The sequence below is a fragment of the Sus scrofa genome, chromosome 13 (assembly GCF_000003025.6).
Source record: "Sus scrofa isolate TJ Tabasco breed Duroc chromosome 13, Sscrofa11.1, whole genome shotgun sequence".
NCBI classification, from domain to species: Eukaryota; Metazoa; Chordata; class Mammalia; order Artiodactyla; family Suidae; genus Sus; species Sus scrofa.
In genome coordinates this window covers 136,948,769-137,442,793 of record NC_010455.5, presented here as the reverse complement: position 1 = coordinate 137,442,793, position 494,025 = coordinate 136,948,769, and the positions used below count along the sequence as shown (strand labels likewise).

At 47.0% G+C, this 494,025-nt stretch overlaps 3 protein-coding genes and 4 long non-coding RNA genes across 17 annotated transcripts; 4 read left to right on the top strand and 3 right to left on the bottom strand.

The window, feature by feature from the left end:
* On the bottom strand, positions 19,534–23,684 carry LOC102158829. The gene is made up of 2 exons (XR_002337877.1): positions 23,556–23,684; positions 19,534–19,815 (listed from the first exon to the last, which is right to left on the bottom strand). It is a non-coding gene; the product is annotated as an uncharacterized LOC102158829 (long non-coding RNA).
* PDIA5 (protein disulfide isomerase family A member 5) lies at positions 44,329–142,708 on the top strand. Its single transcript, XM_003132633.5, has 17 exons — positions 44,329–44,547; positions 66,073–66,199; positions 69,264–69,351; positions 80,285–80,368; positions 80,625–80,670; positions 84,596–84,688; positions 87,412–87,472; positions 92,695–92,762; positions 99,865–99,956; positions 100,050–100,121; positions 106,609–106,745; positions 124,999–125,069; positions 125,581–125,741; positions 131,271–131,401; positions 135,521–135,591; positions 142,090–142,224; positions 142,480–142,708. The coding sequence occupies exons 1-17, from the start codon at positions 44,365–44,367 to the stop codon at positions 142,558–142,560; spliced, it is 1,701 nt and encodes a 566-aa protein (XP_003132681.3). The 5' UTR covers positions 44,329–44,364; the 3' UTR covers positions 142,561–142,708.
* On the top strand, positions 192,096–267,004 carry SEC22A (SEC22 homolog A, vesicle trafficking protein). Of its 6 annotated transcripts, none has more exons than XM_021070246.1 (8): positions 192,244–192,287; positions 192,744–193,132; positions 201,931–202,131; positions 216,529–216,692; positions 217,804–217,998; positions 247,319–247,434; positions 257,619–257,684; positions 266,386–267,004. In XM_021070246.1, the coding sequence occupies exons 3-8, from the start codon at positions 201,950–201,952 to the stop codon at positions 266,584–266,586; spliced, it is 924 nt and encodes a 307-aa protein (XP_020925905.1). In that variant the 5' UTR covers positions 192,244–192,287; positions 192,744–193,132; positions 201,931–201,949; the 3' UTR covers positions 266,587–267,004. The 6 variants fall into 6 exon arrangements, with proteins under 6 accessions (XP_020925904.1, XP_020925908.1, XP_020925909.1 ...); XM_021070247.1 differs by lacking the exon at positions 192,244–192,287 and adding an exon at positions 192,307–192,495; XM_021070245.1 differs by lacking the exon at positions 192,744–193,132 and having other exon boundaries at positions 192,096–192,287.
* LOC110256413 lies at positions 272,901–277,427 on the top strand. The gene is made up of 2 exons (XR_002337876.1): positions 272,901–276,073; positions 276,720–277,427. It is a non-coding gene; the product is annotated as an uncharacterized LOC110256413 (long non-coding RNA).
* LOC106505785 lies at positions 285,130–306,485 on the bottom strand. 4 transcript variants are annotated; one of them, XR_002337873.1, is made up of 8 exons: positions 305,394–306,485; positions 299,775–300,069; positions 298,947–299,122; positions 297,342–297,426; positions 296,619–296,666; positions 287,626–288,236; positions 286,962–287,388; positions 285,130–286,215 (listed from the first exon to the last, which is right to left on the bottom strand). It is a non-coding gene; the product is annotated as an uncharacterized LOC106505785 (long non-coding RNA). The 4 variants fall into 4 exon arrangements; XR_002337874.1 differs by having other exon boundaries at positions 287,626–287,777; XR_001300532.2 differs by lacking the exon at positions 297,342–297,426.
* Positions 308,999–477,048, bottom strand: ADCY5 (adenylate cyclase 5). Of its 3 annotated transcripts, none has more exons than XM_021070242.1 (21): positions 468,667–470,018; positions 377,166–377,315; positions 372,278–372,399; positions 359,094–359,205; positions 357,236–357,363; positions 355,124–355,282; positions 354,173–354,314; positions 351,867–352,007; positions 346,182–346,204; positions 344,874–345,018; positions 343,299–343,396; positions 339,988–340,075; positions 329,458–329,574; positions 328,852–329,016; positions 325,351–325,526; positions 322,998–323,027; positions 321,830–321,962; positions 315,175–315,438; positions 313,953–314,157; positions 311,517–311,641; positions 308,999–309,766 (listed from the first exon to the last, which is right to left on the bottom strand). In XM_021070242.1, the coding sequence occupies exons 1-21, from the start codon at positions 469,792–469,794 to the stop codon at positions 309,638–309,640; spliced, it is 3,780 nt and encodes a 1,259-aa protein (XP_020925901.1). In that variant the 5' UTR covers positions 469,795–470,018; the 3' UTR covers positions 308,999–309,637. The 3 variants fall into 3 exon arrangements, with proteins under 3 accessions (XP_020925901.1, XP_020925902.1, XP_020925903.1); XM_021070243.1 differs by having other exon boundaries at positions 309,003–309,766; positions 329,458–329,553; XM_021070244.1 differs by lacking the exon at positions 468,667–470,018 and adding an exon at positions 476,898–477,048 and having other exon boundaries at positions 309,016–309,766.
* Positions 477,238–480,359, top strand: LOC110256412. Its single transcript, XR_002337872.1, has 2 exons — positions 477,238–479,151; positions 480,054–480,359. It is a non-coding gene; the product is annotated as an uncharacterized LOC110256412 (long non-coding RNA).

Here is a 494,025-nt window from a genome sequence, read left to right as displayed (position 1 = left end):
GGTGCAGGTTATAGCTGCTGCTCAGATCCTGCATTGCTGTGGCTGTGGTTTGACCAGCAGCTTCAGCTCCAATTGACCCTTAGTCTGGAAATTTCCACATGCCAAGGGTGCAGTCCTAAAAAAACAAAAGCAAAAAAACAAACCAAAAAAAAAAAAAAAAAAAAAAGGAAGCAAGGAAAGAAAAGAAAATTATTTTTTCCTCAGGAGGCTCAAACCAGTCCTTGCATCCTTGTCCTTATTATTCTCCCTATAGCTTCCAGATGGGCTTGTCTGAACCATAGGGTAAACATGGCTTAGGCTCCAACTAGGATCCTGTAAATCTAGGATGCAGGCAGTGAAATAATGTAAATAAACGGGTCCAGCATGGAGCCTGGGATATCACAGATTACTCAACACCATCATGCCTTTTCTTTCTCTTGCCTAACTAGGATCACTGGCTCAGAAGGGGGGAAACCATCAAAGACTTCACACAAAGAAATTGATTCGAAATGAAAGCAATTTGGAGTCAGGAAAATTATGGTGCAGCCACATCTGGCATAATGTGGGTAGTTCTACGCACTGAACCTTAAAAGATTACGAGGATTTTATTTATTACAATTTTGCTTTAGACCTCATCTATTTCCAAAGAGAATTAAAGGCAGGTTAAAAAAAAGTTAGAAAAGAAGCACGTTTAAGAAAAAGAAAGATAAGAAAAATAAATATATCCACCGGTTGGTCAGGTTCGTGTGATTAAAGAATGGAGAATAGAAAGTGAAGGTGGGTGGAGGCGGAGATTGTCTGTGGGAAGAGTGACAGGTCGCCAGAAGCAGGGCCGGGTGGCTGGGAAGGGCAGAGACGGTTGTCAGTGGATGAACATGTCACGGGCGGGTGTGTTTGGGCTGGAAACAAAGAGGGACATTCGTGGGAGTTCCTGGGTGAAGGGGGAGTGCTTGGTGTTTCTTTAATCATTCTAAGAAGAAAGTAGAAAGTTGGTTAAAAGAGATACATTGAGAGATTTGAACTTGGAAATGAAAAATAGTATGGCTTTGAAGGAAGTAACTTGTTCAGATGAGGCAGAATGCTAATTGAGATACTAACCTCTGTGTTTTTTCTTTTTTCTTTCTTTCTTTTTTTATTTATTTATTTTTTTTTTTTGCCTTTTGTCTCTTTAGGGCCGCACCCACGGCACATGGAGGTTCCCAGGCTAGGGGTCTAATGGGAGCTGTAGCTGCCAGGCTACACCAGAGCCACAGCAATGCAGAATCCAAGCCGCGTCTGCGACCTATACCACAGCTCATGGCAATGCCAGATCCTTAAGCTACGGAGCAAGGCCAGGGATAGAACCTGAAACCTCACGGTTCCTAGTCGGATTCATTTCCTCTGCGCCACAACGGGAACTCCTAACCACTGTGATTTCGTCTCCTCTTTTCCCTCATCTCCATCTTGTTTTGGCCTCAAGGCAAGGAAGAAAAAGCCCCCTGGATTTTCTAGACCTTGAAAGTGGCACAGAGGGCAGGTCTAGGTCCTATGAGTGGGGCAATTAACTGAGAGAGCGGCCCAGACTGGGCCTCTGCCCTGGGAGGGGCAGCTTAGTAAACTGAGGGGTATGTATCAGAGGATGAGGACTGGACTGTCCCCACAGCAATTGATGTGGATGTGACCACAACACACACATCCCCAGCGCCAGGACAGCGCAGTCTCCAATCAAAGGAGAACCAAATATTACCCCAGCCAACCCAACCAGGAGGCATGTAGAATCTGCATAGGCAACACCATCTAGCTCCAACCCCACTGCTAGGGGAGCATTTGCAGGACCCCATCTCCCTCCAGAAACTCAAAACCATCTCCAAAGGGAAAGGGAAAATCATCTTGAATTGACTATGTATTAAATTTTAAAAATGACCAAGAAATACTGAATCTTATTGAGTTTCCTCAAAAGTGACTAGAATACATTTCTTGCATCCAACAGAATAGGGGCTCGAGGTCAGAAATTAATTTGAGTTATAAGAAAATTAAGTTACTTGTTTGCACACCCTAGTCTGGATGTGAAATTTGTACCTGCTATTCTGGTTTTTATTGTCACTGTTGCTATAGCAACACCTCAATTAACCAGAGAGCATCCTTCCAGGAGCTTTAAGCTTCAGGAAAAACTCCCACAAGGAAATGAAAGCTATTTCTAATGACAAAGAGTCCCTGGACACAGAGTGACAATGACAACTGTACAAGAAGAAAAGGCCTGAAAAGCTCACGCTGAGACTGGTTGATTTGAATGCCAGAAGCCCCTATATTCTCTTCTCTCTTCCATCACTTCTGAGTTGTGTGAACTTGAACATGTCATTTAACCTCTCTCAGACTGCTGTGGAGGGAGCTGCGAATGTGCTTGGAAACCACCATGGACTGCACAAGTACAACGCAATTCCCCCATTAGATGTCCACTTCAGGTCACCCTGGGTTGTGTCCGTCTGGCAGCCCCTAAGACAGTGTTTGGCATGTGCTAAATGTTCATTCTGTGTGTGTTGAACTGAACTGAACAGGCTGACAACAGCTGGTAAGGTCAAAATGCTCCCTGGAAGGCTGAAGACTGTCAGAAGAGGAGATAAGGAAAAAAAGGAGTAGAGAAAGGTCAGGATGTAGAGCAGAACGAACAGAGGAGCAAGTAGGGGGAAAGCCAGGCAGGAGCATTCCAGAGCCAGACCTATTAGCTGTGTGACCTTGGGCTAGTTAATCCATCCTTCTGGACCTCATCTGCCAAATGGGACTCCTAATAGCACCTCCTGCGTACGGTGCATGGGAGGATTAAATGAGTTAGCATAAGAGATGTAGCTGGTACCTGGAAAGAGCTCTGTGTTAATTATTTCTTTTTTGTCTTTTTGTCCTTTCCCACGGCATATGGAGGTTCCCAGGCTAGGGGTCTAATCAAAGCTGTAGCCGCCGGCCTATGCCACAGCCACAGCAAAGCCAGACCCAAGGCGCATTTGTGACCTACACCACAGCTCACAGCAATGCCGGATCCTTAACCCACTGAGCGAGGCCAAGGATCAAACCCGCCACCTCATGGTTCCTAGACGGATTCATTTCTGCTGTGCCACGATGAGAATTCCTGCGTTAATTATTTCTATTATTCGATACATCATAGGGAATATGAAAAATGGGCACTATCAACTAAAGAAATGCAAATGCAAATAAGATACCATGATCACCTGTTGGCAAAGATTATTGTAAAAGAATTATTTATAATTCTTCAATTCACATTCTGTGAAAATGTAAAAGAAATTGAGGGGGTGGCAACTGAGGAGGAAAGGATTAAGAGGAGGAAAGGATTAAGAGGACTTCTTTGGAGAGAACTATGCTGAGAATCACACACACAGAGACGCCAAGTGTAGAATGTTAGTGCCTGCCTATTCCTCAGCTCAAGTCTGGTGAAGGGGGATTCAACAGGACCACTCAGAAAATCAAATATGGGACCCCTACAGATGGCAGAGGGGAGCACAGGAAACTGCTACCTGCTCTCATGAACCTAGAGAGCAAGAGAGGTGGGTTGGCTGCTTGGGGGGCTGAGAGCAGGAGAGCTGCCGTCAAAGGCACGCAGCAGGGACATTTCAAAAATTACAGGGAATGGATTTCCTGTTGCGGCTGAGCAGAAACAAATCTGACTAGCATCCATGAGGATACAGGTTCGATCCCTGGCCTCGCTCAGTGGGTTAAGGATCAGGCGTTGCCATGAGCTGTGGTGTAGGTCGCAGATGTGGCTTGGATCTCCAGTTGCTGTGGCTGTGGAGAGTAGGCCTGCTGTTGCAGCTCCAATTTGACCCCCAGCCTGGGAACCTCCATATACTTCAGGTTTGCCCCCTCAAAAAAAAAAAAAAAAATTCAGGGAAGTCTCAAAAAGTACATGAAAGTGCCCCAAAGAGAAAAGAGTCAGCTTTACATATTTGCTGTGCAGGAGAGCACAAGGCCACCTTATGACAGTACCAGTTAAAGTAAAACTTTCTTTTCCCCTTTCTGTCCCTTCTCCCCTTGCTGTGACCAGGAAGGAGCAGGTCGTGAGGAGAGAAAATAGGCTGACCACTCACTTTGCCAAAGGCAGACAGGTTCCTTGCACCTGATCCCAGCTGGGAAGTGGGGGGAAGTCTTTTCTTTGAATGAAGATTAAAGTGCTAATAGAATTAACATTCTATGACTGACTTTAAGGTTGTGTTTGCATCTTAAAGTGATCAGAGGCTGTTTTATTATTTAAATGTGGGGAGTGTTTATACATTCAGAGACAGGGAGTAGATTTCCTCCCCTAAGCAGATTCAATGAGACATGGGAGGCAGGAGAAAAAGATTTTTTTTAATTTTTTTTTGCTTTTTAGGGCTGCACCTGTGGCATATGTAAGTTCCCAGGCTAGGGATCTAATCGGAGCCACAGCTGCCGCCCTACACCACAGCCATGGCAATGCCGGATCTTTAGCCCACTGAGTGAGGCCAGGGATCGAACCCACGACCCTCATGGATACTGGTTGGGTTTGTTACAGCTGATCCACAACAGGATCTCGCAAAAAAGTTGTTTTGTCATTACATCCAGTGAGTCCTGTTTACTGATTGTGCATTGTTTCCCAGCAGTGCTCAGCCAGTGCCGTGGAGGGCTGTGTTCGCCTGCTCAGCAGCCAGCCCCCTTTGGCAGCAGCACTCTATTTCCCCTGTGGGGACTAACTCCTTCCCTGTGCTGCAGTTTTGGTGGACATGTTCATCACAGTGCCACCCCCTCTGATTAGGAGAAGGGCATGCAGAGTTCCCGAGGCAGTGCCATGGTAACGAAACCGACTAGCATCCATGAGGATGCAGGTTCTATCCCTGGCCTCACCCAGTGGGTTAAGCATCTGGTGTTGCCACGAACTGTGGTGTAGGTCAAAGATGTAGGTAGGATCCTGCGTTGCTGTGGCTGTGGTGTAGGCAGGCACCTGCAGCTCCAATTCGACCCCTAGCCTGGGAACTTCCATATGCCTCGGGTGCGGACCTAAAAAGACAAAAGAGAGAGAAGGGCATGCATTTAAGCTAAGCCAATCAGACTCTTTCTCCAAACTCTTGGATCTTCAGGGCAGAGATGGCACTCTGGAGTGAATTTATCCCAGCAGTTGTGGTTGGTTGCTCTACCCACATCTCTAGAACTTCCTTTGATTCTACCCCATGTCTGTCAAATAAATTCCTTTCCACATGAATTAGCCATTGCCAGTTTCTGCTTCTTGCCGTGGAAAGATCCTAAGTGTCAAATGGGAGAGAAACCATATGTGCCAGAACAGACCTGGCAATGTGAAAAGTGTCACCCTCTGAAGGAGTCCCAAGTTTGGTTTTGAAATCTTTGAGTCTATTTCTGTTCTGTAAATAAGTTTTTTATATCATTTTTATTAGATTCCACCTATAAGCGATATCATATGCTATTTGTCTTTCTCTAACTTACTTCACTTAGTATGATAATCTCTAGGCCCATCCATGTTGCTGCAAATAGCATTATTTCATTCTCTTATGGCTGAGTAATATTCCATTGTATATATGCACCACATCTTCTCTATCCACTCTTCTGTTGACGGACATTTAGGTTGCTTCCATATCTTGGCTGTTGAAAATAGTGCTGGAATGAATCTTAGGATGCATGTATCTTTTCAAATTAGGGTTTTCTCCAGAGATATGCCCAGGAGTAGGATTGCTGTATCATATGGTAGTTCTATACTTAGTTTTTTAAGGAATCTCCATACTGTTCTCCATAGTGGTTGTATTCCCACCAGTGTAGAAGGGTTCCCTTTTTTCCACACTTTCTCCAGCATTTACTGTTTGTAGACTTTTTGATGATGCCCATTCTGACTTGTGTGAGGTGATACCTCATTGTAATTTTGATTTGCATTTCTTCAATAATTAGTGATGCTGGGTATCTTTTTTATGTGCTTTTTGGCCACCTGTCTGTCTTCTTTAGGGAAATGCCTATTTAGATCTTCTGACCATTTTTTGACTGGGTTGTTTCTTTTTTTTGACATAAAGACGCATGAGCTGTTTTTATATTTTGATTAATTCCTTGTCAGTTACTTTGTTTGCAAAGAAGGACAGTACCAAATGATCAAGGGATCAATCCAAGAAGAAGATATAACAATTGTAAATATATTTGCATCCAACATAGAAGCACCACAACATTAAAGGCAAATGCTAACAGCCATAAAAGGAGAAACTGACAATGACACAATAATAATGGGGGACTTTAACACGCCATTTACATCAATGGACAGATCATCCAGACAGAAAATCAACAAGGAAACACAGGCCTTAAATGATGCATTAGTCCAGTTGGACTTGATAGATATTTACAGAATATTCTATCCAAAACAACAGAATACACTTTCTTCTGAAGTGCACATAGAATATTCTCCAGGATAGATCGCATCTTGTGCCACAAATCAAGACTCAGTAAATTTAAGAAAACTGTAATCATATGAAGCATCCTTTCCAACCACAACATATCGAGACTAGAAATCAACCGCAAGGAAAAAAGACTGCAAAAACACAAACACATGGAGGCTATACAGTATTCTATTAAACAACGAATGAATCACTGAAGAAATCAAAGAGGAGGTCAAAAAATACCTAGAGACAAATGGCAATGAAAACACGACTATCCAAAACTTATGGGATGCAGCAAGAGCAAGTTAAAGAGGGAAGTTTGTTTGTTTATTTATTTATTTTATTTTATTTTATAGGGCAGCACCCTCAGCATATGGAAGTTCCCAAGCTAGGGGTCAAATCAGAGCTATAGCTGCCAGCCTACACCACAGTTACAGCAACACAGGATCCCAGCTGCATCTGTGACCTACACCACAGCTCACAGCAATGCTGGATCCTTAACCCACTGAGCAAGGCCAGGGATCGAACCCAAACCTCATGGATACTAGTCTCATTCATTTCTGCTGTGCCACTATGGGAACTCTTCTAAGGGGGAAGTTTATAGCAATACAACTTTACCTCCAGATACAAGAAAAATCCCAATTAAACAACCTAAGCTTAAATCTAAAGCAACTAGAGAAAGAACAGACAAAACCCAAAGTTAGCAGAAGGAAAGAAATCATAAGGATTAGAGCAGAAAAAAATGAGACAGAAATGAATAAAACAATAGAAAAGATCAAAGAAACTGAAAGCTGGCTCTTTGTAAAGATCAACAAAATTGATAAACCTTTAGCCAGACTCACCAAGAAAAATGGGGAGGAATTCCCATTGTGGCTCAGCAGAAATGAATTCGACTAGGAACTATGAGGTTGTGGGTTCAATCCCTGGCCTCACCCAGTGGGTCAAGGATCCGGCGTTGCCCTGAGCTGTGGTGTAGATCTCAGACGTGGCTCGGATCTGGCACTGCTGTGGCTGTGTCGTGCCTGGGAACCTCCATACGCTGCGGGTGTGACCCTAAAACACACACACACACACACACACACACACAAAGACAAAAAGAAAAAGAAAAATAGGGAAAGGGTCAAATCAAGAAAATTAGAAATGAAAAAGAAGAAATTACAACTGATACCACAGAAATACAAAGGAATATGAGACTACTACAAGCACCTATACACCAATAAAATGGACAACCTAGAAGAAATGGACAAATTCTTAGAAAAGTACAATCCTAGCCTGGGAACTTCCATATGCCTCGGATGCAGCCCTAAAAAGCACACACACAAAAATCAAAATTCAATCAAGTAATTTTTTTCTAATTGTCCTTATTCAATGATTCATGAAGCAGGCAGCATCCCATCTAGCAAATAGAAGCTCATAAAAGCTGCAGAAAAAGAAGTTTTAAAGTCAGAGAGGGGGTGAAACTAGGAAGTCATAAAGGAAAAAAGGATTACTTTGGTTAAGGTGAGACAAAATAGTCTGTTAGACAGATTACCATACTGGAGCTGACTGGGGCATTTCAGACTGATGGTTAAGAATACATTTCTCGGGGAGTTCCCGTCGTGGCTCAGCGGTTAATGAACCTGACTAGCATCCATGAAGACTCAGGTTTGATCCCTGGCCTTGCTCAGTGGGTTAGGGATCCAGCGTTGCCATGAGCTGTGGTATAGGTCACAGACGTGGCTTGGATCTGGCATTGCTGTGGCTGTGGTGTAGGCCGGTGGCTAGAGCTCCAATTAGACCCCTAGCCTGGGAACCTCCACATGCCACGGGTGCGGTCCTATAAAGACAAAAAAAAAAAAAAAAAAAAAAAAAGGATCGCATTCCTGGGGATAGTTGAAACTGCAGTTAGGTTGGTCATTAAGCCTTGGTTTGGTGACATGAGCTCAACACAAGTGATTCCATTCTTGGGCATGTTATTTCTTTTTTTAAACAGGTCCACTCTTGTGGTCAAAGTCTTGGCTAAACTGAGAGATGTGATCCAAATTTAAGGCATTGGCATCACTCACAGCTACTAATCACCGCTTCTGTTTGGTCCTTTGTTATTTTCTGGTCGTGACATCTTTGGTTAATCCTTGTGACATTTACAGGTCATAGCTCAAGGTTAGCAATCCTCTAGCAGGTCATTTTCTTGGCTTCTTTTCTAATGTTCTAGTCTTAGGGAGATCATTTGCTTGGTGGTTGGTGGCTGCAAAGATGCATTTAGAGCCTTTATGAGAATTCAATGCACCAGGGAGAGTACTATCATATTTTTCCCCGCACCTACAATATATGGAAATTCCTGCGCTAGGAATCAAATCCGAGCCACAGCTGCAACTGGAGCCGCTGCAAAGACAACCCTGGACCCTTAAGCACCTGCACCACAGCGAGCACTCTGAGACTACTATGGTTATTATAAGCAGGGTAATTCCCAATGTTTAGAGTGTTCTTCAGAGACATAACCCCCAAGACCTAAACTAATCAAAATCAAGGAAGTCAAAGAAAAACCCCATTGAAAGAGCCACATTTTTATTTTATTTTATTTTATTGTCTTTTTGCCTTTTTCTTGAGCCTCTCCCGAAGCATATAGAGGTTCCCAGGCTAGGGGTCAAATCGGAGCTGTAGCCACCTGCCTAAGCGAGAGCCACAGCAATGCGGGATCCGAGCCATGTCCGCAACCTACACCGCAGCTCATGGCAACGCCAGATCCTTAGCCCACTGAGCAAGGCCAGGGACCGAACCTGCAACCTCATGGTTCCTAGTCGGATTTGTTAAACACTGCACCACGACGGGAACTCCAAAAGAGCCACATTTTAAAGCCAAGTGGCTTCCTCAGAGATCTTATGTAACTGAGCTTTAACTTCCCCAGAAATGTTCACCCTGGTACAGTAGGAAGAGTAGATAACAGAAGATGACTCCTTGCTCAGCTCAAGGATAACCAAGAGCTATTCTGTTATCAAGAACAGCTTTAGCTACACAGTCCAAGGACTTGGGGGGTGGGGTAGTTATTGCCTTAACAGTGGATTCTGAAGTTCTTCAAACATTAAGGAGATGTTCCTGATCATAACCTCATTTGTACTCATCCCTACCCAGGGAAGTAGGGAACCTATCAAAGGAGGGGAAATCTGAATCATGAAAGCTTCCTGATAGGTCCTTTCTAATTTGATAATGTAAATTCAGGGGTGTTGACCAATGAGGTGTCTCTATGCAAAAAGGGGCACAGTTAGATAACCTAAGATATCTGGTTATACATCAGCCATCTAGGCAGTCATAGACCCAAGGAGAATGATAACCACCACAGCCAAAGATAAATCCTGTCAGGGCACAAACCACTTATACGAAGGTGGCCCTGTTAATGGATACAGTCACAGGGATTTTTGCATTTGCTCATTCAAACCAGAGGTCAATTAGGTTTTTTCCTAGCCTGAAATAAAAGTTTGCTCTAAATTCCATAGTTTGACCCCCCTCCCACCTGCCTTAGCAATGGCCTGGGAGATAGGGATGACTGCATTTTCTTTCCAAGACAATGCCAGAGTAAAGGAAAGGAAGGAAAGAAAAAGGGAGTTCCTGTTGTGGCTCACTGGTAATGAACCCAACTGGTATCCACAAGGACGAGGGTTCAATCCCTGGCTCTGCTCAGTGGGTTAAGGATCCAGCATTGCTGTGAGCTGTGGTGTAGGTCACAGATGGGGCTCAGATCTGGAGTGGCTGTGGCTGTGGTGTAGGGTGGTGGCTGCAGCTCTGATTTGACCCCTAGCCTGGGAACCTCCATATGCTGAGGGCGTAGCCTTAAAAAAAGACACACACACACACACACAAAAGGAAAGAAAAAGGGATTTCATGTTTAGTTTAGGTATGAAGGAAGTCTTGATCTGACATCTTGGGAGGAAGCAGTCTGCCTTGATGTCACTACTTCTCTTCCTAGTTGATTTGATTTGAAGGTCTCTAGCATTTACGTGGGACTACAAGTCAGGTGGAGCCTTCTGTCGATGTATATCCAAGGTTCAAGTCCCTGAAGTTTGGCTGCCGTCTGGGTAGTGAGGAGAATCTGGCCTGGTCCCTTCCAGGAAAATGCAAGGGCAGTCTTTGTTTTTACTGATTTCAAATCAGAAGGATGGGAGAAAATTGGAATCGTTACTTTGGAGAGTCATAGCTTGATATTTGAGGAAACTAGAAGTCAGAATCCAGTCCAGTTTATAGGTATATAATAAAACCTCAAAGACAACCAACAGGACTAGAATCTAATATAGACAAAGGTGTGAACATAATTTTTCTCTCCACAAGTAGCCCAATTCTTTTTTCCAAGGATAATCATAATAAAACAATTTGTATGCATTAAATTTGGCTTATTTACATAAATACAGCAAGAATAATGATTGACCATATACGTTCTTTTTAAGGTGGTTTTGCTGGAACCTTGTAGCAAGGTACCAGATTGATTTTCCAAGCTGCTTTATTGGCTCCAAAAAGTCAACTTTAATTCCTTCAAGCTAAATTGATCATATCTGATTCTATGCAGAGCTCTCTCAAATATGACTATCCAGTCAAAGCCTTGGTAATACAGCCAATGTTCCCAATTGTGTTCTGTTACTGATTTTTATTGAACTTATGTAAATGACTGTGTTGCCATGAAAAAAATACTTGAGTGTTCAAATTTTGGAGAGGATCCGGTAAGGGGAAAAGAAATGTTTCCTCATTGTCACAAAGTTATATCTTATCAACTTGTTGCTAGATTTAAGAGAAAAGAGAAAAGGAATTCCCTGATGACTCAGTGGGTTAAGGATCCACCAGTGTCATTGCTGTGGCACAGGTTCGATCCCTGGCCTGGGAAATTCTGCATACGCTCAGAAAAAAGAGAGAGAAAGAGAAAAACATGTTCTTATTAAATCTGGAAAAATAAAGCATATAAGAATTAGCAAAGTTTCAAACAAAAAGTCATGAAAAATGATGATCATCCTCTGAAGTTTACGAAGTCCCATGTTATTCATTCTTGCTCTGCTTGAGTCCAGTTTTTCCCATTAGTTCTGGACCTTTTTACTCTGTTCTGTTTTATGATCTTACATTTATCAGAAACCTGTACTTGTCAAAAGTCCTTTCCTTGCATCTCCATGAAGATGAAGTACTTTTGCAGGAATGCTTTTGTAAAGGCATCAGAGTAAAACAATAGCTGTCTATAAATGACAAAAGACTTTTTTAAAAGGCCCATCATTAAAGATCTGATGAGAGTTTATTATAATGGAATTGACAAGGGAAGCTGGTTGTTTCCATGACACACCACAATTTAAAATGATAACGGGAATTATGATGGTAACATCATACCAGGTCATATTAGACATTAGGAATTTAACACAGTATCTGGAACACTCAATATATCCCCATGCAAAAACAACTTAAAGAAGGCTTGGTATTCTTTCTTTTCTTTTCTTTTTCTTTTTCTTTTTTTCTTTTTTTTTTTTAGGGCTGCCCCTGCAACATATGGAAGTTCCCAGACTAGGGGTGGAATTGGAGCTGCAATTGCTGGCCTATGCCATAGTCACAGCAATCCCAGATCTGAGCCACATCTGCGACCTATACCACATGTCCCTAACGCACTGAATCTGGCCAGGATTCGAACCTGAGTCCTCATGGATACCAGTCAGGTTCATTACTGCTGCGCCATAATGGGTACTCCGGCTTAGTGTTATATCTTATTTGAGAATGCTTCCCATGTCATTTAATATATCAAATATGCTGAATTTGTTTAACATCCCCTTTCTTGTAAGGAGAGAAACGAATCTTTTGAGATGTTCTAGGGCCCTCTGGAAAATCCCCAAATTAATTCAAGGTTACAAAGATTTCACCTAGGATTTGATTTTGGCAAGGTTATCAAAAGTTTTAGGAGTTCCCATCGTGGCTCAGTGGTTAACGAATCCAACTAGGAACCATGAGATTTCGGGTTCGATCCCTGGCCTTGCTCAGTGGGTTAAGGATCCAGCATTGCCGTGAGCTGTGGTGTAGGTCACAGACGCGGCTCGGATCTGGCGTTGCTGTGGCTCTGGCGTAGGCAGGTGGCTACAGCTCTGATTCAACCCCTAGCCTGGGAATCTCCATATGCCTCGGGAGCAGCTCAAGAAATGGCAAAAAGACCAAAAAAAAAAAAAAAGTTTTAAAACATTTGGTCAAATAGGATCACAGGTCACTGTGAAACAATACCTAATTATCCATTTAATCACAGTGATAATTAAAGACTTCAAAGGCAAATGCAGGCAGCTAAATATTTGTTAAAAGAAAAAAGAATAGGGAGTTGCCATTGTGGCTCAGCGGTAACAGATCCGACATAGCATCCCTGGGGACTCAGGTTCCATCCCTGGCCTCACTCAGTGGGTTAAGTATCTGGTGTTGCCGTGAGCTGCGGTGTACGTCGAAGGTGTGGCTCAGATCCCGAGGTGCTGTGGCTATGGGGTAGGCCAGCAGCTGCAGCTCCGATATGACCCATAGCCTGGGAGCTTCCATATGCCCCAAGTGCAGCCCTGAAGAAAAAAGACCACCCCCCAAAAAAAAGAAAGAAAAAAGAACAACTTAGCTCTTTTAATAGAGAAGACTTAGCTTTCTTAAGTTATATAAGCCTGATGCTAAAAACACAGGAAATTATTTTGAAAAGACACAAAATCTTTGTTTTCTAGATAGATTATTTAGAAGGTAAAGAAAAACCTTTTACCATCACTTATTAAGAGCATTTCAATAGTTAATATTGAAAAAACTTTATCCTTCTACAAGAGAGAAAAATTAAATTATAACTTGGCCTCAGCTTACTTTTGACTCTAAGATTTATTGACCTTAATTAAATTTATTTTAATTTTACCCATATTGACCCCACATTAAAAATTTCTTTCCAGAAGTTCCCGTTGTGGCGCAGTGGTTAACGAATCCGACTAGGAACCATGAGGTTGCGGGTTCCATCCCTGCCCCTGCTCAGTGGATTAAGGATCTGGCGTTGCCGTGAGCTGTGATGTAGGTCGAAGACATGGCTCAGATCCTGTGTTGCAGTGGCTCTGGTGTAGCCTGGCAGCTACAGCTCTGATTTAACCCTTAGCCTGGGAACCTCCATATGCCGTGGGAACGGCCCAGGAAATGGCAAAAAAAGACAACAACAGCAACAACAAAAATTTCTTTCCAGGGAGTTCCCTGGTGGGTTAAGGATCTGGCCTTTTTACAGCTGTGGCTCTGGTTACAGTTGTGGCATGGGTTTGATCCCTAGCCTGGGAACTTCTGCAGGCCACAGAGAAGAGGGGAAGTTCCTTTCCAAAGAATTTCTTTTTTTTTTTGAGGGCCACAGCTGTGGCATATGGAGGTTCCCAGACTAGGGGTCCAATTGGAGCTGCAGCCACCGGCCTACTCCAGAGCCACATCAATGCCAGATCTGAGCTGTGTCTGTGACCTGCACCATAGCTCACAGCAACACTGGATCCTTAACCCACTGAGTGCGGCCAGGGATCAAACCCACAACCTCACGGTTCCTAGTCGATTTGTTTCCACTGTGCCACAACGGGAACCCCTAACTCGGCAAAATTTTCGGCTTAGGCTACCGAAAAAAATTGGAGAATCTATTTAAAAAGTTCACCTAAAACTTTTTTATCCTGATTATACCTAATTTACTTGTTTTTAACCTTTGTGTTTAGACTACACACCAAAAAGTTCATTAGACATTAAATAATATCAGTCATCATCCTAAGTTATTTTTCTTGCTATTAAATTTTGAAAGAGATATAAAATTTGACTCATTTGACCTTTGGTAAACCTAGGGAGAATAAAAGTACTAAATTTAATGCTGAGAGCTCTAAAAACATGCCTTGTTCTTCTGTTTGTTTGTTTTGTTTTTTTAATGCCCCCTCCCTCAAGGCATATGGGAGTACCTGGGCCAGGGACTGCATCTGAGCCAGAGCTGTGACTTAATGCTGCAGCTGCAGCAATGCTGAATCCTTTAACTCACTGTGTCGGGCCAGGGGATGAAACCCAATCCTCCACAGGAACCAGAGCCACTGCAGTCAGGTTCTTAACCCACTGCACCACAGTGGGAACTCCAAGACATGTCTGTTTTAATTAAGCTAAAAAACTTAATGCATAGTTATCTTCCCAGATCACATAAATCTGAAATAGCTTCTACTATCTTTTTATATAAGTGCTTAATTTCTTTAAGCCAATTAAACAGAGTTCTTTTACAAATTAATTTTGGCAATACCATATGAAGGTAGAAAATACCGTACAGCTACAACAAATATATATAGACACAAATGAACATACAGCCAGACACAAACAGAAATGTTATAGCTTTCATTTGATTAGTTACAAAATAAGTTGGATCTAAGTTGTTTTTCTGGTGATGGAATAAGTTAAGGCTACCAGCTCCGGTGGCTAAAGCTAAGTTTCAAATGGCCTCGCCCTGCTACTTTTTTTTTAAATAAGAATTACCAGAATTCCTTTGATGGCTCAGCAGGTTAAAGATGCAGCATTGTCAATGCTGTGGCTCTGGTTACTGGAATGGTTTCCATTCCTGGTCCGGGAATTTCCACATGATATGGGTGCAGCCAAAAAAAAAAAAAAAAAAAATACCTCCCTAAAGTGTGTTCTTCAACAATTACATCTCAGAGACATGGGAAAGAAAGCAAGTTATAAGCTGTAAGGACAAATAGAGGAGATTTTGAGACTGGAAAAAAAGAATAGGTGAACTTTGGAGTTCCCTTCATGGCTCAGTGGTTAACAAATCCAACTAGGAACCATGAGGTTTCGGGTTCAATCCCTGGCCTCACTCAGTGGGTTAGGGATCTGGCATTGCCGTGAGTTGTGGTGTAGATCATAGACATTACTCGGATCCCGAGTTGCTGTGGCTATGCTGTAGACCAGCAGCTACAGCTCCTATTGGACCCCTGGCCTGAGAACCTGCATATGCCACAGGTATTGCCCTAAAAACCAAAAAAAAAGAGGTGAATTTTGAATTGCTTCTACAGATGCATTTCTATTTTTATAAAGACTTGTAATGCTTTTAATTCCTCAAGGAACTGGATTGAAACTTAAATGGCATCATGAGAAGATCCACTCATAAATCCTTTTGCAAGGGCTTTAAAAGCCTTTTCTTTCTCTATAGGTACAGAGTTTTATTTTATCTTAGTGGAGGAGGCCTTTAAAAAAATCTTATCAGGCTCTGAATATCAGCTTCCAATATCTGGCTGACTTCTGACCACAGAGCTACTCTAAGATCCTTTCAAATATCTTGTCAGTTTTCAGTGAGGACAAACAGTAAATATTTCTGGCAATATTGAATAGGCCCTTGAATTAAAGAGGTGTCCCCAAGAAAGTGCAAAAGAGATTTTATTTTGCTCTTGATCAAGTGTTCCCTTTATCAGGTGCTACAGACAGACATCAAGAAGAGCTGACTCTGGTAAGAATTCTTATCCTTAGCCAGCTTCTGCCAGTTTTCCCAATATCTCATCTACACATTCTGTGCCATAGGCTGGCAGCTACAGCTCTGATTCGACCCCTAGCCTGGGAACTGCCATATGCCAAAGGTGTGGCCCTAAAACACAAAAACAAAAACAAACAAAAAAAAATCAACCAATGGAGTTCAGCAGAAACGAATCTGACTAGGAACCATAAGGTTGCAGGTTCGATCCCTGGCCTCAATCAGTGGGTTAAGGATCTGGCGTTGCCATGACCTGTGGTGTAGGTCGCAGCTGCAGCTCGGATCTGGCGTTGCTGGGGCGGTGATGTAGGCTGGCAGCTGTAGCTTCAATTAGACCCTTAGCCTGGGAACCTCCATATGCCATGGGTGCAGCCCTAAAAAGCAAAAAAAAAAAAAAAAAAAAAAAAAAAGCAAAAAAAATCTACCAAGTACATTTAAAAAATCTAATTGGCTTTATTGAACAATTCATGAATTGGGCAGCTATCCTATCCAGCAAATAGAAAGGAGCTCCAAAGAGCTATAGAAAAGGAAAGAATTTTAAAGTCAGAGAGAGGGTAGAAGAAGCCATAAACAAAAAAAGAATTATTTTGGTCAATGTCTAGGGGACAAAAGGTTCTATTAGGTGCATTGCCTCCCTGCTGCTGTAGGGAAATTCCAGACTGACCAGTTAAGATTATTACTCCTGGGAGAGGTTGAAACTGCAATTAGGTTAGGTATGGTTCCGATGAGGTGACATGGGCTTAACATGCCTCCATTTTGCACTTGTTTCTTTCTTTTCTAACAGTACGAACATCCTTTTGAACCTTATGTGAAAGATTACTGGAGAACGACAGAAATCCTAGGAAAGCAAAGCTATCTTACTATTAGACAATTGTAAAATGCTTCCTGTGGTTACTGTGTGATAATATTTTTACTGGCTTCCTGCCCTCCCTGTCACCCTCCCTCCTCAATGTTCCTTCCCTGATCTACGGACCAAGGGCATATTCTGAATATGAGTATTGTCACAAGACAAATGTCATGAGCAAGCTACTCTAACACACAGACACGATAGAGGATTTCTTCAGCCTTGTGACAATATCAAAGATAGGGCTTTCATATTGCTTGTGTCTAAGAGTCTGTTGAAAGTCAAATATTAAAAAGAACTTGAGAAAATTGTGACCAGTGGCATATATGGAGAAAAATGTCACCTGGGGTGGAGGAGGGGGATAACATTAGCGATGTTTTTTTGGTTGTTGTTGTTGTTTGTTTTTTAAATATCTTTTATTTTCAGGTAATTCCTTTTTTTTTTTTTTTTTTTTTTTTTGGTCTTTTTAAGCCCGCACCCACGGCATACGGAGGTTCCCAGGCTAGGGGTCGAATCGGAGCTACAGCTGCCAGCCAAAACCACAGCCACAGCAACACGGGATCCAAGCGACGTCTGCAACCTACACTACAGCTCATGGCAACACCAGATCGATCCTTAACCCACTGAGCGAGGCCAGGGATCGAACCTGCATCTTCATGGATACTAGTCGGGCTTGTTAACCACTGAGCCACGACAGGAACTCCAGTGATGTTTTGAATAAACTGGTGTCAAAACATTTCTGCACAATTTCTTGGCAACAGCAAAAGATGGTCTTCCTTTACATCCAAACCCAGATCTCCTCCATGTGACAGTACACTGGAGTCACAATCTAGCTCACGATGGTAGAGATGCAGAGATAACAGAGATGGTTTCCATCGCCACCAAAGGGTTAAAAGATTCAGATGGCCACAGTGAAGAAAAGAAAGCTCTTCAGGAGGCCAGTGCAATCCCTAGGGAGAAGGCGGCTATGACCTTTGATTTTCTAATTAATTTTGCAGAAAGGCAACTTGCAGTCCATTGCCCCCAAGAGCAGTCAGGATACAACCTTCACCTAGCTTTAGGAGAGGGAAACAAATGGCCAAAAAGCAAGCTGACTTTGGGGCTTTTCCAAGACAGCAATTTGCAGGGCGTTTCCTGGGGTCAGTGATCATGTACCCCACGGGCCATCCTGTCTGTCACAATTATCACAGTGCAAGGTTACAGCCGCTGTTTGGGAGGCTGACCTGAGACTGCACAGCATGGAGGAAGGCCTGGGCTTTGAAGGCACCTAGCTCCTACCCCTCCTGCCTCCAGTCTATCTACCCCTAGCTGTGTGACCTTAGGCAAATTCTGTATCTTTCTTCGACCTTAGTTTTTTCACTTCAAAAGTGCAGATGGGGAGTTCCCACTGTGGTGCTGTGGGTTCATGATCAGGCTTGTCTCTTTGGAGGTGCATGTTTGATCCCCAGCCCAGCGCAGTGAGTTAAATATCCAGTGTTGCAGCTGTAGGTTGCAGCTCCGACTAGGATTCCATATCTGGCCCTGGATCTTCCCTATGCTGTAGGCACAGCCGAAAAATAAAATCAAACAAAGTGCAGATAACAGGCCCACCCACCTTAAAGGTTATTGTAAAGATTAAAGGAGATAATGTGAATGTAGTTGATTCCTATTGTTTTGTGGATCCATTCCCCCATACCTGGGGCTCCCCCCAGCTCCATCTACAAGGTTTTCAAGGCAATCACCCTATTGGTACTACGAACCCTGCCCTTGACCAGAGTTGATTGGTCTGAGACACACACCAACACAACAGGGCTCTGTTTTGGGAAGTCTCATCCCCGGAAGATTAGGAACTGATACAACCAAAAAAGGGGGCTAGTTTCAGTAAGAGTCCTGAAGCTGAGGCCGCATAAACGCAAAAGATGAAGAGTATCTGTTCTGCAAAGCAGAAAAAGCTGGTCAGTAGTGAGAGGGAATGAGGGAGGGGGGAGCGCAAAGATACCCCAAGAGAAGAAGGAAATTTTCCAGGGGTACCAGGCGCCCCCCGTGGGGTCCCAGCCAATTCCTGGTGCACTCAGATTCCCATTAGGGACCCCATAAACCCCTCTGATCAGATTTCCGCCTAGCTTAGCAAGAGTCATTTAATGATGACCAACGGAGTCCTTCATCATACAGCGTATTACAGAGCAAGAAGTTCTCACACATTCAACAAATAGGTCTCGGGTGCCTGCTCTGGGCCAGGCATGTCCTAGACAGTCCAGTGGGGAATCCAGACATTTGCAAATAATCACCTCCAAATATAGGACATAATTCCGGGATCCTTGTATTTTTAGAAAAAAGCTAAAGTATGTTCTATACAGACACTTAAGAAGATGGAGAAGTATCTTAATGGGGTTGAAGGTCAACTCCTGCCACTCGAACAGTGAAACTTCAGTCACACGGAAAATGTACTAATCCCAGAAGCGTATTCCCTTCAGCCAGAAGAGTCAAGCTTCGCTGTGTATCCCCAGGCCTCACGTTTCCCATCGTCACCTTTATTGCTCTCTTTAAATCCTGGGGTTTCAATTTCCCTTCCCATCAGAATGATTCTGCTTTTAACAACCCCAGACCTTTCTCCCTGTTACACTGTAGCCTCAGGCTGGTGCCTCCACATTACAGAAGAGAGGCATCTCTCCCAAGCAGAGGGCTGCACAGACCCCAGGGAGCTGTGTTGTCACTGATTTATGGCTCCCTGTCCTCTGCCTGTTGAGGAAAATCACTTTATCAAGATGAAGAGTCAGGGCTGGGGGTGGCGCAGGGCTTCCTGTTTGGCTCCATGCACTCTCCTGCATATTCCAGAGGCACTTACATTTACAAGTCATCAGGACTACATGTGAGTGATGTGGAGCGAAATTACCAAATATTGAAGAGAGGTGTGTGATTTGCCTTACATTTATTCAGTTACGTTTTCAGGATTAAACGTGGGGCAGGGAAGGGGAGCGCTTCTGAATGTGCAAATAAGTGACAGAGGCGGCCTGCCTGCAGACATTTCAGGGAGATATTTTTCGGTCTCTTCGTCTCCCGTTCAATGCAGCTGAATGCATTTGGGGTTTGTTAGCATCGTCTTCATTGTCCTCAGTATCGTGATCATCACGGTTCAGAACCAGAGGGTCCTGAGCATCCTTCCTGTTGAATCCATTGTTTTATAGATGAGGAGACTGAAATTCAGAAAGGAGGAATGGGAGTTCCCGTCGTGGCACAGTGGTTAACGAATCCGACTAGGAACCATGAGGTTGCGGGTTCGGTCCCTGCCCTTGCTCAGTGGGTTAACGATCCGGCGTTGCCGTGAGCTGTGGTGTAGGTTGCAGATGCGGCTCGGATCCCGCGTTGCTGTGGCTCTGGTGTAGGCCGGTGGCTACAGCTCCGATTCAACCCCTAGCCTGGGAACCTCCATATGCCGCCGGAGCGGCCCAAGAAATAGCAACAACAACAACAACAACAACAAAAGACAAAAAAAAAAAAAAAAAAAAAAAAAAGGAGGAATGATTTGCAGAAGATCAAACTGTGAATTGGGGCAGGGGCTAAAAACCAGATCCTCTGCCTTCTTATCCACTGTAATCAGGTTTTAGTGTTGAATGAAGTCCTGGATGAAGCCTTGGTGGAGGAGGTAGAGACCTGAGCATGAAGGTGCCCCCACTCTCAGACAGACATGAATAAATAAATACACAAGGCAGAATTTTCTTACTGTTTGTTTCCATCTAAGTAGCAGTGAAATCATATTATAAAACCTTGGGAAGTAGGGAAAAGAAAAATTTATTTCCACCATCCTAACACCATCTACGTTAGCATTTTATTCTTTTTCTTTCTATTTTTTTTTTTTTTTTTTTTTTAAGGCTGCACCTGCAACATATGGAGGTTCCCAAGCTAGGGGTTGAATCAGCTACAGCTGCTGGCCTACACCATAGCCACAGCAATATGGGATCCAACCCTCATCTGTGACCTAAACCACAGCTCACGGCAACACCGGATCCTTAACCCACTGAGCAGGGCCAGGGATCAAACCTGTGTTCTCATGGATACTTGTCAGATTCGTTTCCCCTGGGCCACAACAGAAACTGCCTCTTTTTTTCTTTTTAGGGCAGCACCTTCAGCATATTGAAGTTCCTAGGCCAGGGGTCGAATCAACATGGCAGCCCCTGGCCTACACCAGAGCCATGGCAATGCCAGAACTGAGCCGCATTTGTGACCTATGCTACAGCTTGTGGCAACGAGGGATCCTTAACCCACTGATCGAGGCCAAGGATTGAACCCTCATCTTCATGATACTGGTCAGGTTCTCAATCCTCTGAGCCACAGTGGGAATGCCTCTAATTTTTAAATTTACATTTAGTTTTCTCTGCAGGTAGTTGTGATCAAAGTGTAGCCACATATTGTATTCTGTGTATTCACTTAATATTAAGGCACAAGCATTTTCCATGTTACTGCTTTGTCTTCATGGCCATAACTTTAAGGGTTACTTAATATTCTAGCAAATAGATGTACCATAGTTTACTTACCTGTACCTGTGTCATCGGACATTTAGGTGTCTCCAGTTTTCCATTAATATAAACAATGCTGCAATGAACATCTTATGCATATAGCTTTTCCTCCTATTTATGTTATGTCTTTAGGATGGATTCCAAAAGTGGAATAAGTAGGCCAGGGATTTTGAACTGTTTTATGGCTCTTGATACATATTACCAAATTGCCTGCTAGAAGTTTCTTACCAATTTGCATAAACAATTTTGAAGAAGAGTCAAAACGGTGACCAAATAAAAACTTAGCCAGGAATGAATAAGAACCACTCCATGTAGGCACCTTGCACGCATGCTGGGTGAATGCATTGCAGGTTGTATGCTGTGGGATGGTCCTATCTCTTTCATAGCATTGAAACAAGGAGAAAGTCAAAGCCCTCAGGTTTGCCATGTGATTTTTATCTTCAGGCTTCTGGGCTGTAGTTTTCGTATAGAGTAGACTCACCTGAAATAATGATCAAATGTCCTGGGCCAATTCCCAGAGATTCTGGTTTAAGTGGCCTGGGGTGCGGTCCAGCTCTGAGACTATAGAAGTGCCCTGGGTGATTCTAATAGAGCAAGCTTCCCTGCATGGACCCAGACACAGGCCAAGCAGCTGAGGAGGTCAACAGAGGCAAAGACCCTGAGTGATGTCCCAAGACCTACTTCCTTCTCTGCTTCCTGTGCCCCAAGGAGACGTCAACCCAGGGTGCCGACAAGTCTCCCACTGCTCCTCCCATCCTGAGGCCGGATGTGCCTGGCTGCGTCCAGCTCCCACAAGCTCTGACTTTGGAGGCCCAGGATTCCAGCAAGGAAGAAACACACAAGAGCACAACATCAGGGACAACTGTTGAATCTCCAACCTGCCAGCCTGAAGGGCCTTAAATGGACAGGAATCCTGAATGTCCAACTCTGAGGGCTTGGTAAATATGTCATGGTACTTTCACATCATGGAGTATCATTCAGCCATTAAAAAGTGTATTTGTGTTTGGAGTTCCCGTTGTGGCGCATTGTGAGCTGTGGTGTAGGTTGCAGAGGCAGCTCTGACGTTGCTGTGACTGTGGTGTAGGCTGGCAGCTATAGCTCTGATTCGACCCCTAGCCTGGAACCTCCATATGCCTCGGGTGTGGCCCTAAAAAGCAAACAAGAGTATATTTATGCTAAATAAAAGGATCTTCAAAATGCTAAGGGGAAAAGCCAGATGAGATGTACAGTATGTTCTGATTTGGAGAGAAAAAGAACCTATTGCCTGCATGTTCCCTTGCATGAGCACAGAATGTATTTAAGATACATAAGAAATGAATGGGGGGGTCTTAGGAGGGTGGGATTGGGGGCATTGGGATGGGGAGATTGAAGGCGAGTTGAGCTGTTCACCTTAGGCCCTTCTATACTGCTTGTATTATGTGACATGCATCACTTTTTTTTTTTTTTAGGGCCACACCAGCAGCATATGGAAGTTCCCAGGCTAGGGGTCAAATCAGAGCTACAGCTGCGGGCCTACACCGCAGCCACAGCAGCATGGGATTGGAGCCTCATCTATAACCTACACCCCAGCTCATGACAACGTCAGATCCCTAACCCACTGAGCCAGGCCGGGGATCGAACCCACATCCTCATGGATACTAGTTGGATTCATTTCCAATGCACCACAATAGGAACTCCCCACATTCAACTTTATTTCAAAAAATATTATATAAGGTTTTCCGGAGTTCCTGTCGTGGCTCAGTGGGCCCGTCATGGCTCAGTGGTAACAAACCCAACTAGTATCCATGAGGACGTGGGTTCAATCTCTGGCCTTGCTCAGTGGGTTAAGGATCCAGTGTTTTTGTGAGCTGCAGTATAGGTTGCAGCTGTGGCTTGGATTTGGCATTGCTGTGGCTGTGGTGTAGGCCGGCAGCTACAGCTGTGATCCAACCCCTAGCCTGGGAACTTCCATATGCTACAGGTATGGCCCTAAAAAAAAGGAAAAGAAAAATATTGTAAGGTTTTCCAATAGCAAAGTCGCAGAGAACCGAGCCAGCAATAGTAAGAATAATATTCTCTTGCATTCCTCATGGTACATTAGTTTAAAAAGTACTACAACTAACCCTTTTGAGATTAGTTGGGTGAGTATTATTCCCATTTTATACACAAAGAAAATGAAGCTCAGAGAAGTAAAGAAATAGCAACAGCATCAGGACGTGTGAAGAAGTGGATGGAAGACTAGGGCTCTGGACTTTTACATTTCTATACTTCAGAAATAAATCCCAGAGGATTTTTGCTGCCCCAGAAAACACTAATTTCCATGGGCCATGGCTTGTCCTGCTCCCACCCTATATATAGCGGAGCTCAGAGGAGGCATCTCAGGGGGCCCCAGCATCCAGCTCCCAGAGGAGATGGGAGGTCAGGAAGAGTGGGTGGCTCACCTTCCAGGAGGTCAACGGCAGAGATAGAGGATGAAGGCAAGCAGGACCCTCCCTTGGAGGGTCTACTGTTATTGCTCCTCTGCCTCCCAGGGTGTATTGAACAGAGGAGAGAGGCAGTCTGAGGTGAGCTAGCTGGAACTGTGGCAGGGGTGGGGAAAGAGGAAATAGAATCGTGAGAACCGAAAATGCAACATGAACCTCCAAGCTTCCTGGTAGCACTTTAGGGAGCCACGACCGGGCTGCCAGCCCAACCCCATCCAAGCACCACCCGAGTCTGAGCCTGAATTCCCTTAAGTCAGGGGCAGAGCCCATCAGGGCAAGGAAGAGAAAGAGAGAGACATAGAGAGAGGCAGAAAACATAGCTCACACACTCCATCAGAGCCCCATAAAACACACCTAAGAGGGAGTTCCTGTCATGGCGCAGTGGTTAACGAATCTGGCTAGGAACCATGAGGTTTGTGGGTTCGGTCCCTGGCCTTGCTCAGTGGATTAAGGATCTGGCATTGCCGTGAGCTGTGGTGTAGGCTGCAGACGTGGCTCGAATCCTGTGTTGCTGTGGCTCTGGCGTAGGCCGACGGCTACAGCTCCGATTAGACCCCTAGCCTGGGAACCTCCATATGCCGCAGGAACAGCCCAAGAAAAGGCAAAAAGACAAAAAAAAACCAAAAAACAAAAAACAAAAAAAAACCTAAGAGAGAATCTTTCATTCTTCTTCCTTTTTTTTTTTTTTTTTTTTGGCCACGCCCACAGCATGAGGACATTCCTGGGCCAGGGAACAAACCTGAGGCATAGCTGTAATCAGAGCCACAGCAGGGACCAGGACAGATTCTTAACCCACTGAGCCACAGAGAACTCGCGAGAGAATCTTTCAAAGGACATTTGTGTACCTGGCTCGACACTGTAACCTCTTTACCTCCCCTCACCAAATCTGGGCTGCTTGGGAAGCAGGAGGGATGCACTTTCCTAACCTCTGTGTTCTCTGCAGCACCTTGCTGGCTGGTTGTATAGAACTCCTCTATAAATACATATCAGAGAGTTCCTTTCATGGCTCAGTAGTTAACTAACCCGACTAGGATCCACGAGGACTCGGGTTCGATCCCCAGCCTTGCTCAGTGTGTTAAGGATCTGGCATTGCCATGACCTGTGGTATAGATCACAGACAGGCTTGGATCCCGCATGGCTGTGGCTGTGGCATAGGCTGGCAGCTGTGGCTCTGATTTGACCCCTAGCCTGGGAATTTCCATATGCTGCAGGTGAGGCCCTAATAATAATAATAATAAAATAAATACATATCAGAGTAAAATGGAATGGATACCAACAAAGATGGTGGGAGTCAATGTTATTCCATTTAATTAATTAATTAATTGTAACACTGAATAAATTAGATGTATTATATATAACACATTATTATTGTCCTATCAATTTTATGTTTCTATAAATTATAGAAGAATTTATAGGAGTTCTATAAATTATAAATGACGCTAACTTTTTTTTTGGCCATGCCCATAGCATGTGGAAGTTTCCAGGCCTGGGCCAGGGGTCAAACTCACACCACAGCAGTGACCCAAGCTACTGCAGTGACGACACTGGATCCTTAACCTGCTGAACCACAGGAGAACTCCTAAGCTAACTGTTATTGACTCCACTTTACAGATGGAGACTCTGAGCCCTACAGAAGTAAAGGAATTGACCAAGGCCACCCCGAGAGTAAGGGGAGCCAGGCCCAGCTGCGCAGGGTCTTCCAGCCCTGCCACTACCCATACCACTTGCCAAGGGCAGTGCGATTCTCTGAGGGAGTGTTTTGAACCATAGTTAAGCAGTAGGAGATTTCCTACTGCAGGATGGGGTAGTTAGAGTGATGGTTTCAGAGGTGGGTTTAATAGGGAAGGATGCAGGATTATTGTGTGAAGAGAGAACCTACAAGGTGTGTTCATCTGATGAAAAAAATCCATCAAGCCACACTTTTGATTTGTACATTTTTTTTTGCATGTAGGTTTTGCTTCAATAAAAATTAAAACAAACAAGCCAGCAAACAGTGCTGGGTGTTCCTGGTGCTGTCTGATACAGAAGATGACTGGTTAATTCTTCTCCTCCCCCAGGAGGTGGGAAATGGCAAGTCTTGGCTTCTCTGCAATCACTCCCTGATCCACAGCATCCTCCGTGCTGCCACTGAGCCGTCATCCTGCCCACAGTTCCTCATTAGCTTCCTGTTACATCCAGAATAAATTTCAGATTCCTTTGCAAAACTGGCCGTGTTAGCAACTTTCCAATCTAATCTCTCATAGGAGACCTAGCATAAGAGCCTGGGCTTTACCATCTCCTGTCTATGTGACTTGGGCAAGTCGCTGAGGTTCATCTGTAAAACAGGAGTGATGGTGATAGATGGAGCTACAGAGAGCATGGTGAGGAGAGCAGAGATCGTGCACATGGAGCGCAGAAAACAGTGGCAGCCTTCCAGTTACTACTCCATGAATGTTTGCTATCATTTCTCATTTTTCACTTGACTACCCAGACACTGTAGGTTATTTACCCACTATTCTTTTTTTTATTTTTTTTTTAACTTTTTAGGGCTGTATCCACGGCATATGGAGGTTCCCAGGCTAGGGGTCCTATTGGAGCTGTAGCCACCGGCCTACGCCAGAGCCACAGCAATGTGGGATCCAAGCGGCGTCTGCAACTTACACCACAGCTCATGGCAACGCCAGATCCTTAACTCACAGATCGAGGCCAGGGACTGGAACTTCGGCCTCATGGATACTAGTCAGATTCGTTTCCAGCCCTTTCTCTGAGGCATGCAACCCAATGGGAACTCCCTTGACCGCTATGCTGATTCCTTCTTCTTCTCTCACCCCTGCATTTTCTTTACTCATCCCAATTCTCCTTCCCTAAGAGTAGCTCTGCTATCACTCCTCCAGAGAGGCTCCTCCCGGCCCTGTCACCCAGTGGGGGACTTCTCAATCCTCTCTCACACTCCTATGATGCTTCATCTGCACTTCCAAGGGAGCACTTATTCTATGGCACCTGCCTTTAGTGGTCTTGTAGGGGACATTCTCCCTTGCTGTGGTATGCACACCTTCTCGGTCATCTCCAGGAACCTCCTGGCGACTGGCACTCTGAACACTGGAATGGACCACACCTGAGATGTTTGTCCAGCAGGTGAGCCAACATCACAGTCCTTTCTCTGAGCCATACCCACTGTCTCTAGCAGTTATTTTGTGCAGCATAACTCCTCCCTGTCCCCTCCAGCCACTGTTGATAGGACTAGGGATGAGAGACTGACCCAAGCTGTGCTGATGAGAATGTTCAGTCCTGGGAGTTAGATATAAAGGGGATGGAATTCCCATCGTGGCTCTGTGGTTAGTAAATCTAACTAGCATCCATGAGGACCCAGGTTTGATCCCTGGCCTTGCTCAGTGGGTTGAGGATTCGGCGTTTCCGTGAGCTGTGGTGTAGGTTGCAGATGCAACTTGAATCCCACATTGCTGCGGCTGCAGTGTAGCCCAGCAGCTACAGCTCTGATTGGACCCCTAGCCTGGGAACCTCCATATGCCGCGGGTGCCGCCCTAAAAAGAAAAAAAAAAAAAAAAGAAGGTGACATTTACTATTGGTCTGACCAGCACTGCCCCACCCCTCTCTGTTATGAATTAAATTAGGTGCCCCTCCTCCCCCAACAATGTCAAAGTGCCTGTGAATGTGACCTTATTTGGAAATAAGAGTCTCTGTCGATGAGGTCATTGGTCTGGGCCCTAATCTAAAACACTGGTGTTCTTATCCGTAGAGGAAATCAAGACACAGGGACAGAGTTGTACAAAGAAAAGCTGTGGAGACACAGGAGACTCTACAGCTACCAGCCAAGGAATGCCCAAGACGACCCAAGCCTGAAACACATTCTCCATCACAGGCCACACCAGGAACCACTCTGTCCACATCCTGACCTCAGGCTTCAATGCTCCAGAGCTGAGACAAGAATTTCTGTCCTAAGCCACCCAGTCTGCAGGACTTTATGACGGCAGCTCTAGAAATCGAATGCACACTCCTCTGATGGAACTTCTCTTCCCAACTCCAGCATATGGTTCAGGAAGAGTGTACCCTCCTCTTACCCGCCCTTGCTGTGGCCGTCATCCTCTTTGTCACCATCGTCATCAACTCTGCTGACACTTACAGAGCCTTACTTTGTGGTAGGCACTGTCCTAAGCACTCTACATTTATTTACTTATTTCTTTTTGTCTTTTTAGGGCCAAAAAAGACAAAATCTGTGGCCTATGGAAATTCCCAGGCTAGGGGTCAAATTGGAGTGGCAGCTGCCAGCCTATGCCACAGCCACAGCCACGCCAGATCCAAGTGGCATCTGCAACCTACACCAGAGCTCATGGCAATGTCAGATCCTTAACCCACTGAGCGAGGCCAGGGATTGAACCTGCCTCCTCATGGATACTAGTTGGATTTGTTATTGCTGATATACAATGGGAGCGCCTCTAAATTTAATCTTAATAACAGTCTATGAGATGGGTCCTATCGTTAGCCCTAGTTTTCAAAGAAAGTGAGGCACCGCACAGAGGTTAAGTGCCAAGAGCCACACGACTAATAAGCAACAGAGTCAGGATTCCCACCCCCCCCCGCCCCCGGCTAATGGCCTGACATGAGATTTCAGTTTCCAGACCAGGGATTGAACTTGGGCCACAATGGTGAAAGCACCACATCCTAATCATGGATCACCAGAGACTCCCACAGTCAGAATTTAAGCCCAGTCTGATTCCAGAGTCTATGCTTTCTCTACCCTCATCTAGTGTCCTTGCCACTGAACCTGGGGCTGGAGACATGCCCTAAGCTGGATCATTTAGAGTCCACTTGAAGGATTTTTCCTAAATTAGATTTTGTGGAAAACAGCCAGTCTTCTCAGGTGGCAAGATTTAGTCAGGGCTCACTAGGGTCCTTTAACCTGTGGAAGGAGCGGGTGGACCTTGAGCAAAGGATACTCACAGGCAGAGATGGGAAATGGAAAGAGAAAAGACATCCAGTCCCTGTTGTCTTCTGTCCAGGAGGCGCAGCCCCAGCTTGCCTTTCCCAACTTTTTCATCAGAGCTCATAAATTACGCTTTCCTCTAAGTTAGCTATCGTGTGCAGGAAGAAGATTCCTGACTTACACACTGCGGACTGGAAACCAGGACTGAAAGACTCCCTTCCCACTGGCGAGTGGTCTCTTGAGTAGTGGGAATGAAAAGAAACCTTGGCTCCTGTGAGGCAGCAATTTCTGCAAGAGGCTGAGTACCAGAGGGAACTGGGGGCTTCCCAGGAGATGGAGGAACAGATGCTGAGAAAGGTAGAGAGGGGATGTAGAGAGAACACCACGAGTTCTGAGAGTTTTCGTTTTTTTTAATGATTTTTTTTTCTTCCATTATTGTTGGAGAGTTTTCCAGTTTGGAGGCTTGGCTGCTTTCCTGCCTGTGGATTCAAAAGATCTCCCTGTGGCCATGTTATCAACTCCCATTTTCAGTTTAACCACTTTTTTTTTTTTTTTCCAGTTTAAACTGGCATATTGGTTTCAGCAGGTTTGTATGCAAAGAATCAGAATAAATCACATGCAGTTGGGACTTAATACTTTTGAATATAAGTGAAGATTTCTTTTCTTTCTTTTTTGTTTTTGTTTTTGTTTGTTTGTTTGTTTGTTTGTTAGTGCTGCAGCCGAAGCACATGGAAGTTCCCAGCTGGGGTCAAATCAGAGCTGCAGCTGCCCGTCTACACCACAGCCATAACAACACAGGATCTAAGCCTCACCTGGAACTACACCACAGTTCGTGGCAATACTGGATCCCAAACTCACTGACCAAGGCCAGGGATCAAACTTGTGTCCTGTGGACACTAGTCAGGTTTGTAACCTGCTAAGTCACAATGGGAACTCCCGTAATTGAAGGTTTCTAAGTGAGATGATAAATGGATAAGAACTGTTCTTTAGGATTGTTTCTCTGGAGGCTCTACATAGGAGAGATCACTTTGGGGAACATGGAAGGGAAGCAGGTACCCGATTCCTGCTTCATTCTGAGAGGCGAGTAGAGCCTGAGTGACTGGAGAGAGACGTGGTGGATGCCGAGGGTGGGGGAAGGAGGTGATGGGACTCAGCAGCTGAGGAGATGTGGCAGTAAAGGAGAAAGATCTGTCAAAGAGGACTGGGAATTTGAGCCTGGTTTCCAGAAGGAAGTATAGTCCCATTCACAGAAGGACAGCAGTCAGGAGAGACAAGCGGTTCTCACACAACAACGTTGAGCTGAGGTACTAGCAACAGAGCTAACTCAAGTGACCGAACAGAAAGAAGTGTGTCTCCAGGTCCAGGAGGGGAACAGCTGTAGAAGCAGAGACTTGGGTGGGGGGTAGGGGTCACACTTACCTGATGGCTGGAGCCACCAGAGAGGCCACAACAGGTGCGGGAGAGCATCTCAGAAAGCTCTGAGAACTGTTCTGCTCCCTAGAAGTTTGAGACAGATTTTACGTAAGTTTTTTTGTTTGTTGGTTTGTTTTTGCTTTTTAAGGCCATACTCACAGCATGGGGAAGCTCCCAGGCTTGGGTGGAATCAGAGCTACAGCCGCCAGCCTACGCCACAGCCACAACCACAGCAATGCAGGATCCCAGCCGTGTCTTCGACCTGCACCATAGCTCACGGCAACACCAGATCCCTGACCGACTGAGTGAGGCCAGGGATCAAACCCACATCCTCATGGATACTGGCCAGATTCTTTTCTGCTGTGTCACAGTGGAAACTCCCTACATAAGTTTTTTGAGACAGACGGCTGAACGTCAAATTATGTATTATTGACAGTTTACACAATCCAGGTGTAAGTGTCATCCTGGTGGGTCAGGAGACCTCTTACAAGATCAAAAAGGAATGTTATCTTTAAGGAGTTGCCTTGTTGTTTGTTTGTTTTGTTATTTGGCTGCCCCCATGGCATACGGAGTTCCCAGGCCAGGGATCAGATCTGAGCCACGATTGCAACGCCTCAGCAACACTGGATCCCTAGCCCACTCTGCCGAGCTAGGGATCAAACCTGCATCTCCAGAGACACTGCTAATCCCATTGAGCCACAGCAGGGACTCCAAGGAATTGTCTTACTGATGCTGAGAGAGTGATGCTCTTTATGGTTGAGAAGGTATTCCGGCCAATGGGGGAGATTTGATGGATGCATAATGCAGATACACAATGCACAGTGGGGAAGAGGAGAGGCCAAAGGGCAGAGAAGAATCTTTACATTTAATTTTTTCTCATCTTGGAATTCCCTGGTGGCATGGGGGTTAAGGATCCAACATCGTCACTGCTGTGGCTCGGATTGCAGCTGCGGCATGGGTTCGATCCCTGGTCCGGGAACTTCCATGTGCGGCAGGTGCAGCCAAAAAATAATTTTTTTCCTTGTCTTGCCAAAATATATGAATTTTACTTCACAACTCCAAGACCTATGTAGTTGCAGATCCCTAAACATACAAACCCCATTAAGAGCAATGCCCATCACAGAAGGACTCCTGTCTGATTTTCTACTGAATCAAATAATTCAATTCTGACTCCAACTCCCAGAGTTAGCACAAATCCCAGAGGTTTTGGTCTCAGTCCTAAAAGACTGCCCGCGCTTCAGATGCCATCCAGAAATGGAATCCCCAGGAAAACCACACTTCTGCCTGGCTGACTACAAACTTGGGGGTTCCCACAATCACCCTCAGGTTGGATAACTCACTAGAATGACTCACAGAATACAAGAAAACAGGAGTTCCTGTCGTGGCGCAGCAGAAATGAATCCAACTAGGAAACATGAAGTTGCCGGTTTGATTCGTGGCCTCACTCAGTGGGTTAAGGATCTGGTGTTGCTGTGAGTTGTGGTGTAGATTGCAGACGTGTCTTGGATCTGGCATTGCTGTGGCTGTGGTGTGGGCCAGTGGCTACAGCTCCAATTCAACCCCTGGCCTGGGAACCTCCATATGCTGTGGGCACGGCCCTAAAAAGACCAAAAAAAAAAAAAAAAACCCAAGAAAACAGGAGTTCCTGGGAGTTCCTGTTGTGGCTTAGCAGGTTAAGAAGAACCCAACATGGTATCCGTGAGGATTCGGGTTCAATCCCTGACCTTGCTCAGTGTGTTAAGGATCTGGCATTGCGGTAAGCTGCAGTGTAGTTTGCAGATGTGGCTCAGATCCAGCATTGCTGTGGCTGTGGCTTAGGCTCCAGCCGCAGCTCCAATTTGACCCCTAGCCTGGGAACTTTCATATACCACAGGTATATCCATAAAAAGAAAGAAAGAGGAGTTCCCATTGTGGCACAGTGAAAATGAATACGACTAGTATCCATGAGGATGCAGGTTCGATCCCTGGCTTCACTCAGTGGGTCGGGGATCCTATGTTGCAGTGGCTGTAGGCAGACAGCTGTAGCTCTGATTTAGACTCCTAGCCTGGGAATTTCCATAGGCCGCCGGTGCTGCCCTAAAAAGCAAAATGAAAGAGAGAGAGAGAGAGAGGAAGGAAGGAAGGAAGGAAGGAAGGAAGGAAGGAAGGAAGAAGAAAGAAAGAAAGAAAGAAAGAAAGAAAGAAAGAAAGAAAGAAAGAAAGAAAGAAAGAAAGAAAGAGAAAGAGAGGAAGGAAGAAAGAAAAAACTTTGTACTTAATTTTCAGGTTTATCATAAACAGTTCTACTCTGGGACAACCAAGGTTTTCGTGGGGAGGGCACAGAACTTCCTCACCCCTCCCAGCACATCAATGTGTTCACCAGCTCGAAGCTCCCCAAATCTCATTGTTCAAGAGTTTTTATATCTCAAGGTCCAACTCCCTACCCCTCCCTGGAGGATTAGGTGGGGCTGTAAGTTCCCAACCTCTAATCAGGTATTTGGTCTTTCTTGACACAGATCCCCTTTTGAAGCTTTCTGGAGGCCCCACCTTGAGTCACTCAATAGCATAAACACAAGGGTAGTCCCAGAAGGCTCTTTATGAATAACAAAAGGCACTCCTGTCACTGCTCAGGAAATTCCAAGAGTTTTGGGAGCCCTTTGCCAGAAACTAGGAACAGAAACCAAATATATTTTTATTTTGCCACAGCTCCAGAGCCGGCAGGGGGTCTAAGGAAAAGCCTCTGATGGTCAGGTTGGAGTGCCATGGGCTTTTTTTCGTTTATTCCATTTAAGTCCTTCGCCATTTGTTGCCTTGCAGTTGCATAATAATGTAACTCTCTTCTGTGATCAATAAATCCTTCAGTTAAACTCTGCTATATCCCTGTGCTTGTGCTTTTTTTTTTTTTTTTTTTTTTTTTTTTTTTTTTTGTCTTTCTTTTTTTGTCTTTTTAGGGCTGTACCCATGGCATATAGAAGTTCCCAGGCTAGGGGTAGAATCAGAGCTGCAACTGCCGGCCTACACCACAGCCAACAGCAGCGTGGGATCCGAGCCACATCTGCGACCTATGCTGTAGCTTGTGGCAATGTCAGATCCTTAACCCGCGAGTGAGGCCTGGGATCAAACCCGTGTATCCTCATGGATACTAATCGGGTTCTTCTTAACCCACTGAGCCATAACAGGAACTCCCTGTGTTTGTGCTTGTCTAGGAGAATCAAGGCGAGGGGGATGCATCATGCTTGTATCAGCACAGGGTGGAGAGAAACAAGTGCCCATGAGATTTGAATGCTTCTGTGGAAGCCAGATATTGGCGCTCTCATCCCTGGCACATCCCCGAATCCCATCCTGGATTGCCCCGGAGACTCTGGAGGTATATTCTCCGGGGCATTTGGAAGGGGAAGGTGTTGGGTTTCCCATCACATGTGGGACCGGGGTTTGATTCATTTAAGTGTATGAATGAATCAGAAGGGTGACATCACAAGGTAGATGCCATGAAAACGTCCTGGCTTTAGACACTTGGCTTCAGATATAAACTTGAAGTCTTTAGTAACGTGAATGTTATTGTTAAGGGAAAAAAATGGTATCATCTAAGGTCAACTCTGGATTTAGCTTTAGCAAGCCCAAGATTTTTTTTTCCCACAAGCTAAAGCCTGACTTTCATGAGGTGAAGTCAGAGAGCTAAGTTCTGAGAAGAAAGGCGAAGGTGAAAATCATACGGAGACGTGAGGGATATGGCTTTCCAGGAGAACTGACCAGGACAAAAGTCAGAAAACACAACTGGAGTTCCCACTGTGGCTCAGCAGGTGAAGGACCCAATGTTGTCTCTGTGAGGATGTGGGTTTGATCACTGGCCTTACTCACTGGGTTAAGGATGCAGCATTGCCACAAGCTGCAGTATCGCAGATGCCACCGGGATCCTGGGTTGCTGTGGCTGTGGCCGGCAGCTGCCGCTCCAACTGGACCCCTAGCCTGGGAACTTTCAAATCCCACAGGTGCGGCCGTGAAAAGAAGAAGACGATGAAGAAGGACCACTTCAGGCTGCTATGGTCTCACTCAGGCTCCAGGCTTCTAAAGAGACCAAAAATCACAGGCTGGGGGTATGGCTGGATAGAGGTGCCGGGGCTTAGGGGAATCCCAGTCACACGGGGAAGGCGACCATTCTAAATGAAGGCCAAAGGGTTGGCTTGTGAGCCTTGGGTTGAAGCAGCCTGCTCGCTGGAGCCAGAACAGGCAGGTGGAAATGGGGAGAGAAAGTTGGAAGCTAAGGATCAATGTGGGAGAGGACAAGAAGAAAGTCCTCTTACCAGCCTGAGGACTGTGCTTTTTCATGTGATGTTTTCTTTCTTTTTTTTTTAGCTTTTTAGGGCCACAGCACGGCATATGGAGGTTCTCAGGCTGGGGTCTAATCGAAGCTGTAGCCGCTGGCCTATGCCACAGCCACAGCAACAAGGGATCTGAGCTGCATCTTTGACCTACAGCACAGCCCACGGCAACGCCAGATCCTTAACCCACTGAGTGAGGCCAGGAATTGAACCCGAAACCCCATGGTTCTTTAGTCGGATTCGTTTCTGATGCACCACAACGGGAATTCCATGTGATGTTTTCATAATGAGATGTCAGACGGAGGCCCTGCAATGAGTCTATGATGAATGTTCTATCAATGTCCAAAAATGAGTTACTAATTATTATTCAATAACCAAGCACACTCTTTCCAGGCCTGCCATAGAAATGAGGAGCAGACAGAACCACCCGGATGCTGTCTCGTTTATAGCCCTGCTTTTGGAAAGATATACTCTCACCCAGGTTTCTGAGGATTCTCTTTTGGTCTTAAAATGACTTGCTCAGCCTGTTCTGCTGTTTGTCGATGATAATGTTGAGGTTTCCTTTCTGCCTTTTCAAGCCCTCTTGCTACAGTTCGTTTTAAACATTTAAGAGGCTCCGACTCTGTGCTGGGCACAGGCCTAACCATTGGGAGATACAAAGATAAGGTAAACCAGAATCTTTGTTCTTAGGAATTCCCATCTAATGTGTGGGTGTCCTGGGGTGCAGGGGTTAGGGTGGTTGAGGAACTGGATACTAGAGGGAATTGTAATGTATCGTGAACAGGGCTATCAAAGAGGAGGGAAATATTTATCTAATGGAAATGCTGGATAGATATTTTGGATATAAAATCTCATTTCATCCTCGATAATAGCCCCATGGGGAAAATATTATTATTATCATCCCCATTTTACAGAATGTGGAGCTGAAGTCACATGACTTCTCTAAGGTCACACAGCTAGTAAGTGGCAGAGACAGGACACAAATCCATGCCTTTTTAAGGTCACGGCTCATGTTCTTTTGTGTGTACGCCTGTGTGTTAAAATATACACAACATAAAACTTACCATTTTAACCATCTTATTTTCAAACTGAAGAGTCTTGTATTTTTTTGAAAATTTCACATTTCCTTTTCTATAATGTAATTTTTGTTTAAATTGTGGTAAATAGGAGTTCCTGTCATGGCTCAGTGGTTAATGAAACCGACTACTAACCATGAAGTTGTGGGTTCGATCCCTGGTCTTGCTCAGTGGGTTAAGGATCCAGTGTTGCCGTGGGCTGTGGTGTAGGTCACAGACGCGGCTCGGATCCTGCATTGCTATGGCTCTGGCGTGGGCTGGCAGCTACAGCTTCGATTTGACCCCTAGTCTGGGAACCCCCGTATACTGTGGGAGCGGCTCTAGAAAAGGCAAAAGGACAAAAAAATAATAATAATAAATTTTTAAAAAATTTTAAAAATTAATTGTGGTAAATATACATAGCAAAATTTACATCTTAACTACTTTTTTGTTTGTTTGTTTTTGTTTTTGTTTTTGCCAAGTCTATGGCATGTGGAAGTTCCTGGGCCAGGGATTGAATCTGTGCCACAGCAGTGACAACAGCAGATACTTAACCTACTGCGCCACCAGGGAAATCCATTAACTACTTTGGATATTTACCTCTGTCAAAAAAAATCCAGTAAGTTTTACTTAATATAAGTATTTCATTGAGGAGTTCCTGTCGAGGTACAGCAGAAATGAATCTGACTAGGAACCATGAGGTCGCGAGTTTGATCCCTGGCCTCGCTCAGTGGATTAAGGATCTGGCGTTGCCGTGAGCTGTGGTGTAGGTTGCAGACTCGGCTGGGAACCCGAGTTGCTGTGGCTGTGGCGCAGGCCAGCAGCTATAGCTCTGATTTGACCCCTAGCCTGGGAACTTCCATATGCCGCAAGTGTGGACCTCAAAAGTAAAAAAAAAAAAAAAAGAAAAAAGAAAAGAAAAGAAAGAAAAAAGCTCACCTGTTTGTAGCTTATTGGCTAGGAAGCTACAAGATCACACTGACATGAAGAAAGTTTAAGCTTGGTTTAAGGTAGGAGTCAACATTTTGGAAAAATCAGGAGAGTCTTAAGTTTTGGCTATGCGACTATGAGTGTTGGGCCTCTGGGTATATTCAAACTATGGACTCTGTTTTCACTTTTCTTTAATGCCTCTTACTGAATATAAGATTTGAAAATATTTTCTCTCATTCTGTGGGTTGTCTTTTAACTGTTAACTGAGTCCTTTTTTGGTGTATGTGTCTTTTTTTTTTTTTTTTTTTTTTTGGTCTTTTTGTCTTTTTGCCATTTCTTGGGCCACTCCCACGGCATATGGAGGTTCCAAGGCCAGGGGTCAAATCGGGGCTATAGCCACCAGCCTACACCAGAGCCACAGCAACTCGGGATCCGAGCCGCGTCTGCAAACTACACCACAGCTCATGGCAATGCCAGATCCCCAACCCATTGAGCAAGGCCAGGGATCGAACCCTCAACCCCATGGTTCCTAGTCGGATTCGTCAACCACTGAGCCACAACAGGAACTCCAATGTTTTTTTTTTTTTTTATAAGGGCTGCACCCGTGGCATATGGAGGTTCCCAGGCTAGGGGTCCAATTGGAGCTACAGCCGCTGGCCTACACCACAGCCACAGTAACTCCAGATCTGAGCCACGTCTGTGACCTACACCACAGCTCATAGCAATGCCAGATCCTTAACCCACTGAACAAGGCCAAAGTGAACCTGCATCCTCATGGATACTAGTTGGGTTCATTCACTGCTGAGCCGTGACAGGAACTCCATGTGTCCTTTTTTTAAAATTCATTTTTAAATTGTGTCCTTTGAGGCATAGAAGTTTTACATTTTGATGTAGCCGGATTTATCTTTTTTTTTTTTTTTTTTTTTTGCCACACCCAAGGCATGTGTAAGGCCCAAGGCCAGGGATCAAACCAGGGCCACAGCAGCGACTGGAGCCACTGCAGTGACAATGCCATATCCTTAACCCGCTGAGCCACATGGGAACTCGCGATTTATCTAGTTTTACTTTTGTTGCCTGTGCTTTGGGTTTCATATGCAAGAAATTATTGCCAACTTCTATGTCATGAATGTTTCCTCCTGTGTTTTCTTCTAAGAATTTTAGATTCAGTTTTATATTTAGGTCTGTGACTAATTTGAGTTAATTTCCGTATGCGGTGTGAGGTAAAGACCCAAACTCATTCTTTCGGAACACCATTTGTTAAAAAGACCATCCTCCATTTTAAAACGTCTTCTTTCTTTTTTTTTTTGGCTCTGCCCACAGCACATAAAAAATTTCTAGGCCCGAGATCGAATCTGGGCCACAACTGCAACCTGTGCCACAGCTGTGACCACACCAGATCCTCAACCCACTGTGCCACGAAGGAACTCTCTAAAACATTTTAAAGTATACGGTACAATAGCATTAAGTGCCTTCACATTATGGGGCAACCATCACTACCATTTATCTCCAGAACTTTTTATTTTTATTTATTTTTAATTATTATTATTATTATTATTTTGCCTTTTCTAGGGCTGCATCTGAGGCATGTGGAGGTTCCCAGGCTAGGAACCACCGGCCTACGCCAAAGCCACAGCAAGGCGGGATCCGAGCTGCATCTGAGACCTACACCCCAGCTCACGGCAATGCCAGATCCTTAACCAACTGAGCAGTGCCAGGGATTGAACCTGCAACCTTATGTTTCCTAGTTGGATTCGTTAACCACTGCACCACAACGGGAACTCCTATCTCCAGAACTTTTTTTTTTTTTTTTTTTTTGTCTTTTTGTCATTTCTTGGGCCGCTCCTCCGGAGGCATACAGAGGTTCCCAGGCTAGGGATCTAATCGGCCTACGCCAGAGCCACAGCAACGTGGGATCCAAGCCGCGTCTGCAACCTACACCACAGCTCACGGCAAAGCCAGATCCTTTAACCCACTGAGCAAGGCCAGGGACCAAACCTGCAACCTCATGGTTCTTAGTCGGATTCATTAACCAATGCGCCACGACGGGAACTCCTAATCTCCAGAACTTTTTAATCATCCTGCTGAAATTCTGTACCCATTAAACAGTAACTCCTTGTTCCTCTCTCCCCTCAGCCCCTGGAAATCAGTGCTCTACTTTCTGACTCTATAAATTTGTCACAGTCCATGTTCTTAAGAATCACACTCCACACGGGAAACTGTGGGAGCACAAAGAAAGGACATTTAGGCCCAGACCGGTGGGCGTGTTGGTGGGAGGAAGATGAGTGTCAGAGGAGGCTTTTGGAGGAGGCGGTGCCCCAGCTGGGTGGGTATCAGCCAAGCAGGGCAGTGTAGGAGTGTAGGTGGATCGCATGCCAGCAGACTTGAGCAGTGGCAAAGGCCTGGGAGCAGCATGGGGCGGCCCAGGGGGCGAGCGGCTCACCAGGTACAGCTAATGATTCCCTAGCTGTCTCTTCTTTGGAATTTCTCCCCTCCTTCCACCTTCCCTATTCAGAACTGACTTTCCCTTCCCTCCATCTCATTCCTCCTCCTTTTTTTTCTTTAATGCGAACTTCTGATTCTAACATAACATACATACAGCATAATCCATGAAAATGTGTGATGAATTTTTACAAAGTGAACAGACCCAGGTACCCTGTACTCAGGAGGGAGTAATAGAACCCCAGCAGCACAAGAGACCCCTTCTAGGGACTACCCACACCCTTTCCTCAACCATAACCCTGACTTTCTTTTTTTTTTTTTTTTTAGGGCCACACCCATGGCATATGGAGGTTCCCAGGCTAGGGGTCTAATTGGAGCTGTAGCTGCCAGCCTACGCCACAGGCACAGCAAAGAGGGAATCCAAGCCTTGTCTCTGACCTACACCACAGCTCATGGCAATGCCAGATCCTTAACCCACTGAGCGAGGCCAGGGATCAAACCTGAAATCTCATGGTTCCTAGTCGGGTTCGTTAACCACTGCACCACGATGGGAACTCCCATAACCTTGACTTCTAAAGAAAAAGAGAACTTTTGCCCTTTTGGGTTTTGTTTGTTTGTTTGTTTTGTCTCTTTGTCTTTTTAGAGTCACACTTGCAGCATATGGAGGTTCCCAGGCTAGGGGTCCAGTCAGAGCTGTAGCAGCCTGCCTATGCCACAGCCACAGCAATCCAGGATCTGAGCCGCATCTTCGACCTACACCACAGCTCACGGCAATGCTGGATCCTTAACCCACTGAGTGAGGCCAGAGATCAAACCTGCATCCTCATGGATGCTAGTCAGGTTTGTTAACCACTCTTTTGTGTCTGGCTTCTTTGGCTCACCATTCCTCCTATTTTGTTGCGGCCAATTCTGATCCTTGCTGGAATGTCAGAAAACGGTCAACACGCTTGTCCTTATCCCAGCTGAGATGGCTACACAAATATTAGGTGACATCACAATTCACAATCAACCACAGGACGACAAGTTTCTCTGGCCGGGCCCCTGGGGCTGCTGCTGGAGAATGGATGGTTCCCATTGAGGGCTGTAAATAGAGAAGGGACAGCACTTGCCCTCTGCTATTCTCCTAATATTTCAAGAAGAGGGAAGCTTAGAATTGTTAAACATTCCCAGAAGGGCCATAAATCTCATTTTAGCTAGTTTCAATTGCAGGATGAAATGGCTTGTTTTCTTGGCAATTTTTATTTTTCCCTCTCAGTCCCCTGCCCACTGGTTCTCTGGCTCATAGACACAGGGCTTCCTTCCTTCCTTCCTCTCTTGGACTCGTACTCCTTTCAGCACTTACATTTCTGCAGAGTTCAGCCTTCCTCTGGAACCAGGGGCTTTTTGCCAGTCTTGGACTCCGGAGATACGAGTGTTACGAGGGATCCTGAAGATTAGCTGATTCACTCGACCCTTCATTTTCTGGATTAAAAAATAAAACAATCGAGACATGATTTACATACTGCAAAGTGTACAAATCTTAGCATTCAGCTCACTTAATACATTTTTACATACATAGACTATCATGTAACATCATTTAATCAAGATAGAGAACATTTCTAGCGTCCAGAAGTTTGCTCATATTTTTTCACCGTTCATCTCTCCTCCTTCCCTCCCCTCAACCGTGGGAACTCCTATTCTTCTATCACCATAGATTACACTTGCCTGTTCTTGAACTTCAGATAAACAGTATCACGCTTTCTTGTGTCTGGCTACTTTCATTCAATATCAGGGTTTTGAGAATCACCCATGTTGTTGTACGTATCTGTAGCTTGTTCTCTTGTTTTGTTACAGAATAGGATATCACTTACTTGCCTATTTTTCTTTTCAAGGACATTTGGATTATTTCCAGTTTGGCCACTGTATGAGATTGCTAGTATTGCCATAATAAAGTACCATAGACGGCATGGCTTAGACAAGAGAAATTTACCTTCTCATGATCCTGGAGGCGAGACGAGCAAGATCAAGGTATCAGCAGGGTTGGTTTCTTCTGGGACCCTTTCTCCTTGGCTTATAGCTGGCCATCTCTGTGTGTTGTCACATAGTCTTTCCTTCTCTTCATGTGTGTCCTGATGTCCTTTTTTTTTTTTTTTTTTTTTTTTTTTTGTCTTTTTGCCTTTTCTAGGGCCGCACCCCCAGCATATGGAGGTTCCCAGGCTAGGGGTCTAATTGGAGCTGTAGCTGCCAGCCTATGTCAGAGCCACAGCAACTCAGGATCTGAGCCATGTCTGCAACCTACACTACAGCTCACGGTAACATCGGATCTTTAACCCACTGAGCAAGGCCAGGGATCGAACCCGAAACCTCATGGTTCCTAGTCGGATTCCTTAACCATTGAGCCATGGTGGGAACTCCCTAGTGTCCTCTTTTTATAAGTACACCTGTGACATTGGATCAGGGCTCACCCCAATGACCTCACTAATTACTTCTTTAAGGCCTTATCTCCCAATACAGTCATACTCTAAGGTACTGGGGGTTCTTCAATATATGAACTTGGGTGGGGGTGCACAATTCAACCCAACAGCTACTGTGAATAAAGCTGCTATGAACATGTTGGTACATATTTTGTACATGTATTGTTGTCCAAAGTGGATGAACTAATTTACACTCCCATCAGCAATGTATAGGAGTACAGCTGCTCTACACCTTCATCAGCCATTTCATTCTACAGATCAGAATTAGAGAGCCACAGAGAAGAGCCAAAAGGCACCCTTTCCCGTATGCAGATCTTGAGCTTGAGGACACAGAGCAGAGCACGCAGAGGAAGCCCTGTCTCCAATCTGCTTTAGGAATTTCTGAAACTTTCCAATACATCACCTCATTCAATCATTCAGTTATTCATCAAAAAGATCTTTATTATTTTATTTTTAATTTTTTTCTTTTAGGGCTGCACCCATGGCACATAGAGCTTCCCAGGCTAGGGGTAAAATTGGAGCTGTAACTGCCAGCTATGACACAGTCACAGCAACTCGGGATCCGAGCTGCATCTGCAACCTGCACCACAGCTCATGGCAATACCGGATCCTTAACCCACCAAGCAAGGCCAGAGATCAAACCTGCATCCTCACAGATGCTAGTCAGATTCATTAACCACTGAGCCACTATGGGAACTCCATCAAAAAGAACTTTTGAGAACCACCTGAGGTTCAGGTCCTGTGCTAGGTTCTGAAGTTAGGGGGCTAAAAGGAGATGTGAAACTTACATTCCACTTATAGCAATAGAAGATGAACAGACCAATTAAATGAGTAATCGCAGATTGTGGTAAATACTGGCAAGAAATCAACAGAGCCTGGGCTACAGAACAAGAAGCTTGGGGTGAAGAGGGTAGACTCTTTTTTAGAAGGGTTGTTTCAGGGGACTTTCTGAGGGTATACAATTAGGAGTGCCCTGAAAGATTAGAAGGTGTGAGTCAGACCAAGGGCCAGGGAAAGGGCAGAGATAATAGGAAAAGTACTGATCCTGCAGTAGGAACAGCTCCGAAGGTGGGGGATGGGCAGGAAATGATGGTCTGTGAAACAGGAGCCAAGTGGACAACGCAGGGGAGCGGCCGGAGATGAAGTCTAGAGGCCAGGTCTAGACCATGCAGGACTCATAGGTCATGGGGAAGCCTTTGGATTTCATTTTCTTTCTTTCTTTTTTTTTTTTTTTTTTTTTTTTGTCTTTTCTAGGTCCACACCTGTGGCATATGGAGGTTCCCAGGCTAGGAGTCAAATTGAAGCTGTAGCTGCCAGCCTATGCCACAGCCACAGCAAAGCGGGATCTGAGCCACGTCTGCGACCTACACAGCAACGCCAGATCCTGAACCCACAACTTCATGGCTTCTAGTCGGATTTGCTAACCATTGAGCCGTGACAGGAACTCCTGGATTTCATTTTAAAGGCAACGGGAGGGGTTCCCGTTGTAGCTCAGTGGTTAACGAATCTGACTAGGAACCATGAGGTTGTGGGTTCGGTCCCTGGCCTTGCTCAGTGGGCTAAGGATCTGGCGTTGCTGTGAGCTGTGGTATAGGTTGCAGATGCAGCTTGGATCCTGCATTGCTGTGCCTCTGGCGTAGGCCAGAAGCTACAGCTCCAATTGGACCCCTAGCCTGAGAACCTTCACGTGCCGAGGGAGCGGCCCAAGAAATGACAAAAAGACAAAAAAAAAAAAAAAAAAAAAAAAAAAAAAAAGGCAATGGGAAACTACTGGAGGGTTTCAGGATGTGGCTAGCAAGATCCAACAGACATTAACAACTGCACTGTAGGGGGTACAAGGAGGAAGGAGCAGGCAAATGCATCAGGAGATTTCTACCCTTGCTGAGACATGTTGGTGACTTAGAGTCAGAAGGTGACAGAGGAGATATACTTTGGAGGTAGGACTGACAGGATGTGGTGATGTGTTGGATGGGCTTGTTAGAAGTGAGAGTGAATCAAGGATGATTGCTAGGTTTTGAGCTTTGAACCTCCCGACAGTGAGCAAAGATCTTTCAGTTACGACCTATCAACCCCATACTGTACTTCCTTGTCCATCTCACTACTCTACGTCTTGAGCCTCAGGTTGTAATAGGTATTTAATAAACTTTTTTTTTTTTTTTTTTTTGCTTTTTAGGGCTGCACCTGTGGCATGTGGATGTTCCCAGGCTAGGAGTCAAATTGGAGTTGTAGCTGCCAGCCTACACCACAGCCACAGCAACGGGATCCAAGCGTCGTCTGTGACCTACACCACAGCTCACGGCAACGCTGGATCTGTGACCCACTGAGCGTGGAGGCCAGGGTTAGAAACTGCCTCCTCATGGATAATAGCTGGATTCGTTTCTGCTGTGCCACAATGGGAATTCCCTTAATAAACATTCTTGAATAACTAACTGATTGCACGTGTGAATATTTTAGCACATGGAATGGGTTCAATAAAGGTTTTCTTTTTAATTTTTTTATTGAGATAAAATTCACATAAGAGTAAACATTTTTGGAGTTCCCATCATGGCTCAGTGGAAGTGAATCTGACTAGTATCCATGAGGATGCGGGTTTGATCCCTGGCTTTGCTCAGTAGGTTGGAGATCTGGTGTTACGGTGAGCTGTGGTGTAGGTTGTAGATACTGCTCGTATGTGGGGTTGCTGTGGCTCTGGCATAGGCCAGCGGTTACAGCTCTACCCCTAGCGTGGGAAGCTCCATATGCTGCAGGCTCAGCCCTAAAAAGACAAAAAGAAAAAGTTATCATTTTTAAAGTGTACAATTCAATGGCATTTAGTACATTCACAATTTGTGCGACCATCACTTCTGTCTCGTTCCAACTTATCTTCATCACCCTCAAAGGAGATTCTGTACCCATTATCAGTCACTCCCCATTCCTTTCTCCCCCAGCCCCAGGCAACCACTAATCTGCTTTCTGACCTTTGCAGGCTGTGTGATCTGGGTCAAATTACTTAAATTCTCTGGGTAGCCTCCTCATCCTCAGAGTGGGAAAAATAAAACTAACCTTTCTAGGCTGAAGGAGAACTATTTTCTAAAGTTCCAGGTACACAGTAAGTCCCCCAAATTAATCGCCTTTCCTTACTCGCTGACCTTGACCACATCGCACTTCACTCTGGCTTCTAGGTGGCCTGGGGGCGAAGTCCACGCCCCTGCTCCGCTAGCTACAAACTACAACTCCCAGCACGCACTTCTCCCCGCCGCCTCTCCCAGCGTGGTGCGCATGCTTTGGCAGACGTGGCACCGGGAACTCGGAGGCGGGGAGCGGCTGGGAAGTGGTGGTGGCTGCTGCACCCGGCGGTGCTGTGGTCGCGGGAGCCCGAGAGGGGACCGGAGCCGACCGTGGGCAGCGGCGGCGGGGATGGCGCGGGTCGGGCCGGCGTGGTTGCTGCTGCTGGCGGTCTGGGTGAGCTGTGGCGCTGGGGTCCGGGCCGGGACTGCACGTGCGCCCGGAGTGCGGGTCCGCGCTCCCTGCTCCCGGCCCTCCCGGGATGTGCGGGGAGATAGGTGCTTTGGGGCGCTTGGGCGGGGGTGTGCGCGCCAGGCAGGCGGGGACCCGGTGGCTGTGGGGGAGGCAGGGAGGCGGCCCCGGTGCCCTCCCAGCAGAGTGCTCTGGGGCGCGAAGGTCGGAGGGAGCCGCGGAGGGAAGCCGGGGTGTGTGTGGGGGGAGCTCGGGAGGTGCTGGTGCTGCACGTACAACTTTGAGGGGGCGCAGGTCAGAGGTTGACAGCTGGTTAGGGCCGGACGCCGGCGGCTTGCGGAGGCGCCGCGCCCCACACTCCGGGCCCTGCACCTGTGTGAGTACGGGATGGGAAGGGGTGCTTGCCACCTGCACCGCCTTAAACCTTCTTTTAAGGCCACCTAGTTCTTGGTTTAGGCCCTGGGCAGCCGGTAAACTGCCAGTCACCACTTGGGCCCCCGCAGGCCAGGCTGGGTGGGGTCTGGGTGGGGTCGCCGGGAGTTCTGCTCCTTCACCCAGCTGAGGCTAGCGCGAAGGTCTGGGGGAGCCACTTTCTGTATTGTGATTTGGCATATCGTCTAATGCACTTGACTTAGTTTTCTCATCCATGAAATGGGGACGCTTTAGATACTCCCCACCACTACCCCAGAGGTTGTCAGGAGGGTCAAATGAGCAATCAGAGGAGGAAGCTCTGTAAACTGCAAATCCATGTTAGAGTAGAGACTGGGTGGGGCCGGGGTGATGGGAGCGTGGGCTCTCCCGAGGAGTTCCCTGCACTGCTGCCGCCAGAGCATCCTTGAGAGAGGTCGGAATGTGTGTGTCTACAACACCCAGGTCCCCAGGTTTGGTCTTGGTGTTGCTGTGGGTGTTGATGGAATGATATGGCCTCCTTCCTCACCTCTCCTGTAACTTCTGGTCTCCCTTATTATAGGACAATCTTGGTTCCTTTTCCCCTGAAGTTTCAGGGAACTTCCTGCTGCTGGCACTCTCTCCAATGTAGATGTTCCAGTTTTTTAGCTTATTTTAATTTTGGGGGTGTAGCAAGATGCTGGACAAAACGTGAAGAGAAAAACTGGAGTGTAGATTGAGTTGCCTTAAACGCTTCAGTCTCTCAATACCCTGCCCCTTTGGGATCACCAGTGAGGAGAGGCCCTGTATTTTCTGGTTGTCAGGAAGTGGATAGGAAAGGAAGCTCCCTGCCCCCCCTAGATCTGGCCATTCTCCCTCCTGGAGACAAGTAGGGTGGAATAGAGTGGTATCACTCCCCCGAATCTAGGTGTCTTTGATGGTCTGTTTGCATTCTCTTCCCTGGAGCCATTTGGCCAGGCAGGACTGCAGGACTGTGCAGAAGGGCCATGGCCAGGACTGTCCCTATCAGGTCTTTGCTCTTGGGCTGTTCCTACTTTCCTCTCTTGTTCTCCTCCCTTTCCCTGCTGTGGAAATAAAAGGCGTGGGAATCTGAGCTGAAAGAAGTTTCATTCAGCAAACATTTATTTATCAACTGCATTGTTTGGCTGGCACCGGGTTGGATTTTTGGGTGGAGAGCAAAACACACATTGTTCCTGCCCGCTGGTGTTGCCTTGTATTGGGCGTGGGAGTCAGTCTTGTGAGTAAATAAAGACAGAACAGCCAGTGCTGAAGCGCTGGGAGCTCCAGTGAAGGGGAGCTGTCTTTAACTTAGAGGGAGGTCCAGCCATGACTTTCCTGAGGGGTGGGTTGAGCAGTTGAGCAGGGTGAGTGTGAGTCCGATAGGCAGTTGAGGTCGCTGGTGCCCTCCACCGTGCAGTGTGGAGAGCAGGTCCGCTTGCTTAGGGCACTGGAACCTGGGAGTCCTCAGCAAGGGCTTGGTATTTTCTCCTTTCCCCAGGCCCAAGGTTGGCTTAGCAGGTATGAGCCTGAGGTGTAGGGGCAGTGGTGAGTGGCAGGTGGACACCAGGCTGGGCTTCTGTAAACTTAAACTCAATGTCTATCTGATAAAGGCTTCCCAGGTCCTGGGAGTGAATGGGGTTTCTTGGTTCACTCAGTATTTACTGAGGGCTGCTATGTGCAGAGTGCGGGGCTGTGACCCAAGGGATAGAAAGAAGCATAAAGGGGTCTACAGAGATTCATCGACAGGCGGGTGTACCCTTCGCATTTTTTGCAATAGCAAAAATATGGGATGGCTTAAATGCTTAGCAGTAGCAGCATGTTTGAATGACTTTTGTCTATACCATGGAAAGTGATGTTTATAAGGAATAGTTGAATTTACTAGAATGCTGGGTTTATTATGAAAATATTTTATGATGGCTTGTGAAGAATATCTAAAGACATGGGAAAGTACTTGAGTGGGATAATTAAGGAGAAAAGCAGAATACAAAAGGGAATCCCAGGGTGGCTGAAGATGGCCATATACATGTTTGAGGGATTAGCAATGGATCAAAAAATGTTAACAGTGATTGTTTTGGAAGGTGGAGTTAGGGGTGACTTTTGCTTACTTTTTGCTTTTTTTTTTTTATTTTTTATTTCCCAAGTTTTCTATATGAATGCACATTCATTTCTGATTAGAAAAGTTAGGAAACGAACTTTTTGAAAAGTTTATTTTGGGGCCTCCCACCCTTCCACACTCTTCTGGGGTAGAAGGAGCTGCAGTCAACACTTGGGACAGGTAGGTTCCAGCCTTTCCAGGCTGGGTGTCTCTGCCCTCAGGGCCTGGGGCTGGGGAGGCCAGGCTGTCCTGTCCCAACCCCTGGGCCTGTCTGCTCCTTCCTGCTGTCCTGCTCAGTATCTCCTGGCAGCTGACCCTTCCCCAGAGTCATCCGCTGTGTTGTCATTAGTCTCCATCCAGTGCTCAGAATGTCAGAGCGGTGTCAGAGCTGGAGAGGATTTGACCTCACCCGGCTCAAAGGTTCCAGCATCCGGCCAAGGACCGGAGCCCATCGTCATCTGGGCTGTGACGATGTTTTCACTGGTCCACAGACAACTTGGAAAAATAGCAATAGTGAATGGCATTTCTTCATGATTCCAAATATTTTCAGTTTAAGAACTTCATTTCTCTAACATTTTGAAGGGGTGTGTGGGGGACAGTGGTTTATAGTGTCCTTTTGAAAAAAAAAATGAAAGCAGTGGTAGTATATTGTGATTTTAAAAAAATGCCTTTAATTGATACAGTTTATTTACATGTAAAATACACAGTGTTTTTAAACACATATTTAAAATTTTTGTTTAAAAATATATTGCACCAGTGTGTGAGCATCAGAAGTTACTGACCTAACTCAGCTCTCTTATAAGGGAAAAGTGAGGCTTCAAGACGGAAGGGACGCCCACTCCAGGGCACCCAGTTTGTAAAGGCAGAGCTGGGATGAAAGCCAGGCTCCTGAATGACAGTCAGCATCTCTGTCATCCCAGCCCCCACCTGTTTCCCTCCTCCCAAGCCACAGCTCGGGCCTCTGCCCCTGAGGGTAGCGTGAAGCTCAGAACCTGGTGGGACAATGGGCAGAGGTGCAGGAAGCAGCAGATGTTTGCCCTGCTGTCTCCTGCAGAGCTTTTAATGTACATGTATTTAGGTTCTATACCATTATATATTTAATAGGCTTTTGTGGGCTGGCCTGGAGGCCTAATTGCCATTTATAATGCTGTTTGGAACCCGGAGTGCACTTTTCCCACAGAAATACATGCATTACAGAGGAAGTTTGGAAGACAGAACTGGCACATAACTTGGGGAATGGCTGAGTACTGTAGGAGTGGCAGACATGGTGTAGCAGATTTGGGTGAGGGTCAGGCTCTGGGGCACCGAGCAACCAGAAAAGGGCCCCAGCTCACGCCTCACAAGGAGGGCAGACTCGGAGTTCCTGTCGTGGCACAGTGATTAATGAATTCGACTAGGAACCATGAAGTTGCGGGTTCGATCCCTGGTCTTGCTCAGTGGGTTAAGGATCTGGCGTTGCCGTGGTCTGTGGTGTAGGTCACAGACGCGGCTCAGATCCTGAGTTGCTGTGGCTGTGGTGTAGGCCTGTGGCTACAGCTCCGATTTGACCCCTAGCCTGGGAACCTCCATGTGCCACGGGGGGAGCAGCCCTTAGAAAAAGGCAAAAAGACAAACAAACAAACAAACAAAAAAAAAAACCCAAAAAAAAACAAAAACAAGGAGGGCAGACTCTGTGATGGTGGGGACCCTCCCTGTCCCAGTACCTAGCCCAGACCTGGCACACAGTCACCCCCAGTCTATGTTTGCTTGAAGGAATTAGTGTTATAGGTAGCGAATCCAAGACAGAAACATGGGCCATGAGGAGTGATGGGCCAGAGTGGGCGGAAGGAAGGATTTGAGTCTGGGACTGGGGAAATCAGGTTGGAAAAGTGGATCATGAAGACTCTTAAATGCCTGGCAAAGCTTTGGGGACCGATTCTGTAGGCAGTGGAGAGACATGATGGAAGCTGCCCTTTTAATAACAAGAGCAGTCAGGCCACAGTGTGGCGTTGGGTTGGAGTGGGAGAGACTAATTCATTTTCCCCAAACAACACTTCTTCCTTTTACTTTCTTCTCTGTTGTCTGCAGATGAAGTCCATTGTGAGGTTGTGGAAAGAACATGGGCTTTTAGCCAGGGAGACACTCAGGAGCTGTGTGGCCTTGGGCCCTACCTGTTTTCTTGTTTGTCAGTGGTGGTGATAATATCCATCTTGCAGAGTCGAAAGGATCAGAAACACTGCAGGAAGCAGCCCACACAGTGCATGGCACATGGGCCAGCCCAATAAATGGGAGCCACAGCGTGACCTCAGGTTGTTGAAGAAGGGGTGCCCAAAGCCAGTCAAGGGCCAGAGGAGTGTGCGTGGAGGCTGTGAGATGCAGATGGGGGAGGGGGCCTGTGCTGCTTGGCATCTCCCTGGCACAGTTCCTTGGAGTTGAGCTCCCGATCACTCTTTGCCCCTCTGCGCTGGGCCACAGCAGAGCCTTTGCCTATCTGTGGGTGTGTGTGTTCAGAGGAGTTAAGAATTTAAGCGCCCTGTGTTTCCCCTTTCTTCTGATAGTGGATCCTCTCTCCAGAATGGAGACACCGACCACACTGACTCCCTGGAGGGTTCGCCCCAGCTGTGGTTTTGTTCTGTGGGGCTCTTGTGTCGCCTTTGGTGGTTGTGGTAGGTTTTGGAAGCTATCTAAGTGACAGTGGGCCAGAGAGTGACCCATGGGGTGTAGGAGAGCCTAAGTTCTCCTTCATCACCGGACGTGGATGGTTTATTTGCTTCTGCCTTCCTCCCCCGCCCCCCCGAGGGACCTGGCGTCCCAGGTCTCAGTGGGAGAGGGAAGGAGCGATATGCTCAGCCACTGCTGGGCCCATCCTGCAGCAGTGACCTGAGCCCCTGGCCACTCATTCAGTCTGTCAGCAAGAATTATCAGACACCCGGTACCTTTGTAGAGGGCTTTAGAGTTTGCACAGTATTTCCACATATTTCGAGTCTGCAGTTTTGAGTCCCACATGAAGTGGGTGAGATAAGCTGGTTGAGTACTCTTAGCTCGAGAGAAAGAGATGGGTGGGTGGACAGAGAGCAAGAAGAGAGACCATTGATGGGTATGGTCTGGAACCAAGGGCACCTGAAAGTTTGAGCAGCCTCCTTGACAGGGGCTGGTTGCTGAAATAGCAGCACCAGCCACTTACCTGGGGGCAGGGCGGTCACTGAAGCTTGCTCTGTAACCCTGACGATGGCCTGAGTACAAGAGGAGAGGCTATAGCCAGGCCCTCACTGACTAGCTTTCTCATTACCCTCCCTGCAGAGCTCTAGATAGCTGTTCCCCTGACCACCTATGTCCAACAGGGCCTCTTTCCAAACACCACTGGATGACCGCTTTTTATTTTTTTCCGCTCCTTTTTTCGGCTGCACCTGCAGCATATGGAAGTTCCAGCAATGCTAGATCCTTCACCCACTGTGCCAGGCTGGGGATCCAGCTGGCAACGCCACAGAGATAAGCTGGATCATTAATGCACTGTACCACAGCAGGAGTGCCAACAACTACTTCTAAATAATTAGCTTTAACTAATTCACGGTCAGGTGGTGGGGGGTTAAACACTCAGAGGGAGGGTGGAGTTAGAATAGCCTTTTTGCATCTTTGTATTCCTCGAGGTCCTACTGAGCCCCTAGATGGATGGGCTCTCTGTTCCCAAATGGCCTGATGGTGGCCTGTGCCTGGCTTCAGAGTTTCCCATTCCTCACAAGTGGTTGGGGCAGGGGTAGAGAATCCATCGCCCCAAGGAATCCCCCCATTCCTCAAATCCCTTAGCACAAGCAGATGTCTTTATTTCATAACCAGATCCTGTAATCCTTGCCTTGGAAGGTACTAATGGAGATCTAGTAGGTCCAGGGCCCTACCCTGGGGCTTAAACCTAAAGGTGGTCCAGCTTCTGAGCCACGAAAAGGCCTTGGCTGGAAAGCTCTGTTGTTGGGCCAAGTAGGGCAGGATCCCGAGGAACAAGCTGGTTTGCTGTCATCAAGGGGTCTGACCTGGCTGGCTCCCGGGCAGAGTATTCTACATGCCTCTCATTTCAAAGGATCATGGATACACATGTCAGCGTCTCTGTGTTCATTTGTTCCACAGATCTTTTTTCCTTCCTTCCTTCCTTCCTTCCTTTCTTTCTTTTTCTTTCTTTCTTTCTCTTTTTTTTTAACAGATACTTCTTGAGAGTCTTTTATGAGCCATACATACTGTGCCAAGGCTTTGGGGACATAATCTTTTGATGGATACCATCCGTTCCCCCCCATTGCCGAGAGGGAGAGCCTCAAATTTATTATTTAATTCAGGTAGTAAGTGCTGGAAAGAAGTGTGAAATGTAAGAGAATGTGACAGGGGCCCCCAGTTTACTGCAAGAAGTCAGGAAAGACCTTTCTGAAGACTTATGGACCCTTTCTTAGAATAATGTTTTTAAATGTATGAAACAGAACGCATAGAATTACAAAGGGAACCAGTGATACTGAAATACAGATACCGAAATATTGTCGCAAATTATACAATAGTATTTATATTTTTAATATATCACGTCAGAAGATCTAGTGGCAGATTTGATGACTTCTTTAAGTGGTGATGAGCATAGACAGTGTTTCAGGTTATCTCAGCAAATCATCGTGTGACGTGAGAAAATGTGATTTCTGTTGGCAAAGTCACAGGCACTGCCAGCACTACCGTAATTGGTTACCTACATTCATAATGAAGGGAAGGCTAAATTTCAGTTAGAGATGAATGCAAATAAAGATGTGTTTCCCCATCCACATTCATAGACCCCAGTGTAAGAAAAACTCCAAAAAAAAAAAAAATTCCAAAACCTTGGAAATAAAAGATGATTTAGTAGCTTTCTAATGTTGCATCAGACCGTTGTCTAGGAAGCCCACCCAGGGGCGTCCCGTGCTCTAGGGAGTGTTGCTTTGCTTGTTATTTCTCAGAAGCAGAACTCTGTAAAGTCAGAAAGGATGCAGATGATTTCTGTTTGGTAGAGAAGAGAGACCCACATGCAAAACTTTGTTTGTTTTTTTTTTTTTCTTTGTAGGGCCATACCTGAGGAATATGGAAGTTCCCAGGGTAGGGGTTGAATTGGAGCTGCAGCTGCCGGCCTACGCCACAGCCATAGCAACTCCAGATCTGAGCTGAGTCTGCGGCCAACACCACAGCCACTGCAATACCAGATCTGAGCCACGTCTGCAACCTATGTCGCAGCTCACAACAACGCGAGATCCTTCACCCGCTGAGTGAGGCCAGGGATTGAACCTGCATCCTCACAAAGACAATGTCAGGTCCTTAACCTGTTGAGCCACAATGGGCACTCCTATAACATTTAAAAAATCTTTTTATTTTATTTTTTATTTATTTTTATTATTTATTATTTTTTTGCTTTTTAGGGCCGCCTCCATCGCACATGGAAGCTCCCAGCCTAGGTGGCAAATCAGAGCTGTAGCTGCTGCCCCACGCCACACCCACAGCAATGCTGGGAGCGAGGCCAGGGATGGAGCCTGCATCCTCATGGATGCTAGTTGGTCTGGGTTTAACCACTGAGCCAGGAAGAGAACTCTTTTTCCACGTATTCTCTTCTGACCTGGCTTTGTCATTTTAATGGGTCCCTTGTGAATGAGTTAAGAACACTTTGAAATATGTTCAATCTCTATTTGTACGAGAATTAGGTTTTTAACATTTGAGAATTATACCTGATCCTAGTTTAAGAGATACTAGGCAAGCAGGATGGGAAGGTGTGGCCCTCAGAAGGGGGATCTGGGCCCGGGGATGTTAATTTAGGGGTGCTGCTCAGCTGGAGGGAGTGCAATGAGAGTGTGGGGTGGGAGGAGAAGGTGGACTGAGGGAACCCAAAGAGCTTCAGCATTTACGGGATGGCGGAGGAGGATTTTCAAAAAAGATAGGACAGGTGGCCAGAGAGGTAGAGGGAGACTGAGGGTGTGCCATCTGGGTTTGAGAAAGATACTGAGCAAAAATGAGAAGGGGAGCTCCCTGTCTGGTTTCCCACGTGAAGTTCATTGTTGAACCTCCACCGAGAGACTCTTGGGGGAGTGGGGGCAGCTCTGAGAGGCCTGAGGAGTGGATAGGAGGGCAGGAGGGAGATGGAAAATTCTGACTGTGAAGGAGAGGGGAGTGGCTGAGGTCCAGAGAGGGGGTTTTTAAAAGATGGATTAATGGCCTTCCAACCTGCCTATGGAGCCAAACCACCTTAAGAGAGACTATGTGTAAAAATGGACTCCTGGTCTCTCCCGATCCATGAGATAATTTTCTTCAAGGGTAGAGCCCAGGAATCTTTATTTCCAAAAAGCTTATACTTACTGCTATTGTGTAGCTACAAACCACACATTTATAAGACAACATTGGTTTTATGTGGTGGATAGTATTTTGCTAGCCAGGGTTCTGCCCGTGTCACAAACCACAGACACCAGTGACAACTGTGAAGCATCCCCTGGCTGGAGCATGTGCCGTTTTTTGCTTTTCTCTGAAGGTGTTTAGGGAATTGAGTGCAAGCAGAGGAAAGATGGCTCAGGCTGTCACTGAAGCTCTTTCTGGTTGGTTGCGCCCCGTAGCTAGACTGGAGGGGAGAACAGGCCTGCTGGCCTCTCAGGGCTTGTTCTGGGTGGAGCTCTGGGGACTGGATAGAACTTGAGGGACGCCCGTGGGAAACAGGCACATTGACAAAGAGAAGAGCATCTAATCTGTGCCCAGAGACCTTGGAGGCCTGGCTCTGCCATTTTAGGCTTCACCCAAGTCGAGGTCCTTAACTTCTTTGAACCTCAGTTTTCACAGTCCTGAAGTGGGGATGGTGCCACCTCCCATACTACTGCAATTCCTGCAGGAACAATTATGCATTTTACATTATAACCAAGTGTGTACACGCATGAGCATGCACACATACACCTTTCCCCAAATACATAGTCTTGCTACCTATGGTACACACTGAGGTTTCCTATTTAATGTTTATTTTTATTTTGTTATCTTTTTAGGGCTGCACCTGAGGCATATGGAGGTTCCCAGGCTAGGCTCCCCAAGCTGCTAAGCAAGGCCAGCAATTGAACCTTCATCCTCATGGATAGTCAGGTTCATTAACCACTGAGCCATGACGGGAACTCTTCTTATTTAATGTTTGCTTTAAAAAGTGCTGGTGGTAACCCACCGTGACTCTGCTCTTGGGTTAAGGCCTGAGGGGTGTTACACACTGGTTTAGACTCTCGGCTTCAAGGGATTGAATGAGATACTGTGTGTCAGAGCTCGGATGTAGCCCATGGGTCATGATCACTTGAATTGTTATTTTCTTATCAATTAATGGAGCTTTGAGGCAAGGTTGGGTTTCCGGAGTGGGAATTCACCTGCTCTTCCTCCCCCCGACCCCGCTGCCTAATTCTCTGTCCCCTCCACCAGCTCTTCCTCATTAGCAGACCTGGCAGCAACCCAGAGCCCTCTTGGCTCTGGAAAAGGTTTTCCACATTAAAAGCTTTAGAGACTTAAGTCTTGGTTAAATGCACTGCAGTTGCAATTTCAGGATAAGAGAACCTGTTTTGATAAGCTCATGGATCAGTTGTCCTGCCCCTGACATTGGCCCTTGTTGATAGATGAGTTTGTGTTGTGGAAAGTTTGTGTAGCCCATGTATAAGATGTGTTGGTTTGTTTTTTTTTTTTTAATTTTTTTTTGCTTTTTAGAGTCGCACCCGTGGCATGTGGAAGTTCCCAGGTTAGGGGTCATCGGAGCTGCAGCTGCCAGCCTGTGCCACAGCCACCCGGATCTGAGCCGTGTCTGTGACCTACACCACAACTCAAGGCAGTGCCAGATCCTTAACCCACTGATTGAGGCCAGGGATCGAACCTGCAACCTTATGGTTCCTACTCAGATTCCATTCCACTACGCTATGACGAGAACACCAAGGTGTGGTTTTTAAAGGAAGCAAAATATAAGCCATGCAGCTGGCTTTGCATTTATAGGAGCAAGCAGTGAGGTGCGTGGCTTTAGGAATCCGTCTTTGCGTTTCAGCCCTGGTCTGAGTCTGTCAGACTTGGGTCCGAGTCATAGCACAGCTCTCTCCCACCTACTTGATGTACCACATGGAGCAAGTTTCTGACTCTTCCTTGTCTCAGCTTCCTTATCTATAGAATAGGTGTAAGGAGAGTAGCTACCCAGTTCACTGGCTGAGATAAATGAATTGTCACATAGCTGCGTAGCTGGCTCCTGGTCACACAACAAGCCCTCTCTACTTGTAGCTGTTATTATCATGGCCTTGTTCCTAGGCACTCAATGTTGGGATTAAAGTATCCTCTTTTGGGGCTGTGTCCCAGGCTAAGGGCTTTGCTACTTCTCTCTCTTTCTTAAGCGTATTTAGCTCCTCAGCTGCAGCTGATCAGGGGTCCACATCCCAGGGCCAGGCTCCAGGCTCTCTGTGACATGTGCACACACACCCATATGGCCAGGCTGTCTCTCTCTCTCTCTCACACTCACACACACCGCCCATACCCCTCTGCCCCACATGCCCCCCCTCCCCCACCCCCCTTACCATCCAGGAGCTCCCAGTGCTCATTTTACTTCAAAGGCTGCTGGGTGGTAGACATTTGAACTTGGAAAGTATTAGTAGTGAACTCTTCAAGCTTGGTTTGAGGTTTGGCCTTGACTCCTTGTGAAGAGTGGTATTTAGCCATGGTGACTGGTGACAGATGCTTAAAATTTGCCCATTGAAGGGGCATAAATTACCTATATTTAAAAATTAATGTTCTCTCGCTCTCTCGTCAAAGCCATTGTCGGTATGTGTTGCATGCAAAGTTCTTTGCAGATTCTGTATAATAGTTCTCATAAAAAGCTACACAATGTTGGGTGAGCAGAGGAGCAGACAGCTGGGAGTGAGGAAGGGCAGATAAGCACTGCTTCTACTTGGGAAAGGGCCAGGGAGCACTGGTTGGATGGCTGAGGGTATCGGGAGGCCTGTGGAAGGAGGTGGGGACAGCCAGCATTTGGTTGTGTTCCAGGCATCTCTTTTTTTTTTCTCTTATTTTAGGTCTTCTTTCCCTAACTCCAGTTTTGAAACAGACTTATAGAAGAGCTGCAAGAAGGATACAGAGGATTTCCATTTGTTATTCACCCAGATTCCGCAAATATTAACATTTTATCACATTTGTTTTTTCATACTCTTCCTTTGCATATATAACGTTTACAGGTGTGCTCCTCCTTTGCCCCATAAATACTTTAGTATTTCCTAAAAGGCAAGGACTTTTCTCTTACATAACCAGAGTACAATGGTCAAAAGCAGGAAGGTAATTTGACTTAGGACTCCATCTAGAATCACATGTTGAATTGAATTGTCACATCTACTTAATCTCCTGTAATCTGGGCCAGTTTCTCAGATTTGTCTTTTGGGACCTTGACGATTTGGAAAAATGTCCCTCAGTTTGGTTTTGGATGATGTTTCCCTTCAGGGCCATGTGTCAGGAGACATGTTGATTTGACCCATTGCTGGTGGTGTTAACATTGGTTCCTGAGTGTGTGTGTTTGGGGGGGGTGTTGTCAGGTTTCTCCACTATAAAGTTATGTTTTCTCATGGGGAAATACTTTGAAATTGTCAATTATTTCCATGACGATAGCCAATTAATGGAGGTTTTTTCTTTTTCTTTAAATAGTTGAGTTGGGCATGCCTATTATGGCGAGTTAGAAAAATAAACAAAGGGAAAAAATAAAATCTATCTAAGGACAAAGCCTTACTTTGGTGCATTTTGTCTTCCAGCCATTTTCTGAGCATAATTTTGTATATAGTTGTGATCATATCAGGGACATTTCGAATTCTATTTTTAAAAACCTAACATTAAAACAAATATTTTCTCATTGTACAGTCTTTGGAAACATCATTTAAATTCCTATTTTATTCTGTCTCATGGTTTGCTCTAAGTAGCCATTCCCCTGCTGTTGGATATTTAGGTTGTTGACAATTTTTGACTCTTATGAGTAGGACTGTATGAGTCATATGTCAGTATCTGCTCATTTCCTCGGGACACATTCCCAAAAGTGGAATTACCAAGTCAAGGAGCATAAATACTTTGAAGATACTTGCTTAATTGTGCCAAATAGCTTTCCAAAACAATTGCACTGGTTTAGACTTTTGCCAACATTGTATGACATTTGGGTGCCATATTTTAAGAGATTTACTAATGGTGTTTCTCAGCTTCTTCTTCTTCTTTTTTTTTTTTCTGAACTGTGATCCAACAGTCAAGATTTGTGTTGAGATTACTCTTCTGTGTTTGTGTTACCGGAATCCGGGTTCTTGTTCACGGAGCCAAAGAATGAACTTCGAGAACACACAGTCAGCAAGCAGGCAAAAGTCTATTACAGGAAAGCAAATAGCTCCCAGCACACACACTGGAAGGGGGAGGAAGAGTGCCCCTCTCTGTTGTTCGATGGAGGTTTTTCTCTCTTAAAGACAGGGGTACCAATGTGGGGTCCAGATATCAGTTCTTTTTCCCATTGGCCTTGTACAGTTTACCCCTATGGGGCCTGACTCAAGAGAGACTTTAGAGTTAGGGAATGCTCCGTAAGTTTTATGGTCCTTTTGCTCTTCTTTCTCCTAAACTTAAAGAGTCACCATTCTTTACATTCTTTTGCTGACAGTCAAATGTATAGGTCAGAGGTTAATTCCCACGTTGATGTAAAACAAATGTACTTACAATAGTTCATCTTCAAACAAGCAAGGCCACTTTGTCTTGATTAGTTTTTACAAATCTTAAACTATGGAGTTCCCATCGTGGCTCAGTGGTTAACGAAGCTGACTAGGAACCATGAGGTTGCAGGTTCGATCCCTGGCCTTGCTCAGTGGGTTTAGGATCCGGCATGGCCGTGAGCTGTGGTGTAGAGGCTCGGATCCTATGTTGCTGTGGCTGTGGCATAGGCTGGCACAGCTCTGATTCAACCCCTAGCCTGGGAACCTCCATATGCCGAGGGAGCAGCCCAAGAGGTGGCAAAAAGACCAAAAAAAAAAATCTTAAACCATGGACATTAATCAGGGAATATATCAAAGCTCATGTTCCCACACTGACTACTGGAATTATTATTCTGCCTCATTTGGAATTATGAAACTTTAGGTATTTATTTCCAAAAATAAATTATAGTATAATATAGCACTGTTATTATTACCCTCTTCAGGCCCTGACACCCTGCTCCTGGCACTGGCATAGCTCTGGGAATCATGAGTATGGCTGTGTCTGGGGAAGATCATTCAGGACAGTGAGAGATGTGGGGGCACATGAGGAATCTGGGAGTTTCATCTGCTGAATCCTAAGAGGGAATTTGTTTGTTTTTTTCAGAGTATGATAGGCTGGCAGAATGGCTTGGGATGGGGAGGAATTTGAACTTTCTTATGACTGGAGCCATCTAAGATGAAATGGTAGGACATGGACTTCTGTGTATTAACATGTTTAGTTTCCACAGCCTTCTGGGCTCCACTGTATTGAGCAGCCTCAGGAGATTGTGAGTTTGGCTCTGGAGGGCTACCTGGAAGCTGGAGATGGAATGTGAAGAAAGATGCTTTGAGATACTCCAACTGGAGCAGATGTTAATATTTCTTTCTAGTTAAAGAAAGCAGGCACTCAAGATCTATTTGCATGTGTGCCAGAAAACCCAGAGTGGTATTGCCTTAAAGAGATTGTTTATTTTACTCACATGGAAGCCTGGAAGAGGGGGTGTTCAGGGCCAGTATGTCGCTCTGTGGTATCAGGGACCCAGGTGCCTTCTGTGTTGGTACTCCACATCTTTAGCAAGTCCTTCCACCTCATTGTCACAAGGTGGCTGCTTAAGTTCCAGCCATCTTTCCACATTCTTGCCAGCAGGAAGGAGGAAGGGTCTAAAGACTCGTACCATGTGTCTATTAGGGACACTTGCTAAAAGTTGCCACATAACACTTGCTGTTTCAGAGGCCGGATTTTTGCCTTATGGCCACACTTGCTGCAGGGAAGACTCAGGGGTTTGACTTTTAATGTGAATGGCCACAGGCCAAGCAATTCAGTGGTTTTGGTTTCTTCACAAGGTGTAATTACCTCACAGTACTTCTATGGTAGTGGTCATGAGAATAGCTTTGCACAGTCTTACAATTGGAAAGGACTTTGGAAATCACTTTCAACCCCTTCATTTTTACAGAGGAAGATGTAGAGAAGGAAAATGGCTTGTCCAGGTCACATAGTTGGTAGATATCAAAGCCAGCACAAAACTTGGATCCTTGACTCTGTTTTTTCTTTCTTTTTTCCTTTTTTTTGGGGGGTGCACCTGCAGCTTGTGGAAGTTCTCTGGGCCAGGGATTGAACCCAATCCACAGCAGTGACAATGCTGAATCCTTAACCACCAGGCCACCAGGGAACTCCCAGCCCTCCGACTTTTTTTTTTTTTTGCCTTTTCTGGGGCCGTTCCCGAGGCATATGGAGGTCCCAGGATAGGGGTGGAATCGGAGCTGTTGCTGCTGGCCTACGCCAGAGCCACAGCAACGTAGGATCCAAGCCGCGTCTGTGACCTGCACCACAGCTCATGGCAACGCCAGATCCTTAACCCACTGAGCAAGGCCAGGGATTGAACCTGCAACCTCATGGCTCCTAGTCAGACTCGTTAACCACTGCGCCAAGACGGGAACTCCCCAGCCTTCGGACTCTCAAGCAAATCTCCAGCTCTCAAATACTCAGCCAGCTGAAGTTCTCTGCCCTTGGGTTCAGGTCATCAGTTTTTAACCTTGTTCCTGGATCCTTTTACCACCAGCTTCCTACGAGTCTAGACTTAGATTCTGACATTTCAAAACTATTTTGAGCAAAATGTGGGCTACACTAAATTAAACCAGTTTCTTCACAACTCCCAACTTTTTCAGGTGACAGAGCAAAAAAAAGGTCAAGTCCCACCTCCACCCCTTTTCTAAATGTTAAACTTCCGTCCTCTACTCTTCTTCCTTTAGCAAGTTGCTTTTACATAATTGAATACCTCTGGCTTCACGATCTGCATTGAAGAGCGAGTCTGTAACAACAGACAGCCTCCCGGCTATAGAGAATGTGAAGGTGCTGGCACGCACCCCAGAGATCCAGAGCTTTTTAAAGCTGAGGGTGTAATGGGGCAAGGACTGTTCTCCCTGCTATTTTCCAGAATTGTAGGACTCTTCATGTCCAGCCTGGTGGTGATGGTAGTTGAGGTTAAGTGAAGCCAGAGGAGCCTGGGCGTGTGGTGTGTTAGAGCGAGTGAGAGCAAGGCCGAGAGGCACCTGGACCCCTGCACACACCTCTCATTAACAGCAGCTCTGGGCTACTTGCCCTGGGACCCTGGGACAGGTGGCCAACAACAGGGTGCTCTGGGCAAACAGGAAGCAGAGGGTTAGTGTAAATCCCTGCTGGGACCCTCCTTGCCAGGGCATTCTGGCAGATGTGGGCTTTTCCTGGCTGCTTTGACAGGCCTGGCCTGGAAGGAGGTGTTCCTTCCAAGGTAGTCCACTTGGGTTGCTGTGAGCCCTGGAACTTGTCCAGGGAGCTTGTGAGGTGGAGGAAAGCAGGCTACCTCTGGCCAGAACCTGGGAGGCCCAAGCACTAGACCTAGCTCTGCGATTTGACCTGCTGTGTGACCTTGGTAACTAAGTGAACCACTGAGCCTCAGGTTCCTAATCTGTAGGATGAGGCTAGTGCCCACTCATCAGGTTATTGTGAGGGGCAAATGGGCACAAAAGCTGGGAGGACCGTCCTCCGTGTGCTGCATGGCCTGTTGGTCTGGGTCGCTGTGCGGATGGGTGCTTATCCTAGGTTCTGATGCTGGATGTGTGTACATGCACGTTTCTTCCTGCCTGGACGTGCTGTTTTGCTTAATTGCAGGCAAGGCCCTAGAGAGGAAAAGGTGGTGCCTGTTTACTGGTGTCCTTGCTCTATCTACGGCGTGTCTTGCTAATAGTGTTAATGCAGATTAATGATAATTATTATGTACTTCCGTGTGCCAAGCATTATGTTAGGTTCTCTATGTACTTCTCCCCCTTATTTAATCTTCAGCCAACCCCACAAGGCAGGTATCAGGATGAACTTCTCCACTTTACAGGTGGGGAAATGACGTTCGCCTGCGATCATCATGCTATCGATGACGGTGCCTGGGTTTGACCCCTGGTCCCTCTGTCCCCAGAAGCAGAGGGGTAGGGAAACTACAAAGGGAGGAGATGAGAGTGAGCTTCTGGGCTGGAGGGTGGTTTGTCTGGCTGGCCCTGAGATGGCCAGACACCTGTTAGGAGAGCACTGCAGGGAGTCTGGAAGGTGAGGGGAGAGCCCAGTGTCCCCCATTGCCTCCAGCCATAGTGGAGGTTGGGGGCGAGGAATCTGCCGGGCACCCTGGGTGCTTCTCCCAGAGCACCTTGTACTCTGATGGGGGAAGGGGCTTGGGGTGGGGTGGGGGCTGCCATTCTGATGGAGGGGCCTGGTGTTCTGAGGGGGGTATTGTGTTGTGACAGGTTGGGGGCTGGGGGACTGGTACTCTGATTGGGGCGCACTGAGCCATGCAAGCACGACCTGACTTTGGGGGCCTGTATTCCCCAGCACAGGAAGGCAGCCATCCTTGTTCAGCCCTGATATAAATACTGTTAAGGCTGGGGGTTTGGGAACAAAAAGATAGCAGTGATTGGGGGAAAGTCAGAGGAGTTTGCCTGGTGAACAAAGGGGATTTTTTCTGTTTTTTTCTCTCCTCTACCTCCAAGTCAAAAGACTTAGAATGTCAGGAGCCTACCAAACCCAGAAACAGTTTCATGGCTGGCTCCCTTCTCAAGCCATTGCCCTATCTCCCCACCAACGACCCCCCCCGCCCCCCACCGCACCACTTGACAAAGCAGAGTGTTTATGCATCATTAACATTGTTATTGTTGCCTTAGTTTTTGTTGTTAGCAAGGTTTGTGGCTTGTGACTTATGAAGTCAGCAGGAAGGCTCTTGGCAAGGCAACCCAGGGCTCAGTGGAGCTGCACCTTAAGAAAAGGCAGGCGCATGCTCGCTGGAAAGGTTAAAAGAGACAGGAGTGGAGGAGAAAGGAGAATGTTAAGTGGCTGGAGGAGAGTCCCCTTGGGTTTAGGGGAGGCAGGAAAGGGCCACTTCCCGGCGGCTACCGTGGTTGCTTGCTAAGGCGGGGGTCTCTCTGAGGCCATACACAGGGGTCTTTCACCCTCAGAGATGTTCAGCTGAGCATCTTAGCTCTTTGCACACCAAGTCCTCTGGGTCCCTCCAGATCTACCTGTCCCAACGGTTTTCCTCTTGTTCTCAAATTTTCAAATTCTCTCCCAGCAAATCCTGCCTCTCCCATGCCCACCAGTGCCTATCTTCAGTGGAGGCAGCCCATTCTTCTCCTGACCCTGTGCTCCTCCTGCCTGGGCTGTGCTTCTCTGTGCAGCCTGGCTTCTGACCGCCCACCCCTCACCAGGAAGTTCTCCCTGGGCACTTGGCCCTGGCCTTTGCCTGCAGCTCCATCACCTGATTTTCTGTGTGTCTCCTCCCTGTCTGCTTTGACATGTTACGTCCTACCTCCTTCCCAGCCTTTCTCTCGGTCCTTCCTCCTCCTCAGTTGAGGGGTTTCCTGACTTCTCCCTCTGCACTCTGACCCTGAGACTTCTTTGACCTTGTGGCTCACCCTCCAGCCTGGAGGATGTCTGCAGTGGGGCGTCTACTTGTTCACAGGTCTGTGCCTAAGCTTATCATCACCTTTCTCAACATAAGACAAAAAACCCTCTTCTGCTGCTGCTTCCCCATTCTTCCAGTTTTGGCTGGCTCTTGTTCCATTTCCAAGCGCAGAATCCTTGAGGTCATTTTAGCCTCTCCTCTTTTCTTTCCTTGCTTACATATGAATCGTCACTGAATTATGTTGTTTTTCCCTTGAGGCTCTTGAATTGACCCATTTTTCTCCACTTGGGCAGCCACTGAGCAGATCCCCTCCAGCCTCTTGGCGACTCCTCAGTCTGAGATCCTAGCCAGATGGGGTTTCTGAGCTAGGCTTTGAGGACCCCACACCCCATCCCAGCCCGGCCCCACCTGCCCTCTCCCACCACTCTCCAGCCCAGGCCCTCCCTGACTGCCTTGGGTCTGTCTGGCTTCCACGGTCCCTTCTGGGTCTCCCAAGAGCTGCCGTGGGGGAGACTCACCTTGGAACATGCTCCCTGCGGGGGAGACCTCTGCAAAGGTTCAGTGTAGCAACCAGTTTGTTTCTCATGTTTATTATTATGCTGGACAGGCATTTCCTCAGGGCTTTCAAGGGGCCATGTGCTCCTGGTCTAGGGAGTTTGGGGTAGGGCTGGAGCAAGCGGAGAGAACATGGACCATCCATAAAGGGTTCTTGACCAGGCCGGCCACAGAGAGCGCTGAGGTTAAGCCCAGCAGCAGGGTATTTCTGGTAGAGCTGACATTCGCTGCTCTGCGAGGGTAAACGCTGCCTCAGAGGCCTTGGTAGCTGGCTGGAAAGTGGTTTGTTTGCTCGGTGGGTGGCCACTGGTTAGATGACCTGAGGGATTTGCTGGGCTTTTTAGGAAGGAAGCTGTGGCTGGCTACGCCTTGAGACTTGGTGCTCTTGTGGTATCTGCTGTAGACACTTTGCCGTCGCTTAGCCCAGCTGCACACTGCCATGCTGCCCAGGCAGGTGGGCACTAGGTCCACCCTCCCTTCCCCTTTCCTTTTCCCCAGTGGAGAAGCGCAGGTGCCTGCCAGTCTCAGGATGGCTGGTCTCTGGGTCCGAGTCCCGAGGCACTGAGCAAGGGCAGTTGTTTTTCCTGACTGACCAGGTTATTTGAGGATTAAAACCAGCAGCGTCAACATGTTTTTCCCCACAGATTCTTTTCTTTTTTCCCTTTAATCGTGTGCATTGAGCTATGGACTTTTTAATCTGAAGTCCATTGGCTCCCTGGGAGCAGTGGAATAACCTGTAATAATAAGGGGGAATGAACTTCTTTTCTGGTGAGCTCTCAAGGTCCCTGCCTGAGGGCAAGGGGTCCCTGAGCATTGCGGGGGGTGGGGAGGTGAGGGGGTGGAAATAAGGGAGAACTCATTCCTCCCCTCCTCCTCCTGAGGGTTTTACCCTGGAGAGAAGGCACCGTTTCATTCCAATGGCAGATTATATTTAGAAACACTAGACTATGGCCACATTTGTGTCTTCACTCTGCTGAGATGGAAATTGGTATTATAGATTACAGTAACTGATACCGCTAGTGCGCTTTATGATTTATAAAGCATGTTCAATAAGTTATCCCATTTCATCCTCACAGCCGTCCCACGAGGCGGGGTATCATTAGCTCCACATCAGATGTGAAGCACCAAGCATCTAGAAGGTTGGGTGGTGTTGCCCGGGCATCTTAGCTATTGAGTGGTGGAGCTCAGACTCAATGCAAGACTTCTGGCTACAAAGAGGCAGTGGCTTGAGAGGGCCTGGGATCAACTAGAGAGACTGGAGTTCAGATCCAGACGCTGCTTCTTCTTAACTGCGTGACTTTGGTCAGATTATTTACCTGATCGGTATGATTGAGCACAATGAATCATCTGTCGTTGCCTCTTTTTATTGACCACATTCCTCCGTAATCCTCTCTCCTTGTTCCATCCTGGGCTGGCTGCTCTGTAGGATTCTGGGATTTCTCATCACCATCATCTTCTTTGCCTCTCTCTTCTTTTAGACCCTTTGTTTCCTAGGGTCCATAGCTTTCTCATTTTTTATTTATTTCTTGTTTTGATGGAGTATGAGTTGCAATAGCATCCTGAGAAAGAGTATATTGGTGGTAAAATTCTCACATCTGAGATCTTTTTATTTTTTTATTTTTTGATTTATAGGGCCGCACTTGCGGCATATGGAGGTTCCCAGGCTAGGGGTCTAATCAGAGCTGTAGCTGCCAGCTTACGCCAGGGCCACAGCAACGTGGGATCTGAGCCGTGTCTGTGACCTACACCACAGCTCACGCAATGCCGGATCCTTAACCCACTGGGCAAGGCCAGGGATCGAACCCAAGTCCTCATGACTCTAGTCGGGTTCATTACCGCTGAGTCACAACGGGAACTCCCAAGAATTCTCTCATCTCTTGCTTGGGGGAGTTAGACTGGCAACATTCTGGGAAAAGGAAGAGAGATGCTGGGGGCAGGGTCTTACAGGGGATGGGTGACTCAAGTCATTTTGTCCATACTCCCTCCCACCTCTGCCTGGTGTCTCCTGGCAGAGCTTTTCTTATTCGATCTCTCTGGCTGGTAACGGCTAGGGAGTGTTTTCCTTTGGCCAGTTGTGCGGGCTGGGTGACAGGATCTGCTGTGTGACTCCTCTCTGTTCGTACCTTTAATAACCTTCCCTCCCCCGCCTCTGCTTCCAGCCCACCTCTCATCGTACCTGCGGAGGTGCCTGGTACCTCCAGGGCTTAAGGCGTTCAGGGTTTTCTGTGGGAGAATTGTCTTGTTTCCTGCTAGCTGGTTTCCCAAGATCATTGGCTAAGTGAGGAAAGTGGAAAACCAACCATACCCATCTTAAATGAGATCATGTTAAGAGGTGATCATACTTCTCTGTGGATTTGGGGCTTGGGTGCTTTTAGGTGGGGTAAAGTTTTCACCACGTTGCTCCCGTGTGTGGCATTTGGGTGCAGTGTAAGGTACAGACCTTGCCTTCTCTGAGAGGCTTTTTTTTTTTTTTGGGCCCCATATGTGGCATATGAAAGTTCCTGGGCCAGGCATCAAACCTGTGCCTCAGGAGTGACGAGCGCTGCTGTAGTGACAATGCCAAATCCTTAACCCACTGCGCCACAAGAGAGCTCTGTCCCAGAGAGGTCTTGATTGAAAGGGTGGCAAGTGTATCCATGCAGCGGGGTTTGTGTACCAGTACAGTCCGTGTGGCCTCGCAGAGTGATGAAGGGCAGGGTGAGCTGGAGACTGGCAGTGGGCCAGGAAGAGTCCCAGGGGACGAGGTGACAGGCAGGTGTAGAGTTGTGAGAAGGATGGGCGTGCCCTTCTTTCTGAGCCCCGCCGGGGATGTGGGACTCATGGTCCTTACCTCCTTGATCCCCAGGTGGTCCTGCCGGCGTGGCTGTCCTCCACAAAGGTCTCCTCGCTCATCGAAAAAATCTCCGACCCCAAGGACTTGAAAAAACTTCTCAGGACCCGGAATAACGTACTGGTGCTTTATTCCAAATCTGGTGAGTGCCCGTCCTGGCCTCGGGGCCGTTGTCAGGGAGGAGGGCTGGCGAGGACGGAGCCGGGGCAGAGGTGGGAGGCAGAGACCCCAGGGCGAACAACCGCTCAGGGAGGGCCCGACGGACATACGGTTTCTTGGCTTTCCTCAGAAGTGGGGGCCAAGGCACAGAGGAGTGTTAGTTCTGCTGTTTTTGGATCCCCGGGGGGAGGTCTCAGTTCCGTTTGACCAGGGTTTCTTAGGAAAAGCCCCCTGGAACCACTCAGTACCTCAGGGGGGAGAGGACTGTGTAAAGAACAACGGGGGACAGTGAGCACCTGGCTTCCTGGGTGGCACGGCCAGCCGGCCAGGGCACACTTCACCGGAGCTGGTGATGAATCGACTGGGCCCGCATGTAGCCAGCTGCATGGGTCCCAGGTTTGGGGGCACACACCCAGGCTGGCAGCCCTGGCCCTGCACAGCCCCTGCTGTCCCACTCTGGGGTCAGAGCAAGAGATAATTTGAAGTGTGCTCCACGCACAGGACAGGGCAGCTTCAGTGGGGGCGGGAGCAGCGGTTTGCCTCTTCTGACCTTGAGGCTGGTGAGGGCATTGAGGAGGGAGAGGTTTGTTCAACTCTTGGCCGCAACTTAGAACATCTGACTGTTGATGCCGTTCCAGCAGAGTTAAGTGTTTTCGCTGCTCCTGAGGATGCCAAGTTTCCTGTGCCCTGGAGAAGCAGTAGCCATTGGCTGGGTGGGTTCCAGGCACAGCTCTCCCTGGCAGCTGATCCTCGACACTCATTGGCACTGGGGGCTGATGGATGTTTTGGGCGTGTGTCCCTCCTGAAGCCTGCATCCTCCAAGCACCCGGGCACGTGCTGCCCTTTGCCCACTTGAGGGCCTGGCACACACTCCTGGGTCATTGTTGGGAACCCAGTGTGTGCCTAGCACTCCTTTGCTGTTGGGAAGCGGAGTAAACCGAGGCAGGGGAAAGCAGAGTTGCTTCTGAGGCCTGAGGTCTAGGGCCCTGAACAAGCGTGGCTCAGCCGTCACAGATGCTCCAGAAGCTGGGCAATCATTGGTCCCACCGGGAATACACTCAGTCTCTTCATGGCTGGATCCCCTCCTCTAAGCTCATTCATCCTAGAAGGGCCCTGCAAGGAACTTCAGCAATACACTCTCATTTGCTGCTTTTCTGTAAGGGAGGCAGTGCAGGGTGTCAGGTAACGTCCAGTTTAGGGAGGAAATTGAAGCAAAAGGGAGAATAGCTGCCTGGTCTGAGGTCTACCAGCCAGTGCATGGAGAGCTAGTCCCCCTGCCGCCTCCACCTCGCTTTCTCCGGCAAGCAGGAACATGGTAATTCTGCAATGTTGCGAGGCTCAGCCACCAGGAGCTGGTTAGGGGAAGTAGAGAGGAGAAGGCTAGGTGTCCTGACGCGGGCTTGCGTGGCAGGCGGCGGGCTGGGAGCCCTCCTGTCTCTTGCCCTGGCCCAGCTTCTTCCTTCTCTGCCTCTTGTCAGTGGAGCTCCCGGTGCTCCCCATGTACCCACCTCCTCCCTGATTTGGACCGCTGGGTGAGGATCCAGGGGAAGGCATGACCTTCCTGCCCCCTGCCCAGGCCTGCCCCTGAGCCTGGTGACCCCCAGTGGCTTTGGGAACAGCACAGTAACTGGATTCTCTCCCCTCCCTCCCTCCCTCCACCAGTGCCTCCTCTTCCACGGCTGAAAGGCAGGGTTAGGGAGGGGGCTTCATAAGGCTCTGCTTTAGTTTCCTCCCCCACCTCCCAGAGCCCCATCTGAAGGGTGGAGGCTGGCCTTTCCCACCTCGGCTGTGCCCCCTCCTCCTGCTGGCCTTGGAGGGGTGATTCCTGGGAGGGCCTCCTGTGGGTGGCTCCGTGCACAGCTCTTGAAGGATGCTTTCTGCTCGTTCCATGAAAGGCTCAGCATGTTTTGTGTTCACAAACAGCTTCCATTATCCACACTAGAAAAGGAGATCTGAGGAGCCAAATAATTCAGATATCATTCCTGCCTGGCCTTGGAATGTATCGTGTGGTTTCTGGTGGGGGAAGGCGACAGCCTGGCCACGGCCACTCTGCAGTGGCCCGCTGCAGGCTGGCAGTGTGAAATCAGGCCACAGAGGCTCCGTCTCCAAGAACCTGCCCTCTTACAGTAGTTTCCAGGGCCTTTGACCCAACACCTCTTTCTTTCTCATGTTCCTCCCACCGGGCCCTGAGGCATAGCTCATGGTCCTGCAGCTGACCCCTGGGGTACTGCCTCTTCCTCTGTGGCTTCTGGGGAAGTGGGCTGTGAAAATGACTTGGGCACACTCAGCATCAGTCTGTCAGAGAGCAGTGTCACATGTAAAATTCATTTAATCATCACATTTTAGGAGTTCCCGGTGTGGTGCAGTGGAAATGAATCTGACTGGGAACCATGAGGTTGCAGGTTTGATCCCTGGCCTCGCTCAGTGGGTTAAGGATCTGGCATTGCTGTGGCTGTGGTGTAGGCCAGCAGCTGTAGCTCCAATTTGACCCCTAGCCTGGAACCTCCATATGCTGCACCTCTGCCCTAAAAAGCAAAAAAAAAAAAAGAAATCATTCCGTTTTACCAAGCCCCCAGGTGAGTGCGTGACGCACGAGTGAAGGAAGGCTCTGGTCCCCGCCCTTGTCAGCTCCCAGGTGAGGCCAGGACAGGCCAGTGTGTGGAATCAGCAGACTCGTTCCCTGTTTTCGTTATAACATTGTAATTGTTTGGTTATAGATTTTTCAAAATGTGTCCCAGAAAGGTAATAGTCAGAGATGCTCCTGGGAGTTGAGGATCCAGCCCAGAGATTCTTGGAAGAGCGAGGCATGAGTTGCGGCTTGAGGGAGGGGTGAGGGATTCTGTGTGTGTGTGAGGATGGCAGGAACAGGGCTTTCCGAGAAGAGCTGGGCTGTTCTCATGAGCTCTTGCTCCCGGGCATGGTGTTCTCATGAACCGGGACCTCACCTCCAGGACTGGTCTCTGACCTTCCTTGCCCCTGAGGAAGGATGGCAGGGCCGGCCCTGGTGTGCTTGGGTACAGACGTTTAATTTTCTGTTTCTCTTACAGAGGCTGCAGCTGAAAGTCATCTCAGGTTATTGTCTACTGTGGCCCAGGCAGTGAAGGGACAAGGCACCATCTGCTGGGTGGACTGTGGGTATGTCCCGGGCACTGGGAGCATGGTGGCTGGAGGGGGGGGGTGGGCTCTGGTGCATAGGGTGGGAAGTGTTCCTGATTCATGCTCTGGGAGAGGGGGTGGCTGTGGAAGATGACAAAGCACAGTGCTGTGGGACCACCGTGGGCTGGCGGAGGGCCACGGTGGCGCCTGCTCCTGTTTCAGCCCACCCTCTTCTGCCTTCTTTGTAGTGCTTTTACTTTTTCCTCTGTTGTCATTTGTCACTCGATTTGTCTTCCCAGTGGGTGGCAGAGGGGGCCTTGGTGCCCCAAGGGGGGTCCTTGGTGGGCTTGCTTGTGGGGCGTCTGCAGCAAGAACCACCGGCTTGCCCTGCAGCCCAGTCCTCTCCCGCGGTGCGCAAGTGGTGGCATCAGCTGGCCCACCTGATTGTTGCCCTGGCTCCCGAGGTGGCTCCGTTAGATGTGGCAGTCCTGGACAGGTGCTCAGCCCTTCCAGCTCCCCACTCTGGCCGTGCCCCCACCCCTGGTCATTGTCCTGGTGACAATGCTGTGAGCTCCTTCTCCTCCTGCCTCACCTTGCTCCTCCCAGAGGCGTCCTTGTCCGTGTCGAGGAGGCAGAATGAGTGCTGCCGGCCCCCAGAGGGAGAGCTGCTTCTGAGCGTGATGAAGGGACCTCTTGCTGGAATTCCTCTGATCCTTTTGCGCTTGGGAGTCTTGAGTCCAGGGTGTGCTCAGCTTCCCTTTCCATTCAGTCATTAGGAATCATTGCCACATCGCTCTGTGTTCAGTATTTTTGCTGCTGGGATTTATATACACACATCTCTTGTCATATAATTAGCTCCCAGTTGGGCACAGATCGGCAAAAACAGAGAAAAGACACACAGATAGTGAGACATATGGAAAAGGTCGGGAGGAAGAGGTTTATTCTTTGCACGTTTGTGGAGCACCGGCTGCACTTGATGGATACCAGTACTTGCACGTCCTTCTGACTGAGGACAGCAGGTGTTTCCAGAGCCACTGGGGCTGGCCACTCCTCACCTGGACTTGGGGTTTATCGGGACTGTGGGTTTGGGAAGATGAGGGAAGAAGAGCTTAGGCAGCATTGCGGTCTTGTTGGTACGGGAAGGGGTGGGGCTCTGCCAGGAAAAAAGTCAGTTCTTTTCCCACACGGCTCATAAAGGTCTTCGTAACCTTTAATGTCGCTGTCCTTGCCCAAGTCATAAGCCCTGATACTACCCTGTGGGTTCAGTGGGCTTTTATGGGCTCCACTCCACTCCCTCTTCTATCTGAGTTCTAAATGGCTGTTTTGCACGTGAACTTCTGGGACACACTGAGTTATAAGCTGATAGCCTCGAGCTGGTCCTGCCCATGATTGGAGGGAACTGAAGGAGATTCATATTTTGACCAGCACTGAATGAGGCCAGGAGAAGGAGTCGTAGCCAAGAGGTGTTTGCTGTAGGGGCTGTGCGCACGCACATGTGCCTGTCTGGCCTCACGCCTCCCGAGTGATTCAAACACCAGCTTTATGGAAGAGACGGCTCACTAGACATTTTGGCAAGATCATTGCCATTGGTTTCCTCTCGTTCATAGTTGGTCTGAAGTGTTCTTGTCTTCCAGGTATGTCTTTGTCTCCTGTATTTTGCCAGGAGTGCTCTGTGTGACTAGCAAAGGCACAGAACCTACTGGGGGGACAAGATGCCTCCTTGTCCAGGAATCTCCATCCCTGAGGGTGCCATGAGTCCTGCCAAGCCCATCTAGTGTCACAGAGGGGTCTCATCAGGCTCGTAGGTGGCAGAAGTGGGCAGGAAGCTTTGTGTAGATGCTTCATCCCCCGGAGTCCCTTCAGCAAACATTCCTAAGTGCTAACTCTGTGCTTTAAGTATAATGTGGCTAATAGTGTCCTCAAGGAGTTTGGTGTGCAGGAAGGAGGCAGACATGGCGCCGGCTGATGACAGTCACTTCACACTGCCAGGAAAGCTTGAGAAAAGTGTCGCAGAGGACGTAGACTTCAAGTTCAGGGCAAAGACCTCAGAGGACCAGGTCTTGAAAGTGCCTAGGTTTTCTGTGCAGGCAGCTCCCCATGGGTGGGCCTCTGAGTCGTCTGGTGATGGGCGCAGAGGCGACGGTCCTGCCCTACTCCCTGGACAGGTAGGACTGAATGGGGCCAGGGTTAGTATGTGAAAGACAGGAGAGTGGAATTTGGAACTCATTTGGAGACATGATGTCTGGAATCAATAAAAGCGCCAACAGGAGGAGTTCTCGTCGTGGCACAGTGGTTAACGAATCTGACTAGGAACCATGAGGGTGCGGGTTCGATCCCTGGCCTTGCTCAGTGGGTTAAGGATCTGGCGTTGCCGTTGGCTGTGGTGTGGGTCGCAGATACGGCTCGGATCCCACATTGCTGTGGCTCTGGCATAGGCCAGCGGCTACAGCTCCGATTGGACCCCTAGCCTGGGAACCTCCATATGCCGCAGGAGTGGCCCTAGAAAAGGCAAAAAGACAAAAAAAATAAATAAAAAATAAAAGCGGAGTTCCCGTCATGGCGCAGTGGTTAACAAATCCGACTAGGAACCATGAGGTTGCGGGTTCGGTCCCTGCCTTGCTCAGTGGGTTAAGGATCTGGCGTTGCTGTGAGCTGTGGTGTAGGTTGCAGACGCGGCTCGGATCCCGCGTTGCTGTGGCTCTGGCATAGGCTGGCAGCTACAGCTCTGATTAGACCCCTAGACTGGGAACCTCCATATGCTGCGGAAGCGGCCCAAGAAACGGCAAAAAGACAAAAAAAAAAAAAATAAAGTAAAATAAAAAATAAAATAAAAGCACCAATGGGAGAAATGATCCTGTGACTTCTGATGTGCTAAAGTGAAAATCTGCCTTAGAGCTTAAAAGAGGTAACCTTAAGACAAAAGGATCGACTCTTCACATAATTGCTACTCAATTTATGCCTCTATGAGGAAGAATCAACTGAAATATTAAATAGTGTTTTCAAGTTTAGGTAAGTAGTGGATTATGGAGCTCTAATGAATCATATCGGAAGCCGGAATATCTGAGTCCGAGTTTGAAATCAGAGGCAGGGTGCAGCTGAATCTTCCCAGAACAGGGGAAGGGTGGAACTTGGGGCTCTGGTCCATGCAGGCTACCCTGGGTGACAGTCACTGTGACACTACGAGATCCCCAAGGACGTGAGCTGGTTCTGCCCTTCTCAGCCACTCCTGCTCTGAGACTTCTGAATAGCCCCGTCGTCATTCGGGAAACTCACTATGTTGCTCGGGACCCTGTGATGACAGCTCTCAGTGTCATCCTAAATGCTCTCAGTCCACCCTTATGAGTCTGAATGAGATGCCCTGGGATGGACAGAGGAATGGGCAGAAGCCCTCCTGCGAGCACTGTCTGCAGGGGAGCAAGTAGGGGGACAGCAGGTGGTCAGAGCCCACCTGCCTCACATGGGCTCTGCTACGGTTCCCCACCTCTGCTTCCTGCCCTGTCAGTGAAGGCGTGGAGGCAGGAATAGGGATGCTAGGGCTTGGGGTGGGGTGATGGCCCCTTGCTTTCCCCCCTTAAGAGGGAGTGAGGGAACCAGGGGCATCGGAGGGAGAGAAGTCAGTGCTCTGGTGTGAGGTGTCTTGACAGGTGTGTGAAGTAACAGGCCTGGGTTGAGGGGTCAGCTTCACTGCCTACAAGCCCCATGACCCTGGACCAGTTGGGTACCCTGAATCTTTCCACATCTGTAAAATGGAACAGTAATACACTTTTGCCTTCTTTCTGGGTCTGTGGTGAGGATCAGGTAAATGAAGGTTCTTTCTGGAATAGAATTTAAATGTGAGACCCCATTCTGCTCGTGCACGTTTTCATCTGGGCCATATTGTTCAGGGCGTTCCAGCAAGAGGCTGGGGGGCGGGCAGCGGGGGGAATGGTGCATTTATCCTCAGGGGCTTTTTCTTGGGTAAGGATCCCTCGGACTTTATGAGGACACCCCTAAAGAAAGTCTCGGGTGTGAGCGTCAGCCCAGTGACAGGGTGCCTTGCATTGCCCTTTAAACCTATAGGTCAGGAGGCCTGGCTTTGAGTCCAGGCTCTGACAGCAAATAGCTGTGGAACCTATGGTAAGTTGTTGCCTCTCTGGGTTTTACTTTACTCTCGTGTGAAACATGGAGTTGAGTCTTGCAAGTTGCTCTCATCCCTACACAGCCTGACATCCTGGAAGCTGCCAGGCTCAGCGTGCAGCATGTGTGCAGGTACACCCGTTGGAGGGTGTGTCTTGCCCTCTTTGTGTTTCTCTTCCCATCCTGGGTGTCTGCCTCTTAAATCGCTCCCATCCCGCATTGTTAGCTTCTCTCCTTCTTTGTTCCTGCTCCCTTGATAGTTTTTTTGTTTTGTTTTGCTTTTTGCTTTTTTTTTTTTTTTTTTTTGTCTTTTCAGGGCCACACCCACAGCATATGGAAGTTGCCTGGCTAGCGGTTGAACCAGAGCCACAGCTGCCGGCCACAGTCACAGCCACAGCCACAGCAACGTGGGATCAAAGCTGCATCTGTGACCTACCACAGCTCCCAGCAGCGCCAGATCCCTGACCCACTGAACAAGGCCAGGGATCCAACCCACATCCTTGTGGATCCTAGTCAGCTTTGTTACCTCTGAGCCATGATGAGAATGCCTCCCTTGATAGTTTCTGTTGCCTCTTCCCTTCTTGGGCCCATGCCTACCCCATTCTTTCGGTCTTTTTCCTCCTCTCCCCTCTGTGTGGATATTCTTCTCTTTTACTTGCTTTTCTGGCCTTTTCCTCCCTACCCCTGCCTGCGTGCCTGCACGGTCCCCCCGCCCCCACAGGTTTTCTCCCAGGTCCAGGACTGTAGCTTGTTGCTGGGCCGTGTCTGTAGGGTGTCTGGCTTCTGTCCAGGGCCCTGTCAGCTCTCCCTTCCCCTCGCTCCACCTCCTGGCTCAGACCTCAGCACCCACGCTCAGGTTGGCTGGTGGTAGTTGTCCTGCTCTTAAGTGGGTTGTGTGTGAGGGAGTTGGTATTCCCTGCGCGCCCTGCAGCCTGGCATCGGCTGGGCTTTGGCGTGGAGGGCTGCTGTCTGGGCGGCGGGGTGGCAGCCAGCAGGCGGGAGCTGGGCCTGGTATGCTTATTGGAGGCTGAGTCTCACTGGGCTGAGACTGCCCTATGGGGCCCTCACTGTTTCTTTTCCTGAGGGTTTAGGGTCATTACCCAACCACGTTTTCCCTCTTCCCCCTCATTCTCCCATCTTCTCTCTTTCTCCTGGAGCAGTGCTACTTGCAGACCCAAGATGTGAGGCCTGCTGGGCAAGCATAATGCATTTTGAAGCCTGTGTCTTCTTCCGCAAATTACCTGAACTTCGTATTTGCTCTTTTATTTACTTATTTATTTATTTACTTTTAGGGCCACACCTGCCGCAGATGGAGGTTCCCAAGCAAGGGGTCGAATCAGAGCTGCAACACGGGATCCGACTGGCCTCCATCCTACACCACAGCTCACAGAAATGCCGGATCCTTAACCCACTGGGCAAGGCCAGGGATCGTCCTCATGGATACTAGTTGGGTTTGTTACCACTGAGCCATGACAACGGGACCTCCCAGCATTTGCTCCTTTATATGTAGGCATTTAAAAATTTTTTTCTTTTTGGCCACCCTGAGGCATGTGGAGTTCCCGGGCCAGAGATTACATCCCAGCCGCAGCTGCGACTGAGCTGCAGCAATGCTGGATCCTTCACCCACTGTGCTGGGGCGGGAATCGAACCTGCGTCCCAGTGCTCCCAAGGCGCCACTGATTCTGTTGTGCCGCACTGGGAACTCCTACACGTAAACATGTTGAAGTTACTTACCTTGGGATAAGGTAGGCTTCCAGAGCAAGTACATTGTGACACGGCTTTGTTAGAATTTGTTCCAGAATGATAGAATTGCAGTTTCCTCAGTTCCCGCCCCACTCTAGCAAGTCATTGAAATGGTGGATGTTTTTACAAATTTATTAAAGTGAAAGTACATTGTCAGAGAGAGAGCTCCCACACGCGTATAAAAAGAGGGCCTGCCCCACTTTACAGTTGCCTTTGTATCCCTGTGCTGGATACCTTATTTGCATGGGGAACAGATTATATAGAGGCGGGCTGAGGAATGGGTGACATTCCTTTCCTAGTAGGGAGTGAGCCCCCAGGTTGTTCAAGGTGGGGGAAGGGGCATTACAAAGAGACACAGCCAGACCTTTGGAGTTTAATCTCCTTGAAGGGGACTTGAAGCCTATAACAGCTTCAGACACCTTGTGGCATGCTGCCGTGCACTTGAAGGAGGGTGCCGTGTCCCCCCCAGAACTGCGGGGCGGGGGAGACAGGTGGAGCACAAAAGGCACACTCCTCTTTCTCATAGTCCCGTCACGTCTGTGAATTGTGCTACGTAATTCATACTTGATCATGTGCCTTCTTGAGGTTGGTGCCAAGGGGAACAGCCACCCCTGGGAGGATCCGTGTCTTGGGAGTCCCTTCCTCAGCAGGGCTAGTGACCTGCCGACAAGGCCTGGCCATGGTGAAGGCCCCGCTACATCAGGCCTGTTCTCTGGCTCTTGGCTCTGTCCTCAGCCACATCCTTGCATATAGTCCTCAGTATCTGGCACCTCGCAGTCACTCTGATGGTGTTTCTTGTGCCTCATCTTGCGTTTTCTTTGCGTCTCTGTAACGGGGGCACGTCCCACCTTTTCTCTCCTACCTTCTCTTGGGTCATAGGTCCTTTTGCTCAGACTCCCTGTGTTAGACCCGGCAGGTGGAAGAAAGATGTTCCCTTCCTTGATGGGGAAATGGACCTTAGGAAGGCTGGGATAGCCAAGGGCACACAGTGGCCAAGACAGGTTGGGGGCCTTGCCTCTAGCCCTCAGAGTCATCTGCTTTCCACGCACTGCAGGAGGCTGCCCGGCTGAGCCGGATCTGGCTGGTGGGCTAAGAGAGAGATGACGAGGTTCAGATCTTTGTGATTCTCTACCACCCGTCCGGGCTTCTGGCTTCTGGTTCATCTGTCAGGGAGCCAGCCCCAGTTCTGGGAGAGACACAGCACCCCTGCAAATGCAGCCTGCCTTGATGTGTTAGCAATACATGACCCTCTAGGGGAATAGAAAGCTCCACCCAGCTCATGTAGACAACTCCCGCATTTTACAGCTGCAGAAACCAGGGCCCCGCCAGAGGTCACAGGCTAGCTAGTGACAGCACCAGATCTAGGAGCCATCAGTCGCTCCAGCTAGCAGTGACTCCAGGGAGGGTTTGCCACTTGGGCTGCTTGGAAAATCATGCGCCTCCCCTTCCTGAGCCTTCAGCACCTTATTTCTTCTCTTTCTTCTCGCTCTCACCACCCCCTCCCCCTTCCATCCCTGGGTCTGACTGCCGGCAGTGTGGGTTGCCAGTCCTTGGAGTGATCGTCACAGAACGTGAAGATCTAGTAAACACAGCACCACGTACCTGCAGCCACTCCACACTGCTGGCCAGCCACCCACAACAAAGTCACATGAAAACGCCCAGTGTACGTGTCTGTCTGGGCCGGTGTGGGGAGGGAGGTGTGTCCAGGCTGCACCGATCTTCTTCCACATTCTTTGTAGAGGAGAGCCAGGGTGGGGGGAATGCAGCAGGTGATGGGCAGAGGGCAGGGGGGCTCCAGCCTCCCCAGCAGAGAGGGCTGGTTCCCGCAGGGCGGTCAGGGGAGTGACAAGTGAGGGCATCTCCCTGGCCAGTCCACTCTCTGGCTGCCCCTCGCTTCATCCCAGCAAAGCAGCTCATTTCCCTGCTCTCTGCCTTGGTCTCCTTCACCCCAGGGCCCCCGTCCCTGGCCAGGGAGGGGAGGGAGCCAGTAGATCAATTAATTGTGCTTCATCTATCAACCTGGATCCTTTTAAGTCCCTGAGCTTGGGTAATTTCTCTCCCCTTCTTGAACTCTTTGGGCTTTTATCATCTATACTGCACAATTAGTGGGTATGAGTGCACATACACACGCACACTCACATGTATGCACACACACACACACTCTGAAGGGCAGAATCATAGGAGGGAGGTGGGGCTGATCTGAGAGCACTGTGAGGAATTGTCCCCTGGCAGGGTTCCTGGAGCTCAGTAGGCAGAGCCCAGAGCCAGCAGTGAGCGCCTTGTCCCAGCGCAACAAGCCAGCATCACTCACTCACTCACTCGCCAGGCTATTTATAGAGTGGCTGCTATGTGCCAGCAGCCATTGTAACCCTGGGGAACCAGCTGTGAACCAAACAAAGCCCTCACCTTGGTGGAGCAAACTTTTCGAATGGGGGCAATAGTCAGTGGACATGGTGGTCAGGTGTGGAGAGAAATTGGGGCAGGGCATGTGGCTGTGCAGGAGGAGGGTGCCTGAGGCTCTGGGGTCTGTGTCACAGGTGCTCAGAGAGGACAAGAAGCCAGCTCCCCTCTGAGAATGTGTACAGCATTCATATGCATGTGGGAGCAGGGGTGGGGGCGGGGAAGAGGAGAAAATCCTCCCGGGATGTCCCATAACCTAAGGACTGAGGACGGAAGAGGGTTGACAGAATCTGCCACAGGGAGTCCTGTGGCAGGGAGGGAGATGAACTGCCGTGGAGCCAGAGGCTGTGGGCAGGGCTGGGCATGCCTGGCCCTTGGGGAGGCTCCTGGCCCTCCCTGCTCCACCCAGCCCGGTGTTGGTCCTAAGTCTGGCCTGAGCTCACCAGGACAGTGAGGCTTTCCCAAGGAGTGGGCTCCCTGCAAGCTGGTGGGGGGAAGGAATCGGGGTTGCAATGCCTGGGCTGTGTGCACTCCTCTCTGCTTTGCGAAGTCACAGGAGGAGGCTGCCAGCCAGGCTCGAGGGAGGAGAGAGCCAGCGTTGGGCTTCCTTGCCTTTTGGGCACGCCCGCTGGATGTCAGCATGGGCAAGGGAGGCCGCAGGCACCCGGAGCTGGCTCCTGTCCCAGCTGCTATATGTTGTCACATTTGGGTGGACAGGAGGTGGTCACGGCAATAGTTGCACACAGCAGAACCAAGCCGACAGGCAGAGTGCCAAGGGAATGGTTGTAAACGTCCCAGTTGAGCCCTCCCGTCTCTCATGGGGCAGGGAAAGGGCACCTCAGACACAGTTGTCACACAGACCTGCTGCCTGTCAGTGTGACTTCACCACAGAGCACCTGCGGGACAGGGAAGACCCAAACTGCAGTGGCTGTCATCAGTAGGGGTGCCTGGCATCCCCACAGGGCTTTAGGGTAAGCGTTGATCCACTTGGCGTGTGGGCTGCCTTTCCAGTGCCTCCTGATGCATGCCCTCGGCCCTTCTGGATCCCCTTTGCACCCCAGCTTATCCCAGCTCTCTGGTCTCCTTATCTTAGAAGGCCCTCCCCACTTTGGGGGGCCAGCCAGAGCCATGTCACTACCCTTTTCCTGCCTGAGTTCATTCTGCAATTCTCGAGTCCCCTGTTGGCTAGGCCGTGAGGTGGAAGCTGCAGTGGCTGCTCTGATGACTGTCATCCGTAGGACCACATGAGGAGGGAAAGCTCTAGGCCTGGGGTGTGGGGGGAGCCTGAAAACACCCGACACTCCCCCTTCCCGCCCACATATACCAGTCCTGAGAGATATGCTTCTTGAATTGCAAATTGCATCTTTACACTTAAAATGAGGTCCCATCATTTTGCTTGTCCATTGAGGAGTGTGGCTTTTGGAGTTGAGCTGAATGGTTTAATGAGTCCATCTGCTTTGGGGCGGGTGCACAGCCGTATGAGGCTGATGGCTGTGGAAGGTGGCGAGGTAGGGAAACAGGTGGGAGTTGACGGGACTTCCGTCAGGTGGCTCTCTTACCTGGCAGAGCAAGGCTTCCCATGAGGGGTAGTCAGTGGGAACCGGTGGGGATCGGGGGACCGAGATACCATCACTGAGTCTGTTGGGATGTGGCAGGAGGGCTGTGGAGTACGGAGCAGGGCCCTGCGGGTGAAGTAGCGGGCTGCCCCGGCTGGCTGTTGGGCAGACTTGGCTGAGCGGGTGAGAGCAGGTAAGGTCTCCAAGGGGGCTGGAAAGCTGAACCTCGTGATAGTGGGAGAGAGGTCAGGGGAAGGAGGAAGAGCCCAGGACAGTGGCAGGCCTCAGAATTACCCTGATGGCTCCTTAAAACACAGTTGACTGGAGGACCCGCTAGGAATTTTGACTAGGTCTGGGATGGGGCTGAGACTTTGCACTTGTCACAGGATCCCGGGTTGTGCTGCTGCTGCTGGTCGAGAGCCCACGTTCTGAGGTCCCTGGTCTAACAGAAAGGGAACCAGGATTAGAGGAGGGCGTGCGTGAGCACTTGGTAAGCAGAGAAGGGCATCCGGCAGACGTTTCTCATTAGAAGAGTTGCGGGGGTCTGACAGTGCAGACGCTAGCGCGTCTCTGAACCCTTCCCTTTCTCCCTTGGCTTTTGTCACTTCCCGGTCAGATTTCATAACCTCTGCAGTATCGTAGGACATTCCCTCCCACCCTGGTGGCATGTGACACACATCAGAGGTTTAAAAAATGAAAACTTGCCAGGGCCGCAGGCAGAGCTTCTGGAGTCACGATCTGGGATGGGCCAGGGAATCAGTATTTAAAAAAAAAAAAAAAACTTCCTCAGGTGATTCTAAAGAGCAGCCAGGACTAGGAACCACTGTTCTGAGTTTGTTTTTCTTCTTAGAATGGGCCATGCGCCCCCTAAGCTTTCGGGTTTTTTTTTTTTCCCCCAGTCTGGACCCATCCCGTTGCTCCTTCCAGGTAGTGATACAACCTTCCCACCTACTTGCCCCTCTTCCCAGATCAGTCCATAACCTCGTGGTTTCTCTCCTTCCTCCAGTTTTCTGAGAACCTGTGTATAGTGACGACCTCTCCTGTATTGAGAATTCTAAGATACCCACTTTATTCTTTGGCCACCAGCAGATTTTACCCTGTCGCCACCTTTGTGAGGTCTGCAGGTACCAGGTGGTCCCCACATTTGTGTCTTTCAGGGACGCAGAGAGTAGGAAATTGTGTAAGAAGATGAAAGTTGACCTGAGCGCAAAGGACAAAAAGGTTGAATTATTCCATTACCAGTAAGTACACGTGGGCATTTCTAATTTCCAAGCAAATGCTGAAAGCTTTCATTGGTATTCTCTGCGAACAGCGATTTTTAGTGAGATTAATTTTATTTCAGAATGATTTTTTCCCCCCAGTGTTTACAATTACTGCTTAAAAAAAAATCTTGAACTGTGTTCAATAGCTGAATCTTATTAAATGCTGCAGGAAACTAAAGGTAAGTGTCTTCACAACCATTCATAAAGTTAACACCTTTTTCTCCTCATTTGACAGGGATGGTGCATTTCATACTGAATATAACCGAGCTGTGACATTTAAGGTAAATTTGCCTCCTCGTTCTTAGCACAGGAGGAAGGGCAGAGAGTAGAGGTGCCCTTCCAGATGACCTGGGGCGGGAGTCTCTTCTCTAGAGTACAGATCAGCAGAACGTCTGGAAAAGTTGTCACTGTTAAACCAGTGGGGATAACCCGCCTTGTAGACAGATTGTGCCTCTGAGGGCAGCTGTCCAGTGAGGCACGTGGCGTCACCCTATCCCTGCAACCACCAAGGTTTGAGCTCCCTTCAGTGTGGCTTCAGAGCCTTCACAGGGTCTCCCACAGGCCGGAGGGGGCTGGCGGTGCCCAGGTTAGCACAGCATGCAGGACCCGGGCAGGGCAACACCTTTGGGGCTGATGCAGCTCGTTATGGATGAGATGCCGAGATCACTGAGATAGATGCTCCCTGCTACAAATCCAGTTCAGGAGATGGAAAAGCATAGGTGAAAATCAGCATGGAGCTTTTTGGTTTCTGTTTGGAGGTTGTGTTCGGTTTAGAGTTAGCTGTGTTTGGAGATCCTGTGACCTGAAGGTGCCATCCTGTTATCACAAAGCAGCCCCCACCCCCTCCACCCCCAGCCTTGAGTCTTTCCGCTGCCTTTGGATTCTCCTCCTTCAACAGGCGCATCCCCTTCCTCAAATCAGCCTCCTTCTGCCTCTGGTCCAGACGGCATCACTCCTCCCTGGCCGCGGCCATGTGTCTCTGCTGTTCTCAGCACATGCTGAGCCCACCCTCTCTGACTCCTGCTTCCCAGACTGTGTTGGACCCTGCGCTCCTCTCTCTGTGTCTCTCTCTTTCCATCTGTTTCCTTCCATCCTTTCCTGTCTGTCCATCTGTCTGTGCAGCTGTCAGTATCACTCTCCCGCTGCCTTTCTCCCCCCTCATCTCCCTGGTCATTTCTTGTTTCTCCGCTAACACTTGTTCTTTTTTAAGTTGCCACAGCTTTTGCCTTATACAGACTCAGCGTGATGACTCATCATCTTAACACCCACTTAGATGCTTAGAGAAAATTCTACCAACTAGAGTTACTTAACCCCCCTTACGCTGTGTTAAGTCGTCAGCTGAAGTCGTTGAAGGGAACACGTGCTCCCCAGGAAGAAGACTTAGCTGGATGGGGTGGGGGAAGATGCTGATGGAAAGAGGTAGCAAGGCTTTTTGGTTTCTGTTTGGAGGTTGTGTTCGGTTTAGAGTTAGCTGGCCTTGGAGGAGTCTGTCCTGGGCTTGTGGAGCAGGGCAGAGCAACTGCTTAGAAGCGTAGTAGCACGAAAGGAGCCCAGGTGGTCTGAGCTCACCTGGGTGGGGGAGGCCGAGTCCTCGCCTCTGTCTGTCTCCTTAACAGAAACCAGGTGAGGGGCATCTGCTTGCTCCCAACCTGATGTAATTTATGCATCAACAAGCTGGAGAAGTGTGCTGAGCATCGTGCAGGATCAGGGTCTTGGGTGGAGAGAAGGCGTCCTTGGTCCCAGGGTCCCCCAAGCCCAAGGGGCCAAAAAGGACAAGGAGAGTCCCTGGGGTCTCAGGTGGAGGGCGGAGGCCGAGGTCCCCATGACTGCCTCATGGCTCCTGCTTCTTGGGGGAGCGGCTGAGACCAAAGCCTCTCTTGATCACCACTTGATTTTCTTGTCATGTTTTTCCTGAGCCTCTATCTCCAGAAAGAGAGGAGCCCCTGGGCGGGGTAGGTGCATGGTCTCAGGCTCAGGGTCTGGCTGTTGTGGCTGTCACCCTGTATGGCTCAGTGGGGACCTGGTGAGAGGGACTAGGGCAGAGGCCCTGGAGTCCAGAGGCCACATAAGTGAGGATTAAGAGCAGGAAACTCTAAAGAGAGGGTCTTCCTGTATGAGCGGTGTTTTGCTTGTCAGCGACTCACCGGCAGAATCCTTACTGTGCATGAGTGGTGAGGACCACAGGTGGCCAGAAGGCAAAATTCAGACGGCCCCCTGTGACCTTCTCCCAAAGCCTGTGGCTGTGGCGTCCCAGCCATGAAGACCCAGCTGTAGGGTGTTGGGCCATTTCCCTGGGAGTCCGTGCACCCCAGGGACGGCTGAGGGCGGGTCCCAGGCGCTCCTCCCTGCAGACCCTCCCACCCACAGTCAGTAGTTAGGCTGATGTGGAGAGAAAGAACCAATGGCTGGATTATCCAGCTTCAACTAGGAGCAATCGTCACCTGAAAAGCAAAAGATTGCTCTCATGAAGGTTTCGATTGTTTCGTTCAAAGAGGTGATTTCCTCCCTTTTTCCATTCCCACCCGTCCTTTTTCCTTGATGCCAAGGCAGGGGTGGGGGCGCTAACCCTTTAACTGGGCTCGTGCTGGGTTAGGACAGGAGCCCCAAGAGCAGTAATTACCTATTTTGAGTTCCTGTTCCCACTGAGAATCTCCTGAAAGCCATGGGCCTGCTCCCAAACAGTTCTTGTGTAGGCAATGGAGGGAGTGAGCCCTATGAGTCTGGGGCTGCCCAGACTCCTGGGTCCACTGTGCACCCTAAATTGAGGATCCCTGCACGGCCATGTGTCCTGAAACAGCAGGCAGGTGGGCACCCATAAGCAGCTTTTCATGTGGCTGGTCCGCCAGTGCCTCTGTGGCTGGGGGTGAGTGGCTTTCTGGACAGCCCTGCTGGTTCTGCTTCAGCTTGTATTGTCACAGGGAAGCTTTGGCATGGGGCTAAGAAAAGGCCAGTCTGCCTTTGCCTGGTGGAAACGGCCCTCTTCTCTTGCCAGCGGGCATTTCACAGCTCTGTTTGTACCAACAGGGAGCATTACCTGAATGAAATCCTGCACAGTCCTGGCTGTCGCCCACTCTCCCATAGTAGCTCTTTCCAAACAGAATTTCTAGAAATAGCAAGCCTCTCTGAGGTCCTCTGTGTGTGACCCGTGGGTGGGCTGAATGCGCAGCCTCGCTAAGAGGGTGTTTCCTTTCTCGCCGCAGACCTTCCTCCCTCCCCTGGCACACCGAGTTCATCATCTGCTCACTGGAGCTCGGTCAGAGTGGGCAGAAGTAGCAGAATCTTGCATCCAGTTGGCGGATACTGTGGGCTCTGTCTGTTGACATGGAGGCCAGCAGCTCCCTCCCAGGGTTGGAGAGATGGAGGCTCCAGCTGGTTTCTGGTGTCACTTTCTGGCTTCCAGAGACTTTGAGCACCATTTCCCAGGTGGCCGAGAGGAAAAGGAATGCTCATTTGTCCTGGCCCAGTGAAGTGGGGTGGGGCGGAGGGACGTGCTCCCTGTTCCCGCCCTGTGTGTGTCCTACCCGAAGGAGCAGAGATTAAGTCACTAGTCCACATGACAAAGGCTAGTTGAACCCTTTATCCCAGGGTCTTTGTCCATCTAGAAGGAGGTCTTCAAGGAGAGAAGTCCAGGGACCAGGGGGCCACGTTGATGAGCACCCTGCCCTGGGGGCCTCGCCCCTGTGCCCCACAGAGGATGATCAGGATTTAATGCACTTCCCAACCAGTTTAGCTCTTGAAATACCAAGCAGGGGTGATTAGTAGCTTGTGCTATTTGATGGTTTTAGTGGCTACCTGTGAACCGGAGGCATCTGCTTTGTGTGGGACTGGAGACCTTTATTCAAATCAAGCAGAGAGACTTTGAGGAGCAGATAAGATTTACTAGAAGCATGTGCCTCTTTTTTGAATAAACCAACTATCTCAGGCTTCCTCTCTCTTGTTCATTAAGAAGCACAGTAGGTATGGATCAGCAGGCCAGCGTTAGGTGTCATGTGGCTAGAAATTCCTGGTGGGGTGTATTTTTAGAGTCCTTAGCAGTGCTGTCAGTGGGTGATGAGATGGCATGTCCCCAAATGTTGGCCCTTAGGTTACATACACCTGGTTTCAGGCACGTGGGTCTCCAGGCAAGAAATGGGGCGGTTCCCGATTCTCCCACCTCCCTCTCTTCCAGGCTAAAATGAGTTTTCCCTTCTCTCTTCTTTTCCTCAGTCCATAGTGGCCTTTTTGAAGGATCCAAAAGGGCCCCCACTGTGGGAGGAAGATCCTGGAGCCAAAGATGTTGTCCACATTGACAGTGAAAAGGTAATTTTCCCTTATCAATTCCTGTGGGCTCTGGAAGCCTCCCCCTAGCCAGGGTCTCCCAGGAGAGATGCTTAGGGAACTGAGAAGTGGGGGTACTCTGGGACTGCCAGGGGACCTGGGCCGGGGCCCTAACATTTGATACCCCTTCCCAGTTCCAGGACGGAACCGGCAGGAGATTATAGGCTGCTCAAGCTCTTCCTCTGCTCTTCACCGCCTTATATCATGTATTTTAACAAGTTTAGACTTTCTTTATAGGAATATCGGTTTTAACTGTTTTCTCCTTATTATGTTATCTGATTGTTGCTAGGATTGCCTTTGAGGGTTTTTGGGGGGTTTTTTTGGTTTGTTTTTTTGTTTTTTTTTGCTTTTTCCTTAACCCACTGAGCAAGGCCAGGGATTGAACACGAGTCCTCATGGATACTAGTTGGATTATGTTTCCGCCGTGCAACAACAGGAACTCCCTTTTTTTTTCTTCTTCTTCAGTTTCTGGATCCGGCTGGGGCAGGGGGGTGGGGGTGGAAGTGTGTTTCTGATGTCCAGCCTTTGGACAACCTTGACCCTCCTTGTTTAGAAGCCTGCCCTGCCTGATGGATTATGCACCTTTGTCCACGGGCACCTGTGTTTGTATCACACACAGATGTGTGCCTTGTCTGTCCCTCCACATTGGGGCGGGCAAGAACTCTGTCACATTTCAAGTGGTCTGTGAGACAGGCGGTGCTTTTTTGTAATGGAAGGAAAATGTTCTTTTCTCTCTTTTTTTTGGTTTGTTTTTATCTTGATAACAAAAAAATGTGCCTTTTATCTTCCTCTGCCTCCTCTCCCTTCTCATTAAAATTATTGACTCTTAATGCTTGTTAGATCAGAAGAAAATGATGCCATTTATACTTTCTGGCAGAGGGATCATGGCCTGTTTAAGTGAGCCTTTCGAATTAAGGGGCTGGGCATCAATATCACTGGGATAGACATGCCAGTGTCATCAGCTAGATGATGAAGCCGTTTGAAAAGGCTTCTTGGGGAGAGGATGAGGGGCAGGTGTCAGGCAATGTGGGCACCAGTGCTAGAGCCATCAAAAGACAAACAACCTAAACCGATTGTTTCTCCAGGATAGATTTTGTAATAATAACATGTTTTCAGCCTCTCTGGAAGGCGATTGCCTACCACCTCCCTCCCCTAAAACCTTCATGTCCTGAAACTCCTAAAAATTGCTCTTTTGTAACTAGAAATCTTTTTGCTTTTTAGGGCCACACTCATGCATACGGAGGTTCCCAGGCAAGGGGTCGAAGCAGAGCTGCAGCTGCTGGCCACAGCACAGGATCCAAGCCATGTCTGCAACCTACACCACAGCTCACGGCAACGCCAGATCCTTAACCCACTGAGTGAGGCCAGGGATCAAACCCGCAATCTCATGGTTACTAGTCTGATTCATTTCCACTGCACCACAATGGGAACTCCTGTAATCTTTTTTCATATGACCAAAAAATTATAAGTAATATATATTCATTGCTGAAAACTTAGAAAACACAGCTTAACTATAAAAAGTATATATCATCCCATTCCTCCCACTGAGAGATACCCACTGCCAGTATTTTCTGTAGCTTTTCAGGCTTTCAACATAATGCACACATAAATATTTTTACTCACAAAAGTGTCATTATATTTTATATGCTATTTTCTTAACTTGCCCCCTCCCGCACTTAATGTAACACACACTTCTTATTGTGACATTAAATATTCTTCTTCACCGGTCTTAACGATGCAGTAGTGTTCCATTGTGCGGGAGGTGCCATCATCTGTTTACCTAATGCCTTGTTGCTGCCAGAGAGCTGCATTTTTGAAATGTCCTCTTATTTTCCTTATTATTCAAAAAAAGGAAAACCTCTAATTTTCTTCCATGGAAACTGGTTAGAGGAGCTTATTTTAATCAAAATATGCTCTGTCATGGTGCTGCTCCACAGTCCTTGATGGATCTGCTTTTTCCTGAACATCATTGACTCTGGTTGGAAGAAAAGTCTCCTCCCCTGCTTTGCATGAAGTCTCTCCCTCCATTAGCACTGCTGTGACCATTTGTCTTTTTGCATTTATTGTATTCATTTAACAAATAATTATACATTGCCTGATCACAAGCCAGGTGCTGTTCTCAGGGTTTACAGGTACACATGCTCCGTTTGTCTGTAGCCTCCTGGGGCCGGGGTTCATCTCATCCTTATGCTCCCGGGTGCAGCATGTTCTCCTGGGGCCCTGGATGATGGAGAGGCTGGTCCAGGGAAGATTCCTGGGGGATGGGTTAACCCCTTGTTAGGGGACGAGCAGATCCTCATCTGGTCAGGTCGGGCTTCCTTGAAAACAAGCACCCACCACAGCAGGACCGTGCCAAGATCCCATGAGACAGCCTCATGGGACACAGCTCCTCACAGTCCTTTAACTGTTCAGCTGGAGCTCAAAGTGAGGCTGGTGGCCTAGGCCTGCTTGCTTCATCCCACCACGTCGCCATTTGTCCCCTCTGTTTCCCCATCTGTAACCTGCAACGTGGCTAGAATAGATGGTCTCTGAGGGTCTTTCAGCTCCTGCTGGGCCAGGACTCTGCACTGCGCCCCCAGTCCCCAAGTCAGACCATGGGATTTCCGAAGTGCTCGCCTTGTCCTCCCTCCAGTGGGTCCCCAGGGATGTCACCTCTGTCCTGTGTTGTGTGTGATGTGTAACCTGCTGTGTTCTCTGTATCTCAGGACTTCAGACGGCTCCTGAAGAAGGAAGAGAAGCCGATCCTCATGATGTTTTATGCTTCCTGTGAGTGACTTTCTTCCTCGGGCTTGAGTGAGACATTTAGACTGGGTGGGGTTGCTGGGGTCACCAGGGCAACTGGGAAGTAGCCCCGGGTTTCTCACTCAGAATACCAACATGGTACTCACTCCATCTCTCCGCCTGCGCCTCTCTGCATCTGGCTCTGCCCCTCCCACCGTCCACGTCTGTTTTTCTCTCACTGGCATCATGTCCTACTGCTCTCATCACCCAGTGGCAACATGGGTCTCTGCTCCAGGCACCTCCACCCTACCCGCCCTCTGCTTCCTGTGAGCCTGGAGCCTCAGGGCAGCTGCTCGCCCACCTCTGGCTCCTGTGTGCCTCTTTACTGGGAGAGTTGAGGGCATCAGGACCTGGGAGAAAGGGCCCAGTATGGGGGTTCCGTCTCCGTAGGAGGCAAGGGGCTGTAGGAACACCAGAAGGATCACTAAGATGACAACCAGAAGACCCGGGTTCTGGTTCCAGCTGTGCCACCAGCAAGCTGGGTGACCTTGGTCGAGTCCTTTGCCACTCTGTGCCTCCTTTTCCATTTCTGTAAAAGCAGGAAGGGCTTGAATCAGAGCAGTGGCTTTCAAATTTTTTGGCTGCATGTTGTAATATTAGACATATTTTACATTGCAACCCTGTACTGTAAGTGTACATACACTATATATAACGAAGCTGAAAGTTTCATAAACCACGTTTACCCTTACTACTTGCCATCCACTCTGCTGGATGCAATGCACACTGATACTTTCTTTTTTATTCTGTTTTATTTAAAAATTAATTGGTTTTTCCTACTATTTCCTCACCCTCTAATAAAGGGTCAGCAAATCATGGCCTGTTGGGCTCGCTGCCCTTTTTTTTTTTTTTTTGGTAAATTAATTTTTGTTGGAACACAGTCACATCTATTCGTTTACATAATGTCTGTGGCTGCTTTCAAGCTGCAGCTGTGGAGCTGAGTAGTTGTTAGTATGTCCTCAGAGCCACAGATATTCCCCTGTCTGGGCCACCCCTGAAGTTTAACTGGTCCCCAGCCACAGATTGAAAAACCTCGAATTAGAGCCTGTGAATGGCCGTTAGAGCTGTATCTCTGTGAACTGCATGTGCCTTTAGGAGGAGTTCCCATTGTGGCACAACAGAAACGAATCCAACTGGTATCCATCAGGATGTGGGTTCAATCCCTGACCTTGCGCAGTGAGTCAGGGATCCCACATTTCTGTGGCTGTGATGTAGGCTGGCAGCTACAGCTCCGATTCCACTCCTAGCCTGGGACCTCCATATGCCACAGGTGTGGCCCTAAAAAAAAAAAAAAGAACCAACCAAACAAAACAAAACACAAGAGCCTTCAGGAAGCCAGAGGATCAAAGGCCAGAGTGAGAGGGGCTGTGTGTGATGGAAGGTGGGTGTGCCCAGGTGTGTCTGTGGCTTGAGGGGGTAGCACAGGCTGTGTCCCCAGGGTACTATTTATTCTTGAAAGCTTTCTTCCAATCCCCCTTTTCTTTTCTTTGGTCTTTTTAGGGCCGCACCCTTGGCATATGGAAGTTCCCCGACTAGAGATCCAATTAGAGCTATAGCTGCCAGCCTACACAACAGCCACAGCAGCGCCAGATCTGAACCATGTCTGTGACCTACACCACAGCCCATGGCAATGCCAGATCCTTAACCCACTGAGAGAGGTCAGGGATGGAGCCCATGTCTTCACGGATAGTAGTCATTGTTACTGCTGAGCCATGACGGGAACTCCTAATCCCCCTTTTCTGAGAAGTTCTCCCAATAAAGGCCCCTTCCTTCTCAACCCTGGTGACCATGCCTCCCTAAGCTGGTTACCCTTCTCCGGCATTCTGGAGGTTCTGCCAAAGTGGGGCCTGTGGCTTGTTCACTGTGACAGCGGCCTCTCCCCAGCCTGTGTTGATTGCTCGTGACCCCTGCCCCCCCCACCTTCCCCCAGCACCTCCCTGCCTCAGGGGTGCGCCTGCCTGTGGAAAGAGGCCCTGGTGTCCCACTTCCTGTTAGAGCTGGCTCTGCCCAGGAAGTCTGCACCTTAACCCAGCTCGTTCTCTCCATTAAAGGTCACTGTTTGGTTTCACGCTTTTTTATTTCTCCTTGGAGAGGTCATAGTACCTGCCCAGCTGTGAATTGCTTCAGGAATCGTCCTGCTGCACACCCCCCTGAGGACAGCCTCCTTTGGTTTATCTCAGAACCTTCAGGTCTCAACACAGTGGTTGAATGAGACTAATTCGGGGTAGATGTCGGTACACAGTACATGTCACAAGGCAGGATCATGGTATAACCTTGCAGGGTTCAGTGTGATGACACTGGGTAGTCACTTACAGAGAGAGGTTCACTAGCAGTGTGCACCTGAGTGTGTGTGTCACACACATCCTCCCGCCCCTGACTCCCCAGGCTGCCATTCTAGTCATCATAGAGCCGTGAGCAGGATTATCATCTTTATAGGCTAGAAAGCTGGGACGGGAGAAGCTAGGTTCCTTGTAGGTGTCACAGAGCAGTAGAGGGGAGGGAAGGAGAAAACTGGGAGCTGTTAAGTCTACACCTCTAAGGGGTCACATTGGATGGCCTCCTGGCTCCCAGGTATCCCCAGACTGAGTTGTTGTTTTTAATGAATCAAACTTGTGCTTTTATTATATTAGTCCATTCAAACCCTCATGTCCTTATAATTCAGCTTATTCCTGGGAAATACCAGTTCCTTAACAGGGAGGCTTTCAGGACTCTGATCCTTTGACTACCGTGGGGGTGAATGATCCCAAAGGCAGTGGGAGCCTTTAGTTGTGACAAGAAATCTGAGTCCCCAGGACGTTCAAATGACTCAGGAAATGTTCATTGACTATATTAATGAGACGATAAAAGGGCCGGTGCTCTAACTTTTGGGGTTTGAGAATGATAATTAGTCTCTTCTCTTCCCCTGCCTCCCAGTTGAATCAGTTGAAAGATAAGCTCAGATAGGGCTCACAGCACCAGCTCTGCTTTTGGTCAAGTTCAAGTGGCAACTGGCTTGACCTCAAGCTTCCTATTACTCTTCCATCACCTCTTCCCTCCAATAACTTCTTCCCTTGGTACCGCTGGCCTCCACCCATGGGGACAGCTGGCTGACTCACCACCACCTGTTAAGGGGCTGTGGGGGATAGTGTTTCAGACCACAGACAGGCAGAGCTGGAGGAGAGAAGCCACACCTGCAAGGACAGGTGATGAGCTGACTGCTGCCTGTGACCCAGTGGGTGTCAGACTCCCCCATCTTATCAAGCCACTGCCGGAAAGTAGGTGAGGGGATTCAGGTGTGCCCCCCTCATCTTCCCCTCTGACATCCCCGTCCCCATGCAGGTGTTTCCCCACCATGGCCTGGGAGGCAGACTCTCAGGCCTTGGGTTGACAGAGGCTTCCCCGCTGGTGCCTGGTTCTGCCCGGCCTCCCAGGTGTTGGCTCTGGCCCTCAGCCTGCAGGGCAGGTGCTGCCTCCACCTCACAGATGGGGAAGCTGAGGCTCAAAGTGCTCATATCACCAGCCCAGGTCACACAGGCAGAGGTGGCCAAGTGGTGATGCAGACCTGGGTCTCGTTCTCAACACAGCCGAGCTCCTTCCTCTGTCTCTGCCCTGCAGCCTCCCATCCCTACCACGCGGCATCCACTTCGTGGAGCTTGGGCATCCCAGGAGTTGGCATCACTGTCTCTGTTTCCACTTTCCTCCCCAAATCCCTACAGTGGGAACAAGCCCCTGTCAGGTGTCATATTCTTTCTTTCCCAGTGCTTGTGGGGATCATGCTGTGGGCAGCTACCCGGGAGAAGTGCCTTTTGTCCCCTGAGAGCAGAGCTATGGGATCATGCTGCAGGCTGACCTCACAGACACCCCAAGTCTGAGCACGAACTCGTGGCATCAACTGAAGTCCAGGCTTAATGTGCTTGTGTGTGTGTGTGTGTGTGTGTGTGTGTGTGTCCATCTGTCTGGCAGGCAGGGATGTCGAGGAGGGGGCTGTGGGCATGTTGAGAGTTGATGTCAAAATCCTACATCACATCTTGTCCAGTTGACTTGGTGCTGGGTGGTTCAGGTGGGCCGTGGGGAGTCTTGACCTGCTCGGCTCTCCAGTGTCTGTATCTGGCCCAGTGGGTGAGAGCACCTCTCTGATCTGTGCTCCAAGGCATTAGCTAAACGTGGATTAGAGCTTGTCAGCCTGCGGCTGCGTGGCCCTGGCCCCACTCTGCCGTATTGAGTTGACATCCAGCCTGATGCAAGGTTCCAGGCAGCGCTGATGTCCGTGGCCTTCAGAAGCCTCTCAAAGCCTGATTTGCAGCATAGCGGCTGTCAGACAGTGTAAGGGCCTTGCATGTCAGAATTCCTCCTGTCTGAGGACGGGTGCCTGTGTCTTCTGTGGGGACAGTGCTTATGTGTGGCTTGTTCTGGTGGAAGGGGAGGGGTGGGTTGAACTCAGTCTCTCTAAAGTAGTAGTGGGTATTTGGAGGCTGGTTATCTTGGCCCTGAACCCCCTAGGCTTGGGGGCTTTGCCAGGGCAGGAGTGTGACCGTTGTAGACCTCAGGACCCCAGAGAACCTTGAGCCAAAGACATCAGCCCTGGCCTCTGAGCTGGAAGGGGCCTGAGGTCATCTGGCCCAAACCCCAGGAAGGGGCAGCAGCCCAGAGAGAGGAGGTGGCCTGTGCGGGGCCATCCAGCCTGTCAGGGGAGGATAAGGACCAGGGTCTGATCCTGGCCGGCTCGGCTGCCTCTCGTCATAGCGTGATTATCCTTGCTAATGAAGGAAAAGAGCCATGAAGTCCCCAAAACCACTGTATTTTTGGTTGCACATTTTTTCTCCTAAGAGCGTTTGACTCAGGTTCTTCTGCAGCCCCTGGCTGGGCAGCGAGGGCAGGCTTTTCACTGTGCCTGAAGGGTGTGCTTTCCTGGCTCCCTGAATTCCTGGGGAACTCATCATCAGCTCTCAATTATCCAGTGCTTTGCCCTCTCCCAGCTGCATCAGGTTTGCTTGTCAGTCTCACGTTTATGGAGTGACTGCTGGGCTGGGTCTTTCCTGCAGTGGAGATTGTAAGCTCTTGGGGGTCGTGGGGGCGAGGGCCTCTACCTCCGCTGCTGTGTTCCCAGAGCCTGGGGTGCTCCTGCCTCTGGAGGCGGGATAAATGCTGGCTGGCAGAGTCAGCCTGAGGGGAGAGAGGGTGGAGCACAGGGTGCATTGTAACCCTTTGGTTTTTCTCCTGCCGGTGACTAGGGTGCAGCGTGTGCAAGAGGATAATGCCGCATTTCCAGAAGGCTGCAACTCAGCTGCGAGGCCAGTTCGTAAGTGAGGCGCCATGAGCCAGGCAGGGCTGGCTGCTGGCTCTGGACTTCCCCCTCTCACTTGGGGAGATGGCAGAGGAGGGGTGCACCAGGCCGGGGAGAAGGCAGGTTTTGAAATCATGAGAAGGACTTATTTTATTAATGTTACCCCTGCTGCCCCTGGCTTGTGATTCGGAGACCTGTCCTCAGGAGATGTTGAGAACTCCCCAGAATTGCTGGGACCTGGAGTATTTGGCACCTGTCAAAGGCCCCTGATGGAATAGCTAGGGAGCCAGCAAGAAGCGCACATGGTGCTGCCGGAAGACTAGGGGCCCGCCACAGACCATCAGGGCTCCAGAGTGAGGGGGCTGGGCTCTACGACAGGTGAGGCTTCCAATGTCGGGGAGCCCAGTGGCAGAAAAAGGGGCACGGTGACTCCGGTGGTGAGCCCAAAGCCCAAACAGGTCCATGAGGCAGCCTCCTGCCAGGCTGGCAGGACTCAGTAGGGCAGGAGGAACATTGGAACCCCAGCAAAAGAAAGGGGTCCAGGTGGGGAGCCAGAGACCTGAGCACACAGGTTCTCTGAAGGAGAGCATGCACGGGGCCGGACGGGAGATAAGGCTGTCTCAGGGATGCCCACTTTTAGGAGACAGGAGGGAAAGGGGAGCCACTGAGGAAGCGGGCCTTCAGAGTAGAGCACTGAGGATGCTCCATGGGAGGAGGGGAGGCCAGGCAGTCAGACCTCATCAGGGCTGAACATTGGTCACTGATGGTTCTGGTCCTGGTCCTGGTCCTGTGTCTCCCCTGCCCTGCCAGGCTCTTCTATGCTGTAGGTCTGTCCACGTTTGCACTTAAAACTCTGAACCACAGCGGTTTGGCGGGTTTTGTTTGGTTGTGGGTGTTTGGTTTTTTGTTTTGTCTTTTGCTTTTTCTTTTTGGTGGCACCAGAAAAATAACTGCTTGCTCCTCTAGAGAGTGTGGAAAAATCATATGCCTTTCATGAAAGTCATCAGGAGGAGCCATGCCAGTGGGGCTGGCCAAAGTCCCACTAAGAGAGTCCTGAGATCTTCAAATTGCATCATGATCTTTATGCATCAGATTAAGTTGGTGATGGGTTCAAGCTGAATTTAAGAAATGGCAGCACCCAAGCATGGCGACAGCCCTGCCAGCCGGTGCCAGGATTGGGTTGCAAAGAACCAGGTGCTTTCTCTCTTCTGACCTCTTTTCTGGGGCAACACCAGGGTCCTGCTTCTTTCTCACTAGTGAATTTTTAGCAGACTTGCCTAGAGACGTTTGGCCCTGGGGCACACATACCTCTCTCTGGGGAAGTTTCACTTCACATTTTGGGGCCTCAGTAGATACCATATTTTAAGATTATTTCGCCTGGAGAAAAGACTTAATTACCCAGAGTTCTCCAACTGCACCAGCATACACTTAGATAAGTACTCAGCTCACCATCCAAACATTGTGGTGCAGTGGCAGAAGGAGTCGCGCAGCCCCTATCAGGTGACAGATTAGCTGGCCAGCCCATCAAAGCAGGTTACATCACCTTCTGGAAGATTCTCGGCCAATGCCGCCTCCACCTGCCAAATTCCGCATTCCTCCAGAGGCTGATCCTGCCGTGCGTGGTCGTGTCTGCTCGTCTTTGCCTTTGTTCTGGATGACTTTGTCCCCCAGTTTATACGAACTATGATCAGAGCGTCTCACTGAGATGTGAGCAACTTGAGCGCAGCGGCTTTGTTTGATTCATGTCCGTTTCTTCAGTGCAAAGCATGGGCCAGGCTCGAGTAGGTGTCCAACACATGCTGACGTGTGAATGCATGAGTGTGTGGCTTCCCACACCACCTGGGTATGCTTTATTTTAAGCTCTATGTTGTCAGTAAAAACCATGCTTCCCTTTTTAAAGGGATCCAGAGCATTAGTTACTAAGGACGGAGCAAAGTAGGAAGGACATTTGTGGGACAAGGACCTTCTTCCCTGGCCCCGGGTTCGCACGAGGACCCTTGGCAAGGTTAGCCCTGAAGGTTACTTGTTAAGGGCACCTGCTTCCAGAAAAACAGAAAACCCAGTGCCTGCTTTTCCTGCCTAAGCCCAGGTCAAGAAACATAAGAGGTGACCCTCCTGGTTCCCTAGACAACGTTTTAGAAAAGTCAGTGGAATTGTCCAGGTACCCAGAGATCTTGGCCATCAAGCCCAGCTTTGGCTGGGTGTTAGTTACCTTGGCCTAAGGCATCTGTGTTATGTGAACTCATCTATTTCTTTGTGTCTGTATTTTCTTTTTTCTTTTCTTGGGGGGTGGGGTGGGGCCGGGGGGGGCACACCTACAGCACTTGGAAGTTCCTGGGCCAGGGATCGAACCTACGCCACAGCAATGATTCGGACCACTGCAGTGACAACACTGGATCCTTAACCCACTGCACCACAAGAGAACTTCTCCTTGGAGTTCCCTTTGTGGCGCTGCAGAAATGAATCCACCTAGTATCCATGAGGATGTGGGTTCGATCCCTGGCCTTGCTCAGTAGGTTAGGGCTCAAGTGTTGGCTATGGCTGTGGCGTAGGCCGGCAGCTGTAGCTCCGATTCACCCCCTAGCCTGCGAACCTCCATATGTCATAGGTGTAGCCAGAGAGAGCTCCTCCTTGCTTCTGTATTTTCCCACTTGGGGTTTGTTTTGTTCTGTTTTTCTCCTACTTTCTTAGGAAAACACTTTGGAAAAGTTCTCACCCTTTCCCAGCACCATGAGGGGGGAAGGGTCCTGGCCACCATGCACACCACCTACTTCTGGTGGCCAGGGCTCAGGGTGCAGCCACAGCTCCCCAGGAGTAGGGCAGCCAGAGGTGTAGGTTCCTTTCTGTCCTCACACACAGGGCAGAGATGGGCTGCTAGTCTCCAGAAATCAAAAGCTCACTCCCTCCCCACTGCTGAAATGAGGGGAGATTCACTCCTCTTGGGTCCTCTTCATCTCTGTCATCTTTGAGTCCTTTCTGGCGGCCGTGTCCATGGCAGGGGTCAGAAACCTTTCTCCTCTGCAGATTTCTTGGGAGGTGTCCAACCCGGTGATGTCATTCAGACGGCAGCCAGGCTGGGTCAGGGATGCACGGCCTTTGCCATTTTCCAAGCTCAGATCTCCCTCTTTTTTTTTTTTTTTTTTTTTTTTTTTTTTTTTTTTGCTATCACTGATGTCTGGTGAATCATCGGCATCTGGCCCATCTACTCCTGCTCGTTGACATCCTCATCATCAGCTGCCGCTGCTCCCGAAGAGCAGCCATCAGGACCAGCCCCTCCCCATCTACCTCTTCTTCCCAACCTTGCCAGTTACCGACGTCCACACTGAGTCTTTTATTAACCTTGGCCATGATGGGCTATCTGGGTGTGTAACAGTGGAATGGGTCAGTCTTGGTGACAGATTTGTACAGATCAGACTCCAGCGCTGGCTGTCACTAACCACCTGGCAGATCTTGAGCAAATAACCGTGGAGCCTCCGTTTCCCGCCCCCATAAAACGGAGGCGAGAACGCCAAAGCCAGCCCATCTCCTGAGTTGTTGGAAGAGTGAACGGGCTGGTGCGTGGAGACAGCTCTGTAACCTGCAGATGCTTCACAGATACAGATGGTTGACACTCCACCGGCTCCCCCTGCTCTGTGCTCACTGCTCCTTCCACTTACTAAAGGGGGCGCACCCAAGGCTCTACTTTCCAGCTTCTTTTCTTATTAACACCTTGGAGCAAGGAGAGCACTGTGCTCTCCTAGTCCCGCATGGTCCATCCCTCAGTGGTTTTTATCTACATCTGTAGCTTCAACAGAAAGCAGCTCCACGGAGCCTGCGTCTCTGAGCTCCATTGCTACGTGTCAGACTTCTTGTTTGACATCTTGGTCTGCATTTTTCTCCCTGGGTCTCAAATGCAGGATGTCTAAAATGAAATTCACTGTCTCTCTGTCTGGCAGACGGCCCGTTTTCCTTCATGACGCCTCCTGAGCACCATGGGCTGCTCTGCCAGTGTGCCTTTTTGCCAGGCCATCATCCTCCATTGTTCCCCTGCTCTCCATGGGGTGGTTGCCAAAGAGTGCACACCTGTCTCCCTAACCCACAACTTGCATCTTACCACCCGGCCACTGTAATTCACCAAATGCAGCTGGAAACCCCCCAAAGCTCTCCGCACCTCTCAAATGAAGTCCTGGTTTCTTAGGCATTAAAGCCTGGTCCATAGCCACCTCTGACCTTGCTCAGCCTTCTGTCCCTGCTCCTTCCTGTGTGCCATGCAGTCTACCCAAAATGGTCCCCACTTCTTGAACTGCATCCTGCTTTGTCTTGCTTCCGTTTTCTCTTCCTAGAATGTCTGTGGAAGTTGTTCCCTTGGGGACCGCCAGCTCACACACTCCTGCTTGTGGCGTTTTCATGATGGTTCCCGTCACAGCACGGGCTGCACATGAGGAAGCTTGTGCCGGGCCAGCTCACCAGTCTCAGGCACACACGGCTCAGTGGCAGGCACTGTGGCCCTGACCCCTCCTTAGGTGGAGACTAGTTTTGTCTCATTCAGATTCACATACTCCAGAAGGTGTTTGTAAGTAGTTGTTCAAAAAATAGTTAATCTCATTAACTAGTAAATGCCCCCAAAGTAGTGAAAAGAGCTACAGAAACTCAGAGGACCCAGAGTTCATCATAAGCAAAGGTGGCTTGGAAAGGCTGCCGAGGGAGGGTGGGGTTTGATTTGCCTTAAAGGATGGATGAGTGTTGGGTGGTAGCCAAGAGAGGGCGCGTGGGCATCTTGAGCAATGGGGACTGTAAGATGCGGGCTGGGAGAGCACAGCGTGGGCTGGGAATGTGAGCAGGTTTGCAGAGCCTCTTGGTGGCGTTAGTGAAAATGACCAACACGTTTTGAGGATTGTAGATACTTGTACTACCTCATTTAATCACAGCAACCAGAAGGGGGGCTGCAGACGGGGAAACTGAGGCACAGAGGCAACTGCGACTTGTTCAAGGAAAGGAGCTGCTGATAGGGAGTTAGGCGTCAAGTCCAGCATCTGGACCCCCGAGCCCAAGCTCCTAGCTACTGTGGATGTTCCCCTGCAAGGGGCCTCAGACAGTGAATGGTGCAGCTTCCTCCCTGTGTCAAAATCTCAGACCATCTCATTCCTAGGAGAATAAAAAATCTAGACCCTAGCAGGTGTACAATTAAGGGTTTTGTAGGCAAGAAGAATTCAACAGTGAGATAGGGACCATATGGTCTTGGAGTGTGCAGTTAGGCTTTAGCCTGCATTCAGTGGAATTGAAAGGTTTTATGCAGGGAAGTGATGTAATGAAAGAGGAGGATGTGGAAGATTAATCTTGTGGTGAATGTGCACTGACACTGGGGAGATCAATTAGACATAAAAAAAGAACTTTCAAGTAGACAATTATTACTGGAACAGGCTGCTGAATCAGTCTGGGGAAATGAGCAGAAGGACTTTTAGAAGGTTCCAAGGCTTCTAGTAGGTTTTGTCTCAGGCTTATTTTCCCTCTATTCCTAGTAGCATCCAGAATGGGCCGGGAGGAAAAAAAAAAAAAAAAATCGGATTTAGCAAGCATTTATTGTGTGCCTGCCAGGCCCTGTGTATGCCAGGCACTGTGCTGGGTACTTAAACAGGTTGAAGAGACAGTCTAGATGCCCCTAGGGATGGATCGGCCAGAGGCACAGCTGGCTCCCATCAGCCAGGATTTTGTAGGAAATAAAGAATTTGATCACCAGTTTTATGCTAGAACAGGGGTCATCTATTAAGAGCCTTGTGATAGTCTCATCACCCGTATCTTCCACACAAGGTCATGTGACTACCAAGTAGAATCCATCTTTTTTTTTTTGTCTTTTCGACTTTTCTAGGGCCACACCTGTGGCATATGGAGGTTCCCAGGCTAGGGGTTGAATCGGAGCTGTAGCCACTGGCTTACGCCACAGCCATAGCAGTGCGGGATCCAAGCTGCGTCTGTGACCTACACCACAGCTCATGGCAATGCCAGGTCCTTAACCCACTGAGCAAGGCCAGGGATTGAACTCGCAACTTTGTGGTTTCTAGTCGGATTCATTAACCACTGAGCTGTGATGGGAATTCCAAAGCTATCTTTTGAGTCAAGTTCATTGCCCACCGAGACTTCTAGTTCCTCTTTTCTCTCCCTGCACCACCTTATGTATTGTTCAGGAAAATTCCACTTCCTGGTCTCTTCTCCCAGCTTCTTTAACTACAGCTGGCACTTTTGAGCTCCCTCTCCTGTCTCTTCCATCCCCCCCCCTGCTTTGTGGAACAGTCTTCCTGCATCTGGCCACACCGTGTTCTCTTCTGACAACAGATTCAAAGTCCTCTTTCCGGGCACCTGATCCTGCCCCAGAGAAAAAAAGTTCCTGCTTCAGGAAAGGAGTTCTAGGGGACTCATTCTGGGTTGTCCTTAGTACTTAGCCTTGTCATAGTACTCAGCTACTAAAGTTCTCCTCTCCCCTTCATCTGTGGACCCCTGCAACCAGAACATGCTCAGATTTCAGAGGTGATGGTCACCAGCAGGAGGCCTGATGGGGCCCGGAAGAAGGACACTTAGGCAGGTAGATGGTCATGAGAACCACACGCTCTCCTTGGACACACACAAAGCTTAGAGGTCTCAGAATGTTGCCTGTGAAGCCGGAGGGCAGCCTGAGCGATCCGGGAAGGTAGCTGAGGATGCCATGGAGTGGCTGACTGGCGATTCCATAACCTGGGAAAAGAGTATGACCTTAGTTGCTAGGGGCAGAGGAAAGGCATAGTATGGACGTGGGAGGCAATGGCCTGACTCTAGGACCCAGTTGAACTTGGTATCAAGGCCACGGTTCCGCAACTCTCAGAGAGCAATGTTTTGCTCCGAGATGGTTCCTTCCCGCAGGGCAGGTGGGAGGGAATGCCCGTGCAGGGGGCACCCTTGGGCCCAATGCCTGCCTCTTCCAGAGTGCTGGCCTCACTCCCGGCTGGCTCGGCTTGCCTTGCTTCCCTGCTGCCCTGGGCTGTGCGTCCGTCTGCAAGGCTTCGTCCCAGTCACCCTATCTGGTGGGACAGCTGGGCAGGCAGCGCGTGGACGAGGTGAGGGTGTCTGCGGCAGGAGGGTGACAGGTCTGCTCTGCCTTCGCGCCTAGGTGCTGGCCGGGATGAACGTCTACTCCTCGGAATTTGAAAACATCAAGGAGGAGTACGGTGTACGTGGCTACCCCACCATCTGCTATTTTGAGTAAGTCCCCCGCACCCCTATGGCTGCTCGCTGCCCTCTACGATGGCGTCTGCCTCCCTGGCTGAGCCCAGGTCGTCTCCCCACCTTTCACAGGAAAGGACGGTTTCTGTTCCAGTATGACAGCTATGGGTCCACAGCTGAGGACATCGTGGAGTGGCTGAAGAAGTAAGTTGGTGTTTGCCTGGGCGGGGGCGGGGTGTCCAGAGGGAGGGGCGTCTGCTGGGCCCCAGGCCGACCCTGGTCACAGGGCTCTGGCTGGGGGTGGGGAGGAGAAGGAGGAAGGAAGGGACCCCTGTGCTTCCCTCACAGTGGGTATCTTCTAGGTAGCAGGGGTGAGGGGGTCTGTGAGTATAGGATGTGGGGGTCAGGAGGATTTTGTGTGATTGGCCGTGATGACTGTATTTCAGGTAGATTTTTTTCCCTTTACTCTTTACCTACGGATAGAAGTATTTCTCACTCAGGATATCAGGTTTGAGGGAGGTTCCACTGCGGGTCTCTTTGAAAATAGAGTTGTCAGCCGAATGCTTATTTCAAACATAACCAGTCGTATTAGGTGTTGTGAAGCTAAGAAGTGTCCAAATACTTCAGATTTGCAGAGTGCTTTGCCGTTCACCAGGCCTCCCCGCAGACTCTGCCTCGTGGCAACCTGTGATCCTGTTTTCTAATGTGATTAGATCCTTAGAACCCAAACCACCTGCAGCTGGAGCCCCCACCATGCTAGGAGAGTGACTTTGGGGCGACCCTCACATGTGTGTTAGGACAGGCAGTCTGTCTCCCGCACCCCTGCTCCATGGCCAGAAGCACTCATGCCCAGAGCACTCAGCTGCCCTGGGCTCTGCCTGTCACCAGTCCGGCACTTGCTTGTCACTGCCCGTGTGTGGTTATTTGTGCACAGTCCTTAGAATAATAGCAGCTGGCATTTTGGGGACTCCACTTTGTGGCTGACCTGCTCTAAGTACTTTATTGTGGATTCTCGAGAATCCCCAGAAGAGGCCTTTAGGGAAGACATTATTTCCCTTATTTCATGAATGAGATAACTGAGCCAAGTGATGAAGCAGTTCGCCCACGCTTCCACAGCTGACGAGCAGCCGGTTCAGGGCTGGCCACAGGCAGCAAACCCCCTAGTTCTGACCGGAGCCCCTGCCGTGCCCCCAGGTGCTGGCCCCATGGATATGTATTGCCATCACTACCACAGGGGCACAGGATTAAAGAATTAGTTCTTCAAAGACATGAAGGTTGAAAATCTATCGTTTCAGAATGAGAATGGGAGATAAATTTTGTACCCTCCCCCAGAAAAGGAAAAATAAAACCCTCAAACCCGCAAGAAAAAAACCGTTCGATTGTAAAGGCTAAAACTCTCAATCTTCTGTCCATGGGTGCCCAGGAGATAAAACACAACACAGGACCATGTTTGCACGGCATCTTTTATTTCTTGGAAGCGTTTTCGCATCTCTGTCTCCATCTGTTAACTCATTTCCAGCCCTGGTCCAGGAAGGCAGCTCCGCATTATCGTGCACTCATTGTCTTAACCTGAACCTTCACACTCCTGTTTTCCTCTTTCATTTGATAATGAGCACGTCCTCTCCTCTCTAGCCAGACATATCTCGCTCTGCTTTGAGAGAAGGTGTCAACAAATGGCAATCTCATTTGTCACCAAAGCATAAAATCTGTCTGCTTCCCGCCCCCTGCTCTAACCTTTTCTGGTTTCAGAATACACTCGTATCTTCTCGGAAGAATAAGGTTTATTATATTTTTTTAGAAAGTGTTCAAATTGCTTGCTAACCCTAGACCTGGCGAGCAGGTCGGTGGAGTTTCTGAGACAGGTTATTATCTCCCCAGTGGAGCCAGCCTCTCCATCCCCCACCCCTCTCCTCCACCAGACTCTGTCCTGCATACCCCCTCCCACTCCAGGGCTGCCTCCAGATCCCTGTCCTGGGCTGGCACCTCCCCACTTCCCACCTCCACCTTCTTTCCTCCACCCTCTGTGGGAAGAAGCCCTTGTTAGCAGCTTTTGATTCACCCTAGGTCTCCAGCTCCAGTCTGAGTTGGTGGGTTACCTCCTCTGGGGAAGGGAAGGCAGCACTTAGGTCCCCCTGGGCTGCACCTCCCGAGCCCCCCAACCACCTGTGGTCTCTGGGTCAGGGGTCTGCACACAGGGGCAGCTCCTCCAAAGGCATGACTGCAGCCCACTCCCCTAGCACAGTGAGGGCAGCGAGGAGACTTGCCAAAGGGCCACTGGTGAGCTGCCTCCTCTCACACCACAGTGAGATCTAGCAGTGTCTCTCTGCCGCCAGCTAGCTCAATTTTTTAAGTCTTCTCTGACTTTCAGTGAGCTCTATTATTACTGAAAAACTTAAGTACATACCAAGGGACAGGCATCTCCCTTCCCCAACTATCCAGGGATGATGTGTTGTAATGTTTTGGCAACTCCCTTTCTAGATTCCCTCTTAACATATAGCCAGCTCTGTGTGTGTCTTTTCCCAGGGCCAGGTGTTTGAAGTCTTTACCAGGTTCCCCCAAATCACGGTGGGTGGGTGGCAGTGATCCCCCCTTTCCTGCTGCCTGTGCTTCTTCCCTGGGCCTCTCTGTTGGCTTCTCACAGCTTATGGAGGCTGCGTGTGAAAGAACAAGGGTGAATCCAGCCTTGCTGGTTCTCCAGATGACTTTTCAAAACTGGGGAAAGGAGAGGTTAGATCCTGCCCTCCAACACGTGGCTCTGGCAAGTGGGCCAGCAGGGTGTCCCTGGTGTCAAAACGCCCCAGGGCACTGGGATAGATGTAATGATCCTGGTGGTTGTGCCCTCTTGTGCTCCTGGCAACTCTGCATTCCTCAGGCCGCTGTCTCTGCAGATTTCATGCTGCTGCGTTGGGCTCGGCAGCTAGAGTGTATAGAAGTGGCGATCCATTTTGACCTGGCTATGCATTTCTGTGCTATTTTTATACTAACCGGAAGCAAACTGAAAACAAACACAAAGTGTTCTTGACTTGTCATGCTTAGAGTTGCATCTTCTCATCTGTGGCACATGCACCTGCCTCAGGCAAGGACCTACTTTGTGTGAACTTCCCAGTCCTGGAGAGCCTGGGAAATCAGAGTCGCAGGGTTGGAAGGGAATGTGAAAGTCAGTGAGCCTGCCCCCAGCAGTTTTTTCATTGTTGTGTTACCTCTAGGACAGATGTAGTCACTCGATCCCTATGAATATACCTAGGAACATGTGGATGGTGTACATTTACAAAATATCTCATATCCATTATCTGTCTAGCTGTACCTTCAAGGCCGATGAAGAAAGGCCTACAAGATACTCTGTCTTGTGGATATTTTAAGTAAAGTCGGCTGCCTAAGCCCCTAGAGCTGGGAAGTGGAGGAAACAGGACTCAAAGCCAGGTCTTCTGATTCCCGGTCTGGCTCTCTTCCTTTCATCTGCTGTAGATAAAAGGTTCTTGCTTCTATTGAGCTGATGTTTCTTTCTCTGGAGCTTCTGCTTGATGTTGGTTCTTCTTTATGGAGCCATAAAATTTCTTTTCCCAATGCAGTCTGAAGTGTTTGGAGACAACTATTGTGTTTCCCACAGCTCCTCTTCTCCAGATTGGACACCTCCAGTTCCTTTAACCGTTCTCTCTCATTCCCTATTGATTTAAAAAGTGTTCATTGGGTATCTGCTTTGTGTTAGGCACAGGAGGTAGAGAGATGAGAGACAGCCCCGGTCTTTAAGGAGAGAGACAAAGCACAATTTCAGAGTTCCCACTGTGGCTCAGCGGGTTAAGAATCTGACTAGAATCCATGAGGATGCAGGTTCGATCCCTGGCCTTGCTCAGTTGGTTAAAGGATCCGGCATCGTCATGAGCATTGGTGTTGATTGAAGATGTGATGTGACTTGGATCCCCGCGTTGCTGTGGCTGTGGTGTAGGCTGGCAGCTGTAGCTCTGATATGACCCTTAGCCTGGGAACCTCCATATGCCGTAGGTGCGGCTCTAAAAAGAAGGGAAAAAAGCACAATTTAGTAGTAGTGCCCTCTTACTGTTCTGCCCAGCTCTGCACGCCCCTCCAGAAAGCAAGCTTCCTATTATCCTGTGGGTGGGAGACGGGCGCCCCCCTGGCTGCTGGAGAGATGGACAGGATCTGAGGGCCTTCCGTTTTCAGCCCCAGGCCAACCCTGCCTTAAGGGCTTCCTCCTGGTCCTCCGGGGCCTTTGCACATGGGGGTGATTCTTGCACACCTTCCCCTTCAGCACCCAGCACCTCAGGTTTCCAAGATACCCTCTAAGAAAGGCAGAAGTTTTTTGCAAGTCAGTTTTCTAGCTTCTAAAATTGCACTGACCTCTTTTTCTCTCTTCGCCATCATCATCTTTCCTGTTCTTTTTTTGCTCCTGCGGGTTCATACTTTTTTTTTTTTTTAAACTCTAGACTGTTATTTTGGTGGAAATGGAGTGTGTCCTCCTCCATGTTTAACTAGAAGTTTCCTGGCACGTTCATATGACTGTCCTGCTGCTAAGCTGTGGCTTCTCCATCCTGTGTGTATACTCTTGCTGGATTTTTAAAACTTAGGTTAATTTTAGGCCAGATTCCATTCACATAATTAAAATAATTTTTTAAAAGATAAAAATTATACACTGAAGTCTTGCTTTTACCTGTTTCCTCCATCCTTTTCTGCCTCCTACCCCCAGAGGTAACAAACTTTAATTACTTTCCTTGTGTAGATATAAGCCAATGTGAATAAGTATTTTTTAATCTTTATTTTATGCAGAAGTTAGCACAATACAGCCTGTTGGGTACAACCCAGCAGTCTATACTTAGACACACCACAGGGCGCTTCCTTGTCCTTCTTGAGCCCGCTTAGCCCTCCCTTGCGTGGATGGACAGTGGTTTACCTAAGCAGTTCACCTACCAACAGACACTGAGTTCTTCTCGTCTTTGCTGAGTCAAATCACCTGCAGTGAATACCTTGGAATGTACATGATTTTGCCTGTGTCCAGGTGTACTGGAAAGATCAATTCCTTGAAGTAGAATTGGTGGTGTTTGCAGGGATAGGTGTTTGAGTCCAGGCATGGGAATCTAGGTTTCCTGGTGTTGATCTGGGCCTGTTGTCTGGCTGGTGACTCGTTCTGAAGCTTGATTTTGCTCCCAGCCCCAACTGACCTTGGACGTGCATGGGCTGAGAATGGTTCACCCTCTCCCTGCCACTTCTCATTGCTTGGGACCAGGGTGGCTGAGGCCACCAGTGGGGCTTCGTCAGCAGCTCCAGAGAGGGCTTCCGAAGGTGATGTCAGATCCAGGCTCTGCCGTGGGGTAGGGGTGGCAGGTTTCATTGTGCTGGCAACCTGGGAGGGCGGTGGATTTCATTGCGTGGGCTGCATCGCTATCATGAATTCTCAACCCTGGCTGTTAGAACTTCACACTTTTTTCTGCTGTAGGCTCTCAAAGGCAGGAAACAATGGTTGTCTTTTGACATTTGTCATCCTAAAAGTTTTTTCCAAAGCAGCAATTAAGGTGCTCTGGCAAAGGTGTTCATGGCAGTAAAGCATCAGGGGGCCTGTGTCACCAGCAGTCTTGTCCTTAACTTCAGAGCAAGAGGGGGCAGCTGCCTCCCCTGTCATAACAGCTGGTGACACTGATGTCAGCGCATTGTTGTCCCAGGTGGAGGCAGGCTCCAGGGAGGCTAGGCACTGGCCTGAGGTTTTGCAGCTCTCAGTAGTGGAGTAGGGATATGCACTGGCTTCCAAGCCCAACCCTCTCTGCTCCAACACTCTGCCTCTGGAGAACTAGATAACTATTTTTTTTTTTGGTCTTTTTAGGGCTGCATCCAGGGCATATGGAGGTTCCCAGAGTCCTAGGGGTTGAATCGGACCTGTAGCCTCTGGCCTACACCACAGCCACAGCAACGCTGGATTCAAGCCGTGTCTGTGACCTACACCACAGCTCATGGCAATGCTGGATCCTTAACCCACTGAGCGAGGCCAGAGATTGAACCCACGTCCTCATGGTTGCTAGTTGGCTTTGTTATTGATGAGCCACAACAGGAATGCCTGAGAACTAGATGACTTTGTTCCTGGTCTCCAGGAAGGGTTTGTGATGTCACCTGGATGCTGTCCCCAACCTTGTTCCCTGGGCCCCCGCTCTTCCTTATCCTTGCTGGTTAGTGAGCTCCCCAAACCCCCCTCCGTCGCCCCTTTCTGGGCCAGATTTGGTTTTTCTCAGACACCTGCTCTCTCTTTCCTCCTCACCTACCACCTCTCCCCTCTTGTCCCCTTTCCCTGCTCCCACCCCTCCCCCCACCCCACCCTCCCCACCCAGCCCTGTGGGGGAGCTAACTCAGCACAGCAGTTAGCTTTGCCAAAGGTCACTCTTTGCTGTTTCTTCTTGCCTGTTGATTGAAAGTTTGAAAGCACTTGAGACACTAAGGAACCCCCAGGTTCCTGGAAGGAGGTGAGGTTTCTCCATCTGCTTAGGAGCTGAAAGCCACTGTTTGCCATGGGATATCAGCTGAGCACCTCTGGGCTCTAGGGGGACGGAGGAGGTGAGCAGGGCCGACCCTCCCCCTCTGCTCCTCCATGGGGGGGTCTTGGTGAGCCCCTGAAGCAGGCGTGCAAGCCAGTGGGGGTGAGGGCTGCGCAGGCCCTGGGCCTTGCTCTGAGCTCTGCCTGTTTTTGGTCTTCCAGTCCACAGCCGCCACAGCCCCAGGTCCCCGAGACTCCCTGGGCAGATGAGGGCGGCTCCGTTTATCACCTGACCGATGAAGACTTTGACCAGTTTGTGAAGGAACACTCCTCTGTGCTCGTCATGTTCCACGCCCCATGTGAGTGGGACCTTGCTCCCTGCCCTGCCACAACCTCCCCTTCCGCGGCACAGGGCGGGCACCACTCTGGGATAGAGTCCCAGGCACTGCTTAGCGCCGCCTCCTCTGTGCCTGGTGCAGCCCCGCCCTCATGGTGCCACTGCCCCGCATCACCATGGGAACAACACAAAAGTCCTGGTCAGGCCCCATGTGTCCCCAACCTCAGCCTGGAGGACCAATTCTCGTCCTCCAAGTCAACATGAGTCGGGAAATGTAAATAGATTTCCCAGAATTGGAGGAATTGGGACTGGAAAGGCCCTTAGATACTACCTAGAACAGCAGCAATCACTCCTCAACTTACAGATGGGGAAGCTGAGGCCCTGAGAGGGCCTGTGTCATGCCCAGCAGCTGAGAAGGCACAGTGAGGCTGGTGCTGGAACCTCAGACCCCACAGCATGTAGCATGCCTTCATTCTGCTTAACCTGGTGTCTCCCACAGCCTAAAGTGGCTGTGGTGGGTCAAGGAAGGCAAATATGTGAGTGCTGTAAAGCGTGTTTGCAGTATTGGCTGGAAGCCCTGTAGCTCAGGATCTTTTATAGGCTAGCACCCTCCCCATTCCCATGGAGAATGGAAAATTGATTGCAATTTGTTTCAAAGAGGGAGAAGGCTGCTTCTGGAAAGGTGAGCAAAGCAATGACAGCCCCAGGGCAAAGAGTTCCTGGGAGCAGTTCCTGGGAAAGGCAGGCCCATCCCAGTGGGTGAAGAAGGCAGGTCCCCAGCACCTTGGGACAGGATGTATGTAGGTGGGGTGCTTTTCTCCTATAGCTTCTCGCTAGCTCTTTGGCCCAGTGATGGTGGATGAGAGATTGTAGAAGAGGAAAAAAGCAAGAAATAATTATATGGATCGGTGTCATTGTCACCCAGTCCATAGAGGCATCTTCAGTGATGAGAATATTTTATTCATTGTCTGAGTCATAAAGGTCCTTATATTGTCTGTTACATATTACTTTATGGGGACAAAGTGACTGCTCACGAGGTCATCTCTTTTTATTTTACCCACAGTGCTGCAAAGCAAATATGATTAGCCCCATTTTTCAGACCAGGAGCCTGTCACACAGAGAAATGGCTCTGCTCTGTGGGTCCTGTACGGCTGACCCCTGGCCTGCCCGCCCTTGCCCTCCCCTGCAGTATCACAGGGGTTTGGTTATAAGTTAGGAACTGTCCATAAACAGATCCCTACTGGGGATTTCCCCAAGTCCTTCTTTCTTTTAAGTTCCAAATTTTTAAGAGAATCCAAAGGAAAAGTATTCCCTGTGGCTTTTCTCCTTCTGAATTTCTAGGAAAGTGACCCAAAAAACTAAGTTTTGAGCGCTACCTTATTAAGGGCAATGACAGAGAGGGCCCTAGGAGCACGTTGGCCCCAGCCCTGCGAGGGCCTGTCAGTGAGGGCGTCCATCCCTGGGCTTGGTGACTGCCTGCTGAGATGAGCTCTCCCGGCCAGCCTCAGGGTTGCTGACGGAAGCAAGTCTTGCAGCAGTCGGGCTGCATCTAGAGCTGAAATCACCCTGCCTGTGTTGCTGCCCCAGCAGTAGAGGCAGATCCTGCTGACTGTTTTCAGTCCCCCCCACTTCCCTCCCACCCCCTGGGACTTGACTTTACCTCCATGTGTTGGTGCTTCTGGGCTGCATCGAGAGCGCCCACCAGCTCCTGGAGGAGCACAGAGTGGTGTGAGCAGTGCTTGTAGTTTAGGCATCCCAGCAGGAAGAGTATGTATCCCCTTTGATGAACCCTAACAACATGAACCTAGTCGACTGGAATTGTGTAATAATTGTTTGTTAAGCTTTTCTTTATAGAACACTAGTGGCAAACTGGACTTTTTTTTGTCTGTGTACCTTCCTGTGGTCTTAGATTGTGAGCCATCCGTTGTAGGAGCTGACATTTGCAGGGTCTGGGCCCTGGAGCCTGGCTCTAGAGTTCTTCCCTGCCCCCTCCTCACTCCTGGACCGGAACCATCTCGCTCTCCTCGTTCCCCCATCCCTGATCCAAGTCACCTGTGGGCAGAGAGTAAGGGCTTAGAGAATGAGAAAATGAACAAATGAAGTTGTTGAGAGCTTAATTAGAGAATGAGAGCTAGAAACCAGATGGCAGCTTTTGTTTTCTCCATTAGTCCTTGTTAATGAGTATTATGAATGCCACCCCAATGCAGACAGGGAATTTGATCTCAGACTTAGCAAATGGAAATGTTTGAGGCTTCTATTGGTGGGTGGTTGCCTATTAGGGACTCTACATTCTCTGAAGAGGTGTCTGCCAGCCCCGTGCTTGTGTGTGTGTGTGTGTGTGTGTGTGTGGATTTATACTGCTGCACTGGCAGAGCGAGAGGGATCAGGGCAAAAGCCCGAGGTGCAGCTCCCTGAGAAACTGCCTGTTAAAGTTTCCATCTGATGGTTGTGGCTTTGTATTAAATAATCTCTCTACACAGTCCTCCTTAGTTAGGAGTATGGGCTTTAGAATGCATATGGTTCAAAGAGGACTGGGAGCCTGGGAGGGGTGAACTGACAGCAGAGCCCTCTTAGCTGCCCAGCTGGGCATCTCATGCTGGAGGGCTCCCAAGAACCCACACTGATCGGGAAAGCACTTTTGCGGTGCTTGAGGGACCCAGAGAAAAGGCCAGAGACTGCCAGTGCTGCCTCAGGTTTCCCAAATGAATAAAAAGTGAAATCTGGAAATCACAGTATTATAGTTGCCAATCCCAGACTGGCAAGGGTCTGTTAAGAAACAGACCGTTTTAGAAGTTCCCATTGTGGCTCAGCAGGTTAAGAACCCAGCATAGTCTCCATGAAGATGTGGGTTTGATCCCTGGCCTCTCTCAGTGGGTTAAGGATCCAGTGTTGCCATGAGCTATGCTGTAGGTCAAGGATGCGGCTCAGATCCGGTGTTGCTGAGGGTAGGCCGGCAGCTGTAGCTCTGATTTGACCCCTAGCTCAGGAACTTCCATATGCCACAGATATGACTAAAAAAAGAAAAAAAAAATTCAATTAAAAAAAAGACCAGACCATTTTTCTGGGAGTTTGGAGATAGTAGATGCAAACTATTACACTGAGAATGGATAAGCAATGAGGTCCTACTCTACAGCACAGAGAACTATATCCAGTCTCTTGGGATAGACCATGATGGAAGATAATGTAAGAAAGGGAATGTGTAAATATGTGTGACTGGGTCACTTTGCTGTACAGCAGGAATTGGCACAACAGTGTAAACTATAATTTAAAGAGGAAGGAAGAAAGAAACAAACATTTTGGAGACTTAGGAAAACGAGCTGGGATCTATCAATGCAGAAGACCATAGATTCTGCTAAGGATTGCTGGATGTACACGCTTTGTTTCTCGGGATAGGATTGCTAGGTTGATGGATTAGTGTCTTTCTTTTATTAAAAGTGACTTGCTGGAGTTCCTGTCGTGGCGCAGTGGTTAACGAATCCGACTAGGAACCATGAGGTTGCAGGTTCAATCCCTGGCCTTGCTCAGTGGGTTAAGGATCTGGCATTGCCGTGAGCTGTGGTGTAGGTCGCAGACGCGGCTTGGATCCCGAGTTGCTGTGGCTGTGGCTGTGGTGTAGGCTGGCGGCTACAGCTCCGATTAGACCCCTAGCCTGGGAACCTCCATATGCGGTGGGAGTGGCCCTAGAAAAGGCAGAAAGACCAAAAAAAAAAAAAAAAAAAAAAAAAAAGTGCTTGCTGATTTCCTGAGTGTGATGGGGAGAACTGGATGGGGTGGGGCCACCCTGAGGGGAACCCTTGGTGCTCATAGCTATGAGTCTGGCCTGGTCCTTCCAGAGGCTGGTACTTGTTTTTAATCAGCAGTTTTGTTGAAACCATAAAAAGCACGGCATGCTTTCAAATCTGCAAGGGTTCGAATTGGAAAAAGGAAGCTAGTTAAAATATTGAATAATTGCATTACGATTGTAAAACATCCCCACAGACTGAAATAGTGGGGCTCAAATTAAAAAGCTGAATTTATCTTTATGACTTTTGGCTAATTAAAAAGGAGTGCATGTGTGTTTTATACAGGGATAATATAGGAAAATATAGAGAAGAAAACGAACCTTATTCCTGACACAGACTCCTGGAAAGAGCCATGGTCTCTCTTTGCAGTGTTGCTTCTGTACAGAGGAAGTGCTCAGTGTTAGTGTTAGTTTCTTTCCGAGTCCCCCTGCCCTGGAACCGTCCTGGGTGCCTGTCGAGCAGCACTCCTGGGTTCTTGGCAGGAAAGGCCCCCCGGGCCATTGGTTGGTGCATATTATCAAGCACCTCCTTTGGCCCCTGTTCTTTGTACTCATTCCCAGCTTTCCTGCTACTTAATTCTCACCTCCGCCTCTTCCCTCCTTTCCCTCCCAGCTGGAGCCCCTTAGAAATCCCACAGAGATTCTTCTGCAACCTGTCTTACCCGTGTCTAAGTTATTGAAAATCAGCTCAGCCCAGCATGGTTCAAGGCTCCCCACATATGCGAGCACCAGACCAGGCCCCAGTCAGGTCGCTAGGGGATTTGCAAGCAGCACACCCCCAGACCCTGCTGTCCAGGATCCCAGGCCTCCTGGGAGGATGGTGTGGTGCCAGTAGTGGGCTCCAAGAGGGGCACGTGCACCCCCATGGTGTGAGGTCAGAGCATGGGCCACTTCACCATCCACCTGGTGCTCGATGCAGGGCCTGGCATGGGTGGGAAAGGCCGCAGCTTCAGGCCCGGCCCCCTGATCCCACAGAGCACAAGGTGGTGTCCAAGGAGGGTGAGGCCAGAGGACACTGGCAGCCTCTGCTCTCTGGTGCCTTTTGTTTCTCTCTGCAGCATTCGGAATGAGAAAAGTCAGTGTACATTGTCACTTGTCATCTCTTGTCACTGTCTATATCGCTGCAGTGACATCTACCTGCTGGCCCTCTCCATGCCCCTGCAGCTCTGTGTTGGGCCAGGAAAGGACATGATGCAGTAATGATGCTCCTGAGTGTCACTTGCACAGGGACGTAAAAGGGACAAAATGAGGCTCCCAGGATAGGTGGCCTAAGGAGCAGCCTCCCTCCCCCATTCGGGGCCTGAGTAGAAGCTGCTGGGGAACCAGAGCCCCGCCTGCCGCCCTTTCCCAGGGCCTTGATGGTCAGGCACCTCTCCTGGGCAACGGGCCACCCGGGATGAGGTGTTCTCTTTGCCACAGCTCACCAGCAGCGGGCGTGTGCTGGAGGCCACACAGCTCGGCCTGCCCTCCAGGAGCTGGGCTGCCTCTCTGGATTCTGCAGCAGGTCCCTGTCAGACCCTTGTGCTTCTTACTTCATCTCTTGTCTTATTCCCAAGTCATTTGTGGTCCCTGTAGAAAATCTGGAAGGTACAGAGAGATACAAATGATTAAGGAAAAAAATGACCCATAACCCCATTATTCAGAGGCAACCGCTTTCCACAGTTTGGCCTCATTCTTTCTACTTACTTTTCCCTTTTGTTTTTAACTTTTAATTTCTAAATTAACATAGAGTTAAATTAACTTTTTTCCCTAACACCTGTGTGGATTTGTGTAACCGTTTTACCATGAAAACTGCTTCATGCTATCACTTTTATTTTTTAATTGCACAGATAATTTAAGAAAAATATTAACAGCATTCTTATTATTGGTGGTTCATGGCTCAAGGGATACATAAGGACATAGTGTAAACAGTGAAAGTCCCCTCCCTACCCCGTCTCCCTTTCCCAGCTGCTGACAGTTGGTTAGCTTTCTCCTCCTTCTGTGCTTTTACCTGAACAACAGCGTTTGGGGGTTTTGTCTTTTACATAAATAGAATCATTTCCTATCCCTTTTCCATGATTTGCATTTTTTTTCCACTTACCAGTAAGTAGATCTTTTGGTAAAGAAGTTTTTGTATAAATATAGATGTTAGCAGATAAATCTACTTCACTCTTTTAAACTAACAAATAGTATTTTATAATTTACCTATACCATGGATTTGATTTATTTTTTTATTACTCAATGAATTTATTACATTTATAGTTGTACATTGATCATCCCAATCCAGTCTTACTGGATTTCCATCCCACACCCCCAGCACATCCCTCCATCCCCCCCAAACTATCTCCTTTGGCAACCATAAGTTTTTTCAAAGTCTGTGAGTCAGTATCTGTTCTGCAAAGAAGTTCTTTGTGTTTATTTTCAGATTCCATATGTCAGTGATAGCATTTGATGTTGGTGTCTCATTGTCTGACAGACTTCACTTAGCATGATAATTTCTAAGTCCATCCATGTTGCTAAAAATGCCATTATTTCGTTCCTTTTGATGGCTGAGTAATATTCCATTGTGTATATGTACCACATCTTCTTTATCCATTCCTCTGTCCATGGACATTTAGATCGTTTGATGTCTTGGCTATTGCAAATAGTGCCGCAGTGAACATTGGAGTACATGTGTCTTTTCAAGTCATGATTTTCTCTGGATAGATGCCCAGGAGTGGGATTATACCATGGATTTTAAACCATCCTCCTGTTACAGACTTCTCTCTCCAGTCTTTGATCCAACAGTGCAGTGAACATTTGTAAATATATGTATTGGGAAATATGTCTAAATGCTAATAACTGACTCCTGGGGGGAAGCTGCTGGGCCTGGGGTCAGTGTGCTTGTACCTTGATGGATGCTGTCCACTTCCCTCCAGAAAGGTCACGACACCCCTGTAGTGCATGGCAGAGCCTGCATCCTCTCCAGCCATGGATGCTGTCAACCATTTCTATTCCTGTTAATCAAGGCAAAGGGGCAACTTGTCTGCAGCTCCCTGGCCTCCAGGGAAGTGAGCACCCCTTCGTGTGGTAATCAGCCTTCCATATTTCTCCTGTGAACCAAATGTTCACACCCTTTGCCCATTTTCCTACCGGGTTGTCTTTTTCTATTTGACCTAGAGCTCCATACTCGTGGATATTAATCGTCATCTATTTTCTGGGTTCCAGGTGTTCTCTGTTACTTGCTTTAACTTTCTCTGTGCTGCCTTTCATTGTACAAAAGCATTACATTTCTGTGGTCAGATAATAGCTGGAATGTTTCTTGAGTACTTACTGTGGATCAGACATTGTTCTAAGCACTTTCCATATGTTTACTCATTTAATCTTCACAGCAAATCCTGTGAGGTAGATATGATGATCCCCATTTTACAGGTTAGGAAAGGGAGGTCCCAAGAGGTCAAGAAACATGTCAAAGGTCGCATAGCTAAAAAAGCAGAGCCAGGATTAAAACCCAGGTCCCAGAGGCCACAGCCTCACCACTGAGCCCTCTGCAAGCCTGCTTTTCCCATCCTAACCTCTAGGATGCTTGGGAAGTCTACCCTTAGGATGTAAAGATAGTGTCCTGTACTGTATGGTAATATTTTTGTTTTTCTTATTTCTGGTTTTTTCTTGTGTGTGTGTGTGGGGGGGGGGGTTGTTTTTTTTTGGTTTTTTTTGGTCTTTTTAGGGAGGTTCCCAGGCTAGGAGTCGAATAGGAGCTGCAGCTGCTGGCCTACACCACAGCTGTAGCAACATGGGCTCTGAGCCGCATCTGTGACCCACACCACAGCTCACTGTAATGCAGGATCCTTAACCCACTGAGCAAGGCTGGGGATCGAACTCATGTCCTCATGCATAGTAGTTGGGTTCGTTACCTCTGAGCCACAATGGAAACTCCTCATTTTTTAATTTATCTGGATTTTACATTTGTTTGTTGAACCAGGTGGGAGGAAGGGGTTTCATTTTATTCATTGAGTTCTTATTTCTGTGCTTTTTTCTTTACATTTTTCTAAACGTCATCTTGTAAGTATTTTTCTTACGTTATTAAAGATGCTTATTTTTATATGCTTTTTGTGGTCACACAATATTCCATTATATAATGGCACCATAAATTATCTAAGCAGCACCATAAGGTTGAAGGTTCGAATAGTTTACTGTATTTCCCCCTTATAAATCATGCTGTAGAGAGCATTTTCATGCATAAATATTTGTCCACATGTCAGATTATTTACTTAGAATAGAAGCCTGGAAGAAAAATCTTTAAAGCTTGTTATCTACATTTTACACCAATGTAACAGAAGGGGGAAAAAAATCCCAGATTTCTCTCTGCAAAAGAAGAGGGCTATGTGATAGATGGAGGCTTTCATCAGTGCGTGTCTGCCATAGGGTGTCTGTGAGAGTTTGTCAGCTTTGGTGTGTATACAGCTCGAGGCCTCAGAAGAGCCCAGAGGTCTCTGGGGGGCCGTCACAGTGTGAAAGCATCATCTGCTAGCATCTTTAGGAGCCCACCACCCTGGCGTGCCACAAGCCAAGATCCAGGCAAGGCAGCGGGAAGAGTCCGGGTACTTGGGAGCTTTCCAGAGTAATCTGGTCCCGGAAAATTCTGGTTCCAGGAGCCAGGAAAGTCTCCAGAGCTGGCCTGTAATAAAATTATAGGTGTAACTGAAGTTAATGGAATCCAGAGGAATCTGGAGGCTTGGGGTTGACAGGAGGCCAAGCAAAGAGTGTGGTCCAGGAGCTGACGGGCAGCCTCTGTGCCAGGTCATGAAAATCAGTGTCAGTGCATTTACACAGCTGATAAAAACCCAACAAGGAAGTTTGGCAATAAACTTAATGGCCCATCAAATCACAATCAGGACAGTAAAACCAGTGAGCTGGAGTCTTGCTTCTGCTTCCAACCGTCCTCCTCTGGCTCTTCCGCAGCCCACATGGCCAGCACAGCCTGAATGCCAGGCCAGGAGGCTAGGGTCAAGGGACAGTCCCAGGCCAGGCCAGGGCCAGTGAGGAAGATATTCGCTCTGCCAGACCTCTCTCCTCCTTCGGGCCTGACTGGTCACCTCATCATAAACTAGTTACAGAAGTTTCTTGCCTGGCCTTAGCATCTCCTTCAGGGAGCAGAGGGAATTGGCGCTGATAGTTAAAACTTAACGACATCAGGAGAACCCTCAGGAATGTGTGGGAAACTTCAGAACAACATTGAGAGATGTTGGAGATTGCTGAAGATGTTTTCCAGACCTACTAAGGAGCAGGGGAGGTGTGTAAGTGGTGGTGGGGAAGGGAGGTGGTGTGTGCTGCTAATTTTACTAAGTAGAGGTGTTTAGTCAAACTGGCAACCATTTGGCTGGACATTTGTCCCCAAGGAATTTGGTTCACCTCAAGCTTGAGTAGACCTCAGTGGTGCAGCCTTGAGAGTCATTCACTGGCAAAGTGCATGGGGTGCCATCCTCGGTACCAGAGCTGTGCTGGTAATTGAGATCAACCGCTAAGCCATACGGAACTCCATCCCAGTTGGGGGATTGGGAGGTTCAAGTAAGGTTATTCTAGCTATTTGGAGTACAGGTGGGAAACAGGCTATTGGAAGTGAGTGTGATGGGTTGAGGCTCCTTTGGGTTAAGTGTCAGGGAATTTCTCTGTAGAAGTGAAATTTGATCTGGAGCCTGCGTGATGTGAAGTGGTCTGCCGTGCAGAGACCTGGGGGAGGTCATGTTCCAGGCAATAGCATTTTGTGAGCCCTGTGGGTAGAAATGAACTTGGTGCAATAGGAGAGCAGGAAGAGGCCACAGGCTGCAGCATAGAGACAGAAAGGAGGTGCCCTGAGCTGAGGTTGACAGGTAGGAAGGTCCGATGCTGTGGGGCTTGTGGCTGTGGGAGGGAGTTTGGGTTTTGAGCCTCTGTGATGGGAGCCATCAGAAAGTTTTGACCAAGGGAACTTAATCTGATTTATGATATAGAAAGATGCCCTGGCCACCCCTCAATATCAGAAGATAGCAATATAACAATCACAAGGCACTCTAAAATGAAATGCCATAGAAATATATGAAGAAGACATCTTCTGTGAGTATACGAGAAATAGGTAGTTTGGTGGGCTCCAGTGAACTGGAGGCTCAAAGCAGGGGCCGCTGCCCAGGTGGACATTCCGTGTGGAGAGGCCTTGTCCATCAGGGCAGGGGCTGTGATGAAGTGAGCTGGGTGCTGGAGGACAGAAGGTCCACCTTCTAATCCCATCTCATTTAATGGTGGCCTTGGGACCCCTGATTTATCACTTTATCTCCCAGAGCCATCATTTCAGATGATCTCCGTCCTGTGTCTCATGGGGCTGCTCAGGCAGGCCAGTGCGGAGAGTGAGCACTTTTATTACTCCCTGGGAGACCTGGGAGCTGGGGCTGCAAGTTCAGGAGGGAACCAGGAGTGCAAGCTAAGGAATCTGGCGCCTCCTGTCATTTCCTGCAGCTGCCCCTTCTGTGTCGTGGGCAGGCATCACAGGTCGATCACAGCTCTTCTTCCCGGTGAGGCAATTCTCTGTCTGAGTCTATCTCCAGCCCACCACTGATAGAGCTTTGGCAGGCAACAGGGAGTCTCTTTGCTTCCCCAGCAAGCAGTGGCATCAAAGGGCCGAATCTGACGAAAGTACGAGGGTGAACTCTCATCTTCTGAGGTCATGCCACATTGCCTGGGACATTCTGGGAAGAAGTAGTGGTTTTCTACAGGCAGCTTTGACTTTGCCTTCTCTCCCCACCGTCCCACCACCCACCTTGACCACGGGCCCTCACGGCCCTGGCCTGACAGCACCATTCCTATCCTGAGGGAGGAGAGGGTGATCAGGGGAGCAGCCCCTTCCTGCCTCTCCTGCCCGCTCTGGAGGTCACTTGGAGCCTTGAGCCCATGTCTCCTGAGGCCTGCGCAGGTGTCCTCCCCTGTGCTCTGCTGGGCTGAGTGGCTCTGACTCAGACCAGTTACTTCCGCCTGTCCAGGGCAGACTGAACTCTTGGGTGGCAGACTCATCAGCAGCAGGAGATCCTCTGAGCTTCCTTTCCTTGGTGTCTCTTCATGCAGGGAGAGCCCCCCACCCAGCGCCGGTCAGCCTGGGGGAGGTAGGGGGCAGGGGGAATGGATGGTCACCTCGAGTCAGATGCAGGGAGCTGTTTTCAGACTGGAAGCAGGCCTGGGGGTTCCTAAGAATTATACAGTCTTCTGTCTGTTTGTTTTTTTGTCTTTTTAGGGCCACACCAGCAGCATATGGAGGTTCCCAGGCTAGGGGTTGAATCGGAGCTACAACCACTGGCCTACACCACAGCCACAGTAACGTAGGATCCAAGCTGCATCTGCAACCTACACCACAGCTCATAGCAACACCGGATCCTTAACCCACTGAGTAAGGCCAGGGATCGAACCTGCATCCTCATGGATACTAGTCAGATTCATTTCCACTGAGCAATGACAGGAACTCCTAGAGTCTTCTGTCTTTAAGCCCTGAAAAGTGATTTATTCCTTTTATTTTAGTGAGAATGAAAAACAAAGTTAGTATGTTTCATGGTAAGTCAGTAGAATCTCCCCTAGAATATCTGATTTATCCTGACGTGGATTCGTGTGGAAGGATATCTGAGCGTACACACCTGTGAGGACAACTCCTTGTTCTTCTATCCCCTCCCTCTGCAGGAAAGTGACTGCCTTGGCCTCAGTCAGGGGTCTGTGAGCTAGGCAGGGGATAGGATCCCTCTGAAGTTATTCATAACTGTAGAGTAGATATGCATTAGTATGGGAGAAGCTTTCATAAAATTCTCAAGAATGGGAGTTCCTGCTGTGGTTCAGTGGGTTAAGAACCCAACATAATGTCCGTGAGGATGTAATCCCTGGCCTTACTTGGTGGGTTAAGGATCCAGCATTGTCACAAGCTGTGGCATAGGCTGCAGCTGTGGCTTGGATCCGATTTGTTCTGGCTGTGGTATAGGTCAACAGCTGTAGCTCTGAATCAACCCCTAGCCCGGGAACTTTCATATGCCACGGGTGTGGCCATAAAAAGAAAAATTATTCTCAAGAATGTCGGTGACCCCAAAAGGCCCAGAGTGCCCCCTGAGCTGAGGAGAATACTCTCCCTTTTGCTGTTGTGAGCAGCTACTGCCTGCAGGGATAGGCCCGCTGGGAGTCCCAAGCTGACTCTGGGCTGCGTGCTTTCCATCTGGGGCACAGCTCTGTGAAATAAATAGCACTATGTGCTCTAAATGCTCCAAGTACATCCTGTTACATGGGATTTTGTGGTCGTTCTTAAGAGTCTGCACAGAATCTGTGGATAAGGCTGTTTCTGTGAGGAAATCACATTTTCAGTTACAAACAAAAAATTTACCAAAACAAAACAAAAACCCTTTTGTAACTCAGTTTGGAAAGTGCAAATGAGTTGTGATAGTGCTAAATGTTCATTTCTGGAAAAGAGTATTCTTTTGTTTCAATATCTTGATGACCTTGATGCCCATACAGTTCATGAGGGTTCCAGGTGGGTTCTAGTCCAACCACAAGCCCATAGATGTCCTTGGGCCCATTTGAGAAGGACCAACATGTTGGTGCAGCTGAGAACTGTAGCCAGTTCTCAGTCCACTCCTTGGGCTGGATTCTGTCAGTGAGTTTCCTCCCCCCAGTCATCTCCTGGCTCCCCCAGAGCACTGTCCAGAGGAGGGCTTGACAGCACTTGCCTGGAACTCGAACTCTTAGATTTTCTGTTATCAATGGTGGTAGTAGGGTTGTTAGGTAGCCACTATGGGGCCCTATCCCTGGGAGGAATAAAATGAGCATGGACTGAGGTTGCTGGGAATAGGCAGGGATGGAATGGACTTATTTGTGTCTCAGTGGCAACTGAAACTGAGCTCTGTACGAATGACCTTGAAGGAAACGACTTTTGTCCCAGGCAAGTGCTCAGATGGAGGCAGGAAAGCTATTTCCATGTCTCTGTGGTTTCTCGATAGTGTGGAAAGTCTTTTTTTAGTAATATTACTGTGTGTCTCTCTGTCTTTCCTTCTTTTTAATTTTTGTCCAAATTCTTTGTTAGTTGAAATATAGTTGATTTATGCCTTATATAGTATTATATTAGTTTCAGGTATATAACACAGTGATTCATATTGTCTAGATTATACTCCCTTTAAAGCTATTACAAAACAATAGATACATTTCCCTGTGTTATATCCTTGTTGCTCATTTATTTTATTCATAGTAGTTTGTATCTCTTCATCCCATACCCCTATCTTGCCCTCCTCCCTTCCTTCTCCCCGCTGGTAACCACTGGTTTGTGCACTACATATGGGAGTCTGTTTCTGTTATATACATTCACTTGTTTTATATTTTAGATTCCATATATAAGGGATGACATAGAGTATTTTTCTCTGGCTCGTTTCACTAAGCATACTACCCTCTAGGTCCATCTACATTGTTACAAATGGCACAATGTTATTATTTTCTATGGCTGAATAATATACCATTGTATATATGTACTACATCTTTATCCATTCATCTGTTGATGGACACTTAGGTTGCTTCCATATCTTGGCAATTTTAAATAATGCAGCAGTGAACATTGAGGTGCATGTATCCTTTCTAATTAGTGTATTGTTTTGTTTTTTTGTTTTTAATATATACCTAGGAGTGGAATTTCTGGGTCATATGGTAGTTCTATTTTTAGTTTTTTGAGGGACCTTCATACCGTTTTCAGTGGTGGCTCCATCAATTTACATTCCCAAAAACACTGTAACAGGGTCCCCTTTTCTCCACATCCTCATCAACATTTTGTCATTTGTAGACTTTTGGGGGCCATTCTGAAAGATGTGAGGTGATAGCTCATTGTGGTTTTGATTTGCATTTCTCTGATGATTAGTGTTGTTAAGTACGTTTTCATGTGTCTGTTGACTGTGTATCTTCTTTGGGAAAAACATCTATGCAGGTCTTATGCCCATTTTAAAATCAGGTTCTTTATTTTTTTGCTTCTGAGTTGTATGAGCTGTTTATATATTTTGGATATTAGCCCCTTATCAGTCATATTATTTGCAAATATTGTATCCCATTCAGTAGGTTGTCTTTTTGTTTTGTCAGTGGTTTCCTTTGCTGTACCAATGTTTTTAAGTTCAATTAGGTCCCTTTTTTTTTTTTTTTTTTTTTTTGTCTTTTTGCTATTTCTTGGGCCGCTCCCTCGGCATATGGAGGTTCCCAGGCTAGGGGTCTAATCGGAGCTGTAGCTACTGGCCTATGCCAGAGCCACAGCAACGTGGGATCCGAGCCGCATCTGCAACCTACACCACAGCTCACGGCAACGCCGGATCATTAACCCACTGAGCAAGGGCAGGGACCGAACCCGCAACCTCATGGTTCCTAGTCGGATTCGTTAACCACTGCGCCACGACGGGAACTCCGGTCCCTTTTTTTTAATTTTACTTTTGTTTCTTTTGTCTTGGGAGATAGATCCAAACAAATTTTGCTACAATTTATGTCAGTGTTTTGCATATGTTCTCTTCTAGCAGTTTTATGGTCTCAGGTATTACCTTTAGGTTTTGAGTCCATTCTGAGTTTATTTTTGTATATGGTATGAGAAAATGTTTTAATTTCAGTCTTTTACATTTAGCTATTCAGATTCACAGCACCACTTGAAGAGACTGCCTTTTCTTCACTGTATATTTTTGCCTCCTGTGTCATAGAGTAATTGGCCATAGGTGCATGGGTTTATTTCTGGGCTCTCTATTCTATTCCATAGATCTGTATGTCTGTTTTTGTGCCAGTACCGTGCTGTTTTGACTGTATAGCTTTGTAGTAAAGTCTGAAGTCAGGGAGGGTAATACCTCCAGCTTTGTTCTTTGTTCTCAAGATTGCCTTGGCATAAAATTCCACGTAAATTTTGCAATTATTCTAGTTCTGTGAAAAATATCATGGATATTTTGATAGGGATTAAATTAAGTCTGTATATTGCTTTGAGTAGTATGGCCATTTTAACAATATTAATTCTCCCAGTCCATAAATATGGGATATTTTTCCAGATTTTTTGTCTCGGCTTCAATTTCCTTCATCAGTGTTTTCAGAATATAAGCCTTTCACCTCCTTCATTAATTAAATTTTTTTTTTTTCTTTTTGGCCATGCCTGCAGCATGTGGAAATTTCCAGGCTGGGGATTGAACCCTACCACACCTGCAACCATAGCCATGGTAGTGACAATGCCAAATCCTTAACCTGCTGAGCCACCTGGGGCTTTTTGATTTTTTCTTTTTTTTAAGCAGGATGGTTTTCTTGCTTCTCTTTCTGATATTTCATTATTAGTGTACAGAAAACAACAGATTTCCATATATTTCACCTTATATCCTGCAACTTTACTGAATTCATTTATTCTAATAGTTTTTTGGTTGAGACTCTTGTGTTTTCTATATATAGTATCATGTTGTCTCCAAGTCGTAACAGTTTTACTTCCTTTCCACATGGGATACCTTTTATTTCTTTTTCTTGTCTGATTGCTCTTGCTGGGACTTCCAATCCTCTGTTTAATAGAAGTGGTGAGATGGGGTATCTTTATTTTGTTCCTGATTTTAGAGGAAAGGCTTTCAGCATTTCACCATTGAGTATGAGGTTGGCTGTGAGTTTGTCATAAATGGCCTTTATTATTTTGAGCTATCTCCCCTCTACACAACCTTTGATGAGAATTTTTATAATGAATGTTGAGTTTTGTGAAATGTATTTTCTGCATCTGTTGAGATGATCATGTGACTTTTATCCTTTTTGTTAATAAGTTTTATCATGTTGATTGATTTTTGGGTATTAAACCATCCTTGCCTCTCTGAAATAAATCCCATTTGATCATGGTATATGATTCTCCTAATATGTGGTTGAATTTGGTTTGCTCTAATACTTTGTAGAGGATGTTTACAGCTATATTAATCAGAGATATTGCTCTGTAATTTTCTTTTTTTGTAGTGGTGGTTTGGTATCAGGGTAATGGTGGCTTCATAGAATTTGGGAGCGTTCCATTCTCTTTGGTTTTTTGGAATAGTTTCAGAAGGGTAGGTATTAGGTCTTCTTTATATGTTTGGTAGCATTCCCTTGTAAAAACGTCTTTGAGTTCCCATTGTGGCTCAGTGGTTAATGAACCCGACTGGTATCCATGAGGACAGTTTTGATCCCTAGCCTTGCTCATTGGGTTAAGGATCCAGCATTGCTGTGAGCTATGGTGTAGGTCACAGACACCGCTCAGATCCTGCATTGCTGTGGCTGTGGCATAGGCCGTTAGCTGTAGCTCTGATTCGACCCCTAGCCCGAGAACCTCCATGTGCCATGGGTATGACCCTAAAAAGACAAATTAAAAAAAAAAGAAAAGATGTCTGTTTTTTTGTTTTGTTTTGTTTTGTTTTTTGACCATGCCTGGGGCATCCAGAAGTTCCCAGGCCACAGCTGAGCCACAGCAGTGACAACACCAAGTCCTTAACCATGAGGCCACTAAGTAATTCCTGATCCTGGACTTTTGTTTGCTGGAAGGTTTTTTTTTTTTTTTTTTAAACAAATTCAATTTTACTACTAGTGATTGATCTGTTCAGAATGCCTGTTTCTTCTTAATTCAGTCTTGGAAGTTTGAATATTTCTAAAAATTTGTCCATTTCTTCTGGGTTGTCCAGTTTGTTGGTTTATAACTATAGTATTCTCTTAGGATTTTTTATTTACATATGTATAGATGTGATAGCATTTGTTATCTTTTTTTTTTTTTTTTTTTTGCTTTTTAGGGTCACACCCACGGCCTATGGCATATGGAGGTTCCGAGGCTAGGGGTTGAATTTGCACCAGGACGGGAACCCCAGCAGTTCTTATTTCTCATCTTTCTTTCATTTCTTATTTATTAGGGTCCTCTTATTTTCTTGATGAGCCTGGCTAAAGATTTATCATTATATTTATCTTTTAAAGACCAGTGACTTTGGACTTTGCCTGTTTTCCTTTTTCTAATTCTTTTAGATGGTAGATTAGGTTGTTTATTTGAGATTTTTCTTCTTTCTTAAAGTAGACCTGTATCACTATAAACTTACCTCTTAGAACTGCTTTTGCTGCATCCCGTAGATTTTGGCAAGTTGTGTTTCCATTGTCATTTGTCTTGAAGTATTTTCTGATATCCTCTTTGATATCTTCATTGATCTGTTGACTTTTTTAGTAGCATGTTGCTTGGTCTCCACATGTCTTCCTTTCTTGCCTTTCCTTATCCCAGTCATCAGTAGTAGTGTTGTGGTGCTCTAAGCTCCCAAGCAGTAGCACAGCCCATGAGATGGTGGAATGTCCTTGCCATCCCCTTAGCCTCTTTTGTATGTGCCCCTCCTCCCCCCAGCCAGGTTTCCCTTTAGAGCTGTCTCTAGCCTGAGCTAATCTGGTCCTACTTACTTCACAGCCCCTTCAGTATAGATGCCAAAAAGTACTCTATCTACTAAAATGAAAGCACTTTACTAATGTCCTGTCATTACCTACATAAAAGTACTTGTTTCCTTTTTAACGTACCACATGTTATTGTTCATAACATATTACTGCTTTCAAGTGGTTGTAAGGAGAGGAGGGCAAAGCAGCTTTTTTGTTGTTGTTGTTTTTTGGGTTTTTTTTTTTTTTTTTTTTTGTCTTTTTAGGACTGCACCTGTGGCATATGGAGGTTCCCAGGCTGGGGTTGAATCGGAGCTGTAGCTACTGGCCTACACCACAGGTACAGCAACACCAGATCCAAGCCGTGTCTGCGACCTACACCACGGCTCACGGCAATGATGGATCCTTGACCTGCTGAGCGAGGCCAGGGATCGAACCCGCAACTTCGTGGTTCCTAGTCGGATTCGTTTCCGCTGCGCCATGACGGGAACTCCCAAGCAGTCTTTATCCCAAGAAAATACCATTCATTTGGAAATGACAAGTCAGATCTCTGTGCCTGTCATATCATACCTCCTCCCTTTTGGGGACAATTGAAACTTGATTTTTTTTTTCCACCCCCAAATGCTTGCATTTCATTTTTGAATTCTTATTCCCAGTTCAAGACCCAGACCCCCTTCTGCCCTGAAGATGATGGTGTGATAGCATGGTGCTGGGCAGCCCATGCTGCTGGTGACCATGACTTCCAGCCAGATTGCTTGGGTCTTCAGCCCAGCTCTGTGACCTGTGGCTATGTCTGCAGCCTTGGGCAGCCAATCCACCTTCTAGGTGCCTCAGTTTTCTCGCCTGTAAAATTGAGATAATGTAGTTCATACTGTCGTGAGAATATCAAGCCCTCAGAGCAGTGCCTGGCACACAGGGCCTATATGTGTATCACCCGTACTGTTAATGCAGTAATTTCTTTTTTGCTTCTGTCCCCACCCACCCACCCACCCCAGTGGATCAGACAAAAGATTTCTTTTCTCTGAGCTGCTGCTATTCTTTTCTCCTGGGTACCCCTGGGTCTGGGAGTAGGACCCAGCTGTCTTATGGAAGCAGCAGACATTGCTGGAGCCTCTGTGCCATAGAAATGGTTTCCCCTGATTTCTTCCCACAGGGTGTGGACACTGTAAGAAAATGAAGCCAGAGTTTGAGAATGCCGCAGAAGTCCTCCATGGAGAAGCAGACGTAAGCTCCCTTTCCTTAATCTCCCCTACTGGTCTCTCCTAGTCAATAATATAAATCATTACAAGGATTTCCAAATGCAAGCTCCGCAGCAGCTCTCCCGGTCCCTGGAGGCTTGCAGTCCTTCTCTGTCCATGAGTGGACATGTTTAGACAGGTGGGACCCCTACCAGGGACAGAGGGATGCAGAGAGACTGTGGGGGTCACGTTCCCACCCCTGTCCAGGTGACCTTTCCTCCAGGTCATGGCTCTCTTCTGTGGAACCCTGTCTATTGGGAATAGCCGCAGTCTGTGCACCCTGGTGGGTGGGGCAGATTGAAAGGCTTCATCTTAGCCCACAAATGAGAATGACGTTCATGCCACAGTCTAGTTGTTCCCGGGATCTGAGACATCCCCCCTTCCCCCCGTGAAGTCCCAGCAGGCCCAGAGCGGGTTGAGGGCTGGCGCTCGGGCTCCTCTGCTACCAGCACTGTATCTGAGGCTGTCGTGCATGGTTGGCCTCTCCCCTGTCCCAGAGCTCTGGTGTCCTTGCAGCTGTCGATGCCACCGTCCACAAGGCCCTGGCAGAAAGATTCCACATCTCCGAGTTTCCTACACTCAAGTATTTTAAGAATGGAGAGAAGTATGCAGTGCCCGCGCTCAGGACAAAGAAGAACTTTGTTGAGTGGATGCGGAAGTAAGTCGAATGGGCGTGATAGCACATCTTGCCCCTGGCTGTCGGCCCCTGGAAGTGGCCTTGAGAGACTAAGAAAACCTTAGGAGCTGCTGACTTTGGCTCCGGGCCCGGCAGCCAAGGCGGATTGGGCCTCTCAATCCTGGACTCACCTCTGGTGTGCTGACTGTGGGTCCTCCTCACCCAGCCCCGCCACAGGTGGCCCTTCTGGGCGCAGTTTCATCAGCCCTAGGAAGCCGTGTGTTTCTTTATTTGGGACCCCTTTCCCCAGGGTCCTAGCCCCAGGTTTTACCATCTACACTAAGTTCCATTCCCTTCGACTTGTGTGGGTCTGGGCCTCCAGGCGTGTCCACAGGGCAGCCTGCGGTGGTTTGGGGTTAAGAATAAAGATTTGAAAAGCTCCCTCAGCCTGTGGGTGAGTGTGCTGGGGCTGCCACCATAAGTAACACAGACTGGGCGGCTTAACAGCAGAAGTTAATTTCTTCACAATTCTGGAGATCCCAAGTCTGAGGTGTCAGGAGGGTCACCTTTCTGAGGCCTCTCTCTGCACCCTCTTCTCTCTTTGTTTTCACATGGTCGCCCCTCTGTGTCTGTGCCCTTCTCTTTTAAAAGGACACCAGTGAGGTTGCATTAGGGTCCCCTAATGACTTCATTTTAACTTAATTACCTCTCTCAAGACCCTAACTCCAAATGCCATCACATTCTAGGGTCTTTGGCCTCAGGACTTCAACATAGAAATTTGGGGCGGGGGCCCCAAGTCAGCTCACAGCAGCCTGCAAGTGCAGAGAATCTGAGGAGCTTTGCAGTTCCTCCCCTGAGGGCTTTGAAACCTGCAGGGCTTAGCATGTCCCCTTCTTGTGAGGGGGTCTAACGGGGCCACCACACAGATGCTTTCTCCTGTCTACCCCCTCCCCTGACACACACACACACACACATGTCCACACATAATTTGAATATTTGAGAATACGTCCTCATTTCAGCACTGGGCGGGGAGAGAAAGTGAGAAGACATACTCTAGCCTTTGTAGGGGCCCCTGGTACTTGGCATAATGATGCCCACTTGAGAACCAAGACTTTAGAGTCACAGGGTGACAAGAGAACTGGGCAAAATAGCAGCATCCAGATGGAGTTACTTTGTTTGGACATTGGTCCTCAAACTTAGATGTACATAGTGTAACCCTGTGTTGAGGTGTAGATTCCTGGCTCTTGTTCCTAAAGCTTTGATTCAGATGTGAATGAAACCCTCAGCCATGGGGCTTTGAGCAACACCAGCTGGTAGAATGGGAGCAGAGTTGCGTCCAGGTTCAGGAGAAGCCCCTGGCGAGAGGTGAGTGGGCTGGCGAGGTCCAGGTCTCAGCCCCTCCCACTTTTCCTGCTTATCACTGGGGGAGGATTCTAAGAGTAGCCAGGCTTTTATCTTAGGGACCTGAAAGGAGCAGGGGTTTAAGAGCGATGAGGCACTCCCCTCTTCAGGCTTCTGATGCAGAAGTCAGGTTGCTATTCACACCTGTCTTTCTGGCCTCACTCTGGTGCCAGGGCTGGTTCACTGGGGAAAACTGAACAAGGTGGAGATTTGGGCAAGGTCCCTGGTGCTTGCACTGTGGTTAGAGAGCCAGGGGAATCAAGAGCACTCATTGTTGCTAATCCCCAGCCCAGGAGCCTGGACAGAAATAGCAAGTGCAGAGGATCTCTGTCCTTCCTTCCATAGTCACCACTGCTGAGCTCCTGAAAAGCCCTAGGATAAGAGCGTGGACTTTGGAATCTGAGAGCCCTGCATTCAGATCATGACCCCAAGCCATTTACTTGACTCTGTGAAAGCCCAGTTTCCCATCCATAAAGTGGAGACAATACTTTTCCCATAGACTTGTCTGCAGAATTAAATTGGATTATTGTGCTTTACCACAGTTCATGGTGTGTGGAAATACTCAAAGAAAAGAAGCTGTGTTTATTATTGATTTCCAGCTCTCATGTGAAGCTATAACTGACAGTACCACCACCTAAGTGCTAATACCTTCCCAGCCTCTGCAGAAGGCTTTTGTAGCTGTGACCCCATTCCATCCTCAAATCCTACCAAGGCCAGAGTTTTTATTCCAGTTTCCTGGATGAAGAAACATAGATTCAGGAGTTCCCATCGTGGCTTAGTGGTTAACGAAGCTAACTGGCATCCATAAGGATGCAGGTTCAATCCCTGGCCTCGCTCAGTGGGTTAAGAATCCGGCATTGCCATGAGCTGTGGTGTAGGTCGCAGATGTGGCTTGGATCCTGCGTTGCTGTGGCTGTGGCATAGCCCAGCAGCTACAGCTCAGATTGGACCCCTAACTTGGGAACCACCATATGCCCGAAAAAAGGGCATTAAAAAAAAAAGAAAAGAAAAGAAACTTAGATTCAGAGAGGTGAAGGGCCTTGCCCGGGAAAAGAAAAGAGGGACTCTTGGGGGAGCCTGGCAGGATCCTTCAGGCAGAGCAGAAACAGCAGATGCCCTGAGATGGAGAGATGAGGTCACCAGCAGCAGAGTGAGCAGTCGGTATCGGATGAGGCTGATGGCACTTTCAGGCTTATGCACAGTGGCCGTGCTGTGGGGGATGGAGATGGGCCCACCAGCAGGCCAGCCTGGGAGGCACAATTCAGGGATAGGGCAAAACAGAATGTTGGTGGGCAGTGTCAGCCACAGAGCCAGGGTGTTGGACAGGGGACCTGGAGGGCAAAGAAGGAGGGGAGACAGAAGCCTGGGTGAAGCCAGTCTTGGTCACAACAGCAGGGGTGCCATTCACCAAAATGAAGATGTTGGAGAGGAAAGCTGATTTGGGAGATATGGAGGAGCGGGGCGCGTTCTAAGTCTTGTGGCGATTGGGGTGCCGGCGGGGGTGGGGGGAACCTCCAGGTGGAAGTAGCTGAAAGTAGGGGGCTTAGATGCGAGGTCAGGGCTCGAGTTGTCCTCAGCCGAGGGGATTATGGAAGCCACATAGATGGATGAGATCTTTTGAGGATTTGCAGGGGCACAGAGATGGAGCCAGAAGAGAGAGGGCTGTCAGAAAGGCGAGGGAGGGTCTCTGCTGGCACGCAGTAGGAGGGCTTCTGGAAGGTGAGAGTGGTCGTGGGGTGGATGGTGCGGCACCCACTGGGCGCGAAGCCCGAGGCCCAGCTGTCAGAAGCCAGGGGCCACCGGGGGGGTGAAGGAGAGAAAGCAGGGGTGGTACGAACCACTGGGTATGGACCACCCCCCAGACACTCTTCTCAGAGAAGGGAGAGAAGTGTGGTTGTAGGAAGGGGTGCAAGGGCAGCAGCGACTTTTAAAAGACCCTGGAGATCTGCATTATTGTGGCACAGAGTGGAGGGAACCAGTGGACAGAAAGACTGAAAAATTATAAACCCTTATCAAATGCCTGTTGTTTATTAGAGCAGATGGGCTCTTAGCGACTATTAGTTGCTGGACCAACCACGTGCTTTACCTACCGTCTCTTCTCTTCATAAGGATCCCAGGAAGTTGGTATCATTGTACTCGTTTAACAGAAAAGAAAATGGAAGCTCAGAGGGGTTTGGTAACTTAGCTGAGGTCACACAGCTGGTCAGTTATCTGGCTTTGACCCCACACCAACCGAACTCCTTAGCCCACACTCTCTCCATCGGGACAAAGGCTCAGGAGCAGAAGATAACGGAGGTTGCCTCAGGGTCCCAGAGGAGACAGGAAGGAGCAGGAGGGGAGCCCAAGTGCCGGGGTTTCTATCCACGGCCAGGAGACAGCAGAACACACCTAGAGAGGAAAGGGGCTCAGGTCTTCCACACCTTCATAAATCGGCTTTGTTATTGTTGTCGTCCACACCTGCAGCATGTGGAAGTTCCCGGGCTAGGGATCGAACCCAGGCTGCAGCACCACAGTTGCAGCAACACCAGATCCATAACCTGCTGACCACGAGGGAACTTCAACAAGATGGCTTCTTAATAAGCTCCTTACAGGGAATCTTTGCTGATAGTTCAGATTTCTTCATGTTTAAACTGAGATTTTTATTTTGTTTTATTTTATTTTTAAATGGTTTTTATTTTTTTCCATTATAGCTGGTTTACAGTGTTCTGTCAATTTTCTACTGTACAGCAAGGTGACCCAGTTCACACATACATCTATACATTGTTTTTTCTCACATTATGAGGCTCCATCATAAGTGACTAGATATAGTTCCCAGTGCTATACAGCAGGATCTCATTGCTTATCCATTTCAAAGGCAATAGTTTGCATCTATTAACTCCAAATTCCTCGTCCATCCCACTCCCTCCCCCTCCCCCTTGGTAGCCACAAGTCTATTCTCCAAGTCCATGAGTTCCTTTTTAAAGCGAGATTTTAAATTCAGTTTTAAGGAAACCAAAAAGAAGACAAAAAGACAACTTACAGAATGGGAGAAAATAGTTTCAAACGATGCAGTGGACAAGGGCTTAATCTCTAGAATATACAAGCAACTTATACAACTCAACAGTAAAAAAGCCAACCACACAATGGATAAATGGGCAAAAGATCTGAATAGACCATTCTCCAAGGAAGATATACAGATGGCCAACAAACACATGAAAAAATGCTCAACATCCCTGATTATTGGAGAAATGCAAATCAAAACTACCATGAGTTACCACCTCACACCAGTCAGAATGGCCATCATTAATAAGTCCACAAATAACAAGTACTGGAGAGGGTGTGGAGAAAAGGGAACCCTCCTGCACTGTTGGTGGGAATGTAAGCTGGTACAGCCACTATGGAGAACAGTATGGAGGTACCTTAGAAATCTATACATAGAACTACCATATGACCCAGCAATCCCACTCTTGGGCATATATCCAGACCAAACTTTCCTTAAAAAAGACACATGCACCCACATGTTCATTGCAGCATTATCCACAATAGCCAAGACATGGAAACAACCCAAACGTCTGTCGACAGATGATTGGATTAGGAAGATGTGGTATATATACACAATGGAATATTACTCAGCCATAAAAAAGAATGACATAATGCCATTTGCAGCAACATGGATGGAACTAGAGACTCTCATACTGAGTGAAGTAAGTCAGAAAGACAAAGACAAATACCATATGATATCACTTATAACTGGAGTCTAATATACAGCACAAATGAACATCTCCTCAGAAAAGAAAATCATGGACTTGGAAAATAGACTTGTGGCTGCCTGGGGGGAGAGGGAGGGAGTGGGAGGGATCGGGAGTTTGGGGTTAACGGATGCAAACTATTGCTCTTGGAATAGATTTGCAATGAGATCCTGCTGAGTAGCATTGAGAACTATGTCTAGATATTTACATTGCAACACAACAATGGGAGGAAAAAGTATGTATACATGTATGTATTACTTGGTCCCCATGCTGTACAGCGGAAAATTAAAAAAAAAAAAAAAACAACGGTTTTAGAAAGGATGCAAAGGGATTCTTTTCTCGAGCGCGCTCCTGAGTGATTGGGGATGAGGGGCGGTGGAAGCACCTGCCTGTGCATGAGCTTCTCCTAATGACCATGCCCCCTCCAACCTGATTCCTGCAGCCCCGAGGCCCCTCCACCCCCAGACCCCACCTGGGAAGAGCAGCAGACCAGCGTGTTGCATCTGTCTGGGGACAACTTCCGGGAGACCCTGAAGAGGAAGAAGCACACCTTGGTCATGTTCTATGCCCCTTGTAAGTAGCTGGGCCGCTGGCCAAGGGGTGAGGCAGAGGGATGGGCCCGTTCGAACCAAGATGCTCCCCCCAGGGCCCAGGGCAGCTGCCTGCAGGCAACTCTGGGCCGTCTGTGCTGTGAGCAGAGCTCTTGGTTTCATTCTAGGCTGAGGTCCTTCAAAATCTAGGGCCAGCCGTCAACTCTATCAGGTTCTATCCTCACATCAGTCCGAAAGCCCCCTGCTTCTGTCTGTGGCAGGGGCCTGCCTTGTAACTATTCAGTCTCCTCGTGTCCCTGGAATCTTCCTGGCTGCTTGCCTCCCACCTGACTGCATCCTTCCACCCCTCGGCTCCCTCCATCCCTCCAGGCACTGACTTGATCTTGGAACCTTGGAACTCAGCACCTGGAAATCCAGCCAGCCCCGTTAGCCCTCTGCTTCCCTTGTCGTCTGAGCACCCCCAGCCCAGCCTCCTTTCCCTGACCTTCCCAAGTGGCTCAGAAGCCATGGGCTTCACGCTGTGGTAAAAGTACAGTCATGTTAGATCAGCATCCCGCTGCCCCCACCGCCCTGTTTTAATCAGAGCTTAAGTCAGGGAGTTTATGATCTTGGGTTTTGTGTCTTCCCATTTCAAAGTTGTTCATTGGTGCATAAGAATAGGCTCTTGAATTTCTCACTCTCCTGTAGCCTCTCTCTCCACCCTTTGAGCCTTCACTCCCCGCCCCCGCCCCCCGCGCCTCCAGGTTCCAGCTTAGCCTAATAGAGTGGGGATAACAAAGCTGCACTCCACAGAGAAGCAGGCAGCTCAACCTGGTCCTTACCCTCCAGTGTCAGTAATTCGTAAAGTCTCTTCCGTGCCCTCACTGTCTGGGCAGGTGGCCTCCTGGCCCCACTGTCCCCCAGCCTCAGACCCCATCCTCAGGCAGCTGACACTTCCCTCTGGTTTGGCCTTTTCTTCTGCAAGTGGGCTTACACTCTTTCAGTTCCATATAGAGTTTCTCTCTGTCCTTAGAGTAAGCCTGGAAGACTGAGCGGACTTTAAGAAGTTGGCTTCCTTCTGGTCAGAGTTAGGGGTAAGAATTTGAGACCCACAAGATGTGTGACTTGCCCAAGGCCTGGCACCAAGTTAGTGACAGAGCTCTTCCTGCAGCCTGGGTGGGTGCTTTTATTTTGTCACCATCCTGATTCAGAGGGTAAGAACTTTCCCCGCAGCGGTGACAACCTGGCCAGAGAAGAGTCCTCGGCCAGCCAGTTGATACACATGACGAAGTCCAGACTAAATGTTTTCCCCAGAAATGGTCTCCCCTCCCCTCTGACCTCAGTGGGGACTCCTACCAGGGTGCCACCGACCTCCCTCAAATAACTGCTGTGTGCTGGAGCGGTGTTTGGAGCCCAGGACATGAGAGGAGGAGGCCTGGGAGACCCTCAAGGGCCTCGTGGTCTGATCTGATGAGACATAACTCAGTCCACACGGGGCCCATCGCTGAGCAACTCAGCTTCTGGCAGATGGCTTGGTGCCTGGTGTCTGCCACCTCCCTTCCCGCCCTTTCCTGTCCTGAATTCTGCTCCGAGCTCCTGAGACTGGACAGGGGCGCGGAGAAGGACAACTCACTAGAGACAAAAAGGTCTGCAAATTTCCTCAATGATAAAAATTATATAGCCTTGTTTATAATATATATAGTATATAATGTATACATATATATATACACACACACACACATATATAAAGATTCGAAATACTACAGAAAGGTCACACACCTGATACAAGTAGGTATAAAGTGAAAAGCAAATGCCAGCCCCCATTTCTCTCCCTCCCACATCCCGCCTCCCCCTGCATTTCATCTCTCTCACATCCCACCTCCCCAGATCCTACACAGCTCTTCCTCCTGCTGTTTCATTGTTCTCTCCTATTCCAACCCCCCACCCCCACCCTACCCCTTTGCTCTGGGTCCGGTCATGGTGACTGCCCTTCTTAGGCCAGCTTGCTGAGTCTCTAGAATTGGAATTTTCTGTCCTGTCCTTGGTCTTTGTTCCGCTTTCCCCACTCTGGGAGGCTGCTTTGGTTTCCCGCTGCACAGAGGTGGTGCCTTTTTAAAGAGTCCAAATTAAAAAATCATGCCTCTTCTGCCCCCCTGACCGCCCTGGGAAACATCTTCATGCCCTTTCCAAAGCAGCCTCCCCTCTAGTTATTCATCTGCCATGCTCTTTCTTTTGGATAATGAGGAAATGAGATGCACCAGAAAGCCATTAATCTGAGACCTAGATGCTTTAAACTGATGGTAGCAGGACTTTGCACTAGGCCAGCAGTGACCTTTATGCTTTCAGGAAATAGAGAGGTTAGAAAGGAGAAATTAGCAGTGATACCAGACTTGGGGGAAGGAGGTAGCTTATTTCTGGCCAGCCTGATGTCTTTATGGGCATGTATGTGCCATTCACCGGGGCCTTCTGGGTGCCTCAGGGTATACTTTCACGAGTGTCTCAACCAGCGCACTGGGTTCTTTGAACATTTTAAGAGCTATATACTGTCATTCCTTTACTGTGATATTTTTATGAATTTGAGACATTCTTCCCTCTGTTCGGTCAAATCAGTAAAGTATTCTTGTAGTTGTCATTAGCGTCTGCATGAGTTAGGCTGTGCTGAGGTACCTTGTCTCAGTTCTGGTGTAAGCTGTAACCAGCCCAGCCCTCTCCTCTTCTCCTGTGATGAATGCTGGGAAAATCCCCCTAAGCCGCCTCCTCATCACTGTCCGTGCTGCTTTGCGGCCAGCTGGCCACTCCGCCAGCCAGGCCATATGGGTGGTCCTGCCCATCTCAGGAACTGGTTCGAGTGCTAAATTCAGATTAGAGTTGTAGCTTAGCCTTAATTTGGTTTCACAGAACCCTTTGAAATGCCAGTCATTATTATCTTATTTTAAAAAGAGAGGGAGCAGATGAGACAAGCTGTCTCTGTTCTCTGCCTTGGCTTCTCCACGGCCGTTTGTCGGAAGTTGGCTGGAGCCAGGTCTCCCCATGGGGCATCTGGCCTCTCCCACCTGTGTTTTGATCAGAATTAATTGCCTCAGTCAGGGAAATTCTTCCCTCAAAGCAGTTCTGCTCTCTTGGAAGTAGTGTTCCGTGTCTAGAGAGTGGTTGAGAGAGGTGGGCTTAGGTTTTGATTGGCCAGCGCTCAGGGAAGGACCAGGAAAGTGGTTCTGGACCAGAGCGACCTGCAGCTTCCTGGGCCTCCTCCTCAGTGGATGCTGCCCCGCCCTTGCCAGGACAGGAGGAGAAAGTGGCCCCATGCCTGGGACACTGTCATCAGAGCTGCATGGCTTCAGGGCGGCCCACACACGCTGTCCTATCCAGGGCCTCCTGAGTTACAGGTCCTCATTCCCAGGTGGGCAACCCAGAGCCTGAGAAGCCAGCAGGGGCTCCCGGTGACTCATCCTCCTCTTAGCCTGACCTCGAATCTCCCATTCCTGGATCCAGGGTTTGGGTGGATCGTAGAGCAGAGGGTAGAAGGACAGCAGGAGGACCAGAGGCCTGGTTTAGCTGCTGGCTCTGGGATAGCCAGCTCCGGGAATGCAGGAATTGGCAGCAAGGCATGAGCAGAGGGGATCGGTTAGAGTGGCTGCTCCCAGGCCCCTACTTTCCTAGTCCCACCTTCTGAGTCATGAAGTGCAGAGATTTGCCGTCGTCACAGGGCTTTGTAACAGGCTCGGAGAATCCTGAGCACTGTCCTCCTTTTCTAATCTCAGGCTCCTTCTACACCCTGGATCAGGCTCTTCCCATCCCTGAGGGCAGCCCTCTGTCCAAGGAGTTTATAGAGCAAGACTGCAGTGTCCCTCTCCCCGACCCCCAGGCTTGTGGGTGGGGGTGTGACGGGAGGTTGTGGGGTGGAAGGTCCCCGGCAGGAGTGCACCTGATGCGGACACAGGCCCCCTGCAGAGCCCTTGTGCCTGCAGCAGACACACGGCAATGGCCTGATCGGTGGGGTTAATCCATGAGCCCTGACGGTGGGGTGTGCCGGGGGCGGGAGGCGGATGAAAGGCCAAGTCTGCCGGGTGGAAACTCCTTGAAAGCCTCTCTAGGGGCTCTTCTCCAGGGCTGGCTCCAAAGCCTCCCCCACGTATGTAACACTCTCTCCTCCCCTCACATTCAGGGTGCCCACACTGCAAGAAGGTCATTCCACACTTTACTGCCACTGCTGATGTCTTCAAAGATGACCGAAAGGTAAGGATACCCCCCAACCCCGCTTCATCTCTTGTCCCGCCCCCAACTTGGCCTGGCCACCAGTGCCCTTCATAGGTTCTGTCGAGACCTGGGATTCCTGGGAACCAAGGCATTGTTTTCACGAGACAGAATAGTGCAGGCTGCATTTATGCCGGAAGAATTAACTAAAAGGGATACACTGACCCATTACAGCCCTTCCTTGGAGGAGGGGGTGGTAAGGAGGTCATTCGTTTGTATTTTTTTAGTGTTCAAATCTTTCTATGGTAGGATTTGTAGTCATGCATTACTTGCATAATTAAAAGGAAAGTTTAAAAAATCCAACAAAAGTCAGCTGGAGGCAGCCAAGGTGGAGGAGAGCAAGGCCATGTGTGCAGAGACTCCTCCCGCCTGAGTGAAAGGCTCCTGCAGCTGCCGACTGATGAAGCATAAAATTAACAAGCTAGAGCTGCGGACTGGATTAGAGCGTGGGGAGGGGGCCACAGGCACAGCCCCCAAGGCAACTTAGCAGCTGGAGCAGACTCCAAGGCTGAGGGCAAGTCTGGCAGACAGAAGACCTTGATCTCAGGCTGGTGCATCTTGGCCGCTGCTAAACTATGCGACCTGGAAGGAATCATATCAACTCTCTAGACCTTGAGTTCCCCTCTTCTTAAGTCAGGGTGTTTGAAGTTCCCGTTGTGGCGCAGCAGTTAACGAACCCAACTAGTATCTATGAGGATGCAGGTTCCATCCCTGGCCTCACTCAGTGCGTTAAGGATCTGGCGTTGCCGTGAGCTGTGGTGTAGGTTGCAGACGCGGCTCGGATCTGGCATTGCTGTGGCTGTGGTATAGGCAGGCAGCTGTAGCTCTGATTCGACCCCTAGCCTGGGAAACTCCATATGCCACAGGTGTGGCCCTAAAAAAAAATAAAATAAAGTTGGGGTGCTGGTCTAAATGGTCTCAAAGGGAGTTGGCGCAGTGGTTAACGAATCCGACTAGGAGCCATGAGGTTGCGGGTTCGATCCCTGCCCTTGCTTGGTGGGTTAACAATCCAGCGTTGCCGTGAGCTGCGGTGTGGGTTGCAGACGCGGCTTGGATCCCGAGTTGCTGTGGCTCTGGCGTAGGCCAGCGGCTATAGCTCCGTAGCCTGGGAACCTCCATATGTCGTGGGAGCGGCCCAAGAAATAGCAAAAAGACAATAAATAAATAAATAAATAAATAAATGGTCTCAAAGACCCTTTCCAGCCTGGGGTTCCATTGTAGGAACTTTCCCCCAAAAGGCCCCAGAATCGCACTCACACGTACACACAGACCCAAGTCCCGCTCATCTCTGCCTCGCTGCCTTATTTTCCCGGGCAGAACCAGGCGCAGCCAGGTAGACGGGGTTCAGATGCAGATGTCCCCTTGCATCAGCCCTACACAGTGGCAGTGAAGGGATGATGAGAGCTGTCCAGAGACAGTCAGGGGAAGCTGGACTAGAGCACAGGCACATGTGTGGGGACTCAGACTCTGAGCCCCTCCCCTGAACTCGCCAAGTGCCCATGTCACCCACAAGCCCTGCCTATGCCCTTGAGGCACCCTTCACCACCAGTAGGGGCTATAAGGACCAGAAACATTTTTCTCCTCTGCCTGCCTGCATTGAGAGGGGCATGGCAAGAAGGGCCTCCCTCCTGTCTTCTGTCTCCCTCACCACTCCACCCACTTCTGCCACTGGGGGCCTTGGCAGGGTGGCTTCTCCCACTCTGGGAGGTCCAACACCTCCCAGGCTGCCAGTCCCCACCTGCAGGGCTCCCCCATCATCTGGGCATTGATTGATTTGGAGATGCTTTACTCCCTGGGGCCAGTTCTAGACTGGCAGTCACTCCCATCATTCTTTACCCAGAATACCCCCTGTTCTGAACACACAGACAGGTGATAGGCATGGGGGTTCCCTGCCCCCCTGGCTGCTCAGGTTTCCATGCTCAGGTCAGCAAAGGGGTCAATCCCAACAAGATCAAGCTGGCTGTGCCCACAGTGGGCAGCCAAGGGCCAGTCCTTCTCTTCTCATTTCCATGATGACTCATCCTTCTCTGAAACACTGATATGCCTTTGCTTAATTGTTTTAACTTGGGCCAGTAATGGGCTGGCCTTTTCCTAGAGTTCTTCCCTCTGTCTCCAGCTTCCTTCATTCAAAGCCAGGCATCACCCGCAGTCGTTTTCAGGAACACACCTATTTTCTCTTTCCCAGGCAGCTGGCAGGCCTGGGGCTCCTAGAGGTAGCTCTCAGCAGCAGCAGGAAAGCGTTCTGTCTCCAGCCTGGAATACTGGTGCCACGATTGCTGGGCACCATCCTAGAACTATCAGATCAGAGCCCCAGGGTGGGTGGTTCCAGGAATTTGTGATTATTAAAAGCTGGCTCTTCTGCTGACCACAGGCCGGTATGTGGGACCACTGGCCAGTCCGGCCCTCTCCTTCTCGTGAGGGATCGAGACACAGAGCCCTAGGAGTCACTGACAGCCGGAACTGGCTCTCCTTGATTCCTAGTTTCTTCCCGCCACCCCATTCTGCCACCTCTGAGCCAGAATTGCAATTTTTTTTCCACCCAGAAGCTAGTCCTTGTTCCTTCCCCAATCAATATGCAGTTGGTTGTTCACTTCCATTTTCATAGCCAAAGTCAATATTAGCTCCTGCAGAGATTTATTTTACTGAATCAATAAAGCCGCATGAGGCAGCTCATATTTTAACTAGGGAGCCTCTACCCCCTCCAGGAGGTTACTGGGGACTTTAGCGGTTGACATGTCGGGAGGCAGGGAGAAAAGGCTGCACACTGTTAGTGCTGGAACAGAAGGCATTCTGGAAGAGGCCATGGAGGATGAAGGTCTCAGGTAGAAGGCTGGCAGATGCAGGCAGGGTCGGCACCCTGGGCTGGCAAAGTGGGCGTGTCATTCACTACACTTCAAGGTGTCCCCAGCTTGGGGTTAGAGGCTGGGGGGACGGCTGTGCAGCGCAGCTCCTAGCCGTCATCACAGGGGTGGGCCCTGGGGCAGCAGGGCCCGTCTGTGATTTGCTGATGAGGCCGCTGTAATTCAGGCTGACTTGTGTGTGTTGTGCATTGTCCCTGAGTTCCATCAGAAAGGAGAGCTCCCTGAGGGCAGGGTCCTTGTTTGTCCTTGAATCCCCCACCCTCCGCAGTCTTGACACCTGAAACCTCTCAAAATGTTGACTAGATAAATGATATTTCCTGAGAACTCCTCTCCTGCTAAGACTTTTAAAGCATTATGTTAGGTTGCCCTCACGGTAGCTTAATCAACTAGTATGGTAGTCTTTCATTTTCCAGATGAGATTGGATCTCAGAGAGGTTCAGTGATTAGCTCAGTCACCCAGCTACTTCGTGGCAGCATCAGAACTGAATGCATAGGCAGAGGTCTCGCAGAAGTAGACTCAAGATCTGGGGTTCACCTGAAGGGGTTTTGGGAGAGGCAATCTCAGGAAGGAGCTAAGAGATAGAGGAAGGAACCAGAGCAGGTGGGTAACTAGGCTCAGTCTCTGGACACCCCACCCTCAGCGTCATCCCCCTCAGAGGTTGAGGAGGCACAATCCAGTGCTGGCCTTACTTCTAGCTCCTTTTGGCTAAGAGTTGCAGATACCAGTGGCACGTTCTGGGCCGAGAGGACACGCAGGGCACCAACAGCCACCTACCATTGAGAACAAATAGAAGTTAGTGTGTGTTCGGTGCTGTACGTGAGTCACTGCCAATCTAGAGTGGGTGGAATGGGGGCAGGAGTTTAGACAGGTGACATTGGGACAGATGAGGAAAGGTTTGTTTGCTGCCTTCTTTCCAAAGAGTCTAAGCCACTTCCTGTAGAGAGGCCCACGCTTCCCTCCCCTTCTCTAGAAACTGAGGGCAGAGGAGCCTTTGCAGCCAGAAGTAGCACTTGGTATATGTGGCTGGCAGCTATTTTAGGGGGATTCAGAATAAGTACACATTTTTAATTTAGTAGATTTATAAAACCATACACTACATTTCCCACAGCTCCAGGGCATGTATACAAATTAAATTCATAATTTAAAGCGGATGCAGGGAGAGCAGCAGCCTGAAGCAGTGCTCATCAAACACTTGCACAGCCTGGCAGGGGAGCGATGGCCCCTCACTGCGGGCTGGATGCAGAGGCTGCCCCTTGTGCAGGCTGCACTCTGAGCTGGCCCCCCAGCGCCTGCCTTGAGAAAAGGAGCCCTGAGGACGGCCACAGAAGCCTCTGCCTCCCGTTTCTAAACAATCCCAGAAGGGCTTTAGACGGTGAGCTGGGGTTCTCAGAAGCCTGCAGGGGTTACCTGCTGTGGAACGGGCAGTGGCAAGTGGATTTGCCTAAAGGAGACAGCCACCCCTCCGCTCCAGCCACATGTTGCCTGTGGGAATTCAGGGCAAGTGCCCTCAAATTTGGCTTTTAAAGGGAAGCTAGAGAGCCAAACCTTATATAAAAATCTTCTGGCTCTTTTTCTAGATTGGCAGCTATTCCAATTTTTTTTTTTTCTTTTTTAAGTTCTGTGCAGGCCAAATAGAACAGGACTGAGAGCCAGATACAGATTGTGTGAGCGAGTTTGCAAACTCTGCTTGAAGCGGTCTCGTCATCTAGAAAGTTACATAGCTGAAGAAGCAGAAGGGGGGGCGTGAGGACGGGTGAGGGAGTGCAGAAGCTGGTAACAGGAGTGCAGGCCACGCCTCACTCTTCACTGCCTGTCAGCCCTCCGGCTGTGGAACAGTAGCCCCCACTCACCTGGCACAGGTAGGTGACCAGTAAGCATGACTGTTGGTGGCCTACAGGGCTCTCCTACCCGGAAAGGGGGCTCCATCCACACGTGAATACCAGCAGCCACAGAACTCTGTAAGTCACGGCTGTCCAGCAGCTTTCAACCTCCAGGGTGGTGGTAGTTCCATCTGGGCTCCTGAGCAGGCTCCTGCGCTCGGAGGTACCACAGCCATTCCTCTCTCAGGTCCTGGCACTGGGGCAGGTCCTACCTGGGTGCTCTTTCCTCACGCCTTCATGCAGCTGGCTGCCTGCACATCCTTCAGGTCTCAGATCAAATGTTAGCTCCTCAGAAAGGCCTCCTTGGCCATCCTGGCAAAAGCAGCTCCTCTGTCTCTGGGCTTGTTCAAGTACCCTCTGATCATCCTTCAGAGCATCTCCTGGACCCTATAGCCATCTTGCTTGTTATGTGTCTGTTAGCGGCCTTCCTGCAGTGAGAATGTCAGTCGCTTGATGGCTGACTTTGTCAGGGTTACCAGTGTCCTAGCACCTAGAACAGACTTGGCCCCTAGCAAGACTTCCAGTGATGGTGCCTCTCCATCAGAAACTGCCCACCCGTCTTCTATGCGGCTTGTGAGCTGTTGTTGCCATGAATTGACCGTCTCCCCTCCTTCCCTGCTTTGTGACCTCAACAGGAGTCAAGTTCCACCTGTCTGCCTTTTACCCTCTTATTGGGAAAGAGCAATAAATAAGGAGAAACTACCCAGCATGCAGAATTTGTTAAATGGGCAAGAGGCCCATGGCCAATTTGGGAACCTCTTTCTTGCTTTTTTTTTTTTTTTTTTCATGTCTTTTTTCCTTTTCTGGGGCCGCTTCCCACGGGCACATGGAGTTTCCCAGGCTAGGAGTTGAATCAGAGCTGTAGCTGCCGGCCTACACCAGAGCCACAGCAACTCAAGGGATCTGAGCCACGTCTGTGACCTACACCACAGCTCATGGCAATGCTGGATCCTTAACCCACTGAGCAAGACCAGGAATCAAACCTGTATCGTCATGGATACTAGTCCAGTTCGTTACCGCTGGGCCATGACGGGAACTCCCCAGAGCTCTTATTCTTAACCTTGGAACTACACTGCCTCCCCCAACAGGTGTTCAGGAAATATAAGTTGATAAATCAGTGAGTCCCACAGTGCCTCACAGAAAGCATTATGAGAGCTGTGCTGTTTACAGATGCTTTCAAGTCATAATTTCCTTCATGGTCATTATACTTTTTTTTTTTTTTCTTTTTGTCTTTTTTAGGGCTGCACTTGCAGCATTTGGAGGTTCCTAGGCTAGGGGTCTAATCAGAGCTATAGCTGCCGGCCTGCACCACAGCCACAGCAACACCAAATCTGAGCCATGTCCTCAACCTACACCACAGCTCACAACATTGCAGGATACCCGACCCACTGAGTGAGGCCAGGGATTGAAACTGCATCCTCATGGCTACTAGTCAACCACTGAGCCACGATGGGAACTCCTACAGTCGTTATACTCTTGATTTTAAAGGTTAGGCTGAGGGCATTCCAAGCTAAGTCCTCTAACCTTACCTGTCTGCCTGGGGCATTAAAGCAGGCCCCGTCAGACTCAGTGGAGCGCTGGCCCAGGGATACTTTGGTTCAGCGTATCCTTACTTTTGGGGGAGGAAATCAAAAAGCACCCGGTGTGGCCTCCAGTGCAGCCTGGGTGCAGAGGGTCCAGGCCTCAGCTCTCAGACTGAGACCCCCTATACAGCGCCTCCCTTTCTTCAACCCTGCAGATTGCCTGCGCTGCCGTTGATTGCATCAAAGAGAAGAACCAGGATTTGTGCCAGCAGGAGGCCGTCAAGGCCTACCCGACGTTCCACTACTACCACTACGGGAAGCTGGCGGAAAAGTATGACAGCGATCGGACGGTGAGTCAGGGGAGCTCATCTGCCCTGAGCTCTGTGTGCTAATGGGCAGAGTCACAGCCACAGCAGAGGCCTCCCCGACAGCACAGAGACGGCCGTAACACTCAGCCCAGAAGGCAAGGCTCTGGGCCCGGCCCCTTCCCACGTGGCCAGCTGCCCCCACCCCACCCCCGGCCCTCTGCGTCCAGAGGAGTGAGGGCAGCGATGCACATCCTTATGGGGTGCAAGTTCCTTCTATTCTCTTCCCCTTCCCTACAGGAATTGGGATTTACCAGTTTCATTCGGACGCTCCGGGAGGGAGACCATGAGAGACTAGGAAAGAAGAAGGAAGAGTTGTAATTTCTGCCTCAGAGGAAGCTTTTCCATTACACTGTGAACGATATACCTGTTTTGTTCTTTTTGAATTTCCGTGTGTTCTGAAGACGAAGTTTTTTATAGCCGCTAATGGCCGTTTTGTACACTTTTGAAATAAAATTAAACCAGTTGTTTGGTGGTGTGGGTTATCTCCACGGAGCCTGTGCGGGAAGGTGGGCCTGCTGTTCTCCATCCTTCCACGCCCTCTGCGGGGAGGCGGAGAGCCACGCTCCGCTGTCATGTCTGCAAGGAAGAGGCTGCTGGGGGCAGGTGGGTGGAGAGGGAGGCCCCTGTCGATCACTGGAGAACAGAACGGGAGTCAGACCACACGATATCCTGTTTGAAAATGACTGATTTTGGAGTTCCCATCGTGGCACAGTGGAAACGAATCCAACTAGGAATCATGAGGTTGCAGGTTTGATCCCTGGCCTCGCTCAGTGGGTTGGAGATCCGGTGTTGCCATGACCTGTGGTGTAGGCTGCATACTCGGCTCGGATCAGCTGTTGCTCTGGCTGTGGCATAGGCCAGCAGCCACAGCTCCAATTAGACCCCTAGCCTGGGAACCTCCATATGCCACAGGTGCAGCCCTGAAAAGACAAAAGTCAAAAAAGACAATGACTGATGTTGAGGGGAAATACAGTAAGTGATCAGGGAAAATGGGACTCTGAAGCTGATGGGAACCATGTGCTTTTTCTGGATCATTATGGTTTCCGTTTTGGTATGTTTTCCTGGAATGCATTTACATGTCTCTTTCTTGGACTACTTCTGTCTTCTCTTCCTCTCTCGGTTCCCTCCCAGCTCCTAAAGAAAAGTAAATATCCCTTTCGGGGTGAGTGCGGTGGCCAGGCCCAGGCTGGGAGGGGTCTTTGTGCAGCTGCTTGCTCTGCCCAGTGACTGGAAGAGACAGTGTGGGGGATGTGGTGGCATGTTCTCAGGGTGCAGATGCTGGGTCTGGTAACCAGATCCCCTCGCCCCACCAGAGGAGCCTCCAAATCTCACATGCGTTCCCATCTCTGTTAGGTCTCTCTCCTCTGACCATCTTCCCCACTAGTCCTGCTTCCTGATTTCCTGTGGGACTATAATCCCAGCCCTGTGCCTTCTCCCTGGGGAGTAGAGCCACCTCACTCCCCTGTCTTGATGCCAGTTGTAAATTCTAGCCCAGGGGTAGTTCAGAGCACATTTGGTGGCCTTGCCTGGGAGTGGCTTGCAGGACCGGCTCCTCCCCTGAAGCCTCCACCATCCTGCTGGTGTCCCCCCGCCCCCAGAGGAGGATCAGAGCTGCATAAGGAACAAGTGGTCTCTACACTCAGCTCCCTTAAGTGAGATGGAAAGTTTTCAAGCCCTCGTTTGGTGCAGTGTTCCAACTTCCCAAGCCACCCCCTCAAGTCAGCCATTCTTTTCCAAAAAGCACCCACTTCCTTAAATGCCCCCAGGCCTCATCCTGAGTGAATGAGTATGAAAGAAAGAAGCACAATTTAAACATTTAAATTCCTGTTTACTGAGTTTGGCTGGTATCAAATGCTGTCAGAACCGTTTAATCCTGAGATCATGTATGTTCCCTCTTCTGCAAGGGGCTCTTGAGAGCACCTGTGCACATGGACAAAGTCTTACTTTTTTTTTTCCTTCTTTTTTTTTCTCCTTAGGGCTGCACCTGCGGCATATGGAGCTTCCCAGGCCAGGGCTCAAATCAGAGCTGCAGCTGCTGGCCTATGCCACAGCCATAGGAACACCAGATCCAAGCCTCGACGGCAACCTACACTGCAGCTTCAGCAATGCTGGATCCTTAACTCACTGGGCAAGGCCAGGGATTGAACCTGGACACGGGCTTCCTTAATGCCATTTGGAGAATTTGTGGGAAGAACATATTTGTGTCTTCAAAAACATTGTTGCTTTTAATTGCGTCTTTAAAATAATACCTGATAAAAGCCACTTTCTGGCTGAGGACCAGTGGGGCCCACCTGTGATGTGTTTCTTCCCATCTGTTCCACCGTCTGGGTTGGCTTCTATGTGAGGACTAGAAAGCATCAGGAAATGGCATCCTCATCACTTATCTTTATTTGCAGGATTAGTGAATCATGGGGCCTTTGTCAGAATGTCTGGTGTTTGCCAGGACTTTAGGCATGACCTGGGCAGGTTCATCCCAGCTCTGGGCAGCTGCCTCTGTGCACAGAGCTCCCCTCCTCCACTCTTCCTGAGCCCCCACTCCTCACCTCTATGCCCCATTTCTGGAGCTCTCTGCAGGCTGTGGTTGGATCAAGGCCCCTGGTTAGTTTCATTCCAGTGCTTTGTTCATTGATCTTCAGTGTATGCTCCTCCCTAACCCTCACTCAAGGACCTGCTGTCATCTCCTCTGTTCTCCTATCTTGCATTTGCAGGCTGATCCTTCTGTAAAAGGAAAGTGTGTGAGTTAGGAGAGAACTGATTCCTGGTCTTCATTTGTGTGGCTTTGGCATAGACTTCACTTCAGTTTCCCCTCTTCGAGTCACTGCTTCTGTTTCCATTCCCCACTGGTCTGCCTTAGTCTGCACCCCCATGTCTGTCACCCACCAGTGGTTCTCCATCACCATGAACTGGCCAACTCTCTTAGAGCTGTGCCCGAATCCTTCTCATCTTCCTCACACCATTCCCTGCCTTTCCAGAGGTGTTTAGCTTCCAGAAACAGTTCTGTGCCAGGTACAGGAAGGTGATGCTCTGGGTTGAGGAACTGGTTTGCTCCACCAACGTAAGAAGATGTGGACTCTCATCTGGGAAGCACCAGCCCCTCTTATGTATCAGAGGCAAAGCCTGTGGCTCAGCAGGTTACGTGACTTGCTCAGATCACGCAGAACAAAGTAGGGGCCAGTCCTGCCCCCAAGAGGCTCCTAATTTGAGAGTGCCTGGGCATTGCTGGTGAGAACTGAGCTCCCTGCAGGTAAGCTCTTACTGTTTACCATTATTGTTTAGGCTAGCTTAATGAAACAGCCTTAAGCTACATGTGAAAACCAAATGACTCAGGATCCCACCAAATGTATACCTCCCCCAAATCCTTTCTTTTAGACCTGGGCTGTCCCAATACAGTAGCCATTAGCCACATATGGCTATTGAAAATTTGAAGTGTGGGAGTTCCCGCCGTAGCCCAGTGGTTAACAAATCCGACTAGGAACCATGAGGTTGTGGGTTCGGTCCCTGCCCTTGCTCAGTGGGTTAACGATCCGGCGTTGCCATGAGCTGTGGTGTAGGTTGCAGACGCGGCTCGGATCCCGCGTTGCTGTGGCTCTGGTGGAGGCCGGTGGCTACAGCTCCGATTAGACCCCTAGCCTGGGAACCTCCATATGCCGAGGGAGCGGCCCAAGAAATAGCGAAAAGACAAAAAAAAAAGAAAAAGAAAATTTGAAATGTGGCTATGGCACTGAGAAATGTGTGTACGTTTTAATAATAGCCATCTTAATGGGTGTGAGGTGGTATCTCATTGTGGTTTTGATTTTCATTTCCTTAATGATCAGTGATGTTGAACATCTTTTCATGTGTTTTTTGGTCATTTTTATATCTTCTTTGGAGAAACGTCCTCTGTTCTTTTTTGAAATGGGTTGTTTGGGGGTTTTTTGTCGGCCCCTGGGAGGAGTTCTTTATTCTGGAGATTAAACCTTACCACATATATGATCGGCAAATATTTTCTGCCCTTCTATGGGTTGTAGTTTCACTTCCTTGTTAGTGCCTTTGGATGTACAAAAATTTTTGATGAAGTCCAGTTTATCTATTGTTGCATTTGAGATTGACTTTTGCCACTCAGCATAATGCCCTTGAAAGCATCCGTGTTGTCGCGTATGTTTCCCTCCTTTTATTGCTAAGCAGTATAAGCCATATTATGGTTGTACCACAGTTTGTTTAACCCCTCACCTATTATGGAGTATCTTGGTTGTTTCCAATTGGGGGTCATTACTATAAAGCTGCTTTTTCTGTAGATGTAAATTTATTTCCCTGGGATAAACACTCAGGAGTATGATTGCTGCGTCATATGTTAAATGTGTATTTAGCTCTTAAGGCACCTATCAGATTTTCCCAGAGTGATTGAATCATTTACTTTCTCAGCAATAATATATGAGAGATCTATCTCTCTACATTCTTACCAGCATTTGGTATTGTTATTGTTGTTTTTGTTGCCGTTGTTGTTATTATTTTAGTTTTAGCTGTTCTAACTAGTGAGTGGTAATAGCTCATCCTGGTCTTAATGTCCCTTTCCCTGATGATGTGATGTTAGATATTTTTTCAGGTGCTTATTTGCCATCTGTATGCCCTCTTCAGTGAAATGTCTATTCATGTCTTTTGCCCATTTTCCAATTGGATTATTTTCTTTTAACTGTTGAGATTTGACAATTCTGTATATATTCTAGGTACTAGTCCTTTGTCAGATAACATGGCTTGTAAATATTTTCCCTCAGTCCATAGCTTGTTTTTGCATCTTCTCAACAGGGTCTTTCACAGGAGAAACGTTTTAAATTTTGATGAAGTACAACATATTGATTTTTTTTCTTTCAGGCATCATATTTTTATTGTCATATCTAAGAACTCAACTAGGTCCCAAAGATTGTCTTCTCTGTTTTTTTTTTTCTTAAAGTTTTACATTTTCCTATTTGACCCATTTTGAGTTAATTTTTGTATAAGGTGTGAGACTCAGGTCAAGGTTTATTTTTTTTTTCATATCAATATTCAGTTGTTCCAGCACCATTTGTTGAAGACTGTCGTTCCTCCACTGCATTGCGTTTACATTTCTGTAAAAAATCAGTTGGTTGTCCTTAGAGAGGTTTATTTCTGGGTCCTTTGTTCTGTTCCTTTGATGTATATGTCTATTCTTCCATCAACACTCTACAGTCTTAATGACTTTTGTCTATATTGTAAGCCTTGAAATCAAGTAAACTGATTTTTCCCATAATTTTCTTTTTCAAAATTGTTTTAGCTATTGGAGCTCCTTTGCCTTTCTATATAAATTTTAGAATAATCTTATCTATGTCAAAATTTTTTTTCTGGAATTTTAACATCATTTCAAATGATTCCAAAAATATATATATGTATGCAAACACACACAGATAAAGCTAAAGAGAAAATGTAATAACTGGTGAATCTAGGTAAAGGGCATATGTGATTTTTTTGTAACTTTGAAATTTCATCAAAATTAAAAATGCTTCCCTCCCCACCCCAAAAATTACATATGGAAAAAAAAAGAGTATGTGCTAAATATATAAACTTAATGACCCAGTTTCACAAAGAGGGCCTGAAGTTTAACTCTCTCAAGGCAGCCCTGCTTCCTGTATGGCCAAGACTGAGTTCCCCTGTGCCTTCACAGAGAGATGTAGACGTGGGCTGAGAGTCTGGCTAATGCATTTACCAGAGGGTGTCACTGCAGTGAAATACCAAGCTAGCCTCAGGGGCCCACAGCACCAGCTGGAGTGAGCGCCTTCCCAGAACTACAAAAGGAAGGAAGGTGCACGAGCCCAGTTTCAGGAGCAGGCAGTGACAATATCTCAGAACTGGACCTAGTGCCTCTCAACCACTGCAGGTGCAGCTTTGACCAGTAGGGGGCACAAGGATCTGCAGGACTTGGTTTGGACCTAGCTCCCCTCTCCCTTGCTATCAGGGTCTGGGGAAGAAGTTATCTTTTGCCCACACCTCCTGAAGGAGGAGGGCTCCGAAAGACTGGACATTTCCTAGAAAGTCACCCCAAGTTACCAAAAGAGAACTTTCAGTTTATTGGGTCAGAGTGAGATCACCACGTTCACTGAACCAATTAATAGGAAAACACACACACACACACACACACACTTTTTCTCTGCATAAATAGGCACAGTGTAAATATACAACTTCTACCTTTCTGATAAAACGTGGTGCTCAGTTTTGAACACAACAGTCCAGATGAGATGTGGCCAGCACAACAGGGAGAGGGCCATGAATCCCTCATTCTAGGTCTTATAAGATATACCTTGGTTTCTGTCAACAAAAACCACTTTTCATACTGTTCACAGAAAAGACCAACCCTTGATAGTTAATTTTCATTGAATGTTTCTTTACTGATTTTCAAGATACTACATGTATCATGAGAAACTTTAAAATGCAGAAAAGCGTGCAGAAGGTAATTTAAATCACTCATATATAGGCTTGCTACTCAATGACTATTGAATACTTTGATGTGTCGTCTTCCAATTTTTTATCACACAATGAAATTTCTTAGTATTTTATAGCTTTTTAAAAATCTTACAAAATGGGAGTTCCTGCCATGGCTCAGTGGTAACAAACCCAACTAGTATTCATGAGGATTTGGGTTCAATCCCTGGCCTTGCTCAGTGAGTTAAGGATCCAGTGTTGTCATGAGCTGTGGTGTAGGCTGCAGATGCGGCTTGTATCCCGCATTGCTGTGTGTGGTGTAGGCCGGCAGCTGCATCTCTGATTCCACCCCTAGCCTGGGAACTTACATGTGCCACGGGTGTGGCCGTAAAAAGACAAAAAAAATTTACAAAATGTTTAATTATTTTCCTATATCATAAGGTATTTTTGTTGTTGTTGTTGTTTCCTCTCTCAGCTACTCCCGTGGCATATGGATGTTCTCCGGGCTAGGGCTCAAATCTGAGCTGCATCTGCAGCCTATGCCACAGCTGTGGTAGCACCAGATCCTTAACCCACTGCTGGGGGACTGAGGATCCAACTGGTAACACAACACAGAGACAAGCCAGCTCATTAACCCACTGCGTCATAGTGGGAACTCTTAAGATATTCTTTCTTAACATAATATTTAAAGATTATATAACAGAGTTCCTTCACAGTATTTCTTGGCACTATTGACATTTTGAAGCAGATAATTGTTTTTTTTTTGTAGGGAGCTTTGCTGTGTATTGTAGGCATTTTATCACACTCCCTGGCCTCTATGCCTAAGTGTCAGCAGCATCTCCCCTCCCTTGCAGAGCGTGACAACCAAAACTGTCTCCAGACTTTGCCAAGTGTTCCCTCGAGGCAGGGAAAAATTACCCCCAGTTGAGAATCACTGCTTTGTAGTACTTCATCCTAGGCAAATACCACTCTTTACTTACAAATCCATGCCGTTATACATATTAAATAATTAACTCATTTATATATGCTCTATCATAAATAATGCTGGCATGAACATCTCTGATTTTGTTATTTTATACATTTTACACATATTCAGAAGTGGCTTTCTAGGTCAAAGAATATGCTTGCTTTTAAGGCCTGTGATATATATTGTCAATGTTCCTTCACCAGAGTACCCATTTATACTCTTGCTATCTATCTATTTATTTATTTACTTGCTTTTTTAGGGCCATATGTGTAACATATGAAAGTTCCCAGGCTAGAGGTCAAATTGGAGCTGCAGCTGCTGGCCTACACCACAGCCACAGTAAAAAGGGATCTGAGCCGCATCTGTGACCTACACCGCAGCTCATAGCAATGCCAGATCCCTAACTCATTGTGTGAGGGCAGGGATCGTACCCACATCCTCACAGATACTAGTCGGATTCATTACCACTGAGCCACAACAGGAACTCTGACTCTTGCCAGTAATTTATGAAGTAACCTGTTTACCCCAACTTTTGCTAGCTCTGGGAGTTAGCATTTTTAAAGATCTTTGATTTTTTTTTTTTTTTTTTTAAAGCTGCACTCATGGCACATTGAGGTTCCCAGGCTAGGGGGTGAATCAGAACTACAGCTGCTGGCCTAGACCACAGCCACAGCAACGCCAGATCAGAGCCGCATCTGCGACCTACACCAGAGCTCACAGCAATACCAGATCCTTAACCCACTGAGCGAGGCCAAGGATCAAACCCTCAACCTCATGTTTCTCAGCCGGATTTGTTTCCACTGTGCCACAACAGGAACTCTGCATATTTTATTTTTAATATACAGTTAACTCTAACAACACAGATTTTAACCTTGAGGGCCCACTTATATATGGATTTTTTAGCAGTAAATACTATAGTTTGGTCCACAGTTGGCTGAATCTGAATGCAGAACCATGGGTATGGAGGATCTGAGGCTACAGAGGGCTGACTACAAGTTATATGCTATTTTCAGCTGTGTGGAGGATTGGCACCCCTAAATCCTGAGTTATTTAAAGGTCAACTATAATTACATGACACAATTATTCTAGTTACATTTGGATTTGTAAACAAACATGTGATGTGCTAGTTATGTGTGTATATTGATATAGGTTCAGAAAATTCTCTTGCACTCCAAGATTATATATTTACTTGTATTTTTCTAGTATCTTAAAATACATCTCATTTATTTTGGTATATAGAATGAGGTAGGAATCCAGCTTTTTGTTTTTCAGAGTGGCTAGCCATTTGCCTCAACATCATTTTGAATAATTCACCTTTTCCCCATGGAAATGTCACTTTCACCATGTAGTAAATTTCAAATTATTTTGAGATGCCATATTTTCTGCCCAATTCTACAAATTGGTCTGTTCCTATTTTGTTTTCAAAATCCCATTTTAATTACTTTTAAAGTAGAATTTTCCTAGCTGTTTTGGCATCTTTTTTCAGTTACACTGTGTTGGATCTCAGTTTTCCTAACCAAAGGTCGTCCTATCCTTTTTAGTACAGTGATCATCCTCTTGGGCAAAGTAAACAGAAATAAAAGTTGTGGAGTTTCACTTTCTTTTCTCATCTATCAACATTATGTAATTGGCTCCAGGCTGTGAGCACACATCTTCCTTGAACCTCTTACTCTGGTGATATCCTCCTATCTCAAGCCCTATGTACCTACTAATGAAGAAAAAGGAGGCAAGGATATCAGCATGTGGTCATTGGAAACTGGTAACCACAGGGGCTGAATTCCCAGCAATCACCAGGATTTTCTGCTACTTAATTTGTTGAGAAAAGGAGAGACCAACTTCAGGCCATCTTTTCCCAAGTGCAGTGGTCTCAGTCCTGGCTAGTTAAACATAACCATCTGGGGAGCTTGAAAGTGAACAGAGCGAGAACCCCACCCCCAGATAATTGCACAGCGTCTCTGGGGATGGGGACTTAGCACTGATATGTTCCAAAGACCTTCAGATTGTTCTAAAGTCCAGCCAAAGTTCAGTAATGGTAGGTTGAGTACCACAGTCTTTACCAGTGTGCAGTGCTTACTTATATATGGAAGCAAGGCTGGCAAAATGGAAAAGTCATGGGAAAGACATCTTTCCAACAACATTATCCTCCAAAACGTTGGTAGATTTTCATTATGATTAAGTAATTAAGTTGCTTATGATCTACTGCTGCATTTAACTCTCCTGAAAACTGTATCTAAAAAGCATTCCCTAGGGAGCTGTGTATATAAATCCATCCACATTATCATTGCAATGCAGGATCTATGAAGCTAAAATATCTTGGCTCTAATGCTCAAAGGCAGCAAGGTAAGTGACAGTCATAACACCGCTATGCTATTTTTCCAGACCACAAAATAAGCAGCACATACAGAACTTGATGTTTCAAATGCAGCCACATCACTGAGTGCTCGGCATGGCATCTCGGTTGGGGAGCTGCCAGGCAAGCGTCTCTTCTAACAGGATGCTAAAACCTCAGCAGACTCAGCCTTTAATTCCTGTCATCATCTGACTGCTTTCAAACCTGCCGCTTTCTACAGCGTGGAAACAAATTGGTCTGGGTTTCAAAATTCTTCTGTCAAGAAATAAACTAACACGTGAAGGCATAGAAGGGCTTATCTGAATGCAAGCAGACACTGGATTTTCAGGAGTCTTTGATGTGTTGAAGAAAAAGAGGTGTCTGAAGATGTTAAATTGCTGATAGCATTAGCTCAGAGAATGAATTGGGGGTAAACCGAGCTCCAGCAGCCAAGGTGATGCATGAAGTGGCAGTGGAGGCTGGGCAGGCAACTTTTTGCTGTAAGTGTATTCAACCCCTTCTCTTGTTTTCAGAGGTACTTGGAGCCCCAGTCCTCAAACGGCCCCCGAGTTATGTGATGTGAATCTGCTTCTGGGCTTGTCCACTGCCAGCTTGGGCTTCCAGTCTGCTGAGCCAGTGACCGCCCACTGGTATAACAGAGTCTAAGGGCTGATGTCCAACCCAATTCTCGCCTTAAGAGTCTGCCAGCAACAGATCCACAATTTGTGAGCACTGATGCTTACATAATTTAGGGGCCCTCTTTAAGAAAAAGAATACAAAATTTGGACTAAAGGTAGAGAGGCATTGAACAAAAAGGAGAAACCTCAAGTTAACCACTTACTAAGCTGAAATACACCACAAATAACATAAAACCCAGAAAAATAATACTATATTTTATTTATTTATTTTTAATTTTTTTAAATTTTTTTTTAACAGGTGGCCGCACCTGCGGCACATGGAAGTTCCCGAGCTAAGGGTCGAGTCACAGCCACTGTAGAAGCAATGCCAAGTAGTTATGTTGTGAGCCACATGGGAAGTCCAATTTTTATTTATTTTTTTATTTGTTTCTTAGGTGTCTGTTCAAATATCATTTCCTTGGGGGACCCTCCTCTTTTCATTGGTCTCCATCCCCTTGCTTCGCTTTTTTTTTTTCCGTAGCACCTACCCCTGTGGATATCATATCTATGCTTATTTGTTTGCTTATTGTCTTTCTTCACTAGAATGTAAACCCTATGAGGATGAAGATTTTCTGCCTACTTTGAATTGTCCCACACGCCAGACATGCTAAGTGCGTTTGTTGAGGACATGTTGAAAATTTTCACACGAAATTCACTGTTTTGCAAAATATATGTAGAGTATGATCCAGCTTTTGTAATAATATGCATAAGAACAAAGACCAGAAATGAATAGATCAAAATGTTAAAAGTGATTATCTCAGGGTGATTTTCATTTTCTTCATCTTGCTTTTCTAGATAATTCCAATTTCTTTTCAGTGATGTATTACACATTTTAGATAAATTAGAGGTGAAATGCTTATGATGAATTATGACATGAGAAAAGCTAGATACAAAATGTATCTAATAAGATCCTGATTTAAATTTTTTTTAATGAAAAGAAGACAAAGGAAATACAATGATGTATTAACCCTGGCTTCCTCTTGGAATAACTGGTGGTTTTCATTTCTTTCTACTTTTTGTTTTTTTGCAGTTTTTATAATGGGTATGAATTACTTTGATAATTTAGGAAAATTAACACAACAAATATTCATATAAAAAAGAACAGGAATTATGAAAAGTGAGGTAACTAGAGATGTAGCTAGATATTTGGTGGTGTTTAAAGAAAGAGCAAGACAAAAGGAGGGGCAGCCAGAAAGGGGGAATAAAGTGAGGATATGGGGACCCATAAGGGGATTAGATTAAGATAAAGGAGTAACAGGGAAAGAAGGAACCAGAGTTCCCGTCGTGGCTCAGCGGTTAATGAACCCTACTAGCAAACATGAGGATGTGGGCTCCATCCCTGGCCTCGCTTAGTGGGTCAAGGATCCAGTGTTGCCGTGAGCTGTGGTGGATGTCACAGATGTGGCTTGGATCCCTTGTTGCTGTGGCTGTGGTGTAGGCCAGAGGCTCCAGCTCCCATTGGACCCCTAGCCTGGGAACCTCCATATGCCGCGGGTGCTGCCCTAAAAAGACAAAAAGACAAAAAGAAAGAAAGAAAAAGGAGTTCCCGTCGTGGCGCAGTGGTTAACGAATCCGAATAGGAACCATGAGGTTGCGGGTTCGGTCCCTGCCCTCGCGCAGTGGGTTAATGATCCGGCGTTGCCGTGAGCTGTGGTGTAGGTTGCAGACACGGCTCGGATCCCGCGTTGCTGTGGCTCTGGCGTAGGCCGGTGGCTACAGCTCCGATTAGACCCCTAGCCTGGGAACCTCCATATGCCGCGGGAGCGGCCCAAGAAATAGCAACAACAACAACAAAAGACAAAAAAAAAAAAAAAAGAAAGAAAGAAAAAGAAATAAAGAAGGAAGAAGGAAGGGAGGGAGGAAGGAAGGAAAGAAGGAAGGAAAGAAAGAAGGAGCCAATCGCAGGAAGTAATGAATATAACGGAGGAGCAGTGGAACCGAGAAATGCCTTCATTTTTGATTCAAGTAAGTGCCCACCCTCAGAGCTTCCTAAATGTCTAAAAAAACCCAAAGTTAAGAGGTAAGTAAATGGGTATCATTTGCTAAACTTTTGATGGGCTCTTTTAAAAAGCAGTGAAGGAAAAATATATTTGAAAATTGCCCCAATGCCTTCTTAACTTTGTTTTTTTCAAGATAGACATCTGAATCAGGATATTCGTGACTTGACTGAATTGTGCATTAATTCCACGTGGCAATGATTGACCATAACTGCAAATAACCGGACAAATTCTTGGAGTCTCCAAGAATTCCCAGGGTAATGGACTAATAATGATAGTTAGGATGAGGTGAATCTACCTTCTCACTAAGAAAGAGAATTGCCAAATGGAAGTTGTTAGGGTTCACTGAAAGCAGCGTGCGAATAATCAGAGCAAAGTACTTAGTGAAGGCACAGAAACACTAAGTGAAAATCCTTTAACATTTATTTTTTGTAGCACAATAAAATAAAAATGGGTTAGTTTTAAAATTCATAGCTTATCCAAAGGAACTCCTTGGGGCTTGGTTGCCACATGTAAAATTACTTTGAAGAGAAAAATAGAAAGTGTATTATAAAATAGAAAGTTCCTTTTTAGTCCAATACACATTGATATGTAAAAGTGCTTAAAATTGGAGATAATTAAAATAATAAGCTATATTTAAAATAATTACATACTAAAAGATGTCTACAAAATGATGGGAACTTGGCTATAAAATTTTAACATGAACAATATCAAGACATAGTAACACATTATCTAAGTGAATTTTTTTTTTTTTAACTAATGTCTTTTCACCACTCTTAGCCTTCTGCTTGGGGGGAAAAAAATCTTACTGATATACAGACCCTGATTCAGCAGGTACAGAAGAAATTTATCAGAGTTATATCTCTAGACAATGTTATAAATTTACCATTGAAATAAAACTTGAAAGTAGTGGATCCCCTGAAATGTATATTCATATTTATATATCTATAGATATAGGTAGCTAAATATGTAATATATGACAATCTTGACTGTATTCCTCACATTAATAATTAACTTGAAATAAAACTAGAAGGTCTCACCCATGAAGGATGTTTAACTTAAGTAGTAATAAAATGAAATGCAAATTAAAATCAGCAGCCTTTTTTAAAAACTAAAATTAACAAAATATTTCTAGGAGTTCCCGTCATGGTGCAATGGAAATGAATCCGACTAGTATCCATGAGGATGCGGATTCTATCCCTGGCCTCACTCAGGGATCTGGCGTTGCCATGAACTGTGGTGTAGGTCACCGATGTAGTTGGGATCTCATGTTGCTGTGACTGTGGTGTAGGCCGGCAGCTATAGCAACCGATTCAACCCCTAGCCTGGGAACTTCCAATATTCCACAGGGGCAGCCCTAAAAAAGCAAAAAAAAAAAAAAAAAAAGGTATTTTTAAAATAATGGTACCCACAGTATCATCATCAGTCATCACCAGTAGCATTTCAAAGTGACTGAAACCTTTTGGAAAGTGACCTGACAATATAATATTGACACAAAAAAATTAATTATAGCTTTTAATTTAGCAATCTCAATTCTAGGAATGTATCCTAAGGAAATAATCCCAAGCATGGAAAGAGTTATAGGCAAGAAAACATTCATCTATGCATTACTCATAATAGGAAAAAAAAGAGGAGGGAGAGGTCCCAGAAAAAATGCTAATATCTAATAAAAGGTAATTATGTAAATTATAGTACATGCATTTGATATATTCTGCAGCTGGTAAAAATTAGAATTATGAAGACGAGAGAAACATGGAAGAAATCTTATGATGTGTTAAATTTTAACAGCAGAATGAAAATTTGTACATACTGTATGATTGCAGTTCTTCAAATATATGCTTAAAAAGTACCAGAAAAAAATACATTAAAATGATAATGATGAAGCTGTTAGGGTGATGAAAGAATGCATATTTTTGTTAATTTTCTCTACTGTCTATATTTTTGTGATGTAACTATATTACTTTAAAAATGAATGTTATTTAATATTTGTATTAACAATTTGATTTGCTAGTTTGGGATTTTTTTTTTTTTTTTGCAATGATTTCCAGCATCTTCTCCAATCCTGCCATATCTCCAAGAGCCTTGATAAAACTAAATAGCATAACCTTAAAGTAAAATTTAGGGGAAATTTTTAGGTTAATTATAGGTGACGATGCCTGTGATAAAATACAAAGTGAAAAAAAAAATCTGGATACAAAATATTTTACCTAATATGATCCTGATTTGTTTACAGATGCTTTTTTTAAAAATAAGGCTTGACCTTCTTATATATGATATCGAAAGTAGAAGCAACAAAAGAAAAAATAAGTTGGACTTCATCAAAATTAAAAACTTGTTCTTTGAAGCATACCATTAAGAAAGTGAAAAGAGGAATTCCCTTCGTGGCTCAGTGGTTAACGTACCCAACTAGGATCCACAAGAATGCAGGTTTGATCCCTGGCTTCACTCTGTGGGTTAAGGATCCAGCGTTGCTGTGAGCTGCAGTGTAGATTTCAGACGCAGCTCAGATCCCACATTGCTGTGGCTGTGGCGTAGGCCAGCGGCTGCAGCTCCAATTTGACCCCTAGCCTGGGAACCTCCATATGCCATGGGTGTGGCCCTAAAAAAAGGAAGAAAAAAAAAGTGAAAGGAACCACAGAATAGGAGAAAATATTTTCAAATCAGATATCTGATGAGACCTATATCTAGAATGTATAAGGAACACATAACTCAACAATAAAAAGAAATAACCCAATTTTTAAAAAAGACAAAAGATTTATATAGCCATTTCTCCAAAGTTATGAGAAGATCCTCATGCTTACTAACTATTGGGGAAATACAAAACCACAAGGAGATACCTCACACTCACTAGGTTGACTGTAATCAAAAGACAGACAACCAAAAAGCACTGGTGAGGATGTGGAACAACCGGAACTCCCAGTCATGGTGGTGGGAATGCAACACGGTGCGCTTTTTTTTTTTTTTTTTTTTTTTTTTTTTTTTTTTTTTTTAGGGCCACACCCGCAGCATGTGGAGGTTCCCAGGCCAGGGGTCCAGTCGGAGCTGTAGCTGCCGGCCTATGCCACAGCCACAGCCATGCGAGATCTGAGCCACATCTGTGACCTATACCACAGCTCACGGCAACACCAGATCCTTAACCCACTCATCGAGGCCGGGGATCGAAGCCGACACCTCATGGTTCCTAGTCGGATTTGTTTCTGCTGTGCCACAACAGGAACTCCAACATGATGCACTTTGAAAGATAGTTTGGAGGTTCCTCAAAAAATTAAATGTAGAGTTATTTTATAAGCCCAAATTCCATTCTTAGGAGAAATGAAAATATGTGCACACCAAAAAACCTGTATGTGGGTATTCAAAGCAGCATTATACATAATAGCCAAAAAGTACAAACAACCCAAATGTCCTTCAGCAGATGAACTAAATAAACAAAATGTGGCCCGTGCATACTATGGAATAGTATTCAATGAAATGAAGTTCTGACATGCTACAATATGGATAAACTTTGGAAACATCATGTTAGGTGAAAGAAGCCAGTCACAAGGGATATCATATTATATGAAATGTCTGGAGTATGCAAAACTATAGGGACAGAAATTACTTTAGTGGTTGCCCAGAGCTGGGAGGAGAAATGGATGTAGAGCTTTGTTTGGAGAGACAAAAATAATTTAAAATTAGTTGGTAGTAATGATTGTACACCTCTGTGCAGGTACTAAAAACCATTGAATCCATAGGTTGAAATGGGTAGATTATGTGGTATGTGAATTATATTTCAACGAAGCAGTTAAAAGAAAAAGAAAAAGGGGTTTCTGTCATGGCCCTGCAGAAACGACTCTGACTAGGAACCATGAGGTTGCGGGTTTGATCCCCGGCCTCGCTTAGTGGGTTAAGGATCCGGCATTGCCATGAGCTGTGGTGTAGGTCACAGACGAGGCTCGGATCTGGCATTGCTGTGGCTGTGGTATAGGCCAGCAGCTGAGGCTCTGATTGGACCCCTAGCCTGGGAACCTCCATATGCTGCGGGTGCCGCCCTAAAAAGCCAAAAAAAAAAAAAAAAAAAAAAAAAAAAAGACTGACACCTCTCTTTTGACCAAAGGATATGAAAGAAATGCAGCAATAAATTAGAAACTGTTGCCTCTTGATACTAGAATGACAGGTGGTTTTCATTTTCTTCCAATTTTTGGGTGTTAACCAGCATTCATAATGAGCACTGTGTAGTAGAGAATATCAGTAATTACTGTTATGTGCTATCAGAGGGCCAGTGAGTCAGAGCTGTAAGAGCTTAAGCAAGCTCTGGAGCAGGCACAGCTGGGTCACACAGTCCTCGCCCTAGGCTGCTAAATAACTAGTTATGCGACCTTGATCAAGTCACCTGGAGCTCTCCGTGCCTAAATTTCTTCTTCTGCACAAAGGACATCATGATTTCTCCCTCCTGAGTTGTCTTGAGCATAGAGAGTTTGTGTAAGTACAGAGCACAGTACATGGCATATGGCAAACTCTGTAAGTACAAGTGAGGGATAGGAATCATAATATGAGGTATTAGTACCAGTGGTATTAGTACTAAGGGATTCATAATGCCAAAAAGGGTTAAGAGCCTCCACGCTCAGTGGCAAGGCCCTCTGTCTGCAGGCTGGTGAGTTGTGAGGAAGGCCAGGAGGGCACCTCCCCAATTCACAGGACTGTTTATTTTTGCCGATTATGTTGAGAAAAGCATTCTTTTGGTTTCCTGGGCATTTTTGAATTCCTAATACTGGTTATTTTTTTTTTTTTTCTCCGAGCTTTGTGGAGGCCAGGCAGTGATTTTTTTTTTTCAATTTTGCTGCTATATACAATTAATGTGTTCCTTTTCTTCTTTTTAAAATTCACATCCAAGTAAATGTTTAAATTTTGAATTTTTTCAACTAAATGAAATTACTTTGCTGGATTCAAAAAAAAAAAAATTGAGAGATACAGAGTAATGCACCTTAAGGAATATCCATTTTATTTATTACTGTCAGATCTGTCCCATCAGGGGCACCATAAATTCTGCCATCTTACTGAGCTTCGGCACAACTAGGGGACAATTAGGCTGGATTTTTGCTCTTTTCATTGTGAGATTAGCTGTTGAGATCAGCTTAACTCAGAATCATACTGTCTTTTGTCACAAGCATCAAAACGGAGCAATTTCTGATTTCTTCAATAATTTTCCTGATCCCAGTTGTCTGGCAGAGGCAGCATAGCGTTCTCTTTGCATTTCTTGGATGCGGCTGGGTGGAATAAGGAGTGGGGCACTGGGGCTGCTTTTCCCAGCCTTCCTTGCAGTTATGACTGACTTCTACCCAGTGAGATGTAGGGGGAACAGTGGAAGTCACCTTCAGTTTGGCTTTTAAAACATCCTGTACTGATCCTCCAGCTCTCTCTTCCCTTAGATGCCATGTGTTCTAGGTGAAGCAACCAAGATCCCTGTGGCCCCCTTTGAAGAGGAGCTGCTCAGGGAGCAGCCTGAGATACGGGACCCAGAGTGAGTGACAAATGAAACTTTATCATACTGATCCTGCCTTGTCTTGCCTAAAACAAGCTACATTTTAACACAGAAACCCCCGAATTCTCCCATAAGAGGACTGGGGTCATATCACATTAAATGTGAATAATAATTTTGGTTTATGTGTTCTGCTCTTAGTGATGTAAGTAGGATCAGATGTTCACGCTGCCTCTGTCCTTACATGTTACACGTAGCATCACTTGGATATTTGCCTTTACACCCTTTTCACTGCAGCTTGGAAGAGGGGCTCCAGCCCACCCACGCCAGGGCCACCATCTCCTTCACTGACACACTTTTCTCCCATCGCTTCTCTCTAAACTGTGTGCCTTGGTTTTTCCCTTGTAGCCACATGCAAACAGTTCAAAAATTTGAATGCATGAAAAATGAAGTATACTGTGAGGTACCTTCCACCAAACACTATGCTAGTCTTTTCCCCTTTTTAGGGAAAAAAATGTTTGGTAACCAAATTACTAATGCATTAGGGTAAACAAACTCATGAAGGGAGAGATTATTATACTATTCGTTTGGCTAAGAATCCAGAGGTTCTTAGCACCTGACAAGCTATCACATTGATATTACAAAATCTTTTCTTTCCCTCTAATTTATAAGCACCTTAAGGTCAAGGGTCCTTAAGGTTTTTTTGGCTTGTGTTCTGAGTTTTTTAGTTATTCTCAAGTGCTGACAGCTGGATTAATCTTACTCTCTGATTTGTAGCAAATTATTATCAGTCCATATAGGGCCCCTTTCTAGTTTTATATCATTTTATTTTTGTCCATTCATCTCCACTCCCCCCAGATAGTTATCCACCAGTACATCTGATATATGTTGTTAAGTATGCATGTATCCTTATGAAATATGTGTTGGGGTACGTGTGTGTGTAAAATATTTATTTCTTCTCTGTGGGTATTAAACAGCTGTACAAAATCTGACACAAAACTCTGGGCTAATTTCTAGAATGTCAAACAGGCCACTTCCACCATAGACTCTCAGGTACTGTGTTGATAATTAGACTATGCAACTTTATTACATTTATATGGTTTTCAATGCCCTTTGAAATGCAATTAGTTCTTTTAAGGATCACGGACCCTTATGACACTTAGTTCATAAATAATTAAATCCAATTAATACTCCAGACTGAACCAAACCTAATTTATTTCAAGTTTTGGTTCTTAGCAGAGAAGGCCTTGGTTCACTACTTTTGAAATAATTCCATCTTCCTTTCAATACGTAAGAGCAGTAAAACACAGGTGACAAGAAAGGGGAAGTTATGCATGTAGAGTTTATATTAAAATATGGTTTTTTGGAGTTCCCTTCGTGGCTCAGTGGTTAACAAATCCGACTAAGAACCATGCGGTTTCGGGTTAGATCCCTGGCCTTGCTCACTGGTGATGCCGTGAGCTCTGGGGTAGGTTGCAGATGCGGCTCGGATCCCACGTTGCTATGGCTGTGGCGTAGGCTGGTGGCTATAGCTCTGATTAGACCCCTAGCCTGGGAACCTCCATATGCCACAGGTGTGACCTTAGAAAAGGCAAAAAGAGGAGTTCCTGTCGTGGTGCAGTGGTTAATGAATCCGACTAGGAATAATGAGGTGGCGGGTTCGATCCCTGGCCTTGCTCAGTGGGTTAAGGATCCGGCGTTGCTGTGAGCTGTGGTATAGGTTACAGACGCAGCTCAGATCCCGAGTTGCTGTGGCTGTGGTGTAGGCCAGCAGCTACAGCTCCAATTCGACCCCTAACCTGGAGTCCCATATGCTGTGGGAGTGGCGGTAGAAAAGGCAAAAAGACAAAAAAAAAAAAAAAAAAGAAAGAAAAGGCAAAAAACCAAAAATAAATAAATAAACAAAATATGGTATTTTATTAATTTGCAAAAACTTCAAATTCCAGAAGAGTCATATAATAAACTACATGCCTCTAAATTTATCCTATAAAAATAATTTATGTCACATCTATAAAAAGGCATTAAACAAATATGAAGATCATCACTGTGTCTGTTCCTCAGTTAGATCTTTCGCACACAGCCCAATGTACCTTCCTGACCCACTTGCCTCTATTCCTCCACTCTCCACATCATCATCCTGAATTTTATGTTTATCCCCGTTCCCATGTAAGTCTTTATGCTTTTACTAATCATATATTCACCCCAAGCATAATGTCATTTAGCAGATTTTAAACTTCATGTAATTGATATCATAATTTTAGTATCCCATAAGCCCAGGTCAGAACACAGATTCCTATAAATAAGACCACACAACTCCTGCAGAAGTCGTAAATGAACAGGCTCCTAGAGCAAGAAAATTAGGGAAAAAGATGGGGCATTTTTTGCAATTGCTACATTCCAAGAAAAAAGGCAGGGGGCAGGAAGATGCCTTCCCAAAAGCCAAGTCAGTGTCAGCTTCTGCACCAAGCCAGGCCCAGTAGAAACTAGAGCTGTCTTTATGGGCAGTGGGGATGCTGAAGTTCAAGAGCGCATGACAGTCACTGCCTGATCTAAAGAAGAAACTGAGGCTCAGGCGTGCACGTCTCACACGGAAGGAGGGTTGGGACAAAGAAGAACTCTGGTCCCGGCAGAGCCTGGAGATAGGCATTCCTGCAATCACAGCATTTCCCTCTTTCCAGAGCAAAGGAAAGTGATGAATGCCACCTCCTGCAGCCATCAAGACAATCTTAAGAGCCAGAGTTGTCCCAGCAGCAGTAAGGAAGAAGTCGCCATCACATACCCCTGGGTGTACGGTAGCCTGAAAAAGACCCAACGTGTCTTCTGGGATATTCTTGCCCAAAATGCATAAGCTCAATCTGATCAAGAAAATACCAATCAAACTCAAGTTGAGGGACATTTTACCAAATAATGTATCAGTACTTTTCAAAGGTATCAAGGTCATGAAAAACAGGAAAAGACTGAGGAAATGCCACTGATGGAGAGGAAGGAAATATGGTTACCAAATGCAATATGGGCTGCTGGGTTGAGTCCCAAGACAGAGAGAGATTCCTGGAAAAACTAGTGCAATTCTCCATAAGTCTGTAGCTTTTTAGTTATTGCAACAATGTTAAATTCTATGCTTTGATAATTATACTGGAGTGATGTCAAGTGTTAGCAGTAGGGGAAGCTGGGTGAAGATGCAGGAACTCTACTATTTTTGCAACTTCCGTGTAATTCAAGATTATCTCAAAAAGATTTTAATTAATTTTTTTAATCTAGGTCTTATGTCTGTGGGGGATCCATTTTTGATCACAGATTTAATTTTTTATTATTGATCTATCTAGGTGGGCTGTTGCTTCTTTAGACAATTTTGATTTTTTTTTCTCAAAAATTTTTCATTTCAGGAGTTCCCGTCATGGCTCGGTGGTTAACGAGTCTGACTGGGAACCATGAGGAGGAGGGTTCAATCCTTGCTCAGTGGGTTGAGGATCCGGTGTTGCTGTGGCTCTGGCGTAGGCCGGCGGCTATACCCACAATTAGACCCCTAGCCTGGGAACCTCCATATCCCTCGGGAGTAGCCCCAAAAAAGACAAAAGGCAAAAAAAAAAAAAAAAAAAATCATCTCAGCTACGCTTTTAGAATTGCTGTGGTGGAGTTCCTGTTGTGGCACAGTGGAAACGAATCCAACCAGGAACCATGAGGTTGCGGGTTCGATCCCTGGCTTGCTCAGCGGGTTAAGGATCCATTGTTGCCATGAGCTGTGGTGCAGGTCAGAGACTCAGCTGGGATCTGGCGATGCTGTGGCTGTGGTGTAGGCCGGAAGCTGTAGCTCTGACTAGACCCCTAGCCTGGGAACCTCCATATGCCACAGGTGCGGCCCTAAAAAGGACAAAAAGACCCCCCCCCCAAAAAAAAAGAAGAATTTCTGTGGTGATATTCATTGATATTATTCCCCAGTGTGTTTTGAAATCAATATTGGGTTTACGGTTAGGTCAGCCTCTTCATTAATGGTATTATTCTTCTGTGATTTTTCTTGCTCTGTTTTCTCTTTTGATCAGGACTGTAAGAGGTTTGTCTTTTTTATTAGCCTTTCAAAGACTCTGTTTTGGTTTTGTGGATCATTCTATTGTTTGCTTTCTGTTTTCAGTAATTTCTGGTTTGAACTAAATTTTCCTTCCTTCTATTTTTTGTGTTTATTCTATTACTTGTTTTCTAACTTCTTGAACACTTTGCTTATTAATTTACCACCCCAATGTTTTTCCCCAACTTAAACCATCAGATAGTATAGTATTTCTTCTAGTTCCATTTCACTGCATCACTCAGGTTTTCATAAGGAGTGTTTTCATTGTTGTACAATGGAAACAGTCATATTTTCTGTTATAATTTTTCCTTTAATTCATAGATTATTTATAAATTGCCTTTTATTTTGAAATAAATGAAACAATAATTATATTATTATTACTAATTTATTTTATTAAAACAAGGGCATTCTTGTAGTCTAAATAATATCATTGTCATTTGGCACAAGATTCACAATACAATTTAAATAAATACTGTCTGTCTGCTCTTCGGTCTTCCGTCCAAAGCAGTTATTGAATGGTTGAAATTAGGAAATAATGTTTCAGAATGACAAAACCAGTCATGTTTCAAAGTAGAATATGTATAATTGACTGACAGATCTGAGGTCATCTTCGGCTCACCCTGCCCACATCTTTCCAAATTTTGTATACTCATGAAGCACTGAGGCACACTGTTCATTTGATTTGCAATTCAGTTCATCATCCTCCAACAAGTTACAGCCAATAAAAGTTTTCAAATTAGCATCTCCTTTCTGGCACTTGCAGGTATCAGTGACATTTGTGTGTGGGTAGAGGTTATGGAGATTTGCGACAGCGCGGAAGAATGTAGGTCCAGAATCCGTACTTATTATTGCTGGTGTTAAAGTGTGACAAGTAATATCCTGGTGAATTTATGTATTCTTACTCTTTGAAACACTGAGCTAAGCTGGAATCTGAAGACAAGGTCAGGGAAGTCACTCTCTAACATGGAACCTAATGAGGTTTAATGTACAAGGGAAGGGAGTTTTTGTAATGTACCCTATTTTGTGATTTCGAGTGCTCTTTTCTGTGAGCCCAAGCTGTTAGAGGGAATGGCCCTAACTCGTACAGACTAGAAAGAATATCTAGCAGTCGTTCTCCATCACTGCCTTTGTTAGTTAAGGTTGTCCAGAAATACAGAAATAATAGGACAGGTAGGTAGGTAGGTAGATAAATAGATAGATACATAGATAGATAGAAATATTGTATAGATAGAGATATAAAGATAGATATGGATATAAGATATATCTGCAGCGTGGGCTGGCAGGCTGGAGACCCAGGAGAGAGCCAATACTGCTATTCAAATCTGGAGATCATCTGCTGGCAGAATTCCTTTTTGCTCAGAGGAGATTAGTCTTTGTTCTATTTAAACCTTCCACTAACTGGGTGAGGCCCATCTACAATATGGAAGACAACCTGCTTTTCTTGAAGTCCACAGATTTAAATGTAAATCTCATGCACCAAAAACAAAAACAAAAACCATCACAGAATAATGTTTGCCCAACCACAAAACACTGTGGGCCAGTCCAGGGGACACGTAACATTAACCATCGCACTGTCCAAGGAAGGCAGGGACTGCCATGCGTGTCTGTTAGTATTTTGGACCCTGGGAGATAGGGTGTCCAAAAACAAAAGTGCCCTGACTTTATATCTTGTTAGTATTGTTTTTTTTTTTTTTTTTTTGGTGTTTTTTTTAGGGCTGCACCCACGGCATATGGAGGTTCCCAGGCTAGGGGTCCAATTGGAGCAATGGCTGCCGGGCTACATCACAGCCACAGCAATGCCAGATCTTTAGCCCACTGAGCGAAGCCAGGTGTCAAACCCTCAACCTCATGGTTACTAGTCATATTTGTTTCTGCTGCCCCACAGTGGGAACTCCAATATTTTGTTAGTTTTTTGACGTTGAGCAGTTTAGTTATCCTCTTGGAGCTTCAGATTCTTCCTGTAACTAAATAATAGGGTTGTGAGAATTAAATGATATAATTCTATAGAACATCCAAGGGTCCCCTTCATGTGTGCTTAAAAATTATTCATTTCCCTGGAATTCCCATCATGGCTCAGTGGTTAACGAAGCCAACCAGGAACCATGAGGTTTCGGGTTCGATCCCTGGCCTTGCTCAGTGGGTTAAGGATCTGGTGATGCCGTGAGCTGTGGTGCAGGTTGCAGACTCAGCTTGGATCCCGCGTTGCTGTGGCTGTGGTGTAGGCTGGCGGTTATAGCTCGGATTCGACCCCTAGCCTGGAAACCTCCACATGCCATGGGAGTGGCCCTAGAAAAGGCAAAAAGACAAAAAAAAAAAAAAAAAAATTATTCGTTTCCCCGGGAAGGAGCATTCTCCAGCTGCTGCCTAAGCCAAAGTCCTTGTGAGATGACTAACAACCAGGGCTCTGACACCCTGATCACAAAACCACATTCTGATTAATAATTCCATTTTTCTCATATGTGGACAAAAGAATTTTCATCGGAAAGGACTGTCCCATTATTCATGAATACAATGGGATTCTTATTCATAAATAATTGTCTGAGTTAGAAATTGTTGGTAAGAAAAGAAATCCACTCTAAGAAATTCTTTTTTTTTTTCTTTTAGGGCCACACCCGTGGCATATGGAGGTTCCCAGGCTAGGGGTCGAATTGGAGCTACAGCTGCCAGCCTACGCCACAGCCACGCCACGCCAGATCCAAGCTGCGTCTGCGACCTACACCACAGCTCACGGCAATGCCAGATCCCTAACCTACTGAGCGAGGCCAGGGATTGAACTGGAAACCTCATGGTTCCTAATCGGATTCGTTTCTGCTGCGCCACAATGGGAACTCCTCTAAGAAACTCTTAAAAAGGGTTTTTTGTTGGCTGGTTGTTTAGGGCCGCACCTGTGGCACATGGAGTTTCCCAGGCTAGGGGTTGAATCAGAGCTACAGTTGCCAGCCTACACCACAGCCACAGCAATGCCAGATCAGGGACGAGGGATCGAACCTGTGACTTCATGGATACTAGTCAGGTTTGTTAACCACTGAGCTAGGATGGGAACTCCAAAAGAGGGCTTGTTATCAAGACTGAGGGGAACCTCATAGAAATCTAATTTCGAGAAATAACCTATCCTCAGCGAAAACCATAAAGTGAGTTATCTGCCTCCATCTCTCTCTAAGGACACAGTCTTGTTCATGTTTTCTTTGCTATGTTCTTTTTCCCCCCTTTTAAAAAAAAACTTCATTGGCGTGTGGTTGACTTAATGTTGTGTGTGTTTCAAGTGTACAGCAAAATGAATGACTTATACACATATCCATTCTTTCTCAGTTTCTTCTTCCATATAGGTTATTTGAGAAGACGAGTAGATTTCCCTGTGCTATACAGTAGATGCTTGTCATTGTCCATTTTTTATTTTTTATTTTTTTATTTTTATTTTTTTGTCTTTTTGCCATTTCTTGGGCAGCTCCAGCGGCATATGGAGATTCCCAGGCCAGGGGTCTAAATCAGAGCCATGGCCACCGGCCTACACCAGAGCCACAGCAACGCGGGATCTGAGCTGTGTCTGCGACCTACACCACAGCTCACAGCAACGCCAGATCCTTAACCCACTGAGCAAGGCCAGGGATCGAACCCGCAACCTCATGGTTCCTAGTCAGATTTGCTAACCACTGAGCCACGATGGGAACTCCTCAGTTGTCTATTTTATATAGAGTAGTGTGCACATGTTAATCCCAAACTCCTAATTTATCCCTCCCCTGCTGTTTCCACTTTGGTAACCATAAATTGGATTTCCACCTGTTTGAATTTTGTAAATAAGTTCTTTTGTATCCTTTTTATTAGATTCCACATATAAGTAATATCATATGATACTTGTCTTTCTCTATGAGAATCTCTAGGTCCATCCATGTTGCTGCAAATGGCATTGTTTTGTTCTTTTTTACACCTGGGTAATGTACCATTGTATATATGTACTACATCTTCTTTATCCATTCATCTGTGGATGGACATTTACGTTATTTCCATGTCTTGGCTGTTGTGAATAGTGCTGCAGTGAAAATTGGGGTGCATGTATCTTTTTTTAAATTATGGTTTTATCTGGATACATGCCCAGGCGTAGGATTGCTGGATCATACGGTAGCTCTACGTTTAGTTTCTTAAGGAACCTCCATACAGTTCTCCAGAGTGGACTTTGCTATGTTCTAAACATCTGCTTCCCTGTAATCTGGGGCTATGTAATCTGGCACGTCATAGACTCTCTGGCCCATCCTCTACATGACCTTGCAGCTCCAGGCACATGGCATTGACCAACCCACTCTTTGTGTTTCTTAGGTCAAATTCAGAGAGTCTGATTGGTTGCTGGCCTGCTTCTTTGGTCAGATGGCCCAATTGGCTGTGGCTAAGTGGGAATGAATCATGTAATTGATACAGTAATCCTTCTAGGAATATGAGTCCAAAGCTTAAGCTGAAAGGATAAGTTAAGGATAACCTACAACTTAGTCACTAGTATGGTTGCCCAGCTGGGTCAGTTAATGTATCTCGAAGAGCCATGCCTGCCTTCTGCTCCAGCATCCCCAGCTCAGCCTGTCTTTTACTCACAGAATGGCTCCAGACTTGTACAGACCACTTTATCCCCAAGTGAGAGAAGCCAAGGCTCTTGTAGACTTTTCTGCCCTTGGCTTTCATTGGTCTAGCTACTGGATAACTTTGCCCACCCCATTATGTGGCTTCCAAGAGACTGCTATGAGCCTGGCATGGACTGCACATCACCTCTTGTCCTGCCTGTAGGCTCAGCAGTTTCCCTGTCCTTTGCCTACTCCTCTGTCCACAGAAGAAGATTTGGTGGATTTTGTCCATACTCACACTCCCCTCGCATGATCTTAGGTCTTCTCCCTTGGGGTGCTTGTGGCCCAGTGGTTTACTCCACTCTGGAATGAACCAACATATAACATTGGCTTTCTGAGCTTGCAAAGCTGAGAGGCAAACCCCTGCACAGCTGGATCCCGAAGACACATGAAGTGTCTTAAGGCAAGCCTAACACAGCTGGTGTACCTTCCTCGCTATTGAACCACCAACTGCAAGTGGCAGCAAAGCATCACAGTGAACAGAACCACCATGTGAGTCAGCAAGCTTGGTTTTGAATCCTGGGTCTTACATTCACTCACCAATGGTGGGATCTTGGCCAAGTTTTCTGAGAGTCAGTCCGATAAAACAATAGTAATTATAACAGTTAAGGCACAGCGTTGCTAGAAAAACTAAAGGAGAAGGGTGCAAAGCAATTAGCGCAAAATAAACAGTAATAGTTATTTTTAATTATTGTTATCAGTATTAATAGAACATTTCCCAGTCCCCAGGAAATGGTTAAAGAGGAGGGGTTGTTATAGCACATAGTCAACTCCTCATTTTCTGAAATAGGCTTCTCTCTCCATTCAATCTATCCTGGAAGGTCACTGCTGTATGGGGGTGGTGAAGAAATGACAGATGTATTTATAGCACTTAGGGAAACCTTATTTTGGATGTGGAGAACTTCCCCCACCTAAAACCCTCTCCTGTAATAAAAGTTTAAAGTTCTTTCCTTGCAGCTTACCTTATTATTTTTTTCCTTAAACCACAGCAGCAATGTCACATTGAGGTCTCTCTTTGCACAAGCACCACTGTGCTAAAACATATTTCTTACTGAATTTTGGTTGCAGTGAAAATTATTTCTAAGCCTTTTTTTCCCCTTTAGCCAAGAAGTAATTAAAACACTATATGTAAACAGGAACCAGAGGTAATTTATACCTTATGTGCAATCATTTCATTCTTTCATGAAATTACATATTTATGTATAGGAAGAAAGCCTATGAATACTAACTGGCTCTTTATTCCAGCAAAGGAGACTGGTGGGGAGTGGATTGGAAAAGAGAAGGGTGGGGCACATAATTGAAAAATACATGAAATGATGGACTTGAGATGCCTGTTTGCCTCTGAATCATTTTGTGACTCCAGGTACAACACTTGGTGCTCTGATTCTCCACCTGGAAGATTATGATAATATAACTATCTGGAAAGTGTGGCATGAGAGTCTATTTTTAAAAAGGGAGAACATCAAAAACATTTTTGGACTCTTGGATCCAAACAGGGCAAACAGAGTCTGGGAAATTAGAATCCCTGTTTAGTCTGAAATAGTTTATCCTTGGTTAACAGAGTTTGTGATATTTGACAAAGCTGCTTTAATTCGAGGATTTCAATAGATTAATTATATTCATACATTGTTCAGCCAAAGAGACAGATGAACAGGGAGCTTACAACAGAGGAAACCCATTTGGCCAAGAAACACATAAAGCAATTCCCATCTTCACTTATAAAAATTGCAAGCTAAGGAGTTCCCGTCATGGCACAGCAGAAATGAATCTGACTAGGAACCATGAGGTTGAGGGTTCGATCTCTGGCCTTGCTCAGTGGGTTAAGGATCTGGCGTTGCCGTGAGCTGTGGTGTAGGTCGCAGACGAGGCTCGGATCCTGCATTGCTGTGGCTCTGGCGTAGGCTGGTGGCTACAGCTCTGACTAGACCCCTAGCTTGGGAACCTCCATATGCCATAACCCTAACCCTAACCCTAATCCTAGAAAAAGGCAAAAACACAAAAAAACACAAAAAAATTGCAAGCTAAACAATGAGGTAACTTTTTTTTTTTTTCTTTTCACTTTTCAGGTCAGAAGAAAACTGGAAACCATCTGAGGATAGAAGTCCAGCTTTGGGGAGGATTTGGGGCAATGCATACATTAGTGACCGTGTCCTTTACTATAGGATTTTGAGAGCCATCTGATAGTAGCTCTAAGATTTTTAAATCTGCCTGCTCTTTGACCAAGAAGTTCTACTTCAAGGTGTCTCTCCTACCTAAATACACATATACAATGGTGTTTTCGACAATGATGTTTGTAAAGGCCATAATAGAAAGTGATTCAATAACTTAAAGTACATCCATATTTCCACCTGCCACTGAAAAAAGAAAGAAGTAAATCCACAGATACAAGTGAGGTAGGAAGAGGGACTGGCCATAAAATATTGCCATAAAAACAGGTTATGGAATGATATACAGAATATAATCTCATCTTTTGAAAAAGCTTTGTCCGGAGGATACTTACTAGAATAGTAAGAAGAATGTAGTTAAAAAAACATTAGGAGTTCCCGTCGTGGCGCAGTGGTTAATGAATCCGACTGGGAACCATGAGGTTGCGGGTTCAGTCCCTGCCCTTGCTCAGTGGGTTAACGATCCGGCGTTGCCATGAGCTGTGGTGTGGTTGCAGAGCGGCTCGGATCCAGCGTTGCTGTGGCTCTGGCGTAGGCCAGTGGCTACAGCTCCGACTGGACCCCTAGCCTGGGAACCTCCATATGCCGCGAGAGCGCCCCAAAGAAATAGCAAAAAGACAAAAAAAAAAAAAAAAATTAAAGGATGACTTTTTTTTACTTTATGTATGTCTACCTTATAACTTTTCAACAAGTATGAGTTACTTTTTTTGTTGAAATAGTTTAAAATAGTGTAAAATTTTATAAGGGCAAACTCTTAATTATCTCTTCCTCCATCCCCCACATTGTACTGGGCCAATGTTTTCATTTGGATGTGCTTTTCTTGTTTGGGAGGCACTTTTTATATAAATGACTTTTCCCTCTAACTGTAAAAGAATACCTGTTTATTGGAGAAAATATGAAAAATTCAGAAGAGTCTTTCAAATAAAACATTAATCTTACTCTCTAGAAAGGAACTGTATATATATTTTGCCAAATTATCTTCCAGACTTTTAAAAATAAATCCTAAAAAATAAGAATTATACATATGGTATCAAATACTGATTTTTTTTTTTTATGGCCACACTCATGGCATATGAAAGACCTGTGCCACACCCAGAGCTGCTACATCTCCAGATCCTTTAAACCACTCTGCCAGGCTGGGGGTCAAACCCGTGCCTCTGCAGAGACCTGAGCCACTGCAGTCAGATTCTTAACCCACTGTGAGACAGCAAGAACTCCTAATTTTTTTTTTTTTTTTAGTATTTGTTGTAAGACTGGTTTAGTGTTGCTGAATTCTCTCAACTTTTGCTTATCAGTGAAGGTTTTGATTTCTCCTTCAAATCTGAATGAGAGCCTTGCTGGGTAAAGTAATCTTGGTTGGAGGTTTTTTCCTTTCATCACATTAAGTATATCATACCACTCCCTTCTGGCCTGCACAGTTTCTGCTGAAAAATCTGCCAATAACCTTATTGGGGTTCCCTGATATGTTATTTGTTTCTTTTCCCTAGCTACTTTCAAGATTTTCCCTTTGTCTTTAATTTTGGTCAGTTTGATTAATATGTGTCTTGGTGTATTCCTCCTTGGGTTTATTTTATATGGTACTTCCTGGATTTGAGTGAGTGGTTCCTTTCCCATTTTAGGGAAGTTTTTGGCTATCTCTTGGAATATTTTTTCTGTCCCCTTCTCTCTCTCTCCTCCTTCTGGCACCCCTGTAATACGGATGTTGGTGCGTTTAACATTGTCCCAGACTTCTCTGAGACTCTACATTTGTTTTCAGTCTTTTTTCTCTTTTCTGTTCCACATCCGTAATTTCCACTAATCTGTCCTCCACCTCACTTATTCATTCTTCTGCCTCCTGTATTCTGCTGTTGGTTGCTTCTAGTGAATTTTTTATTTCAGTTACTGTATTTTGCATGTCTTCTTGTTTAAGTTTTATATCTTGTATCTCTTTGCTCAGTGTTTCCTGTAAGTTATCCATCTTTGCCTCCAGTTTATTCCCAATGTCTTGCATCATCTTCAGCATCAACAATCTAAAGTCTTTTTCCTGGAGGCTAAGAATCTCCTCATTGCTTAGCTGATTTTCTGGGTTTTTTCCTTTCTCCCTCATCTGAGTTATAGTTCTCTGTCTTTTCATTTTTATAGGTTTTTGGTGTGGTGACCTTTTTACAGATAAAAGGGTTATAGCCTCTCTTACTTCTGGTGTCTGCCCCCCTTGTGGCTGAAGTCTGTATGGGGGCTTGCTCTAGGCTTCCTGATGGGAGGGGCTGATGCCTGTCCCCTGGTAGGTGGAGCTGATTCTAATCCCTCTGTTGGGTGGGGCTTAGTCTCTGGATGAGATTAGAGACAGTTATGTGCCTGAGGGGTCTTTAGACAGCCTGTTTACTGAGGGGTGGGGCTGTGATCCCACCTGGATTGTTGTTTGCCCTGGGGCTTCTCAGCACTGACTGATAGGTGGGGCCAGATTTTCCCAAAATGGCCCCCTCCAGAGAAAGGCAGCTGCTGAATATTCCCGAGAGTTCTGCCTTCTATGTCCCTCCCTCACAACAAGCCACATTCACCCCTGTTTCCCAGGAGGTCCTCCAAGAACTGCAGTCAGGCTTGACCCAGATTCCTATGGAGACGTTGCTTTGCCCTGGGATCCAGTGCACATGAAAGTCCGTGTGTGCCTTTTAAGAATGGGGTCTCTGTTTCCCCCAGTCCCGTGGGACTCCTGCGCACAAGCCCCACTGGCCTTCAATACCAGATGCTCCAGGGACTCTTTCTCCCAGTGCTGGATCCCCACAAGTGAGGGTTTGATGTGTGGCTCAGAACTCACTCCTGTAGGTGAGTCTCTCTATGTGAACCAGTTAGTTTTCAGTTTGTGGAGCTTCCCACCCGGGAGGTATGGGGTTGTTTATATCATGAAATTGCCCCTCCTACCTCTTGATGTGGTCTCCTCTAGTTCTTCTGGAGTAGGGTATCTTTTTTAAGGTTTCCGGTCCATTTGGGTGGGGATTGCTCAGCTTTTAGTTGTGAATTTTGTTGTTTTTAGGAGAGAAGTTGAGCTCCAGCCCTTCTATTCCAGCCATCTTAATCTGATAATCAAGAACTCCTAATTTTTTTTTTTGTCTTTTTTTTTTGCTATTTCTTTGGGCCACTCCCGCGGCATATGGAGGTTCCCAGGCTAGGGGTCGAATTGGAGCTGTAGCCCCCCGCCTACGTCGGAGCCACAGCAATGCAGGATCCAAGCTGCGTCTGCAACCTACACCACAGCTCATGGCAACACTGGATCGTTAACCCACTGAGCAAGGGCAGGGACCGAACCCGCAACCTCATGGTTCCTAGTCGGATTCGTTAACCACTGCGCCACGACAGGAACTCCAAGAACTCCTAATTTTTTAATTTAACGTTTTATTCTGGGCACTTTCCCATTCCATTAACACCTTTGATATAATTTTAGATATTATAGAATATACCATGTTGTTTATATAACATCAGTTATTTCATGTTGAACACTTTGGTCATTTCTGGGTTTTTTTTGCTATTATAAAGAATATATAGGAGTTCCTGTCATGGCTCAGTGGTTAATAAATCCGACTAGGAACCATGAGGTTGCAGGTTTGATCCCTGGCCTTGCTCAGTGGGTTAAGCATCTGGCATTGCCGTGAGCTGTGGTGTAGGTCGCAGACGAGGCTCAGATCTGGTGTTGCTGTGGCTGTGGTGTAGGCCGGTGGCTACAGCTCTGATTAGACCCCTAGCCTGGGAATCTCCATATGCCTCAGGTGCAGCCCAAGAAATGGCAAAAAAGATCAAAAAAAGAATACATATGCATATAAAATATATATTCCATTATATATACATTATATTTCTTTAAGATAAATTTTTAGAAAAAGAAAGTGTAATATTGGCATGAATATTTCAAAGACTCAGTACTTATTGCCAAATTGGCTCCTGGAAAGGCTAAATTAAATTATACTTTTACCAGAAGGGGATCAAAGTGAATGAAGCTTCAACCACCCAGTGGTTGGAGGCAAACTCTCTAATTTAAATAAGTAATAATAAAAGAAACAAAGTGATGAGAAACATATTTAATGGGTAAAAATACTTTTCCTCTTTAAAATTTGTATTTACTTGTTAGTGTAGTTGAAAATTTTTACACATATTTTTACTTCAGTTTATAGTTTAAAAAAGAACATTTCCCTTTCTAGTCAAACATTGTATCATAATTAATAATTTCTTAATATCACCTAGTATCTATTTCCTAGTTAAATTTCAGCAGTTGTCTCAAAAATGTCTTTTCTGGCTTGTTCAGAACAAAATCCAATCCAAGACCATGCATTGAAACTGGTTATTATGTATCTTAAGATTCTTTTAATTTGCAGTTCCTTTATTTCTCTTTCTTTCTTCCTCCTCCTTTTTTTTTTTTTTTTTTTGGTCTTTTCTAGGGCCACTCCTGTGGCATATAGAGGTTCCCAGGTTAGGGGTGTAATTGGAGCTACAGCTGCCAGCCTACACCACAGCCACAGCAATGTGGGATTCAAGCATCTGCAACCTACACCACAGCTCACCGCAACACGGGATCCTTAACCCACTGAGCAAGGCCAGGGATCGAACCTGCAACTTCATGGTTCCTAGTCGGATTCGTTAGCCACTGCGCCACGACGGGACCTCCTCTTCTTTCCTTCTTTCTTTCATTCTTTCTTCCTTCTTTGCTTCCTCTTTTTCTTTTCTTCCTTCCTTTCTTTCTTTCTCTCTCTCTCAAAGCAATGATTTATTGAAGAAATTGGGCCAGTTGTCTGCAGAATGGTTTTTTTTCCAGATTTGTCTGCTTTTTCTTCCCTGCAGTGCTGTTCACCTTGACCCTCCATTCCCTGTATTTTTTATAAATGAAGAGCTAGATCTAAAGGCATGACAGATGCAAGCTGAATATTTTTGGAAAGAATGCATCACGGGGGATGTGTCCTGTCCCACCCCTGATATGATATCATTGCACCTTACCAGGGACTGAGCGATACCATTCTGCGCTCATTCATTAGGAATATTAAGTTTGACCCCAATGACAGTGATGGCAACCTTCTCCCTCCATTGTATGGGGATGGGGGTTCTGCTTTTCAATTGCACAGCAATCTGTGTAGTGCACTTTTGTACCAGAGGAATGTCCGCTGTCCATCCACCCTTCACCCACCATCTTTAACATCAATAGTTAATTCCTATCTAAATCAGTTTTTTCATTTGGGTTGAAAATGATGATTTTAGAATTTTATCATTCCTTCTGCTATATATATATTTGTTTGTTTTTGTCTTTTGTCTTTTTAGGGCCATACCTGCGGCATATGGAAGTTCCCAGGCTAGGAGTCTAATCGGAGCTTCAGCTGCCGGCCTATGCCACAGCCACAGCAATGCCAGATCTGAGCTATGTCTGCAACCTACATCACAGCTCCTTAAGCCACTGATAGAGGCCAGGGATTGAACCACTGATAGAGGCCAGGGATTGAACCCTTAACCTCATCATTCCTAGTCAGATTTTTTTCCACTTCTCCAGATGGGAACTCCTCCTTCTGCTATATTTATTTTCTACTATTCTATTAAATAGAGCTTTGTCTCATCATTCGGGATCACTTATCTACTCTGAAATAGATCTCCTACTGGAAAGGCAGGGTGTTTGACTTTTTCCCTTTAATTACCATTTTTGTTCATTGGCCACTTGTCCTTTTGTGAATTATTTTTTCAGTTCCCTTGCCTATTTGCAATGAGAGTGTTCCTAATTTTCTTGTTGGCATGTTGGCATTCTTTGTCATATGTGGCATATATTTCCCTCCATTATTGTCTGGCTTTAATTTTATTTGCTTTCGTGTACAGACATTTTATATTTTTATGAAATATGGTTTCCTAATCTTTTTCTTTGTGGTTTCTTCATTGCTTTCCTGCTTAGAAGTCCTTCTTTATCCTAAAGCCTGATCTACCTTTATTTTATTGTTCTTTTATTCTATAACTTTTAATAGTTGAAACTTTTACACATTTTTAGAACACTATCTTTTTTTCAATTAAAGAATGCATTTTTTACTACTCCTCTGCTTAAGATCCTCCAGTGCTTCCCAGAACCTTCAAGATAAGGTCAAATTTGGCAGCTTGGCATATCAGCCTTTGGAATCTGGCTTTTCTTGCAGCTTCATTTCCCATCTATACTCTAGCAGCAGGAGACCACTTGCAGTTCCCTGAGTTGTTAATGCTGTTCCATGTGTCCATGCCTTTATAAATATGGATCCACTTGTCTGTGACCACAGTTTGCCTAATAATCTTTTCTTCTTCTTGTATATTTATCATCTCTTTTTGAAAAAAGTGTTCTGTTTCTCTCCAGCTCAGTGTCACTCCTTTGTGATCCCCCTGGAGATTTATGTCATATTGTTGTTGACATTTATCTCTCTTTTTTTTTTTTTTTTTGGCTGCACCCACAGCATGGGGAAATTCTTGGGCCAGGGATTGAACCTGCACCACAGTGTGACAATGCCAGATCCTCAACCTTCCATGCCACCAGAAATCTCCTGTTGACTTTTATCTTGTTAGATTACCATTGTCTTTATACAAGTTTCTCTCTCCATCCCAACAGCGAGCACCTTAAAGGAGAGGACTGGATCATGTTTACTGTTGTCCCTGCCAGCACACAGACAGCACAGAATTTGTTGAGTGTGTGAAAGGTTAATGAAAATACAGTTTTGGACAACAAACCAAGATAACAGTTGGCAAAAGCCTTTGCAGGGTGGTGGAAATGACATTTCAGAATTTCCAGGATACAAATAAGCTTTCCCCTCTCTGTTTCTAAGAAATATGGCTGTCAAAGATAGCACTAACCTGAAGGAAAAATAACCTCATGTAACTATGACACCTATATGTTAAGGATGCTTTTGGTGGGCAGTGTTAGTGCAAAGAAATGATGCCACAGTGGCAAAACTATTGCAGCAACTTCTGCGCCAGGAAATCCTTGGCCTCTGGCCTCTGCAGCCTCTCCGGACCACAGCTCTTCACTCCTGGTTCTGCAGTGCTGCCATGCAAGGCCCGGACACATTCTCCCCCAAATGCAAATCTGCACCTCCTTCCCCACCAAGTCCACCTGGAGCCTTGAGCAGTCCAGGGCTCCTTTAGATGGCTGGCTACACAAAGCGTTGATCCCATTTTTCTTTTCTTTGCTACAGTTTTAAAAACGCAGGCCTTCCAGAGAATTGGTTCACAAACCAATCTTGCTGTTTCAAACTAGGGCATGTAAAATTTTTTTAAATATGGGATGATGAGAGTGCTGGGGATAATCTTGATTTCTATGTTATGAAAAAGTAATGGTATTAAACAGTTCTGCCCAATAGAAATAGAATGCAAGCCACATATAGCTACCTTAAAAGGAATAGAAATGTAAAATTAATTATCATAATATACTATTATATTAATATATTTTATATTAAAATATTTGTATATTTTAACCCACATATTAACATATTCTGATTTCAGAATTCCCGCTGTGGCACAGTGGGTTAAAAATCTGATAGCAGTGGCTCAGGTTGCTGCAGAGGCATGGGTCCAAACCCCAGCCTGGCACAGCGGGTTAAGGATCTGGCATTGCTGCAGCTTCAGCATAGTTTGCAACTATGGCTTGGATTTGATCCCTGGTCCAGGAATTTCCATATACCTTTGAAAGAGAAAGAAAGAGAAAGAAAGAAAAAGAAAGGAAGAGAAGAAAAAGAAAGAGAAGAAAAAGAAAGAAAGGAGGAAGGAAGGAAGGAAGGAAGGAAAGAAGGAAGGAAGGAAGGAAGGATAAAACATGATTTAAATGTGCATAAATTTTAAAGGTTCCACATTGCTTCAATTTTAACTTATTTTATTTTATTTTATTTTATTTTATTTATTTTATTTTATTTTTTGTCTTTTTGCCATTTCTTGGGCCGCTCCTGCGGCATATGGAGGTTCCCAGGCTAGGGTCGAATCGGAGCTGTAGCTGCCGGCCTACGCCAGAGCCACAGCAACGCAGGATCCGAGCCGCGTCTGCAACCTACACCACAGCTCACAGTAACGCCAGATCCTTAACCCACTGAGCAACGGCAGGGACCGAACCCACAACCTCATGGTTCCTAGTTGGATTCGTTAACCACTGCACCACGATGGGAACTCCACATTGCTTCAATTTTAAAATTTAAACTTAAATTTAACTGATGCATTTAGTTGTCATGTCTCTTTAGTCTCTTTGAATCTGGAAAATAGACTCAGCCTTCCCAGACATTGAGATTTTTGAAGAGTATGGGCCCATTGTTATGAAAAATATCCTCTAATTTGGGTTCATCTGATATTTCCATATGACTATTTTCAAGTTTTGCATTTTTGGCAAGAAGCCCACAGAAAATATGTGTGTCTGCAGTAGACACGAGGCTCCCTGCCCAGATCCTCCTTCAAGGGAGAGCATTTGAATGTTATGGACTAAATATTTGTCTCCCCTGTATTCGTTTGTTGAAGACCTACCCCAACCATGAGATGGTATGAGGCGATGAGGCAGGTTTAGATGAGGTCATGAAGGTGGTGCTCCCATGATGGGGTTAGTGCCCTTATGGGAAAAGGAAGAGTGTCTCTGGAGCACTGGGTCACAGGTTCAATCCCCAGCTCAGTGAGTTAAGGACCTGGCCACGGCTGTGGTGCAGGTCACAACTGTGGCTTGGATCTGGTGGCTGGCCCAGGAACTCCATACGCTGCAAAGAGGCCAGGAAAGAAAGACACCAGAGCTCACTTTTTTACCATGTGAGGATATAATGAGAGAGGCCGCCAGCCTTCCGCAAGTCAGGAAGGGGCCATCGCCAAAATCTAAATCTACCAGCACTTTAATCTTGGATTTCCCAGCCTCCAGAGCCATGAGAAGTAAGTGTTCATTGTTTAAGCCACCCACTAAGTGGTATTTTGTAGCATCTCAAGTAGATTAATATAGGAGGACTTGTCACACAGCTGCAGGGAGAGTGGTAAGCAGATAGCCTTTGGCCAACAGCTCCTTTATTATCAACTTTAAGAGAAAACTGTGTGATGTCATGCCCATCTCAGGAAGTCCATATCTGATGACTTGCAAAGCAAGGCTATGGAAAAATGGCCATGTGTTGGAGTTCCCGTCTTAGCGCAGCAGCAGCGAATCTGACTAGGAGCCATGAGGTGGCAGGTTCGATCCCTGGCCTCACTCAGTGGGTTAAGGATCTGGCGTTGCCATGAGCTGTGGTGTAGGTCACAGATGCAGCTTGGATCTGGCGGTGCTGTGGCTTTGGTGTGGCTGGGCAGCTACAGCTCTAATCGGACCACTAGCATGGGAACCTCCATATGACCGGGTGTAGCCCTAAAAAGACAAAAAACAAAAAAAAAGAAAAAAAGAAAAATGGCCATGTGGCCTGACATGGGACACTCTAATAGGCATTACTTGCTCCAGAACTCCCACTGGGCTGCCTGCAGCACTTCTTTGTTAAGTCTATATCACTGTTCAACTTCTTCCTCTGCCAGTACTTTCTTCTCGTTGCTTCGCAAGTGTTGGTCCTCAAGAAACATTTTATGTTCCAAACGCCACTTACACCTACTTCCAAAGAACCCATCCTGTGATGGTACCCAAAATGGGATGTTGAATGAAAAAAAAGGCAATAATAAAAGCGTTTGATTCATTTACCACCTGGCTGGGGATCAAAGGAGCATTGACAGCCCCACTTGTTAAAATCTTCAGCAGTGGTAAGTTGGGAGGTGTACAGGTGGAAGGGACTATATGAGCAGGTATAATGTAGCAGGATGTATGGAGAAAAGAATAGCTGCGAGGGGAGGGCGCTGGACAGTTATTGCTGACTCTCATCGAGGCTCTACGTAGAAATACAATAAACTGCTAAAGGTGAGGAACAGACCACTGAAAACCAGGTATGAAAGCTGGAGGACCACGCTGACTACATAACGTAAATAGAGAAAAATCTCATCTTAAGCAAGAGGGCCAAGAAAGCCCAGAAGGCAGACAAGGACTTCAGTGGTTAAAAACCAATCAAAGCAGGACTATTATGGGAGTTCCCACTGTGGTGCAGTGGGTTAAGGATCTGGCATTGCCATAGCTGCAGCTGCAGCTCGGATTCAATCCCTGGCCCAGGAACGTCCATAGGCCACAGGGGCAGCCAAAAAAGAAAAAACAAAAAAAGACAAGACCGTTAGGCCAGTATCAGATTCCTGGTCAGGAAATGTGGGTTGGGAAAGAGACACACGGGAAGGGGTCATACGTGTAAAGGACCCTGAACTTTTGGCACCTCCCCCCATCTCACTCCCGTCTCCTCTGAACTTACTGAGCCTGCAGAAGTGGCTGTGGCCCAGCCCTCACAATATGTGCCAGAGTCCAGCTCCAGCAGGTCCAGGGCCTCCTGAAGGATGAGCAGCGTCGGCGAAAGAGTGGATACAGACCTGATGCTTCTGCAGGTTTGCTCGTTTATTAATTGAACCAACCATGCTTGCATACAATTTTTACTTTCCTTTGGCATACGTCATTCGTCATACATCTAGTGATATTTTTTAACTTTCCACTCCATCAAATGTTACCTTATGACCCGGCACATAACCAGGTACATTTGGGAACACAAACAATGCTCTTTTTTGTACTTTCCACTTGACTTTTCAGAATTAAATGTATTCATGTTAATGATCTAACTTTGTGGGTAGCAAAAGCACGAACTTATTAACTTTATGATTAAAAATATTTCTATGTGTCTAAAACCTAAGACCAAAAACTATATTCTATTAGTAAAGGTTAATCATATACATCAAAGGTTATTTTGATTCTTATAGAACTAGAAAGCACAGCATTGACACTTCTTAGGGTTGGGCCAGTAGGCCTGGCATAGCAAAATACAATTGAAAGTAGGTAATTTCCTGACCTGTATACAATCACCTGGTGCAAACCACACAAGTTTTTCTATAACTAAAGCCCAATATCTACCCTATTCATCAACCAGTCTCTAGCATAGAAAAGAACTACCTGCTGGAGCATGGAGAGACCTGTGCCTCAAGCCTCTCTTTTGTCTCCAGGGTTTTCCACAGGTTAAACAGTAATAGTCTAAATATGAAAGCATTCTATTAGGGTCTCTATAGAAAAAAAAGGGAGGAAACTCAGAAGCGAATGATGATCGTAGAACAAGGGGGTAGTAGGAATCTGTGGGTAAACACTAAGCCCTGAAGTTTACCCTTCCTGAGGTCTTTTTTCGGGGAACTTTATTTAACAGCAATTTCCCAGCACTCACAATTTTTATTAACAGCATAAGCAGGCAGAGAAGAAGCAGCAGGACCATCGCTTTCCCAGACATGCTGTGCAGTCTGGGCTCCTCAGTCTCCTGGACTTTGTCAGCAGGCAGACCTGTGCAAACGACTCCCAGCAAATATGCACTAGTATCCAACCCTTACAAGGCAATATGTGCCCCTGTCCTCACCTCTCTTTTCGGCTCCCAGGTCTGTGATGAGGGCTACGTGACAGCATAACCCCTTTGAGGACATGGGGAGCCTAGTAAGAAAGGAAAGGAGCTCCACACCTAGGAAGCTGCAAGATCTAGCCAACCAGAAGGAGCAGGGCAGTGCATGTGCGACTGGATTCTAGGCTGCTTAATCTAAGAGGTCAGAGCATAAAATTGGATAGGAAAACGTCTAGTGACTCAGGAACACTTTCCTGAGATTCTCTTTTTAACTGCACTTTTAGGTGGAGTTAAAAACATGACATGAGAGGAGTTCCCTGGCTGAGCAGGTTAAGAACCCGACTAGTATCCATGAGGATGTGGGTTCGATCCCTGGGCCTGTTCAGTAGGTTAAGGATCTAGCATTGCCGTGAGCTGTGGTATGGGTCCAGACTCGGTTTGGATCTGGCATTGCTGTGGCTGTGGTGTAGGCCTGAAGCTGCAGCTCTGATCCCTAGCCTGGGAACTTCCATATGCCTTGGGAGAGGCCCTAAAAAGCAAACAAACAAAAAACATGACCTGAGAAACTTGGCTTCCATTATCCTCAAGTACTTATTCCTTTGCTCAAGCCTAGAAAACACGAAAGTAGTTTCAGAATTATTAATCAGACTTTAATATTTGTATGCCATTTTTTCTTTTGCAGTAAAATTTACATACAATGACATGTAAACCTTTTTAATGTACTGTTTAATGACTTCCGAAAAACTCATACACCTGTGAAAACCAAACCCCTGTCAAGATACAGACAATTGTCACCTCCCTAGATATGTCCTCCTTGTTCCTTTCTTGTCAACCCAACCTTTAGAGGCAACCATTTTTATAATTATTTGTTCATTAGAGACTAGTTTTACATATTTAGACCTTCATTTAAATGGAAAAATACAGAATGTATTTTTTTTTTTTTTTGGCCTCCCCTGCAGCCTACACCACAGCCACAGCAATGCAGAATCCGAGCTGTGTCTATGACCTACACCACAGCTTATGGCAACATCGAATCCTTAACCCACTGAGCAAGACTGGGCATCGAACCTATGTCCTCATGGATGCTAGTCAGATTCGTTTCCACTGAGCCATGATGGGAACACCCAGAAATGTACTTTTTAGTGTCTGGTTTCTTTTGTTGCACATAGTATTTTTAAAAATTACCTTTATGGCCCAGAATGTGTTCTAGCTTGGTGAATATTGTACATGCACTTGAAAAGAATGGTATAATATGCTGCTGTTTGATTTAAAGTGTTCTATAAATGTCAGGGGGTCAAGTTGGCTGTTGGTATTGTTCATGTTTTCTATCTCCTTATTGATTTTTTTTTTGTCTAGTTGTTCTATCACTTACTGAGAGAAAAGTTTTGAAATCTCCAACTGTCATTAAGGATTTCTCTCTTTCTCCTTTCAGTTCTATTTATTTTTGCTTTATGCGCTTTGAACCTCTGTTAGTAGATACTTTTCTATGTAGAATGTTACACTGTTTTGATGAAATAACTCCTTTAACATTACAAAATGTCTCTCCTTAACCTCGATAATATTTCTTGTTCTGAGGTTCACTTTGTCTGATATTAACATAGTTACTTCACCTTTCTTTTCATTAGTGATTGGATTTTTCTCCTCACATCTTTTTACTTTTAACTCATCAATGTCTCTTAACTTAAAGCAGATTTCTTATAGATAGCATAGAATCAGGCCTTGCCTAATTTTTAAAATCTAATAAGACACTCTTTGCCTTTTAATGCATTTAATGAAATTATCATTGTGGGTTGATTTAAATATATCATATTGGCCCTTTGATTTTTGTATATTTATTCTCTGTTCCATTTTCCCTTTTTCTCCTTGCCTTCTTTTGGATTCACTGAGTATTTTATAGTATTTTAATTTTAATTTCTCTATTGGCTTATCAGATTTTAGTTACCTCTTTTTTGTATGTGTCATTTCTCTTGCAACATGTATCTCTAACTCATCACAATCTGCCTTCAAATTATACCATTTCATGTATGGCGTAATGATCATATAGCACTAAATATCCAGTTACTCTTCCTTTGTGTTATTAACATATATCTTACCTCTTCATTTGCTAAAGCCTCACAAAATGTTGTTACTGTTTTTTATTTAAATGGTTAATTCTATTCTATTCTATTCTATTCTATTCTATTCTATTCTATTCTATTCTATTCTATTCTATTTTATCGTTTTGCCTCTTCTAGGGCCGCTCCCACGGCATGTGGGGGTTCCCAGGCTAGGGGTTGAATCGCAGCTGTAGCCACTGGCCTACACCAGAGCCACAGCAACTCGGGATCCAAGCCGCGTCAGCGACCTACAGCATAGCTCATGGCAACGCCAGATCCTTAACCCACTGAGCAAGGCCAGGGATCGAACCTGCAACCTCATGGTTCCTAGTTGGATTTGTTAACCACTGAGACACGATGGGAACTCCCTGGTTAATTATATTTTATAAAAATATTTGAAAGAAGAAAAAATTTTATATTACCTTACTTATTTACCATTTATTGACACTATTTGTCTCTTTTGTGTGAATTCAAATTTCCATCTGGCATCATTTTTGTTTAATTTAAAGAATTTTCTTCAACATTTATTATAATTCAGATATGCAGCGACAAATTCATCTTTTGTTTACCTGAAAATGCTTTTAGCTCACCTTCATTTTTTGAAAAAAATTCTGCTACATATAAAGTTCTAGATTGACAGAGCTTTCTCCTTTCAGATTTTTTCCCACAAATATTGGTTTATATTATTTTTGATATGGAGTCAGTGGTTCTCTATACACAATGTGGCTTTTTTCTCTAGTGTTCCTAATATTTTCTTTAATTATTAGTTTTCAGTAAGTTTCATGAAATGTGCTTTGGTGAGGATTCTTTGTGTTTATCCTATTTGGGGTTGGTTTACTTTCTTGGATCTGTGCCTTTATATTTTTCATTACATTTAGAAAAGTTTTGGACATTATTTCTTTAATTTTTTTTTTTATCATCTCTCCTCTCTTTCTGGATCCCTGCACATGTGTTAGGTAACCTAGTATTGTTCTGTAAGTCTCTGTTCATAATCTTTTCAACTTTTATTCTTTCTATTCTTTGGTATAGATAATTCCTTTGTGCTGTTTCTTCATTCACAGATCTATCTTTTTAATGATTTTTATTTTTTCCATTATAGTTGGTTTCATTCACAGATCTTTTCTTCTGTAGTGTCTAAGATGCTTTTTTTAATAACGTGTCAACTAAAATTTTTTTTATAGTTGATTTACATTGTTCTGTCAATTTCTGCTGTACAGCAAAGTGACCCATAATAATATGCACTCTTATTATTATCTTTCGTCGTGTTCCATCACAAGTGATTGACACAGTTTCCTGTGCTACACAGCAGGATCTCATTGCCTATCCATTCTTTTTTTTTTTTTTTTTTGTCTTTTGAGGGCCACACCCATGGCTTATGGAGATTCCCAGGCTAGGGGTCTAATTGGAGCTGTTGCAGCCAGTCTATACCAGAGCCACAACAATGCCAGATCTGAGCCACGTCTTCGACCTACACCACAGCTCATGGCAATGCTGGATCCTTAACCCACTGAACAAGGCCAAGGATCGAACGCACAACCTCGTGGTTCCTAGTTGGATTCGTTTCCTCTGTGCCAAGATGGGAACGCCTCTTTTTTTTTTTCTTTTTAGGGCTGCACCTGAGGCATATGGAGGTTCCCAGGCTAGGGGTCAAATCAAAGCTATAGCTGCTGGCCTATGCCACAGCCACACCAATGCAGGATCCAAGCCATGTCTGAGACCTAAACCCCAGCTCACAGCAGCACCAGATCCCCAACCCACTGAGCAGGGGCAGGGATTAAACCCACATCCTCATGGATACTAGTGGGATTCATTTCTGCTGTGCCACACAACAGGAACTCCCTGCTTATCCATTCTTAATGTAACAGTTTGCATCTATTAACCCCAAGCTCCCAGTCCATCCCACTCCCTCCTCCTCCCCCTTGGCAGCCACAAGTCTGCTGTCCATGAGTATGAGTCTGTTTCTGTTCTGTAGATAGATTCATCTGTGCCATATTTAGGATTCCACATATAAGTGATACCATATGGTATCTGTCTTTCTCTTTCTGACTCCATTCAGTATGAGAATCTTTAGTTCCATCCATATTGCTGCAAATGGTATTATTTTTTGTCCTTTTTATGTCTAAGTAGTATTCCACTGTGTATATGTACCACATCTTCTTAATACATTCATCTGTCAATGGACATTTAAGTTGTTTCCATGTCTAGGTTATTGTGAACAGTGCTGCAATGAACATAGGGGTGCATGTATCTTTTTCAATGAAAGTTTTGTCCAGATTTATGCTCAGGAGTGGGATTGATGGATCATATGTTAGTTCTATACTTAGTTTTCTGAGGTACCTCCATACTGTTTTCCATGAGGGTTGTACAAAATTACATTCCCACCAACTGTGCAGGAGGGTTCCCTTTTCTCTACAGAATTTGTTATTTGTAGTCTTATTAATGATAGCCATTCTGGCTGGTGTGAGGTGGTAACTCATTGTAGTTTTGATTTGCATTTCTCTAATAATTAGTGCTGTTGAACACTTTTTTCATGTGCCTGTTGGCCATCCTTATGTCTTTGGAGAAATGTCTCCTCAAGTCTTCTGCCCATTTACTCAATTAGGTTGTTTGTTTTTTGCTGTTGAGTTGTATAAGTTGTTTGTATATTTTTGGAGATTAAGCCCTTGTCTGTTGCATCATTTGAAACTATTTTCTCCCATCCTGTAGATTGTCTTTTAATTTTTTTATTTTTGTTTTTGGTTTTTTTATGGTTTCCTTTGCTGTGCAAAAGCTTGTAAGTTTGATTAGGTCACATTGGTTTATTTTTGCTTTTATTTCTATTGCCTATGGTTGATGTCATAGAATGTTTTGCCTATGTTCTCTTCTAGGAGTTTGATGGTATCTTTTCTTATGGTTTAAGTCTTAAGCCATTTTGAGTTTATTTTTTTGCATGGTGTGAGGGTGTGTTCCAGTTTCATTGATTTACATGTGGCTATCCAGTTTTCCCAGCATCACTTGCTGAAGGGAGTTTTTCCTGTTTTATATTCTTGCCTCCTTTGTTGAAGATTAATTCACTCTAGGTGTCTGGGTATATTTCTGGGCTCTCTGTTCTGTTCCATTGGTCCCTAAGTTTGTTTTTGTACCAGTACCACACTGTCTTGATTACTGTAGCTTTATAATACGGTCTAAAGTCTGGGAGAGTTATGCCTCCTGCTTGGTTTTTGTTCCTCAGGATTGCTTTGGCAATTCTGGGTCTTTTATGGGTCCACATAAATTTTTGGATTTTTCATTGTAGTTCTGCAAAAAATGTCATGGGTAATTTGATAGGGATTTCATTGAATCTGTAGACTGCTTTGGGAAGAATGGCCATTTTTGCAATACTAATTCTTCCAACCCCAGAGCATGGAATATCTTTCTACTTCTTTGAATCTTGTTTAATTTACTTGATTAATGTTTTATAGTTCTCAGTATGTAAGTCTCTCACCTCCTTGGTCAGTTTTATTCCTAGGTACTTAATTTTTGGAGGTGCGATATTAAAAGGTATTGTATTTTTATATTCCTTTTCTAATATTTCATTGTTAGTATACAGAAATGCAACCAGAATGTTAATCTTGTATCCTGCTACTTTGCTGAATTCATTTGTAAGTTGAATAGTTTTTGTATGGAGTCCTTAGGGTTTTCCATATATAGTATCATGTTATCTGCATACAGTGACAATTTTACCTCCTCTCTTCCAATTTGGATACCTTTTATTTCTTTTGTTTGTCTGATTGCTGTGACTAGGACTTCCAATACTATGTTGAATAAAATTGGTGAAAGGGGGCGTTCTTGTCTTGTTCCCGATTTTAGCAGGAAGGCTTTCAGCTTTTCCCCATTGAGTATTATATTGATGGTGGGTTTGTCATAAATGGCTTTTTTTGTTTGTTTTTTGTTTTGTTTTGTTCTGTTTTTGCGCTTTAGGGCCAGACTCATGGTGTATGGAGGTTCCCAGGCTAGGGGCTGAATCAGAGCTGTAGCTGCCAGCCTACATCACAGCCACAGCAACACCAGATCTGAGCTGCATCTGCGACCTACACCACAGCTCACAGCAATGCTGGATCCTTAACCCACTGAGGCCAGGGATCAAATCCACAATCTTATGGTTCCTAGGCGGATTTGTTTCTGCTGCGCCATAATAGGAACTCTATAAACGACTTTTATTATGTTAAGATATATTCCCTCTATACCCACTTTGGTAAGAGTTTTTATCATAAATGGATGTTGGATTTTGTCAAATGTCTAAGCTGCTTTTAAGCCCATCCAATGAAGTTTTCATTTTGGTTATTGCATTTTTCTGCTTTAAAATTTTTATGTGGTTTTTGTTTGTTTGTTTTTGTTTTTGCTTTTTTAAATGGCTGCACCTGCAGCACATGGAAATTCCTGGGCTATGGGTTGAATCAAAGCTGCAGCTCTGGCCTATGCCACGACCATGCCAACATGGGATTTGAGCTGCATCTGGGAACTCCACCACAGCTTGCAGCAACATTGGATCTTAACCCACTGAGCAAGGCCAGGGATTGAACCCACATCTTCACAGAGACAACATTGTGTCCTTAACCCACTGAGACACAACAGGAACTCCCTATTTGCTTATTTATTATTTATTTATTTATTTATTTTTGTGTTTTTGCCTTTTCTAGGGGTGCTTCCATGACATATGGAGGTTTCCAGGCTAGGGGTCGACTTAGAGCTGTAGCCGCTGGCCTACACCACAACTCACAGCAATGCCAGATCCTTAACCCACTGAGCAAGGCCAGGGATCGAACCTGCAACCTCATGGTTCCTAGTCCGATTCATTAACCACTGAACTACGACAGGAACTCTGTTATTTGCTTATTTTTATAGTTTTCATTTCTTTCATTATATTTATATATTTTTAATTCTTAACCACATTTTTAATAGCTGCTTTGAGTTCTTCTCTGCTAATTTCATCTTCTTTGTCATTTCTATGTCTATTGACTAATTTTTCTCCATAATAGTTATGGTTCACATTTTCCTGCTTCTTCACATATATGATAGTTTTCATTGGATACTGGTCATTGCAGGTGTCACATGGTTTAGTGTCTGGATTTTGTTATCTCTATTTAAAGATTGTTAAGTTTAATTCAAGAAAGCAGTTAATTTACCTGCAGATAAGCTTTTTCAGCTTTATTTTAGTGAGATTAGACTAGCCTTTATTCTGTGGCTAGTTTAGCCATATCTTCTAAAGTGTGGCCTTTCTGATGTTTTACTAAATGCCCTGCATATTTAATAAGGTTTTTCCATTCCAACTGGTCATAACTTGAATTTTTCCAAACTCTATTCCAGCTCTAGTAGTTGCTCAGTTTGCAGTTCTCCCCTGGTTTTTATTTAACTAGCCTCCTGGAGACTATCCTTAACCCATACCAAAGATACAAGGGGAACTCATGCCTATTTCTCAAGCTCTTTTCTTTGGTAACTGTTCTGAAAATTTCAGCTGTCTCAATCTCTCCTAATTCCAATTTCATTCTCAATTAGCGTGAGTACTGTATTTTGTTTAGCTTTCTTCTATCCTGTGCTTAGGCAAATATTTCCAGAAAGAAATCTGGAGAACTCTCTGGGGTCATCTTATCTGTTTCCCTTCTTTCCAGGATCACATTGCCTACTGCCCAATGTCTGAAGACATTTGTTTCATAGATTTGGTCCAGTTTTCTATTGTTTGTGGTAGGAAGATTAGTCTGGTACCAGTTATGTATTCATGGCTGGATCACCATAACACTTTTAAAATGTAAACTTTCTATTAAATAATAAAATACATATTGAAAAATTGCATATATCTTAGAGCACAACATGATGGACTTTCATTAATTGAACATGTTGGTGTCATCAACACCCAGATCAGGAACATTATTAGAACTCCCCGAAGCCCCCTAGTGGCCCTTTCCAAATATTTATAGCATCTAAGGGTAACCAAAATCCTGATTTCTCTTGCCATATATTGTTTCTGTCTGTTTTTGAACATTATGCAAGTGGAAAAAGTAGTATACAATTTTTGTGTCTGGCTTATAATCAGTTTTATGATTGTGATATCCAAGTTTTGCATGTAGTTGTTGATTGTTCATTCTCTTTTCTCTATACTATTCAGCTATGTGGATATTCTAAAATTTATTTATCCTAAGAACATTCTTATATATTCTTTTTTTTTTTTTTTGCTTTTTATATGGAGGTTCCCAGGCTAGGGGTCGAATCAGAGCTGTAGCCCCTGGCCTACACCACAGCCACAGCAACTCAGGATCTGAGCCTCATTCACAGCCCATGCAACGCTGGATCCTTAACCCACTGAACGAGGTCAGGGATCAAACCTGCATCCTCATTGATACCAGTCAGATTCGTTTCCACTGCACTACAATAGGAACTCTCTGAACATTCTTATATATTCTTTTGATGAACATATGAGTACATTTCTGTTGCATATAGAGCTAGTGGTGGAATTGCTAGGTTGATCTACCCAATAATCACTGAAGTTATATAAGTAGTCCAGACATTTCTTCTGAACACCAGACACATATCCAAATCTGTCTGACATCTCCATTTATGAGCATCTCAAACTTCACATATCCAAAACTATTTGCTCCTCCTTCTATGTTCCCTGAATCAGTAAATGGCTTTTTAATTTATCTAGTTACTTATAGAGTCATCCTTAATGCTCTTCTTTTCTTTATCCTTCCCTGCAAACCAATCCATTATTAAATCTCTTGGGTTCCACCTCTAATTTATACATGTCTCAAAATTATCCAATTCTTTCTGTCTATACTGCCATCACCCTAGTTTAAGCTATGATCATCTCTGGCCTTGACTAATATAACTGCATTAGAAATGAACTTCTAGCAACCCCCTTTGCCCTCTTCCAAACTGTTCCCCATAAACAGTGTAAGTGAGCTTTTAAATATGTAAATCATATCCCACTTAACACTCTCTTGGCTGCCCATTGACCTTAGGATATGTTCCAAAATACAGTCTAAAATCTATAATGTGGCCAATAAGAGCCCGCATGGTTTGGCCTCTGCCTCAACTCGGCTCAGGTTTACACCCTACACCTCAAACATACTGACTTCCTTTCAGTTCCTGGAACACATCAAGGTCTTTCCTGCCGCAACAGCCTCAAACATAATGTTCCCCACCTGCAACACTCTTTAAGGCTCTTTCATATGCCCGGAAGCTTAAAAGGCACTTCTTCAAAGCGCTCTTCCCTGACAATCCTGATTAATCTATCACCGCTCCCACTAATTTTCCTTCGTAGAACTGATTACAATTTATAATTACGGAAAGATTTGTGCTTTAACATCTCTTGCTCCTATCACACTTTAGATTCCATCGTGTTAAGTTCACTTCTGGAACGCAATGCTTAATACCGCGCTCGGCACGTGGTACGCAGTGCTTGTTTAATAATGCATGACTGATGCAAAAGTTAGAAGGGGCCGCAGAAACAGTATCTGGCACTTCTTTGCCAAGGTTAGGTTCCTGCTCCTGTGTGGCGTTTTTATTCACTCACAGGGGGATTTCGCTGCTGTTCCTTCGGTGTTTGCTGTAGGGCCGCGTGAAAAACGAATTGCCTGCAGATACAGGTAGCAGGTGGGAGAGATCAGCCTTACTCGTGAGGGACAGCCTAATCTAAATTGAGTTTACGCTCCTTAGGCGCAGGAGCTTGAAAAGCTGCCAATCTGCCCTGGAGGGGGCGGGTCAGTGTGTCCTTGCCCCAGAACCTGATTGGCCTGGGCAAGCTCAAGGAACGAAGGCGGGGCTTGATCTCGCCGGGCGCCAGCCACGTTGCACGCGGGACTGCCCCGCGGAAAGGCCACTCCCCGGCCCCACAATGCAGTGCGGGTCGCGTCACTCGGAGCGGCGGGTCCCGGCTCGACAGGTACTGCCGTGCCCCTCCCAGTCCTTGTTTCTTCCTTCTCAGGGTCGCTCGAACCCCTGACGGCCCGCCGCCCCTTCGCTCTCCTCGTCGCCTGTCACAGCCCCGGCCCTCGCCCTCGGGAACACAGGCTTACTGACCCCCGGCGAGGACTAGGCTTGTGGAGTGTGGGCGGGAGCCAGGAGTCGTCCGAGCCGCAGAGCTTTGGAGGGTCGGGATCTCGGGACCTTCGTCCCCTGCAGCTTGAGGGATGCGTGGGCCCGCGTGGACGGCGGTTGCCCTTTGGCTGACCCGCGGGTGTATGGGGCAGCTTGGGCAGGGGGCCCGAGGAGGAGAGAAAGTCGCTATGGGCTGCCAGCTGTAGGGGGGCCGGGAGGTGGGCATTCAGAAACCCGGGGATCTTCCTGGGCTGTTTAGGTGACCCTGAGAGCTCGACATGACATTTCCTATTTCTTTTAGGCAAGGTGGAATTTGAACTCGTGGCTTACTTTCTTTACCTTTTGTGACATTGAATGAGCACTGAATCCAGAAATTTGGCCATGTTGGCTCATGGCAACTTTTAAGGCCCTGTTAATGGCACTTTGCGAAACGATGTGGCATAAAGGAGATCCGAGCAATTGCCTTGGCAGGTGGAAGAACCGAAATAGGAGGCTGAAACCCAGCCGGCGTTAATCTCTCTGCCAGTGAAAACAGCTTTGGCCTTTTCTCCTTCTTAGTTTCCTGGATCATCCACCTGGGGAAGTGGGAGAGCTTGAGAACCATTTCCTCCCATGCCTCTGCTGCAAAGGCAAAGCCCAGGGCTAAAGTGTCAGCCACCAGGCGGGAGATGTTGGGATCCCAGCTAACAGGTGGAACAGCCAATTTTTTGTTTTGTTTTGTTTTAAACTCTCTGAATCACATTTCAGGTTACTTGCATTTGCTTACTGCTAAGATATTAAAGAATGAGCCTATATTGAAAACAATATCTGCAGTTTCTGGGTTGTAGCTGAGTGTTTGAATCTGACATCTGTGACCATGCACTAACTTAAGGGACATCTGAGCATTTCCTGTGTTGAGAACCATGATGTTGGTTTATTGCTTTGTATGTGTTTGTGTGCATGAGTGAGTCTTTAAAAATCTAAGTATATTTTGTACTGATGTATGAACGGAGCCTAGGGGGTGACTGTGATCTTTCTGTCTATGTGTTGGAAGCCTGAATATGTTGAGAGGTAGGTAATCCCTCTAGGGTAGAGTTATGCATGAGTTTAAATATGTCACTTGCTAGTTTAGGGGTTGAATAAAATATTTTTCTACGTTTGAATATCCTCAGGTAAAATCAAACTGGTAATGTAGCTTATTGAAAAGCTTAAATGAAGTAACGTGTATGAAGTGTCTGTTAAATAGAGGGCAGTCAATACATAATAATAGAAAACACTTAATATTGCACTTTAAGTCAAAAAGGTGATGTTTCGGGTTTCTTATGTGTTCCTATGAAGTATATACCATTAATATCTTTAAAATAACACTGTGAGATAGATACTTTTGATAGCCACAATTGATAGATTGGAGTATTAAAGATAAAAAGACAAAGCCTGCCCAGTTTGGAACCAGTTTTCCAACCCAGGCAATCTGATTTCAGAGTTCATCATGCTAACTACAATATTACATTGTTTCTTAACCACAAGCTGTTATTTCAAAATGAGTAGCTAGTTTATCTGTTACTGAGTTCTTGCCCTGGTTGGATATAGGAGGAGCACAGTTGATGTAGAGATACAAGAGACTTAGGTTTAAGCACCAGTTCTGCCATGTATTAGCAGTGTGACATTGCAAAAGAGTTCCTCAGTTTCCACATTTGTAAAATGGAGTTTATACCAACGCACTCTCTATGAACTATGAGGTGTTACACAAATGGTTGACGTATTTGTGTAGGTTTTGGAGGCCCTCTTCCCAGATGTAAGTATAATGTATTCTGGAGCCTGAAGTCTTTACATACTGTGCAATACAAGCATCTGTAATAGAAATACAAAGGGCTGCTGATAGCATGGGGGCACAGGCAAAGCTGCCAAAGGGACTCTGGTTGTTCTTGATACCCTTTCCCCTTCTCTTCAAGCTATCTCCTAAGTGCCTTCCTGCTAACCTGTGGCTGTGTAGAGTCTTCTCCTTTTCACTCAATCTTGTTCATACCCTGTGCATCACAATTAGTATAGTTTTCTCCCCAAATTATTCCCCAATTCCCACAGATCTCAGCTAGCACTTTTAATAAAATAGTATGTACCCACTTTTAATAAAGTAGTATGTACCGAGGTTGTGTTTTCCCAAACATTAGTAATGTTGGATGGGTAGGATAATTTGAATGATAACCAGATGAACATTAAAAAAAATTCTCTAGGAGTTCCCGTCATGGCTCAGCAGAAATGAATCCGACTAGGAACCATGAGGTCTCGGGTTCGATTCCTGGCCTCGCTCAGTGGGTTAAGGATCCGGCATTGCCGTGAGCTATGGTGTAGGTCGCAGACGTGGCTCGGATCTGGCATTGCTATGGCTCTGGTATAGGCCAGTGACTACAGCTCTGATTAGACCCCTAGCCTGGGAACCTCCGTGTGCTGTGGGTGCAGCCCTAGAAAAAGCAGAAGAAAAAAAAAATTCTCTAGAGCCAGCTATAATGGGAAAAAAAAAAAAATCATTGTATTTTAAAAAATTCTCTAGGGAGTTCCCAGTGTGGTGCAGTGGAAATGAATCTAACTAGTATCCATGAGGATGTGGGTTTGATCCCTGGCCTTGCTAGGTGGGTTAGGGATCCAGCATTGCCGTAACTGTGGTGTAGGTCACAGATGCAACTTGGATCCCATGTTGCTGTGGCTGTGGTCTAGGCCACAGCTGTAGCTTTGATTCAACCCCTAGCCTGGGAACTTCTGTATGCTGTGGGTGCAGCCGTAAAAAAAACAAAAAACAAAACAAAACAAAAAATCTGTAGAAATTTACATACACACTTGAATGAAACAAAAGAAGTTCTCTGTGTATTTTAAGTAAATTAGGGGAGGAGCCTAACACCTCAAAACTGATTTCACAGGTACTGTTGCTAAGCATAACTAACTAACTAAATATATAAATATAGGCGTTGCCATCATGGTTACAACCTGACTGGTGTACATGAGGATGCAGGTTCAATCCCAGGCCTTGATCAGTGGATTAAGAATGTGGTGTTGCTGTGAGCTGTGGTGTAGGTCACAGACAGGGCTTGGATCCACTGTTGCTGTGGTTGTGGCATAGGCCAGCGGATATAGCACTGATTCGATCTGTAGCCTGGGAACCTGCATATGCTGCAGGTGTGGCCCTAAAAAAGAGACATTAAATAAATAAATTAACTGAGAGGCCCGTATTAGGTAAACAGTAGTACAGGAGGAATGCAAATGTGGTAAGACCTCTGAAAATAGTACTTAGATGACTAAGTTTAGGAAATAATGGACTAAAATAAAGTATGAGTGATTAACCCATTATACACTGTTTTTACCTTAAAAGAGGCATTTATGAAAGCATCTTACTGGAAAGTGAATATAAAATGTACTTATGTGTTGGATTTCGTTTACTGCTTTTTGAGAGATTGTCTCTCTTGAGACCTTGGGCCCACAGTCATTATGCTGCAAAGTTCTGAAGAAGAGATCAGCTTCTTGTTATCTTAGGTCTAAAAGTTTGCTAATTAATTACTGCTATAGGAGCTTGGCATTGTGGGAGTTTATTTTCCTCAGCCTTTACATAGATGTTTACCCTTTACATAAATGTGGATTCTAATTGGGGCTTTTTCCTCTAGCAGTTGCTGTTGGGGAAAGGGTATACAGGCCAACACTCAGATTCCGTAACAGTTTTCTGCTGCAGTCTAAAGGCATATGTTGGGAGTCCCGTCGTGGTGCGGCAGAAACAAATCCGACTAGGAACCATGAAGTTGCGAGTTCAATCCGTGGCCTCGCTGAGTGGGTTAGGATCCGGTGTTGTCTTGAGCTGTGGTGTTGGTCGCAGACTCAGCTCAGATCCAGCGTGGCTGTGGCTGTGGTGTAGGCTGGCAGCTGTAGTTCTGATTAGACCCCTAGCCTGGGAACCTCCACATGCCGCAGGTGCAGCCCTGAAAAGACAAAAGACAAAAAAAAAAAAAAAGTATATGTTATATTTTTTGTGTTAAAGATGAGGGAAAATGGACCAGTGACCTAAAAATGTATCTGTGGCCCCGATGAAACTACTACTGATCTTGAATCTCCCATGCAAGTGTTTTAATTTCTTCTTTTTCTCAGTTCCTTGGTTTTTCCAACCACCCCCTTGGCTAGACTCTTAAGGCATCCCTGTCTTCTAATCCTAGCTTGGCCTTGATGTTGACAGATTCCTTTTTCTACAACTGTAGTCCAGATAAGATTGGAATGCGTCTGTTTTTTAAGAAACTATTAAGAATTCAAAGTAAAAAAAAAAGGGGTGTATTTATTGAGTTGATAAAGGAGAGATTGCTTTTTCTAAGGGAATTGAGTTTTATCTACAAAATAATCAAGCCTTGCCCTGTGCATTGGACAGTCATCTCAGTTTCTTTCACTAGTTCACTGGTTTGGATGCTAGGTCAAATGACTCTGGAAGAAATTCAATTTTTCTCCTCAAAAAAATCTTATCTACTGATAAATAGAAGCAATTCACTAACAGTCTTTTAAGAATTTAGACAGGAAATCTCACTGCTGTGTTGTGCTTTTGGTTACAAGCCCCAGAGTGTCTATTAGGAATATGTGAAAGGCAGGTTTGCTTAACTCTAGTTTTCCAGTTGGTAAAATGGTAGGCAACATAGCTTGTGTTGTGTTTGATTTTTCCATCTGAATTCCTTGAATTCTGGACCAATGCTACTTGGTGGTAGGAACTATCTATTCCTAATGTCTGATATAGCCTCTGGCATACAGTATGTACTCAGTAAATGTTTGTTAAATGAATGGAACATATATGTTGTTATTCTTTGGCCAGTATATGTTTTAGGAAATGTGAATCATATCTTTCAAGTCATAAAAAAGAAAAGCGTAACTTTGATGATTACATGAAAGTTAGCAGCCTATAATAAAGATTATTCTTAGTATTTCTGTTGCAATCCTAGAAAAATCAGACATAAAGAATGCAGTCTAATTTTTTAAAAAATTTTTTTGCCTTTTCGAGGGCCACCCCCAAGGCATATGGAGGTTCCCTGGCTAGGGGTCTAATTGGAGCTATACCTGCCAGCCTACTTGTGGGCCACAGCAATGCCAGATCCAAGTTGCATCTGCGACCTACACCACAGCTCATGACAACGCCAGATCCTTAACCCACTAAGCAAGGCCAGGGATTGAACCTGCAACCTCATGGTTCCTAGTCAGATTCATTAACCACTGAGCCAGGAAGGGAACTCCAATGCAGTCTAGTTTTAAATACTACTAAGAATATGAATGTTTGGGAACTTTAAGTCACAACCTTGCTCTCATGTTAGTTCCCAGGAGTAGTTGTTGTATTGCTGTATATTTCTGGAAAGACAAAGTTTTATATTTAAATAATAAATGTGTGAGGGTATGAAGTAAGACATTTTTTCTAATTTCTTTTTTTTTTTTTTTTGTCTTTTGTCTTTTGTTGTTGTTGTTGTTGCTATTTCTTGGGCCGCTCCCGCAGCATATGGAGGTTCCCAGGCTAGGGGTTGAATCGGAGCTGTAGCCACCGGCCTACGCCAGAGCCACAGCAACGTGGGATCCGAGCCGCGTCTGCAACCTACACCACAGCTCACGGCAACGCCAGATCCTTAACCCACTGAGCAAGGGCAGGGACCGAACCCACAACCTCATGGTTCCTAGTTGGATTCGTTAACCACTACGCCATGACGGGAACTCCGGATCCAGCATTGTTAATGCTTTAGCTCTGGTTACAGTTGTGGCACAGGTTTGATCCCTGGCTGGGGAACTTTCACATGCCATGGATGCTGCCAAAGGGGGGAAAAATGATTTGGATATGTCATGTTGGAACTTTTGTTCAAAGGTTCCATTATGGTTAGGGCTAATTTAATTCCTGGTAGGTTTTTTTCCTTCTGAATAAATGGAGGGGTGTTCCCACTGTGGCTCAGTGGGTTTAGGACCCAACAAGTCTCAGTGAGAATTTGGGTTCCATCCCTGCTCAGTGGATTAAAGATCCCGAGTTGCCACAACCTATGGTGTAGGTCGAAGTTGTGGCTTGGATCTGTGGGGCTGTGGTGTAGGCCCGCAGCTGCAGCTGTGATTCAACCCCTAGCCCAAAGTGTGCTGCGGGTGTGGCCATAAAAAGAAAAAAAAAAAAAAAAAAAAAAACGGAGGAGAAAAATATTAAAGGGTAATGACATTAATACCTAGCTTTTCCTCTTTCTTCCTCGTGAAAAAAGGAACAAGGGAGGTAAATTTAATGCATTAGCTTTGTATTTAGATGAATTTTTATTGTTAATCAGTTAACGTCATGAATGGGCACTCAGATTTCGATTTGACACTGCAACAAAAACTAGGGACTACTGGTTTCCAAACTTGGTACCAGTAGATTTTGTCATTTTTTTGATACATTACTCACTCAGTTTTTCGTTTTTGGAGTGAGGTAATATTGTCCTAGTTGAGTTTAGCACATAAGCATTAATTTAATCTCTGAGATACAATATCTTGAAAAAAGCCTATGAAATTTTTAGCAAACTTTTCAATTTTTATCAGTTGTGCCTACTGCTAGTGAAGGAGAAGTTTTAGTGGCATTGTGTTCTGGTGGCCTGACAAGAGAGCATTATCACTTTAATTTCAGACTGTGAAAATGTTTTAATTCAGTGTTTATCAAAGTATGAGCCTTAGACAATAAACAGTACTTATCTGGGGAATTTTCTAAAAATGGAAAATTCTCAAGTCCCACTTCATGGTCAGTGGATCAGAATTTTTGGAGAGTGGGCCCAGAAGTCTGCATTTCTAAGAAAAATTCCAATGGTTTTTATAAAGGCTAAAATTTGAGAACCACTGTGTGTGTGTATTTTTATTTTATTTTATTTTATATTTTATTTTTGTCTTTTTAGGGCCGCACCCACAGCATATGGAGGTTCCCAGGCTAGGGGTCTAATCGGAGCTGTAGCTGCTGGCCTACACCAGAGCCACAGCAAATCAGATGTGAGCGACATCTGTGACCTGTACCACAGTTCATGGCAACACCGGATCCTTGACCAGTTGAGCAAGGCCAGGGATTGAACCTGCAACCTCATTGTTCCTAGTCAGATTTGTTTCTGCTGCACCACGATGGCAACTCCTTGTGTGTATTTTTTTTAATCAAAGTTTGACTGCTTACCTAATTTCTTTCAGACCTAGGCCTATGCAGTCCTTTTATCTATTTTTATAAAGCATGATTAGAATATAATAAAAGAGGTCATTATGATTTTCTTTTTGATAAAAAGATTGAGAATATTAAAACTAGTATTCCTTTAGCATTAAGATTTATTTTTTTCTGATTATAATAGGAATATGTGCCTATTGTGGAATATTATAGAAATTTAGGAAATTATAAAATGATAGCAGTTACCCATAATACTATTTCCTAGAGATAAGCATTCTAATTTTGTCATGTTTCCTTGTAGAATCTATTTCTTCATTTATCTCTCCCTTCTCTGTGTCTTTATGGAAAACATACTCATTTTTTTCTCATGAGACTATTTTTACTGAAGTATAGTTAATTTACAAGGCTGTTATAACTTCTGCTGTAGTTTCTACAACAAAGTGACCCAGACATACATATCCATTCTCTCCCATAGAGAGAGTTCTCTGTGCTGTACAGCAGGACCCCATTGTCCACTCATTCCAAATACCTCAGTGTGCATATATCATCAGTCCCAAACCCTCAGTCCATCCCTCCCATGCCTTCCCACCTGTCCCCTTTGAAACTATAAGTTTTTCAGTCTGAGAGTCTGATTCTGTTCTGCAAATAAGTTCATTTGTATCCTTTTTTTTTTTTTTTTTTTAAGATTCCACATATAGGTGGTATCATGTGATGTTTGTCTTTCACTGTCTAACTTCACTTAGTATGATAGTTTCTAGGTCAATCTATGTTGCTGCAAATGGCATTATTTCATTCTTTTTTATGGCTGAGTAATATTCCATTATATATATGTACCACATCTTCTTTATCCACTCCTCTGTTGATGGACATTTAGTTGTTTCCATGTCTTGACTGTTGTACATAGGGCTGCAATGAACATTAGGGTACATGTATCTTTTTGAATTACCGTTTTCTCTGGATAGATGCCCAGGAGGGGGATTGCTGGATGGTGTGATAGTTCTATTTTTAGTTTTTTGAGGAACTTCCATACTGTTTTCCATGGTGGTTGCACCAGTGTACATTCCCACCAATAGTGTAAGATGATTCCTTTTTCTCACCACCCTCTCCAGCATTGATTATTTGTAGACTTTCTGATGATGGCTATTCTGGCTGGTGTTAGATCATACCTCATAGTAGTTTTGACTTGCATTTCTCCAGTAATTAATGATGTTGAACATCTTTTCATGTGTTTTTTGGCCATCTGTATGTCATCTTTGGAGAAATGCCTATTTAGATCCTCTGCCCATTTTCGGATGGGGTTGTTTGGTTTTTTTTTGATATTGAGCTGCAGGAGGTGCTTATATATTTTGGAGATTAATCTCTTGTCAGTTGCTTCATTTGCAAATATTTTGTCCCATTCTGTGAGTTGTCTTTTTGTTTATGGTTTCCTTTGCTGTGCAAAACCTTTTAATTATGTCCCATTTGTTTATTTTTGTTTTTATTGTCATTACTCTAGGAGGTGGATCTAAAAAGATACTGCTGTGGTTTATGTCAAAGAGTGTTCGGCCTGTGTTTTTCTCTAAGAGTTTTATAGTGTTCGGTCTTAGGTCTTTAATCCATTTTGAGTTTATTTTTGTGTATGGTGTTAAAGAGTGCTCTAATTTCATTCTTTTGCATGCAGCTGTCCAGTTTTTCCAGCATCACTTATTGAAGAGACTTCTCCATTGTATATTCTCGCTTCCTTCGTCACAGATTAGTTGGCCATAGGTGCTTGGGTTTAACACATGCAGTTTTGATCCAGCTTTTTTTCTACGTAAAGTAGAAACGTTTTACCACATTAAACTATTTCGCAAATGTAACTTTTAGTTGCATTATATTTCATCATAGAGGTGTATCATAATTTATTTAACCATTCGCCTATTGTTGAAGTTTAGATTGTTTTCTGTTATTTCTATGAGGAAAATGTCTTTCTGTTTAAAATTTTGTCTAAATCATTATTTTCTTTAGGATAGGGCTATGTACTTAAATTTATTGTGGTCAAAGATCATAAATATTTTAAAATTCTTGTTGAATATCACTAAATTGTTTTGGGAATGGTGTTTATTCCAATATTTACTTCCACATATACCTGTGGAAATTCTGGAAAGAAGCAGGTATTTTTTTAAATTTTATTTTTGTTCATTTTTTAAAGTTTTATTGAGTATAATTTACAGTGTTGTGATAAAGCAGGTGTTTTCTTAAATAGCTAATTTGTGAAGAAAAGCATAGTATGTTATTGATTTAATTAATATGTCTTCGATTATTAGTGAGTTGCACATTTTTGCACTGTGTTTATCAGCTTTGGCTTTAATTTCATACCTAACCCAAATTGTTCATTTTGTTTTAGGTCTTCTCTGTCGGTTGAAATGTCTATGATTTTATCTGCTTCAGTCATTCGTGTCAGAGATGGACTGCCACTTTCTGCTTCAACTGACTATGAACAAGGCACAGGCATGCAGGAGTGCAGAAAGTATTTTAAGATACTCTCGAGGAAACTTGCTCAGCTTCCTGATAGATGTACACTGAAAACTGGACATTATAACATTAAGTAAGACTTCAGTTTGTTCCATTAGAATTATTTGCATTGTGGTTGTCATTTTAATGAAATTTAAATGAAATTTAAATAGAAATTAATGTTTGACTAAGAATTTGTTCAAGTCAAGAATCTTGTGGTTCTGAACTTATACTAAAAGTATTCCTCATGTCATCATCCTTTTTGCAATTTCTTTGTGTTTATGTCTGGCTTTAGCAAATTTTATAGTTTTGCAGGTCACAGTTATTGCAAAAGTTGATTGTTAGGTATTTATTGGTATTCTCACATGCCCAGAAAAACTGTAATGGAAAATATAAAAAGTCATACATGATACTTGTCCTTAAAGAACTTAAGAATTTTACATCCCAGTGAGAGGGGATAGTGCTCATTACTATTTCTTGTATGTAAAGAAAACCAAACTGGGCAGTGGGATAGAGAGTGACTTTACAGAGCTCAAGGGCCTTTCTGAGAGAGTGACATTTGAACAGAGACCTAAAGGATGCTGTGAATGAAGAGCAAGGCAGAGGTAACAGCCAGTGCAGAAGGTCTTCAGTACAGATCAAGGGATGGAAAGAAAACCAAGAGGATGAAGCAATATAGACAATTGATAGAGTGACAGAGGTGAGACTAGAAAGGTAGGAATAGGACAGGTTACATAGGGCCTTCTAGGCTGTGATAAGGAGTTTGGATTGAGCCTAATGTAATAGGAAACCATTGGAGAGCTTTAAGATGGGGAGTTATGTAGTCTGATTTTGGTTTTGAGTAGATCATCCTAGCTGCTCTCTGGAGAATGGGCTCTAGGGGAGAAAGAGTGGAGGCAGCGAGGTCATTTAGGAGATACTTAAGAGAAGTTTAGGTAGAGGTGATGGCTTGTAACTTAAAATGAGGGTGATAATGATGAGAAGGGCTTGGATGTGGGCTATAGTTTGGGAGTAGTACCAACAAATTTTCCTAATGGATTGAAATGGAATGTGTGGGAGAGGGAATAATTAAGAGTTACCTCTGTATTTTTTTGGCCTAAAGAATGTCCATAATTACTTGGATAAGGGGACTGAAATGTGCAAGACTGGAGAATGTGTGTTTCACTGGTAAAAATCAAGAGTTCTTTTTGGACTATTAACTCTGAGATGTCAGTTAGACATCCCAGCGGCACTTTGAGGCAGGCAGTTGGATGTATAAGTCTGAAGTTTAGTGAAGAGAAGAACAGATGCGGAGATAGATTTGGAGGTCAGCTTACAGTTTATAATTAAAATCATAGGAATAGGGGAAGTTCTCTTGTCGCTCAGTGGGTTAAGGATCCAGCATTATCACTGTAGCAGCTTGGTTCACCATTGTGGTTTGGGTTCAGTCCCTGGCCCAGGAACTTTCTTATGCCATGGGTGTAGCCAAAAAAAATCATAGGAATAGATGAGACTACCTCAGAGAGCATACACATGAAACAGTTAGAGAATAACGAACTCCTGAGCAGTTTGATACTGACTGTGCCTACAGTGGGAAATCAGCTAAGAACAAGATTGATATGGGATATAATAAGGAGAGGGCGTTATTACAGAGAAGAGAGGAGCCATGTCCTGAAGAATTAGTAAGATTTGGCTAAAGCAGAGAGGAGGGCATTCCAGGTGTAGGGAGGAGGCAGAACAAGTCAAGAATGTGTCTTAGATGGTTAGGTGCATTAACCTGCTTGTCCTGGTACTGTGAATGATGATTCAAGGATAGTTATGGAAAATGTGAGATGATTAGTGTGGGGCCAGATCCTGGATTTCCCTGAAAGTTCAGATTGAGGGATATCCCTTTGATGATGTAATAGGTTACAGGAAACTGTCACTGTAGGTTTGAGGGAAGTGACTTGATAAAAAGTAATGCTAGAGTGAAATATAGAGTGAAATGGAAAGTCTGAAGAGAGGAGAGAAGCCAACTTATTGTTAGGGCCTGAACTAGTAAGATAAAGTGCAAATGAAAAAGAAAACGCCAACCAGAAAGACACTTCAGAGGAAGAAGTGGTAAAACCTAATAAGCTCAAACACCAGAAATGAAGAGAAGGAGGGGACAGAAAATGTCTCGGAATTGGATAGATTGAGATCTTTGGAAAGGGTTGCTTAAAGAGGCAGAGGGTGAAGCTCCATTTTGAGCATTTTAATTAAGGTTTTGACAAGATGGTCCAGTTGGGGTGGGATAGAGATTTTGGAATCATTCACTTGGAATTGAAAGTGTGAGGGTAGAAATGCTCACTGCGTTTCTGAGAGGTTCAGAATAGAACTTTAGGGAAGGTCTATATTTACTTGGGTCACGTGGAATAATGAGCAGTTTTGTCTTTAATTGGGCTTTCTGAGAGTTTTAAATGGAAAATGTGGTGATGGTCATGGTGGTTAAAATATATCTAAAATAATGTCTTCGCTTTTATTTTTTGAAGAAAAAGCCTGAAACATTCTAATATTGAACAGTCAGGCTCTTTTAGTGCCCGAGGTTATTATTCTGAGTTTCAGTTTTTGTTGTATAGTGCTATAAACAGATTATCAACATTACATAAGATCGCCTTGAATATATATTAATTCTGACCAATATCTTGGACTTAAAAAAAAAAAAAACCTTTTGCACATATTTTTTGTTCTTCTATCTTACTGTCTTTAGAATGTAGTAAAATTTTAACCCCCCCAATGCTGTTTAATTGTTGTAGATTTTGTATTATTTATTTGTACTCTATGTTATTCCACAAAGGATGTGAGGCAAGTTAAAAAAAAAAGTTTAAGTTTCTTATGGTTCACTGGGTTTAGAATCTGACTGTAGCGGCTTAGGTTGCTGTGGAGGCTTGAGTTTGATCTGCGGCCCAGCACAGGGGGTTATAAAGAATCTGGCGTTACTACAGCTGTAGCTCGGATTCAGTCTCTGGTCCAGGAACTTCTATATGACATGGCTGCAGCCATAAATATATATATATATATATATATTTTTTTTTTTTTTTTTTTTTTTTTTCAGGAGTTCAGGTAAGAGAATCAGATGAAGGAAAAAATAAAGATAGAATAATAAACTGAAGTAACATTTCCTTCTGGAGATGCAAACTATATAATCTGTTCCTTTTTTAGAAAAGGGCTACAAATATTGTTCTGAACTTCCCTGGGGTCAAAACAAAGGGGATAATGGGTCATTTATAGAATTCACAGTATCCACTGGATAAAAACATTGCTTTTCATGTTACTGAAATCTGATGTATGTACATAAAAGAGAGACAGTATTTGGATAGCATCCTTCCACCAGCCATAACAATGAGATTTTTATGATTTTTCTTGTAATATTCCTTAATGTAAGCAAATGGCTTGATGCAAAAAATAATTTTATGAGCAAGTTTAGGAGTGGGATGAATCAGCACAGGTCTAATCAGCCTGATCTAAGAATATCATTTAGAAATGTCTAAAGGAGTAAATAGATTACATGGCCCTCAGAATCACACATAGTGTGTTATTTTTGTAGCCAAGTTTTTTAAAAAAGATTGAAGAACGGAATTTTTTTTAGTTTCTTAAAGCATCTGGATTTCATATATTTTCTATAATTGATTAGAAGTGGTGTTAATTGGATTCTAGTTTATTGAAGTTTTTATTCTGTATGAGAGTAAATTTAGCCTGAAATATTAGAAAATTGGTAATTTGTATGTTAATTTGACCTACTTAAGATTCTCATATGATACCTCTTTTTCTGACCACCATGAATTTGTCAGATAAACGCATAGATCTGCAGTAGTAGTATTGTAGCGCAGCATGAAACTGACACCAGTCTGCTTTCGTAGCCATGTGTCTAATGCTTTTCTTTCTTCTAAAGCTTGGCTTATAGCCTACATCTTTTGAATCACCTCTGCCTCATTAGTATTATTTAATTTCTCTAGTGATCTCATTTCTTCACAAATCATCTGTAGAATTTGTTAACTGACTTATTCATCATTTTTTTCTTATTTAAAATTTTTTAAAATTTCTAGATCAGCTCTCTATAACAAGACTGTAACTCCTCAAGATAATTAATCTGCCCTGGCTTATATTATTTTTGATTCCTCATCTCAGCATTGTGGTTTTAAAATTTATACAGAAATTGAGATGCTCTTTGCTGAGTATCACTGAGAAGCAAAATTAAGTTTATAATTATGTACTTAAGTCAGTTGTTACCTCACATTAAATTCTGCTTGAATAGGTAGAGGAAGACCAGAGTTTTAAGAAAAAAAAAAATAGGTAACATTTAAAATTCCTTTAATTTTCTTCCCTTATGGACTTGGGAAAATGATGAACTTCATCAGATTGTAGTAGCTGGATGCTTCAGTTCAGCTAATGGAGCACCTCTGTGGAGTCTGGCTTGTGCTGGCACAATGCTTTGCACATATAGTAGCTGCTGTATGAGGGTTGTTTGTTTGTGGGGTGTGGTAACATTCAAAGTGCCATGGAGTTAAGTATTCATTTTCTCCAAAATTCTTCAACTGGACTTATTTATTTATTTTTTTTTTTGTCTTTGTTGTTGCTGTTGTTGTTGTTGCTATTTCTTGGGCCGCTCCCGCGGCATATGGAGGTTCCCAGGCCAGGGGTCCAATCGGAGCTGCAGCCACTGGCCTACGCCAGAGCCACAGCAACGCGGGATCCGAGCCGCGTCTGCAACCTACACCACAGCTCACGGCAACGCCAGATCGTTAACCCACTGAGCAAGGGCAGGGACCGAACCCGCAACCTCATGGTTCATAGTCGGATTCGTCAACCACTGCACCACGATGGGAACTCCAACTGGACTTATTGATTGGAGAGTGGGGGCTGCGTAATCCAGTTTTGTGATTTCTTTTCACATTACATAGTGACATTTTAATTCTGTGTATAAAATTTTAAGGAAATCATCTGTTTCATTAATTGAAGCATACTTTCCTTAAATTGTAATGAACGTTTAATATATGCACTTATGTTACTACTTAGGAAACAAAAATGACTAAAGCAATAATTATGAACCATATGGAAATTAAGTTTTGTCTTATTAAATCTTAAAACTTTAAGATTGGTTTAGGTCTTTAAAAATTAATAGTTGTACATTTTGAGGTCTTTTTAAATGTTGAAGCACTAATCTTAATTAAAAGACAAACCATTTGGGAGGTCAGTCATGCTCTATTGTTAGTTTTAGTGCAAGAAATAAATTTCCTAGTTCTTTCGCAGAAAATTCATTTGAGGTCTTATAATGGCTGTGAGCTTTGCAGGTTCTCCCTTTACCTAAGGAGTCACTTCCCCAAACTGCTACCTTTAGCCAGGAATGCTCTTTTAGACTTACTGCCTTTTGGATTTTGTTTCTTTTCTTTTTCTTTCTTTCTTTCTTTCTTTTTTTTAGTGAGCCACACCTGGGCCATTTGGAAGTTCCCAGGCTAGGGGTCAAATCGGAGCTGTAGCTGCTGGCCTACACCACAGCCACAGCAACAGCAACTCAGGATCTGAGCCTTGTCTGTGACCTACATCACAGCTCATGACAATGCCAGATCCTTAACTCACTGAGCAAGGCCAGGGATCGAACCCGCATCCTCATGGATACTAGTCAGGTTTTTCATTCACTGGGCAATGGGAGCTCCCTGGTTTTTGTTTCTAACTTTCCTTTCACTTGGTGGTGGTATTTTCTGATTACAGGAGTAACAGCTTCAACAATGACCCAGTTACTAAGTGCCTGCAATCGCCAGGCACTCCACTTAGCATTAAATTTTACAGCAGTTCTGTGAATGGCTTTTACATAGAGCTCTTCCCCAATGCCAAGGGCAGAAACACAACTTACACCAGCATACACAGAAAAAGCGTGTTGTGAAAGGTAGACCAGCTTCTGTGTTGGCTGGAGCCAGGGACTCAGATATTATCAAGAATCTTTTCTCTCATTTTTCCAGTCGTTTCTTTTGCAGATGAATATTCTGCACATGTTGGAAACACTGTACAGGTAGTTCCAGGCTTCCTTTACTCCAACTGGGCAATATGCTTTGTCCATGTTTCAAGAAAAGGATTTTAATTGGCCTCGCTGTGTCATGGCTCACTTCTGGAGTAATACTGTGGTTAGGGGGCTGAGGTACACTGAATTGGCCTGGCCTGGATTACATGCCCACCAATTTGATGGGCAACTTTATCAAAGCTGAAAAGAATAGGTAATGGGGCTGGAGATAGTTCCCCAAAGGGAAGGAGAGAAGAATGCTGGGCAGATGGCTCTTATATTATCCCCACCCCTCTTTTACAGATGAGGCAACCGAGACTTAGGGATGTAAAGAAACTTGTTCAAAGTCACAAAGCTAATAAGTGGTGTATCTGACATACAGTCTTTTGGCTTCAGCATTCACATTGCTCTTACCTTCTTTCTTGACGGGTGCATTCCTCATTCTCCTAATTCTTTTCATTTTATGGAAAGAGAAATCAGGTAGAGAATTAAGTGAAATGACCGTCCCTTTTTTTTTTGTTGTTTGAGAAATGATAAGGATCAGAGTATGTGTGAAGTCTAAAATTGATAAGAAAACATTGTTTCATTGGAGATAGCTATTTGAGGGGGAAGGGGATGGGGCAGTGGAATTCAACCCACCAGTAGCTACCAGACCACTTGGAAGAAGAAGATATCCTGTGTTTTGTCTCATTAATAGCATCATGCTACTTTTCTGCTGTTTAATAGGGTAAAATCCACAGCTTTTCAGCACCATATATGTTAAATAGGTTCTTATGCACTGAGTTGGGAACTTAATTACTCTTAAAATACAGTTTCTGTAGGAAAATTAGTTCTAGGTGCAGTAAATTCCTGGAATAAAATTAATAGTCAAATTAGGGACTATCTATGATTGGTTATCTAAAGAAAGTAAGGATCTTTATTTTCTGGGGTGTGAAGGTGTGAAAGTGTTAGGGTCAAGCGGGAAAGGGTGAATCAGGAGATTAACTCTGAAGAAAAATTGAAGGATGTCAGGGGCTAGTTTTGTGTCTAAGGTTCTGATGGTATAATCACCCTTGGCCACTTAAAATCATCTGATTCTCCTTTAGCTTACTGTTAAAAGATGCTGTCACCTGGCATATTATATATTAATATGTATTTTCTTATTTAATGAGCTTTAAATTAGTGACTAAACGGGGTCTTTTATCACGGCATAATGTATTTATGATTTAGCTCTTCGTCAATGGAGGATAATTGAAGGTTGGCTACCTAAGAGAGGAGGAAGTGAGAAAAGATGAAGTTCTTGGTGGTATTCTACCTGCACATGGCAGATAGATACTCAGTGTTACTCAGTTCTCTTTCTGATTCTTACACAGTACTGTCTCATTGATGGTGAGGTCTTGTATTCATTTTGTTTCTTATCAGAATTATTTGGTGACAGTAAATTCACAGAGTATGCTAACTTTGATAACATCAAACTTTTTTTTTTTTTTTTGCTTTTTCTTTTAGGGCTGCTCCTGTGGCATATGGAGGTTCCCAGGCTAGGGGTCGAATTGGAGCTGTTGCTGCCAGCCTTTGCCACAACCACAGCAACATAGGATCCGAGCCGATCCTATGCCACAGCTCCTGGCAATGCTGGATCCTTAACCCACTGAGCAAGGCCAGGGATTGAACCCGCAACCTCCTGGTTCCTAGTCAGATTCATTTCTGCTGTGCCATGACAGGAACACCAACATCAAACCTTTTTTTTGTTTGTTTGTTTGTTTTTTGGTCTTTTTGCCTTTTTCAGGGCCACACCCGCGGCATATGGAGGTTCCCAGGCTAGGGGTCTAATTGGAGCTGTAGCCACTGGCCTACGCCAGAGCCACAGCAACACAGGATCCAAGCCGCGTCTGTGACCTACACCACAGCTCACGGCAATGCCGGATCCTTAACCCACTGAGCAAGGCCAGGGATTGAACCCACAACCTCATGGTTCCTAGTTGGATTTGTTAACCACTCACTGTGCTAGGACGGGAACTCCCTCAAACCTTTTTTTTAATGTTGAAAGTTTAAATGCTTTATTTTAGAGAATAGAATTCAGTGTGGAAGGTTGATTTTGGAAATAACATGTTTCTTATACTTAGCAGTTTTAAGAGTAGATTAGAGATTTCATATCGTACTGGAGAACTTTTCTTCACCCGGGAAAGCTATCTATGGGGCAAAGATGGCTACAAAGGATAAACAGATTTTCTATGTGCAGTGGCAGAATAAAAATTGTAATGCAAATATTAATTATTAATGTTTCAATTTATAAATAGTTTGCTATATATGTTGTCATTTAGCATACTACATAATACAGTTTTGTTTCTTTAATCTTGTTTTGTTTATCTTTTTAAGTTATTCCTAGAACCTAATTGCAGGCGCCTTGTGGGCAGGGACTTTGACATCAGAACCTAGAGAATAGAATGCTAGGCATATGCTAAGTGCTCTATTTGTTGTGGTGAAGGTGGTGGTTTCCCCTAATTGCTTAGTTTGGTATAGCAAGCCAGCATTGTTCTAATAATGTTAGTGTTTAATTCGTGATGCCTAAAATTCCTTTGAAGTTTCATAAATAAAATTAGGATACCAGAAAAAGTTCAGTGTCTAAAACCACTTAATCATTTTATTGGACTTAGTAATGAGGTATGGCCTGCTTGAGTATACGATAAAATCAGCCTTTAAACAAAGTGATTAGAAGAAGTAAATCTTCCTTTTTGAAGTTTGAATTTCCGCCAGCCTTACCTCTTCAAGACACACCTGATCCTGGAAGGCCCTAAAGAAGTTCCTAGCATATGTATTGTGGAACAGAACCCGAGATATAAGGACGTTAGATCAATTCCTTGGCCAGAAGAAAGTAGCTATGGAGATCAAATCCTGTTGGTCCCAAAGCCCAAAAGTGGAAGGAAATAAAAAAGAAAAAGGAAATTAGAGCAAAGTAGGAAGAAAACAATGGCAATTTAAGAATTGTGCTCAAGGTGGAGAAAAGAGGACTTTTTGTTGTTGTAAGGGTTGGTGATGACTGTGATAAAAGAAAAGCAGACATACTTGTTAGACCTTTATAACCATCTGGAGGTATGCACTGCAGAGGTGAGTGACTCTACATGGTCAATGAGAACAGCCCTCTATTTAAAGTAGGGGGATGATGGAGACTCAGTGACCTGAACTCAAGCCTTTGGGAGCACTGACCTGGAAAAGCAGGGGAAGTTTGACTCTTGTCTGTGTCATTATTCAGGTATTTATTGAACCTGTGTTTTATGTAGATACTGCTGAGCTGTGCACAATATTATCTGTGTGCAATATGCCAAACGAATTAATAAATTATCTGTGCACAATATGCCGAACAAATTATGTATAAATGAGTAATTGAATAATGCCATCTTTGCACTCATTTATTTGCTAATTTATTTTGTCTTTTTTTTTTTTTTGGCCTTTTCCAGGACCACGCCCGCGGCATATGGAGTTTCCTAGGCTAGGGGTCTAACTGGAGCTGTAGCCGCCGCCTACGCCAGAGCCACGGCAACGCAGGATCTGAGCCGCGTCTGCAGCCTACACCACAGCTCGTGGCAATGCCAGATCCTTAACCCACTGAGCAAGGCCAGGGATGGAACCCACAACCTCATAGTTCCTAGTCAGATTCGTGAACCACTGAACCACGACAGGAACTCCTATTTGCTAACTTATTGAGCACTTTTATAAACTAAGTACAAACTGGATTAGTTACCTGAAGAAGAATAACAAGTGCTATGATATAACCATGGGGGTGGGATCAATTTAGATGGTTTGCTCTGGAAGGAATTTTTAATCTAAAAACTGAAGGATGAGTAGGAATAGCCAGGTCAGAATTGGAGCATGAGGTAGGGTTGGAAATGTTGCAAGGGGGAAGATAAAATTCATGAAACTTCTCAGATTGGGAGTTAGAGGATGGGGGTAAGAGGTTGATAATCCTTGAGGATCTGAAACAAGACTGGTGTGGATAGAATGCAGAGCAGGAAGGGTAAAGTTTGACAAGATGAAGTGGAGAAGTTGGTAGGGCTTCCCACATACTCTTTTGATACGAATTCACAAATCCTCAGATTTTATTACTCTTAATTACAGGAAAAATGGAGACTGATTTGTGGCTTGGAAAAAGTGAAAAATTTTTGGTGAATTAGAACATAGTTAGTTTATCTGTACCATAGGGAAGTTGGCATTTTGTTGTAGAAGGAATCTGGGCTTGGGAGTTAGAACTAAGCTATTCCTAGCCTGCTTCTTAATGGTGTATTGCCTTGGGTGAATTACAGAGCCTCCCTGAGCCTCTGTTCCTTCATCTGCAACATGGAGGTAGTAGTGCCCCTGAATTGTAAGAATGGAGTTAGATAAAATTTGTAAAGCACTTAGCAGAGGGCTGTTTCATACTAAGTGGTCAGTAAACCATTCCTGCTACTGTTATTATTACTGCCACTTCTCTTTTTCCTCCTCCTTAAGACAGAAGGACAATAGCCAGATTGTCTATAAAAAGTGAGCTAAATGAATCTAATAGGTTAAAGCCTCCACAAACTGGCATGCCTCTAGTGACTTTAGATTATTTCATGTGAGTAGTGCTCGGTGCCATGGTAGGAGTCTTTCAGTTTGTCCTAGTAATATGAAAAAGCAGAACTTCTGATTAAAAGAAAGGTAGATCGACAGAGCTGTATGTACTTTTGGAAAACTGGCTTTGCATTTTAAATAAAGACCGCATTGTAAGGGTACATTTACTATAAAAAGTCATAATATTACAGAAAACTTTGTAGCATATTCAGAGTATCATGCACTTACAGTAAAATAAAGACTTTGGAATCAAGACTCTGAAAATGTTAACATAAGATCTTAAAAACATAGAATTTCCTTTATTTCATAAGTTATTATCCTCCAGTTTAATTGACCACAAGCAAGAGAAACTATTAGAGATAAACTCATGTGAGTACCTGTGGTTGACTGTTAGTAATATGGAAATACAGTAAAACCCTGTTATAACACAAAAAATGGAGACTGAATGCTTCAGTCACATTATTGGAGGATAGTGAAATAACTCCTGGGTAACTTCCAGTGTGGAAGCCAGTAACCAATTATATTCTATCCCAATTCAAGTTTTCGTGGAGTATGTTTGAATGCTAATGACATGTCAAAGAATTTTGATAATGACAGTGCAGATTTTTTTTGGAAAGAGAAAAGCACTTGGCAAGTCATACTTTTTTTTTTTTTTTTTTTTATTATTTTCCCACTGTACAGCAAGGGGGTCAGGTCAAGTCATACTTTTGACTTTTGATTTAGTTGTCAATTTTGTAGAAAAATGCAGTATATTATAACTAAAATTTTGGCCATGACCCATAAGAAAAGATACATTTTACTTTGTCATTACTTATGTACAAATAAGAAATTAAAACAAAACTTTTAGGAAACAATATGCAATCAAATATTTTCTGTTATGCTGTTTCAACTTTTAAGAAAATACTGTGTGTAATTCACTAAGCTAACTTTTATTTATTTATTTATTTATTTTATTTTCTAGGGCCTCACCCACAGCATATGGAGGTTCCCAGGCTAGGGGTATAATTGGAGCTGTAGCCACCGGCCTACACCACAGCCACAGCAACTCAGGATCTGAGCCATGTCTGTGACCTACATCACAGCTCACGACAATGCCAGATCCTTAACCCACTGACTGAGGCCAGGGATCGAACCTGCAACCTCAAGGTTCATAGTCAGATTTGTTAACCACTGAGCCATGATGGGAACTCCACTAAGCTAACTTTATGACCTAGTGGGTGACAACTTGCAGTTGGAAAAACATTGCATCAAATGACTATATTAAATGGAATGTAGTGTATCCCACATCATTAATAATAGATGCTTAATAGGTGCCAACCCCGCATCATTTGGCTGCTTTGGATGATCTTTTAAAAAAGAAAGATATGCATATATCTACTTGTATATGCATAAACTCTCCCTGGAGGAGTACATTCAAAATTAATAATAACATAAGTTGCTTGAGGGATCTAGAACTGGGTATCTTTGAGCAGAGGATACTAAGGATAGATAGTATTTACTTTCATTTTTCATCTTTTTAAAATTTGAGATGTGAATATCTGTATCCTGAAAGTGAAATTTAAAATAATAAATTTTGCTTCTACAATATTAGAGAAAAATGAGAGGGGGATGCCATTATGGATCAGGGCAATAAAAATTACTGATATAGATTCAGTGTCTGGCACTGGAGTGGGAGTTATAGCCTGTATGTTCTATTTGCTACCCTTGATCGAGCCCATATGTTGATAGTACTATAAAAGAATGTTTAAGAGACTCATTAAAAAGGGTCCATTTGTGTCTCATGCTCTGCTTATTATAGAGGAATATATACTTTATTTTATAAAATAAAGTTTTTTAATAGAAGATGGGTCAATTTAAACATTTTACTGCAAAAGTAGAAGTTTTTTGTTTTTAATTTCTAACTTATTTAGAAATAGTTTCAAATTTTCAGAAGGTTGTACAAATGAAAAAATTACAATACCTTTTACTAAGACTCAACGTTTGTTAACATTTTACCCCATTTGCTTTATTTCATTTATCTACCTACCTGTCTGATTTAATTTTGTCCAAACCATTTGAGAGAAACTTATAAGTACCGTGCCCCTTTATTCCTGACTACTTCAAAGCGTATTTTTTAAGATTAGGGATATTCTCTTACTTAACTATAGTACAGTTTTGGGTCTAATAAATTTAACACTGATACCATACATTTACCTAATCCACTGCTTGTTTTGCAGGAATGTCCTTTAAAGCATTTTTCCCCCTTTCTGGCACAGAATCTGGAATAGGGCTAGATATTACGTTTAGTTGTGTCTCTTAAGCCTCCTGTGTTTGGAAACATTTCCACAGCCTTTATTTGCTTTTTTACAAGATTGAGATTTGTATTTTTTTTTATTATTTTTTATTTTTGCTTTTTAGGACTGCACCCGCAGCATATGGAGGTTCTCAGGCCAGGGGTCTAATCAGAGCTGTAGTCACTGGCATATGCTGCAGCCACAGCAACGCCAGATCCGAGACGGGTCTGTGACTTACACCACAGCTCACGGCAGCGGTGGATCCTTAACCCACTGAGTGAGGCCAGGAATTGAACCTGTGTCCTTAATGATCCTAGTCAGATTCATTTCTGCTGTGCCTCAATGGGAACTCCACTTTGAGGTTTTTAAAAAACACCCCCTGCTTTAAAGAAAATAGAATGTTGATCATCCTGATGTTCCTTCATGATTAGATACAGAGTATGCATTCTTAGCCAGAATTCTACATTAGCTAATACGTCTTAATAAGGATATCATATGTGGAGGCACAGGAAGCCCATGAGCCCCTCATTAGTGATGTGAGAATCCTTGGTCAAGATGTTGTCTAGTTTCTACTGTATAATAAATATTTTTCCCTTGAAGCCAATAAGCAATCTATGAGAAGACATTTTAAAACCATGCAAAATTTCCTGCTCTTCTTCAAAATATCCACTTAGATTTAGCATCCATTGATTATCCTTGCTTGATCTAATTTTTACTATGTTGGTTGCAAAATGCTGATTTTTCCAATTCTAGCACTATCTCCACATTTATCAGTTGTTACTCAGCATTCTGCTATGAACAAGAGTCTTCCTTTTTTCCCTTTTATTTGTTGTTATAAAGTTATAAATTATCTTTTTTCCCCCAGTGATTCATAATTTATTACTATATGAAGTGCAAGATTTAATTCTCGGGTCAGTGGATAATGTCAGAAGATCAGTAATCACCTTGAAATTTGTTTTTTTTTTTTTTTTTGGTCTTTTCTAGAGCTGCTCCCACGGCATATGGAGGTTCCCAGGCTGGGGGTCTTATCGGAGCTGTAGCCACTGGCCTATACCACAGCCACAGCAACACAAGATCCGAGCTGCATCTGTGACCAACACCACAGCTCACAGCAATGCTGGATTAAGTGGGTTAAGGCACTGAGCAGGGATCGAACCCGAAACCTCATGGTTCCTAGTCAGATTCGTTAACCACTGAGCCATGATGGAAACGCCATACCTTGAAATTGTGTAACAAGTTCTATGTTGTTTCTGGAGAGAGTGTCCATAACTTATCAGAACCAATGAAAAATTCTTGATTCAAATGGTGTTAAGTTCCACTAGGTTGAGGGGTTGAAACCTTAAGCTCTCTGTAACCCTTATATTTCTGTATAGTCTTTCTCCTGTGTTATATACCCCAAGTGATAAATAACTGAAGTGTTAGGACCATAGTATGAACCTCTTTAGGTACATTTTATTATTTTGTCTACTGTTTTTAAACCACAACTGAAACTAGTGTTATATTTTGGTTCCTTTAAATTTTTTTTTTCTGAAATATGTAATAAATGTTAATATCTTCACTGCCTCTACCTCAGCAGTTTATGGTGTATAGAGCCAGTCTTGTGAAGCAACAAATTACCGTTATTTAATTTGAAAATTTAAACCCAATGTTTTTTACACTGTAGTTTTATTAGCTCTATGGGCGTGAGCTACATGATGTTGTGCACTGAAAATTACCCAAATGTTCTGGCCTTCTCTTTCCTGGATGAGCTTCAGAAGGAGTTCATTACTACTTATAACATGATGAAGACAAATACTGCTGTCAGACCATACTGTTTCATTGAATTTGGTAAGGGCCTGATTTTTTTTTTCCTTTTCATTATCCTGTCTCCATCCAGTCATAAGCAATTTTTCATCTAATACTAAGGGATAGAGAGAATAATTCAGAAAATTCTGCTACTTTGCTTTTGATAGGATAATTTGACACATCTTCTGTAAATTATGGCAACTTAATCATTTAGGTGCCTATTGGAAAAAATGTATTTGAGCTTTATAGGGAATTGCGATTATTGGTGCAAAGAATTAATCCCAGAGGACAATTTCTCCATGAGAAATTTGTAAGCCAGAGATTGAGAGTTTTGTGTTTATATGATAGTATTTTTAGATTGCCTAATGTAGAACAGAGGTAGGTAAACATTGGTTTGAAAGGACCAGATAGTACAATTTTAGGCTTTAGGAGGGATTATCTAGTCTTTGTCATAGCTACTCAGTGCTTGCTATTATAGCCTTTAAATTAGCCATAGGCTATAGATAAATGAATGAGTATAGTTATGTTTTAATAAAATTTTATTTACAAAAAAATCAGGCTATATTTAGCCTGTGGACATTAGTTTGCATGACTCCTGATGTAGAAGGGAAAAAATAAATCCAAAGTGTAAATAGTGAAAATAACATTTATTCTTTAAAACATTTGTTTTAATGGTATAAGCAATAAACAAGAAAACAGATTTATATTAATATGGAATTTACAGTATATGTTTTAATGTAATTAAACTGGTAAATAACTGTCAGACTTAATATTTTATAAGATCAGAATGTCTATAAAACTTAAGACTTTGGTTTAAATTTAAAGGGAGCTGTTTTTGGCTTTTTTTTGTAGAAGTTTGGAGTAATTCCCTTAAGTGGATATAATAGAAATAGTCTCAGTCATGTAATGTTAAATCTGTATTTATAATTATTAATTTCTAGAGTATAATTTCTAGTGGGAAAAACTGATGGCACCAGGATATATTAACCATTAAATACAAATAATATTAGGACATTCCCTGGCAGATTGAACAGTTTGGGATAACTGATTAAACTGTTTATTGCAAAATTTACTGTCCATAAACATAGATAGCACTCTCAAATGATTTAATTAACAGATGACCGCAAGGAAATTTATTTTTTATTTTACATAGATAACTTCATTCAGAGGACCAAGCAGCGATATAATAATCCCAGGTCTCTTTCAACAAAGATAAATCTGTCTGACATGCAGATGGAAATCAAGCTGAGGCCCCCTTATCAAATTTCCATGGGTGAACTGGGGTCAGCCAATGGAGTAACATCTGCATTTTCTGTTGACTATAAAGGTGCTGGTAAGATTTCTTCTGGTGAGTTCTGGATCTCAATTACTTCATTAAAAAAATATTTACTAAGGACTAAGGAACTCTTAAAAATGAATTATTCTAAAATTTTAAAGTAAGTACATGAAAGAATGTGGAAGTTCACAGTAATAATTTCTCCCAGTGTTTTATACAATCATCTCTCAAATGTGTAACTAATCAGGAAAATGCCTTTTTTTTTTTTTTTTTTTTTTTTTTTTTGGCAGATGGTGCTGGGATGGGGAGGTGTGTGGCCCAGGGCATATGGAAGTTCCCAGGCCTACAGCTGAACCCCAGCCACAACAGTGACAACACTGAATCTTTAACCATTAGGTCACCAGAGAACTCCCAGGAAAATACTTTAAATAGCAATCTCAAAAGCACTCTTTGTTAGGGGAATATTAAAGAAGATTTCTTTGTGTATATTTTTCTAGAAAAGAATAATAGTTTATTTGTAATATAGACCTATAGGCATGTAAAGTGCTTTTGCATTATGTAAAAATGCCTACATTTAATTAAGGTTAGGGTTCTTGACCGTCACAGAAAATGTGATCATCTACTCAGACATCCCCTCCAAAACAAGGAATACCATCCTCAACAGTTGTGGCATGTTGAAAACTTCTGCTTAACAGTGGGACCTTTGTTATTTTATATGATAACATAGTCCATTATTGAAATATTTGTTTAAAAAATTCCTTCCTTGTATTTTGAGTTAAAATCTGTTTCCCATAATGCTACATTTGCCTAAGTTCTGTGACCTCTCCTTCCCTCTTTTCTGCTGTATCAGAACTTTGAAGTCAGCAACTCTGTGTCCTTTCTATCCTACTAGTCTGATTGACTTCATATAAAATATCCTCAGTTCCCTTAGCCTTTTTGTCTATGGTATTTTGAAGCCTTCATCATCCTGAAAGCTTCCTCTGTATATGTTTTGTTTGTTAGTATTCTTCAAATGTGGCATTTAGTACTGAACACAACACTTCATATTTGGTTTGAGTAATATAAATTACGGGAGAAAAAGGGAAGCAGATTTCACTAAAATAATCCAGCTGGTCAGAAAACAAGCAAACTAGCAAATAACCGTAACAAACCCTGGGGAAGAGGAGGTAGATCACCACCCATAGTTGTTAAAATATGTTACTAAATATTCTAGTTTCCAGTGAAAAAAATTACATGACCTGCAGAGGAATAATATAATCCATACACTGGAAGTGGGGGGAGGGGAGAGGAAGGCAGGGAATAGAAACTGCCTGTGAGAGTGATCTGATGTCATATTTAACAAAGACCTCAAAGTGGCCATTCTAGAATTTCCTGTAGTGGCGCCGTGGTTGAGTGTCTGACTATAGCAGCTTGGGTTGCTATGGAGGTGCAGTTTTGATCCCCAGCCTGGCGCAGTGGGTTATTAGGATCCAGCATTGATGCAGATGTGGCGTAGTTCGCAGCTGTGGCTCAGATTCAGTCCCTGGCCTGGGAACTTCCATATGCTGTGGATGTGGCCATAAAATAAAAACAAAGTAGCCATTATAATTATCTTCAGAAACTAAAGGAAACCATGATTAAAGAAGTAAGGAAGGTATGATGATGCAACATCAAATACACTGTATTAATAAGACATAAAAATTATAAAGAAAAAGAACCAAGTGGAAATTCTAGAGGAAAATTATAACTGAAAAAATACACTGGTTGGTCTCAACAGTAGATTTGAACTGGCAGAAGAAAGAGTTAGCAAACTTGAAGATCCGTAGAGATCATATAATCCAAAGAATAGAGAGAAAAGTAAATGAAGAAAACGACCAGAATTGCAGAAAAATACAGGGCAGTATTAAGCAACATATGCATGATGGGAGAACCAGATGTAAAGGAGAGAGTGAAAAGAGCAGAAAGTTTTGAAGAAATAATGACTAAAAAGTTTCCACTTACTCAAAAATGTTAATCTACTCCTCCAGGAACTTCAAATAGGATACATATAAGAGATCCACAAATAGATGAATCATTAGAAATGTTGAAAGACAAAGACAAGGAGAAAATCTTTAATGCAACAAAAGAAAAACGTCTTGTCATTTACATGGGAACCACAGCAAGATTAACAGATGGCTTTTTGACAGAAAGAATGGAGACAAGAAGGTGATTCATATAATATGTCCAAAATACTCAAGGGAAAAAAAGGAATAAAAACACTCAACCAAGAATCTTGTATCCAGTAAAGCTGTCCATCAAAAATGAAGGTGAACAGGGAGTTCCCACTGTGGCTCAGCAGTAACGAACCCAACTAGCATCCATGAGGACACAAGTTTGATCCCTGGGCTTGCGCAGTGGGTTAAGGATCCAGTGTTGCTGTGACTGTGGTGTGGGTCACATACGCAACTCAGATCCTGTGTAGCTGTGTTGTAGGCCAGCAGATACAGCTCTGATTTGTCCCCTAGCCTGGAAACCTCCATACACTGTGCATGTGGCCCTAAAGACAAAAACAAAACAAAAAAAAGTTAAGGTTAACAGTTTCCTTGAGATGCAGTAGGTTAAGAATCTGGAGTTGTCACTGCAGCAGTTTGGTGGCTGCTGTGGCTCACGTTTGATCCCTAGCCCAGGAACTTCCACATGCCATGGGCGCAGCCAAAAAAAAAGAAGGTTAAATAAAGATATTTTCAGATAAGCAGAAGATAAGAGTTTGTTGGAAGACTCACCTTAAATACTAAAGGAAGTTCTTAGTATTTGAAAGCAAGACAATAATTTGAGTCCATACCCCTCCCAAAAAGAAAAAAAAAAAAAATCAGAGAACTGGGTAAAAGTAATTCTAGAAAACAGTAAAAATACGTTTTTTCTTCACTCTTTGCTAAATGATTTAAAAAGCAATTATATAAAACAATATAATTATTTGGTGCCTATGTCATACAGAAATGTAATGTTTTCTAATAGCAGCACAAAGGAGGTGGATTGGAGCAAAGCTGCAATGGGTGAAAGAAGTAACTCCTGATGGTAATTTGATTCCACAAGGACAAATGAAGAAAGCCAGAAATAAGCATTCATGTTAATGAAATCTGCAAAAATTTAGTTCCTGTCTTATTTTCTCTTAGTTTCTTTAAAAGACATAAAATTATGTAAAGAAATACTTATAACAATGTATTTTGGGTTCATAACATTTATAAATGTAATGTATATATGGCAATGCCACAAAAATGGGAGAAAAGGATTAGAGAGATGTAGGAGAACTGTTTCTATAGTTCACTTGAATTAAGTTAGTATAAATCTGAAGCTGTTTCTGATAAACTAAGTTGTATATGGTGAGTCCTAGAGCATCCACTAAATAACGCAAAAAATAGTGAAAAATTACTAAGGAAATTAAAATACTGCAGTATAAAATTATTTGTAGTGATAGTAGTAAAGGAGGAATAGAGCAAAAAAAAATATATCAGAATAAGAATGGAAGATGTAAATCTGCTACCTCAATAATCACATGTAAATAGATTTTAACAATGTGAATATATGAAACATTCCAGTCAAGAGCTTAGAGGTTTTAAAAATGAATTTAAAAAAACCTAAAACCCAAAGATACAAATTGTTTGAAGGTAAAAGGGAAAAAAAAAAAAAAGATATGTGATACAAACAGCAACCAGAAGAGAGCTGGAGTGGTTATTTTGATATCAGACAAAATGGGCTTTAAGACAAAAATTTCAGAGTTCCTGCAGCTCATTGGTAATGAACCCGACCAATATCCATGAGGACACAGGTTTGATCCCTGGCCTCACTCTGGGTTAAGTATCTGGTGTTGCTGTGGCTGTGGTGTAGGCTGTATAGCTACAGCTCTGATTGGACCCCCTAGCCTGGGAACTTCCATATGCTGCAGGTGTGGCCTTAAAAAGACCAAAAAAAAAAAGCAAAAAACGGAAATTGCTGTTAGAAACAAAGGACATTTCATAAATGATAAAATAATCCACCTGTTAAGGTACAATGATTAAAAACATATATACATTTGTCAACAGAGCCCCAAAATAACGGAAACAAAATCTACCAGAAATAGGAGAGCAAGACAAAATTAAGCAGTGATAGTTGAAGACTTAATGGGCAGAAGATAAACAAGGAAATAGAAGACTTAACACCATAAACCAGTTAAATTTAACAAACATCAGTAAAACACTCCATCCACCATTAGAAAATACATTCTTCTCCAGCACACATGTTGTGAGCCACATGGGAAGTCCATTCTCCAGCACACATGAAACATTCTCCAGAATAGACCTCATGCTAAATTGGTGCAGTGAAAGCAAAACACCTCATAAATTTAATAGGATAGGAAATAATACAAATTAAGTTCTGTATCCATGATGGAATGAAATTAGAAATTAATAACATAAAAATTGGGAAGCTTACAAATATGTTGAAATTAAATAGTACACTCATAAATAATGAATGGGAATTTATATTTTGAGGTAAGTGAAGATGAAGACACAGCATACCAGAACTTATGAAATGCAGCTAAAGCTGTGCTTAGAGGAAAATTTATAGCTATACATACCTACATAAAAAAGAAGAAAGGAAGTTCCTGCTGTGGCACATTGAGATCAGTGGGGTTTCTGCAGCATCAGAATGAAGGTTTGATCCCCCGGCCTGGCATAGTAACTTAAAGGATCCCCTGCTGCCACAGCTGCAGTGTGGGTCACTATTGCAGCTTGGATCTGATCCCTGGCCCATATCCCACAGGGTGCCAAAAAAGGGGGAATGTAAAAGAAGAAGAAAGACCTCAAATTCATAACTTAACCTACCACCTAAAGACACTGGAAAAAGAAGAACAAACCTAAAGCAAACCTAAAGATTGGAACAGAAATAAATGAAATAGGAAATGAGACAATATAGAAAAATCACTGAAATCAAAAGCTGGTTCATTGAAAAGATTAATAAAATTGACAAACCTTTAGCTAGATTGATCAAGAAAAAAAGAAATTACTAAATATAGAAATGGAAGAGGGAACACCTCAACTGACCTTACAGAATAAAAGATTTTAAAGGAATACTATGAACAATGGTATGCAAATGAATTAAGCAACTTTGATGAAATGGACAAATTATTACAAAGACACAACTGTAGAAACTGACTCTAGAAGAAATAGATAATCTGAATAGACCTATAAAAAGATAGAGACTAAGTAATAGAAAATTGCAGACCCAAACAGCTCTACTGGTGAATTTTATCAGTTAAATAATTTCCCAATTCTTTACAAACTGTTTCAACAAATAGAAGATAGAGAATACTTTTCATCTCATTTTGTGAAGCTAGTATTACTCTAATACCCACACCAGGTAAACATATCACAAGAAAACTATAGACCAGTATCTTTTGTGAACAGAGATACCAAAATCCTCACTAAAGTTTCTAGCATACCAAATCCAGCAATATATAAAAACAATTATACACTGTCACCAAGTGGGATTTATTCTAGTGCTTCAAGGTGGTTTAACATCTGAAAACCAATTGATGTAATACAAGATATAACTAGAACAACAACAACAAAAAAACCCACATGATCATCTCAATAGATGAAGAAAAGGCATTGACAAAATCCAACAGCCTTTCATGATAAAAACACTCAACAAACTAGGAATAGAAGGGGATTTCCTCAATTTGATATAAAACCCCACGGCTAACCTCATACTTAATGAAAGACCAGATGCTTTTCCCTAAGATCAGGAATAAGACAAGGATATCTACTCTCACTATTTCTATTCAACATTGTACTGGAGGTTCTAGACAGGACAAGGAAAAGAAAAAGTCATCCGAATTTCAAAAGGAGAAATAAAATAATTCTATTCACATATGATATGGTCTTATATGTAGAAAACCTAAAGAATCCATTAGAAACTATTAAACTAATGCATCTAACAAGGTTGTAGGGTACAAGATCAAAAATATAAATACTAGCAGTGAACAATCTGAGAATAAAATTAGGAAAATCCTAGCAACTACTGGCCAAAGCAAGACAGACTGTACTTTCTGTTGTCTGTGACTAAAAAGAAAGAAGGAAAGAAAATCCCATATGCTAAAAACTACAAAACAGGGAGAACTTAAAGAAAACCTAAATTAATGGAAAGTAGTCTTGTGTTCACAGATTAGAAAACAGTATTGTTAGGATGGCTGTACGCCTAAATTGATACACAGATTTAGTGAAATCTCTATGAAAATTCCAGCTGTATTTTTTTTCCAGAAATTGATAAGCTGATCCTGAAATTCATATAAATATGCAAAGGACCAAGAATAGTCAAAATAATCTTGAAAAAGCACAAAATTGGAGGACTGACACTTCCAAACTGCCAGGCTATGTAGTTCTTTTGTGTGTGTGTGTGTGTGTGTGTGTGTGTGTGTGTGTTCAAGTCACTCTTTTTTTTTTTTATAATTTTTTTTATTTTCCCACTGTACAGCAAGGGGGTCACGTTATCCTTACATGTATACATTACAATTACATTTTTCCCCCACCCTTTCTTCTGTTGCAACATGAGTATGTAGACAAAGTTCTCAATACTATTCAGCAGGATCTCCTTGTAAATCTATTCTAAGTTGTGTCTGATAAGCCCAAGGTCCTGATCCCTCCCACTCCCTCCCCCTCCCATCAGGCAGCCACAAGTCTCTTCTCCAAGTCCATGATTTTCTTTTCTGAGGAGAGGTGCATTTGTGCTGGATATTAGATTCCAGTTATAAGTGATATCATATGGTATTTGTCTTTGTCTTTCTGGCTCATTTCACTCAGTATGAGATTCTCTGGTTCCATCCATGTTGCTGCAAATGGCATTAGGTCATTCTTTTTTATGGCTGAGTAGTATTCCACTGTGTATATATACCACTTCTTCCGAATCCAATCATCTGTCGATGGACATTTGGGTTGTTTCCATGTCCTGGCTATTGTGAATAGTGCTGCAATGAACATGCGGGTGCACGTGCCTCTTTTAAGTAGAGTTTTGTCCGGATAGATGCCCAAGAGTGGGATTGCAGGGTCATATGGAAGTTCTATGTATAGATTTCTAAGGTATCTCCAGACTGTTCTCCATAGTGGCTGTATCAGTTTACATTCCCACCAACAGTGCAGGAGGGTTCCCTTTTCTCCACAGCCCCTCCAGCACTTGTTATTTGTGGATTTATTAATGATGGCCATTCTGACTGGTGTGAGGTGGTGTCTCATGGTAGTTTTGATTTGCATGTCTCTTATAATCAGCGATGTTGAGCATTTTGTCATGTGTTTGTTGGCCATCTGTATATCTTCTTTGGAGAAATGTCTATTCAGGTCTTTTGCCCATTTTTCCATTGATTGATTGGTTTTTTTGCTGTTGAGTTGTATAAGTTGCTTATATATTCTAGAGATTAAGCCCTTGTCGGTTGCATCATTTGAAACTGTTTTCTCCCATTCTGTAAGTTGTCTTTTTGTTTTCTTTTGGGTTTCCTTTGCTGTGCAAAAGCTTTTCAGTTTGATGAGATCCCATGGGTTTATTTTTGCTCTAATTTCTATTGCTTTGGGCGACTGACCTGAGAAAATATTCATGATGTTGATGTCAGAGAGTGTTTTGCCTATGTTTTCTCCTAGGAGTTTGATGGTGTCCTGTCGTATATTTAAGTCTTTCAGCCATTTGGAGTTTATTTTTGTGCATGGTGTGAGGGTGTGTTCTAGTTTCATTGCTTTGCATGCAGCTGTCCAGGTTTCCCAGCAATGCTTGCTGAATAGACTTTCCTTTTCCCATTTTATGTTCTTGCCTCCCTTGTCAAAGATTAATTGACCATAGGTGTCAGGGTTTATTTCTGGATTCTCTATTCTGTTCCATTGGTCTCTCTGTCTGTTTTGATACCAGTACCACACTGTTTTGATGACTGTGGCTTTGTAGTATTTCTTGAAGTCTGGGAGAGTTATGCCTCCTGCTTGGTTTTTGTTTCTCAGAATTGCTTTGGCGATTCTGGGTCTTTTGTGGTTCCATATAAATGTTTGGATTGTTTGTTCTAGTTCTGTGAAAAATGTCATGGGTCATTTGATAGGGATTGCATTGAATCTGTAGATTGCTTTGGGTAGTATGGCCATTTTTACAATATTGATTTTCCCAATCCAGGAACATGGAATATCTTTCCATTTCTTTACATCTTCTTTGATTTCTTTGATTAAAGTTTTATAGTTCTCGGCATATAGGTCCTTTACCTCCTTGGTCAGGTGTATTCCGAGGTATTTGATTTTGTGAGGTGCAATTTTAAAAGGTATCGTATTTTTGTATTCCTTTTCTAATGTTTCATTGCTGGTATACAGAAATGCAACTGACTTCTGAATGTTAATCTTATATCCTGCCACTTTGCTGAATTTATTAATCAGTTCAGGGAGTTTTGGGGTTGAGTCCTTAGGGTTTTCTATGTATAGTATCATGTCATCTGCATCCAGTGACAGATTTATCTCTTCTCTTCCTATATGGATGCCTTTTATTTCTTTTGTTTGTCTAATTGCTGTGGCTAGGACTTCCAAAACTATGTCGAAGAGCAGTGGTGAGAGTGGGCATCCCTGTCTTGTTCCAGATTTGAGTGAGAAGGCTTTCAGTTTTTCCCCATTGAGTATTATATTTGCTGTGGGTTTCTCATAAATGGCTTTGATTATATTCAGGAATGTTCCCTCTATACCCACTTTGGCGAGGGTCTTGATCATGAATGGATGTTGAACTTTGTCAAATGCTTTTTTTGCGTCTATTGAGATGATCATATGATTTTTGACTTTTCTTTTGTTAATGTGGTGTATGATGCTGATTGATTTGCGTATGTTGAACCATCCTTGTGAACCTGGGATGAACCCAACCTGGTCATGGTGTATAATTTTTTTGATATGTTGTTGGATTCGGTTGGCTAAGATTTTGTTGAGAATTTTTGCATCTATATTCATCAATGATATTGGGCGATAGTTTTCTTTTTTGGTGGTTTCTCTGTCTGGTTTTGGAATGAGGGTGATGGTGGCCTCATAGAATGTCTTTGGGAGTATTCCTTCCTCTTCAACCTTTTGAAAGAGTTTAAGGAGGATGGGCACCAATTCCTCTTTATATGTTTGATAGAATTCACCTGTGAAGCCATCTGGTCCTGGACTTTTATTTGTAGGGAGTGATTTTATGACCTCTTCAATTTCATTTCTAGTGATCGGTCTGTTCAGTTGGTCTGTTTCTACTTGATTCGGTTTTGGCAGGCTGTAAGATTCTAGAAAATTGTCCATTTCTTCCAGATTGTCAAACTTGTTGCTGTACAGTTGTTCATAGTATTCTCTTATGGTTTTTTGTATTTCTGCAGTATCCGTTGTGATTTCTCCTTTTTCATTTATAATTTTGGTTATTTGGGTTCTTTCTCTCCTCTTTTTAGTGAGTCTGGCCAGGGGTTTGTCAATTTTGTTTACCTTTTCAAAGAACCAGCTCTTGGTTTTATTAATTTTCTCTATTGTTTTTTGAGTCTCTATTTTATTGATTTCTTCTTTGATCTTTATAATTTCCTTCCTTCTGCTGACTTTAGGCCTTTTTGTTCTTCTTTTTCTAATTCATTTAGGTGGAGGGTTAAGTTGTCAATTTGGGATCTTTCTTCTTTTTTGAGAAAGGCCTATATTGCTATAAATTTCCCTCTGAGCACTGCTTTCACAGCATCCCATAGATTTCGAGAGGTTGTGTCTTCATTATCATTTGTTTCAAGGTAGTTTTTAATTTCCTTCTTGATTTCCTCATTGACCCATTGGTTTTTTAGTAGCATGTTGTTGAGTCTCCATGTAGTAGGTTTTTTGTCATTTCTTTTCCCATGGTTGATTTCTAATTTCATGGCATTGTGGTCAGAGAAGATACTTGAGATAATTTCTATGCTCCTAAATTTATTGAGATTCGCTTTGTGTCCCAATATGTGGTCGATTCTTGAGAATGTTCCATGAGCATTTGAGAAGAATGTGTATTCTGATTTTTTTGGATGTAGTGTCCTGAAGATATCAATTAAGTCTAACTTTTCTATTGTTTCCTTTAGGATCTCTGTTGCTTTATTGGTTTTCTGTCTAGAGGATCTGTCCATTGATGTGAGGGGGGTATTAAGGTCTCCTACTATGATTGTATTCTCATCAATATCTCCCTTTATGTCTGTTAATATTTGTTGTATGTATCTGGGTGCTCCTGTATTTGGGGCATATATGTTGACGATAGTAACATCCTCTCCTTGGATGGATCCCTTAATCATTAAGTAGTGTCCTTCTTTGTCTTTCTTTATGTCTTTTGTTTTAAAGTCTATTTTGTCTGATATGAGCGTTGCGACTCCTGCTTTTCTGTCATGTCTATTGGCGTGAAATACTTTTCCCCACCCTTTCACTTTCAATCTATATGTATCTTTTGTCCTAAGGTGAGTTTCTTGTAGGCAGCATATTGAAGGTTTTTGCCTTTTTATCCACTCAGCCACTCTGTGCCTTTTGATTGGGGCATTCAGTCCATTGACGTTTAAGGTGATAATTGATAGATGATTATTTATTGCCATTTGAACCTCGTGTTCCAGTTGATTCTATGGTTCTCCATTCCATTCTTCCTTTCTTTTTTTTTTTTTTTTTTTTTTTTTTTTGGTTGGATGGTCTCCTGTGTTATCTGCTTGAGTGTATTTTTTTTTTCATTTTTTGCAAATGCAATATTTGGTTTTGGCTTGTGGTTGCCGTGTTTTTTAAGTATGCTAACCCCTTCCCATAATTGTGTGTTTTAGCCTGATGGTCCTGTAAGTTCAAACACTTCATTACTATATTAAAATTGAGAAACATACAAGCAAACAAAAAGGGTTATTTACTTCCTAACATCCCTTGCCCACATTTTATGGTTTTGATGACTCTTTTTTATTTTTTTCTTTTTAATTTTATTTTGTTTGAAGCATGTTCATGATTAAATCTGTATGCTGGCTTATTTGAGTGACTGCTCTCTGATTGGGGTTTCCTCAGTCCTAGTTCTTCCTCTTCTTCTTTTTTTTTTTCCTTTTCTTTTTTCTTCCCTTTCCTTCCTTTCTTTTTGGTTTAGAGAAGCCCTTTCAATATTTCCTTTAACCTGGGTTTTGTGTTGCTGTATTCTTTAAGTTTTTGTTTGTTGGAAAAAATTTTTATTTCCCCTTCTATTTTAAATGATATTCTTGCTGGATAGAGTATTCTAGGTTGCATATTTTTTCCTTTGAGCACTTTAAATATCTCTTGCCATTCCCTCCTGGCCTGTAGTGTTTCTGTAGAGAAATCAGCTGATATTCTTATGGGGGTTCCCTTGTAGGTAACATTCTGTTTTTCTCTTGCTGCCTTTAGGATCCTCTCTTTATCACTAACTTTTGCCATTTTTATTATGATGTGTCTTGGTGTGGGTCTGTTTGGGTTCAGTTTGTTTGGGGCCCTCTGTGCTTCTTGTATCTTGAATCCAGTATCCTTTAGATTTGGGAAGTTTCCAGCAATAATTTCTTCAAATATATTTTCCATCCCCTTAGCTTTTTCTACTCCTTCTGGAATTCCTATTATGCGTAGATTGGCCCACTTTATATTATCCCATAGGTCTCTTATATTGCTTTCCAGTTTTTTGATTCGGTTTTCTGTCTGTTGACTGGATTGAGTGATTTCCATTATTCTATCTTCTATATCACTGATTCGTTCTTCTGCATTATTCATTCTGGTTTTTACTGCCCCTAGTTCAGTTTGCATCTCTGCAAATGAATGTTCTAGTTTTTCTTGGCTCCTCCTTATATTTTCTAGTTCCTTTCTGAGGGTATCTGCATTACTGTTCATATCTTCTCTTAATTCCTTCAGTATTTTCACTATTTCTCTTTTGAACTCCAGGTCTGTCTGACTGCAGAGATCTGTTTCATTGTTGACTGTTTTAGGTGAGTCCTCCTGTTGGTTTGACTGGGGGTGGTTTCTCAGCTTCTTCATCTTGCTTGTTGTTTTCTTTCTCCTGAGGGAGTTGTACTCTCCGTGATCGGGCAATGTTTGCCTTGTCACTGCTGTGGAATATTTCCTGAGGGCTGGCGTTGTTGGTCAATCTTTTTTGAGGCAGTGTGGCTTTTCTGGAGTATTGATGGGGCTAACAGTCTTTCTTTGAAGCAAAGGAGGACTTCCTGAGGGCAGACAGGACTGGGAGGTCCACACCACGATGGTAGCAGATTTCACTTTGTCATGCAGAGCTTGCTCTGGTGTTTTTAGGCTGTGGGGTTCTTGCAGGGGGTTGGCGGTGTTGGGCATCTGCTCTTCAGGGGTGCATCACCCCCTGGGGGCTGGAGCAGCTATCTGGGTCACTGAGAACCTAAGAGGCTCTTCCCTAGGGCAGCCCAACTCAGAAGGACAGCCTGAGAATGTAGGCGGATCTTTTCACAGTCTGGCCGAGCTTATTGCAGCTTTTCTGGGCTGCAGGGGCTCTTCCAGGGGGCTGGTGGTGCTGAGCAGCTATTCCACGGGAGTGGGGCACCCCCTGAGGGCTTGGGCAGGTAGCAGGGCCACTGGAAACCCAAGAGGCTCCTCCCCAGGGCAGCCCGACTCAGAAAGACCGTCTGAGATCTTTTCCCGGCTCGGCCAGGCTTGTTGCAGCTTTTCTGGGCTGCAGGGGGTCCTGCCTGGAGCTGGCAGTCCTATGCAGCTGGTCCACTAGGTCTCGGCACCCCCTGAGGGCTTGGGCAGGTAGCAGGGCCGTTGGAGACCCAAGAGGCTCCTCCCCAGGGCAGCCTGACTCTGAAAAACCGTCTGAGATCTTTTCCCGACTCGGCCAGGCTTGTTGCAGCTTTTCTGGGCTGCAGGGGGTCCTGCCTGGAGCTGGCAGTCCTATGCAGCTGATCCACTAGGGCACCTCCTGGGGGCTTGGGCGGGTAGCAGGGCCGTTGGAGATCCAAGAGGCTCCTCCCCGGGGCAGCCTGACTCTGAAAAACCGTCTGAGATCTTTTCCCGACTCGGCCAGGCTTGTTGCAGCTTTTCTGGGCTGCAGGGGGTCCTGCCTGGAGCTGGCAGTCCTATGCAGCTGATCCTCTAGAGCTTGGCACCCCCTGGGGGCTTGGGCGGGTAGCAGGGCCGCTGGAAATCCAAGAGGCTCCTCCCCGGGGCAGCCCAACTCAGAAAAACCGTCCGAGATTTAGGCAGATCTATTCACGGCCTGGCTAGGCTTGTTCTAGCTTTTCTGGGCTGCAGGCCTTTTCTCAGGGGCTGGTGGTGTTTGGTGCTGCTCTGCGGAAGTGTAGCCCCTCCAAAGGGCAAGCAGGCCTGTGCAGGGACAGCCCCTATGGTGGTAGGCTTCAGGCAATTGTTGAGGCCAGCCCTCCTGGATGGCAGGCAGCCCCTGGTTCAGCGAGAGCGTAGGTGGTGGTGGGGGTGGGGGGAGGGGATGCACTGGGAAGCACAGCTTTCAGCTAGCTAGCGGGCCTGTAAGCTTGCTGTGGTGTGGGGGGTATTCTATGGGGACCCACCCCTTCTTCTGTCCCCTCCCCAGCACGGGCACAGACCAGGCTCTTCTCCCAGGTTCCCTCTGATGCGGCTTTCCACTTCCCCGCCCCTAGAGCATTGCTCCCTTCCTCTGCGACAGCTTTGTTTTCTAGTCTCCCAGGCAGTCTCTGCCCTGTCAAATGGTTTCTAGACCTCCCAAGCAGTTTCCGCTCCGCCCCGCCCCCCAGCCCGTTCTCAGGGTCTAACTTCTGGAGCCGAGATCTCGGTGCCCAGCCCCTACCCAGGCGTCCCCCGGCCCTTTCCCGGGGACTAACCTCTGGAGCCGAGATTCGGTGCCCAGCCCCCACCCAGGCATCTCAATTTTTGGTGACTGTGCCCGTAGTTCAGATGGTCCGTTTGGTTCTTGATTGGCTTTTCCGTACTCCAACTTACTGCTACACTCTTCTCTGCATCTGGAGATTCCTCCAGTTCATTTGATCTTTCCCCCGTGTAGGTGACTTTCTAGGGTGCGGGACCCCTTTCTCCTCCGCAGTTCCCTTTCGGGAGCGCCCGTCCCGCTCGGATTCACCTTCTCTCACTCTCCTCTTTTCTCCCGTTCTGCCCAGTAATGTCATGAACTTCTTGCCATTATTGGAGTTTAGGTTCCTCTGCCAGCGATTGGTTGCTGTTCTGTGCGAGTCATTTATTCTGTAGATGTGCTTTTTTTGTTGTGTTTGTGGGAGAGGGCGAGTGTGTCCCCCTACTCCTCCGCCATCTTGTCCTCCCACTCCTATGTAGTTCTTATGTAAGGGTAGACATACAGATCATCAGAATAGAACTGAGAATATAGAAAGAACCCTTACAATATGATCAATTCATTTTTAACAAAAATGCCAAGACAGTGGTAAAGGAATGGTCTTTTCAACAAATCATGCTGGGACAAGTGGAAATGAAATAGTCAAAAGAGTGAAGTTCGACCCCCTACCTCACAAAATATATTCAAACTAACTTAAAAGGACCAAAGATCTAAATTTAACAGCTAAAACTATCAGACTCTTAGAAGAAAACTTAGATTTAAATCTTTGTGACTTTGTATTAGGCATTGCTTTTTTTTAGATTTGACATCAAATACACAGTGAAAAAAGAAAAAGATAATGTGGACTTCATCAAAATTAAAATTTTGTTCTTCAAAAGACACTCAAGAAATGAAAAAACAGTTCACAGACATGGAGAAAATGTTTGTAAATCATATCTCTTTTAAGGCACTTGTGTTCAGGATATGCATTAGCACAATTCAGGTAACAAGACAATAATCCAATTTTAAAATTTGAAAAACATTTGAATACACATTTCTACAAAGAAAATGTGCTACTGGCTAATTGGCACAAGAAAAGATACTAAACATTATTAGTCATTAGTAAAATGCAAAGCAAAGTGAGATATCACTTAACACCCAGTAGGAGGACTATAATAAAAAAAAAAAAAGGACAGGCAATAACTAGCTCTAGCAAGGATGTGAAGACATTGGAACCTTTTTACAAGCTGCTGGTGGGGTTGTAAAATGGTGCAGCTGCTTTGGAAAGTAATTTGCAAGTTCTCAAAAGGGTAGAGAGTTACCATATGATCTAGCAATTCTTCTGGGTACTTATCCCAGAGATTGAAAATGTATGTCTAAAGAGAAATTTGTACATGAATAGTCATTGCAACTAAAAGGTAGTTATAATCCAAACATCCATCGACTGATGAATGAATAAATATGGCATATTTATGCAATGGAATATTATTAATAAAAAAAGAATGAAGTGTTGATCCATGCTACAACATGGATGAACTTAAAAACATTGTGTTAAGTGAAAGAAGCTAGGTACAAAAGGTCACTTGTTTGTAATGCATGTATACAAAATGTCCAGAATGGGCAAATCCATAGAGACAGAAAGTATATTAGCAGTTGATGGGAGGTAGAGGGAAATAGGTAATGACTACTACTAATGGTTATGAGGTTTCTTTTTAGGGTGATAAAAATGTGAAATTAGATGATGGTGATGGTTGTACAACCTGTGAATATACTAAAAACTTCTGAATTGTAAACTTTACAAGGGCAAATTGTATTTGGAATTACATTTCAATTTTTAGAATCAGAAATAAATGAAGGGGTTATTACTTTGAAGACTTCCAATAATGACGGAATAGATCAGACAAATAGTCCTGCTACATGTAGAAAACATGTAGAAAATCTAAATGGAATTGTAAATATTATATAGAATATATAGGTCTAATATATTTTAGAATTTAATCTAAAATATAATCTTCCTGGAGTTCCTGTCGTGGCACAGTAGAAACGAATCTGCCTAGGAGCCACAAAGTCGCAGGTTTGATCCCTGGCCTTGCTCAGTGAGTTAAGGATGCAGCGTTGCCGTGAGATGTGGTGTAGGCCTAGCCTGGGAACCTCCATATATTGTGGGTGTGGCCCTAAAAAGACAATAAATAGATAAATAAATAAAATATAATCTTCCTAAAGTCTTTGGAGATCCAACATAATTATTAAGAATTCTTAAGATACGGGAGAGGATGGAAGATCAAGGAGATGAGCCCAGTGTTTGGAGTGACTTTTCTCTTTGGGGCTTTTTACCAGTTCTGAAGGAACTGTTGACAGCCTCTCAAGATTTGAGAGACAGGGATTAGAGAGCTGGGCCCACCAAGGTGGTGAATCTCATGAGCAGTCCTTCAGCTTTGGGTTAGGATTTCGCATGTGTGCACTCTAGGAATATGGGTAGACAGGAATATAAAGGAGACAGGCTTTCATCAGGACTGCAGCTTAGTTTTGAATCATATTGGTCTTTAAAATTGGATTGAGCTGATCACACAGTGCTTTGCTCCAAAGATCCTGGCAGAAGCAAAGACGTTTTCTGGAAGAAATAGTTTCACAAACTTCAAATTATGTCTACAACAGAATTTTGAAAATAGAATGGCAAACAGTCATAAATAACCAGGCTTCTAAAGAGGTAGACTATGTGAATGCAAACCATTAAAAACACATACAGTCTCGGGAACCATGGAAGCCAGAAAACATTATTTCCTGAAGGATAAAAGAAAATAACTGCAAGTGTAGAATTCTGTGGTTAATAAGAATAGCCTGAAAGAATGAAGTAGTGAGAGTGGATATCCTTGCATTATTCCTAATTCTTATCTTAGCAGGGAAAGCATTCCTTTTTAAAACAGTTAAATATGATGTTAACTTAGGGCTTGTATTGAGGCCTTTTTACTAGGTTGAGAAAATTCCCTTATATTCCCAGTTTGATGAGTGGTTTTTATCAGAAACTGAAGTTGTATTCTGTCAAATATTTTGTCTGCCTTTATTGAGATGATTGTGTAATTTTTCTTTTTAAAGTCTTTATGTGGTAAGTTACATTGATTGCTTTTCAAACGTTGAATCCACCTTATAGTTCTGTGGTAAACCCCACTGGGTCATGATATATTGTTCTGTTTATGTATCATGAGATCCAGTTTGCTAAAGTTTTGTTTATATATGTGTTCATGAGGGAAGTGGTTTGTAGTTTTCCCCTTTTGTGAGGGTTGTCTCTGATTTTATTATCAGGATAAAACTGGCCTCATAGAATAAACGGGGAGGTAGTCCCTCTTCTTCAAAATAAGAGAAATGTTTCTGTAGAATTTTAATTTTTTCTTCTTTAAGTGTTTAGTACAATGAAGCTTTTCAAGGTTGTAGTTTTTTGTGTGTGAAGGTTTTTTAACCATGAATCAGTTTCTATGGTGAATGAAGGGTTTTTCAAGTTATCTCTTTCTTTTTGAGTGAGTTTTAGTAGTTCAAGGAATTCTGTCCATTTCACCTAGGTTATTGAATTTTTTGGCATGATGTTTGGCATCAGTACTATTAGAGTTTATAATTATTATTGATTTTCTTAAAGAACCAGTTTTTGCTTTCTTTGACTTTTTATTGTTTTTGTTTTCTATTTCATGATTTATGTTCTGGTCTTTATTACTTCCTATCTTCTGCTTCCTTAGGGTTTACCCTGCTTTTCTTTTTCTGGGCCATTAAGGTAGAAGTTGAGGTCATTTATTTCTTTTCTTTTATAATACAGACATTTATTTCTCTCTAAATGTATTTCATACATTTCCATGTATTTTCATTCTGTTCAAAATGCTTTTTAATTTACCTTTTGATTTCTTTCATGATCCATTGGTTTGTTAGGAATGTTACATAATTTTAAATATTTAGAGATTTCCAGATATCTTTCTGTTATTGATTTCAAATTTAATTTCATTGTGGCCATATACCAAATTTTGTATGATTTTAATCCTCTTATATTTATTGATACTTGTTTTATTATTGAGAACATGGTTTATCTTAGTAATTTTCCTGTGTTCATTTGAAAAGAATGAATATTCTTTTTTTTTTTTTTTTTTTTTTTTTTTTGGCCATGACATGCAGCAACTTGATGCAGGATCTTAGTTCCCAGACAGGGATTGAACCTAGGCTACAGTGGTGAAAACACAAAATCCTAACCACTAGCCACCAGAGAACTCCTCAAAAGAATGTATATTCTACTGTTATTGGGTAATGGTCCCCCAATAGCAGTATCAGTGACCAATATCATTTAGACCAAGTTGGTTGATAATGTTCAAGTCTTTTATATCTTTCTGATTTTCTGTCTACTTCCATCAGTTATTGAGAGAGGGTTATTGAAATCTCTGACTATATTTGTATAAATTTATGTTTTTCTTCTTGTATGTCTACTGTTTTTATTTTGCATATTTTAAATCTTATTAAATATTTAGGATTGTTTTTGTTCTTTTGATGCATGCACTCCTTTGACACTTTGAAATTGCTTTCTTTACAACTAGTAATATTCTTAGCTCTGCAATCTAACTTATTACCATAGCTGTTACATTTTCTTTTTTAAAATTAGTGTTGGAATGGTGTGTCTTTTACCATCTTTTTTCTTTTATCCTTTTTATGTCTTTATATTTAAAGTGATTTCTTTAAATATAAGTATCGTGTAGTTCAGTCTTTTGGAGAAAAATCCAGTTTGACAATATCTGCTGTTTTATTTAGATATTTATACCATTTACATTTAATGTGGTTATTGATAAGACTGGGTTTACTCTCTTGGCTTTTTTTTCTTTTTGTCCCCTCTGGTTTTGATCGCTCTTCTCTTTTTCTGAGTTTTTTTGTATTGATTACTTTTGACCCATTTTCTATTCCTTGTTGGCTTATTATTTCTTCTTGTTTCACTTGTTTGTTTTTGTGGTTGCTTTGGGTTTCACAGTATATATCTGATTATTCATGGTGGGGTCAGTAGGTTCTGCCATGGCTAATAAGCAAGACAAGAACTACTTCTCAAAATGGAAATACTTTTTGCCTGAGGGCAATGTTGTCGCTTCAGAACCCCTGCAGCCTCTTTTATGATTTTTCTTTACAGGTTTGCTATAGGCTCAAAACATCATCCCAATTTTTCCACAGATATTTTGAGCACCATTGGATCCATAGGTTGTAAGGCCTGAGTGGCAGAATGTCCTGCATGGAAGTTTGGATCCTTGTTGCTTTGGGTCCTCCTCAACCATTGTCATTTAGTAAAACATGTTGGAGCAGCATACCCAAATCTAGAAAGGCATACTAAGCAGTGTATCTTTTCTTAGTGCAACTTGATCTTTACTTTCAATGTACTCTAGATCTTTAACCACTGGAAACTTGACTAAGGTGGTAGGCTTCTATAATTTTTAATTATTTTTCACTCTCTGGCATATATGTATCATTCTAAGGTATCTAACCTAAGGTATATACAGTCTCTTCTTCAGATCCTATTGGCATGAGGTAATCAATAGAATAAATATAATATTTTGTCAGGTGTTAAGACGTTAGGTCCTTGTAAGCCAAGAGTCAGCAGACTTTTTCTGTAAAAGGCCAGGTAGTAAATATTTTAGGTTTTACAAGCCATATGGTCTCCATTACAACGACTTATCTATGTTGGTGTACTATGAAAACCACTACAGGTAATACGTAAAAAAATAGGTGAGGCTGGGTGGCAGTAAAATTTTATTTACAAAAAGAAGTGGTACCCTGGATTTGGCTTGTTTGTCACCTGCTGGTATAGACCAATTAGTGGCACACAGTTGATATAACCTAGTAGCAGTATGGTAAATGTACTGAATCTCTCTTAGGTAAAAGCCAACTGCTTTTAATTCTCTCTGTTTATTAGGATAGAAAAAAAAAGTATTTGAAAATTAGTACCTACATGCCAGGGCGTTAATTGATTTGTTCCACATGGAGACCACATCTAGAAAAGCATGAACAGTTGGAATCTACAGTAATCTGTTGTCATCCTCTAAGATGCGCATGTTTTGGAGACAAATTGGAGAGTTAAAAAGGAATATAATAGGAATCACCATCTATGCATCTTTTTAAGCAAGCTTTGATGGTAGCACTGATCTTTGCAGTTAACCTAGAGATTAATGTTTTGGTGAAATTTGGGCTGGGTGAGCTCTAAGACTTCCATTGGCCTCCTTCTCTAATAGTTTTAATGCCATAGGTCCAACAGTTGCTAAGAATATCTGTCCGTTAATTTTCGAACTTAGGATCCAGGAGAATCATCTTATCTAGGAATAGGGGTCCATCTTAACCTACTAGGAGGCAGACTCTATTAGAAACTCTCTGTATTACTGGACTTTCATAAATTTTCTCTCTGACCTGTAGATTGCAGTGGTATTCTGCAATAAGAAGATAAGAGATAGAACCAAATACGAGATACTTGGAAAATGGGGAGAATTGGGTTTTAAGAAAGAGAAAGAAAAACTTTAAGCATTTTAATGATTAGAAATTATTTTAATATTAACTTTAAATTTGCTTTTAATTCAGATCAAGCCTGCATAGTATTTTCTGTAGGCTTCCAGTTTTAAGTGTATTTTCCTGTTTTGCAGTTTTCCTTCCTGAATAAATTTACTTTATTTTGGAATCTAGTTAGTAGTTATTTGATAAACATTATTTTGCATGTATTTTTCTCTGTTATAGCATCTTACTTTTGATTTCTTTTTCTTGTATTTCTTGACTTTTTTTTTCTCTTCCTAACCTTGTGACCTGTCTCCCCACAGTCTGGTATGAATTTTTTTTTCCATATAATTTTTTTCTGAAGGCTGTGGATATTCTGCTCCAGTCAATATGTTAAATACTGTGACCTACTTTTACATTTAAAATTTTCTTTTTTAAACATTTTATTTTAGGGAAATTTAAACAAATGTACAGTAAATAGAATAGTATAACTAACCCTTATGTACCCATCACCCAACAATAACAACTGCATCAACATTTTGACGTTCTTGTTTCAACTGTACCTCCACCCACTTTCCGCTTATCCACTTGATGATTTCTCCAGTTCTTTCTTTGTTTTCCTTTTTTTTTAAATTTATTTATTTTTATACAATATTAAAGGTTACTTTGCATTTACAGCTATTACAAAATATTAGCTATGTTCTCCATGTTGTGTAATTAATTGTTGAGCCTGTCTTACACCCAATAGTTTATACCTCCCACAGTTCTTTGTTTTTTAAAGGAAATTGGCACTATTGAAATGCATTGATCTTTTGCTGTATGGTTTCAGTAAGTGGATACAGTTGAATAAACCACACTCTTCCAAAATACAGATTTTATTATTTTTCAAGTATGGCAAGGCCAACAGATTAGGAGGCACTACCATTGAAAAGATAGTTTGTTATATTCTATCCCAGGAGAAGGGAACAGACCCCTAGCAGCCACATGGGGAAGTGCCAGTGACTGTCAGGGGTAAAGGAGCAGGAGGGCAGTGTGGGCAAGAGACTTGGTTGTGATTTCCCAAGGAAGGAACTGGAGAGGCAGAGTAAGCAGGTTTAAGATAGACTAGTTTGTGGTCTAGTCTATCTTAAACTAGTTTCCCATCGTGGCGCATCAGAAACAAATCCGACTAGGAACCATGAGGTTTCGGGTTTGATCCCCGGCCTCACTCAGTGGGTTAAGGATCCGGCATGAACTGTGGTGTTGGTCGCAGGTGTGGCTCAGATCTGGCCTTGCTGTGGCTGTGGCATAGGCTGGCAGCTGTAACTCCGATTAGGCCCCTAGCCTGAGAACCTCTATATGCCGCACCATGGCCCTAAAAAAAAAAAAAAAAAAAAAAAAAAAAAAGGCAAGGAGTTCCCGTTGTGGCGCAGTGGTTAACGAATCCGACTGGGAACCATGAGGTTGCGGGTTCGGTCCCTGCCCTTGCTCAGTGGGTTAACGATCCGGCGTTGCCGTGAGCTGTGGTGTAGGTTGCAGACGCGGCTCGGAACCCGAGTTGCTGTGGCTCTGGCGTAGGCCGGTGGCTACGGCTCCGATTAGACCCCTAGCCTGGGAACCTCCATATGCCGCGGGAGCGGCCCAAGAAATAGCAACAACAACAACAACAACAACAAAAAAGGCAAGATAGACTAGTTTGAATCCATTTAGTTAGCTGTCCCTTTGTCTGAAACCTGAACCTGGGGTGATTTAGGCAGGAGAATAGTGATCCTGAGTATGAGAGCCCAATAGAGCAAGTAGTTAGGAGTGCAGGCTCTGGATTAGAGGATTTGCTTGTGAAAGGGACTCTTGCAGGTGAGTTGTTTGCTATCTCTAGTCTAGGAATTAAATAGCCCTGGGAGGGGCAGTCCTCTGATGTTCACAAGGCCTCAAGATGTCAAAGTATCAAAAATAAAGAATAAAAAACCCCCAGTGATTAGTTCATGCCCCCGACCCACGATGTAGACTATTTCCATCTCCCCAGAAAGTTTCTTTGTGTCTCTTCCCAGGCTACCCCAGCCACTGTTTAAACTTTTCACTTGAGTTATTTTTTGTTCTCCAACTTTATATAAACAAGATTGCATAGTGTGATTCTTGTATTGAGCTTCTTTTGCTCAACACAATGTCATATGTAATATGTTGCATGTCTCTGTAGTTCCTCTTTATTGCTGAGTAGTTGTTATTGTGTGGACATTATCCACACTGGACATTAGTTTGTTTCCAGTTTTTGGTTATTGTAAATTAACCCATTACAAACATTCACCTTTTGTTAACGTAATGTTTTCATTTCTTTTGAGTAGTATTAGGAATGGAATTGCTGGGTTAAGGTGCATGTTTAACTCTTTATGAAATTGCCAGTTTTCTAAAGTTGTTCCATTTTACATTCCCACAAGCAATGGATAAGAGTTTTGATTGTTCTGTATCCTCACCAACATTTAATGTTGTTAATTTTTAAAAGTTTGTGTCCTTTAAAAAAAAAAAAACCTTCACAGAACCCTAAACTTAATATACTTTTTTTTTTCTATTTCTTTGACACCTCTATTTTTAGAATAAATACTTGGTTAATCAGATTTTTTTTTTTTTTTTTTTTTTTTGTCTTTTCTTGAGCCGCTCCCTCGGCATATGGAGGTTCCCAGGCTACAGGTCTAATCAGAGCTGTAGCCGCCAGCCTAGGCCAGAGCCACAGCAACGTGGGATCCGAGCCACGTCTGCAACCCACACCACAGCTCACGGCAACGCCAGATCCTTAATCCACTGAGCAAGGGCAGGGATCAAACCCATAACCTCATGGTTCCTAGTCGGATTCGTTAACCACTGCGCCATGATGGGAATTCCTCAGCCTTTTTTCAGTCTAGTAGTTTTCCAGACAATTTCTCACTTGCCTGAAAAATGCTGCTGTATTCACATAGTGCCCTGCAAGACAAGTAGATTTCCCAGTCTCTTTCTCTTAAACACACACACACACACACACACACACACACCCTTCACAATCTAACAGGTATTTATTGCCTTTTTTCTCCCCAAATATACAATATTTATATTGTGGGGCATTTAAGGGTTTTTTGTTTGTTTGTTTTTAGGGCCACAACCTCAGCATATGGAAGTTCCCAGGCTAGGGGTTGAATTGGAGCTACAGCTGCTGGCCTACACCACAGCCACAGCAACGAGGGATCCGAGCCTCATTTTCGGCCTACACCACAGCTCATGGCAACACTGGATCATTCACCCACTGAGTGAGGCCAGGGATCGAACCTGCATCCCCAAGGATACTAGTTGGATTCATTTCCACTGTGCCATAACAGGAACTTGTGTAGGGCATTTTATAAAGACAGTAAGCACATTATCTGCTTTCAAGATGGGAAAAGCAAACACAAGCCTGTAAGTAAAATGCTAGGTAGAATATTATACATGCTCCAAAAGAGGGAAAAAGGAAGTAACAGTTTTAGGCCTTGGAATCTTGAAGGACATGCAGGCTTTGAACAGGAGATGATAGGAAAGGGCCTCATAGTGAAAAAATAGTGTGTTTGTACCTACAGTGAGTCTCAGTCATAATTTAGTAACAAGTTAATGCTCGTTTAGATGGAACTGACCTGAAATGTCTCTCTTTATGTTCCCAAACCTGTTTCTCCAGGTATTTTGGGCATCAGTGAATGACTGCACCTTCTGAACTTTGTCTTTGACTCAGAGCATAGGCACTTTGGTATTGCGATGAGGTTTGAGGGTTAGAATGGTAGAATCTTTCTGAATCCTCACCGTGACTGTTCTGATACTCTCTTTCATCAATTATTTTTCCCTTCTCTTGATTCTTTAAGTCTTCTTCACTGAATTTTGTTGTTCCACCTATAAATGCATTAAAATCTCCTTCATCTACCCTATTACAGGGGAAAAATAATTATTTTTCAATCTTGTTGTATCTGTCAAGCCATCATTCTGTCTTCCTCTCCTTTAATGCTTCTGTCTCTTTCCTTCATGAGTTACTAACTTCTTACAGTCTGAATTTTGCCTTCAACCACTCTCATGAAACTACTTTATAAAGGGTCAGAAACCATCTCTTAGTCAATAAGTCTAATTTGTTTTTTCTTTTTCAGTTCAGATTGTCTTTGGCCTATCTACAAGCATTGTAAGCCACGTCTTTTTTCTTGATCACCTTTCCTTCCTAGACTTCCGTGACTCTTTCCTCTTCTGGTTGGTCTACATCTGCCTCCCCCACCTCCTCACCCTCCCTGTGAAGGAAGTGTTTACCAGGATATGTCTTTGGCCCCCTTCTTGACTTGGTAATCTCATCCAAACCCTTCCCCTCGGATGCAGACCTCATCTTAAGTTCTCCAGCTCTGCTGCACTTACATTCAGTTGCACATGCCTCACTGTCACTTCAAGTTTGACGTGTGTAAAATGTCCCCACTTTCTATTAAACCTGAATTTCTCCCACTGGGTCTGTTAGTAACGCCCTTATCTTTCCAGTCCCCCATCCTTCAAACCTTGGGATTTTCCATGATTTTTTTTTTCTCTGTTGCTTCCCCATCTAGTTAGTTGCCAATTCTAATGATTGTAACCTTTGTAATCTCTCTCACCTCTTTTCCAGTTCTCCTGTCACTAACCTAGTTCAGGCTCTCATTTCAGTCTGTTTTTTTGCTGTGACTCCCGCATGAACTTCCTAATGCAGAAATGTAGAAAGAGCATGGGCTTTTCAGACCCAAGTGCTAATTGTGAAGATGGTACTTACTAGCTGTCTGCCTTAGAGCAAATTATTTCTAGATGAGAAAAATCAGACACGGAGAAGTTAGTCTTCCCACCTCATGAAGTACCCCATTTTGAGGGATAAATGGGACAGTGTATACCTAGTGAGAAGGCACTGAGGAATATTATTTATCTCTCCTTTCTTTAAATCTCTTTACAACTCATTAATGGAGTAATATTTTTAAAACACATCTTTAATCATCAATCTCTTGCTCCTCTGTGTTTCCCAGTCCAATTTGCCTATAATTTTTAGCCTCATATTTCAGACTGTAATTTACTTCACCCTTCCTTTCTGACCTTATTTCTTCCTACTCTTCTAAACATCTTTTTTGAGCAAAGTAAAACCAGTAGCAGTGCCCATTCGCAAAGTGGTTAAGGGCATGAGTTCTAGAGTCAAGCTACCTAGATTTAAATCCCAGTTCCTTTACTTAATGTGGGCAAATTACTCAAGCTCCCTCAACCTTAGTTTCTGTCTGAAAGAACTGGGATAATTATAGTGCCTACTGCATTGGGTTCTTGGAAGGATGAAATGAGTTCATGTCTGTCAAGCACTCAGTGCCAGCACGTTGAGAGCAGCCACTAATAAAAGAGTTAGTAGAAGTAGTAGTAATAGTTTTTGTTGATGCTGTTATTACTTGCTTCTCCCTTTTCCGGCTCCAGGCTCCTCATATTCTTTACTCTGCACGGAATGCAGTTCTTCTCATTTGTGCCTGTCTGAATTTTAACTATCTTTAAGGATCTTCCTTAGTTCTCTTACAACTCCTGTGTCATCACCTTTCCCCTAGTTATCTTTCCTCTTCAGAATTCCTTAACTCTTCTTGTTTAGAATGCTCTTGCTTTCATGTGCTTATCTGTCCATTTCTCTTTAAAAGACTAAAAGTGCCTTGAGGGCAGATTGTGTAATTCATCCTCTAAATAAAGCACAGCATCTTTTGGAGAAACATGCCGAAAAGTATTTGCTGAATATATTAATTCACTATAAACAATAGTCCTTTTATTCCAAAGGATTTATTTTTATTTCTTTAGGAACTTTTGTAAACTCTCCATTAACCCTAGGTATATAGAAATTTTAATTTTGTCATGAAAATGCCATATGGGCTCAAGGAGACTAATTAAAGAAAAGGCATTGTAGCAGAAGGCAGTAATAGTAAAACAAAACAAAAACTGTGACCAGGTGACACTATTTTGTCTTTTTGTGTTTGTTAGGGCTGCACCTGTGGCATATGGAGGTTCCTAGGCTAGGGGTCTAATAGGAGCTGTAGCTGCTGGCCTATACCACAGCCACAGCAACATGGGATCCAAGCTGTGTCTATACCACGGCTCACGGCAGCGGTGGATCCTTAACCCACTGAGCAAGGCCAAGGATAGAACCCGCAACCTCATGGTTCCTAGTCAGATTCATTTCCGCTGCGCCACAATGGGAACTCCATGGTGACACTATTTTGGATTCTATACATTTTATTTTTTCTACATTGCCTCTCATTTCTTCATGTCTTATTGTTCCAAATTTGCTCTACCTAACAGTACCTACCATGGTGCCACATTGAAGTGTGAAGTATTTGTGGATAACAATCTAAGATCTGTTTTAGTGAAAAAAAAATATATATAATGTAATACATTAAAGTGTGATTAAATATCTCATTCAGTTTGTTAAAATGAGAAAGTGTCCTTAGGAAGTGTCACCCTCACTGTGTGCAGATTTTTCTTGGTAACCATACCCTCTGGTCCAAGAAAGGGCTCGGATGGGAGCAGGGAATCTCCACTTGAGGATTTTATTTCTTGAAGTGATTTGGCACATCTCCAGCCTGTCCTAATGCATGCCTTGCCCTTGTTAAAGAAGACTTGTCATTTGCTTTCATGGCTTTAAAATACTTCTGGTCATTTTGAAATAATTTATACATTGTATACTGTCATTATGGAGAGAGTGCTCTAAGGGCAAGAGGCAAGTGTTAGAAACTTAGTAAATATTTAATTTGTATAGACATATTATTTATTTCTTAAATAGGTATTCATCAACACATAAAAATGGTAATATTTTTCCATTCAACAATGGCCATCCTTCGAGTTCTACTTGTGGCTCAGCAGTTAGTGAACCTGAGTAGCATCCATGAGGATTTGGGTTCCATCCCTGGCCTCGCTTAGTGAGTTAAGGATCCGGTGTTGTCATGAGCTGTGGTCTAGGTCGCAGATGTGTCTCAGATCCCATGTTGCTGTGGCTCTGGTGTAGGCCAGTGGCTACAGCTCTGATTCAACCCCTAGCCTGCGAACCTCCATATGCTGCAGGTGCGGCCCTTAAAAGAGCAAAAAGAGAGGGAGAGAGAATGGGCATCCTTTACTTGACCATAAAAAGTGAAGGTTTTTAATTTTAGTAAAAAGTGAAGGTTTTTAATTTTAATACAGAATATTATTTGGCCTTTTTGTAAGGTAACCTCGTATACTTTAGAAGTGCTTTTTCTATAATCTATTCGGTTATCAGATGGTTTTATACTTGAGGCCCATGCTAAAGATTTCTTTTTTACTTAGAGGCCAGTTCCCCCTTATGAGGAGGGGTAGGGGAGGATGGCAGGAGGGATTTAAAACATGACTAATTGGTAGATCAGTTAGGTGTGTTTTGTTGTTGTTGTTGTTTTGTTTTGTTTTGCAATGCCCTTGGCATGTGGAAGTTCCAAGGCCAGGGACTGAACTTATGCCACAGCAGTGAACCAAGCCACTGTAGTGGCAATGCTGGCTTCTTAACCCACTGCACCATAAGAGAACTAGATTTTTAAATTGTGAGATTTGTTTTCTCTAGTGATAGAAAGTTTGGTATCATTACTTTACAAGACATTTAATTTTTTTGTTTTCACTTTAAAATCTAAAGGAAATTGATTGGGAGACCAAGCAGTAAGCTTGGGCACAAAAAAAATTTAAGAGAATGTTATCCTCTATTAGCATTTTCTTTCTTTCTTCATTTTTATTTTATGATTTTTTTTCATTATAGTTGATTTACAGTATTCTATTTCTACTATACAGCAAAGTGACCCAGCCGTACATGTATATACATATGTATATTTTTTTTATGATTTTCTATTAGCATTTTCTGCTGAACTTAAAGAATAAATACTTTTTTGTGAAATGTGGAATTTTCTGTTTATGAATTGTTTCGGAAAGCTTTTCTGCTTTGAATATAAGTTGCAGAGATTTAAATCCTTCCTTATATTAATGCTCCACCTCATTAACTTCATTGTTAGAGCTTTTACGCTTCAGTGATTTAAATAAAATGATCTAAATGTAGTTCTTTTGTCTTCTCTTTCCCTCTCTCTCCCTTTTGAGGTCTCGATGGTTACGTATTTAGTTTTGTGTTTTCATTTAGACTCTATGGTTGATTCTGTTAACTGCAAGATAATGATGAAGAGAAGCTCTTATATAGCTAAATGTCTTGCTGCAGAGCCCTGGTAGATAGGGGAATGTGTTTGTAAAATAAACTAGTCACTACTTAAACTGTTGTTTTAGCATTTTTATCTTCAAGTGGTGTTGGGAGACCAGGAACCTTCTAAGAGTCCATTCTATTGTAGAGTTCAGATTGGGTGTGTGTGTGTGTGTGTATGCTTTCACACATATCCCATGGTATTTATGACCCCGATTGCGTGTGTGTGTGCTTTCACATATATCCCATGGTATTTATGACCCTGGAACCCAAATAAAGAAGGGCTTTGCTTAAAAGCAAGCTATGTTTGGGAGTTCCCGTCGTGGCTCAGTGGTTAACGAATCCGACTAGGAGCCATGAGGTTTCGGGTTCGATCCCTGGCCTTGCTCAATGGATTAAGGATCCGGCGTTGCCGTGAGCTGTGGTGTAGGTTGCAGACGCGGCTCAGATCCTGTGTTGCTGTGGCTCTGGTGTAGGCAGGTGGCTACAGCTCTGATTCGACCCCTAGCCTGGGAACCTTCATGTGCTGCAGAAGTGACCCTAGAAAAGGCAAAAAGACAAAAAAAAAAGCAAGCTATGTTTGTCCTTTAAAATGTTTTCTAAGCATTTTCAGAAAAGTGGGAATTATGCAGTGAATTTCTAAGCAAAGCCATCTTTGCAAATATTTGCATCTGCTTGCAAGTGGTAGACATATATAGGCGGTATGTTTTTTTCTTATATGATTTTTACTGCCAGGTGTGCGCACTCCTTAGCACTGTATACCCAAATGCAAGTTAGGTGTCTGTTGAAAATGTAGAGAAAAAGAAGTTAATTTAAATTGAGTTCAGAGGAATAAAGCTGTCATGTCAGACGTTTTGCATTTAAAAAAATTTTTATTTCTAAGTTGCATTATGAAATAATTTTATGAAGATTCATCTATATGTAACTTGTTTAAATTGAGCAGTAAATTTCGTTTTACTTAAGCGTAAGTATTGATGTGAGACGTTGATGTTCATTTCTAATCTTTTTTTTTTTTCCCCCCAGCTCACCAGCGACTAGAACCAGCAACTCTGTCAGGGATTGTGGCATTTATCCTTAGTCTTTTATGTGCAGCTCTGAATTTAATTCGAGGCTTTCATGCCATAGAAAGTCTCCTGCAGGTACTGTGCTATTTTTGCAGTTTCAGGTGACTGTGCCTATTAATTCTGCTTGTTACACTATTGATTTAAATTGATTTGGATGTTACCAGTGCATATTCAGATTTTGTATTCTTTATACCTACTCTAGTTTCCATTTCCTTTAAAAACACTAATTTCTAGTTGGCTTCTTTGACTTAATTAACACATATTTATTTACTACCTACTTGTAGGGGACACTGTTTAAAAGTATTATGGGGTCACCAAGCTATGTGTGACATGGGCCCTGCAGTCTCAGATCGCATCGAGTTGAATTGGGGAGGCAAAGAAGTGCACAAATAATGTCAAGTACAGAGAATTTGCAGGAGGAGCAGTCAGTTTGAGTTAGGATAGGAGAAGAAGCTCCGTGGAGGAAGGGTGAGTGAGATGTGGAAGAATCTGGACAGAGAGGAGTGGAAAAAAGAAGGCATTTGTGGGCAGGTTTTTATCCCACTTTGGGGTATTCCAACTGAGTTTTCTGCTCTTTTTCCTTTTTCTGCTGGTGGCTACTTGTGAAATCACTAAGTTCTTTAGATATTGTCACCTGTTTTGTTTTCCTGTGTAATTCTTCCAGAGACTATAGCTATCAGAAAATATCAGGTTATACTTTTTCTTTTATTCTTTGTAAACTTTTGAAAAACTTCCTTTCTTAAAGTTAAGCACATTTCAGCTTTTCTTCCCCTATTTCTACTCACTTTCTCTGAAGTTTTTTTTAGCATTTCCACATTGTAAATTCGTTCTCTTTTTTTTAGCCAGCATTACGCTAAGAATATCATTTGTAAAAATCCACTGAAGGCACCTTATATTGTTTTTAAATTGCTGTTAGCTTGGGGAATACTCAAGAGAGTGCCATTTTGAGTACCCTCTGAATGTCCTCAGTCATATGAAACCAATAGCAGAGGACATCACAGGTTCCAGGCAGCTGAGCTGTCCCTCCAGGAGTCCAGGGTCTTCTCATGACTTCCCGATTCCTTTCCCAAACATCCTGGGCCTGCAGGTAAAGCCCCTCTTCCCATTCAGGCATAGGACAGCTGGCTACTATCCCTTGGCATTCCTGCCCCTGTTCCTTAGCCAGTTCAGCTTTATTCCAGGAAAAGTTTAATTTTGAGCCAGGTAAACAACCTGCCAGAAAGAAACAAAGGCAATTTGGAGACTGCTGATTGAAAAAGCTAATAAATAAGATCCTCTCTTGCTTTTTTTTTTTTTTTAAACTTGATGTAGTGGAAAGAGAACAGTAGCATAGGTGTGTGAAAAGTTGAGTTGATTTTTGTCTGTGGAAGAGAGAGAGAGCATCGCCTCCAGCTGAGCTACTGATTAGCTTGTGACCTTGAATAGCTCACCTTCCTTTCTGGTCCTCAGTTTCATTGCTTATGAAATGAAGGAGGAAAGTGGATTTGATGAGTATTTCTCTAAATATAGGACACATTTACACCTGCTTACACAACAGATGACTTTAGGTGGTAGAGGGACAAACATTTTTAATCTTAAGAGTTATGTATTTAATGTTTATTAATGTATAGTGTCTGTTTGGTAAGGAATACTAATTTCTATTAATGGTAGACATATAAAAATTTCCTTTTAAAAGATATAAATTTTAATAAAAAGTCACCTTTATGAAATGTATTAGTAAATAATGATATAATTAGTATTTAAATTGGCAAAATTGTGAAGGTGGTACTCTAAGGCTAAAATTCTATTGTTAAAAAAATTCTAAAAAAAGGAGTTCCTGTCGTGGCGCAGTGGTTAACGAATCGGACTAAGAACCATGAGGTTGCTGGTTTGGTCCCTGCCCTTGCTCAGTGGGTTAATGATCCGGCGTTGCCGTGAGCTGTGGTGTAGGTTGCAGATGCGGCTCGGATCCCACGTTGCTGTGGCTCTGGCATAGGCCAGTGGCTACAGCTCTGATTCAACCCCTAGCCTGGGAACCTCCATATGCTGTGAGAGCGGCCCAAGAAATAGCAAAAGAAAAAAAAAAAATTCTGTAGTTGTTTGAAGTTAGCAAACTAATAAATAAGGGGAAGGAGCAGGCCTGGATAGAGAAAAGCAGGGCCTTTCCATCCGTGACTTAGAAGACAGTACATAAGTTGTAGAATCTGGAGTTTAGGCCACATTACTTCTAAGTTAATATTCGGCAGGCCTGTTGTATCTCACAAAACCTTTTAAAAGGTAATTTTTTCAGGCACTCAAATATCCTATCCCTCCTCTTCCTGGACTGATTCTTTTTGTTGATTCACAACTTGAGAACTAAGCAAGTAGTATAAACTACAGCTTTTCATGCTTCTGAGCTGCTATCCTTGACCCATACCTGCCTCTATTCCTGAGTGTTGCATGTCCTCCCTCTGATCAGTGTTTTTGCCTTATCACAGTTGAAGTTTTCAGAAGAACAGTAACTTAATTAAACTAATTACTGCTTATGTGTAACTGACGATAACGCTGAAATTGCTCAGTCTACTTATGTTTTTAAAAGACATTACAGACCAATATCTCTCATGAACATAGATGTAAAAACCCTCAACAAAATGTTAGCGAATTGAATCCAACAGTGTATAAAAAGTATCACACACCACAACCAAGTGGGTTTTATTCCAGTTGTGCAAGGCCAATGCAACATTTGAAAATCAATTAATGTGATCCCTACATCGACAGGCCAAAGAAGAAAATCATATGATCATATCAGTAGATGATGAAAAAGCATTTGACAGAATCAGGATAAAACTCAGCAGACTAGGAATAAAAGGGAACTTCCTCAACTTGATAAAGAATATCTAGAGAAACTCCAATCATATTTGATGAGAAACTAGATGTTTCCTTCCTAAGATGGAGAATAAGACAAGGATAACCCCTTATCACCACTCCCTTTCAACATTGGAAGATCTAGTTAATGCAGTACGACAAGGAAAGAAAACAGAAGGTATACAGTTGGGGAAGGAAGAAATACAACTGTCTTCTTTCACAGATGACATGATTGTTATGTAGAAAATCCCAAAGAATCAACAAACTCCTACAACTAGTAAGTGATTATAGCAAGGCCATAGGATCCAAGGTTAATATATAAACATCAACTGCTTTCTTATATATCAGCAGGGAACAATTGAAATTGAAATTGGAGTTCCCGTTGTGGCGCAGTGGTTAATGAATCCGACTAGGAACCATGAAGTTGCGGGTTCGATCCCTGGCCTCACTCAGTGGGTGAAGGATCCGGCATTGCTTTGAGCTGTGGTGTAGGTCGCTGACACAGCACGGATCTGATGTTGCTGTTGCTGTGGCGTGGGCTGGCAGCTACAGCCCGGATTGGACCCCTAGCCTGGGAACTGGGTTTGGCCCTAAAAAGACAAAAGACAAGACAAAAGACGAAAAACAAAAACAAAAAGCAAAAGAACTGAACAGACACCTCACAGAAGTAGATATGCAGGTGGCAAATAAGCACATAAAAAATGCTCAACATCATGTCACTAAGAAAATGAAAATTGAAACAACGGTAAAATACCACTAAACGTCTATTAGAATGGATCCAAAATCCAAAAAAAAAACTGGCAATACCAAATGCTGATGAGAAAATGGAACAATACGAACTCTCATTCATTGTTGATGGGAAATCAAAATGATACATACAGTTTGGGAAACAGTTTGGCTGTTTCTCACAAAGCTAAACATAAACTTACCATATGATCCAGCAGTCATACTTCAGGTCTTATATGCCCAGATGAATAGAAAACTTAAATCCACACAAAAACTTGCACATGAATGTTTATATCTGCTTTTTTCTTTTTTCGTAATTTGAAAAAACTGGACATGTGTCCTTCAAAAGGTGAATGGGTAGACAAATTTTGGCATACAATGGAGTATTATTCAGTAATAAAAAGAAATGAACTATCAAACCACAAAAAGACACGGCTAAACCTTAAGTACATATTGCGTAATGAAAGAGGACAGTTTGAAAAGCCTATATACTATATGATTCCAATTATATGACATTCTGAGAAAGGCAAAACTCTAAAGGCATTAAGTAAAAAGATTAGTGGTTGCCAGAAGCTTGGAGGGAGGGAAGAAGGGATAAATAGTAGAAGCATGGGATTTTTAGGGCAATAAAACTGTTGTTTATGTTGCTGTGATAGTGGTTATGTCATTATACATTTGTCAAAACCCACAGATTGTATGACATAAAAGTGGCCCTAAAATAAACCATGGACTTTAAAATAAACCCTAGTGTGTCACTGTTGGCTCATCAGTAGTAACAAATGTATCATATTAATGTAAGATGTTAATGATAGAGGAAACTGAGTGGGGGAAAGAAGGGGTGTATGGGAGCTCTGCACTATCTGCTTAATTTTCTCTTAATCTAAAACAACTCTCCCTTTTAGTTTCTATCATTAGCACCTATTTTTGTCATTGTTTTGACTTGTATTGATTAAAAGGTCCTTTTTATTCTCACTAATGCCATTGAACTTGATACATACTCTTCTTAGCTTTCTCTCGGCTCATCATTGTATTTTGTGTTAGGAATAATCTCTAGAGTTGCTGTAGATCTAGCTGAAAACTGGTAGTATATTTCCTGAGTGTGAGCAATATATCAGTATTGATCGAAAGTTTGCTTTTTTAAGGCTGTGCATTCTAAATATTCTTTCAAATGCTAAGAATGATTGCCACGTTTAACTTCTAGTATGTAACTTGGTGCCTGAGGCACATTTAAATTTGAGAACCCATATGAATCAACATTCCTATGTATTGTTAATGTTGTTTGAAGATTCAGCACAAGTTCATTTCTTCTAGATTAGTAACTGACTCTTAGGGTGATGTGAGAGATTTATTAAAACACCAAGTACTGAAGTTTTTCTTTGGTATTTAAGTTCAGACCAGGGTGGTTTAGGATGAAGACTTTTTTTTAAGTTGGGAAATTTGATTTAGTCTTCGTAGTGAAGTGTAAATGAGATTATTTTCACTAATTTTTGCAGTTTGTTCTGAATTTAGAGTTGTTAATAAGTTTATTGTGAATTGGCACCTCACGAATGCATTAGCTTTTATCACATTGGACTTATATTGCCTGTTTTCTTTTAAGGATCAGCCTTGAAACAGTGGTATTCATTAAGTTGAGGCCAACCTAGTTTACATGTTGTGCGTCAAAAAAAACTTAAGTATTCTGATACAGCAATAGAAATGCTCACCTGTAAGTCAGAATAACTCAGCCCCATCTGCCAGTAACTAACTTTGTAACCTTGGATGGGTTATTTTACCTTCTTGAATCTCATTTTCCTATTCTGTAAGAGGAAAATTTTAAACTATATAGGCTCAAGGACCACTTTAATACTAAGGTTCTAAACCCCTCTGCTTCTAAAATTGTTTGTAATAGCTACTACAAAGAGGAAGTAATCAACCTGCTTTATTTCTTGCGTTCCTTATTTTCCATAGATTTGTTACTACCTCTTCAAGAAATTACATATCAAAGTTAAATGGAAGTTTTTATTTATTTAGTGGTATAATGTCTACGCTCAGTGCTTGCTTGCTTTCAAAAGAAATAAAAGTGTTTTTCCTGAGTTCTATGCTTATTGTTAAAGAACTGGGTGAAAATATAAAGAAGAAAAGAAAAATCATCCCCCAATTTTCCCTGTATTATATTAATACATACACGCACATACATATACTTGTATGCACATCATATCCATTATATAACTTTGTGTCCTTTTTTTCGCTTAAGATTAAAAAGTGAATGTCTCCCAGTTACAAACATTTAAATAGTATCATCCTAATGCATTCGTGCTATTATATAATGATGCTTCTGCTTACCTCTTCATCCTCACCTTAAAAAAAGATGTTCTTTTCCTTTATGTGTTAGTTTTCAAAGCAATGTATTGGTATCCTAGCAACTCTGAAGGTGAATGTGATTTTCAAAATTTTAAACTATGTACCTCTGCCCCACCTTCACTCCTTTTCCTGTCCACCTGGCCCCCACCCCGCTCCCACTTCTGTCCTCTCTCCACATCTCTGCTCAGTGTTTCCCCAACTTCTAGCTACTCCTTCACCTACATTTCATCTGCTGCTTCTCACTGGCTCTTTTCTCTCACCTCATAAACATGTTATGGCCTACTGATCTTTAAAAAACTAACAAAAAAGTCTCCAAAAAAACCCCTCAGTGTACATTCCCTTTTAATATTTTGAAAACGTACACTACACTTGTTGCCCCCATTCCCTTAACTCTATTCTCTTAGTCTACTGTGAGGTCTTTCTGCCCTCATAATTCTTTCACACACTGACCATGAAGTTCACTGGTGTCTTTCTTGTTGCCAAATATTGCAGCCACTCTTGAGACCTTGTTTTGTGTGTTCCATTTGCCCCATCTCACACACTGTTCAGTTCTTCCTCTTTAAAAAACTCGTTTAATTTTAAAAATTATATTTATTTTAGAAAACAGAAGCAAATAAAATAGATCACTATTAATTGTTTGATGTGTTACCTTATTCTTCTTGACATTATCTCATCCCTTCAGTTCCATGAAACAATTTTCTCCTGTTGTAGTTTTTCCTCTGTCTTCCTCTTCCTCAGTTTACGTGGTAAACTTTCTTCTTCCACATGCCTTGTGACCTGTCTTTTAAATAGTAGCATTTTCCAGTGTCTTGTTCTTAGCTTATATTTGTCTAACTCCACACCTTCTCCTTGGATATATTTATAATGACTTTTTTAAAAAAGTTAATACATGCATAGCCACAGACAATCCGCAGTCATTCATACACACAGTAAAAGGTGTACACGGTAAACTTCAAAGCCTGTAATTTTCACAATAAATAATTCTTATTCCATTTCTCTTCCCCACAGTCAACCACTGGTATATCCTTCTAGAGAGATTATGTGCATATGCTACTACGTATATATTTATATGTGTATACTTATATACTATCCTTCAAAAATTATTCAGTTATAAATGGCAGTATACTCTTCATATACTGAAGATTCATATCTTTTTCTACCTAAAAATATGTGTATCATTTCATATCAGTATATAGACATTCTTTTTAGTGACTGCATAGCATTTTTTTTTATTTGTACCCCCATTTTCCCCTACCATACAACATTTTATTTTGAAAGAATTCAAACTTACAGAAAGATTAAAAAAAACAGTATACTTGGAAGTTCCCTTATGGTGCAGCAGGTTAAGGATCCAGCATTGCTGCAGCCGTGGAACAGGTTGCAACTGCACACAGTTCCATCCCTGGCCTGGGAATTTCCACATGCCTTGGAACCAAAAAAACAAACAAAACCAATACAAATAATACAGTTAACATCTACCTGTATACCTACCTACCTTTCTTCCTTTCTCTATTTTCTTTTTTCTGAGTCATTTGAAATTAAAATCATAGTTATTAAAACAGTGTATTCTGAAATTATTCAATATGTATCATCACAATACCATTATTATACCAAAGAAATTGAAGATCAATGCAATATTATCTAATATAAAATTTATATTCCGGTTTCACAATTAAAAATTAACTCCAAATTTACTTTATATATATTTTTTTCCTCACTCCAGTCTATCAGCCATTTGATTGTCATAGTCCTTTATTTCATTTAACTGGTATTTAAATACATGACTACTAAACTAGATCTCTAGGCTAAACTCTGCCCTGAAGCTGACTTAGGTGTCTACTAAACATAATTATTTGGATATCCCACTAGCAACTCCAAAATAGTATGTCCAAAATGAACACAGTATTTTATGTTCTCAAACCTATTTTTCCTCTTATATTCCCAACTTAGTAAACGGTATCATTCAAATGTTCTCTAAATAGGAGACCTTGGAGACATCCTAGTGTCTTCTTTGAAACTGTGCAAGCTACTCCCTCTGCCTGGAATTCTCTTCCTACGAGTTCATCCTTCAGCATGCAGATTAAGCTTCACTTCCTCTGGCAAACCTTTCCTGGTCCTTTTTTTCTCCAAGCAGAATTACTTATAGAGAATTCCAAGTAGTTTCCCTTAGTACCCTATACGCACAGCTATCCCATTAGTTACCACTTCGGATAGGAATTGTTGGTTTCTGTATCTGCCTTCCTAATTAGAGGGTGAGCTTCTAGAGTTTATGTTGACTTGTTTTCTGTCCTTGGTCTCGTAACACAGTACTTGGCCCATAAGTGTTTAATGAATGAATCTTTTATTGATTGGAAGATTATGTGTATAGACATTCTCTTTAGCAATTTAAAATAAAGTTTTTCAAAGCTCAGCTCAATTTGGCATGCATTTGTTGAATTTCTACTATGAGAACAGTTTTGTGCAAGTAGTAAAATTTATTTTCTGCCTTGAAGAAAGATTAGGATCTCATTGAGAAGACAAGGCCAGTACATTAGAGGTTTATACAATACTGAAAGGTAATCCTACTTATTATCCATTGGATGATGCAGATAATAACTTCTGAGAGAGGGAAGTTAGAAAATATTTTTTCATTTAATGTTCTATTTGTTTGCAAATGTTATTTCATTGAATCTTTACAAGTTTTTTTTCAAAAAAAGGAAACTGAAGTTAAATAGTCCGTAATCGTACAGCTGTTAAAGATTTGAATCCAGATCTGATGAACCCCAGAAACATACTCTTAAATGTTCCAAAGGCAATTAAGAGAGTTATAAAGTGAGAATGTAAATTTAGGGAAAATATAATATTCAGTTGTAAGACAGCAATCAAATCAGTGTATATCCCCACAATTAAAGGTTATATAATTATTGCAAATTAAGTGTTTAAGAAATATTTAGTATCTAGAGAATATGGAATACTAAAAAATATAAAAGTATGATTCCATTTTTTTAATATGCATATAGTTTTATACAGAGAGGATTGGAAGGAAGTACATAAATGGTTAGCATTTGGGAGAATTATCCCAAAGTTGTGATATCGTGGAGTATATGAATTTCTTCTTTGTAACTATCTGTTCCAAATTTTTTACAGTGAAGGTAAACTTTTATTATGAAAAAAGGTCATTTAAAGGACTAAAGAAAAAACAAGACGAACTTATTTAAAAGTCTTAGAATGATTAAAGTAGAAAGGTTTTATGTTGATTTTTCTTGTCTCTGGGATAGAACCGGCCTAACCACCCCAGCCAGATTAATGGTTTCTGTTTTAAGATCATCTCACTAGACAAGCCTTTCCCTCTGCCTTACAGGTACTTCCTTTGCTCAATAGCAAAAGGAAAAGGAATTTTCTCTTTATATTATTTCATGAGGACATGGTCATGAGGGAGTTCCCGTCGTGGCTCAGTAATAATGAACCTGACTAGTATCCATGAGGATGCGGGTTCAGTTTCTGGCCTCGATTGGTGGGTTAAGGATCTGGTGTTGCCATGAGCTGTGGTGTAGGTCTGATGTGGCTCAGATCTTGTGTTGCTGTGGCTGTGGTGTAGGCCAGCAGCTGAAGCTCCAGTTCAACCCCTAGCCTGGGAACTTCCATATGCTGCAGGTGCAGCCCTAAAAAGACAAAAACAACAACAACAACAAAAAAACATGGTCATCCCATGTCTTGTGGGAATTTTTTATTGTATAAAGAGATTTTTTTTTCTATAATAAGGACCGAAGTTAATGTTCCTGCCAGAAGAAAGAAATTTAATGCTCCTGCCTGGGCTTTATTTTCTATTCCATAAAAACATTGAAAGAAATTATAAATATTGATACTTAAGAGAAATTAAAAAGTAATAGAAAAAATGGATTGTTACATGTTTCCATTACTTTTTTTTTTTTAAGAAATAGTTTATGCATGATCCATCTCAGGTTTCCTCTGGGTGGCTCTTTTTCTAGTAATATCAGGAATGACTATCTCCTCATTGAGCTTTAGCACACTCTAGTGGACAGCAGCTTTTCAGTTTGGGTTGTGACTTTTAAAAAAAATTTTTTTTACATCATGCCAAATGACTTTATTGGACAGTTCAATGATGTGCTTGTTAGGTGGTAAAATTTGTCAATATTGATTTGAGTCAAGTAGTAAGGCTAGTCAGTAGGCCTAATTAGGCTGTTGGGTGTTGTATATTTTTGTATGGTTTCTTTAGTAGAGAGAAGAGGCTTTTTACATTCCATCGAAACTTGTTTCCACTGGCTTTTTGACTGTGTGTAAATGTTGTCATAACCTATCCTGATGGATTGTTTTTGGATATGGGCTTCCACCAGAAAAAGAGAAAGTAATTTTTTATTTTGTTTTTGCAGAGTGATGGTGAGGATTTTAATTACATTGTTGCATTTTTCCTTGGAACAGCAGCCTGCCTTTATCAGGTAGGTTCTCTCCTATTTTTAAGAAACACATTCCCATCATTGCCTGTTTCAGGTATCAGTTCTGGTAATTCCTGTATACTTTAAATAAATAAAAATAATGTCTGTGTTCTTTGCCTCTCCCTTAATTTGAGCTTCTGTGATCCTTTTGAATGGACATAGATCCCAGTGAACTAGTGTTAACCCTCTCCTGTGCCAGGGCTTCAGTGGTAGCATGTCATCTACCCGTGGCAGTAAAGGCTAATTCTGGTGACTTATTCAGCTTCCAGACTCTACTTTTACTTCAGGCTGAGGATTTTGTACTCTTGGGAAAGTCTTTGAATAGGGGATAGCAAGAGCGGGCTTTCAGAATATTTAATTTAGCAGTGATGAATAGGATGAATTATCAGAGCAGAGAGACTAGAAGTGAGGAAATTAGATGAGAGGTGATTACATTACTTTAGGCAGAAGATAATGAAAACCTAAACTCTGATAATGGCAGTAGGGATAGGAAGAAAAAGGATGCTGAGAAGGACGACTCACCAGTTCTCGAAGACAGAATAGATCTGAGACTTTAGGAAGAGGAAGTTTTGCACCCAAGTGATAGGGAGACGTGTACTCCCATTTCCAAGGCCAGAGGAGGCATAGATTTATCGAGAAGGGAGAGGTCACCATACCAATTACCCAGACACAAGAATGTCTTTTCTAAAATGTGTTAGAATAATCTAGGCCTTTTGACATAACTTTTGTAAATAACACATTTTTTTGTTTTGCATAGAAAAACATTAGAAAGATTCAGGACTTCAAATAAAAAGACGATGTATTAGAAATTTTAGATAAGCAATGAGATCTAGCTGTATAGCCCAGGGAACTATGTCTAGTCACTTGTGATGGAACATGATGGAGGATAATGTGAGAAAAAGAATGTGTATGTATGTGTGTGTGTGACAGAAGACTGTAAAGCAACTATAATGGAAAAAAATAAAGATTTTTTTTTTTTTTTTTTTTTGGTCTTGATAGGGCTGCACCCACAGTATATGGAGGTTCCCAGGCTGGGGTCAAATCGGAGCTGTAGCCGCCGGCCTACGCCACAGCCACAGCAATGCAGGATCCAAGCTGTGTCTGCAGCCTACACTACAGCTCACAGCCACACCAGATCCTTAACCCACTGAGCGAGGCCAGGGATCAAACCTGAGTCCTGTTGGATGCTAGTCAGGTTTGTTAACCACTGAGCCGCGACGGGAACTCCAAAAAACAATCGGAGCTACAGCTGTCGGCCTGCGCCAAAGCCACAGCAATGCCAGATCCTCAACCTTGATCTGGCGAGGCCAGGGATGGAACCCACAACCTCACGGTTCCTAGTCGGATTCGTTTCCGCTGCACCATGATGGGAACTCCTATATACATGGTTTGTTGCCTTTTCCTCCAGGACTTAGGTACTTATGGAATCCCAGAGTGCAGCCAGAAAGAGGTTATCTTGATACGGAGCATTTAAATTAGGAAATCAGAGGAAGTCTCAAGAAAGTAGACACTTACTTTTCTCTCAGTGTTTCATTTTGAAAGCATTCAAACTTATAGAAAAGTTGAAAAACTAGTGTACCCAGAATCACCAGATGTTAACATTTTGCAACATTTGCTTTCTCTCTCACTTTGTATGTTTGTGCATATAATGTGTGTAGGCATTGTTTATAAAGTAAGTTGCAGGGAAAAATGAATGTGTAAAGTTGTTTTTCTTATTAAATATTTTGAGATAATTATAGACTCATGTGAAGTCCTGTATAACCTTTACCTGTTTCCCCCGGATGGTACTGTCTTGCAAAGCTGTAATATGTACCACAACCAGGATATTGATGTTGATGCCATCAAGGTATAGAACAATCCTGTCACCGTGAAGACTCCTCATATTGCGTTTTATACTTCCCTCCTGCCCCAATCCCTCCTTAATCTCTGGCAACCACTAATGTGTTCTCCATTAATATAATATTCTGGAGTTCCCCTCGTGGCGCAGTGGTTAACGAATCTGACTAGTAACCATGAGGTTGCAGGTTCAATCCCTGGCCTTGCTCAGTGGTTTAACGATCCGGCGTTGCTGTGAGCTGTGGCATAGGTTGCAGACACGGCTCGGATCCTGCATTGCTGTGGCTCTGGTGTAGGCCGGCGGATGCAGCTCTGATTCAACCCTTAGCCTGGGAACCTCCATATGCCGTGGGAGTGACCCTAGAAAAGGCAAAAAGCCAAAAAAAAAAAAAAAAACCCATGTTAAAAAATATAATATTCTCATTTTGAGCATGTTATATGAATGAAACATACAGTATATAACTTTTTGTGATTGGCATTTTTTTCTCAGCATAATTTTTGGGGGATTTATCTAAATTGTTGTATATATCAGTGGTTTGTTCCTTTTTATTGCTGAATTGTATTCTGTGGTATGGTTGTATCACAGTTTGATTATTCACTCATTCCAAGGACATCTAATTTGTTTCTGGTTTTTGATTCTTATAAATAAAGTTGCAGTGAACATTCATGTACAGTTTTTTGTGTTAACATAAGTCTCCATTTCTCTGAGATAAATGCCCAGGAAATGCAATTGCTGAGTTGTGATAGTGCATGGTAGCTGCATGTTTATTAAGAGACAAACTTTTCCACAGTAGTGTACCATTTTATACTTCCACCAGCATTGTGTCAGCGATCCAGTTTCTCTGCATCCTTACCGGCATCTAGTATTGTTGCTATTTTTTATTTTATTTATTTTTATTTATTTTTTGTCTTTTGGGGGCCACACCCACAGCCTATGGAAGTTCCCAGGCTAGGGGTTGAATTGGAGCTTCAGCTGTGGGCCTACACCACAGTCACCAATGCCAGATCCAAGCCACGTGTGTGACTTACACCACAGCTCATGTCAGTGCTGGATCCTTAACCCCTAACCCGCTGAGCGAGGTCAGGGATCAAACCTGCATCCTCATGGATACTAGTCAGATTTGTTTCTGCCCAGCCACAGCAGGAACTCCCCCTTTTTTTTTCTTTCTTTTTTTTTTTCTAGTGGCCATGCCTGTGGCATATGGAAGTTCCCAGGCTAGTGGTTGAGTCAGAGCTACAGCTGCTGGCCTACGCCACAGCCACAGCAGCCACAGCCACAGCAGCTCAGGATCTGAGCCGCATATGCGACCTACATCACAGCTCATGGCAACGTTGGATCCTTAACCCACTGAGCAAGGCCAGGGATTGAACCCGCATCCTCATGGTTACTAGTTGGGTTTGTTACCACTGAGCCACAATGAGAACTCCCACGAACTCCTATTTTTTTATTTTAGCCGCTCTCATAGGTATGTAGTGATAGCTCATTGTGGTTTCAATTTGCACTAATGGCTAATGGTGTTGAATGTAATTTCATGTGTTTGTCACCTGTGTGTCATCTGTCATGAACATGTTTGTTTGTGTCTTTTGCCTATTTTCTAATTGGATTGTTTGTCTTTTACTGTTGACTGTTGAGTTTGAGAGTTCTTTATATATTTCAGATATTAGTCCTTTGTCAGATACATACTTTGCAAACATCTTCTCCCAGTTTTAGCTTGTCTTTCATCCTCTTAACAGGGTCTTTTGCAGAACAAATATTTTACATTTTTATGAAGTTAAATTTATCAGTTTTTTTCCTTTTATGGATCTTGCTTATAGTGTTAAGGCTAAGAACTATTTGCCCACCCCCAGATCCTAAAGATCTTTTCTTATGTGTTTTTTTCCCTGAAAGTTTTATATTTTTTTTTTACATTTAAATCCGTGATGCATTTAGAGTTTTGTATAATAAGTAAGATTTTTTGGTTTTTGGTTTTTTTTGCCTTGCATGAATGGTTAAGTTCTCCAGCACTATTTGGTGAAAAGCCCTTTTTTCTCTACTGAGTTGCTTTTGCATTAAAAATAAAATCAGTTAAGTGTGTTTTTGTGGGTCTGTTTGTGGGTTCTGTATTCTGTTCCATTGATCTAAGTGTCTCTCCCTCTGCCAGTACCATGTAGTCTTGATTACTGCACTATTTAATACATCTTAAAAATAGTTATAAAACTATTCAAATAATGTTTTATAATGATTGAATTATGGTGGTTTGTGTTTTATGAGAAAAAGGTCCATTTCACTTAAGTTATCAGATTCCGTGTGTCAAGTTGGTTGCAACTTTCCCTTAGTAGGATATATAGTGATACTCCATTTCATTCCTCATACTGATAATTTGTATATTCTCTTTTATCAGTCTTACATGTTAATTTCATTGATCTTTTCACTGAGCCTGCATTTTGTTTTACAAGTTTTTTTTTTTTTTTTTGTCTTTTGTCTTTTGTCTTTTTAGGGCCACACTTGGTGACATGTGGAGGTTCCCAGGCTAGGGGTCGAATCAGAGCTACAGCTGCCGGCCTACACCACAGCTCACACCAACACCGGATCCTTAACCCACTGAACAAGGCCAGGGATCAAACCTACAACCTCATGGTTCCTAGTCAGATTTGTTTCCACCACGCCATGAGGGGACTCCCCTATTTTCTATTTTATTGATTTTTGCACTTAACCTATATTATTTCTTTTTTCTTTTTATGGCTGCACCTGTGGTATATGGAAGTTCCTGGGCTAGGAGGTCAAATTGGAACTGCACCTGCAGCCTATGCAACAGCCACAGCAATACCAGATCTGAGCCACATTTGTGACCTGTGCCACAGCTTGTGACAGTGCTGATCTGTAACCCACTGAGCAGGCCCAGGGATTAAACCCACATTCTCACAAACAAAATGTTGGGTTCTTAACCCACTGAGCCACAGTGGGAACTCCCTATTATTTCTTTCCTCATGCTCGCTTTGAGTTTATTTTGCTTTTCTTTTTCTAGGTTCTTGAGATAGAAGCTTAGATGATTTGATTTGAGAATTTTCTCTTTTGTAATATATATGTTTAGTGTTATAAATTTCCCTCAGCATTTGTTAACTGCATTCCATACATTTTGAGATGGTATGTTTTCATTTTCATTTAATTCAGTGTATTTAAAAAAAATTCCCTGCAATTTCCTCTTTGATGTATGAATTATTTAGAATTGGGTGGCATAGTTTCCAAGTGTTTGGATATTTTCTGATTCTTTCCATTACTGATTTCTACTTTGATTACATTGTAGGTGGAAAACATATTCTGTGTGCTTTCAGTTATTTTATATTTGATGAGGTTTGTTCTGTGGCCCAAAATATGGTCTGTCTTGGTATATGTTGCATGGGCACTTGATCAGAACGTGTATTCTGCTTTGTTGAGTGGGTGTTCTCTAAATGTTGATTAGATCATGTTAGTTGATGCTGTTGTTCAGTTCTTACATATGCTTGCTGATTTTCTGGCTGGTTCTATCAGTTGTTGAGAGAGGAGTATTGAAGCTTTCATCTGTGTTTATGTATTTCTCTTTTCAGTTCTGTCAGTTTTTGCCTCAAGTTTTTTGCAGCTCTGTTATTTGACTCATACACATTTAGGGTTGCAGTGTCTTCTTGATTGATGGATCCATTTATAATTATATAATAACCCTCTCTGTCCCTGGTTGTTTTTTACTTTCTTGAAATATTTTATATTTATCCAATAGTAATATAGCTACTTGTGCTTACCTTTGATGAATATTTGCATTTATATCCTTTCCCATCCTTTTGACTTGGCTGTGTCATTTGAAGTGAATTTCTGGTAGATAACATAGAGTTCATTTATGTTTTTTAATCCATCCTGTCAATCTCTCTCTTTTGATTGCTGTATTTAAGCCATTTCTATTCAGTGTAATTACTGATATGTTAGGACTTAAGTCTCCCATCATACTTTTTAGTTTTTCGTTTTTCTGTTTTCTCTTTCCTGTCTTCCTGTGGGTTACTTGAACAAACTTTTAGAACTTCATTTTGCTTTTCTATGATGTTTTTGAGTGTGTCTCTTTGCACATATTTTTAAATAGTTGCTCTAGGTATTTCATTTTACCTGCTTATCTCAGTTTTCTGGTGTCATCATTTTACGAGTTCAAGTGAAGCATAGGAACTATACCTTCCTTTCTGTCACCTTGTCCTCCTCTATTCCTAATGTAATTGTCTTAAATAGTTCCTCTGCATATATGTAGAACCACGTCACTGTTATAGTTTTTACTTTAACCATCAAACATAATTTTAGAAAGCTCTTAAATTAAAAAGCCAAGCCTGTTGTATTTATCCGTGTTTTTTCTGTGATCCTATTCTAGCCAGTGTTCTAAGATTCCTTCTGAACACTGTTTCCTTTCTGTCTATAGAACTCCTTTTATCCATTATTTAAAGTACATTCATAGGTGATAAATTCTCTCAGTCTTCTCTCATCTGAGAATATCTTTGTTTCCCCTTCATTCCTAAAGGATATTTTTGCTGGATATAGGATTTTGGATTAACAGTTGCTTTCTTTCAGCATTTGAAAAATATTGCTCCACTCTTTGCTGGCCGTCATGGTTTCCAATGAGAAATCCATTGCCTTGTTAATGCCAAGTGGAGGTGAATGTCCAGAGTCTCACCTGGTCTCCACTGACACTGCAGGGCTGGGATGAGGGAGTCACTACTATTGAATGGAATTAAAGTTCTGGCTTCCCACTTGCCTTCCCTGAAGCCCTGGAGGGTAAGAACATCTCCTTACGGCATCATAGGTTTCCCATATAGGCATCGATAGGGTGAGTGTGGGTGGTCACAGGTTTTGTTTTGTTTTGTTTTTGGTATGTTTGGCTGGAGTAAGATAGTTATTATGTATAAGTTCTCTATCTTGGTAAGGTGCCCCTTTCTTGGTCTTTTGGCTAAAGAGAGCAAGATTTTTATTGAGTGTTTTTTGTTTTGGGTTTTTTTGGTGTGCACCCATTGGTATTTCTGGTTGCCAGCTTCTTCAGCTTCAAGTGTGGGATATATGAGGTAAAAAAAGAAAAAGAAAAAAGGAAAACTTTAGGTAATTTACCTCTGTCATTCCTTGGATCTCAAGGTCCTTAGCCTGTCTGCCTTCTTCTCTCCATCATCCAGAGTCATCTTTTGCTTGTTTGATAAATAATGTCCAGGGTTTTTAGTTGTGCCCAGTGGGAAGAATAAGAGAAAGTACATCAACTCCATCTTCCCAGAAGCAGAAGTTTCTACATGGTTGTTTTTAAAGTAAATTACAAGGAGTTCCCATTATGGTGCAGCAGAAATGAATCCGACTGGTAACCATGAGGTTGCAGGTTTGATCCCTGCCCTCGCTCAGTGGGTTAAGGATCCAGCATTGCCATGAGCTGTGGTGTAGGTCCCAGTCACTTCTCGGATCCCGTGTTGCTGTGGCTGTGGCATAGGCCAGCAGCTGTAGTTCCGATTTGACCCCTAGCCTGGGAATGTCCATATGCCGCAGGTGCAGCCCTTAAAAAAAAAAAAAGTAAATTACAAGCAGCAAATATTTCACTTCTATAAACTTCAGCACGCTTCTTTTGAGAACAAAGACATCCTTCTACGTAACCATGATAACCTTTATCACACCCAGGAAATGTAACATTGATATAAAATTATCTAATATAGGATTCAGATTCAGATTCTGATGTCTCCAAAATGGTCTTTATAGCTCTTTTCCTCCAATTCCAGATTGCGCATTGTGTTTGGTTATTATATATCTTTTAATCAACAATGCCATTTTCTGGCCTTTTTGTTCTATTTTGTTTTGTTTTTATCTTTCATAATATTGACATTTTTAAATTTAATTTAATTTTATTTTTTGTCTTTTGACTTTTTAGGACCGCACCCTAAGTGGCGAGGATTTGTGGGGCAGGGGAATACTTTCTTTGCTGTATTATCTAAATTACCACTCATTATCTCCTCTGTTCTATTTTTCAGTCTTTTTACCTTTTCCAGAGTATAGCTACTTGATTATATATGTGTGTGTTTGTCTCCCCCACTAGAATGTAAGCTCCATGTGAGTGAGTACTTGTTTACTTAAAGCTAAAGAACAGGAGTTCCCATTGTGGCTCAGTGATAATGAACACAACTAGTATCCCTGAGGATGTGGGTTCAATCCCTGGCATTGCTCAGTGGGTTAAGGATCCAGTGTTGCTGTGAGGTTCAGTGTAGGTCATAGATGCAGCTGTAGCTTCGATTCGACCCCTAGCCTGGGAACTTCCATATGTTGCAGGTGCGGCCCTAAAAAAAAAGAAAAAAAAAAAAAAAAACTAAAGCAAACTAAAGAACAATGCCTGTGTTGTAGCACACATTCAATAAATATCCATTGAATGAATTCTCTCTCAAATGTTCACTCAGATCCTAGCTGAGCTCTTTCAATATGGGGGATTGGCAAATATTTATTAATTTCATTAATATTCAGATTCAAGTTATATGAGCCCATTTTGCTAAATAGCTGGCGTGAGTTTTTTGTGCTTTCTGGAATAGAACCCCCTTGACCCTGAGAATGCTTCTTAGTTGCCTGTCATCTTGAAGAATTTGTTTAGCCTGTTTGCAAGGGAGTTATCCATTTAAAATGTGATACAAAATGCTTTTTCTTTTGAAAAATGAAAAACATAAAAGGAAAAATCTATTTCCCTTTTAAGGTGTGGAGCTTTCATAGTTGAATGTCTTAAAGATGTTACATTATCTTATCTGTAGTTGAAAAATCCCCTTATTCCACTCTCATATTTTACCCTGTGACTTATTAGAGTTTTATAGTAGAAGCATCTATTTCTTTTCCTATAACCCTAATCATCTTTCATTTTTATATTTTCAACAGTGTTACTTACTTGTCTACTACACCGGCTGGCGGAATGTCAAATCTTTTTTGACTTTTGGCTTAATCTGTCTATGCAACATGTATCTCTATGAACTGCGCAACCTCTGGCAGCTTTTCTTTCATGTGACTGTGGGAGCATTTGTTACACTACAGATCTGGCTAAGGCAAGCCCAGGGCAAGGCTCCTGATTATGATGTCTGACACCATCCTTCAGACTATTGCCTTGGCTTCAGGGGAAGGAGGAGGGAGCATGTCTTAACTACCACTGTGATGAAGAACCTGTTCACCACAAAGAAGCTCTGTTTTCTCTCTCTCCAACTGTCTTTTTTGCTTTAAGTCAGCATAGCATGCCTGTGAGCATGCATTACCTGTTAGGCAAACTTCTCTCAGCAGAATGTTGGCCATGAGGTTATCATTTGGAAGATGAGGAGACGCCATGGCAGTGGAAGAATAGTCAGTCACCATTGGAAGACTTGGCCAGCAGCCGTGGCTGGAGGGTTGAGTCAAAAAGTATGTGTGGTACTTTCTCTGAGAACCAAGCAGGAGCTCTACAACCCCAGTTTGCCTTTGTGAGGCATTAGTGTAGACCAAATAAAAAGATGCTGCAGTGAATTAGAAAGTTTATGTGTAAAACATGACTTGCTGAATATCAGATTATTTGCACATTTATGGTACCATGAGTTTATGAAGTCTAAATTGGTGTGGAGTTAATTCCTTTTCCTTTTGCTTGAATCTAAACTCTGGAAATTGCCCAGTGTAGAAGAAGGCTGTGGTAAGCTCATCCTTGGCTTTCCTTTCACAAGTATTGAATACTCTTCCTTTCACAAGTATTGAAAACACAGTGACACATGTTTTTTTCTTAGACCATGTTTATACTTTCTTTTGGAATAACTTTTGAAAATATGATTTGTTAGACCATAACCATTGTTTCCCAGACTTCAATCACTTGAGTATTATACATGCTATGATTTACTTAATATTCATCTTTTAAATTTTAAAATATTTCAAAAAGAAACTCTACTCCAAGTGGAAAACCAGCATCAGATTGCTATAAATAAAAGATAACAACAAAATAAATACAATTAAAACAAAAAATGTTATTAAATTCTACCTAAATACCAGTGCAAGTCAAGGCTCTGAATCCAAGAAGCCTGCTCTTTTGTTGCAGTGAGAGATGTTACCCAGCACCAAAATGGGGATCTCTCTGTGGAATTATCAGAAGTCTAAAAGAAAATTGCAAAGGGAATGACATCCTCACCATGGTTCAGCATGGCTTAATTCTGTGTTGAGTACCACCGAAAATCATCTTACATGCCACCCAGTGGTATGGATCCTGCACTATGGAAACACTGAACTGCTCCAAGAGAATCAGAAGGTGACTCTTCTCTCAGTGCCTCATTATTTTAAGGCTTTGATTAATTAAGTACCTACTGTCTTAGGTAACTTACTTGCTTTTTGGTAACATTATAAAGATTGTTAAAGCAGTCATGAATTAATAGACAAGGCATAGTTTGGTTCCATTAGCAAAATATACAGCTCTCCTGGTTTTGAAGTCATTTTCATGAGTGATTTTCTTGAGAAATTATTCCAGTTAAAGAATTCATGAGGTACTAAAATTTGATCTCCAGAAAAACAGTGGACCTATTACATAGCATTCATGTTACTGGGCATATTGATTCAGCAAAAGAAATAGTCCAGAGGGGTAGCATCACTGAATTACATTGTTTGCAGAACCGCTATACCTAAAGTGTGTCTACAATGAGAAATCTTGTTTAACTGGGACCTTTTTGCTATGCTCTCCTTTTTGGAGAATGAGGCAAGAGAAAGACAATAAGCTTATGATATTGGGGGTTTATTTAATACAAGAAACTTCAGTTCCTCCAATTTTCTGCAGCTAACAAAAGTGCACAGAAATTAATGTATATTCTGAGAAATATCCCAAGGTACCACATGATCCTAAATCATCAAAATAAAATTGATTTATGTTTGGTGTTTTGTACTTACTGAGCCAGGAAAGTAAAGTGGTTCAATTTAGAAAGTTTTTTCTAAACTAATGGTTACAACAAGATTTTTTTTTTGTACATAGTCAGTTAACCAGGAGATTGGAATATTCTGGTTAATTGTGATTTTGCTGTATATTGATATTTTATAGCTTTCTTACCAGTTCGGTTCTCTGCATTATTGAACTATAATGTTTGGTATTTGGATCCATTCAGCAAGGATACTTGAAAACTCACCAGCTATCTTTAAAGGCATAATTTGTTTTTTTGTTTGTTTTTTTCATGAGGTATTTTCGATAAGGGGATGTTTACATTTTAATGTAAAAAATGAAAACAGGTATAAATAATGATTTATGTATAGAAATGCTTTCTTTCATTATTTGGTGCCTGGATCTCTGAGTGTTTATACACTTTCCCTGCCTCTGTCATGTTGCTGCCAAAAAGACTGTGAGTTTGGAAAGTTTTTGCCATGAATGTAAAGAAGTTTTTAAGCTCTTCAGAAAGAATCACTTAGGCCCCTTATGTGTTTGATGATAATACGGTTTGTTTATGTTGCAATTTTACTTTTAAAAGCAAGTCTGCATTTACTTATCTAATCGTAATGGGTCTGTGGTATAGGGGAGATAGTAGATGCCTTCATTAGGAAAGAGGAAACTAAGGTGATCGAATGTTAATGACTTATCTAGGGTTAAGAGCAAAGCATACATGATTTCCAATCTCTTAGCCCAAGTTTTTGCTTCTGTTTTTGTTTTGCTTTTTAGGGCCACGCTCACAGCATTTGGAAGTTCCCAGGCTAGGGGTCGAATTGGAGCTAAGCTGCCGGCCTATACCACAGCCACAGCAACACCAGATCCTTAACCCACTGAGCAAGGCCAGGGATTGAACCCAAGTCCTCACGAATTCTAGTGGGGTTTGTTATCACTGAGCCACAACAGGAACTCCCTGAGCCCAAGGTTTTTACACAAGAGTGGAAACTAATGAAGATAACTAAGATTATATTCAGGGAAGATGTCTGTTCTTGGTAAAATTGAGCTACTGGGGACGTCTTAAAATAATGAGCTTTTTAGCCTCTTATTGTCAAATCTAGGTGTACGTTACATAAGATAATTCTGAAGTGCTACTTTTTTTTTTTTTTTTTCCCTTTTTAAGGTCACACTTGCAGCATATGGAAGTTCCAGAGCTTGGGGTCAAATCAGAGGTGCAGTTGCCAGCCAGCACCACAGTGATAGCAACACTGGATCTGAGCTGCATCTGCCACCTATGCTTTACCTTGCAGCAATGCAGGACCCTTAACCCCCTGAGTGAGGCCAGGGATTGAACTTACATCCTTACAAACTATTTTGGGTTCTTAACCTGCTGAACCACAATCGGGACTCCATGAAATATTACTTTTTGATTAAGGTGTGCTATGAAGGCAAAGATACTTCCTGTTATATCCTAAAAGTAGTTACAATATTTGCTTGCTTTTTTTTTTTTTTTTGGTCTGTATTTAAAATGTATTTATACCTGGCCTCTTTCCCAGAAGAATGAAGCAGCATACCAAGAAAACACATTGAGTTTCCCTTGTAGTGCAGTGAAAACAAATCTGACTAGTAACCATGAGGTTGCAGGTTTGATCCCTGTCCTCAATCAGTGGGTTAAGGATCTGGCATTGACGTGAACTGTGGTATAAGAAGCAGACTAGGCTCAGATTCCATGTTGCTGTGGCTGTGGCATAGGCTGGCAGCTGTAGCTCGGATTCAACCCCTAGCCTGGGAACCAACATATCCCGTGGGTGTGGCTCTAAAAAGCAAAAATAAAGACATATACAATAATATTGTTAAAATATGATCATTAAGGGGAGAAAAGATCAATGAAACTGGAAGGAAGGGTGAACATGTTGATATTACTGAATATAAATTTTGATTCTTAAGTCTTGTAAGTCAAGGCTAGAAGAAGGAAAACAAGTTTTGCCTTACTCTTTATTCATAAGTCAAAGCATGTTTCTCAGAGGAGATGTCTTCCTGATGAATTCTGGTTAAAAAAAATATATTTGCAATTGAGGTCCTTTGAAATGCTAAAATGAACAAAATCCTCAGTTGTGTTTTTTAAAAAATTTTTTTTAATTTTTTGCCTTTTTCTCGGACCTTTTTCTGTGGCATATGGCGATTCCCAGGCTAGGGGTCTAATCGGAGCTGTAGATGCTGGCCTACGCCACAGCCACAGCAACACCAGATCTGGGCCACGTCTGTGACCTACACCACAGCTCATGGCAACAATGGATCCTTAACTCACTGAACGGGGCCAGGGATGGAACCTAAGACCCCATGGTTCCCAGTTGGATTCGTTAACCACTAAGCCACCACGGGAACTCCCTCAGTTGTTTTATATACATTTCCATATTACAGTTGTGCCTTGGATCCTCAAATTATACCAGCTTTCAAAGGCTTTCATTTCAGGGTTTTTTTGTGTGGTTAATAGAGGATTTTGTTCCCATAAGAATCCTTCTCCTAAGCTAAAAATCAGTATCCTTGTTAAAGTCTGAAAATCTATTTGAGGGAGTTCCTGTCATGGCGCAGTGGTTAACGAATCTGACTAGGAACCAAGACCGATCCCTGGCCTTGCTCAGTGGGTTAAAGATCCAGCGTTGCCGTGAGCTGTGGTGTAGGCTGCAGATGCGGCTCGGATCTGGTACTGCTGTGGCTCTGGCGTAGGCTAGTGGCTACAGCTCCAATTAGACCCCTAACCTGGGAACCTCCATATGCCACTGGAACAGCCCTAGAAAAGGCAAAAAGACAAAAAGAAAAAAAAAAAAAAAAAAGAAAAAGAAAAAAATCTGTTTGAGACAAATGCCTTGAGACATGGAAAACCTTTACCCAACTTTGCAATTTTCTAAAAGTGAATGTGCTGCCCTGGGGTTGCACATTTATTCAGTTAAATGTGGTCTTTTTCACAGTGGAATGCAGTCTGAAGAAATGCCTATTTCCATTTCTGTTGGCCTATGTCTGGATAGAATTCTGATTTGTCAAGGCTCCACAGAGACCAGATTTGTCAGGTGAGCCTTAATCTCCATGTCACAGAAGTGCTTCCTCCTGCGGTTAGCTGCCTTCCCAAAAGGCTGTCACTTAGCTTTTATTCCAAAAGGTTTACTGAGTAACCAAGGACCCATGCAAAGCTGTTGAATTTCTAAGAGATACAACAAAGTTTATGTATGCACACATATGTGTGTGTCTTCACTTTTCTTCTTCTTTTTTTTTTTTGGCGGGGGGGGGGGCACTTGTAACGTGGAAGTTCCTTAACCCACTGGATCTTTAATCCACTGTGCCACAAGGGAACTCTTCCTCTTGCTGTTTTTAACAGGACTTTTTGTTCATTATAAAAGTTAGAGCTGTAATAGAGTATTAGTAAAAAAAAAACATTATTTCAAAATCAGTCACCACTCAGACCAAATTAAATACCTAGTTTTATCACACATTATGGGTTTTCAGGGCTGCATTCTTTGTGGTCAAGACTTCCTTGCATTTTTCTGCTTTATTATCTCTATAGAAATAGAATCATTCTACCTAAGAATGCTCTGGTAAATCAGACATGATTTTGGGGTTAAATTGGCTTTAGGACTATCCTAGCCTACAGTTGACAGAAGAAACCCTTCCAACTCCAAGGGTTATGGATGAGTTGTGTTTATAGCTGAGGATTTAACTTTTCTAGTCTTACTGATTAGGATTGGATACATCTGATCATCACTGTTCTGGGACTGCTGTTGAATGCTGGCGTATTGCAGCCTTCTGTTGGAGCAAAGAGAAGTTGTATCTGTGGCTGCCACTCTTGTAACACCTCTTCCTTGGGTAGCCAGGCTTTCTAGGTTACTTTATTTAGCAGGTGAAATCACAGTGTCACAGCCCTGTATGGTTGGAAGCCATGTGGCTTGTATCCTTGCTGTGTACAGCAAGTGATATTGACATGTGTGTACTCGTTTTCATCTGCATTGGTGGTGCCAGTGTATAATGAAAAGTCTCAGCACAGTGGAGCCTTTAGGAAAATGAAGGAGGAAACAGGCTTAGTCTAAAGGAGTTCCTGAAATCAGTTCCCTGGCCTTATAAATTGTTTCTGATGTTTCCCTGACAACAAATGGCATTTTCAGCCCAACTGCATCCACAGTTTACATTTGCCATTCTCTCCTGTATCCCACAACATAGCCGAGTAAGTGTCATCACAGAAGCACATTCAGGCTCCATCTGACAGTAGGGAACGGGGCTCATACGTTCTGTTTCCTGTCTGGTCCCAGCAGCCCCTCCCCAGCTCTGCACTGGTCACCTGCCTCCTCTGTACCAGTGCTTTCCTTCGAGGTTGGATTGTCCAAGAAACCTTGCCTAAAGGTGAACAAAGAGTATTTCAGGGAGTTCCCGTCGTGGCGCAGTGGTTAACGAATCCAACTAGGAAGCATGAGGTTGTAGGTTCGATCCCTGGCCTTACTCAGTGGGTTAACGATCCAGTGTTGCCTTGAGCTGTGGTGTAGGTCAAAGACGCAGCTCAAATCTGGCATTGCTGTGGCTCTGGCATAGGCCAGCAGCTACAGCTCCGATTAGATCCCTAGCTTGGGAACCTCCATATGCCGCGGGAGCGGCCCAAGAAATGGCAAAAAAAAAAAAAAGAATATTTCACCCTTGCACTTTGAACTCCTTCATACCCAGAACTAACGCAAGGATGCTCGTTAGCACTTTCTGTGGGCCAGTGCAGGACCTCCGACATAGTTAATCTTTATGGCAGCCTTGGGAGATGGGAGTGGGCACTATATTATGTTTACTTGAGGAAAAGAAGACTCAGGTTCAAACCTGGGATTGAGTTCTAAAGGACTCAAAAATTGGTGCTTACTCTTCCGTGCCACAGAGGTTTTCACGAAAAAAAAGTTCTTCACATGTGTGTTTCTGACAACACTGGGCTATTAACTGTTACAGCAGCAGTTAGAACAGATGAAGCCACCATGGAGGGGAAATGGCACTGCGTGTGCTAAGCATCCTCAAGGAAGCTTTTATGAAGGCTTCCTGTCTTACAGAGCACCTGAAGCCTAAAGAAGTGACTTGGCCGCAGTCACAATCTAACCTATGTGGTGGTCACCAGGATTTCAATCCAGGTCAGTCTTACTCAGAGCTTATGCTCTTAACCACCTTGAAATATTTATTAAGCTAGGTAACATATGCACAATGTGTTGAAATATATAAGGGATATGTGTTGGAATAAATGATCCACATTTATTCTTTTGTCTTTTTTTTTTTTTTTTTTTTTTTTAGGGCCACACCCGTGGCATATGTAAGTTCCCAAGCTAAGGATCAAATTGGAGCTGCAGCTGCCAGCCTACCCCACAGCCACAGCAGTACCAGATCTGAGCCGTGTCTGCAACCTACTCTATAGCTCATGGCAACTCCAGATCCTTAACCCACTGAGCGAGGCCAGGGATTGAACCTGCACATCTTCATGGATACTAGTCATATTCTTAACCCACTGAGCCACAGTGGGAACTCCCTGATCTACGTTATTTTTAAAAGAGGTTGGGTCACTGCTAATTCCTACAGTGTAGATGTCCTAGACTGAATAAAATCATTTCCTAAAATTCCTATGCCTATTACAGTGACAGGACAGATGGCTGCCAGAAGTATGGTGAACCTTAGGTGTGCTTTAGATTTTAAGGCAAGGGGTATAAAGTTTAGTCTTTCTCAAATCTAATTCATGAATTAATGATTCCTGATATAGAATGGTAAAGCTTCCCTGGTGATTCATATGTTACAAACATTGACTTTTTTCTAGCCGAAGGCCAGCAGAGATTGGTTCTTTGATAGGAAGTAATTTCATGAGAATTCTGCTCTAAGTAGTCCCTAGATCTGAAAACATTAAACAAAAAATAGAAGGCAACTATTTTCAGTATAGAACAGTGATTATGAGTATAGAACCAGACCCCTGGCTTCTCTGCCACTGGCATTGTGACCTCAGCAGATCATGTAACCTATCTGCCTCAGTTTCCTTGTCTGAGCAGTAGAGATAATAACAGCACTTTAAGCAAGTACTGTGAGGATTGAATGAGTCAATAAATAGAAGCTCTTAGAACCTGGGATGGTGGGTGCTAGGACCTCATGTTGTGGTCTCTCTGATTAGTGTTACTATTACTTTCAAGATAATAAGAGGCTTTTAAATAGCAAATGCCCCCAAATATATCATTGCTTATAGCTTTGCAGAAATTGTGAATTAAGTGAGAATCCTGTTGAAATATTTGGTAGTCATGTGCCCTGTCCTGGCAAGCTTTTGTGTGCAGACTTGTGGGCAGGGCAATGGGGACACATCCAAATACAGAGATGGGAACTGGGGGCCTGGTATTGCCAAATGCCTGTTGTATATCAGGTATTTTCCATGCAGCATCCACGTGAGCTTAACAAAATCCATCTGAGGTAAGTAAACAGGATTAAGTTGTCACTTAATCCAGTGTCACTCGGCTTGGAAGAAGGAGACTGCTTTCCAGGACCCGCAGTCTCCTAGGCACTGGATCACTGCTGTCAAATGGGGAAGGTGTCTCTGGGAACGCCGCCTTATCCAGTGTGGTGCTGGCACTTTGGCCCCATCATCCTTTGCTTTGAACATCCTAATTTGGTCTATCGAGTACTCCTGGATAGCTGCTGCCTAGTGTCCTCCACTCTTTGGGGCTCCCAGGGGTGTGTTTGTGCATGTGGTCTGTGCACAGATGGGAGTGAGGGGTGGGGAAGGCAGCCAGCAGCCTTTCACAGTATGGAAATATACAAATACCAGGGATATAAGAGCCTAAGGCAGTCTTAGCACAAATGCAACATGGCTCTTAAGAGAGTAATCCAATGCGAAATGTACCCCTTCCTCCAAAAATAAAAAATAAAAAACAGGTGAGCCAGGGAAATGAGAATGCCAGAGCAGAGAAGCAAATTTTGCAAAATTGGAAGATAGTCTAAGAATAACCAGAGCTGCTGAGAAACTAGAGATTCCGGGCAGGTCTAAATAGGAAATTGGCTGAGGGAGAAAAAGAAAGGAGGCTCCTACTGGATTCCAGTGAGACATCTTAAATTCACAGGCCTCCTAGACCAGCAGTACAAAAGGGGCCTTAGGGATAAATATACACTCACCAAGGGAGAGGTAGCACAGCTCTTCTCTCAAGAAGCCGACGGTGAGGTTTGGGGCTGGCAAGCCAGTGAGGACAGGATACCTACTTTACCTCAGCCCCAAAGTATCCCTCTCCTTCTCTTTGTCATCACATCACCCTGTCTTGGAACCCTCTGCTTACTCCGTGAACCCAGGCTGACCTCCACTCACCTCTCCCCACTCTATGGATCAGGGCCCTTGACGGAAAAGGGCATCCATCATGCGTGGCTGCTGCTGCCAATGGGTTGTCATGAGGAGGATGAAACAAAGGCTACTTCTGACTTTGGTTTGAAGGTGATCTTCCCACAGACCCCCTTGGCAACTTGCTGTCATCTCACTTGTCTCTGCCTTTGACTCTCAAATCTTAAAACTCTGATTTGATTGTGTTTATGTTTGCATGATCCATGCAGTCTGGCACTTGAAGATTGGATAAAGAGCTGCACAAGTATCTGGGGTCAGGGAATGCCAGAGGAGGGAGAAACCTTGGAGGTCAGCCATTCCAGTGGCCTCACTTGGCGTTATCCTTGTGTCTGTCTTGTGAAGCAATGACCTTGCAGGTAAGGGGGAAAGACAGGCAAGAGGAGGACAGCAAATACATTTTTCCTCCCAAGATAAAGAGGAAAAAAAAAAAATACCAAAGGGCTTTTTTGAAAATTTGGGAAGATAAGGAAAGCTATATAGTACTATGATAATTGGATCTCATTTCATCTATTGTCAGCCTTCAAGAGTGGCAAGCCCTCTGTTCCTGCCAAGATCATTGGTACTCAGCCAGGTGGGCACAATGAACAGAAGTGCCCCTGGGTTAACGCCAAGCTTTCATCCCCAAGTATCTGAGCCACTGCAGAAGCTACGCCAATTTCTCCCGCTGCTTCCTAGGCCTGAGGGGAAGCACAGGAGAAAATGTACATGAAGGCTCTTTATACACTGTGAAGTTTATCCAAATGAGGGGACATGGTATCCTCTGATCGTCTGTCCCCTCACCTCACCCCCAGCTCCACAGATAATGCCAGTGCCATCCATTTTCCTCCTGACACCTGTGCTCCATGCTACTTGCCTGACCGCCACTTCAGTCTTCCCTTCTGGAGATGACAACCTGTACAGTGTTTGTTCTCTTCATGGGGGAGTTGTTTCAATGTAGGCAAATTCAGAAGCAGTGGGTTTTCACAGTGTGCTTGTCCTTACCAGTACTGTTCTCTTCTTCAGGTGGCAGTGAGAGTCTGTGCAACACTACTTTTTGAGCATCTACATCCTGTGCCTAAGAATGCCTTCCCACCCTGCAAGGATGTGAGCTCAGCATCGATTCCAGGCTCTGGGAAACTCCCTTTCTACCAATTAGCAGCTAGTGGCCAGACTGCATATAGAAACACTCATATCTTATCATGTTTAGACTATAGCTCTGGGCATGATTTCTCTACGCCACTCAGAGAGAAAAAGATAAATAATGTTTCATCTTTGTTTACAGTTTATCAAGTTGTAGATCACAGTTTAGTGTAAGAGGAAAAAATCTTCTATAAGACAAAGATTAAAGCCAATAATATTTCAGTAAGTTATAAAATCATAAATTTATCAGTTCACTTACTCCCATGTAATTGATTCCTGTTGATCTGGATGAAACCTTCAGGTTTTCCATTGGTTTTGTAAATTCTTACTGTTCAGCAGTATGATCTAAAAGTCATCAGGGAGTTCTCGTTGTGGCTCAGTGGTTAATGAATCCGATTAGGAACCATGAGGTTGTGGGTTCGATTCCTGGCCTCACTCAGGGGGTTAAGGATCCAGCATTTCCATGAGCTGTGGTGTAGGTCGTAGACTTGGCTCAGATCCTGAGTTGCTGTGGCTCTGGTGTAGGCCGACGGCTATAGCTCCGATCAGACCCCTAGCCTGGGAACCTCCATATGCTTCGGGTGCGGCCCTAGAAAAGACAAAAAAAAAAAAAAAAAAAAGAAGTCATCAGAAACCTTGTCCAAAAGTCCCATTTTATGAATCTTTTTGAACATCATTTTATAAAAGCGTCAGAGAAGAACAATTGACTATAAATGACAAAAGACTTTAAATGGCAAGGTTAAAGATCTGAATACATTGTAATTGACAAGAAACTCAGCTACTTCTGTGACATAAAACATTTTAAGATAATAACTCGAATTATTTATGACTGATATACTAGGACATACCAGATTTTTAGGGATTCCATATAATTGTTAAAATATATGGCATCTACCCATACAATATAACCTAAAAAGGTTTAACACCGCTTATTTGACAATGTTTTATACATAATTTAACATAGCAGATAAACCTAATAAGTTTAATATCTCTCTTTGGGATGTTTTAGAGGCCCTTTGAAGTATTTTGAAGTTAGCTAGAAGTCAAAAAAATTTCATTTAGTATTTGACTTAGGAAAAGTGTAAAGATATCACAAAATTTTAAAATACTTGATCAAATAGGTTCATAGGCTATTGAAACAATACTTAACGTATTCAACCAAACTGACAATAAGATTTTAAAGGCAAATACAGAAAGTTACAACAGATTACTAAAAAGGAGGTTTAAAAAGTTTACAATCTCTTATCTAAAAGCATATCATTATTTCAAGAAAAATATGTTCTTTTAAAATCAAATTCAAGTTTCTGCACCAACTTTTTTTTTTTTTTTTTCTGCTTTGAGGGCCCACCCATGGCATATGGAGGTTTCTGGGCTAGGGGTCAAATCGGGGTTGCAGCTGGTGGCCTACACCACAGCCACAGCAATGCCAGATCTGAGCTGCACCTGCAACCTACACCACAGATCACAGCAATGCCAGATCCTTAACCCACTGAGCGAGGCCAGGGATCAAACCCACATTCTCATGGATTCTAGTCAGGTTCATTACTGCTGAAACACAACGGGGACTCCCATACCAACTCTTAATATTAAATTTTATTTAATTAAATTTTCATAATCTTAGTCCTAACCATGCACTGAACTCTTTTCAGGGTTTTTTCTTTCCACAAACCCTCATAACTTTTTTACTTTCAGATTTTGTCCTATGTTTGCTTTTTTTTTTCACTCCAAAACAAAAAATACTTTTTTCTCCTAACAGAATATATTTCCATTTTATACCTTTTCTTTATATACAAAGATGTTTCTTATTAATTTTAGCAGTTTTCATTATATATTTTAATTAGAATTCTCAATTTTAAAAACCTAATTTCTAGTGAAAACTAAAAATTAAGCAATTATAAATTGTCCTTTACATTAGCATTTGGTGGATTGGCAAAACTATAAATATTATTGATGATTTCCAAAAAATGTGCTTTTAATAGAAAATTTCTGTCACACCAAACATTTTTGTTAATAAACCTAAATATCTTTTCTCTATAAAAAGCATATAATTAATATGAAATGTTTCAGTGTCTTATTTGGGAATGATCTAGATATTTAACAAGTCTCCATCATTTAACTTAGCAAAACTCTATAAAGTTTCAAGCTATCAAAAATTTGGAGAAACTTTTTTTTTTTAATGGCTGCATCCACGGCATATGGAAGTTACTGGTCCAGGGATTGAATCTGAGCCTCAGCTTTGATCTACACTGCAACTGCAGCAACACCAGATCCTTTAACCCACTGCGCCGGGCCTGGGATTGAATCTGCACTTCTGACCTGAGCGGCTGCCGTTGGAGTCTTAACCCACTGCACCATAGCGGGAACTCCTGGAGTAATTACTTTTAAGTAAACATACCATAAAACATAATTTTTAGAGTTTACCTAAAAGCTGTTGACCCATTTAGGTCTACTGAAGTATAATTATGTTTAGATTACCTATGAAAACTTCATGAGATATTAGACCATGTTAGCTAACTGTTAATTCCAAAAGTTACTTTTGCTGATAAATTTTTTAACAGATAATGTGAACTTATTTGACTTTTAGTAAACCTAGGTACAATAAAAGTAAGACATGTCTGTATATTTTGAGATATAGTTGATTCAATATTATATTAGCTTCAGATATACAACATAAATATTCGAAGTGTTTATAGATTATACTCCACTTATAGTTATTATATAACATTGTCTATATTCCCTGTGCTATAAAATATATCCTTGTAGCTTATTTTATACACAGTAGTTTGTACATCTTAATTCCCTATCCCTGTCTTTCCCTGCCTCCCTCCCTTCCTTCCCCCAGCTGGTAACCACTAGTTTATTTCTTATATCCCTGACTCCATTTCTTTTTTTTTTAATTTTTATTTCCCCAATACATTATTTTTTTTCTTACTGTGCAGCATGGTGACCCAGTTTTTTTCTTACTGTGCAGCATGTATACATTCTTTTTTCTCACATTATCATGCTCCATAAGTGACTAGACATAGTTCCCCATTTTTTTGTTATATTTGCTAGTTTTATTTTTTAAATTCCATATATGAGTGATACCATACAGTATGTGCAGGTCCATCCATGTTGTTGCAAGTGGCAATCTTTCATCCTTTTATATGGCTGAGTAGTAGTCCATTGTATACCACATATTCTTTATCCTTTGGTCTGTTGATGGGCTCTTAGGCTGCTTCCATATTTTAGCTTCTTGGCTATTGTAAATAATGCTGCTCTGAACACTGGGGTGCTTGTGTCTTTTCAATTGGTATTTTTGTTTTCTTCCAGAAGTGGAATCACAGGGTCATATGATAGTTCCATTTTGAGTTTTTTGAGGAAACTTCATACTGTTTTCCATAGTGGCTGCACCAATTTACATTCCCACCAACAGGGTGTTAGGCTTCCCTTTGTCCACATCCTTCCTAACATTTGTTATTTGTAGACTTTCTTTTTTTTTTTTCCCCCACAGTGAGCAGTGCTTTGATGTAGGATCTTAGTTCCCAGACCAGGAACTTAGTCATTAGCCGTCGTGGTTGAATCTGGGCCACAATAGAGAAAGAGCCAAGTCCTAACCACTAAATCACCAGGGAACTCCTTAGGCTTTTTAAGGATGGCCATTCTGACAAGTGTGAGGTAATATATCTTACTGTGTTTTGATGTGCATTTCTCTGATAATTAGCAATGTTGAGCATCTTTTCATATTGGCCACTGGTATGTCCTCTTTGGAAAATGTCTGTTCAAGTCTCCTGCCTATTTTTTTTTGGGGGGGGGTCTTTTTGCCTTTTCTAGGGCTGCTCCCATGGCTATGGAGATTCCCAGGCTAGGAGTCTAATCGGAGCCGTAGCCAGTGGCCTACACCAGAGCCATAGCAACACAGGATCCGAGCCACGTCTGCAACCTACACCACAGCTCACGGCAACGCCAGATCCTCAACCCACTGAGCAAGACCAGGGATCAAATCCTCAACCTCATGGTTCCTAGTCGGATTTGTTAACCAATGAGCCACCACGGGAACTCCTCTCCTATTTTTGATTTTTTAAAAAAATACTGAGTTGAGTGAGCTGTTTATGTATTTTTGATCTTAACCTCTTTTTGGTCACATCTTTACAAATATTTTCTGCCATTCAGTAAGTTGTCTTTTCATTTTGTCAGTGGTTGTTTTGCTGTGCAAAAGCCTTTGAGTTTAATTACATCCCATTTACTTACTTTTGCTTTTGTTTTCTTTGCTTTAGAAGACAGATCCAAAAGATACGGTTGAAATTGATATCAGAGTGTTTTGTCTATGTTATCTTCTAGGAGTTTTATGATTTTAGGTCATATATTTAGGCCTTTAATCCATTTGGGGTTTATTTTTGTATACGGTTTTAGAAAATGGTCTAATTTGATTTTTTTACATGTAGCTGCCTAGTTTTCCCAGCACCACTTATTGAAGAGATTGTCTTTTTTCCATTGTATATTTTTGCCTTTGTCATAGATTAATTGACTATGAGTGCATGGGTTTATTTCTGAGTTCTCTAATATGTTCCACTGATCTGGGGTATCTGTTTATACCGTTGTGATTACTATAGCTTTGTAGTAGAGTCTAAAGTCAGGGAGAGCGATATCTTTGGCTCTGTTCTTTCTCAAGATGGTTTTAACTGTTCAGGGTCTTTTGTGTTTCCATACAGATTTTTAAATTATTTGTTCTAGTTCTTTAAAAAACCCCATTGGTACTTTGATGAAGATTGTATTGAATATGTAGATTGCCTTGTATAGTACAGTGATTTTAATACTATTAATTCTTCCAATCCATGGACACAGTATATCTTTCCATCTGTCTCTGTCTTCTGAAATTTGTTTCATCAGTTCTTATAGTTTTCTGAGTGCACGTTTTTTACTTCCTCAGGTATATTTATTTCTAGGTATGTTATTTTTTGATGTGATTGTAAGTGGGATTGTTAATTTCTCTTTCTCATAGTTTGTTAGCATATAGAAATATAACATATTTCTGTATGTTAACATTGTATCCTGCAACTTTATAGACCTCATTGATGATCTCTGGTAGTTTTTTGGTAGCATTTTAGGATTTTCTATGTATAGTACCATATCATCTGCAGAAAGTGAAAGTTTTACTTCTTATTCAATTTAGAGTCTTTTTTTCTTTTTCCTGTATGCCGTGACTAGGACTTAACAGTATTGAATGAAAGTGGAGAGAGTGGGCATCCTTGTCTTGTTCTTGATTTGAGAGGAAATGCTTGCAGTTTTTCACTGTTGGGTATAATGTTATCTGTGGGCTTTTCATATATGGACTTTATTATGTTGAGGTATGTCCCCTTTATAACAACTTTCTGGAGAGTTTTTATAAACGGATGTTGAATTTTGTCAAAAGCTTTCTGAATTTATTGAGATGATTCTATAGCTTTTATTATTTAATTTGTTAATGTGGTGTATCATAGTGATTGATTTTCAGATACTGAACCATCCTTGTATCCCTGGGATAAATCCCATTTGATCATAATGTATGATCCTTTCAATATATTGTCAGATTTGGTTTGCTGATATTTTGTTGAGGATTTTTGCATCTATGTTCAACAGAGATATTGGCCTAAAATTTTCTTTTTTGTGATTATCTTTGTCTGGCTTTGGTATCAGGGTGATGCTGGCCTCATAGAGTGAGTTAGGAAGTGTTCTATCCTCTGCAATAAATTGCAGAGACAGATAGGTATTAACTTTTCTCTAAATGTTTGGCAGAATGCACTTATAAAACCATCTGGTCCTGGACTTTTGTTTACCGGGATTTTTTTAAAAATTAGTTTCATTACTGGTGGTTGGTCTGTTCATATTTTCTATTTCTTCCTGTTTCAGTTTTGGGAAATTGCACATTTCTAGGAATTTGTCTATTTCTTCTAGATTGTCCATTTAATTGGCCTATAGTTGTTTGTAGTCATCTCGTATGATCCCTTGTATTTCTTGGCTATTGGTTGTAACTTTCTCATTTCTGATTGTATTAATTTGGGCCCTCTCTTTCTTGATGAGTCTGGTTAGAAGTTTATCAATTTGGTTTATTTTTTCTAAGAACTAGCTCTTAATTTTATTGATCTTTTTCTCTAGTCTCTGTTTCATTTATTTCTGCTCTGATCTTTATGTGAATTCTTTCTTTCTACTAATTGTGGGTTTTGCTTGTTTTCTAGTTCCTTTGTGTAGGGTTAGGCTACTTGAGATATTTCCTGAGATAAAGTTTGTATCACTATTAGAACTGCTTGTACTGTATACCATCAATTTTGGATCATTGTGCTTTTGTAATTTGTCTTCAGATTTTATTTCTTCATTGATCTATTGGTTGTTTAATAGCATATTATTTAGCCTCCACATGTTTGTTCTTTTTTGCAGTATTTTTTCCTTGTAGTTGATTTCTATTCTATGTCATGATTGGAAAAGATGCTTGATATTTCAGTTTTCTTAAATTTACCAAAGGTTGTTTTGTGGCCTAGCATGCGATCTATCCTGGAAACTGTCCTGGGAGCACTTGAAAAGAATGTGTATTCTGCTGCTTTTGGATGAAATGCTATTAAGTCTATCAGATTTAATGTGTTATTTAAGGCCAAGGTTTCCTTGATTTTTTGCTTATATGATCTGTCCATTCATAAAAGGGAGTGTTAAAGTCCCCTACTATTATTATGCTGTCAGTTTTTCCCTTTCTGTTAATAGTTTGAATTATGTATTTAGGTATTCCTAAGTTGGGTACATATCTATTTACAATAGTTGTAATTCTTCTTGGATTGACCCCTTGATCAATATGTAGTATCCTTGTCTCTTGCTACAGTCTATTTTTTGTCTTTTTGGGGCCACACCTGTGGCATATGGAGGTTCCCAGACCAGGGGCCAAACCAGAGCTGTAGCTGCTGGCCTACACTACAGCCACAGCAATGCCAGATCCTTAAACCTCTTGGCAAGACCAGGGATCAAGACCACATCCTCATGGATGTTAGTCAGGACCATTAACTGCTGAGCCATGACAGGAACTCGTACAGTCTATTTTTTTTTTTTGGGTCTTTTCTAGGGCCACACCCACAGCATGTGTAGGTTCCCAGGCTAGGGGTCCAATCAGAGCTGTAGCTGCCAGCCTATGCCAGAGCCACAGCAATGTGGGATCCGAGCTGTGACCTACACTACAGCTCAAGGCAACGCTGGATCCTTAACCCTCTGAGCAAGGCCAGGGATCAAACCTGCAACCTCATGGTTCCTAGTTGGATTCACTAACCACTGAGCCACAACAGGAACTGCCTTGCAGTCTATTTTAAAATCAATTTTGTTTGACATAAGTATTGCTGTACCCGAGCTTTATTATTTTTTTCTTATGGAATATCTATTCCACTCCCCTCCCCCCCCCAGTGTGTCTTTATATCTGGCATTTCTTGTAGGCAACATTTATATGGGTCTTAGTTTTACATCATTCACTCTGTTTTTTCATGAGATATAAATGGAATAAATACTCCACAGTATTTTTTTTCCAAATTATTGATAGGCATATACTTACTGTCATTTTGTTGTTTTTGTAATAGTTCTTTTTATGGTCTTTTCCTTTATGATTTGATGACAAGTATTATGTTCAGTTTAGTTTCTTGTCATATATATTTATATCTATTACAGATTTTTGGTTTGTGGTTACCACAAAGTCTATACATAGCAATCTGAGATTTTTAAAAAATTGTTTAAAACACATTTTAAGGAGTTTCTATAGTGGCTCAGCTGGTTAAAAACCCAGCATAGTGTCTGTGAGGATGTGGGTTCAATCCCTGGTCTCATTCAGTGGGTTTAGGAGTTGGTGTTGTCACAAGCTGCAGTGTAGGCCACAGATGCAGCATGGATCCATTGGTGCTGGAAAGTGCAGTTCCAATTCAACCCCTAGCCTGGGAACTTCCATATGCCCCAGCTGTGGCTATAAAAAGAAAAAGAAACAAAGACCCACACCTTAAGAACCCTGGATTTTTACTCTCCTCCCTCATAATCATTCATTTTAACATCACATTTTGCATTTATTTCATGTAGCCTCAATTGCTTATTATATAGCTATAAGATGATTTTACCATTTTTGTCTAAACTTTCCTATTAGTTTTGTACATGGTTTCCTGCCTTTACCCATGAGCTCTTTCCTTTTGTAGTTTTCATCTTTCCAGTTGTGGCCTTTCTTTTTCACTTAAAGAAGTCCCTTTAATATTTCTTACACAGCTGGTTTGGTGGTTTTGAACTCTTAGTTTTTGATCTATGCACTCTGAATGAGAGGCTTCTCAGGTAGAGAGTATTCTTGGTAGAAAGTATTCCTGGTTGTAGTTTCCACCATTTCATCACTTTATTATATATTGTGCTTATGACCTGCAGTGTTGCTGAAATATTAGCTACCTGCTTTTCTTTTGCTGCTTTTATTAGTTTAAGGTTGGGTTTATTTACAGTATAAGTTACAGGTATGTAACAGTGATTCACAAGTTTAAAAGGTTTTTAGTTATAAAATATTGGCTATATTCCCTTTGTATAATATGTATCCTCATTGCTTATTTTATGTATTCTCGTTATTTTATGTATATATAATCTTTGTACTTCTTAATCTCCTACCTCCACTAGGCAAAAATCTTCCCTGGGTGCTTCAACTGGGGGGCCAAGGTCCTGTTATGTGCACCATCAAATAAAACTCAGGATCAACCAATAATCAGAAGATCCAAAAACCAGGAGAGGTTCACCCGAATTCATCTGTACTCTGAGGAGGTGGACAGGCCCAAGGGGTCTCTGGTAGTACCACAGCTCCCAATCCTAGCAGAGGTCAGGAGAAGGCTAAATCTGCTTTGGGTGTCTTTGCGGTCACCAAAACTGTTGAAGAAAACACACAGGCTAAAAGTTAAAAGATTTGGGGCCCTTACAGAGTGACTGACTATAAGCTCAGGACCCAGACAGCCTCTCAGATGATAGCTGGGGAACAGCTCAAAAGAGGTAAGGGAAGAGCCAGGATATGTAGGAAAAAATGTAGTCAAACATCAAAAAAATTATTGCTGATCACGAAAAAATAGATCAAGTTAATGATTTTAGTGCTTTTCTATGTCTAGATGCAAGAGCTAGGCTCTTTGAAACTATTCCTTAGATATGCATCTTAATTATACAGGGTCAAATATCCAAAACACAAAATGCTTTGTTTTTTTCTCCATACTACATTCTCTTCAGGGTGTATCATGGGGGGAGTGGGGTGGGTGACTGCAGTGGCTGGTGGCCATAATCCTTGGAGAACTGGAATGGCAGACAACATTCCTTTTCCACAATCTGAATAAACAAATACCACCTATGTGCCAGCTGTTGAAGGTATTCACACGCCTGAAACTGGTAATCAAAACTGCAAACAAAAAAGAGAATGCTAGATATTGTTAAACTTTCAGACACAGTCAAGCCAAGGATCAGTTTTTCTCACCTTTACATATTGGACTGTCTCAATCACTATCACTTTTCCTGAAGTCTTTCAGCCAAGTTTCTACAATATCCTAAGTACAACTTGACAGGAGTAGGCATCAGGGTCTTTTTTTTTTTTTTTTAAGGACCACACCTACAGCATATGGAAGTTTCCAGGCTAGGGGTCAAATCAGACCTGCAGCTGCTGGTTTACAGCACAGTTCATGGCAATGCCAGATCCTTAACCCACTGAGCAAGGCCAGGGATTGAACACATATCCTCATGGATACTAGTTGGGTTCTAAATCCACTAAGCCACAACAGGAACTTTTTAAGAAAGGAAGAAAGTGCCAAATTGATTTAGTCAAGGGGGAAAAAAAAAACCAAAAAACCATTCAATAGAATTTCCTGTCCCATAACGTGGTGTGTTACATGAGAGGGCATTTATCATAAGTCACAGTGACATTACAAGCGGCTGCAAAAATTCATAGACATAACCAAGAGGTCAGCATGGTCAAACACAGAAAATGTTTTGGATGACATATCCAACAGCTAGAGAGATTACTTGCTTTTTCCAAAGTTTGAGAAATTCTAATTTTTGAATTGTGCTTCCAAGCCTGTGACATTAGAAAGAAAAATAAAGCCTAACAAAAGAAACAATCATTCTGGTAACCTAACAAGTTATTTAAATTACCTTTTGAAGAGTTTTATTTTACTGAAGTCACTACTGCAGCAATCCTATTCACCTCAGTTTCTTTATCATAACTTCCTTCTGAAAAGGAACTTAGTATCTGTTAGGGCTCTTGCCCACTCAGAAGTCAGTGTCAGGTACTGGAACCAGCCAAAGTTTGGATAATATCAATCATGGTCTTCTTCTGCAGCATGGTCTCTAGTTCCTGTCATGTTCCTGTCGACAGGATGTGGTGGCTCCAGTGATCTTTGCAGGACTGCCTTAACTTGAATATGATGGATCCATGTTTTAATTCCCTTCAGCCTTCGCTGAGGAATGGGCTGTGAGTAGTACTTTGTCAGGCCTGGTCAAATAAGGATGGTGCTGGTCTTCTGGATATTTTTTGTTCCAAGTTTTCATCAGGACCCAGTCTCCAGGACAGAAGTGGTCACTAAGAAGCATGCAATTTCCAAGAAAGGTTTAAAGCTCCAGATACTTCTTCAATTATTCTTATTATAAAGGCCCCTCCTTTGTCACTCTGAAATAGACATAGGCAGCCCAAACCTAGGAACTATCTCTTTCAGTAGGGCTTTAACAACTGAAGATGCTTTTTCAGACCGAAAAATGCTGGTTAGGTAAATGCTTCTACCTGACCAGTAAAAAGTGTCTACACATGCTAGTTAAGTACCTGAGGTCTGTAGTGGATCTTCAGCATCATAGTAAAATCAAATCTGCCAATAATCTTTGAGTCTAAATTCCTTTGTTTCTTCCATCCCTTCCATCCCTTCATCGATCTCAAAGTCTGGATCCTCCAATGGCAGGTCCCTTGGGTCAGGACATCTGAAATAGATCTGTCAGTTACCTAAATGCAGTCTTGATCATGTTCAAATTTTGGCCTATCCTCAGCATTCACATCCCAATTGGGATCTGCTGTTGGTACATTCATTCCTGCTACAGCCCTTCTGGAGTGGTGAGGGACGTCTACCTAAAGCAGATCTGGCTCCTCCCTAGTTTTTCCTAGTCCTCTTCTATGTTCTTCTGAAGTGAGGATGATGTTTAATAAATTTTGATATCAGCACAGGTTGGGTTTGTAGGTTGGAAAATTTTCCATTCTCTTTGGATTGTCTCTATAAGTTGGCATCTGGTTTTTCCAAATGAATAAACCCAAAGTTGAAAAAGAGTGAACCAAAATTAATTCCATCAGCTAAACAGTCTCAGCATTCACAACTCCAGTGGGACTTGTCTTAAGGGGTATTGCCCCACCTGGGTTTGGAGAGCTCTCTGGCCAAACTGAGTACCCTGGAGGTGTGAGATGGGGAGGTTATTCCTAGTTCTGGAGTAGCCTTACCTAAGAGTCTTTGTAAGATGCAAACCCTCATGCAAGGTGTAATCCTTTTGCTCATAATTCTAATTTAGTTTTGGAGCATAAAATCAAGTCATCTAGAATCTAAAATATGGTACAAATGAACTTATTTACAAAACAAACAGGCTCAAAGACACAGAAAACAAACTTATGGTTACCAAAGGGGAAAGTAGGTAGGGGAAGGATAAATTAGGAGTTTGGGATTAGCTGGTACAAAATACTGTACATAAAATAGAAAAACAAGGTCGTACTGTATTGCACAGGGAACTATATTCAATATCCTATAATAAACCATATGGAAAATACAAAAATATATGTATAACTGAATCACTTCTATGTAACAGAAACACACTGTAAATCAAGTATATTTCAGTTGTAAAAAGCAAGTCAACTATAAGCATTTTTGTGAAAGCATCAGATTAATAACTGTCTATGAATGCAAAGACTTAAAGGCACAGTTAAAGACCTGATTACAATGCAGCTGTCAAGGAAATTTGGCTATTTCTGTGCCATAATTTAAAATAACATATTAATGACATTTACCCATATAACATAGCCAGAGATTTACCACTGATTTGGTTCCCATGTAATTTAACTTACCAAATAATCCTGATTTACTTCAGTATTGTTCTTTGACATATAGAGAAAAGAAATGTCTTGGAGGTATCCCAGAGCCCCTCTGGGAAAACCTAAATAAAATTTTGCTACTGTCAACCTCTAGTTAGAATTTGATCCATGAGAAGTTTATCAAAAAGTATCAAAAGGCTTTAAGACACTTGGTCATATAGGATCATAGGTCATTGTGAAACAATACTTACTCACTTAACCAGTAACAACAACAACAAAAAATTCAAAGACAAAGTTATAACAGATCACTTAAAAAGGTAAAGACACCTCCAATCTATTATCAAAAGCAGTTCAGTGTTCCAAGAAAACTTTAGTTTCTTCTGTTAGAACAAATGCCAGTCTTGCATCAGCTACCTTTTTGTAATAATTCATCTACCTTATTAAGTCCAATCTAATCTTAACCAGTCCTGGCCATGCACAATCAAGGTCTTTTTTCCCCCTACAAATCTTTATAACTTTCTGTGTCAACTTATCCCTTATTTTCTTTCCCATTTTGAAATAACCAGCTTTAGAACAAAATTACTTTTTCCCCCTTAACACAATGCATTTTTATTCTTTATACTTTCTTTGCCTTTAGACACACATCCCACTTTCCTTGCATACTGAGATATTTCCCTTATTTCTAGTAGCTTTAATTATAATTCAAAACTCAAAAACCTTTAGTCTCTAACAAAAACCAAGAAGAAACTGAACTGTTTGCTCATCAGGGAATGCTGGTATGACAAACTTATGAATATCTCTAACCTCTACAAACATTTTCTCACAGCATAATTTTTATCAATGTGGTAAAAGAAGTGTCTAAAACTAAAAATCTTTACATTTTGTCCCCTTTATTTTTTTAGGGCCACCCCCACAGCATATGGAGGTTCTCAGGCTAGGGGTCAACTCAGAGCTGTAGCTGCCAGCCTATGCCACAGCCATGCCAGATCTGAGCTGCATCTGTGACCTACACCACAGCTCATGGCAATGCCAGATCCTTAACCCACTGAGCAAGACCAGGGCTCAAACCTGCATCTTCATGGATACTAGGCAGATTCATTTCTATTGTGCCATGACAGGAACTCCTGTCCTCTTAATTAAAGAGAAACAAAACTTACTCATTTAGCAATTCATGTATCAGAGACAGGATTAAGATGGCAGAATAGGACTGGAGCTCACCTTCTCTCACGAAAACAACAAAATTACAACCAAATGCTGAACAACCTTCAACCAAATGGACTGGAAACTTTCAAAAAGATATCCTACTCCAGAAGACAAAGAGAAGGCCACATTAAGAGGTAGGAGAGGTGATTATGCAATATAAGCAACTCCATACCTGCTGGGTGGGAAGCCCACAGACTGGAAAGTAACTGTATCATAGAGACCTACAAGAATGAGAGTTTTGAGCCCCATGTCAGGTCCCTGCACCTAGAGATCTGGCATTGGGAGAAAGAGCCCCTAGAGCATCCAGCACTTAAGGCCAGTGGGGCTTGTGTGCAGGAGCTCCACAGGACTGGGGGAAACAGAGACCCCATTCTTGAAAGGTGCATACAGACTTTCACGTGCACTGGGTCCCAGGGCAAAGCAGAGGCTCCAAAGGAATCTGGGTTGAACCTCACTGCAGTTCTTGGAGGATCTCCTGGGAAAACAGGGGATGACTAGCTCATTGTGGGGGAAGAACATTGCAGGCAAAGCTCTCAGGAATATTCTTCAGTGTGTGTTCCTTTAGAGGTGCCTATTTTGGAAAAATCTGGCCCTACCCATCAGCGCTGAGAACCCCAGGCCAAACAATAATCCAGGTGGGATCACAGCTACATCCATCAGTAAACGGGCTGCCTAAAGACCCTCCAGGCACACAGCCACATCTACTCTCACCCAGAGGCAAAGCCCCACCCACCAGAGGGATAGGAATCAGCCCCACCTACCAGTGGGCAGGCACCAGTCCCTCCCATCAGGAAGCCTATGGCAAGTTCCCTTACCAACTTCATCCACAAGGGGGGCAGACATCAGAAGTAAGAGAGGCTACAACTCTATTGTCTGCAAAAAGGAGACCACACCAAAAACCTATAAAAATGAAAAGGCAGAGAACTATAACTCACATAAGGGAACAACCCCAGAAAAACAGCTAAGTGATCTGGAGATTCTCAGCCTCCAGGAAAAAGACTTTAGACTGATGATGCTGAAGATGATGCAAGACATTGGAAATAAACCGGAGGCAAAGATTGATAATTTACAGCAAATATTGAGCAAAGAAATACAAGATTTAGGAGTTCCCGTCGTGGCGCAGTGGTTAACGAATCCGACTAGGAACCATGAGGTTGAGGGTTCGGTCCCTGCCCTTGCTCAGTGGGTTAACGATCCGGCGTTGCCGTGAGCTGTGGTGTAGGTTGCAGACGCGGCTCGGATCCCGCGTTGCTGTGGCTCTGGCGTAGGCCGGTGGCTACAGCTCCGATTCAACCCCTAGCCTGGGAACCTCCATATGCCGCGGGAGCGGCCCAAGAAATAGCAACAACAACAACAAAAGACAAAAAAAAAAAAAAAAAAGAAATACAAGATTTAAAACTTAAGCAGAGATGCAAAATACAATAAAAATTTTTTTAAAAAATAAAAAATTCATTAAAAGCAACCACCAGCAGAATACAGGAGGCAGAAGAATGAATAAGCTAGGTGGGAGAACAGACTAGTGGAAATCACAGATGTGGAACAGAAAAGAGAAAAAAGATTGGAAACAAATGAAGAGAATCTCAGAGAACTCTGGGACAATGTTAAATGCACCAACATCCGTATTATAGGGGTGCCAGAAGGAAAAGAGAGAGCGAAAAGGACAGAAAAATTACTCGAAGAGATAATAGCTGAAAACTTCCCTAATGTGGGAAAGGAACCACTCACTCAAATCCAGGAAGCACAATGAGTACCATATAAAATAAACCCAAGGAGGAACACCCCAAGAGACATATTAGTCAAACTGACCAAAATTAAAGACAGGAAATATTGAAAGCAGCTAGGGAAAAGAAATAACATACCAGGGAACTCCGATAAGGTTATTGGCAGATTTTTCAGCAGAAACTCTGCAGGCTGGAAGGGAGTGGCATAATATACTTAACATGATGAAAGAAAAAAAACTCCAACCAAGATTACTTTACCTCTCATTCAGATTTGAAAGAGAAATCAAAAGCTTCACAGATAAGCCAAAAGCTAAGAGAATTCAGCAACACTAAACCAGCTTTACGACAAATAGTAAAGGAACTTCTCTAGACAGAAAAGTAAAGGCCACAACTAGAAACAAAAATACCACACATGACAAGGCTCACCAGTAAAGGCATACATACAGTAAAGGTAGGAAATCATCCACACACAAATATGCTACCAAAATCAGAAATCATGAGAAGAGGAGAGTACAACTGCAGGACACTGGAGATGCACTTGCAATTAAGAGACCAACAACTGAAAACCATCTCATGTGTATATACAGACTTTTTTTTTCTTTTTGTCTTTTTAGGGCTGTACCCATGGCATATGGAGGTTCCCAGGCTAGGGGTCCAATCGAAGCTGCAGCTGCTGGCCTATACCAGAGCCACAGCAATGCCAGACCCAAGCTGTATCTGTGACCTACACCACTGCTCACAGCAGTTCCGGATCCTTAACCCACTGAGTGAGGCCAGGGATCGAACCCACAACCTCATGGTTCCTAGTCGGATCCGTTTCCACTGCGCCAAGACGGGAACTCCGGTGTATACAGACTCCTATAGCAATTAATGTATCAGTATTATTGAAATCATCTGGATAGTCAATGAATTCCCCATCATTTAACTTGAAACTTAAGAGTTTTGTTAAATTACCAATCTTTCTAGATTCATGTAGACATTCCTAAACCAGTTATTCATAAGGAGATTATCTAAAAACCTATTTAATCTACTTAAGTTTTATATCATTAGTGTTGCACTTTCTTAATATGGACTTGAATTTTAGTAAACCTGGGTACAACACAAATATTACACTCAATATTGATGACTAAGTTGTCAATATGTGTATAAACTTGTTATTCATTAAAGATTAATGAGAGATCATGTGATCTTTTCAATTTTGGGGTTTCTGTTGTGCTTGAAAAATTATATAAGCTCTTATTTTTCTTTAAGCCTATTAACAAGCATTCATTTAAAAGTTTTGATAAAATCATCCATAGGCATACATTGATATTTGTACACATAGATTTATACATCCACACAGACACATCCACAGATCTCAGTTTTTCTGTTTTAGCTTAAAAATGCCTGTTACCTTTTTTTCCTCTCCTCTCAGGGCTTGGAGATGGGAAGGCTGATCTTACTCTCATCTAGACCAAACCCTGGTAGAACACTGACCTCTCAAAGGCGCAGGGAGAGAAATGCAAGCTCCTCCTGGAAAGACTGGTTCCTTAAGGTCAGAACTCTGAAAAGATGTTTTATCAAGCCAGATTTCTCCAACACATGCACAAACCCAGGTTAGGAATTTCAAAAGAGCCCCATCTTGGACATCTTTCTCCAGAGTCTAAAGAGTATTGTGGGAATTCCTGTTGCGGCGCAGTGGAAACGAATCCGACTAGGAACCATGAGGTTGCAGGTTCGATCCCTGGCCTCACTCAGTGGGTTAAGGATCTGGCGTGGCCATAAGCTGTGCTGTAGGTCCCAGAAGCAGCTCAGATCTGGCACTGCTGCGGCTGTGAGATAAGCCAGTGGCTACAGCTCCAATTAGACCCCTAGCCTGGGACCCTCTATATGCTGCGGGGGGTTGGGGGAGGGAATAAAATAGACTGTTGTGGCCGCACAGTGGTACAAAAAAAAAAAAAAAAAAAAAGTATTTTTCCTTTGAAAGTTTCCCAATTTTGGAGAAGGCTGCAAGAGAGAATTAACATTTCTCACCTTGAAGAGGTTTTGCCTCCAGGTGGCCACAGCTTCAAAGCAATTTGCTACTGTTGCAAAAACTCAGCCCCCACCACCACACACACTCCCAAGAGCCAATTCCTACAACAATCTGACATAGATGGACATGAACAAGGCCAGAATCAAACCAAAATCCAGAGCCCTGGGCCTTTAACCCACATTTGGATTGCCTCAGCAGCTGTAACCTTTTCTATTATTTGCCAAAAATCCTGCCAGCTACACCTCCAACCAAGACCTGGACCAGACAGACTGCCAAACAGTCTAGGTACAGGTGTGTTTCTTTAATGAAACACTCCAAAGACACCTTCCAAGCCAAACTCCAAAACTGTTTCTTCACTACAAAAGCAAATTAAGTGCTGGAGGTCTGCAGCACCTCCCTGGGGAAATCCAGGGGACGGTCCCTGGAACACATAGACCAGCCAGTTGCTTGGACTTGTCCACAGGCTCTGAATACTCAGTAAGGGGCCAACAAACCACAGGTAAAAGTTCCATCTGAACTTAAACCTTCAGGCTGGTTCACCAAATTTGTTACCAAGCCAGGTTTGTTTTGTTCATCACACAGCAAGCCAAAATGCTGAGATGACAAGGTCTGCAGCAGAGGGTTTATTCACAAGGCAGTCAAGAGACAGGAGAATACATCTTAAGTCTGCCTCTGTGAGGGCAAGGGGTTCAGGGTAATTGTGGGATGAAGAATAAAGCAGCAGCATGGTCTGGAGCCCGGGGAAAGGTGACTAGACAAAGATGTGGTTAATTCACGTTCTGTGCAGGTGGAACTAGGCTACAGGTCTCTGCATGGTCTGAGGGTAGTTTCCAGCCCTCTGATGTCAAAAGGTTACAGAGAGGATTCTCAAACATGCCCAGTTCAAGGGTTGGTGGTCCCATCTAGTCTCAACCAGCTCAGCTCTACCTAAACAGTTCAGCTGATCTAGATGCAGCTAACTCCAAGTTCCTGGAAAGTCTGGGCAAGCGTCTTACTCTTCAGGCTGTATGTGGCCTGGAGGATGTGCAAGTCTTGTAGCAACAAGTAGAACGACTTTGATTAGCAAAGGCAGGTTACAGGTGAAATGGAATTAACTAATGACTACCCACTGTTTCAGTCCCCCTCATCTTTTGATTATTCCTCAGTCTGGAGGGAAGAGGGGTTAGGACCACTCTGGCTTCATCTTGCTAAGTAGCACAGCCCTAACAAGGGCTTTAGGAATGAAACTGTTCAGTGCTCATTGAAAACACTCTGGTTCCTGGTTTCAAGTTTAACAAGTCTTAGTACAGTATTTAAGAACATGGCTTATAGCTTAAATATCCGGATAAAAAGTTATCAACAACCAAAGTTTTAAGAGTCCCTGATGTACAGATCTCTTGGGGAATCCAGGAAAATAAAAACCTGTCTGGACCCAGTTCTTCCAGGGATACTTACAGCGAGTTGCATGATTTTGTCTATGGTTTTGTATTCCAGCAGAAGCATTAGTGTATACATAAGAGGTGTTACCAATAGCACAGATGCTACTCTGTTCAGCCAGTTTATAATCTAGAGCAATATATATTTCTCCAGGACTACTGGATGAGTCAGTTTCCTTTGTAGGCCAGTCATAGCTACATTTTCATTGGCTATTTCAACTACCCTAGGTGTGTTTTTGATCCTGTACTCGTGTGATCAGACTCCCCACCATGCCAAAAGTACTCTATCAATCATGTACCAAAATTCATCTTCCTGATAGCCAAACACATAGGCGGTCCAAGCAAGTAGTGGTCCTTTTCATTCTAGAGAACAATTTTAAAGAACTGGTCCAATGTTTGGATTTATGTGGATTATGGATAGAAAAGTATCCCAATAAACAGATGCCACCTGTGCACCAGCTGTCAAGGCATTCATTGGCCCAAGATTAGTAATCAATACCACAAAGATGTACCCTGAAGGGGACACAGAATGCTGGACATACTGTTAAAATGTATGCCACACTCAGGCATTTTATCCAGGACATGGTCAGACCAGGGATCTGGGTAAGGCAATATTCATGAGCAATGATCTAATTTGCAAATAGCGGTATAGGCAGCCTTCGAGAGTATGTTTTTTTCTTTTTCTAACCTTTTTACATATTGGAATGTCTTGATCACTATCAGTTTGGCAAAAACACTTGGATATTAAATATGGAAGGGACATAGTCTGGGGAAATAAGTACTGTTTCTACTATATCCTGACCAAGTAAAACTTTGACAAAAGGTAGACATCACGGTCTTTTCTGTTTGTTTTTTTTTTGAAGACAGAAGGAGAGAACCAAATTTCAGTTTGGTTAGGAAAAGCAGGGGGGTGGGGGGGTGGAATTCTGTTAATTAGCCGAACCCAGTTACATCTGAGGGCTTTTTATCCTAAGTGTCAGTGACATTAAGGAGGGTCAGAAAATTGACAGGCATAGCTGAGGGGTCATGGTGATTTAAATACAGAAAACATTTTGGGGCGTTCTTGTCGTGGCGCAGCAGAAACGAATCTGACTAGTATCCATAAGGACACAGGTTCAATCTCTGGCCTCACTCAGTGGGTTAAGGATCCAGTGTTGCCATGAACTGTAGGTCATAGACTTGGCTTGGATCTGGTGTGGCTGGGGCTATGGCATAGGCTGGCGGTTACGGCTATTGATTCAGCCCCTAGCCTGGGAACCTCCATGTGCCAGGAGTGTGGCCCTAAAAGGCGTACACACACACACACACACAAAAAACAAAACCAAAACCAACCAACTAACCAACCAACCAACCAAACACTTGGTTTGGGATGACACATCTATTGGCTAGAGAGATTACCTGCTTTTGCCAAAGTTTGGGAAATCCCAACATCAGGTTCTTCCAGGCCTGGGGGATTAGAAACAAAAACGTAACAAAAGGGGAAAAAAACCAATCATTCTAGTAACCTAACAAGCTATTTAAATTGCCTTCTGGGAGTTCCCATTGTGGCCAGCAGAAACGAACCCAGCTAGGAGCCATGAGGTTGCAGGTTCTATCCCTGGCCTCACTCAGTGGGTTAAGGATTCGCTGTTGCCATCAACTGTGGTGTAGGTCGCACACGCGGCTTGAATCCCACATTGCTGTGGCTGTGGTATAGCCTGGCAGCTACAGCTCCGATTAGACCCCTAGCCTGGGAACCTCCATATGCTTCAGGTGTGGCCCTAAAAAGACAAATTGCCTTCTGAAGAGTTTTTTGTTTTACTAAGTCACCGCTGCAGCAATCCTATGTACTTGCATTTCTTTCTCGTGACTTCCTTCTGAAAAGGAATTTAAAATCTGTTAGGGGCACACTTGCCCACTTGGAGAAGCCAGTGTCAGAGTCCAGAACCAGCCACGGTTTGGGTGATCCTGACTGTGACCCTCTTCTGCAGCATAGTTTCCTTTCCCTGTTGCTTTCCAGGATGTGGCAGCTCCGTTGATCTCTGCAGGCCCAGCCTAACTTGAGTGTGACGGCTCATGCCTTAATTCCCTTCACCATCACCAAGTAGCGCTCCATAAGTTCTGGTCCCATGAGGATAGTACTTGTGTTGTTTATTTTCCAAGATTTCAGTAGGACTCAGTCTCCAGAACAGAGTGGTGCTGGGGAGCAGCCGTAGGAAACATTAACCTGCTAGAGAGACACATGTTTAGCAGTTTCAGTAGCTCCCATGATTGTACATATCTGACAACATCTGGTTTCTTGATTCAAATTCCTTCTGAGGGTTCCTAAACCATGTCTGCAGAATAGGAATGGTCTCTCATACAACGGTTCATAGGGACTCAATTGGAACTTGTTTCTAAGGGGCCACCCTCACTCCAAGCAGGGCAACTGTTAAGGCTTTAACCCAGGTTAAACTACAGCTAAAATTTGTCAAGAGACTAGTCTTTTTAAGATTGTGTTTTATCTTTTGTTTTGCCAGTAGATTGGCAATTACATGCTCCACAGAAACTCCAATGAAGGTTTCAAGCTCCAGATACTTCCCCAGTTATTCTTTGTATAAAGGCCTATACGTGTGTTACCTTATTTATTTTTTTTAAGGGCCACCCCCATGGCATATAGAGGTTCCCAAGCTAGGGGTTGAATCGGAGCTACAGCTGCCGGCCTACACCACAGCCACAGCAACGTGAGATCTGAGCTGCATCTGTGACCTACACCACAGCTCACAGCAATGCCAGATCCTTAGCCCACTAAGTGAGGCCAGGCATCGAACCCGCAACCTCATGGTTACTAGTCAGACTGGTTACTGCTGAGGCACAATGGGAACTCCACCTGTGTTACTCTTAATGAACATAGTTAGCTCCAACCTAAGAATTATTTCTTAGTGGGGTTTTTACAACCTCAGAGGCTTTTTCGGTCCAGCAGTAGAATGCTTCTACCCAGCCAGTGCAAGTATCCACAAATACTAGTAAGTACCTATGATTTTCAGTGGCTCTTGGCACCACAGTAAAGTCAGTCAGCCAATCTTCCCGGGTCTAGCCCCTCCAGTCTCAATGTCTTTGATTAGCAGTGGCCCAGTTTTAGTTATTTTTAGCACATACCATGAATTTCTTTATCACCTTCGGAATCATCCTTTTCGTGTTTGGTCCTAGAGTGAATTTCTGAGTCCACCGCAGGGTGGCATCTCTCCCATGGTGGGTACATGGGTATAAATAACTTAGTAATCTAAAATTATCATTTATAAATTAATTTACTAGATTTTCCATAAGGTATTCAGGTACAAGCACCTTCCTTGGTGTACCTATATATTTCAGCCTCCTGAAAATGGACAGGACTCTAGTCAAGTCCCCATTCACTGGCCATTTCTAAGTCTTTGGAAGATAACCTTGAACAGCATCTTGTCAAATCCCCAAGAGGGCTCAGAGCCAAGTCCGGGATTCAGGTGTTTTAGCCCTGGATGCTAGCTTTGCTGTTTGATCTGCTGGATTATTCCCTCAAGCAGTCAACCTGATTTCTGATGTCCTAGATAGTGGACAGCAGCCAATTCTTTTGACTCCAGGACAGCTTCTAATAAGTTTAAAGTTTCTTTGCCATCTTTAGTTTCCTTCTTTCTTGTAATTAACAGTCCTTTCTTCAAATGGACCCATGGGCATGGCCCAGGAAGAAAGCAGTTTGGAATTAGCAAAAAATAATTAGTCTCTCATTCTCACCTAGATGGCAGACTGTCATCAGGGCTATTAGGTTCCACCTTTTGTGCAAAGATACCTGGGGGGTGGGGGCGGAGGGGCTTTGGCTTCCAGTGTCTTTTGATGAGTTAGCACCACATACCCAGCCTTCCACTGGCACTGGTCCCTAAAGCTGCTCCCACCTGTGAACATCTTGTCAACTGAAAAAAAACAAAAAAACACACACACACACAAAACAAAAACAAAACCTGCATAACCTAGAAGTTGGCAATTACATTTATCTGGGGCATTAGTGAGGACATAAGCCCAGGACACAGCCTCTTGGACAGCTCTGAAGGACTGTACCAAAGAGGTAAGGGGAAAGCCAGGATATATAGGAATTTTTGTTAGAACAGCAATGACAGTAACAACAAAAACCCAAGTTGTCAAACATCAAAAGCTTACTGCTAATTAAAGAAACAGACAGGAAATTCCCATTGTGGTTCAGCACAAACAAATCTGACTAATATCCATGAGGATGAGGGTTCAATCCTGACTTTGCTCAATGGGTTAAGGATCCGGTGTTGCCATGAGCTGTGGTGTAGGTCACAGATGTGGCTCAGATCCTGTATTGCTATGGCTGTGGTGCAGGCCAGCAGCTGCAGCTCTGATTCAACTCCTAGCCTGGGAATTTCCATATGCTGAGGGTGTGGCCCTAAAAAGCAAAAAAAGCAAAAAAAAAAAAAAAAAAAAACTAATAATAAAAATAAAAAATATATATGTATATAGTTTTAAAAGAAAAGAAATATAAATCTCAAGTTAATGAACTTACTGCTTTTCTATACATGGGAAGATGCAAGAGTCTGGACTTACTGAAGTTATTCCTTCGATATGCACCATTGACTCTCTAGGGCCAGTATTCTGGTTTTTTCCACCGTGAATCCCCTCAGGATGCACTATCAGGGGTGGCTAGAGTGGCTGATGGCCACATCCTTTGTTCACTGACATGGCAGGTGATATTCTTTGTCCAAGGTAGATACTGCTTTCAGAGGAAATGCGGAGGGAGTCGCCAGGTGGTCTAGTGATTAGGACTCAGGGCTTCCACCATTGCAGCCTGGGGTTCAATCCTGGGACTGAGAACTGAGATCCCACATCAAGTTGCTGCATACTGTAGCGAAAAATATAATAACATTAGGATGAAAATACAGACTGATTATCTTCCCCATCTTCTTGAAGTTAACCAGTATTGTCCCAGGAAAGTTCACAGAGAGGGGTATGCACAGTGGTACGTTGTCCTAGTGTAAATTTCTGCCCCCCCCCCTTTTGTGTCTTTTTGTCTATTTTCTAGGGCCACACCCTTGGCATAAGGAGCTTCCCAGCATAGGGGTCTAATCAGAGCTGTAGCTGCTGGCCCAGGCCGCAGCCACAGCCACACCAGATCCAAGCTGCATCTGCAACCTACAGCATAGCTCATGGCAACGCCAGATCTTTAACCCACTGAGCAAGGCCAGGGATTGAACCCTCAACCTCATGGTTCCCAGTCAGATTCCTTAACCACTGAGCCATGACGGGAACTCCTCTTTGATTCTTATAAAAGATCACAGGTAGCTGCTATGGCCAGGAAGTAAAATAGCCATCTCTTAGTGACTGTACCTAGATGCACTGAGAAATACACAACAGACCTCCTTATGCTGCCCAGGTTCTGAGGACTCCAAGGCAGATTTCTCGTTTCTCAAGAACAGCTAAGTCAGAGGGCTTTATAATATCTGTAAGACCTATGATACTGGAAGTTAGAAATTTCTTTGATGACCTGGAATGCCTAATGGTATTTCCTAGTCCGGTTTAGAGGTTCACTGTCTCATCATTTAAGACCTCCATAAAGGGTTTTTGCTATGAGTCCAAAATGAAGGATCCAAATGTAGCAAAACCTGACCATTCCCAGAAATCCCCATAATTATCTCTTGTTAGTAGAAATGCAACCTTGGCTAGATCTTCCTTTCCGTCAGAGAATAAGTCTTGGTCCTTGTGAAATTTCAAAACACAGTCTTTAACAGAAAGTTGAGCAATCTGTGCCTTTTTATTAAATACCTTGGTTCTTGGTTCAGCCAAGAAGTTCTAAGTCAAAACCATATTTTGGTCTGAGGTTTCCTTTGTCTTACTGAGACAGGAGACAGGTTGCTCTAGGATAAACATTTACAACCAGCTTCCTGTTTATACTCTGAGATAGAAATAACCACAAAAAAGGTAAATAACTGGACTATTTTGGACACCATTAAACAATGGTAATGGCAGAGAGGGGCTTTTTGCTTGGGCAAAAAGTCAAGAGGTCACAATTTCCGATCCTCAGGGTCAGGGAGACCCCATGCACAGAAAGACTCCTTAGGATCAGAAAGGGAGGGGGTGCCACCCCATAAGTGGTATCTATCTTCCCATAGGCCCTTGCTCTGGAATCCATCTTGGCTAAAAAGATATACACACACATATCAGGGAGGACCCTGGGTTCAGTAAGGTGTGGAAAACAAAGCAAGATAATTGGAAGAATTGCCCCTTTGTAAGTTTTTTTTTTTTTTTTTTTTTTTAATAGGGCCACACTCACAACATATGGAGGTTCCTGGGCTAGGGGGTTGAATGGGCGCTGTAGCTACCAGCCTACACCACAGCTCATGGCAACACTGGATCCTTAACCCACTGACCAAGGCCAGGGATCAAACCTGCATCCTCATGGATGCTAGTCAGATTCATTTCCGCTGAACCACGATGGGAACTCCAAAGCGATTTGATTTAAATCACCCTTGTTGCACACTTCCCACTCCTCTGAGGGTGCTGGTTTTCTTTAAACTGCTTCCCTGTGTATTCTCCCACATGTGCTGTGCCTTTAATAAACTTTGTACCTGTTTTTTATTTATCATTTTTGCCTCCTTAAAATATTCTTGCTTTCAACAGGGGCAAGGATCAGGGTAATGCTGCTTTTAGCTTCTAGCCCCTGGTAGTCCAGTGGCTAGGATTCTGGTTTTTCACCTAGGCTGCCCAAGTTCAATTCTTGAACAGGAAATTACAATCTCACTTCAAGCCATCATTCACTGCTGTCTCTCTGAGATCATTATTAGCAAACAGTATCATCCACATACTGGAGCAGGGCTCCCTCATTTAGTCAAGGGACTCAAGACTTTTGCCAGGATCGCCCCCCCCCCCCATTTTGAGGGTTTTTATATCCCTGAGGAGGCCCAGCAGTACCGCTGTTTAATTTTTGTATCTTGATCTCCCCATTCAAAAGCAGACAACTGTTGGGATTCAAAACTCAAAAGGTATACCCAAAAAGGTATCCTTCAAACAATAAATAAACCAACAAAAATCTCCAAAGAGTGTGTGGATTAGGCACCACTGAATGAAAATGCTCTATAATGTCATCAATTGCTCTTAACTTTTACACAAAATGATATTCATCTGTGCCCAGTTCCTGGTAAAATTAGAGTATTAGAAGGTGACCAGTAGGGCTTATTAAATCATACTCAAAGGAAGGCCATCAGCAGGTGCTGAATTCCATGCTTTCCCTGTTCCTTTAATGGGTAATGCTTTAAGTTTGGAGTCTGCACCTCAGGGTGAAGCCTGACCTGTACAGGCATGGCTCTTTTGTTCTCCCCGGCTTCCCATCTGCTCAGATCTCTGAACTCATCTTCTGCTCTATCTCTCCCATGGTGGTTGCTGGCTGTTCCCTTCAGGGTCAGAGCAATAGAGGTTGCAAGTCTGCTCTGGTGGTAGTTTAATGTTCATTTGTCTAAGTGCAAAGGTACCCTTGGCATTTAACTTAGTCAATCTCATCCCAGAAGGTAACGGGGCATTCAGGCACATATAGAAGCCATGGTTCAAGCAAGTCTTCCCCATCTGACAATCTAGCAGCTGGAGAACAGGCTTTTTCAAGGTTTCTTTAACACCCCAGTTACTAACAGTCTCAGAAGAAAGTTTAGAGAGCTGGGTATGTTGAGTCAAGTGGCCCTGGTATCAATCAGAAAATCCAAAAGTTGATTTCTCACCATCACAATAACCCAAGTTTCCAGATGGGTGATACTGATGGATGTGGAAATTAAAGGAGCCCCTGGGCCCTGTCATTCTTGGTCACTGTCATTCTCAGCTCTGGCATCTGATGTGCCACCTGTTTACCCTCAAGAGTCTTATTTAGTGTGTAACAGTCTCTTCCAGTGTCCTTCCTGTTTGCAATATGCTCATTATTGAGTCCCTCTATTGAGTGGAAGTTTGGGTTTGAGGCCTCCTACATTTTTACAAGTCACTTGTGACAGTTCTCATGTCTAGCGCTCCCCTGTGTTGAGGAAGCCCCTATAGAGTGGGCCAATTGCTTCATTCTGCATTGTTCCTTTTTGTCTTGAACCTGGTCCCTGCCATTAAAAACTTTGAAGGCAGTTTCAACGAGTATAGCTATGCTTGCAGCAGCCTATGCTAGGTCACCAGAGTTTTCTGTATGAAGTTCATCTGCCTCCTCCCTAGCTTTATCCACCACCATCCTACATTCTACTTAAGCGCAGAAGGTGTTTAATTTCAACCACTGCCCAGGTTGGGTTGTGGGTTGCAGAAATCAAAAAGACTTTTCATGTTCTGTGGGTCATGTCTAAATTAGTATATTACTCCTCTAATTAAATCAAGTTGAAAAAGGCGGGAATGAACCCAAATCATTCCCACTGGCTGCTCAGTCTCAGCATTCCCACCCCCAACGGGTATTTGCCTTATCGGTTGGATTGCCCTGAGTTTTTGTAGTTCCCTGGTGGATATGAGAGAGGAAGGCCATTCCTATTTCTTAGAGATGGGCTGGGGCGGGGGACGGCTAGTGCTGAGCCTGAGGTGCTAGCAGTGAAGGAGCCAGCAGGCCCACTATATGAGGGTAGAGGGGGAGCAGTCAGAGTGTTTGAGTGAATTAAGAGCAAGTCATCCTCCTTTTCATTAGGATCAAGCAAAACAGGTTTCTTTGCCTTCCCTTCGCTATTGGACCATCATCTTGCATTTTCTCGCACAGGTTTACTCTGATACAACAGCATAAAGACTGTACATAAAGATATTTCATCCTGGAGTTCCCGTCGTGGCGCAGCAGTTAACGAATCCAACTAGGAACCATGAGGTTGCGGGTTCGGTCCCTGCCCTTGTTCAGTGGGTTAACGATCCGGCGTTGCTGTGAGCTGTGGTGTAGGTTGCAGATGTGGCTCGGATCCCGCGTTGCTGTGGCTCTGGCGTAGGCCGGTGGCTACAGCTCCGATTCAACCCCTAGCCTGGGAAGCTCCATATCCCACAGGAGTGGCCCCCAAAAATAGCAAAAAGACAAAAAAAAAAAAGATATTTCATCCCAATTTTCTTCCTGTTTACAAAAAAGATCTAGTTGCAAAGCTGTATTGTAATTTAAGGATCCATTTTCAGGCCATTTTGCTCTTGAGTCTAAAGGAAATTATGTTCCTGCAGTGTTACCAAAAATCACCCTCTTTTTCTTTTCCATGGATTCATAACTGAAAGTTCCCCAATTTTGGAGAATGCAGCCTAGGAGGCTGCAAGAGGGAACTGAGTTAACATTTCCAGTTTTGAACGGGCTTTCCTTCCAAGTGATTGCAGCCATGAAATCCCTTAGTCCTTGCTACAGTCACCAAGAAACTCAGCCCCCAGTAGTGAATTAACTAACGACCCAACATAGATATGGACAAAAAAGACCAAGACAGGAGTTCCCGTCGTGGCGCAGTGGTTAACGAATCCGACTAGGAACCATGAGGTTGCGGGTTCGGTCCCTGCCCTTGCTCAGTGGGTTAACGATCCGGCGTTGCCGTGAGCTGTGGTGTAGGTTGCAGACGCGGCTCGGATCCCGCGTTGCTGTGGCTCTGGCGTAGGCCGGTGGCTACAGCTCCAATTCAACCCCTAGCCTGGGAACCTCCATATGCCGCGGGAGCGGCCCAAGAAATAGCAACAACAACAACAACAACAACAAAAGACCAAGACAAAATTGAACAACAACAAAACCACAGAGCCCTGAGCCTTTCACCCAGGCACAGAGTACTTTAGCAGCTGTATCCTTTCGTAACCATCATATGCCAAAATCCCACCTGGTAGGCCTCCAAACATGATCTGGTCAGGCTTGCACAGCTGTGTTTAACAAGGGTTTTCACCCAAAAGACATCTTCAAAACCCCCAAACCAATTCTTCACTGCAAAATGAAACTAAGGTCCGTGGCACCTCCCTGGGGAAATGGGTATGTATGTATGTATGTCTTGGAGGAGGCCAGTGACACCTCTCTAGGGAAATGGGGTGGGTGTGTCTTGGAAGGGGAGCGGACAGGAAATGGGGTGGGTGTGGGTGTGTGGTGGGGTGTGTGTGTGTGTGTGTGTCTTGGAAGGGGACCAGACAGTGTGGTGGGGTGTGTATGTGTGTGTCTTGGAAGGGGACCAGACAGTTGCCTGGATTCCACAGACACTGAGTGCCATGGGCAAAATCTCTGTCTGGACTTACCTTCTGGCTGGCAATTTGTTAAAACCAGGCTCGTTCTCTCCCAGCCAAAACGCTGAGACCGAGGACTGCAGCAGGCGGTTTACTTGCAAGGCAACCAAGCGAAAACTCGTCGGAAACCCGCCTCCAGAAACACAAGGGGCTCGTATTTATATAGAATAACCAATGAGGCAGGGCGATCTAAGGACTGGGGAACATCGAGGAAGGTGATTGGGAAAAGGTGGGAAAAACTCCTCATTCTGCGCAGGAGAAACTAAGCGACAGGCTTCTGCGCATACCCAATTGAAGGGTCAGTAGTTACGCGTCTTAACCAGCTGGGTTGGAACAAGTCGAGGCTGACCCTGTCTGTAGAAAACACCTTAGGCCGGTGTTTGAAGAACAGGCACATCTTTTGTGGCAACAATTAAATCGAACTTAATTAGCGAAGGCAGGTTACAGGTGAAAATGGATTTAACTAATGATTATGTATGGCTTCACCCCAGCCTGTCGAACTAAAGCTAAAGTTAACTTTAGTTCTATTCAATTACATCCTTCGCCAAGCGCATTTGAATTCCTAATGATGTCTATTCTCTTTGGGGCAGGAGACCTGCCCATGACCTACTACATCTGTGTCCCCAGGTAGCTATTATGGTAATGAACCCCCATGCAGTCTCTTTCACTGGTTCCTTTTCATTTGTGTTCAATTTAATTTGACCAAGCCCCTGTGGTTTAATTTCCTGAACCCAAATATAACCTTGCATTTGATGGGTGTAGCCGCTAGGACCTACTGAAAAGGGTCCCCTTCCTCTTGGGGGAGGAGGGGTCCCAGGCCCATGTGAAGTTGCTTACCTGCATGAGCCTCGCAGACAGGCCCACTGTAATTGCATCTGTTAATTACCAGCTGTGTGGGTTTAGGCAGATAACAGCCTCTCTGTGTCTGTTTCGCCATCGGTGAAATGCATTGGCCAGGGGGATTCAATGAGATCAGGTTTGTAGAGTCCTTACCCCAGGGTCGGGCATGCAGAGACTGCCTGGTGAATAGTAGCCGTTGTCTCTACCCATCCACCTCCTGCCTGCATCTCCTGCTCTGCCACCTACTCTAGTCTTTCTTCCTTCCTGCCTTTTTTTTTTTTTTTTTTTTTTTTAAATCTTTTTCTAGGGCCTCACCCACAGCATTTGGAGGTTCCCAGGCTAGGGGTCTAATCAGAGCTGTAGTCACTGGCCTATACCAGAGCCATAGCAATGCCAGATACGAGCCGCGTCTTCGACCTACACCACATCTCACGGCAATGCCGAATCCTTAACCCTGAGCAAGGCCAGGGATCAAACCCGCAAACTCGTGGTTCCTAGTCGGATTTGTTAACCACTGAGCCATGATGGGAACTCCCCTATTTCTTTTCTTTCTTTCTTTTTTTTTTTTTTTGTCTTTTTAGGGCCGCACCCGCAGCATATGGAGGTTCCCGGGCTAGGGGTTGGTCAAATCTGAACTGTAGCTGCTGGCCTTCACCAGTCATAGCAACGCCGTATCTGAGCCGCGTCTGCAATCTACACTACAGCTCATGGCTACACGGGATCTTTAAATCCCCGAACAAGGCCAGGGATCGAACCTGTGTCTTCATGGATGCTAGTCAGATTCGTTTCTGCTGAGCCACGACGGGAACTCCCTGGGTTTTTTAATGATCCATGTTCCCTCTTGTATTTTCAACTTTCATTCCTTTAGCAATAGAAACATGTTTGGCTCGCCTGTTTTAAAACATCTTCTTCTCCACCCTGGATCTTTTCTGGTTCCATCCTCCATCCCTCGTCCTCTTCACCCCTGGTCCCTCTCCTCATCGTTCCTTAGCCTCCTGCATCCTGGCATGTGCTCCTCAGTCCAAGGTCACCAGTGTTCTTCCACCTGCTGCTACAATGACTGCAATCTTCAGCAGACATCCTGTCCACAGCAAAGTTCTGCCCCTACTCAGGGGACCCTTTTGCCCTCTGAGGCTCCCTCAGTGGCGCCCATATGTGCTGAAGGCACTGTTCTTCTGAATCAGGCCCACGGCCCAAGATACAAATCAGACCAGGACACGTTACCAGTGAAAGTGTTTAATAGTTAAATTATTTAAATAGACTTTTCAATTTCCATGGGAAATCATAATTGTATCTGTTTTTGCAAGAGCAGGGATAAAAAGAGTGCACACCCCTTGGAGGGAATGAAGAGCTAGCACTGCACGTTGTCACCAGTCACTGCCGGGATGGGAAGGATGGGCCCCCACAAGGCCAGGGAGGCCATGACCAACAAGGGGGACACAGGGGAAACTCAGCACACACGCTACTCAGGTTGGAAGCAAAAAGAAAACCCAGCACCACTGGCGGGCCCTGTGGAGGGGTCGGGGACTTGAATACAACACTGTGGAGAGAGCCGGCCCCTCGAGACATATGCAAGAGGGGTGATGCAGAATTCAGAGGACAGAAGAGCTAAAGCGCATTCGGACCAAGGCTGTCAGTTTTAGGGCCATAAACTTTGCTTCTCAAAGCTGTGTTCAAATTGGGGTGGGAGATGCTGTGTGGAAAGGGGAGGTTGGTGTAGGTGGGCATCAAAGTAACATTTTGCAGCTGGCATATAGCTGCCTCCTTACCTCCTTCAAGCTTATGTTGGAATCAAGAATAATCCTGCCCTGAGAAGCAATAAAAAGATTGGGCACAGGACCTAAGGATTCTTATGCAATATATCTCTATGATGGTATACCATTTTCCAACTGCCTCCCTCATAGGGTATAAAAAATAAAACTTTTTCTTGGTATATTTAATTGCTCCCCATCCCCAAACAAAAACCAGACAAAATGAAATTCTGCTAGCTTTGCCCCATGGACTGTGAAACTGGCCTCTACTCTTTCCTGTCTGATTTACAGGTGGAGAGCAAGGCCACTGCCCTTCCCTGAGCCTGAGGGCTGCACATCACACCCCCAAGTCTGAGTTTTCATCACACCCCCGCACCAGCTGAGCACTTGGAGCCATCCCTGTGCTCAGAGTTGCAGCAGCTGCCTCTCTGCAGGCAGCAAACAGCTGGCATCTCAGGGAGCTGAAGGGTGGATGGTGGCCAGGCTGTCTGCTGCAGGTTGAGGCTGCTTCCCTCGGTTTCAACTTGGCCTGAGATGGGAAAGAAGCTTTTTGTGTTCTTTTCATTCTGTTTGCATTTTACTTAGGGGAAGTGATGAGCGAGTGAACGTAAGAGAGAGGGAGGGAGCAAAATGGGGTAATGTGTGCATGCATCTTCCTACTTAAGCTGAATGTGTGGGATCCCACAGGACATGCTCACTGGGCTGGTTGGACCTGGGAAAATCTGAAGTGAGGGAAACACATGTTTTGAATGAGACCAGTTCCACAGCGTATACAGACACACACACTCCAGGACACACATTCACATACGTATAGTACAAATGAGCACAAATGCCCTGCTGTGCACAGCTGTTTTCTAATATAGAGAATTTACAAAATATAGAATTTGGTATATTTGTTAGTTCTCCAAGGTTTTCAATAATACAAAATAAAAAATACAAAAAGACAGGTTGGGATCCCCCCCTCCCTCCCCTGTGGCTCCGTGGTTTTGCTTGTGGGGCTCTTACACGCATACAACTAGCATAGTCTAAAGAAGGGCACAGAAACGTGTTTCGTTTTATTTAATAAATATTTTCTTTTTCTCAGAATCAGCACTCCTTGCTCAGAGTCCTCTGGCCTCCCCCTCGCAGTTAGTTCTGCCCCTGCTGGGGCACCGTTGAGAGTGTAGGTCGTGGGAGGAGACGGCGACGAAGGTCCCTCCAAAGCCAGCGCTCCTGCCGAAGGCCCCTCCATCACGGAGCAGAACCGCGGCCTCTGTCTCAAGTTTAAAGGCTCTCGTAGAAAAGGGGACCCCGGATCCCCAGGCTCCCCGGGGCCAGAGCCGCACCGCCTCCCCACCCTCCCGAGGTCGGGCTCTCGGCCCTGCCCGCGCCTGGGCTGCCGCGCACCCACGTCCCTCCAGCGGCTCCTCTCCGCCCGCGCGGCAGCAGCACCCGCTCGAAAACTCGAGATTCCGACCGGGTGTGGCGGCGTCTTCTACAGGGGGAGGCATCTTTGGTCAGCTTGGTGCTCGCAGGACGCTGGCACCCCGGGGCCCGGGACGGAGGCTGCCCGCCCGCCCCGCCCGCAAAGGCGGAAGCTGCTTCTGGAGTCAAAGTGGAAAATCTCAGGGCGGTTTCGTGGGCTGGAGCCGGGCTGCCGCTGTTTCCCTGGCGGCCCGGCAGCTGCTAACTGGGCGGGGGCCCTCCGTTGAGAAAGTAGGTCATCATCTCGCCTTTGCCCTTGACCTTGACCACACCCCGGCACTCCAGCTGGTACGTGTTGGCGGCCAGCACCTGGTACATGTCTGTGGTGACCTAGGGGGCAAAGGAGGATTGGACAGGTCATGCATGACCTGAGCCCCGACTGCCGGCGAGACAGAGCCGCCTGGCTGCCCTCGATGCGGGAGGGCGGGCGGCGCCCCCTGCTGGGCGACTCCTCCGAGGACGGGCCTCAGAGACCGGAAAGACCTCAGCACCCACTACGTGCCTGCCGCCCGAACGGCCTGTCATCGTGCACAAGGAGAGAAACGCAGAAGCTGAGGGGAGGCGCTCGGGAGCTCACAGCAGTCGGACTCCCCTCAATCAGTTACCAAAGTCTCACCCCTGATTGATCAGAAACAGTTCTGCAAACTGGTTTTTCACCACAGAGGTTGGAGAACCATGGCTGATCTCATTTCATCTTTCTAAGAGGCAAGAACTATGATCTGAGCAAATCTAAGAGAATCTGAGTCACTTGCCTGAAGTTACACAGCTAATAAATGGCAGAGCCCGGATTCACACCAGACTACACTGCCCATCTCTGCTTTAGCTTTTGGAACAAAGAGAACGCATGGCTGGTTTCAGTAATGCCATAATCCTACTGCAGGGCAAAGGGCCAGAGCAGAGGTGACAGGAGTAGCAGTACAAATCCATGCTTCACCACATGGTGATCCAAGAGCCATTTCTGAGTATTGCCAGCACTCCCTGCCTGCACGGCCACCATGACCTACTGTCAGGCCAGGGAGGAGTGGGCAGGAGTCGCTGGGTGGGATGCACATTATGAAGTCTGTTCCACAAAAGGTAAGCTCTAGGCCAAGGTGCTGAATTGTCCAGTGGATTCTGACAGTCCCTTGCCTCTGGGTGGGGGGAGTTGGAAGCTCTGTAAACGCTTATCCTCTTTCTCCGACTCCCCTTATGGCCCCCGTCCTGTCTTGCTGTCCCTCCCCACCTTGGCACAGGGAAGGAGGTGAGAGGAGGCCATATGGCCAGGCCCCTCAGGCAGCACCCACAGGGCAGCCAGGGCTGTGCTGGGTCAGCCCCTTAGTTTGCCCCCCCCCCCACAGGGGAAAGAAGTCAGGGGGCAGTTAGGCAGTGTCAGTGCGAGCACAGGTCCTGAAAAATGGCTAGTTTGTACTTGGGAAAATTGAGGCCTGGGAGGCTAAATGACTTGCCACAGCTTCCCAGGGACCCAGTGGGCCAGACTAGAGCCCAGTGTAGGGCTTCTCTGTGTCAGATTGGAACAGAAAGAAGCAAGCAAGGCCTGAGAAAAACAAAAGCATCTGAAGAGCAGCAGATCTAGGAATCACATGCAACAGCCTGTAAAGGATGAAGAGAGAGAAAGTCTCCGGGTCTCTGGACAGCCCACCTTGGCTGTTGAGGATGGTGGGGACTCCATCCTGGGACCAGCAACCTTGTCTGGCTCTCAAAACCAGGCCCTGAGTGCTTCAGGCTCTATTTGGCAAGACCCTGCTCCCTGCAGCAGTCTTGTGTCTGCTCTTGGTTCCTCGCTGGTGGCACGAGATCCTGCCTTGGCATTGGCAGCCGCAGCCCTCATTCACCCCAGTTCCTTCTGTGGCCACTAGAGGGCTTTGCACAGGACAGAAGATCTGTCCAAGGTACTGAGGGCCTGAGACACAATGGTGTTCTCCAAGCTTCCAAGACAGCACCAACTACCCCATCACCCTTAAATCTGGCTGTAGATATTCTGGCTGGGGGAACTGCAGGTGGCCTGCTGGAATATGGCTTAGCATCAATAGCACAGAGGTCCCATGTGAGGGAGGCAGCTGGTGGATGCTCCTGCACTCACCTGGATGCGGTCGGGCACACCGGTGCTGTCCATGCGGCTGGCCACGTTCACCGTATTGCCCCAGATGTCGTACTGAGGCTTGCGGGCCCCGATCACCCCTGCCACCACGGGACCAATATTGAGCCCTGCAGGAGACAGAAGTCAGGATGCTCATCAGAGTTCAGACCAACGCGTGCCCCGCCTGCCCTCACCACCATCCCCACCTTGACAGTCGGCAGGTTCTCCCCCTGCCTCTTAACCTGAGACACCCAGGGTGCTCCAGTGCTGAGGCTGTGCCTAACCCTACAGCTGCCACTGCTCTGCTGCCACCACATGCCTCCTAACTGGAGACCACCAGAAGCCACTGCTCCTGTGTCCTTGCCACACAGGCAAGGCTCAGCTCCTGCAAATCCATCCTCTGCCCTCTTTGAGGTGTCCACTGACTTCCTGTATTGTCCCCTTGCCTTTCCTTAGTCATCCCTCTCTTAGTGGTATTTAAGATTTTACCTTCAGTTCAGACTCAACACACCAGACTCGCCATTTTCTTCTTCCTTCCACCACTGTTTCAGAGACGCCACCATTCTTATTTTTAGAACTGAGCTCCTAAGCCACCTCCCTGCCCCCCGTCTCTCTTTGTTACACATAATCCTGCCCCAGGCATCTGGAGGTGGGCAGTGATGCTGTGGCAACCGACTCCAGGAAGCAACCTGCCACCATCCACGTGGGCTCTCATCTGCCTCTCACATTTCAGCTCCACTCTGTCCACTTCCCCAGTCCCACCCAGGAGAACACTGAGCAAGCCTGCCCTGACCTCTGCTGTGCTGGTCTCTACCTCTAATGTCCTTCCTCCCCCACACACCCCTCTGCTACTAAGTCAGAAATGTCATCAGTCCTCAAAACACTTCCACGACCCTCCTCTCTGGTCCCATCAAGCCACAAGTAGCTTTTTACCCCACGGGCTATTCCCAGGCTTGACTTCACCCTCACTGGCCAGAAGCCGCGCTCCCTGGGGAAGACACTGCTGGGTCTGTAAGAAGGGATCTGTCACACAAGGCTCCCTACTGCCTGGCCAGCTACTTGTCTGCCTGCCACCCAGTCCCCAGTCCTGGTCCACGGAAGGAGTTGGGGCAGCTCAGAGGAACAAATACACACCAGGAGAAAAGGACAAGTCAACGGAGGTGGGGGAGATGGAGTGAAAGGAAAATAAGAACGGCAACATCACAGGAAACCAAGAAGGAAGTTAATACAGAAACACAGGCTGCCTGTCAGTTAAAGAGGCCCCCAGCTGGCTCTGGTCTGGCTTTCTAGCAGCCAATGTGAAAACAAAAGCCTGGGCCAGTCCACAGGCATATGCCCACAGGTGACACAGCCAGCTCCTCAGGGAAAGTCTGGCTCCCGACGCTTGGGCCAGAGCAAGAGTTCTCCTGAGGACATTCATGATCATAATATTGATTTTTAGGAATCTAAGATTTCGGTTTAATGTGCTAATTTTGAGAAACCAAACGCCAGTATTTTTGTTAATGAATTACTGATCCTCTTCTCAAAATGTGAAATCTGGGAGTTCCTGTCATGGCTCAGCAGTTAATGAACCCAACTAGTATCCATGAGGACACGGGTTCAATTCCTGGCCTCACTCAGTGGGTTAAGGATCCAGCGTTGTCGTGAGCTGTGGTGTAATTCAGACGCGGTTTGGATCTCATGTTGCTGGGGCTGTGGCTGTGACCGACAGCTGTAGCTCCAATTCAGCCCCCAGCCTGGGAACTTCCATATGCCATGGGTGCAACCCTGAAAAGACCAAAAAAAAAAAAAAAAAGGTAACATCTGAATCATCTATGGCCTGAGACATCCCCAGGCAGTTCATAATGCCTTAAAATTTGCCTAAGAATGAAGGCCTCCTCTTTCGGAGAGCATTCATTACCTCTACCTTCCTCAAGAGGAGGAGAGAGAGGTGCTTGACAAAGCAAAGTTTCTGCTGAAAAAGTGACTCTTACTCAGAAAGCCTGGGCATCCTTGGCAAGATACATGCTGAGGACAAAATGAGCAGCTGAGATACCCTGAACCTTATAGAGCAACACTGTCAGTTGTGATTCTGAGATCATCTTGTGGATACAGCAGGGGAGAAAATGGGCCAAATGTGTTGATGAACATGGGTTTTCCCTGTGTTATTCTTTCATCTGCCAGTGAGGCAGCCCTTGGCACACAGCATCCCCCACAAAGCCTTTCTGGCAGGTGCAGTGAGTGGGGGAGGCAGGAACTCTGAGAGAGGGTGTCTTGTCCATGTCCCCTGCACACCAACACTGGCCCTAGGAGAACTCTGCTGTGTGATCGGCGCCCACCCCCACCCCTAGAGCAGGAATGACTATAATGCCAGCCTCTGCTTGGACCCAGTCACGGAGACGGGAAGGGGGTGGTGGCAGGGAGCCTCTGCAAGCCCTCAGCGCTCCGGGCCCAGCTCACCGATCTTCATCTGGAAGTTGTTGAAGGAATGCTCATTGATGTATTTCATTTGGTCCATCAGCTTCATGGCAAAGTCGGCCAGGGCTTTGATGTGAGTCTTGCCCACCTTGTCGTAGGTGGAGTCGTTGAGGCCTGAGGCGGCCATGTAGGTGCTGCCGATGGTCTTGATCTTTTCCAGCTGCCTGAACCGATCCTCGCTGATGATCTGGACAGAAGGAGGCCAAAGCTGTGTCACCCCCAAGTTGGGGCACCAAGACCCACAGGCAAGTGCAGCAGCACAGGCCCTCGTGTTTCCCCCATTCACACAGAGGGGCCCATCTCCAGGACCTGCTCAGTGCAAAGCCCTGATGTTCCCCAACAGTCAGTTCTCCCCACACTCATTCACTGGCTGTCTAGTGGCTGTGGGCCACGAGCCCAACCCCACACAAGAGCCTCTAGTGCCAGGTCACTAGTCACCTCTTTCCCCTTTGCTGGCTCACGTCCCCTCTCTCCCAGGGACACGTCCTCATTGTGCCCAGCAGGACACGCTTCTCTTCTTTCCAGGGCCTGCAGGAAGCCTGTCCACACCCATGTCAGCCAACTCCAGTTACCCCACTGCCCAGGGGTCTCAGGGCTGCTGCTGACACCGCCTGGTTCCAGCTCCATCACCGCTATGCTCCCTGCGCTCCGTGCCCCAGCCCTGTCTTCCTGCTGGGGTTGCCCCTCCCACACTCACTACGTGGTGAGCTCCCAGGACCAGAGACTGTCCTATTGGGCCAAGTGTCCCACAGCCTGGCACATACTAGGTGCTCAACAAGGGAGCAAACAAACGAAGAAAATGTCTTTGCTTCTGTCTCTGCTTTGCATTTTAGTCCTGCCTCCTCCCTTAGCCTGGAGATTCCTCCTCCCTTGAACTCTCTCCAAGGCTGAGTCCCTGGCCAGCCCTAGAAGGCAAGAGAGGGCCAGCGGTTGATGGGGAGCGGCTGGCAAGTCAGTGGGTGTGTCCTCGATGGGGCAGACAAGGTGTACAGACTTCAAGTTCAAATAGCCGGGCCTGGATTTGGCTCTGCTGCTCACAGGCAGTGACCCCAAGCAAGACACTTAATGTCTGTGGGCCTCGGTTTCCCCATTGGAACATGTTGATGGGGAGGAAATGTATGCAGGTGCCTGGGACAGTGCCCGGGATAGGCTCAGGGTGCCTGCCATCTGGTGATGTGAAGGGGGTGAGGGCCCGGCCACACACCTCGTCAAAGTCGGCAATGATCTCGTTGAGCAGACGCAGACACTCAACGCCCTCGTTGTTGGCCTCCAGCTCCACGTAGAACTCAGAGAAGTTGGCGATGGAGGCGAACATGACAGCCACGCACTCACATGACTGGTAGTAGAGCTCGTCGTTGCGACGCTCACGGGCCAGGAAGTGTGCAGCCACATCCTTAGGTAGGATGTTATGTAGCAGCCGCCGGTTGTAGGCTTGCAGCTCCTCCATCTCCTCCTTCTCCTCGGTGGCCTGGAACAGATGACCCGGTCAGAGGGAGAGCAGGTGGTGCACCGCTTAGAAAAAGGCAGAAGAGTTCCCGTCGTGGCACAGTGGTTAATGAATCCGACTAGGAACCTTGGGGTGGTGGGTTCGATCCCTGGCCTTGCTCAGTGGGTTAACGATCCGGCGTTGCTGTGAGCTATGGTGTAGGTCACAGACATAGCTCAGATCCTGCGTTGCTGTGGCTCTGGCGTAGGCCGGTGGCTACAGCTCTGATTTGACCCCTAGCCTGGGAACCTGCACGTGCTGCACATGCAGCCCTAGAAGAGGCAAAAATATTAAAAAAAAAAAAAAAAGAAAGAAAGAAAGAAAGAAAAAGGCAGAGAAACCCATGCACGTGCCAACGGGGCCCAGGGTTTCAGCAAGCACCAGCTGTGCATCCTCGACACCATCTCTGTTTCCAGGTTTTCTACAAAGAGCATCTATTACTTTGACCCTCAGAAGAGAGAGATCTGTAAGTAGCCACCTCTCCCCACCTGCCTCTGGGAAGGCGACGCCTGTGACAGTGTTGTTCCTGTTGAGTGGAAACAGGTCCTGGAGGAGAGGCCGGAAGGATCCTGTCTGCCCCAGACAAAGAGGAGGCAGGAGAACACAGAGGGGTCCAGAGCCCCACCCAAATGCCCTCCAGCCACCCCAAGCACTCCTCGACTTTCTATTTTCCTTTCCTATCATGAAATGCAATCTGAAAGGTGGTCTGGTAAGAATCACTTTAGCAGACGGACCACAGGGAAAACGCCTTGAAGCCCTGCCTGGTCTCCCGGTTCCCTGACAGCTGACTCGCCCCAGGGCCAGACAGCGCAGGTGCTCCAAGGTGCCACCTGGGCAGGACAGAGACACCACCGTTGACTTTGGTTCTTTCCCAACTTGGGTCTTGGGTCTGGGACAAGCTCACCCTCCAGGTTAAAGGGGCAGTGCCCAGCCCTTGGGTCAGAGGCCACCAGCAACCCAGAGCTCAGCACAGAGGTCATCTTGCACCACAGCAGGCAAGGGACCAGCTGACCAGAGTGTTCAAGGAACACAGGGGTACAGAGTGGAATTTGGTGGCTCTTTCCTCTCAAAGGCAAACCAAATGGCCCCTTGCACTGAGGTGACTGTGTCGGAAGGGCAGGCAGGCAGGCAAAGGATCATGAGCAGGGCTGTCTAAAGAGCTGGCCAGCCTCCTTGGACTTTCCCAGACTAAACATGGAAGCCTTTCTATTTGCTGCAATGAGGACCTCCAGAAGGATCAGGAGTGTTTCTCGGCTTTGGCTCGCCTGTGGGGAAGGAGCTGGCACAGCTACCAAGGCTACAAGATTCTGTCCAGCAAGAAAGGAGAAAGTTCAGGGACCCCAAGGCACAGGGGCTGAGTCTTCTCCTCAGGGGAGAGGACCCACCTCACTTTTGGAGTCATCGGAAATGTGGCCACGAGGATGGGGTGGGGGTGGGTCACACCCAAGGAAGCTCCTGGACCCTCAGGTGTGGGGAGTGTGGGGGTACAGAGGGCATGCTCTGTCTTCCTGCCATGTGACCTCTGCTCCTGGGAGGTGGGACACTCTGATCACCCTCTTCCCCATGGATAAGGGCCATCTGCTCCTGTCTGGAACAGGGGTGCCAGAGGGAGAAGGCTGGGGTGAGAATCCCTATACTTGTCACCTGCTGTCCCATGGAGGAGCCCCAGCTGGTGCGTTTTCAGGCTACCCCCCAGCCCTGCTCTTTCTGCCCACCGAGACCACATGCCTGGGGACCCAGGAGCCCCTCTGATCAGCCCACAGGTGACAGAAATGTGCCACGAGCCTTCCCAGAAGGCATCTGACCAAGGTGTCAGGTAGGGTGCCGGTGGAGGCTGGAGGTGGGGATGCCAGGAACACAGCTGCTGCTGGAAACAGAAGCCAAGCGTCCCAGGGCCCTGGACAGGTGCACAGGCCACAACTGGGGAACTCTGTCCAAGACGTGTGGGGCAGCTACCCTCACAGCTTACTGCTTCTAGGGCTATGCTCTGCCCAGGCAGCAAGGCTCAGGGGTCCACAGCTGCATGCTAGTCCTAACAAGGTCAACACTGTGCGGGGTGGGGACAAGAATGGGCTCCCCCAAGAACTGAGGCCCACTGGAGGGGCCCTGCAGGGAAATTCCTCGTTCAGGTGCTTCAGGCTTCCCCACCCCCTGTCAGCACCACACATGGCCAACGAGACCACAGATCCAATAAATAGCAAGCTGGGCTGCTGAGGTGACTGAGGGCAGGGCAGCAACCATCACCTACCCATCCTAAGACCTGCATTCAGGTGATCATTTGTCCCCCAAAGCCCTGGAGCAGGACAGAAGATGGAGGGATGTGGAAGAATCATGAGACTGTCAGAGGGCTTCCGTGGAGAGAGGCTGCCATGCCTGGCAGGTAGAGACATGCTCACCCACACACTCACACACACGTGCACACATGTGCACAGCCTTCTTGTTTTCAAAAAGGGGATTTGTCAGTCACTTCCCTTCCGATCTTCCCTCCCTCCCTCCTCTTTCCTTCCTCCCCTCTGCAGAGGCCTTGGTGCCTGAGGAAGGAGGTGATCAGAGGAAGGGGGGCCACATGTGGTATGCCCAGCGTGCAAGGAAGCAGGGCAATGAAGAGGGGAGAGGGCACGCTGGGGCAGAGAGAGGGATGGGGGTGGTTAGGAGGTTAGTTCCATCAAGAAAATGAGTAAATACATGAAAAGAATGGAAGGGCAGGTTCTCACCACCAGTGATGGTATCTGCATGCATGGCAGGGGGAAGGCTAGAAAGAAGCCTGAGGGGTTGCACTGGAAATGGGGGTGCTGGTATAAGCTCAGGGTTTTAAATATGAATAGACAGGTATTGGAGTAGTATCCATGCATACGTATGTGTGTACGTGTGTCTTTTTTTTTTTCTATGTTCATATACACGTACATCATTTCCTAGCTTTGTCCACAGAGAGGGTCTAGAACCGTGAGCACCCTGAGTGCCCTGATCTGGGTTTCTAAATACCACTCGTCACTAAAAGGAATTGAGGCGCTTTGAAGGGAAAGTACATAATGAGCCCTAGACATCTTCTTGAGCCAGAAAGTAAGAAAATGTTCAAAGAATGGTGGAGACTTCGGAGTGCCTGTCGTGGCTCAGTGGTTAATGAACCCGGCTAGTATCCAGGAAGACTTGGGTTCGATCCCTGGACTTGTTCTGCGGGTTAAGGATCCAGTGTTGCGTAAACTGTGGTGTAGGTCACAGACGTGGCTCAGATCCCGTGTTCCTATGGCTGTGGTGCAGGCCGGCAGCTACAGCTCCAATTCTACCCCTAGCCTGGGAATGTCCGTACGCCACAGGTGCGGCCCTAAAAAGATAAAAGACAGAGGAGAAGGAAAGAAAGAAAGAAAGAAAGAAAGAAAGAAAGAAAGAAAGAAAGAAAGAAAGAAAGAAGAAAGGAAAGGAAAGGAAAGAATAGAAAAGGAAAAAGAATGGTGGAGACTTTTCAAAGAACACAGACACCAACCTGAATACACTTACACTGACCAAGGCCAGGACAATTAAATCATAAGGAGAGCAGAGTGAACCCCACTGCATTCAATAAGAATCTCTGAATCCTTGTTGATGTAGATAAATGAATACACAGGTAAGAGGGAGAGGAGAGCTCTGGCTTCCTAGAGAACACCGGTTAACAAATGCAGGAGGAATACAGACATAGGTCACCCGTACCTGGCAGGCAGGAGGCAGCAATGGATGCTGAGCGGGTGGGTGGGGTCTGCTGAGGATCAGAATACTGGTGAAACATCAGAGTATCTTTGTACAACATGCTACCTGGGTGCAGAAGGGAAGATAGGGACCCAACAGTGATGAAATCTGGCAGACACCCACTTGAGCAGGTCCAGGTGACCATCACCAGGGGTGGGACAGGCCAACACAGAGGAGTTCCCACAGTGATGTTCTGAGGACACAGGGTCATTTCCACAGTGAGACTCCAAGAAGGTGTGGCCTGGGTCTGGACATGGGAAACATGAAGGGCCCTAGATGGAGGGTCCTAGACCCTCCTTAAGACAGTAAAGACCAAGAGGCAAAGTGAGGAGACCTAACAACTAAATGCACATGGTACCTGGACATGATTGTGGGCCAGAACTGGGACAGCTGACAAGCCAAGAAGAGGCTCTGTGGGTAGATGGAACTGACCCCTGACTGGGAGTGTGCACGGGGCTAATGCCGTGCTTTTGGGGGGTAGACGCTGGAGAATTTAGGGAGTGATGGGGCATCCCGTTAGAAAAGAGAGGGGAGGGGGATTGGGCAAATGCAGAAATGTGGTTGGGGAATCTGGTGAAGGGACTGCTGGAGCCCCTGACACTGTACTTTAACTTTTCTGGAAGTTTAAAATTATCTTTTAAAAATGTCCTCCCATAAAAGAAGACACAAAGCGGGGTGGGGTACGTGGGTGTGAGGTAGGAAGTCAGGGAAGAAAGATAAAGGAGTGAAAATAGCTTGTTTCCGCAGCCACATGTGGAGAGACACATGAATGAGACAAGTGGTTCTTGGGGCTGAAGACGCCGCGGGGGGTGACTGACAGTGACAACTGGGTCCAAACCTCCCCACGTGGCCTCGGGTGTCCAGGCTGGGGGAGGCAACGGGAATGCTTTGCGAGTTGCGTCAAGGGCTCAAACCAAGGGATCTGGAGAAGATCTTGTCCTCATCCTCAGTGCACCCCTTCCTGCAGCAGAGACCCTGCAGCCCTGGCTATTTCTGGCCTGGGAGGTTCACTGAGGCTGGGAGCTGGGAGAGACAGGTGCCCGCCTGGTGGCGCATCCATGTCTTCCGGGCTGCGGGGAAGCTGCTGTTGCCTGTAGGGAAGCTCCAGGCTGTGCTGCTCTGCCTGGCAGGCAGCCTCAGTTTGACTCTGTGCACTCAGGAGCTGGACAAGGCCACGAGGTGAGGGCAAAGGGGCTGCGGCCACAAAGAGGCGGAGTGATGGGCTCACTTCCCTGCCTTCCACCGGTCTCTGGGTCTTCACAACACAACTGAGTTACAGGACAGCAACCATCCTGAGAGGGGCTTCTCAGAGGCTCACGGGGGAGGTGGGGCTGTGAGCAGAGGCGTGGAGGGACACTGGTCCCTGGCCCCATGGAGCCTGGTCAGCCCCCAGGAGAGAGCTGGGGCCTCCTGGGAGCTTCCCCAAGGGGAGGGGTGTGGGCGAGCCAGGAGGAGGCTCTGAGAAGGTGCAGCCTCACTCTGGCTCCCCTGAGGCCCCTCTATAGCTAGGGCTTAGGAGGGGTACTCCACGTGGAAAATATGCTACCCCAACCTCAGGGCATCCCCACCACAGGCTTTAGCAGGTGCCTCAGCCAGACCTCATGCCAAACACCCAACAGCAGGGGCAGCCAGATGCCCACATCTTCAGTCAGCATCCAGCGAAAATCCAGGGCCTCCTGCCTCAGCCTGAAGACTTTAATCTCAATGTTACGAAGAAGCTGAGGGTGGAGGAGGCCTGAGCAAGCGGCTGATGAGCTAGAGAAGCAGTCTGCACACAGGGGCCAGGCCAAGGGAGGCAAGGCTGGGCTAAGCTACACCCCCCAAGGGGCTGGACTGGAATTCCAGTCTGAGCCCCACCCCGACTCCCATCTAAGACAGGGCTTTCTCATGGCGGGTGCCCTTGGGTGCCCTCTCTTGCACCCTGAGGTGGTCCTGCAGGTCCTGAGGGGTCACAGTGGTGCCACTAGCACCTGGAGCACCCCGTGTGGGGCCCAGCAGCAGCTCCTTCTCCAGGTGGACACAATCAGGGCTCAGGGCAGGGAACCTGGAGAGCAGGGTGCGGGCTGGTTTCAGCCCCATCTGGGCACCCAGCACCCACTGCCTGGGCCACTTGGCTGGACTTTTTGTCAAGACACTTCAATGCCCCTCCCATCCATTTTCCCCAGGAGGAGTCTTCAAGCCCAGTTCCGGTCACATCGAGCCCTGTTCAGAAGTCTCTGGTGCCAGCTCCTGCACTAAGGCCTGTGGAAGCCCAGGACCACGTGCTCCTACTTCCCTCCTCTCCTCTGCCACTCTTGTCTCCCCCTGCCCTCCTGACCCCATCTTGTCCCCACCACAAACCGGGCCTGCCGTGCCTCCCCTCTCCCAGCATCTGGATGTACACGCTCTGTGACTTGAGAGCACATCCTTGAAGGCCATCCGAGTCCCAGCACCACGGAGGGTGGATCTGTCTGGAGCCGCCCTGGGTTTGCCCTCTTGGCCCTAGAGAGTGGGGAGCAGACGTGCTGAGACACGCATGGGGCACCAGTCAGGGGGATGAGGCCTGAGCAGGACACAGCGTCAGTGCAGAACAGAGGTCCAGCCCAGCCCAGGTGGGGAGCTGCTCAGTCACTAAGCGTCTCCCCTGCCCCCGCCCCAGCCCCGGGCCACCCACCTGCAGTTTCCAGAGGAAGTCCAGGCGGGCGGTGGACTCCACCTGCTGGGCATGCAGGTACAGGGCCAGCACAAAGACCGAGATGATGATGGGTGTTGCCACCTTCAGTGCCACCTTGGTCGGGTGCTCAGGGCTGCAGGCAGGAGGTGGACACCCCGGCACGTTATGCCAGGCTCTGAGGCCCTCTCAGGCATTTTGTTCTCCCTCCCACTCCAGCTCCCCCTTCTCCTACTCTGACTGTGCCTGAGCTGTACCCCCTCCAGGTCGGCTCCTTGGCGGGCAGCCCCTGCTCACCCTGCAGCTCAGCAGCTATTATTCTTCTCCCGATGGCTTACTCGCCCTCATCCCTGGGGAGCCTCCCTCTGGTCACAACAGGGGACAAACAAGGCCCTTGTAAAAGACAGCGTGGACATCCAGGTATTTCTCAGTTGACAAGACAGGGGTTGTTATAAGGCAGCCAGGCAGGCCATACTGCCTGTCTCTGGGCAACTCTGGGCAAGTCTCTTAACCCTCTGAACCTTAGTTACCTAATCTTCAAAATGGGATAACAATAGCCACATTTCCAGATTGTGGTAAGCATTAGAGATACCGTGGGCAGACTCCTTGTACAGTATCTGACAAACGCCAAAACTGGTAGCTGTTATTTTCGTATTTCTGTTGACATTGCTCATACCCTTAACAAAAGCAGCAGTCCCAAACTCTGCTCCTGTCCCAGTAAAGAAGGCTGCATAGACTCCCTGCCCAACTACAGCCCCAAGGCCAGGCCTAACCCTCACCCTGCAGGCCTTGCCTCTGCTCCACCTTTCGGGGGCAGAGGGGTACCTGTCCTCCTGTGCCTGGAGCCTCATACCTGCCCCTGGGGAGGAGCTTGAAGCTAAATGCTCTAAGACAAGCTATGGAATGACATGAGGGTTCTGAGGACCCTGGCCACCGTGTCTGGAGATCCTCTGGAGGTGGTAGGATCACAGACGAAGGGTGTCAACCTAGTGAGGCCCCCTTGGTAGCCAGGGAGGGGAGGGTGTCCTCCTCTACCTCCCGCCTTGCCACCAAGGCCCCCTCCCACCTGGGCACCCCTGCCTTCTCTGCTGGGCTGGTGGCCTGTGGCTGCTCAGTGCCAAAAGCAGGCAGGGCCCCTTTCAGAGAACTTGGAGAAGGAGCTTCCACTCACCACTGGGAGGTCCCGTTGTTGTTGAAGTCTCTGTGAACAGGAGTTGGGGAAAGCTGTTCAGGGCCGCTCTCTGCATTGGCAGCCTCTGCCCTCACCGCCTCCTGCTCTGCTACCAACCCCCACCATGCCCCCTGCCCAGCTCTGCTTCCCACACCTAATACTTCTGCCCCCCACGACTGTTGCTCCTTCGCCCCCTGCCCCGGCATTCCCTCTTCTCCATCCTAGGGCACTTTCAGGATGGGAGGCTTGCAGGACCCGACCCCAGATAGCATCTAGTCACCATGACCCCAAATCACTTAGCCCTTACCTGGGACCCTGGGGTCCCCCAGCATACCCACCTGGGCAGAAGCCTGTCCCCTCTCCCACCACAGCCAGTTGATGCCACCCCGGCGGGAGAAACACTATACCTGCACTGTCCAGTATGGTAACTACCAGCCCTGTGTGGCCACGGAGCTTAAAATGTGGGTAGTACAGGTGAGAGTGTGCTATAAGTATCAACTAGATATACTAGCAAAGAATTAGTATGGAAAAAATGTCAAATATTTCATTAGTAGTTTAAAACTGACTACCTATGAAAATAATATGTTGAATTTATTGGTTAAATACAAATATTAAAATTAGTTGCATGCTTTGCCTTTTTAATAGAGCTTCCAGAAAATTTTATTTGCTTTTTTTGGGGAGGGGGCCGTACCCGTGGCATATGGAGGTTCCCAGGATAGGGGTCACATCAGAGCTACAGCTGCCAGACTACACCACAGCCACAGCAACTCAGGATCCAAGCTGTGTCTGTGACCTATGTCACAGCTCATGACAACACCGGCTCCGTAACCCACTGAGCAAGGCCGCATCCTCATGGATCCTAGTGGGGTTCATTAACCGCTGAGCCACCAAGGGAACTTCAGAGCTTCTAGGAAATTTTAAATGACAGCTGTGGCTTGCATGATTTGTCTAGTGGACAGAGCTGCCTTAGAGCCATGCCAGGGTCTCCCAAGCCAGCAAAGACCTTCATCCTCTGCTGCTTCTTCAGCAGGAGGAGTGGAGGGGCTGTGGGGAAGGGTGGGGTGGGTGGGAAGGAGGAGGCAAAGCTCCCTGTCCCACCCTGATCCACGGGGAGAAGAGTTGACCTCTTCCCTCTCCTGTCCCTCCAGGGCTGCAGGATGCCCCACTCCCGATGCCACAGTGTCTCTCTGTCATCTGCCCACGGCTCGCACAGCTACCGAGAAGTCCTTCCTTGCCTCTGACATAGATCCTTCACTACATCTTCATTTGCTCAGGTGACACTCTCTGCACACAAAGACCATTTCTGGTTCTTGCCTGTTTTATCCATGACTATACCTCCACTGCCTGGAACGGGGTGGGCCCTCGAGAAGTATTTTGGAATAAATCAATAGATGGATGAATGGATCTTTTCATCCAACTCAGAGAAAGCACTGTTTGTCGCGTTTTTTCAGAGCACAGGCCTGTCACTCACATGTTTTGCACTTCTTGGTGTGTGTGTGCGTGTGGAGGGGGGTGGGAATGGGAAGAAAAGGGAACTAGGCACTTGATATACACTTTACTACAATGAGTATTATTATTTCCATTGTGTTGGGAAAAAAATAATGAGGTTCAGGAAAAATAGCCAAATGTGTCTGAGGCTGAGATTCAAACTCGACTGAACCCCAAACCAGAGCTCTTTCCCTTCAAGGAGCCACCTCCCTAGGGAATCTAACATCTGTAATTATAAGACCAGGCTGACTGCCAGCCTGATAGCCTGGGGCACCACCCCCATGCCACCTCCTGGCTGTGGGACTTAACTGCTCACCATCATAGCCAGGAGCCTTTGAGCAGTGCACAAACTACTCAACCGTCCATGGTGGCCCTGCTTACTTTGCTAAATTGCTATGAGGATGAAAGGGATAATGTGTGTCCAAGTGCCTGGCTCAAAACGGTACCAGAGCCCATGAACAACAAAGGCTGTTCCTCTGCTCCCATACACCTTGCTTTCCAGCTCTGTTTGACTGTGACCCCTCTGGGCCTAAGGCACAAGGGTGGTTAGGCAAAAATAGCTCATCAGAGGTTGCCTTGGACAGATGAGGAATAATTCGCTGAGGCCTGAGGTCAGGATGGAGTAGGAAACTGGACACAGAGGACAGGGGCTCTAGTAGCCCTGAGGTCACTCCCACCACTGAGGAAAGGAAGGAGGGAAATTAGACATTGTACTGATTTGCCCAGGTGCTCAGAGCTGGGAGCAACAGCGCCCTCCCCTGGCAAGCCCCTAGCGGCGCAGGACCCCAGCCTCCCACTCTTCCTGCCTCTCTGCAATGCCCCCCACCCCCGACCCCGTGCAAGGAGCGAGGTGTGTGCCACCTACATGGCGTTGGCGGTGACCAGCAAGTCAGCATTGTCAAAGAGCGTGACACCGGGCACCTCGACGATGAGCACATAGATGAGCTCAATGGCCAGCATGAGCACCAGCTTCCCGATGCAGCTGATCTGCAGGAACACGGAGCAGGCCAGCAGGCAGAGCAGCACGCTGTAAGTGAAGTACTGCGGAGAGAGGGCAGTTGCTTCAGCGCCCCAGGCCCCGCCCTCCCGCAGCCCCGCCCCGGGCCCCGCCCACCCCAGGCCCCCTGCCGCCTCCAGCCTGAACTGATGCAGGTCTAGGGATGCTTCCCTCATGTAACATTGCACTGTGCTGTGAAGGGCCCTGGGAAGGAACCAGGAGATGGGTCTCCAGGCTGAGTGGCCAGTGCCAGCAGTAGGGCCCAATGGTTAGAGCGGGGCTCCAGGCTCAGGCAGACTTGAGTTTCAGCCCTGATTCATCAGGGACTGTTTGTATGATTTAGGCCATTCATTCAACCTCTCTAAGCTTCAGTTTCTGCACATGCAAAGCCTCCTCTCTCATGGGCTTACTGTGACAATTACACAACAAGAAGCCCCCTGGCACAGTGCCTGGTGCCTTCCATAACTGTGGGAGCACAGGCCCCAGCCCCTGATCTGCACCTTTAAATCCAAAGAACTGAAAATTGAAAGTGTTTTCATAACTGACATGGTGGCAACATCTGAACTGACCTTTATTTGGTGGCAAAACTGACCTACTCGTGTGATGTGAATTATCACCTGTATCCTGCTTCCTGAGACTAGGTATACATTTTGCTGCAGAAATATTTCTGCATTTCATTATCAAGTGCTTCCCAGACTCCACTGGAGTGTGAGGTAACATTTAGTTTTTTTTAAATTTTTTTTTAATTTGAGGTAACATTTTAAAAAGCTGGAAAATTCCAAAGTCCAAAACCTCTCTGACTCGGAAGGTTTCAGATGAGGGATTGCGGCCCTCCCTGTGCTTTGGAGAGATCCCTTCTGGTCTCAGAGCCTCAGCTTCTTTCTCTGATAAACAAGGGGCTGAACCAGGTGGCCTCAGAGTTCCCCTTCTGCTCTGTTATCCCCTGATAACAGATGCTAATCCCAGACACACCAGCATCTATTCTTTTTTTTTTTTTTTTGCTTTTTAGGGCTGCACCTGTGGCATATGGAGGTTGCCAGGCTAGGGGTAAAATCAGAGCTGTAACCACTGGCTTAGGCTACAGCCACAACAACGCCAAATCCGAACTATAGCACAGCTCACGGCAATGCCACATCCATAACCCACAGAACAAGGCCAGGGATCAAACCTACAACCTCATGGTTCCTAGTTGGGTTCGTTTCCACTGCACCACAACAAGAACTCCCCACATCAACATCTCTTACTTTGTTCTCTCTTTTAAACTTAGCACCATTGTTTCTGTGTCAGGCATTGCGACTCATTGTTCTCTCCCTCTGCCCGGGGCTGGAGGCCAAGTATTTGTGGCTGGCAGTGGGGGCAGCCCCTAGGTTGGACCTTCTGCCTCCCTAGGCCTTTAAGAACCCAAAGAGGGCCTGCAGAGGCCCCGGATAATTGAAACGGGGGAGACCACCCTCGGCTCACCAGCAGGAAGCAGGCAGAGGCAGGAGTAGGGAGGACACAGCAGCTCCATCAGCCCCAAGGATAATAATCCCATCCTTGGGGGATGGGGAAGGGGACTCAGAGCCAGCCTGGATTCCCATTCAGACCCTGAGCCCAGACATCCAGGAGGCCAAAGCTTAACACTGAGGCCCCCCTCGGGGACTGTGAGAAGCTGCTGAATCAGTACAACACTTGTGGGGTGGGGTCGGCCTGTGAGGTCTGGAGCTGGCAGGGCCTGGGATCTGCAGCCTGAAACTGGTCGAACTGGGCCCAACCATCCATTGCCAACGAGGGACCTGAACAGGCCAGCCACCACTGCGTTACTCCTTCACTCTCCCATGGGACAGCGCCACGGAACAAACCAGCCTCTTCTTCTCAGCAAACAGCCCATAGGCAGCAGCTCCTGTGGGCTCTCAAGGCCACATGGGAGAGGAAACGGAGGTGGGAGTGGAGGGCAGGTGCCTGCCCTATCTGCTGGGTCTGCTGCTGGAGTGTGGCTGCCCGGGGCCCAGGGAGTGCCCAGCCAGGGTCCAGGGCCAGGTGGAGGAGAAATGTTGGATCAGGCCCCTTCCCTGGGGCTCGGGAGGGAGGCTGGCGCTGTCACTGCCCACAGGGCCCTCACTGCCGTTCTGGACCCTTGTTCTGACTCATTGGTGCTTTGGGGTTGGATGAAAGCATGTGCCCTCTCCCCAGAAAAGAGCAAAACCTGCCATCATCTTATAGGTTTCATGTGAGCCCCCTTAGGGAGCTGTGGTGTGCAAATCACTCAGTGCCCAGAGCGGATACCCTGGGCCAGAAGCCTGGCCCTGCTGCTCCCTGGAAAACTGTTCTCCAAGGAAGCATCTGGCATGCCACAGGCGTCTAATGCATGCTGGCTGCACTCTAAGGGTTCTTGGTACTATTTCTTAAACCCAATAACCTGTAGGTACATGATTTCTTTGGGGGGGGGTGATGGAAAGGTCTAAGATTAGATTATGATGATGGCCGCACACATTTGTGAATATACTAAATGCTCCTGAGTTGTTCACTTTGTCTTTTTTTTTAGGGTCGCGCCTGCAGCATATGGAAGTTCCCAGGCTAGGGGTCTAATCAGAACTGTAGCTGCCGGCCTACACCACAGCCATAGCAACATTAGATCCAAGAAGCATCTGCAACTTACACCACAGCTTACAGCAACGCCAGATCCTTAACCCACTGAGTGAGGCCAGGGATTGAACCCACAACCTCATGGTTCCTAGTCAGATTCCTTTCTGCTGTACTATGATGAGAACTCCTGAACTGTTTGCTTTGAATGGGTGAACTTGGTGGCAGTACTGGTTTGAGTTTAGGTTCCCTTTGCTCCCCTCTGCTCTCTGACCCAAGCCAGGGGGGTCAGACAGGTCCTCCTGAGGCAGGACGGGTATGCTGCTGAGGCTGAAGGTCCAGAAATAGCTCTGCCTACAAGTTAAGAGTGAGAACTCTGGAACCAGATGACCTGGGTGGGAACTCTGGATCTGCCACTTACTAGCTGTGTGACCGTAGGCAAGTTATTTAAACTCTCTGTGCCTCAATTTCATCTCTATAAAGGAGATAATAATAGTATTTATGTCATAGGGTTGTTGTGAGACTTAAATGAGTAAATATACTGAAGCACTTAACGCAGTGTCTGACACATGTAAGAACCATATAAACAACAGCTATGCTATTTGTGTCATCACTGTTATCCTGAGGAGGCTGGCCTCACTCACGGGTGTCTGGCATATGACATGATAAAGACCTCAGAGAGAAGAAGGTCTCTGGGATGGCAGTGAGCTTGAGAGCCCTCAAGACTCGCTCAGAACAGTCGAGGGCAGAGAGGGGTGTGTGTGTGGGGGGGTGTCCGCCTGCATCCAGCCCCTCCCTGCCCAGTACCTCGGGGAAGTTGCAGTTGGGCCAGGGGCTGCCGCAGAAGCCCTGCTCATCACCCAGGCTGTAGTTGAAGGCTGACTCCACCACGTGGCACGCGTTGATCTGGCTGGTGCTGACGTTGTGCTCCTCCGCCAGGCAGCTGAATAGGTCCTTGGAGTTGCACGTGAACTAGGGGGAAGAAGAGGGTCAGCCCATGGGGCCAGGCCGGGCCAGCCCATCTCCACAGGGCAGAGGGTGTCCATCGCTACGCTGTCCCAGATGCAGCCCAACAGTGACCAGGACAGGAGAGGCGCCTGGAAGAGGGTGAGGAACCAGCTACACTGTCTAGGGCGGGGCTCGTAAACCTTCCCTGGGGTGAACTTCCCTGGGTCTTCATGGCTCCTTCAGCCTTGGGAGGGAGAACTAGAGCCTGCATGAGAGGCTTTAGAAGCTAAATCTGATCCCCGACCGGAGGCGAGACCCAAAGAAGAATTTCTGGGGAGGGAGAACGTCGGGCCTGGGGGCGGGGCGGGGGGGGAGTCTCCCCCTGGTCCGTGCGTGTGGGGCATAGGACTCCCCTGGGTTTCAGCCAAGGGGCCAGGGAGACGTCAGGGAGGTGGAGCCTCCTACCATGTTCACAAAAGCCGACAGGAACACCAGGGTGATGGCGAACACGCCCACCAGGGTGCTGTTCATCTTGGACCGCACGATCTTCCTGGAGAGGGTCTGCAGCGGGGCCGGGAAAAGCTGTCTCAGGGCAGAGGGAGGAGGGGAGATGAAACAATTCGGTGGGGGCTCCACACATGCCAGAGGAGCTCAGTGGAACCAGCCCTCGTCCCCCGTTGTCTGGTCAGCAGTTCAGCAGAGGCTTTCCTGACCCGCCTCCCTGCGTGCAAGGCTCCATCTCCACAGCATTGCACCCCTGCTTCCGGAACAATAGCCCAGGTTCTGCAGCTGACCGGGAATGGGACCACCTGGGGAGCTCACAGGTGAGAGAGACAGGACGAAAGGAAAGATGCTACCTTCACCCCCACAGGAAAGCAGAGGAAAAAGCACTGGTACCCACCGGTGGGAATGCTGGGCCACTGGGAGCCACAATCAGGGAGGGGCAGGAGGAGGCAGTGGAGGAGTCATGGAGGGGCCCAGAACTTTCCCAGGGAGGGTCAAGAAGGCTTAGGAGTGAGCTGTGGGTCTGAGGACTGGGAGGGAACCTGCTGCCTGGAGGAAGGGGATGGGTGTGTGGATGGGGGTGGAGCAGCGTGGGAGCAGAGGGCGGGGCTCTGCACCTGTGAATTAAGTGAGCCATTTTCAGTAGGATGCTCTTTCCCCTCACCTACCCTCCCTCTGTTTCCTTCAGCTGGACAAACTATATGTCCACTCATAGGCCCACTGCAGTGTTGGTAATTAAATGATTGGCCTACCAAACCCGATGCAATTGACCTTGGCCACCATGTCCTCTTCATCTCCCAATCAATCTTAACTGAAAAAGAAGCTGGCAAACCTAGTGGGACAAAGTGGTGGATTTGGGCTTCCCCATTCTACCCACCTGAATGCCTCCTGGTGAGGCTGATATGTTGTAAGCATGGCAGGTATCATATGGAAACCCCTGAGGCAGAGGAAGGTGATGGAAAAGCCACTGGAGCAGAGCATGGATGCCTGGGTTCTAGGGGTGGCTTTTCCTGTGTGACCCTGAGCACACCTACACATTCTGGCTGAGGATGCTAGGCTGCAAGGCTTAACCACCCTCTGATACTGGGAGTTTCTACAGCTGGTCACAGAGACAGCTAAACAGGCAAGGGGACAAGTGTGACCACTGCGTGACTGCTCCTTCCCAGTGTGGCAAGGGCTGGTTTGTGCGCTATAGTGATTAAGGCTAGCAAGTGCCAGGTCCTTGGTCCAGTGTTCCTCAGCTGTGACCCAAACTCACTAGAGGCAGGGGGTCTACATGGGCCCATCTGGCTTCCCACAGGGGACTTTAGGGAATCAACACAAATATGCTCATACCTCTGCTGCTTGCTCTGCATGCTGAGAGCAATAGAGTCTCTTGTCGCTGACTTCTGCCAGGAGTCATGTGACTTCTGCCTGCACCCATGAAAAAGCTCCAAGCTAACTTATTAAGACCAAAGGCTGAGCACTATCTTAAGTGTCAAGAACTGCGAAGGATCTGAGGTTTGGTTTTACTCTGCTTACAAGCAGAACGGTGGTTGCCAGGGGGTGAAGGCAGGATGGGAAGTTATTGTTTAATGGGTATAAAGTTTCAGTTTGGGAAGAGAAAAAAGTTCTGGAGATAGACAGGGGTGCTGGTTGCCCAACAATATGAATGTTTTTAATGCCACTGAACTGCAGACTTAAAAATAATTACAATGGAAAATTTCATATTATGTGTATCTTGCCATACTTTAAAAAATGATTATTAAAAAAAAGAAAGTGAAAAGACAACTCACAGAAGGAGAGAAAATTGTTGCTAAACACATATCTAATAAAGATCTTGTAACTAGAATAAACAAAGAACTCTTACAACTTAACAATAAGACAAATAGCTCAATTTAAAAATGGGCGAATTCAAGAAATAGCAACAACAAAAGACAAAAAGACAAAAAAAAAAAAAAAAAAAAAAAAAAAAAAAAAAGGAGTTCCCGTCGTGGCGCAGTGGTTAATGAATCCGACTAGGAACCATGAGGATGCGGGTTCGGTCCCTGCCCTTGCTCAGTGGGTTAACGATCTGGCGTTGCCGTGAGCTCTGGTGTAGGTTGCAGACGCGGCTCGGATCCCGCGTTGCTGTGGCTCTGGCGTAGGCCGGTGGCTACAGCTCCAATTCAACCCCTAGCCTGGGAACCTCCATATGCCGCGGGAGCGGCCCAAGAAATAGCAACAACAACAAAAGACAAAAAGACAAAAAAAATAAATAAATAAATAAAAAATTAAAAAAAAAAATAAAAATGGGCGAATGATTTGAATAGACATTTCCCCAAAGAATCTATACAACTGTCCAATAAGCACATGGCAAAGATATCTGACATCATTAGTCATCAGGGAAGTGCAAATCAAAAAGACAGGAAATCGGAGTTCCCATTGTGGCACAGTGGAAACAAATCTGACTAGGAACCATGAGGTTGCTGGTTCAATCCCTGGCCTTGCTCAGCGGGTTAAGGATCTGGCGTTGCCGTGAGCTGTGGTGTAGGTCACAGAAGTGGCTCGGATCTGGTGTTGCTGTGGCTCTGGCTTAGGCTGGCAGATAATAATAATGGATAATAATAGTAATGGCCAAATAATAATGGAATGTTATTTGGCCATAAAAAAGAACAGAGTGCTGTTAGGTGAATGGACCTTGAAATATGCTAAGTCAAAGAAGCCAATCTCAAAAGGCCACACGTGATTCTTTTTTTTTTTTTTTTTTTTTTTGTCTTTTGTCTTTTTAGGGCCACACCTGGCACACAGAGGTTTCCAGGCTAGGGGTCAAATCGGACCTACAGCTGCCGGCCTATGCCACAGCCACAGCCACGCCAGATCCAAGCCACGTCTGCGACCTACACCACAGCTCACAGCAATGCCAGATCCTTAACCCATTGAGCGAGGCCAGGCATTGAACCCGCAAGCTCATGGTTTTTAGTTGGATTTGTTTCTGCTGTCCATGACGGGAACTCCTTATGATTCTGTTTTTATGTGAAATGTCCAGAATAGGCAAATTCCTAGAGATAGGAAGTAGATCTGCGGTTACCAGGAGCTACAGAAAACAGAATCAGGAGTGACTGCTGATAGGTATGGAGTTTCTTTTGGGGATCATGATAACTCTCTGGAATTAGGTAGTGGTAATAGTTTCAGAACTTTCTGAATATACTCAAAATGACTGAATTATAACTTCATGACTTTTATAAAGACAAATTTTATGGTACATGAATTATTTTTCAATGAAGTGCTCATTTAAAAAATCCTGCTCAGGCTCTTACTGTGTGATCCAGGGGAGGGCATTAAGGGCACTCAGACTCATTTTTCTTTATCACTAGACAGGGAATAACTACCTCCCACAGTGGGTATGAAGACCCACTGAAATGATGCATTTGAAAGTGCTCTGTAAGCTGCTAAATCCAACAGAAAATTTAGTTAATATTTGCATTTTAAAGAGCTATGGTGCCAGTAAGACCAAAAGGCCTTATTTCCCATTAAAGGAATTTTTGGCTTCACAGTGGCAGAAAGCGTTTGGCACTGGCATGAGGATCTTACTCTGATACGGTATGACAAATGGTCTCTAATCTTTGTCTGCTTAAAATGTTGCTATTTCACCACCCCCCTCCCATGTTGCTAAGCCATTTCAGTTCTGATCACCCTATCAATTGAATGGCTTCTTTCACCATTTTGCAATCACCAGTGTAATGACTGATTTAGACAAAAGTTAGGAGTAGATGCTAAAGCTTTTACAGAAGGGGTTGGGGGGAACAGTATAGTGGCTCTGGATTTCTGGTGAACGTGGGACCAGGAGTCCCACTGGGGCCACCCAGAGGCCAGGAGAACAACTGCAGGTAATTAAACAAAATGCAACCTGGACTACAGCTCCAACATCCAATGAAGAACAACCTCAATGCACTGGCTTGCTACAAACTGATTTCCCTTGTCATCTTTTCAAAAGAGCTGCTCTTGACTGAAAACCTCAGCGGGAACCCAGGAATTGCTGCTTTTCGGAGGTCTCCAGAAGGTTTGACATCCTTCCGTGGTAATGGTTTATATAGTATCTCATCTCCTGTAACAAAAAGTTCACCTGTATGTTGACCCTAAATCTCACCTTGACTGACCCTGGCGTGGACGATAAAATTCTGCACCTGGAGTACAATCTTCTTGCTGGGTTGCTCTATAGCTGCAAGCAGATCCTGGAGGGGCATTTTTCTGGCTGTGTCTGTGCAAACCAGTTGCTCAGTGCCTGCCTGTTCACCATCAGAGCTCAGGAAAAGAACCAATTTTCCAACCCAGTACACCCCCAATCTGATGAATTCAGATCAATTCAACATGAAGAATGGGTGTGGGGACACAATTAATAAACCGTGACTGGGGTGGGAAGGGCAGTTTTGATCCTGGCCTCGCTGAAAGTCTCCAGGCAAATCGATGACCTCCCAGGGTCCTGGTTCCCTGCCTGTGATGGGGGGCGGGGGCAGGGTATTGCAGGAATGGAAGAAGGTGATGAAGTGTGACAGCAAAAAAAGAAAAAGAAAAAGAAAAGAAAACAGACTTTTGACAAGGAGCTAATAAAAGAAGCAGTGGCTCCTACTTCAGAAAAAGATTTAAAAAGATATGAAAACTTCAGAATAAGGCGGGAAGACACTAACCAGGTACCACACTACTGCTGTCATCACCTGGCCTTTCGGGGTCAATGAAACATATGAACAAAAGGCAGTGTCCCGGGGGGAAGGGTTGTGGGCTCTGCAGTCAAGAGCCTTCTGGGTTGAAATCCCAACTATACCACTTCCCGGCTCCAGGACCTAGGGAAAGCTATCTCATCGCTAGAGCCTCATTTTCTTCATCTGCAACGTGGATGTGATAAAAGCCATTTCCCTCAGAGGCTTGGGAAATGCCGCACCAGGTGGCACGGCTGGGCTCTGGACCCTAGATACCCTGACTTAAAAGCCACAGTGGGCTAAGGATCTGGCATTGTCACTGCAGGGTCTTGGGTCGCTGCTGTGGCTCGGGTTTGATCCCTGGCCCAGGAACTTCCACATGCCAAAGGTGTGGCCAAAAAAAAAAAAAAAAAAAAAGGCATGGGAGGAACCTAAGATCTGCCTCCTCCACATCCTCTTTAAGTAGACAAAGTATCACCCTGACCATCTGAAAGGTGAGTTGTGGGAAGTCCTCACGGGATGGAGGCTGGCCAGAGGTGAGAGGTGGTGGTTGCGGAGTAAGACCCCATTTTAGAAGCTGTGGGCAGGAGTCAGGGGGGCGTGGGAGGAAGGAGAGCAGGCAAGGTGGGACCTAGTGACAGTCAGGATGCAGGGAGATGAGAGGAGGCTTTGTGGTGACAGCACAGAGCAGATAAGGGCCTTGAGGAAGCTCTGGTCCAGTTGCCCAGGAGCCCAGACAATCAGGTCCAGCGGGTCAGTGGGATGCAAACCAAGAGGGAGCCCGCAGCCTGGAAGATGAAGGAAATTTAAGCACACACACGGCTCTGCAGCTGAGCGGGCCTTCCGGGCCTGTCTGTACCCAACTCCCAGACTGTAGGCAAAAGCAGAGTCTGGCCTTCTGAGTGAGAATGCGCTAATGAGCACAACACGGGTAGCGGGCCCCAGGTCAAGCGTGGGGACGGAAGGGAGCCACTCTCTTCCACCCACATGGGCGGTGGCGGTGAAGTGCCAGCACTGTCACGACTGGGCCTGGGCTGCTTTGCGGGATGATGGGGCAGAAGCCACAGGGAGACTGACGGAACACAGCAGCCCAAAGAGGGAAGGGGCTGTCCCCAGGAGGGGTAAGCGAGCCCGCAGGGGCTGGCCCACCCTGGCAGGGCCATCGCAAAGGGGTTCCAGCCTCAGGTGGGTGCCTGGGCTGTCTCACTGTCCAGAGCCCCTCCAATCTGAGACCTGTCTGAGTGTGAAAAGAAGTCCAGGGAGTTCCCATGTGGTTCAGTGGATTAAGTATCTGATGTTGTCACTGCAGTGACTTGGGTTCAATCCCTGGCCTGGGAACTTTTGCATGCCGTGGGGTGGCCAAAAACCAAAGTCAAAACCCCCAAACTAAAAAAGAGAAAGAAAGTCCAAGTTGTTTTGGGGAAATGGCAAAATAAGTGAAATAGAGAAAGAGGCCGTGTCGGACAGAACTGCCTGGTTGTGGACCTTTGAAGCCTATACCAGGCGGGGGTGACTCAGGAACTGCTGGACCTCATTGGAAAGCCACTGGCCGTGACTTCTGAGAAACTGTGGAAATAAGATAAAAGATGTCTGAGTTCTGGCAGACCTTTTCGCAGGGAAAACAGGGACTGACACTGGAGTTCCAGTGCAGTCAGCTTCATGGCAATACCAGAAAAGGTGGTACAACCACCTTGCAGGTGCAGTGGCGGGGAAGGAGGGCCAGCCCGCCCTGCGGCAGAGATGCCCAAAGGGGGACTTGATCCTTTTACATCTTTCTGTGCAGTCAATCCACAGCATAAAGAAGAAAGAAGAATGATTAACTGGAAGAGGAGTTCATACCACAAGCAATCGCTCAGGTTGGGGTCTGGAGGATAAATTGCATGTGAGAGGCAGTGCAAGAAGAATGCAGTGAGCATCCCAAGATGGATATTAGCGTCTATTTGATCTTGGCTCAGATCAGCAAGTTTCAGGCTTGATAAGTCACAGAGCACTTTTTTTTCTAAACAAAGTCTATGCAGAAGCTCTAGATCTGCAAGATGGAAGAAGCAGGCTCCCTGGTGGAAAGGTGTGGGGGAGGGGTGGAGAGGGGTGGGGAGCTGGGTGGTCCCTTCCACCCGCCTCCTCTGAGGACACTGAGGCCTCCTCAGAGCAGTCAGAAGAATCACTGGGCTGGATGAAGGAACTGAGAACAAGCTTCTGACATTGATCACATTGAATGTGACATTGATTACAAAATAGAGAGATTCAATAAACACAAGGAGGCAGGAATGACTTTTATAAATAACCCCTAACAGTGGCAAAAAGAACTCACTAGACCAAAGAACTAACTGAAAATGGCCAGTCAGGTGGCCCTCTCCTCTCCACCCCACCACCCCCAGCGCCTCCTCCTCCCCCACCATCAGGTACACATTAAAATCAGAGAACTCAAACCAAATGAAATCAGTATAGCTCAGGTTTACCAAAGCAGCTAACAGAAAAGAGAGAAATCTAGGTTCCAGTTTAAAAACTGTAAAGAACATACAGTTTTTTGTTTTGTTTTTCTTCTTTGGTTTTTTTTGCTTTTTAGGGCTGCACCTGCAGCATATGGAAGTACCCATGATAGGGGCTGAATCAGAGCTACAGCCGCTGGCCTATGCCACAGCCTCAGCAACGCAGGATCTGAGCCACATCTGTGACCTACACCACAGCTCATGGCAACACCGGATGCCCAACCCACTGAGAGAGGCCAGGGATTGAACCCGAATCCTCATGGATCCTAGTCCGGTTTGTAACCGCTGAGCCATAAAGGGAACTCCAACAACATACAGCTTTGATTCTGATTTGAGTAGGCTAATTAAGTGTCTCAGATGAACAAATAAAAAATGATTTTTTTTGCCTCATCTTATAACCTAAAAAAGATTCTTTTGAGGGTTTCAGCAAAAGAACATTTAAGAAGCCCTTTTAGTTATGATATGCTTTTTTTAGGTTGATGGTGGTAAAATAAATATAACAAAATTTGCCCGTTTAACCAATTTTGTTTGTTTCTTTTGGTTTGTTTGTTTTGTCTTTTTATTTTTATTTATTTATTTATTTTTGTTTTTTAGGGCTGCACCTGAGGCCTATGGAGGTTCCCAGGCTAGGGGTTGAATTGGAGCTACAGCTGCTGGCCTATACCACAGCCTCAGCAATGCCAGATCTGAGCTGCATCTGGCTCCTACACCACAGCTCACAGCAACGCTGGATCCTTAACCCACTGAACAAGGCCAGGGATCGAACCCGTAACCTCATGGTTCCTAGTCGGATTTGTTTCTGCTGCACCACAATGGGAACTCCTGTTTTGCTTTTTTAAAGTATAGTTGACTTACCATATTATGCCAATTTCTGCTGTACAGGAAAGTGACCCAGTTACACCACACACACACACACACACACGCTTCTTTTTCTCATATCATCCCCAATCAGTTTATATCCTAAGAGACTGGACACCATTCCCTGTGCCATACAGTAGGATCTCACTGCTCATCTATTCTAAATATAAGAGTTTGCATCTGCTAACCCCATGCCTGCAGTTTAACCATTTTTAAGCGTACAATTCAGGGGCATGAATTACATGCACGATGCTGTGAAACCATCATGGCTATCTATTTCCAAAGCCCTTCTATCACTCCAAACAGAAACTCTTTACCAATGAACAACTCTCCTCTCCATCCCGTCCCTGGTACTCTCTAGTCTACCTTCTGTCTCTGTGGATTTGTCTGTTCTAGATATTTCATATAAGTGGGTCATGCACTATATGTCCTTTTGTGTCTGGCTTCTTTCACTTAGCATAAGGTCTTCATGGTTCATCCATGTTGCAGCGAGTGTCACAACCTCAGTCCTTTTTTTTTTTTTTTTTTTTTGGTCTTTTTGGCATTTCTTGGGCCACTCCGTGGCATATGGAGGTTCCCAGGCTAGGGGTCAAATCAGAGCTGTAGCCACTGTTCTACACCAGAGCCATAGCAACACGGGATCCAAGACACGTCTGCGACCTACACCATGGCTCACGGCAATACTGGACCCTTAACCCACTGAGCAAGGCCAGGAATTGAACCTGCAACCTCATGGTTCCTAGTTGGATTCCTTAACCACTGTGCCATGACAGGAACTCCCACAACCTCAGTCCTTTTAATCGTAGAATAATATCCCGTTATATGGATACCCTACTTTTGTTTATTCACTCATCTGTTAGTGGACACTTGGGTGTTTCCATGTTTTGGCTCTTGTGAATATACAGTGTGCTTTTATAGCCATGAGATGAAGAAAGTGGAATTGTCCATTGGGAAAAGCAGGCTGGGGAGCTTGACCACGGCAAGACCAGAGGGAAAGAGGGACTGAACACAGGGAAAGAGGGAGGTCAGAGCCTTGAAGAAGGAGCTGGTGAAGAGGCAGGGGGCCAGGATTAACCTTTATGATGCTGGGAAGCTCATGGCTCAACTTGCCAAGTGACCCTGGCCGACCCTGCCCCTCTCTGTGCGTCCACTTTGCACCTGCTCAGGGCAGGGCTGCAGCAACCAGATGGTTCCAAGGTCCCTTCAGTTCTGACAATCAGTCCATCAATATCTTAACCACTAGGTGATTAAACAGGTAACAGCCTAATGCAGGACGCTGTTTGGAGGGTGGTGCAAGGAAGGGGACTTTGGAAGTGACAAAGGTCTAATCTCCCAGGAAGGTGAACACGGTGCTCACTGCAGAGTGTGTAGGAGGTGATGGCAGAGCATGAGCCTTCAGGGGCTTGGCCCCACATGTGTGTCAGGGAGGAGCAGAGAAATGGTTACAGACGAGGTGGGAGAGGGCTTGTACCTGTTGGGGTAGAGAGCTTTCAGGAGCCAGGTTGGCCCGGGCAGGGAATTCTTAAGCCAGTACGGAAGGAACTGAGGGAAAGGCTTGGTGGGCAAGGCAAATGGGGACCTGAGTGATTTCTACAACAGAATGGGCTGGGGGCAGGCCCCTTTGAAGGACACAGCTTGGATGGCGACCCAGCATGCCGAAGAGGAGATGCGGGGAAAAAAACACAGGACAGGGTCTCATGCCCTTATTACTACCTGTGTCTGAAACAATGGACCACTCTAGGTCTCCCTCTCATCTGTTTGATAGACAGCTCAAAAGCCATCATCTTGGAGTTCCTGTCGTGGCTCAGTGGTTAACAAATCCGACTGGGAAGAATGAGGTTGCAGGTTCGATCTCTGGCCTTGCTCAGTGGGTTAAGGATCCGGCATTGCCGTGAGCTGTGGTGTAGGTTGCAGATGCTGCTCGGATCCCACATTGCTGTGGCTGTGGTATAGGCCAGCAGCTACAGCTCCGATTCGACCCCTGGCCTGGGAACCTCCATATGCCACGGGAGTGGCCCAAGAAATGGCAAAAAAGACAAAAAAATAAAAATTAAAAAAAAAGCCATCATCTCTATGGTGCACCCTCCAGGGCTGTTTCCAGAGCACATGAGGACACGGAAGGGGTGTCGAGAGCAATCTTTCCCATTTGTTCAGCAAATGTTTACTGACCACTGCTCTGTGCCAGGCACTGGGCTAGGTGCCCTTCCTTCCGCCTACCCCACACCAAGGGGACAGATGGAAGAGGCAGTAACAGTATCTCCTTGTTGTAGAGGTGTGCAAAGGCAAATCAAAACAGCCAATAAAAAATAAGGCTCCCCCAACAAACTACCTCCCTCCCCGCACCCTCCCCTCCCCACCAGTCTGGCTTGATTCCAATGCCAGTCAAGACCTGTGACCCGGCATCAGGCACCCTGATCCCAGGGGTGACGCCCAGGTTCCTGGGAGGAGTCCTCTCAATGGGCTGGGCCTCAGGTGTCAGCAGGACTCACCTTCATGCAGGAGTAGATCATAGACACAAACACCGCCAAGGTCAGCAGCAGGAAACACGTCAAGTAGAAGCTCCACATGAACACGGAGCTGGAAGGAGAGAGGAGGTGGGGCATTCGGGGCTCGGAGAGGCCCCGAGAAGGAAGCAGAATTTGCCTCCTCCATTTCCCCTGCAGCCCCTGCCCAGACTCACAGCCTGGTGAACTGATTCAGGACCCTCCACAGCAGTCTGGCTCCTGCCCCTCCCGCTAGTCCTGGCACCTTCCGGTGGGGTGGGGAGCCAAAGCCCACATGGGAGCCGAATGGAGAGCCAGGTGACCCCTGCCCAATATTTTGCTGAAGTCTTCGCTCTCCAAGGAGTTACTTCATTGAGCTTGGAAGGACTCGTTTTAAAAAGCACCTGGTCATTCCCTCCAGGTAGTTGCTCATGGCTTGACAAGTAACTCTGAAGGCTGACAATTGATTTGATAAATGGCCATCGTTTACAGAAATGCATGTGTCAACAGCCCAACCAGCCACTCTGAGAAACAGCAGTGACATGTCTCTTTGGAGGGCAGTGTCCCTAAACCCTGTCCCCTCCCCACTTCTAGGCCCCTCAAGAGGTCCTTCTTCATTTGTGCTCCCCTGTTCCCACTCAGTCCAACAGCAATCATAAGAAAGGCAAGGATCTCCCACTGCCCCTCCTCACGGAGGCAGACCATAGGCCAGAAGCCTTGGGCAAAAGAACTGCAAGTGACTTTCCACCTGGAGCCTGCTGTGGCCATCCTGGGGCAGGGGCTGGCTGAAGTACAGCACGCCCCGACACAGCACAGGAGGCCCCAGGTATTCCGCCCTTTCAGGGAGTGAGATGGCCTGAGACCCAGGGAGACGGCCTGAGATGTGAAGCTGCTGGCAGGTTAAAGGCAAGTGGAAGACTTGAGGATACAGGCAACACCTCCGGGGAGGTTGGTCTAAAGGGGTCCTTGTTCCGGGATCCCCCAGAAGCCAGCACCTAGCTGCCTTAAACAAACAAACAAGGGAGCGAGCTCTCTTCAGAGGGAAGACAGACCTTTCTAGCAGCTTTTAAAGCTTCCCTAGAGTGAGGACGGCCAGAGAACGACCTCTGTCAATACCTTAAAAACTCAGAGATGTGGCCAGAGGAGGGAGTGAAGCCACGGCAGGCAGAGAGGGGAGTGGGATAACCCAGTCCCAAGCAATGCTGCAGAGAAGGGAAGCAGCAAAGAGTCGGGATTAAGCACCCAGGTGAAGGGGACTCTGTTGCAACAAGACAGTAAGTCTAGGTTGCTTATATACCTAGAGCTCCATTTCAATACTGAAGACAGGTCCTATGCCAGCAAAAGCCCACCATGCCACCTGCTCTGCACGGCCTCACAGACCTGAGCTGCATAACCAGGGAGCAGCTGGCGGCTGGTATTCACCTGACAGGGTCACAGCAGACACAAATGCAGGGCCATCTCTTCAACAATGATTGCCATTAAAATAAAAGTCATTGAGCAGTAAGACATGTCAACGTCATTGTGTACCTCTTGGATACACCGGGAAGGACATACCGTCATTTCTGTGGGATTCTTGTCAAACATGCATAACCTCAATCTGACCACGAGGAAGCATCAGATACCCCCAAATTGAGACAGCCTATGCATTCATTAGCCAGGGCTCATCAAAAGTGCCAAGGCCATGAAAGATCAGGAAAGGCAGAGGAAGTGTCACAGACTGGTGAGGACTAAGGAGATACAGCTGATAAAGCCAATGTGGGATCCTGGTCCAGCCTTTGGAACAAAAAAGGCCCTTTGGGGGGGATGCTGATGAGGTTAGAATACAGTCAGTGGATTCATTCATAGTCTCACTGCAGCACTGATGTCCTCATCTTGACTACTGCGCTGCAGTTATGGAAGTTGTCAACAGAAGGGAAACTAGATGAAGGATGTCCAGAAAACCTCCGTGGTACTTTTGTGATCTTTCTGGAAGCCTACCGTTACTTCAAAATGAAAGACAGAAGGTGCTGGGGTGAGGGGACTCATCTGCTAGATGAAGTTAAGATTCATGAGACATAAACGCAACCAGTGGATCTTGAGTATATTCTGGCTATAAATAAACTAAGAGCAGAAGACCTTTGGGTGGGGGGGGGGGCAATTTGGGAGATTTGAACATGGACTTGGTATTAGATGAGAGAACCAGTGTTAGTTTTGTTTGGTATATGAGGCATCGTGGAGCCTCATGCTGGAGCTCCTGCTGTGGCATAGTGTGTTAAGAACCTAACCGCAGAGGCTCAGTTCACTACAGAGGTGCGGATTTGATCCTTAGCCTGATGCAGTGGGTTAAAGAATCCAGCACTGCCCCAGCTGTGGCACAGGTTGCAGCTGTGGCTTGGATTCAGTCCCTGGCCTGGGAACTTTCACATGTTGTGGGTGAGGTGATTAGAAAAGAAAGAGAAAGAAAGAAAGAAGGAAGGAAGGAAGGAAAGAAAAGGAAGGAAGGAAGGAAAAGAAACAAAATGCCCTTAAAATAGGTATATACTGAGGCATTAGGGGCAAAATATCCTTGGGTCTTAAATTTACTTTAAAAATCAGAAAAAAATGAAACAAAAATTGCAAAATACCAACAACTATTCTATCCAGGGTGTGGGTGTCAATTATATTAATTGCTTTACTTTTCAATATATTGGAAATATTGTATAATACAAAGTAAAAAATGTATATCTACACATACACACACACATACATACATGAAGTACCTCACTTATGTGTGGCCCTACTGTGCCTGACTACCTAATGAGTATTTCACTTCCAAAAGCCCGCCTGCTTCAGAAGTCCCCTCAGAAGCCATAGACTTCTCTCAGCAATACAGCCAGTCCTCAGGAGAGCTCAAGAACACCTCTTTGAGAAAAGCCATCAGAACCTAAAATCCATTCTTTAAATATCCAGAAAAGAAAACCCTTATCTTTTGAAGAGGTGTTGATTTTTTGCAAGAACCAAAGGTCACGCAGAAACAAGCCTGGTGAATAGTTTGGGTGATGCGATGGGCAGCAGTGGTTAAAATGGAATGAGAGGATGAAGTGGAGAGAAGGGGTCTCCCGTGCCCTGGGTGGTGCCCAGACAGATGTCTTCCACCTGCAATGAGCACATGGCCTCCCTGTCAAGGAGGAGGCAGACTCCTGGCTTCCCGGTCCCACTGAGGACATGGTTAGAAACTTCTTTCCTTCCTGGAGCAAGTTCAGTCCCGACTTCCACCTCTGCTCTCCTACATGACCTCCCCTCCCACTCCTGGGGCCCCTGTAGCCAGAGGAGGGAGCCCGGGAGGGATGGGTACTTACTGGGGCACAATGGTGATCTGGACAAAGCAGATGAAGAGGAAGACGAGCGAGGCACATGCCACATAGGCACCGAATCGGTCATCCACCTGCTTGGAGTACTGAGAGGACACGGGCAGGGTGAGGGGGTGCAGGCAGCCCACTCCACCCCAGACACACCTGGGCCAGCCCACCTCCAAGACCTTGAAGACCTGGCCAAGAACCAGCACTAGCCATAGCTCTCAAGCCACTAGTCCACTCACCATACCTATAGGGAGGGCAGTTGAATTGTGTAAACCAGCAGCTCTGCAGGCCGAGTTACCATGAGAGTAACTCATAATGATTGTGGGCCACATTCCTGGGCACAACTACAGGCCAGGACACGGGCTGGGGTCCGCAATTATCACCTCGCATCCTCACAGGAGCCCCAGGAAGTGGACACAGGACTGCCGCTGTTTCTACTTCATGGTTGAGCCAGCTGGGCTCAGAGAGGCTAAGAGTCACAGAACTCACATCTGAGGTCCCGATCCCAGCCCCAGCTCCTCCTGTGACACCAATCGGCTGCATGAATGGCCATGTTGGCAGAGTCACCCAGAGAGGATGAGCCACAAGTCAGCTCCATTTATGCCAGAAAACAGACTGAGGTTCCTTCCCATGGTTTTACCCTCCTAGTTAGGGGTGCCTCATCTGACCAGGACATGAGTTCACATGAGCCCATGCTGACTGAACACCAGGGAGACCCTGTGACATGGAGCAAAGACCCTGGACAGGGTCTGGTTCCAGCTCTGCCACAACTTCACCAGGTGGCCTTGAGCAAGTCACGCAGCTACTCTGAGTTTTACTTTCTCAGTCATAATGTAGAGAGATGGGACAAGCTCTTGATTGTCCCTTCCAACTCTAATACTTGGACTTTCCAGGGTGCCAACGGCAGCTGGATGGTCCACTGGTAATGATAATGATAATAGATACTAATAATACTAATAATTCAAAGAGCAATTAATGTTTATTGAACATCCATTATGTGACATAGTGTTTTATGCGTTTTTTGTTTTTTGTTTTTTTTGCCTTTTCTAGGGCCGCTCCCACGGCATATGAAGGTGACCAGGCTAGGGGTCGAATCAGAGCTACGGCTGCCAGCCTACACAACAGCCACAGCAATGCAGGATCCGAGCCACGTCTGCGACCCACACCACAGCTCGCCAGATCCTTAACCCACTGAGCAAGGGCAGGGACTGAACCCGCAACCTCATGGTTCCTAGTCGGATTCATTAACCACTGCACCATGACGGGAACTCCTGTTTTATGTGTTTTACACATAAGGATTTGTTTAATCCTCATGAGGACGCTGTGTGGAAAGTGTGTTAAATACCCCCATTTTCCGGAAATGGAAATTAGGATTCATCCCTCCCAACCAAGGACGTCTCCCTAAAACCCCCATTTCCTAGGTAGGGCAGTATCAGAGCTGGGGAAATGGAGGTGACAGGAAGTAACCCTTTCCACTGTGATGAAGACGGGCGAGGGAACCATTCTGGTGCCTTGTCCCCCTCCTCTTGGTCCTGGTTCTGCCCAAGGGGCCCCCTCCCAGCCAGGGGGCTGTACCTTCTTCTCTAAGTCAGGCTCCCTGAAGGTCAGCAGGAACTTGCGAACATGCTCGGACCGCAGCCTGTCGATGCTCCTGGCATCAATGGCACGACCCAGAAATTCATCCACTTCATCCTCAGGATTTGCACTTTCCTGGGCGTTCCTAGGGAGCAAGGGGTGCAGACACAAGAGAGGCTGACCACCAGGGGGCGCCATTAGAGGGCTGGCTCTGCTCCAGACCCATCAGAGGGACAACCCCTCCCCCCACTCCAACCCTAGGGGCCCTCCCCACCCAGCTGCTAAAATCAGCCCTAATAAGGGGTGGGGAGGCTGGGATTAACACCAGGACAGCCCAAAGCTCGTGTTCCCAAATTTTCTTTTTCTTTTTTTTGGCTCTGCTGCAGCATATGGAGTTCCCCGGCCAGGGATCAGATCTGAGCCACAGTTGTGACCAAAGCCACAGCTACGGCTGGATCTTTAACCCACTTTGTCAGGCTGGGGATCAAACTTGCATCCCAGCTCACTAGCTGTGGCAGATCCCATTGCACCACAGTGGAAACTCCTCTAGGGCTCCCTCTTAACTACTGCGCACTTGTACAGAAAGCTGCCCCAGTCAGACCCAGGGGCTTGGGGGGGCCTCACTGGCAATGAGGCTTTTCTGACTCTATTGATGTATCATTACATGGTAATGACAATATGAATTATTATTGAAGATTTGTTTTTCCCCTGCAGGCAACAGTCTCTGCTCTTCCCTCTGCAGCGGTTAAATCATCCTGAATCAAAGGCCCAGACCAGATGGCAAGCCTTCTGCGGCAGGGACTGGGAATCACCTGGCTGCTGTCACCTGGCTCGGGGCACTCTCTGGGAAGGAGGTTTCATGACCTTTGGGTGCTGAACGAAACACCCTACTTCCCAGAGTGAAGCCCAGCCCTAAAGTAGGATTTTGGACAGTTCTGGAGACTGCGAAGGGGAGGAGCCAAGGGGGACACTTCCTTAGGGCGCTGGGATGTGGCCAGGTGCTGGCGACCTGGGTGCTAAGCCTGTATTTTCCTGGAAGCTTCATGTGTATGCGTGTGTGTGCGTGTGCATGCATACGTGTGTGCCAGTGTGCATATGCATGTGTGTGAGTGTGGGGAGGAGATGCCGAATGGGCGGTGTGGAGGCCCAGCCTCTGCCGGGGGCCTGGACTCCTGGGCTGCTGTCTCAGGTGCAGTGGGCTTGTGCCCTGGACTTGTCCTCCATGGGGTGTGGAAAACTGAGCTCCAGGCAGATTTGGAGCCTTCCACCCCCCTGGGCCAAGGGAGCAGGAGTGAAGAAGCTACTCACTTGTCCTTGGGGTCTTCAAAGCCCTGAAAGAGACACACAGAGAGAGGAGGAGTATGAGGATGGAGGGAATGCAAACCGAGGCTTCCAGAGGTGGGGCTGTGGGGAGGCTGTGGCTTGTCCTCTCACCACAGTTTACCAGGGAGCCTGGACATGAGGAGCACTGTCACTCCGGGGTCCCCGCCTCCCTTCTTCTGGAGAATACAGCTGGGTTTGGGTCAGGCTCCTGGCTAGATGCCTGGGCACACTGTGATTTCACGTCCCCCACTGGCAAAATCCATGTGTCTAAGCTCTTCCTGTCCTCACACCCAATTCCTTGTCCCCCTCCCAATTCTGCCACTCATTCAGATGGAAATAGGGTACTGCTAAGCCCATCTAGTGCACACACACACACACACTCATGCACACTCATGCCCTATCTCCGCCGAGCACACATAAAAGCTCCTGGGAGTTTACAAGTTTTGAGCTAAAGAAAATGAAACTCTGGTTACCTGCAACTGCTTTTCTGGTGTCTGAGTACCAATGCGTTCTTGTAAGGCTGGCGTTGGCTGGGACCCAGGAGGCGAGGCGCCTGCCTGCCCCCGCTGGCCTACTGTTCTGATGTCCATTCACACAGGGCAGGGGTGAGGGTGGGAAAGGCCCTGACTGGTTGCCAAACTTGAGGCCCTATCTAGAGTTCACCTATAAAGTCCACCAAGGGTAGGAGTGTGTCAGGGTCTGAGCAGTTGTGGCAGCAGGGAGGGAGAGGCCCCTCAGATGGGACAGAGTGGGATCCAGGAGGCAGTGGGGGAGGTGCAAGCATCCCAGGCCAGGCAGTTTCAGGTAAGGCTCAGGTTGCCAGGACAGGGACAGAGGGTGACCTCTCATCCTTGCCGCCCAGCGTGGAGCACACTGCTGGGCAGACGGTGGCGGGGCAGGGGGGCAAATATCGGGGGAACCCAAACCCCAAATGAGCATGCTGCTCTTCATTCCTGCTGAGGAGTGGGCTTTATGTTGGAGCCAGAGCTGCCGGGCTCCAAAGCAGACATGGGGCCCATGGCTACTGAGGTGCTGTCTATTCTTCCCCCCAAGCTCAGGGCTTCCAGGGGCCTCTGCCGCCCCTAGTGTCACATCCAAGTGCCCAGCTGTGGGCTCTGAGCTCCTCCTGGGCTGCCTGGTGGCTGTGTTCCCTTCCCCTTGTCCTCTGAGAAGCATCAAGCCCTCAGTCCAGGCTGCTGGACCCGGCCCACCTCACCGTCCCCATCCCTTGGGAAGGTGGCGGCACCTGTGGATGTGCTCTGTCAGGGCACCAGCTTGGGCGGGCAGCGGAGGCCAGCTCTCCACGGATCATGCTAGGGGGCTGGCAATGATTTACCTGGAGGACATCTGTGCCATGGTTTGCCCATGATGGTCTCCACAGCTCACACTGATAGGGATGGAGTAGGCACAGGTAGGTGTAGAAGTCCCAATAAAGGACCATAGATAAAGAGGGAGGCCTAGGGGACTTTAGGAGATCACTGTAAGTTAATAACTGTTCAAGAAAGCCATCAGGGAGTTCCCGTCGTGGCGCATTGGTTAACGAATCCGACTAGGAACCATGAGGTTGCAGGTTCGATCCCTGGCCTTGCTCAGTGGGTTAAGGATCCGGCGTTGCCGTGAGCTGTGGTGTAGGTTGCAGACGCGGCTCAAATCCCCTGTTGCTGTGGCTCTGGCGTAGGCCGGTGGCTACAGCTCCGATTAGACCCCTAGCCTGGGAACCTCCATGTGCCGCAGGAGCGGCCCAAGAAATGGCAGAAAGACAAGGGGGAAAAAAAAAAAAAAAAAGCCTTCAGAACAAGGCAGGCTTGCTTGACTAGTGGAAGCATGAGATACACCTCAGGTCGTTGGGTGGGGGATGGGGTAAGACCTGCATTCAGGTTCAGACCAAGGGCGGGAGTTTGAGGACTGCCCTTCTGCTGATTTGAATACAGGCCTTACCAGATACTAAGGAGGAGCTGCGACTCCCAGAAAGGAAGAGGTGGTATTTTCCAACGCCCACTCCCCTTGGATGATAAAACTGTAGCCCACCGGATCCTTGGGGCAAAGACGCCTCGCCTGCCTGCTTGCATCTCTCACAAGTGTCCTATCCCATTAAATCTATTTCTTGCCTGTTACTTTGTCTCTTGCTGAATTCCTTCTGCGCGGAGACATGAAGAAGCTGAATCTCAGTGAGTCCAGACCCTGGGAAAGTGATTCTAATTTAAAACCGTGGGTTCAAGTCCCAATCTGGGTTTAGATTGGGTTCGAGTTCCGGCTCGTGGGTTCAAGTCTAGGTCCGTGTTCTGGCTACATTTGGGCTGTTAGTGCTGTCAGTTTCAAAACCACACCTGAAATGTTTCTCGTACACCCGTCTCTGACTCCTGGGGCTGGTGATGGGGGCCAGGCTGGGGTCAGAAAACACTCTGGCGGAGAAACCTGGGCAAAGGGCCTTTAAGAACACAGTCCAGGAGTTCCCGTCGTGGCTCAGTGGTTAACAAATCCGACTAGGAACCATGAGGTTATGGGTTCGATCCCTGGCCTTGCTCAGTGGGTTAAGGATCTGGCGTTGCCACAAGCTGTGGTGTAGGTCACAGATGCGGCTCGGATCCTGCATTGCTGTGGCTGTGGTGTAGTCGGGCAGCTACTGCTCCGATTAGACCCCTAGCCTGGGAACCTCCATATGCCGTGGGAGTGGCCCTAGAAAAGGAAAACACACACACACACGGAAAAAAAGAACAAACAGTCCAGCAGGCTGATTCCAGTCCCCCACCTGCTTATTTGTTCTAGCTCAATGGTCTCCAGCCCAGGGAGGAACACCCTCAGGTGGGTTCCTGCAGTCGTCTCAGCACTTCTGGGCAGCAGCTCAGCTCCGTGTTTGTTTGGTCCCTGAGTCCTCTCCCCTTGACCTACCGTGAGAGCGGAGGCCAGGCCTCCCACACGTCCACACTGAGGGGCAGCCTCCAGTCTGCCTGTCTGCCCTGGCACTTGGACTCAGCCTGCCGCCCCCGGAGAAGGCAGAGTTTCCTGATGCCTGGTTAGATGAGCAGATGTCCATGCATGTGCCCTCCCCCGTCCACCTTTTTATTCATAAATAACCTTAGCAACCCAATAACACTCATGCCTAAACATAAACTGGCACAGCTCATCACTACATCTTAAAAGCTGAGTAAAAGTTGGAACAAGACTGAAAGAAAGAAACTGCTGACTATGAGTGAGAACCTCTCTCACTGCTCAGTCCCTGCTGCAGCTCATCGCCCACCCCCGCCCCCTTTGTAGTGGAAGTCAGGGGAGGAGGTCTCATTATGCATCTCTTTCTCAAAGATTTCTGGGCAAGTTTAGCACCAAAAGCCAATGGTGTGCCTGGTGGCTGCTGGATCCCATCCCATCCCCGCCTAGACACTCTGACCAGTGATGCTAGCCCCTCAGGTGACTCTGTCCCGTCAGGAGGGGGACGGGGATCCTCTTCTCTCCCTCTCCAGAGGCGTCCCTGCTCACTGTCCATTCCCTCCCCGATGGGTGAAGCAATTAACACCACGGAGGAGCTTTTCCAGCAGCTAATCTCCCGTGAGACTGTTTCCCCATTACAGCCCATCTGCTAATTCTTCTAAGGTTCCTCGTCCTAACAATGATTAATGCGTCTGCCAAACCAGTGCTTAGAGGGCCAGACTGCCTCCTTTGAGATGCTGCAATAACTAAAGAGTCCACTTATCCCAAACATCACTAAAGACAAAAACTCTCAAAGATTTTAAACGGAGACCACACTGGCAGGCCCCTTTCCTGTCTGCTGGTTGGTTCTTCCTCTCCCGCCCTGTCCTGGCCCACCTTTCCCTTCCCCGCTCCTCATGTCTCCTGCTTCCCCACCATCTCCCACCTTCCCTCTCGGTCCTCTCTCCACTCTCCCTGCTTCCCTGTCCCTTTCTTCCTCCCACCTGGATGAGAGCCTCCCTCTGCACCCCACTCTCAGTCTCTCTTCTTTCCTCTCATCCTCTTAGCTTCCTCTCACGTGGGTACGGTGTCTGCACGAGATGATTAAAGAATTGGGATAAGGGAGTTCCCGTCGTGGCTCAGTGGTAGACGAATCCGACTAGGAACCATGAGGACTCGGGTTCGATCCCTTGCCTCGCTCAGTGGGTTAAGGATCCAGCGCTGCCATGAGCTGTGGTGTAGGTTGCAGATGCAGCTTGGATCCCGCATTGCTGTGGCTGTGGTGTAGGCCAGGGGCTACAGCTCCTATTGGACCCCAAGCCTGAGAACCTCCATATGCCGCAGGTGCAGCCCTAAAAAAAAAGAACTGGGGGAAAAGGTGGGAGGGTCCAGCAAGCCCTGAGTGGGGCAGTGGTGTCTGGAGCCCTGGGTGGCACTGGCCAGGTCTGGGATGTCTAAGTTCAGCCCTGGGGAAGGCTGGTCTCTCCCATTCTGTCCCTTATAAACTTGGTGTCCTGCACGTTGCTTCTTTACTATTACAAGTTAAAATGGAGGTCTTGACTCAATTCACTTTTCTCTCTTGTACATTTTCCTGAAAAGTTTGTCACCTGCTGCGTGCTAGCTGGCAAGGAGAATGACTCGGTCCCCAGCCTGTCACCTCCCCCAGGTCCCAGGCTCTATCTGCTGACTCAGCTGGATCCCCATGGAGTCTCTCTAATCCCTGCAGTTGCAACTTAAACCCTTTCTGATGCACAGACCCCCAACGTGGGGATCCAAGTGCCAGCAATGCCACCCCCCAATTCCTCTAATTGGTTCTGTGGGAATAAAGTCGGGACACACACACACACACACACACACACACACACACACACACACACGGCTTCCTGCCCCCTCCCAGGGTGGACAACCCCTTCCTGGGAACCAGGCTGCCCTTGAGCTACAGACTGAGCTCAGATGTAGAAGCCAAGCTCTCAGATAAAAAGAAAGAAAACACTACTGCTGTGACGTGACGTCTCGTCATCGCTCTTCCCTTTCCTCCCACCACCTTACAAGCATCACTGACCGAATGGGGCAGCGCACCCTGACTTAGCCCAACCCTGACATGTGCAGAAGCAGCTAAGGGTGTCCGTCCCCCGGGGCAGGCAGGGTCCTTTGAGATGGAGGCAGCACCCCTACCATGGCCTCTGCTCCCTCAGCCTGCAGGTTCCCACTGGAAGGCTGGAATTGGCGGGGTGTTTTTTAGTGCAGAGGGCAAAAAGACCATTATCTGGCACTTGCCAAAGAGTGCTGAGATGGTTTCTGAGCAACTGGGCCAAGAGATGTGTTTCAACTGCCTAGGAAATGCAGCAGATGCTGGAAGGTGTCTGACAAGCTGGTACCCACCCAACTCCCTAGGGCTCCCCAGACACTGCCAAGAGACCTCTGGAGGCTCTGTTTGGACCCTGAGTCCAGCCCAACGGGCCTGCTTCCAGCCTGCACCCAGCAAGCTCTGTCAAGGGGAGGGAGGAGGGGGTGTCGCCACCCTGCTCCAAAGCCAAATCTGGCATGCATGCCCAGAGATGGTGGGGCTCATGGAGAAAGCCCAGGGCTGGAAGTTAGGTGCTCTGGCTCCTGGTCCAAAGTCAGAACCAAGACCCCTCCCAGCTCCCCTTCTGTGGCTCTCCGGAGTCCCTTGGGTGACACGAGGGACCTAGCCCAACCCTGTCACCCACTGAAGGCCCTACCCCTGGAGAGTGCTGCCCACATACTGCCCCTCCAGCCACTCACCATCCGCTTCATCTCCTTGGACACTTGGTTCCCGCCCAGGTGGTTGTAGAAGGGACGCTCAGCCCCCCAGTGCGGCGGGTTGTGCCCGATGGAGTTAGTCCTCTGGCGATTCATCTTGGCAATCATGGCCTTCTCTTCTTTCTGGGAGAACAACACAGATGCATCAGCCTGAGGGCAGGACCCACCAGGTGAGCCCAAGGAAGGAATTTCTCATTCCTCCCAGGTGCCTGGCCAGGTAGGAATTAAGGAAGCCGCCCCTCTCTTCCCTGCACAGCCTTGAGCCCAGAGGTATGCTGAGATGCTAAGGCTCACCTACTTAAGCATCCTAAATCCAACCAAACCCCCAGCACCAGCCCTGGCCAGCCCAGGTGGGAGCAGCAGCACAGGATGATGAGGTTTGTCTTGCGAGAAAGCAGAGAGGCCTGGGAATATCTGTGGTTGGCAGAGAATTTTAGGGATGGGCAGAGTTTGGGTCTGAAGGTGTCTGGCGGTGATGGAGGGAGAGGAAACCTGAGATTCCAATCTCCACCCCAAAATAGGGACATTCTAGCAGAGCGGGCAGCTGGACAGGCCCTGCTGCTCAGAAGGCAGCTTCTGGAGGTTTGGGTCATTAGCACAAGAGATCCGAGGGCTGACGTGCACTGTACACATACACAAACAGAGCCTCAGCCAACTATCCATGTGCCAACCACAGTCTGTCTGTCCATCCATCCCCAGGAGCACGAGGAAGAGGGCTGGAGAGGCCGGGGGAGACCTCGGGCAGCCTCCCCCTCAACTCCTTCCCTGAGCCTGGGAAGGAAGCGGGTCAGATCAGGGAGGCAAAGGGGAGGGAACACAACCTGCTTAGCAGACACTGCTCTGGGCCGGGGCTGGGGGGCAAGGGGGGCACGTGTCCCTTTTTGGCTTCATTTCATCTTCCTGGACCATGTGTCAAGACAGAAGAACAAAGACCCAGAGAACCCAGGGCAGAGGGTCAGCCTTCAGCCTGGGTGGGGCAGGGGGGCAAGACTAGAGGTCCTGTGAAGCCAGCAGGTGGATGTAGGAGGAGGGGCTGGGGGGATTCCAGTGCCTTTATACTATGGCCAAATAACAAGCAAATGTTTCATTTTTCATTAATTAATTAATTAATTAATTTTTGCTTTTAGGGCTGTAGGTATGGCCTATGGAAGTTCCCAGGCTAGGGGACGAATCAGAGCTGCAGCTGCCAGTACACCACAGCTCACAGCAACGCCGGATCCTTAACCCAAGGAGTGAGGCCAGGGATCCAACCTGCGTCCTCACGGGTACTAGTCGGGTTCGCCACTGAGCCACAATGGGAACTCTAGGCAAATGTTTTAAAATGACTCAATCAAGCTACCAAGCACGTCCCCCAAAGTGCCTAAATTCTGCCATGCCTCTGCCGGTGTCTATGGTGGGCCTGACACAGCTCCCTCCGAGCCCCTCGGCCAGGACCCGTGTGCTGGGCTGTGCTGCTACAGCGGACAGTGCGCCCCTCTGAGTCCCTCTCAGGGGGGACGGCTGCCTCAAAGGTCTCTGCCCACCTTGAAAGACCTCCTTTTGCTGTCCCCAAGATACTCTCTGAACTTTTCTCACAGCTTAATTTTGTCTAACTTCTTAGGCAAGAAACAGGGAAGCTTTTTTCTACCAAAAGGCTGTGACCAGTGGATACATTCAATTGAAAAGATTTATCGGTCAAAGGTACCTTCATCTAGGGAGAAATAGAAAATGGGTAAAATATAAAATGAGGATTTGCTTTAAAAATTAAGAACATAGAACATGATACTATTAAAAATAGAAGCCTGAAGTCTGCTAATAATTCCGTTTCACATTTTGGCAAGTGTGGGCTGAGACAAAAGAAGAAAGAAGACAGACTAGAGAGGGAAAGAGGGGAACAAGAGTTTCAAGAAAAAAAAAAAGGTAAGTAAGTATAGGCAGGGTGGGGTGGTGGGGTTCCCCTAGTTTAGGAAGCAGATAAGAAACCAGATGCAAATAGAACCTGGTAAACACGCAGCTCCCTGATGCTTCGTTTCCATCTCATGGCCTTTCTGCTGAACTGTGGCTAACTGATTTGAGGTTTGCTGCATTTTTGCAACAGAAGCAAAATGAAAACATCCCCACTTTGCCATCAGCCTTCAAAAGGCTTCTGCAGCTCTCCCATTCTTCCCGAGGCGCAGGAGCAACTGCCTAAGGAATTCAGGACTTGACTCAAGGAGAGTGTGAAAAGAGAAGGTAAAGAAACGTCCTCTCTGACAAAATGAAGCCCTTCTGTCCCCCACCCGGCCCAGCCCCAGCCCTTGGCCCCAGACCCGCTTCTGGGTGCAGCGCAGAATGAGGAAGGTCTCGATACTGTGCTCCTTGAGGTAGGCGTTGCGCTCGCCCCCACAGCCTGGCTCCACCTCGTAGTCGCCGTTCAGATAGTTGAGGGTGGCCTTGGTGATGTGGATGCGTCTACAGGTGGGGAAGGAAGCAGGGAGAGGAGCGAAGCAGGTATGAATCCAAGAGTCGGGTTCCCAGGCAGAACCAAACTGCAGCCGACTCAACCATCCTTCAAATCCCAGGGCTCCGAACTCTGGCTCAAATGCTAACCCCGACCTTGATGCCGACCTTAGTGGACGGTAGCCCTCCAGCATCATCAGGATGGCTCAGGTGGGCCCCTCCCCAGCTCATGTCCTCCACGACCACACCCTATCGCATCAACATCCTGTTACTATAATAACATAATACACCATCCTCGTGCTGGGAGAACACGGCCTCCAGCCTCACAAACTGCAAACCTGCTCAGAATCCAGCGGTGGCTCCTGCTGACTACAAGACTGTGTCCAAGTCCCCCAGCCTGGCACAAATGTCTTTCTTAACACAGGCACTGTTTCTCCCCCTGGTTCCTAAAAGGCCATCTGTTCCACTTCCATTCCTTGGAAGTACTGTTTCCCTCTACCTGTGCCTGTCCTCAGCCTGCTCACTCAGCCTGGCACCCTCCCCCAACGCCCACCTTCTTCACCTGCCCCCATGCTGCTCCACCTGCCTGGCCAGCTCACCCCCCACCTCCTTATGTCCTGGCCACCCTCAAAATTATCCGGGGTCCTTTCCCTCCTTTAGAAGTCTACCCCACCTCCCACATCCCACAACAGGCTGCAGGTTGTGTAAATATCTTCTGGTTGATCATGCCCCTTACAACTTGCCATGTGTGGTGTCAGTGCTGTGATTAGCCGGTCGTCCTACCCACCCCGCCCCCTTCCCCATGACAGCCCCTCACTCACCCCGCCTTGCCTCCAGCTTCCATGTGGTTGGCCAGCGTGACATCGTTAGACCAGACATCGAACTGCCACTTCCTGAGGCCAAGGACACCGCAGTGCACTCGCCCGCTGTGGATTCCCACACGCATGTTCACGTTCACACCTGTCACCTCCCGGACCAGCCTGGGGATGGAGCAGGGGTAAGGCTGGGAGGGGGTCAGGGCCAGGCGCATAGAGTGGGAGTGGCTGGAAGGCAGGGGGTCAGGGTGTGTGAGAAGGCACGGGGGTCAAAATGTCATTTCTCTCCAGCCCAGCCCAAATCCGGAGTCTGAGACTTCAACCTGAAGGGCAGGGGCCGGGCCCTGGCACTCAGGTGCTGTTTCTCATCTTTCCCACAAGGTGGCGCAGCACCTCACACTAAAACCCAGGCCCCACAGCTTCCTTGCCCAGCTAGGGCACCTGAACCAGCGCTACCCTCAGCCAATAATTAAGTTGTGCTCTGAAAATGCAAGTACATAAGTGCCAACTTGAGTGGACAAGGAAGTTATAGCCACTCCAGACCCCATGCATGTAATTCTCAGATCCATCCACACTGCTGTTTCTTCCTCATTAGCAGGATAATGGAAAGAGGACACACGTCCTGCCCAGGAAAGAAGGGAGCCGGGGCAGGTGCAGAGGACCAGGGGCATTCCACACGCTAGAAGACAATGCTCATCCCCGCCACATGCACCACGCACATCCCCCGGGGGGTTCCCAGTAGGTGGGTGGGCCGCCCGTAGGAGGGGGAGTGGAATGGAAGCTCTACAGCTCTGGGAATGTGTGTGGGGCGAGCTTTGTGGAGGAGGAAGCCGGTGCTCTGGCGGGAGGAACCCAGCGTGCATTTTCCACCAGCAGCTGTGGAGCCAGCCGGCAATCTGAGCCTGGCGTGACAATCAGGACCACTAGGTGGACTCTAGCTCTCGCCCCAGCCCACTTAGTGAGAGGCTGACACCCACCAGAGGGAATATTGCATCACCCATCATTTCTCTTGTCCTGGGATCAACTCTGCAAATACTTTTGCCGGAGCTGTGCCTTCCATCCACGAGGCTTCTGGCCACTTGCTCAGGTGGATATCTCTCAGTCTACCTTTTTGGCTTAATTCCAAGGCCACCTCCGTCATGAAACCTGTCTTGGTCCTCCCAGTGGGAACAAATGCCCTCTCCCGGGCCCTCCCTTACCTGATGGTGTCCACCGGGAGTGCCTGTATTAGAGCAATGGGAGTCCTGGCCTCTCTCCCCTAACAGACTCCATGCTTCCAGGAGAGGGACTCACCGTCCAGCCCAGGCACGCAGGGGCATTCGGCAAAGACTGCCAAAAGGAACTGTGCCAAACAGGGTGGCCTGGCCACCTTCTGGGTTAGCTACTCTGACTTTGCCCACGGTGGCTTTTCCTTTGCCCTGTTCGGGCCACTTCTAAAGCTCAGTTACTGAACCCACAATGGGGCAAACTCTGACCTGCTCCCTTGGCTGACATGGAAGCTTGGCTTGTGCATGTCATTTAAAGACCAGAACTCCTTGTATGGTCAGCAGGAACCAAGGACTGGCCAAAGATCCTGTAGGTTAACTGCTCCCAGGAAGGATGGACTTGCTTGACTGGGGACATCTGTGTTTGCATCCACTTGCAGTATTGCTCTGGGGAGCTATTTGGCCCCTGTGAGCCCAACCTTTCTCATCTGGGAAGTGGGGCCGGTGGCTTGAACCCCTGGCTGGGTGGTTGTGAGGAGACCTGAAGGACGGTCCGGGGCACAGCACAGCTGCCAGCCGGTCTCCTCTCCGGGAGAGGTGGCACCACACCTCCCACTGCCCTGGGGTCTGCAAAGCCCTCCCTTCCTCTAGGACACGTCCCTCTGGGCAGGGCTTCCCAGGCTGCTGCAGAGGGAGCAGCTCAGGAAAAAGCCCAAAGCCAGCGCTTGTAAATCAACCCTCCATGAGGCCGGGGTCCTTGGGAGGCGGCTCTGCCCCACTGTTTCCCTGCCTCCATCGATTCAACATCAGTCAAGTTACTCGGGCTGTGGGACAGTCCCCTGCAGACAGGCAGTCCCCTGGGGATGGACCATGTCCCAACAGGCAGGCAGTCACCCTGGAGACAGGCACTTACGAGATGGCCTCAATCATGTCCATGCCCATCTCCACGCAGCAGTGGGCATGGTCCGCCCTGGCTTCAGGCAGCCCTGAGACGCAGTAATAACAATCTCCCAGGATCTTAATACGTAAACAGTGATTCTCCTGGAAAGCAAATTAATTAAAAATTAAAAATAGTAGGAAAGAGAAGTGGGAGGGAAGGAAACAGGAAGCAAGCAGATTCACCCCATGCCTGGAATAACTTGCCTTTTAGGGCAGCGAGCACAGACCCAGCTGCCAGCATGAGGTGTGGCCCCAGCCCCAGGGACAGGCTTATGGGGAGCCATGGGGGACAGAGGACAGGCTGAGTGGCAGGAGAGGAGCAGGTGAGTCCCAGGCTCAGGGACTCACTCGTGTGGCCGCTGCGGAGGCCCAAGAAGAATGCAGTGGGTCCAAGGTGGCAGCGACTGGGGTCCACCCATGAGTGTGAGGGCGGCCCCACCCTGACAGGGAGCGCCCACGCCACCCCCAGCCCCGGGCTCGCTGGGATGCTTGGCCTAAGGTTCTGTGAACAGTTTTCTGATGCTCCCTTTATGAAAAGACTGAGGCAGAGATGAGACATAACCAAAGCTCGCCTGACTCTCAGACTGAGGTTTTCATCCATCCGAGAGCATTGTGCTAAGTCAGCAAAGCACGGGCGCCGAGAATGCCCAGAGCCCCAGGTCATCCCGGGCGGCGGCAACCCACGCGTGAGTGGGATTGAGACGGACCATTGCTAATTGCCAATTCTGAGCTGTCGAGTGTGGCTCCCAGGAGTTATTTCATGAAGCCGGGATGCTGGCACCCGAGTGTCTGTGTGCCCTGGACTCTCCTTTAAGGCCCTTCTGATGCCCAAGGGCCAAGCATGAGCCTGTGCACCTTGCCCATGGTCAGTGAGAGAATCAGTGAGGTGTGAGGGCCGCTGTCAATGCCCTCGGAGGCCTGACACCGCCTCCCATCCGCGATCTGGTCTGCCATCCTGTGACAGCTCAGGGGACATGTCCATGTGTTGGTGGACACTGCAGAAGGTGGCCAGGACATAGGACTCGACAAAGGCCCAGAGCATTACTCAAAGCCACAAAGGCTGAGGAACAATGGCAGAGTGTAAACGGGAACAAAGGGACCAAGGTGTCCTTTGCCACTCCATGCCTGGGGTGGGGCACTTCCCATCTGTCCCAAAGCAGCAGAGTCCCTTTTCCAGAAGCCCTGGGGGTGACACACAGCGGTGGGCAGGCTACCTGGGGTCGAGACTCACTCTCTTCTTTTTTTTTTTTTTTTTTGGTCTTTTTGCCTCTTCTAGGGCCGCTTCCCGCGGCATATGGAGGGTCCCAGGCTAGGGGTCTAATCGGAGCTGTAGCCACCAGCCTATGCCAGAGCCACAGCAACTTGGGATCTGAGCCGTGTCTGCATCTGCGACCTACACCACAGCTCACGGCAATGCCGGATCCTTAACCCGCTGAGCAAGGCCAGGGATAAAACCTGCAACCTCCTGGTTCCTAGTCGGATTCGTTAACCACTGCGCCACAATGGGAACTCTGAGACGCACTCTCTTCTCACTCTGGCCAATCTCATCAGGAAACTGGCTCCGCGGCCACTCCCCTCAACACAAATTCCACAAACTTGGGGGTCTGGGCAGTGACACCTGCTGGCCTCCCCACCCTCATCCACTGATGGAGGGCTTGCTCCCTTGTGACCAGTGACACAGTGAAAGCATCTTTGTGGGCAGGGCACAGCGCCTGGGCCTGGGTCCGGTGAGTCCTCCATCACTGCATTCAACCCACAACCCAGGTCAGGCCACCCCTGCAGGCCTGGCTTGGGCTCATGGGGGCCCCAGGGCCGAGGGCAGGGTGACTCACCGCAGCCAGCTTGTCGAAGCGGGCGAAGAGCTCATTGAGGGTCATGACCAGCTCCTGGGCGGTGCACTGGGATGCCAGGCTGGTGAAGCCCTCGATGTCAGCAAACAGGATGCTGGGGAGACAGGCAGGGCAGCCCCTCATGAGGGAGGAAGGTCAGAGGCACACAGCAGGGGCCACCCTCTGCCTCGGGAGGGCTGCTGGCCAGCAAGAGGCTGGGGGGCTCCAAACAGCTGCTGGGGAGGGGTTAGAGAGAGCTGACACAGAGAGGGGGTCGCCAGCTTCAGGGGGAAGGCCAGGCCGGCCCTCCTTTCTGTATTTCCTGGTGGAAAAGGGGCACATGAGGCCTGGAAGCATATGGCTGCCGGAGTCACGCAGACAGGCCCACTCCCCGCCATCTTCTCAGACCTGCCCTGTCTGACCTGTGAGCAGCCCTCTCAAGGTGGTTAGGCTCAGGAGAAGGGTCTATGATTCCTCTGGTTTGGAAAGTGTTTCAGGCCCCAATGGCAGCCCTATAAAGGCTTCATGTCCCAGCTCCACACACAGGGGATCCGAGCCCAGGCCCTCCATTGCGAGGGAGTCCTCTAGAAGGACAGTCCAAAGAGGCCCGGGGAGGGGGGGAGAGGCGGAGACAGAGTGTCTGTGGCAGCCCCCGACCCTGTCCCTGCCAGCTCCCTCAGCCTTGTCCCAGGCCCCATCAGGTGCACCAGCTGGTCCCTGCAGGCTGCTCCATGATTGCTTATTCATTCTGGAGACTGAACACATCTTTCTGGTCTCTCAAGACTCTACCAGAGGTGAGGCCCCAGGGCCAGAACGTGGGAGGGCCCCTAGAGCTTTCTCTTCAAATGAACACAAAAATGTAGTAACTCTTGTGAACACAGATGCTCCTGGTGGCCAGGCGCAGGGCTGGGGGCCCTGAAAGAGGGCTGGGTGACCCGTCCCACAGAGGGGAGGCTGAGCCTGGGGCGGGGGCAGGGATGTGGATGGCAGCTGGGGCCTCTTCCTTCCCCAGAGCTCCCGGAGCTTGGACCAACAGTCTCACTTGAAATTAGAATGTAGGACTGAAGCTGTACCTTGTCATTTTATTTGGACAAAGTGCATTGGTGCATTAAGTATGTCTTTTCATTCTGATGCCTGATGTATGACATCTGGGCCCTTGCTCACCTGGGGAGCCCGCCCCTCCCAGGCCAGCTGGTTCCTAAAGAGTCATGCACTCACCTTAGAGTTCACCTCGCAGCCTAGCCAGGCCCTCACCCCCCCAGCACCACGCCCCTGCCCTGATCACCCCAGGGACAGGTGCCAGGTAACACGGGACAGTCCTATGCCCCAGAGCCCGCTGACGTTAGTCAAACAAGCCAATGCCAGGCCTGCTTACCCTCCCTTTCCTGCTTCTTCCCGCAGAAGCCACGGTATAGGCTCTCTCCCACCCTTCTCCTCCCTCTGCCTCCTGACAAACCCTGATGCTTCTCCATGTGCCCACCACCGCCAAAGGCATGGTGTGCCCTCTCCTCTCGGGAACTCTGAGTAACAAGCTCTCTTGCCAATGCCAGCCACTCTTGATCTGTTGGCCTCACCATACCTGGATAATAACACATTTTAAAACAGTTGGACACTGTTCTAAGCCCTTTACATGGATTAACTTATTTAAGCCTCGCAACCAACCTATAAGGTTGGAATCCTCTTTACAGAGCTAAGAAAAACTGAGGCCCAGAAAGGTCAAGTCACCTGCCCGAGGCCACACAGTTCAAGAGTTGTGCCAATACATATCATGCTGTCTGTCAGCTCCGCAGACACATCTAAAATGAATAAAGCACAATTCACTGGACTGGCACTGTCTACGGGGCAGAGGGAGGTGAAGGCGGCACATGGGGGCTGCAGTAGGTAGGCAAGTACAGGACTCCCTCAAGAGGGAAGACACCGGGCAGCCAGGCTGGGCCACCAGGGAGCACACCCTGGGGCTCAGGCTAGGCTGTGTCACCTCCCAGGAAAAGCACAATAAGGCAACCCCCAGGCCCCCAGCCCAGTGCTGTTTCCCAGCTTCCCGGCTCCTCTAGCCACTCTGATGCCAGCCCAGATCCGCGAAGACGAGCGCAGCAGGAAAGCCAAAGAGAGCAGGAGAAATGTGGGGAGCTGGTGAAAGAGGAGACAATTGAGGGGAAAGAAGAAAACGGGAGGAGGAGGAACAGAGGGAGGGAGACTACCCATCAGCCCGCAGGGCTCAGAAATTAGACAAGTTGCTCCAGAGGGGCCCGTGGGCCAGGGGCTCAGAGATGAAAGGGAGCCAGTGTCTCCTGCAGGCTTTTTTTTCCTCGTCTTTTTAGGGCCTCACCCAGAGCACATGGAGGTTCCCAGGCCAGGGGTTGAACAGGAGCTATGGCTGCTGGCCTACACCACAGCCACAGCAATGCCAGATCGAGCTGCGTCTGCAACCTACACCACAGGTCTTAGCAAAGCTGGATCCTTAACCCACTGAGCAAGGCCAGGGATCGAACCCACAACCTCATGGTTCCCAGTTGGATTGTTTCCTCTGAGTCATGACAGGAACTCTTCCATCAGGCTTTGATGCCTAGTGTGGGCACATAGGCTGGGCACCCTGCCTGGGGGAGTCTGTGGACATCCACGCCGCTGCCGGTGGGCGAGAGAGAGGGTGTGTGCGGGGACACGGCCATGCTCCAGATGCTGAGCCCTGCTCCCTAAGGAAGGGCAGACCCCCCCACCATGGACCCCCTGCCACCTCCCTGGCTGCCAGTCCCCCAGGCCGCCACTCCACCCACCCAGGAAGAAGGAAATGGTCTCTCCCAGTCTGTGTAAAAGCATGGTTCCACAGTTGTTCTGGAAATTCTTCTTTAATGCTCAAGAAATCAAAGCTGAGAGAAGCCGAAGTCAAAATCAGCTACTCAGTCAAGAAACACCTTCAGAGCAAGAGTCAGTATTTCAAAGGCAAAGCCAGCAGACACCCGGCCCAGTGGTTCCACAGCAGAAGCCTTGGAGGGGCTGATGAGACCTCAAAGTGGGAAGGGAAAAAAATCCCCCAAACCTGGCAGAGGCAGGATTGCGATGGGCAGGGTGACCCAGGCGCCAAGAGGAGAAGGGAGGAGAGAAAGAAGAATGGGCCGCCCTTAAAGCACAAGGCAGAGTGTGTGGACCAGGGCTCAGGAGGCCTCCTTTCACTGAGCCCTGCAGGTGCGTGAGCTTACCTGCAGCCCTGCCAGGCCAGGAGGGATGTTGCAGGGCTGCGGCCACCCCCCTTCTCCTCGGGGGCCTCCTTGGGCCTTACACGGCATGGCACTATTCACTGCAGCTCTCACCTCGCTAGACCAGCGGCTCTCAGACCTGACAGTTTTATATGGAGAGGTCCCGAAGTCCCATCCCCAGGCATTTGACTTGGTTGGCCGGAGGTGGGGCTCTGCCATGGATTGTTTTTGTTCTGCTTTGTTTTATTTTAATCTTCCTGGGTGATTCTATATGTAGCCAGGGTTGAGAACCACTGTGCTAGTTTAAAGGTCACCTTCTCAAGGCTTTCACCACCTTATTTAAACTGCAACCCCTCTCGGAGTTCCCGTCGTGGCTCAGGGGTTAACGAATCTGACTAGGAACCATGAGGTTGTGGGTTCGATCCCTGGCCTTGCTTAGTGGGTTAAAGATCCGGTGTTGCCGTGAGCTGTGGTGCAGGTCACAGACATGGCTCGGATCCCGAGTTGCTGTGTCTCTGGCATAGGCTGGCAGCTACAGCTCCGATTCGACCCCTAGCCTGGGAACCTCCATATGCCGGGGGTGCAGCCCTAGAAAAGGCAAAAAGACAAAAAAAAAAAAAAATTTGCAATCCCTCTCATATGTCTATCTCCCTTCCCTACTAAATTTTCTCCATTGAACTTTCCACCATTCAATATATAATTTATTACTGTAGTTGTTATTTATCATTATGCTTCTGTCTGTATTTTCCCTACATCCCAGGAGGGATTTTGATCTACTTCATTCAACACTACATCCCAGCCTCCAGTACAATGTCTGGCACACAGAGTAATTGCTCAATAAAATCTTCAATGGAATGACTGAATGAACGAGGACAGGTCATATCCACCTGGCTCTCTGCTCTCTCCATCCCCCTCCACACACACACACACACACAGACACACACACATACGCGTGCGCACACACGCACATGCACACCCCTAGGATAATATCTAGCACATAGTAGGTACCTGTGTTAGTGTCCTAAGGCTGCTATATGAAAGCACCACAAACTGGGTGGCTTAAAAAAAAGAAATTTGGGAGTTCTCATTGTGGCTCAGCAAGTTACACACCCGACTAGTATTCATGAGGGTGTGGATTCCATCCCTGGCCTCACTCAGTGGGTTAAGGATCTGGTGTTGCCGTGAGATGCGGTGTAGGTGCCACATGCAGCTTGGATCTGGTGTTGCTATGACTGTGGTGTAGGCTGGCAGCTGCAGCTCCGATTCAACCCCTAGCCTGGGAATTTCCATACGTGCAGAAATTAGGGTGCGGCCCTAAAAAGCAAGCAAACAAACAAAAAACCCCAGATATTTATTCTGACCCAGTTTTGGAGGCTTGAAGTCTGAAGTTAAGGTGTCGGCAGGGCCCTGCTCCCTGTGTGTCTCTGGGTAGAATCCTTCCTGGCCCTTTCCAGCTTCCAGTGGTGGCTGTCAATCCTTGTGCTTCTTGGCTTGCAGCTGTGTCACTCCAACCTCTGCCTGTGTCCTCGTAAGGTGTCCTCCATGCATATGTGCATCTTCGCAGGGCATTCTTCTCTTCTTATAAGGGCACCACTTACATTGGATCGGGGCCCACCCTCTCCAGCATGACCTCATCTTAACCTGTGTCATCTGCAAAGACTCTATGTCCAAACAAGGTCACATACACAGGTGCCAGGGGTTAGGACTTCAACATATCTTTGAGGAGGACACAATTCAATCCACACAGGGTCTAATATATATTTGCTGAATAGAAGAGACTATTCATAGTAAAGCAAGGAAGAAGCCGGACCCATAAGTCCATAGCTCTTCCTTCTACCCACTGGGCCTCTTGGGGTCCCAGGCATGTCATTTTAGGAGCCTAGAGGGCCCGGGGCCTGGCACCCAGCAGATACCCAGCAGTGTTCACAGAACTAACAGCAGAACGGTGGCCAGGCAGCTTGCGGTCTGTGCCAGGGGACAGGGGAAACAATACCTGTGTGCAAGGGGCTGGGTGCTTTAGAAAGCCTGGCCCCCTCCAGTCTGCAGGGATCTACTTTTCTCGAGCAGTTCTTTTGCGGGTGCCAAGGAATCCTGGATGGGCAGGTTGCTGGCTCCCTTTGTTCAGGTGGTGTGACGGTGACCAGCAGCCAGGGAGGAGATGGCGCAAAGCAAGGCTCCAACTTGCACAGAAGCTTGGACAGGTCCCAAGTCTGAACCCTGCAGCCTCGCCTCCACGCTGATGGAAACCCTGCCACCTCCTCGTCCCCCCACCTCCTGGCAGAGGTGAAGTCACACTCCTGGGCCGCCTCGGGGGAGGATGCTGCAGAGTGGCTGTCACTTCTGGAGGCTCCTCTGTTTTACGAGGTCTACCCAACGGCAAGCTGTCTGTTCTGCTGGCCAAGATTTCCTGATCTGCTCCTTGGCAATTCCAAAGGCCATTTTACACCAGCACAGGGCCCAGACATGCAGAAAGGTACTAATTCATCGATTAGCTCCCACTTGAGAGCTCGTCTTGGCAACGCGATCAGGCCCTCCTGGTGGGCGCACAGAAGCTGGGCAGGCCCGCTCTGGCTGCACACTCCTCCCTAATTGCCTGCCATCCATCACTCACGGTCGCCTGCATTCTACTCCAGAGGCAAGAGCAGGCAGGCTCTGCACCCCAGTTACCACAACAGGCCCTTCAGCTCTCTGTCACAGCCTCAGCGCAGCCTCGCCAGGTGCATTTTTGGTTAAGAGAGTTTCTTCACTGTTTCCCCCTCTCACTGCCAACAGGCCCCAGGACCAGATAGAGTTGCCACATCTGATCCTATTCCTGCACAGAAGCCACATCCTGCAGCATCTTTGAACAGCTAAAAGCTAGGGGGCTGGGCAGGGGGCAGCATGAGGACCTGCTCCTCTGAGCTCCTGCATCGCCCCCCCCCCGCCCCCCATCTGGCACAAAGAGGGAACTTGAGAAATGCCAAGAGGCAAGCCCTCTGTTTGCCCAGGAGGGGTAGGAGCCCGAGGACAGAGGTCATGGTGTGGGGGCCGGGAAGGAAGCATGGCAAGGTCTCAGCCCAACTCTAGGGATGGTGGGCCCAGTGGGAACTGAAGGTTCTGGGAATCAGGGCAGGAAGCACCCTGGAGGCCCAGCCACAGGCCAGGGGTCTCTTCTGGACTGAGAGGGCTGCCCCCTCAGCATCTCTCCATTTGCTCCAAGCCCTACAACCCAGAGAGCCACCTAGGTCCATGCCCCTTGTCAGACAAAGGAGCGGGGATGGGCCTCTCACAGGCACTAGGTGAGCAGTGCAGTCAGGTGTGGTCTTATCAACACCTGGCTGAAAGTGGGCACCGGACCTGGGCGTTTTCCAAGGGGAGGTGGAAAATGGTTAAGGTGGGGCATCGCAACAAGAGCAGCTGGGGGACCATCCAACAGCAGAGGCTGGAAGAAACAAAGAGGAAGGCCAAGGGGAGGACGCTGAACGCAGTGGGTGTGTCCGCACACTTCATTAAGTGAAGTAAGCCAGACACGAAGGGACATCCACGGTAGGATTCCATTCGTATGAGGACCCTGGGAAGAGCCAAATTCATAGAGCGTGGAATGGTGGTTGATGGGAGCCAGAGGAGGGTTGGGGGCGTTAGGATTCAGTGAGTACAGATTTTGGGTTTTGCAAGATTAAAAAACTTCTGGAGATGGACGGGGGTGACGGTTGTACGACAATGTGAAGGTCCTTAATGCCACTGAACGGTACACTTAAATTGGTTAAAACGATAAATTTTGTACTATGTATCTTAACCACAATTAAAACAATTGATTAATTAAAAGACCCAACCCCAGTAGCTCTACCAGAGGGGTTGTGAGGCTGCTGTTCCCACAGCGCGGGGCTCAGCCCGAGCTCACTGGCGAGGGCCGGATATTCCCTAAAAGGTGAGCACAGTGTCTTTTCCATCTACTCTGAGTCATGCCTGGCACCTAGCAGCGCTCAATAAATTTGTGGAATGAATGAGATGATAATACAAAAGCCCTTTATATCTATAATTGATGTGATATATGGCAAGAAAAGAATACTACTTCTTTTTTTTTGTCTTTTGTCTTTTTAGGGCCACACCTGCAGCATATGGAGGTTCCCAGGCTAGGGGTCAAATTGGAGCTACAGCTGCTGGTCTACACCACAGCCACAGCGACGCGGGATCTGAACTGTGTCTGTGACCTACACCACAGCTCACAGCAACGCCAGATCCTTAACCCACTAACCGAGGCCAGGGATCGAACCCACATCCTCATGGATACTAGTCGGTTTTGTTAACCACTGAGCCATGACAGGAACTCCCAAGAACACTTTTCTTAATCTCAGGTTCGAGACGGGAATGCTGTGTGTTTGTGGACCACACCTCTCGGTCGTCCGATGGCTGGGGATGTGGGGAGCGAGACATTTCCCTCTCTGCCCACAGAGTGCACAATCCACCCACGGGTATCTGAGCATCGCGGACACTGTCGCGTGGTCATTATAATTCAGAACCACGCCGTGGCTGAGCCAGACGCCAGAGTGACCTGGGGACACAGCCAAGTCCTTGAAGGAGACGGGAGAGGAGATGATAACCTTAAAGGGGGGGGGGTGCTGGGGAGAGATGGGAAGGGAGGGAGGAGGGCGGGGGGCAGCACAGCCCTCCCCAGACCCAGCTGCACCTGTCCTGTGCAGGGAGGGGGGAGTGTTACCTCATTTCCACTCCTGGGTCAATAGCCCCTCTGCCAGACCCCCAGCTCCAGCCCCTCCAAGGCTCCTGGGTCTCTGAGAATGAGGCTCTCATTCCGGCCAATGTACCAAGACCCCCACCCCCTGGCAAGCACAGCACATCATCCTGAACTCCCCCCAGCATCCAAATAGATGAAGCCCTGTGAGGAAGGGGTTTCTTTAGCAGACGACTGGCACCTCCTGGAGGAGGGGGCCTTCTCTCCACTCCCACAGATAGCAGAGTCTCTGGAAAGATCCATCGCACCCCCTACAACCTGTAAAACCTCAGGGCTCCGGTGTGTGGACCGATCAGGTGTGGGCCATCCTCCTTTAGTAGGGACCCTGGTGGAAGCAGGGAACCCTTGAGTACCTGCTCAGGTCTGGTGGGGTGTTCCCTGCCCCCTGAAGCCTTTGGGTATGGGGTTCCCTGACCTTGACTCTCATCTGGTAGCCTGCCCAGGAGCAGGCTCTGCCTCAGCAGGGTGAACAGTCTGCAGCCATCTCCTAGGCCAGGGGCTACACACTGCACCCTGTACCTCCCCTACCCTCCCAGCACCCCTGCAAGAAGCCCCAGAGTTCCTCTTACAGGCTCTGCTCATCAGTGACTGAGCAGTGCGCCGTTTAGCACCATACCCCGCTAGAACGCACAGTCCATGTCGACAGGTCCCTAGCCCTGCTCCCTGTGTGACACATCCCCACTTTACTAATGATGAATCCTTTGTTAGTGTATGTCTTCCCACACTGAAGGCGAGCTTCCCAGTGACAGGACAGTGTCCCCCTCAATTCCCACCATGGTCTCTGCCTCTAGCTAAGTAGTGGTTCCTGGTGATGCAGGCAGAAGTTAAATCTTTACTGAATGGGAGTTCTCATGGTGGTGCAGAGGAAATAAATCTGACTAGGAACCATGAGGTTGCGGGTTCAATGCTTGGCTTCACTCAGTGGGTTAAGGATCTGGCGTTGCCGTGAGCTATGGTGTAGGTCACAGACGTGGCTTGGATCCTGCATTGCTATGGCTACGGTGTAGGCCGGCAGCTATAGCTGTGATTCAGCCCCTAGCCTGGGACCTGCTCAACACAGACATTCGTTTTCCTCCACAAGCGTGACTGCTTGGCAAGGGTGAGCTGGCAGTACCCGGATTTTGGCTGCATCAGTACCTTTACTCTGTCTCCCTGATGTGGTGCCTTCCCCGGGTGGCACCAACCCCCATGTCCCTCCTCCCAAGGCAGAGCACCAGAAGCCCCCAACCTGGAGCACATCCTGGAGTCCCTTGTCCCAGGAGTGGGGACAGCACGGCCCTGCTCTGACCCTGGCACTGTGTCTAGGGGGAGGAGAGGTAGGCAGGAGGGCTCCCCAGCCTCAGGTCTGAATCCAGCAGGAGCCCTGGCCCCAACTGACCTGTCCAGCCAGCAAGGCTGAAACAACTCCAACTGTTACCACATCTCAGACTGGAGAGGCATCTGAGGGGAGGTCCATGCCGGTCTCAAGTCTTGCTTGGCCTCTGGCCTGCCTCAACCCACGGCCAGTGGTGGCTCAGCACCAGAGCACCTGACAGGCTCCTGAGAATCCTGGGAATTGTATGCTGTGCAATGATTCTGCTTGGGGCTGGGGCTGGGGGCAGGGGGGCGGGGGAACAAGGTCACAGAGAGTGATGGGCGCCTGACTGTCACCTTTCCTGCCCAGGCCTGCTCCTGGGTCTCTTCTAGTCTCTTCCTCTTCTCTTCCTTCTAGCCTCTGCTACCACCTACTCGTCTCTCCCTCTTCTTAGATCCAGGCCCAAGCGGTCACACTGCAGAGCTGATTTATTTTTCCTGTGGCCTTGCTCTCGGTGGGGTTAGAGAATAGCATGTCATCACCCTCTCTAAATATTACAGCTCCCCAGAGAATTGACAAATGTGACTCATCACCCTTGCACTCCAGCTCCAGCATCCCCAGGCCTTTCTCTGTTGATGGGAGTGTGATAATAATCATAATAATAACAGTAACAACAATAATAGCTGCTCCCAATTACCAAACACTTGTTCTGTGCCAGATATGGTGCTAAGCGCTTGCCTCACATTATTTCACTTACTCGTTAACAACCCTGCTAAGCAGGTGATCTTTCTGTCTTAACATGCAGATGAGGGTTCCGAGTGGCTCAAAGCCTGTACCTCGCCCTGGTCACACGGCAGAGCTGGGATAACAGCAAGGGCTGCCTAACCTAGGGTCCCCAGGGCTAATCACTGAACCTTGAGCCAAGCCCCAAAGTGCATGTCTATGCTGTGATGTCATCCCTTCAGCCAGGACTCAATCCCCACCTGAGGCCAAAGGTTCAGCCCCAAACAGGAGACGAGGGCGAGGGATGTGTTTCCATCAAGAGCAGTGGCTGATGAAACAGGGAAAGGGGCCCCAGCCGGAAATTTGCATATGATTGCTTGCGGCTAGGATCTGATGTGTACCAGCCAGCCCTAGTCCTGGCAATTTCAGAGTCAGAATTATGTCTGTCCCGATGAAAATGATGGCATCTTAGTTCGTCTCTCCTTTCATCTTGCTGATTGCTGTCATTGATCCTGAGCACATTCGGGAACAGAAATGCCCCCGCTGTGGCTGGGGTCTGATGCTTGCCATGCGGATCCTCCAGGCACTCTGTAATGAGGGTCCTGTTCGTTTCTTGACCCAAAATCACAGCCTCTGTGAGAGAGGAGGGGTGAGGTGGTGGCCCCCCCAGAGGGTGGGCCACCCCGTGGGGTAGTCTCTATGGAAGAGACCTGAGTCAGCTCCTCTGGCCCAACCTCTTTGCTGCAGGGCTGGCCCAAGAGCCAGCAAAAGAGGGATGGGAAGTAAGACGATGCCCACCATGGGCATTGATGCAGGGGTGGCTGGATGAGCTGGGGGTGCCTGTCAAGCCAGGCTGAGAATCCGCACCCTGCACACCGGACTGTTTCTAAGCAGTGAATTTTCTGGATTTCCATTGTGTTCCACTTTATAGTTTAGTAAATCTTCGGAAAGCTCTGCTGTGCTAAGGACGATCGAAGCAAGTACATCTTATCCCTTCTCTGCCCGAAACAGAGCAGTGCTGGAGCCAGTGAGGTGGGGAAGACAGGACCAAGGGAGAAAGTTCCAGAAGGATGGAGCTCAGGGGCTCATTTGTGTGGGGACCACATGGTGGGTCACTTCTTCCCACCTGAACCTTGGACCTCTGGGATTTGTTCTGATACAGAAGGCTGTTTTTTTACAGGTCCCAAGATAGGGAGCCCCAGATTTGAGGGGTAGCCATCAGACAGGAAAGGCCCCTGTGGCTCTTGAGTCACACATACAGATAGGAAGCCAACCCCCAAACCTCTTCTTTGAAGCCTCCGTTTCTCGAGGGCTCCTCAAGCCTGCTTCCCACAGAATTACCCTACAAACCTGCTGGGCACCAAAAAACAAAACAAAACAAAACAAAACAAAACAAAAACATCTGTCTAGCAGTTGGGCCAAGTACAAACTCCGAAATCAAAAAGCCTTCTGGGGGCAATTCCCTCACTTAACCAGTAATGCATCTGGGACCAGTTAATCTCTGTGCCCTATTCCCTCATCTGTTTTTTTTGTTTGTTTTTTGTTTTTGTCTTTTCTAGGGCCACTTCCACAGCATATGGAGGTTCCCAGGCTAGGGGTCTAATGAGAGCTGTTGCTGCCGGCCTACACCACAGCTCACAGCAACGCTGAATCCTTAACCCACTGAGCAAGGCTAGGGATCAAACCCCCAACCTCATGGCTCCTAGTCAGATTCGCTAACCACCGTGCCACAACGGTAACTCCCTCCCTCACCTGTTAAATGGGGATTATAATAGTACCAGACTCTTATATTTGCTGTGGGGATTAAGTGACTAGGCGAATGCGCTTGGAACAGTGCTTGGATTAACCAGAGCTCTGGACAAGCATTAGCTATTGTTCACCAGTGTGAGGACAGAGGCGGCTGGAGGAGACCAGCAGGGAAGTTCGCACCTACTGAGGCCCCCACCCCACCTCCCCCTTGAGCTCAGCTCTGCCGAGCCCGCAGCCCCTTAGGACACCTGCCAGGCACGGAGCCCCGGCCAGGGCATCTTTTCCCCTGAGAGTCCACACTGGCCGCGCTGTCCCTGCCTGACGGTGGAGTGATGGTGGGCTTTGGGGGTGTCGGGGGTTGATAGGGGGAAGATACCCTGAAAACTGGGGACAAATATGTTGTACAGATACTTTTCTCTCCCAAAGGCTTAAAGCCTGCTCTGGGGAAGGGATGGGGGATGCAGGCGAATCGACAGTCTCAGATTCCAGGACACACTAGGAACTGGGCGGCTCTGCCGGTTCCACATGCCAGCCCAGTGCCCTGCCCAGCCCTGCTGCCATCAGCCTCATCTTGAATGTACGTATGAGGGGGTGTGTGTACGTCTTTGTGTGAGTGCGTCCAGGCACAAGAATTTACATTATTCTGTTTAACCCCTTTATTGAAAATTCAGTGTAAACCTTCAAGAGCGTCTCTTCACACCAACCTTAGAGGACTCCTGGGTCTTAGGGAAACTCGCCCAGAGAGAAAGGAACTCTCTCAAAGGCAAACAAGCGGCTCCTTTTCTGGGCATATGGGAGGATTATCAGGCTCTCCAGGAAGCCATGCTGGATAAAGGCCACTGTATCGTTGGTGTCCCCACGGAACACAGAAGCAGATTTTGCACTCTATTAATCTACATCTGTTTACATGTCCCTGCTGTCAGCACTTCTGTTTATAGGGAAGCAGCAAACAGGCAGTCAAAGGAGCATGGGCTTCGGGGTGGCCGATCTGGGTGCACCCCGCTTTACCACCCCTGGCTGAGTGACCTTGGGCAGGGGTCTTCACCGTTCTGAACCCAGTCCCTAAACAAAGGATGCTGTTAAGGGCTCCCACCCTGTAGGGTTGTCAGCTTCCTGAAAGGATTAGCAATAAGGTGAATCAAGTCTGGTACAGTGCCTGGCACACACTGGCTTAGACCACATGGAAGCTGCTGGATGGTGGGGAAGATTGAGACAATGATGGTGACATTTGGGTACCACGTCTATGATTTCCACCTCCCTTTTTAGGCTAGAAGTTTCCCCAACAGCTTTCTCCTTTCTCCTCCTTCCTTCTGCGGCCTCACCTCCTTCTCTGCTATAATAATTCATTTAAAAGACCTAGAGGGGCAGGGCTGGGGCACCCTAGACAACACACGTCCCAAAGCCACCAGACCACCCTGTTCTTAAGGGGGGGGTGTCATCTCCTTTGGGATTCAGTGTTCCCACCCTGCCCTCGCCCCCACCCCAATGTCACCCCTACCTCACATTGTCATGTTTCTGGATGTAAATCTTATGGAACATCATATCCTCCTGCTTGGCGTTGATGTCTGCTTTCATCTCCATGGCAACGTGGCGGGGAAGGACAGACAGCAGGAGCCGCTCCTGGGGAGGGAAACAGATGCTTTTGTCACAGCTCCTCCCCTTGCTGGCAGTCCCCTCTCCTCGCCAGGCTTCACTCCCCCTACTTGTGCCCCCACCCACAGGGGCCTGGAAAACCTCTCAGGCTCTCCTTGCATGTGTTGGGGGGTAGGGTCGTGTCTCAGGGCTGCCTGACCCACCCCCACCCCCATCTCCCTGGGACACCTCCCGTGTCTTCAGTGAACATGGGAAAAAGCACTCCTGGTGAATCTGTCTGTAGCACCGAGCATCTTAGGTGAGAATCCTGGGTGTCATCTGAGACCTTGGGCCAATGACTGGACTTTTCTGAGCCTCAGCTTCCTCATCTGTAAATAGGGATGGAGTTGTAGGGACCCTTAGAGGAGACGGATTCAGTCATGAGCTGTTCACCGAGCACCTCCTGTGCGGCAGGCATCATGTTGACTGCCAGGAGCTAGAAGTGTGAAGGATTCAGGCATGGTCCCTCCTTCAAAAATCCCGTCTCCTGTGGGTACAGGTACCAGGGGGCACTGAGCAGGGGGACCTGACCGAGGCTGGGGAGAAGTGGGGTGGTCACAGAAGGCTTCCCAGGGACCAGACGATGACCCGTGGAGCAGGCAGCTCCCTTTCTAGGTAGGGCACGGTGGCCCAGGAGGACGGGAAAGCTGCCCCATTTTGAGTAACTGAGAAATTAAGACTGGCTGAAAGGGAGGTTGGAGGGAAGCAGGGAGAGGAGCCGGGGCCACCCTGTGGAGTGGGGTAGGGTCATGTCAGCCCTTGGTGGGGTCTTGACTTTGCCCCCTTTCTGCATTCTCCTGCAGGGCCTGCCTGCTCCAAGAGGTCCAGCTGCCCCTGAAGCGGCGCCCTCCGTAGTCCACGCCCCACCAACGCCAGGCGCTCTGGAGGTTCTGGATCATGACCGATCTCTGGGGCCTGTCCTTGTAGCTGCCTCCAGCCCTCCTCATTCTCCTGTCCTTCAGCACCAGGAGCTGGGCCGTCCTCCCCCTCCATCTGCCCCCATGGCCCTCAGCCCTTCACCTGCTTCTGAATCTGCCTGGTGTCTCTCTCCCTCCTCCTGGCCCCATCTCTGTCCTCTTCCTGCTCACTCCTGCCCTCTGGAGCAAGGCTTCTGCCAGCACCTCGCCAGTCTCCTCCATACCGCCCCTGAGTCTCCAGCTGCCTGCCAGATGTCCTGCCGCCACCACCTGCCATCACGCCCACAGCACACTCACCCTCCCGAGGGCTCTTCTCACGTTTCCTGCCTTTGCCCATGACACGTCCCCACTCTGTTCTCCTGGTCACCAAGGTCAAGACCTTACCCATGTAAACTGCTCTTGCTTTTCGGAAATTTTTCCCCCAAGACCCATCCCTCTCCCTTCAGCCTCAGGCCTGCCCAGCACTGGTAAATCCTCCCTCGGTTCCACCAGACTCTTCTGGACCCACTGGGTTTACTCCATATTTTCCACAGCAGCCCAACTCCCTCACTCCATCTGCCCCCTCCCTGTGCCAGGCCCGCTCCCACCCACCTGGGCCTGGCTGCCATTCTCCTCTCCATCATCCCACTCTCAGCCTCTAGCAGGTTTAGGCTCCTTCAGGTCAGGACTGGGTGACCAGGGCAGTCTCCAAATTGGTTCCTCTGTCAGGCGCTTCTGACTCATCCTCCACATGCAAGCCAGTGAGTGGTCTTCCCAAAACAGCCACCTGAGCGCTTCGCTGCCCGGCGTCAGCCCTGCTATCCCTCCTGCAGCTTCCAAGGGCTGGCGCACCCTCTCTTTGGCCTCCAAGGGGTTCCAAGATCTGGCTCCTCCCCACCCAGCAGCCCCAAACTGAAGTCCGCTCTCTGCTCCAGACGGTGAACCACGAGAACCTCTCAAGCTTCTGGTAATGTTTTCCTGCCTCTGCCCACAAGCTCCTCAGCTAGACTCACCATCCTCATTACTGCAGCTAACCCTCCTCAGGCGCACCCTCTTGCCTGGAGGAGGGTCCTGGCTCTGGCTGCCAGCATCCCCTCGCCAGCCAGGCCTTCTTAGAGATCACTTGGTGTTTCAATGGTTTGGTGCCAGCGTCTCCCTGAGGATGGGAGCTGCGACTTGCTCAGCTCCACTGCTGACAGCCTTATACATGGAAAACTGGTAAACCAGTGAGGGAGGGTGCCCTCTGTGGGCCAACCTGGTCTCCCCAGGCATCAGTGGACATGGCCATTGAATGCCATCTCCTATTTACTGAACTCTCAGTAAACAGCTACTGGTGATAGAAAGACAAGCTGAGGAGCTCCCACTGTGGTGCAACAGGATCGGCAGTGTCCTGGGAGCCCCGGGACACTGGCCCAGCACAGTGGGTTAAAGATCCGATGTGCAGCTTGGATCTGATCCATGGCCCAGAAGTTCCATATGCTGGGGAGTTGGGGGGGAGCAAAAAAGATAAAAAAAAAAAAAAGAAAAAGAAATACAAGCTAAAGGGCAATTCTGTGGAAATACAGGATGAGTGGAAGAAAGTGTGTGACAAATTGTTTAGGTTTATGAGAGACTTTCCTACATTTACAATTAGTTTCAGGGCTGAGGGCCAGGTGGAGCAGGCAAGGGGTGGCCAGGGAACAATGTTGAGTCCCCTCATCAAGTGGCACCTAGGAGCAGCCCTGGATAAAGAGCATCCCTTTCTGTAGAGGGCAGGAGAGCCTGACTCTGGGCCCTGGCTGGTGGGGAGGGCCTGTCCCCCAGAAGTATGCCTCCCCTCCCTGATGCCTGGGCCTGGAACATGGTATGGCAAACGTATTTCTCCCCCACATCCCTGTGGGTTCACTGGAATGTCCAGCCTGTCCAGGGCCAGCACAGTAAACTGTGATGGAGAGTAGAATGCTAATGTTACTAGAGAAGGGACAATGTCTAGAAGTGAAAGGGGACAAAACCTAAATCGGGACAGGAAGGAGATGTCCTGATCTCAGGGAGAGATGCTGTGGACTGGAAGAGGGATGAGAGAGGGGGCTTTTGACCAAGGTAGGGGGGTTGGGGGTGGGCAGGGTGCAGAGGTGAGGCAAGCTTTTCCTCTTTCCTTCTTTCCTTCCTTCCTTCCTTCCTTCTTTCCTTTCTTCCTTCCTTCCTTCCTTCCTTTCTTTCTTGTCTTTTAGGGCCACGCCTGCAGCATATGGAGGTTCCCAGGCTAGGGGTTGAATCAGAACTGCAGCTGCCAGCCTACACCACAGCCACAGCCACAGCAATGCAGGATCCAAGTGGCAGCAGTGACTTACACTGCAGCTTGTAGCAATGCCAGATCCTTTAACCCACTGAGCGAGGCCAGGGATTGAATCCACATCCTCATGAATACTAGTTGGGCTCTTAATGTGCTGAGCCACAGTGGGAACTCCGAGGTGAGGTAAGCTTTTCAAGAACAGACAGTGGGAAGACTCAGGGATACGCCTGGGCATGGATTTCATTGAAGAGGCTGCACCTGGAGCCCAGATGGGGCCAGGAGAGCACATGGGAAGGCCTGACCTCAGACTGGATGGCATGAGCTGGGGGCCTGGCCTGGCACAGCAGCCATGGTCCAGGCCTGGAAGGGAAGCAGGGACAGGTGGTGACTGGGGAGGGCCTAGAGAGGCCCTGCAGAGCTCTCCCCCTGGCTCAGCATCTGGATGCCACCAGCCATATCACTGTAACTCCCTAGGCTGAATCCAGACCGAGGCAGAGATGCCCTCAGACTGTGGCGGTGGCCACAGTGCCCACGCTGTGCTGGGCAGGGCACAGATGATGACCTGACTGCTGTCCAGGCTTCTGTCTCGCTGTCCTCATGCTCAAAGGCAGACCTTGCATGTTTACACCTGCCATTGACTTGACACAGTTGTGGCACAGAGCAGGGCTCCACCAATGTTGGTGCAGGTTTTGGGGAGATGCTAACAGAAGACGAGAGGGAGGCCCCTTGGTTTGGAGTAACCTTATCTCTGAGAGGCAGGACTAGTCCCAGTCCAGTGGGAGCCCTAGCATCCCGCTGACCTGCACCCCTCCCCTCCTGGGGCCTCCCTCCAGGCCTGCTGTCCGGGAGCCATGCCCTCTGGACAGTCTTAGTTCCTAGGCTTCTATCAGGTTCACATGCAGGATAGGATACAGTGGTGACTCAGCCAGACCTGAACCCCCAACACGATGCCCACAGGAGGTCAGGAGGACAGGATGAGAATCCTGCCAAGTCCCCAGCCCCAACCCCATCCTCAGCCAGAGGAGCACAAGAGGTTGGGGGTGGGGTGCAGGGCAGGGCTTGTAGGGGGAAGCCCCCCAGCTGGTGGCCTGTGTGAATGGCCTGCCTCCCACTCAGGAGTCCTCTGAGGGTCAGATTTAGGGTAAGTCACCCGGCTTCCTTTTCCTGAACCCATCAAACCCCAGAACTCAGCACAGAGGAAGTGCCTAATGAGGGCATCAGTGGGGCTGACAGCTTGATCTCCTCTCCTGCTCCCCCTTCCCCAGGGAGCGCCTTAGTCCCAGGAGGGGATTCTTGTCAGCCCCTGGGAAGGGGTGCCGGGCTTCCTGCTGCCCAGGCCTGGCTGCCTGGTTTGCCTGCACACCCCAGGGAGACGCTGAGGAGGCAGCAGGCGAGGGCAAGGCCAGAGCTCTTCCTCCCCGACAGCATATTCCCACAGAGCCAGGAATGCTGCGATCCCTCCAGGGAAGATATTCCCCACCGGCTGGGCCATGGCCCCTGGCCTCCGGCGGGGCTGGACAGCTGCCCTGAGTGCAGCTGGCAGGAGGCAAGGCAGCAGCTGGGCTGAGGCAGGGTCCCTCACTCACCTGCTGCTGGTTCTCCCGCTGCGAGTGGAGCCGCGCCTGGATGCACTCCCGGGTCTCCTGGAAGGCTTGTCTCTGGGAGACCTCAGCTGGGTAGTGGGTACAGACGCCCACGATGTTGGTGCAGGAGAAAATGAGGACATTGGAGACGAGCTGCGGAGGGAAAGACGAGGACGTGGAGCTCAGGCACCAGGTACTGGAGCCCCAACCACAACCCTCCTGGCCCCAGAGCCCAGGGCCTCACTGGAGCAAACACACACCCAGCTGCCAGCAAACAAAGGCCAAGGGCACCCCCACACACCCCTTGAGTAGCCAAGTGTAATCAGTTAGGCTCTCTGATGTCCTCAAAGCCCAAAGCTTGGCTGCCCTGGGACGGCGAATGGCCCTAAGGATGCTGAGTCACCGAATAATCCTGCTGTCCATAGTACCAAGGGTTAAGAGGTCAGGTGGGCTGGTGATGGTGTGACAGAGCTGTGTGATGGGGGCAGCAAGGGCACTGCAAGAAAGGCCCCTTGAGGTGGGTAGGATTTCCCTGAAAGTGTGATAGGGGCCATATAGGACAAAGGACTGCTCTTCTAGAGAGAGGCCTGAGCTGGCCATTCCCCAAGGATCAGCTCCAACGAAACAAATTCCTGCCAACACCCAGCACTGTGCAGAGTCCTCCAGGGACTGAGAGAAGGACCCCCAGCCAGCAGAGATCTGGGTCTCATCTCCTTCTCTGCCTCAGCACCAGGGCCTCCTGACAGCCCCACTACCACACCCCCTGGCGAGCATCACGCCCTGCTCCTTACCCATGCCCTCCTCTGTGCTGACAGGGACATTAGTATGGAGAAGTACCCCCATCCCTCAGGTCACAGAGACAAGCCTGGAATTCTTTTGAAAGCAACGCCTACTGAAAAGCTTATGGAAAACACAACACAACCCACGAAAGCAGGTTGACATGGCACCTCCAGATCCCGCCACAGGTGCCATCTAGGCAGAACTTCTCTTGGCAGGTACAGCTCCTGGGGTATCTGGATAAATGGATCCTGGTTCTGCCCTCACTTCAGGCCACGCAAGATGGAAGCCGCGCTCAGCTTTCTAGACCCCCAATCACGCTCTCCACTTAGTTCTTTTTTTTTTTTTTCTTTTCCTTTTGTTTTAGGGCTGCACCCGCAGCATATGGAGGTTCCCAGGCTAAGGGTCTAATTGGAGCTATAGCAATGCCAGATCCAAGCCGCGTCTGCCACCTACACCCCAGCTCATGGCAACGCCAGATCCTTAACCCACTGAGTGAGGCCAGGGATCGAGCCCGCAACCTCATGGTTCCCAGTCGGATTCATTTCCACTGTGCCACTACAGGAACTCCCTTTCACTTCGTTCTCAGTCCCACCTGCAGAAGGGGGACCCAGGTTGACCTCTTCACCTTCCACTGTGGCTCCCCCAGCCCTTGGGAGCCCTGCGTTGGTCCCCAGTCTACTTGTCCATTTGGATCCCAAACAGCCTTCCTCTGGGACTTCACCTGCTTGGCAGTGACCAGCAGCAGCTCCCATTCTCTCTTCCCAGGGCTCTTTGCTTGCAGACCTAGAAGTTCTGTCCTTGGCTCTGATCTGCATTCTACCTGAAGACTTTCCCTACCCCAGCCCTGAAGACTTTCCCTAACCCTAACCCCTAGCCCTAACCCTAGTCCTGACCTCTACCCAGGCTCTCAGGCGTGGAGGCCACGTGGGCTCCATGCTGGATGTGGTGCCACCTTTCCCTGGAGACATCCTATTCTGTGTCTGTCCCAGTCCACAGATACAGAGACTTTTCCTTCCCCACTGCAGTCTTGCTCGCTCCTCGGCTGCAGAGTAAATTCCAGTTTTCTGGCTGAGGGACACTGTGAACCCCCCTGAAATACCTCCTTGATAACTCCCTGATGCCTCCAGGGAAGGGGCAAACTCAGATCACCAGCTCCACCAACTCTGCTGATGACTCACACCCCCACGCCAACCCCATCACTCCAGAAGCCTACCATTGCCATTTTATGGGAACATTTCACAGAGGAAAACCCAGCCAATTTCTCACAAGCAAAGATCCCCTGCCCTACAGGAGCTTACAATCCAGCTACGGAAATAACTGGTCAAGACTAAGAGAGAACCCGCCACAGGAAGCAGAAACTGACTCCTGCAGGGCGATGAGAGAAGCCCCCAGGGCAGGGCTGGGCTCCCTGGCCCTGAGGTCAGGGGCAGGTTTGGTGAGGCTGGCAGACTTGAGAAAGGAGAGAGGATCCAGGAAACTCAGGCTTGCAAGTCCCTGAAGAAATAACGCAGGCAGGCTCTCTGATCCTGAGGACGTCCACAGAGAGAAGATGGAGTCGGAACGGCAGACGGAAGCCACACTAAGGAAGCATCTGAATGTCAGGCTGAGAAGCCTGGCACAGTCTTTCTATACCAGGAGCCACGAATACGTGGAACCCAAGAAGGGCAGGATGAGCACGCAGCTCCAGGAAGAGTCATCACGGTGAGGGCGGTACAGGGAGTCAAGCATTGGGTCGGGAGGCTCCCGCAGAAGCCCAAAGTGCAAGAGAACAAAGACCTGCATGAGGCCGGGGGCCAGCAAGGCAGAGCTGACTTGGAAAAAAGAGCCCCTCAGAACAGGGAAGATAGAGACCAAGGCCCATGGTGTGAACCAATGCAGTGATGGTGACTGGAGGACATGCCTCCTGGATGTCCCTGGGGACCACTGAGGCCGAGGAGAGAGGATGAAATGAGCAGGGGAGAATGAGATGAAGGTGCAGACGACAGGGAATTCTGAAGACGGTTCTCATTAGAGGGTGTCTTTTGAGAGGAGGAAGGAAGGTGCCAGATGAAAAAACAGGAGTGGGAGTTTCCGTCATGGCGCAGCGGAAACAAATCTGATTAGGAACCATGAGGTTGCGGGTTCGAACCCTGGCCTCGCTCAGTGGGTTAAGGATCCCGCATTGCCATGAGCTGTGGTGTAGGTCGCAGATGCAGCTCAGATCCCATGTTGCTGTGGCGTGGGCCAGCAGCTGTAGCTCCGATTAGACCCCTACCCTGGGAACCTCCATATGCCATGGATGCAGCCCTAAAAGGACAAAAGACAAAAAAAAAAAAAGTAAAAGAAAAAAGAAAAGAAAAGAAAAAGAAAAAGAAAAAGAAAAAACAGGAGTGAGACCCAAGGAACTGGAAAGGAGAATATGAGAAGTGACCCTAAGACGGAATCCTGTAACATGATAATTCAAAGAGGCCAAGTGGGGTTTAGCCCAGGAGTGGAAGGCTGGTTCAACACCAAAAATCAGTGTCATTCACCGTATTAACAGACTAAATAGAAAACCATGTGGTTATTTCAATAGCTACTGAAAAAGTAATTGACAAAGTTTAACATCAATGCAAGATTAAAAGAACTCAACAAATTAGGATTAGAAGGGAAATTCCTCAATCTGATCAATGGTATATATAAAAACCTAGAGTGAAAAATGCAATGTTTTCCTCTGGACTGGGAACAAAGAAGAATAGTCCCCTCTTATTACTTGTATTCAACATCATACTGGAGGTTCTAAGCCATGCAATAAGACAAGAGAAAGAAATAAAATGCATATAGGATGAAAAGGAAGAAATAAAACTGTCTACATTTGTAAATGACAGGATTTTCTATGCAGAATATCCCAAAGAATGTACAAAACAGCTACCAGAATTAATAAGCAAGTTTATAAATACAAAGATAATAAGACCACAGGATACAAGGTCAATATACAAAAAAGCAACTGTATTTCTCTAAGAGAGCAACGAGAATCAGAAGTGAACTTTATCACCAAAGCTATAAAATATTTATGTATAAATCTAATGAAATATTGTAAACCTGTTCACTGAAAACTACAAAACCCTGATCAAAGAAATTTTTTTATTTTATTTTTTAATCTTTTTAGGGCCACACTTGCGGCATATAGAAATTCCCTCTAGGCTAGAGGTCGAACCGGAGCTACAGCTGCCGGCCTATGCCACGGCCACAACAACTTGGGATCCGAGCCACATCTGAGACCTACACCACAACTCACGGCAATGCCAGATCCTTAACCCACTGAGCGAGGCCTGGGATCAAACCCATGTCCTCATGGATACCAGTTGGGTTCATTACCACTGGGCCGCAACAGCAACTCCACGATCAAAGAAATTTTAAAAGACCTCGATAAATGGAAAACTCAATATTGTTCAGATGTCAATTCTCCCAAAACTGAAGTACAGACTGTAACACAATCATAATCAAAACCCACGCAGGTTTTTTTTTTTAAGAAACTGACAAGCTGAGTCTAAAATGTATATGAAAAAGCAAAGCAACTAGAATAGCCAACATATTTTTGAAGAAGGTGAACCAAGTTGGAAGACCCGTGCTACTCAATTTCAGACTTACTATAAAGCCACACAGTAATTAAGCTGCTGCAGTACTGGCCTAAGGGTAGAAATATAGATCAATGGAATAGAAGTGAGAGTCCAGAAACAAATCCTTACAGTTATGGCTTGCGGATGTTTGACAAGGGAACAAGACAATTCAATAGGAAAAGAATAATGGTCTTTTCAGAAAATGTCGCTGGGTTAACTCGTTATATACACACAAAAATATAAAGTTAGACCCTGTACCTCATACCAGATACAAAATTAACTCAAATGGATCAGAGACCTAAATATAAAAGCTACAGCTATAAAACTCTTAGAAGAAAACACAGGCGTTTTAAATCTTCACGACCTAGGATTAGGCAATGATTTCTTAGATGTTACACCAAAAGCACAAATGATAAAAGATAAACTGCACTTCATCAAAATTAAAAAGTTTTGTGCTTCAAAAGGAACAATCAAGGAAGTGCAAAGACAGCCCACAGAATGGAAGTAACTGCAAGTCATTTCTTACACCTTTATTTTTGACAAATATACAAACGCAACTAAATGGAAAAAGGATCATCTTTTCAACAAATGGTGCCAGAACAATTGGTTCTCCATACGATTAACTCAAACCTCACCAAATATACAAAAATTTACTTGGAACAGTTCATGGGCTTAAATGCAAAACCTAAAACTATTAAACTTCCAGAAGAAAATACAAGACATTGGGTTAGGCCAAGATTTCTTATACATCACAGCAAAACATGCTCCATAAAAGAAATGACAAAGTGATCAATAAACTTTCTCAAAATTAAGAGCATTTGCCTTCCAAAGACACTGTTAAGAAAATAAAAAGACAAGCCGCAAAATGGAAGAAATTATTTGTAAATGAGAAAAATATTTGAGTAGACAATTCACCAAAGAAGATACAAGGATGACCAATAAGCACATAGAAAGCTGCTCAAAATCATTAGTCATTAGGGAAATGCAAATTGAAAAACAATGAGATACTACTAAACACTATTAGAATGACTAAAATAAAATTCAGTTTTAGGAGTTCCCGTTGTGGCTCAGCGGAAATGAATCCGACTAGGACCCATGAGATTGCAGGTTCGATCCCTGGCCTTGCTCAGTAGGTTAAGGATCCGGCGTTGCTGTGGGCTGTGGTGTATGTCACAGATGCAGCTGTGGCTCTGGCGTAGGTGGGTGGCTACAGCTCGGATTCGACCCCTAGCCTGGGAACCTCCATATACCATGGGTGCAGCCCTAGAAAGGACCAAAAAAAAAAAAAATATATATATATATATATATATATATACATATATATATATTCAATTTTAAAAACAAAAAGAAGAAAGAACTGCCAACACTAGTACTTGTAAGAGTGTTTAGCAATTGGAACTCTCATACCTTGCTGGTAGGAATGAAGAATGGTACAGTCACTTTTGAAAACAGGAGTTCCCATTGTGGCTCAGCGGTAATGGACCGGACCAGTATCCATAAGGACACAGGTTTGATCCCTGGCCTTGCTCAGTGGCTAAGGATCTGGCATTGCCATGAGCTGTGGTGTAGGTCAGACTCAGTTTGGATCTTGTATTGCTGTGGCTGTGGCACAGGCCAGCAGCTGCAGCTCCAATTCAACCCCTGACCTGGGAACCTCCATATGTCACACCTGTGGCCCTAAAAAGATAAAAAATTAAAAAAGAAAAAAGAAAAAGAAAACAGTCTAGCATTTCTCATAAAGTTACACGTACACTTGCCATACGACCAGCAACCTCACTCCCAGGATCTGCCGAAATCAAATGAAAAGTTACATTCACATAAAAATCTGTGCCAGAATGTTTACAGAATACTACTCAACTATAAAACAGAGCAATCTAATGATAACACACAACACCATGGAAAAGTTTTAAACACATTATGCTGAATGAAAGAAGCCACAAACAAAAAGCTACATACTGTATGATTCCATTTATATGGCATTCTGGAAAAGGCAAAGCTGTAGGGACTGAAAACAGATCCGTGGTTGCCAGGGGGTAGGGGGAGAGGTTGACTAAAAGGGGCTGGAGGAGGAAATCTTTTGGGGTGACCGAACTGTTCCATATCTTGACTGTACTGATGGTTACATGTCTAAGTGCCTTTGTTGAATCCACAGAACTACGCACCAGAGAAGGTGTATGTGTGTGTGTGTGTGTGTATATGTATATATGTGTGTGTGTGTATATATATACATATGTATATACCTTTTTTTTTTTTTTGCTTTTTAGGGCTGTTCCTGTGGCATATGGAGGTTCCCAGGCTAGGGGTCGAATCGGAGCTACAGCTGCCGGCCTATGCCACAGCCACAGCAACATGGGATCTGAGCCTCGTCTTTGACCTACACCATAGCTCACGGCAATGCTGATTCCTTAACCCACAGAGGAAGGCTAGGGATCGAACCTGCAATCTCATGGTTCCTAGTTGGATTTGTTTCTGCTGCGCCACGGGAACTTTGATTCTACTGTATGTAAATTCTAGTGTAATAAAAAGAACAGGAATAAGATCCAGGAGGGTCTAGTAGAGAATATGGGGAGCCAGCTGGACAGGGAAAGGACAGCCTTTCCTCTCTCGGAGGCCAGAAAGAGGGACCAGAGTCTATTTTGAGACGTGACCTCCAAGGCAATTAGCAACGGGCCGCTGTTGTATCTGTGTCCTAAGCCTCCTAGCCTCTCCTGCTGTAATCGGACTCCTCCTGTGGCCACAAGGCCAATAGCAACAGACGGTGCAAATCCAAGTAAAATGATGCGCCGTAACCCAAGAGGGTCCAAATGGCTTTGCTAAGCTTAGTATGTCAGCCTCCCCCTCTCCCATCCACTGAACCCAAAGTGGAGTGAGCAGGAAGAGGGGGCTGGGTTTGAGATGGGGGTCTTGGGCAAGGGCCCGTTGGGAGGGGGGTTTCAACTAGTTCGACCTGAGAGTGAAAAAGTAAGAGATCAACACATCAACCACGTACACAGACACACAGGCTACCTACCACCAAAACAGGAATTTGTACACCCGGTCTTAATAGATGCTGAGGCCCCAGGGCAGACACTGCTGTTATGAATGGAGAGGAGCCTCAGTAAAACTGATGGAATCCTGCTTACAGCCTTCCAGAAAGGAGGGTGTAGCTTGTAAATGATCTCACATTTTAGGGACAAGGGTCCAAATGCTGACCAGCTCCTCTCTCCACTAAAAAGTCATCAACGCTTGAGCCTCTTCATATGTCTGTGTGTAAAATACTTCATTAGTAAATCCCAGGTATCATTCACAACAACAGGTACACAAGGTCTCATTAAGGGTTTGTTGGTTTTCCCTGTGCTGATCTCATGGGACAGAGCCAACGACATGGAACGTGTGTGTGTGTGTGTGTGTGTGTGTGTGTGTGTGTGCGCGCGCGCGCACCCACATGCGTGTATGTGAAGGGCTACCTACATTTCACCAGGTGGAGTAACATGAACACCTGAAACTACAGCAAACTTTGGCCCTGGCAGTGGCCTCAGCAGCAGCTTTTAAAACCAGCCCTGCAGATGGTTTGGGTCCAGGAGGTCCCAGGACCACACCAGGAGAAACCCCTACGAGAGGAGAATGTTTGGAATCGTGGTCTCCAAGTGGAAACTCAGAGGAGATGCCTGTGCATGTTTACAGCTCTGTCGGCATCTCTAAACCTCCTCCGAAACCCAACCTCTGCCTTCAGCAGGCTGCGGATTTGATTTGGCCACAAGGGAGGTTACGGTGCTCGGTGTGTGCAGTGTCTCTGTGGTGAAGGCTGAAAGGACTCCCAGGAGCTTGCCTTGGGCACTGCCATCCTCGCTGCCTCTCCTCTGAGGTTTCAGGGGGCTCCATGGGTCCCTTGCCATAGGCTGGCTATTTGCCAGTCCCAGGGGAGGCTCAAGGCAAAGAGGAATGAGGAATGAACGGGTTTGGAACAGAAGGAAATGAACTAGGTAAGACTCCCTTGCAATATGAATTTGAAATCAATATGAAGGGGGTTCACAGGATGTGTCTGGTGGTGGTGGTGGCAGGAGAGGGAATCAGAATTCCCCCAGGGAAGCCGGATTCGATGATGGGGGAAAAAGAAGGCAAGATGTTCGACTCGGTGTGAATTTCAGATAAACAACAAATAATTTCTTAAGAGTTCCCTGGTGGCCTAGCAGTTAAGGATCCATCCAGCACTGTTACTGCTGTGGCTCGGGTCACTGCTATGGCACAGGTTCGATCCCTGGGCTTGGGAACTTCTGCATGCCATGGGTATGGCCCCCCAAAATAATTTCTTTAGTATAAGTATGCCCTGTACAATATTGGGAACATACTTATTCTAAAAAATTTTGTTGTTTACCTGAAATTCAAGTTTAACTGGGCAACCTATTTTTCCCAGAAACCCTACCAGCGAGCCTTTTCAAACCTGCTCTCTCTCAGCTCTGACAACCCCCTTCCCCTTGGCTGAGCCTCCACGCACACCAAGGGTGACCCAGCTCCCACTCCATCCCACTCTCTGTGGCTCCTGAACAGACGGACCCCAGGGCTTTCTCTTCACATCAGGGTCTGAAATTACTTAAGTGCAAGCCAAAGCTGGGATCTGATTCTCTAAATCCACCAACCTGGCCACAGGGGCTAGTCCACCTCACAGCGGCTAGGGACCAGCTCCTTGTACTCTGCAGGTGTGACCTGGGACCGCAGCCCTAAAAACAGGCAGAACCCCTTCTGTCCTAGTCCTTCTATTTACAAACACACAAAACTAGTAACCAAATGAGTCCCAAACAAGAGGAGCTGCCAAACCTGACAAGGGTTCCTTCTGGCTGCCCCAGATTTCACTTGTCCTACACGGTGCTGATGGGGTACTTGGATGGGGGGGGACCTTGGTGGAATTCCATTACGATAGAAAATAAAATAAGTCAAAGAAGGCTTCTCTTAAATTATATACTCAGAAGGCATATCGGCAGGGTTCCTTGTATACTGTACCATGCTCAATTAGGTGCTAAATGCCTTTTTAAAAATATTACATATTTTAGCTTTTTTCATGATAGCAATGCCTTTTTAAAAATTTTCCTGGAGTTCCTGTTGTGGCTCATCAGGTTAAGAACCCAACATAGTGTCTGTGAAGATGGGGGTTCAATCCCTGCCCTCGCTCAGTGGGTTAAGGATCCAGCATTGCTGCAAGCTGTGGTGTAGGTCACAGATGTGCCTAGGATCCAGTGTTGCTATAGCTGTGGCGTAGGCCGGCAGCTGCTCTCTGATTTGACTCCTAGCCTGGGAACTTCATATGCTGCCAGTGTGGCTGCAAAAAGAATAAATAAATAAATAAAATAAGGAGTTCCCGTCGTGGCGCAATGGTTAACGAATCTGACTAGGAACCACAAGGTTGTGGGTTCGATCCCTGCCCTTGCTCAGCAGGTTAACGATCTGGCATTGCCGTGAGCTGTGGTGTAGGTTGCAGATGCAGCTCAGATCCCGCGTTGCTGTGGCTGTGGTGTAGGCCAGCAGCTACAGCTCCGATTCGACCCCTAGCCTGGGAACCTCCATATGCTGTGGTAGTGGCCCAAGAAATGGCAAAAAGACCAAAAAAAAAAAAATTTTTTTTTTCCTTTGCAAAGACTAAAAACTGCTGTATGCTTTTTTGATGATCAAAGCCACATTATCTCTGCCCGGGGGCTTTTGTGAGGAGGTCCTTTTTCATGGAGGCAGTGGGTCCATCTCAATGGCTCTGGACAAATAAGACCAGGCTCTCAGCTCACTTCCTTCCTACGAGGGTCCTACCCAGAGGGCACTCCTTCTTCCCCATTCTAGCTAGGATCAGTCTCTCCTGCAATGAAACCCTCTGCACAACTGTCCTCTATGCCAGAGATCCTCACATTTCCTTACTTCATGACACTTTCCTGCGTAAAAGGCCGCCATGACTCCCTTTGTTTTCTTTTTCTGGGCTGCACCTGTGGCATGCAGAAGTTCCCAGGATAGGGGTGGAATCAGAGCTGCAGCTGCGACCTACACCGTGGCTGCGACCCATGCTGCAGCTTGTGGCAACTCTGGATTCTTTACCCACTGAGCAAGGCCAGGGATCAAACCCACATTCTCACAGAGGCAACATTGGGTCCTTAACCTTCTGAGCCACAATGGAAACTCCCACCACGACTCCCTATTACCAGTAGAATAAAGCTGGCATTAAGACTTTATAAGTTTCGGAGTTCCTGTCATGGCGCAGGGGAAATGAATCCAACTAGGAACCATGAGGTGTCAGGTTCAATCCCTGGCTTCGCTCAGTGGGTTAAGGATCCATTGTTGCTGTGAGCTCCGGTGTAGGGCACAGGCACAGCTGGGATGCTGCGTTGCTGTGGCTGTGGCCGGCAGCTGCAGCTCTGATTAGACCCCTAGCCTGGGAACTTCCAGGTGCTGCAGGGGCAGCCCTAAAAAAAAAAAAAAAAGACTTTACAAGTCTCATCCTGGGCCACATCGTCCTTCTCTTCACCTACCCCAACCACAGGGGCTACTCACTGACTCAAAAACACCATTCTCCAAAATGATTCTAAAAGTATGATGTTTCTTTAATACAATTTTACTATTACTAAAAACAAATCAGTAATTTGTTAACATCTGCTTAATCTGTTTTGGAAAGACAAAAGAGACTAAAAACAGGCAAAAAAAGACAGGTGTCTACTGGGAGCAGCCACTTAACAGCCTTCAAAACACACTCCCAGGCAATATTTCATCACCTCCTAAGCAAAGCAAGCTGGGGGGTGTCACCCCCTCCTGCTGCCGAGGGAGCTAAGGCTCAAGGCAGGAGCCCCTCAGGCAGTTACACTGCGAGGTGGTGGCAGAACTCAATCAGATTCTCATTCCGAGTTCAGAGCCCATCTCACTCTACTGTACTCGGCTGTTATTTATCCCAACTTAATTTAAGTCCACTTTTGCTTTATTCTATTTAATAAAGAAACACTCAACTTTCTCTCACCCTCATCCTGGGTGCCCCAGGCCTTCATAGATCCTGACACATAAACTACTGCTGATTAGGGACCTCCTCCCAGCCGCCACCTCCCCCCCAGCTCGCTCCAAGGAACTTGGCCCTGTCTCCTGAGGCCAAGCCTTACCCCAGTGCAGCTTCCGGACACGACTTACTTTTTTCATTGAGATATACATCTTGTACCATCAAATTCTTCCTTCTAGAGTATACAATTTAGTAGCTTGTAATGTATTCTTAAGGTTATGCAACCTTCACCATATCTAATCCCAGAACATCCGCCAAAGAAATCCCACACCCATTCATCATGTCTTACTTCCCACCTCCACCCTCACCTTCAGCTCCTGTCAACCAGTAATTTACCTGCTTTTTTGATGGACTTGCCCCTTCTAGACATTTCATAGAAATGGTGTCATGTAACAGCCTTCTGCGTCTAGCTATTTTCACTGAGCATAATACTTGCAAGATTCATCTCTGCCATAGCAGGTGTCAGTACTTCATTCCTTTTTATGGCCAAATAATAGTCCCCAGTACAGATACACCACAGTGTGTTTATTCATTCATCAGTTGAGGACAACTAGGCTGTGTCTACTCTTTGACTATTATGAATACTGTTGTCATGAATATTCATGTACAGTTACTTGCAGAGACTTATGTTTTTAATTCTCTTGGGTATATACCTGGCAGTGGAACCACTAGATGTTGTGGACTGAGGGTCTGTGTCCCCGTCCCCAAAGGCATTTGCTACAATCCTAACTCCCATGGTGACGGCATTAGATGGCTTTGGGGAGGCGATGAGGTCATGAGAGTGGAGCATTCAGGAGTGGGATTAGTGCCTTTGCAAAAGAGATCTCATTGAATTTTCTAATCTCCCTCCAACTTGTAAGGACACGGTGAGAAAATGACCATCTATGAACCAAGAAGTGGGCTCTCACCCGACCCACATCTGCTGACAACTTGAACCTGGACTTCTCAGCCTCCAGAACTGTGAGAAATAAGTGTCATATAGCCCATGCTATGGGATTTTCATACAGCAGCCTGGATGGACTAAGACAGCGGGTCCCATGGTAACTCTATGCACAACTGTTTTCCAAAGTGGCTGCATCATTTTACATCCCAGCCAGCAATGATTTTCTACATCCTCCCAATACTTGTTTTGTCTGTCCTTTTTTTTTTAATAGCCATCCTTGTGGGAGTGAGGTCAAATCTCATTGTGAGTTTGATTCCCTTAAATTTTAAAGCAGACTGTGACAAACAAGTGAGGTAGTTTATTTTGTAACTTGAAGAGCTGTGCCTTTAGTTAGACATGGCCACACTGTACACTTTATTTTTGTCATCTTTGGTTAGTTATTCCTAGGAAGACCCAAGACCTTGTATATGCAGCCAGAGAGAAAAAACCGCTTTCATATAACCGTAGTTACTTAAACAGGACATCCTTTTTTTTTTTTTTTTTAGGGCCACACCCGTGGCATATGGAGGTTCCCAGGCTAGGGGTTAAATTGGAGCTACAGCTGCTGGCCTACACCACAGTCACAGCAACTCGGGACTCCCAACCCACTGAGTGAGGCCAGGGGTGGAACCAGCATCCTCATGGATACTAGTCAGATTCACTTCCATTGTGCCACAACGGGAACTCCAAACAGGACATCCTCTTAATTCATTCAACAAACACTGGCTGAACAACCAACGCAGAGCACTGTGCTCGGGCACTGGGTTGTGGGGGGGGGGCAGGGGGCACCCTGAGCCTGGTCACGGAGCCCCTGTGCCCTCCAGGACTTCAGGTGTGGTGGGGGGAGGAAGAGGCATATGTAGAGAAGCAGCTGTGAGGACACCAATTCTGCAGCCTTTGCAGTCGCTCACCCCAAGTAAGTTCTGCAAACTCTCAACAAATATAGCAGAGGACATAATCCTCTCCCTATATGAAGTGATTTACAAACTAACAAGGAATGAGTAACCTTTAACAGAAAAAGGGGCCATGCAGATAAAGAAGCTATTCAAAGAAGTAAAACTACAAATGACTTCTAAACACCTGACATGAAAAATGTGAAACTCACTAGTAAGCAAAGAAATAAACATGATGACACTATTTTGCCTATGAAACTGGCACAGTTTTTTTTTTTTTTTTTTCATGGCAGTAAGGCTGGCAAGCATCCTACAGAACAGGGGCCCTTCTACACCATCAGCGGGGATGGGACGGTACAACCCTTCTGGAAAGCACTTTGGCAATGTGTGTGAAGAGCCTTAAAAATGTTCAGACTCTTTGACCCAGATTCAGGCTGCGCCTAGGAATCTGGACTCGTAGCTCATCAGAAAGTCCGTAGCTTGGATAGGACTTTCTATCCAAGGGTAATTAGAAAATTTTAAAACAGGGAATGCCTAAATGTTGAACAACGGGAGGACAGTTAAATAAATGATGGTGCTTCAATACCCTGGAATATGCCAAGCCCTTTAGAAAGTTTTATTTGAAGGAGATTCCACATCATGGGGAAAATTACAAAATAAAAGGTGGGGGGGGGGGTAAAAAGAGAATACAGAGTTGCATATTCAGCACGATCCCAATCTAAAAATACATGTATGTTAACAGTGACAGAATGTCTCCAGGTGGTAGGGTTATAAGTATTTTTTACCTTTTTCTTTTTCTTCTTCTTCTTATTTTTTTGTGTGTGTTTTTAGGGTCACATCCGTGGCACATGGAGGTCCCCAGGCTAGGGGTCGAATCAGAGCCATAGTCACCAGCCTACATCACAGCCACAGCAGCGAAGATCCGAGCCGCATCTGCAACCTACACCACAGCTCAGAGTAACACCGGATCCTTAACCCACTGAGTGAGGCCAGGGATCGAACCAGCAACCTCATGGTTCCTAATCGGATTCATTTCCGCTATGCCACAACGGGAACTCCTACCTTTTTCTTTAGACCATTGAATATCTTCCTACTTTTCTATCAAACTATGAATCTTAAAAGAGGAAAATGATAAATTTATATTAAAAAGAGGAAAAAACATCCATGCTTTTCCTCTGAGCATGGAAGGCTGAAAGAACTTCTTGTCTAAAGAGGAGAGATGAGAATTCAATTGCCTAGAAAACCAGCCAGAATAAGTCAAATGCAAAGAGATTTGAAGATGAGAAAGAAGTCACAGCTGGGCAGTGGGGCCTCGGAAGGCTAGAAGTGACTGTTGATGGAACTTGCACGTGGGCAGGATCTGGATCAGGCATCACAGGGGAGGGGCATCCAGGGGCGGAAACAACCTGAATAAAGGGGTAGAGAGAGAAAGGAGCAAGGCTGTCTGGGAATGCAAGGAAGTCCATGCTGAACGGAGACAGAGCAGCCAGGGGGGCTGGCCAGGGATTGGGGGGGCGGTCACAGCTGGACCACGAAGGACATTCCTGTCAGGAAGCATTAAAACTTCAAAATGGCATTTCCAAAAATAAAAAGTATATTAATTTTTCAATTTATAAAATGGGCATTCATTAGAGAAAATTTCAAAATCACAGAAAAAAAATCAATTTACCCACTAAAGACAACCAATATAAACTGGTTTCTTTCTTCCTCCCTCCCTCTCCTCTCTCTCCCTCCCTTCCTTCTTTCCTTCCTTCCTCTTTCTTCCTTTCTTCCTTCTTTCTTTCTTTCTTTCTTTCTTTCTTTCTTTCTTTCTTTCTTTCTTTCTTTCTTTCTCTCTTTCTTTCTACTCTTTGCTTTTGCTTTCATGAAGCTGGGATCTTACTGTTTCTACAATTTGGTATGCTACTTTTTTTCACCCAACATTATAACATAAGCATGTTCCCCCGTTATTACAACTTCTGGTGCTGCAGGTTTTCAACAGGGAAATGTGATCAGAGCTGCACTTTGGGAAGATGAGTTAAGCAGCTGGAAAAGAGGTAGTCAAGAGGATGGTGGTAGAAGTGGAGAGACCAAAAAGAGAGGTGGGAGGTGGCAGATATGAGAAGGACCAGGCTTGAGCGGGGCTGGGGGGCTGCAAAGGGAGGGGGGAGCAGCATTTGAAGGTCCCAAGCAAGACATCTGCCAGGAGTGATTCTCCAGGGGAAGGGAGGTCCCAGGAAGGGCAGGTTCCAGGGTGAGTGGAGTGGGACAGCATCTCGAAGGCTAACTGGAAGGGAGAGGTTAAAGGAAGAGCTGGAGGACCAACCAGGTAAAGTCTGTAGAAGAGGCTGAAAAGACAGCATGCATCAAAGGTTGTCAGGGGGCCATGGGGGACCTCTGAGGGAGATAAGGAGAAGAAGGGCCCAGACTGCAAGGGGTTAATTCAGAGGGGCAGTGAGGGGACAGTGCATGAAGGTGACTCTTTCTTAGGATGCTTGGGAGAGAGCGTGAAGGAAAACCTGATTTATCCAAAGGCAGAGGGAGGGGAGGATTACAGGGGCAAAGGAAGACAGAACTCCACCGAGCTACAGGGCAGCGCTGTGCACAATGGCAGCCGCCAGCCGCATGTGGCTATGCACACTTGAAAGGCGGCTGGTCTGAACTGAGACGTGCTCTAAACACACACCAGCGTTGGAAATAATTTTGTATTGTAATTACACGCTGAAATGATATTCTGGAGATATTAGGTGAAATAAAAATGCATTGCTAAAATTAATTTTGTCCACTTTAAAAAAAAAACTTTTTGGGCTCCTGGAAAAGTTAAAATTATGTATGTGGCTCTCATCATTTTCCTGCTGGATGATGCAGCTATAGGACAAAGGGGAGGCAAAGCAAAAAGCCACCTGGAGCACGGGAGACATGAGGAAGACCACGAGCTGAGTTGCAGACTATCAAACCGGTACTTTGGGAAATTTGACCATTGATGAATTGACCTAGAGCCCCACCTTTGGGCCACAGAGAGACTGGCCTCCCTCCCAGCCCTTTAGGGAGTCATTTTCTGAAGACTCAGATTCATTCATCCACCAGGCTCAGAGCAGACTTCAGATGGTGTACCCCACAAAAGCCACTCCCTGGCTTTTGGGAGCATGGAAGGTGTAGGAGAAAAGAGATGAGTGTCTGCAGGCTGAGGCTTAACCCTAAGCACCCAAGGGACCAGAATGTCTTGCACAGGGACTCAAGTACAAACTGAGGTGTTAGGACCAGCTAGGATGTCAGCGTTTCTAGTATGTCATGAAACTTGGGGCTTTGGAAAAGGAGAGGAGTTTAAAACCATGGGGAGAAGGGGCAGCCTAAGAGCAATAAATAAATGTCTGTAGGCAGCAGAGTGTAAAGAAAGTGCTAGGACTTTAGGGAGTCATTAGAGGGTCATCCTGGATTTGGGAAAAAAAAAAAATAGCAGCATGGCTCTAGGCAAGTCGCTTTTCCTCTGTGGATCTCTGCTTCCTCATCCATAAAACCAGCCTGGATTGCTGGCAGCTCAGGCACCACAACCATCCTGAGCATACCGCTGTGAGTGCAGACACCACTCACAGGACTTCCTGGGAAATCTGACTTCAAATATTCTGTCGTTCCCCCCCACCCCCGAAATGCAATGAAATGCTCATCTTTTTGGCTAAGAAGCTGCAGCTTTAAGAGCAGCTGGTCACACCTGGAAGTCACAAAAAGGTCTCCCACCTGACCCATCCCAGATTCGTGGGGAATCCCAGAGGAAGCTGGAGTCCGTCCGAATTTATGCCAGGCAACGGCTCCCCTCAGGCACCTCTGAGATGTGGGAATCACACGCACAAAGCAGCGCGGAGAGGCAGGAGTTGTCCCACACAAGGACAGGAGCTGGGGCAGAGGGGACGGGGGTGATGGCCAGGTTGGCTCGGTGCAAAAGCTTTCTAGAGAAGCTGGATGGGGCTTCTCAGACTTCTGTGGTGAGGGAGAGGTTGCTATGTGGCCTGGCAAGAAGTTTTGTGGGCTAGAAGTTTATTTATAAGCTCTGTGCAAATGAAGTTTCTCTCCTCCAAAAATCTCATCTTGGAGAACAATTATCCAGCCCCACCTCCCCAAGTTCCCCCACCCTCAGCGCCCTCCTCCCCTTTCCAGGAAAGGCAGACAAGCCTTCATTGTTCTAGGTGAGCAGTGGTGACAGCTGAGGATGATGCTGGGCTGTGTAGGTGGCTGGAAGGGGCTGACAAAATGCTGGAAGCAGAGCCAGGGGGAGGAAAAAGAGCAGCCTCCACCCCAACACTGGGTTCGGCTTCCCACCCTATACAGGTGAGGCGCGGCCTTCCCTTGTGCCCTCCCCACCCATACCTCCTCCTCCCTCCCACCCGTCCTCACCTCCAGGGACCCATTTTAAGTCTGCCGAATTTGGAAGGAAACAAAGAAATGCTAAAGGGAAAGTGAAATTGCCACCAAGCCGCTTACCTAACCTCAGCTGGAGCACAGAACCTGTGTGGGGCTGTGTCTGGGCACCCGCGAATGACCCAGAATGGAGGGGCCCCCTGGGGCTGCTCAGGTCAAGACAGGCTTGCCCAGCTCTGTCTAGCACCTCAGCAGGGATTTGGGGTCCCTGAGGTTCCCCCCGAGGTTATCTGGGGAGAGAGGGAAGAAAATACAACAGAAGGAGGTTTATGCTGGGAATCAGGGGGCCTAGGTGCTGGCCTTGTGACTTTGGGCAAGTGACATAACCTAGAGAGCCAGCTCTGAAATGGGGCTCTGGACACGTGCTGATCTTACCAATGCAAACACATGACAGGTGTAAAGCAATACAGGTTGGCCTAGTGATGCCCTGAGTGGCTGGGAAGGGTGAGAACTAGATGAAAGCCCCCCAAGGGCCGGCCAGGCCTCCGTCTGCTCACTATTCCATCCTCATCTTCCAGGATGGAGGCTGACACAGAGCACGTACCAACAAATGCTCGTTAAATGAATAAATGGATGGAAAGGACATTGAGGGCTGCAGGGCACTTTCAAGGCCTTGAATGTTCCAGCCTGCCTCAGAAGACAGTCCACACCCCCAGCAGTTTTTGCCTCTGGCACTGAGCATGAAACAAAGGTGGGAGAGGGGGATACAGGACCCCCATCCATGGGCATGCAAAGCCCAGAATTAAATAAAATGCAGATGAGGCCAAGAAAGGTGGATAAATGAATGTAGTGCCTGCTGCCGTGGCTGCTATGGGCTTGGGGATGGTTTCCACTGGAGGTGAGCCAGGAGGTAAGTCTAGGTGTCCCCAGGAGTGGGTGCGCCTCTGTTGGGCTGGGACCTGGGAGACCTGGGTGTGGTCTCAGTGAGTCCTGATGGGCTGGCTGGCCCTGAGCAGATCACTGGGAAATCCTCAGAGGCCAGGCCTGTGAGGAGGAATGAGAGCATGTGGAAATGAGGCTTGATGAAGGGCAAGGACCTGGATCAGCACAGGCTGGCCCTTCTCCTCACAGGCTGGGCCACCTTGGCAAGTCTGTAGGGTCCCATGAGGTTTCTTCTTATGTAAAACAGCACATCTCTCAGCTGCTTCCGAAGGGCCCTGACATCCTAGGACTCTGGGGGCCTTCTCTGTGACATGACAACCTCCCATAGAGTAATCCAAGAGTTGGCTCCGGTCACCACTCACTCCCAGCTGTCCTGGTAACAAAGGGTAGGAAGGCCCACCAGGCTGGCCCGGAGACTAAGGGCTCAATTCTTGGGACACAAGAATTAAGTCTCCTTCCCCAGAGCCAATAGAGACATGACCTGGGTGCTGAGAGGTGAACCATTAAACACAACCATTACTGATACAAGTCTATAAAAGGCAACCAGTGGGAAGAGTGCAGTAAATGTTCATTTGCAGGTTGACCCCCTACCCCCCAGAGACATACTCTCAGCTCGCAGGCCATCTGGTGGACTACAGATTATCTCACTACCACCTCCCACCACATCCCTTTAGAGCTGATAATGAAGACTGCCTTTTCAGGAGTTCCCTTTGTGGCTCAGCAGTTAACAAATCCTACTAGCATCCATGAGGTCGTGGGTTCAATCCCTGGCCTCATTCAGTGAGTTAAGGATCCAGCATTGCTGTAAGCTGTGGTGTAGGCTGCAGACTTGGCTTGGATCCCGCATTGCTGTGGCTGTGGGGTAGGCCAGCAGCTGCATACAGCTCTGATTCAACCCCTAGCCTGGGAACTTCCATATGCCGCGGGTGTGGCCCTATAAAGACCCAAAAAAAAAAAAATTACCTTTTTATTTAAAAAATGATTTTATTTATTTATTTATCTATTCACTTACTTACTTACTTTTTAGGGCCACATGTGCGGCATATGGAGGTTCGTGGGCTAGGGGGTCCAACCAGAGCTGTAGCTGCCAGCCTACACCACAGCCACAGCAATGCAGTATCTGAGCCACGTCTACACCACAGCTCACAGCAACACCAGATCCTTAACCCACTGAGTGAGGCCAGGGATCGAACCTGTATCCTCATGGATACTAGTTGGATTTGTTACCACTGAGCCACCATAAGAAATCCCATGAAAAAATAATTTTAAAGGCTGTGACCGAGACTGTTAATCATCTACCTAAATCCATTCTCTTTCCAAAACATTACACAGTGGCTGCCCAGCTAGTGTACTGCTCAGCCAGCCTTGCTGCTAGGTCCGGTCATGTGGCTACGCTCAGGTCAAAGAGAGGTGAAGAGATGGGATGTGTGCGACTTCCATGCCCCCTCCCTCTCCGTCATCAGAGAGTCCCTGGTCCTACCTGGGACAGCACCTTTTTTTACTATCTTCGGGGCTGGAGCACAGATAGCCCCCAAACCCAGGTCTGACGCTACAGATGAGGATATCGCTGCCTTGTGGGCAGTGGAGAAGCCTCATAGGACCAGCCTAGGTCACTCTGGGACCAGTACTGGAGAGAAAAAGACACTTGCATTTCCTGAAAGTCAGTCTATCGTGGTGTCTCTTTGTGACACTCACAAACCTACAGACAGCAGAGGTCTCTGGATCAGAGCGTCCAACGGGAGCCTGATACCATCCTGCCTCCTCCACTCCCATCACTTCCTCCGGTGCAAAAGGGAGAAACCACAACACGCAGAGCGTATATGATGATGGAAGGCAGGATGGGGCGGGAGGTGTGAAAATGGGAAGCCCACTTCAAAAACAGCGGAAGGTTTCCGAGGCAGTGGTCCTGACAAGAACTGGGCCTGAGCCCAGAAACCAGACCAGAGACAAAGCAGACAGACTGGCTGGATTCTCCAGGGTGGAAGGAAGTGGAGTAGCCGCACTCCACGAGCTGGGAAACGGAGGCCCAGAGGAAAGAAGGCGAGGGCTCTGCGTTATCTCAACAGTAATGCACGAAGCACGGCACTGGAGGTGGCAGGGAGAACATGGGCCCTGGTGTCAGAAGACCTGGTTCAGGTCCCGGCTCGGCTACTTATTGGATGAGTGGTGTGGACTGAGCAAGTAATTTCACCTTCGTAAGCCTCGGATTCATTTAGGAAATAGGGAGATACTATCCACTTCTCAAGTTCAGTTGCTAAACTAAATAGGGCAATAATATAAAATGTCAGAAAAGCAATGATTCTCCCACCGCTTATCTGGGTTTGGATATAGTGAAAATAAGAAACTGAGAACCCCAACCAATCTACGCCCAGTGCTGGTGGGGAGTGGAGCACAGAGGATAAGAACAGTATTTGTCAGGTGTCTTGAAGCACCAGGAATGGGGCTGGAGGATTTGGCCAGAGCATCTCCCAGGGGAAGGGACTGGTGACCAAACCTCTGAGGGTTCTAGCCTGGAGCCCTGGGACCCTGTGAACTCGGGCTTGGAGGACAGGGCTGGGGCTGGGGCAAGGCTGCCGCTCCCACGGCCCTGGGGGCAGAGGCCTCCAAAGATGGGGACCATCCCTGCTGGAGAAGGGGGCTCCTCTCCCCTGTCCAGGGGCTTCTGCGGACTCTAGCCTGGGGATGCTAGGCCTTTGCTGGGAGTGAAAGCAAAAACCCAAGCTTCTCTGGGGACCTCAGCAAGCTGCTTGGGACAGCACAGGTGTTCAAACCTTAGCTTCCCATCTGATGGTCCCTCAGCGTTTCCAAACAGCAAAGCACAGGAAAGCAAAAAGGTGCTGGAGGCCCCGCCTCAGGAACAGCCAGGTTTGGGGGAGAGTGGGGGGCTTTCAGGAGCAGCCAAATTGCTGAGGTCTGCAGTGAGACAAAAAGAGGGCCTGGGATCCCTGGCCCAGAGTTTCCCCTCTCATCCTTGGGCCCTTCTTCCTCCTTCTCTTCTACAATCTAAGTTCTTTTCGATCTTAGAAAAATTATCTGAGTTGCTGGAGAAAAGTGAACTCAAGCTCAGCCCTTGCCTGGGCCTAGAGGTGTCCCGAGTACCCCAGCGCCACATCGGATGAGCCCCTCCTGCAGGCTCTTCACCTCTCTGCCCCTCTGTCCCGGGGCACGTCTGGGAGCCTTTGTCTCTTCCTGAAAGGTGAGCTTCCACGCCAGCCCAACGCCTCTTCTCCTGCCTTGGTTTACTCCCATGCTCCCCACCAGAACACTGACCCCTCTTGGTGCCGGCTGCTCACATCCATCCCAGCCCCGGGCCCAGGTCTTCCTTCCTCTCCCCCAAGACCAGCAGGCAGCACTCGCCCCACCCCCCAGGACACAGGCAGAGCCGTAAGACCCAGGGAAGCATCGTGACGCCCAGTGGGGAAGGACACCAACCCATCTCGAGAGCACCCAAGGCAGAGGAGCCGGGAGAGTCCTTTCTCTCCCTACCTGGGGAAGCAGGTCCCTTCCAGGGCTCAGAGGTTAAGTGGAAAGAGCCCGAATCCTCAGCCAGGAGACTGAAGTGGAACTCAGGCCAGCCACGCCAGATGTCCTCCCCCGTGCACGTGCCTGGAGTGGCAGAGCATGAGAACAAGTGCGGAGAGGAACACAGCAGCCCGCCTCACCACCGCCAACCCCCACCCCACCCGGCACCCTGCCCAACGCTACAGTGAGGGCAGGAAAGCCCGACCCGGCTCATGGCTGGGAGCAGAGCCACCTGACAGTCCACTGTGATTTAAAGTCTGCACCAAGGGAGCTGCTGTGGAAAGGAAACCCAGGGCCCATGCTATCGGAAGAAGCAAGTAGCCACACCCCTAATAAAGCAGCTTTGCAAATATAGATGCTTGTCATCTGGGCTTTCTTAAAGAGGCCACAGCTACAGCAGAATGCTGTCAGCCCAGCAAAGCCACCTGGGGCCCCAGGCAACCAGAACCCTGACAAGCAGAGGAGGGGCAGCAGGGCTCGGAAAGTTGGGCACTGCACCACTCAGCTGCCCATTCTCTCCTGGTCAGTTCAGGTCCTCATCCACTGTGGGAATTATCCACAGCAGATTGCTATCTGGGGTCAGCCAGGCTGCTCTTTGGCACAGGGAGTACATCTCGAGGAGCCTCAGCACCCCGCAACACGCTGCAGCATGCTATAGGTACTTGCTAAATGCTGGGAGAGCAGAATGGGCAAGCATGTCAAGGAATGCCTGGCTCGTCCTTGCCCGTTCTCGCCATGGCCATTTCCAGGCAGTGATATATACATAAGGAATACAGATGGATCTGACCTCAGCATGAGCCCAAAATAATTAAGAGAGGAAGTCTGCTACAAATCACCCAGTGCATTCCAAACTATCACATGCATTTAGAAATCCTCTGCCGATTGGTATTAGCCATGCCTCTGGCTTCCCAGCTTAATGCAGCTCAGTGGAGGGACACCCAGAGGGATGGAAGACTCTCTTGGAGGCTACCAGTCTCAGCCAGGCTGCTCCCGGAACCAGAATGGGACTGGAGACTGAGGGCTGAGGAGGGGACAGATTCTCCCCACCCCATCTCACAGTAGCAGGCCCCTTGCCCTAAAGGGCCGTGGAGAGGGAGCTGGGGCAGGAGTCCGGGTGAGCATCTCAAGTGCCTTATAAGCTACATGGTCAAAACAGACCACTGCAGGCATTTGCAGGGCTGGTCCCAGCTTTCATCACTGCCACTTGCTGAGCTATGGATTTTGGCCAAGAGCCTCTGCCAGGTAGCAGGGGATCAGGCCTGAGGGAGCCCAGGCCCTGGAAAGAGTCCAGTCCCATTTCATCTGCACAGCTGCTTGGGAACCTTAGGACACATCTCTTGACCCTTGGCTCCTATCAAATGTATCTGATGGAGACGTTTCTACCAATCATTATAGTCAGCTCCCAACTCTCCATGTTAGAGGAGTCAAATCAGTAAGTGACTGGCTTCATGAGACAGGCTAGAGGCACCCGAGACGTGGCCCCTGCCTTCAAGGTGCTCACCATTAGGGGGAAGACACAGAAGAAACCACACAAAGAGCTGATGGTGAGCAAGATGGCTGGATTCAGACTGCAAGTGCCTCCATACGCCACGGAGGCCAAGACAGGCTGCAGGGAGGGGGTGAGTTTCGGTGAGGAGCTGGCAAGGATTTGGATGGGGAAGGGAAATTTTCAGATGAAAGTGACAAACCTTGAGAAATCATGGCATGGCAGGATCAGAGGGTGACAGGTGACAACGCTGCACCCAGGTGTTGCCCAGACATGAAACGCTGTCCACCAGGATGAGAAGCTTGGCTTAGGATCACAAGAATAAGGAGCCACAGCAAGTTAGTGGGGGCAGAAGAATTTCATGGTGAAATGATATTTAATAGCAACTATTGCCTGTTGAATGCCTACCATGTACAAGCATAACCTCCTTTAATCCTCATGACAATCCCAAGAGGCAGATGCAAAGAGAATTCCCATTTTGCAGACAAGGAAACTCGTGAGGCATGGCCACAAGCTCAAGTCCCCACAGCTAGGAAGTGGCTAACCACTAGGCTACAATGGTCCCCAAGAAGGAAGAATATGTTGTCTGCAGTTGCAGAGAGGCATGGAGCCGGCAAAAGGGTGGAACCACAGCATCCATCAGGAGGCTGGGTCTGCAGACCAGGAATACGGTTGCATTAGGGGGATGAGGAAGAGGCTGGGGCTGGAAAGGAGAGATGAAGTCAAGAGATGCCATGAGGAAACTACTCACAAAGTTTGGGACTAACTCACCCCAAGCTTGAGGAGACACAACTGTTTATTTATTTTTATTTTTGTTTTTATTTTTTTAATAGTTATTTCCCCATTACATTTTTTTTCTACTGCACAGCAAGGTGACCCAGTTACACATACATGTATACATTCTTTTTTCGCACATTATCATACTCCATCGTAAGTGACTAGACACAGTTCCCAGTGCTACACAGCAGGATCTCATTGCTAATCCAATCCAAAGGCAGTAGTTTGCAGAGACTCAACTGTTTAGAGGACTCTTGAGAGAGATGGAAAAGGTGAGAAGGGCACCAAGTATGGGGCAGATGATGAGTTCCATCTGAGGAGTTGTGTGTCGTCCACAGTGTGGACACTGTCATTCTCTCCTCGTTGAGTTTTTCTCCCTCCTGCAGCTCAGGTCTTCACAAGCTACCCTCATCCCCTCCACAGGCCCTATCTCCCAGTGACACATCCACCCTTACCAGAGTCCCTTCTCCAGGGAAGCACATCTGTTCCTCGGGGAAACAGATGGGATCTGGTTAGTGTCTGTTCACTGCCATGGAGTCCAAAGTGGGGGACTTATTATTTCCAAGCCTGTGCATGTGAAAGCATGCACGCGTGTGTCAAGATCCTGCAGATATAAACAGCTCTGCCTCCAAGAAGGAAGCACACTCTCATTTTTCCTCAGTGGGTGACAAACAGACATAAACCAGGTGCTGAGCTTTCCCGGGTCCTGCTGCCAGTAATCTTAGGCAAGAGGTCTCCCCACAGGGAGTCCTTCCTGGAGACTCTGGGCCCTGACGGTCAAGCATCAAGGCATCATGCCAACAACCCAGCCTACCCTGCTCTGGGCTCAGCCACCCATCTAAGACAGGTCCCTCTGTTCCCAGTTTTCACAGCAATCTGGAGAACAAAGGATATTTACAAGCCAAGGTCGGCAGGTGCCATCTTGCTTTCTTGAGAAAGAATATCTGCCTCTCAAAGTTTACCCCAAGAATGCAGGAGGGGTCAGGGAGACATGAGGCTTCAGGCAGACAAGCCAGTCTAAGGGCTGGCTTCATCCTTCGGCGTGTGTGCTGGACACTCTGGCATCTGGGGATGCTGGACAGGGCGCTCGCACAGCAGGTGGATGGCTAGAGGCCCCGTTTAGCCCTGAGAAGTGAGCACCTTGTCAGCATCTGCCCTGATGATTCTTAGGCACTCTTGGTATGGAAGTCTAGCAGAGTCCCACAGCTGGGCTCCACACAAGACTTCAGAATGTGGGTGGGAGTCGTGGTGATGGTGATATGGGGGGTTTTAACCCAACAGTCAAGTTCTTTCATGGCCAATGGAGGGCATGAGTGCAACAGACCTGGGAGTCCTCAATCTGCCTGCTCTCCAAGGCAAGGGGCTGCAGCAGGGTGAGGGAAGACTCAAGGACTGCCTGACAGTTCTGTCTCATCAGGACTTGTGACTTGGTTTGTGACTTGGTTGGGGACTGAAGAGCAATGAAATGCCAAGAGGGTAGCCCGGGTGGTCACAGTGAAGCCAAGGGGTCAAGGGCAGGCTCTGGACCTTGGCACGTCCATAAGAGAAATCAGGATGTCTCCTGAGGACTGTAAGTTCTTTCTGCCTGGGGCCTCTCAGTCCAAGCGATATATTTTTGAGAAATGTCTCATCAGGAGGAGGGGACACTTGTTTCCAGAGGCCCTTCCTCCACTTGAAGCTTCAGAACACAACCTGCTAAGTAGAAATCGTGGCCAGCCAACAGCCGGTCTGCCCACCATGTTTGCGCCCAGGGAGACCTAAAATAGATAACAGTGAACCCCTCAACCTTGGTCCCAGGGGCTGCCCAGAGCAGAGGGGGCCGGGTGGGCTAAGGAGGATGAACTGGCCACAAAGAGACACCAGAGAAGAGAAGTCTGGGCAGGCAGGAGGGAGGAACAAGTGCCAAGCCCTTAGCAAGGAAGGGCAGAAGAAGATGTTTCACTGAGATATTCCCAAAGCCTAATTTTATTTTTTTTAATTAAAAAAAATTTTTTTTGTCTTTTTAGGGCTGCACCCGCAGCATATCAAAGTTCCCAGGCTAAGGGCTGAAGTGGAACTGCAGCCGCTAGCCTACACCACAGCCACGGCAACACAGGATCCGAGCCATGTCTGAGACCTACGCTACAGCTTATGGCACCCTCAACCCACTGATCAAGGCCAGGGATCAAACCCTCGTCCTCCTAGATGCTAGTTGGGTTCATTACCGCAGAGCCATGATGGGCATTACCCACAAAGCCTAATTTTAGACAACAGTTCCTTTCTCTACCAGCCATCCTCCCAACATTAGGATTTGCACCTGGCGAATTCCCATCATCCCTTGGGGAAGTTTTCTCCTCTGGTGTTCCAAGCATGGAGCACTTTCTCATCTGTGCTGAGGCAGGCCAAGGAAGCGACGTGCCCCCAGCAAGAAGCAGGCAACCTCATATCATGGCCTTTCTAATATCGTACACATGTTCCCCCACACAAACTCACACACCTGTCCACCTCCAGCTGACGAGGGCAGAGCAGACAAGAACTGGAGTTCTGCATAGCAGCAGAGACGATCTTTTCAAAACACAAATTGAATCATATAAACTACACATCCTCTCCCACTTCAAACTTTGATAACTTCCAAGTCTCTTGGAATAAAATCCATTCTCCTTAACTCAGCTCCCTGGGCTTGTGTCCTCTGCCTCCTTCTCTGACTCCAACCTCATTTCACATCACCTCTGCTATCACTACCTTGAATTCCATTCCTACTCCGTCCAGCCTCAGGACATTTGCCTATGCTGGTGCATCTCTCAAGAAAACCCCATTCCCACCCCTCTTCACCCAATTACTTCCTAGTCTTCCTTTAGATGGCAGCCAAATATCCAATTCCTCTGAAAAGTCTTCTCTGACCTCCGAAAGTGACATTCCCCACCTTCCCCCACCCCCTCAGCTACCCCAGGCCCATCTCTTTCTCTCTTTTGTGTTGAGTACAGCCAACATCTTACCATGACCAGTAGATTTCTTTTCTTTTATTTATTTACTTATTTTTATTTATTTATTTTTGTCTTTTTAGGGCTGCACTCGCAGCATATGGAGGTTCCCAGGCTAGGGGTTGAATCGGAGCTGGAGCCGCTGGCCTACACCACAGCAATGCCAGATCTGAGCTGTGTCTAGTGACCTACACCACAGCTCACTCATGGCAACGCCAGATCCTTGACTCACTGAGTGAGGCCAGGGACCGAACCTATGTCCTCATGGATACTAGTCAGATTCGTTGCTGCTGAGCCAAGACAGGAACTCCCTGGATTTCTAATCAGTGTACAACTTCCCCACCAGACCGAGAGCCCCATAAGGGCAGAACTTGTCTGCCCACTCGTGAAACATCAGCACCTAGACACCTGCCTGCCATACAATAAAATGCTCAAGAAACTTGGCATGAATGAATGAGCATAAGAATGAATAAATACACGGACAAGAAAATCAAACTAGTTATGAGCTGGGTGTTTTCCAAAGCTGGAGACATTATTCCCCTTGAGAACAAGGCTGAGACACAGCTCTGGCATAGCAGTCACCTGCCCTGCATCTTCACCCCGAGCCCAGGAACCCTTCCTTCTCCAGCATGTTTACTCAGCTCTGACCTTCACACCCTCCCCAAAGTTCAGACCCGGAGAGGGCTTGAGGCTCTACTCTCTCAGAAGAGGAGATGGCTTCAGTGCCTGAGATCACAAATTCAGGTAGAAGGACAGCAGAGCCATATCAGGTCGCTGATTCAATGTGCTGCTGTGTTAGTCAGAACAGGCCAGGCTATGCTGCATAACAAACACACCCTGACAACTCCATGGCTTAGCTCCATACTAGTTCTGGCTCCTAAAAATGGGATACAGGCCAAGTAAGGGGCTCTGCTCCCTCTGGACCATGTGGAGGGTCCATGTCGGGTCACTGTGGAAGAGAGAAGAGAAGACACTGGGCATTTCATGGGCCAGGACTGGAGGGGGTACACATCAAGGTATGCATGGCTCTTGCCCACATTCTACTGGCTACAACTCAGTCATGTGGCCCCAAAGTAGCTGAGGGGGGCTCAGGGACTCATTCTCCCCAAGGAACCATAAAGAGGGAATGGTGTGGCCAGCACATCTCTGTGCTGCTTCCAACTGGGGCTATTTGTGTCCAGAGTCCTGAAGCATCCTGCAGCCTCCATTGGCCTAGGGGCCCTATGTCCCTGCTGGCAGGACAAAGCCCCTTAGGCCAAGATGACATGGAGCCCAGTTTCCCAGAGCACAGGGCCTGGGGCAGAGACCAGCGGGTGTAGGATTTGCAGAGGAAGGACAAGACCGAGGTGATAGGGAGACCGCAGTGCTGGTTCCAACTACTCTGATTTCACTCCTTGGAGGCTGCAGAAGGTCCAGCTGGTCCTGTCCTGCAGGAGAACAGGGTGACACTGTCCTAGGTCAGCCTCACTACCATGCTGAAACTGAAGGCTCTTACCTCGGCCATCTGCCAGGGATGCTGAGGGTGGCTGGGAAGGAGCCCCAGCTAAGCAAAGCCCCAGCTCTGATTGGCCAAATGTCTTTGGTTGTGCCTCTTTGTGCCTTTGATTCTCCAAAGGTAAGACACTGTCATAGCTCGGGGTTAGTGGGTGGATTCAAGAGGACGGATGAGAGATGATGTTCAGACAAAAGTGACATCCATTACTACGAAGAGAGAAAGTCCACTAAAAGCTCTCAGGCAGCTCCTTCTCCTCAGCTATCCTCTGACTCTGTCGATGCCCTGTCCATGCTCCCATTTTCAGAGTGCGCGAGCCCGGTTTCCAGGAGCTCAGGCTGGAATGCTCCAAGTGAAGTGAATTCCTGGTACTGCCTATTGTGCTGTGGTCCTTGGGAAGAGCAGCAGGCAACAATGCTTACTTTTCTACACGCTTTGCCCGCCCTCCTGCTCCCATACAGGTTCCACCATCTCCAGCCGAGGGACATGGGACCACTTGCAGCACTTCACTGTGATGCCTGGTCTTTTGCAGGCAGGGGTTCAGGAGTTGGAGGACAGAGGATGGGGGGCAGGGTGGGGGATGGTCATGAGCACCAGGAGGCTGAGCCTGGGGCCACTTTGGCCTCCCGGGACGAGACCTCCTGGAGGACTTCTCAGGCCATCCTCCCGGCCACTGTGAAAGAGCACGGCAGGCTTGTGAGAGGAGAAAGGAACAGACACAGGGCAGGAGATGAGAGGGAGGCTTCAAGCTCACAGAGCAGGTGGCTCTGCGAGAACTTTGAGAGAATCCAGGACAGCAACTGCTGCCTGGGTGGGGGGATGGTGCGGAAGTGGGGGCGATGGGAAGTGGCGGGGGGAGAAGGTGTGAGATGAGAGTGGGTGAGGCAGACAATGGAGGCTGTCAGGAGGGCTCTGTGACAGCACAGCGTGTGGGAAGGGCATGTGTTGGGGGGGGGTTGCCTCACCGGAGCTCCGAGACATGGGGACCTGGCGGGGGTCAGCGATTGCAAAGTTAAGAAACCCAACTGGAGCCCCCAAGTCTCAGTCAACTTCTGATCAGACTTTGAACAGCAGACAGACTTCAAACTAAAAGAGTTTCCAGGATGGCATTTCTCCTGCTTGTAAGCATCTCATGCGGGGGTCTCTACACCAGCTCGGGCAGATTATCCTAATTTCTACAGAACAGGAAACTGAGACGCAAAGGAGAAACCAACTCAACCCAAGGATACATGGATGAAATATTAAATAAAGCGGAGGCTACAAATCCAGGTGCTTTTATCCCTTAAAGACACAGCCAGACATCTCTGGGTCTGAACTCGCCTCCCAGCCAGAGGCCAGACTCTCCTAGTGAGGGCTACCTCCCCATTAGAAGTTATTACAGGAGTTCCTGTCATGGCTCAGCAGTAACAAACCCACTAGTATCCATGAGGATGACGGTTTGATCCCTGGCCTCACTCGGTGGGTTAAGATTCCCACATTGCTGCGGCTGTGGCGTAGGCCGGCAGCTGTAGCTCTGATTCGACCCCTGGCCTGGGAACTTCCACATGCCACAGGTGTGGCCCTAAAAAGACACACACACACACACACACACACACACACACACACACACACACACACACACACACCCCAAAACAAACAAACAAAAAAAACCCCTAGAAGTTACTACAGGACTCCCCCAGAAACAGTGAGCTCAGATTTGAGCGCATTTTGGTCTCCAGGAAAAAAATAAGCTAGAAAAATCCTGGCTACAACTACCAATATCCCAGTATGATTATCAACCATGAGCATTTACAGGGAGCCATGTAAATGGGGAACAAGCCGAGGAGAGGTGGGTGGGAAAATGACTCTATTACCCTGTGCCCTCAAATGGACTCTGGTCCCATCAAGCAAAGCCAAGCTCTGAGCAGCTGGCATTTGGGGGGGTCCATGGAACCTGGGCCCCAGAGTGGAGAGTGTGGAGAGAAGAGGCAAGACCTGGGTGAGCCCTGTCAGTGTATTCATCGACCTCAGCCATGGGCTGCGCACTGCCCTCGCCTGCCCTCTTTATAAACCCAGGCACTGTTGGTTCCCTCCCTTGGAGTCGGGCTGCCTGTAAGGGCCCGCCTCCCTAAAATCAGGGTGGGCACACATGCACAGTGCCAGGCTTGGGGTCACCACCATGGGCTCTCCTTAGATCCCATTCTTCCCCCAGGAGAAGTGTAAACAGCACAGTGCCCTGTCTTATAAGCTTTTACCTCTATCCACGGCAAAGGGACTGAGCCTCAGTCTTCTCTCCTGTGAAATGGAAACACCCTCTAGGTTGGCGTGATGGTTAAATAAGTGATTACATTTAAAGTGCTAACAGTGCTGGAGTTCCCGTCAGGTGCAGTGGAAACGAATCCAACTAGGAACCATAAGGTTGCAAGTTCGATCCCTGGCCTTGCTCGGCGGGTTAAGGATCCAGCGTTGCCGTCGGCTGTGGTGTAGGTCACAGACGCAGCTCAGATCCTGCGTTGCTGTGGCTCTGGTGTAGGCCGGCAGCTACAGCTCCAATTAGACCCCTGGCCTGGGAACCTCCATATGCCATGGGTGTGGCCCTAAAAAGCAAAAAAAAAAAAAAAAAAAAAAAAAAAAAGCGTTAACAGTGCTAATAAATATTGTTACCAACATTACTATCATCTGAGGAAGGGTTGGACAGAGATGGACCCGGAATCATGTTATCCCTGCTCCAGGGTTGGAGCATGTTGTCCACTCTGAGTGAAAGGAAGGACTAAGTCATGATGTGGTCTTGAGGCCCTTCAGCCTCTGTACCCTTTGCTTCCCTCGATGACCAGTACATATCCAAGGTCCTCCTCTCTGCTCCAGCCACACTGGCCTCCTTGCTCTTCTGCCAACAGGCCGCCAGACACATTCTGGCCCCAGGGTCTTTGCTCTGGCTGTTCCTTCTGCACAGGATATTCTTACCCCAGATATCCTACCCTAAACAAAGGACCAAACATCCCTTTCAAGCCAGAAAAGTCCTCCAAAGTCAGATCTATCCCTTTGTCCCCAAGCTGGACTGTCCCCAAGCTGGACTGGACTGGAAGGTTTAAAAAGTAGAGGGTGTTGTTGAGGATGTAGAGAAATTGGAACCGTTGGAGTTCCCAGCGTGACGAAGCAGAAACGAGTCTGACTAGGAATCATGATGCTGCGGGTTCTGTCCCTGGCCTCGCTCAGTGGGTTAAGGATCTGGTGTTGCCGTGAGCTGTGGTGTAGGTCACAGGTGTGGCTGGATCCTGAGTTGCTGTGGCTGTGGCGAAGGCCGGCAGCTGTAGCTCCGATTAGACCCCTAGCCTGGGAACTTCCATATGCCGCAGGTGCGGTCAGAAAAAGCAAAAAAAAAAAAGCAAGAAAAAGAAATTGGAACCCTTGTGTAATGATGGTGAGAATGTCAAACAGTGTAGCCACTGTGGAAAATAGAAGGGTGGTTCCTCAAAAAATTAAACAGAGCATACCACCTGACCCACAGATTCGATCTCTGGGTATATACTGAAAAGAACTGAGAGCAAAGATTCAAACACATATTTGTACACCCATGTTCACATCGGCATTATTCACAATAGCCAAAAGGAGGAAACAACCCAAAAGCCCATGGACGGATGAATGGATAAACAAAATGCGGTATATACATTATGTAATATTATTCAGCCTTAAAAATAAGGAAATTCTGACCCATGCTACAACACAGATGAACCTTGAGGACACTATGCTAAGTAAGTCAGGCGCGGGTATCGTGAGGATAGATATGGAATGATTCAACTTATATGAAGTACCTGAAATAGAAAAATTCACAAAGACAGAAAATAGAATAATGATTACCAGAAGCTGAGGGTGGGGGTAGGGGAGTTATTGTTCAATAGGTACCTAGTTTCTTTTTTTTATTAATTTTTTTTTTGGCCGCTCCCACAGCAGGCAGAAGTTGTGGGGCCAGGGATTGAACCCGCACCACAGAAGCAACCTGAGCCACAACAGTGACAATGCTGGATCCTTAACCTGCTGAGCCACCAGGCCACTTCAATGGGTACCGTGTTTCTGATGAGTACGGGAGAAGGTCTGGCAATGGAAGGGGTGATGGTTGCACAGCACAGGGAATGTGCTTTATGTCACTGAATCCTACGCTTAAAAATGGTTAAAAAGATAAAATTTCTGTTATGTATATTTTGCTACAATAAAAAAATAAAAAGAAAGAAAAAAGCCTGAGGACAGGAGACTCAACAGCATATGGAATCCACCCTGGCCCCTGCACTTCCTCCCGGCCCCCTCAGCCTCCCCCACCCCCACCCCAGTGTCTGATGCTGTTACCAGGGTCCCTGCACAACAAGTGGCCTTCCCTATCCTGGAGAGGGAAGGGGGTGGTCCCAGTCTGCTGTGCCCCCTAGTGACAATGAGTGAGGAGCACTCAGGCACCGATACACAGAGGTCACTTGGGAGTTCCCGATGTGGCTCAGTGGTTAATGAATCTGACAAGGAACCATGAGGTTTCGGGTTCCATCCCTAGCCTCGCTCAGGGGATTAAGGATCCAGCGTTGCCATGAGCTGTGGTGTAGGTCGCTGACACGGCTTGGATCTGGTGTTGCTGTGGCTCTGGCGTAGGCCAGCGGCTACAGCTCCAATTAGATCCCTAGCCTGGGAGCCTCCATATGCCACAGGTTCGGCCCTAGAAAAGACAAAAAAAAAAAAAAAAAAAAAAACAGAAAAAGAAGTCTCTTGCCAGAGTTTCCGCTATAGCGCAGTGGGTTAAGAATCTGACTGCAGCAGCTCATGTTGCTGCGGAGATAAGGGTTCGATGCCCGGCCCAGCACAGTGGGTTGAAGGATCTGATGCTGCCTCAGCTGTGGCATAGGTGGCAGCTGCAGCTTGGATTCAATCCCTGGCCCAGGAACTTCCATATACTGTGGGTGTGGCCATTAAATAAAAGAGTCTCTTGCCAAAGAGATGGAGCTTTGTGAATAGGTAGAAAGGGCAAAGAATTTATCACAGAAATTATCACAACTATATTTCAATAAAACTTAAAAAACAGTGCAAAGGGAAAGGGAGTTGCTGGTGAGGCATCTGGGGGACTCTGATTCTGCCTCAAGGACTGTGGATGGCAGTAAAGCCAAGTCAGGGGTAGGCCCTGCCGAAGTGTGTGACAAGAGGAAAGACAGAGGCCCCTGTCCCCTCCGCAGCCTGGCTCTGCAGGAATGTGAAGTGGATCAGGGTGGCCCCCGCGCTAGGCAAGCTTGCAGGCCCGCTCTCAGGTCTCCCACTGGCTTTACCAGTCATTGGTCCAGGCCAAGAGGGAGGAGATTCTCTTGATTGTCCTGGGGAGTTTGCAAGGCTCACAGCTCTGCCCTAACACCAGGGTGGGGTGGGGTGGGGCTGCCCAGCTGAGTTCCAGGCTCCCACCTTCCGGAGATGGACAAGCTCTTCAGGGAGAAGAAAGCCAGATGGAAAAGTGCCCGCCCACGGGGCTAAATTTAGGCTCCACAGCAGCAGAGGCAGCTCCTCTTGCATAGGCCCCTCTGAAAGTCAGCTAAGGAGGTTTACACTATGGGGCCACCCAGAAGGGCAAGAAAACACACACACACACACACACACACACACACACACACACACACACGGACATACACGGACACACACACACACCCTTCCTCCCAGCAGGCCTGGTGAATGCTCCTTCCTGCCCTGTAAGGGGGAGGGAATCCGTCTGTCCTTTACTCCCTGCAGCTCTGAACCCAGGAAGGCCCCACCAGCTATTATTAGCCACGTGACCTCCTGACTCCCAGGTCAGAGGGCCTGAGGTGGCTGGATCCCAAGAAAAGGCCCTGAGGGAGATTTAATAATAAACAGCCTTAAGCCCCCAGCTGCAGATGGGACCAGCTGTCTCCTCTGAGAACGGAGCAGGACGGGAGCAGGACGGCGCAACAGGACACATTATCAAGGCATTTGGTTGGACTTGAGGATGAACCTTGCAACCAAGGGAAAGCTAAAACACGGAGTCACGGAGTCCGGTCCCGGAACATGACTGCGGCACAGAAGGCTGCCTCTCCCTCTGGGCCAAGTCACGTGCGGCCCACCTGTAGACCAGGGGTGACTTATGCTGTGCAGCCCTCGACAACACCAGCTCGTATCTGCACTGCCACTGGCTATACGCCTCTGATACACTCCCTCAGGCCCAGAGGGAGTGAGCCTGTTGAGAGAGCCCCTAACCCTAACCCTAACCCTAGCCAGTTGAGAGCCTGGCGCAGGGCACACAGTGGGTAAGGGCCGGAGCTGGGATTTGAAGCCAGGTGTGTCCTTGTAAAGCCACCATCACATGCACTGCCCTTGTTCTGACCCCAGGACCAAGCTCCAGGGGCCATTTCAATTCATTGCCTGAGAAACTGGTCCTTCGCTGCCCCTTCCCATGAAACAGAGGAGCTGGCCCAAAGCCCGAGGACACCTCTTCTCTCCCATGCTCCCACTCTGATGCTTGGCTCTGGGACAATCTCTGAGCCCCAACTCTTCTCATTTGAGGAGTACCACTGTCGTCTCCTTGCTGCTACTGAAGCCACCCCTCCTTCTGTGGCCTTCAGCTCAGGGAAGGAGGGCACAACGGGACTTGAGAGATGCAGGCACCAAGTGCAGGACCAGCCCTTCAGTCTCCTTGAAGTCCCTGGGACCCCACCCCCGTCCTCAAAGTCATAATATTTACAGGGAACACTGCAAAGCCAGCCACCCCACAGCTCCGCCTGGCTGGCAAGTTACTGCAAACAGCAGATGTCTCTGAACAATATGAACACAGCCCCCTCTCCTCAAGCTCTGCACCCCTCCTCCCCCCGGTAAACAAACAAGCAAGCCACTGGGGCCGAGCGAGCTGCCCTTCCTGCAGAGGTCACCCTGGAGTCCACGCTGAACTCCACTCAAGCACGTCCTTCTAGGGGCAAAGAATGTCCACTGCTGACATACACACGCACTCACAACCAGGGCTATAATCTGTGTGGGTGTGTGATTGGGGGGGGGGGGATGAAGGGACCAAGGCGGAGGCAAGGGGGCAGTGGAGAAAGGACAGAGAGAATATCAATAGAGCCAAAAGGCTTATTTTATTAAAACCTTTTATAAATAAGTCCCACTTAGCTCCAGCCAGACATGCAGTGTCAGTGCCAGAAATCCTGGCTCCTCTACTTTCTGGAGACGTAGCTGCTGAGACAGAGGTATGCGCAGGGTGGGAGGGAAGACCTGCCATGCACCCTCAGGACCCCGAGTTCCAGGGAGAAGGACCCCCAGCCCAGCCTCTCATCTTCCTGGCATGCTGCCAGTGAGGCCCCAGCTCTCTGCCTGAGACCCTCCGGGCAGAACTGAGGAGCTCCCAGAGCAGGCCCCGTCTTCCATTCAGGGGACCTTCTGTTCTGATCGGCCCAGGGCAGTCCTGGTTAATGGCTGATGTCCCAGAGCAGTTATTCACAGGGCCCCCTCCCCTTTCACTGCCCCAAGTGTCCTGGTTTTGATACTAAATTATGTGCTCAATGTAATCTGACCTTCTCAAAGCTCCTGAGCCCTGGGCCCAAATCTGTCACCAAGGTGGACACCCCACCCTCCCTGGGCAGGTCCAAGAACCTTCAAGAAATGCTCCTGACCAGCTTCCCTGACTCTCTAGGCTGTAGAAACTTTCTTCCCACACTGCCTGCCAACCACCCATGCCTGTGACTTCTAGAAGGGGCCCAGCTGGGTCTTCTCAACGTTGCACAAGTGACCAAAGGTCATGAGCCAACAGAAAACAGCCACTCCAGGAGAGAGAAAGGAGGAAGCCAGAAGTATCACCCAGCACTGCTCATGGATGGATCAGAATCCGAGAGGAGTCACTGTATCCTCAAGAAGAGAAACATACTCTCCCTTAAGCTCTAGTCTGTTCATTCATTCAACAAAAATTGGTTAAATATCAACCAGGCTCAAGGCTATATCCTATGGTCCATGGAACCAGAACCCACAAGATTAAAGTATATATACAACCTAGAAATTTGGATGCAGATAACACACACACACACACACACACACACACACACACACACAGATTTAGTTATTTGTCCTTGTGAGTCATGAGCTATCCCAGGAATAATCTGAAAATCACTAGAATCAGGCTTTGCAATGCATTAGGGATTTTTTCCAATATATTTATCTCCTTGTGATGTTTTAGCTGTGATACTACATTGTTATTCAAATGAGCCTGGATTCTGAGACCTCTTCTATGTTCTCAGAAAATGCCAAAGTTTGGGGAAGCAGGCCATGGGGAAAAATCAATTTGATCAAATTTATCAGTCTGGAAGTATGTTTTAATTGCCCACGATGTGACCTGCATGCAGGAGGCTGAGCGTAAACCACATGGAAACATGAGGTGAGAATAAAAAAACATTCAACTCTGACAGCCTGCAGAGAGAAGCCTGCTTCCTGCTCGGGAGGACATTCATCTCGGCCCAACCCAGTCACAGACATGGGACCTTCAAACCAAGTGACACAATAACCTCTCTTTAAAAGGCCTATTAGCAGATGAAAGACAGAATTTATCTTCATTCAACTTTAATTAGACAAACATGTATACTGAGGCCAGTGGCAGGCCAGGCACTCTGCTAGGGCTGGAGAAATCAGCATCAAATAAGGCTGATCTTCGATCTTGAGATACAACCAGTCCAGGGAGAAAGATAAATAAAACCAGGAGGGCACAACAGCCAGGTGAGTTTGGTCACAGAGGAACCTCAAAGAGGGAAAGAAAGAGCCCATCCCTGAATGCTGTGGCATGGCCCAGGAAGGCTTCCTGGAGGAGGTGATTTTTAATTTTTTTATTTATTTTTTTTTTTTTTTGCTTTATAGGGCCTATGGAAGTTCCCAGGCTAGGTGTCTACACTACAGCAATGCAGGATCTGAGCCATGTCAGCAACCTACATCACAGCTCACAGCAATACCAGCTTCTGGACCCACTGAGCAAGGCCAAGTATCTCATGGATACTAGTCGGATACTGAGCTATGGATGGGAACTCCACAGAGGAGGTGATGTTTGACTTGGATTCTGGAATGCAGATGGGTGGTGGCAGAGTGGGAAGCAGTTGGAGGGACTTAAAAGCCTTCTAAGAAAGACTGGAGAGGCAGCTGTGCAGGCATATAGGGCAGATGGGGGAAAGCCAATAAGCGGAGCCAGAATGGCCTGGAAGCCATGTGCTCAGGCCTGAGTTACGGAAACAGAGCATTACAGCTGTGTGGCAGGTGCACCAGAGGGAGCGAGCTGGCCGAGGCAGGGGGCCCGGTTAAAAGGCTGTGCAGTGGAGTAGGTAAGAGATGATGAGGGCTCACCAGGGTGGTCTGGGAAGGGATACGGGAGGTGAAGGAATGGAGAGGGAGTTTCAGAGTCAAAACCATTAGCGCAGATGACCAGTTGAAAGTGGGAGGCGAGGAGAGGGAGTCATCAAGGGTGACTCCCAGTTTTTAACTGGGCCACAGGGGATGATGACGCCAGAGAACAAGACGGAGAAGAGAGGTGGAAGAGAAGCTGGCCTTGCCGGCGACCATGGGGCATACGAATCAAGCCGGGCACATGATGGGTTTGAGGGACTCCCAGGGACAAAAGACCCTGGGAGCCACAGACAGGTGGAAAGCTACAGGCGGCTCTCCAGAGAGATCTGGGCCAAAGAGACAGAGCCACTGAATCCTAGAGGGGGGGAAGATCAGCTGGAAGAAGCGAGCCCAATATGGAACCTGGGGAGCACTTCGCTGCTTAAGGGGGAAGGAGAGGACAGGGGGCCAAGACAGGGCATGGAACAGCTGGAGAGGACAACCAGGAGTGTCAGGAAGGAGGCAGGAGGCCAGGGGCTGAGGAGGCTGGAGCACCCGGCAGCCAGGAGACGCCAGCATATGCAGCGAGGGCTGTTCTCATTATGGGGACACTCGTGAGTTGAGAGAGAGATACCCTATCGAGGTGGCTGGTGGGGACCAAGAGGACAGAGAGCCTGAGGGTTAGAGGCGGGCCTTGGAGAGACTGGGTTTAATACAGGAGAACCTGTGTCCTCACTCAGCATCTGAGGGACGAGAGGCTGAATAGCGCCAGAAGTGATGGAGGGAAGGGGGGTTGTGGGGGAGGAAGGGGCTGAAAGGGACAGAACAGAAGCCAGGCCAACGCAGGGAGCATGCTGGGCAGGAGGTCCAGGCTGGCTCGAAGACGCTGGGAAGGACGTCCAGAAGGTCTCATGCAACAGGGGTTGGGGGGTCCTCAGTAAGACAGGAAGTTCATCCGCAAACAGCGAGGGCTGGATGGTGACATAGGACTGGAAGCCAGAGAGAGACAGTGGTAAGGACTGCAGCTGGCCACACCAGGGAAGAGGATATGAATAAAACTGCCAGCCTCATTAGAAAATCCTTGCAAGGAATTCTGGCTGTGGATGGGTAGGGAACTGGTTTCAGAAGAATTAGGAACACGGCTTCAAGCATTTCCTCGGGGCTAAGTTTTATAGTCCTGTTCTTATATCTTTGAGTCCCTTTTTCCCCAGTACCAACAGGGTCCTCTTTCTCGTGAAGAGTTTTCACAAAAGAGAGCCAACCACCCCCTCCTCCACACACACACACACACACACACACACTCACACTCACTCACTCACTCGCAGACACATTCCCTGCACACCACAGCCAAGAACTCCTGGTCCAGCACAGGCCCACATCTGTTTCTTGCTCTCGGTGCAGCCCCCAGCAGAGCACCACGTGCAGAGAGGCATGTGACAAACAGATGAGAGGGACACTAACCCTGAGGTTAGAAAAACCTATAACTTTCCCCCTCGCTGACCACAGGGTCAATCAACTCTCCCCGAAGAAGTGCTTCTCAGGCCACGGCTCAGAGCAGGATACAGCCCAGAACGACGAGTGTGTGATCAGAACCTAACTGAATGGAGAGAACACAGATGGCTGACAGGGCCCGTGTCCCTCCTCAAGAGCAGGGTTTGTGGTGGAGGGTGTGCAACAGTGGCAGAGCCATGAGAGGGTCTGGGGAGTGGTCCTGCGCCTGGCTGGACAGCAGCACGGAGCAGGGGGCCCTGGGTATGGGGATGAGGGTGGCTGCCAATCCCTGGACCATTAGGAGCCCAGCTTCGGTCTTGGGCTGGGAAGCTAGATGATAGTTCAGAAAACAGAACCCATCCCATACTACTCCTCCCCAGTACAGCTCAGAGCCAAGCTTTTTTTTTTTTTTTCCCTGCTTGTGGAAAAGGGGGAAAAAAGAGGGAACTGGGGGTTCCTGAATGCTAAGATCATGGCAGAGCAGGCTTCTGAATCTGCGGGCTCACCCGTGGGGTGTTAGTCTTGTGCTTACTCTGTTCTCAGGAGCTCCACGTTAGGCTTCTATAGATGGTCTTCAGGAGCCCAGGTCTCCCTAAAATGGTACATTTCCCTGTGGCGAGGGCTGATAGCTTTCCTCAAATTTCCAGAGGGACTGAGACACGGAGGAGAATGAAAAGTTGCTTTAGAGGATTATGAGGTGCCGTGGAATAAGGCTCAAGGGCTGTGCTTGGACTCCCATGGGTGTCGGGGAAGCACCCTCCTCGTAATCCCATGGTGGAGGAGGTCAGACCAGCCAATCACACCTCTGCGCCTTCGCTCCCCTTCACCTGCTCAGGACGGCATCCATGAAGGTTCATATCTGTGGTGTGTTCTGCAAAATCTCCATGGGAAAACAGAGTATTTGTGCAAAACCTTCAATCCTGTGCTACAAAGACTCATGGGGCATGAAGATGGCATTTCCAGGTGTCTCTCCTTCCTAGAATGACTTTGGAAAACCAGAAGCAAACACTGAGGCGCACTGCGCTGATCCAGCTTTGGGCTGGGGCCAGTACACATCCCATCCTCCCCTCCAGCGCTTGGGGGCCTCCCAGCGCACCTGCACCCAAGGACCAGCTGCCCAAACAGACTGGCCAGGGATGCCCGGAAGCTTGAAGGATGTGCAGGCACATGATCCCCAGGTGGGCGGGGTGGGAGGAGATGAACGGGAAAGGAAGCGAAAGTTGTGTGGGTCGGAGATGAGAAAAGCGAGCTACATTCTGAGAATTTCAAAACACGTGCCATCCCTGAGGCCGCTGGGCCACTAAAGTAGGCCAAACCCACCCTTCCCAGCCACTCTGCGGGGCCACTGCCTGATGACCACAGACTGTTTAAACACTTCCAGATGTCCTTGAGGGCCATGCAGGGGACAGCAAGTGCAGCTGGGACAAAATAAAGTGAAAGATCATCTCTTGGGAAAGAGATGCTATAAATTACAATTACGACTTCCCACCCAGAAGGAGGGAGAGGCCCCGGGGCTGAGGACTGAGGGTGGACAATGGGTACTATCCTTCCTGGGGGGTAGCCCCCCGACCCCGCCCAGGAGGCTGGGAAGCAACAATACTCCTGGCACTATCTCTGGTCTTTGCTCCAACCCAGCCCCCACTGTCTTCTCTTCCCAAGGTCCAAATGCCACAGGATGGAAACACACCCAAAATAACCTCACCCCGTGAAATATGCTGAGCCATTTCCAGGGCCCAGGGCTCCTATTAACTCACAGGGGTGACACAGACAGTCCCTCAGGCTTTGGCACCACCTCTCATTGCACAACTCCAGGGGGCGCCACTCGTAATGCAGACTCCATGTGAACAGCACCCCCTGTTGTGCCACAGCCCCAAGGCTAACGGGTGGCCAGATCCTGGGGTGGCCGGTCATTCTACAACCAGCTCTCCCAGCCATCTGTTCCCTGCTCCCAGCTCCCACACAGGGAGCTGTCCCTCGGGGGCTGCTGAACCCAAGAGTGTCATCTCTGATCCCAGGAGCGGCTGCGGTGCCCCGCCACGGCACCTCTGTCACGGCTTCCCCATCAGACCAAGACCTAAGGCTAAGTAAGAGCAGGGCCACAGTTTCCAGAGCTGCTGAAGGGCAGGCAGCCCGCTCCAGTGAGCGCCCCCTCTTCGCATCTAATTTACTTTACGTAATGAAGAAAAATGAACTTCGCGGTGGCAGGGGGTGGGGGAAGCAAGTCACAGAACAGTATATCCTGTCTTATACTGATCTCAGCTTTAAATGATTAGAAGGAAAAATCCAAATGTAGCTGAATTAAGGGTAATTTCACATTTTCTCCTTTATACATATTTTGGAATCTTCCAGATCTCTTCCAAGATTATATATAGCTTTTATCATCAGACAAAGAGGGCTATGAATGCAATAAAGATTTTTTTTTTCCTTGAGTGGAAAATTCTGTGAGTTCCAGGTTAAGACAGAACCTGTCGGATTTTTAGAAAGTCTGAGGAACAGTGCAGGTATCAGAGGTGAGGGCGTGCTCCCTGAGATTCTTAGAAACCACAGAGTTAGAGTGAGAAACCCCTGCCACCTGGCTCAGCTCAAGACCGGTGGCCCGAGGCTCAGAGGCATGAGGCTGGGCAAAGGCCAGTTAGCTAGGGGGTCGTGGCCAAGTGGAGTTTTGAAGCCCCGGCCTCTCGAATCCCAGGCAGAGGACATTGTTGTTACCCTGTTATGCATTATTCTGTCTGTTTCTCCCACTGAGACACACACACACACACACACACACACACACACACACACACACTACCTTTACCTATCCCATCCTCCCCCATAGGACAAGCTCTTTTTTGGTGTAGGGGGGAGGCCAGCTGTCTTCCCAACCCCAAGTGGCTCAAGAGACGTGTGACTCTAAATGCACTGGACCTAGACAATGGTACCCAGTAGCAGTTCTCAACTTCAGTCCCTGTAATCAGGCCACATACCAGGCAGATAACCGAGTGGCCAGGCACAGAAACCCCTGCTCCCCACCTGCATGTACAAACAGGGGCCTTGGTTCATGCAGTTTCACTCAGGGCTGAGGGCTGTGGTTCTTATGAGGACCCAGATATTACCTCCTAGGGGTGCAGTATCACCTGAGAACCAGATAACATGTGCCAAGTGCTCCCTAACTGGCAGCTGTTGTAGTCATGAACTTGAACCTTCTGCAGGCCCACTGCCCACCCCAGACCAGCCCCAGGCCCAGGCTGGCCCTCTCCCAGTTTCCCTTCCTTCCCTTCAGCCCCCGCTGCTAAGGATCCTCAGAGACTATGTACAATACAACTACTTTAAGGATGGTACAGTTTGAAATGTATTTTTCTAACTTTGAAAAGTACACATCTTTGGAGTTCCCATCGTGACGCAGCAGAAACGAATCCGACTAGGAATCATGAGGTTGTGGGTTCAATCCCTGGCCTCGTTCAGTGCGTTAAGGATCCGGTGTTGCTGTGAGCTGTGGTGTAGGTTGCAGACGCAGCTCGGATCCCATGTTGCTGTGGCTCTCATGTAGGCCAGCAGCTACAGTTCCGATTCAACCCCTAGCCTGGGAACCTCCATATGCCGCGGGTGTGGCCCTGAAAGAAAAGCCAAAAAAAGCCAAAACAAAAAAAATTTTTTTTCTCAGCTAAAACAGAAATAATAAAGGATGTTGCCTCCAATACCTAACCAATCAAATATTTTCTGTTCCCTTCTGGGAAGCTGATTGTTTTTGAAATAAATGAAGAGAATGCGTATTTCCGCTAGCCTTCTATAGCACAGCTGAGAACCCAGAAATAGCCAAAAAGATATCCCATATGGGACAAAACAGATGTCACCTAGACTATGCACTCACAGTCATGAACTTTACCCGTCAGTGATCATCTCAGGTTATCACTAAGTACCTGATAACTGTGAGTTTCCACAAATTCTAATAATATCGTCGCCCAGCTCATGCAGTTTAGAAATAGCAAAGTAGAAGTGGAGGTGGGGTGGGGGTGGAGAGGTGAGGGACTGCTTGGGCAGGCGCTGTGATAGCTTTGAGAAATGACAAGTGACAGTCTACTAACCAAGTAAGAAGGCAGAAAGTGATTTTTTAAGTAAGCACATGTTATCAAAAAAAAACCCAGAACTTGAACTCCTTCATGTAGGAGCAAACATACCTGCAACTGTCCCCAAACCTGCCCCCTTCTCCAGGTCTGGCCTGTATTAAGCAGAAGACAATAATTAACTTATACCATGATGGCTTGAATCATCCAGAAAAGGTTATATTATATCAGTGACTATTTAAGGAGTGGACAAAGGACATATTTTAGGAAGACTTCCATCAGAAATAGTTACAGTAATAAATGCCAGCATAAATTCTTAATTATCTAGAAAAGCAGGCCACACAGAATGGCCTGTTCCCCAAGGGTTCTGGAGAGAAGGGGGTTACTTGTTCAAACTTCATTTTTTTTTTTTTGTCTTTTTGCCATTTCTTGGGCCGCTCTCGCGGCATATGGAGGTTCTCAGGCTAGGGGTCCAATCGGAGCTGTAGCTGCCGGCCTACGCCAGAGCCACAGCAACACGGGATCCGAGCCGCGTCTGCAACCTACACCACAGCTCACGGCAACGCCGGAGCATTAACCCACTGAGCAAGGGCAGGGATCGAACCTGCAACCTCATGGTTCCTAGTCGGATTCGTTAACCACTGCACCACGACGGGAACTCCCAAACTTCATTTTTTAAGTGAATTACCTTTCAGACTTTTCCCACGTTGAGTGGCCTTGTGCGATGGGCAGAGGGCTCCCAACCCTCAAGGACATAACACAGACTTCTAGGACATAACACAGACTTCTACCCCACTCAAAGGACGCATCAGGCCAATACCCACTGTCCAGGCCGGAATCTCGGGGCCAGCATCCCCGGAGCCAATCATCTGACAATGGGCCACCAGGGCAAGCAATACCCCCAAACCGGGCACCACTGAGGCCCCACGATGGCTTAGCTCCCCCATACATACCACACTCCCAATCGGCCTCCTCCTCCTAGCCAGGCCCACCCACCTTCACACTGCTGGTCTCATCTGCCCGTGGAGTTCTCTCATGGGGCCTGCCACCTCTCTCCCCATCAAAGTCCCCATCTACCCTTGAAATCTTCCTCCCCGTCTCAGGCAGGCCCCACCCCTGGTGTCCCTTGAGTTCCCTCCCCTCCCATGCTGACTGGAGCTGCCTGCACACCCACTCCCCCTGCTCCGCTGGACAGAAAGCTGTGTGCAGACAATACAAGCCCAACTTGGTTCCCCACAGTAAAGAGCACACTCAGCACCTAGAAGGCTTTCAGTAAACTTGCGCTGAATTGGAAGACCCGTGTCCACGCCACAGGCCTTCTGGGGCACAGGCGTGCACACCGGCAGGTACCCTCACACACGTGCCTTCCACCACCACTCTGAGGAAACTCACAGAGGATGTGATCTCCCGGGACTGGGGAAGGATGAAAGGAGGTCCAGCTGGGAAGGAATTCCCTCTTGCCCAATACGGATTTTATGCTAATTTTTTCCTCCATTAAACTCTAAAAAATAGAAGGGCTAAATTTGTCACTGTCCTGGTGTTCCTGAGAATGGGTGGAACTAGGTGGAAGGGGAGGGGGGCCTGCCAACAATTTCCTCTGTGCCTTGCCTAACTGACTTTTCCCTTACCCTTTGCTGTGGCACAGAAACATCCAGAATCACTCGGTCCCTCTTTTCTCCCACTTGACCAGGCAGGAGTCTCCCCTGTGCTCAGAGACTGCCAAGGGGAGGAACAAATGACTTATCCATTCCAGCCCTTCATCTTCAGGGCTGGAAGTTCTTCCTGATGTCTAGCTTAAAACCCCTTCTTCGGTTCTGGGGGAAGGATCTTCTGTGCCCACACTCAACCATTTTTCCCTCCTCTGATCTAAGTGGTAGACATTTCAAACCTGAGAGGATGAGGGATGAGGAAGAGGGAGCCTTAGTTAAACGTACCGCTGGCGCAAGCTCTTTTTGATCTTAGGGCTAAAACAATGAGGGGAGTGTGTGGGGGAAACAGAGCACAGAGAAGCCACTGTGGAGAGGGAAGAGGAGCAGCCAGGAGATGATAAAGAAGGAAGCTTAAGGTTTAAATTCCTGTTGCAAAGTCTAGCTGACTGTCGGACACCAACAAAGCCACTCACAGGTATCTTGGGGGACAGGCACCCCCTTGTCCGGGTGCCCCACCTTCTCAGCCCTGCAGCACCCAGGCAGCCATCTGCTGCTCTCCTCCTCAGAGCACAGCCAACCTGTGCCCATTGCCATGGCAACCAGTTCTCCCAGCCCCTGGAGAGCGGGGCTCAGCAGCAAAGAGGCCCCCAATTGACCTCTAGCAAAGCCCCCTTCCCTTCACCCACCTTTCAGCTAGGACTCGCACATCCCAGCTCCAGAGTGATCTGGGAGGCCAGTGTGCGCCCCCACTCAGGCAAGTCACACAGGCCATCATAGGGTCTGGGGCTCTGCCTCGGGGACCTCTAGGCAGAGGTGACACAGGGACACTGGGAGGTGCTCAGTTCTCTGAGACTTTGAAGGATGGATCCAAATATGCCTTACCATCCATCATTGCCACATCCTCCACCCCCCGGTAACCTCTAGTCCAGATTCCAGGCCCATCTCCCCTGCCCCAAACCATCACGCTCACGGCCACTACCACAGGATAATCTTCTTCAAATGCCATTTTTATCCAATCGCTCCTCAGCTCAAGTGCCTGAAATAGCTCACCCCAGCTTATCAGATCATATCTAAACCTTTACAGCACTGGCATCCCGACACACTCCAACCCACATCCAGGTTTTCACCATTCGGGCCACATACATCTCTTCCCTGTCCCAATTTTCTTGTCCCTGCCACGCCTCCTTTTCTTTTTCTTTCTTTCTTCTTCTTTTTTTTTTTTTTTTTTGGCCAGGCCCATGGCATGTGGAAGTTCCCGGGCCAGGGAGAGAACCCATGCCACAGCAGCGACCCAAGCTGCAACAGTGACAAGGCCGTATCCTTAACCCACTGAGCCCCGAGAGGACGCCCACATTTTTCTCTACTCATGCCATTCCCCCTCTCCTGCCACGTCCTGTGTCCTGGTTCATGTTCCCATCCCTCAACAAATCATGCTATATTCTGTCACTATAGGCACCTGTATCTGCTGTGATATAGAAATGACCATTTGATTGTGGGTTCCAGATTTCTAACTTCATTGCAAATTCCTCAAGGGGGATCTTTCTCTTTCATTGGGCTGTGAGCTCTCCTTGTTAGACTGGGAGCTCCCAGAGGACCCATGATGGATCTTCCTCCATCAGACTAGGCACTTACTAGATAACCAGCTTCCCCATTAGAATTCCTGGGGACAGAGGCGGGGGAGACATCCCTCTGCCTCCCCTAGGCCTCAGCCACTCACAGGCTTCTCTCCACCACAGCTATAGCTTCCAAGGCAAGTTGAAGGGTGAAGTGTAGGGCAGTGTCATCCACTGGAAAGTTCTGTAATGCTGGAAATGTTCTGTAGCTGAGCTGCCCACTGGAGTGGTCACCGGTGGCATGAGGCTATCGAGCACTTGAAATGTGATGAGTCTCAAGTGAGATGTACTGGGAGTTCCCACGGTGGCGCAGCAGAAACGAATCCGACTAGGAACCAGGAGGCTGCAGGTTCGATGCCTGGCCTCACTCAGTGGGTTAAGGATCCGGTGTTGCCGTGAGCTGTGGTGTAGGTCACAGATGCGGCTCAGACCCTGTGTTGCTGTGCCTGTGGCGGAGACCAGTGGCTGTAGCTCTGATTGGACCCCTAGCCTGGGAACCTCCATATGCCACAGGTGTGGCCCTAAAAAGCAAAAAAAAAAAAAGAAAGAAAGAAAGAAAAGAAAAAGAAAAAGTGACATGTACTGTAAGCATAATACAGATGCAGATTTCAAAGACTTAGTAAAGACGCAAAATATCTTAATGATTTTTTTATATTGGCTACCTGTTAAAATGCTAATACTTTGGATATGCTGGGTTGCATAAAAGTGCTCACACAAATTTACCCGCTTCTTTTCATTTTTTAAAAATGCGGCTACTGGCAAAAAAATTTAAATTACACGTGTGGCTTATGTCCCTATTAAACAGTGGCAGTCCTGAGAGCTCTGAGTGTAGCCACGGATCTGTACCTTTTCGTTAAAATAGTCTCCCTCACCTCTGAAGGGTGCCATGAGTGTCCCTTTTGAATTGTCTCCATGTCTCACCTTTTTTTGCTCTCCCTCCATATTGCTTAATGCAGCAAAAAAAAAAAAAAAAAAAAAAACAACCACATAACATGAAATCTACCATTTTAACAAAAATTTAACAGGGCACCGCATTGTTAACTTTATGTACTTTGTTGTACAACATCACTTTTCTTAGTTTTATTTCTCCTGGTGTATATCTCTCTGGTAGATGCCTCAGTCCCTCTAATTAATTAATTAACTCATTCGTAATTAAATAACTTTTTCTTTTTATGGCTGCACCTGCAGCAAGTGGAAGTTTCTGGGCCAAGGGTCAAACTGGAGCTGCAGCTGAGGCCTGTGTCACAGCCATGGCAACACCGGATCTGAGCAGCATCTGAAATCTATGCCACGTCTTGAGGCAATGCCAGATCTTTAACCCACTGAGCAAGGCCGGCGAGCAAACCCACATCCTCACAGAGACTACACGGGGTTCCTTAACCCACTGAGCCACAATGGGAACTCCAAGTTAATTAATTTAGACCTTTAGGGTCCTAATGCTGAATTTCCCATCTCAGGAATACTTTCCGAATAACCATAATCATAATAGCACGCTTCTTGTGGATTGCTCCTTAACTGTAATATGGTGCTTTTTGCATGGTGAGCCTGTGAAGCAGGCAGGTCGGGCCTTGAAGAGTTAAGGGAACAGAAGCTCAGGGAGGTTAAGTCAAGTGTGCAAAGGCAGTGTCATGACCAGGACCCAAACCCCTGACACCCAGACACCTTCCACTGCACACGTGCAGTGGATATGGTTTAGAAAGAGCAGAATTATATGCTTTTCTTGCTCTCATAGGAAAGACTGGGACACACCTCAAATAAAAGGAAAGGAAATGTTATTAAAATAGGCGTTGGTGGTAAGGTCTAAAGAGGGGAGGCCTTTAAGAATTCTAAAGTAGGAGTCTGTGGGCCTCAGTTCCAGAATCACTTCTGCTCTCAAGGAACGGTATGCCCCTGGATCACCACTCCTTTGGATTTTTGCACTTTGGTCTCCTCACATGTAACACAGGAGCTAGATGCTTCAAGAACCAGCTGGATAGGCACTTGCTTACCCTGCTAATGGGAATGCAAACCAGCTCGATCCTTTTGTACAGCAATTTGGCAATATGTGTCAAGAGCCTTAGAAACTTTCAAACTCTTTGACCCAGTAATTCCACTTCTGAGAATCCTAGGGAAATAATCCTAAATAAGCAAAAAGCTCTATGGGCAAGGACCTTCATCTCAGCACTACTTATGACACTAGAACACGGGGAATGAGCTTAAGTCTAATAGTAGGAGAATGGCTAACCTATGATATGGCAAGTCCCCTTAATAAAATATTATGCAGTTATTTGAAAAAAACAAAGCATCAACATAGAGGGTGCTTTGGGCCATATGAAAGAAGTAGGATATTCAAAGGCTGGTACTGTGTAATTGCAATTAAAATCTTTCATAAAAGCAGTTTGCACTCCTACATGGGGGTGTAACACCTACATGTTCACAAAAACTCAAAGGAAATTCACTGTAACACCAGTGGTGACTATTCAGAGTGATGGGACTCTGGGTGTTTGGGTTTTCTTTTTTCCTCAGTTTTTAAATGTGCATAAATAATTTTGGGAAAAATACATAATGAGGGGCCTGATCTGAGTACTCATGGCTCCAACAGGTGGATGGATCAGATAGGTGGGAAAGAGGGGGCTCTGATGCTAAGCCCAGGCGCTTGCCTAGGGCGCTCAGTGAAACACCAAGCACCTGAGGACTCAGGAAAAGCAAAACATCAGGAGAGCAGGGACCAGCGTAATCCACATGCGAGTGCGGAATGATCATCCCAATTTCACTCTACTTAAGAGAAAAAAAATTGTGGCTATTGGCACTTACGGTAAAAACAAGCATGTGTCTGATGACCCCAAAGCCTAGAGAAGATGATTTTCAACCTGTGCTCCTTGGAGCAGTCAGTGGCTGGGGTCAAGGTGAGGGAGCTGGGCACAGGAAGGGGAGATGGTGACCGAAGTGACCACTGACTGTGTTTTGCCCAGGGACATCTACGTAAGAGTTCATTGACACATTGGGGGCAAGGTCAAGGCAGCTTTTCCTGAGTGGGTGGGGAAGAAAGCTGGGATCATCCTGAGCCTGACCTCTCTCCCTGGGCAGCCTTCATCATGGCAGAAACAACTTTTTTCCAAACTTCCTAGCTGTTCTCTGAGGCCCCTGCTGTGACACAGAGCCAGGACCAAACCAACCACCAGAGAACATGGACTGTCTCAGAAAGGGCCTTAGAAATACATCAGGAGACCGAGATGACCCCGGATGACCCCAGGGTGCGGCCCCCGCCAGAATCCACAGGCAACGCCTCAGACAAGGCCTGGCCAGGCTGGAGCAGGTCCAAAGGGGAGAGCCGCATAGACAAAGGCTGTGACAAGGCAGACCTACTGTGCACCAGCTCCTCCAAGACCAGTGCTAAACACCCCGTGAGCTTAGAGAAACACAGGACACAAGAAGTAAGTGCATTGTGCCAAGCTGGATGGGCACCCCCGGCCCCCATCTCTCTCCGAGCTGAGATAGGCTGAGAACAGGCTGGTGGAGGGTTCAGATAAATTAAGAGAAGGCAGAACCAGCACGACTGGTTATCAAGGGACATGAGGGATGCCTGGACCACAAGCAGGACCTTTTAAGGCTGATGGCAAGGAGGACAGCCCTCCACTCTCCAAACATACGGCTTGGGCCAGGCCCAGAGGTGGAATGCCGGGGCTGCAGAGCATGGCTCTAACTCAGAGTTACTATTCTTGGGACCAAATCTGGCTGTCTGACAGCACCAGACTTGTGGTAAGCCTGGTGACAGTGTGACTGACAACACTGGTAGAATGCTAGAAGGCAAGGCGGGTGCGGGGCTCATAGTACCAGCAAGGGTGTCTTCTAACTTCTCCATCCCAAGACAGAGAAGCTCATAGGACCATGTTGGGGAAAGTGTTCAAATGGGACTCAAGTCACATCGACAGTTTTTCCTTTTTGGCAGGAGGATGTACTTATTATCTAATTAAAGACTGACAATTGTAAAGAAGGAAATCATTAAAGCATCCCACAATACTGATGTGATGGACAGTGAAATCAAAAGATGTCTTTACCAGGACCTCCATGTCCTGCAGAATCTTAAGTAGCATGAAAAGCACACATTGAGAGCCAGAGAAACTGGGTTTTGAATGCTGGCTCCACCACTTGCAGCATGTGTGAGCCAGGTCGCCTTTTCTCATCAGTGAGAAGGGGTGGTAACATCCACCTACCAGAATCACCACGAGAAAAAGCCTGGGCAGTGTTCCTGGGCGCACCAGGGCAATGAGGAACCCATTCTCAGCTGCATCTTCCTAAGGTCGCCACCTTCTCCTCCTCCCAGCCCGCCCTGCTACCACCACCAGGTAACTGAACCAACCGCCTCAGTCAGAAGCTCCCCAAGAGCTCCCGTCCGTGAGATTAGGAATGAACCCCAGACAGAGTTCCCAAAGTGGCTTAACGGTAATGAACCCAACTAGCATCCAGGGTTCAATCCCTGGCCTCACTCCGTGGGCTAGATATCCCATGTGGCTGTGGCTGTGGCGTGTGGGCCTTCAGCTGCATCTCCAATTCGACCCCTGGCCTGGGAATGTCCATATGCTGCACGTGTGGCCTTAAAAAGCAAAAAAAAAAAAAAAAAAAAAAAAAAAAAAGAATCATCCCTGGAGCCAGCCTTTCGCTGCCCACCTGGGGCCTCTCTCCTCACACAACCCCTCTCATGGGCCCTGGTCCTTCCTTCCTGTGTGTCCTTGTCACATTCCTCCTTGTATCCCTTCTGCTGTCAATCCCATCTCTCCATGGAATCCATATCCACGTAGAGACCCTCCTCCGTGAGGTCTTCTCTGACACTCCAGCCAGAAGGAACCTCTCTCTCCCCACCACTTTCCCTCCACGCTGCTTGCTGTGGTCAGCTATGTGGAGCAGCTCATCTTCCTGACCTAGCGGTTTGCGTGTGGTTAGTTTGCGAGAAAGGAGTAAGACCAAGTCCTTGCCCCTCAAAGAACCTGAAATGCAGTGAGGAAGAACAGCAATATGGCCACCCAGGAAACAGGGAATACGGCAGAACAGCCAACGGCAAAGCACCCCCAGAAGCAGCGCTCTCGGCACTGCGTCTGCATCACAACCAAGCAGAGCCAAGCAGAGGCGCTGCCTGCCAGCTCTGGGAGGGGACTTTTCAACACAGCACAAATGGCGGGTGAAGAAGCAACACCCAGCACCCACATGCTGAGAACTCAAGACCCCAGCAAAGACAGGGTTCCTCTGCCCCCAGCACCTGACCTTGGGCAAACCCAGCGGATGGACATGGTTACCCTTGAGCATCACGCAGAGTGCCCCCTGGTAGCTTCGCCACTGGCCTCACACCCCTCAGCCCGGACTTCACGCTCTTGAGAGGTCAGAAGGATGGGGCCAGAAGGCGGGCAGTCGGCCCACATCCCCTGCCTGTGTTTGGGACCTGGGCCCCGCCTTGGCCCCTCTCTCCAGCTGTGCTCTGGAGAGAAGAATGTGTACTATGCCCAGAACAAACACTCGCGCAGGCCTCCTGGGTGGGAAGGCAGCTCGGAAAAGTGGGAGCCTCCACCCCCATCAGACAAGAGCTCCTGGCAGCTCTGTGAGCTGCGTGTGTCACCAGCGCCAGAGTTCAGCTCTAGGGGATTTTCAGACCAGATGGAGCATGGTGGGAAAGTCACCAAGGGCTCCCTGGAAGAGCCAGCTAAACCTGGAATTGTCTGAGCACGAGCCTCCACATCCCCCACTCCCTCACCTCCTCCCAACCCCCTCCCCCCACCCCCACTACAAGGGAAGGGGTCTTATTCCGTGTTTTTACACTCCATCTTCAATCAGCTCTCAAAGAGAATCCCTGTCTGAGGGGCTGGTAAATGCACTTATTTTGGGGTTCAAGCTCCCCACTCTGGCCTCCCCGAGCCTCTGTTTTCCCCTGTACACAGGAAGAACTAGAGAGACTTCTCCCTTGCCCTCGGGGTGCTGCTGGGACAACACGGAGATGACAGAGGGAAGACAGTGGGGAACGAGCATGCCAGAACCACCAGAAACATGATTGTTGCTGCCATTTGGCTGGAGCAGTGAATGGAAGCAGAGCTGCCTGATGGAGGCCTTGGGCCAACCAGTGGCCTGCCCTCCTGCTGCTGTGGCCTTGACTTTGTGGCCAAGACCCAGACCTGCAATGGCCACAGCGGCCCCATCCCTGAGCACTCCTCCCTCCAGCCCCGGGAGCCAGCGTAGAGCTGACAGAGATGGACGGACAGGCACAAGTCATCTCGGGCCAGAGTGTGGACATGTTCCAAGTCCCCTTCTTCTTAGACGGCAAATGCTTCCAAGAGGCCATCCAATCAGAGAAGATGGACTCCAGCTCTGTTCTGTCCTTTGGGACCCAAGGGAGCGACGAGAGGCAAGAAGGGGAGACGCGCCCCTTCCACGCTTGAGTGGTGCCATGCTAAGAACAAGGTCCTTGTGGTTCGCCCCTCTGGCAAGCACGCCTTTTTATTTTTCTCTATTTCGGATGCTTTCACACCTTGGGCTCTAGTCAATTCCCAGAGCTAGAAAATGATTTACCTCTTGCCTATGAGAGCCTTCCATACGCAAATCAGCCCACCCAGAGCCCCTGCCCCAGCTACCCTCTTTATCAACTTTCACTCCCACACTCCAGGACCACTCCCCTGCCCTCATCACCCCAGGAACAGTTCTATGCTCAAAAGCCCCCTGAAATTTTTCACACTGGCCAGTTCTAAGCTTGCTTACCCCTCCTCGTCTAGCCCTCCTGCAGAAACCACAATGGAGGCTCGTGTCCACGTTTCCCCTCATGGCTCTTCCCAACTGAGCCATGCTTCCCTGTGTGACGCCCCCTCCCTTTCTCCCTTTCCTCCTTGGAACTGTAACAATCTTTTTCTTTCTTTCTTTTTTCTATTTAAGGCCGCACCTGTGGCATCTGGAAGTTCCCAGGCTAGGGGTCGAATCGGAGCTGCAGCCGCCAGCCTACACCACAGCCACAGCAACGCTGGATCTGAGCGGCATCTGCAGAACTACGCTGTGGCTTGCGGCAATGCTGGATCCTTAACCCACTGAGCAAGACCAGGGATGGAACCCACAACCTCAGAGACAACATCGGGTCCTTAATCTGCTGAGCCACAACAGGAACTCCTAACGATCTTTTTCAATGGCAGCCATCTCCGAATCTGTTGGCCTCACCATACCTGGATAATAATAACACTTACATTTTAAAACAGTCAGCCTAGGGTTCTCCAGTCAGTTATAAAGATAGCTGTCTGGTGCCAAGGACCAGCAAAGTGGTCTTTCATTTGAGTTGGAGGGAGCGAGGATGAGAGGAAAGGGATTTTTTTTTCCTCCTAAAACTGCTTTTGAGACTCAGAGATATTCCCTTTCATTTCTCCCATGATCGCTCCTACGGCACAAACAATGGTCTAATGAACACTGCCTGCTGTAATGCTGGGAAGGACAAGGATGCTCGGGTGACTTGGGGTTGAGCGAGCTGGCGTTCCCACAGCTCCGCCCAGCTGGGCTCCTTATAAGGCTCTTGACAGTGTCCAGGCCCGCTCCTCTCCTGTCCCACACCAGCTCCTCTCAGGGACATGCTACCATGCTCAGCCAGCCTGTCACTCACACAGCTGCCCTGCAGGCCAGGCCACGGCTATTGCTCCTGTTTCCCAGGAAATCCATGACCTTTTCCATCTGGGCACCAGGTCACGCCTTGGTTTTGGATCAAAACTCTTCAACTTGAAGCCTTTCACATGCAGGCTTGGGGACATCCTTGGCGTTCAGCCACCACATTTCCCTGAACTGACCGCTCCTCTGTTCTAGGAATGCGACACCCCCTCAGCTGCCCATCCTTGCCAAACTTCATCATCCCGCTCTGCCCGCTGGTTCCCTCAAGGCCACATACCCAGTCCCAACTCTGACCACCAACTACCTTCTCAAGACACCTGACCACTCTCTATGTCCCATGCAGCCCCATCAATAAACCCCTCTCCTAGACCCCACCCCTTCTCCAGCATTGGCATCACCCTTCAGCATCCAATCTTAGTCCTTGGATTTCCCTAGTTACCAAGAAGAATGAGATTGGATAAACACAATGTGACCTATCCGCGCAACTGAATATTATTCAGCCATAAACAGGAATGACGTACATGACATATGCTCCAACAAGAACAAGCCTCAAAGCCCTTATGCTAAGTGAAAGAAGCCAGACACAAAAAGACACATATTGCATGATTCCATTTATATGAACTATCCAGAATAGGTAGGTCCATAGAGACAGAAAGCAGACTAGTTGTTGCCAAGGGCTGGAGGAGGGGAGAATTAGCAATGACTACTAACAGGTATGGGGTTTTCCTGGGGGGTGGGGGCGTGACACAAATGTTTGGGACTAGGAGTTCCCTGGTGGCCTAGAGGTTAAGGACCTGGCAGTGGTCACTGTGTGGCATGTGTTCTTTTCCTGGCCCAGGAACTTCCACATGCCGTGGGCAGGGCCCAAAAAAAAAAAAAAAAAAAAAGTTTGGGACTAGACAGAAGGGGTGATGGCACAGCATCATGAGTATATTAAGTGCTACTGAATTGTACGATTTGAAATGGTTAATTTTGTATTATGCAAACCATGAACCATCACCTCCCTGGGATACCCCATGAATACAGTCACAATACTTACCTGCAGTGTTGTTGTGAGGATTAAACGAGATAATGCAGGGCCATCACAGGAAAGACACTCATCTGTACACTCAGCAAGAAAATTAGTATCCAAATGTTAATTTAAAAAAAAAACCAACAGACAAAATTCTAGCTATATGGACTGCATTTACAGATGCACAATACATTTCTGCAGATAAAGGAAAGACTTAGAGAACTAGCTAGGGTTTTTGTTTTTGTTTTCTTTTTTCTTTTTTGGCCACCCCACAGCACATGGAGTTCCCAGGCCAGGGATCAGATACAGGCCGCAGTTGCAACCGAAGCCTCAGCTGCAGCAACGACAGATCCTTAACCCACTGTGCCAGGCCGGGGATTGAGCCTACATCTCAGCACTCCCAAGACACCACCAATCCTGATGCACCACAGCAGGAACTCCTTTTTTTTTTTAAGGGTTTTAAGCTTACAGATTTTTTTTTAAGGGTTTTAAGCTTATGGAATTTTTTTTTTTTTTTTGTCTCTTTGTCTTTTTAGGGCCACACCCGTGGCATATGGAGGTTCCCAAGCTAGGGGTCTAATTGGAGCTGTAGGCGCCGGCCTATGCCACAGCTCACAGCAGCACTGGATCCTTCACCCAGTGAGCAAGTCCAGGGATCGAACCCGCAACGTCATGGTTCCTAGTCAGATTCGTTATTCACTGAGCCATGACGGGAACTCCACCTTATGGATTTTTTTAATTTAATTTTTTTGGTAAAACTGTCTATCTAGACAGAATATAGTAAGGAGTCCAGGAAGCTGGACTCTAGTTCTAATTCTGCCCCTAACCAGCCTGTGAGGCTTCTGTGCAATGCCCTCCCAATCTGAACCTCAATTTCCTGGTCTTGAGAAGGGCTTAACCAGGACAATGGCCCAGTTTAACCAGACCTCCTCAGCCCCAAGTTCCTCTACATGCCAGGGCCTGCTCAAGGCACCACAGGGTCCCTGGGGATTAGTGAGAGCATGCAACAGAGAGCATGCAACACCACTGTAAAACCAGGCAGAATGAGCAAAAGAGAACAGATGGCCCAGCACATGGGGCTTTCAACATGGCCACAGCGAAGGTATGCTTTGAACCAGGGCCTCAAGGCAGGACACAGCCTTCTCAGGCGGACAGGGGGAGTTCCCAGCCACAGACTTGTCCAAGCAGCAGGCCCAGTGATGGAAGAGTCACCATAAACTCTCATTTGAATCCCTAGCACCAAGGTTCCCAAAGAGGGGTCCCTAAGCTGGCAGCAGCAGCATCACCTGGGAACTGGCTAGAAATTCAAATTCTTGGAGCCCTGCGGGTGGTTAAAATATGCTGCCCTAACACCTGCTTCCTTAACAGTGGAAACTGCCCTGAAAGACACTCCTTCAGGGCCCAGACCCGCCCGCCTGCCAGGCCCCAGTTGGCTGAACTTGAGAGTTTCCTGGGCTCAGAGGAGCTAATCGATCCCCTAGACAGAGATTAACTTTCCCTCTCGTCATCAGCCCACTGGCCTGGGAAAGGCAAACACCTAGAGGGAGAGCCCTAATAAATCTGTCTGCCGAAGGCGCCCCAGCCTTTTTCACAGCCCCTCCCACACCCATTCCCCCACACCCAGACCTGTGCTGGGTGGCCCTGTAGCCCCGGATGTCCTCAAATCAGAGAAGGCAGAGGGACCTCCCTCTGTTCTCCCCACACAGCGGGTGCTGGGATCCTATCATCCCAGCAGGAAGCCCCTGTCCGCCCCCAGGGCCCCCTCCAGAGCCAGGAGGCTGAGGGAGGGAGGGATAGGGTTGGGAACTCAGTTCCTCACTCTCAAGGGTGGCAGGGTGACTGGGAGTTTCCTTTCTAGAACTCCCCCGGAAATGGGCCACAAAGACTCCCTTCCGGGGGCTTCTCCACGGCATCTCCTCCTCCTGGAGGGAGCAGCCTGGGACCATCCCCGCCTTCCAGATGTCAGGTCACCCTCCCTTATTCCAAGGTCCCGGGCCACACCCTGCACCGGTGGGGCTTTGGAACCCACGCTTCCACCGCCTACCTACGAGTTCCTCCGTGACCTTTGAGACTCAGATTTCTGGAAAACCAGGGTAACAATACCCTCCTTAGAAAGGGCTGTAATGAGGACAAAATCAAAAGACACACCACACCAAGTACACTTAGGAAGGGCTCAAACACGCCGTCACATCCGTCCTTCACTCAGACCCCTCCAATGGCTGATGGTCACCTACTGTGAAAAGCTCAGATTTCCTCAGCCCCAGCCATTCTGGCTCCCAAGCACCTCCAAACCAGCAGCAACACAAAGACTGTCTCCCTCTCCATTTGTCAAATATGCCTTCCCCTATCAAGCCTGACCTCCGTGACTGTCCCTGTCCTTTTTGGCAAGAAAGCTTGCTTCGCTGCCCCCAGAGCCCCTTTGCCCACTCCCAGCCTTCTGCCCGGTCTTCTAGTGCTAAGTGTCTGCTTTCAGGAGGGGCTGCTGTCCACCGTGGGGTCCCCTCACAGAGGGCTGAGCAAGGAAAGCAGATGTCTGGAAAACTGAATGGAATCCTTCCAAGTTCCGAAGAGAAAGCAGAGCCTTAAATAAGCAGGGACCAAGTGGACACTGGCCTGTCCTTCCCCGTCGCTGTCCAAGCAATCAGGTGATCACGCTAGGGGTCCTGTGGTGGGCACCTGAGGGAGGTCACGTTCTGAGAGGCCGTGTCCTCAGAGCTCCCAGCCTGCGACAGAAATCTGCAGAGATAACAGATGCTGACCCAGCCCTCAGGGGACAGAGGACAAAGGCCTGAGCCCAGGCCAGGATGCCAGCACCTGCCTGCTCTTCTCATCCCCGGGCTGAGACCCACCACCCAGAGGTGCTTCCAGCCCCCCACAGTGTGCCCTCCCAGCAAGACCAGTTCCACCCCCAGGACCCAGGACCCAGCCCCCACCCATCCTAAAAGCAAAGCAGGGAGGGGGTTAAAGCTGCTCCTGAACTCAGACTCTGAGGCCAGGGCAGCCTGGGGACCCAGGCCTCTGGCACCCCTGCCCCCAAATGGCTCCACCTAAAGGACAGCTGGGCTGACATGTCAATACAGGTGAGGGAGCCCATGCAAAGCTTTCTGCTCCTGTTGACTGAACAACAGAGTCCCAGGTGGATGGACTGCAGCCTTCATCACCCTTCCCCATGCACATCCCAGCTCCTGGCCCTGCAGCCTGTGGGCCACTTAGCAACCCCCCTATCCAAACAGAACTTCCCAGCTTCTGGAGCATGCCTGCTCCCCTAGTGCAGGCCAGCAGAGCTTCAGAACACCCAGCCAGGAGCTCAGGACACCTGGCCTCCCCTCTAGAAGGTGCCAGCAAGGCCCCCCTCACAAAATCTCCCTCCACGTAGGGGGATCAGAAGAGACAACAGGAGGAAGGGGGCTAGACTTCAGCGAGGCCTCCTGACCAAAGGCATCGTCCCCTACGGGCCCTATTGAACTTGGCCTGGGAGCCCTGTCTTAGTTCAGATTCCTGCCCCCAGGCTGCCCTTAGAGAAGGCATCTTTGCCACTAGTAATTAGGGTGGGATGGGGGGGATAGGACAGAGTGACCGAAAAACAACCTGATAGGACTGTCCCTGGGTGTTTCCCTCTGACTCCGAATAAATGTCAAGTCATGCAACCACAGGTCTCCCAGCATCCTTAAAGAGAGATCCCCTAGGGGCCGGGGCCCCAGGGATGGTCCTTAAGGTGACAGGGTTCAGGGAACAGAGATGGCAGTTGCAGCGCTGGAGGCAAAGAGCACTGAGAGAAGGTGGACACCAAAACCAAAGAGGGGAATGTGCTCAACAGGCTGAATGTTCAGGGTCCAGGGCGGAAGGAAACTGAGCCCCCGTGGAGGACAGATCACCAACTGGTGAAGTGGGCTCTGGGATCCACCTCCATTGCCTCTCTCGTTTCCTACCTCTGGTCTTCAGCTTTACCATTAAAACAATATCTGGAAAACTAGAAACATCTGGATCCTGCCTCAGGCTAAAAACAAAACAAACAAACAAACAACGGAGAAAAAGGCAGTCATGGTCACGTGCTCAGCTGATGATTGCCCTAAATAGTCCTGTCTACGAACACGCCTGTCGCAATGGCTGGGGACCGTGCCCCACCAGGTACAGAGGTGCAGCCATGCCTCCAGAGCAGGCGTCACAGCCCAGGCTTGGACTCTGTTTCCTGGTGAGATCTAAATTTGTGAGAAATCACGGAGCCCCTGGAGACATCCTTGGTGTTAGAAGCAGACTTCACGACACAGGCTCATCTAGGAGATGAAAAGCCTCTTTCCCCTGTTGTGTTATCCCGTTTTCATCTGGGAAACGCTGCCGGCTTACCGGAGAAGAGCTGTGGACCCTGCTTCCCAGCAGATGGCCAAGCCCAGAGGACCAGGCTGTTTTCTTAAGCGGCAACCTTTCCGAAGGCAGGTGCTGAGTGTGCCTAAAACATGTCCCATTTCCCCAAACCCTCATCTCAGGCAGCAGGCACACTCCCCGTCCCTGGTGAGATCCCTGAGCTATGAGCTCAGGCCCATGGGTGGGCTGGGGCCCCAGGATGGCTATCCTTTGCTGGGAGGCATCTGATCTCAGCCCAAGGATGGGGGCAGAGGCTCCCTCCCAGATGGAATTTATGCAGCAGAACCCCAGGAAAATGCAGGTGGCCAGGGCCTCCCTTTAGAAACTTGAGGCCTGAAGTTGGGAGGCCAGGTCAGGAGTCAGCTCTGCATCCAGACCTGCTTTGGATTCCTCCAAACAAATCCCAAGCCTCTGTGGCTCTCAGCAGAGGAGACAAATGAGCCCGCAGTCCCCAGAGACTCTAGCTTCAGGGCTACACAGAAAGCTGGTCCAGTGGAACCCACTGTCAGTCTAACCCAAATGTGTCTGATGGCAACTGGAGGCACCTCTTGTTCCCGCCTCAAAACAGGAAAGTCACAGAAAGCAGTTCCCCCTCCTCTCTGACTTGTTGCATGAGTATTTATTAAACATGATCATGCTGGGTACCCAAGATAGAAACCCTGAAGGAACGCACAGCAGCAAAGACCAAGAGCGGCAGGCCCGGGCAGCAGACAGAGCAATGCCTGGGAGTCGTGTCCCAGCCCCACTGCGGCCTCTGTGCCCCTGGGCAGGTCATTTCACCTCTGTGCACGTAGCCTCACTCTCAGACAGAGCTAGGGGAAGTGTCCCTGAAGGTCCCTGCCAGCTCTGATTCAAATAAAACAGAACTCCGGGAGGAAGAGAGAGAGACTGAAAGTGGTCCAGACAGTACGCTGTGAGCTAAAGGCCTATAAACTGCTGGGGGATCTGCCCGGGATGGGTGAGTGAAGACAGGCTTAGCGGGGACACCAAACCACCTTTCATTCCACTCCCAGCCTTCTCTGCTCCCAGGTGGACAATCTTAGCCCTTTGGCCACTCCACAATTCCACCGACTCGTCTGTGCCACAGCTGAGCTCCACCTCTACACCTTCTGTGCAGCTTTATACAATCCTCTTAGCCTCTCTGAGCCTCACTTTTCACATCTGCAAAATGGGTATGATAATAATTCCTACTTCACTGACACATTAATGAGATAATGTATGGGAAACGTTCCTCAGAAACTGTAACAAGATTTTTTTTTTTTTTTTGGCCTTTTTAGGGCCACACCTGCAGCATATAGAAGTTCCCAGATTAGGGATCGAGTCAGAGCTGTAGCTGCCAGTCTACACCACAGCAACGCAGGATCCAAGCTGCATCTGCAACGGACACCACAGCTCACCTCAACACCGGATCCCCAGCCCACTGAGCTGGGCCAGGAGTCAAACCTACATTATCATTGATACTAGGCTGGCTCATCACCACTGAGCCACAACGGGAACTCCCCCCTTTTTTTTTTGCTAGTGATTCCCTGTATCCAGTACTCAAGGCCAGAGGGACATGGGAGCTCTAGGTCGGGCGGGGGGGGGGGGGAGAAAACAGCATTTCTGAGGACCAGTTCCGAGCTAGGGACTTTACTTGGCAACTTATCTTAAAAGCAACCCTTCTGAGAATTGACAAATGAGGAAATTGAGGCTCTGTGACCTACCCAAGGTCACATGGGTAAACAAGGCAGGAAGCAGATTTCAGCGTGAGACTGTCTGACCCCAAAGCTTCCCCCACATCAGCCTCTGGGACCCCCAGAGAGAAGAGCCGAGGGGTGAGGCACAGCAGGGCCCGAAAGCCCCCTCCTGGTCACCAGGGAGGAGACCCATGGGTTCTCCCACGGTCCCCACTGGCCCTCGGGTCTGACAGGAACTGTTTATTCTAGACTCTGATATTTTCTGTAAACATGGCTTGGGTTGCCAAGAGAGGGAGAGAAATTCATTTGTTAGAGAGGCATGAGATGCAACCATTAAAATTCCTTTGACTCAGCCGGGGACCGGGGGAGAGGGCGGAACCAGGCCTGGACAGAGCCCCAACGAGCCTCTCCCCAGCCCTGCCAAGCATGAGGACACCTCTGTGCCAGAGCGCTTGCGGTCAGCTGGTCGGGCCACTTCTCACCAGAGCCCCAGGGAGACCTCTGTGGTACAAGACAAAATGACCCAGATTCTTTCCGAGCTGGGCCACTTGTCCTCCCGGGGGAGCGGGGGGATGGACGGCGGCCCCTGGGAGAGCTAATGAGCCTCTCTTCAGTGTCTGTGGGACCGTTTAGAAAATGATTACTTTTCCTGCGACCCAGAGAGAAGGGGTGACATGTCCCATCGTGCTTCTGGGGCCTTAGGGAGGAGCTCCAACCAGGGAGAACGCCGCTTAATTACCAAGCCCAGACGTCCGTCGGGTTTAATCTGCTACACCACCTTACTCCGCTGTGCTCCTTTTAAGTGTGCCTTTATTTTACCAAACACCACACCCTTGGGGAAAAATGCGCAGTGAAGAAACTGAGCAGTGAGGGCTCCGCCAACTGACCTGGGGTGGCACAGAGAGGCAAATTTGGGGGCACATTTTTTTCGGACATACTAAGTACATACGGGTAAATGGACACAATGGTTGGAATTTGTTTGAATAGACCTCAAGAGGAAAAAATAAATAAATGAAGCAAACGTGGGCAAAGCCATGCCAAGTGTTGAAGCCGAATGATGGGTATATGGGAGTTTAATATTATCCACTCTGCATTGCCATGTTTCTTATTGGAAAATCTGAGACAAAGGCCCCACCCAGGGGTGGGATGTTAAAATGCAGGACCCAGGTAAGGGGCCCAGTGAGGGCACAGGGAAAGGGAGGCCGAGGGAAGGAGGAAGAGGTGGTGCAAGGGGTGATGGTGATGTCATCTCGAGGGGGTGGCGCTCTCTGGGACCCGCTGTCCTGTTGGGCAGGTCACCTCCACCCCAACAGCTCTCTTTCTGAGCCTTCACTCTTAGGACTCACTTCCAGACTCTTCCCCCAGAGGGGCTAATGGCAAGAATCTCCTCCTCCGGAACTTTCATCATCAGAGCGTTTTGTCAGTTGGGTTGGGGAAGACACCAGGCCACCCACAGAGAGGTGGCCTAGCCAACCTCGCAAGGCCCTCCCTGGTCCCCATCTGATGGGGAAGTGGGGGAGGAAGCTGTAAGGACAAGGGACACTCAGACTCCGCCCCTTCATTGGAGGGAAACGTCAGGACATGACAGTTCTCTCAGAGAACCTTGGAGACACCTCGAGATCTGGAGCAAATTTCCACAGACAGGGCGCCTTAATACTGAGGAAGATGCAAACCCACAGCTCACGTTTGCAAACCCCCTCTGCTATGAACTGAACTGTATCCCCCCAGATTCCTAGGTCCCCCAAGGTGACTGTATTTGGAGATGGGGACTTGGAGAGGTTGGAGAGGTCACGAGGGTGGGGCCCTCATTCGATAGGACTGGTGCCCTTATAACCAGAGGAAGAGGCATCAGAGATTTCTCTGAGCTGATGCACAGAGGACAGGCCACCTGAGAGCCCAGCCATTTGCAAGCCAGGAAGAGGTCTCAGCAGAAACCGAACATGATCTTGGACTTCCAGCCTCTAGAACTTTGAGAAAATGGATATGTTGTTTAAACCAAGTCTGTGGTATTTGGTTACAGCCGCCCAAACTGACTAACCCTTCCCTTCAGACACATGAACCCCAAAAGTGCCTGGCGGTTCCATTGGACCCAATGAGCACACCTGTCAGGCTCAGGTTGCCCTTGATTTCCTAGCATCTCCAAAGGTACAGGATCCCTCCTTCCTCCTTGCCCTGCCATTCATGATCTGGGCTAGGGTTAGGGCTAGGGTTACAGTTAGGGTCAGCCTTTCCAGGGAAGGAAAGGAGTTGGTACCAAGGAGAGGCCCCCACCCTCTCCTCCTCCTCCTTCCTCTTCCCAGACTCCCCACAGGGCCGAGAGGGAAACCACCGCCTGCTGGCCAAGCCGGCCAGAACCAGTGAGCCCTCCTCCCTTGCAGGCCCTGGACAGCCAGCCCCAGAGAGGACACATCCTTAAGCCCTTGCCCCACCACTCCCCACTGAACAAATATTTGCTAAGAACCTGCGAAGCATCATCCTGCTTTCATTCGGGCAACAAATGTGTATTAAGTGTCCACTTTGCTGAATGCTGGAGAAGCACATGGATCTCCAGGCTTTGAAGAGGCCAGAAATCTAAAAATAAAAGAGGTGACCTGAGAAAGAGGATGGTGTCTCAAGTCAGAAGTTAGGTCTAAAGTCCCATCGATTTAGATGGGTCTCAGTCAGTCATGGACTAGCCCTGTGACCTTGGGTGGTTGCACTTCTCTGGGCCTCCATTTTTTCCACTGAAAAGGAGAGAGTTGGAGATGATAGCTAAAGTTTGTTCCAACTTGGACATTCTAGAATTCCATGAGTGGGAGTTTCCATCATGGCTCAGTGGTTAATGAATCCAACTAGGAACCATGAGGTTGTGGGTTCGATCCCTGGCCTCGTTCAGTGGGTTAAGGATCCAGCGTTGCCGTGAGCTGTGGTGTAGGTCGGAAGATGTGGCTTGGATCTTGCATTGCTGTGGCTGTGGTGTAGGCTGGCTACAGCTCCAATTAGACCCCCAGCCTGGGAACCTCCGTATGCCACAGGAGTGGCCCTAGAAAAGGCAACAAGATAAAAAAAAAAAAAAAAAAAAAAAGAATTCCATGAGTGAAACTCTGAAAATAATATAAATGAAAACTTGTAGGGTAAGATGGCTTGAGATGCCTGAAACTTGCTGGAGGAGGACCCAGAGCAGTCCTCCAGGACGGTGAGACCCTGGACCAGCCATGGCCACCAAGTCTTTGGTGGGCAAGGAGACAGCCACTCTCAGGAATCAGAGTGGATCATTTCCCTAGGGAGCCCTGGCCACTAGGCCTACTGGCAGGTCTGAGCTACAAAGCACCCAGGGCCCCAGGAGTCAGGAGCCAGGAGCCAGGACTCATGCTGGTCACTCATTCCTGCAAAGGCCAGTGGCACATGTTCACCAAAGTATCCCACCTCACCAACTGGTCTGTGCTCCCACCATCTCAGGTACCCCAGAGAGGGTCCTACATCCCACCATCATCCCAGTATGACTCCCCAGAGACCTTCCCTCTGCCACACCAAAGGCTCCAGTGCTGACCCTGAGCAAAGGCAGATGGCACAGGGTCCCAAGGCCAGGGAGGCAGTGCTGCCCTGCTCAGTTTCTCTTTGAATGGCAACATATTCCTTCACCCTGGCTCATCCTCCAAGCCTCTTCTTTCCATCTTTTTCCCAACAGAAAAGTCTCTCCCTGGAGTTCCTGCTATGGCTCACAGGGTTAAGAACCCAACTGGTATCCATGAGGATGCAGTTCAATCCCTGGCCCTGCTCAGTGGGTTAAGAACCCCACTAGTATCCATGAGGACTCGGGTTTGATCCCTGGCTTCCCTCAGCGGCATTGCTGTGGCTGTGGTGAAGGTCGGCAGCTGCAGCTCTGGTTCGACCTCTAGCCTGGGAACTTCCATACGCCGCAGATGCAGCTGTAAAAAGGAAAAAAAGAAAAGTCTCTCCCTTCGCCCTTTCTTCCCACTTTCCCTTTGCCGCCCGACTGCATCAGGCCTCATCCCACTCTCCCAGACCCACGTGCTCCCCAGCCTACAAGCTCTCCCTGTCCAGCCTCTTCTAAGGTGCACCCTAAGCCACTCGTGCCCGCAAACCCCAGAGGACCCCTCTGATAGCTACATTATACAGACACGCCTCACGCCTGTGTGTGCCTCCTCACCTCCCACCTCCCCCAGAGAGGACCCTGCACGTGGGTCACGGGGAAGATTCTGTATTAGACACGCCCTGCCAGCCCCAGCTCCACGCCTTGCTTCTGCGCTGCGCCCTATAGCAACTGGGCCAGGGCCTAAGAGGCTCCTTCAGGAAGCCCCCCCGTGTCCCTCCCCCATGGGACAGGCCTGCCTGCACTGAGCTCCTCCTCCCCAGCCCTGACCCCGACTCGCAACGTGCACTTCTCCGAGCTTCGTTTTACTTCCCTTGCATAAAGAGTTATTTTGTGCTTGTCTAAGATGCCCACCCGCCCCTCCGCTCTACACAAATGACAAGCTCTCTGCTGGTGAGGCCAGCACCTTCCTCATCGCTGGATCCCCCTGCCCTGCAGACCAAGACACACAAGACCTATCTGTTCCCTCAAACGATGCTGCACAGCCCGTTCTCTGGAGGGAGGAGGCAAGGGCGGGCTGCCAAGGTGCGCCGCGAGGGCCTTGGCGCTGGCTGCTGCAGCGGGAGCCCTCATCCTCCAACCCGGGGACAGGTCTCCTCCGTCCAGAGCAGTCTGATTGTGCGTTTATGAGTCATGGTCACGAGGCCCACAGCAGCTTAATGAGGAGACACACACACACACACACACACACACACACACACACACACATCAGACAGGCCAACCATTTCCCACCTAGAGATCAGAGCTAGGGCTCCAGGAGACGGGCGAGAAGGGCAGAGATGTTCAGGCCCACATCCCACTCTGGTGTCTCCTCTCCAGGGATGTGTGATGCCCTTTCTCCATTTCCTTCTGCCTGGAGCAGGGGGGCAGTAGGGAGCGCTCCAAGAAGCAGAGCCAAGGGGCGGGAAGGCAGGGTGGGAGGCAAGGGCTGGGGTCTCTGCACCCCAGGCCCCGCACATGGCTCCGGTTCCACTTTACCTGCGTGGCCAAAAGCCCAGATCATCTCAGACAGACCCCAAAGGCCTGAGGCCAGCCAAAGCCTGAGGGCGGGCCCCAGACGCTTGCCTGTTCAGCTCCCCCTGTTCTTCTGCCCTGGTGGCTCCAGGTGGCAGTGGAGGCAGTGGGCCATGCCCCTGTCAGACCCTGCCTTAACAAAGAACCATTAACTTGGCTCATACAACAAAAAATAATTGTCTCACAGCTCTAGAGGCCAGAGGTCCAGAATCAAGAGTCAGCAGGGTTGGTTCCTCTGAGAGCCCAGGCCTCCCTCCTAGCCTGTGGTGGCCTAAGTCGTCCCTGGCTTATAGATGGTGCACTTTCTGTGTCTTCAGATCATCTCCCCTCAATGTACGTCTATCTCTGGGTCCAAATCTGCTCCCCCCCCAATTCCTTTTTACAGCCGCACCTGTGGCATATGAAAGTTCCTGAGCTAGGGGTCAAATCAGAGCTGCAGCTGCTGGAGTACACCACAGCTCACAGCAACGCTGGAGCCAGTAACCCACTGAGTGAGGTCAGGAATCGAACCTGCACCCTCATGGATACTAGTCGGGGTTTGTTTGTTTTTGTTTTTGTTTTGTTTTGTTTGTCTTTTTAGGGCCCCACCCATGGTATATGAAGTTTCCCAGGCTAGGGGTCAAATCTGAGCTGTAGCCCCCAGCCTACGCCATAGCCACAGCAACGCTAGATCCGAGCCCCGTCTGTAATGTACACAACAGCTCACGGCAACACCAGATCCTTAGCCCACTGAGCAAGGCCAGGGATCGAACCTGCATCCTGGTGGATACTAGTCGCGTTCTTAACCTACTGAGCCACAATGGGAACTCCCCAAATCTCACCCCTTTTTTTCTTTTGCTTTTTAGGGCTGCACCCATGGCATATGGAGGTTTCCAGGCTAGGGGTCAAATCAGAGCTGTAGCTGCTGGCATACGCCACAGCCACAGCCACACAGGATCCAAGCCACATCTGCAACCTATACCACAACTCATAGCAATGCTGGATCCTTAACCCACTGAGCGAGGCCAGGGATTGAACCTGTGTCCTCATGGATGCTAGTCAGATTTGTTAACTGCTGAGCCACGACAGGAACTCCTCCCCTTATTTTATAAGGACATCAGTCATATTGCATTAGGCCTTCCCTAATGGTCTCATCTAACTTGATTATCTGCAAAGCCCTTATTTCCAAATAAGGTCAAAGGTACCATGAGTTAGAACTTCAACATCTTTTTGGAAGACAGTTTAACACACAACAGATCCTAAGGGTGGGAGCTGCTAAAGTACTGTTAATTGTTCCTACTGGAAGAATAGTAACTGCATAAGAGCAGACCCTCGTGGGCTTACCATGTGCCACATAAGCATGCAGAAGAACACTGGGAAGTTATTTTTGTTGTCTCCACTCCTTAATGAGGAAGCTGAGGCCCAGAGAGTTCAGGGAACTTCCCCAAGGTCATGGAGTGTATGCACGACAAAGCCAGGATTTGAATGCAGGTGGTCCTTAGCCTCTGCACTATAATAATCACATCCTACGATGCAGGCATCTGTGCCAGTTCTGGGCAACACAGATACCATTTCAACTACGACACCTTGTCCTAAATCCAGAGCCTGGGGGTTGTCCAGACGGAACCATGGCAAGAATTCTCACAAGGCAACTGTTCCCCTGTACCCTGGCTCAAGTTGCCACTCAAGAGAGGGCACAGGCCTACTCAGGGCAATACCCAGGTGGGAGGCATTCTAAGTGGTGGCAGGAGTCACACAGGACAAATGGAGTCCTCTGCCTCCCCTTCTGGGACCTCTCCATCTGCCACGAGATGGGCATAAGATCCACCACATCAAAGCCAACTGCTGTGCCATAGTGGAAGGGAATTATTGATTCGTCCAAAAGCCTTTTTATTTAATAGGGGAAGGCTGAGGGAGAGAGAGCTGAGCATGAAAACCCTGAAACCTGCTGCCTTCAAGCCATACAGCCCCTGACCACAGCCCTGGCCTGCAGGTCCTCGAGTCTCAGCCTTCTCCATAATTGTGTGTGCTTGTCAATGTCGTTGCTGTTATTACTACTGTTGTAATAATCCTATTACTCCATGTTTCTTCTCCGGCTACTCCGGGGACAGTACAGACATTAGCTCATAATAATGCAGTCTTCACTGGGAGGCAGAAAACCGTGCAGGCGCTGGGACTGCCAGCTTTCTCCCTGGCAGAAAGGGGCCCTCAAAGGGTTCTGCCCAGCTCCTAATACGGCCACGCTCTCTCCCCTTCGCTTGGCAAAGTGGCACCAAAGCTAAGTCTAGATTTAGATGAGCAGTTAAAGCGGCCAGACATTAAAGTACACAAGACTATGGAAAAATGAGGGTGGTACAGTGGCCAAGGAACTAGACATCTCGTTGACTCACGTCCTCTCTCGGTCCGTCCGGGGGAGTTCCACAGGCGTGGGGAAGGTCAGCGTGTTTTATACAGACCAGTGCACAAGTCTCAGAGCAGCACTGCGTCATGGAGAGCAAAAGCTCCAAGCAGTCAGCTGGGGACACCGAGGGGCACACAGCAGTGGTCACTCATCCAAGGTAACTCGTACGTGAGTAGACAGCCTAGCTGGGTTTCAAATCCAAGCGCCTTCCATGAAACCACATGGTGAGGGAGTCCCAAGTGTACATCGGGGGCAGCGAGCTCAGCTCATGACCTGGGGGGTGCACGTGCCCCTCTCCCACCCAGCCCCAGAATGCCCAGCCGGGAGGTCCCACCTCTCCCCAGATCCTAGGACCATGGCTTCCAGGCCGGGCACAGCAGCAAGCTTGGTCCCCCTTCTCATCAAGGCCCTCTTCCCGCTGCTGGGAGCCCTGAGACACCATCACTCTCCAGAAGAGGTCAAGGGCTGTGGCCCTTCCCGGAGAGGGGTAAGCGTACAGATGAATGAGATGGTCCCTCCTCAGGCAGGGGAGAAAGAAAGACACGGAGACTTCACAGTCTGTCAGGAGCGGGCACGATCGGGAGGCACAGACAGCAGAGGACTCCCAACCACCCCTCCTGGGAAGAAGCATCAAGGCTGACGGAACTAAGGGCAAGAAGATGATACTTGCCTGCACCTCACAGGGAGGGGACAGGCCAGGTACCGGGGCTTCCCTGGCCCTAGGCTCAGGAGTGGGTCACAGGTGGCAGCAGCTCAAGAGGGCATTGGTCTTGAGGCCACGGGGGGCCCCAGACCAGCCCTCCCTGTGCCCACCTGTCCCACACCTGCACCTGCCTCCCAGACTCACGCCCTGAGTTTATGAGCAGTGCAAATCTTTAGTGCTCAACTGGCTCTCAGGCTTGTGATGTCCTGCCCCAACCCCTTACCCCAGCTGTAAAACCCATCCCTACCCCACCCCTGGGGAGAAGAGGAAGTGGAAAAGGGCTCCGGATAAAGGGGACAGAATTCTTGGCTCTGACTTCCCACAGGGAGGTGGGAAGTTTCTTCCACACCCCCAGCTATGGCCATGTGGCCTCCAGCACACTCCTCTTTTTCTAGGCTTTCCAGGTGCCAAGGACCAAGTTCCTTTGTGTCCCACAGCCAGAAACTGAGTCCTGAGCAGCAAAAGGGGCTTAATCCCACCCTCAGCAGAACCCAGTCAGAAGGGGGAGGTAACATCTCTGACCTCAGAGAGCTCCCAATCTGGTGGGGACAGACTCAGCCCCTGCCCTCAGGGAGCCTCCAGTCTGATGGGGGAGGCATGGTCCTTGTCCTCAGGAGCTCCTAGTCTTGCCCATGGAAGTGCAGCCCCTGCCCTCAGCTCTCAGTCTGATGGAAGGGGCAGGCTCCCTGCCCTCACAGAGTTCCCTGACTCTGAGAAGGGCTGGCACTGAGTTCCAGGGCACAAAGGCCCCATAGGACACAGACTGGCAGCTGGAAGTCCCTCTGAAGTAAGTATCTAGTCCCAGGGATGTGGAGTCTTCTGGAGGCAGAGGAAGGGGCCTCAGTAATAAGGCAAGCAGATGGCACATGCCCTAAGAAGGGGCACGATCTCCCTCACTCGGGTCCTTGGAGGTGGCAGAAGCATCGTTCCCTATTCTCCCATGTGCAAACCAAAGCTGGATGAAAAGCACCAGGCAGCCTAAGGATGCAGGAGGGACCCCACTGCCCGTTCTATTCTCCGGTTGGTTCCATGCTGGCCTTTGGGAGCCCCAGGATCCAGGCTGTGGAGGGAGGGGAACAAGGTGGAGCCCCAGCCTCAGAGCAGATCAGCTGCCCCCCAAGCAAGGAAACTGGAAGCAAGTATGGGGACCATCTCACCCTTGTACCCCACACAGTGACAAGTTTTCCTCCTCTGGAAGATGGGGGTTTGGTGGAGCAGGGTAGAGAAGCAAGCCTCCTGCAGGAAGGAAGCAGGGTTCTCCTGCCTCCTAGCAAGGGGTCCTTAGATCTCCCAGGTCCCCTGGCTGACTTCTCTAGAAAGCATGGGGAGTCACTGTCTCCCACAACCCTACAGCCCTTCCTCCATCCTGGCTCAGAGAGACCATCCCTTTGGTCACTTGCCCCTTTTGCATGTTCATCCTGGTGGGTGCAGGCTGGCTTTTCCAATGGGCTCTGGGTTAAAGGGTGTGAGTGCGTGTGAGTGTGTGTGTGTGTGCCCATCTGTCTTGGGGAGCAATAACAGTTAATAAATAAGTGAACGGCAAAAATAGCCTCAAAGGAGCTGACAGGCAGAAGGCCAGAGTGGCCGGGCGTGGTGCCAGCACCCTGAAATGCCAAATGTGAATTTAGCCATAAGGAAAAAAAAAAATGTCCATTTCAAGACCGCCTCCATTAGCCAGGGTCAGGGGCTGATGTGGTTTCTGGCTCTGGCAGAGCCCCTCCCCATGCATTCTAAGTGCAGCCCAGGCATGGGGGGCCCCTCGCTCAGTGTGAAGGTAACAGCCCTGGAGAGAAGGGGCCCAGTCAGGGGCACACAAGGTTATGGATGGACAGGAAACGGGCAGGCTGCTTCCCAGCAGTCCTCCAGTGGTCCACTCAGCTGGCCAGCCCTGTGTTTAGTCCCAAAGGTCCAACCAGCTAGGGCAATATTCTGGACATCATCACAGTCTCTTGCCCTGGGCATGGACCCTGCCACACCTGGACACTCCCTTGGGGGTGAGGGTTTTGACTCGATGTCCTGGTTGTCACCAGACCCTGGCCAGATGCCTCAAGTGTTTCATCGACTTCTCTCACAGGCTCAGAGCGTTCTCCACCCCGAGGCCTCCAGTGGCTCATGGGAACTTTTGTTTGTCCTTCGAGGCAGGTGTGCATTTCTTATTGAAGTTATAGAAGGAAGCACATCTGGGAGACGCAGATGTTTGCCTGCTCTCCTCCCCGGTGGCTCCAATCCTTTCAAAACCATCGTCAATTTATTTCCTGGCCTCTCTTAGAATGGTCCTTGGAGAGGATGCTAGTCACATCCCTGCAGCCCCCCTCAGCTACAGTCACCCCCAAATTCAGGGAGACCTGGCTGGACCATGCCCCATTCACACTCACCCAGGAAAGTCATGGCTCCAGCTCCCAAGCTGGTCTCAGTTAGTTCTAAAAGCAACCTCACTCTGAGAGTCTGTGCTGGTCACTTTTGGTGCCCAGCAGCCAGCATTGAAAAGGGGGCAGGGGAGTTCCTGCTGTGACGCAGCAGAAACGAACCAACTAGGAACCCTGAGGTTGCAGGTTCAACCCCTGGCCTCACTCAGTGGGTTAAGGATCCAGCGTTGCCGTGAGCCGTGGTGTGGATCACAGACACAGATCGGATCCCAAGTGGCTGTGGTGTAGGCCAGCAGCAACAGCTCTGATTAGACCCCTAGCCTGGGAACCTCCATATGCCTCAAGTCTGGCTCTAAAAAGACAAGAGACCAAAAAAAAAAAAAAAAAAAAAAAAAAAAGAATGGGGCAGGGGTAAGGGGAAAGCGCAGGACCCAGGACCTAGCCCTTCGTCCACTTGGCCTTCTTTTTGGACGTAATGTAATTTTCTTCTACCCTGTTTACTGCTGTCCAAACACACAGACCTTCAAGAGAAACATGAGGCGCTCCTGCCATGTGTGGGCATTTCAATACTTATACGCAGCCAGGACCGACCCCGGGTCACTTACGGAAGGCGTTTTCCTTGGCAGGCCCTGCGCTAAGTGCTCTGCATACATCATCACATAGAATGTTCAACACAGCCCTCAGGGCAGCCATTCTGATTATATCCCACTTTGTGGAGTTGCACTTCGCTTCAGAAAGAGCAAGGAGCCTGCCAAGGAGAAACAGCTGGGACACGGCGGCGCAGGAATTGGAACCATGTACAAACAGAGAACACAGCCACGAGCATGAAGAGTCCCTGCCTGGGAAAGCTGACACTCTAACAGCAAGCAATGAACCCGGGGGTTAAAGAGGCACTTAGTCAAATGGCCCCCAAGAAGGGACAGTGCGTGGAGGGTGGCATACTGGGCCTGCAGCAGCACTAGGAGCTCTGCCGGGGGTCAGGGGGCCAGGATGCCAAGGTCTCAGAGGGATGAAGTTCACAGAAACTTGAGATCTGAGCACCCAGAGCTGGCTGTGGTGGGGACTCCTGGGTTCCAGAGGGAGGAGGAGCTAGGAGGTTGAAGGTTTGGGTGCTAAACACCTAGATAACGGCAGAGCCCTAGGAATTTGAGGGGAGGAGGCTTGGGAGGCCCAAGAAAAAGTAAGGAGGAGGGCCCTTAGGACCCATCCCAGGTCACCTGGGGGAAAACGGGGGCATCTAGTTCCTCAGAGGCTGTGGAGCTGGCCTCTTGCTTAGAGAACACAGAGGGGTGGGTTTGGCACCACTGGTAACCAAACCAAGGAGACGCTCATAGGTAAATGCCCAGTGACCCTGCCATCTCTGGTCCGAAGGTCATGAATATCAACCCCACCCCCACCCGGGCCTTCTCCAGCCGCCCCCCCACCCCCCGGCAGAATGGCAGTGGCCTGCCTCTCAGCACCAGCTCTCTCTCTTCCTGGAGGCTGCTCCCTTCGGCTCCATACACTAGAGCCACCCTTCCAAATGCAGACGGGGCCATGTCCACTCACTCTCCTGCATGAGAATCTTTTAGAGTCCCCCTGCCTCCACAAAACACAACCACCTCGGCCCAAAAATCTATACTCTTCGCAACCTAGTCCCATGGATGAGCAGGCCCGCCTTTGCCATGCACCCCTTCCCATGCTCTGCCTGGCCCAGGCTGCGCACTTGGTCTGCTGCTAAAACTGCAAGCATCATGCTGCGCCCCGCTGGCATCAGTGCCCGTCTGTCCACAGGCTTGGGAGGTCAGAGCCCAGACTTGGAGGCAGGCTGCCCAGTTCCCTGTGTGAGCCTGGGCCGGTTACCTAACCTGCCAGTCTCAGTGTCCTCGTCTGCAAAATGGGGGTGACAGTAGCCGCACTCACCTCACAGGACAGCTGTGGGGACTCAATAAGTAAGGAGAACAAAATAAAGCGCCCTTAGTGTCGCGCCGCAGGATGCACGATGCATGGGTTTGCCCCTTTGGGCGGGGGCTGCAGCTTATTCATCTTGGTTTCCCAATGCCTGACGCATGGTAGCTATTTATTAAATAATTCATCCCAACAAACATCTAACACCAGTACATAGGCAAAGAGAGAACTGACATGACAAAAATAAAGCCAATTTAGGGATGATGACGAATTTTGTCTTGGGACACGCTGCGTTCAAGGAGCTGGAGGGACACTGACCCAATTGGACCCCTGGGGACTGTGCACTGTCTGGTGTGCTACTCTCGGGCCCCCCAGTGTTCTGTCATTTTTGTCCCCACGGCACACCCCATCCAGACCTCTGGTGTGAAGTCCTTTCTTATTTGGCCCCTGTGGCTCTGGTGAGGTACACACTGGGAGGACTTTCAAATACCAAGAAACTGAGGCAGGTGTCTGTCTCCTGGCCAAAACTACTGGGCCTGCAGTGTCACAGCAGTGTCCCTGCAGTCACCTGCAAATCCCTTTGTCTGCCTCTTCTCTCTGGCCGTCCACATGTGTTCTGCTCGCAGACCACTCCCCAGCTCATGCCCTCCAGGTTACAGTCTCCCCAAAAGCCCCCTCCAGCTCTGCCCCGGAGACCCACCAGGCACAGACTCAGCAGAAAGCCCCCCTGCCCCAGTCTGAGCCTCCCATCCTGCCTTCCCCAGCTGCTTCCTTCATCTGTCTGCAGGGGGCTGGGCACGCCCCCCCCCCATCACTTCAGGGAAGGGAGCCTCAAACCTTTCTCCACCTGGACAGGCACTGGAAGGTGAAAAAGCATCCCTGCGCCCATGCCTCAAATTTTGGGGGTGCCTGCTTAAGATGCAGATTCCTGGGGTCCACCTTAGACTGGCTGGATCAGACTTTCTTGACAAGGGGCCCAGGAACTGAATTTTTAAAAAACATTGTAGGGAATCCTTACCGCACACACACAGACACACAGACACACAGACATACATGCCAGTCTGGAGCCTTGAGGCCCCCTCTCTAAACAGCAACCTCCTCCAAGTCTCTAACCCTCTCTGAATCTCAATTCTCTCAGCTACAAAATACTCTCCTTAAAAAAAAGCAGTATCTACCTAAAGGAGATACAAGGGTCAGCTAAATTACCATGTGCTCAGCGCTATGCCTGGCACACAGTAAGTGCACGATGAGTGGTAGGGTTGGGTAGCAGTGTCCTATCTTTAGGCCAGCATCTCAGAAAGGCAGAAGTTGTCCATGAAAGGACAAGGCCCCCTCTTCCCTCCCCAGGCCCAGGGCCCCAGGTCATCTTCAGGACAGCAGCGAAGGCTGGTGAATGGAAAAGAGACAGGGAGGCTGCTCCCAAAGGACAGCCCACCCCATACCAGGCAGGCTATCAGGACACTGCCAAATCCAGAGGGGGGCCTGGAGGAAAGGTGGAAGGAGTCCCCCCAACCCCCAGCAGTGAGCACCTGTGTTCAGCCCCTCCCCAGCCCAGGGAGTGGGGAGGGGGAGCACGATCACAAAGCCCTCCTCTCCTCAGAGCAAGAGCCTAAGAAGGCACCTGGCCCCACCCACTCCCACCTGCCAGCCAGGTAGCTTCCCCAGGCTTTTCACTCTGGGGGCCTGGAGAGGTCAGAGTTCATATAAACACAGAGAGAGACACCTCCAAGACCACTTGATACCCTTTCCAGGAAGGGTGGTCCTGGATGAGGAGCGGGGAGCAGCTGGGAGAAGTCATGATGGCAAAAGCCACCTGTGTGTGGCCAGCCACTCTGGCTCCTCAGCTTCTGGGAAACCCAAGGCTCTGAGCCTCTGCACTCTTCCCTGGGGAAGAGAAATCCCCAGGGGTCTGCCTTTATCAAGCACCCTCAACCTCCTAGCTCCTCTTCCCTCTGGAACCTGGGAGCCCCCACCCCAGCCAGCTCCAGGGGCCAAGATCTCAAGTCTCTGAGAACTTCATCCCTCATCCACTGCAACAGGTCCTCTGAGCTCACCTGCTCACAGCCACTGTCCCAATCCCTCTGAACTGTCCCCCTTAGGTTCATTCTAGCCGGGGGTGTGAAGACCCAGCGAGAGTCTCAGAGTTGGCAGCTCCACCTATAGAGCCACTGTCTGGCACATCCCTCCGCAGCCAGCCTGGCCCTCCTCCTACCACCTTGGCAGGTCAGTGCCACCCTGCCACCTCCCCCGGTGCCTCCTCCCTTCTCCCACCCCTCCCAGCACAGAGGCTCCAGAATTAGCCCTGAGACCCTCTTCCCGCTCCATAGAGGAACCAGAGACAATCCCAGGGGAAGGGGAATGGGACAGGCCATATCTTTTCATTCCCTTAAGAGAAATCAGATCTGTTCTTTAAATCAAGGCTTCAGGTGATTTTCCTCTCATTTCCAGAAGACACAAAATTAAAGAAAGGTTGTGGGGGAAGGCAGGCTGGAACCAGTCTTAAGGACCTGGATGTGGCAGGGCAAGGGCTCCCCTGGATGCCATCGCCTCTTCCAAGGAGAAGCAAAGAGCAGTGCCAGGGACGGCTCCCCAGCGCCACAGGGCCAGAGCCGAGGATGACACCACTTCAGATCCAGCAGGACCTCCCGACAGAGTGTCTGCCACTGAAATCACCCCAGAGGCCTCCGAGGGAGAGGATTTAAGTCAGCCTTGCAAACATCAGGTGGGGAAAAGCCAGGGCCACAAACACCCCACTCGGGGACGATGTCAGGTGGGGACTAGCTGGCTTTTCTAGGCCATTGCCACCAACACTGGAGAAATATTCCACTTTAAAAATAAATGTAAAGCGAAATCCAAAATTAACTCTCCCCAGATAACCCCTTGCCAAAAAAGACCACATTCTAATCCACATGTGGCCCCTGATGGAGGATTTAACCCGAGGCCATCTTCCTGTCCCGGATAGGGACACTTCCAGGCCTCAGCCCCACACATCTGGTACTTTGCAACCCTCCCCATTCTCAGATGGACCCCAGTTTCATGTGCATCTCCCAGTCCTTCCAGAGCACAAGGGCTGAGGCAGGACCCTTGTACTGCTAGCCAGAGGTGCTAGGAAAGAAGAAGCTTCACAGCGCACAGGAAGGCAATCCTTTCAGGGCACAAACCCCATCTCTCCTCGCCCTGCATGTCACCTTTCTCTACTCTATTTTTGCCACACACGCCAATAATAATACATGCAGATGGGGAGCCTCTAATTATATCATTCCTATATTTGGTGAAGTTAAGAGCCAAAGAAAAAGTAATGGCCATGTCAATGCTGGACTCATTGCTGTGTACCTGCTGTGTAACTCTGAGCAAATCCATTCATTCATTTAACAAATATTTGTTGAGCATCTACTACAGACACTGTTCTGGTTTACACTCTAGTTGGAGGGAGACTCCCAAAGATTGATGGACAACTTCTCCCTTTCAAAAGGGAAATATCGGAGTTCCCGTCATGACACATTGGTTAACGAATCCGACTAGGAACCATGAGGTTGCGGGTTCAATCCCTAGCCCTGCTCAGTGGGTTAAGGATCTGGCGTTGCTGTGAGCTGTGGTGTGGGTCGCAGACACAGCTCGGATCCCGTGTTGCTGTGGCTCTGGTGTAGACCAGTGGCTACAGCTCTGATTAGACCCCTAGCCTGGGAACCTCCACATGCCGTGGGAGTGGCTCAAGAAAAGGCAAAAAGACAAAAAAATAAAAATAAAAAAACAAAAGGGAAATACCACCTTGAAGAGAGGGCAAGGGCATTCCTCTTGTGGCTCAGTAGAAATGAATCTGACTAGTATCCAGGAGGACGCAGGTTCGATCCCTGGCCTTGCTCAGTGGGTTAAGGATTCAGCATTGCCGTGAGCTGTGGTGTACGTGGCAGATGTGGCTCAGATCTGGTGTTGCTGCGGCTGTGGTGTAGGCCGGCAGCTATAGCTTCGATTCGACCCCTAGCCTGTGAACCTCCATATGCAGCAGGTGCGGCCCTAAAAGACAAAAAAAAAAAAAAAAAAGAAAGAAAGAAAGCAAGCAAGCAAGCAAGCAAGAAAGAAAGAATAGGGAAGAGTTAACATGGATCACAAGGCATTTGTTTGTAGCTCACAGGCCACCGGGAATGTTGAGTGAGATCTGCTGTTCTGCTAAGATGGCTCCATCGAGCACATGGGGTATCAGTCATTTTCTAAAATATCCTTGCAGTTATAATAGCACCGCACTAAGCCATTTATCGAGCCACATTTGGGGCTAATTGCTGGTGATAAGAGCAACATAAATATACTGAGCCACAGCCTTGCCTGACAGGATTTTATACACCAACCACCAACCAAGTTTTCTTCCCCTATTACACGCCTGCAATAATTTTTAGTGGCCATCACTTTTTCCTGAATCACTACAATAAACCCTTTGGATAGAAACAACTTGCCTTTCCATAGAGCCATAAATCAGACGCAGCATCATCCTTGTGATCCCCCCACTGATGAAGGGAGGCTCAGGGCAGTCGTTTTCATCCCTAGCACATGTCAGAATTACCAGGAGTATTCCAAAATGCTGGTGCCCAGGCCCACCTTACATAAGCCTGCATACCCGAGGTTATGGCAAAACTCCTAGATATGCCTTCACTTCCCACGCCGTAAGCCCTGTTGGATTACTGGCGGTTAACCCACCCAGAAAGCTGACGTCTCAGCCCTGGGCGTTGGAGGTGAAAAACAGAGCCTGACACATGCACGGTAATACAGGGCAATCAACTATGAGGAAGTTTATAACACACCGTGACAACTACTGTTTCAGGGGGTTGCTTTGAAAAGAATGAAGAGCACTGTTTGGCATTTGGGTAGTTATCCACTCTCATATTTGTTGTCCTTACAGTTGAACTTGCCTCCTGGAGAATCTTGGAGCTCTTTCCCACCTCTTACAGCTGGAAAGGGACAGCAGGAAAAGACACCAGGAAGAAGCTGAGAAGAAGAGAGGGGGCCAAGAGTGGGGAGGAGAGGCGAGTGGGGGCAACAGGGACCCCTCCTGACATCATGTGACAGACCAGTGGGGAAGCCCAGAGAGGAAAGGCAAAGATGGAAAGCAGCACTTTCCAAGACCAGACCCCCAGGCCCAGAGCCCCCTGCCAGGGGAGGATGAGCTTGCCTTGCTCTGGGGAGGGAGCACCTTAAGGGACCCCTCACTGCCAAGGGTCAGCCTTCCGTGTGGAACCCAAGAATGGGAACTGTCCACCTTCTCCCCCCAGTGCTGGGCAGTAGGGGTCAGAAGGTCAGACACATTTGGTAAATAGTTGATTATTAAAACGGACAAGGCCCCTGTCTTCAGAAAGCTGTCAAGCAGAAAGACAGAGATAAACCTACCATGATAAAATTACAAACCAGGGTGTTCCCATCCTGGCTCAGTGGTAACAAACCCACGGGTATCCATGAGGACACAGATTAGATCCCTGGTCTCACTCAGTGGGTTAAGGACCCGGCATTACCATGAGCTGTGGTGTAGGTTGCAGACGAGGCTCTGATCTGGTGGTGCTGTGGCTGTGGTGCAAGCTGGCAGCTGCAGCTCCAATTCGACCCCTAGCCTGGAACTTCCATATGCCACAGGTGTGGCCCTAAAAAACAGAAAACAGAACAAAAGAAATGACAAACCAGTATGAATGCTACAGAGAAAAAGAAGAGGATGTTTCAGAGTGACTCAGGCGTTAGCTGCAGAGTATCAGATGTTGCAAAGGCAAGGCTCGTCTCTCTCAGCAGGAGGGGTACAAGGATTCAGTGCTGGCTTCTCCCTCTCAGGGGTATCAAGGCCCATGCACTTCCCAGCTGGGTTACCCACTGGGAGCCCATTAGGGGATGGAGAGGTCCCTCCCAGCCAGGCAGTGCAGTGAAATGCTTACAGGAAAAGGGACTTGGCCAGAGGAAGACTGGGGACTTGGGTATGTTAAATGAACAAATAAATAGCCTTCCTGTCCACAAAAGAAAATGTGAAAATAAAATCTTGAAAATACACTCAGCAAAAGAATGGCACTTAGGGAGTTCCCGTTGTGGTGCAATGGATGGGCAGTGTTTCTGGAGCACTGGGACGCAGGTTCAATCCCTGGCCTGGCACTGTGGACTTTTAGTCAAAGATCCTGTGTTGCTGCAGCTGTGGTATAGGTGGCAACTGCGGCTTGGATCCCCAGCCCAGGAACTCCATATGCCATAGGGCAGCCAAAAAAGAAAGAAGGAGAGAGAGAGAAGAGGAAGGAAGGAAGGAAGGAAGGAAGGAAGGAAGGAAGGAAGGAAGGAAGGAAGGAAGAAAGAAAGAAAAAGAAAGAGAAAGGCACTTGAACAGGAGTTACATTTTCCAAGGTCATAAATGGATTTGAAGCAGGATGTTTGGGGTACTTTTTAGGATGTTGTGATGGTTTGTGGTGAGTTGGACTTTAAAGGCATTCTATAGCAAGAGCCAAACTGCTCATCTACTGGATGTAACTCTCAGAAAGACCCATATCTGACCTCCAGGAAGCCCTCCTGATGTGTCCCCAGCTACCTACCCCTTCCCGCCCATTCCACCTATGCCACCAGAAGCCTGGATATGAGGCAGTCTCACACCTAGATGTAAGCTGTCCCAGTGTCACAGCTGACCCCTTTCCTGGGTCTCAGTCCTTCCTCATGCATCCAGAAGACCAATCAGAGGCTCTTCATGGGTAAAGATTGGATCCCAGGTGCCCCTAAACACTTCAGTGCTGCCTGCTCTCACAGTATCACCGCAGGTTCAGGAAATGACAAATCATTTAATGCTCATCTGAGCCAGATACCACACAGCAAGGCAGGCATCACAAATAAGAAACCACAGGTTCCACAACCAACCAAGCCTGAAAAGAGCACTAGCTGGGGAGTCAGTGATCTGGATTTGTATAGCAGCTCCAAAGCTAACTAACTAGCTGTGTGACCTGAATGAGGTCACTCAACCTCTCTGAACTACCTACTTCCTCCTCTCCAACACAACACCGGCGGCACAGGTCTGTAACTCTCAGTGCCCTCACGTGCATTACCTTGTCTGGGCGCCCAACAACAGACCCTGTCAGGCAGGAATCTGTTATCCTCAGTTTACAGAGAGGGAAGTGACTGAGCAAGGGGAAGCCAACTCAAGCAGGATCATATTACCAGGGATTGCTCCTGGCCTCTGGACCCCAAAGCCCAGTCTGTGCCTTCTTAACTCATCACTTCCTCAGAGCCGTCATGAGAAGCAAGTAAGATCACACAGGGGGAACAAGTCCTTTGTCATCTATAAAATGCTAATCAAATGTCAGAGTATTTGAGCCTTTCGGCTGATATTTGAGCTACTGTCTAGGGGACAGAAAGCTATACATTTTTAAGAAGCAGAAATTCAGATTTATATATGTATGTATAAAACTCTATATATGTACATACATTTTTAAGATTTCACATCATTCTATAGTCCAGAAACCACTCTACTGGTGACAAACGAATGTCATCAGAGAGGAATGAGGGGCCAGGCAGGGGTTCTGAGTCTGCCATAGAGTCCTGCACTTGATGCATTGTTGCCCCAGTAAGTGGCCACTCCCCTCCCAACATTCAAGTCAAACCCAGTTTAGAATCCTACCTTTTTCTTTTTTTTTTTTTTTTTTTTTTTTTTTGGTCTTTTTTTGCTATTTCTTCAGGGCCACTCCCGTGGCACATGGAGATTCCCAGGCTAGGGGTCTAATCGGAGCCGTAGCCACCGGCCTACGCCAGAGCCACAGCAGTGCGGGATCCGAGCCGCGTCTGCAACCTACACCACAGCTCACGGCAACGCCGGATCGTTAACCCACTGAGGAAGGGCAGGGACCGAACCCGCAACCTCATGGTTCCTAGTCAGATTCGTTAACCACTGCGCCACGATGGGAACTCCTTTTTTCTTTTCTTTCTTTCTTCTTTCTTTCTTTCTTCCTTCCTTCCTTCCTTCCTCCCTTCCTTTCTGTGTGTGTTCATATGTTTATCTTTTAGGGCCTCACCTGGGGCACATGGAAGTTCCCAGGCTAGGGGTTGAACTGGAGCTGCAGCTGCCTGCCTACACCACAGCCACAGCAACAAAGAATCCGAGCCATGTCTGTGACCTACACCACAGCTCAGGGCAATGCTGGATCCTTAACCCACTGAGCAGGGCCAGGGATCAAACCCAAGTCCTCGTGGATACTAGTTGGCTTCATTACCACGGAGCCATGATGGGAACTCCCAGAATCCCAGCTTCTTGACCCTCAATTTGGATTTCCCCTAGAAAAAGATCCTCGGACAAGATTTGAAAGAAATGGTTTACCTGAGAGGTCATCCCAGAAAACATTAGATGGGGAGTGGAGAAATGAGATAAAGAAGGAAAGAAAGTAAAAAAAGAAAGAAAGAAAGAAAGAAAAGAAAAAGAAAGGAAGGAAGGGAGGGAAGAAGGAAGGAAAGGAATGTGTTCAAGCCTGTTACCACTGTGGGCAACCAGCACTGAATCCTGCAGGACCGGGAGCCACAGGGAAGGCTTGTCTCACAGCTATGCACCTGCCCCCCGTAAAGGGAGCTGGGCTCTTTGTCCACCAGCGTCCAAAAGTCCTTGGTTGAGAGCCGCGCTGGGGATGGGAACTCTGTCCCCAGCACTTCTGACCTGGCCGACAAGCAGGCAGAGAGGCTCAGGGCCAGAGAAAGCCCTCAGGTGCTGACAGCTGGCAGTCTGGCTGGCAAGAGCAGAGAGGTACATGCCCAGGGAATCTGGGCGGGCGCTGAACCATCTGCCATGCTTACTCGCTGAGTGACCTTGGGGAAGTTACATCCCTTCTCTTATCCCATTTTCTGCAGCCTTGAAATGGAGATAAAAATGCCTTTCTCGTAGGGTAGATATTAAGATTATATGAGGTCAGGTAGGTAAGGGAGTAGCCCAGTGCCAGACTTGCAATACAAACAATATATACTCACTGCTTATGATCAATACTCTTTAAGGGCTTCCTCCTTTTGGAGAGAAGGGCTGGGGAGGAAACAAACAAACATAAAATCTGGGGGTGTGGGAGAGAATGCTCTGAAATGGCCCCTCACTCCTTCCCTGTGGACGGCCACGCAGCGCATGGACCCCAGGCCCATCAGAGGTCCTTATAGAGAAGCCCAACCAGCTCCAATGTCTGATGACAGCAGGAGACCTCTAAAGGAAACTGAAACTAGATAAAGGAGGCATCTCCCTGGTCCCTTCCAGCCCCACCACTTTATTTTATAAAGATTTTGGATGCAGATGGGGCATGCGACTATAAAACCAGCAGCCAGCCAACACAGACCGGGCCATCTCCTTCCTGAGGGAGGAAGGCCCCCAAACAAAGAAATGCTCCCATCTGGATGACTCTGGCTAGCCTACCCCAGAGGCAGGGGGCTGGACCCTGAGAAATTGCAAAGATTCTCCCAGTCCCTGAAGCAGTGTGGCCTAAGGGAAGTTCCAACAAACACTGACCATCTCTGTCATGTTCCTTCAAAAACAGGGGCTGGGGTCCAATATGTGCGCTAAAGACTTCATGAAATAGCCCCTCTTGGCAAATTCTACTGCACATTAACCTAGTCAAAGTTTTAAGGTTCTACAATAAAGAATTTTGCTTAATCCAGTATTTCCTAAACTTACCTGACAAAATTGAATGTATGTATATGTGAAATACCTATTAAGCTCCCTCCAAAGGACAGTCAGTAGGAGCATCTGGGCCAAAGGCAGGGCTGGGTGCTGTGCCTGGTACACAGTAGGCACCTAATAAATGGTTGTTGTCTGAATGAATGGGGAGAAGGCTGAAAGAATGACTTAATAATGGCTTTCAAATCTGTGAAGGCATATAGTACCGGCAGTGCCAGGCAACAGATCTCTGTTTCCAAGAAGGCACACGTTTTAAATTGCAGCAGGAGGGATTCTGGAAGCCCTGCTCAGAGTTTAGGATAACAATCCACCAAAATAGGCTTCCAAGCCAAGCTGCATCGCTTCCTTCTGTGGAGGTGTTGGTCTAGCACTTCGGCAGAGCCGAGAGTCTGCGTGCAGCCGTCCACCCACCCCACCGCCCGTTCATTCATTCATTCACACCCTCGCTGAGCACCTACTACATGCCAGGCACTGAGGTCCCTCAGGACCCCTTCCAAGAGCCAAGGGGGGATGCCATCGAGCTGTGTGATAACACCCAGGGAGCCCCTAAGAGGGATGGAGAGGGCGCCACCCAAGTGTGAGGTCAGGAAGACTCATAACCCTCCCGGAGCAAGAAGTGTGTGTGTGCAGGGGGCCGGGTGGGGGTGGAGTGCGGGCTGACATAGGAGGCTGGCCAAACGAATAAAGCCACTACTGTCTCCCAGTGTTTGTTTGTTTACCCCCCTTTTCTTGTGACTATATCCCATTGTTCCCAGAGAGCATCCCTGCCCCCACCTTCAAGCTTTTCTCCTCCCCACAGCTCATCTCCTCTGCCTTTCCTCACAAGCCGCCGCCTCCTCCTTCAAACCATCTCCTAACTCCCCACCTCTTGCCTGTCTCCTGATCTCATTTTCCGCTTTCTGTACCATCCATTCTGGACTTGGGGTATCCTCGGTGTTTGTCATATTCACTTCATACAAACAAATGAATAAACCAGGACGTAAACTGCGGTTCATTTTCCTGCTGACCGCCCCTCCGACCACTGCCTCCACCAAGGGTGAGCCATGCATTGCTGTGCCTCAAACCAGAGTGCAGGGATGGGAACAGCAGGATGAGAGGAGGGTTCGGGTCCAGGTCTGGGAGCTCCTTCCCGTCCTATTCCACCATCTCCAATCACCTTCCAGCTCTGCATCCTACATCAGGACACTCCAAATTGGGCTGCAGCTCTGCAGTGACTCTGCGACTGTGAAACATGGAGATGGGACCCCCAACAGACTGCAACAGGCAGTCGTGCTGTGGCAAGACACGAAACCACAGAATCTGAGGGGTGGGTGTGACCTGAGCAGTTATCTTGCTCAAGGACCCCAAACCTAAGAGTTGGTCATCAAGCTCAGCTGGAGAGCTTTGAAAACTAGATCCAAGCTGTTCAAAGACAGATCCCTGGAGTTCCAATTGTGGCTCAGTGGTAATGAATCGGATTAGGATCCATGAGGATGCAGGTTCAATCCCTAACCTTGCTCAGTGGATTAAGGTTCCGGTGTTGCCTTGAGCTGTGGGTGTAGGTCTCAGACATGGCTCAGATCCCACACTGCTGTGGCTCTGGCGTAGGGCAGCACCTGCAGCTCTGATTCTACCCCTAGCCTGGGAACTTTCATATGACGAGGGTGCAGCCCTCGAAAGACAAAAAAAAAAAAAAAAAAGACATATCCCTTCTTGGGACCCAGCCCAGTTCTTTTGGAAGCAGGGCCTTCCATCTCCTCAGTAACATGCTGGTGGACAGCCATCCAGTCTCCCCTTGAACACCTCCACTGACACAGCTGGTGACTCCAAGAGGCATCTGGTTTGTTGGCTACAACCCCAAAGGCTAGAAAGGTATCTCCTACCTGGAGATGAAATCTGTCTACTGTTTCCACCCATTTGCCCCCAATCTGCCCTTTGGAGCAACTAAAAATAAATTTAGTCCCTCTTCTAACATCTGCCAGCAGGGATCACAGCAGTAAATAATGCCTTGTCCATGTCTCTGGTTTCTTACCTTGCTCTCCTCCCAGCTAAGCACCGCCCATTCTTTCAAGTATTCTCTCAGAAGTCAAGGTTCCCAATGCCCTTAGCAAACTGGTACCCTCGTCTCAATTCTAGAATCAAACAGTACTCCAGGTGGGGTCTCAATCTGCCTATAAAGTGGAGATGCCCATAAGCCTAACCAAGACCCCACTGGATGTTTTCCTAACAGCCAAATCAGAACACAGGTTCCCATGATCAAGGTCCATTGACTAGAAAGGAGAAATTTTGTTCACAGTGTTGTAAAGAGAGATGGTCCCCTTCTTGCATTTGGACACTGCCTGGAGAAAGGGGTAAGGAGTCAGGCTTTCCAAATACCTTTATGGAGTTTGTGTTTGGCAGAGAAAAATGAACACCGATCTGGCCGCTGCTAGCAAACTCCCGCCACCTGATGAGCATGGATGAGCGAAGGATATGCTAAAGTGTAACTTATGTAACTGTACCCAAAGGATTCAGGGGCACGATCAGGTCCGGAGCTCCCGGAGCAGGCTGTTTCATTCCTAACACAAGCGATGCTCCTGGGAAGTACCGGACCAGGAACTGGACCCGCCACAAGATACATAAAGTTAATGGAGGTGCCAAGCAGGCAGCTGCGAACTGGAAGTTACCCAGCAACTGGAAGTTACCTGATAGGCTGGTGCTATCACAGGGAGGATTCCCCGTTGGGTCCTCCTTCCCAAGTACCCACCCATCCCTGGCTGGGACCAAAGTGGGCACTCCATCTGCACCTCTCGGGAGAACAGGCTTGCCCCAGCAGGCCACAGCCCTGCTCTAGCTGCCAGCTGCTCCCTGACAGAGTAACTCAAGGCCAGGACCTGTCTACCCAGAAGAGTGTCTGTCCAGACCTTTTACGCTGATTTTTAAAGCCCTTCTGTAAGGCTGGGCAGATTTCCACGATGGGGTTTAATACATTGCATGTGTCCTCTTTACAGACAAACACAAGCACACTGTCCTGTGTTCCACAGCACACACATCTCACACTCTTGCTCTAGATCAAAACTTAAATTTTGAATATTAATGGTCAACATTCCCGCAGATACAGCAGCTGATGGTTCTGCTCCTCGGGTGGGTCTTTGCCACTCAAGTCTTCTCCACAGGCATTGGGACACCCATGGGATCCAAAAACAGCCCCCTATTCCCTATCCAGCAGCCCTGCTGGACCCCCGGCCCTGAGGCTCTGCTCCCCTCCCAGCAGCCCCTTCTTGCTGCACAGAGAAAGAGGCAACATAATTGAAGACAATTAGCAAATATAATTGGCAGATACAATTAGTGATGAGCCAAGATGAGCAGACCCTCCCCGGCTACAAACTCGGAGCCAGCCTCCCAGGCCAGCCTGCTGTTGCTGCTGAGGTTCACTACAGCAAGATTTCTCCTGTCCAGAAATGTATACGATGGGGTAAGTAACAGGTGGCAGATGAGCCCCAGGATTGTGGTGAAAGTGTGTATCCCCTTCCACCATCCTCTAGGGGGCAGCCACAGTGACCCACCATATAGGCCTCTGGGACAGGTTCCAGAGTGAGGCGGCAGCTCTGATGGGATTTAGCGGATGGCCGAGTAGGTGGGCAGCTCGGGTTTTTGAAAGGGAAGGGCAGGACTCCCTGGGGTCAGGGGAACTGACCACGCAAGTCTAGCCCCAGCCTCATTATGGAAAGGGGGGAGGAGGCGTGTGCATCCAGAGTACTACCCCGAGGAGCCAGAGGTCAAGGTAAGAAGGTCAATCAAGGCCCAGAATCAGAAAGACAAACAGCCATGGGAAGCCAGCCACCAACCAGGAATAAATAGGACAGAGCTGTGATGCTCTCCTTTCCAAGTCAACACAAAGGCTTCCCTGGGCCCACCTCCATCACCCAGGCTAGCCCACATGACAGACAGACAGACAGACACACATACACACACACACATACAAGCACATACTGGGACCAGCCTACAGGACACACACCCAGGCATGGACGCAGGCATCCACCCCTCAGCAGCCACAGCAGTCAGTTCCTGGTCTGCTTCCCCATCCCCCATCCATCCCCAGACTCCTGACTACAGACATTCACACGTGCTCACAGCCACAGAACATCACCCACACAGAGCCTGTGCCTTTCTGATCTTTGGAACAAGTGGTAACAGTTGGGGGTTCAAACAGGCACAAAGGAAGAAATGCAGGATACCACTGAGTTTCTCCCAAAGGGTTAGGGGGCAGAGCAGAAGGAGCTGAAGGCAGGCTGGGTTGGTAATGGTCAGCCCACACGGCAAGGGCAACCTCTGACAGCTATCCCAAGCTCACAGGGACCCACGTGGCGTCAGGATCTTCTTTTCCGAAACCATTTCAGGTGGGTTTCATGTGGCTGCAGAATAATAAAACCCCACATTTGAACCAAACTCTCTACGTTTCAAAGAGGTCTTCCATCCATTATCACCTCCTAGAGTAACAGTGGACAAGCAGAGATACTCATCTCCTTGGCCAAATGACTGCCCGTCCCCATGGGGCCCAAAGATGTTTTCTCCAAAATAATCTCTAATAGCCAAGCATATGTAATAGTTGTGTGAGTGTACTTGTTTGTGTGTGAGTGCGTGCAGAAGCTTTATGTAGCAGAGTGGGATACAGTCAAACAAAAATGAGGTTGCCATGGCAACAGGCTCCGGCATCACTGCAGCCTATTAACACAAGTGAGGAATGTGTTTGGCAGATGCTTGAGTGTTATTTATGGTTTGGGTGTAGCAGAGGGACTTCTAACAGGCAACGAAGGAGGAAAAAACAACCCCGCGCCGCTCTTACTGTACCCCGCTGAGGAGACAAGGAGACGACAGTGAGAGGAGGACAGAAGGCGAGGCTGAGAGGCTGCAAATGGGGAGTGAGAGCTGGGGAAGCAGGAAAGCAGGCAGGCAGAGAGGAGAGGTGGGCAGAGAGCAACAGGGGGCTGGAGAAAGGAAGTGAGAGAGAAAGAGCAGGGGAGGGGGACGCCAGGGGAAGGGCTGGAGCAGGCGATGTAACGATAGGGAGAAACATCATGCCCCATAAGGGCTGCCCCACCTTGCCTCTCAGCCCCTTCTCGGGTAGAAACCAGCAGGAGGCACCGGAGAAGATACCAAATCTTTCTCTTCCCCATTGGAGCAAAGGGCAGAGCTCCAAACGCAAAAGGGGCTGGGGAAGAATAAAATACCACATCAGATACTGATGTTGAAGACCCGGGCTGTGGAAGCAAGAGGGCCAGCCCCTCAGGAAAAGTGAAAAAGGCCAATGCAGCTTCCTGAGGGCCTACTGTGTGTCCAAGGCGCCGTGGAGAGAAATTCCCAAAGCCACAACATTAGAAACCACACACTGCTGCCGCATTTCCCAGGATGTGTATCTTTATCAAAGAAAAGAACAAAGCATCAAACACAAACCATCCTTTGACACCTGCCCCTCTGGGGTAACCTGAGGCAGAGGGTAATGCTGGACTGTGCCACTAATATTTCCCCACCATCCAAAAGGGTTTGCTTCAGAAATACAAAGTTTCCATCAGAGGTAATCAGAAAGGTAAATCAAATACAAACACAAAAAGATACAGATTCCTCTGAAGCCACATAGAAAAATGTTCACAGTCTGTTAGTGGGGACTATTCTAAATAAGCTCTGCCATACTCAACAGAGAAGGTCATGAAAAGTTAAGTGCAAACCCACCCCAAAGCCTACAGACTAGGGAAGGTCTGAAGACTGCAATGGGTACAAGAAGCATGGGGTGGGAGGTGGTGGAGGTGGGGAGAGAAGGGAGAGGGACTGGCCTGTGGAACTGGAAAAGAAAGTCAGTCAACTACTCTGTTACTGCAATGCATCTTGCTAAGCGGGAGACAGTGCACCCCAGGTCCAGCACTCCTGTCCTGGGCTCTGACTCCAACCTCCTGAAATCATCCAGGATTGCCTGGGGCTGGGTCCTTGGCAGACTTTAGTCCCAAGTCTGGTTTGGAAATACCCCGAAAAATTCTGAAATCTCTGCTGCTCTATGTGGATGTCATGCCTTTCCCTCTGCAGAAAAGCTATATTCACCCAAGCAACCTGCCTCCCATGCAAGGCAGGAACAACCCCCAAAGATATACTACCCGTGTGATAGCTTGGGTCCCCAGGAAGAAGCCTTTATAAGCACTAACAATAATAGTTAACTTTTTTTTAAAACCAGCTCTCAATAGGTTTCTCTCTCAAGTTCAAAGCTGATGTCTAAAGATTTTTTTTCCTTCTAATTCCAGATCAGAAAACTTTTAACTCAGCATCAACAACCCCACCTACTTTACTCACCGAAACACAATCAAGTTGTTAAAAAGTTATTAAATCCCTCCTAAGTCCCCTACACTGTCCCAGACAAGGGAGAGAAGGAAAAACATACACCTCAGGATTCCTGCAGCCAAGGAGTTTAACCAATAGGCACTGGAGAAAAAGTAAGGGCCCCACTCTGTGACTCTGACTCCTTAGTGGACCATGCAGAAGAGGGAGAGGCCAGGATAGCTGGAAGGGAAGGAAGGGCTCCTGGCAGAAGGTGAGGCTTGGCACAGAGGGACTAACCCTCTCAATGGCTAGACAAGGAACCCGAGGCCCAGAGAGGTTGCAGGTCCCCCCCCGCTCCGTCACAGAGCACCTTGGAGGTGCAGCGCCAGGAAGCCTACACTGGTGCTATTTATTCCCTAAGGATGAGTACGATACCCAGCAAGCCAGGGGGCCCAGGAGAGCCTCTCAAGAAAAACGTGGTACTCAACAGGATGGAAGTCTGAGGAAAGGCACTAGAAATGGGGAGGAGGAAGGCAATGATAATGGAATATGGCTAAGAAGTTCTGTTAGAGGATGCAGGTGCCTGGACAGAGCTTTGGGAGTGGGGGTGGGTGGAGTACAGTCCACAGTCAAAAGACTAGCCTGCAGCAAGGGCCCACTTTACTCTCACAGCCAAAGTGCATGGCCACCAGGTAGGCTCAGCAGGAGCCAAGAGATAAGGCCCATGGAGCCACAGACAAGGGGGCTGCTAAGGCGAGAAGAGGTGCACGTCAGAGGAGCTGCTCTCACCCAAGGTCACCATGGCAAGCACACTGCTCTCCCACAAGCCTTCACAGAAGTTGCCAGTAAACCAGGAGTTTTATTTCCTCCTGAGCCCACTGTTCAAAGCTCACCTAACCAATCCCAGGAAGGATAAGAAGCCTCCACTACAAGCAATAACCAGGGGCACCCATGTCAAGGGGTCATAACATCCAACATTAGCTTTCTGCTCAGATGGTGCATGCGCACCGGCAGGAGAGTGTAGATGGTGTAAATGAAGAACACAGTCTACCAGATGCCCTCCGAGGTGCTCTGCGGCTGGGGCAGCAGCAAGCCCACCACCTGGACCGCCGGCACCCTCAAGCCTTCCTTCCCACCTTTGCTAAAAACAGCCTTTTGGCTTGGGACAGTTTTGCAAACAAAACAAACTTGTTAGTCCTCCCTCAAGTTCAGAGATATCTCCAGCTCCCAAACCCCAGCCTCAGACAATGGGCGGGGCTATCATTTCTGCTCCCTAAGGCTGGGCAAGGGGCGCCTAGGGTCTCCCTCTCCAACCCTCTATCCAGGACTCAGTTAACAAATGGTCAGTGGCTCTCAGGAGAAAGAGACGGTGACAAGGTCCAGAAACTTTTGTCAGGAGGCTTTTATATACAGGGACAGAAGCACGGGAAGAGAAGGGGACCTCTCCATTGAATTTTCTCTTCCAATACTCCTACCTCATTAGCATCCTTACAATAATGGCTACGGTTTAGTTATGTCTTCCACCAGCAAGAACGTTATATACAAGAGCACTCTTTGTAAACAAAGATGCTGGGGCTCAGAAGGGGTTCAGAGGCTGGAAGACACCACACAGCCGACACAGCCGCGTCTCTATGGATTTCACCACTTGAAAGGGTGAAGGCGGGTTGCCTCTCTCTGGAGTCGGGCTGAGACCTGCCCACCCCACAAGTCAGTCCCTGTGCCCAGGTGGGCCCCTACCTGCTTGAGCAGGAACTGGTCCTGGGCGTTGGTGTGCAGGGCGATGGCCAGGTGGAGGGCAGACAGGAGCACCCCACTAAGTACCGCGGCCCGCATGCGCACCGGCAGGAGAGTGTAGATGGTGTAAATGAAGAACACAGTCCACCAGATGCCCTCTGAGGCGCTGCGCGGCTGGGGCAGCAGCAAGCCCACCACCTGGACCGCCAGCACCACAGCAATGAGCGCGTAGCAGGCCAGGCCCATGTGGTCCTGGTGGAAGGCGGCACGGTTGCAGAGCACTGCCATGACAAGGATCACACCCACAGCGGCCGCCAGCACGGCCAGATAGGGCAGCTGGAGCGGGGGCCGCGCTGCGTGGAAGGCCAACATCACGAGGCAGACGAGCACCAGCACAGCCATAAGCATAGTGAGGCTGCTCTGGTTCAGACGGAAGAAGTAGCGCTGGTACAGTCGCTCCAGCTTGTCCGACGGGAACTTCTTGGAGCGGAATATCTGCAGCAGTGCCAGGCAGCAGGCGCCCAGCGACAACACCGCGCCGGGCCCCGCGCCCGAGCCTTCTGAGCTGCCGCCATCCCGGGACCCCTGGTCATCCTCGACGGCATCGGCCTCCAGATCGTCGGCCGCGCGGCCCTTGCCCCGCCGCTCCTCCAGGCCCAGCTCCACCGAGCGGGGGCGCACCTCCGTCCCACCGGCTGCGGCCGCAGCTGCCGCGGAGCCGCCGCCGCCGCCCGCAGGGGGCGCCCGGGTGCTGCCCCCGCCGGCCGCGCCCCGCCGCTGCCGCCTGCTGCCGCGACCGCAGTCGTCGCCACCGCGCTCCTGCCAAGCCGACTTGGAGCGGAAGCTGAAGCCGAAGCCCCCAGCCAGAGGGTCGTCGCCACTCAGCGGGGGATCGTCGTCGTCGTCCCTGCGCCAGCGGCTGGCCAGGCGCTGCTGCTTCTGCGGGGTCACCGACCCCCCGGGTTTCTTGGTGGAGCCGCGGGCCGAACCCCCCGGGGCGTGGGGGTAGCCATTGGCTCGGGAGTCGGCCTCGCCCCACGCGGAGCGGTGTTCCGCGCCTCCCCGGGACGCCGGCGCCGTAGCTGTCTGCGCCGCGTAGCCCGGGGGGCTTACGCTTTTGGAGCTGGACATCCCCCCCTCGGCCTCGTCGTCTTCTTCCTCCTCCCCCCCCGGGGGCCGGGCCGGGGGTCTCCAAGGGGAGGGCGGACGGCCGAGCAGGGGGACCAGGCTGGGGTCACACGACGGGGGCGGCCCTGGGCCCTGGGCAGTAGCTGGGCATCTTGGCACCCCCGTGCTGAACGGAGAAGGAGGGCAGCGGGAGAGAGAGTGGGAGGCAGTTACAGCCCCGAGGTGAGAAGTGGCTGAGAATCCGCGTCAGGAGTCCCAGGTCCGAGATGGAGTTGGCTCCAAGCTGGGGCAGCGGGGACTGCTCGAGATGCTGCGCCGCGCGCAGAGGGACGTCCGGACTCCTGGCTCGCGTCGAGCTCGACAAGGACCGGAGTTGCGGACGAGGCGGGACGGCGAGGTGTCCTTGCGGGCGGCGCCTCCCCGGAGCTGGCAATGCCCGGGCGCGGCGCTCGCAGATTCTGCCTAAGCGGAGCCCAGCGGCACACGAGGCGAGGCAGCTAGGGCGGCTCGGCAGGGGTCCCGGCGTGGAAACCAAGCGGGCACCCTTTCCTCACGGCAGACTGGGAGCGACTGGGAGGTGCGGGCGCCAGCCAGCATTATTTTCTTACGAGGGGTGGGGAGGTGGGATGGGGGGTGGAGAGGACGGGGGAGGGGGCGGCGGGCGGAGCAACAGCTCCGGAGCCCTGGGGGGAGGGTCCTGTAGCCCAAGGGGGCCGTCGCCCGCATCCCCCACCTCCCGCGGCGAGATTGGGAGCTTGGCCCCGGCGAAAGCAGAGCCGAGCCTCAGCGCGTCCGCTCAGGGGGCGGCGGCGAGGACCCGCTCCTGCAGCGCGGCCCTTCCCCTTTCGCCTCTCCCTTCCCCCAAAACGGAGCGGGGCTGGCCCGGACCCGCCGGCACAGGAGGGCTGTCGCGCCGGCTCCGAAAGCCCCAGGATCCTCGCCACCGGCTGCCGGCCCACCGCGGCCGGGCGCTGGAGGACTAGGCGGAGGGCGGAATCCGGCGCGGCGCCGCCGCCGTTCTGCCCCAACGCAAGCGGGCTTCTCCCGGGGAGCACGGCATCCAGAGATCGAGGGCCGGGGCTCAAATGCAGCCGGCCGAGAGGGGCCGGCCCAAGAGCCGCTGCGCCCCGGGGGCGGTCCGGGGGGGCCCGCGGAAGCCAGGCTTAGGGCGCGCCATGCACGCCTCCGGCCCTGCGCCGCTCCGGCCGGTCGCGCCGCTCCTCCCTTCTCGCCCGCTAGCCGCCGCCGCCGCCGCCGGAGCGCCCTCCGCATCCCCTCCTCCCGCCGCCTCCCCGCCCCCCGCGCCGCTCGGGCCTCGGCTCACAGCGGCGCTCGGCCGCCTCCGCCCCCGACCGGGCCGCAGCCCCCGCCTCGGCGCCCCGCAGGCATCCTCAAGCCCGGCCTCGTGAGGCGCCCGGGGCCGTGGGGGCCCCAGCTCCCCTTCCCCACCTAAAATTCTCACCGCGCCCCCTCCCTCCCTGGCGCCTGGAGCCGCGTCCAGCCCGCGGTCCCTTCGCCGGACCTGAGTGGCTTGCGGTCCTCCCCCACCCCCTGCTTGGGTCCCTGCGCCCCTAGTCCTAGCTCCCCTCTTTTGTATCCCCCTTTAATCCCCATCCCCCCATTCTATCCAACTTCAGCCCCCGCGCTGCGCCCCCCTTTCCTGGTCCGGCTCGATTGGCCGCTTCCTGAGCTGTCAGACTTGAGTTCGGCGCTCTTATTGGGCGATTCTCTGGCCGGGCGGCTGTGCCAAAGGAGGGCGCAGCGGGCTGGGGGCGCCTAGGCAGCGACTGCAGCAGGGAGACGAAGACCAGAGTCCCTGGAGGGCTGGAGGGGCCCGAGAGCCAGACCCGGAAATGGACAGGGGAGATGGAGAGACTGAGGATCTCAGAGGCGCAGGAAGACAGTGACGGAAAAGATGGAGATGCAGTGGGTGAGGCGGCTGCAGCCAGGGCGGGGCGGACAGGAACGCTTTGGTGGATAGTTAACGAGAGGGAGCCCCGCACACAGCACCAGGAACACCTGGCATTTGTGAAGAGCCTTTCCTGTTCATACTTTTGTTGTTGTTGCTATTGAATCTCATTTGATTTCCCTCAACCACCCTGGAGTTGTGACAGAGGCAGGGCCTATGTGATTAATTCCAATTTATAAATGCGGACACTGAAGATTCAGAGCTTACTCAACTTGCCCTGGGCCACACACGTCTCCTGACTTGGCAACCGAAAGATCCAGCGCCAGGCTGGCTCCCTACCTAGCAAGGTGTTATCGGGAAGGATGCAAAACAGAGCAGGATGGAGAGCCCCGGCGGGAGTGGGGCGGGGGAGAGGACAGAGAAGGACCCGATAGTCCTGCATCGCCCCAGCGGCAAAGAAGCAGGAGAGGAGACGACTTGACTTTGGGTCAGAGAGGACCCAGATCTGTGGAATGATGTACCTACCCTCTTGCCCCTAAGCTGTCCCGCTGGATGTTCCTGCAGTCTAAACACTAGGAGAGATGAGGACCACTACACCTCTACTTCGGGGAGGGAAAAGCAACCTTGACTTTATTCTTCTTCCTCCAGCTCTCTCTGCAGAGCTTCTGACAGAGGCTAGCAGTTGGGGTGAGCTTCCCTTTCTTTTTCTGTTGGTCATCTCTTTGCAACTTGTAAGATAAACCTCACCAAGGTTACAAAATGGGAGAAACATGCCAAGAGGTCTGAATAAACTAGCCCTAGAGTAGCCCAGCCTTTTCGAAATCAATCCATGATTAGTGAAGTCATTAAAAGCACCATGAATTTAGTCAGCATTCATAGAGCACCCCCTATGTGCAAAGCACTGTGCTAGGTGCCTCAGGGATAGAGAGGTGACCCTCCTCTCAGAGGGAGAGGAGCTAGCCGATAACTCCGGTTCTGAGCACAATTCAGTCAGGGCTCATCAGAGGTCCAAACAGAGAGAGGAGGCATTAATTCCCACTGTGAGGGCCAAAAAGACTCCAAAGGTTGAATCTGGGGCCAGAAGAGAAGGAGGAGTCAGAAGAAAAAGAGGATGGATTGCTTTTTATTAAGCAACATCTCTATGTTTGTGAATCTTACAGTTCCGTAACTGTTTGTTTTTGTTTTTTTTTTTTTTGTCTTTTTTTGTCTTTTGTCTTTGTTGTTGTTGTTGTTGTTGTTATTGTTGCTATTGCTTGGGCCGCTCCCGCGGCATATGGAGGTTCCCAGGCTAGGGGTTGAATCGGAGCTGTAGCCACCGGCCTACGCCAGAGCCACAGCAGTGCGGGATCCGAGCCGCGTCTGCAACCTACACCACAGCTCACGGCAACGCCGGATCGTTAACCTACTGAGCAAGGGCAGGGACTGAACCCGCAACCTCATGGTTCCTAGTCGGATACGTTAACCACTGCGCCACGACGGGAACTCCCCGTAACTGTTTTGAGGAAGATCCTCCCTACTGTAAAGATGAGAAAACTGAGACTTAGAGAATCAAAGTTTGCCCAAGGTTTGCAGTTTATAGCAGAATGGAACCCAAGTCCGGTCTGCTACTTGTACTCTACCACACAGCCATGTGGCACACATGCCAGGAGAGGAACACCCAGGCATGCGACTGCACAGACAGCAGCCAGATGGCCTGAAGTATCAAGGTGATTGGGTTCCATCCTTGATCCCCTTCTCATTCTCTGAGCTCTCTCTGGGTCATTCCTTTGCATTTTATTGAAAATTTTTCTTTTTATTTATTTATTTACTTAGTTATTTTATGGCCACACCAGCGGCATATGGAAGCTCCTGGGCCAGGATGGGATCTGATCCACAGCTATGACCCACGAGGCAGTTGTGCCAATGCCAGATCTTTTAACCTACATGCTGGGTCAGAAATTGAACCTGCACATCTGCAGCGACCCAAGCTGTTGTAGTTAGATTCCTAACCTACTGCACCACAGCAGGAATGCCTCAAAAATTTTAAATAACCGTCATCTTATAACAAAAACCACGTATGATTAAATGTGAAAAACCTAGAAAAAAGACCCAAAAAAGCACATTCATAATCACAGCACCTAGAAAGAACCGTTCACATCTTAATTTTTTTTCTTAAGCAAAAATGGGACTTTCACTCTAATAGTTTTAGACTCTGTTTTTTCTAGGCAAAATGTGGATTTTTAAAAATACCAATAGGCATCCATCTACATTATCCATTTTATTGTTTGAATAGAATTCCATTGCATGAATATAGCATCATTTATTTAACTAACCCCCTACCATTGGATATTTTTCACTGTCATAGCAGTTTATAAGAAGTTTCCACTCTCTTAGTGTTATAAACAATGAGCATTTTTGTAGATAAATCTTCACACACAACTTTAATTGTATCCTTAGGAGAAATTCCTACAAGTAGAACTGCTGAGCCAAAGGATAAACATTTTTTCGCCTAAGGTATTTCTGAAATCTGCATCTCCAGCACCTGCCTCCCTTCCCAGTTCCAAGCTTACCCCCGTCCACTGGTAGGCTCCCCATGGATGCTCCTTGGTACCCACCAGCACCCCAGATTCCATTTGTCTAAAACTAAAGTCATCTCTCACCAAGCTTGCTCCTCCCTCTGTATTTTCGCCACTGGTGTTATTACCACCCCCAACTCCCTGAGCTTAGAGTGGTGAGCCCTCCCAACCCAGCTCTCAGATCCTGCTGCCATGCCCTGCTCTTTTCATATCTGTCTCTTCTTCCATTCTCTGGGTACCACCTTCACCCAGATCCTCCCTTCTCATTGCCTGGACAGTGACCAACACTTTCTCCTTGCTCTCGGATCTGTCCTCTACTTTGTCCCCATCTGATCATGCATGTTACACGCTAACTGAAAACCCTCCGCAAAATGGCCTCTTCCTACCTGCAGGTTTTCACTGTCCACCCCTTCCCCAGGTCGTCAGGCCGCCCTGAACCTCTAAACCTCTGCAGAAATCACCCCCAGCACAACTCAAATGGATGCCTCTTTAATGCCCTCCTCTCCCTCCCCTTCCCCCAGGCTGCTAAGCACACCCTCCTCCTCAGCTCCCCGCGCACCTTGCTTTTCTCTCTATTATAGCAATTGTCACGCTGTGTTATCTTGACTTTTTCAGAACTGTCTCCACAGTCTGCTGAACTCCTTGAGGGCAGAATTGGGATCTTACTCTTTCTTGTGCCCCGTACCTGGCACACAGGAAGTGCCCTTCCCTCCTTTGCTTGTTGGATAAGCAAATGGTAACCTCTAGGGGAAAGTGGTGGGAATGGAGTCTGAGGGGTGAGATGGGGTGGGGCGCAGTTCAGGGGACTGACTGGCCGCTGTGGATGGAGATGGAAAGGTAGGTTGGGCTCTTTAGCACTATGTGGAGGAGAGTGGGCTTCAGTTTAAAGACAATGAAGGGTCCCTGGAGAGGGGGATAGAAGTGTCCTGAGCCATTTATGTTTTGCGAGGCAAACTCTTAGCAATGTTGTCATGAAATTAGACAAGCAAGATCCAAGAACAGAGAGGACCAGTCAGGAAGCTATTGCAGAGCAGATGCGGCTGGAGCCCAGAAGTGACATGGGGATGGAAATGATGCCATTGGCTGGAGGAACCCTGTGAAGGGCAGACAAGGAAATCCAGGGGTCAACTGCTGTTTAGAGGAAGAGTCCAAGAGGTCACATGAAAACCAGGACGGGAGTCACAGGAACACAAGGCAGAGGTTTTGAAGACCACCTCCAGGACATGTGCCTGGCTGTTGTCATTAGAGAGGGGCTGACCCAAAGCCCACCTGGGGCCTCTCTCTGAAGTGAGCACTTGGTTTGCAGAGGGGAGGTGGCTATGCACCTCTGGCACAGCAGGTCCTTTGGGAGATCTGAGGACCGCCCACCCCCGCCAGCCATCTTCCCCCTGTACCCCGGTTACCCTTCAGGACTTCATTCGTCATTTCCCCCAGGCTTCTTTTTGGAAACATAGTTCTATTTGGGAAATTCGATTATTAATATTTTAGACTGTTTAGAAATATTTGTAGAAATGGGTCTTAGTAATACTCCTGTACCTGAAAATTCCTTCCCCTACAATGCTTAAAATCCTACCATTAGGAGTTCCCGTCATGGCACAGGGGAAATGAATCCAACTAGGAACCATAAGGTTGAGGGTTTGATCCTTGGCCTCGCTCAGTGGGTTAAGGATCTGGCATGGCTGTGAGCTATGGTGTAGGTCACAGACGCAGCTTGGATCCCATGTTGCTGTGGCTGTGGTGTAGGCTGGCAGGAACAGCTCCAATGTGACCCCTAGCCTGGGAGCCTCCATATGCTGCGGGTGCAGCCCTAAAAAGACAAAAAGACAACAACAACCAAAAAATCCTACAATTAGATAGTCATGCTTTAGGATGACAATCATACCCTAAAAATAAATGCAGAAAATCTACAGAGAGAATGTAGATCAGTGGTTGCTTAGGCTTGGAGAGGGGGAGGAATGGGGAGTGTTGGCTAATGGGTACAAAATGTCTTGGAGGGGCATGAAAATGTTCAAAAATTAGATTATGGCGATGATTGCCCAACTTGAGAAATATACTAAAAACCATTGCCTTGCACACTTGAACCCAACCAGGTGAACTTCATGGTATATAATTATATCTCAAGAAAGTGGTTGAAAAAAGGGAATGCAGATACCACTGGTATGTGGTAGAATGAAGGACTTATGCCAAGACCACCAGTCGTTATTAAGTTAGTGTGGATGAGTTTAATCAGCACGCTTCCCCCTTTATTGCCAAAACAAGTTTGCGGGCACCAAGAGAATGGATGCTTGCTATACGGAAGGAGGGATGAGTTAGGGAGAAGCAGGAGAGAACATTTCGACACCACTGAGCATTTCCTGGAGCACATGGAACCAGAAAAGGGCATGGATGCCCAGGAATGGGAAGGAAGGTGGCAGAAATGAAAGCCAGTTAGGAATTGGGGGCTCAAAAATGAACTTTCCCTACTGCCTCGGAGAGCCCCGCCTGGTAATGAGTTCTTCACAGGGAATTAAAGCACGCTAAGAACCCTAGGCCCCCTCAAGGGTGAAAGAATCTTCAAGATCATCCAGTTCCCAAAGGTGTGTCAACCTCCCCTGATATTGGCATTCTGAGAGCAATCCCATGCCGCAAACTCGATAACTTACCTTTCCTTCGAAGAACTGATATCCCCGAGTCAGAGAAAAGCTAACAGGACGGCATGGGCATCTTGAAGGTAGGTCATCCTCGGAGGTTTTTCCGCTCCAGCCCATCCCCACTAGGATCTCTGAGGAGGAACCAAGGACATTTGTGGTTTTTTTGTTGTTGGTTTTGTTTGTTTGTTTGTTTGTTTGTTTGCTTTTTAGGACTGCACTTGCAGCATATGGAGGTTCCCAGGCTAGGGGTTGAATCGGAGCTGTAGCCTTCCGCCTACACCACAGCCGTAGCAACGTGGGATCCGAACCATGTCTGCAGCCTACACCACAGCTCACGGCAATGCCAGATCCTTAACCCGCTGAGCTTGGCCAGGGATCGAACACCCATCCTCATGGATCCTAGTCGGGTTCATTTCCCCTGCACCACAATGGGAACTCCAGAACCGAGGACATCTTCCTCTTGATCTCTGGGTTCCTTGGCTGGGAAATCAAGGATGATAAGAAGTTTGCAATTGGCCAGAGGGAACCAGGCCCTAGGTTTTTCCAGACACTTCTCTCACCTCCAGACCTCTGGGCCTCAGGGAACAGGGAAACATTCAAAGAGCTCAGATTGTAGCTGAGTAGGAAATGGCTGATAATAGCTCGATCTGCCGCTCTCCCAGGTGTTGACATTTGCATTTTAATGGAGGCGGTTAATGCCTTCAGCTGAAGGAGTGAGGAACACACGTTCTCTCAATTGCTGCTGGAGGTAATGGGAGACCTGTGGTGGCCCAGGGCTTTTTAATGCCCTCTGGCACAACATGAGGAGATCATGCCTGCTCTGCAGCTGCCAATCCTTTGGATTCTAATGCCTGCATTCCATGATTTATCTTTGTTCCTGTTTTTTGTTTTGCTTTCTTGCACTTTCTCCTGCATCCTTTTTTTCCTAAAAATATGGGAACATCCCCATGAGTCATTTATTCTTTCAACACACATAAACAGATTACCCATTTCAAGCAGAAAACTATGTTGGCCAGGGTTGAGTGGAGTGAACCCAGGAAGTATGCCAGCAAGAGGCCACCTCCAAGAAGTCAGAGGTGAGGAAATCACAGAACGAGCTGGAGAACAGTCCCCTGTCAGCAGAGATGGGCCATGCAGCTTATCCTGAACGCTTCTTGAACAAATAAGAGGCTGAGAACTAGTAGGAGAAAATATTCCTCTAGGCTGAGGAGCAAGCAAGACTTCTAGGAGAGGTGAGACGGCAACAGAGGTATATGTAGGAGTTGGATATGCAACAACTGGATGGAGTTTTGAGGTTTTGAAACAGTCTTCTAGTCATAGAAGACCACGTAGTGTGTGATCCTATTTATTGGAAATGTCCAGAGGGGGCAGAGCTATAGAAACGGAAAAGAGTCATGATTGCCTGGAGCTTGGGGACAGAGGCGGGGAGATGAGGATTAAGTGCTGAGGAGTACAAGGAAATTGTGACAGTTGTTCTAAGATTTGAGTTGGTCCCACAACTTAAAATATACTAAAAAGCTAAAAAACAAAACAAAAACACCTAATTTCGCACTTTGTAAATTATGTGATTTACAAAGATGAGATATAATGTAAGTTATATCTTCATAAAGCTGGGGGAAAATGGGGGAACGTGATGTCCAAGAAGACCATTCCTGTAGTAATCCTGCTTCAGTTAGAGAAGGGATATCCTAGTCTTAAGTTCTTAGTATGAAGGCTCATATTTAAGGTAAAAAATTTTCAAGGACCCCAACAATGTACCTTTGGTTAAGAAAAATACATAATGGTAAAAAGCTACTACAAATTTAGTAATTGATTTTCATTTAGCAGATGAAGTAATACTTTACTAATCCCAGTAGTATCTAGACATGCTAGAAAAATGATTCTGCATTTGTAGGGGAGCATTTTATTATGCCTAGAGACAAGGCTTAGTGGCTCTCTCAAAATCTTCCTTGGCCCTTTGCGGTCTTCAATCCACAGGTTCAGGATCTTCATCCATGCTCTACTAAGGCATGTTTGTTTTAGCTTCTCTGCCAGGCGAATGCCAATGGGTGGGGATCCATCAGCACAAAAACAAACAAACAATAAACAAAAAACATGATACCACCTCCCATGATGTTTCTGCCCCTTCAGCTGTTCAGGCAAAATGGCACCCTTTCTCCTCCCAGACCAATGAGTTTGCTGAGAGCAGATCCAGCATAGAAGATAGCCCGGGCCATGCCGTTGGCAGACACTTGCCTCTAGCAAATGTGATTAAAGGCAGCAGCAAGTAAGTGCCTATTAATTTTTCATTTGAAAAGTCAAAGGCAACCTTCTTGGAAAGCAGCATCATTGAACTTCAGCTTTGGTGTTAAAGCCAGGCTTTGCCCCCAGCCATGTATGCCTTCTTCCACGAGTAGACACCCACACACAGACAGACACACACATACCAGGAGTCCATAACCTCTTTATTGAACAGGGGAGAGAAAGAGTCAGAGACCAGCAGCCCTCTATGTCTCTGAGGGTATTTTGTCCTATCCACTGTCTCAAATTACCTTAATGACAATCTGTTCATGTATTTACCTACACATATGAACCTTATACAATATATTGCTCTCTCCCCCGAACTGTTTACATACCATTTGTGTAGTTTGAACCCGATTTTAGATGCCCTTGGGGAGATGGCTAGCCAAAGCTCTCTGCGACGTGTCCTTTTATAAAGAAAACACAATGCTTACACACTAACCTGTTTGTTTTGTAAACCAGAGGCAACATGACGCATCAAGAGCAGAGGGTAGGGGGATTCCCGTCTGGCGCAGCAGAAATGAATCCGACTAGAACCATGAGGTTGCAGGTTTGATCCCTGGCCTCGCTCAGTGGGTTACGGATCTGGCGTTGCCGTGAGCTGTGGTGTAGGTCGAAGACAAGGCTCAGATGTGGCATTGCTGTGGCTCTGGCATAGGCTGGCGGCTATCACTCCAATTAGACCCCTAACCTGGGAACCTCCATATGCCGCTGGTACAGCACTAAAAGGACAAAAGACAAAAAAAAAAAAAAAAAAAAAGAGTAGGGGGCAGGGGGCCAATATGGTCCTATCATCTGTTTCCCTCTTGGTAGGCAGAACAAATTCAGCTGGCTTTAGGCATCAGTTACTTCCTCTCTTTCTTTTCTTCCTTGTGCTTCCTTACTAAGGCATCCCATCTGATGAGAAAATAATCTTTTCCACTCAACAATGAGGAGGATTGAGAGAAGGGTGCTAAGCCTGGAGTCAGAATACCTGAAGGCTCTACACCAGCCCTACCACTCTTTGGCTATGTGATAGCCGACAAATCACTTCACCTCTTCTGAACTGCGGTCCCCCAGCAAGGGTAACTGCACTCCTACACACGCTGATGACTTGTTATTAGGATCTGGACAATGATGTGAAATTCCTTTTCAAATTATTTACCCTTATATACAATAGGAATCAGTCTTAATAAAAGCAAATTTATAAATTCATTCTCAACAGATCCAGATGTTCGTTTAAGAGGTTAGCGTGGGATGAGGTACCTTTCTGGGTCTCAGGCTCTTGCATACATTTATAGATGACTGTGAAAAATATTTTTATGTCTGTGCTGCTTGTGTCCCAGCTTGTCTAGTAGTCTGGACGATCTGGTCTACTCTTTCATCTCTGCTGTGTTCAGAGCAGGGCCCCCAGGGTCATGCAGATGAGGTCTCTGTTCGCCGAGACTTTCCCTTTTGCAGGATTCTGACAGACAGCAGCCTGTCTGCTGTGCAGCCTGGAGAGCTGCGCCCTCCCGCAGGCGTGGGTGGTGATTAGAGTGGCCTGTGAGCAGCTCGAGTGGTGTTGAGTGTTGTGTCCCCTCTCACTGGCCACTCTGCTTGGCCTTGGAGAGGTTTTGTCCAGTCTCTGTATCACTGACTCTGACTCTCTGGGGGTGGCAAGCCAAGCCGTGTTAGTGATCGTGCTGGGGCTGGCTGACCTTCCCCAAACTGGGATAATCTCTTTCCCTGGCAACAGGCAGAGGCACCAAGGGACAGTGACAGATTGTGAAATCCTAGGGCTGGGCTTTCTAGAATTACTTAAAAAGAGAAAATTCTAACAGTACCTTGCATTTGTAGAGTCCTTTTAAAAAGAAAGAAAGCATCCTTTAAAAGCTGTTCCTGGAGAAGGCAGCTTTGGGAGTGTCTGTTAGAGAGTAAACAAGATTGGGTAAGAAATGTATTGTCTTATTCTTATCAACTCAGTAGCAATGAGAGTGTTAGGAGAAAGACCCGAGCAGCTTCCTCCCGCCCCTTTCCCCCCCCCCCCACACACAGGTGGGGATACAGAGGAAAAAAGAAGCAGAGTGACTTGATCAACATTACACAGCATGAGGGGCAGAATTGGACCTAGCCTTCGTGACTTTTATTGTCAGCCCAAAGCAGGCAGAGACGACGAAGAAGCCAAAGGACCTAATAGTTTGCTTTGTCCACCTGAGATTCTGGCATATAGACAGCTCTTCCTGAGCCAGACTTTGGGCTTGGTCCTCTGGGGCATACAAGAATATGCTTCATTGCTTACATGTCTGAAAGCAGAGGAGAAATGCAGGGGTGGCACCTGAGAAAAATTGCCATCCTCTTGCCAGTTTCCCACTAAGGATCTTTAAGCAAGGTAGGAGCAGACCTAACAGGGATGGATGGGGCTGCTTGTGTTGCCTAGGGAGTTTCAGGGGTGGAAATGGAAAACAAAACTGTAAGAAGAGGAGTTCCTGCTGTGGCACAATGGGTTAGGCACTATCAACTGCAACTCAGATCTGATCCTTGGCCTGGGAACTCCATATGCCACCAGGCGGCCAGAAGGAGAAAACAAAAAACTGTAAGAAGAGTACACAGAAGAACATTTTTGTGATCTTGGCTTACAAAGATTTCTTTGCCATGACACCAAAAATACAATTCATTATTTTAAAATTATTCACAAAGCTTTTTTATAAATAGGAATTCACCGAAATTAAGTACTTTTCAGAAGACATTGTTAAATGAATGGAAAGACAAGCCACAGACCGAGAGAAGTTATTTGCAGATAAATACATCTGATAAAAAAATTGTAGGCAGCATCTACAAAAGCATTCTAAACTTGATAAGGAGAAAACATCTCAACAAAAACTGACAAAAGATTTGAACAAACACTTGACCCAAACTGGGTGAAAATATACAGATAAAGGACATGAAAATATGCCAACATCATTCGTCGTCATGAAAAGCAAATTAAAAATCACAGTGAGACACCACCACAAACCATTAGAATGGCTAAAATTAAAGAATGACCATACCAAGTGGTGGACAGCATATGGAGCAACTAGAACTCTCATATGTTGCTGGTAGAACTAGCAAATGGCACAACCCCTGTGAAATTGCTTGGCGGTTTCTTAAACCGTTAAACATACACATACCGTATAATCCATCAATTTCAATCCTAAATATTTACCCCCCAAAATGAAAGCATGTACGAATATGTCCACACAAAGACCTGTATGCTAATATACATAGCAACTTTACTCATGTTGAAAAACAACCCAAATAGCCATTAGCAAGTGACTAGATAAATGCATTTGGCATATCCATGTAATGGAATACTGTTCAGCAATAAAAAAGATGAACTATTGATTTATTCGAAGACATGAATAAACCTCAAAATGATTATAGTAGTTATCTTGAGTGGAAGAAGCCAGACAAAAGAGCATACATACAGTATGGTTTCATTTATAAAAAATTCTAGAAAATGCAAACTAATCTATAGTGATAGAAAGCAGCTCATGTTCCCTGGGAATAGCAGGGAGACACAGAAGAGCAGGAGGGTTGATTGAAAGGGAAACTTGGGGCCAGGGGGCTGAGGGGTAATTGATGTTCCTTGTCTCAATTGGGGTGACAGTTTCATAGGTGTGTATGTGTTTGTATACATATATTTGTCAAAATATTAAATTATAGGCTATTTTTGGCTCAGTGGTAACGAACCTGACTAGTAGCCATAAAGATGCAGGTTCAATCCCTGGCCTCTCTCAGTGGGTTAAGGATCCGGTGTTACTCTGAGCTGTGGTGTAGGTTGCAGATGCGGCTCGGATCTGTCATTGCTGTGGCTGTGGTATAGCCCGGTGGCTGCAGCTCTGATTTGACCCCTAGCCTGGGAACTTCCATATACTTTGGGCAGGGGTCAAAAAAAGCCAAAAAAAAAAAAAATTATACACTTTAAATATGTGCAGTTTATTGTATGTCAATATACATAACTAAATTGACAATAAAGCTATTTTTAAAATTGAGGTAAAATTGATATATAACATTATATATAAAACTGGTTTTGTCCATGCCCATTGCATGTGGAAGTTCCTGGGCCGGGGATCGAACATCCACCCCAGCAGTGACAATGCCAGATGCTTAACTCGCTGAGCCACATGGGAACTTCCTAAAGCTATTTTTTTTAAGGGAAGAGAAAACCCCAAGGTTATTATTTTTCTTTAAACACTCCAGCCTACTCCCCAGGTTTATATTCCTTACTCTCACCGAGTGGTTTATCTCATCAGCAACCCTGTCCTCCAAAGCCTTACTTCAGCCTAGGTGACCACAGGTGATGGCTGTCTTGCCATGATGTGGTAAGGACCACCACCAGAATACTTTCACCTCATCTTAATAGGATCCTTATTGCCTTTGAATCCAACTAAGTCGAATATCCAACCTCAGATCTTCATTTCCTTGAGAGTCTATTGCTTGCTACCATCCTGGAATCAATCACTTGATTGATGAAGGTTAATTACAGAGACCTGAATTCACTCTAATTGAAGCAGAAAGGAAGGTCTTAAAAGAGGCTGGGGACAAGTTCAAGGAGGACTGTCTCAGCCATTTCTGCAAATGGGAATTACCTCAGTATGTGGGGAATGATTTGATTGTAGAATAATCAAATCTACATTACAGAAGTACCTTTTTAATGGTGTTTTCTCCCAACACAACATAATTTCCCAAGCCAATTCTTGTGAAATTTCTAGTAAAACTCAACTTAGAACCAGAGAGAAATGGCTTATTCCAGGGATAACTCCCTAGGGGAGGGAAAGAACAAGGTGAACCTGAGACGCCTTGTTGGGCTAGAAAGGAAAGATGTCGTCAAAGATTAATGAGGACGTGTCAAAAGAACACAGGACACTGCACATCTATAACAATGGCTACAACGAAACAACAACAAAAATTTTAGTTCCCAAGAGGGGATTCTGGCCTGCTCTAGGATAGCTCAGAGACCCAGCCTCCTGCAGTGCAGGAAGATACCTCGCCAGGTAGCGAGGACGGAAGATCCAGCCTCACCCTCCTTGGGAAATCTTGGAGGAAGCCAAAGAAGCTATCCTAGTAGAAGTCAGGAGCCCTGGGTTCTAGTCCAGTTCTGCTGCTCACCTGCCTCATACCTGCCCAGGAGGCACATCTTTTCCTCTTCTCAGCCTCTGAGTCCTGGATATTCAATAGCAGGAGTGTTTGCAAATAAGTTTCCTAAACTCTAGGACTCCTTGGATTGCCTTGGGACACTGCCTGGGGAGCCGGGGTTGGGGTGAGCTCGACCGAGAACAGTCCTGATTTTACCTGCCTTTTTAAAAAAATTATTATTATTATTATTAGTTGGCTTTTTAGGGCCACACCCACAGCAAATGGAGGTTCCCAGGCTAGGGGTCAAATTGGAGCTACAGCTACCAGCCTACGCCATAGCCACAGCAACGTGGGATCCAAGCCAAGTTTGCGACCTACACCACAGCTCACGGCAACGCCGGATCCTTAATCCACTGAGCGAGGCCAGGAATCGAACCAACCTGCAACCTCATGGTTCCTGGTCAGGTTTTTCAACTGCTGAGCAGTTTTTTTTTTGTTTTTTTGTTTTTTTTTTTAATGTTTGGCAGATATAACTCTCAGCTGACGAACACAGGAGATGCAGAAAATATCAATTCCTCTATTTTCTGTTTCTAAATTAATTTCTGAATCCCATGATCCATTCCCAGAAACTGGATGAAACATTCACCCCAAATATTCTTGCATTCTTCTCTCAGGTGGTTCCTTATTTCTGGGTCAGGCCACGTCTCTGTCCAGGGGTCTCTGTGGATCCAGCTGACTGCTGATTTGTGCCACTCCTGGGACATGATGCCTTTTGGAAGCTGACTAAGGTCCCCCCTGTCTTTCTCTTCCTCATCCCACAGACCCTTCTCTCTAGCCCACCCTCCACCCTGGGAAAACTCTTCCTAGTCTGGTGGGCGGGGAGTATTCCCTTTAGTGTTTCTTTTAGGCATTCAGTCTCTGCCAGTGAGTCCCTGTAATACAGTCCCTGTGCCCCCAGAAAAGATATGTTGGAGTTCTAACATCTAATGTCTCAGAATGTGACCCTATTTGGAGAAAGGGCCTTTAAAGCAGTGATTCAGTTAAAAGGAGGCTATTAGGGTGGATGGTGGTCCACCATGACTGGTGTCATTATAAGAAGAGGAAATGTGGAGTTCCTTTTGTGGCTCAGAACCCAACTGGTATCCACGAGGATGCAGGTTTGATCCCTGGCCTCACTTAGTGGGCTAAGCATCTGGCATTGCCATGAGCTGTGGTGTAGGTTGCAGATGTGGCTCGGATCTGGCGTTGCTGTGGCTGTGGTGTAGGCTGGCAGTAACAGCTCTGATTCAGCCCCTAACCTGGGAACCTCCATATGCCACAGGTATGGCCCTATGAAGCAAAAAACAAAACAAAACGAAACAAAAAACAGGAAATCTGGACCCAGGTAGGCAGGGGGGAAGATGATGTGAAGAGATAGAGGATGGCCATCTACAAGCCAAGGACAGAGGCCTGGAACAGAGTTCCCGCGTGGCCCTCAGAAAGAACTGACACTGCGGTCACCTTGGGCTCAGACCTCCAGCCTCCAGAACTGTACAATACATTTCTGTTGTTTAAGCCACTCAGTCCTCTGTGGTATTTTGTTTGCAGCCCTAGCAAACTAATGTGGATTCCTTCTTCCCTCTTTTACCTCCCTTGCAAACCCTTTAAGTTCCCCTGGGCATTGCTAGTTCTCCTAACATCAGTTTGAATGGGAGATGGGCAGAGGAAGAAAAACATAAGTAAACATTTCATAATTTCCTTCAGCTACACATACATAACAAGAGCAGAGAACCAGAGGTAAAAAACAGCTTAAGAATCACTGGGCTGATGAGTTGATGATTGACACTGGCTGACAGGTCCATGGGGATTCGTTGTACTATACTCTCTGCTTTTGCGTATATTAGAAATTTTCCATCACTATAAACCATTAAAAAGGGAAAAGAAGAGAAAGAAAGCATCACCTCATATCGCTGGGCTTATGATGATGCAGGCACTTCCACATCTAGCCTTCCTCACGGGAGCAACCATCCCTCTCCCCTTCCCTACCGGCCAGACTCTGCAGATAAATCAAGAGTTACCCCTCACCAGAGTTCCTGTCGTGGTGCAGGGGAAACAAATCTGACTAGGAACCACGAGGTTGCGGGTTCAATCCCTGGCCTTGCTCAGTGGGTTAAGGATCCGGCATTGCTGTGAGCTGTGATGTAGGTCACAGACACAGCCTGAATCTGGCCGTTGCTCTGGCCCTGGTGTAGGCTGGAGGCAACAGCTCCAATTGGACCCTTAGCCTGGGAACCTCCATAGGCCATGGGTTCAGCCCTAAAAAGAAAAAAAAAAAAAAAGTTACCCCTCACCCCATCCCAAACGGAAGTCACTGTCGCCAGAGCCCACACCCAAACTTTTAACCCAGAGATCTTCTTCCTCAATCAGGCTGCAACACCAAGGCCTTTGCAGTCGTGGCGCAGCTGCAGCTGAGCAGAGCAAGAATGGCAGAAAGACCCACCTGAATCCAAGATACCCAGCAAACCTAATCACCACCTGAGCTGCCTCGCCGTGTCCTCTCTGCTGGCTCCTTGTTCTCCTCTCAGGAGTTATTTCCCCTGCATGCTGTTATTACCATTTAAAATACCACGTAACTACCCCAGAATTACTAATGATCACTCCAACTGTATTCTGAGACACATCTACAGAGCCTCCTGCCCAACACTTCCCATCATCAAAAGCTCTCCAACTCTGGGTCAGGGTGAAAAAACCCATAGAAACAATATTACTTGTGGCATTTTAAATGAGTTCAGGATGCCGCCGACACCAGGGTCATGTTACTTCTGGTACTGTGGTTAAATGATCAATAAATGGCAGCCCAGGAATTCCTGTTGTGGCTCAGTGGGTTAAGGATCTAGCGTTGCTGCAAGCTGTGACGTAGGTCACAGTTGCAGCTCACATCTGGTGTGGCTGTGGCATAGGCTGCAGCTGCAGCTCCAACTTGACCCCTGGCCTGGGAACTTCCATATGCTGCAGGTGCAGCTGTAAAAAGAAAAAGAGAAAAAAGGCAGCCCAACAGTTCTCAGCTTCCTTATGTCCCATTTCAGGGTCCATTCTTTATGTTTTCCCTTGTGATTCCTCTTCTAAACTCACTCCTTCCTTTAGAGCCCACTAGTGCTGAAATTTCCACTGCCAAAATGAGAAAAGGAAAATGGGCTTTTCATGGAATTGATTTAATGAAATTTAAGAAAACTGTCCTTTGGTTTCAGGATTATGTTCTTCCTATTTTCTGGTTGTAAAATATCTTTTCTTCCATGAAATGGTGGTATCCGTGTACTGCCATTTATCAGTCAGGGTTTAATTACAAGTATAGCAATCGCTCTAGCTATTTGAAGCAGAAAATCATTTAATACCGGAATTCAGGACTTCAAAAATCATTGGAGGGGCTGGGGGAACAACAATAGGCTGGGCTTCTGGGAGTGCCTCCCAGAATTGGCCTGCCAAGAGCTCTGCCATCTCTGCCATGATCAGGAATCTGGGGAGTCGGGAAGTCTCTGGCCCCAAGCTGACGGCTCTAGAATCACATCACCCACAGCAGTGGTTCATGTGATCCACATCAGCAAAAGGGATGCTCTGTGTCTAGCCCTTGAGCCTGGGCCTGGGATCTCTTCTACCAGCACTCCGGGAGAACCAAACGTCTTTGTCTCTGGGCTAGCCAGGAGAAATAGTGGCAGCAGCAAAATCACACAGTTGGCCACGGTCTGCCTTCCCCATCTCACCCCAGTGCACCTGCCAGGCAGAGGACAGGTCATGTGCGCACTTGGGGCCTTAAGGCCTGCTGCGTGGGGTGGGGCTGCTTGAACCAATCTGCGAGTCTGTAGCTCAATGTTCACACTTTACTCACATGTGAGATCCAAACTCCCCAGTGAGCAGAGGTGGGAGTGGGTTGGGTATGGGGTCAACCCTCCAGAGCAGCCCCATCAAGGACAGAAATTAAACCACTTAGGTTCATACCAATCAACAATGGGAAGGGGTGTTTCTCCTCATTAGTCATCAAGAGGATAGAAATTTAAATCACAATTAACATCACCGGAGTTCCCATCGTGGCGCATTGGAAATGAATCCAACTAGGAACTATGAGGTTGTGAGTTTGATCCCTGGTCTTGCTCAGTGGGTTAAGGATCCATCGTTGCCCTGAGCTGTGGTGTAGGTCGAAGACACGGCTCGGATCTGGCATTGCTGTGGCTCTGGCGTAGGCCAGCAGTTGTAGTTCCAATGACACCCCTAGCCTGGGAGCATCCACATGCCGTGGGGGCGGCCCTAAAAAGACAAAAAGACCAAAAAAAAAAAAAAAATCACCATTACACACCCCTAGAATGACTAAAAAGAAAAAGACAACACCAAGTGAGGACAAGGATGCAGATGGAGAAGAGGTCCTGTTTGCTGCTAGCAGGAGTGCTTTGTGTTAGCACAGACACTTGGATAACTGTGTGGTGGCAGCTACTGATGCTGGAAGTACAGGTGACCTCGACACCAGTAATTACAGCCTCAATCCATATCAAATAAAAACAGGCATGAGAATGATCATGGCACCACTGTTTTTAAGAGCCTCAGGAGTTCCCGTCGTGGCACAGTGGTTAACGAATCCGACTAGGAACCATGAGGTTGCAGGTTCGGTCCCTGCCCTTGCTCAGTGGGTTAACCATCCAGCGTTGCTGTGAGCTGTGGTGTAGATTGCAGATGAGGCTTGGATCCTGCGTTGCTGTGGCTCTGGCGTAGGCCAGTGGCTACAGCTCCGATTAGACCCCTAGCCTGGGAACCTCCATATGCCGCGGGAGCGGCCCAAGAAATAGCAAAAAAAAAAAAAAAAAAAAAAAAAAAAAGAGCCTCAAACTGAAGACAGGCCAAAAGAACAGACAGACCACAATCACGTGGAGCAGCGGGGGATGGGGGTAAGCTAAAAAAGAGACAAAAGAGGGCATTCCAGGTGTTTCCATTTTAACAAAGGGCAGAAGCAGGTCTTGAGAGCATTGTGGGTCTCCTTGTGGAGGGATAGAAACTGGAAGCAAACACAAAGCGGGTTTCTGGGGTGTCAATCATGTTTTGTTTCTTGACCGGGATGCTGGTTACACATGTGTATCTCGATGTGAATTTTCGTCTGGCTGGTACATTTACGATACATACACCTTTTAATAGGTATACATATATACCTTAATGAAATTTACAAAATGAAACAGACAACCTAGCTTTCAATCTTTCTCTAAACACCCTCCCACTATGATAATAAGCACCGTTCTCCTTACAGAGCACCTACTGCAAGCCAGGCATTGCGCATGCTGCAGCTGATTTGCATGACCTCTGGGCAAGGTGGAAGGTTATTTCGTGGATGGGGCACCAGAAGTGAGGTCATGGAAACCAGCAAAAGAGGAAAAAGAAAAAAAGAAGCAAAGTTACGCAGCCTGTCCAAAGCCAGCTCCAGACAAGCGGTTGAGTCATGAGTCAAACCCATGACTCTAGAGCTTGTGCCTTTCCCGTTCAGAAACCCATTGCTTCTCTGCTGCGCTTGGTCATTTTCCTGGTCTCCAGCCTGGCTGGGTATGTGGTTCTTTGCCAAGGATTTGTCTCTGTCCCTGGCCCCTCCCCTCTGCCCCTTTCTCTGAGCTCCGAGCTCTGGCTGGGAAATGCCAGCAGTTGCCACTATCACCAAGCACCCTAGAGGGCAACATGCTGTCCCTTGATGACAAGCCTCAGGGAGCCACCAACAGTTACTGTCGCCACACACGGGTGGTCTAGCATCCTGGAATTTGTCCTTGCCCTTGTATCAGCCTCTCCTGGGAGCAGTCTGGGCTGTGTTTGAGGGCTCTGCCAAACCATGGGCCTACAGCAGCAGGCTGGCAGATGTGCACCCGGAACCAGCCCCCTGTGGTACCTGCTTTGCTTGGCCACCTCTGGATAGAGTCGGCAGAGGGCCAGGAGCAGCCGGAGCCCCTGGACACTCTTAGAGGTCGTTCCTGATGCTCTGGGGAGGCCCCTCCCACAGGCCTTGGGAGTGGCATGGAGGGCGTGCTCCTCCTTCTTCTCCCTCCTGCACTGGGGCCGTCTGTGCCTTATGTCTGTGCAGTGAGAGGAAGTGCTGGAGCTGAGCAAGGTGGGCACTAAAGGGTCAGATGGGATGGAGAAAGATGCAGTGTCCCGGCCCACAAGGAGCTACAGCCTTGGTGGTGACAGCACCTAACATTTACGGAGCACTCACAGTGTGCCACTGTTGTTTTGATCTCTTCATCGGCATTTGATCTCTTCATTGGCATTTGATCTCTTCGTGAGGACTTAAAAGAACTCTTTGAGGCCAGTACTCTGATTCCCATTTTACAGGTGGGGAAACTGAGGCTCAGGTGTGTAAGTAGCTTGCATGGTAGGCCCTCTAAGCTGGTCCAGTCTTCCCCTCCTCCTCCAGTTCACCATCAAGGAACTCACCACTTCACTGCTAATGACTGGAGTAGGGGAGACGTAATGAATGCTCTTCTAAGATTGGGCGATAAAGAGTCTGTGGCTTCCATCTGGAGGGCTTTCTCTCACTTTCTGGATTCGCTCGCCCTGGGGGAAGCCAGCTGGAGGTGAGGCGGTTCTGTGTCATTCCTTGTTGTCAGGATTAGGGGAACTAGCACATCCTAGTACCTTAATAAATGGCACCTGCAGTGTGATTTTTTTAATTATTATTTTTATTCTTTTATTTTTGTCTTTCTTAGGGCCACACCCATGGCACATGGAGGTTCCCAGACTAGGGATCGAATCAGAGCTGTAGCTGCCAGCCTACGCCACAGCCACAGAAAGGCCAGATCCAAGCTGTGTCTGTGGCCTACACCACAGCTCGAGGCATTGCCAGACCCTTAACCCACTGAGCGAGGCCAGAGATTGAACCTGCAACCTCATGGTTCCCAGTCGGATTTGTTAACCACTGAGCCACAGCGGGAACTCCTGCAGGATGATTACATTAACTAATGTTCTAAGGTGGCACATGGGGGATGGGTGACCAGTGCGTACTGTTACCATCCAGCCCCTGTGGACCGTGCTCACCTGAGACACTTCACACTTGCCTGTGCTGGGGACTGGGAGCCCACTGGGTGAGTGTGTGGGGCAGAGAGCCTGTGGTTCATGGGAAATCCAACAAGAGGCCTAGACCTTCCTCCTGGTCCTTGGGAATGTGCTCCCTTAGGGCACCAAACTGGCAGCTTAAAAGGTCCCTCAGTGCTCCAATTAGGGGATTAGGTTAACAATCCCAAGAAGGAAATTGGTTCCATGAAAATCCCCAGGTCCCTGGGGCTGAAAGGCTTAAGGAGTCCCAGCCCAGAAGACGCCACCCTTTCTCATTCCAGTTGGATCTCTCTTGTGATCTCTTGGTTTGTGCTCAAAGTGCACTCCAAAAGAAATAAATAAGTAAATAGTATAAACAAGATAGGCCTGACTCGGCAGCCTATGTGGAAATGTTTGAAAAAAGATGTGGTCACCATCCTTGTTCAAAGATTGGGAGATTTGAGAAACATGTTTGTATAATTTTCTCTGCCAATTTCTCATTGAGTTTTTTTGGTATAGCGAAGTACCAGATACCATAAAGGGGAAAACACAAAACAAATAGCCCCCAGATGATACCAGAATATACTTTTTAAAACATACGACTCCAGGAGTTCCCTGGCGGCTCAGTGGGTTAAGGATCTGACATTGTCACTGCTATGGCTCAGGTCATTTCTGTGGCAGAGGTTTGATCCATGGTCCTGGAACTTCAATGTACCATGGGCACAGCCAAGTAAATAAATAATAAAAAGTGCAACTGCAGAGTCCCTCAGCAGAGCACTGAGGTCTGACAATGTTGGCAGGAAAAGCTGAGGTTGGGGTCTGGCTGGGACAGATCACTTCTTGTCACTGAATTTGTCTTGTCCACAAAGTGTCAGTCTTGGCTCTATCACTGGTTCTCAAGTTGGGCTCCTTGGAGGTCCTGGGGGGTGGCCTGGTAGGACTTCCACCTATAAATTAATCAGAGCTGCTCCCCTTTGGTTGGTCTCATGTTTTAGGATTCAGATTCTGATCTTTTCCTGCTTAGGAAAAAAAAAAAGTCTTGAAAGCTGCTTCCTTTAGTTATGTCTAAGCTCCTTTATAGTTCTGATGTTGTTAGGGTCTGTGTTCAAGAAGAGAGGGAAAGGGAGATAAAGATGGCATAGTAGGGAGTTCCCTTTGTGGCTCAGGGGTTAACAAACCCGACTAGGATCCATGAGGATGTGGGTTTGATCCCTGGCCTCGCTCAGTGGGTTAAGGATCCAGCACTGCCATGAGCTCTGGTGTAGGTGGCAGACATGGCTCAGATCCCACGTTGCTGTGGCTGTGGCATAGGCCAGCAGGTGTAGCTTTGATTCAACCCCTAGCCTGGGAACTTCCATTTGCCATGAGTGTGGCCCTAAAAAGCAAAAAAAAAAAAAAAAAAAAAAAAAAACCACAAAAAATAAAAACAAAAAACAAAATAACAAAAAGATGGCATAGTAAACATAGGAATCAAACTTAAGAAGAACTTCGCTAACAGCAGAGCGCGTCTATCACTGTCACTGGTAACTCTGGAGGAGAGCTGAGGAGCTTTTGTTTGCAGGCAGCTTTGAGGACAGCAGCAGGGCTTAGCTGCAGGGAGAAACTCTCTCCCTGGGGCTGGGAGTAGATGAGATGATTCCATGGCAGGAGGGTTCCACAGCCCTGTGAAATTCCTACGTGGGCTGAGCAATTCCTGGATGGGGAAAGGCCAAGCGGACGGCAAGGCACAGTCTACCGTCCACATTTCTTCCCTTCTACTTGCACTTACTCCTCCCAGCTCTGCAACCCAAATCTTGCATTCAACAAACATCCAGGAATGCCTACTATGTGCCAAACACAGTTCAAGTTCTGGGGACACAAGCGTGAACAAGGTGAGAGAGAAAGCCTGCCCTCTCGGAGCCTACGTTCCAGAGGGTGGCACAGAACCTGACTGCAAACTGCAGCCACTTAGTGCCACCTATACTAGGTCCCAGAGAAAGAAATAAGAGCAGAAAGAGTGACTACAGGGAACTGGGATCCAGGGGTAACTGGGGTGGGGGTTCCTGGAACAGCGATGTTTGAGAGAAACCTGAGAGCAGAGAATTAACCAGGTGGAGAGGGAAGGAGGACCCCCATCCCACGGGGTGGGGGTGGGGGTGGGGGTGGGGGAGGGGCGCAGGGACAGCCCTTCCTCTGATGCGGTTGAGGATGCGGGTTTAGCCCATTTCCACATTCCCCATTAATGAATTTTCCACCTTGTGTCACTGTCTGGATTATCGTCCCACCAGCTCCTGGCTCATGCTTCTCAAACCTGAGTGCATCAGAATCCGCTGGGCGCTTGTGAAAACCACACTCCTGGGCCCCAAATCCTCAATCAGCATTGGTGAGGTGGAAGCTGCTCCAAACCACCCTTGAGAAGATCTGCCGACTCAGGGGTTTCCTCCCATCAGAGCCTTGCCAGACACCCACATTTCAGAGGGAGCGCGACTGAGGTTTGGGGGAGAACCTCCTGGCGAGCAGAGAGGCCCCCATCGTGGGGGTGGTGGCAGGCTGGGAATGTGATGGGAGGGGATGCTCTCATCTCACACCCAGGATATTTGTGGGGAAGGTTGGGGAAAGGCAGCGGGGTTGACCACACAGCTATATAGGGAGCACAGCATCTCAGTACATACAGGTTTTTTTTTTTCCCTTTTCTCTAAGGGGTGGGGAAGCCTCTGGTCCTGGCTTCGAAAGGAGGCTATGCTTGTGGTGGAAAGGGCATCAGATTTGGAGCTGG

What these genes read in the sequence shown, in the direction of transcription:
- SEC22A (XM_021070245.1), top strand. Translation starts at nt 201,950, where the DNA reads ATGTCTATGATTTTATCTGCTTCAGTCATTCGTGTCAGAGATGGACTG. An exon ending in ACTGGACATTATAACATTAA is followed by an intron (nt 202,132 to 216,528) that starts GTAAGACTTCAG and finishes TTTACACTGTAG; the next exon opens with TTTTATTAGCTCTATGGGCG. An exon ending in ATACTGTTTCATTGAATTTG is followed by an intron (nt 216,693 to 217,803) that starts GTAAGGGCCTGA and finishes TATTTTACATAG; the next exon opens with ATAACTTCATTCAGAGGACC.
- ADCY5 (XM_021070242.1), bottom strand. Translation starts at nt 469,794, where the DNA reads ATGTCCAGCTCCAAAAGCGTAAGCCCCCCGGGCTACGCGGCGCAGACA. An exon ending in CAGAAACATGACAATGTGAG is followed by an intron (nt 359,206 to 372,277) that starts GTAGGGGTGACA and finishes CTGTCTCCCCAG; the next exon opens with CATCCTGTTTGCTGACATCG. An exon ending in CAGATCACCATTGTGCCCCA is followed by an intron (nt 340,076 to 343,298) that starts GTAAGTACCCAT and finishes CTCTCCTTCCAG; the next exon opens with CTCCGTGTTCATGTGGAGCT.
- PDIA5 (XM_003132633.5), top strand. Translation starts at nt 44,365, where the DNA reads ATGCTTTGGCAGACGTGGCACCGGGAACTCGGAGGCGGGGAGCGGCTG. An exon ending in ATCTGCTGGGTGGACTGTGG is followed by an intron (nt 69,352 to 80,284) that starts GTATGTCCCGGG and finishes TGTGTCTTTCAG; the next exon opens with GGACGCAGAGAGTAGGAAAT. An exon ending in ACCGAGCTGTGACATTTAAG is followed by an intron (nt 80,671 to 84,595) that starts GTAAATTTGCCT and finishes TCTTTTCCTCAG; the next exon opens with TCCATAGTGGCCTTTTTGAA.